Source organism: Balaenoptera physalus, assembly GCF_965194825.1.
Source record: "Balaenoptera physalus genome assembly, chromosome: 2".
In the NCBI taxonomy this organism is placed as follows: Eukaryota; Metazoa; Chordata; class Mammalia; order Artiodactyla; family Balaenopteridae; genus Balaenoptera; species Balaenoptera physalus.
Window position 1 is genome coordinate 161,082,771 of NC_138883.1, and position 576,716 is coordinate 161,659,486.

The following is a 576,716-nucleotide window of genomic DNA, read 5'->3' on the forward strand; positions in this document are numbered from 1 at the left end:
AATTTGGAGTGTTTACAGTTCATTTCATCCCCTGAAATCTTCTTGTCTTGCTAAACTGTTCAAACAGAGTGTCCTATTAACCCTCCTTCCTTTTCTGGGGATTCCTGGGTGGTACTGTTAATTTGAAAAGAAACAAGGCAAGGTAATAATTGAGGGTTGTAGAATCTTAGGATGTCAGTTAATTCCCTGTAATGGACTAAATTGTGTCCCCCCCCAAAATTCATAGGTTGAAGTCCTAACTTCAAGTACCTTAGACTGTGAATGTATTTGGAGGTAGGGCCTTTAAAGTGGTAGTTAAGGTTAAATGAGGTCACAGGGTCCTACCCTAATCCGATACGAGTGGTGTCCTTATCAAAAGACGAGGGTTAGGATACACGGAGAGACACCAGGGAAAAGGCCGCGTGCGAACAAAGTGAGAAGATGGCCATCTTCGAGTCAAGGAGAAAGGCCTCAGGAGAAACCTACTGACTCCTTGTTCTTGGACTTGCAGCCTCCAGAACTGTGAGGCAATAAATTTCTGTTGTTTAAGCTACATAATCTGTGGTTATTTTGTTATGGTGGCCTGAGTAGACTAATACATTCCCCTCTCCTTTTTTTTTTTTTTTTTTTTTTTTGAGAACGTGATCATGTCACATAGTGTAGTGGATGGGGACCCTGGGGATGGGGGAGAAGAGCCCTGGTTGCCTGACTCCTGGTTTCTGTCCGCTGTACCACATTGCTCCTCTACATTCTGGTTTGCTGACCACTAACTTCCAGTTTAGTATCCTGGGATGCAATATTGTGAATTAGCTTCCCAGGAGTCTGAGGTTCTCTAAGTGTCTGCAGTGTCCCTCCTTGTGTGTCAGATAACAAGATAGTCCAAATTATGATTTTGCCTGGCATCCCTCTGAACTGAGGTCTTTATGATCGTCAGCAATCTGCTATTTCGAAGTGGAATACATGAAATTTCAATTTCTCTCCAAGCACATGTGCAGAATTTGCAGTTACAAACTGTTTTTCATGACCAAAATGATTAGCTTGACTAGACATCCATGAAATGAAACGTACAATGTCTGATTTTCAACTGGAGCCCAAGGAATCCATCAAATTTAATACTGTTATTCTTTATTCTGTTGAGATTTATTTGAAAAAAAAATAACCCCACAGAAAAATACTAAATCAGGGAGTTCCCTGGTGGTCCAGTGGTTAGGACTCCTTGCTTTCACTGCTGAGGGCCCAACTTTGATCCCTCGTTGGGAAACTAAGATCCTGCATGCTGCGCGGCGCAGCCTAAATAAATAAAGTAAAATATTAACATTAAAAAAATACTGAAGCATTAAATACCATAAAAGTGCACATGATGGGAGAGAAGTTGGACTCTCAAAAGTTAGCATCATGCTCATAATTTAGTGTCACAATGTGTACCTATAATACTTAATATTAACTCTTGAGCATTTAGTCACCCTTACTACTGGGAAAGGCAAGCTGTCTTTTTGGATTGTATGACTTTTCATCATATATCAAAGGCAACAAAAAAATGTAACTTTTTCCTGTCCTCTAATATTCGAAGCAAGGGATTTTTCTCCTGCCTGTACTTTCTGGGGTCATCTTCAGTTAGATGTAATTTAGTTACAATAAAACTCACAAATTTTAAATGTGCAATTCCATGAGGTTTGACAAATGTATATTTTCATGTAACCCCCACTACAATTATGATGTAGAACATTTCCATCACCCTTAAAAGTTTACTTGTGTCTCTTTGGAGTCACTCCCCTATCCCTCTTCCGGCCTCTGGCAAAGTCTGATATGATTTCTATCACTGTAGTTTTTATTTTGCCTTTTCTAAAATTTCATATAAATGGAATCATACAGTATGTAGCCTTTTGTGTATATTCTTTCACTGAGCATAATGCTTTTGTGATTCATCCATGCTGTTGTGTGTATCAGTTTGTTCCTTTTTAGTGCTCAGTAGTACTCCATTATGTGGCTATATTACAATCAGTTTATCTATATGGACATATGGTTCTTTTCAGGTTTTGGCTGTTTTGAACATTTGCTTATAAGTCTTCCTGTGGACATGTTTTCATTACCTGGGAGTGGAATTGCAGGATCATAAGATAAGTGTGTTTTACATTTATGAGAAACTACATAATTGTTTTCCAAAGTGGTCTTACCATTTTGCATTTTCACTAGTGATGTATGAGAGCCACATTTGGTCCACATCCAAATTTTAGTCATCCTATCGGTTATGTAGTGGTATCTTATTGTGGTTTAAGTTTTCCTTTACTTAATAACTAATGGCATTGTGCATCTTTTTGTGGTTTTTTGTGTGTGTGTGTGGGTGGGTTTTTTTTTTTGCCATTGTATGTCTTCTTTGGTGAAGTGTCTCTTCAAATCTTTTGGCCTGTAAAAAAATTGGTTTGTTATCCTATTATTGAGTTGTAAGAGTTCTTTATATATAATGGATACAACTCCTTTATTAAATATTTGTTTTGCAAATATTTTCTTCCAGTCTGTGGTTTGCCTTTTCATTTTGTTTTATTTATTTATTATTGAGTTATAACTGACATATAACATTATATTAGTTTCAGGTGTACTACATAATGGTTTGATATATATATATTTCGAAATGATCACCACAATAAGTCTAGTTAACACCTGTCACCATGCATAGTTACAAAACTTTAGTGTGTGTAATGAGGACCTTTAAGTGCTACTCTCTTTCAAATATGCAGTATGATATTATTAACTATAGTCACCATGCTATACTTCATTTTGTTAAAGATGTCATTTTAGGAGCAAATGTTTTTAATTTTCATGAAATCCAGTTTATCATTTTTAAATTTCATATTTCATGTTTTTACGTCCTTTTTAGTTTTTGCTTAACCCAAGTACACTAAGATTTTGTCCCACATTTTATTGTAGAAATTTTACAGTTTTAGCTCTTTCCTTTAGGTCTGTGACCTGTTTCAGTGAGGCACAGGATTTTGAATCTCAAATTAAAATATCTTTTAGGACATAGTTTGAAACCGGCATCCCTGCACAAATAAAGAACATTAACTGGTTCAAACAAATTGTCTCCACCCCTTTCCTCCCAACCAATTAAACTGAAGGAAATACAGATAGAACTGATATTTATTATTCAACCTAGTCACTCTGGAAAGTGTGCAAATTTCTTACTTTTTCTCATTGCAATTTGTGTTATGTCCTCTTTTTCATAACTAATATTGATCATCTGTGCTTTTTTGTTAATTTTATTGTTAAAATATTTTATATAAACTTTTTGCTTGCTTCCTTGGTCTCTGATAAGAATGTGTTAAAATCTTCCATTTATGAAAAAAAATGTAAAAATAAGAAGAAATCTTCCACTTATGGTTGTTGATACGTCAGTTTTTCCTTGTAAAGATTTGGGTTTAAGGACTTCCCTGGTGGTCCAGTGATTAGAACTCTGGGCTTCCACTGCAGGGGACACGGGTTTGATCCCTGGTTTTCCGGGGAACTATGAGCCGGCATGCCGTGTGGCCAAAAAAAAAAAAAGATTTTGGTTTATATATTGAAAGTCTGTGATGTTGGCTGCTACAAAGTTATAATTACTTATCTTCTTGATGCATTGTTCCTTTTATTATTATCATCTAATGCCCTCTTGTATTCTTTGTAATGTTTTTTGGCCTTGATTGTAATTAATTTGACATATTTCTATAACAGTTTTTGCTCAGTAAATATTTTTCTATCCCTTTATTTCAGTATGGCTTTTGTAAGTGTCTCGTCTAAGCAATGTATAACTGGATTATTTTTCTCTTAAAATACCATATGATGGGCTTCCCTGGTGGCACAGTGGTTAAGAATCCGCCTCCCAATGCAGGGGACAGGGGTTAGAGCCCTGGTCCTGGAAGATCCCACATGCCGCGGAGCAACTAAGCCCATGAGCCACAACTACTGAGCCTGAGCTCTAGAGTCCGCGAGCCACAACTACTGAGCCCGCGTGCGTAGAGCCCGTGCTCCGCAACAAGAGAAGCCACCATGATGAGAAGCCCGCGTTCCACAACGAAGAGTAGCCCCCGCTCACCGCAACTAGAGAAAGCCTGCGCGCAGCAACGAAGACCCAGTGCAGCCAAAAATAAATAAATAAAATAAAATTTTAAAAAAACCAAAGAAAACACGAAAAATCCCAGATAGTTAATTTTTAAAATTAATTTATTATTATTTATTTATTTATTTAATTTTTTTGGCTGTATTGGGTCTTTGTTGCTGCACGCAGGCTTTCTCTAGTTGCCGTGAGCGAGGGCTACTCTTCCTTGCGGTGCACGGGCTTCTCACGTGGTGGCTTCTGTTGTTGCGGAGCACGGGCTCTAGACGCATGGGCTTCAATAGTTGTGGCACACAGGCTCAGTAGTTGTGGCTCGAGAGCTCTAGAGTGCAGGCTGAGTAGTTGTGGTACACGGGCTTAGTTGCTCCGTGGCATGTGGGATCTTCCCGGACCAGGGCTTGAACCCATGTCCCCTGCATTGGTAGGCAGATTCTTAACCACTGTGCCACCAGGGAAGTCCCTAGTTAATTTTTTTTTTTCCTAGTTGATTTTTTAACTTGAAAAAACTTTATTCTGTTAATCCATAGGTAATCAAATTCACCAGTGAATTTCATTTTTATTGTTTCTTTTGTTCCACATTTTCTGTCTGCATTAAAATATATATTTATTAAATTTAAGGTTTCTGGGTGGTAAACTCTCCGCTATATCTGAACCATGTCATCCTTGGAATGGTACTTAGCTGGGTTTAAATTCTAGGTTGAGGGTTATTTTCGCTCAGCACTCCCAGGAAATAACTCCTTTATCTCTTGTATCTATTATTGTTGATAAGAGCTCTGCTAATTTTCATTCTTTTGTAGAAAAATCTATCTGGTCTCTTTGGTAGTTTTTAAGCTTTTTCATTCCATCCTTGATATTCTAACAACCATTTATTTATATTAATCCAATTCAGATATCTATGATGAACTATATCTAACTTTCTATTTAGATGTTTTCATCTTCCACACTAGGTAAAGAATCACTGAATCACATTAATTTCATTTCAGGATTTTATAGACTTTGTTCTATTGTTTTTTGACATCTGTTGCAGAGGAAAAGGTTGGCTTGATATTTTTTCTGTTGGTGGTAACCTACTTTTTCTTTAGAACATTCCTTTATTTTTTATCCTTAAAGTTCAATAAATTTGCCAAGATGTATATGTTTTGTTTTTCATATTGTCTGTTGATTTTTCCTTTTTATAGGTGAGATTTTTTAAAAAATATTTTTTTCTTTATTCATTTAAAAAATGAGATATAATATACATACATTAAATTGTGTAAAGCACACTACTTTTAAGAGTACAACTTGATGATTTTTTATTTACATATGCAACCCTGTAACCACCAACCAGGTGGTGAATAGACATAGAATATTCCTGGTACCCCAGAAGATTTCCTCATGTTCCTTTCCAGTCTATCCCTTATAACAGTTAACTACGATTCTGATTTTTGTCATCGTCCATAAGTTTAGCCTGTTTTTGGACTTCATAGAAATGAAATCATATAGGATGCACTCTATGTCTGGTTAATTTCACTTGATAAAACTTTCACCTCTGAGAGTGCATTTAGCGATGCATTCATCCACGTTGTTGTGTTTATCAGTAGTTTGGTCCTTTTACTGCTGCATAGTTTTCCATTATATGAATATACCACCATTTAGCTCTCCTTTCTCTTGTTTGTAGGCTTTTGTGTTGTTTCTATTTTTTGCCTGTTATGAATAAAGTTGCTTTGAGCATTCTTGTACATATCCTTTTGTGGACATATATACTTATTTTTCTTGAATAAATACCTAGGAGTGAATTGTTGGACCTTAAGGAGGTGTATATTTAACTTTAACAGGTACTGCCAAACAGTTTTCCAAAGTGATTGTGCCCTTTTACACTTGTATACTCATGTATATACCCTCGTGTGTGTGTGTGTGTGTGAGTGTGTGCTAGATACGATACATTATGCCAACATGAGGTACTCTTGGTCTTTTTTTGAGGTGGAGGGGGGCTTCTTTCACTTAGCAAAATGCATCTGAGATTCATCTAAGACTTTGTGTGTATATATAGTTCATTGCATGTTACTGCTGAATAGTGGTCTGTTGTTTGGATGTACCATTTGTTTATTCAGTAACTGGCTGAAGGACATTTGAGTTGTTACCAGCTTTTAATGTTTTTACTATAAACACTCACATGGTTTTTGTGTGAACATTAGTGTTTGTTTCTCTTGGGTAAATATCTAGGAGTAGGATTGCTAGGTTATTATTATTATTATTTTTGTTTTGTTTTTTGGCCTCGAGGCATGTGGGATCTTAGTTCCCCGACCAGGGATCGAACCCTCATCCCCTGCATTGGAAGGTGAAGTCTTAACCACTGGACCACAAGGGAAGTCCCTGCTAGCTTATTTATTAAGTATATGTTTGGCTTCATAAGAAACTACTAAACTGTTTTCCAAAGTGGCTATAGCATTTTACAGCCAGTAATATATGAAAGTCCTATTACCCTACATTGTCAGTAGCAGTTGCTATTGTCAGGACTTTTTTATTTTAGCCATTCTAAAGGGTATGTAGTACAGTGTTTTAAATTTTACACTGCATCCTGGTGGAGTATAGCTATCTTACTATGGTTTTAAGTTGCATTTTCTTGATAAATAATGAGTTGAGTGCCTTTTCATATATTTATTGGCCTTTTGTGGAGTGCCGTTGTCATCTTCTTTTTTATTTTCAGTTGTCCTTTTTTTTTTTAATTGTCTTTTTTTTTTTTCCATTGACTTGGAGGAGCTTTTTTGTTTTGTTTTGTTTTAATATATTCCAGATACAAGTCCTCTCTCAAATGTATGTGTTGTGGCTTATCTTTTCACTTTCTTAATAGTGTCTTTTCATGAACAAACTTTTAATTTTAATGATGGCTATAGTAGGCTGACTAATGGCCCCTCAAAGATGTCCATGTCCTAATCCCTGCAAACTGTGAGTATATTACCTTACATGGCAAAAGGGACTTTGCAGATGTAATCAAGTTAAGAATCTCGAAATGGGGAGATTTTCTTGGATTATCTAGGTGGGATGTATGTAGTCACAGGATCCTTATAAGAGGGAGGTTGATGGTCAGAGTCAGAAAGAAGAAGTTGTGATGACAGAAGCAGAGTCAGAGAGAGATCTGAGGATGCTGTGCTTTTGACATGAAAATGGAAGAAGTGGCCATAGTGAAAGGATGCAGGTAGCCTCTAGGAGCTGGAAAAGGCAAGGTAATGCATTCTCCTCTAGAGTCTCTGGAAGGAACAAAGCCTTACTGACATTTTAATTTTAAACAGGTGAGATCTCTGATCTCCAGAGCTGTAAGATAATAAATTTGTGTTGTTTTAAGTCACTAAATTTGTTGTAATTTTTTACAGCAGCAATAGGAAATGAATACAATGGCTTAGTTTTTCATTTTATTAAAAAGCAATTTATACACAAAACCAAAAACCCTAAAAAAAAGCAATTTATCTTTTTTTTTTCTTTTCTTTGTTAGTGCTTATTGTATCCTGGTTAAGAAATCTTTGCCTATCCCAAGCTTGTGCAGTTACTCTATGCTTTCTTGAAGAAGCGTTATTGCTTTACCTTTTACATTTGGAACCGTGATATATCCTGAATAAATTTTGGAGTATTGGGTGATGTAGATTCAATGTTCATGTGAAAAAAACAAATGTCCAATGGCTCCAGCACATTTACTGGGAAAAAAGAATCCTTTCTCCCATTGAATTTCATTGGCACTTTTGTCATAAAATAAGTTTCTGCATATATTAGTGTCTGTTCCAAAGAACTATTTGTATGTTCTTCACCAAGTCCACTTTGTCCTAATTTCTGTAGCTTTTTAGTAAATCTTGAAATTTGGTAGTGTATGTCCTCTAACTTCATTTTTCCGTTGTCTTGGTTGTACTAGGGCCTTTGCATTCAGATAAATTTTAGAAAAACCTTGTCAATTTTTACAAAAAACCTGTTAGGATTTTAATTAAGATTGTACAGCGTAAGCTGTTTTGATATAGATATTCAGGTCCTTTACTTTAGCTAAGTTTTATTCTATTAAATCTTTTAATACATTTTTTCTGGTCTGTTAATAACTGTGATTTAAAAAAATTTATGACAATATAAATTTATGATAATATATGCTTAGTAAAGGGTCATATTTGTTTTAGTGGAAGGGAAAAATGGTTTTCAAACTATGGGTCATCTTTCTGTAGTGGATCATGAGATCAATTTCATAGTCCTTACCAGCATTAAATAAATTGAATTAGAATAGGAAAAATCAGAGTATCATACTTAGTTTTGTGAAACTTTTAAACCAGCATATGTGTATATATATATATATATATATATATATATATATATATATATATATATATATATATATCCTGGTTCACATTGTGTCAAAAAATATTGAAAGCCCATGGCTACAGTATGGTGCTGGTGTTTTATGGTTTTATCCCCACAAATCCTATTTAGTTTTAAAGGAAATATTGCCTTATTACAGACTATCATTATAAGGGAAACTAGTTGTTGTTTTTTTAAATAAAAATACAAAGGATAGCATATTCAACTCAATCACCTTAAAGGTATGAGGGATAACTTCATTGAATGGACTTTATATAAGCCATAAATATTTCAAGAGAAAGTTTTAACTGGATAGTAGAAAGACCTCTGTTCTAGAAGTCAGAGAACTTGACTACTATTTTCAGTGCCATTAGCTAAATCTCTTAACCTGTGTAAGCTTAAATTTCCTTATTTGGTAAAGATAGAAAAGAATCTTTAGGTCATTTATCTCTGAGTTGTGTGCATTAAAGAAATCTAATAGGACTTTGAAAAGAGTAAAGCAGCATCACCTGCCTAATCACTCCCCAATGTTGTTGAAATGTATCAGTATATGGAAATAAGTTTAGTGATTCCCATAGTTAAATCTGGCTCGTGTAGAGACCAGATTCAAGAATACATCAAATTTCAATAACTTGTATTAAATGATGTTTGGATTAATGACAAGTATTAAAGAAAGACTATTACGTCTATTCTGGATTATTATGGAGAGTATGTCATTTATTGATTTATGGACCTTAGAATCCTTGATTGGGGGAATTCCCTGGTGGTCCAATGGTTAGGACTCCACGCTTCCAATGCGGCCAGGGTTCAACCCCTGGTCAGGGAACTAACATCCCGTAAGCTGCACGGCCGAAAAAAAAAAAAAAAAAAAAAGAATCTGGTGACTGGGTGTAGTTATCTCTTTCAGGTAGGAGAAGATATAAATTTTTCCTTGTAGAGACTGAACATCATATGGCCCCTAGTAAAGGCAGTATCCAATAAATACCTATTCATGGGTCAATTTTTAAACATTTGGTTGTCATCTTATTATTTTTATAGTTATTGTGATTCTAAATGACTTCATGGAGAGATGAAAATATGGACTTTTAAATGATCTTTAAATTAGTTTCCTTTCGGCCTTTGGACAATACTTTTCATAGTCCATTATATCAAAAGCATTTAATGTTTCTTTTGAAATAAAAAGCTTGAAATATAGGGTGTTTTAGACTATTCCAAAGCAGTTGATGATTTTTTAAAAAGCACAATGATTTACACGACGTAGAGAAACAACCTGCACAAAACTTCAAAAATGTAGGGAGAAAAAAAAAATGTAGGGAGATACACGCAAAGAGTCAAAGAATAAGAGATTAGGACGCGATAGTACTAAAAATTGTTTGGTTTAATTTTTATTTTTAAAAATTAAAAAAAAATTAATGGAAGTATAGTTGATTTACAGTATTATCTTAGTTTTGTAACCAAGCAAAGCGCTTGTGTGCTCATGGCTCAGAAAGCCAAACTCTGACAGCGGGAGTTTGCAGCAGAGTAAGGGTTTATTGCAGGGCGCCAAGCCAAGTGAGTGAAAGACAAGCCTCAGACCCACTCCAGCTTGGTCTTTGAGTTATGGGTGTTTTAAAGGTGAGGAACAAAGAAACTGGGATTAATCGTTGCCCTGTGACATTTCTGTGACATTTCTTAATCGTGGTTTCGGGAGTCAGAATGTCTCCAGTTTATGATTCTCTGGCCAGGTGGTCCATGGTCCACGGTCTGTGAGCTCACCTTGCCCTGGAGAAACATCCTGAGTTTGTACCTTAATGATGATACCTGTAACAGAGATTTTAGTGCATTAACGACGTTACTGACAGCAGTAACTATAGTCATCTGACAGTGTTAGCACAGGATTGAGGTCAGAGGGGAGAAAGAAATGAATAAAGTTTTGGATAGAGATTAATCATAAACTCAGTAAGGGACCATGGTTTTAAGGGGACTCCAGTTTCAGGTGTACAACATAGTAAATATTTTTTATAGATTATATATATGTGTTTGTTTTTAAATCGTGGGTCTGTAAGTACAGAGTATCCTTACTCAACTTGTACCCCCAATGTTGAGTACATTGCTTGGTATAGAGCTGTTAATATCAAGTGTTGCCCAAATTTTAAGTGAATTGAGGAAGTTTAGAAAGTAAAGCCTGAGTCGCGTTATCTCTAAGAAGATAGAGGAAGTAAAGATTTGGAGTTTTCCATACTCTAGTCCTTTTAAATCCTTATCAGATGGGTATCTGATTCAAGGGCGTTTCCTAGTTAACCAAGTTCTGCCAAGCTTCACAGCCTTCTCGGGGAACCGGTTTCATTCTCTAGAATCACCCTGTGGCGCCATCTCCCGGAGCTGTCAAGAAACTCGGGATTTAAACCACCACCCTCTTTCCAAGTTCTTTAATTGCTCTCCTCCTGGGTCTTTTTCTGCGGTTCCCTGGACGCATGCGCTTTCGATGGGCGGCCAACCCAGTGAGAGACTACAATTCCCAGAAGGCCATGCCAAAGGGGGGGGGAAATCCCATGGTTGCGGGAAGGGGGAGGGAAGGATAGGAAGGCTCGCGAGAAAACGAGCTTGAGGAGGCTGCGAGAAGTGGGTGGAGGCGGGTGGAGAGCGTGAGGACGACGAGGAGGAGGTGCCGTCCCACAATACCAGGCGGGAGGGCGGGCAGGCGGTTTGTATCCGGGCTGTGAGGTGCTCGGAACCTCCGCGGACCTTGCAGCCTCTGTCTCTTTAACGCGAGAGGAAGCGATGCAGAGGAGTGGAAAATGGCAGAGCTGCAGATGTTACTAGAGGAGGAGATCCCGTCTGGCAAGAGGGCGCTGATAGAGAGTTATCAGAATCTGACCCGGGTGGCGGACTACTGTGAAAACAACTACATACAGGTGAGGAGCGCGGGCGCGCGGGCGGGCGCTGCCGGCCGGGCCGAGGACCCGCCGCCGGCCGCCCGAGTGACCAGCCCACTGGGCGGGGTGGGGAACTGCCTAACCTCAGCGGCAGCCCCAACCCCAGCCCCAGTCGGGGAGAGAGCGGGTGGCCGGGCTGCAATACAGGAAGTGGCCGTGGTGGTTGAAACCCATAGAAGCGGAGAGAGAAAATGGGCGAGGGATCCCGGAGCCGCGGCCGCCGCGGTCCGGCGCCCCCCTGCCGTCCGCCTCCCCGCGGGCTCGGCCCCCCGAGCCGCGCTGCCCCCCGGCCGCCCTCCACCCGCCGGCCTTCCGTCCCGGAGCCCCCCGCCGCCGCCCCGCCGCCTCTCCGCCGGCCGAGGGTCTCGGACCGGGCGAGCGAGCGGAGAGCAGAGGCCCGGGACGAGGCTCGGGGAGGAGCGGCAGGAGCGAGAGGAGAAGCGGGGGGTGCGTCGGGGGAGGGTGGGTGGGGGCGAGAGTATGTCAGTTCAGCCCAGAGGGTGTGTCTTTTATTTATTTATTTATTTTTAAAATTTGTCGTGAGTCACATCACACAGACCTCCCCCGAGGAGAGGAGGAAGCGGGTGGGGAGCGAGGGAGGGCGTAGAAGAGAAGTTAAATCTCCGAATTCCGTTAATTGAAGGTTTGTAAGTCTGCCTGCCTGTCCGCTTTCAAGTCGGGTTTTCTCCCCCCCACCCCCGTCTCATCATTTTCACTTCCGCCCCCACCGTAATATATTCTAGAGGTTGTTAGGGCGGTCGTTAGTATAAAGCACAAATTATTCTTAACTGCTTGGAAAAATGGCTTCAGTACTCTCTCTTCCCCCAAAGTTCTTGAACTGCTGGCTTCGTAACTAACTTAACTTAAAATAGAATGGTGTAATCGCCGGTTGCTTTTTTCCTGAGGTTTCTCTCTTTACAGCCTAAGTACATGTAGAGAATGAATCCCCGAACTAGAACCAGAACGTCAAATATGTCATTCTAAATTTATTAGAAAATTCTTGGGACCTTATCTATGGCAGATGGTTGGTTGTTTGCTTTTATTTTAATGATTGAAAGTGAATTATGTTGTGTGGTAGTTTGGTTTGTAGATCTTTAACTGCATAAACTAACAGTTTGCAGTAGAAGCAAATAAAAGTAGCAGAGTCCTTTATATCAATGTAATGTCACCAAAAATTCGCTTGTTAGTGGTAAGGCATGACCAAAACGTGCTTTCAGAGGCTGGGGTTATTGCAGTTCAGAACCAAAGTATTTATAGAAATGCATCCCACGTGATTATCATTTTTAAGAACCAGTGGTTTCTGTGTTGGCAGATGCTTTTCCTCTATTTTTAGAAGGAGATACTGTTTTCAGAATATTTTGAATGTTTCTCAATTTCCATATTAGTAACATTGTATCTTCAGTAGCACTACTAGGAATTCATCTCATAAATTTTTTCAAGCTTTTACTTTAGGAATTCCACTGATAAACTTGTTGAATGCCTGCCGCATCTACTGTATTACTTGTTTTTGCAAACTTTATATTTAGCTTTTAAAAAAATATTCTAAAATCTAGTAGAAATGTGGATATAGTTTTCAAGCAGAAAAGTTTTCTGTAGTTTATCGATATTAAAAATAAACACATTTTATTCAACTTCACACGAAGAACCTTAAAATTGAAGTGAATCTCAGTTTGCTGAAGGTTTTAAAGATTTTGAAAGTCAGAGGGAGAGCACAGGAAGTTAAATTGCCCTCTTTCTAGAAAAGTCATTTCTTTGTAGAAGTCAGCAGACAGGCACTTCATAAAGGGGTGGCTTCTTTTCGTTTTGCATGTTGGGAAATTTGACAAATATATGGTGTGGTAACTGCTACGTGTTGGCCAATGCAAACGTGTTTTAACCTGTCTGTTGGCTATTTCTTTTTCAGGTAGTTGTGTGCTGTAAGTTTTTTTTCTCCCCTGACCCTTTTCTTTTCCCCTCTTGCCACCGTAATTTTGAAGCACTTTAAAATTTCATTATATCCTTAATTAAATAAATCATGTTATTTCTCATGTAGTCTTTTAAGCATGTTAATACCATGATGCCAAGATCCACTGTCACTGGCCCGAAGTTTTTTTGGTGGTCCTAAACTTGACACCAGTGAGACATTTAGAAATACTGGGGGGGAGGGGTGGGGAAGAATGAAATTCACACACAGCACTGTAATAGCTTTTAAACTTTGGGCTGCATGAAGCTGGACACTAGCTCCCTTCCCAAGAGGCTCAGACAGGGTCAGGCTCTGACAGGCTCAGAAGATGATGAGCACTTGGTGGAAGTTGATGTGGTAGCTGATTTTGTGATGTGCTGTGGTGCTGTGAAGAGGGAACAAATAGTACTAGAAATATCCATTTAGATGTCTTTTGAGATCTCTCTGTATCCCTTCTGTGACCGATTGGATAAGGGCTAACATCCTATGTAAACATACCTTCTCTTGGGGAAGGTATATGGTCACTTGTGTTTTGAGAATTTTTTTATACCCAAGGTGAGTTAAATTATTGCCTGAGTGATTTTTATCCTGAGAATTTACTTTTCACTTTGTTGTTTTCCTACAGTTTGGAAGTACAGTTCAGGTAAGGTGTTTAGCTGGCAAGTTCTTTTGGCTGTAGTGCAATTGAGTCCTTGAGCACTTTATTAGCTCTTTTGGTCTTGTTGACTTTAATTATTAAATTGTATTATTAATAGCAAAACTTCTCAGAAGAGTCCACTATCTTAAAAAGGACAGGGTTTTTGAAATTCTTACGGGAAAATAATATTCAAAATAGAGCGTGTACTTTATATAAACATTTATGTAGACATAAAGAAAAATCTTTGCCTTTTCCCACCTTTAGTTTGAATTTTCTGGTGGATTGTGTCAAGGACAGTCACTCTTCAACTTGAAGAGTTGTTTGTTCATCTGGTCAGTTCTCTTTGCTCTTACTTTAGGGTCCATACCGCCTTTGTCATGGGGATTATTTTGAGGAATAGGAAGGAGATCTAAGTGAAAAGGAGTAGAAACTGCTTACGAAAGGTTTCTCAGCATAGGTTGGGTAAGGACAGAAAAGTCTTCCTTACAGCTTAACTTTTTAATTTAATTTTTTCCCCGGAATTCTGCCAACAGGGGCTTGTTTGGGTTAACAAGTATATCCTGAAGTCTGGGAAGATGAAGGGGATGTCATCAGTGAGCTACTTAATTTAGCTTGATTTCCTCCACCCATGACATCAGTTTATATTCATTTGCTCATTATACCCATGTGGTCTTGGAAGGCAGATAATTTTTTGAGGGGGAGCGCTTTAGAGTAGGTAAAAGCTGACATTTTTGGTACTGTACAGTTTATTACAGTTTATAAACTAATGTCACTTAATTATTACAATAATTATGATCTATTTTTCCTTTCTTTTTTTTTTTTAAACAAATGAGCAATCTGAGGTTCAGAGACATTGAATACCTAGCCTAAAGTCCCATATCTTGTATGAGATGGTGCCTAGAATCAAACCCAGATTTTCTGATTCTGTATCCTAAGTGGATAAAAAGAATGTATGAAGAGGGTAATAGAAAAGGGAAGAGTAACTTGTTTCTACTTATTGATTACCTACTCTTTCACAGTCTGTGCTGGTTGATTTGTATTACCTTTAATCCTTACAAAAACTCTCTGTGATAGGCAGTATTCTCTTCCAGATGAGGAAATTGGCACTCGGAAAAGTTAACTGAATTTTTGTTTGATCATACAGTTAGGGATTGGCAGTCAGGATTTCTCCCTAACTCTTGACAGGCTCCAAAGGCTATGCTCTTTCCATATCACACTGTCTCCAGATGCGAATGAGTCTAGAACTCAGACTAGTTCAGAAATGTCATGGAATAGACTCTTGTGGGTCATGTCTGGGAACCTAACAACTATTTTACTATTGTTTCCTCTGAGTTCCAAGTTGTAATATAAGAACAGGTATGTTTGTAATTTGGGGACTTGCCCGATCACAAAAGATGGTAGGTTTGGCACTTGAAGTATTGAATTACAGGAATCATAGGCTAGTTTTTCACTGAGCTCAGTGGATCCTCTTCTTCTCTTGTGCATCTTTGCCATTTTTTTTTTCTGTTCTGAATCAACTTTGCAATTGTGATAAGGAAATTTGTAGAAGAATTAGTAGAAGTTAGCAAAACAAAAAACGTCTTGAAATATTTTGGGTAGTTCTGATTTCCACACAAACTATGTTCAGGTAAAGATGTCAAAGTGCTTGCGGAGATTAGGACAGATTGGAAATGGTAGAAATCTTACTTGCACTTGGAAGTTTGAGTAAAACAGTGGCTAGCAAAATTAGAGATATAGGTTGGAAATCTAAATGAATTAAACAGGGTTTTAGTAATGTACAACATGGTAACTCTAGTTAATAATACTGTATTGTATAATTGCTACTAGAGTAGATCTAAAAAGTTCTCACCACAAGAAAGAAAAAGAAAAAAATTTTTTTAATTTGTGTGGTGATGAATGTTAACTGGACTTATTGTGGTGACCATTTTGCTGTATATACAAATAGTGAATCATTATATTGTACACCTGAAACTAATATGGTGTTATATGTCAATCATATCTCAATAAACAAAATGGAATTTTAGATAATTTTATGGAAAATCCTCAGTTAATTGTTAGATTGACCAATATCATGTCATAACATTAATTAAACATTAATGCTGCTGTCAAGCAGGCAGAATCTGACCTTGCATATTAGGTCTTAATGAAAGTCCATTCATCTCTCTTTGTTTCCTTTTGTAACTATAATATAATAAGAACTTTACCTGTGGTACTGTGATCTAGTTCTGGTGTGTTTAGATCCTCAGTTTTAGTATGTTTGTATCTTTAGAAGAGGGCTTTTTAAAGAAAATTGTTGAAATAATCCCTTAGGATAAGAACACTTTTCTAATTCCTCTTATGTGCTTCTGCTTTCTCCAGTTGGTTCTGATAGCTGAAGAATGCTAATACTCCTTGAGGTAGAAAAGAGGTATTTGGGCAATTTGGATTCTGATCTATGACCATTAATTTATTTATTGGCCGTGCTGCGAGGCATGTGGGAATCTTAGTTCCCTGACCAGGGATCCCCCCTGCAGTGGAAGCTCGGAGTCTTAACCACTGGACAGCCAGGGAAGTCCCTCTGTGGCCATTTAGAATAACTGTATCTTTGGTTAAATTATGTCCTAGGAATTAGAAATTTGTGAGTTAATAGGCAAGAATGTATTAGCCAGAGAAGAAGAGTGCTAATATTGGGACAAGAGTTTGAGTCAGACATTAGAGGAGATTGTGTAGATGTAATTCCATGAAAATAGTGTTGGTAAGAAAAGTAAGGTAAAAGTGATAGTTGAAAGCTAATTTTGGAGCATTTAAAAAGTTTGAATTTGGGGGGAGCTATATATTTTTTCTAATGTCTTTTTGTGTTGATTGTAATTTTTACTGAAGTTATGGTTTGACTTTTGAAGAATAATAGTCAAACCCTGGGGCTACAAACTTTTTAGACCTTAATATTTATTTAATAAGACACCATCCTAAAAAATAAGGGATTTTTTAAAAAAGTATGGTATTGAGAAAATGGCAATTATTTGATTTTGGAAAATGGCAATTACTGGATTTTGTTTTTAAAGGAAATAGCTAACCTGATGATTTTAACTGTAAACATTAATTCCATAGAAAGGAGACTTGAAGTTTTTTAGTATTACCACTCTGTGTCAACCCAAATAGGTACACTTAACTAATTTACTAATTTTCTTCATTTACAAAATGAAATTTTCTGAGAAATAATTGGTAGTGAACTAGTATTTGTGAAAAAAATCTGGAAGCAAAACAAAACATCCTAAGGAAGATAATGTTTATTTGTTATCAAATGATTCTAATTTTGATATGCATCTGTGCTTAGCAAGTTCAGCAAATGTTTGTGGAATTGTGATTTATATCAACTAAAGAATATTTGTAGTACCATCTCAGGTATAGCTTAAAGTATAAGGAAACCATTTAAAGTCTTATTTTACTAATTTTTAACACAGTAATTAAAAACTCATATACTCAGATGTGGAGAGAATGGCATAATGAACCCCGACGTGTTCAACATCCAGCTTTAACAATTACCAACTCATGGCCAGTCTCCTTTCATCTGTAATCCTCTCCTGTCTGTCTGTCATTATTGTAAAGTCCATCTTTGATGTATCATTTCATCCATAAATATTTTAGTACATATCTCTAAAAGATAAAAGGCTTATTTAAATCCATTGCACAATTTCTATATGTGGGGGAAAAGATAATGTTATTATGATTTATTTATGACAATAAGGAGTAGAGAGCTTTAAAATAGTTAATGTATTTTAAGTTTACAATTTTGTTAGTAATTCCTGCCGTAGGTTGATTAGAATATAGCTATATTATATGCTTCATAATGGAATTTTAAAAATTGAGCTGTAAGTCATATAATATAAAACCAACCATTTTAAAGCGTACAGTTCAGTGGTATTTAGTGCATTCACAGTGTTCTGCAACCACCGCCTCGATGTATTCTAAAACGTTTTCATCACTCCTCGGGAAAGCCCATACCTGTTAAGTAGTTTGTCCCCATCCCAACCCCCCGGCACCTGGCATCCATCAATTTGCCTTGTTTCTATGAATTTACCTATTCTATATATTTCATATGAATGGAATTATACAATATGTGGCCTTTTGTGTCTCTTTCACTTATATAAAGCGTAATGTTTTCCAAGATTCATTCACTTGGTAGCATGTATTAGTACTATATTCCTCTTTATGGCTTTGTAATATTCTAGTGTATGTATATTATACCACATTTTGTTTATTCATTCATCCGTTGATGGACATTTGGGTTGTTTCTACCTTTTGGCTATTGTGAATAGTACTGGTATGAATATTCATGTACAGCATTTGAGTGCCTGTTTTCAGTTCTTTTCCATATATACACCTAGGAGTCCTTCATAGTGGTATTTTGTTGTGAAATACATAATTACCTAATTTTGCACGTAGATAATTTTGAATTTCTACCATTGTACTGCAGTGTTAAGAAGGAATTCCAGGCACGAACATACACTCAGAACGTCAGTGTGAATTAAGGCTTGGAGCCTAATTTTCCACTTTATATGTAAAGTTAATTTTCCCCCTGATTACCAAAGTAATATCAAATATGGTAATTGCACGAATTTTAAACTTTTTAGAAATATATATAGCTTAGACAGGACAAGTCCCTTGTAATATCACGCACATATACAGCTTTTAACGAATATATCTAAACTTTATATTGTACAATTGGTAAACTTATATTGCTGATAATAAGGCAGAAAGTATTTCAGTCATAGTATATTTTAAAATTAAAAAATTCTAACACTTCTGTGAGATTATCTAATTATTAAGTCAGATGTGAATTATATTCTTATTCAGAGCTTAAATGAAGCATAGTACATAAGATGTGCAGTTGGATATTCTCAACTGCTTTTGATTGGAGCAAAATTTTATTATTTATCTCCTTGAAACTTAAAGGAAACAAAAATACTAACGTTAATGAAAAAGTGTATTATTGGAAAACTTTAATTTACCTTTAGTTTGTTTCCTGACTTTATGTTTGATTACTGTTAGTAATTTCTACATGCTGTGATAAAATTGGGTTTGGTAAATTTTATTTTCCATTTTCTTGAAAGGCAAGTGTGGTACTTTGTGAGCACCCTTTTTATTTGGGCCATGGGGAATTAATGCCCTCTACTTAAACACCAGAAAGGTACGTAATGCAGCATATGGAAAGAGATACTTCTTAGTTCAAATATTGGCAACCTAAGACTTGTAGTAACAAACACTTTAAGAAGGCAGTGTAGTGGAAAGGGTTGATTAGTGCCATTTAAAAATCATGGTTACCACTCAGAAGTGAGCCCTCAGTATAGCCCAGCAATCCCACTATCTTTTTCCACGTCATTTAATTTAATTTAATTTATTTATTTATTTTTTGGCTGCATTGGGTTTTCTTTGCTGTGCGCTGGCTTTTCTCTAGTTGTGGAGAGCGGTGGCTACTCTTCTTTGGGGTGCGCAGGCTTCTCATTGTGGTGGCTTCTCTTGTGGAGCACGGGCTCTAGGTGCACAGGCTTCAGTAGTTGTGGTACGCGGGCTCAGTAGTTGTGACTTGCGGGCTGTAGAGCGCAGGCTCAGTAGTTGTGACGCACGGGCTTAGTTGCTCCGCGGCATGTGGGATCTTCCCGGACCAGGGCTCGAACCCCTGTCCCTTGCATTGGCAGGCAGATTCTTAACCACTGCGCCACCAGGGAAGTCCCTTGATTTACTTTTTGAAAGAATCATTCAGGCTACTGAGTGGAAAGCATATTGAAGGCAAGGCAAGAGCAGAATTACCAGGAGGGAGGGGATTGTACTAGTCTAAGCAGGAAATGAGAATTGCCTGTATTTTAAGTGGTGGGGTGAGGAATTGAGGGGAGAGGTTGGATATTTTTAAGGCAGAGCTGAACAAGACTTACTGGTGGATTGGATGTGGGATGTGAGGGAAAGAGGAATCTTAAGGATGACTCCTAGTTTAAATTGTTTTCCTAACTATGTCAGTGGATGGTAGCACATGGACGGGAGGATACCAAGAGTACTGCTGTGGATGTGTGTTAAGTCTGCATTATATTAGACAATGAAATAGATAGGCCAGATGGTCTTTCTGGAATTTAGGGAGGAGTCAGAGTTAGAGATCCACGTTTAGGAGTCATCACAGAATACATTAGCACTGTCTCATAGAAATATAATGTGAGCCACATATCTAATTTAAAATTTTTCTAATAACCACATTTAAAAAGTATGAAGAAATAGGTTGAAATTAATTTTAATAACATTTTATTTAAACCAGTGCATCCAAAATATAATTATTTCAATAAGTAATCAACATAAAAAGTTTGTTAGGGACTTCCCTGGTGGCACAGTGGTTAAGAATCTGCCTGCCAATGCAGGGGACACAGGTTCGAGCCCTGGTCCGGGAAGATCCCACATGCCGCGGAGCAGCTAAGCCCGTGCGCCACAACTACTGAGCCTGCGCTCTAGAGCCCGTGAGCCACAACTGTTGAGCCCGCATGCCACAACTACTGAAGCCCACGCACCTAGAGCCCGTGCTCTGCAACAAGAGAAGCCACTGCAATGAGAAGCCTGAGCACCGCATTGAAGAGTAGCCCTCGCTTGCCGCAACTAGAGAAAGCCCACACACAGCAACGAAGACCCAACACAGCCAAAATTAAAAATAAATACATTTATATTAAAAAATAGTTTGTTAATGAGATATTTTACATTCTTTTTAAAGTACTAAATCTTTGGAATCTGATGTGTGTTTTATACTCGCAGCACATCTTACTTGCGACATAGACAGTGAAAAACTGGGACGATTAATGCGTGGGAAATCCCGTGAAATGTAAGGATAGTTGGAATCGAGGTACTAGAGTAAACTGCAGAGAGAGAAGTTGGGTGTTTAGAATGTGGGATTTTTAAAATCTAGATTTTTGGAAATGGTGTAATTACTATTGATGACCATGGGAGGTTTTGACAGTGATGAAGAAAAAGTTGTTTTAGTTCAGGAAGTCAAATGACTGAGAGGCAAGAGTTTTGGGTGGATTATCTGAGTGAATGTTGACATCACTAAGAATATGATAGGAATAGTGAAGAATTAGTGAGTCCTTAGCGAAGGAGGGGAGTGATGAGGGTGTTGGTGGATGACAGCAATAGGGTTTCTTTCTTAAACACCTCTTCCCTGTCCCACCAGGTCAATTTATACCCTACTAAATGCTCGCATAGAATCCTATATGTTTCCTCTGTGGTGCTCATTACATATGTTTGACACTTGATGCTGATCTACAAGAAAGCAGGTTTACCACGTTTGTCTTGTTTATTCCCATATCTCCAGTGCCTGGCACATAAGCTCTCAAAAGTTTACATGAACTGTTCAAGGAGTCTGGAAGCTTAGTTCTGGTCCTCATTCTATCACGAATTAGTTGTATTTTAACCAGCCTTTAACTCTTTTATTGTATCTTCTAAAAAAGGGCGAGTTTGATCTAGATTATGTCTAAAGTTACAATTCTGATGGTTTTTAGTAGAGTTTGTCTCTAACTTTTAGCCCTATAATTCTGATGTTTTTCATTAGTTTGTTTCTGAGTTAGTTCTTCAGTTTCCTCTAAAAAAAATTGCCGATTTACTTACACTTATTCCTTCTATTTTGTTGTTAGCGAATGTTATGTTTAAATGTTTACTTTGGCATAATTAAGGTGTCAAGATACTGAATAAATAGGTTGTTCAGGAAGTGGTTTAATTCAGATTGTTATGAACTGTGATTCCTCTTAAACATTCTTAAAATCTTTTTATTAAAATCACTTTTTCAGTCTTGCTGAAGAGAGAAAATATAAGTGAGATTGTGTTAAATTAGAACATCTTTGTCTTTATTCCTTCACAGTATAGATCAACAGTACTGAAACTTACGGTCTCAGGACTCCTTCATACGCTCAAAAAATGTCAAGGATCCCAGAGAACCTTCCTTTAGGTGGTTATAACTATCAATATTTACTGTATCAAAAATTAAAATGGAGAAGTTTAAAACATTTATTAATTCATTTAAAATAACATGTAATGGGTTTTAACATAAATAATGTAAATAATAACTTTTTGAAAAATATCCATAGGTTTCCAAAACAAAAAAAGTTTAATGAGAAGAGTGGCATTGTTTTATATTACTGCATATCTCTTTAGTGACTGGCTAGAAGACAGTTAAATTCTCATATCTACTTCTGCATTCAACCTGTTGTGATATTTTATTTTGGTTGAACTATGTGAGAAAATCTGGCTTCATACAGTTATGTAGTTGGAAAGGAAGGAGTATTTTAATAGCCTGTGCATGGCATTATAGATAATTTTCTTTGATATTGTATCAAAACTCGGCAGATAGTAGTTCTTAAAGGTTGGTTGCTGTGTGGACTCTGAAACCATATCAATGAACATTTTATACTCCAGTACGTTAAAAATCATTGCATGGGTCATTTGGATGAAAAGTATTTGTTCACTTAGTTATGATGAGGATCCTTCTGAATGTTGACACATTTCATTATATGATATGAAAAAAAAATCACATTCATTAATATCACTACAGATCTTACGAGTCTTTAAGTATTGGAAAGCTTCCAAGCTCACGTTGGTGGATGAAAGGTTTCCAAAATTCTGTTTTTTACTTGAAAGCTCGAATTTTACTGTTGGCAACAAACATTGCCAGTTATTTTCCTTGAAATGATAGGCTCACTTCGTTCATTTTTAGGAAAATGTCTGCCAAATATCCAATCTGATTAACCATAGTTTGTCAGTTGTTTTTTGAAGTTCCATGGAAAAATGGCTTATTCAGCTTGCAAATAAATTGCACAAGTGCTTTTTCCTATTGTACTTAGAATGCAGCAGAATTACTTTATATATACTTTTCATTTTGTTACACAGAATGTTAAAAGGCATCTTGCCAGAAGAGAAGGCAAATAGCATTAGTATTATTATGAAAATAGTTTTGACCTTGTGAACCTCCAGAAAGGGTGTGAGAGATCCTCAGTAGTCCGCAGACCACACTTGGAGAAACTTTGATATATTTGATTGGTTTAGTAGACTTAATGTCTTCCATTTATGGTAATAGTGGGACTGTGAATTTTAAATATCTTTGTATAGCACTATCTGTAGTGCACATCTCTGACTAAAAGCTTGTGTAAATACCTCATAAAAAATTTAAAGTTCCCTGTGTAGGAATTCTCTTAGTACAGCATATACTATGTTAATCATTTTGGATAGTTTCTTATATTCTGGGTCTTATTGCTCTGTATATTTCACCTTTCAGCACTAATTTTGAAATAGTTTTAGTTTCATATATCTGTTTTCTCCAAATTTTACCCATGCAAAAGTTTGGTAATTTGTTTGAATAAATTTATTTGATTAATAGGAAGTTGGTTTTTTTTTAAAAATTATTTTATTTATTTATTTTATTTTTGGCTGCGTTGAGTCTTCGTTGCTATGTGTGGGCTTTCTCTAGTTGGCGGCGAGCTGGGGCTACTCTTCATTGCGGTGCGCGGGCTTCTCATTGCGGTGGCTTCTCCTGTTGCGGAGCACGGGCTCTAGGCGCACAGGCTTCAGTAGTTGTGGTGCACGGGCTTTGTTGCTCCGTGGCATGTGGGATCTTCCTGGACCAGGGCTCGAACCCATGTGCCCCTCATTGGCAAGCAGATTCTCAACCACTGCGCCACCAGGGAAGCCCAGGAAGTTGTTTAAATTATACGATTTTTATGAAGCAGTATGAAACACTAATTTTAAAATGTTTATCGTAATCATTTAATTTATTTCTAATTTGAGTATGTTCCAAATTAGATTTGAAGAAATCTGTTGTTGATATTACCTATGGTACATATCTTCCTTTTCTGTACTAAAGTATTTACGTCTTAAAAAAAATAAAAATGACCCAACTAAAGTAGTAGAAAAAGACAAAAAAATGGAGAATATGTTTTTTTGTTTCAGCTGTTTCTCTGACATTTTCCCTCTTCTGTTATTTATTTTTATGCTTTTCATGAAAAAAGCTTTGGATTAATCCATTTCTCTTTTAAACCATTTCCCTGTTAAAAAGGTTGAGAAATCTTTTTTTCTTTTTCATCTCCACATTTCATTAAAATTAATAATCAATCATATTTAGACTTTATTATGAATAGTGGGGCGACAAACTGGTGATACTCCCATTCTTTCAGAATAATCAGAGAATGCCATAAAGATCCTAAAGAAAACTGGCAAATTTTTATGGGTTCCCAAGTTGGAACCATAGGAATGCCCAATAAAGTGAAATATGTGTAATTATATGTAGCATACCTCACTGTATGACAGAATATATTAGTTTGTCACTTATTCAGTTATTTAGCAGTTTTTGACTATCATGTGCCTAAGTATATTTTGCGAATCAGATATAATGGTTGCCCTTAAGATATAATCTCTGCTTCCCTCGCTAATCAAATAAACCACATCCTGTAATAAATTTTATCTAGGGAAGCACATGTCGACGTGAGAGTGTATGTCAGGTGCTCCCACCCAGCCTGGCATATCAAAGAAGTAATGTTGGGATTGAGATCTGAAGGGTGAATATAATTAACCAAATTTAATATAGTTAACCAAGAAATTTTGAGGGAAGGAACAACAATATCCTTACCAGAGGGAACAGGAACATTATGTGTACAGGTCCAAAGGTGAGGGAAAGCAGAATTATTATTATTATTTTTTTACATCTTTATTGGATTATAATTACTTTACAATCTTGTGTTAGTTTCCACTGTACAGCAAAGTGAATCAGCTATATGTATACATATATCTCCTCCCTCTTGAGCCTCCCTCCCACCCTCCGCATCCCACCCCTCTAGGGCATCACAAAGCACTGAGCTGATCTCCCTGTGCTATACAGCAGCTTCCCACTAGCTATTTATTTTACACATGGTAGTGTATATATGTCAGTGCTACTCTCTCAGTTCGTCCCAGCCTTCCCTTCCTCCCTGTGTGCATATGTCCATTCTCTACGAGCAGAATGATTTTGAACAAGTTATAAACCTGTGTGCTCTAGAGTATAGTGAGCGAAGAGGGGAAAGTGATCTGTGGGGACTTAGGTAGGGACCAGATCAAATAAGTTTTTTATAGGCTATGTTAAGGATGTTGGTCTTTTTTCTGAGGCTGATGAGAAGACTTTGAAAATTTTAAGCAATGGGATGACGTCATCATTTTTACTTTTTAAAGATTACTTGTGGAGAACAGATTGGAAGGAGGCTGGAGTATGTATGGATTGGAAGGAGCTCAAGAGGAGATGGGGGGAGGCTGGTCTTGAGGTGATGGTAGCGAGTGATCGTGAATTATCTAAACTCTCTACTGCCTGGAATCATTGTGATGGGCTGTGACTACTTACTTTTCTTTTCTAGAAAGAAGAGTGTTTGAGGCTGTAAAGATGTGTTAAAAGTAATTCAACAAACAGTTGCTTGATATTAATTGCCTACTCTATGAAAGACTCTAGGTGTCGTGATGTCTATGTTATATGTAGTATAGTTATGTAAAAATCGTTGAATGATAGAAGATTATAAAGTCTTAAATTTAAGGAAGAGAAAATTGATCTGTAGTACTTACATTTAAATGAGGGAACGTTCTGTATAGAAGAAAATAATTGTAACTTTTGAAAGGTTTTTAATTTTATTTTTGGCAGTTAGAATTTTTTTTTTTAATTCTACACTCAACAAATTTCAATCATACAATACAATGTTATCAACTATAGTCACCACGTTTTTTTTTTTGTTTGTTTTTAAATTTATTATTTATTTTTGGCTGTGTTGGGTCTTCGTTTCTGTGCAAGGGCTTTCTCTAGTTGCGGCAGGCGGGGGCCACTCTTCATCGCGATGCACGGGCCTCTCACTATCTCGGCCTCTCTTGTTGCGGAGCATAGGCTCCAGATGCGCAGGCTCAGTAGCTGTGGCTCACGGGCCTACTTGCTCCGCGGCATGTGGGATCTTCCCAGACCAGGGCTCGAACCCGTGTCCCCTGCATTGGCAGGCAGATTCTCAACCACTGCGCCACCAGGGAAGCCCGCAGTTAGAATTTTGCTTATAGAAAGAAAAAATGTCAAGCAGCATTGTTTTTCTAAAAGAGCATCTAGGTAATTAATAGATTCCCATAAAAGATTCAAATAATTCAGTTGTATTAAAAGCAAAACCTAGAATTTCCCTTCCTTCTTCTCCCCGTATGCCTGTTCATACCCTCCCCCAAACCACCGTCAGGTTGTTTTGTATCCTTCCACTTTTTGCACAGAGGATGAGGAAGATTCATCTGGCATTGGTGCAGGATGGATTTGTAAAGGGGCAGACTGGATGCAGAGTGACAAGTTAGAGGACTGTTATATCTGTTCTTGAATTGAGATAGGTGCAGTTAAGATGGAAAAGGAAGGAATAGGTGCAAGAAGAAGAATCAGGAAGCTCGGTGAAGGAGATATGGTGGATAGGGAAAGGGAGAACTCAAAGATGACTTATTTTACCTGGAGCCGTTCTCCTCCAGCATAAAGCCAATATGCCCACAGAAGGTAATTTGCAGTCACAGAAGTGAATCTATAGACCTTCTCTTTTTCAGCCGTTAGTACACAGTTGGTTCCGGCACACTCCAGCTTTTACTCCTCCACAATTGAATTGATTGGCAGAGCAGTGGGTTGAAAAATAGGAATAAGGCTTGACTGTTAGCTGGCAGTGTGGGCAGAAGTGGGGAGCGGGAGGAGAGAGGAAAGGTACTCTAAGGTCTCTCTGGCTGTGTACTATTGTGTCATGAGGCTGAGGGGCAAGTTCCTCCTTCTAACATTAATTTTGATGTTCTGTTACAATCTTCTGTATTATATATAGATTGCTGGAGTTTTAGACACTTAGAATCTTTTTATAAGTACCTTCAAAATATGTGTGACTTATATGTGGATTGAGAACTGTCTCTTTTAAAAAGGAACTTTCAGAGAGAATTTTAAGGAACAGTGCAATGTTTCGGGGTTTCAGGGAAATTTAAATTTCTCATGGAGTGAGTTTTTCTGAGTCATGAGTTAAGCGGAAAGGGAGGTTGGGAGGCAAGGGATCTAGGTAGTAGGAAAATCATGTACCACGGCAAGTTTGAAAGAGCTACAAGTAATTCGTTTTTGATAGTGTCAGATGCAAGGGAGGGTAGTGGAGGAGATGAGGTCTCAGTCAAAAATATACCCAAACTGCTGGCGTTAAACTGTAGAAAACCAGTGTAGTGTTTCCCACATTTGAAAACAGAGAAACCACATTTCAAATTTAACACTGGTAAGATGACACTGTGCTTTTTTTCTGCTGTGCCCTGATATATATTGTGTTCTTTCATCTGGACTCATTTGGCATAATCAACAGAAGCCATTCAGTAAGTGGGTAAATGCAGGAGAAATGAATTATAGGTCTGAATAAATCCCTTTTGTATCAACTAAGTATAATAACTTGGGGACTGCTTGCGTTACTGGATTTATTATTAGTGTTTAATAATATCTTGTGGACTATAGAGCCACTTATCTCCAGTTCAGTTGTGCATTTCTTTTTTTTTTCTTTTTTAATTTTTTTTATTTATTATTTATTTATTATTTTTATTTTTGGCTGTGTTGGGTCTTCATTTCTGTGTGAGGGCTTTCTCCAGTTGCGGCGAGTGGGGGCCACTCTTCATCGCGGTGCGCGGGCCTGTCACTATCGCGGCCTCTCTTGTTGTGGAGCAGAGGCTCCAGACGCTCAGGCTCAGTAGTTGTGGCTCACGGGCCCAGTTGCTCCGCGGCATGTGGGATCTTCCCAGACCAGGGCTCGAACCCGTGTCCCCTGCATTGGCAGGCAGATTCTCAACCACTGCGCCACCAGGGAAGCCCCCAGTTGTGCATTTCTTACACTCATCCTTATTCCCCCTACTCCCCCTGCCTCCCTCCGCCCCCCCCCCCCAAAAAAAAAGAGAGAGAGAGAGAGAAAAGAAAGGCAGGCAGGTAGCATGGTACTGTCTATATGAAAACCCTGCCACTCTCAGGGTTTTTGTTTCGTTTTTGAGTGAAGAGGTAAGGTGGTGTAAGGTGAGAGGAATAAATGACATATTTATGTCACTGAGAAGAACTGTAATAAAACATTCCTTTTATAGTCAGGCACAAGTCTTTGAAAAAAAGTTTACCTTCCACCAAGATGTTTTGACCTCATGGATACTGTAAGTCATGTAATGATCTTGTTTCCTTTTTTTTTTAAATTAATTAATTTATTATTTATTTTTGGCTGTGTTGGGTCTTTGTTGCTGCACGCAGGCTTTCTCTAGCTGCGGCGAGTGGGGGCTATTCTTCGTCGCAGTGCGCGGGCTTCTCACTGCGGTGGCTTCTCTTGTTGCGGATCACGGGCTCTAGGCGAGCGGGCTCAGTAGTTGTGGTTCATGGGCTCTAGAGCACAGGCTCAGTAGTCGTGGCGCGCGGGCTTAGTTGCTCTGCGGCATGTGGGATCTTCCCGGACCAGGGCTCAAACCCGTGTCCCCTGCATTGGCAGGCAGATTCTTAACCTCTGCGCCACCAGGGAAGTCCCATGATCTTGTTTCTTTATCTTTGTGGATTCGTGGAGATCAGAGCCAAACTTATGGCTCTGATTTATTATGTAGTACTCTGTGGTCTCTGTGGTCTGTGTATTAACGTCCTGCCTTTATCTTTTATATTATTGGATAACCTAATTTTTATCTTGTATGTTTTCCTTTTTTATTGTACACATTTTTGTATTGATACAGTAATAGCTAATGGCCCTACCCTAGACCAATGAAATTGTAATCTTTTTAGGGGGAGGTGAGTGTTAGGTTGGGTCCAGGGCTCTGGAATTTTTTTAAAAAGCTCACCAGGGGTTTTGATGTCCACCTAGGGTTGGAAATCACTGTTCTAGAGCAGGAGTGGGCAGATGTTTTCACAAAGAGCCAGGTAATAATTATTTTAGGCATTGCAGGCCATGTGGTCTGTCAGAACTACTCAACTCTGCCATTGTAGTAAGAAAACCATAGATGATATGTGAATTAATAGGTGTGAAGGTGTTCTAATAAAACTTTGTTTGCAAAAATGGGGGTCAGTATTTGGCCTGAGGGTCATAGTTGTTGAGCCCTGTTCTACAGCCTGAACTTTACTGTTGATGCACTAAAACTGTGCTTGAGCTAACATACTGAGGTGAATGGATTTGTTTTTTTCTCTCTTTGTCTTTCTTTTTTTTTTTTCCAGGTGACTTTTTGAGAGCAGGTTTAGATGCACAGCAAAATTGAATGGAAGGCACAGAGACTTCCCATGTACTGTCTGCCCCTACACATGTACAGTCTCCCACATTATCAACATCCCCCACCAGGACGGTACATTTGTTACAGCTGATTAACCTACACTGATACATCATTATCACCCAGAATCTATAGTTTGTTTACATAGTTTAGGGTTCACTCTTGATGTTGTACATTCTTTGGGTTTTGAAAAACGTAGAATGACCTGTGTCCACCATTATTCTACAGTACACAGTGGTTTCACTGACCTAAAAATCCTCTGTGCTTCACTTATTCATCCCTCCCTCCTTCCTGACTCTTGGCAACCAGTGATCTTTTTACTGTCCCCTAAGCTTTGCTTTTTAAAGAAGATCATATAGTTGGAATCATACAATATGTAACCTTTTCAGATTGGCTTCTTTCACTTAGTAATATTCATCTAAGGTTTCTCCATGTCCTTTCATGGTTTGATAGCTCATTTATTTTTGGCTCTGAATAGTATTCCATTGTGTGGATGTATCACAGTTTATTTATCTGTTCATCTTGGTTGCTTCCAGGTTTTGGCAGTTACGAGTAAAAACTGCTATAAACATTCGTGTACAGGTTTTTGTGTATACGTAAGTTTTCACCTCCAAACTGACTGTACAGTTTTGCATTCCCATCATCAGTGAATGAAAGTTCTAGTTGTTCCGTATCTTTATCAGCATTTGGTATTGTCATTGTTCTGTATTTTGGCCATTCTAATAGGTGTGTAGTGATAATTCATTTTAATTTGCATTCCCCTGATGACATGATGTGGAGTATCTTTTCCTATGCTTATTTGCTATCTGTGTCTCTTCTTTGATGAGATGTCTGTAAGGTCTTTGGTCCATTTTTTAACTGGATTATTTGTTTTCTTATTGTTGCGATTAAGAGTTCTTTGTATGTTTTGGATAACAGTTCTTTACCAGGTTTTTAAAAAAATTATTTATTTATTTATTTTTGGCTGCGTTGGGTCTTCGTTACTGCGAGCAGGCTTCTGAAGTTGTGGTGAGCGAGGGCTACTCTTAATTGCGGTGCAAGGGCTTCTCATTGCGGTGGCTTCTCTTGTGGCAGAGCATGGGTTCTAGGTGTGTGGGCTCAGTAGTTGCGGCTTGCAGGCTTTAGAGCGCAGGCTCAGTAGTTGTGGTGCACGGGCTTAGTTGCTCTGCGGCATGTGGGATCTTCCCAGACCAGGACTTGAACCCATGTCCCCTGCATTGGCAGGTAGATTCTTAACCACTGCGCCACCAGGGAAGTCCCTTATCAGGCCTATTTTGCAAATATTTTCTCCCAGTCTGTGTCTTGTCTTTTCATTCTCTTGACAGTGTCTTTTGCAGTGCAGAAAATTTTAATTTTAATGGGTCCAGTTTATCAGTTCTGTCTTTTCATGGATTATGCCTTTGGTGTTGTATCTAAAAAGTCATCGCCCGGGAATTCCCTGGCAGTCCTATGGTTAGGGCTCTGTAGTTCGATTCCTGCCAAAGGCCTGGGTTCGATCCCTTGTCAGGGATCTAAAATCTCACAAGCCGCGCGGTGTGGCCAATAAATAAATAAATGAAAAGTCATCGCCCAACCCAGGGTCTCTAGATTTTCTCCTATAAAACTAGGAGTTTTATAGTTTTGCATTTTGGGTAGGTCTGTAATCTGTTTTAAGATAATTGTTGTGAAATATATAAGATCTCTGTTTAGATTCATTTTTTTTTTGCATGTGGATGTCTAGTTGTTCCAGCACCATTTGTTGAAAAGATTTTCCTTGCTTCGTTGTGTTGCCTTTGCTCCTTTGCCGAAGATCAATTGACTATATTTATATGGGCCTATTTCTGGCCTCTCTATTCTGTTCCATTGATCTATTTGTCTGTTCTTTTGCCAGAACCACACTGTCTTGATTACTGTAGCTTTTATAGTAAGTCTTGAAGTTGGGTAGTACAACTTTGGTCTCAAAGTTGTATTTAGCATTGTGTTGGCTATTCTTGGTCCTTTGGCTCTCTGGATAAACTATATTTATTAAAAATTTCAATCTTTATTGATATGCAATTGACACGCAATATTGTGTAAAAGTTTAAGGTATACAACATGGTGATTTGATACACATACACATTACCAAGCGATTACCACAATAGGGTTAGTTAATACGTCCATCACCTCACATAATTACCATTTTGTTTTGTGGTGAAGGCAACTTTCATATATATAATACAGTATCATTAATTATTGTCACCAAGCTATACATTAGATCCCCAGAACTTAGTCATCTCATAACTGGAAGTTTGTACCCTTTCACCAACATTTTCCCATTCCCCACCACCCTTGGCAACTACCATTCTACTCTCTGTTTATCTGAGTTCAGCTTTTTAAGATTCCACGTATAAGTGATATTATACAGTACTTGTCTTTCTCTGTGTGACTTATTTCACTTAGCATAATTCCCTCAAGGTCCATCCATGCTGTTGCAAATAGCAGGATTTGCTCTTTCTGGTGGCTGAGAAATAATCCTCTGTGTGTGTGTGTGTGTGTGTGTGTGTGTGTGTGTGTGTGTGTGTGTATGTTTATATACACCATATCTTTATCCATTCATTTGTAGATGAACATTTGTTAGGCTTGTTTCCATATCTTGGCCATTATGAACAATGCAGTGAACATGGGAGTGCAGTTATCCTTTTGAGATCCTGATTTCATTTCCTTTGGATATACACCCAGAAATGGGATTTCTGGATCATATGGTAGTCCTGTTTTAAAATTTTTGAAAGCCTCCATACTGTTTTCCATGGTGGGTATACCAATTTATATCCCACCAACAGGACACAAGGGTTCCCTTTTCTCCACATCCTTGCCAGTGCTTGTTATGTCTTGTCTTTTTGATGATAGCCATTCTGACATGTGTGAGGTGTGGTTTTGATTTGCATTTTCTTGTTGATTAGTGATGTTGAGCCTCTTTTCATGTACCTATTGACCATTCGTATGTTTTCTTTGGAAAAATGTCTATTCAGGTCCTCTGCCCATTTTTTTTTTTTTCCCTCTGCCCATTTTTAAATTAAAAAAAATTTTTTTTTCTTTGCTATTGAATTCTGTGAGTTCTTTGTATATTTTCAATATTAACCCCTTACCTGATAGACAGATTGCAAATATTTTCTCCCATCCTGTAGGTTGCCTTTTCATTTTGTTGATGGTTTCTTTTGTGTGTTGTAGCCTTTTAGTTTGATATAGTCCCACCTATTTATTTTTGGTTTTTTTACATGTGCTTTTGATGTCAGTCATATCCAGAAAGTCATTGTCAAGACTAATGTTAGGGAGCCTTTTTTCTGTGTTCTTCTAGGAGTTTTATGGTGTTAGGTCTTATGTTTAATCCTTTTTTGAGTTGATTTTTGTGAGTGGTGTAAGATAGTGTCCAGTTTCATTCTTTTGCATGTGAATATTCAGTTTTCTCAACACCATTTATTGAAGAGATTATCCTTTCCCCATTGGGTATTTTTGGCTCCCTTGTCAAATATTACTTGACTGTATATGTGAGGGTTAATATCTGGGCTCTTAATTCTGTTATATTGGTCTTTGTATCTGTTTTTACACTGGTACTATATGTATATTTTATATATACATAATTTTTTTGATTAGTATAGTTTTGTATTATAGTTTAAAATCAGGAAGTGTGGTGCCTCCACCTTTGTTATTCTTTCTCAGGATTGCTTTTGCTATTTCCAATATATTGTAGTTCCAATACAAAATTTAGGATTTTTTTTCTATCTGTGAAAAGTGCTTTTGAAAATCTGATAGGGCTTGCCTTGAATCTGTAGATGGCTTTGGGTAGTGTGGACATTTTAACAATACTAATTTTTCCAATCCATGAACATGATAAATCTTTTCATTTATTTGTGTCTTCAGTTTCTTTTTTCAAAGTCATATGGTTTTCACAGTATAGATCTTTTACCTCTTGGGTTAAGTTTATTCCTATATATTATTGTTATTTTTGATGTTATTGTATAGCATCCATACAAACCAGTACAAAAAATTGTATTTTATTATTTTGATGTTTTGTATGCTATTAATGGGATTTAAACAAATGTCTTTTTCAGATATATTATTGTTAGTGTATAGGAAGGCAACTGATTTCTTTGTGCTGATTTTGTATCCTGCAAATTTACTGAGTTCTTTTATTCTAATTTTTTTTTTTTGATGGAGTCTTTAGCATTTTGTATATAGATCATATCGTTTGTGAACAGACTGTTTTGTGCATCCTTTCTGATTTGAATGCCTTTTATTTCTTTTTCTGGCCTAATTGCTCTGACTAGGAGTTCCAGTACTAAGTACAGTAGAATAGAGGTGGTGAGTGTGGGCACCCTTGTCTTATTCCTGATCTTAGAGGAGAAACTTTCAAACTCTCACCTTACGAGTATGGTGTTGTCATCTGTGGCCTTCATCATGCTGAGTTACATTCTGTCTATACCCAATTTGTTGAGATTTTTTATCATGAGAGGATATTGAATTCTGTCAAATGCTTTTTCTGCATCTAATGAGATCATATGATTTTTATCTTTCATTCTATTAATATGCATCGCACTTATTGCATATGTTAGTTGTTTATGTTGAACTGTTCTTGAATCCTAGGGATAAATCCCACTTGATCATGGTGTATGACCCTTTTATTGTGCTGTTGAATACAGTTTGCTAATATTTGTTGAGAATTTTTTCATATTTATTCAACAGGGATATAGGCCTGTAATTTTTTTTTTTCTTGTAGTTTTCTTATCCAGTTTTGGTATCAGGATAATGCTGGTCTTGTAAAATGAGTTTTAGAGTGTTCCCTCTTCATTTATTTTGGAAGCCTGTGAAAGATTGATGTTAATTCCTTTTTGAATGTTTAGTAGAATTCACCAGAGAAACCATCTGGTAATGGGCTTTTCTTTGTTGGGAAATTTTTGATTACTGATTCAGTCTCCTTACTTGTTATTGGTCTGTTAAGATTTTCTAGTTTTTCATGATTCAGTCTTGGTAGGTTGTATGTTTCTAGGAGTTTATCCGTTTCTTCTAGGTTATCCAGTTTGTTGGTGTATAATTGTTTATTGGAGTCTCTTATGATTTTTTTAATGTTTCTATTGTATGAGTTGTATGTCTCCGCTTTAATTTCTGATTTTATTTATTCATGTCTTTTTCCCCTTAGTCTTACTAAAGGTTTGTCAATTTAGTTTGTCTCTTTGAAAAGCCAGATCTTTGTGTCATTGATCTTTCCTATTTTTTCTGGTCTCTATTTCATTTTTTTCCACTCTGATCTTTATTTCCTTCCTTCTGCTAACTTTAGGCTTAGGTTGTTCTGGTTTTTTTCTTGAAGTGTGACGTTAGGTTGTTTATCTGAGATATTTTTCTTAATGTAGACATTTATTTTAAAATGCATTTCTTTTTAATTTATTTTGGCTACGCCACGTGCTTTGCGGGAACTTAGTTCACTGACCAGGGATTGAACCCAGGCAACGGCAGTGAAAGCACCGAGTTCTAAGCACTAGACCACCAGGGAATTCCCTTTAATGTAGACTTATTGCTATAAACTTCTCTCCTACAGCTGTTTTTGCTATATCCCATAAATTGTATTTCCATTTTGTTTCAGGATGTTTTTTGATTTCCCTTTTGTTTTCTTTTCTGATCCATTGATTGTTCGGGTGTGTGTTTTTTAATTTCTACTTATTTGTGGATTTTCCCATTTTCCTTCTGTTATTGGTATCTAGTTTCATACCATTGTGGTCAGAAAAGATTCTTGGTATGATTTCAGTTTCCTTAAATTTGCTAAGACTTGTTTTGTGACCTAACATAGATTCTATCCTGGAGAATGATCTGTGTGTGCTTGAGAGGAATGTGTATTCTGCTGCTGTTGGATAGGATATACTTACCTGTACCAGTGTGTTGTATATTTTCATGTTGCTAATTAGCATCCTTTCATTTCATGTGGAAGAACTCCTTTCAGCATTTCTCATAAGGCAGACCTAGTGGTGATGACCTCCCTCAGCTTTTGTTTGTCTGGAAAAGTCTTTATATCTCATTTGTTTCTGAAAGACAACTTTGCTGGATAAAGTAATCATGGTTGGCAGTTTTTTCTTTAAGCACCTTGAATGTATCATCCTGTTCTCTCCTGGCCTGTAAGGTTTCTGCTGAGAAATCTGTTGATAGCCTTATGGGTATTCCTTTGTAGGTGACAAGCTTTTTTTCTCTTGCTGCTTTTAAGAGTCTCTTTGTCTTTGATTTTTGACAGTTTTGTTATAATGTTCCTTGCAGAAGATTTGATTTGAATTTGTTTGGGAACGTGTGAGCTTCATGAACTTGGGTGTCCAAATCTCTCCCCAGATTTGTGAAGTTCTGTGCTACTATTTCTTTAAAAATACTTTTTGCCCTCTTCTCCCTCTCTTCTCCTTATGGGACTCCAATAATTCACAAATTGTTTCTTTTTATCATATCCCCAAAATCACATAGGCTTTTCCCACTCTTCTTCATTTTTTTTCTCCTGTGATTGGATAATTTCAAAGTTCCTGTCTCCTACTTAACAGATTCTTTCTTCTGATTGATCCATGCCGCTGTTGATGGTCTCTGTTGCATTTTTTATTTCATTTATTGCATTTTTTTGCTCCAGAATTTGTTTCTTTATTATGATTTCTATCTCTTTGCTAAACTTCTCATTTTTGTTCATGTGTTTACTGATTTCGTTACATTATCTTTTTGATTTCTTGTAGCTCATTGAGCTTCCTTGAAACACCTGTTTTGAATTCTTTATTGGGTAAATCACAGAACTCCATATCTTTGGGATTGGTTACTGGAAAATTGTGAGCCTTTGATTGTGTCATTTTCTCTTGAATTTTCATATTCTTTGAATTCTTGTGTTGCTGTCTTCACACTTGAAGTAGCAGTCACCTCCAGTTTTTACTAATTGACTGCAGGAGAGAAATATCTTCGGTCAGATCTGCTAGGGATTCCGAGGCTTTGATACATCTTCTGTGGATATTCCTGCTCCACATTTCTTGCTCCTCCTTGTGACAGAATTCTTAAGCTTGTTTGCATTCTCTTGATCCTGCAAAGTACCAGGCCGGATGCTGACAGCCTCCTTTTTGCTTTCCTGAGGGTGGTGCTTATGGCTCAAGTTTATGGTCTCCCAGGCCTGCAGGTTCAGGCTGGCTTTCTGTGCGTGCTCACTAGCCTGCTGCAAAAGCTCACTCTTGGTACTGTGTGGAGCACTCACGGGAGCCAGTCATGAGGTGGGGTATGTGGGGTCGGGCACGAGGGGCACTGGTGGCGCCTGTGGGCCAGTGTGGGGGTATCTGTGGGCAGAGCATCCCCAGGAGCTTGTGCTTGGGCCTCCTAATGGAGCCCTTGACGTGCTTAGTAGGATCCACATCCCTTCTGTTGTGTTCCGCACCAAGGTCTGGCTGCTGGTCTCCCAGGCACTCACCACCTCCTAGTTTTGCTGCTCACGACTCAGTATTCTGGACGGGGCTTCTTTGGCAGTGTGTCACACAGCTGGGGAAGCTAGGCGTTCCCTCACCTGCTCTCACTTCACCTCGAGGGAGAAGTCATTGGCTGAGAAGTGTTCTCTTGGCTCTGAGCTGTGCTGCCTTGAAGGGATGGGTAAAGCGGGTAAAATCAAACTGTGCTTCTTACCCTTTCCAATGCATCTTATCTCCGATTTCTTTTGTTCCAGTGGTGGGCTGGAACTTCTCAACTGGACTCCTGGACTTCCACAAAGGTTCTCTCATCTGTGGGTGATTGTCTAAATTAGTGTTCTCTAGGGGCTCCTGGACTGCAGCTGTGAGGGGCTGGAGCTCATTCACAGGCCAGTTCATGGTTCACATCTGAGACTGAATGTCTGTATGTGTATTACCTGATGTACAGGTGGGTAAGAGTCCTCCCATGCCCCTTGGCATATGGTGCTGGTGTCAGAACCAAAGCTAAATGGGGCTATAGCCGTGGCCTCTGATAAAGAGTTGGTTCTGAGTCTATAGCTGAGACCATGGGTACAGGTCTGTCTTAAAACAACTCTCCTTGATCTTGGACTGCTCCTGAGTTTTATAGTCTCTTCTCTGGATCCCACAGCTCCCTTTTGTCCAAGGACAGATGCAAAATTGTTGTTGAAGGTGGATACGATGAGGGGTGTCTCACTCGGCTACCTGGCTGACATCATCTTTGCGTATAAACTTTAGAATCACTTTGTTGATATTCACACAGTAACTTCCTGGGATTTTGATTGGGATTCCATTGAATCTATAGATCAAGGTGGGGAGAAGTGATGTCTTGACAATATCAAGTCTTCTTACACATGACCGTGGTTTATCTCTCCATTTATTTAGTTTTTTGATTTCTTTCATCAGAGTTTTGTAGTTTTCCTCAAATAGGTCTTGTACATATTTTGTTAGATGGCTTTCTTTTTAATATTATTGTATCTCCCTAATTGGTACTTAGATTTCTGATTGGTTAAATTATTTGGTTTGGATTCAAGTTGTGGTAATTTGTTAATAAAATATTTTTCCTTCTTTTGTCTCTATTTTTATAACTGATGGGTGTTAACAGAATGTTCCTCTGTTCATAGATTTTTTTGGAGTAGTTGTAAAAATGACTCTCTGTCTCACAGTTTTTGGGAATAGCTGTCTGTAATTTAGAAAATTTAGTTGATTTCAGTAAAGATTTGTTAATTGATTCATACTGTTGTAATTTTTATACTTTTATATAACAAATTAAGAAATGAGGGTAAAGGTAGTTTGTCAGATAGTGTCATACTAGTTATGATTTTTGGTTTGGAAAATGTGGTTAATGAATCACTAGGATGGAGACAGCCAAGACTGATTCTGTGAGACTTGTATTGTAAGCTGGTGTAAGTGAGGAAATAGGCAGAGTCAGTGGTAGCACAAGGTACTTTTGTTGATATTTATAGAACCTTGATTTTTTTTTAAGCAGAAGTACTTTGTTTTTCTCAAGTCAGTTAATTAAGGGTGGCGCTGATTGTGACAGTGTTAACTACTACCTTACCTTGTAGTTGGTGGAATGATGCATTATATTCCTTTAGTAATTTCCTAGCAAAGTTACATTTATTTAGGTATGAATTAAAGATGTGAATTTGTTCCTTTAGTGAGGAATAACTTAGAAAAGTGTTAAATGTTTAAGTTTTTTTTTTTTTTCATTTATAGATCCCCTGTATAGAGCATTAATTGTTTCGTAGATCAGAAATATTCTCAGCTATCTGGAGAAAGTCAGCTTTCTCACTCTATTCTTTTTTCCCTTCTAGTTAATTAAAATTCATGTGGTACACAGATTAGTTAATGATGACTTGGGGTGGCTCATCTTAGACGAAATACTTCAGTGGTTTCACTGTGACACATTAGAACTATACTTTGTTCACTCTTAGAATTGTAGACTGGGAGGCAGTGTGGCATAGGGGAGACCATGGCCTTTGGAGACCTGGTGGCTCTATTCCTTCCTAGCTGTGCTCCTTTGGGCAAGTTACTTAACCTCACCAAATTTCTTTCTCCTCATTGTTAGTTGTTTTCATGGGCTATTTAACATAAAGATGACTTTCTTGTGTGTGGTGCAGAGTACATATTATAACAGAATTCCTGTCTCCATTCTCGTGTGTATTTTCCCAATCCACTTTGTAAAACTGCAACTGAGGTGATCTTTCTAAAGCCAAAAACTAGTCATGTCTTTTCTTTCTGAAAATCCTTCAGTGGCTCCCCTTTAGCCTTAGGATGAAGTCCAAATTCCTCAAGGGTCTGTAGGATTTCTCTAGCCTTGTGGCATATTTCCTTCTCCGTTGGGCCTGCTGACTAACGCTTGCTTACCTCCAAGCTAATGTTCCTGTTAATTTCATTCTGCTTTGAACCCTGTCCTTTGCTCTTTCTGACCTTCCTCTTTCTGACCCCAAGCTGCTTCTGTTGTTCAGAACATTAGGTTAAATAAAATTCCTATCTTTTAAGTGCATATGACAAGATTAAGAGCTGTGTGGTACACAGTCCTAGCTCCACCATTTACCGTTTAGGGGATCTTTGGACAAATTAGTATCTCTGAGCTTTACATAGTGCCTTATCTGTGAAACCAGGATGTCTGCTTAGTTTACTATGTGAAAAATGCTTTGAGAACCAGTAATACATGCTGTTAAAAGTATTACTATCAGGAGTACATTTTGGGTATTCGTAAGATGGATATATTTCTTAATGTTCAAGAAGCAAAATGATAGTATGGATTGAATTATGCCCCCTGCTCCTAAATTTATATGTTGAAGCCCTAACCCCCCATATAACTACTATGTTGGAGATAGAGCCTTTAAGAGGTGATTAAGGTTAAATGAGGTCATAGGGTGGAGCTCTGGTCCAACAGAACTGGTGTCCTTATTATAAAAGAGGAAGAGACACCAGAGGATGAGGACACAGTGAGAAAGGTGACCGTCTCTGCAAGCCAGGAAGAGAGCTCCAGAAACAGAATCCTGATCTTGGATTTTCCAGTCTCTAGAACTGTGAGAAAATAAATTTCTGTTGTTTAAGCCAGTCAGTCTGTGGTATTTTGTTATGGCAGCCTGAGCAGACTAATACAGATTAAAATATAATTGCCTTGTGGGATGGGCAAACTAGGCTGATTTTTCAGATAAATTGTAGTGAATAACACAGTCAGCTATAAATTAGTGGACTAGTTTAGAAAATAGTCTTGGTAATTTGGAAGTTATTCTAATAGATTTTTTTTTTGTCTATATGACTAGGAGTATTACTATAAATTGTTAATTTCTAGTTTAACCAAGACCCTTTTTGGGAAACTTACTCTCCCCCTCCCTCATATAAAAGTTAAGTCATTTAGGATGCGTTAGGTTTGCAGGTAGTAAACTCATCTCAATTAAGATTAAACAATAAGAAACATTTATTATTACTTTATATCACAAGAAATTCCAAGGTAAGATTATCCTACTGTTGATTAATTCTTTCGCTCAGTGTCATCAAGGATTCAAATTCTGTTTCCCCCTCATGCTCTACTAAGACAGCCTTCTTCTTAGTCTCCTGGTGTCTGCAAAAATGTTACGTGGTTATTGTTGAACATTTGGAAATGTCACAAAAGGATAAGGATGAAAACACAGATTATTTATAATCCAACTGTTAACATGCTAATGTATCTTCTCTCATTATCTGATGAGTTAGCTTATGTAGGTATTTAATTATACCAAAGAAAATTAGGTCACACTATATACACAGATATATATTCTGGTTTTTTTTCCCTTTAAGATTATACCAAGAGAATTCTCTTTGTAAAAATAATCATGGGCTTCCCTGGTGGCGCAGTGGTTGAGAGTCTGCCTGCTAATGCAGGGGACACGGGTTCGAGCCCTGATCTGGGAAAATCCCACATGCCGCGGAGTGGCTGGGCCTGTGAGCCACAATTACTGAGCCTGCGCTTCTGGAGCCTGTGCTCCGCAGCAGGAGAGGCCGCGATAGTGAGAGGCCGGCGCACCGCGATGAGGAGTGGCCTCCGCTTGCCGCAACTAGAGAAAGCCCTCGCACAGAAACGAAGAGCCAACACAGCCATAAAAAAAAAAAAAAAAAAAAAAGTTAAAAAAAAAAACATTATTTTTTGTTATTGGAGTAATGATCATTTAAAAAATTGGATATAGAGAAATATAAAGAATATTTAAAAATCACCCAGAGATGACCACTACTGTATTGATACATTTCCTTTTAGACCTTTTATGAGGTGTATACACATTTCTTTTAAAAAAGCAGGTACATAATCATTTTATATCTTGCTTTTATTACTGAGTATTTTATATACCTTCTCTTGTGGTGTGTACTCCATATGGTGTATACTCATACTCCTGTTTCTTTGCTTCTTCACTCTCACCCCACACCTGTGGCCTCATGAGGAGTCCCAGTTGACTGAGGAAGAAAACACTTCGGTCTAGTTTACAGATGGTTCTACATAATATGCTGGTACCACCTGAAGATGGACATCTGTAGCATTATAGCCACACTCAGCAGTTACCCAGAAGGGCAGTGGTGAAGGGAAATTCTCCCAGTGGGTAGATCTTTTTTTTTAATTGACATATAGTTAATACACAATACTATGTTAGTTTCAGGTGTACAGCAAAGTGATTCAGTTTTATATATATATGTATATGTATATATATATTTCTTTTAGTTTATTTTCCATTATAGGTTATTACAAGATATTGAATATAGTTCCCTGTGCTATACAGTAAATGCTTTTTGCAACCCACTGGTAGATCTTTGAGCAGTGCACCTAGTTGTTTTGTCTTGAAAGAGATGGTTAGAGATGTGGACCCACTCTAATTCATGGCAATAGCTAATCGTTCGGCTAATTGATGATGGGCTTGGAAGGAACATAATTGGAAGTATGGGGAACAGATATATAGATATGCTTCCAGATGGACACAGAGTAATATTTGTGTTCATTGTGAATGCCCATCAAAGAGCAACCTCAGCAGAGAAGGATCTTAGTGATCAGGTGGACAGGACGTTACCTCTGGATTTCACCCTCTTTCCCTGTCCACCTCTATCCTTGCCCAGCGAGCTCATGAAAAAGACACCATGGTGGCAGGCATGGAGATTGTGCATATACTCAGAAACATGGGTTTCCACTCACCCGACCAACCTGGCTACTGCTACTGCTGAATGACCACCTTGCCAATAGCAGAGAGCCACCAATGACCCCCTAAGAGGGCACCATTCCTCTGGAGGGACCAGCCAGATATCTGGTGGCAGGTGGTTTGCATTGGACTACTTCCATAATGGAGAGGACAGCACTTTTTTCTCCCTGAAAAAGCTGCTTACTCTGGGTATGGATTTGCTTTCCCTCCCTGCATTGTTTCTGCCAAAACTCTTTGTGACTTTCAGAATGCCTTAATTATGTCTTGGTATGTCATATCACATTGCTTCTGACCAGGCAGTTCATTTTACAGCAAGTGAAATGTGTCATTGGGCTCATGTTCATGGAATCCCTGGTCTTACCATGTTCCCCATTAGCCTGAAGGAGCTGAATTGATAGAACAGTGGAATGTCCTTTTGAGGACTCGCTGCCCAGTTGGTGGCAATTCTTCGTAGTGTTGGGGTAGTGTTCTCTAAGATGTGGTCTAGTCTCTGAATCAGCCACCGGTGTGTGGTGGGGTTTCTCTTGTAGCCAGCATTCATATGTCAGGGAATCAAGAGGTGGAAACAAAGTGATGTTTTCTCACTATTACCCATAATGATCCACTACCAAAAATTTTTCTTCTGTATCCACAACTCTGGGGCATGCTGGTTTAGAGTTCTTAGTTCCAAAGAGAGGAATGCTTTTATTGGGGAATGCAGCACTGGTTCTATTAAACTGGAAGTTGAGCACCAGTCACTTTGGCTTCCTTGTGCCAGTGAACTAACAGGCAAAGCAGGAGATTACTGTATTGGTTACTGTGATTGATCCTGACTCTCAAGTGGAAATTGGGTTGCTACTACACACTGGGGGTAAAGAGGAGTATGTGTGGAATGCAGGAGATCCTCTGGAGTGCCGTTTACCACTCCCGTCTCCTATGATAAAAAAGTTAATGGAAAACTAAAACAACCCAGTACAAGTAGGGCTGCTAATGGCAGAGAAGGTTTGAGTCAGCCCACCAGGCAAGCAACAACAACCATATGAGGTGATTGCTGAGGGCAAATGAAATATTTAATGGATAGTAGGAGAAGAAAATTATGATAAACACCAACTATGACCTCATGACCAGTTATAGAATGAAAACTCTAGTAGTTATGAATATTTGTTCTGTATCTTAATATTTGTGTATATAGTAACCTATTCTCTGCCCCCCCCATTCTTCTGTATTTAACTTAAGATGTGTTATTAGTCGTTAACCTTGTATTTCAATATTTAAGTTACAGGATATCAAAGGGGAAGTACAACTCAACTAAGAAAGGAAAGAACATTACTCAAAGAGAAAGTAGACTTTGTACTCTCTTTTGGGGAGATGGCATCTTTTTGGTTGTATGAGGGATGGTTGCATTATGTTAGACTGAAGCGTGATTTTGCTGTTGTTTTTATTCAGGAGCTGAATATGATGACAGAGGTGTGTGTGTACCGTATTGACAGAGGGTATCACGGTGGTTCGTACTGTATCGGTTTACTTAAGGTGGAATTGTGTATGGCATAGTTATAGTATGGTTCCTTCCCTGCATGTTTGTGGGTTAGAATTGGCTAAAAGAGAATTTGTGTAAGCAACACTCACTAACCTCTGAAGGTTTTTGTGGTAAGATGCAGTGAGAGATGCAGAGGTGTTGGTGGGTTCCAGCTTGACCTTGGTCTCCTTTGCTCTGCATCCAGCTCTCTTTCTTGGTTGCTGATAATTTGATCAGCAGTGGCATCAGGCCCACTCACCTGGTGGGAGACCTACAGCTTCCCAGATCTCTCCATGAGTCTTTCCTTTGCAGTTGCTTTTCTGCAGCTGGATGTGTTGGGTGTCTCAGATAGACTATTTGATGACTCTCTGATCCTCATACTTCCCTCTGGGACCTTCACAACTTTCCCAGCTACTCCTATAATTGTGTAAAGTAAAATTCTGTAATTTCTTATTCTGTAACTCATGGTGGTTCTACTTTCCAGTTTGAATTCTGACTTAATGCATTTTCCTTGTTGGTAAATACCTAGATCACTTTTATTGACTGCATGGCATTCTAATACCTGAATATTTTAACTATCAGTCATTGGCCATTTAGATTGTTTCTAGGTTTTTTTTTTTGCTGTTATAAACAAAGGTGTGGACATTATTGAGCATACAGTCTCGTTGCACTTGGCCTTTTATTTCTTTTGGGTAATTCCTAGAAGTGAAGAATATATGCATTTTAAAGAACCGTGATACATATTGTCTAATTGCACCCTCCAGCAGAATGTTAAAGTGCTTGCCCAGGCAACACTCTTGATCATCATGGCTCTTTTCAGTTTAATTCCTTTTAAGAAGAAATAAGATTATATGAGAAGATAATTAGTTAACATGGAAGGAGTTGATGGAAGGAACCCAGTGTCTTGGACTCCTGTGGAATATATTCTGTCAACAATACACTGACATTATTTAACTTATTTAACTTACTGACATACATTGACATTATTTAACTTATTTAACTTATTTTGTGTTTAAATGTAGTTGCTCTTTCTAAAACTGGGTTTTTACAGGTTTTCATTAAGCCTGTTTTTTATAAATATAATTCCTTTACCATCCTGTAGTATGGTACAGGATGGTAAAGGAATGAGTCTGGGATAAGTTTCATTGACTGAGGCTATAATTCAGGTAAAACCTAAAATTTCAGAACGTAATTATTTAGTTATTGTAAATGCCCTGGAGTTGTAAATTGACTTGTGAAGGTTTAAAAACATAATCTACGTTAGAGTTGAATTTGGAATGTTATTTAATAAGTACACCAGCTGACGGGCTTCCCTGGTGGTGCAGTGGTTAAGAATCCGCCTGCCAATGCAGGGGACATGAGTTTGAGCCCTGGACCAGGAAGATCCCACATGCCGCAGAGCAACGAAGCCCGTGCGCCACAACTACTGAGCCTGCACTCTAGAGCCCGCGAGCCACAACTACTGAGCCCACGTGCCACAACTACTGAAGCCCGTGAGCCTAGAGCCCGTGCTCGGCAACAAGAGAAGCCACCGCAATGAGAAGCCCGTGCGCCGCAACTAGAGAAAGCCCGCACGCAGCAATGAAGACCCAATGCAGCCAAAAATAAATAAATAAAATAAATAAATTTATTTTTTAAAAAAGTATATATATGAGTGTACCAGCTGTTGATTGTTCTGTGTTAGCTCTTCAATTAAAGAAGAGCGTGTGCAACAACTCCCATTCCTGTACCTCAAAACTGTGACACAACAGGCAGCAGGGATTGCCCCTGGATTTTGCTGGGAATGAAAGGACTATTAGGCAGTTAGCAGTTACTTTAAGTGGGAGGTGGTGGGGAGGAGCTGTGCTAGAGCTTACAGTGACTAGGTTTCAACCTGAACTGTTATGCAAAAAATTTGTTCTTCTTGCTGGATATTTGCTGTAACCTGGTAGAGTTTCTTTTTATTTCCTTTTTACTTTTATTGGAATAGGTATTGTGTTGGAGAAAAATTAGATCCTTTCTATGTTAGCTAGGTATTGAGTGTATGCATGCATACCCTAATCCCCATGGCTGCAACCAGGATTTGGCCCGTGTGCTCTTTTTTCCTGAATCCTCACATACCTCTCCACGAAGTGATTATGGATTCCTCCTGGAAAGTTTCTCAAGTCTCAAACTAACCAAATACTTAGGTGGCCTTCAGCAAATTAGATGTTTTGTTTTGTGTATATAAAACTCCTCCTGTTACAGGTATTAAAAGTTGACATTTTAAATCCTTCTCATTAACATTAACATACTTCTTTTAAAAAAAAAGAGTTCTTAAACTTTATAGAGTGTATTTTAGCAGTTATAAGAAACTTTCTCCTCACCCCCGCATTTTAACATTTCTGTAACTGGGATGCATTTTACAATTAATGTTGTCCTTAAAAAGCTATCAGCCAAGCAGCAGTTGTCATTGTTCTCAGTTGTCTTTGTATGAATTTGGATGGTTTTGCTGTTGGTATAACTGTATTATTGCAACCTGTCAACAAACCATTTAAGGACCATTTGAGGAAAGAAAAGAGTCAAACCATTTAAGGACCATTTGAAGAAAGAAAAGAGTCTTGGGTTTTCTCTTAAAAAATTTTTTTTTGATACCTCCTGGTAAGATTAAGATAGCACCAGCATCAAAGTTTACAGAATTAGTGTCAGGAGCTTGGAGGAAAGTCCTGGGAAAAAAGGTGGAACCTTATTTTAAAAGATGTATCACTTGTAGTAGGAAGTTCATAGCATCTCCTATATATTATTCCAGCCTCTCTGTTTAATCTGAATCTGATCATGAGGAAACAATCAGACAAATCCAGGTTGTAGGACTTCCTATAAGACAGCTGGCCTGGAATTTTAAAATAATGTCTTTGGTTTTTTTTTTTTTTAATTTATTTATTTAATTTATTTATTTTTGGCTGTGTTGAGTCTTCATTGCTGCGCGCGGGCTTTCTCTAGTTGCGGTGAGTGGGGGCTACTCTTCGTTGTGGTGCGCGGGCTTCTCATTGCAGTGGCTTCTCTTGTTGCGGAGCACGGGCTCTAGGCACGTGGGCTCAGTAGTTGTGACTTGCAGGCTCAGTAGTTGTGGTGCACGGGCTTAGTTGCTCCGCGGCATGTGGGATCTTCCCGGACCAGGGCTCGAACCTGTGTCGCCTGCATTGGCAGGCAGATTCTTAACCGCTGCGCCACCAGGGAAGCCCAATGTCTATGTTTTGAAAGAAAAAAAAAGGTCAGGGTTGGGAGGGGATGTTCTAGTTTTAAGGAAACTGAATAGACATGCCTGTCAAGAGCTGCGCACAATCTTTGGTTGCATCTTGAATCATACAAAACAAAAGATGTAAAGGGTTTGTTTTGGAAGTTGGAAAAATTTGAAAATGAGCTCTATAGCTGGCATTACTCTATGATTAAGAGTGATATACAGGGCTTCCCTGGTGGCGCAGTGGTTGAGAATCGGCCTGCCAATGCAGGGGATACGGGTTCGAGCCCTGGTCTGGGAAGATCCCACATGCCGCGGAGCAACTGGGCCCATGAGCCACAACTACTGAGCCTGTGCGTCTGGAGCCTGTGCTCCGCAACAAGAGAGGCCGCGATAGTGAGAGGCCCACGCACCGCGATGAAGAGTGGCCCCCACTTGCCGCAACTAGAGAAAGCCCTCGCACAGAAGCGAAGACCCAACACAGCTAAAAATGAATAAATAAATAAATTTTAAAAAACTTAAAAAAAAAAAAGAGTGATATACAAAGTTCACCATCTAAATAAATCCCAAAGAGCATTTTCTGTAAGTATAAAATAAAATTTCTTCATAAGAAAGCATTCTGACGTAATTGAGTTGGCAGGTTTTTTTCTGAGTGATACATAAAAATGGTGCCTCTGACATAGCTGTTTTGTTGGAGTCATTGAAATATGGTGTTTTTTGGTAGATGTGGGTTATTTTTTAATGAATTATCATGAAATATCTTCCATTTTATCATTGGAAAAGCCTTATTTAAATATTTGAAATATTCTGTGGGAAAAATACTGACTTTGGAAAAGTTTCTGGCAAGTTTGGATTAGAGTTAAGTTAGAAGTTGTTAAACAGATACAGTGTGGTGACATTTCTACAAAGATTGGGAGGAAAGGTAAAGACAGAAGCAAGATGGTTAACACTTTTTTTTAAAAATGCACATGAGACCCCTGTTTTGTTACCTAAGCAGGGTTATTAAACCACCTGCAGTTAGGACACAGAGAAATTATTGTTCCTCAAAGAAAACAAACTGTTTTCAAATCCTCTTGTCAGACTTTAAAGAAGGGTTCAAGGTAAGTAAGAAAGAGAACATTTTAATTTGTCATACTATTTTTCTGAAATGTTATTAGGCTAGTACTGTAGGATATGTGCTAGGTATAGGCTCTGTTTTCCCTGTAGGACATCTTTCAGTAGTTGGGCCCTATATTAGAAATGATGCTCTTAAAGTTAGTTTATAGGTTAGTGTTTGTTTGGAACTTAATTATACAGCTAAAATGTTACAGAGAAGAGTTGGGAGAAGGTGATTAGTTGTATTAGACTTGTAAAATAAATAAACAAGTACTTTTTTTTCTTTTGGCCTCACTGCGTGTCTTGCGGGATCTTAGTTCCTCAACCAGGGATCAAACCTGCGCCCTCTGCAGTGATAGCACAGAGTCCTAACCACTGGACCTCCAGGAAATTCCCAATAAACAAGTACTTTTAATAAATCAACAGTAGTAGTGTTTGAGGAATACAGATTTAAGGTGGAGCTAGAGCACAATGACAGTATTGGTGTTTTGGTATTTATTTCATATGATGTAAAAATATCTAGGGCTTCCCTGGTGGCGCAGTGGTTAAGAATCCGCCTGCCAATTCAGGGGACACGCGTTCGAGCCCTGGTCCGGGAAGATCCCACATGCCACGGAGCAACTAAGCCTGTGTGCCACAACTACTGAGCCTGCGCTCTAGAGCCCGTCAGCCACAACTACTGAGCCCGTGTGCCACAACTACTGAAGCCCACATGCATAGAGCCCATGCTCCACAACAAGAGAAGCCACTGCAATGAGAAGCTGTGCACCGCAACAAAGAGTAGCCCCCGCTCGCCGCAACCAGAGAAAGCCTGCACGCAGCAATGAAGACCCAACGCAGCCAAAAATAAAATAAATAAATTTATATAAAAAAAAGAAAAGCAGTTCCTTAAAAAAAATCTATATTAAAATGGGTATTTTAAGATATTTTCTAAGAAGGGTCCTGACTTCATTTAAAAATCAGTGAAACTTAATTTTTAATATATTTTAGATATAAAACTTTGCAAACATTATAAAACCAAGTAAAATGTGAATTTTTAAAACTAAATATGACATTTATTGAAGTTGAAGGACAGATACATGGGGTTATCATATTATTCTTTCTACATATATATAAGACTCTGCTAACCAGGGGAACAGTAGGAGATATTTGTAATTCACTGTACATGTTTTCCATTGAATTCCTACAACTACGAAATAATGCCATCTCTTGTTTGGTTATTTAGATAGAGGAAGTTGGATTTGAACTTGCTTTTTGCATTGATGCCCTGATTAAAATCAGGGTCTTAATATTAGAGGAATTAAAATGAGAGTAGGCAACAAACAGTTACTGCCATAATCAAGAACCTATTGAAAATTGTTTTTTAAAAAAGAATAGGAAGAGAAAAATAGCACATGGGAAAATGCTCATGGTATATTTTTAAATGAAAAAAGGTTATGTAGCTATAGAGTATGATAAGTTTTACATTCTTGTATACATACATGTACTTGAGAGACTTGAAGAAAATACACTAAACCGTTAACAAGGTCAATTTGAATGATAGGACCACGGTACATTAATTTTTAAATTTTCTCTCTCTCTTTGTTAAAAAAGCAGGCAAAAATGAAACCATATAGTATTTTTTTTCACTTAGAATGCATTACTTTTTAAATTTTTTAATTAATTAATTTTATTTTTGGCTGCGTTGGGTCTTTGTTGCTGCACGTGGGCTTTCTCTAGTTGTGGTGAGCGCAGGCTTCTCACTGTGGTGGCTTCTCTTGTTGTCGAGCATGGGCTCTAGGCACATGGGCTTCAGTAGTTGTGGCACGTGGGCTCAGTAGTTGTGGCTCACGGGCTTAGTTGCTCTGCGGCACGTGGGATCTTCCTGGACCAGGGCTTGAACCCGTGTCCCCTGCATTGGCAGGCAGATTCTTAACCACTGTGCCACCAGGGAATACCTGCATTACTTTTTAAGCATACTCATGACGAGGATGTTCTCTCTGTCTCTTTTGGGGTTTAAGTAATTACTTGTAATAGAGGTAGAAAGGTTTTTCTTGTGGTCATATGTGAAGGTTGAGAACGAGGGAGAGGAAGTGTGGTTAAAAATAAATGTATAGGGCTTCCCTGGTGGCGCAGTGGCTGAGAATCTGCCTGCCAATGCAGGGGACACGGGTTCGAGCCCTGGTCTGGGAAGATCCCACATGCCGCGGAGCAACTAGGCCCGTGAGCCACAATTACTGAGCCTGCGCGTCTGGAGCTTGTGCTCCGCAACAAGAGAGGCCGCGATAGTGAGAGGCCCGCGCACCGCGATGAAGAGTGGCCCCCGCTTGCCGCAACTGGAGAAAGCCCTCGCACAGAAACGAAGACCCAACACAACCAAACATTAATAAATAAATAAAGGAATTCCTTTAAAAAAATAAATAAATAACTAACTAAATAAAATAAATGTATAGGTATGAGAGCGATTGCTTATAACTCATAATTTCCACTTTAGGGAGTGAAAAACAAGAGATTATTTTGCCTGTGTAGTTACCTTGAGGGACAAGAAAAGGACTTAATAGGAGTAGTTTTACTTGAAAAGTTTCTTTAGCTAAGCTTGGTATCCACAGGTGGATAAATGAGGAAGAAGAGAGCTAGTTTTATATATGGGCTCTTCAGAAAATTCAGTTATCTAAGGAATTTCCTGTTTAGTTCTTGGCTACATTGTTTATTTTGAGTTTAGCTCTTTTAAATAATTAACTTTTCCTTTAAAGCTGAATATGTTTATTTCCATTTTAAGCAAATTTCATAAGTGGCGTAAGACAGGGATGGCAAATGGGTTACATATCACGTGTCAGCTCCTAGAGTGATTAGTTAAAAGTATTTAGACTTTTGTAGGAAGACTGCTATAATTGATTAACAGTGTTTGTTTTAGCTTCTTGGAGAAGTGCTGGCTATTTGTCTTCTGGTTTATAATCCATTTCGTGTGATCTTTTGGAACATACTAAGGCTGCTTGGTAGTTAATACAGGAAAAGCACCAAAGAATGAGGGAGACCAACTATTGGATACTAAACTTACAAACCTGAAATAAGTGACAGCAGTAATTCTTGTGCAGATTTAACTTTTAAATCCATGGTCTATAGAGGAAATTAACTGTGACTAGAACTGCACTGTCTCCAGTAAGGCCACAATCTACATATGGCTCTTGAGCACTTTAACATGTGGCTAGTTTGGGAAAATGAATTTTAAAATTTTATTTGATTTTAATTATTTTAAATTTAAATTTAAAATAGAAGCAGTGTAAAATGGTTTCTGTTAAATACAGCTTTATTTTTTTGGTAGGGCTACATTTTACTTTAACCATTGCGTCGGAAGACGCATGGGAAGTTTTTACGTCTAGGCCTGGAAGTAGCACCCGTATCTGCTATCATTCCATTGACAATACTTAGTTAACACATCCATCACTTCATGTATATATTTTTTTTTTTTCTTTTGCTGAGAAAACAGGTAAGTTCTACCCTTTTAGCAAATTTCAATTATGCAGTACAGTGTTAACTACAGTCACCACGTTTTACATTTAGGCCTTTTCGTTGGACAGAGCTAGGATATTGATATATAATACGTGATAAAATCAAAATTAGGTTCAAATGAATGCTTTCAGTTTAAATCCAGAACTATAGGTTTTTTCTTAACTTCATTCTTCTTTCATCAGAATCTCTTTTGAATTATGCCAAACATCTCAGGTCTCAATGACTTAAACATAAGTAATGACTTGCTTTGTCCCACACTACACAAACAACAGTCTCAGGATAATAATTCCAAAACGACCATCAGCAACAAAGTGATTGAAAACAGCTTTAGTATTTTTTTGTTTTCCTCTTTCAGTTGTTTTCGTCCTAAGGATAAGCCCCATTAAGAATGTACAATCAAATTTCTGTGCTTTGAAGCCACTTTTAGGATATTTTCTTTCTGGTTAAGCCACTAATTAGATGCACGGTTAGGCTCATTTGATTAATTTTACATTTAATTTTGGGAAATTCCTTTTTAAAATTTAATTTTGTTATAATTGTGTGAATTATTTACATAGTTCCAAAAACAAATCTAAAAGCAAGGTGTGTTTAAAGAATCTTATCCATGTTCTCACCAACCTATTTACCCCGACCCCATATGTAATTATTTTTTAAAGATGTTATGTTTTATCCTTTTTTCTTAAAAAATAAAAACATATATTTATTTATCTTTCCCCATTTCTTAAGTAGTAGCATTCAATAAACATTTTTATTTTCTATCTTGTATTTTTTTTTTTCACCTTAGCAGTATTCTGGAGATGGAAGGTAGTGGTAATAACGACATCCCTCAACGTTCCTTCTTACAGCTGTATAGTACTCTGCTGTTTGGAGGTCCCATAGTTTATTCAAGCAATCCCCCATCGCTGGTTATATCGGTTGATTCTAGTCTTTTCTATTGCAAATAGTGCTGTAATGAATAATTACATAATATTTTTGCCAGTGATTATTTGAGATAGATTCCTAAAAGTGAAATTACTGGCACAGAAAATAAGTCCATGTGTAATTTTGCTGGCTATCACCAGCAGTGTATCAGAGAGTCTTTCCCACAACTTTGCAGAGTACCTTGTCCCACTTTTGGATTTTTGCTGGATGGATAGGTGAGAAATAGTATCTCATATTAGTTTGCATCTGCATTTCTTGTCTATGATGAGCGATGTTGAATGTTTTTAAAAATGGTTAAGAGTGGTTGCATTGCTATTCTTTTTTTTTTGAACTGTTAGATCTCTATTCCATTGTTTCTATTTATTCTTGGCCTTTTAATTTTTAGATTACATATTAATTGTGATACAAGTTGCTGGCCACCCTGCTCCCCTCCCCCATCCATTCCCCCCACCTCCCCCCGCCCCCCAGGGTTTATCACTTGTCTTTGAATTTTGCTCTGAACTTTGTCTCTGAACATTTCTTACTGTCTGACTCTGAGTTGTGTACTAGAGTTTGGGAAGAATGGATGGGTAAAGGTTGGGGTCATAAGATTTACAGTAGTTTTTGTGGAGATGAGAAGCTTGGTTGTAATGGTTAATGGGGGGTTTGGATTTCTGATGGTGATTAATGTAAACAGGAATGTAAGGTAGAATGGATTTAGTCCATATCATTGGACTAGTAGATGTGATTTTTTTTTGTTAAATTAACATTTGTTAAGTAGAGCCCCAGGGTGTCATGGATGGTGAGCTCAAGGTTCAACAAAAGACTAGAAGGGAAAGTGAAATAGAGACATTTATTACTCACAGGTCCTGGAGGAGATACACAGCATGTCTTTAGGGGACACGTGGGGAGGTCAGTGCAGGGTGCAGGCAGAGAGTGAGCAATAGGACCTGAGGCACATGCCTTTATTAGGGTCCAAGGGTAGAGTGCTTTGTGGTTCATCAGACTGGTCCGATACATTTTTTGATTCAGTTGGGCTTTTCTATTAAAAAATATAATTATAACTCTGCCTTTCTACAGAACAGATGTTTAATGAATGTTAACCTAAATAAATATTGGTTGTTTTTGTTCTTATTTCAGGCTACAGACAAGAGAAAAGCTTTAGAAGAGACCAAAGCCTACACAACCCAATCCCTAGCTAGTGTTGCTTATCAAATAAATGCATTGGCTAACAATGTACTCCAATTGCTGGACATCCAAGCCTCTCAGCTTCGGAGAATGGAGTCTTCCATCAATCATATCTCACAGGTAACAGCTTGTAAAAAGCTTTAAATTCACATTTAATTAACTGGCAGTATAGTATCAATAGGTAGCCTAGAAATATGGAGTCCTTACTCATCTTCTTACTGACTGACTAGTCATTACCACTTTCAGCTTTAGCTTTGGGTTCAGTAAGCCTACTCTTCTTTTTTTTTTTTAGTTTTTTTGTGTGTTTGGTAAAATATACATACCAGTGGTTATTGGTCTGTGGTTTTGGTGCTAGTGTAGTTCTGGTCTTACAAAATATGTTGGACAGTATTCCCTCCTCTTCAGTTTTATGGAAGAGTGTGTGTAGAATTGATTTTCATCCATTGCATTGATTTTCATTCTGGTCTTATTTCTCTTTTTTTCCTTATCCATTTACCCTAAATGCTACCTTTACTATGTATGTTTTTTATTGTAGTTGGGGAGTTTTTGAAAGGCAGCAGATTGTATTGTTATTCAATTTAAAAAATTCTAGAACCTAGCACTAAACCTGCCATATGCTTAGCATTCAGTAAGTGTTTGTTAAAATTTCTGTTTAGGAGGGGTTGGTCTGTATACTCTTCAATACAATACATGGAAATATTTAATAAACATTTGAATAGAGAAAAAAGTCCTGTGGGCATGTAGTTTGGGTGGCGTTGAAGGAGTGACATTTAAGTTGGGGTTTGAAGGGAGCCTGTGCATTTATCATATTGACATGGAGTGCATATGCATTCCAGTCTGAGGCAGTGGCGTTAGACAAAGACATGATGGCTTGTTCAGGGTGACTAGGATGTAGGTTTTGTTTGGAATGAGGAATGTACCTGGAGGTTAGTTTGGAAAAATAAATCTGAAGTTCTAAATTGTAGTTCATTTCTCTTTGATTTGGTTTCATTGATAAAGCTGAATGACAGCTTGTGTTTCATTAGGGGAGTAGGTGTATCCTTTTGTTGCTTCTCTGCTTCTGTTACCTGCTTGGTGGGAAATATGCAGCTCCTGAATCAGAGCAGCATGTTTAGCAGAAAAAGAGAGTATCAGTCTTCCTAACCATCATTAGATGGCAGACTGATGTGATTAAGCCTTGAAGCAAGCGAAAGAGGATCCTTTGGAAACTGGAGACTCTGTTCTTTACTTTTAAGGCAGACAGCAGGCTATCCTGCCTCTGTTCAATATGCTTTTTGGAGAAATGAGTCACCCAAGCCCATATTCTGCCTCAGATAGTCTCTTTGTGGTGTTGAGGAAGCAAACCTCCAAACCCCTACCTGTTGATCACAGTTTGGGCTAAACCATATTTTAGTTCTGTCCTAATCAATAGTAATAACTGGGGACTGGTCTCATCTCACTTAGAATAAGGGCTACATTTCTCAAAAAGGGACTTTGGAACCCTCTTTCTTCTGTTTTGATTATAAGCGGTTAGTTTGGGAGTTTCTTTCCAGATCTTCTGACCTTTTGGTTGTCTGTAAGCCATTCACCAGGCTATAGCTTGAACCTCCTAATCAGTTGCTGGGTCTTTACAGTTGCCTAATCTTGTTTCAAAGCCTGGAAATGGTTTTTCACTTCCTGTGGTTTAAACCTCAGATACCTTAGCGTGGCATAAAAGGCCCTTTGGTCTGGTCTCTTCCAACTCTCATCACATTCCTGCCATGCTCAACTTCTTGAAGTGTTCCAAACACAGCATGCAATTTTGTGCTTCTTTGCTTTTCCGTAATTTGTTTGTCTTACTTGGAATTAACTTTGTTCATCTCTGTTCTGCTTAACATAAGCACCAGATGAAGCCTTCACTGATTAGGTCAGGGTAGGGTTACTGACGCAGTCTGTACTGTGCCGTCTTACTTGCTCCTCCTTGTGTCAGTGACTTGAGGTATCGATACATGTCTGTCTCCCCTTCCTCTCTCTCTCTTTTTTTTTTTAAATTTTATTTATTTATTTATTTTTGGCTGTGTTGGGTCTTCGTTTATGTGCGAGGGCTTTCTCCAGTTGCGGCGAGCGGGGGCCACTCTTCATCGTGGTGCGCGGGCCTCTCACTATTGCGGCCTCTCTTGTTGCGGAGCACAGGCTCCAGACGCACAGGCTCAGTAGTTGTGGCGCACAGGCTTAGTTGCTCCGCGGCATGTGGGATCTTCCCAGACCAGGGCTCGAACCCGTGTCCCCTGCATTGGCAGGTGGATTCTCAACCACTGCACCACCAGGGAAGCCCCCTCTCTCTTTGAAGGTAAAGACCATCCTGTGTAAGTACCACGCCCCGACCGATTGCACCCCAGGAGCTCCTCATCTGTGTATGCTCTGTATGTAGTTAACCAGAGCTTAAGAGGTGGTTTGAAAAGTATTTTTTGAATGAGACAGTGTGGTATGGTCTGCTTCGAAGTCATAAAAATCTGGGTTTGAATCCTAGTTCTGCCAGCATGTGATTTGATCAGATAACCTAACTTTTTTGAGTTTAGTTTTCTCATATGCAAAATTGGGACTATAGAGCTGACCTTAGAGATGAAGTAAAGAATTGCATGTAAAGCATTTAGCCTAAGACCTGGATATAAAACGTTGGCATTATTAGTCATCATAGCTAATCATCCATTCTTTCTCTTATATTCAGCCTCTCTTGAATTCCCCCTCTAATCAACATTAAGTATTTTCCCCCCATCTTAAAAAAAGCATTCCTTACCAATTATTTTGAGATATTACCTTTTCTCTCTTGACAGTTCACAGCCTAAGTTCTTGAATCTGTCATCTTGTGGCATCTTCTTCCTTGAAACATCTATATGCCTCAGTCCATTGTGGTTTGATTTTGTCTCCTTCTACTCCATGGATGTTGCTTTTGCAAAAAGGAGCAGTGATATCTTTCTTTTAAATCTAGAAATATTTTTTGCCACCTCTTCCTTGCTTTTATCTGTGACATGTGACAAATTTGTGATTATATTTGTTTGTTTGTTTACTTATTTAATGCCTGTTCCTTCTCTTAGAGGTAAGTTTAATGATGACAGAAACCTCATCTGTTTGGTTCATCACTGTGTCCCTAGTGTCTCCCTTAGGGTCTGGCAAGGAGTAGATCTTTGAATCTTTAAATTATCCATGTGGAACTTCAGAAAATCTGTAGTCCTTTGTGAATAAGTCCTTTGTGAATAAGTCCTTGTGAATAAGCATCACTGTTTTTTTTTCAAATTAATTAAAATATTTATTTATTAACATTAGCTTTTAAAATTTATTTATTTTATTTTATTTGTTTTATTTTTGGCTGTGTTGGGTCTTCGTTACTGTGCGTGGGCTTTCTCTAGTTGTGTCGAGCGGGGGCTGCTCTTTGTTGCGGTGTGCGGGCTTCTCATTGCAGTGGCCTCTCTTGTTGTGGAGCACGGGCTCTAGGCGCGTGGGCTTCCATAGTTGTGGCACACAGGCTCAGTAGTTGTGGCTCGTGGGCTCTAGAGCGCAGGCTCAGTAGTTGTGGCGCACGGGCTTAGTTGCTCCGCAGCATGTGGGATCTTCCCAGACCAGGGCTCAAACCTGTGTCCCCTGCACTGGCAGGCGGATTCTTAACCACTGCGCCACCAGGGAAGCCCAATATTTATTTATTTATTTATTTGGCTACACAGGGTCTTAGTTGCAGCACTTGAGATCTTCATTGCCAGGATCTTCATTGCCAGTGCGGGATCTTCGTTGCGGCATGCAAGATCTAGTTCCCTGACCAGGGATCGAACCCGGGCCCCCTGCATTGGGAGCGCAGAGTCTTAGCCACTAGACCACCAGGGACGTCCCTCACTGTTGTTTTTAGAAAGTTCTCCATTTCAAAGGAAAATGAATGTACCCTAGTGTAAATTTTGAATTATCAATGATTTGGTTCAGAATCTTAAACATAGTACTTAATGTGGTCACTGAAAATATTTTTGCCCACCTGTTCCCTGAGAAAGTCCAAGTGTGGAGAATTAAAAAAAGGCTGAAGTGGATTAGAACCTGTAATTAGATAGTGTCAGTGTTTGCAGTCTTCTCCGTACTCACACTCTGCCTTGCAGTTCTTGTGAAACAACCAGGCAGGAGCTGGTCAACAAATAAGAGCGAGGATTGACCGTTACCGTGAAAAAGAAAATCTCTGTGCCTATTACTTTTATTAAAAACCCACACCCACCTCTATCAGATGATATTTCAATCCTTAAACGCTGCCTTCAGGACAAAGGCTGGATTGTTGGCGTGGTATTGATGCAAGCATGATCTTGTCTTCCCCTGCCTTTCTAGCTTCATTCCTTCCCTTCCTTCACGCTCTGTGCTTCACACCTCCTCATTCATTCAGAGTTCTAGCAGTGTGCCGCCGTAGTGGCTAGTCCCTTTGCTTGGAATGTCTGTCTCCCCGATTTCCTCTGCCTGGCTAACTCCTGCTCATTGTTTAGGCTTCAGCTTAATTGTCCTGGTCTCATGGAAACCTTTTCCTTGGTTCCAGAAGGCTAGGTTTGCTCTTTCCTTGTACTTCTGTGCCTACTGCTTCATGACAGATAGCTTATGTTTGGTCTTCCTGATCTGTTCTCTCCCCGCTGGTCTTTACCCTGGGAGGTTTACTGTATGGATTATGTCAATGGGCGTCTGTGACTTCCGGCTTCAGATAGGGTGCAGCCAGTGTGGACATGGGTAGGTCGGGAGCAGTGAGGAAGGTAAGCTCAGAATATTTATTTCCCTGGTTTCTTCCTGGTGGACTGGCTGTGTCCCAAGACAAGTCATTATTCCCCTCAATAAAGCCCTTCCTGGTGGCCTTGTCTGTGTGACTTTCTCTTCCTCGTCTGGTAATCTCTCCTGCCCTTGTCCTTTTGGATTTAGGGGTGCTGTTCTGCTGCTAACACTAGTTCCTGTACCTTCCTTTCTGTTCCCCTATCCCTCACCATTCCTTTGTATTTAGTCCCTCTATGTAATAAATGCTTTTTGAATTTTTCTAATTGGAATAGTTCATCAGTTTCTGATTGGAAATCTGGCTAATACAGCCCACCATGTGTTATTTCTGATACTGCCCCCTCTTTCCTCCTGTTTTTGCCTTTGCCCTCACTTAGGGAAGCAGGAAGCTCAGCTGGTGAAGTTCTAAAGCACCCTCTTTCCACTTTAGACAGGACAGTGCTACTTTTGTTTATATTACATAATGAGATTCTGTGTAAGAGTTGATTTGAAATTAGGATGAACAACAGAAAGATTTGAAAATCAGTGACTGCAAGAAAAAAAAACCTTAAAATCTTTTTAACAGCATTTAAGTTACTGTAAGAGGCCTGGCACCTGCCTTTATTTTTAGCCTTATCCCTTACTACTACCCCACCTAGGACCTTTAAATTCCTGGGATAAGAAATCTCTCTGCCTGTCAGTTTCCTGGCTCATATTGTTACAGACATGTGTCACCTGGCTAACTCCCACTCATCCTTGAGGTCTTACCCTAAATTTTATTAAAGGGTGGTTTTCCCCAATTCCCCTTTCTGGCCTGCCTCCCACCTGCGCACATATTATTAGAATTCTGTTAATTTTTTTTTTTTTTTTCTGTTAATTGTTTTTATAACATCCTATACTTCCCTTTCGTAGCATTTATTATTAGAATTGCATCGTTAATTTGTCCTATTCACTGTCTGCCTTCCATAGGGTTCACTGTGATCTTTGCTGTATTTCTGGTGCCTAACATGCATACGTCTATTTATTCAACAAATAAAAGGGAAGGAAATTATAGTGGAAGGTCTCAGAATCTCTTTAGAGGAACTCAATGCAGAGACTTTAGGGCCATTAGAATTTGTAACAGTTTTGAATGGGGCCATCCCCTTTTAATTTCAGTTGATGGAAAAAAAAAGTCATTGTATCCTTATTTTAGAGAAACGTTATTTGGTTGTGTTCCTCCACAGACTAATGGAACATTGATTGCTAAATACCTCTGAATCATTGAACTTGAAAAAAAAAAGGCTCTCATTTTTATCACTGAGTAGTAAAGATGACTTAAAATATTGTTTTGGAGGGGGAGGAGGGACAATTTTAAGCTCACAGAAAAATTGCACGTACAGGACAAAGAACTTTTTTGTTTTGGACTGTTTGAGAATAACCTGCTGCTATGATGCCCCATCACTCCTGAATACTTCGGTGTGTATTTTCTAGACATAAGTACATGCTACTGCATAGCCATAAAACAGTCGTCAAAATCAGGTTAATTAGCATCTAATCCACACATTCTACTTATCTGCCGATTTGTTCAATAGCTTTATGGGAAAAAGACCCAGTTCAGAAGCATTTAGTTAACATGTCTCCTCAGCCTTCTTCAAACTGCAACAGTTCCTCAGTCTACCCTTGACTTCACCTGACCTTGATACTTTTGAAAATTATAGGCCAGTCAGTTTGTAGAATGTCAATATGAATGTTTGTTTCTTCATGATTAGATTCATGTGATAAATTAAAGATAACTTTTTGGAGGCAATAGCTTCCTATTTAAAAACCACTTTAATTGTCTTAATTTTTTAAAGAAACTTTTTTTGTTTACTTTTAAGTCTTTTTCTAAGTGTTTCTAGCATTAGGGCTTGTAAATCCATAATAATATATAAAGACAGAGGAAATCTATAAAGAATCTGGCATGTACATCAAGGCATAACATCCCTAAAAATATTTTGTTAGAGATCCAACAAAATTTGCTGTCATAGGAATTTTTATTTCAACTAATCAGGAATAATTTATTTTGCTATATTTTGTCATTAAGATCGTTTCAGATCTAAAAAATTTTCAGATTTAAAAATCCTTTGGTTCTGAATTGCAAGTGATACTTGAGAACTTCTAAGACATAAATAAGTATATTTAATTATGGCAGAACTTATTTCTAAAATAACCAACCATCTTGGTTAAAAACAAATTGTATACATTTTAGCTCTGAAATAATTTGAAAATCCAAATGAAGGCAGTCAGAATCACTGTTCTAAGCCTATTTTTAGTTATTTTTCCTTTGAGCTGATTTCCTTTCTAGCCACCTGCAGTTTTATGCACAGTCACACGAGTTCATTTTTTCTAAAACTGTTCCCCCACCAAGCTTGGCATGAAAGTAGCTTCTCTAATGTTTTTGGTTTGTTCTTTTGAAGAGCAAAGTATAAATTATAAAACCTCCATTGAGTAAATTCATGTAAAAATATTTTTGATGAAAGACAGCATTACTATGGAATAAAGGATTCTCTGGCTCTAGGGTTTTTTAAAATTACAGTTTATTTTGTCTTGATATCATTATACTACATATTAATTATAGAATTTATCTTTTCCATTCTTTAAAAAAACTTTTTTTAACCTTTTATTGAAGTATAACATATAGAAAATGCACAAAATGTAAACCTACATTTTTAATGTATTATCACAAAGGAAAAACCTGTGTATTCATCAAGACCCACAACATAGCCAATCATCCTTATGTTCTTCCCACCTGCCACCCCTCCTCTCCTTCCCAAAGGTAATCACTATCCTGACCTCTGGTAATGTAATTTAGTTGTTTTTTTTTTTTAACATCTTTATTGGAGTATAATTGCTTTACAGTGTTGTGTTAGTTTCTGCTGTATAACAAAGTGAACTTTTCCATTCTTTTTACTTTCAACGTTTTCCTGTTAAGATTTGTCTCTTTTTAGAATAGCTGGATTTAAAAAAATACAGTGTGAGAGTTCCTTCGTGCACTAGTGGTTAGGATTCCAGGCTTTCGTTGCCATGGCCTGGGTTCAATCCCTGGTCGGGGAACTGAGATGCTGCAAGCCAAAAATAAAAATTAAAAAAAAAAATACAGTGTGATATTTCTTTTAACTGGGGCATTTATTGCATTAACACTTAATGTAGTTATTGATATATTTGGATTCAGATGAACCACCATTATTTTGTACTTTTTATTCATGTCATCTATTGTTACTTGTTCTTTTTCTTTTCTTTTCTTCTCTTTTCCCTCCTTCCCTCCCTCCCTTCCTTCCTTCCTTCCTTCCTCTGGATTAACATTCTCTTTTGGATTAACATTCTTTGGAGGCCTTATTGTGTATGTGTGCACATATATGTATGTGCATATGTGATGTGTGTATGCTGCCTCCTGCTTATGGTGAATTATTTCCTTATGTGTTTTATAAATTTTGATTGTGAGCTCATCTTAAGATCTCATCTTTGAGATCTCTCTGCAGGCTAAGGGTAATACATTGATAAGATAAATTGATTATTCCTAGACAGTTTTGTTCTGCCAGATGTTTTAGGGATACTGTCAATCCAGGACTATTTAGAGTTTTGTACCTGAAAACTTCATGGAACATGTTATACTATCTTGGATAACTGCCCCCTTTCCTCTCCTGTGTGTGTGTGTGTATATATTAGTGTCCTAGAGGTGTTGTAACAATTACCTCAAACTTAATGTCTTAACACAACTTTATTATCTTATAGTTCTGAAGCTTAGAAATATGAAATGGGTTTCACTGGGGCCAAAATTGAGATGTGGGCAGGATTGTTCTTTCTGGACATTCTATGGGAGAAGCTGTTCTCTTGCCTTATTTTAGCTTCCAGAGGCTTCCTCCATTTCTTAGCTGGTGGCCTCTTCCTCCATCTTCAAGCCAGAAATGGCCAGTTGAGTCTTTTTCACATGGCATCACTCTGATCAGCACTAACTGTCCTGCCTCCCTCTTTCCCTTTTAATTAAAGACCCTTGTGATTATATGAGCCCACATCAGTAATCCTGGATAATCTTCTTTTCTGAAGACCCTTAACTTAATCACATTTGCAAAGTTCCTTTTGCCATGTCAATTCTATCTTCCCACCTTCAGCAAGCCAAGACCTTATATTTACTTCCCATTTGGCATAAAAGTCTAAGCCCATTTGTTAGTGGCCAGCAAGCCCCTATAGAATAGCTTCTTTCATATTTTCTGCTCTGAGTTTTAGTCCTCCTTTCTCCTTCTCTCTGGATTTTCTTTGCTCTATTTAATATTGGACTGAATTTTAAAAAGATGCTGTCATAGTCTATCAAGCACGTTTAGGCAGTTTGTAAGTGGGAGAGTTTTCAGGTTATCTAATCTGTCATATTGCCTCGGTTGGTATTCCTTATATTAGCAAGGTATTCCTGAGTTTTAATAAGATATAAGGTCTTATTACTATTACTTTTATTTTCCTATTATCTTTTAATTTAAAATGCTTTTAATTTAGCCTCAAAAGAAAACAAAACAAAAACCAACCCCCAAAACCTCAGTGAATCTCATCTTTGAACAAGCTTGTCATTTAACTGTGATTAAAGGCCAGTTTCTCTATTTAAGTACTCTGTTTTACTCTTATCAGCAAACTGTGTCTTTTTTCTTTAATCTGACCCAGCCTGGCCTGGGTTACTCTGGTTCTGCTACTCAACCAGACCAAGAATCTCTCTTACAACATCCTGTTTCCCGTTTTGACTGTCTGGTCAGGTGGTTCTCTTTCAATACAAATTTTTATTTTCTGTTTTTCTGTCTCATTTGAGCTAAAGGCATATAGATATTATTCTCTGCCCAGGTGTTATCATTGGGCTTCATTTCACAATTCCCTCTGTCCGTCTGATAATATGTGAGTGTGTCCAAGCCAGTCAGATACTACCTAAGGGATTATAGTGAAAAACTAAGTTCTGTATCGCCCCTTTCTTTACCCAGTCTTGCTTTCTAGAGCACTTTTATAGTAAGTACTGTGTATTAGGCTTTTTACACACATGAACACCTATGAATTAATTCTCACAACAGTCCCATCTCACAGATGAAGAAACTGGTATACAAAGAAGTTATATTACTTCTTCAGGATCATACAGCTATTAAATGGCATTATTTGAACTAGGAAGTCTCATTTTAGAATCTGCTTGTTATCACTGTGCTGTACTGCCCTTAGTTTTAGACTGAAAATTATTTTCCTTCGAAAGGCAATATAGTCCATTTCTTCTGGCTTCCAGTATTGTCATTGAGGTGTCTGATATGTCTCTGATTCTAGATCCTTTGTATGTAACTTGTCTTTTTCTCTCTGGAAACCTTTGGAATATTCTCTTTAGCTGTGGTGTCTTGAAATTTCACAGGGAAATAACTTGGTATTGGTCTTTTGAAAGTACATTATGCTGGCACTTGGGGGATATGCTACTATATTTTGCGGGGGGGTCTAGTGTTATTTCTTTGATAATTTCTTTTCCCGTGTATTCTCTGTTCTTTTTTTCTAGATGTTCTATTCAGATATTAGACCTTCTGAATTAATATTTTAGTACTGTTTTCCTTTCTAGTTTCTACATCTTTGGGAGACTTCCTCAACTATAAATTCCAGTGTATCAAATATTTATATTGTTAAGTTTTACTATTTTTAATTTTTAAGAATTTTCTTGCTCTTTTTCACAAGTTGGATTCTTATTAATGAATTACCTTTTACTCTTCATATAATATATAAACATATATGACATATAAATATATATATTTCATATAATATAAATCCTTTTAAAAAAAGGATTCCTCTAGTCTCTGCAAATTTTTTTTTTCATGTTCTTTTTTTCTGTTTTTTGTTTTGTTTTGTTTTGTTTTAGGTCCTCCCCCACCTCCCCTGCAGTGTTATATCAAATAATCTGGTGATCCTAGTCTGCATCTTTTTAAGAATGAGGAACTGAAATGCTTAAGTAGAAACTATAAATATGTGACAGAGACTGTCAGTTGGGGGGGTTGGGCTTTGGGCAGGGCCCCACCCAAGTCTTCAGTATTTAGAAGTCTTTTCTTGTGCTGTTCTGTTTCTGCAGTGAGGAGTTTTTCTAATTTCTTTCATGAGAATTGTGTTTATGAGGAAAAGCTGGCATTTGAGAACATGGTGAGTGGAAGGACGGCGAACTCAACAGTTCAGTATATAGACACTCAATTCTCCAGCTTTTAGCTCTGTTCCTCACTTTTAAAAGAAAAGCAGTTGTATTGAGATAGAATTCACATACCATACAATTTACCCACTTAAAGTGTACAATTCAGTGGCTTTTGTTATATTCACAGAGTTACACATCCATCACCACAGCAATTTTAGAATATTGTCATTACCCCAGAAAAGAAACCCCCTATCCTTCTTAGCTCTCACTCCCCAATCCCTGAATCCTCTCTCCACCTAGCCCTAAGCAACTAACAATTTACTTTTTATCCTTGTAGATTTGCCTATTCTGGGTATTTCATATAAATGGAATCATGTAGTAAGCGGTCCTTTGCAATGGTTTCTTTCACTTAGCATGATGTTTTCAAAGCTCATCCATATTGTGGCATGTGTCAGTGCTTATTCCTTTTTATTGCCAAATAATATTCTATTTTATGGATATATCAGATTTATCCATTTATTAGTTAATGGATATTTGGACTGTTTCTACTTTTTGGCTATTATGGATAATGCTGCTATGAACATTTGTGTACAAGTTTCTGTGTGGACATATGTTTTCAGTTATATTGGTTATATACCTATGAGTGGAATTGCTGGATCCTGTGGTAACTCTGTGTTTAACCCTTCAAGGGACTGCTGACTGTTATCCAAAGTGGCTGCAGCATTTTACATTGCCACTGGCAGTGTATCAAGGTTTCAGTTTCTCCACATCCTCACAATCTCTGTTTTATCTATTTTTTTTTAATAGCCATCCTAGTGGAAGTCAAGTGGTATCTATCTCATTGTGGTTTTGATTCTGTTCCTCACTTTTGTAGTCTAAAGAAACTGTTGCTTCCAAATTCTGAGCCTCTCAAGGGTTATTTTTTTCTTTTAGAATAAATTGCCTTGCTGTCTACGGGCGTTTTGGGTTTTAGCTTCTTCTGTTGTTCTGTTCAGTTAGTTACCTTGCTTCCATTTGCTTTCTGATATCCAGCGATTTATTGGAAGTTCTTGTCCACTGATTTTTCTCCTCTTATTTCCCTTTATCATTTTGGGGAGGAAAAAAAATATATATATTCAATTTATATATAATTTATCATTCTATATATATATATATATATAAAATAATGTAATCAATCCTCTAAATTTAATCTCTAAATTTAATCTACCAATTTGTATCTTTAAATATTCTTTCTGTATAAATATCCCCAAATGTTGTCCTTTCTTGTAAGAAGAATTACAGGACCAAAAATACTCCTGTGATGAATATGAAAGAAATGAGGCTCAGAGGGGTTATTATTAAGTACAATCCAAATCCTTTTAAAGTGTTGGATTTGACTCTTCTGATAATACTGATTTACACTCTTTGTTATATGTCTGACATAGCTGGAACATCTTAAATGAATTAAGTAACAATTTTTAATTTCTAAGATTGCTCATAACAGTTGTATTTATTATTGGCTATAAGCTTTAACAGGTTTAACATCATCTGGTAAACTCAGAGTTAAACACTTCAATATGGATTGGGGAACAGAGAATAATAATAATGATAATAATAATAATAAATAATAAATAAAGCTAACATTTATTTAGTTCTTTCCATGCCAGACACTGTTGAAAATCCTTTATACATGTTACCTCATTTAATCCTCATATTAACTGTGTGAGGTTGATAAAATTCTTTGTTTTTAAACCTCATTTGTCTGGTAAGAAAACTGAGGGCGTAGAGTAGTTTAGTAATTTGCTCAAGGCTGCACAGCTAGTAACTGGTAGAGTCTACTCGTAAATCTGTGCAGTGTGCTTCCTGAGTCTATGCTTTTGAAGTCATTAGATTATAATGCCTGACATTTCTACAGAATTTTAAATATATTATCTTTTTGAGAGGGGTGGGACACTCATGAGATATTAAAACAAATGTTAATTCTTGGGTAAGGAGTAGTAGTTGGGGAATTAGTACAAGTTTATGAGTGATATGTAGAAGATGAACTGTGACCTAATGTTCTCTTAAAAGTTCATATTTACTTTAGATCCTGGTTTGAATCAAAAATGATTATCACTAAATTAAGCACAAAAAATTGTTTTTTGATGTGGACACATAATTGCCATGTAGAGTGTTATATAGTGTGCATTATATTTCTTAAGCAGGAGGGGAGGAGACAGAAAAGTGTCCTTGTGTTGTACTGAAGTTGGGTGTAGGCCAAAGTGTTAGTGACAGATCCAGTTTTTCCCAGGATAAAATGTTTCAGAATAATTCTGATCTGGGTGTTTTATATTATGTTCTTCCACCAGAGTCTTATTTTGCAGCTCATCTTTTCTAAATAGGCCTGTTTTATAGTGTGTATATATAGGTCATTCTGAATCAAGTTAACTTCGCAGTTGATTGGGACCTTGTTTCAAGCTTATTGAACAAAGCTCTGTAACACAGAATTTTGGGCATAGGGCCATTTCCAGAGTCTGGTCCAAATAAGCAGTAACAGACAAAGATTGTCTCTTTCTTAGCTGAAGGCTTTCTGTGTGAGGCTTGTCTCAGGACTCTTTTACACTTTTTCTACCCCTTTCATACTCCTCTCCTTTTTCTATTCAGGGCAAAAGTGTTTTGGTTTTCATTCTGTAGTTACTCATTCAGCAAGCATTTATTGTGCTTTTACTTTCATACAAGGTTCTTTGCTTGAAACCTATAATGACCTCGCTGTATTGGAACTGTCATTTGTGGGGATAGTAGGCCTTCGGATATGATATTGAAGAAAATATGTGAAATATTAAGTAGTTTTGCTATGTCATACTTCTTTCCCGCCTGTCTTTTGATAATTAAAAAGGATTGTTTTCTGGAGGATATTTAAAAGGAGCATATGCTTTCTTTACACACCGCCCCCCCCCCCCCAACTTCCTAAAGTGGTAAGGGAGAGTATAATTAAAACAACATATTTCCATACAATAATTTTAAATAATCATGTCTTAAAAGGCAACTTAAAAATCTTGTCTACTTGTGAAATTTATCTTTTTATTTCAACATTCATTTTGGAAAACACTGTTTTTCTTTTAAATAGAATCACTTTTGGAATATTGTAACTGTTCTTTCCTTCGAACCTTTGCTTTCTACACAATTTATTTTACTTATTCCTATTCAATTCCCGTTCTGCTCATATTATGAAGGGTCCGCTTGGCCCTTTAAAAAGAACTTGTCAAGTTTGGTTTCCTAATTTCTTTAGTCTTTCTTTAATAACTCTTAATATGAGTAGAGTTCAACTTATTTTTATTTATGCTCTTTTAAATTTTCTCTAATCTCTAGGCAGGTGTTGTATTTTCATGCCTCTTTGCCTTTGCTTATACTGTTACTTTTGCTTGGAATCCGCCCCTCCCCCCCACCAGTCTACTTTCTTCTCTTTGGCCTGCCAGATATGGCTGGCTAAAGTGAGGTTTCTTTTATGGAGTGTTCTGATAATGCTCCAGGAGTAGTAGTCATTTTTTTCTCTGTGCTCTATTTGTGCTTTTTGTGCAATTTAAAGACTTAAAAAAATTATACTAAATAACATTCAAAAGAATAAATGTAATGTAACATAAATTTTATAATAAAATAAACATCTGTGACTCTACCACCAAAGTTAACTAGAAAATGGTCAATTCTGTTTTTTCTACCTTTGTGCTTCAATCTATACTCCCAAGGGGCATTATTATCATTATTTCCTTGCCCTTTTAAAGTTTATCACAAATTATGTGTATCCTTAAATAGTTACTGTTTAATTTTGTTTGGGTTTGGGTTTAATAAAAATAGATTCAGGCTGTATGTAGTCAAAACCAAAGCCCAGTATAGCTTGCTTTTTTAATTCAGCATTATGTTTCTACTATTTATCTGTATTTCATATATTTCATTCATAGTAGTTCATTCTCATTAATGTAATATTTCAAGTATAAATTTGCCACTTATTTGCATTTACATTTAATGAATCTGGAATTGGTTTTTTCGCTCTAGGGTGAGGTAGGGATCCATTTTCTGTGTTTCTATCTGGCAAACTAGTTGCCCTATTTAAATAATGCATTCTTTTCTCCTGTGCAATCATTGTAAGGTAACAAGTTTCCTTATGATCATGAGTTTGTTTCTGAGTTGTATCTTCTGTTGAATTGGTCCATTTATTTAACCCTATTTAAGAACCCTACTGTTTTATTTACTTTGGCTTTATAATAAATGTCAGCAGGCAAGCCCCCACCTCCCCCTTTCTTTTTTTTTTTTTTTTTAAACCATGTCTTGGTCATTCTTTCCCCCTTGCCCTTCCGTATATATTTTGAAACCATGAGAAACCCAGTTAGGGTTTTTATTGAGAGGCATTGAAGCTGAAGATCAGTTTGGGAAGATTTGGCATCAATACTACATTGGATGGGAGTGGAGGAAGGAGACGTATATCTGGTTGTGAGTAGGTGGGGTGTGTTGTACTTGGCTTTGAAGGCCACACATTTTTTTTTTTTTCAGGTTAATCTGTCAAACTCTCATTTCACTATTTATAACTGCATGGGGAGGGAGTTTCTTAGGGTTATTCAGGGTGTTCTGGTTATTTTGGGGGGTAGAATATTTCTGCTGATTTTCCTATGTTCCCCATTGCTGTTATTCTTTCTCACAACTCTTGATGTTATTTGTACTTGTCATGGTAAGTCTGTCAGGAGAGTTTTCTAGTTGTGTTTTTGTTTTTGTTTTTTTAAATAAATAAATTTATTTATTTATTTTTTGGCTGCATTGGTTTTTGTTGCTGCACGTGGGCTTTCTTTAGTTGTGTCGAGTGGGGCTACTCTTGGTTGTGGTGCGTGGGCTTCTCATGGCGGTGGCTTCTCTTGTTGCGGAGCACGGGCTCTAGGCGCGCGGGCTTCAGTAGTTGTGGCACGTGGGCTCAGTAGTTGTGGCACGTGGGCTCAGTAGTTGTGGCTCACGGGCTCTAGAGCGCAGGCTCTGTAGTTGTGGCGCACGCGCTTAGTTGTTCCATGGCATGTGGAATCTTCCTGGACCAGGGCTCGAACCCATGTCCCCTGCATTGGCAGGTGGATTCTTAACCACTGCGCCACCAGGGAAGCCCCTCTAGTTGTGCTTTATTAGCTCTAGGTTGTGCCTCTTAACGTTACCCAGATCCAAGCCTTGTTTACTTTTATTAGGCTACTGCAGCTATGTCTTTGTTACCAGCCCATTGCAGTACTGTTTCATTTTATGTGCTTAAAGTGCAATATAAAATAATAATAAAATTCAAAAAATTATTTTTTAAATGTGAAGATTGTCTTCAAATTAAAAAAATAATTAGGAACCATTGTGTAATTTCAAAACTGGGCAGGGACGTTGTTAAACTATTTTATTGTCATTTGAGGTTTAAGCAGGAAACAAATACTGTCCTGTGTTATACTTAGTTCTTGAATTTTTGTGAGTTTTGGATTATAGATAAGATCTTTAAGAATATACTAATGCCTTACAAGGTGATCACCCTGTGCCTGTTCATTCGATTCATTACTTCCACATGTATCTCATATACATTCTTTCTATTTATCAGTTCTGTCCTATCAGTTCTCCTATCAGGTGCTGAATCATCAAGCATGGTCATTGATCAGAACTTGTCTTTGGCTTTCTATCTTTTCTCTAGTTTGTCCTACTGATACCCATATCTGTAAGATCTGCTTTCTTCTTTCAAATGAATTTTAGCCTTTAGGACTTGTCTACCTTGGAATCAATGAGTTTCAAGCTTCTAGAACCTTAATGCTTGTTAGACTGGGCTCTGAGGAGTTTTCTAAAATCTTTTTTATTGCTAGTGGCAAAACTAGAGATTTCAACATAATTCATATTCGTCATCTTTCCTTTTTTATTTTATTTTTTAAGATAAAAATCACATATATTTAAGATGTACACCACCATGATTTGATACACATATACCTAGTGAAATATGACTACAGTCAAGCTAATTAATGTATGTTTTCCTCATATAGTTACCTTTTTTGGTATGTGTGTGATGAGAGCACTTGAAATCCATTCTCCTAGCACATTCCCAGGATTCAGTACAGTATTATTACCTGTAGTCACCATGCTGTACATTGGATCTCTAGACTTATTCATCCTGCACGCCTGCAACTTTGTCCCCTTTGACTAACATCTCCTCATTTCACCCATCTCCCCACCCCTGGGAACCACCATTCTGCTCTCTGCTTCTAGTGTTCAACTTTTTAAGATTCCACATATGAGTGAGATCATGACGTGTCTCCCCCACCCCCAGCCCCGTATCTGACGTATTGCACTTAGCTTAATGTCCTCCAGTTTCAACATCTATCGTGTTTCTAATACACCATGTGCTGTGTCAATGTTTTTATATTAATATTTTGGAAAATACTTTGCCTTAATTGCAGGGTTGTAGATTGGGTAGTTTGATAAATATGATTCAGTTGTGGTTAATTTTTTCTGGTACTTTTTGTATTAAGCAATATTATAAATAGATTCTAATATTATCCCAGCCCCCATTTTATGTAAGCAAAGTGGAATCTTAGTGAGTTAAAACTTGTATAAAATTGCATAACTAGTAAGTGAAAGAGTGTTCAAACCAAGGCTTTGTGATTTCACATTTGTGTGCCTTTTTAAAAAAATGAGTGGTTTTCACCTGTGCTTCATGGGTCTAGGGATTGCTGTAGGTGCTACAGCTTGCTAGTCCCTCTCAGCTTGGGATACTCTTGAATTTTATGGTTATTATATTAGAATTGAAAACTAATTTTCTTTATATCAGACTGCTTCTTTTGCCATCTAAAGATAAAGTGTGAAAGTAAGGAAATTCAAATATGAGAAGGAATTGGTCTCCTTGGAAAAGCTAACTTTGGCTTGGTGAACATATGCATGCTGCTGTTATACAAATGTTCCAAGCCTGTTCCCCTCCTCCTCCTGCTTTATTCACTCACCCTGTCATATGGAGGGTTGTACATCGCCGGACGGGTTGTGATGTGGACTTTCATGATTCGAATTGGGAGACTGGGGAGGGAGTAAACTCAGAGTAAAGTTTTTTCAAGTAATTTGAAATAGTGTCCTGAATAGTTCTACAGTGTGTGAGGGAAATGGGAAGGATGAAAAAAAGATGATTTTAAGGAGAGTTGTGGACACCATGATGTTTGAGAAAAATACGGAAAGAACTTGAGCCATTTTGAATTTGTTTTTCCCATGAAGGCTGGGAGCCATGTGGGATATTCTTTTAAATAGGATTTAAGCCGGTAAGATAGCTTCAGATTTTTTCATTTTGTCTTCGCAAGTTTACTTTTTTGGTGAAGATCACCATGGTTATACCATGGAGAACAGATTGGAAAGAGGCTAGATTGGATGCAGGTGGACCAGTTAGACGGCAGATGCAGTAGCCAAGGTGAGAGATGATAGTAGATTGACTAGGATTAAAGTGTTGGAAACAGAAGGAAACAAATTTCTGGTACTTAAAGGTAAATGACAAGATTTAGTGATATTGGTTATGAAATAAGTGCTAGATGTCTGAACTATATAACTTGATAGAGAACTGAAATAGGAAGTAAAGTCGACTCTGTGTGTGATTTTGGGCACATTCATTTTGAGGTACCATTGAAATATACCAGAGGAACATGGCAGGTGTTTGTATGATTCTGTAGCGCAGAGGAGAGGTCTAGAATAGAGAAAAGTTTATGTGAGTGTAGGAGTAATTTAGACCTGAATGTGGATGAGTTTGCCAAGGAGAAAAGGGGAAGATCCTACGACTAAACCGGGAGGCACCATGCCTGTCAGGCGGCCTTGTAAAGGAGACACAGGATGGGTGTTCGGGAGTTAGGAGCACACCAAGGTGAGTGGTGATCCATCTTTTTTTTTTTTTCCTTTCCAGTGAAATCTCTATTTTTCCTTCTGTGGAATAATGAGTACCTAAACTTAATTCCATGTCAAGCAAAATTTAGCTAAAATTTGTACTAGTTAATCTTGTGCTGGAACTGTCAGACAAGGAAGGAGTTTGAGATATGTAGGGGCACACACACAAAAAAATGTAGCTAACTGCAGTTTAACAAGTTTGCCTGCCATAGTTTCATGGATGCTGGTAGAAGACACAAGACTTCTCAGAGACATCGGACTTGATTACTCATGGCAGGAGCAGGATCAGAGTCGTTAGCATTCGTGCTGGTTTCCCCAGCCCCACGCTCCACAGAGGACTGTGAGGAGGGTGAGTGATGCCTGTGGTGACGCCGCTCCTACATTTGCAGCACAGTCTGTTACAGGAGAGGAACCTCCAGTAAGCCTGCCTGACCTTAATCCTGGAGGGAGGTGACGTCTTTATTGTGCTAGATAGTGAACAAACCTGCCCTTTGTTCCTGAGGGAGGTATTTCTATCCTTCCTGGCTGTTCGCTGTTCGCTGGACAGACATACTTAAGATAGTCTGGAACAAAGAGAGGCAGTGCCTCCACCTACAAGATGCACAGAAACGCAGTGGGCCCAAGGATAATTGCCTTCCAACAGCATTCACCCCTCATGTCTCTTCCTTCTTGGCTTCTGGTAAAATTTCCCATGATTACTCTCTTCATTGGCCACCCTGAGTAATCTATCTGACAGAGCCTGGGACTGGAGCCATTCAGTTTGTCTCATAAAACATGTAATTTAGGTTACGTACTATCAACATGGTAGCAGGATGAGGCCAAACTGCAATCTTGACCTCAACTATGCTCCCTAGGGTCCTAGACCAGCCAGCTGAACAAATACCATAAACCTTCAGGGTCTGCCTTAGAGAGCCAAGTGGCTTTCTCTTTAAGTTTCTGTACTGACTTTCTACTTGACCCAAGTACTGCAGGAGTATTAGGGAATGCACAGATTTGGCCTCGCCTGCAGGAAGGAAGTCTAGGGCAGTTCTGTCATCCATAACGATCCTGGCCCTTGAGCTGACACTGACCTGAATGGCTCCAGGGCTGATACGATCTCATTGTTCACCTCAGCTAAAGTCAGGGACAGATTTCAAACTACCATTTCTAATTGGATAACTCCCATTTTAGGCATAAATGCCTCAGAGCAGACTGCACATAATTAACAAGTCAGTTATCCTTCTGGGAGGGCCCCCTCCCCCCAGTCACGAATAGCCTTACTTTGGAGAGGTCACAGCCGTCTGTGGATACAGATCTACTGGTGGCGCTTGCTTAAACACTTGAAGGTCTCTTACGATCACCCCTACAGTGCACGTCACCGCATTTCCGGAGGGAGGTAAGGTCATGCCTGGCTTCCGCACGAGTGCCCCTGTGAAGAGGGTGGTGCTTGCAGGTGTCGTCTGCCCTCCCACCCCCCGACCCCAGGTGGGGCCTGCTTAGCGAGCACAGGCTGGCAGCTTCTCCAGTGTTGCCTCCTGGACAGCTGGCAAGCCTTAGGGCTCCCAGTTCAGTACAGATAACTGAGTCTAGTACTTCTTTTTGTTTTGGAGGTGTTACCTGAAGGCAGTCAGTCCAGTCTGTCCTGTTTGTCTGTGCCACCTGTCAGGTAGCATTCACCTGCCCCTTAGAGATGGCTGAATGATAGCTACAGGAATTGGGGGGCGGTTTGGAAAGACACCTGGAGGTATTGGCAGGTGTTCTGTGTGGGAGGCTCAGGGGCTAGGACCATCTTCTTCTGCTTTCCTAAGATTTTTCAGTGACCTTGAGGAGAAGGATGATCACGTGATCAGAGCTGTCCAGCAGGGCATGGCAGAGCCGGCAGGCAGTTCAGTTTATTAAGGCACTTGCACAATCTGGGAGAGCCGCACCCGGGACTTTTCCTTTGTGAGGAAGGTTCTGGGGGATTCAGAAAGACAGAATCACAAATGTCCCTCCTTCTTAGCTCCTGAGGTTTAAAGTGTTTCTTTCACTGGTGCCAGGGTTGTTCTCCTTCCACTGCTATAGAATCAGTGTGTCCCATTCCAGTCACTAACCTTTCCCTTTTTCCCAATTATCCCTGACCCTCACCCTGACCTTTTTTGTCTGGAAGGGTCAGGTGCCAGAGGGACAAGAGCATTTTTATTAAACTTAGAGATCTTATTATATCTACCACTTTGGTCCACATGGTCCAGTGTAAGGGGATTTGGTGAGCAGAATACTTAAGACCACAGAAGTACAACAGGAAAATTCAGGCGGCTAAACCACAATTAAGTTAAAATTCCCAAGGCCCCCTTTTGGCTGGGCTGCCACCCAAAGGCTGTACCGATCAGGCCAGCATGGGGTCTCCATTAGGGGAAAGAATGAAGCATCATGCTCGGGTGGACCCCAGCTGGCCAAGAGGAGACAGCCTCTTTCTGGGAACAGCCACGTTCAGTGACCAACCTGCTTGCTGACGTATGTAAACCAGGAAGAGCTAAGGGGGGTATAGTCAGAAATCTTTTAGAGTTGACTAAAAAAAATTTTTTTTTAATTGTGGTAAAATACACGTAACAAGATTTCCCATCTTAACTATTTTTAAGTGTACAGCTCAGTAGTGTTACGTACATTCACAGTGTTGTGCAGCCAGTCTCCAGAACTGTTTTCATCTTGCAAGACTGAAACTCTGTCCCCATTAAACAACAGCTCCCATTGCTCTCTCCCTGCAGCCGCTGGCAACCACCATGTTACTTTCTGTCTCTATGAATTTGACTCTAGGCACCTCATATAAGTGGAATCATACAATACTTGTTCTTTTGCGACTGCTTATTTCACTCAGCATAATTTCCTCAGGTTCATCCATGTTGTAGCATGTGTCAGAATTTCCTCCCTTTTTAAGGCTGAATAATATTCCATTGAATGAATATATGTACCACATTTTGTTTATCCATTCTTTCATTGATGGACACTTGGGTTACTTCTACCTTTTGGCTCTTGTGAATAATACCACTGTAAACATAAGTGTACACATACCTCTTGGAGACTCTGCTTTCAATTCTTTGGGGTATATACCCAGCAGTGGAATTGCTGGACCATATGGTAATTCTATATTTAAGTATTTAGGACCCACCATACTGTTTTCCACAGCAGCTGTACTGTTTTACATTCCTACCAGCAGTGCACAAGGGTTCCAATTGCTCCACATCCTTGCCAACATTTGTTATTTTCTTTTTTGTTTGGGGGGGGGCGGATAGCAGCCATCCTGATGGGTGTGATGTCTCATTGTGTTTTTTTTTTTATTAGTTATCTATTTTATACATACTGGTGTCATTGTGGTTTTGATTTGCATTTCCCTAATGATTAGTGATGTTGAACACCGTTTCATGTACTTATTGGCCATTTGTATATCTTCTTTGGAGAAACGTCTATTCAAGTCCTTTGACCATTTTTGAATTCAGTTGTCTTTTGTTTTTGAGTTTTTTAAGTTGATTTTTGAGGACGCTGTTTCAGCACTCACCAATACAAGATGCCTGTGGATGGTAGGGAATGTGGAAGGCCATCACATACTTTGACAAACAACCCATTTTTTGTGACTTTTGTGTTAAAAAGTATACCATTGTCAGATAGCAAATGGTTTGGAAAGTGAAAAACATGACACAGATTAGTGTCAGGGGCCACAGTGGTATGGTTGGAGCCAGCTGATTGGATTTGTATTGTAATACCATAACCTGAAAGAATGTCATCAGCAGTGAGGCACTACTGATGGTCTGAAGACGGGGTTAAAGGTCTGATGTAGCCAGTCTGCTAGTAGCGGGAGATGTGGCCTCTCTCACCATGAGACGAATGGGTCTTTTTCCGGGAGTCACCTGTGTGGGACACAGAGGTTGCCTCTGCATCAGGAACAGAGTCCTTTACTCTGTGTCTGTTCAGTGATGGTCCATGTGTTGACACATCTGGAGTGGTGATGGATCCGCCAGCAGAGATGGCAGTCTGGGCAGTGCAGGCTTCATCAGCAGCTGGACTCCTGTTGGCTTCATCAGACAATGGGCCCTTACTATGGCCCATATTAGTGACCCAGATGGTCTGCTTGGCAACTACTATTTGTCTCCACAGTTTATATGGCAAGTCTTTAAGATGTCAGTCTGTAGTTTTCCAAGTAGCAGACCCAAACAGCTATTACCAATGGGTATTAGCCCCATATCAGTAAAAGTCTAACAAGGTTTATCTCCGGGAATATCAGCCAGATCTCTGAGAACATCCTTGAGTTCTGCCCGCAGAGCACAGCAACCACAAGCACTTTCCTTTCTGCATAGCTGGCACTGAGGTTGAACAGCACAGCAGTCCACGGAGCACCACAGGGTCTCGGCTTAGTTGAATCATTAATGCACCAGGCCCAGGCATTTAGGGGATCTTCTGTGAATCAAGGGCCTCACTGAACCAACAGAATGGAAAATAAATTTTCCCTAAAGGGGTAGCTGCCACTCTTCCCTGTAGAGCTGAGAGGTCATAGGGGCCAGGCTGGCTGCATTCTTGAATATACCAAGTCCAAGGGGCCCCTCTGGTGGAGGCTGTTCCTCTTGTCAGACGCTCCAGTCAGTAACGTTACCCAGGCACAGAGACTTGTACTCAGAGGGGTCATAAGGACTGTGGGCCACTAAGGCTGCTAGTGCTTTTCTACATCTGGCTCTTCCCAGGTGGCATAATCCCCTCTGGCTCTTAAAAGCATTCACCGTGCAAGCATGAAAAATATGAATACCAATTATACATTCAGTGTTGGAAGCCACAACAGTAATACATTGAGTTGGTACCAAGAGTCCCACCCAAAAGAACACATTAGCGTCTCTTCCCCACTGTGAACTGCACCCAAACCTCATAGCTGAAAGCAGGTACCCTCTCCCTCCACAGGATGAGGCATGAAGGTGACATGGGCTCCAATATATATCAATCAGAGCTATGAAATGTCCCTCCCCTCCCCACAGTGATCTCGCAAACCCAGGTGTGTTTGATCTTCAGTTCCCCTTGGGGACTGGGAGAACTTGACCCCGCCCCTAACAGTCTTTCTCTTTAAAGGGTGTAGGGGGAGGCTGGGAGAGAGCAGCTCTGCACCAGTAAACAAGGTGAACTCAGCTTTGAGTGGCGCTGTAGCTGCGAGCACTTGGGGCACCCAAAGCCCTGTGTTGTGTACTCTGTGGCAGGGCCGTCGTCGCTGACTGGCCTCATCCATTTCCGTTAGGGATGCCTTGATTCAGCGGCTACAGCCACATCACTTCCCGGCGGGGCCGTGAGTTTGTACTCCTTGGCCGACTTGGGCTTGGTCCGCACGGGTGACATCCTTGTTTTTAGGAGTCCGCCTAATGTGGACTGTCTGCTGCTCGCTCCATTGTCAAGAGAGCAGCTCTTCAGTTCTTGCTTGATTTCAGCATAAGGACTAGGAGGGTCTTCTGAAGCTGATAGAATTTAATCTGGATTTCTGTGGGTGAGTTTTTCATTCTGTGGTGAATCATTTGCTAAATCATCATTTAAAATCCACTTTAGTACGGAAGAGCCCAAAGACTAGTCAGTGCCCTTGGGAGATTGTTTCGGGGAAAGTTTCCCAGAAGGGCCAGAACTGTCTTATAGCAAACAGGGCCCACTGCCAAAACCTGAGGTCTTTTATTTATCTCGAATGGGTTTAATGTTGAGAAGACAGACTGCAGGAGGGGCTGAGCACCAAGATAGCCAGGTGTTGCCTTTCTTCTTTAACAAGCATTATGTGCCCCTCCCACCCCCTCAATCTCCCCAGTAAACTAGCAGTGGCTAAAGATTCTCCTGGTTCTGCCCACAGTGGTTACAGTTTTCCTTCTTTCACACTCAATATGGATACATTTATGGTGCTCCTGCCTCCCTCTGCCAGACAGATCTTATTACTAGTTGTTTACAGGGCTGACCTGGTGAGCTTGGTGGATAGCTGACAGTAACCAGGGCATCATTCAGGCTGCTCTGTTTGAAACTACTTCCTGGTACTCAGCCTGAAACTGCTGCCCCAGTTCAGCCTCATTAGCAGGCAATGAAGTAGAGGACCAGACATTGCCTGGGGGGGACCATACAATTTGGTCAACATGTTCACTTACGATTCCCGTGGACTTCTCTCAGTTCCTGTTAACTGTCCTTTCATTCCATTTCTAAAAAGCTTTGTCGTTGTCAGCATTCCATCTTCATTACCAAAACTGTCAAAAATTGTGAGGAGTTTGAGATCTTACCCTTTGTGGAAGCTCACAAGTTAGCCTGCACAATTCCATGGATTCGAGTAGAAGACATGAGACTCCTGGTCAGAGACAAAAGATGTCACTACTCCTGGCAGTAGTCAGCACTTGTGTCAGATAACCAGCCACAATTTCTACAGGATACTGCAGAGAGAGCCAGGTGATTGATGCCTGCATACACAATTGGGTGTGTTATAGAAAAGGAACTCCCAGCTTAGGGGACCAGATCTTTTGTAATGGGCAGTAAGCCTTCCTGCCCTTTGCCCTGGGGAGTGACAGTATCTTTATTATACCGGACAGTAAACAAACCTGCCTTTTGCTCTTTGAGGAGACACTGTATCTTCTAAGGCTGTTTACTATATAAATATACAGAACAAAGGGAATCAGTACCTCTTCTCACAAGATGTGCAGAAATGCACATAACATTAAACTTTTTTTCCTGACAATACCTTCCCCACCCCCTTTCAGTTCAGTTCACATACTTACATTTTCTCACCTAGGCTACTGTAATTACTTCCTAACTGGTCTCACTGCCAGTAGTCTTCTATCTGTCCTCAACACCTGTGCCAGAGGGATCTTTTAAAATGCAGACCTGATGATGTCACTCAGTTTAAATTTGTTATTGGTTTCGCATTACTGTTAGGCCGAAGTTTAAATTGTTGAGTGGTTGTGTAATTATTTCTCATGTGCTGACTACTACCCAGTTTTTAAATGTTGGCAATTAAATAAGGGGGGAAAAAAACCTTTTTAAAGCCGTAAAGGCCAGTACTAGATAGGCTGCAGATGTGTAGGCTGCATGCTGCCAGATTGGAACCTCTGGTTTTATCTTTTTTTTTTTTTTCTCTTACACCTTTGTCTGCAACATGTTCTTTTTGCCTTGAATAATTTACATATTTGCCTCATATTTTTATTCATTTTTTAAAAACCTACTTACTCTATAAAGCCTTCTCAACCTAGTTGGACATCTTGCTCTAAATACCTTTAATTTCAAATAAACTGTGCGTGTGTCATTATAGTACTTAATCTAGTTGTTATTATTGATTTTTTTTTTTTCTGGTCTGTATCCCCACAAAATAAAGTGTAAGCTACACAGAGCAAGAGCCCTCCCTTTCCATACACACCAGGTTTTTAGGAAAGAAAATTGCTTTCCTAAGAACCATTTTGTAATCAAAACCAATAACTTAGTTGGTGCTTTTAATCACCTTTAGATAGTCCATGTTTTGAGCCTGAAAGATATTAATTTGCTTAATTTTGACGGGGAAGATACAGTATTATTCACTGGAAAATAGACATGTGATACAGTCTTATGGTCCATTATATGTGGATATCGTATATATTATTTACTCTTCCAAATTATATTTTCTTGCTTTGTTCAAATTTAAAATATAGACTGTGGACATTCATAAAGAGAAAGTGGCTCGAAGAGAGATTGGTATTTTGACAACAAATAAGAATACATCAAGAACTCACAAAATAATAGCACCTGCAAACATGGAGCGTCCTGTAAGGTATATTCGGAAACCTATTGACTATACAGTTCTGGATGATGTGGGCCATGGTGTCAAGGTAAGCGTTTTATATTATATTAACTTGAAATAATTTGCATATCCAATAAATATTTTGGATAGGAAATATAGTGAGAAAGCTGATTTTCTTAAAGAATTAATAGATTCTCTTAGTAATTAGCATTACAATTTTCATAGAACATTTATTTAATACTAGTTATGTATTATACTAAGCTTGGGGCAGAATTTTACCTGTGCAGTAGGCTGTATTCAAGAAGATATAAAAACTTAAAATGGCCATTCATTTGTTAAGCCGTTTGAATCCTAGACTAATGTTATAAATTTGTGTTGTGAATGCCAAGTCTTGTTTTCACTACTGAATGAATATTTAAGAATAAAGAATGTATATGCTTTCCAGAATTGGTTTAGAAAGTAATTTATAAATACTTTTACTCATTTATGAGTAAATATGTGTGTATTAATACGTCTATGTGGATGTGGATATAATTTCAGCAGTTTATGCAAAATGAAACAGTTGTGTGTAATCTTGTTCTGTGCATCGCTCCCCACTCGCCCACCCGCTGCCCCAACAGGCTTTTAGGGAAGGGATTGTTTGTTGCCCTTGTCCATTTCTTAGCATGGCAGAATTAGCTGTTCTTGAAGGATACCTGTAGCCTCTCAACTTTTTAGATATTCATGTGTTAGTTTGGAAGCATCTGGAATGACCTGAATTCTGTAGCTATCTTTGCTCAAGATAAACTATTCTTCTGAAATTTGGTAGTCCCTTTCTTAGAGGACCATTATTTGATTTTGTTTCTGGTCTCCAGAATATTTATAATAATTTTTTTAGGGGTCAGCTAGGATCTTGAAGCTTTTCCTAGCTGGTTACCTGCCTGGTGCTACTGCTGGATTTGTTGCATTCTGACTTATCTGGGGTTCCTGATCAAGAGGGGGTATAGCTGGCAACATTGCTCTTTATTCTGCTCTTCTCAGAGACTATTGGAATCTCCCCTTCACTGTCAGGCTTGGAAGGTGGAACACTTTGCAAATGTAGAAGAGGTTACTTGTTTCTTGTATTTTTACCCAAGGATGTAGCTAGGGTTGTCTAAGAGCTTAAGTTCAGTTTTAATTTAAGGTATTTAGACTAGATTGATTTACAGAATTTGAATTTTGAGAATTTGGAAGAACTTATAATATTATTACCTGCCTTGGAAGTAAAAATTACGTATATACACATATGCGTACACATACACATGTGCACACACATTCTCACGTGCTCACTTCTTCCCCTTTTGCTTGATTTTTCTTCCTACCAAAGCAGTATACACTCATTAAAAAAAAAAAATTGTCACCATATTAGAAGTGATAATCCTCTATTATCTCCCCACTAACAATTGTGTTTAACAGTTTAATACATAGTACATAGCAGAGTATAAAATGAAACTAAATTTTACAAGGAAATTTTGGGTGAGAAAATTTAACTATTTTATTATATATGTATAAATGAGAAATGTAAACAGCATAATATATACTGAAAGTCTGCAAATGTGAATTTTGGCAATCTACTTTTTGTAATGTGGATACTTTAGACGCAGGTTTTGTTTTTTTTTTAAGTTTTTTATTGTAAAATATACATAACATAAAATTTACCATTTAACCATTTTAAGTGTACAGTTCTGTGGCATTAAGTACATTCACATTGTTGTACGGACTATTTTGAAATATTTTTTTGACCGTGGGTAGGAGGGTGGGTGGTCAGTGAGAACAGTGTATCTCAGAAGCTGATATGTGGCTTATTTGTCCACATTTTGTTTCTGTGATATACAAATACATACAATTTTTTTCCCCCAGTAGTCTCATTGCAGCTACATTGATCCAGTTTTATTTCCCCTAAGAAATAATTGTTGGCTTAAATATTTCTAGAAGATTGTAACGATCTGTGAAAGTTGGAAATTTGGGTAATAGTTAATGAACAAATGCCAGGGCCAAAACTGCAAGGAGGAAAACTTTAGATTTATTTTTAAATTAGTGTCTAAAGCACTTTTAAGGATTGGAAGACGCTGTACTTACAGTTCTAGAATTATTTTCTTATCTTTTGACTACTTTTCTATTTAGAAGTTTGTTTTCTTACTGATTTGTAAGGGTTCTTTTTTCTATCAAAGAAATTAGCTCCTTATATTTTGGCAAATGTTTCCTCATCCTGCTGTTTGGCTTTTGACTTTGGTATTTTAAACAAATATTTACAGGATGTTAAAAAATCGTATCCAAATATATTAATATTTCTTTTTTTTTTTTAATTTATTTATTTATGGCTGTGTTGGGTCCTCATTTCTGTGCGAGGGCTTTCTCCAGTTGTGGCGAGCAGGGGCCACTCTTCATCGTGGTGCACTGGCCTCTCACTATTGCGGCCTCTCTTGTTGCGGAGCACAGGCTCCAGACACGCAGGCTCAGTAATTGTGGCTCACGGGCCCAGTTGCCCTGCGGCATGTGGGATCCTCCCAGACCAGGCTCGAACCCGTGTCCCCTGCATTGGCAGGCAGATTCTCAACCACTGCGCCACCAGGGAAGCCCCTAATATTTCTTTTAAAAATTATTTTATTTATTATCTTTTTCTTTCTTTTTTTTCGGGGGGTGCTGTGTTGGGCTTAGTTGTGGCATGCGGGGTCTTCGTTGCGGCGCACAGGCTTCTCTCTAGTTGTGGCTTGTAGGCTCTCTCGTTGAGGCGCCTGGGCTCAGTAGTTGTGGTGTGCAGGCTTAGTTGCCCTGTGGCACATGGGATCTTAGTTCCCCAACCAGGGATCGAACCCACGTCCCCTGAACTGGAAGGCGGATTCTTTACCACTGGACCACCAGGGAAGTCCCAGTATTTCTTCTTATAGCTACCAAGTTTTGTGTTGTTTTTTACCCCCCAAGATTAATATGCCATCATATTTTCTTCTTTCATGACGTAAATTTTAGTGTTTTGGTATTTGTATTATTCATTTAATTGATATTTATGGTGTTAATGCATTTTATGCTATGAAATAGATGGTACACATAAGTTTAGTAAGAATTTAAAATATGGAAAAAGTGTCTTAAGGTAAATCTGGTTTGACTTTTGGAAACAACGTAAGATACGGATAAGAGAATCCTTGCATATAGAGAGACTACCAGAAAGTTTGCCTAAAGGAGGATAAAAGGAAGATGAACAATAAAGTTCATCCTAATAAAATAAAAATAAAAATAAAAATACTAAAGTTCATCCTAATAAAAGGAAGAACAAGGTTTCAGAGTATGCTTAGACTAGAGAAAGCTTGAGCACTTAGTAGAAACATTTAAAATTATTTCTGTTAAACAGTTATAATAATTAACAGCTTTATAGCCTGGTTCATAACTTATGAAGGACTTTCCATGTATGTCTTTGTTTTCAAGCCTTGAAAAGACCATATGATCTAGGAGTTGTTACATTTTATTAATGGAAACACTAAAGCTTTATAATACGTAGGAATGGTATTTTTAAAAGGTTTCGATTTTATTAGAGGAGTGAGCTAATGAATCATTTCAGAGAAAGAATTGGCATCTTACAGACTTTCGTACCTGTGGTATGCAAAGCTTATGATCTACTTAGGGCTTGCAGGTAGGTAGGAATCAAAGAGAGTTCTGTTTTCAACCTAAGGTTCCAAGGAAATGGTAAACTGACTCATCCATAAATGTAAATGTTAAGGAAATGAAGTGAGATCTTAAGGAAATAAAAAGCCTAGTTTTGAATGTGTTTGGGGGACACTGAAATGGAAAAATTTTGTAGGCTGCTAACAATTATATTTTGAGCTGTAAGGTATAGAGATCATTTCCTTCCAACACTAGCTAACCCCAACACATCTGTATACATAAACATGCACTTAGGAGAGGAGGCTGTGCTCCATAAGAGGTTAAAGGTTACACCATTGCACAGTAGCAGAGTTCAACTAGAATTTTCATTCCCAATTAGATTCTCCTTTCATCCTTTCATTTGGGACCAGTTTATACTTGTATGCTGTTTTTTTTGTTTGTTTGTTTCTTGTTCACTTGAAACAGCAAATGAGGGAAGATGTGTGGTCATATTTAGAATATTTCTAAGTTACTTTAGAATAGTATTTAGTGTATTATAATGCTATCATATTAATAAATCTTATCTTCAAGGATAATAAGGTTATTCAAGTTTAATTTCTAAATCCAGGTGTGAAATGTAGTGGCTAGGTAGGATTCCAGACATTGTTTAATCAGGATAAAAATGAGCCATATTATTCTAAACAAACACTAAAGAATACCAAGATTCTGGCACAGTTTCTAGAAATGAGAATATAAGTCAAAGGATATTCCATTTTTGGATGATTTCCTTAATGTTGCTTCGGTGGTCACTTGAAAAATGATAGATACATATTTAGAATGGCAGGTGTTATGGAAAGAACTTGAGACCCCACGCCCCACCCCAAAATGTAGGAAAAGACTCTGCAACCTGAAGATATTTTTTTCTTAAGTGGCGTGGTACAAGTAGGATGCTTTGGACACATTATTTCATATATATAAGCTAGCCAGTTTTCATAGAAGTAGCCTTTAGGATCAAAGCCGCTTTTCTTCAGTTTTGAATTATGGTCAAACTTGTTCAGAAGAAAATTTAGAACTAAAGCAACATATAACTTTCTACTAGTGTTGGCCTGGTCAGGATTTGTATTCATAAGCTACACATAAGAGGGTATCCAGACCGTTTGCTGGTTCCTTAATTAGAATCTGGCTAAGCTATTATGGTGCATTGTAATTTTGTTTTTAAACACTGAGGTGCTAGGTCCTTTTCTGAATTTGGAAAACAAGCTGTGATTTTGAATTTTAACATTTGTAGTTTATCACTCTTTAAAATACTATACTACCGTTCAAATAATGAATACTCATACATGGGCATTCATTATCCAGCAGTCTTAGGTCTTGTACACTGATGTATTAAAGTAGCCATACATTTAATGAGGTATGGTGTTTGTGTTTAAATTAAAGTTTGTTTTTTAAATCATCTATGATTCAGTTGGATTAATTTCATAGGATAAAATACTGACCTAAGAAATTATTGGAGCTGCATGAGATTGGCATAATTAAGTGATTTCCTTATGAATGTATTATTTTGAAAAAATATGTGATACCCATGAATATTTCCCTTTTGCTTATGGATATCTTTTCTTTACAAAATATTTGAAATATGGCTGGGTAAAAGCTTATTAACATGAATTGAGTAACTGTAAATGTAAACCTGTCCTATCAGATATAACTTATCTAGAATTAATTTCTACTTTTTCCCCCCTTTTTTTGCAACGTAAAGTGGCTAAAAGCCAAGGTAAGAGTTACTACTTATCATTTGATCCACAGTTTTCCCTCTATATCGATAGAGGCTGCAGAGCCACTAAAATTTGAAAACTTTTCCTATGTCTCTGTCTGCTTTATCCCCATAGGATTTATGTAGATTAAATATACTCAAACTCAGTTCAAATCAGCAACATTTAGCTTGGATGTGTTAATATATCAAAGATATATTGACATCTGCATTTATATAGGAACATTAATTTTGCTAACATTTATTGCTTTGCTCATTTTTTGATAGTTGCCTTGCTTTTATTGACTTACAATTAGGAGGTTTCCCAGGCATTATATATGACTTTGTTACTGAGTTGTTGGGATAGAGATGATTTTTTTAGATGAATATTTTAGCAAATTGACACTGAGATCTGCAGTTTGTATTCATGCACACATTTCAAAAATTTTAAGAAACCCAGCATTTGAATTGCAGATAAGTTAGATCTCAGTGAACATTTTTAACAATAAAATAATATATAAAATTCAATAATCTCACCTGTATTTTTCAATAAATTGGTATGAAGGGCATAAAATAATAAGAAAAGCCAAGTGCAAGTGGTATCTTGACTTTTTAAAATGTAGTACCAAAGTCTGTTATTAAAACTGTCTGGGAATCCTTATTTCACATTCTGATATTAAAAAAAAATAATACATGATGTCAAAACACCAAGAGAACAATTTGATATAAAACTAAAAGCTTTTCTTTCCACATTTTAGCATGGAAATAACCAGCCTGCAAGAACTGGCACACTGTCGAGAACAAATCCTCCTACTCAGAAACCACCGAGTCCTCCCATGTCAGGCCGGGGAACGTTGGGGTAAGAATTCAGCTACATCTTACAAGAGGATTTGTATGTCAAAGGAAGAGATGTTTTTGTGACTTCAGTAAATGTATGGATCCTTGTGACGGGACCCTCTTTGTGTGATAATACTACCTTTTACAAATTCATTTTGGTTCCTATTTCCTTGAACAGAATCCAAAATGAACCTGCCTGTTCTATAATATTCTCTAAGGAATTCTGTACTAGAAAAGTCTTTTTGTATGTATGTAAATGAGCATTATTTATTTATTATCTTCTAATTCATTAAAAAATATAAATATATAAATACATATATAAAAAGATTTATATATAAATCTGAGTTACGTTTATTTAAAATGAAATGACCAGAAGGTTCCATATATGGTGTCTTCACATGTATTTGCAATATTGATATTACAGAGCTTTGAATAAGTGGTCTACTTTGCGTACTTTGGTTTGCTAGCCTGCGGTTCTTCTGTTTCCCCTGAGACTTGGGGACTCTTTACTTGGAGTACTTCTAACTGTGCTTCTGCTGGTAATCTTAGGGCCCTTCATTCTAGAGTAGCTTTGTGAGAAGGCCAGTGGAGAAGTAGAAAAGGTAATTGTTTGTGGCTTCTTCCTTTCCAGTTTTCAATGCAATACAAATATTGAATACTTCGTAAGACGTTTCTGAAAGATTGTTCACCTTATTATAGAAAATTAGACTCCTTATTTTTGGTGGAGGGGTGGGGGAATCATTATTTTATAGTAACAGGGATCAGCAATCAGCTTTCTCGTAGGATCTTAGTTTCTATTTTCATTCTGTAAACCCCTTACCCCTGAAAAAAACATATGAAGTTATTAAATAGAAAAGTTAAAATCATTTATTGAGAAGTTAATGGCATCACATCTAGGATCAGAATGTACTTGTTCATATATCTCTAGATTGAGGTAGGAGTAAATTGCAGAGGAGATATTTAGCTTCCATAATATACAAGGACAGTGGCTCGTGGGTTACTGAGCTGGGAATAATATGTATTTCAAAGTTTGATATTACTGAGCATTAAAAAAATTACAACCATGATTTTTAGAAATAAGATGAGAACTTTTAAATTACCCTTTCCATTGGTTTTCCTAAGAAAAGGCAACAAATTTTAGCTTTTGTGTTAAAGTAACAAAATTCATACACCCCAATTAAAACGTTTTTTAAAAACAAACTTTATTATTAAAAAAACCCAAAACTTGTGTTATACTTGGTTATAAAGGGACAGTCACAAATTTGGGAGAAAATACCATTTATCTTTCTTATTCATTATTCCTTTCTCTATTATGCTTCTTTAGACGAAATACTCCTTACAAAACCCTGGAACCTGTTAAACCTCCGACAGTTCCTAATGACTACATGACAAGTCCTGCTAGGCTTGGAAGTCAGCATAGTCCAGGCAGGACAGCTTCTTTAAATCAGAGACCGAGGACACACAGGTAAATTTTTAGGTTGAGCCTTTGAACATCTGAGAATGTGCATTATTGATTGGTGATAAACTCCTATAGAGTTGCTGGTAAAGGTAAAGTGCTAGTCTAATGCTAATATAGAATATAAAAGTTGAGGGTATTAATATTGTATATGTTTCTTTAAATTTATGTTATAATTTCTGTTTTTTAGATTTTTTAGTATCTATTTATACTGCTAGCAGATTGCTAGTATTTCCTCCTTTTGACAGAGGTACTAATGTATATTTGGATGAAGTCTGAAGAATGTTTTTTTGAAATAGTCTTTCAGAAAAGATTAAGGTAACCACTCTTAAATTTTTTGGATAAAAGGTTAAACATCAGAAACTATACAATGTGATTTAAACTTTAAGAGGTTGGAGGAAAGAAAACAGTTTAGATCTGAGGAAGAATTTCTTAAGAGAGTTGATATACTGGAATATGTTATTGTATAAATTCTTTAAAAAAAGTTCTAGAAATCAGCTACCCAGTGGATTTTTAAAAACTTGGTTATGGAACATAACATACATTCAGAAAAGTATATACTTTATTAAGTATAACAACTTGATGTATTAATACAAATTGAATATAGTCATGTAACCATCACCCAGATCAGAAAATGGAACATAACTGCAACCCAGAAATCCCCCTCAGGCCCTTTCCCAGTTATTGCCTCTGCCTTCCTCCCCTCAAAAGTAGCCACTTTATTTTTGTGCACGTTTATAAAGCCAGACAAATTTATCGTATAGCTCAATTTGTTTTATTCTTTGATTTTTACCTCTCACTTAATAACTTGGGCAAGGAACCTCTTTACCTTGACTTTTAGGTTGGTTTTATTAGAGAGACAGCTTGGTAAAATCATTTTGGGGGCTTTAGTTATGCAGGATATATCACACTCTTAGATGCTATGTAATTGTTATTTGTTGTTGTTACTGTTAGTAAATAAATTATCATATTGATATCTGCAGTTACTGAATCAGGGTAAGTTCAATGAGGACCAAAATTGGTTTTTTTTTATATATTTATTATCGAATTATTATACCAAACCATGGTTGTTCTTTATAGTGGATGTAGTAATAGTTTAATCATATTCAACAACTAGTTGTTAAGAGTTACTTCATTAGATATCAGGGATATACGTATGAGATATAGTTCTTTTTTTCAGGAGCTTGTTCTGTTAGAACAGGGATCAACAAAGTTTTTTATAAAGGGCCAGGTTGTCAGTACTTTAGGATTTGTGGTCCATATGGTCTCCGCTGCAGTTACTCAGCTCTATCATTGTAGCATGAGAGCAGCTACCAGCAACACGTGAATGAATGAGCATGGCTCATGTTCCAGTAAAACTTTATATATGGCACTGAAATTTGAATTTAATATAATTTTAATGCGTCATAAAATATTATTCCTCTTTTGATTTTTTTTCTACTAATTAAAATGTAAAAAAAAAAGTTCTTAGCTCACAGGTTGTAAAAATCAGACCATGGGCCAGATTTGGCCTGTGGGCTGTAACTTGCCAACCTCCATGTTAGAAAAAGGCACGTAAGCCAGTAATTGTGGAAACGTATAAGTGCAAAAATATTCATCTGTCTGTGATACGGTGGTGGCAGAAAGCAGAGTATTGGCCAGCTTGGGAGGAGGGAGGCCTTCATATCAAAGCTATTTTTGTTATATAAATAGCTTTTTTCCCCTTTCTATTAGTATATGATAATGTGATTATAGAATGCTCATATTGGAGAAAAAAAACTTATCTAGGAAGTGCAAATCATTGCCCTGTTGGGTTTCTGGGCCTACTGAGCCAATGATGTTGATTTTTAAAAGTATAATATGGAGCTTAAGGCTACACGTGTACATATGTACATTTGCATAATGTACATGTGCACACATACGTTACTAAAACTGGTCAGTGCGAGGTTGTATACCTAAAGGGACAGTAAGTCCATAGAAGTAATTGGTTATAGTTTAGTAGTATCATCCATTCTAGACTGTGCCTTGCTGAAACTTCATTATTGTCTTATTTGTCTTTTTTTTGTCATTTGCTCATTTTTTCCAAACATTTCCCTGTTTTATTGTCATTCTTTGAGATGAGTGGAGGTTTACGTACTAATTTCAGACTAAAACTGGTTACCGTTTTTATTAACTTCCATAGCATCTTCTGTGGCTTCCATCACACTATTTGTTAATGTCAATTTTCACAGTCTCAGCGAAGAGCTCCATGACATTGTGGTTCATGTCTTGTTTGTTCACTGCTGTTTATACAAGGTTTTAAATAAATCCTTGTTGACTCATTGTACTATAAGATAATATTGGTCATTCATGTCTCAATGATCTCTTATAGTTCTGAGTACTACGTGACTATATTGGTTTTTCAGTAGATGGAGAAATAGAGTGAAACAAGAACCACTTCAAGTATTAGGGTTAAAATTTATATTGGACAGTTAAAATTTTTCTTTATATATATAAGTGTATGTATACATACAAGCACACACATATGCATCATAAAAGGAGTATTTAGTGGCTTTGAGTTGATTTTTTTTCTGAGTAAATCTCTAGAATTGCTCTTTTCATGGTTTTTCTCTCTCCTTTGCAGTGGAAGCAGTGGAGGAAGTGGAAGCCGAGAAAACAGTGGCAGCAGCAGTATTGGCATTCCCATCGCCGTGCCTACACCCTCACCACCCACTATTGGACCAGGTATGTCATATACTCACCCATTTTAATATGTGGTAGTAGTTAGGAGCTTTATTATGGAAGTCTGAAATAATTTAATTACATTAGATAAAACTATTTATTAAACTTAATACGATTGTTGCCAGAATGAAAGCAAATTTAAAAACAATTTTTGATTGGTTTTCACAGGGTGTTTAGAGTTTTGCAGATGTTTCTCCTTACTTATAGAAAAGCATATTAAATAGCTTTATTAAATAACTTTTTGGACATTTTGCTTTAGAAATACTTGCCTTGGGCACAAGTCAAGAATGATATTTATTATTTCAAGAGCAAGCCAATATTATTGATAATTCAACCAAAAGATCAGTGTCTTTAATGTGAATTATGTATCATTGAACTTTGATGTTGCCTTGTAGGCTAGTAAGTATGTCAATGCCACTGTTAGCTGGTTTTGTGACTTTACTACATTTATGTATGGTATTCAATACATATTTCAGTAAAATGCCATGAATATAAAATGGGATTAAACTAGGAAAAGCTCTTTTACTTTTTAGATTATACAAAAATTTAAGAAATCATAGCAGAGCATTAAATTGGTCCCTTGATTTTTTATTAAGTGAAAGGAAGACTTTATGGTGTTAAAAATACACACTTTAAGTTTGATGATCAAAAGTTGTTAGGGAAAAATACTTAGTTTCTCAAGGATGTTGTTGAAAAAGGAGAAAAAGCTACTTATAAAAACAGGCATATTTTTTAGTTAATGAAAGCGTGAACTCAATGGCCTTTTTACCTAGTAAAATTCTTACTCATTCGAACATGCTTTACATATGGGTATCTCTCTCTTTTTTTCTTATTTCCAAAACATACTTCCTTACTGTTTCAGAATGATTAGTTCTGTTTATTGCACTCTGACCTGAATTATAAACTATTTTATTAGAAAACATTTCTGTCCCTCCTCCTTCTGGAGCTCCACCAGCACCACCTCTTCCACCACTTCTCCCCGTGAACACTGTGATAGGTGAGACTGCATAACCATTGGAGTGATTTACCTTACTGTGCATAGTTCATAGTGAACTCCTCTGTTAGACGGCTCGCTTTTGTAGTTGTTAGGTTGTAGGTGGTAATACAAAGTTTAAAGTATTAAATCTAATTTACACTAATTTCTTCTGGTGAAAGGCCTCTGAGGTTACACAGAAACTTCTCTGTGATGTCAGATGCTTCTATGCCTAGTTTATAACCAATTTAATGTGGTTTGCATTTGTTCTGTTTAGATTTTTCTAGGAATATTATAGCCGTGATTGTTCAAAAAAATTTTTTTTTATTAGTGATGTAATATTTTTTTAAAGTGAAACTTGATTTGGAACTCCCTGGTGTATACTGCAGTCACAGGAGTGGGGTGAACGTGGGGGACAAGAGGAAGAAGATGAAAAAGAGAATGGTGTGCGGTGTGGGGTACTCTGAGGCTTTCCAGTGGGTCACAGCTGAAAAACTCTTGAGATAGCCCAGGATTTATGGCATCTGAGGATGCCATGAAACATTTTGTTTAATAAAATACATTTAAATTGCTCCCAAGTTGGGGGAGACTGGATTGAGCATATAAGGAATTCCAAATATAGACTTGGTATAAAACCATTCAGTTTAGAAATGCACAGTAGCATTTGGGTGGAAATGGATAAAGAGCTGTTTCAAATATTGAGAGCTTAGGTGAAATAAAGGCATCTAGCAACTTCTTTTCAAAACATTGGCACTTGTACTCAGAGGAAAGGGGAAAAGGAAGTAATAAACAAAAGACCCAAGTAATAGAAATTGTTGGCAGAAAGTCCATGTGGAAAAAAAATGCCCTCAACCTAATTAATAATCAGGAAAACAAAAACTATGAGATACTATTTTATAGCTACCAGATAGGTAAAAATGTAGAAGTCCACCAGTACCAGATGTTGATGAGGTTGTGCAGTAACAGAAAGGTACGTTGCTGGTGGGAGTTTATTTGTTGATACAGTCACTTTAGAACATAATTTGTTGTTACCCAGTCAAGTTGAACCAGGTTTCTACCTTAGATTTATCAGTTTCATTTCTAGATATTTGCCCTAGCGTACTGGTTCTCAAAACATGGTTATGGAACTCCTGGGGGTTGCCAAAATCCTTTCTTGGAGTTTTTGCGGTCAGAACTATATCCATAATAATACTAAGACTTATTTGCCTTTTTTATTCTCATTCTGGTACAAGCACACAGTGGAATTTTCCAGAGGCTACATAACATATGATAACATCATTTTTGACAGCTAATGGATTGTGTATTTGTGTATTTATGTATTTTAAAGATAAATAAGTTTTAATTTCTAATATGTTAATTAATTAATTATGGTAATTAATCAGTTCCTAATATGGTATAACCCACTTCAACAAAAATTTTTTGAGGTTCTCTAATTTTAGAGTGGATCCTAAAACCATAAAGTTTAAAAACCACTATACTAGAGCAGTGGCTTTTGGAGTATGATTTACAGACCAACAGCGTCATCATCATGGGGGAACTAGTTAGGAATGCAAATTCTCAGGTCCCATTCCAGACCTACTCATTCAGAAACTCTGAGACTGGAGCCCAGCAGCCTGTATTATAACAAGCCCTCAAGGTGAAATTCTGATCACTGCTGAAGTTTGCGAACCACTGTTCCAGAGAAACTTAGGAACCATATTTAGGAATGTTCACAGTAGCGGTATAATAATAATAGCAAAAATCTGGATGCAACCCAAATGTCTACAGTGGAATGGATAAATAATTGTGGCACGTTCATATGCAAATAAAGCAATAAAAATGAATGATATATTGATATACTTATCAACATGGATGAATCTTAAAAGATAATATCAAAGGAAAACAGCAAGAATACATAATCAATACATAATCATTCCATTATGAAAGTTTATAAATTTGCAAGATCTCTATGTGTATTGTTTAAGGTTATAATTATCTATGATTTTTAAAAAACTGTATACAGTGAGTCCCCTGCATACGAGCGAGTTCCATTCTGAGAGCACGTTCATTAAGTCCAATTTGTTCGTAAGTCCAACAAAGTTAGCCTAGGTATCAACTAACACAATTGGCTATGTAGTACTGTACTGTAATAGGTTTATAACACTTTTCACCCAGATAATACATAACAAACACAAAACATAAAGAAAACATTTTTAATCTTACAGTACAGTACCTTGAAAAGTACAGTAGTACCAGCTATACCACTGCTGCTTTTACACTTGCTTCTGGACATCCTGGGCTTGAAATAAAGGTACTGTACTACTGTACTCTACACAGCGCTGTACAGTAAGGTACACAAAAGCACAACCACTTGTAGAGGATGCACGCACATGACAGTGTACGCCAGACACGTGAACTAACTTTACGTGATTGGACATGCGAATGCATGTTCGCATCTTTTGAAAGTTTGCAACTTGAAGGTTCATGTGTAGGGGACTTACTGTATAGTGAAGAGAGAGAATGTTTAACACATATGTTTTGGAGTTTGGGGTTCAGAAGGGGCAAACAGGAAGCTTCAGTGATACTGGTAATATTCTAGTTCTTGGAGCTGAGTATTTTTCCTTAAAATATATATATGTAATATATATAAAAATATAAATAATATTTATTTGTGTAAACAAATTATACATAACCACTATAAATAATTATATATATTAGTATATGTAACCATATGTATATGTATATATGTATTATTTATATATAGCATGTATAATTATATATCAATCATACACCCTTTGGTATTATTTATTTCATAATTTTATTTTAATAAAATATTAAAATAAATTCTAAAATAGGCATAGTTTGGAACTACTATTAAATAGCTTTATTTTGGTTTTAACTCACCAAGGCAAATAACCTGGATTTTATACAGCTTTTATATAAGTCAAAAGAAATATAGAAATCATTTTATTGAGATTTCTATTAAAAATGGTTAAAGGGTTACTTCTTAGCTCTTTGGAAAACTTACCTGTCCAGAGTTACTCATTCATGAAGGCATTTGAATAGACTCTTATTTATAAAGTGTTTTTCTGTTTAGAAATTGAGCATGTGGATGATTTAAATAATTAGTGATGCCTGTGGCTTGGGAGCTCCAAAATGTTGAATATTAGCACTTCTCTTAATGAACAACCTCTGCTGTATGGTTTTTTTCTAATAATTTATATGACCTCTAGGAGAGGTTGAATTGGATGACTGAATGAAAGGAAACCAGGATGTTGTCTTTTTATTTACTCAGTCGTGGTTAGATGTTTGGGAGGATAATGTTAATCCTGAAGTTACCTTTGGAAGGTATAGTTAACTTTAGAGGCTTTGAACTTTATATTAACCTTTAAAATTTTAAACTTCTGAAATGTTGGTAAAGATGACATTGAATAAAATTTTAAGTATTGTTAATACTTTAGTTAGTTTAGATATGCATGATAATTAAAAAAAAAAAAGTGCTTTGGGTGTAGTATGGAAAAAAAGCCCTCCAAGTATATGGAGAAAGATAATGGATTTTCTACACAAAGCTGCCTTAAAATGTCCATGTTTTACAGAGTCCAAAATTTGTTTCAGCTTTATCAGTTACAGAAATGTAAGTGATAGGGCAAAGTGTGTAATTCTTAAAAGCTGGGAGATATACAACGAATCTGACATTATATATAAGTGCTTTGAAACTAGAAATTGTACTTCTCTTAAAAATGATTCTACTATAATATGTATTGGTAATAACTGCTAATACATTAAACATTCAAATAAATATAGTAGTACATGTGGAAACTATGCTTAACTGTTTAAATTTTATAATTTAAGCCGGGTTTGGCTGGATAGATTCTTATACTGTGCTTCTGAAGATTTGGCAATGGAAAGGAGAAGAAGTTTGTAAACCAGATATTAAGACATTCACATCTAAAAACTGATGCTTTCCACCTCAGACTATCATTTGGTACTTATTTTGTTGGAGAGACACAGTTGACATATAAAAGCTGTATGTTCTAAAATGTTACAGAAAAAAATTTATACATTTTATTAGCAAAATACCATTTGGTATTATGCTAAATTAAAAGGCTTAAGAATATTACTTCTTTACTTTTGCACTTTCCACACAGTATCTGTTTTTCCTTCTTTTTGTAACTTCAGAGATAGAGCTGTTTGTGTTTTATCTTTACTTTTCTCTTTATTTTGTGCTGTGGGCTTTAAAAAGTAATAAACATTTCTTGCTGATAGTCTCCTTCTCTTTGTTCTGCCATCGGAGGTGACGTGCAATGCTCAAGTTCTTTGTTGGTTGCCTTTGACTAATGCTTTTCAGCAGCCCCGGGCTCAGCTCCTGGTTCCCAGTATGGCACAATGACCAGGCAGATTTCTCGACACAACTCTACCACTTCCTCGACATCTTCTGGTGGATACAGACGGACTCCCTCTGTGACGGCTCAGTTTTCTGCTCAGCCTCATGTTAATGGAGGTCCACTTTATTCTCAGAATTCAAGTAAGCTTGTGCTTTGCAGGTGTACGGCAGCAGTGGAGCTCCTTTTGAAGGAAATTATTTGAAATTGTTATTCTTGCCAGTGATAGACAACAATTGAAACCGTGCTATTTCGTGTTTATTTTTGTTTTAAGAAGTTAGACCTTGGGGACTTCCCTGGCTGTCCAGTGGTTAGGACTCTGCGCTTCCATTGCAGGGGGCGCGGGTTTGAGCCCTGGTTGGGGAACTAAGATCCCGCATGCTGCATGGTGCGGCCAAAAAAAAAGAAGTTAGACCTTGGAGCATATCATTTTAAGAATAATTGCTTATCCCTTTCAAAGAAATTCAGGCTTACTGAGTATACTCGTATACTAAAATTTAACTGATGAAATTTTTACTACTGTAAGTAGAACTACAGAAGAAAAACACTGAAATTAATTAAGCTGAATTTATTTTTATTGGCATGGTTGATACAGTTCAATAACAGTAAACTTAAAAACATTGTGACAGTTTTTCTTTACAATAATATAACGAAATTGCTGGCTATCACTTTTAAGCTTGCTAACCTATACTGAAATGAGTTCCAAACCATTAAAAACCATTTGTGATGCCTGCTTATTCTGTCTCTAATAATTGTAACAGTGGGGAGGACTTTCTTTTGATTTCTTTCTGTTCACCTCAAATTGCACATCTCAACACTAACTGCAATCAGTGTTTAAAGGCTGACAAGATTAGAAAATAGCTTTGGCATAAAATGTGAGAAAGTTCAAATTGCTTAGGGTAGTCATTAATTTCACTTTCCATATCAACATGCTCAGTCCAACCAGGAGAAATCTGAAATGAGCCAGTTCAGTATTTGTTACTGGCTTGAAGCGGTGATCACCAGGCATAGATAGACTGAAACACTTTCCCATGTGGCTTTTGTAGGCTGCATGTTATGTTATATTATTTTACCTAAAAAACACTGAATACTCCATATTTACATAGAAAGTTGGTTTTAAGTTCTTTTTATTTATGATGCATGTTTTGAACAAGTGTTTTAAAGTAGAGCTAAGGAGAAAGTTCTGTTATTTATTTTTTTGGTTAAACTTTAAAGACTAATTGTGTTATAAACAAAAAAACTCCTAAGAATTGAAAACCACTTTAGCAGAAATATCACAACTCACAGATAATCCCAAAATTTATACAACTCTTTTCCAGACTAAAAATTTCATCCAAGCTACTAAGAAACTTTACCAGTTAGAGTTTTACCTCACATTTCCCCTGGTCTCCTTTTGGTAATGAAAAGTAGCTGGCGGCTGAGAATTCCACAGTTAATCTGATTATCAGTCTCACTAGTTTCATGAAGTTTTAATTTTTTTTCATATTCTGCATTTTTAGATCCCATCTTTGTGTTCATTATTTTTCTTTTCCTCGCTTAGTTTACTCCGCAAATAGGGTTTCTGGTGACTCTTCACCTGATACATGTTTGTGTAGTTCTGTTTTAACAGTACTTGGGTGGGTTGCTTATCCTCAAACAAGACATTTTCATTGCTGAATGTCTGTATTTTTGGACATCATAAAGTAAATTTGGCCTCAAATTTTAAATATATTACTGTGTGTTGTCAAATTAATTATCCTTCAACCTGAGTTACTGTTGGTGTTGTAGTAGTAGTAGTAGTAGTAGTATGTAAATGTTTTTAGTGTTTTGATGTGCATATTCCCCTTCTGTCTAAATGTGGTGATAATGATTAGTATTGTCACAACATAGCCTCTTTTTCTTTATGTACTAACCAGCATGGCTCGTTACTAAGGGTTGTTTCTAAAAAAATTTTTTAGGTTTGTGGGAGTTTTTTTTTTTTTTAAGTTAAAAAGCTATAATGTTTTATTTATTAAAAGTATATATATGTATATACTGGAACAAGTGTGTCTGTGTGTGTGTGTGTGTGTATATATATACACACACACACACACACACACACACTTGTTCCAGTATATACATACTTGTGTATACTTCTATATACAGAGTATCAGAATGAACCAGGACTGATTTCATAGTGAATTGAATGTTATTTTTAGCCATGCAATGAATATTAATGCACATATACTGCTTTAAATTGTTGCTTATTTGTACACTGAACATCTTTCATATTTTTATGCTCACCAAACAGAATTTGTAGATTGGATTAATTGAAACAATCTTTCAATTAAATGATCCTTGGGAGCCAATCAGTTGTTTTTCCCTGTCAGTTTAGTGTCACTTCTTGGTGACTACCAGTAAACTGAATTTTGTAATTCAGTTCTATTGACTTTTTCTAAGGAATCTTTGGCCATTACCGTCTTGTTAAAATAAGACAGGGTGGTAAATATATGAATATTTACTTTTAGATAATTTTAATTTTTAATACATTTGCTGTCCACATGAGCATTTGCTGTCAGTTTCCTATAAATTATGTGTTCTCCAGAAAGAAGACGGAGTATGTTTCCAGCTACCCAGTGATTCTTTTTTTTTTTTTCCCCAGTGATTCTTTAGAAATTACTTTAATGCAAATAATTGCATATTTTACCTTATTGTTAGATTAGGTTTCCTTTTTCAGAATAGTGATGAAAGGAAGAAGGTCACTTGAAATATGCCATGAAATTCAGTGAACAATTAACATGGTATATGGAGCACTCTTATGCCCTAGTAAATTTAAGAGTGATGTCTTTAAAAATAAAACTGTCAACTTAAAAAGTAATAATAACCTTGTTTTACAAACAAGGGTTTCTCCTAGAGAGCTGTGTGTAAATTTAGATATATAATAATTGTTTTTAAAGGAAACCTGTAATTAATGCATTTATTTATACATGGAATAAACAGCTATCCTGTAACATATTCGTTTTGTTTATTTAGGTTCTTATTTACATTACCCTAAAGCTAGACATACCTGTTAGGTTAGAGAGATAAGGCAAAGACACAACATCCTGGAAACCTTTATTGGTATTTCACTGTTACCTGTTTTTTTAAAGTCTTTCCTTAGAATTCAAAAATTTCATTGCGTGAAAGTGAGGGTGATGATAAATTTAAATCTTACCCAAACAATATAACATTAGGATTAAAGCAAATGTGTTTTTTAATAAAATTAACCAGCTGGCTAAACACAACTCAGCTTTAGGTTTGCTCCTGGGAAATGAACTTGAAGAAGGTTCTGCAGGTTTTTGTTTTGTTTTTTGTTTTGTTTTGTTTCATTTGCAGACTGTTCTTTGCATACTTATGTTTGTGGTCTTTGTAACTGACTTCTGCTTTTTGTTTGTTTCCTTTTCTTTCCTTTATCTGTTTTACTTCCCCCATTCTGTGTTGTTGCCGCCAGTTTCTATTGCTCCACCCCCTCCCCCTATGCCTCAGTTGACTCCACAGATACCTCTCACAGGCTTCGTGGCCAGGGTGCAGGAAAACAGTAAGTTTGGAAAAACCGAGCTATCCAAGAGTAGAGGCTGTCTCCTTATAGCATGCATGGCTGATGAGTCATCATTTTCCTTACTTTTATTGAGAAGCTAATCTTATCTTGAAAAGAGGTGCAGATATGTTATTGAAACTGAAGAGCACGATCTTCAGTTTTTCCTCTGTGTGCATGATTACTGACTCAGATGACTTTCAAAACTGCAGTTTTCTTATGTAATTACATGTTCTAAAACATGAAATCTGATCTTTGCAGATTCTTAAGGAAAGAGTAATCAAACCCCAAAATTCAAATTGTGTGGAAACTACTAGCTTTCAATAGTTATTAGGGGAATTGAGTTCTCATCAAGATGTATATAGATAGTTACACTGTGAGATTAAATTTATCATGCAGTTGGGACAGGTGTTTTATTTTGTTTTTCGTTGGGTTTTTTTTTCCTCCTTTGGTTACAAAACATTTTTGGAGAAAACTTTGTAGCCTCAGATTTTTATACGTAAATCGTTTTGAACCTATATAAAGATTTGTTGTTAGGATAAAAATGAATCTGCAGGAATAAGTAAATTACATCCATGCTCTCCGTTAAGAGTGATAATCAGTGTAGAGTCCTCTTCATGTTTTGGCTATGTGCGGGCCCATGAGGATGATTTCTGAACATGCAAATCTGTCAACTTTTTTAGGTCTTCTCTGAAGGTCAGGTTTAATGACTTTTGGAAATTCTTTTGAATATATGGATTTAATTAGGATAGAGTAGTTTTTATATTACTACCTGAGTACTTTGATGTTCTGGGAGATATATAATCCTAACTACATGATCATAGTGAGTGTTATTTGGCAAAATGAAAAATACCCCTATTACTGAATTGTATTATGCCAAAATAGCTGTTGAGATTAATATGGTAAGGTGGTCCAGTACTAATTCACTCCATTTGGGATCATCACCATGCAAATAAATCTCAGAATGGTTTGAACAAATGTGTAACTCACATGACCAGCCCATCCTCCAGGAGGAAACATTGTGGCAAATTCCACTGTGCAGCTTTTGCTGACCCTATTGTGTTATTCTCCACATTTCCTCCCTTCCTCCAGTCAGGTATTTGTTTATTCAGTGTTATGTCCTAGGCTCTGGGAGGAATACACCTAGTCTAAGACAAAGTCCCTACCTTTAAGAAATTGGTGATTTAATGGACTTTTAAAACAGTTTCAAAATGTTGAAACTTCTGAGCATAAACCAACCTTATCGTTTACATTTGGTTGGAAACTCTAATGTGTTTAAACATGTAAAAATAAGTGAATCTTCCTTTTAAAAATAAGTGAACAAAGGTAAATCGCTGGTCCTTAATGCTCTATGAGTTTAAAAATTAAGTCTGCAAGAGTTTAAAAACTAAGCCAATTCAACCTTTGAAGTGCCTTATAGCCAAAAATTTTTAGGACATATTTTAAAATAGCCATAATAAACATCCATTTAGTGAGTCCAAAGCTCATTGATTAGGTTTTTGGTAATAACCCCTTTTTTATAGAAATTCAGTGTTAACGTACATGCGTGGTCTTGCTAAAGAGGCCCATGGTACTATTTTAGTTCTTTTTCCCAAACGTATGAACTTGAGTCAGTAATTCTCCTTGTGCTGCAGAATGCCCAACTTTATTTGGTATCTGTTTTCTTTGAAAGCATGTTAGGAAGATTGTTGATAAATTGCATATCAATATCTTAAATGTTTTATGAATTACAGATTTTCTGTGTTCGTTCTTCTCATAAACGTTCACTTTCTTATGGCACTCAAATTGGTGATAATGAATGCACGTAGCAGTTAACCTATTAATAAATGTGTTTCAGTTGAAGACATGAGCCTCTAAAAAAAGCAGTGTGTTTACATCTGTTTATGATTAACATCCAAAAGCGTTTGAACAATCACGTGTGGTGCTAGACCGAGTATTATGCACAGAGAATTAGACTGACCAGACTCTTGCCCCAAAGTATGTAATTTGAAGATAAGCCAGTGTAGATTAACAGCAGTTGGACATAGTAAACTAGTAAGTTATGTATAAATCAAGAGTAAATGTACTTTAAGAATTCAGGCAAACATATAATTTATACATTAAGCCAATACATATTAAGGATATGAGCTATGGCTCTTTAATGTCAGAATGGATTCACATGCATTTTCTTCTCCTCAATAATATTTGCAAGCTTTATGGAGAAGGGATGGGTAGAAATAAAATGAATCCTAGCATTTGGAGGAAAAATAAATTGTACACCTGTTTGAGAGCTATCCGAATGAGCATCAGCACACAGGATTTGTTTCCTAATAGTCTTTTTCATCCCCCAACAGGATAAAATAGAAATCACAGAATTAAATTGGTTATCGAGTAGGGCTATTATCTGCTTATGTTTTAAATCTGGATTCCTTGGTTATATTCTCAGCGCATTATTCCAAATAGGGTGTAGAAAACTTTAAGACTATATTACAAATAGATGATGACCATTTTCTTTGATCCCGTAAGTAGCCCTAGAAATTGGCATTTGAATTAGTATGTTGGTATTCTGAATTTCTCCACTGCAGATATTATATAATTCCTCTATCAGTTTATATCAGAGCATTTTCATATGTCTTTAACTTTTAAATAAATTTGTCAAAATCAGAAACTTAAGAATTAGTTGTGCTCCAGCTCTGAATTCCTCAATATTGGGAGCATTTGTTACCTGGTATCATATAGTTCATTGAACACAGTTCTAGCCTGACATTTTCCCGTTTCATTGTTTACACCTTTGATTATTTAAATCACACACATACACATTCCACAACCATCTAGAATTTGAGGTATGAGTCGTTTTTATTGTTTTGCATGATTTGAGTTCCTTTCTTTTTTTTTTTTTTTAAACATCTTCCTGCAGTACTTTATTTTTAAAATCTTCATTGTGGATGTATTCTTAGAAAATTGGATCTTTAGGATCTAGTCTTTCCCTCATCCCATTCTTAGTTTTAGTAGCAATAATGTAAAAATCTTAGCTTGCTTTCTACATTTAAGAAGTTGATTATCTTAAAAAAAAAGTTGATTATGAATACAAACATTTTTGAAAATATTCAGTGAGACTTTTTTACTAGCTTGGAATTATTTAATTTTAAATTTATCTTCCCTTGTTAAAATTTAAATAAAATAATAGAAAAACATACACATAGAAGCAGATCTATTACCACCAGCCTTTTTTTTTTTTTTCTTCCTCCAAAAAAACAAAAAATAAACACGTATCCACCCACTGGAGACTTATTTCTGTGGAACTAAAGGTAACTAAAAGCCAAAATCAGGGACATGAATGTGCACAATAAATGATTATCAAACCATTAATGTTATTCATAACGTTTACTATAGTCCAAATGACAAATGTGATGTAAGGCTTATTTAAGGAGATATGCTAACTAAAGAGTGACATTTGTTCTGATCTGAGCCTTGGAATAAGGGAACTTCTTTATTCCTGTAGTCTTATAAACAGACAGATTGTCTCCTAACCTCTGCATTCATTAATTTGTAGAACTTCCTAATACCCTTAATTTTTTAGCTCATTTTATTATTGCAAAATTATTCTTAAAAGTAGTAGAAGCTTTAACACACCAAGCTTTTATTTCTAATCACCGCATGTTTTATTATAGTGCATGCTGTATATGAATTAGAGCTTTCTTCAATTCTGTTAACTTACGAATTTCTGTCTAGTCTGATTTCTGATTCACATTCAGTATCTGGATCTTTTAGTTGCTGACAGCCCGACTCCACCACCCCCTCCTCCACCAGATGACATTCCCATGTTTGACGACTCTCCACCTCCGCCGCCACCGCCACCAGTGGATTATGAAGATGAGGAGGCCGCAGTCGTCCAGTATAACGATCCATATGCAGATGGGGACCCTACTTGGGCCCCCAAAAATTACATCGAGAAAGGTAGGGTGCAGTCATCGTTGAACTGCTGTAAAGGGAAAGAGCTAATTCTAGTATTTTAGAGCCATAAAGAACACCGAGTCCAGCGTTTCTCCACCTTGAGAATAAATAGCTTTACCAGCTGAGATGATTTAGTTCCTGTACATTCCCAATATAAAGTAAGGATTCTTTATTTTCTCTTTATTTTTTTTTTAATTTTATTTTTATTTATTTATTTTTGGCTGTGTTGGGTCTTCGTTTCTGCACGAGGACTTTCTCCAGTTGCGGCAAGCGGGGGCCACTCTTCATCGCGGTGCGCGGGCCTCTCACTGTCGTGGCCTCTCCTGTTGCGGAGCACAGGCTCCAGACGCGCAGGCTCAGCAATTGTGGCTCACGGGCCCAGCCGCTCCGCGGCATGTGGGATCCTCCCAGACCAGGGCCCGAACCCGCGTCCCCTGCGTTGGCAGGCAGACTCTCAACCACTGTGCCACCAGCAAAGTCCTCTCTTTATTTTTTAATTAGAGTATAGTTGATTTACAATGTGGTGTTAGTTTCAGGTGTACAGCAGAGTGATTTGATAGTTGTATATACTGCAAAATGAAATAGTTTAAACTTGCCAGCCATTCAGTCTTGTCACAACTACTCAACCCCACTGTTGCAGCACAGAAGCCGTCGTGGGCACTTGCCCGGCGGCCCAGTGGTCAGGACTCAGCGCTTTCACTGCTGAGGGCCCCGTTCAGTCCCTGGTTGGGGAACTGAGGTCCCATAAGCCACGCAGTGCGGCCAAAAAAAAAAAAAAAAAAAGGAGAAAGCAGTTGTAGACAGCACACAAGTGAACGGGCATGGCTGTGCCCTGGCAAAATTTCACGGACACACAGAGGCACCGGCTTGGATTTGGCCATGGGCACTGCTTGCGGACTCCTGGTCTAAACCAGAGACTTGGTGTCTAGTAGGGTTAGAGTCTGAGCCTTCAGTCGTCACCTTTGTAAATCACAAGATGACTAAAACCTGGTTTAATAGGAGTTCAGTTGAATATGTTAACCCAGCAGTATGACATGACTGTTCCAGAAGTCAGATTCTTAGGGTACATTAGCTGAACTTCAACCTAATATATACAAATCTGATAATACTCATTTATATTAGACCAGTATTGTTTAATTTTGAGTACCATATTTCAGGATCTTGCAAACAAGAATGCCTTCAGAGGAGGATATTCAGGAGGCTGAAATATCTAGAAAGTGCATCTATAAAAAGAAACAGCTGAAAGCACTGTTTCTAAGTTGAGGAAAAGAAGATTTCAGAGGGACTAGACAGCTATTTTCAAATTTTTATCACGTAGATAGATGTAGATAAGAATATTAGATTTCTGTTTCCAAAGAACCCTACGGTAAGTACATACAGAAGGGAGAGTTTAGATCTTTATGTGGAGTTAGGGTCCTGGAGAGTAGAATGGACATTGAATGGTTAAATACTCAGCAGTGAGAGTTATTAAATGAGAGAGTATATGCACTGGGGGAGGGGAAGTTAGGTGGGACTAAGTTTCATTTACAGAATTTGGAAAATAGAAACAATTAATTTGACACAGTGTTTTTATCAGCTCTTTGTACAAGTAGAACTGAGAACCCGAGGAAATAATATTTTCATTTTGCTGAATGACTTTGAGGGTATCAGGTGTTGTCATGATCAGTTTAAAAGTCATCTATACCACTCAAAATGTGACTCTGAATACAAAGAAAATGTTTATCTCTAGCAGTCACTGGGTTTTCTTGGGTGATTATTTAGCCAAAATACCAGGATAATAATTTAACATTATTTATTCTGTATGTTTTGGTGTTTTTGAAACTGGTATGTTAAGTGAGCTTGTGATCACAATACTGTGATTCCGCTACAGGATTAAAATGGAGAATGGACTTGTTGAGTTTACTTCATATACTGTTTTGTAAAGGGGAAGAAAGATTGCCTGTTTTAGTTAAGAAAATGATGCTGTGGGTCAGTACTTCAAGTCTCTCCCTTATTCTAATTCACTGGTTCAGGATAATCATGGGGCAAAGCCACCTTTCTTAAGGGAAAAATGAGTTCCAGAAGATCTTAAATGTCTTAAAAACTCTCTATTTTAAGAAAAACACTACATGAGGTAAGTTAATGAAAAAAAATTTGTATGACATACTGTTTCACATATACTAGAAAATTACATATTTCAGAATTATGTTGTAAAGACAGAGGAAGGAATAATTAAATTCATAAACCAATAGTTTGGAAAGCTAGTAGTTGTTTGATGCCTTTCCTTTACACAACACTGTTTGCAAAGGAAGTGGATATTTTGAACTCAGCATAATCACAGAATTGCAAAATGGTTCTCTAAGTCTTAATTAATAAGTCTTTACTCACCTATTTCCCCTTTACAAATAGAAATTCTTGTTGACCTTTAAGGTGTGTGTGTGTGTGTGTGTGTGTGTGGTGTGTGTGTGTGTGGGGTGTGTGTGTGTGTGTGTGTGTGTGTGTGTGTGTGTGTATTTAAATCTAGGTATAGCCCCATAAACTACATGAATATTCTCCTGCGATGAGTAGGATGAGATTTACCTCCCAATATATGTATATTTTAAAATTAGATGGTTGTTACCTGGTTTACTGATTGGCTACGCAGCTTTGCTCACTAGTTATTTTGAAAAATGGTGCTTTGCATGTGGTTGGCACTTAGTAGATATTTGAACGAATGAATTGAAACATCTAATAAACCCTAAAATTCAGAGATCTTTCCTAAATAGGTTGGTAGAAACTCTTGACTTCTCTAATCTAGTTAGTTGTCAATTTGGCCCGAAGATCAAGCTAGTGATTTAGTAGCCATGGTTGGCTACTTGACCTAACCTGGATGTAGAGATTTAAGAATTAAGACTTTCCATTACAATAGTTGGGTTGGCTATACTATTAATTGGCATTACATTTTAAAATTCAATTAAATGTTGGATATAGTGCACTAACATGATACTTCAACTCTTTTCTCCATAGTTGTGGCAATATATGATTATACAAAAGACAAGGATGATGAGCTATCATTTATGGAGGGTGCAATCATCTATGTAATAAAGAAGAACGATGATGGCTGGTATGAAGGAGTCTGCAATCGAGTGACTGGTCTGTTCCCTGGGAACTATGTTGAATCGATCATGCACTATACTGATTAAATTCTTGCTTTTAAAGTAGGTTCTTATTATCAGTCATACTGTGGGACTATTACGGTTAACAGGATTGTCTTAAAATGTTTTAAAATGTGCCCATATGTTCAGGACATGCTGTTTTATTGGTATAATTGAATGTCTACCTGTAAGCATAAATCTCTGAGGCAGCTGGTGTATTGCTAAATGGCAATCTCTACAAGAGGCTGTCTGTCACTGATTGTGCTTATATCTTACTTACACATTGTTAACTTCATGACCAGCCTAAATATTCTGGGGGTGTGGGGTATAATATTTCACAAATCATGATTCAGATTGTGCCATTACATGTTTCAGTGCAGCATGGTTACTAACGCTCTGTCAGACTAATAGTAAAATCAGAAAACTTAAATGCTGGTGCTGGTCATACTTTTTGTTTAGACTCTCTCATTCTTGAAATATACTGTTTGTTTAAAGCATGCATACAAATTTATGTATTGAAATATACTTAACAAAATCCAAGATGCTTCCAATTTGTGTAATATTTACTTGGAGTACTCGTACTTAGGTCTCTGGAAACAAATTGAGTCTCTAAGATCTCCATGTGAAACAAAGACAGTTGGGTTACTTGTAGTCTTGTCATTTGTACCGAAGTTTTTTTAATGAGTGAATTTGCATTATAAATTTTTTCCATTCATAAATACATAAGTGAACCAAAGGTTTTTGTCCTTTCCTTCACTGGTTTGCTTTAAAAAAATAATAAATAAAAGAAAGATACTGATTTATGGCAGAATTATGGTTCTATTTTCTCAATATATTAACTTGGAAAAAAAATTTTAGCCTTATCTCAACCTATCCCAACAGCAGTGGCTGATTTTTGTAGAATTTAAAATCTGAGATGGTTATTTACAAATCAGTCTACTGAATTCCTTTTCTAAAGTAACTTTTTCAAAGCTAAGCAAATGTGTCGCAGTGCACATGCTGTAGGTAAAATTCTTAAGGATTGCTCTATCAATCGGTCCTTTGGTTTTCCAGTGGACTGTGATATACTGGTTCAATGAAAGGAAATGGTAATTATCTTTTACATATTTTTTTGGTAGAAGTGGATGCGATTGATTTTTGAATACGCACTATTTAACCCATTACCTGGCACTACCAACATAAAAAGATTTTAAAAATAACATAATTGGGGAAAAAAGGTGCACCATGTATTAATCATTGAACAGGAATATACCTGACCAACAGATTTGTATTGTCTTTTGACATAACTGAAATGCAACACGTGCACTTTGTGTGTCTCCTCTTAACTTAAGGGAGGGTTAGAGGGATGTTTTCTCTTCTTATCGTGTGTATAATTCTATATTGCCTAGGATATTAAAGTAGAGCACTCAGTTGTGGGTTTCTGTGTACTGAGGATTTGTTTGGATTTCAAATTACAGTTGTTAGTTATGTACTGGGCATTACAGATAACAGCATAGTAAATGGTAAGACTAGTGCAAAACGTTTATTTCTGAAAATTAAAGACCATTATTGTTACCAAATCAATGTGACTGTTGCATACGCATTCTGCCTTTGTTAATTTTAAACATGACTTCAGTATCACTATTGATCACTTACCTTCTTCATTTTTTAGAGTGGACTGTTCTCTTAATTTTGTATATAACCTGTTGGCTAAATTTTATGTACAGTCTTTTATAATAAACCATTCTCCTATATGAAATTTTGGATACTGTTAAAATCTAATGTGGATTGAAATGTAGACTTCACAGTTTTATGATCTTTACTCCTATGGTGAAACAAGATAAACCATTTGAATTTTAACATTGATTATTTATTTGTGTAATGGCTTTACATGTGGATATTAACCGTGTAAACAATACCACATATAACCATCAAGTACCGCGATTAGAGTTTACAGGACTAGATGGTTTAATTACATTTAAAAAGTTTTCTGAAAAACCTTGCCAATAAAAAAAAGTCCCATTAATAAGGTGGAAATGATTTTTTAAAATGATTTTTTGGTTACCTGCACATTAAGCAAAGTATACTCCACAAAATTCTTTAGGCACAGTCTGGTAAAATAGCTGCCAGAAATAACAGAAAGAGTTGTCATTTATCTCTTGTGAGCACAATTTCCGAAAGTTGTATGAGGGCGTCTCTTTCTGGGGATGGTCGAAGTTTACTGATCTCTCTCACTGCTTCACGGCAGTACCGCTGGGCGAGGTAGGTTGTCTGCTGCACACCATCGCTCTGCGGGACACGGGACAAAATACAACAGAACAGATGCATGTCACCCACTGGGATCAGCTCTTAAATTTCTGCTATATGAATTAAAACATACTTTTGAGATCCGGTTAGTGAAGAGCCGAACTGTGTTTCAAATGTTCTCTCTCCGACTCACAGAGCTTCCTCCGCCCACTTCCTTTAGGCCCCTTTCTCAGACTGAAGCACATTTTTATTCTATTAGCATGCAAGCAGTGAACTCATTAATATCAAGTAACCTTCTATTTCCCCCTATTTTTCATTTAAGCATTAGAGTTTTTAAAAAGTTCTACATATATTAAAATCTATCTATACAGTAAAATTCCAAGTGAAAGTTAACACACATACATGATAAATAAAAGTACAGAAGAGCTTACGATGAAAAGCAACAGTTCCCTTCTTCCAAAGGCACCAGTTTTATCTGTTGGTTTTAACGTTTCAATTCATAATTTTAGTTATCTATTGCCTTTCTGCTAAGAAAGACAAGGATTTAGCCCACCCATACTGTCTCCTAATTTGACCACTGACTGCTGTCTTTAGTTCTAATACAGATTACTGCTGTCACATCATGTAGCATCGACTTCTGACTTCATCTTGATACCAGTGCTCCTTCTCTTTCCTCTGTCTTCACACTAGAGATTTGCATTCCATTCTGTAACCATGGTTTTACGTTGGTTCTTTCTTTCTAAAAGCTAAACACTAATAAAATAATTACATTTACTACTTCCGTTATGTCAAAATGTTTACTGCAGAATCAAGACATGTACTGTGATTTTATTTCCTTCTCCATGGTTCCCTCTGTCATTCAGAACAGAATATTCGTAGCATCATGGTTGAGAGGCCTCTGGTTTTCTGTACCAAGTGACACAAAATATGACTCGAAATATGACAAAACAAAATTTTAGTTTGTTTTGCCTTACTGTACGGAAGCTCACTTCTGAATATAATTGCGTCCTTCTCTTCGTTACTTAGACTGACTGCTTTGCAGCTCTGCCGTACAGCTGCCATCACAGGATGACTTTTCATTGAACTCTGGTTCATTCCACTGGTTTTAGTACCCATCTCTTTCTCTTTTTGGTGTTTCCACGGTTTTGTTGCACATCAGCAAATAACTTACCCAGAATCTGTGTACTGGAAGTCAACTTTCGCGTTGTGAGACAGTGACATTGGCCTTCCTACTTAATGGATGGTTTACTGGATACAGATTCTAGGTTGAAAATGTTTCCTCGTCATTTCGACGGCCTTGCTCACTGCCCTCTAGAGTCCAAGGTTCCGCTGCACCCTGAGCCAGTACTGAACTTTTCCTTTCGTAGGTGACCACCGTTTTTCTGATTTTTGTTTTTTGAGTCTCTTCCTGAAATATTTGTTGTATGATTGTACTGATCCTGTTAAGAGCCTTTCTCATTTTCTTCCACTGCTGTTTTCATTTTGAAGACTTCCTCAACGTCACACTCCAACACTTCTTCGGAGTTAGCTTTTCACATTCATTTAAAATTTCTTAGAGCTCGTTCTTATTCACTGTTTTTTAGAAAATATTATCCTGTTCTTGTTTGATGAATGCAGTATTTTTGAATCCCCCTATTATTTTTCCTGAGTCTGTTTAACTTGGTCTCACTCTTTCATTCAGTGAGCTTTAATCAACTATTTAGCAATCCTACTAAATAAATCCGACTTGTCCATTCGTATTTAGTGAGGGAACAGGGACTAGGAGCCCTGTGGCTGAACAGGGAGCTAGAGTTTACAAGTCTTTGGAACATTCCTGTGGACTTGTTGCCTAAGTGCATTTCTGCCCAGGCTTGCTGGAACTTCAGTGTGTCACGTAAGAGCCACAGTTAATTTCCCTCTTTTCAGTCCCACTTCTCACTTTAGCCGTCAGTAACATCATTATTTCTGAAGCCATGACCACTCCCAGGTATACTGCCTTCTTTATCAGCTCCCGCTGCCCTCACACTGAGTTTTTAATAGTACAGCCAAACTACCCTCTAAAAATGTGGTAGCCATAGCACGTTATGATTAACCATATAGAGTTAAGGGGTTTTGCTTTGTGGAAATTTTAAAAATCTGAAAGGTCATTACTTGGAATTCTTTCAAGTATTTGACTAACGACAGATCTCAGACCACGACTGCTTACTAAAAATTGCTCACTCTCTCTCATTCATGAGACCTATTGGCTCCAAACGGCTCATTCGCAAAATACAGTGATCCAAACTGAAAATGTTCAAAAAGATCTGGCTTCCACAGAAGAGTTCTGAGGATATGTGGTGCTATATTTGAAATAAGCTTAAAGTTTAATTTGCTACGTTGGTTTAAAATTTTTTCAAAGGTGCCGTTTCTTTATTCGCACATTTACTGCAGTTATGGAGGATGGATGAGGAAAGCCCAGTTTCCTAGGGCTCGGACAGGAGGGGAGTCTGGTGACGGGAGGGCAGTGGAGCTGCTGTGGTGGCCGCGGGGGAGACTGGCTGCAAACCAACAGGCCTTACCCCTGACTGCACATGGGAACCCCTTCAAGCGTCCCCAAAATGTTAGCGTCCAAGCCCCACCCAAGGCCAATTACATTAGAATGGGAAGACTTCTAGAAGAAAAATGCATAACTTTTTCCTTCTCAGTTTTTGCCAAATCAAGAATTGATCAAACTTGGTCTTGTGTCAAAACTTCGTTACGTTATTTGTTTAAAGAACTCTTCTGCCACACTGTACCTGCTGTCGCCTTTCTTCTTTTTGAAATCATCTCACCTGTAATACGTATTGTCTCGCTCTGTCCACATCTCCTGGTGAACTGAACCGTCTCATTATCATAGCATTCATTTCTGGGAACTAACCAGAAAGAAAGAAAATGTATTTAATGCTCTTGGGAGAAATCAAATGTTCAAACACTAGTAGGTAAAAACAGGTAAAAAATCCACAAAAGTGATGAAATGTTTAAATGATGGGGGCGGGGGAGCAGTAAACTAGCGATTAAAAGCAGCAGAGCTAAGAGGACACCCGTTTCCGGGTCCAGGGACGAGCTGGTGCACAAGAGGGGCAGCCGCTGACCCATGTCCACTCCAGTGTTCTGCTCTATCCTTGGTCCAGGGCTGCGTAAGAGAGGAGGAGCAAAAGTTCACCTCTAAAATCTCCTTACTAGCTTCTCTTAGGGATCTCAAGCTTTAGGGGCCTACCGGGCCTCTCCCCCGAGGTTTCTAATTAAGTAGCGGTGGGGCCTGAGCGTGCACTTCTAACATGTTCCCAGATGATGCTGGTCCTGCTGGTCTCTGCTGACAAATTAGAACCACTGCCCTAAGGAGAAGGTGGGCATTCTGCTTTTGGTACGAAACTGAGTGACACCTGAAGGCTACCAAGGTCTCTGAGCAGAGGGCATCACGGGCAGAGCTCCGCGAGGCAGCTCGTGGAGGGGACGAGGGCAGCGCTGCTCGACACCGGCCGGTCCTGGAGTCACGTGACCCTGTGGCATATTTTTAAAAACTCTTCAGTCATTTCTAATATGCAGCCAAGGTTGAGAACCATCGAATTAGAGTAGACAGAGGTAGAAGCAGCAGTCGGGTTACTGTAGTAAATTCTGAAGACCAGTGGTAAGCTGATGGCAGTAAGAGGAAAACAGAAAACAGGTACAAGACGCATTGAAGACAAAATCTATATTCTACAATACTTAGCAGCGAGGTAGGAGAACTGTCACCATGATGAGACTTGGGAAGCCAGGACACCAAATCACTTCACTGTCTAGACTGGAGCTCTGGTCCTGGTGCTGCCACAGCTGAGCTCCTCAGCCCCCTCATCTGTGTTAGGAAGGGGCTGAGCTACCTGATCAGAAAGCTCTTAGTTCTACCAGCTTATGGGTCCATGAAATAAGAGGTTAAGAGGGGTCTGGTTCTGGCTGCAGCAGCGCTCACAGCAGCTGCCAGCGCTTCCCTGGCAGTGAGCCCGAGGGATGAAAGCAGTTGTGGTCCTGCAGCCACTGCCTCGGTATTAGTAATCCTAGAAGGAAAAACAGGGCACAGAGAGAAAAGTCTCAACTAGATGATGGCAAATGAGGAATTAAGAATGTTCCTTTCAGAGCAAAGTACGTGTCCAAACAAAGCAGAGGCTGCTAGTAACATCCTTATGAAATTTACAGAGCCGGCAACTGGTTAGTTCTTAAATGAAAACCAGTAATTAGTTTCAGGTACTGGCCTTTTAAGAATAAAAATTGAAGTTTCATAGGAAACAAATCAGGAAAGTTCAAATCAATTTTACTGGTCAAAAGTCAAATCAAGTAGGCATTGGTCTTAGTTTCTTAATACCACATTTCAAAATTGGATTTCTAGAAGGCTGTATATCCTCAAAGCTAATGTGATACTGTCTGGGCATCTGGTAAAATTACCATTTTTAGGGTAGATGAGCTTTTTCTGCAGCACCAACAACGATGGTAAAATGTGCTGATTGGGTGGTTTCTCTGATTCCTTTTACTATAAAAAGCACTGAGAAAGCAAAATTTGAAAAAAAAATTTTTTTTTCTTCATTGAGTGTGACTACATCCTTCCTTTGAAACATGTAGTGTGTGCAATCTTAATGCACAAATATCAATATCAAAGTCTTCCCTGAGGCACTCCCCTGTCCCCAAAATGTGTGAGAAGAAATGAGAAACGTTAACAGGCAGGAGGAACACTGGCCTGCCTGCAGATTTGCTGAGAAATAAAAGTTCCTGTTGGCCTAGGCTCTGATTTCAAGAGTAGGAAAATCACCTGTGGATGAATCAGAATCCAACTGTGAAATCTGTCCACAAACTCACGACAAAGGCGATCAGTAAACTGTAGTGAGCTTGTTACTCAAGCAAAACCTGGGTGACTCTAAGGCCCCAACAGTCACAGCAAGCAGAAGCCCGTGCAGCTGGTGCGGGGCTGGTGCTGGTGACAGCAGTGGAAGCACGACTACAGGCTGACATTTAGGTCTGCTGACTGATCACAGAAGGGAGAGACGCAGAAGAAAGGAGAGAGCTTTTAAAGGGTATTTGGGAACTAATGGAATCTCACCAAAAAAAGAAAACACTTCCATTTGGTTTCTGAAGATCTTGAAATCCAACCTCTATTCTTTAAAGGTTTACTTTAACATAAGGTTTTTGTTTTTATAGACAGTATGTGTGCACATGTACATGGAAGGACAGTCATCTCTGGGACCTCCCCAGAAATCCAGAAGCTTTTCTTAAATCCCCTGTTGTCAAGAAACCCCTTCAGAGAGAGGTCAAAAATAGTGAATTCCAGACAGAGGGAGTTTCTATCAACAAACTCCAATTTCAAGACAACCCAGCATGCTAAAGGAAAGAGGAAAAGTGGCTTCCCAAGGTTGCTTGTCTTGGTCCAGTGAAACCCCACGTTCATAAGCAGAAAAGTTCAAAGACTAATTTATCTAATCTGCAAACAAAACTCACCTACCTATGGAGAAAGATGACAGACATCTTGCCACTACTCCACTAAATGGGCAGGTTAAGGACAAATACTGAAGGCCGACACTGAGACTCCTCTGAGTGTCGTCAGTGCCTTTTCAGTGCGGGATCAGCCAGTCCTCTGCTCTGGGCGGCCTCCCAGGGCTCAGGCCCATGGGGCACTTGCGCTGATCCCCACGAGCAGAGGCAGTAACACTGCAGTGTGTGGTGAAACGACACTGGTCTTTGAAGACGTGGAGTGTTTAATTGCCTGCTGTGCCGTTTACCAGAGGTTTCATTCTGGCCAAGTTTTGAGCATCACTTTCTTGTAGAAAGCACATAATACCTACCACAGAAAGGAGTTGTGAGATCAGAGTTAACAAAAGAATCCTTTGCAAATTATAAAAACAATGCATTTCCATTAAATGGAGATACTGCACATTCTCATGTTATTTTTGGAACTTGTTTTACCCCAAATCAATTTTAGCTCCAAGATCTTGACAAATTTCTGACCAAGAACCTAATTTTTGACAGTATAATCTGTTGTAGAGCCTAAACTTGATGTTTTAGTTGAAAACAACTTAGACGTATCTGACCTAACTTTTGGCCCAAGCGCCGTGAGACAGAACAATCAGTCTGCTTAGGAAACAAGTCCTGTCCAGAGCCGCGTCCTGCTCGGCCTTATTTGTGTCCCTTTTCTAAGGCTGCACGATGTGCCTTTTAACTCCTTTTCCTACTGCCTTCTGCACAGACAGGAAAAGCGCTGTCTGGTGAGGATGAGTGTGTGCCTTGTGATGCTGGGATTTCCCAGTGATACACACAGAACTGTGGTTTGGGACACTGGAAGCTTTTGTTTGTTCCTTTTCCTTGCCTTTTTTTTTAAACCATCATTTTTTAATCTCTTTTACATAACTGACAAGTCAACCTGTAGGAGTGGTCCATTCCCCCGACTTTGCCCCTCCATATCTGAACACAGAATTAGTCATACTCCTTTGTGTAGAGAAAAGCAAATGCATTTCTTTTGAAATATGTTCGTGGTGAAACACAATCAGAAGAGGCAAACATTCTCAGTCATCTTAAGATTGAAGCAGGACTCAGCTGTTAACTTAGTATCATGGGGCTCATGACAGTTATTTATACTTGTAAAGATTTCTATCAGCACAGCACCCAAGGCTTTTTAGTAGATGCAGGCTTCTTCAGGGGAAGGTGCCTTCCTCAGGCATCCTGATAACCCCAGGGCTGCAGCAGCTCAGGGCACTCGGCCCAGCTTGTTTTCCTTACTCACATTTCCTCACCAGGGCCTGGGGAACAGACTCGCGTCTGCAGCTGTGCACACGGCAGCCAGCGCCTTGTCTTCCGAATCTGACGATGCCTTACATTTACATGGCTCGTGAATCCTCTGCTTTTTTGTGGGTTAATGGTTAAAAAAAAAAAAAAAATGTCCCTTACTCATGCTTTAATGCACACAAGGGGATCTGACAGATTTTTGCCAGAACGTGGCACATGTATGAATACTCTTCTTGAGTTCTGGGTGGGCGAGTCAGTCTGTGTGGGAGGAAGGAGCCGCTCCTAGCAGCCCTTGCACTTCTCACCTCTGCCTCAATGTCCTGAGAGGCTGCCCGGAGCCTGGTCACCAGCACCTCCATTCCCTGCCCTCATTCCTAGGTTGACCGCTGTCCGCTACTGGGCCACCCAAGGTAAGCGGCCCAGCCCCCAAGCATCAGCCTCCTCTGAGGGTCACCCTGTTTACGGCTCTACTAGATAGTGACTAAAAGATGACCTCTCCTTTCTTGCACCAGCAACTGATCGAAAGCAAGGTTTCTGTAATATCAAAATGGAATCATCGAGGTCTACGGAAGACATGATTTATCTTTGTAAATTTTGAGAAAGAATAGAGGCAAAATCTTCAGAAGACTAAAAGTTATAAAATTTTAGATCAAAGAACTAATTTCTGATTTCATGGCATGGCGATGACCATTTTACTGCTTTGCTCAGTAACAAATTAAACTACTAAGATGAAAATCTATTAAAAAGCTGTCCAAATACCAGCTAATGCCCTACTTCTTTCAAAGAGCGTCTGGCACAGTCAGAAGCAGCATGGCCAGGGGCCAAAGCAGGCTCTGGAAACGTCTGCCTTGCAAGTCACCGCAGCATCTCTGAAGCTTCTCCTCAGCTTTTCATCCATATTAAGGAGAATATGAAGGTAGCTTAACTTACTTTCTTAATTGACAGCCCCTCAACCTGGAGAAAGGAGGAATTATGTGGTTCTAGTGCATTCCACTGACTTCTCAACATTTTTGAGGCAATGGCTGAGGCTCTCTGAGAGCAGCAAACAGTCCCATTAAACTTCTAGAACTGGAGAATTTCTCATGCTTGGAGGCCTTCCTGTGCCTGTTTGAGGGGCTCTGAGGCACAGCAAAAGTCCAGCCCTATCATCAAGATGTAGACACCATCCGCCTTGTCAGTGCCCAGAACACACAGAGTCACAATGCTTCCTTACATGCACACAGTGCTTAAGTTACATAGTATCTGCATGAACAGCATCTCAGTTAATCCTCACAATGACCTTGGGAGGAAGGCTGTCATCTTCTCAATGTTACAGATAAGGAAACGGACAGAGTTTAGACGTGGAATGACTGGCCTGGACACCTCAGTCCTGGAACTAGGATCAAATCTAGAGCTGTGGTCTCTTGGAAATGCTTTCCATCTCCTCCTCATCTAACCTTCCCATCAGCCATGCCTGGCAGGTCCTGTTCCTGCAGGGCTTCTCAGCAATGTGTCCAAGGGAGTTCACAAAACCTACCTGCTGGGACTTCCCTGGTGGCACAGTGGTTAAGAATCCACCTGCCAATGCAGGGGACACAGGTTCGAGCCCTGGTCCGGGAAGATCCCACATGCCACGGAGCTACTGAGCCCGTGTGCCACAACTACTGAGCCCGTGTGCCACAACTACTGAAGCCCACGCGCCTAGAGCCTGTGCTCCACAACGAGAAGCCACCACAATGAGAAGCCCCCACACTGCAACAAAGAGTAGCCCCCTCGCCGCAACTAGAGAAAGCCTGCGTGCAGCAACGAAAACCCAATGCAGCCCCCAAAAATCCCAAAAAACCTACCTGCTGACAAGCAAATAAGACGGGACCGGTGGCTAACCCGAGCTTCAGGTCGGCCGAGGTCGGCTTGCCCATCCGGTCAGAACACGAGGTGAAGTCCAGGACGTCATCTATTAGCTGGAAAGGGAGAAAGGGCTGTCACAAGCACCACCATCCCAGTGTCCCCGCCACCCTGCCCGCTGGACCAACAGGCCGCACTCTTACAAAGCAGCAGACCAACCTGAAAAGCGAGTCCCACGTTTTTTCCGTATTGATAGGCAATTTCATGCACCACTGGGTCAGGGCATCCCAGGACAGAGACCTGAAACAGAGGATCCTGAGATAGGCTGCTGGCAGGGCGGCAGCCCCTGAGGGGGAGTCATGCCTCCTTCCTCTTAGAAAAGAGGCAGTGAGGCTGGATTATGTGCAGTCAGGAGAGACTGCTATCAGGAGACCAAACACGTACAAAGTACCTGTGTTTCAAACGTTTGTAATAAAAGGATTTCACCCACAGATTGTTTTCTTAAACTTTAAGAAAACTCTCCTTTTCCCCCTTCTTTCACAGGATAAGCCATCTTTCCCACCGCTTAGAAAAAACCAAGTTACAACTAGACCAGTTGTGCTGGTCAGCCTTTTTGACATGCAAATGAAACAGACTCTAGTATTTGAAATGCTGGCTTCCAGCACTCAGCAAACCTGGCCCAACTGTTGGCATTATTTTTATTTTTCTACCGACTTACCCTTATTTTAGGGATAGATATCTAATCTGATCTAATTGTACACAGGATGCTGCCATGTTTATTTCCCCATTTGTAGTCCTTTCTTATAATAATTTTTGGTGATTTCACTTAATTCTGAAATGCTGTTATTTCTTGATGTGTCTGTAATAGCCTCAAGTCTCATGCCCCTGTTCCTACTGTTTCCATATTTCTCTCACAAGAAGTCATGTAACTGTATAAAAGCCTTTTTTTCCCCCTTTCCAGTGGGGGAGAAATAGGACTTCTAAGTCTTCTGTAAAACTCCAAAAAACCCAGCTGGCACTGGCCACTCAGTGCATTTCCCACTGCTCTGCTAAGCATGCAAAGCAGGCCCGGCCACACTTCAGAGAACAGAGATGGTAAAAACCAAAACTGGGTGGGGGGGAGGAGGAGGGGAGGGACACTCCCTACTGGAGAGGGAAGGTCCGTACTGACCGCCGAGAGAGCCGGACGGTGCTCTTCTGGCCCGCAGTCACCACGTGACCTTCGTGTGTCACTGAGTCTTTCTGCGCTTCAGTTTCCTCATCTGTAAGACGCAGGCTCTGAAGTGCCTACTGCAGAGGGCTGCTGTGAGGAATACACGCGACGCCACCTGTGAGCCCTCAGCACAGCGCCGGGCAGCTAGGTATAACTGCGTATGTTTGCTGTGCCTGTGAACAGTCCTCCTCCTCCCCCTCCACTGGATGCGGAAACCGGAGCCTGGAGAGTGTCCAGGCACCGCGGCTGCGGCCAGAGCACATCACCTGCTCGGCCCTGACAAGGTTTCCGATGACTGGATGAAGTCAGTATATATATATACACTGTATAATGTTTGGCCACACAGCCTCGATAAAAACGCACACATCATAAAAGGCCAGGCGGCCACTTACTTGAGTGAATAAGAAACTCAACTGCTTTCAATAGCAAAGACCTTACCACCGGCAGGCACTGACCCACAGGCTGTAGGGAGGGATCTATGAGACCAACCCAGGAGACAGTGTAGAAATTTTGAAAGAAGAAATGCATCAACTTGTCTGAGAGAATGAGTGTATGGCAAGGCTTGGGCAGCCTGGGATACGCTGAGCTCAGAACACAATGACACCCCCTTCCAGGCAGAAATAACTCATAAAGCAATTCTGTACACAGGGTAATGCTGTTTCCTCAACACAAAGCAGCACAGAAATACAAACTTCCTTCCTGAGAAGTCAAAGATTTTTAAAAACTCCATTCTATTTCTAAACTCAAAGAATTAAAATTTATGGAGTACATATGATGAGCACTTTACATTATCTTAGTTAAACTTCACAACATCCCATAAATATTTCTTCTGCGGTTGACGACAGTAAAAGCTAACAATCACTGAGCACGCTCTATGGGCCGGCGCTGTTCTGATTTCTCACATTTTAACTCACTGAGGAGGCAGCTGCTGAGACACAGAGGGGACCAGACGCTGCAGGACAAGGAGACGGCGGAGTCAGGACTGGGCCCAGGGGGCCTCCTCCAGAGACTCTTCTTAGCCACTCGGCTACACTGCTTCTAATGGGCCTCGAAGTCAAGGCTCAGAGAGGCCAAGTCACGTGGCCCAGGACGCATAAAGCCGTGAGGTCTGCCTGCGCTGCCCGCTGCAGCTCACAGGCGCGGACACAGAAGCCCGCTGCTCCTCAGCGGGCAGCTCCCGGCCCCCAGGCTGGGAAGGGACATGTCTGCCCGACGTCCACCAGAGCAGAGCAAAGAGCACCCCTCAGCCCTGCAGAGGCCTGCCCCCCGACCCAGGTGAGGCCTGTCTGCGCCCGTCCTTCCCAACCAGGAAGGGCAGAAGCAGTGCGACCCCCAAAAGGGAAAAGAGGTGTGCTGACGGAGAGGAAGGCTTCTGTCCTCGGCGTCACAGAGGTGCCTCACATCTTTCTGGAGGAGGGTGGAGAACAAAGAGTGATTCGGTAAAAGAAAGCGGAGCTCAGCTAACTGTTCTGCCTGAAGCAGGCCCGCAGCCAGGCCACGTGGTGCACACGTGCGTCTTTTGGGGGAAGGACCACACCTTTCAGGAGACTCTCCTACGCCTTGCCTCAAAAAGGTCAGAAAGTCCTGTTTACACTGGCAAGGGCACAGCACTTGATATTTATCAAGCATCTCTATCTTTAAAGGGTGTGTTTACACCACTGTAAGAGTTAATATACGTACTGTGGTATTATTTATCAAAAATAATGGAGGGACTTCCCTGGTGGCTCAGTAGTTAAGAATCCGCCACCAATGCAGGGGACATGGGTTTGATCCCTGGTCCAGAAAGATCCCACATGCCGCAGAGCAACTAAGCCTGTGTGCCATAACTACTGAGCCTGCGCTCTAGAGCCCACGAGCCACAACTACTGAAGACCGCGCGCCTAGAGCCTGTGCTCCGCAATGAGAAGCCACCGCAATGAGAAGCCCGCGCACCGCAATGAAGAGTAGCCCCCGCTCGCTGCAACTAGAAAAAGCCCGTGCGCAGCAACGAAGACCCAACGCAGCCAAAATAAATAAACTTAAAAAATAATAATAGGGCTTCCCTGGTGGTGCAGTGGTTGAGAATCTGCCTGCTATCCGTGTCCATCTGCAGGGGACACGGGTTCGAGTCCTGGTCTGGGAAGATCTCACATGCCGCAGAGCAGCTGGGCCCGTGAGCCATAATTACTGAGCCTGCGCTCCGCAACAAGAGAGGCCGCGATAGTGAGAGGCCAATCACACCGTGATGAAGAGTGGCCCCCGCTTGCCACAACTAGAGAAAGCCCTCGCACAGAAACGAAGACCCAACACACCCATAAATAAATAAATAAAAATTAATTTTTAAAAAAAAGGAAAAAATCTTAATTTCTAAAAAAAAAATAATAATAATAATAAATAAATAAAAATAATGGAGATTATTGGAGCTCCACCATTACATAAAAAATATCAAAACAGGTTGTTGTCAGAAACCAATGGAAAATATTGTGAGAAAACATTTTTAACATAGTTATCACAGATAATGGGCTAATATTCTTAATATATAAAGAGCTCTTTAAAACTGAGAGGGAAAAAAGACCAACCACCCATTAGAAAAATGGGCAAAAGACATGAGTAGACAATTCACAAAAATTAAAGACATAAAACGGCCCTTAAGCATCTTAGAAGGAGTTCTACTTCACTCAGAAAGGAGAGATGTAAATTAAAACCCCGCTGTAATACCATTTCTCATCTATCAGACGGTCAAATATTAAAATCTGAGGTCACGTTCAGTTAGTGTGGCTGTAGGGAAACAGGCAAGACCCGCCCCTAAACTGCTGGTGGAAACGCATACGCACAGTCCTCATGGAGGGACGTTTGATAGGTTCTAACAAAACCACATACACCGTTACTATAAAACAGAGCCCAAAGGCACACCTCTAACAACACAAAAATACATCTGCACAAGCTTAGTCACTGCAGTGTTATTTGTAGTTATAACATATCAGAAATCGGGACATCCGTATATAGGAGTGCTGAGTAAACCATGCCATGCCCACACGGTGGGATACGATGCAGCTGTTTAAAAAGAGGAAGTCTACAAATCGGCATGGACTGACATCCACTGCATATTGTTAGCTGCAGAAATCAAGTGCAAGAGCAACGCAGAAAGCAGCAGAGTATAATACTGATTTTTGTTGTAAGAAAAAAGGGGAAGTAACATACATGTATGTGCTCATTTGTGTAAAAAGAAACACAGGAAGGAGGAAGCAGACACTACAGAGACTGGTGACTTACAGGGTGGGTGGAAAGGATCGGGTAGGGCCAGGGTGAAAGGGATGAGCGGGCAGTCACCTCTTGTACACTTGACTTCCGGAGCCACGTTAATGCTTCACATGCTAGAAACAACGATCACCTCGAAACCAAAGCACAAAATCAGTCAGAATGGAGGGGAATCCCTAAAATGGAATAAAAAGGAACCGAACTATATTTCAAATAATAAAACCACTGCACTGAGACATGGAGAAAGGTCAATTTTGAACACAGAACTTTGACAATGTTATCCTCAGGCTAAAGACAAAAGGAACTGTAAATACTGAACTATTAGGTTTTTTCACAGAGATATGAGCCATCAATTTTTAACCCCTATGGTATATTCTAGGACTGAGCAAATAAATATGTTGTGGAGAATGGGGTCCACGTTTCTTACTTTTGGGGAAGGAAGTTACAAATATGGGAAGACAGAATGTTGGTATAAATCATGAAACCTATAGTATGATAACAGTATGGTACCTCAGGGGTTTGAATAAACACAGATGGATAGAGAAAGACCTAGCTATACACATATCCACATACAGAGATTATACACACACAAATTCCCTGGCTCTGTCCACCGGGAGAGCCTAGGAGCAATGATACCCAGTGTCCAGGCCTTGGTTTCTGAATACCATTCTCCACCAAAAGGAACCAGCGCCCCTTGGAGAAATGATGGATCCCAGCACTGGGGAGGACAAGACGCGCTTGGAACATCTCCTGCCAGAAATTAAGGAAGTACTGAAAGAATGACACGGACAGATTAAAAGGACACAGGAGTCAGGTTAAAGGGCCTTTCCCATTGGCCAAATATGGGACAACTGAGCATTAAAGTAACAGTAATGGTTATAATCCATAGACTAAAATAGAACCCAAGAGTCCATATAGATAAGCTCTTCCTTAGAATAAAACACCAAGTCTACTGTAGAAGTGATGTGCAGAAGAAATGATGGAATTAAACCGTCATTTGGCAACTTTCAGGAAAGAATCACAAATAGATGTTAAAACCACAGTCAGAATTTGATATGAAACAGAACCATTTACATAACCTCAAAATCCCTCCCCCAAATAGGGAAAAACAGTAAACTTAAATGGAAGAACCTGGTAGACATGACCTTGATCAAGTGATCAAAATGAACATACCGGTAACAGGACAAAGGGACATGGTGCACCCGGCCTCCCCATGTGATGACCTGAAGGGACAGCACTGCTTCTGTTGTGTGCCTGCCCCAAACTCACAACCTTGGACCCCATCTTGAGAAATACCACACAAACCCAACCTGAAGGGCTCAACAACATAACTGGTCTGTACTCTTCAAGATATCAAGGTGATATAAGGACAAAGAAAGACTGAGAAACTGTTCCAGATTAGAAGAGACTAAAGATTCAGGACAGAGGGAGGAGCAAGATGGCGGAGCAGGAAGACGTGGAGCTCACCTCCCCCCACAAACACATAAAAATACACTGACATGTGGAACAATTCTCACAGAAAACCAACTGCAAACTGGCAGAAGATTTCATATACAACCAAAGCTACAAAAAAAGATCTCTACGTAACTGCATAGGCCGGAAAAAAAAAGGCATCAGGATGAAACTGGTGCCCCTGGGAGGGATGGTGAAGGAGGAGAGGTCCACAAAGGCAGGCCCTCACCCTGGGGCGCCCCCCGTCTGCCGGGAGGTCCACTGGGACAGAGAGAGGGGCTGGGGGGACCTGGACTCTGCTCATGGGGAGTGCATGTGTGCGGGCTTACGAGCAATCACAGCCACAACGGGCACTGCCACCTGCCACCTCACTGCACTCCCCCGTCCAAAACACACGCCAGACGGGGCTACTAGCATAAACAGCAGCTAGGCACTGAATCTCCGGAGGACAGGGGTGGACGGGCCCTGGAAGAGGACTTGGTCTAGTTGCATGGAGACAGCCGGGAGGGCCTGGTGCGTGGTCCAGGCCGAACCTCAGAGCCCACTGTCTGCATGCACATAGCGGGGGCAGGTCCATCAGTGGTGGACTTGGTATGCAGACTTAGTGCACACACTGGGTGATGCCACAGAAATGCTCGTCTTGGGCGGACAGCCCCTGGGGAGGAGTATGCAGCAATTCGTTCCCCAGCAGCTATGCTCTGTTTTGCCCGCCCCACACCGCAGCTTGGAGCCGGTTCTGGGGCCGAAAGGTCCTGGGAGAGGCAGTCCAAGTCCCAGGCAGCAGCACAGCCACCTGCAGCCACAATGCCCCAGCCCTTAGCACCAGCCCACTCCACACCACAGCCTAGCACTAGGTCTGGGAAAAACATAACAGAGAAAGGGACATGACCTTGGGCTGCTTCTGGGCAGAGCTGCAGATGCCTGCACTGGTGGCGCATAGTTTCATGGTGGCCACATGGGCCTCACTTGCTTCAGCACTCACCTCCTTTGGAACAGAGCACGCTCTCAAGGGCAACAGAGCCTTATTGAACCCAACCCTTAGGGCACCTACTCCAACACCTGGGGAGCAGACCCTGCCCCTGACAGGGCTGTGACAGCCACAGAGCAAAGAGGAGGCCCTGCCCAACTTCCAGTGCAGGCTCTGGTCACCACAACACCAATCACACCCCTTATCAAGGGGATAATAGCCAGCACACTCTGAGGAAAGACATGGCTGGCATCCACACCAAAAACAGGCCTCACACCAAAAATACTGGACTCACAGTCTACATAGGGACACTACCACATAAAAGCACCCCTTGAAGACCACAGTAGAAAACTGATTCTCCTAAATTCGTAGAAACAGAGAAAGTTAAGTAAAACTGGAAAAGCAGAGGAATTACTCCCAAAAGAACAAGAGAAATACCCTGAAAAAACAACCAATAAAACAGAGCTCACCAGTCTACTAGACCCTGAGTTCAAAAAGGAGGTAATAAAAATGCTAAAGGAGTTAAGAAAAACTATTGAAAGAAATGCAGATCACTGTAACAAGGAACTAGAAACTGTAAAGAGGGACCAATCAAAATTAGACACATCATTTATCAAGATAAAAAACAATCTAGAAGCAGACTAAATAACGCAAAACAAATATGTGATCTGGAAGATAGAATAATGGATATCACCCAATCAGAACAGCACAAAGAAAGACAAATGAAAAAAAATGAAAGCAACATACGAGACCTATGGGATAATATAAAGCGTGCCAACCTATGCATAATAGGGGTTCCCGAAGAAGAGAGAGAGAAGGGGACCAAAAATGCATTTCAAAAAATTATGGCTGAAAACTTCCCAAACCTAAAGAAGGAAATAGATAGCCACGTACAGGAAACACAAATAATCCCAAACAAGATGAACCCAAACAGACCTACAACAAAACATATAACAATTAAAATGGCAAAAGTTAAAGATAAAGAGAGAATTCTAAAGGCAGCAAGAGAAAAACAGAGTCAGTTACAAGGGAACCCCCATATAAGGCTATCAGCTGATTTCTCTGCAGAATCTTTGCAGGCCAGAAGGGAGTGACATGATATATTCAAAGTCCTGAGAGGGAAAACCCACAATCTAGGGTACTTTAATCAGCAAGATTATCATTTAGAATAGAAGGAGAGAGAATGAGTTTTTCAGACAAGCAAAAACTAAAAGAGCTCATCAATACTAAACCTACCCTAAAACAAATATTGAAAAGCCTTCTCTAAATAGAAAAGAAGAATCTATAGGAAAGAGAAAAACATAATAGGAAAGGCAAATATATAAAAGGACTGAAGATCACTTAAATAAGACAGCACATAGATTAAGAAACAATCAAAAATTTTTGTAAAAATGATTATAACTACAATTAACAGCAAAACGATGAACATGAAGATGTAAAATAGGACATCAAAATCACAAAATGTGGGGGACAGGAGTAAAAAAATGTAGATCTTTCAGAATGTATTTGAACCTATCAGTCTAAAGTTAAGTAGATATTGCTATGAGTCTACATACTTGAACACCAGGGTAACCACAAATCAAAAACATACAACAGATTCACAAAAACCAAAAAAGAAAGGAACTCAAGCATAATACAAAAGAAAACCATGAAACCACAAAAGGAAAAACAAAAAGAAGAAATTATCAAACAAGAACTACAAAATCAACTGGAAAACAAGGTTTAAAATGGTAATAAATACATACTTGTCAATAATTACTTTAAATGTCAATGGACTAAATGCTCCAATCAAGACACAGAATGGCAGAATGGATTTAAAAAAACCCAAAAACCTACAATATACTGCCTACAAGAGACTCACTTCAGGGCGAAAGACACACAGATTCAAAATGAGGGGATGAAAAAAGACATTTCATACAAATGGGAAGGACAAGAAAGAAGGCATAGCAATATTCAAATTAAACAAAACAGGCTTTAAAACAAAGTGCATAAAGAAAGACAAAGAAGGACATTATATAATGATAAAGGGATCAATACAACAGGATATTACAGTTGCTAACATATATCCACCCTATATAAGAGCACCTAAATACATAAAACAAACACTAACAGACATAAAGGGAGAAATCGACAGGAATACAATAATAGTAGGAGACTTTAACATCCCAATGACATCAATGGACAGATCTTCCAGACAGAAAATCAATGAGGCAACAGAGGTCCTAAATCACACAATAGACCAGTTGAATTTAATTGATATCTACAGGACACTGCATCTAAAAAAACCCAGAATACACATTCTTCTCAAGCATGCATGGAACATTCTCTAGGAACAGACCACATACTAGGACACAAGATAAGCCTCAACAAACTTAAGAGGACAGAAATTATTTCAAGCATCTTTTCTGGCCACAATGTTATGAAACTAGAAATCAACCACAGAAAGAAAAATGGGGGAAAAAATGAACACATGGAGACTAAACAACATGCTACTGAAAAACCAATGGGCCAATGACGAAATCAAAGAGGAAATCGGAAAATACCTCAAGACACACAAAAATGAAAACACAACCTTACAAAAATCTACAGGATGCAACAAAAGCAGTTCTTAGAGGGAAGTTCATAATGATACAGGCCTTCCTCAAGAAATAAGAAAAATCTCAACCTAAACTACCACCTAAAATAATTAGAAAAAGAACAAACAAACTCCAAAGTCAGCAGAAAAAAAGAAATATAAAGATCAGAGAAAAAAAAATAAAATAGAGATTAAAATATCAATAGGAACTTCCCTGGTGGCGCAGTGGTTAAGAATCCACCTACCAATGGAGGGGACATGGGTTCGAGCCCTGGTCTTGGAAGATCCCACATGCTACGAAGCAACTAAGCCTGTGCTCCAGAACTACTGAGCCTGCGCTCTAGAGCCCGTGAGGCACAACTACTGAGCCTGCATGCCACAACTATTGAAGCCCGTGTGCCTAGAGTCCGTGCTCCGCAACAAGTGAAGCCACCATAATGAAAAGTCCATGCACCGCAATGAAGAGTAGACACCGCTCGCCACAACTAGAGAAAGCCCGCAGAGCAATGAAGACCCAAGGCAGCCAAAAATAAATAAATAAATAAATTTATTTTTTAAAAATATCAATAAAACCATGAGCTGGTTTTTTGAAAGATAAACAATATCAACAAGCCTCTAGGCAGGAACCACCAAGAAGAAAAAAGAGGACCCAAATAAACAAAATAAGAAATGAAAGAAGAGAAGTAATAACCGATATCACAGAAATACTAAAAATCATAAGAAAATACTATGAACAGTTATGCCAACAAATTGGACAACCCAGAAGAAATAGACAAGTTTCTAGAAGCATACAGCCTGCCAAAACTAAGTCAAGACGAAACAGATAATTTGAACAGTCCAATCACTAGAAGTGAAATAGAATCTGTAGTAAAAAAAAAACTCCCTGCAAACAAAAGTCAAGAACTGGATTGCTTCACTGAGGAATTCGACCAAACATACAAAGAAGAACTTACACCTATCCTTCTCAAACTATTCCAAAATACTAAAGAGAAGGGAACACTCCCAAAGTCATTCTATGAAGCCACCATCACCCTTACACCAAAACCAGGCAAAGACACAATAAAAAAAGAAAATTACAGACCAATACCTTTGATGAATATAGATGCAAAAATCCTCAACAAATATTAGCAAACCAAATCCAATAATACATAAAAAAGATTATATACCACGATCAAGTTGGATTCATTCCAGGGTTGCAAGGATGGTTCAACACATGCAAATCAATCAATGTGATACATCACATTAACAAAAGGAAAGACAAAAACCACATGATCACCTCAATAAATGCAGAAAAAGCATTTGATAAAACTCAACATCCATTTATGATTAAAAACTCTCACCAACTGGATATAGAGGAAACATATCTAAACATAATGAAAGCCATTTACATCAAACCCACAGCCAACATAATGCTCAATGGTGAAAAGCTGCAAGCCTTCCCACTAAATTCAGGAACTTGACAAGGATGCCCACTCTCACCACTTCTTTTCAACATAGTATTGGAAGTCCTAGCCACAGCAATCAGGCAAGAAAAAAAAAAAAAGGTATCCAAATTGGAAGAGAAGAGGTAAAACTGTCTCTATTTGCAGATGACATGATACTCTATATAGAGAATGCTAAAGACTCTACATAAAAACTATTAGAACTAATAAATGAATTCAGCATGGTAGCAGGATACAAGATTAATAAAAAGAAATCTGTTGCATTTCTTTACACTAACAATGAAATATCAGAAAAAGTAAAAAAAAAAAAAAAAAAAACAGAACAAAACAAAAGAAAAACTCATTTTAAATCACATCAAAAAGAAAAAAAAGGGCTTCCCTGGTGGCACAGTGGTTGAGAATCTGCCTGCCAATGCAGGGGACACGGGTTCAAGCCCTGGTCTGGGAAGATCCCACATGCCACGGAACAACTGGGCCCATGAGCCACAATTGCTGAGCCTGCGCGTCTGGAGCCTGTGCTCCGCAACAAGAGAGGCCGTGATGGTGAGGGGCCCGCGCACCGCAATGAAGAGTGGTCCCCACTTGCCGCAGCTGGAGAAAGCCCTCGCACAGAAACGAAGACTCAACACAGTCATAAATAAATAAATAAATAGATAGATAGATAGGTAGATAGATAGATAGAAAGAAAGAAAGAAAGAAAGAAAGAAAGAAAGAAAGAAAGAAAGAAAGAAAGAAAGGAAGGAAGAAAGAAAGAAAGAAAGAAAGAAAAAAACCCCCAAACCAACTTAGGAATAAACTTAACCAAGGAGGTGAAAAATCAATACGTTGAAAACTATAAAACATTGATAAAGGAAACTGAAGATGATTCAAAGAAATGGAAACATATCCCAGTCTCGAATTGAAAAAATTAATATTGTTAAAATGGCCATACTACCCAAAGCAATCTACAAATATAATACAATCCCTATCAAAATACCCATGACATTTTTCACAGAACTGGAACAACTAATCCTAAGATTTACATGGAACCACAAAAGACCCAGAACTGCCAAAGCAATCCTGAGGAAAAAGAACAAAGCTGGAGGCATAACTCTTCCGGACTTCAGACAATACTACTACAAAGCTACAGTAGCAAAACAACATGGTATTGGCACAAAAACAGATAGATCAATGGAACAGGACAGAGAACCCAGAAATAAACGCACACACCTATGGTCAGTTGATCTACAACAAAGGAACCAAGAATATACAATGGAGAAAAGATAGTCTCTTCAACAAATGGTGATGAGAAAGCTGGACAGCTACATGTATATCAATGAAATTAGAACACTCTCTCACACCATATACAAAAATAAACTCAAAATAGTTTAAAGACCTAAATATAAGACATGACACCATAAAACTCCTAGAACATAGGCAAAAAATTCTTAGACATAAATCACAGCAATATTTTCTTAGATGAGTCTCCCAAGGCAAAAGAAATAAAAGCAAAAGTAAACAAATGAGACTTAATCCAACTTAAAAGTTTTTGCACAGCACTGTAAGGGAAATCATCAACAAAAAGAAAACACAACCTATGGACTGGAAGAAAATATTTGCAAATGATGTGACCATTAAGGGGTTAATATCCAAAATATACAAAGAGCTCATACAATTCAGTATCAAAAAACAAACAACCCAATCAAAAAATGAGCAGAAGACCTAAACAGACGTTTCTCCAAAGAAGACACAGAGATCACCAACAGGCACATGAAAAGATGATCAACATCACTAATTATTAGAGAAATGCAAATCAAAACCACAATGAGGTATCACCTCACACTGGTCAGAATGGCTATCAACAAAAAGTCTACAAATAAATGCTGGAGAGGGTGAGGAGAAAAGGGAACTGTTGGTGGGAATGTAAACTGGTGAGGCCACTATGGAAACAGTGCGGAGGTTCCTTAAAAAACTAAAAATAGAGCTACCATATGATCCAGTAATCCCACTCCTGGGCGTATATCCAGAAAAGATGAAAACTCTATTTCAAAAAGATACATGTACCCCAATGTTCATAGCAGCACTATTACAATAGCCAAGACATGGAAGCAACCCAAGTGCCCATCAAGAGACGATCAGTTTAAGAAAATGTGGTGTATATATACACAATGGAATATTACTCAGCCACAAAAAAGAATGAAATATTGCCATTTGCAGCAACATGGATGGACCTAGAGAATATTATACTAAGTGAAGTAAGTCAGAGAAAGACAAATATTATATGATATCGTTTATATGTGAAACCTAAAAATCAATACAAATCAATCTATGTACAAAACAGAAACAGACTCACAGATACAGAAAACAAACTTATGTTTACCATAGGGTGCAGGGATAAATTAGGAGTATGGGATTAACAGATACAAACTACTATAAGTAAAACAGATGAGCAACAGAATTTACTGTATAGCACAGGGAATTACATTCAATATCTTATAATAACCTATGGTGGAAATAATCTGATACAGATATTACTGAATCACTTTGCTGTACACCTGAAACTAACACAACTATACTACAAATGAACTATACTTCAATTTTTAAAAAAAAAAGATTCTTGACAACTAAATGCCACATGAGATCCTGGGCCAGAAAAAAATTTTCCCATTTGTTACTGATATAACAATATTACAACAACTGTTAAAATTTGAATAAGGTCTATTTGTAGATTAGATAAGAATATCATAACCAAAAAATAGGTGTTCAGCAGATATGACCCACAAACCAAAATTCTGTGGTGGCCCTCTGTAGCTTTGAAAATGGGGTAACAGGAAGACAGTGAATTGATTCCAGGCCACATGCAGCACTCGAGAGAACAGAAATTCAGAAAGAAATGAGAAAAATACATGAATCTGCAGGATTATCATACCCCGTTCTGGGTTCAAATCCCAGCTCAGCTACTGTCTGATTGAGTAACACCAGATGGGCCACCAGACCCCTCTGGTCTCATTCCCATCAGATTTTCTGGGGAACGAGGCATAGTGTTCACTGGTAGGCTACACAACATATTTTGCATGACTATGTGTAGAAACAAGGAACCAATCATCTTTTAAGATTACTTCTATTTTTAACATCAATCAGTGTCCCAAAGCAATCCTAAACAGCCCTCTCTTAAACTTAATACCATTTTCCATTAAATAGCTCTTAGGACAATGAATTATAAGCTATTAAGTTTCCTTCAAATTCCCATAACATCTTGGCATTCCATTAGTTCTTCTGTAATGATTCTGATGTTTAAATTCTCCTTACTCCTTCCTTTTGACATCTCTAATTTGCTTTGCATGCGTTCTCTCAGAGCTCACGTCTTTGCGTTTTAAGTACCAAGATTGCACAAAAATAGCAATTCTGAATATATAACACCTCTGGAACATCTCTACCCATAGGCACTTAAATACAGAAACTTTTATTCAGAGAGCTCACACTAAGATTCTGCGTTATTATTCCAACAGCTCTGGAGCTTAGGAATAAATCGCATGAAAAGTGGGTAGTTCTGGGGTGATGCCAGCATGCCTCCTAGTGGACAGTATAAAACATTTCATTTTTAACGAGGTTCCGGCCATATTAATATGCAAGTCCACTTTTAACTTGCTAATCTGTGAAGGATGAGGTCCTCTTTATAAGCGAATACACGTGCTATCCTGTCTTTGGCTTCCTAAGCAGTGGACGGTGAATTAAGTCTTTCCTTGATGACGTGGCTCCACTTCTGCGGGCCCTTGTAGGATTCGATCGCTGAGTGCACTAGTTCATATTCTGGCTCCAGTGTCGCGCTGCTGCCCTGGGCCTGTGTGGACAATGCCCCTCAGGTTTTCCAGTTCCAACAGCCCCACTAACTGCTAGTGCTTCTAACTGCAGCCTCAGGCCTGTGAAGTTGTTACTGAGCTTCCTCTAACACAGTAATGTGCCTTATGAGGATGGGTCTCCATCTTCATGGAGATTTTGGCATCAAAATCCAACGAAGAATTAAGGTCACAGCTTTATGGCCCCCATTTTAAATCAGTTATTCTTTTATTTAGCATTCTAGTGTCTATCATATTGTTGTCTGTCTCTCTTTTTTTAGAAAACTACACTCGCAATTTCTTGGAAATAATAATAAAAAAAAAAAAAAGAAAATGCTCTTTCAATAAAAAGACAAAAATGGCTGAGATTGTGGCCAGCATGTTCTACATAATTCACATTCCTTAGGGTTTCACTTAGGTCTTTTTAGGAAGAAATGTTGCCCTCATTTTTTTCTGGCTCACAATTACACATTTCTTGACACTTTTCCAAATAGAGGCACTATTGGCAAAGGACTTTTTCACCTGAGAGGCCTAAGAAAAAGCTCTCTTTAACTGTAATTATGGTATAATTATTACATAATTATGTAATTATGTTAATTACGTATCACGACAGCAATTGACATTTGGCCCTTAGAAGTCTTCCTTTCTTGTTGCTTTAATTACAAGGGACTCTTACTTGCCCAGTTTTCATCTCATTTATACCTGCTAGGCTGAGAGACAGTCAGATGAACAATTCTATGGAGAGAATTGTCTCTCATTCATGGGCTAGCAGTGAATACCACAGTTTAGTCTACAGATTAAGGATAATACTAACTGATTTTTAAAAAGAAAAACTATGCGAAGAGTAGAGGGAAGGCCAAAGAGAAAGCAAGGGGTAAAAAAAGTTACGGTTCACACTCAATTTATACTCGGAAGGAAAATGGCTTGTTTATATATCATATAATTGGGAGGATCTACTACTCATAAAAAAAGTATATAGAACACTAGTACAATCTGATAGTTATATATTTTCTCCCAGGTCAGTATTATACTTAAGAACACAGCACTTCATTACTTTTTATACGTAAAACGTAAGAAACATTGCGTGTGATAATCACGAGAGAAACTATTTACGATAAGTTGTTCAAAGTGTTATACCATTTAGGGACTTCTCTGTTGGCACAGTGGTTAAGAATCTGCCTGCCAACGCAGGGGACACAGGTTTGATCCCTGGTCCAGGAAGATCCCACATGCCGCAGACCAGCTAAGCCCATGCGCCACAACTACTGAGCCTGCGCTCTAGAGCCTACAAGCCACAACTACTGAGCCCGCACGCCACAACTACTGAAGCCTGCACGGTTAGAGCCCGTGCTCCACAACAAGAGAAGCCACCACAGTGAGAAGCCCATGCACCAAAACGAAGAGTAGCCCCTGCTCACCGCAACTAGAGAAAGCCCACATGCAGCAACAAAGACCCAACACAGCCAAAAATAATAAATTAATTAATTTAAAAAAAAAGTTATACCATTTGGAAATTAGATTGGGGAATATATTATAAAGCTTATTTTGATTCAATTCTTGGGAGGAAAGATGAAAAGTTGATGTCTGCATAGCAAAAGAAGACAGCAAAAATGGAAACCTCAGCAGAAGTTCTCCACTGTCTGGGGATGCAATTCTTTTCTCAATGACCTCTTGGGACTTCGGTTACTATTTTAAGGTTCTCCAGTGAAATTTTTTTAGGAGAATTAGCTCCCAAGAAAGAGCTAGGAGGTTTGTTTGTTTGTTTGTTTTAACTTGAAAAGAGACAGAACGTACATACTGCTTTACAACTGTTGGCTATCAGACTTGCAGTCTTCTTGAACGTCTTTTCAAGGTAGTGTGCAAATCTTTCATTTTCATTTTCTTTTGACCCGAGCTGAAGAAATTCACCTATAAAAAAAGGAAAGTGGTCATGTGAGGGGTTTTTTTTTTGCTTGGCAAAAAAATAAGATTGAATAAAAAAGAAGAAAAGTCAGAATTAACCTACCACGCACCAAATCTTCAATCACTTGGGTTAAAATAGATACAACAGCTGTATTTCCAATTCGTGCCAGAGCTATCGATGCTGCAGAAAGAATTAAATCGCCAGCAAGGACAGCCTAGAAAAGAAGAGAAGAAAACCTTTCAGAGAAAAGTATCTGAGCATCGGAGCCAACAATGAAGTTAACTTCTCAGAAGAGAAACAGAATGGGAGGTAAGGGTCATCCTGGATATAAGTTTTCCCCCTTCCTCTTCCTCAGCAGGATTATGTTATAATCAGTTACAGATTTGGGATGCTGTTTGAACTGGATGGGCTCTCAGAGATGACCCAGTCTGCCTCTCCAGTTCAGAGCTGAAGAAATGAATGCCTGGAGACGGAAGTACCTGACCCTCTGGCTTCATCCCTAGCCCCAGCAAAATGTCACTGCCTTCATTTAGTTATGCTGGACCATTCGCTCTCCCACCAAACCATGTGGCTGTGCCTTTGCACTTACTGTTTCTTCTGCTCAAAAAAGTCCCTCCCCTTCATCACCTGGCAGACTCAGTGCAGAATTAGCTCAGGCGGCACCTGCAGGAAGTTCACTCAGACCCCTCACTCTGATCTTCTGTGAGCACAGCACCCCTTGGATACTGCTGTCTTCCCACATTTTTCCTATTTACCAAACTCCTAAGGGCATGTAGCGGGAATTATCCAGCTAGTACTTAGTGCGCACCAGTGCACGGCCCAACCCATGCTTTTCTCAATGAAAACTAAACCAAGGAATCTTGGCTCCAAGTTCAATGCTCTTAGAATGCTATTACACTGCCCCTCATTCCAGGACAAAATATTTTTCTCACTGAACACCAATCAATATTTTCCCAATCTTCTTTAGATTGTGAATAAATGTCTGCATTGTATTTGCAACTAATTATAAGTTATTCATGACCGAATTACATGCTGTACTCAAATACACTAATTTGCATACTTAAAGATATGGATAGGTGTTATAGAGTAGTTATAAATGATAGAGTTTGTGGAAGTTTAATCCACAGAATTTGCAACATAACCAAATTTTAAGTTTTTTTATTTGTGTTGTTGTTTTTGTTTCTGGCTGCATCATGTGGCATGTGGGATCTTAGTTTCCCAACTAGGGACTGAACCCGTGCCGCCTGCAGTGGAAGCACAGAGTCTTAACTGCTGGACCGCCAGGGAAGTCCCAAGTTTTTACTGTCTGTTAGTTCTCTAGTATCTAAAATTAGTGATGTTCAGTATGTTTACCAACTAATCATCATTTTATATAATGTATACTGTATAAGGTATCTTGATGTAAATGTAAATATACACTTATAAAGTCATTGTAGGACTTTCCTGGTGGTGCAGTGGTTAAGAATCTGCCTGTTAATGCAGGGGACACAGGTTCAATCCCTGTTCCGGGAAGATCCCACATGCCGCGGAGCAACTAAGCCCGTGTGTCACAACTACTGAGTCCGTGCGTCACAACTACTGAGCCTGTGCGCCACAACTACTGAGCCTGTGCTCTAGAGCCCATGAGCCACAACTACTGAGCCCATGCGCCCCAACTACTGAAGCCCGCACATCTAGAGCCCGTGCTCCACAACAAGAGAAGCCACCACAATGAGAAGCCTGCCCATTGCAACGAAAAGTAGCCCCTGCTCGCTGCAACTAGAGAAAGCCCACGCGCAGCAACGAAGACCCAATGCAGCCACAAATAAATAAAATTTAAAAAATAAGGTCATTGTACACATTATGATTTATAGGTACACACACATCCATCATCCACCCTACATCATTAGCAGCTGAGGGCTCAGGATCTCCAGGCTTTTGCCTCTTTCCTCTCCTGGTCCTGGGGATCCCAGAGGCCAGAAGTTTCCAACCTTTGGAACTGAAGCTGCCAGACTGGGGATGGCTGGGGTGAGGGGTTAAGGGAAAGAAGGGATAGGGACCCAGACAGGGGAATGAGGGTTCATGGAGGAGGTGCTGTACGAATGGATTTTTATTGGTAACACAGCAGTTTTGTTTAACGGGCAAAAAAGGGGAGACTAGCAGGTGGCCCCATGCAGGGCAGACCAGCCTTGCAGCTGAAAGAGGCAGGTGACAGTGGAAACACGGTCTTCCAAAGGAGGCCCCCGGGACTTTTCTGGTGGCGCAGTGGTTAAGAATCCGCCTGCCAATGCAGGGGACACGGGTTAGAGCCCTGGCCCGGGAAGATCCCACGTGCCATGGAGCAACAAAGCCCATGTGCCACAACTACTGAGCCTGTGCTCTAGAGCCTGCAAGCCACAACTACTGAAGCCTGCGCGCCTAGAGCCCGTGCTCCACAACAAGAGAAGCCACCACAATGAGAAGCCCGCGCACCGCAACGAAGAGTAGCCCCCGCTCACCGCAACTAGAGAAAGCCTGCGTGCAGCAACAAAGACCCAACGCAGCCATAAATTAATTAATTAATTAATTAATTAATTATTTTAAAAAAGGATGGAGGACCCCAACAGCAGAGGCAGTCACAAGAGGGGACCAGTCAGGAGAAAATCGTAACTTGTTCACTTAATCCTCCTCCTTTGCCCAAGGGCTCAAGTATAAAGCTTTAAGGACAGGCCCTGAAAACAGACACAGCCGACTGTAGGACATGTCATAGAGTTACCCAGGGCCTCTCCAAAATGAAACTCCACCCTTTTTTACCAACATTCTGATGTATGGAATTCTATCAACAGGACATAAAACCTTTTCATCTAAAATCGGAAATAAAAGGATTTAACAAAATCATGTGCGCTAAAGCAAAACCAGCATGTAAAGATAATAATTAAGGTATATTTCTTCTTTGAATACGATTAGAAAACAGGTGGGAACCAGGTATTACAGACATGTGAGGGAGGGGAAGGTATGGAGAGGGAAACCTCATTCACATTAATGTTTTGTTTGTGCTTCAAATGGGCAGGATGGCCAAGGGAGGGGCATGTGTGGCGGGAGATGCCTGCTCCCAGAAGGCCCGTGGGTCTTCCCTTTTTTTTTTTTTTTTTTTTTTAAATCTTACTAACAATGAATAAGCCACACTCTTTTTTTTTTTTTTTTATAGCTACTTTATTTATTTATTTATTTTATTTTTGGCTGTGTTGGGTCTTCGGTTCGTGCGAGGGCTTTCTCTAGTTGTGGCAAGTGGGGGCCACTCTTCATCGCGGTGTGGGGACCGCTCTTCATCGCGGTGCGCGGGCCTTTCACTATCGCGGCCCCTCCCGTTGCGGGGCACAGGCTCCAGACGCGCAGGCTCAGCAGTTGTGGCTCACGGGCCCAGCTGCTCCGTGGCATGTGGGATCTTCCCAGACCAGGGCTCGAACCCGTGTCCCCTGCATTAGCAGGCAGATTCTCAACCACTGCGCCACCAGGGAAGCCCGGGTCTTCCCTTTTATTTGCTGAATTTCATCCCCTTCCTCAACCCATAATTTAAACATCCTTAAACAAGATGCCACATTCTACACACCCCCTTCAAGAAATGCTAATAAAATAATGTGGAAATATGCTTTAAAATATACATGAACTACTCAATTATAAAGCTTCTGTTTAAAAAGGTAAAAGTTTCACAGGAGAACAGTATACCTCTGAGATTGATACAGATGTGTATGAATATATGTGTGTGTACATATGTCTGTGTATTTATACATATATATATATATTTTAGTTTTATTTATTTACTTGCCTTGAAACTCTTGCATGTGGCAGTTAGTAAATGGTTAAGCAATTAAAGTGAATCTGAGTAATGTAAGCCCCAAAGTAAAAGGTGTAGATTCCTCATGAAATATGCTTTTTGGATAACTACAAAAATCTCCTTCTTCCTTAACCAAATTCTATATAAAACTGTGAAGAAGCAGAAACACTAAGTTTATTCTTCTGTGCTGTTATCCATGATCAAACATCTGTATATAGACCAGACATGAAAACTATTTTGAAAGCTGGAAGACCACATTTGATGAAGCATATTTCACTTTTTAATGAGACAAATCTGAAAAATAAATGCAATCCAAAGAGTATGGGATTTAATAAGAAAGATTTAAAAAACCAAAAAGCCGTACCTTCTTTTCACCCCAGATCTTATTAACTGTGTGTTTTCCTCTTCGGGAACTTGCATCATCAATGACATCATCATGGACCAGGCTGGCAGTGTGGATCATTTCTGCAATTAAGGCTATGGCACGCTGGCTTGCTTGCACATTTCTAGTTAACAGAAAGCAATGCTTTTTAACAGAGACGCCGCCTATAACCTTCTCAGCAATCATCTTGTGAAAACTGGACATCGGATCTAGGATAAAGAATTTTATTTCTCTAAGAGAAACTATATAAAAACTTTGGCTTCCCTACACAGCCAATTCTATCATTTGGAGAACATTTTAAAAATGCACAAGATACCCTGCGCCAAGATTATGTTTTTGGGACACCACACTAAGAAGTAGAATTTGTATAATTAACAACAAAAAAAGGATAAACACCTGAGATGTCTGGGTATCTGGCTGAAGAATCATCTTTATGTCCTATAACAGTGGTCTTGGTCAGTTGGTCAAGTTTACAGTTAGGTTACAATTAAATTTCAGGGGTGGGTGGGGAAGATGGGTGAAGAGCATTCTAAAGAAGTGTATTAAAGAACCAGTGGTCACTGTGTTCAAAGCTTTTAATAATGTCTTAAATATTTAGTAAGAAGACCTTGATAACCAAGAGAGCTGGAATTCATAATTCCAATTGGCTACTGATATTGGTTACCAATATGAATTGATAATTCATATTGGAATATGAATTGATAATTCATATTGGAATATGAATTCCAATTCAAATTTAACCTGTGCATTAGAAATTTAAACTTTCATTTCCCAGATTTAACACAAAATACAGGAGAAACATTCCCAAGATGATACCTGGATGTGACTTTTACAGTTAAAAGGGAACCCCAATTTCTTTTTAATCATCATTATTCTCACCATCATCATCTATGGGAATTTTAAAAAACTGAATTTTAAGAAAATCAAACTGGAGAAATAACCAACTGAATTTTCTGAATCTAAAACAGAAGCCTGGCTCAAACACACGCTAATCAAATGTTTTATTTATTCCTATAGCTTACTTTTCAAATATCACCACGTTCTCTCTTAGAGGGGAGAAAACTGAGAGGGATACTGAAATGTGACTTTTTTTCTTTAAAAACCTAATCTGAACATCTGCAAAAGCCAGTGCTCATTCTAATTCCTCAGATCTAGCAGAAAGCCATGAAAAATGAACTATAACTAACATTAAAGATGCTGGAATTTAACTACAAACACTAAATCAGCCTGAAGACTATCTTCCCGTCTTGCTTTATATGTAATTTTAAAATATGGTGCTTTGCCAGCAACTCTTACCTAAGATTTTTAGAACTAAACCTCAGAATCTTCCAACTGCTTTTAGCCCAGAAATCAACTGTAAAGTGCTGCTCATTATTTATTAATGTCAGAATTATAACAGTTCTAAACACTTCTGGATCACAACACATTCTTCGGAGGAGGGAGAAGTAAAGAAACAGAGGGGAGGGACAAATCATCCTGTAAAACTACTTTAGTTAATGAGAAAATGGAGCTTTGGATGGCTTCCAAGAGCTTGTTCTGAATCCTTCAGTGAGAAACTCACAGACCCTATAGAAGGAAGCTTGGACCTTAAATATTTTTCAGGTAAATTTACTGGATCCTATCTTAATGCACAAGAAAGGATGTAGACTTTTACAGTTGTTTTTTACATAAATAAAAGACTATTTCTTTAGCACATTTTCTCAGTGAATTTCAGTCTGATGAAATATACACTTGCTACTCATTAATAGTAGATCTTACCTTAAACAACTGGTAAGACTTCTAAGCCTTTCTCATGTATTTATAGGTCGGGCACCACTTCCGTTACCACAAACTATGTCAGCAGGCAGGGGTCCTGCTGGGAAGCTGCAGTAAAATGGCAGTACTCACTGAGACACTGGAGTTTTTTGTAATTTGAAGATATTAAAACAAAGATTTCTTAAAATATTTTGAAATTTCATAGACTACATATATGTAAAAATGCCATTTTGTATGGCTAAATTGATGAAATCAGGATTCTTGCTTAGAAAGTTATTTGGCATCGTGACACAGCACCTACATAGGATAAACATCACATTTTAGATGCTTTATCATTTTATCTGATGTACTTTTTCCTGCACAATTAGCCTTTAACATGTGCCAGCTTCTATCTGGAAAATACTGTCACTACGTATCCACAGTACAGCATAATGGTCTGGAACCCAAATTTACAGATCACAGAAACAACTCACACTGTCTTGAAGATGAAATCTTCGAAGTACCGAACTGAGTCATGCCTTCAAAAAACTGGGCACCATGTCTACTTCCTGCTGTGAAAGAGCTGCCACACTTTCCCAACTTCTGGGAGAGGTGCTAAGAAAAACCAGTCAGGCGAGACAGCAGGAGAAAATGAGGCCCCGAGTCTCGAAAGGTGGCTCTGTCCTCCATCCTTCACACCTGCAAGAGCGTGCGATGACTCAGCCAGCCCCTCACAACAGTCAGGTTTTTCCCTCTTCATTAGATTTCAAACAACATTTTTATAAGGAAGAATTTCAAGCACAGACGGAAATAGATGGAATAATATAATGACCCCCCACAAACCCTTCACCAAGCTTACATGTGATTTAAATAAAATGCTTTTTCCTCCTATTCATACTGATATATAATGCCCAGTCTTAAAGAAATGACAAGTAAACCCCCAGTGTGGGAAAACCATCTCCAAAAAGAAAATCAAACCTTGTCAATGGGTTACCTTGATTTGCAACAACTGAGGGAAGCAGAATTTAAATAGTAAATGTGGTTTCACTTTAACAGAGACAGAGAAGGTTCTATTCCCAAAGCTACAGAGGTTGTATAAAGACCAGAGTTCTCAGGTGGGTTACAGAAGGCTCTTTCTATTTCCCAATGTTCTTCTGTTTATTTTCTTCTGCCAATTCTAAACAGAAGGTTTCACTTTGCTTGTGAGAACTCCGACAAGATTAGTGTTTCTTAAATATCATCTCTTGCCCACTGTGTCAAAATCAATACTCTTGAAAATAAAGACTGAAAATTCCTTAGACTTAGGAATTGGGATCCCTCATGATGGGGCTCAGGAACTGTCATTTTGAAGCAGCAGTCCTGGTGATTCTGACGCACAAAGTTGGGGACATGCTGCTCTGTAAGTGGGGGTATTTGCCTGACTGCAAGCCCCAAATGGAAGCTTCTCCTGAGAAGGGATTTGACACAAGTTCAGCCTCTGCTGCCCCCCTGCAGCCCTGCCTCTAAACCACAGGCATGACCTGAAACTTGGAGGCCCAGTTTAAAGGTCTTATGCCAACGACTCCCCAAGTCTCTCTGCAGCTCGAGGGCAGGAAGTCTCCCCTGTTCTGAAAGGCACAGTCACGGGAGGGTGACCTCCTCTTCTCTGACACTTCGCATCATCTCGAGTTTTAAAGGCACGAATGAATACTTCATCAGTTTGGTACTGAAGAAACTCTCTAGTTAAACTCTGTCTGTCTCTAAAATTCTTCAGGATGTGAACTGCATCTCCTAGTTGTTACCTGATAAAAGTACACATATTCAAGTTTTCAGTATGCTGAACAATATATCCATGTCACTTAAGATCCTATCTTTATCTGCCACTGAGCTGACTTGCTACAAGTTTGGGTCCCTCAACTACTGACACTGTGGAAAGTGTTCAGCTCTCCCCTGGGTCTGCGCTGCCAGATCTGGTGCATCCAGAAGCAGTACCTCCAGAGGGAGAGAAAAGCCCCAGCAGGCACACTCTCCGCACTCATGCGATAGGATGTGAATTGATGGGGTTTGTCCCAGTTTCCTGTGGCCCTGTGACAAATCACCGCAAACTTGGTGGTTTAAATCAGTAGAAATTTTCTCACAGTTCTGGAGACCACAGGTCCAAAAGCAGTTTCTCTGAACTGAAATCGAGGCATCGGCAAGGCCAGGCTTCCTGCAGAGCCTCAAGGAGAGAATCCTTTCCTCACTCCTTCCAGTTCTGCTGGCTGCTGGAGGGCCTTAGCGTGTGGCCACAAGCTTGAAGGAGCCACCTTCAAGTCTCTCCCCTCCATCTTCACATGGCCTTCTCTTCTGTTACGGCAATCTCCCTCTGCCTCCCTCTTTAGGGATACAAGTGATTGCATTTCGGGCCCATCAGATAATCCGGGATGACACCCCCATTTCAAGATCCTTAACTTAAGCACATCTGCAAAGGCCCTTTTCTTGCCATATAATGTAACGCTTACAGGTCCCAAGGATTAGGACGTGCATACTTTTGTGGGGCCATTTTTCAGCCTAACACGATTTCTTACTTTCACCATCCTCTTCTGCTGATGCGCAAATGTTTCCTTTTCAGTGATCTGATTCTTAAAATTACTTGATTTTACTTCATCTGTCTAAAATCTTGTTTCTCCACATTACTGACACGACCTTGAAGTGTCTCCCCTTCCGCAGTGGCGTCAGGGTTGAACGCGGGGGACAGAAGGCGTCCCTGCCCACCTCTCACTCTCGCTTCTCACCCTCTGCCCCCAGCCACTGCAGTCTTGTTCCCTTTCCCTGTATTCCTTACCGGCACACTGAGGCATGAACATCAAAGGTGCCTTCCTTCTAATGGACAGCAGAGTGCAGGAGGGATACCTGTGAGCTCCAACTTGCTTAGCACGTCATTTTCCTTGGTCACTGGCCATTCACCTTTGAAAACCCTAACAAGCGCACCAGACTACAGTGAAGACTGCCTTTCTTTGGAGGGAAGAGCGGTTTTAAGCTTGATCCTAACAGTCACGAATCCATCAGCAGTTTTAATATCAAGAAAAATAACTGACATTCAAGAGCCGCAGCTCCTGAATCTTTCAGATTTATATCCAGATAAAAATAGATGCCTGCAAAGTTGCATCATAAATGATGCAGGATTCATGCTACTGGTTATTTTCTTGCCACTGAAGAAACAGTGCGTTTTGGAAGCCCTGGACATGTGGAGAGTGACTCCATGATGGTATCTCAGACCTGCAGCTTATCCAGGCTGGCTTTCTCCACAGGATCCAGCGTGCAACAGAATAATGCAGCATTTGGGTTTTTCAAATTGAGCACAGCTGATGAACGTGTAGACGTTGACTCCTTCAGTGGTAGAATCAGCCTCCCCCTCGTGGTGGCAGCCGAAGAGTGAGCACACAGCATGTTCAAAGCCCCATAGCCGCCTTGCTCTCAATGATGTCCCCCTTAGGCTTGGGCCTGACCTCGCCCATGAAATGGACAACCACCTGGTTATCAAAGCCTCCTCTACCTCAGTAGGTATCCCTTATTACAGACTTTACATCAAGATCCATTTTAATAATGAGTATGGACACATCAAAAGTGCCATCTCCTAGGTTAAAGACAAAAATATTTCTCGTGGCACCAACCTTCCTAACCCATAAACAGCCGCAGCAGTAGCTGGCTCAATGATTCAGAACACACAGAAACCAGGAATGGTTCTAGAATCGTTAGTGGCCTGACTCCAGGAATCATTCATGTGAGCTGGTGCCGTGATGACTGTTTTGTTACAGCTTCCCTAGAGCAAGTTTTTGTAGTTTCCTTTGTCTTTACGACAATCACAAAAGTTACTTCTTCTGAATTTAAGATTTTTATCGCATTTGGAAGCTTGACCTATTTACTAATGTGAAAACTGCATCTTATAATCTCTTCTATCTAATCAAATGTCTGGCTTTGTAAACTGGACTAGTGGGATTCAATGCCACTTGACTATTTGTAGAGTCAAGATCAACAGATCTGTGCCCAGTATAACCTGAGTAGGCCTGTTATCCCAATCACTGGCGGTGATATCCACTTTCCAGTGCCAGAAGATTTCCACGAGAAACTGATGGTGTCAAGACTGATGATAAGAACAGGTGCCTTCTATGAGATCTGAGTAGGACAGGTTTGGTTTGTTTGAGACACTAATTGTGCTGTGGTCAATAAGCAGAGCAATTTCATAGAAATCTATTCCTTATAAAGGTCACTTCTGATTTGGATTCTTTGATAAGGTAAGTTCTGACCCACAGGTAGTTGGGTTTTGCTGAACTCTGTTGCAGGTTGGGTTCTCGGGAAAGCAGACTCTCACGTTTAAAGTACAGAATGTCTACTCAGAAGTGCCCTTGGGATCACCACCTGAGGGAGGGGGAGGAGACAAGAGGATGGGGTAGAGGGAGAAGTTTCTGCAGTGCAGGCCCATCCACAGCCGCGGCCACTCCATCGTGTGCTCTGGAGCTAGAATGGCCCTTCATCTGTCAGCCCCTGGATGTGGACTGGCTCAGGTGAGAGGATTCTCTGCAGCCGGGGCAACCCTTGAAGAGGCTGCGAACTGAAGGCTCTCCACCAGCAACACTGGCCCAGCAGCTGGGGCAAAGGGTCCTTCAGGGAAGGGGGATCTGGGCAGCGTGGCTCAGAATCCACCACAACTCTGTTTTCTGGACCTTCCAAGTCTGATTATCTGTTGTATGCATCCTACCTTACCTGGCCAGGTACTGTGGTTATCGGGATACATGGAAGAAAAATAAAGATGAAGCCATAAGGTTTTCTGGGCCATATTACCCTTTAAGAATATGCTATAAACCATGTATACCTTTGCGTGCAAACATACGAAAATTTCTGCGCACAATTCTAAGGGGCTCACAGACCACCCCCCGCCCCAGCTTTCATGGACCTCAGGTTAAGAATTCCCAGTGAAGTGATCTAGCAGGGAACACATAATGGACAACGGACAAGCTTAATACAGGAAAAAGAGAAACTCAACAGAAGGTAGTTCCCCCCCAAACCCATTTCTTAAGGTATCTGTTCTATTCTGTTTTCTAAAATCCCCTCCAGGATTACTGTTAACCTATTTAATACACATCTCAGAAGCAAGACGATGACGTCTAATAAGTCTTAGAGGAGCCATTCAACTGTGACTGTCAAATGATGAAGCAGGCCTCTCGCAATTCTGCCAACACCAACAAGCAGGCAGGTGAAGTAGTGGAACGGCTGCTGGTGGCATCAGCTAGAAACAGAGGCCTGCGTGGTCCTGCCCAGAATCTTTTACCTTTGCCCCACATTGTTCTAAACCTCTTTCAGCAAGCAAAATCACAAATGGCCCAGGCTCTCCCCCCGTTCCCCACCCCCTCTTGCTTCAAGTGGCATGGAAGTTAACAGCTAGATATCTGGCCTATTAAGAGCCTGATCCAAAAGGGTCCTTAGGAAGTAAGTATTCTCAAGAAGCTGGGGCTTGGAGAATAGTATCGTTAGGCTACTGTACCACCCAAATGCACACCACAGTCACGACTCACATCCCGATGCCTCCATACTGTGCCTTCAGCAAGCCCTGCTCCCGTCAGCTACGGGGAGAACGAAGCTGTAGCTAGAACATCCCTGGAGAAGGCAGAATTGAACTTCCTTTTTAAACTAGCAATGCCTTTTCTGGGTTATAGTCTCCCATTTTTTTCTGCAACCAACAGTTTATACAGTTTCAATGAGGTAAATTGAAGACTTTGACTCTGGGGATAACAGCTGACAGGATTTAAGGTGAGCAATGCAGAATATTTTCCTTCCCTTGTTTTCTGTGAGGGTGATGAACTGTATTGTGTGTTAATCTGAGAAATTAAAAATATAAACACACACTATCTCTAGACCAGTGGTTCTCAACCAGGGACGATTCTGCTCCTCCGGGGACGTCTAGCAATGTCTGGAGACATTTCTTGGTCGTCATCGACTAGGGGAGGGGCTGCCAAACACCCTACAAGACACATAACAGTCTCCGCGGCAAAGAATTATCTCTTCCTGAATGTCAGCATTGTCAAGGCTGAGAAACCCAGTTCTAGACCATGTGAGAAGTATTTCAAGTTTGGTTCAGAGGGAGCATTTCTGCTGCCCTGCCTTCCAGGTGAAGTGAAAGTGGTCCTGATGATGGGAAAACGGTCACTGTCAGCGATTTCACTGCTTGTTCAAACTATACTGTGAGCACCTGGAAAGTCTCAGGGTAAGTGGGCGGCACCCATGAGCATGGAATCGTATCCTGGAGCTGGAGGGGCACAGCAGCGTGGCGCAAACGGCTGCGGGCAGAGGCAAGCATGCGCTAAGAAGCAACACCTGACACTCGTTCTGACAGCATCCTTAAATTTAGTGCTGGCAAACCTTAGGCATTCCTTAAAGTGTTATCTACAGAGAAAAGGGAATGTAATGCAAATGTTCAACACTAGGGAAATGTATGAGTACGTTACGGTCTACTGGAGGTTACATCAATAGATTACATGATGTAAAAAAAAACTATGAAGACACTCCAGTAACATGGCAAAGAGTCTAAAAAATAATGGCAATGGGTCCTTTGTCGTTTTCCTTTAATATTAAAACACTGCAGTTGTTTTAATACTGGAAAAATTTACACATATTTGAAACATAAAAGTTGAAGACCGATAGTCAAAATGCCTTCTTTTAAGAAGATTTTTCTTTGGCACGTTTCCAAAGGCCACAGGAAGTCAGGCCCTGCAGCGGGTGTGGTGCCCAGAATCCAGGCCTCACTCATGACTTTATAACCATCAACCTTTGGACTAACGGCCGTGTGTACAATGATTACAAGTATGCATACATCCTGGTATTCTTTACTTCTGAATGAGAAAACTCAATGTGGCTTTGAAAATTCTTTCCAAAATGTTTATATGCAGCTGAAGTTGTTCTTCCACGATACTAAAAAGCATGGAAAAGGAAGATGCCCAGACTAGACTCCAGGGTGACCTTGGGAACACAAAGCTAGAAACTAATTACCACAAAGTGAATTCTCAGATACATGCTACTTCTTAAACAGGAGACTAAACAGTAACCTTGGGAAGGAGGGTTTGCCAAATATAAAACCAATAAAGGGGAGAAAGTAAATAACTCACCGGGAGTTATTATGATGAATATTACAGGCTCGGGCCATTAGCACCACAATAATTGGTCGAAAGGCTTTTCCTTTTCCATCAAAGTAGTATTCACACATTTCCTTAAGTTCTGTTGTAGATATGAATAGTTCCTGAAACAAAGTTTCTCTGTGTCAATACACCATCATAAGTGCACAGTCAGTGGGATTTCTTTCACAAAACTTTGATTTGATTTTAGTGTATTCATTTCAACTGAGAAATTCAACACTCAGTAGGAAAAGGTTCCAACGTTGTATGGCCACAAGCAATGCCTGGCTCGCCCCCAGGGGCCTCAGTGCTGGGGTGGGCACTGCTGCCGCCCCATGACTCCAAGAGATAGCAGGTGGGGGAGGAGAGCACCAGATGGCCAGTGACAGCTGGAGAGAGAAAGAAACAGGGCTTGTTGCAGCTTGGAAGATGGAGGGGAGAGGAGAAAGATGGGGAGTGCAGGAGCCAATGAAGCAGGAGTATCAGGGGCTGGAAGACGAGACGTGGCCAGAGAGAAGAGCAGGGGTCAGAGTCGGGCTCAGCCGTTACTTAGCCACACAAGCCAAAGGTTCATAGGGAAAGTGTAAGACATGGTTTACCTGATGGCAAGGAGCTTCCAACTGAGTTGGGAAAGCAAAATTTTTTAAAATGTGAAATATTCAGTGAATAATATGGTGGTAACTTGAACAATGCCGTACATTAAATGCATTAAAGTTCAAAGAATGGAGAGATCAGTGTGGACGAGAAAATCTGAACATTTCATGGAGAAGATAAGCTTTGACTGGGGATTAAAGGATAAGTAGGATTTTGATTTCTGAAGAGGAGGCAGAGCCTTCCTGGTGATGGGCACGTGTGTTTACTGTATCTGTCCCTCAGGGACTTGCTGGAGAGAATCAGAGCTTATGCCCTGGGAGCAATGGGAGCTACAAATGGACCCAAAGGACGTTCAGCAGGGCTCAAGTGAACACAGTCCAGCAGGCCAGTCACTCACTCCTTCAGTTACTGACTCAGTGCTAAGGACGATAATAAACGCAGAGGTTTCAAAGATAAATAGGACAGCCCCTTGCCTACAGGCAGCTCAGAGTCCAGATGGGGGAAGGAAAACAATATTGCGGGGGGACTGCTGTCGTGGAGGTAAGTGCAGCTGCTCTGGGAGCACAACGGGGGCATCTCTGGTTCAGGCTGAGGGCGGGAGAAGGAAAGCAAGGCTGGGGACTGAAGGCAAGAGACAGACAAGACGAGGAGGGCGTGGAGGGGAAGAGGAGGGCTGCGTCGAGGATCCTCCCCGGGTTCCTGGGTGGCAACCTCCAATCAATAGAAAAAACGAGAGAAAAAACAATCTGTAGGAAAAGGTAGCACTTCAGATCTGCCAAGTGTAAGACAGTCATGGACATTCCAGGGTGCTGCCCAGTGAGCAAAGTTTAGGAGAGAAAACTCCATCTGGACTGGAGATATTATGTGGGAGTCATAAGCATGGGAATGGGTAAACTGAAGACAGAGAGAGAAGAGGAGCAGACAGAACCCCAGGGAACGGCAAAATTAATAGGGGTGGGTTGGAGGGGACAGAGAGGAACCCAGGAAGCTGACTGAAGGATGGCCTAAGAGTCAGGAGAACGAGCAGAGTGCAGAGGCCAAGAGATGGGTTTCACAGAGGGGTTAGTGGTGAACAGTGTCCAATGTTCAAAGAGTCCGGGAAGATACAAACCAGCAGTGCCCACTGGATTTGGTGGAAGGAAGCAAAGGCAGTTTCAGAGGAGAGGCTGGAAAGGAAGGCACAGTGCGATGGCGGAGCAGTGGTGAAGGGGCAAAAGAGAGAGAGAGGCCAAGAATACTGGAAGGGAAGGGGTAGGAGGACACAGGGTCAAGGGATGGTCCTTTAAAAGACAACCAGGAAGAAGCTGGAGCATCCAAAATGGATCTGAAAGAGAATGAAGAGGGCGAGTCTGCAGATAAAGACAGGAGAACAGGGAACTGCAGGAGGAGTTCCTAGGGCCCCGAGCAGGCAAAGGGGATGGGACTTAACCAGAGGTACAGGAATGAAGCTGGAAAGGAGGGAATCCTGACTTCACTGAGGTGGGAGGGGAGGAGGCCGGCACGCAGCAGTGTGGGCTGCAAACGGCCCAGAGCAGGCGTTCAGGGAGTTCCTCCTTCACAGCCTCTGCTTGGTCCACTGGACAGGAAGTGGTGAAAACAGGAGAGTCGGGTGGGGGCTGCAGGGGGAAAGTGCAGAACCTTGAAACAGGAAGGAAGCTGACCAGCGGCACATGAAGATTTCTGGCCAGCATCTGAGAATCCACGTGAGGCTGGGGGCCACTGAAAATTTTGGGAAAAGAATGCTTAGCGAAGAAAGCCCTATTTGGGTCAGGCTGGCACTGATATTCAGAACTGGACAGGAAGACAGTAGCGGGAGTCACCGGAGGCTTCACAGCCTCACCAGGCCTGGAGCATGTGATGGATTTGGCAAGGAAAGGTCAGATGACTCTTTGGACGTGTACGTGCTGCCTGTACCTTTTTTTTCAGTTTCCCCATTCTGCCATCACCCCCCTCTGGATAGTAACTTGCACTGCATCCTCCATGATGCCCCACACTTGTTGCTCAAGAAACATTTGAAACCTGACATTTGGGAATCAAGTCTGCAACAGCACGGCACACATGAAAACCTGCACCGTTTGCTCATAATTCTAAGAAATCAACATTACTTTACAGTATCGTCAAAAATATCTTACCTTCCTGATGTCCTCGTACAGACCTTTCAAGTCTCTCCAGCCAAGGTTAAAAGGATCAGTGTATTTCTCACCACTCCGTGTTTTACTACAGCAGCACACTGCTGGCGTCATGTGATGGAACCTGGAGAGGCAGAAATGCACAGAGTGGAAGGCTGAGCGTTACTTTACTGAGATAACTTCACTTTTAAGTAAGAATTATACAGACCTATGTATACACATATACATATAGCAGAGTATGATGATGGAAAATTTAAGCCCAGATACTTGCTGGAAATTAAGCATGAATACAAAAAGGTCATTATAATTTAGAAAAACATAACAGAATTCTGATCTTGCTCAACAATACATCAATTTTTATAACCAGGACCCTGGGAACCCACAAAATCAAAGAAATATAAACCATGTTCATCGTGTTCTGAGTTTAAATTTTATACAGTTGGGCCTCCATACGTATGGGTTCCGCATCCGCGGATTCAACCAAACTTGAACTGAAATAAAAATTTATATATATAAAAATATATATTTATATATATTTTTATATATATAAATACATAAACACATAAAATTCCAGAAAGTTTCAAAAAGCAAAATTTGAATTTGCCGTGCTTGGCAACTATTTACATAGCATTTACATTGTATTTACAACAATTTGCACAGCATTTACGTTGTATTAGGTATTATAAGTCACCTAGAGATGATTTAAAGTATATGGGATGAGGGGCTTCCCTGGTGGCGCAGTGGTTAACAATCCGCCTGCCAATGCAGGGGACACAGGTTTGAGCCCTGGTCCGGGAAGATCCCACATGCCGCGGAGCAACTAAGCCCGCGAGCCTGTGCTCTAGAGCCCGTGAGCCACAACTACTGAGCCCATGTGCCACAACTACTGAAGCCCTTGTGCCTAGAGCTTGTGCTCCACAACAAGAGAAGCCACCACAATGAGAAGCCCATGCACTGCAACGAAGAGTAGCCCCCTCTCCCCTCAACTAGAGAGAGCCAGCACGCAGCAACAAAGACCCAACGCAGCCAAAAATAAATAAAAATAAATAAATAAATAAATTTAAAGTATATGGGATGGGGACTTCCCTGGTGGTGCAGTGGTTAAGAATCCGCCTGCCAATGCAGGGGACACAGGTTTGAGCCCTGGTCCGGGAAGATCTCACATGCTGCGGAGCAACTAAGCCCATGCGCCACAACGATTGAGCCTGCACTCTAGAGCCCGTGAGCCACAACTACTGAGCCCACATGCCACAACTACTGAAGCCCGCATGCCTAGAGCCCGTGCTCCACAACAAGAGATGCCACCGCAATGAGAAGCACACGCACCACAACGAAGAGTAGCCCCCCTGCTCGCTGCAACTAGAGAAAGCCCGCGCGCAGCAACAAAGACCCAACACAGCCAGCAATCAATCAATCAATCAATAAGTGTTCCTTTAAAAAAAAATAAAAATAAAGTACATGGGATGATGTGTGTAGGTTGTATGCGAATATTATAGGACTTGAGCATCCCCAATTTTGGTATCTGAGGTGGGGGGGTGGTTAGAACCAATCCCCCTCCACCATACCAAGGGACACCTGTATTCCCATTTTTTCAAAAGGCAGAGATCACATAGAGCAGATATTGTGGCACTTAGTTAAACAGCATATCCAATTTGTTGGACTAGCCCACCACAATTTAGAATAGAAATTTACTGGCAGTATGGCTAATAATTTTAGTTGCAATACAGATTATAAACTTACCGTGATATACTATACATATTTGGAAAGGCAGATGTTAAACTCTTCACAAGATTAAAATAGGACATCTATAAAATAAAAGTATTAAGAAACTTGTAAGAATATTTGTGAAAAACTTGTTTATAACACTAGATAAATTAAAACTCCCATAATTTATAATAAAAGTAACCTTTATCTTTTAGTTGTCCATTTAGACTGCAGACTTTAGAAAAAATAACAAAAAGTTTCCTTTCCTTATTACAAAAGCAATATTCGTCATTACAGAAAATATAAGTATGAAAAAAGCAGAAAATAAAAAACATCTATAATCTATCCCTTCCCCCAAAGACTGCTCCACATTCACATCTATCTTTCCAGATCTGAAATTCCCTTCCATTTAGCAAAGACTGGGCAGAGAATAGTAAGGATTAGTGTGGTTTACACTCTTTTAAAGTCTTAAATTGGTTTAAAACAAAGAATAATCAAGATCCCAAAAGCATCTGCCCAGACAGTGAAAAAGAAAGGATTTCAATGTTAAGGAAGAAATTTACAGTTACACAAACACTGCCTATTTCAAGCCACTGTTCCTGAATATACTTGGAAATGGTACTTCTTGAAAAGTAATGTCAACAAACAAGCAAGCTCAGCAGCACATTTTGATCATATTAATGAGAGATCAAGAACAACAAGAGACAACTTCTAAAGGATTCAGAGGTAGTGCCGACAAATAGTTCCAACAATTATTGTGCACAGGAGTGGGGACCCACAGATACAGCACCTAACTTGAAGAATTCAGGGACACAAGCATTTCAAAAATTACTAATTTACTAATCTGATGTGCGAAGGGCTCTTATAGAATACTTGAAGAAAATATCTTGACAAAGGATGGATTTAGCAGTAGAAAAAGAAAACTAAGGTAATAAAGCCTTACAATGTGCTTTCACACTACTTGACTCTCACAACTACTTGTTTTTATACAGCCGGGGAACTTGAAATTCAGAAAAGTCTGAAAAACTGGTAATACACGTATGTTTACAATATATCAAAAGAAAAAAGCACCTACAGCACTGGGTGCATTATGTGATTCCACTAAAAATGTGTACACCCACACAAATAAAATCCACAGAAAACAGGGTGTAGAAGCATATAAACCAGGCTATTAAAAATAGTTATTTTGGAATAAATAGGATCGTGGGAGTTTTTTGCTTTATTCTTTTAAAATTCATATTTTCTGAATTTTCTTTAGTGAACACACCCCGCTTTAGACATATTAAAATGACAATAAAGGTTGACTTTGCCAGGCAGGCAGTGGCCAAAGAAGGCGGTCCTGAGTTCTATTTTCACCGTAGCATTATATATTCATTAAACCAGTAAGGACATTTATGACATCCCAGGCATTAAAATGTCCTAAGGAAAAAAAGTGATAATCCTTTCCTTTCATTTTACCATTACATGACATTTAACCTACTTTTGTCAGCCTTCATGCGTAAATGATTCACACGAATTTAGGATTTATTATAATACTTATTCAATCTGAGACCTAACCTCTAACTTGGGGTGAAGAGTTAAAATTACACAGCTAATACAGAGCACTCTTAACCACTGGGCAGTGCAACAGCATAGCTTGTTAAAAGCCTGGAAGGTGGATCTTGGCTCAGATCCCAACATTTCCCAACATTTCTGCTTTAAGAGTACCTTCGGGCAATGTTTCCCAAAGTGAGGTTAGAGGTGCTCAGGAGAGCAGGAAAGTATTCAAAGGAGTGGTGTAACCGGAGCCACCTAGTGTGCCACTACTAGCAAGGGCAACAACCATCTCAACCAACTCTGATTTTGTGTCTTTCCATCACATTCAGGCTTTTCTCCCTGAAAGCCAACCCTGCCTCCCATGAAGTTACCTTTTTTAAAAAAGAGAAAATGCTGAGTAAGAATCAAGACATACTGACAAGTGATTTGGCACAATCAGATACACACTGGTTTCCGTCCTATCCCAAGATGTTTGAACACTACCAATGAAGAAGTTGAGAGAACATACAAACATCAGGAAAAGTGGAGCTGTGCTGGGAGAGACGGGCGTGGCTTTATTGTTGTTGCTCTTTGTCCCCAAGGACTATCAGGCCCTAAGAGACTTGAACTAGCCAAAACACACCCTCCTGAGGCAGACACCAGAAGGCTCATGTATTTACAGTGAAAAATACCACTAACACGAATCAGAAATACACGTACTGGCATGACCAGCAAAGCTCCTCCTTGTGGTCATTAATGCAGACATGGAAGACATCCAGCATATTCTCTCCAGGAAAGCACCCTTTCTGTGGCTAATTGTTTAATGGGCATGGAATTAAAAAAAAAAAAAAAAAAGGAGCATCAAAGAAAAGAAGTATCAGTGGCATCAGTGGTGGGTGCATCCATCTCTCCAAATAACATCCTCATCTGCGGTACTAGAAATATCTGAAGGCTGGCTAGGACAGTACTGAAATGGATCCCAGCAGACTCTCTTTTTCCCATATTCTCTCTTTACTGTCTAATCCATAGACTAGCCCAGCTGCCATTCTCTCTCCAAATGTCTATTTTGGATAAGTTGTGATTATGTATGCGTATGTATCCAAAACTAAACATTTAGAAATACTACATATTTCATATTGGGAAATGGTCTTTGATGGACACGGAAGTGTACCAAATCTGATTGAAACGGAAGAGTCCTAAATTCAAATAAACTTTTAAAAAAATGAGCCTTGCGGATGAGAGAACACATACAATTACTATGTGACCGGAGAAGTCTCTAAAAGGACAGTGAGTCCACAGACCTTGCGTGGTTTTATGCTTACCAGTACGAGCCTAGCCTGTGGTACGCTAAGACTTAATCACTACAAAGTGCGGCAAAGGACTCACAGAGCCATAGAAACTTGTCAATACACAGGAGCTAAACTGACCGGAAAGGGAGAAAAATGAGATGGAGTCCAAAGGCAGCAGGGCAGAGCGTCAGGGAGTCACGGTTAGTGCTCAGATTCTGACTCTACTTCAAGAAGTCATAGGTCGATTTAAAGATCAAGGTTTCTCCACTTGCGATATCCTCAGGCCTCTTCTCCTTCCAGCCCGTCCAAGTGTGCCCTCCCTCCGAAGCAACTACCACAGGACTGAACTCCGGTCCACTCTAAGCATCAGCCCTGCGTTCTCCACGAGACTTTTCCGCCTATTCCAAGGCTACCCGGACCCTCCGTTATCTCTGAGCGCTCAGAGCACCTTTTGCTCTAAAATCCCAATTAAGTTCTGTTGCCCCCGAAGCCCTGGCTGTAACTCGAGAGGAAACACCTGCAGACGCTCTCGACGCTTTACGCATACCCCAGGAGACCACTGGGCCACACCTGCGTTTCGCCGGGACCTGTCTCCTCACCGCCCCTTCCCCACAACCGAGACGCTCCCCCGTCCCCAGGACACAGCTCTGCAGCCCCGCGCGGGACGCCCACCCCTCGGCTCTGTCCCGTCCTCGGTGCCTCGCCAGCCCTGGGTCGCGTCCCAGCGCAGCCCCGCGGCCCCCGCCCGCCGCTCGTGCATCTCGCCCTCATTCATTCTGCGGCGCCGCTGTCATTGGCGCGGTGACCTCTGCGCCAGGCCACGGCGCGCGCTTTCCGGCCTCACCTGCGCGCGGGCGGCAGCGGCGGCGGCGGTGGCGGCGCGCAGCCCGGACAGTCCCGCGCGGCCGGGGGAGCCGGGCCCGGGGCTCCGCGCCGCCGGCCTCCAGGAGCAGCAGCGCCGCCACCGCCACCAGCTCGAGGCCATGGTCCGGCGTCTGAAAGTCGCGGCAGAGCTGCAGCTCCGCCTCTGGCCCGGCAGCCCCTCCTCCCGGAACCCGGAGCCGGAAGTCCGGCAGCGGAAGAGCGTCTGCCTCGCCAGCCCCGCCCCTTCTCGTTCCTCCCGAGGGCGCTTCCCGCCCGGGAAGGGGAGGAGCGGCCGCAGAGGGCTGAACGGCGGTGGGGTGGATGGACTCCCTCGTAACCCCGCCCGCCCGCCCGCCGGCCGCTGGCTCGGGAGAAACCAGCGTGATCTTCCTCCTGGGGAGCGGCCTCCCCCGACCCCGCCCAGCCGGCGCCTCCAGCAGTCTCCGCAAAAATGCACCCCTGGCCGACCAGCTGTCATATAGAAATGCCACAGGGCGCCCGACGAACAATCACGAACTTTCCTTCTGCGTATTTAGGCAGAAGTAGGACGCGAAGCATCGGGTTCCCGTTTTGCTGCCTAATCCGGAGGCTCCAGTTTCCGCGGCTGCTTCTCTTGGGTGTTACCTGCCACGCCGTCGTCTGCTCCTTATGGCGACCTGGCCTTGAAGGAAGTGCCAGCCTTTTGCATCTTTACAGTAACAAGTCAAACTCCGAGCAGGGCTATTGTGAAAGAGAAGTTAGATTAGCCTCGTCTCTCGACTTTTGGACGCTCTCCTCTGAAAACCTTATAGGTATATTGTGGCCTAGTTTGGCAATCTTGCTCACATCTGGATATGTGAGTCCCGCTCGTGGGTGTACTGAGCTGTGCGAAGTTGTTTAATATTTGGTAATGTTGAACCTACTTGTAACCAGCCCAGGGAATACTGGAGAATGGACAGGATTAATGCCCGATAACGGTTAGAAAGACCTTTCCTTAATTCTGTGGCCAGATCTACTCTTCTCATGGTAATGAGAGGGTGTCTTTATAACAGAAGTCGTGATATAATTAATCATTCAGTACATGCGTATAAACGCACAAAGCCTATCAGAGAAGGTGTAAGCATTGGGGATTCAGAAATAGAAGATACTTAACTCTGTCCTCAAAAAATTCACTCTTATGAGAAAATAGACCAGCAAACAGGCAACTGTGATTCTCTGATATTTTTTCTTGTTCTTCTGACTCATGCATTTTGCATTAAAGAATGCAAGTACCCGTATAGCTGAGCACATTTTTACATTTATCTTCAAAATTTTTTAACTGAATAAAAGCATATAATAAAGAAGTTTTTAAAAATGTCAGTTTTATTGAGGTTTTTTTCCCCCAATTTTGAAGACTATTATATAAAAGATGTCAGGTGCTTTACAAATTAAGGTTGTTAATATGCACCTGTGGCTTATCTTGATCTAGGTTTATGTATTAAGAAATATCCACAGGTGGAGTTGGCCAAAATAGAGTGTTGCAGTAAACACTTGTACTTGCAACAATCCTGTGACTTAGAATATTTTCATTTGCCCTTTTTTTATAGGTAGAGAAACAGATATAGAGGAATTAAGTGTCTTGCCCTAGCTCACATAGTTGGTAGATAGAGCACTACACAATTCTGTTATGCCATTTTAATTTAGAAATTGTTTACCCAGATTAAAACAATAACCTCGCTCTTAAAAAGATGTAATTTGGCAAGGCTAAGTAGGGAAGGCAGATAAAATTTGTGAAGGCTTCCACCATTATAGTACAGCTAAACTTCCCATGAACAATAACCCACCAACAGGATGTGCAGAATACAAAGTAGTTCCTTTGACCCAATTAGGCCAAGCATGAGTCTAGAAAGTTAAAACATTGTCTAAGCTGTGCAAGTAATTGCCAACAGACTCATCTTGTGCACAGTCTAGAAATGGCTGGGCCTTTTAGACTGCACTTATAAAAATGAAACAACTAGTAACACTGATAAAAATGGAATAAGTGTACAGTTGAAACATTTTCAAAGTTATTTTAATATTGGAGAATTTGCTACACTCGAAGACATTTTATTTCCATAATGATGATACTGTTGGAAACATTAGGTAGGACCAGGTTTTACAGCCAAGGAGAGATTATATACAAAATATAACCATATATTGTTTCATAGTACTGCATAGAAACATCTCATCCTGATGTTATTAGATAACTGAGAAATGAATTATCAGTGTAACTCTGGTAAGAACATTTATTGAGAGAAGAGTTGCACTGAAAGGTTAGCAATTTTTGTGCATTTCATATTCTTAGACCAAACTGGATTCTGAAGAATTGAAATAATACCCTTATTTCTATTACCGATTTCTCTGAAATGTTAAGGTAAAGGGTTAACATGCATTTGGAATTTTCTCTGGGGTCTTAGTCTATGACTGATTAGTTTGCTAAATGTAACAAGGGTGAGGATTGGGTACCTCTGAAGCAATTAGTCTTTTTTTGTTCCATGGCCAGTGATCACAGGTGTTAGCTGATCATCTGCCTTGCCAAAATGTGAGTCAGTCAGTACAAAAAAATAAGTATTAGTGAAAAATTATATACTGCCCATGCTCTACTAGAGCATCATAAAAGATAATGCATTAATTATATAATTTAGTCTATTTCCACACAGAGGCTCTCCTAAAAGAGAAGAAAATACACTATTGGATCATCTACTCCTAATCATAGTCAGGTTTTCTTGATGGATACTAAAATCTGTTTTTTTGGTTGACTACCCATTTGTTCCCCCATGATGCTGCCTTATTCACCCTGTACTTAGGGGAAAGTGTAAGGAGCTAAATCTGACGCACATTTGCCTGTTTTTTACTCATATGGAGAAGATATAAGAATTCTCTTGTTTCTATTATTATAACTGACATTTAGTTCACCTAGGCTTGGGTGGAATAAATAGGAGTTATTGCAAACAATTGAACAAATTGACCTGATGCCACCTTTCTCCACTGATTCAAAATATTGTTTTCATTATATAGGGAATTCTTACATTACTTTGGACTGTTTCTGTGCTTTTTATGGAGTCCCATTGATTTTTGCATCTATTTTGGGGATAGCAATATTTTTAGTTATTTTTACACTTTTTAAAATGATAAGGAAGCTCCCATTTCTGTTATTAAAAAAAGTATTTTCTCAGATTTACACTTTGTTTCTTCAAAAACAAATCCTACTACGATTTTTGATTGGATTTCCATTATGTTTAGTAAATAATTTGGTGACAGTGACATCCTGATAATATCTCTATCCAGAAACATAGGTTTTTGTGTCCCTTGTTTTAGTAATACACCTATCCTCTTCTATTTTTTGTTTTAATTTGTTTGGATTAGGAAAACATTAAGATTTTAAGAATTATACTTAAAAGTAAACATTTTCTGAGTATCTAAAGCATGCCCAAAACTCTCTTTTTTTTCTCTACAGCTTTTTAAATAAAGTACATGGGCTTTAGTGCATGGACTTCATGAAATATAGTTTATCTCTTTAGAGGCAATTTTTAGAATTCTAGTCCTGCGAACAGGCATGTATCAAATGTTTTGAAGTTTCTGATGGGATTGGAAGCAGTTTTGTACATTTAGTAAAACATCTGTTGCCTGGTTTAGAGTTATTTATGTATGTATCTGTTTCCTTCAATTAATTATGATTTTTCTGAAGGGCAGAAAGAATGTGATTAAGTGCCAAATATTTTTTGGTTGGATCTACTGGATTGGCCAGTACTGTAATTCTGATACTGTAATGCAGCTCACCTCATTTTATTCATATATTCTTATTTATAAATACATTGCACATGCTATTGGTCTCCCATAAGTGAAAATCTTTGAAGACAGGGTATGTGTCTTGTTTTAAACTTTTTTCATCTCCCATCTTCTTGGACAGTTTAATATACTGTAATATATGAATATTGAATAGATATGGTTGAAAATAAGTCTTTAAATAACAAAGTATGAACAAAATAGTAGTTTAAGTTGATTTTCTTAAAGAACTGTAGGCTTTCTAAGGACTATTAATGCTGTATATGCAACAAATGAGAACATTAAGAAGGGTTGTTGTTGTTGTTGTTTTTTATCAGCTGTGTTGCCAATTGATCCTGTTAAAGAAAATTATGTGCGTAAAGTGAAAAACTGTGTTTTTTCAACTGCCTTCCCCACTCCTTTCAAATCAAGAGTACATCTTGTAGCAGTTTCAAAGGTTAGGCTTTACTTTTTCACAACGCTTAACTCACTATAACTTTTGTCTAAAAAACTAGTAATATTTTTTTCAGAGTTAAATTGTTAACCTATTGATAAATGATTATCTTTGTGCTTAAAATTTATAACTTGGAGAATGTCATTCTTAGAAGTCACTTTTTGATACTTATTCCTGGAGCCTAGTACTCAGTCTCATTTTAAAGTTATCTTACAAGGAAAACACACTTTTGTGGAAAAAAGGGGTAAATGAGTTAAATTCTTAGAAAGGGGCTCCAATAACAAATTCTAAATTATTCTCTCATGATATAGATGAATTTGGGATAACAATAGGACATTTACTTTTTTCTAGTTCCTTTAAAGAATATGTACTAGGAAGAATATTTTTTTACCATGCATAATAAGAAAGCCATAAAAATTTTAGAACTATCTAATAGACCTAATTTTCCCAAGTAGCATAAATAATCCTAGAAAGTATGGTACATCTCTTCTGAGAAAATATTCATGTAATTTTGGAAGAAGTTTATTCTTTTAATTTTCTTTTTTTCCATAAAGTTTATTTTCTCAAAAACTTTTAAAGGATTACTTAAGTTTCTAAGAAGATTTTTCTTTTCCTGCCTCAGCAAGTGCTAGAAGATATTTTGGACCTTGATTTATCTGTCTCAGAAACAGATGATTTTATCCAGCTTGTAAGTGGTGAAAAGATAGTACTTGGATCCATTCCATTGGCTCACAGATATGGGGGCCACCAGGTAAGAGTAGCACCAATATCACTTCCTTATGCAAATATAAACAGCTGGCAGAAATGCTATCCTATTGAAGAAGTTATTTTGCATTAATTTCTAATATTAGTGTATTGAGACTTCAAGAAGATGTTTCTAGAAGAATATGTCATATATAGATTAGCTGATGTGATTTCTTGTGATAAAGCTAGGGCATAAGTTTCTCTAATGGAATTGAGAAAACTGGGGCAGCACAATATAACATTTCTGTGAATTATTGCTAGAGAACTCATTCAGTGGAGTTTTAGCAAGAGATTTAGGCAAAGTCAGGCCGCACAATGAGTCAATATAAAAGCCTCAGAAGGACAAATAGAATATAATTTTGCCAGGATAGCTGTAGAACATTTTTAGAACTGCTAGAAATTAAGTCAGGATTAATTGGGGATGTTATACATGCTGAAGCAATTAAGAAGGCACCTTCTAGAAATACAGCAAGATGTTGAAGCAAGTTCAATATGTGGAATCTGATTTTTAAAAAAGGAGAGGAAACACAGAACCAATTGTTGAAATTGCTGTGACTTTCTTGTGAGTTAAAGATTAATTGATTAATTTAAGAGAATAGAGTGATGTTTAACTTAGCAAGTAATTGTTGGCAATAATAATAATTACCATCTTTTGAGCACTTGGGTGTGTTGGACACAGTGCAAGGCATTTTGCATATATTAACATTCATTCTTACAACAATCTGGCAAGGGTTTTCCCATTTTACAGAAGTGAAAGGTCAGTCTCAGTGAGATTAAGTAACTCAAATTTCCACAGCTAGTAAGTGGCACAGCTGGGAGCTGAACAACCACAAACAAATTTTAACAGAAAAGTTTGGAAACAGTTAATCATGTACATTCAAAAGCAATTTTTTCAGGTACAGTACGCTCCTGATTTTATATTGTATACGTATAGTATAGGCAAATTTTCTACTAATAAATCATTCCTAGTTCCTATTCTGGAGTTAAATAGATCAGTTCTCAGTATTCTACACCTAACAAGCTTGAGCTCAGCTATAAGATGATAAAGAAATTAATTATATGTCTTAAATTTATGTTTTTTAAATGAATTTCAGTTACACCTTATGGATTGAATTTTATTTTCACCTTTATTCAGGTTGTTGATTGTTATAATCTTAAAAATGCACTATTCCATTTTCAATTTTGACAAAGTAACTTTGATTATAAATTACAATAAAAGCTTTAAAGGTTAATAAACATGAATAATTTTCCCTTTTAGTTTGGGATATGGGCAGATCAGCTCGGGGATGGAAGAGCCCATCTTATTGGAATTTACATGAACAGGTACTACATGTTTTCTTGTATAATAGCTTTTCTGCTAAATATTAACACAAATCTGCTAATATTTAGGTTTTTTTTTTTTTTTTAAAGGCAAGGTGAAAAGTGGGAGCTCCAGTTAAAAGGCTCAGGAAAGACCCCATACTCCCGGTACTTTTTTTTTTTTTTTAGTCATCTAAGTAAAAATTGATGTTATCTTAATTATAACTGAAAATCTTTTTTATCATATTACCCATAGAAATGGCGACGGCAGAGCTGTGCTTCGTTCCTCCGTGAGAGAATTTTTGTGTAGTGAGGCCATGCACTATCTCAGAATTCCCACTAGCAGAGCTGCAAGGTAATTCCTCTTCCCTTGAAGCTAACTTTCAGGACTGCATCATGTTATCTCCAGAAATGTGTCAATCAAGTGAGCAGATAAACCCCCAATATCATGATTTCTCATCGTTTCTTATAGTTTTAGTTACTTCTTGATAGCTTGCTAGCAGTTAAAGTACAATATAACTTTGATTCTCTTACCTTTCAGTCTGGTTGTAAGTGACGATGCAGTATGGAGAGATCAGTTCTACAATGGAAACGCTGTGAAAGAACGAGGTAATAACAGTTCTTAGAACATTTACATAAAATTAGACTAAGTTCTTCAGGAACAACAGAAATTGGGCATCTTTGCAGTCTTCTTAAAACATGACCTGTGGATCTTCATGATGTAATTTCAGTGTTATGATATTATAATAGAATATCCTTTCCCACACCCTTACATCACTAATCCATCCTTTTCTAACAACAAACTTCTGGGAAGTTAACCTGGGAAGTTTATGAACAGCCAGCAAAACATTATAAAGCCAGTGCATGAACATTCATATACTTTCCTCCCAGGAGACCCCCTCAGACCTTACCTCAGATCCTGATTGCTCTTACTTCATGTTTACTTCCAATAAGTTCGGTTAACTTTTCCTTCAGCTTTTAGTAGGTCAGAAATAAATTAGAAAGGGGATGAGAAAGTGCCATAGAGCAGTGAAAAAGGAAGAGCAAGAGAAACTTGACTCTGAATCTCTGGAGAGGCAGGAGACCTGAAAATCAATAATAAACATATTTAACTACTCAAAATGCAGAGCTATTGAGAACCGCTGACAGCCCTACATGCTTTATTGGGCCCCTTGGACATCACTGTGTTATGGGCCAGCGTTTCTACTGATGTTTATAGCGATTCACCAAGAGAACATTTTATGTTCTTCATACTTTGGGAAAAATATGTTTTGATAAGGTTTTTGTAATAATCCCCCTAGAGTATTCATGTTTACAGGAATTAAAGGTTATTTATCTTTAAGGCGTCTCTCTCTCTCTCCTCTTTAATACTATCTGGATAAAATGCATACTATTACTACACATGGGGCTTTAACAGCTATTTAGGTCTTTTTGTTTATGGTGATTGGAAATGAGATTCCAATCACAGACTGTTAATATGATGGGCACAACACTACTTTTATGTCTATGACGTATATATTGTTAATCTGAATTTGTTTTTGGCCGCACCTCACAGCTTGTGGGTTCAATCCCAACCAGGACCTGGTAGGGATTGAACCCAGGCCCTCAGCAGTGAAAGGGCAGAGTCCTAACCACTGGACCACCAGGGAATTCCCTGTTAATCTGAATTTTGAATTAGATGGTTCGGAAACCAAACTTAACAGTTTGAAATTATCTCAAGTATTTCTCCTTTTTAGGCCATTCATAGAATTTCCACATCTAAGTCATATACAGATATTTTGATTGTGCTTTTCCCTAATAGTTGCCCAGCAGCCACTGTAGGAAAAGAGCTGGACAGACAAAAAGAATATGTGAAACCTCTAACCGGCTCTGTGGGAATTGATTTGTGACTTTGGGCAAGTCACATTTTCCCCCTGTTTCTCCAACTAAAATGAGGGGTTAGATGAGATGACACCGTCTATGTCTTTCAGGATTGACATTCAGTGATTCAATGGCTATTCATAAAGTAAACATTCAGAATCATCTATTGAGCTCTTATATTTTTTTCTAAGTGAATACATTTTTATTGCTAAAAAAAAAAAAACCACATGAAAATAAATATTCAGATTACTAGCATGAATGAGTCCTGACTATATGGATAACTTAGTCAACCCAGAAAATACTAATTAGCCCTTTTCTGTGCATACCACTGGACTCATCTCGGGGGGGTCCAGGAGTAATAAGTATATACCGTGGTCTTAAGAAACTCAGTCTTCATAGACACTAAACACATGGAGCAAATGAATAATAATCTGAGGTTAGGAAAAGGGCAATCCAGTTAGCTTTATGGAGGAAGTGGGAATTGACCTTGAGCACAAGATTAGAAAGTTGGCAAGGATTTCAGTATGGGGAGAAGAGGGGGTGGGGCAGGGAGAAGTGCACAAAGGCCCAGAGGTAGCAGCGAGTATGGTGTTTCATTGAAGGACAGCACCAGCAGAGCAGCAGCTTTGTCATCTGGGATAGACCGCACCTTGACATGGAAACACATGTCAGTACAGCATTCCTTATGAGAAAAAAGCATGAATTCATTTACTAATTGTATTACTAATGTCTACAATCAGAACGGAAGGTGGAAATAGAAGGCTACAAACACAAACACAAAATGCAGAGATTCACTGTATTTCTTCAGCATATTCATAAGTTAGAACATATGCAAATTTTTAAAATTGAAGTTAATTTCCAATTAGTTACACAAATGGAAGTCATGTACAGGGACTGTGCCATAGAAATATTCCACTAATTCTATGTTTCAGGGTGAGGTACAGGGAAAAGGTCACAACTGAGGAGACAGTGGGAGCCTAACAGTTTAACCAAGTAGCATTTCACTAGGTTGGGGCCTCAGTATTTCTGAAGGTGTTGTGGTTCCTCACATTCTAACTGATTCAGGCGTAAAGAAAGACAGAAAAATCCTTGACCCTTTCTAGGATGTAAATTAATTGTTTTTCTGATAAATCCACTATATTCTTTTTTATTGAAGTAATTTCATTTTAAAGAAAAGCATATTATGCTGTGTTTGCATAGTTTAAAATAGTTCATGCTAAAATAAATGTTTCTTTTTCAGGTGCAGTAGTGCTGCGTGTTGCAAAATCATGGTTTAGAATTGGATCATTAGAAATTTTGGCTCATTATGGTGAATTGGATTTACTAAGGTTAGAAAACCATTTTTTTCAGTGGTAGAAGACAATTGAAAGAAATTCTTATTTATGTGCTGTGAAGTTACAATATTTTTGGTTTTCTTGTAAGTAAAACCCAAACTTTCAATTAATAGATATTTTCAACACTTGCTGTGTGCCTAACATCGTGTGGGTTTCTATGAGGCTGAAAAAGAAGGGTTTAGACCCAGTAGACCCTTTTCTCAAGGAATGCTTTTATCTAGTGTACAACCCAGTTGGAACTGAGGGCCTCTGTGCTACCCAGACACCTGGGTGGAAGTGACTCAAACTCCCCAATTCTGCAATTCCCTTCCAAGTTCTGGGTTTCCCAGGATGCGTCCTCTGTCTCATATGTCTTCTTTCCTGGACTCTGGTTTTGACATGTGTGTGATGCCTGTTTCATACTGGGTTGACCCAGACATGAAGCTCAGTCCCTTCAACAGGACAAAAGCAAACAAAGAACAGACTGAAATTGCACAAAGCATTTAAGAACAAATCTTACTGAAGATTTCTTCAGGGAAGACAGATGAATAGTTCCTTCAAAAGAGCAAAAGCTCTTCCCCTTGTGTCGTGCAGTATAGCTTCCACCAAACTCTGATGCCTTGGTGCCTGTGGGATCTGCACTCACAAAATTCGTCTTCCTCAAGCCAACTTAGCAGGATGTTTCTTCAAACAAAAACATTTACTCCGGACTTCCCTGGTAGCGCAGTGGTTAAGAATCCTCCAGCCAATGCAGGGGACACGGGTTTGAGCCCTGGTCCGGGAAGATCCCACGTGCCGCGGAGCAACTAAGCCCATGCGCCACAACTACTGAGCCTGTGCTATAGAGCCTGCGAGTCACAACTACTGAGCCCACGTACCACAGCTACTGAGGCCCACGTGCCTAGAGCCCATGCTCCGCAACAAGAAAAGCCACCGCAGTGAGAAGCCTGCACACCACAACAAAGAGCAGCCCCCGCTCACCACAACTAGAGAAAACCGGCGCTCAGCAACAAAGTCCCAATGCAGCCAAAAATAAATAAATAAACAAATTTAAAAAAAATTTACTCCTTTAAGAGGAATTGTTTCCGTTTGTTAAGAGCATACAGTTCTAAAAAGCCATTAGAATATATAAGAAAAAAATTCTCTTAGACAAACCAGAATCATTTGGAATATGAATCCTACACTGTAGGTATCAGCTTAGTAAATCCAGATACCTGGTCCACGGAGAGAATGGGGAAAGGGAAGTGAACTCGCAGAGCAGAGAAATCATCACCATCGTCATGACCGTTCTCTGAGTCTTTTTAGCAAATGTTTACGGAACTCAGGGTCATCCCAGCTTGTTGAGAGAGAGGTCTCCTCTCACTGGGCATTTTCACTTCTCATTTGTTTTTTTTGGGTCACTTCTGCTCAGATTCACTATGTCACTGAAATTGTTCTATCTGGTGGTCATAGTTCAGTTATATTTCACTTATCTCTATGACATTTGATGTATATTGGTGAGCACTTTATCCTTAAAATGACTGGACTGGCTAACATGACTATGTATGTATTCCTTTTTGTTTCCCAAGTGCCTGAAACAATTCTCTAATCCACTCTAAACAAACTCACTCCTATTGGACTTTAATAATTCCCAAGTCATATCTACAACCCCCAGTTATTTTCAGGATTCTCTCTTACCCAATGCAATAAACACTAGTATCAATAGTTACTCACTAGAGTAGTCAGTTAAAACAGGGAATTAAACATAGGATACATATACAGCTTAAATATTTTTAACTTCAAACCTTGGCCAATTTATTTGACACCTTATTTGTGAAACCTTCCATGACCTTCCACACATAAATAATCATTCCCTGCTCTGTTATCTTTATACTTATTCTATATTTCTATTATTGCATGTATTATATGGTAATGTCATTATTTCTTCAGATGTTCTTCTTCTCTAATAGACTGTGTGCTCTTTAATGTTTGGGTTTGGGTCTTGTCATTCTTTTTCCTAGCACTTGGAGGTTCTCAATGGATGTTTATTGAACTAATCTGAATTTGTAACATAATAAGATGGCATCTAATATGATCTTAGAAACATATTTCCAGTTGTGATTGGTATTGAGGAAATATTTCTCTATGGCTATTTTGGGAGTAAAATCTTATTTTACTTTTTAAAATTATAAGCATGCATCTAATGAATTCATGAATGTCAGGAGTGGATTGAGATGATTGGATACTCAATACTGTATTCTGAGGAACACTGATGCTATCTCCCCTTTATCTCTAGGATGTTGTTAGACTTCATCATACAGGAACACTTCCCCTCAGTAGATGTCAAGGAACCTAACAGATATTTGGTAAGTTTTTTAAAAGAAAGGACAATACTCTGTTTTCTATCATTGGCCGGCCACCATTAGTGGTTACAACTTAGCACTTAAAAAACTAAAGTTAAAAAAGGAAATGTAGAGCATTTTGAACATTTTGTTAAAGAAAGAGACAATGAACCACCTCGTAAACAAGACATAGATAAGGAAGTTGTTCTGTCTGAAAGGTATCTAGAAAAAGAGAACAGGTGCGACTACATCCTGACTATATACATTATTTTTTGAGCAGCGTTTGTAACTTGGTCACATACATTGTTTTCTCACATGTTGGATATACAGGTATTTATATAGTAGTAGTTCTAAAATAAATACATACATAATAGGCAAATGTGATTTTCCATTCCTGTGGAAAGTTTTTGATCTTCATTAACTTTTTCTTTCTTTTAACAGCCACAGAGAAGGAAATTCCATTATTTTTCTTGGTGACTCATTTCAAAATTTAATAACGCATTTTGCTTACATTTAACTCCCTGTGCTGAATTCTAATGTTTTTCCTTTTCTTATTGTACATGAAGAAAACCTGGTCATAATACTATGCCTGAGCCTTATATATATTATTTCTGGATCAATAACTCTATGTTCTTCCATTGTTTTCTTACATGTACTACTTTCCATCTCCTTAGTCATCTTTTGGCCCACCTTTGAGAACACCTTTTCATGTTGGAAATCGGAAGATCCTAAAAGAACATATGTTACTGAAAAATCTGAAAATTTTCTAAATTTTATTTTAGGATTTTTTTTCTACTGTGGTGTCTGAGACGGCACAGCTTATTGCCTTGTGGATGTCTGTTGGTTTTGCTCATGGTAAGTTATCTACTGACATTTCATGCTTCTGATGAGAAAGTAGAATTAATTTGTTGAAGCAGAAGACTTCTTTTTTGTGTATTTCAAAATATTCCTGCCAATGAGCAGGAATAACATTTATAATATATGAATTTATTTTTAGCAAGAGAAAAACAATTTTCTCATGTTTAAAATGATTTTGAACGGAACAGATACACAAAATAGAATAAGCATCCTCGACTTGTTGATGTTGTTACCTGTAAAGCTTTTTAACCTCGTGAGTATATATTATATTAGGTCTTTTAAAAGCTTTTTAAAAAACCATTAATCATAAAAGCACTACATGCTTATGGTAAAGAACTTATGGTAAAGAATTTAAAATATACAGAAGTGCATGTGAGTTCTGTTCTCCAGGATAATCATTATTAACCATTTTATCTCAATTCTTCTAGACTTTTTTTCGATGGTATTCATATATCCCCTACAAAAACAGTAGGGTTGGCTTGTGTGTGTCTGAAGCCGTTCACTGTGTGGGCTTACATTGGAAGGAATATTTGCCTGAACTAAGAATAACTGTCTTAAAATAAAAGCAAGTCACATATGTACTATGGTCTCTAGATAAATTCCAAAGGGGGATCCCACATTGTAAAACTTCTTGAAATCTGCTTTAATTACATCCTCTCTGGGTCTCACTGGGGCGGGTGGGGTGGTGAGCAGGGCGGTGTGTCAGAGGTTTTGCTATTATGAACTGTGCTGCAGTGACCACCATGCAGTTATAGCTTTAGATTCTCGAAGGTGAGTTTCTGAGGATAAACTCCTGAAAGTGGACGGGCTGGATTCGAGTCTGTATATACACTGAACAAATTGATAAGCAGGGTCATCCTGCTCTAAACAAGGTTGGAACTGTCTGCACTGGACACTGTTGCCTCCATGCCCAGCTATCCTATATTGGGCTGGTGTATGCATTCCCTGCCTCTCTCCTGCCTCACACTCCGCCCCCATCCATGACCCGCTCCCCCACCTAGGAGGTCACACTCCCTCCCCACACTGCTGGTGGTCTGCAGCTAAGGACTGTTACGGGGTACATATCCATATTTTTACCTTTTCCCCCTCTCACAACCTTTGAAAATTAATGTTTCTTTAGTAGTCTCAATTCCATTCCAAATAACATATATTTTTAAATAAATGCTAGAAATTCAGGATAAATGAGAGCTTTCATTTCTTGGGCCTTTTGTTCCTGTAGTATTTGACATCTTTGGTTGAGGAGGAAGTGTACAACGAAAGGCTAAATTTAATTTTAAAATACAGTTTTAATATATATTAAGCTATTTGACTTCACCAGTTAAACTTTCAATTGATAATTTAATTTTGTTTCATTTCTAAAACAAATGCATTTTCATGACCTTTCCTATTCTGTATAAATTTTAGACAGTTAAAAATGCTTTATTATTTTATTGTCATGTTTTTGGCATCTTTGGTTGTTGTTGTTTTAGGTGTTTGTAATACTGATAACTTCAGTTTGTTATCCATTACAATTGACTATGGTCCATTTGGTTTTATGGAGGCCTATAATCCAGGTATGTATGATTTATATGTATATTCCTTATTTCACGAAGAAAATTATCACTGGTTTATTTTAGATAAACCATTATAGCTAACTCAGTAGTGGGGTGGTAGAAAGAATTGGGTTCATTCATAAAACGGTCATTTTATGTACTACTCAATCTTCCAGGTGCCACAGGGATACAGTATTGAGTCTTTTGCGGTCTCTGCCCTCAAAAAATGACACATTAGAGAAGATGACATGACGGGAGGAAGGGAATGTGTTGTCAGACAGACATGGGTCTGAGTTCTGGCATCTGATCCTTAATCTGTGCCCTTGGATGAGTAACTTAACCTCCCGCTTTACTAATCTGTAAAAGGATCAGAGCAGGCTTTGTGGGCGACATGCTATCAAGTTGGAGTTTGAAGTACATGTGTGATAACCTGGAAATTCTTGTAGGTTAGAAATGTATTCCTCTATTAGGCAAATATTCATATTTTTAAAGATTTTCATGTGCATGGGTATTAAGTATTTACATTACTTTGAAGTTAAACGTTTAATGTCAGAAAGATTTTTATCTAATATATATGAATTTATTAAGTTTAAATATAAACTTAAAAATGAAGAAAGAGGGACTTCCCTGCCGGTCCAGTGGTTAAAACTCTGCGCTTCCACTGCAAGGGGCATGGGTTTACTCCCTGGTGGGGGAACTAAGATGCCGTATGCCACGTGGCATGGCCAAATAAATAAATAAATAATTTTTTTAAAAATGAAGAAACTATCTATTATAATTATCCCCACTGTAAAGCAATAGTATTTTTGCTCTAAACAGATTTTGTACCAAACACATCTGATGATGAAAGAAGATATAAAATAGGAAATCAGGCTAATATTGGAATGTTTAATTTAAACAAGTTGTTACAAGCTCTAAACCCATTACTGGATCCTAGGCAAAAGCAACTGTGAGTAAATCCTAAATCTACTAATTAAATCTGTGTGAAAATATATTTGTATTGATCATTTTTTGAAAAGCAAGAAACAACATTTTAAAAACCATACTATTTAATCTTTAATAACAAAGGCTTTCAAACTATATATATGTGTGTATATCTATTTTTTTGGGGGGGTACCATTTTGGCTTTTTTCCATAGTTATCAGGATAAAGTGTTTTCCTATTTATTGCTTTTTAGGTGCTGTGAAATCATGGTTTATTTCTTCTTTGATCCAAGGGTTATTTATCACTGTGTTTCTGAATTTCTAAGTAGTTGGGCTTATTTTGTCCATATTTTTATGACCAAAGAACGTGTTTGGTAAAATCTAGTCAAAATGTGTTACAGTTTCTTTATGGTCCAACATAATAAATTTTTGTACATATTTCATGATCATATAAAAAATGTGCAAAAACGTTTTAATATATCAAATTGGGTGTATTGAGTACATTATTCAAGTCTTTTATAATTCTGTTTATTTTTTATCTATTAGATAAGTTTGATTCATAAGAGAGGTGTATTAAAATCTCCCACTTTAATTGTTTTGTTTTGTTTTTTTTTTAAGGGAACGCTATTTATTTATTTATTTATTTATTTATTTATTTATTATTTTTTTTTGGCTGTGTTGGGTCTTCGTTTCTGCGTGAGGGCTTTCTCTAGTTGCGGCAAGCAGGGGCCACTCTTCATCGCGGTGCGCGGGCCTCTCACTATCGTGGCCTCTCTTGTTGCGGAGCACAGGCTCCAAACGCGCAGGCTCAGTAGTTGTGGCTCACGGGCCTAGTCGCTCCGCGGCATGTGGGATCTTCCCAGACTAGGGCTCGAACCCGTGTCCCCTGCATCGGCAGGCGGATTCTCAACCACTGCGCCACCAGGGAAGCCCCTTAATTGTATTTTTAGCAAGCAATTTTTTCTAATTGTTTTGAATTTGTACAATATGCCGTTATTGGCACATACTGATTTATTTTCTTATATTTCCTTCAGAAAATGTGCCTTTTGTCCTAATACAGTGACCCCCTTTATCCTGATTAATACTTTTAGCTCTCAATTTCAACTTATCTGATATTAATATTCATGCTTGCTTTTGTTGTATTTGCCTTGGATCTCACTTTATTTTTTTTTATCTTTATCACATTGTTTTAAAGTATGTTTCTTATAAAAGTAAACAAAACATAGCCAGGTTTTAACTCAATGTGATGGTTTCTGATTTAATAGACGTATGTGGGCTTTTCACATCTATTACAGTAACTGATTTATTTTATTCCTTCTGTCTTACATTGTGTTTTATTTTACGTGTTAGTTTCCCCCTATTCTCCTTACCTTTTTATGATTTGAGGAGCTTATCCATTCCTCTCCAACCCCCAACTTTGATTTGGAAACTACTGCATCCCCCATCCCTCACAGTTATCTTGTTTTTCTGCCACTTTCTCTACTGTTATATGAGAACAAGTTTCCAAATATTTTCCCTCACTAAGCTTCTATTTGCCCGTTGTTTTTCCCTCCATCCCAATGAGACCTTTAGAATGCTTTTGTTTTACCTCTAATTACCCAACTGCTACATTTTGCTAAGATAGTTTAATATTTTGAATTTCAGACTGTTAGTAGGTTTTCCCTTGAAGTGTCTCTCTTCTATTTTGAGTCTTCGCCCTTAACACTCCACTCCCCTCCCCACATTTCTAGTCATTTTACTGCTTACTAAGATTGTTTTTATTTTATTTTTAAATTCCATCTTGAAGCCTCTGCCTTGATTACTTTCTTAAGTATTTGACTCACGTGGGGTATATAGGTGATATACTTTCTGAAATCTTACATAACCATTAATATTTTCATTTTACTCTGATTGAGATGTAGGGTATTAGATAAAGTATGGATTCAGTTGCTTGTAACAGAAATCCCAAATAATAGTGGCTTGAACAAGAAGGACATGTATTTTTCTCTCACATGAAAGTATGGTAACTCATGTTGGTAATTCAGGGCTGGCTGGTATGGGGACTCAGTTGTCTGAGTCCCAGACTACTTTTAGCTTTCTATGCCACCATCCATTGTCTGTGGCCCTCATGGTCTGAGATGGGACCATCTATCACATCCATATTCTAGGTAGGAGCATGGAGAAGAAAAGAGGCAAGTCCTCAATACTGAAGGACACATTTCAGAATTTGTACACATCACTTCCCTTATTTCGCCTTGGCCAGGACTTAATCATATAGCCATATACATGTAGTGGCCTTATACTGTATCAACTTAGCTAAACTGGTCCAAAAATGCCCTTCCCTGTATGGTCACGGGTTAGGTTGGCCACAAGAGAAATTGCCAAGATCTGGAAGGCAGAAGAGAAGCAGCAGTGTTTACACCCAGAGGGCTGGTATAGGGTTGGGCACTACTGCAGCTCACACGCCTTGTCAGGGGCTGGATTTGAGCAGAGGCTTGAAGGAGTCACAGGAGCAGCCACACAGATATGTGGGGGAAGAGGGCTATAGGCAAGGGAATAGCCTGTGCAAAGGCCCTGAGGCGGGAGTGTGTGTGGGTGTTTAAGGAACAGCATGAAGGCCAGGGTAGCTGTAGCAGAATAAGCAAGGGGAAGAGTCGTAGGAGGTAAGGTCAGGAAGGTCAGGGGAGTGGAGCTTCAGAGTGTGTTGAACATCTGCATAATTTAAAATACATTAAGAATGTTAAGAAATAGACAATTTGTTTAAAAATGGGTTTAAGGTTAATAACTAATTTTTAAATTTTTATGAAGTATTTCACTATTTTCATACATTCAGGCAAATAAAATGTTATTGTATTGGGTGAAGTATCTGTAATGCATTATTTTGGGTTTAAGATAATTTTTAAAATACGCCACGGCTTCCCTGGTAGTGCAGTGGTTAAGAATCCGCCTGGCAATGCAGGGGACACGGGTTCGAGCCCTGGTCTGGGAAGATCCCACATGCCGTGGAGCAACTAAGCCCGTGTGCCACAAATACTGAGCCTGCGCTCTAGAGCCCGCACGCCACAACTACTGAAGCTCACGCGCCTAGAGCCCGTGCTCTGCAACAGATAAGCCACCGCAATAAAAAGCCTGCGCACTGCAACGTAGAGTAGCCCCCGCTTGTCGCAACTAGAGAAAGCCGGTGTGCAGCAACGAAGACCCAGTGCAGCCAAAAATAAATAAGTAAAATAAATACATTTAAAATAAATAAAATACACCCAAAAAAAGCCATTTATATGACTCTTTTGGTATTATAAAGACATATTAACATTTATCCTATAAGCTAATTGTATATAGTAATATTTCAGGAGTGACCTGATTTGACCTGTACTGTATCCAAATCTTTGAGACAGTACATTTATATTGACAATTTTCTCTAAGATATGATATACAATTAAATCACTAAATCAGAATCAGTAGTATGTAATCGAATGCTATTTAATGTATGAGAAGGTTCACTTTGTTCATGTAAAATGTAATCCAAGAGTGTTAATATTTAATCAAGGTTTAACGGTGCTTTCTTTTCTCCCCCTATAGTGCTGCTCAGATTCTTGAGGGGTATCCCATTCTTTACGATACAAGGTTTGTTGTTTGTTTGTTTTAACACATATTAAAGCATCCTGCTTGGTTTAAGGGCACTTCTTAAAACAGTGAGAAATTTAATAACAAATCAAATTAACATTTCTCCTTTTAGATTTAGAGAATTGTTCAAAGCCAAATTGGGATTACTTGGAAAAAGCAAGGGTGATGATGATTTAATTGCATTTCTCTTACATGTGAGTTTATCATTTTATCTTTTTTCCCTGATTAACATTTGAATGACTATTCCGTATATTCTTCAAGAATTGAGGTTGCTAAATGTAAGTATTTTCATTAGCTCATGGAAAAGACAGAAGCTGACTTTACAATGACATTTCGGCAGCTCAGTGAGATCACTCAAAGCCAGTTACAGGAGCTCAGCATTCCTCAGGTATTAATTTGTGACTTTTGGCTTTTTTCTTAACTCAGTTTTTAACTCCCTAACTCTTAACTAGAGCTAATAGCTTATTTGTGTTCCCTTAGCCTTTACGTATATTTCTATAACACTTCTAAAATGGCATTGACTTATTTGTTTACACACTTTCCTTTTTAAAAGCAGGAATTATGTCTTATTAATTTTTTTATCCTTCCCAACTAACATAGTTCCTAGCACATAGTTGACATTCCATAAATATATGTTAAATGAATTAATAGATAACTAAATAAAACACGGTTGCAAATTAAATTTTTAAATTTTTAAAGTAAATTATATATTAAGTGAGTTTTCCCTATTTAAAGGAAAGGTTTTGATAATGTTAGTATTCACATGTAATGACTATTTATAAGAACTATGTATATTTTTTATTTCTCTTAAATCATGCCATTACATGGATCTCCATGAATTAGAATTTGAGTTGAAAGTTATATAAAGAAAAGGAAAACATTATTCCTTTTTAATACTACTTCTACTTGAAATAGAGAACCTTAAGAGAAATCTGGACGTTATAAATTATTGTTAAAGTACCTAATTTAAGGGACATGAAGTTAAAATAAAGTGAACAAATATTAATAAGCAGTCTATTACTGTATTTTCTTCTAGCAATTCTGGGCAGTGAAAATGATCTCAAAGCACAACCTCTTTCCTGCCTGGGTGTCCCAGTACCTTTTGAGACTGAAGAGGTAAGGTAACCTAATCACTTCTTGAGAAAGCATGTAATGTATTACTTTAGCATCGTTAACCCATCAGATTCCTCACTTCCTTTCCATTTTTCAACATTTCCTTTTTATTCCCGGGAAGTCTGCTCTGGCTGAGAAGTGTCTGGTAACATCTCACCCACGCAGAGAGCACCTTTCTGTTCACCTCAGCTTTGATAATGCCGCTCCCCTGTGTCCTGAGCCCACGTCTCCCAAGCCTGGAAGCTCTGGAGAGAGAGAGAGCTCCCCAGGCTTTCATCCAGTGTCTATATATCGTCACATCTTATACAATAGTCAGAAGTTACTTTGCTTCATTAACTGTCACAATGAATCGGCAGCAACAAACATGAAAGAGTAAAGAAACTGTAGGTAGTGGTGGCTGAAGGGAGAGACAGGAAAACCACAGGACGCACAGGAGCAAATAGCCTGTCACAGTTTAATGGCAGCGGAGGGCTATTCATAAAGATGACCCTGAGTAATGAAGAACAAGTTAAATTATTTTCAGAAAACTATGTTTTAAGATAAGGAAAGAGAGGTGCCAGAGTTTAGATTTTTTTTTTTAGACAAAAGTATTTTTTTAATTGGTAAAAATAAAAGTTTTGGTATTATCTAAAATAACTAAATAAGGTAGTATTTTATATATTGTTTAATCAAACAGTATTTTCTGTCTTCCTTTCAGACACTGATTCAATGTGATTTTTAATTTTTTTTTCAGTATTTGTCTTGTGAAATAATTCTCACCCTTTTGGAAAAAAGATATGATTTGGGGAGACAGTGATTAATTCTGTTCTTTTTTCTGTTCATATTTAGTAACATGAATGATTCAGATTTTGAAAGAAGAAAAAGAATGACAAGTAGGTAATCCTTTTGATTTTTTCAGCTTTAGGGATTATTACATAAAAGCAACAGGAATTAATTACTGGAAGTAATTACTCCCAGTTTTCAAAACCTGGAAAACTGCGAGTAATTACTTGAGGGAACTGGATTTGTTTTGTTTTTAACTACAAAAACTCTAGATGAGTGTATTTTAGTTGAGTTGAAGTGTCATATATGAGCCTTTCCAATTTCAGATGACTTTTAACTTGATTATGATAGCCCTGCTTTCAATAAGTTTGCATATTGATGTTAAAATAATATGGCCTTAAAAGATGGTGGAGAGACAAGGAAGGTGGTGTGGTTTATGGTGGAAAGAACATGAGTTTTGGAATCTGACAGATGAACCTCATCTTGCCACTTTTTTGCTGTATAATATGAAAGGTATTTAACTTTCCAACTTTCAAGGCCCTTAGCTATTATAAAATGGGCATATTCTGCAGGGATGTTGTAATGATGAGCAACAATATATGTAAGTTATCTTGTTACGGTGCCTGGGCGATAATACACATCTAGTAAATGGTAGCGCTAAAAATAAATCACCTTTGTATACTGCTTCCAGTTTACCATGTGACTTTACACTTGGCTTGGAGAAGAAAAAAAAAGGAAGTTAGTCCTTTTTGCAACATGGGTCTAAGAAGATCAAAGAAGTTAAGACAGAAGTACTCAAGTCCTGGAGTACTCTTGCTTTACTTAGGACTGGTGTGGAGAGCTAGTGTGTGTCATCAGGGCGGCTGATTCATGTTGATGAAATAAGAGTGATGCTAATATTCCATGTTAAGTTAGAGGATGAGACTGCTTCTTGACTCAGGACACTATTGCAGAAATAAAAGCAAGCTGAGTTTTTACAAGGAAGTGAGTAATCAATCTTTGGGGCTCAGCATGGATTTAGCTGCCAGCCACTTACGTTCATTGGTGCAATCATACAGAATTTATAGGCCAGCTCAATATGGACAATATCAGCAATTAAGAGAAAAAAGAAATTGAGAGAAGAAAATGTCGTGGCTGTCTTTAGGATTTGGATTTGTTTGGTTATGACAGGATGGATGAGATGGTAAGATGAAAGACATTTAGTGAATTCAAGGCTGCAGCTTTGAATTATTTTAGAGAAATAATAAATGCTGAACAGTGTTATTCTCAAGGAAAGGAAAAATTAATTTCCACAATGAGCAATGGGCAAAAGTTCCAGACGAGATTAAAAAAAATGTACAGAATTAGATAACTTCGAAGAATCCTATGAACAGATCTACAATTTTCTGATTTCAGGTAGTTTGTATATATCAACACATAATTTGATCCAAAGTACTTCTGCTTGCAGCTACAAGTCCCAGCATATTTTAACAGTATTTCGTTGCCAGGTTTCTATAAAGTGTTGGTCAAGTTTGTTAAACTTTTAATTGGGTGACTCCACTCTCCCTCTGCCTAAGTCGACTGCTTCCACAATTTCCCTTGCATGTCAGTTTCCTTTTTGTCTAAGGATTATATATATTTATTGTGTATATGTGTTTTTATTTTAAAAGAGTTCTGCATGAATTCTTTTTTTTTTTAATTAATTATTTATTTTTGGCTGTGTTGGGTCTTCGTTTCTGTGCGAGGGCTTTCTCTAGTCGTGGCGAGCGGGGGCCACTCTTCATGGCGGTGCGCGGGCCTCTCACTGTCGCGGCCTCTCTTGTTGCGGAGCACAGGCTCCAGACGCGCAGGCTCAGTAGTTGTGGCTCACGGGCCCAGCCGCTCCGCGGCATGTGGGATCTTCCCGGACCGGGGCACAAACCCGTGTCCCCTGCAGTGGCAGGCGGACTCCCAACCACTGCGCCACCAGGGAAGCCCCTGCATGAATTCTTTAACATTTGGAAGATGCAAACTTGTAGAAAGAATAAAGATTCCCATCACTCAACCACAATTGCTATTCACTTTTCGATGCATTTATTGACACTTCTAGTCTCTCTTTTTCTGTGTGTATTGATTAGGAGAAAATGTAGTAGTAATCATATTATGGTATAATTTTAGATCCTTCTTTTTTTCACTAAAAATAAACATTTCCACTGACTACTTCATTCTTTATAATGTAACATTTTTAAAGACTGCATAATATATCTTTGAAAGGGTATGTAATGTTTCACTTAACCAGTCCCCTATTAATAGGCATTTAAGTTGTTTCTAGTTTTCCTTAATAGAAATAATGCTTTTTAATGTTTAAATTTGTTCCCATAGACTATATTCCTAGAGAAGTAGAATTACTGGGTCACAGGGCACTTGTATTTTAGACTATCTGTCATGTCTTGGCAGCTCTTTAAAACCAAGTCAAAGTGGAATTTGTATGTTCCCTCCATTCAAGTAACTCAGAAAAATGTTGTTGAGAATCACAAAACAGTGATTTTTGGAGTCCCCTCGGAATTTCTTTCAGGCCAGTGAGGATAAACATCCCTCCTTTCCACCTAGTTGATAAATTATCTTGGAAAAGTCTCATCTCAAAGACATAATTTCTGGAATGTGCCATTATTATAATACTTTTTTTTTTTAAAGATTTAATTTTATTTATTTTTGGCTGTGTTGGTTTTTTGTTGCTGTGCACAGGCTTTCTCTAGTTGTGGCGAGCAGGGACTACTCTTCGTTGCGGTGCGTGGGCTTCTCCTTGTGGTGGCTTCTCTTGTTGTGGAGTGCGGGCTTCAGTAGTTGTGGCACATGGGCTCAGTAGTTGTGGCTCGCAGGCTCTAGAGCGCAGGCTCAGTAGTTGTGGCACACGGGCTTGGTTGCTCCGCAGCATGTGGGATCTTCCCGGACCAGGGCTCGAACCCGTGTCCTCTGCATTGGCAGGCCGATTCTTATCCATTGTGCCACTGGGGAAGTCCCTATAATACTTTTTAGTATGAAAAAATGCATGGTTACTATAAAAAATATAACTTTACAAAGGGTTTTGCCTGCATGTAACCTTTCCTATTTGCCCTTGGCAACATCAGCATTAAGCAGTCCTACTGAGTCAGACCTGAATTCTGCGTTTGAAGATGTTAAAAGCAGCAACTTTTTTCCTCCCTTCATTTGGGCTACAGGATGAACCTTCTACTTTCTCCCAGCTTTATAAAATGCTTAGTGAACTGAATATGGTGAAAACCAAATTAATGATGAAACACTGAAAAGAAAAATAAAACATAATATTGCTCATGATGCGAAAAAAAAGTTTTCCCTGTACCATAAGGTAATAAATACTGTACATTGTTTGTAAACAATCAGAATTGACTGATGCTGACCATTCTTCTCATTTGAGCCTTCCGGCAAAGTTCTTAAAGGTTATCTCATTTCAGTGGTAATTTCACATGGCCTGTGTCGACTTAGTAATTATTGTTCCATGATGAACTTTTCCCTCTTGTTTAAGATGTTAATCCTAGATATGTGCTGAAGAACTGGATGGCAGAATCCGCAGTGCAAAAAGCAGAAAGGAACGATTTTTCAGAGGTAAGCTGGTTGACTTTTCTGGGCTTATTTTTATTAATTTTAAATGTATCGTACTTTAAACACCCTGATTTTGTTTGCAGACATGCTAAACCATACCTTTGCCAGCACCAGCTTCCCAGCTTCTCATTACCTGGTCTCTCTTTTTTTTTAAATCAGTGAATCATTTTCTCATATTCCAAAATTTATTCTTTAATGTGTTTAAAATTTTAAATATTCATTTGATATCATATCTACATTATTTGAACGTCTGAGGGTCTGGTTCTGCTAGTCATTGTTTATGTTTAGGGATTTTGTATTTCAATCTCAGAAATCCAGTGAAGCCTGATTTGAGGGTGCATCTCTCCAGAGGGAATTAGCTTTTGCTTCTACCAGGCGTCTATGGCACTAGCAACCTGGGTCCATGAAATGAAATCTTGACATCCGTGACGATGAATGCACTGGATCTACACACATCAGCTTGGATGAATCTCACATATAATGTTTGGCAAAACAAGCAAGTGGCAAAGGAATACATACAATGTGTTACCACCCCAATTTAATTTAAACGTGTAAAATCATGTCTTTAGGGATATATGCATATATAATAAAAGTAACAAAATGAATAAAGATGATACCATCTTTGGACAGTGATTGATTTGCAGTAAGGAGGAAATTCGAGTTAGGGAAGGATATTCAAGGCTTCAACCATATTGGAAGCATTTTGTTTCTGAAGCTGAGTGGAGGATACACAGGTATTTGTCATATTATTCTGCATACCTTCTTCTGTGCCTCAAATATTTCCTAATTAATTGTTTAAAAATGCATTGCACACAGTGTATTTCTTAGGAGAGGAATAGCCCCAGCACTCTTGCTGTCACTCTTTTGTCTTGCACTGGAACAGACATTATTGATGATCGCGGCCCCCTTTCTCTCTCAAATGGGTCACAGCCTTAGGATCCTCTTCATCACAGCATGCTGTGTAGTCACTACCAACTGATCAGAGTGGGCACGACAGAGAAACTGTTCTTGCTGTTTCTAATTTGGAACTTGCATTAACTTTACATTTCAGTAGTTTAATTAGCCTGACAAATCTAGGTTTTCATTTTAGAAAATAAAATATTTTTAAGTGTAATCTTTTTAGGGTATTAAGGAAAAACAAAGAGAAGGAAGCTAACTCAGTATTTATCTTTAGATAAATTAGTCTAAGCTGGGGAAACTAAAGTGTTTAATAAGATGTTATTGTTGCCTTGTTTCACCTTCCTTCCCTCTCTTTTGTTCCCTCCCTGTTTTCTCCCTTCCCTCAAAATTATATTTGAGTAAGGATTCAGTGCCCACCTTGGGTGGGGAGGTGTCTTCCTAGGTCCAAGTAAACGTTCAGATTCATAAGACTATTACAGGCTGCTTTTGGCCCCCCTTGATTCAGAAAGATACAGGACAGAAACACAGCTTACCAGCAGGGCACCATTAGGTTCCTCCTTTGCAGGAGTTCTTGAAGCATCCACGCAGGCAGGGAGGTACAGCGGTAAAGCTCAGGTGCAGGGGGGCACGATCCACACTGGGAAGATGCAGGGGCGGCCCTGGCTGAAAAGCTGCACGTTCCACAGAAACCAGTATCTCTTGTAACAGCTCCATGGGCGTAGTTTGCAACATCCCCACAAGAGACCTGCCTTATACCGTTAGTCCCTACACTAAAGAAAGTCCAGCGCATTCTATCAGGTGTTTACAGTTCTCCCAGGCCAAATGCTATTTGTCAGTCATAACCCGTGTTGTATGGTGATACAGTGGACATACATATACCACCTTATCAGGTTACCAGGGGAACAGATCCAGAAAGTTAACTAAGGGTTAAATTCTCATGCAGGAAAAGAAAAAGATTTTGTTAAACTTTTAGACCTATAACTCTTTACACATACAACTTGTGTTTACATTCCTGCATCAAACATTTCTTGAGAATTCACCCTCTGTGAGTTGCTGTGGAGAAGTATAAAAATCTATTCAGGGAGCTTTTAAACTAGTAGGTGAGATTAGATAGGTATAATATTTATTATATATACTTTTTAAATTGAGGTATAGTTGAAATATAACATTTTGTTAATTTCAGGTCTACAACATAATGATTTGATATTTGTATATCTTGTGAAATGCTCACAGGTCTACAACATAATGATTTGATATTTGTATATCTTGTGAAATGCTCACCACAATGAGTCTAGTTAACATCTGTCACCATACACAGCTACAATTTTTTTTTTCTTGTGATCAGGACTTTTGAGATCTATTCTCTTAGCAACTTTCAAATATACATACAGTATTATTAACTATAGTCACCATGCTGTACATTACATCCCCATGACTTAATTATTTTTATAATTGGATGAAAATACACATTTTGATCCTAGAATTATTGCTGAAAGAGGTGTGTTTGTTGATCCCTCAGTTTATACCGTGGGACAAAATTGCAAATGAAGCAGTATGAGTTGGAATCCATGCCCTGGATTTGGAAAGAGAGTAAATCATTGACATCCTTTTATTTTTATAAATATTTTAGAAAATTATAATTCTCTTAATGCTGTGAAGGAATTTAGAAATGATCAGGAAATATATGTATTCTTTGTGATGCTGTACATATCCACTCTCCTGTTTTAGCAAAAAACTACTACTTAAGGAACTTTCTCTGGAACAATAGAAATTTTAAGTGACAGCTATAGTTGAAGTTTTAATGAAACATAAAATGTTTAAACATTTTCATGCACATTTAAAATTTACCTTGTCGTTTCAGAAATATAGAAAATTAATAAGGGTCCTGAGTAAGATAATCTATATTTATCTACTTTAAATTGTTTACCAGGTCCATCTCCTCCAGCAAGTTCTTCGCCGTCCTTTCCAGAAGCATTCTGCAGCTGAGACAGCAGGCTATTCCTCACCTACCCCTTCCTGGGCCAAAGATCTCAGGGTTAGCTGCTCATCTTAATTTGGGGAAAATCAATTAAGGGATACTTCTATCACCGAACCCAGCATAAGAATAATCTATTTGACAAATTCTTAATGACCACCTACATTTTCTTGACAATCCTGCATTTCATAATAATGGTTATATATAAAAATATTTTTTAACCAAATAAAGTGGACTTATTCTCTGGAACATGTTTGTGATCATTTTTGTTTTAATCAATCAATTTAATGAATAATAACTACCTGAGTTATTCTCAATAACTAAAAAATCTTATAACAATCTTTTAATGAATTTGTAAGTTTTCATCTAATACCATGTACCCAGCAATTTGGGGCACATCAAATAAGAATATAATTTAATTGTACTCCTCAAGCTTTTTTGTCTGTTACAGTAATTTTCACTTACCAAAGTAAGAGAATAGTTTAATGAACCTGATTTACCATTCAACCAGCTTAAGTATCAACGCATAATCTTGCTTCATTTACACCCCTACACACCTCCCCCTTGTTCCTAGTTATTGTTTTAATTGAGGTATAATTTATATATTCCCAAGTATTTTAAAGACATTCCCATAGTTTCATTTAATCTATGAATATTTCTGTATCTCTAAACGTTAATGACTTAAGACACATACATACAATACCATATCACCTTAAGACACTTTTCTGTCTGTGCATAAACTGAATAACAAATATGCAGCGATCAATTGATCAATCCCTAACGGTGCTGAAAGAAGGGATGCGACTGGTCACTGTTCATGATATGTATCTGTTATTTATGTAGTGAAGTGTGGGTTGAAGAGCTAATAGCGATGTTTGTACTTTGCATAATTACTAACTACTAGTTAAAACTAATTACTAGTTAAAATAGCATGGCAGCAAATGTGAACCATGTTGGGGACTAGTGTTATTTAACTAAATTGTGGTAATTGAAACTTGTGCATGTTGAACTCTGCAAAGCAAGGACCATCTGGACCATCTATTTCCTAATGTTTTCTATCCTGTAATAAAGGCAGGGATGGAGAGAGACAGTGCATTCAACATTTTGGTCCACCAATATTATATCAATATTTTGACCACAAAATCAGTTAATTCTTTTCCGTAGCTTTTCTAAAATACATATTATCTAATGCTAAAACTCACAAACGTTTTAATGTTTGAATTTTTATAGTTTTTCCCCATGAAGTAAATGTACAGTATGGATAGAAGTTAGGAGACCCGGGCGGCGACCCAGCTCTGGGGGATGTAGGTTAAGCACATCTTCAGGCCTCATTTCTTCTCTGTTAAGTTAGGAATATGTTTGAATTGATGGTTTGGGGGTCATCTGTGAAGCCCATAACAACCACATCTCTCCCTTTCCCTTCCCCAGTCCCCTGGGTCCTACCTTCTGAGCCCTCCTTTTCCATAGTGATGGGTCCCAGTGCTTAGGAGAAATTTAGTGCACCTTACCAGTTTTAATTAATAAATATTTTGGTTTTAAAATCTGAATTTGCTTTTTCATTGTTGTTTTAAATGTCAATTTAGAGCTTACTTTTTCCAAATATTAAAACATAAGATTACTTATCTTCCTTAAGTCAAAAATAACACATTAGTTATTATTATTATTTTTGGCCACGCAGCCCAGCATGTGGGATCTTAGTTCCCCAACCCGTGCCCCTTGCATTGGAAGCGCGGAGTCTTAATCACTGGACCGCCCGGGAAGTCCAACACATTAGCTATTATTTTCTACCTACTTTAAGAAGATTTTGAGGGGTTTTACATTAAAAAAAATAATAAAACAGAACCATGGAAATAAAACTAAGAAAATCTAAAAGGACTCTCAGAAGCCAATTAGAAAGTGAAGAGAGATAAGGGTAATAGGAACTTAAGATAAATTGGTTGTTAAAATTAAGCATTAAATTTATCTGAGGGAAAACATTCCTGGTTGAAGAATATAATCTGATTGCCTTTTCCTGTCTCTAAATTTTTATTTATAGCAACTTATAGCATTATAATAACAGAGAATCCAAAAACTATCTAAAAAACTATTTTTTCCCCCCAATTACTATGTTATTCAACCATTAGAAAACCAAAACCAGACTAGGGTGTGTCCAAGACTCCAATCAATCAAGCAATGAGTCTCAAAGAAACTAAATTCACTCTACCTCTCCTGGTTTTCCCTTTTTCTTCTTTCGATTTTTCTGAAAGTTCTGGAGGTCATTGAGATGGAGATGGAAAATATGTCGAAGATCAACAAGACTTTAGAAGGCCTAGGATTTTTAAAAGGTCAAGTATATTATAAAATAGAATTGATATTGCACTAGATTTATACTGATATTTCTAGAAATACCATCTTAAGGAAAAAAAGTTAAACTTTTATTAATTTGATGCTTCATAACATAATAAAATAAATGAACATAAAACATCATTTTAGTTAACTTGGAAGGGAAGATAAAATCCATTGAAGTGGAAATACACAGGAAAGATATGTACATTCAGGCAGATATTCTAAATTCTGTGTTAAGGATTATGAATGTACTTGAGAAACTGGGAAACGTTTCCTATTTGCATTTCTAGTCTGAATGCTTCAATATTGTATCTAAAATGAACAAGATGTCACGGAAACAAAGTAGCAAAAACGCACTTGAGGTTAGCAATGATTACACCCATCACCCAAAGACACTTCTAGGTTTCCCTTAGGGCATGTTGCTTCTCTTCTTTTGCAAAGCTTTCATGAGATCCGACATGAAATCCTGCTCCCCGCCTCCCCCGCCGGGTGGTCCTGGGTTCGCCTGCCTCTTGGGGGGAGCTGGCGGCCTTTTGACCACCACGGGGGTCTGCTTCGCGGCTTCGGGGGCGAGGGCGGGCGGGGGCGGCGGGGGCGGCGGCGGCAACGAGGACCCCGCGTCGACCGCAAACGACGGCGGCGGTGGAGGAGGCACGAAGTCTGGGGGCGCGTCGCTAAAGTCGGGGGGCGGCGGAGGCAGCTCGTCGTCCTCCAGGGGCGGCGGCGGCGGCGGCGGCAGGAGGTCGAGGGGCGGCGCGGGGAAGCCGGCGGCCGCGCCCTTGGCCTTGGGGGGCATCCCTGGGCTGCCGCAGCCGACGTCCGAGGACCGTCGCATGGGAGGGGGCGGAGGCAGGCTGGACTTGGGAAGGGGCTGGGCCCTGGGCGCTCCGGGGTCGTGGCTGCCGAGGCCGGGCTTCTTGTCCTTCAACAAAGCGACAACAGCATTTATTCTTGACCACACGGCCACGTGGACATGACAGTTCCCGGACAGGTGAGTCTCCGGATTTAGGAAGCGTCTGCCCTCGAGGGGGAGGCTCAGTCCCTCAGTCCTGAGACTCTAGGTTGTTCCTGAGCTGGCTCACCTCATATTTATATAATGCAACTTCCCCGTGGAGTTTCAGGCAGCTGAATTGAATCCCTCTGTTTTAGTGATAATTATCATTGCACTTTACATTTTATCAGGCTTTCATTTTATTTCTTTCTTTGCTTAATAACCTCTTGCCACTGGAGATTAGAAATTTTTTTTTCCCGTAACAAAGTGCCCTTATGATTGAGTTTATTTTATTTAGTTCAACTGCTTAGCATGATAAGAAATTAACTGGTGATGTATTTTTTAAAAAATTCTGAACAGGCAGTTTGGGAATTAGTGTTCACACATAGTTAAGTGATTTCTATTCTGGGATCCTTTTATTGCTTTCAGCATTTAAAAATGTTTCTCTTCAGCTGGCATTACAAAAACCATGAAAATAATAATCGCTGAAAGTACACTGCAAGATGAGATTGTCAGACTTGAGAAGCTAACAAGAATATTAGAGAAACACAACTTTTAATGGTCTATTGTGGTTTTCAAAAATTATAAGAAGCTCAATAAATACAGGATTTAACTGTTCCCACCACTGGCTGATGGACAAAATGAAAGGGGAGAATGAGGTGGCAAACTACTGAAACACATTTAAGACTGGTTTGAATCATACACGGGAAATATTCAGTGGAACGTGTATAGTCAATTGAGTCGTTACCAATTGGACTAATAACTAAATTATAACTTTTAGCTATAATTTTTAGATAGATTTAAATGAATCTTCATTAATCTCCTCTACTAAAAAAAAAAGTTATGGAGAATGTTATACCAATTTGGAAATTATTTTAAAATACATTTTCTTCTCTGTCACCCTGAGGATGTATGTAGAACGTTAACAGAAAAATACAATAATGAATATTTTATAGTGGGACCCTGTCAGTACTCTTCTAATCTGGTTCAGGGTCCAGATAGCATTTAATAAAGGGCTTCTGACTAACATGTTGCTCTAATTTATTCAGAAAAAATAAGTAAAAATCCCAAGGGCTTAAAATGCAGGTGCCACTTTCAGAGAGTGCTAAAACCACTTGACTAAACCAAAAGAAAAAAAAAAAAAAAAATTAAATTGCTGGGCTTCCCTGGTGGCGCAGTGGTTGAGAATCTGCCTGCCAATGCAGGGGACACGGGTTCGAACCCTGGTATGGGAAGATCCCACATGCCGCGGAGCAACTAGGCCCGTGAGCCACAACTACTGAGCCTGCGCGTCTGGAGCCTGTGCTCCGCAACAAGAGGCGCCACGATAGTGAGAGGCCCGCGCACCGCGATGAAGAGTGGCCCCCGCTTGCCGCAGTTAGAGAAAGCCCTCGCACAGAAACGAAGACCCAACACAGCCAAAAATAAAAAAAAAAAATTAAAAAAAAATTGCTTCAGTCAAAATAAATGTAGCTAAACTAAAAATAGTTACCAATCCTCAGCATTAAAAAAACATTCTTACATTTTTCCGAAGCTGTGATAGTTGGTTTTAATTTTCCATTCTAGCCTATGTAACTTTAAGGTAAATATATATATATGAAGCAATTATCTAAATGAAATTACAGTGACTTTTGAATTGTTGGAACTCTATTTTCTCTTTTTAAAAGAACAGTTATTAGAATACTGCTAATGGTTTAGAATATGGGCTTACAGGTGACAGTCTGATAGAAGTGGGTCTTACCTTGGTTGTTTCAACATGTCTCTGGGCTTCTCCGAGAACCGTACTCATAGAATGTGCTGCCTGGGGGATCTGACCATTGGCCTGGGTGGTGCCTGTTTTAACTCCTAAGGGGGAGGAAGAGAGACAAGAAGAGTGGGCAAAGGCAGGAGGGAAAATTAGGAGTATGGGATTAACAGGTACAAACTACTGTATATAAAACAGGTGGGCAACAAGGAGTTACTGTATAACACAGGGAACTATACTCAATGTCTTGTAATAACCTATACTGGAAAATAATCCAAAAAAAAAAAACCTGAATCCCTTTGCTGTACACCTGAAACTAATACAATATTGTAAATCAACTATACTTCAAATAAAAAAGAGTGGGCAAAGTATTTTCAACATTCTTCAGAGTTAATCTGAAAAGACAAAGCAGTTTTATGTCTCCAAAGCAAAAGGATTCACAGGTACACAGGGCTTTCAAAAAAACCTGAGGTTCTACGACAATATTTCATGTAATTCAGCAAAACATTCAGGGAAATGAATACTTTATACAAGCAACAAAATCTGGATTAACTGGGGTCCTAGAGAACAGTATGTTCTGCTTTTAAAAACTTTTTGGTGACTGGAAAATGAACCTTGAAAACCTCCTTTTTAAAAGAATTGTTGTTGTTGAAGATTTTTCCTAAATGGATGTATCCAGGTTCATACCATGCTACGTACGGGAACAACTTCTGAACGTTCTCCTCAACAAAAAATACTTTGAGCACAAAAACAGTAGACAGGACTTCCCCAGTGGCGCAGTGGTTAGGAATCCGCTTGCCAATGCAGGGGACAAGGGTTCGAGCCCTGGTCTGGGGAGATCCCACATGCCGCGGAGCAACTAGGCCCGTGCGCCACAACTACTGAACCTGCGCTCTTGAAGCCCGCGTGCCACAACTGCTGAAGCCCACGCACCTAGAGCCCGTGCTCCACAACAAGAGAAGCCACCGCAATGAGAAGCCCGTGCGCTGCGATGAAGAGTAGCCCCCGCTCGCTGCAACTAGAGAAGCCCGCGCACAGCAATGAAGACCCAACACAGCCAAAAATAAATAAATTTATTTAAAAAAAAAAGGTGGACAGAGGGGATTGGGCAAAATATACAAACCCCCACTATATCCTGAAATTAGATTTTTTTCCCCAGGAAGTCCTGATATGTGCTTCTTTTCCTGCCTTTTCATTTGCCCTTTTGCACAAAAGTGTGCCTAGCCGAGGTTTCACAGTTTTGAGAGTCAGAGGGAAGAAGCTGTGTGTTGATGTCTCTGGCTCCTGAGAGGGCATCCCGGGGGGAGGAGAGCCAGCCCTCCACACACTGAGGCTGCTCCTCCCATGACTGAACTGCCTCCCAGAACCCGACAGGAGGTCTCCCCCCTGAGGGAGTCCGAGGTTGCCTTAGCTCTGCTCAGTACCAGCTGTCCTGCCAAATATTTATGAAATGACCGCTTGCTTGCTTCTCTAAATATTTTCCAAATATTTTGAAAAACCCAAGAATCTACGCAACAACTCAAAGAAGGTCATTAAGTACTTCAGAAGACAGGGAAGAAGGGAAGGTCTGATGAGGAATCAGACACTTGCACTATCTCAAAGTATCTCTGTACGAATTATTAAGTACAACATGAAAAAACTGCACAGGAGAGAAACTGGACAGCACGTTAGCCAAGCGGTCAGAATGAATGTTTCCAGTGAGGGGCAATAGACACCATATGCCTCCGACTGGGATACCCCGAGAAGGACACGGCAGCTTAGTCCTGCCCCAAACACATTACCTGAGATGAATTATGAGGAAATATCAGACACATCCAAACTGAGGGACATTCTATAAAATAAATGGCCTGTATTCTTTAAAAAATGTTAATGTCTTGATAGACAAAGAAAGGCTGAGGAAATGTTCCAGAGGAAAGGGGATGAAAGAGACATGATGCCTAAATGCAAAGTCCAAATCTGGACGGAACCGGTGCCAGGAAAGAGCATCGCTGTAAAGGCATCATTGAGACGACTGGCAAAACTGGGATATGGGCTGTGGTTTATGTAAATATACTCTATCAACATGAAATGTTAAATTTCCTGAATTTGATAACTGTACTGTGGTTAGTAAGGGAATAGCCTTAATTTTTTTTTTAAGGAAATACAAAGGGAAGATTTAAGGGACAAAGGGACACAATATAGTCAATCTACTCTAAAGAGGCTCCAAAAAAAAAAAAGGTCTAGGGACAACATATCGGGGGTGGGGTGGGGAGAGGGGGGATGATACAGCAAACGTGACAAATATTCAGTATCGGTGCTCTGGGTCAAGAGTCTATGGAAATTCTTTGCATTATTCTTGCAACTTTTCTGTAAGTTTGAAATTATTTCAGAATAAAAAGATGTTCATGTCCATTTATACAATCAAAAGGCTGGAACAGGCTATAACAACTTGTTCTGCTGTCAGCTTTTTGCTGTAAAATGCATGCTCCTCATTCAGCAAGAGCAGTCATCTCCTTGTGCAGAACTGCCCTCCTCGGCACATCTGCTCGTGCTGTCAGAACTTAACACCGTGTGCCACGTAAACACGAGATTATCTCTAAGACTATTTAATGTCTCTCTCTGATTAGCCACATCTTTGCTCTGGAGGGCGGAAAGTAACAGGTTTAAACATCTTAAGGTCTTAGGATGTTTAAATTTAAGAGTTTTTCATAAGGCCTTGCGGTCCCATCCCATGCCGCTGGAGAGATTTAAACCCCTTAGATTCCAAAGTGCTCCATCTCCTCATTTCCTTTGGTCTCTTCTCTTTCCCCTCTTCCCTCTTTGTTTGCATATTCAAAATCTTTCTTTCCAGGTAATGGAAACACCTTTGTATAAACAGAAACCAAAGCTGAATACTGAAGACAGTTAGGGGAAATTCCTTTAAAGGGCACAAATTATCAATATATACATTTTTTGCTTCTTTTGCCCAAACACACACAGTCTGATTTCTCAACAACATAGTGCACATTGCTATGTAACCAGGATGTCTAGGTCTTTGCCAGTCTGTGGGAACAAAAGAAGTCACGTCTATAGCCATCTCTCAGATGCTCCAAGCTGCCGTCCTCCCTTTACCAGGAAGTCTAATCTTTTCTGTGGGTTCTCTGCCCCATCCTGAGACAACCCATGGGTACCCACATAACTCGTATATCCTGTAGGTGCCACCGATTCCGGACCTAGGTTGTCCTGGGGTCACAGTATTAATGTCCCAGCTGTCAAGTAGCAACACCACCCCTCCTGCTGCCACATCTCTCTGGCAGACCTCAAAGGAATTAGGGGTGGGAAGTTTATTAAACATATATGAGACCCGCGTGTTTTACAGAACTCAAGTGCATTCCCAGGAGGGGACTGATCCCTCATCCCCTTCTTCACCCATGTGGTTTGTAAAGGGCCGATCCCACCACCTGTACTGGCATCCTCTTCAGGGCGGCTACGTGATTTAGGTATAAGCATGCAATGGAGCCCTTCTGGGGCGTTTTCAGAAGTGGGGCTTTCCCTTTGTACTAAGATTTCCAGCTGTGTGAAAAATGTTAGCCTAGAGAGCCAGTGGCAGTCCTTGCCACCTCATGGGGACACTGCCCAAGAAAGAAACAGTATCTTGATGACTTCGCTTAACCCCCTGGATCCCGCCGCGCCTGAAAGCAGCCTACCTCTGGATTTCCTAGTTTTGTGCCGTAATAAATCTCTCCTCCTTGGTTTTTGTTGCTTAAACTAGATTGAGTTGGATTTCTGCCAATTGCCACGAAAGAGTCCTCATGAAAAATAGTGGCTAAAGTCATAAAATCATTTAATAAGTACTAAAAAAAGCCTCCACGGCTGTTTCCTAATATAAAAGAAAAAACCCTGCCATTTATCAAGAATACATTACTTGTTGCTAAACACTTTGGATGTAGAACGATGCCTCGGGATTTTCAGTTGGGTAATCACAGCAGAGCCGCACAAATCGCCTGTGGTTTGACTCCCAGCCAGTGACCCTGCACCACTTGGCCTTGCCTCTCCAGGACTCTGGGTCAACCATGTGAAGAGGGAGAGGGCAGGAGAGGAAAGGGATTCCAGATGAAAAGTTGAAGCGGAGGAGGCATCAGACTGACGGGGCCTGGGGTTGATTGTCTCCAGGCTCTATCAGATGGTTTTATAGCAGGTCCTGCCCAGGGAGAGTTAGTGCCCGCGCCAGGTCTCCTCGGCTGCAGTTCTTGTTCTGATCTGTCTCTCGTGGGTCCAAGGCCCAGGAAATCTGTCCTCTGTGGGTGACCCCCACTCTGTAAGCCAATGACTCAGAAAACAGTTGTTGGGGTGATGAAGGAGGCTCCCTGACTAGTGCCCCAAACAGCCCGAGGTTCAAGTGAGCCCATCAGCCAGTAACTCCTCTGATCCCAAGGAACATTTGTTTTTTCAACACTATTCTTGACATTTACCTTAATTTTGGCGGCGGGGGGAAGAGGGCTGTTGCAAGGAACGTATGGTTTGATTTGTCCCGGGCTCCTGGACGGACATGGGTCCCTTAAACACCTTGCAAGAGCCCTAGTGATTTTGTGTGATGAGTTTAGGCGAAGAGAGAGACTTGGACAATAATATACGAGAAGAACTGAATTTTAAAAGATGGCGTCATTTCAAGCGGGTCTTTGTTGCTAAGATGTGATCACGGTCATCATGTACGTATGTGTATAACTGAGAAGAATGAACTTCACGTTCTATTTGAAAGTGGCTTCCCTTCCTTCTATGCTCATCATCTTCAGTTCCTTCCGAGCCGGTCACTAATGTAGCTCTTTAGAGCTTAAAATCCCACCCAGCAGGTGCTCATGGCAATACATTCTAAGGCATAAACTGAAAAACAGTTTAAATTGAGGACTTTTTTCCCCTTAGATGCTCAAATGGAAGCATTTAGTAATAAGCAGGGATGCTCTCAGTATGGTTTATTTTAAGAGCTCAGCACATTTGTTCTCTGTAGGGCTGCAAGGCTTAATTTTGATAAATAAGACTCTACAGCAGAACCAAGATGGGTTAATTTACTATCTACTAACGGACATTCCATCGTGGGAAAGAGCCTCCTTTTTGATCAAGGGACATCTCATCTGACTGCTGCAATGGTGTTCTTCAAAAATTGGATTTAAGCAATTCATTTAGGAGAAACGGAATGAACATGCATTTTGCATTTAGTATTAAGGGCATTCACATTACTTCACCCTCAGAGAAACCTACCAGGTATTAATTCATTTTTCCATTTGTAGTCCCAACCATCTTCGAATTCTAGCTGAGTGCCTGTTATCTGCCCAGCACTGCGGTCCGTGCTGGGAAAACTATGATGTACCAGACAGAAACAGTCCCTGACCTCATGATTTCCTTCAGTGTCTGGAGGAGGGAATAGATACTAAACTAATAATCACACAGATTATTAATTATGACTGGCCTACCAAGGACAATTCATTTGAGATCTGAGGCTGGGCAGGAATTAGCCGCATGAAATCAAAGAGTATCATAAATAGAGGAAGAGCATCTGAGAACTCCTTGAAAAAGGATGGTGCTTGGGGCTTTGAAAAAGTGGGAAAAACAGATGGGCTCTGTGGCAGAAACAGGAAGACAGGGGTGGGGAAAGAGGCAAGTGAGATGGGCGAGGCTCATTTCATGCAGGTTTTGGTGGCCTTGCTAAGGACTGGGGACTTAATCTGAGAGCAGTGGAAGGCATCTGAAGGGCTGAAGCACCACCCCATGGGGGCAAGTGAAGATCACGGTGGCTAGGATTTGAAGGCAATGGAGACAAACAGGCATGGACAGATTTGACCAATATTCAGAAGGTAGAATCGGCAGGATTTAGGAGTGACTGGATTTGGAGGTGAGTGAGTTTTCCTGCATGTTTTCTGCAGGAGCAATGGGGCAGATGATGATGTTATTTACGGAAACAGATAACAACAATGGGGGAGCAAGTCTGGAGGGTAAGAGGATGAGCTCAGTTTTGCAGATGTTGAGTTTGAGGTGTCTGGGATGGATCCACGTGAAGCCAATGAGCAGACAGTTGGATACATGGGTTTGAAGGTCAACAGAGAAGCCTGGATTGGATTTACGTAGCTATAGGTGGTCAGCTCATACACAGTGCTGGGGGTGGATTAGATCACTTAGGGAGATAGTGTAAAATGAGGATAGGGTTAGGATTGATGGGTCTTGGGTAGTTTAAGGTGGGGTAGAAGAAGAAGAAGAAGAGTTGCTATAGCAGGTTAAAAAAGAGTGGTCAGAGAAGTTGGGGGGCGGGGTGGGGGACTTGGAATGTGTGATATCTGGAAAGCCAAGAGAGGAGATTGGTTCAAGGAGGAGTGGTCAGTTGTGTTGGGGTTGCTGAAAGGTGGACTAAAAAGAGGGGTTTACAGTAGTTTGATTCAGCAACACAGAGGCCGCTGGTGAGATTAGCAAGAGCATTTTCCACCAGGTAGTAGAGACAGAAGCCTGACTGAAATGGGTTGAAGAGTGAAAAGGAAGTAGAAAAATGGAGAGAGCAAATATGGTCCACCTTTTAGAATAGTTGCTTGTCAGATGGGGCACTAGCTGGAGGGGGATTTGGAGTTGTAGGAGGGTTTTAAATTTGATTTTGTTCCTTTGAAGAAGGGAGCAATATTGATGAGAAGAAAACAGTAGAGCAGGAGAGAAAGTAGAAGAGAATGGCATAATCATGCATCTCTCTGGTCTTTGTCCTGGGTTCCTGGCACAGAACTTGGTATTTTCCAAGCTATCAGAGTGTCTTTGTTATTCAGCCCCTAGGAACACATCTGAGTTTATGCAAACAAGGTGATCAGGATGGGTGCTGGTCACCAGAAGACCAAACGATTGATTAGAGGGTTGAGGCTTTGGGCCAGCCCGACATCGGCAGAGTAGAGAACAGGGGCTAGAAATTGAGTTCAGTCACGTGGTCAATGATTTGATCAATCATGTCGATGAAATGAAATCCCAATAAAAAATCTGGACAGGGGTGCTTTCCTGGTGGTGAATACATCCATGTGCTGGAAGGGTGATGCACCCTGATTCCAGAGGACACAGAAGCTCTTCATCTGGGACCCTCCTAGACCTCACCTTATTCGTCTTTCATTTGGCTGGTCCTGATGTGTATCCTTTACTTACTTTTTTAATTTTTAAAAATTTTTCTTTCTTTCTTTTTTGGTTGCGTTGGGTCTTCATTGCTGCGTGTGGTCTAGCTGCAGTGGGTGGGGGCTACTCTTCGTTGTGGTGCATGGGCTTCTCATTGCGGTGGCTTCTCTCGTTGTGGAGCATGGGCTTCTAGGCGAGCGGGCTTCAGTAATTGCAGTATGCGGGCTCAGTAGTTGTGGCACACGGCCTTAGCTGCTCCGCGGCATGTGGGACCCTCCCGGACCAGAAGTTCCCCACCAAACCCGTGTGCCCTGCGTTGGCAGGCAGATTCTTAACCACTGCACCACCAGGGAAGTCCCAGTGTATACTTTATAATAACACTGTAACAATAAGGATAGTACTCTCCCAAGTTTTGTGAGTTGAACTGTTGAACCTAAGGGGGTTCTGGGAAACCCCCAGGTTTGTGGCCGGTAGGTCAGACGTTTGGGGGGCCTGGGGACCCCTGAAGTGCGGCTGGCATCTGAAGGAAGGGCAGCCTTATTAGGACTGTGCCCTTTTGGGGTCTGAGCTAACTCCAGGGGCAGCATCAGAGTTGCGCTGCAGGACTCCAGTTGGGGCAAGAATAGGGGACGAGAGCATGCATGGAGGAATCGGCCCTTGTTAGGAGGTAACACAATACACACGGGCTAGGATGGGTGTAGATGCAGGTAAGTCACTGGGTTTGGTGGTGGAAAGTTGATGGTTCCATTTTTTTTTTTTTTTTTGCTGAGAGTAAAGGGGCTAGAGATTGGAAATCTGAGGAGAGTGAAGAATGTCTGAAACAATTAGAGAAACTAGGAGATTACACTGACTGGGATAGGTTTTCTCAACATTACTGACATTTGGGACTGGCAAATTCTTTGTTGTTCAGGGCTGTCCTGTGCATTGCAGGACAGGCAGCATCCCTAGCCTCAACCCATTAGATGACACAAGCACCCCCCAACACATGACAACCAAACATGTTTTCAGACATTGCCAAGTCTTCCCTGGGGGTCCAGGTCTCCCTTGGTCGAGAACCACTGGTCTAGAGAAACACAGTAAGAGCCACAGGCAGTATTAAGGGCCCGGTTGTGGTTGATGTCGACAGATCTGTGATGGACTCAGTGTCTACCGTATGCCGAGCCCTCTAGGAGGAAAGGATGTCCCAATCCCTCTCCCCACGCTGGAGAAGCCTCACTCCCCCTACCCTCTCCTTTTCTCAACCTCCAGATTTCCTATATACTAGGTTTCCTATATACTAGGTTAACGGTGGGCAGAGTCCTGTGGGTTGAGAGCCAGCCCAGTCATTCTCACTTCCTTCCTTCCTTTTCCCCTCCCTCCTCTCTCGCTCCCTTCTTTTCTTCCTCTTTTTCTTTAAATCCCTGGTGTTATAGTTGCCTCTGGCTAGGGCTGAAACTTAGGGGAGAGAGATACCCATTTCAGGCTTTGAGTTTCAACCACATGCTCTAGCTTGTTCTAACAGGTAGCCTTGAATTGGGAGTTATGAACACTAGCCCAGCTGATCAAACATGGAATTCTATTTGCCATGGTTCCTGTGTCTATCTCTCTTTCTCTTGGGAACTTCATGGGAGGGATGCCTGTGTCTGGATGTGGTGCCCTATCAAAATAGCATCTCACAGCACCCCCAAATCCCCAACGACCTCTGACACACACACATAACTGGTAGAGCTAAGGTCCTGGCAAGATGTGGGCTCTGTTTCCACCCAAGTGGGTGGACTGTAATTCAGTTCTGACACCTCCTGGAGTTGGCACCAGACTCTACAGGTTTAAGGTACAACCTTCACAAGGCTGCCTCCACTTCAGTGCCAGCCACCTGCCACTTCTGACCAGCCCTTTATAAACTGAGAGTTTCCCACGACCCCCTCAGGTTCAATAATTCACCACAATGACTTGCAGAACTCAGGAAAGCTCTATACTCACCCATTACAGTTTTATTATAAAGGACACCCAGAAGGCGAGGTCTGGGTGGGTCCTGGACGTGGACCCCTTTCTCTGTGGGGTCAGGGCATGTAACCCACCTGGTTCCTTGACTTGTTCACCAACCAGGAAGCTCCCCCAAGCCTTGGTGTCTAGAGTTTTTATTGGGGTTTCATTAAGAGGTACAATTGATTAAATCACTGGCCACAAATGGTTCAAGTTCTTCCAACCATTATTTATCATAAAGACAATGTGTTTGAATCACAGCTCAACCACTGAGAAGTACTACATACTAGCTTCTCCAAGCTTCAGTTCTCTCAACTGTGGAGTGAGGATAATAATGTATACCTTGCAGGGTGGTTGTAAGGACAAGAAATAATGTGTATATAAAGCCATGCGTAGTACCCACTCCATCCCTCAATGTATTGCCCTCCTTCTTAAAAATATAAACCAGTAGCTGTTATATTACCATTAAAATGTGATGTCCAGAATTGGGTACGGGGCTCTAGCCATGATGTTACTGAGGCAAAACACCAAGGAATGATCTCACTGTTGGTGTGAGCAGCCTGCTGGGCACTAATGGAGCCTCGAACAAACATCACATCTATACTGTGATGAGACACAGCTCCCTACAAGCTCACCCTAAGCTGGTGATCACCATCTTGTCCACAAGCATAGCATGAAAAAAGGGTCAGAGCTTTGCTAAAAGTCACTTATAAAGAAATAGATACAAGTGTGTGTGTGAGGCGGGGGCGGGATCTTAAATTTGACCATCAGGAGGGAATGTATTCTGTACAGTGTCTACAAAGTTCTGTTTCTATGAAATACATTAGATAAGTTTGAACACGACCTCTGAGCTTTGAATAGGTGTCAGACTCTCCCCTCTGCAAGGTACCTGTAGAAGGCGGGGCTGGTGGGGCTGCGTTGACAGTGCCCAGGTTTGTCCACCGAGAGGCAAGCCCTGCCCTGGCCATGGCCCGCTGATAGTTATCATAGAGCGTCTTTCCATACTAGGGAGAGAACACAAAAGAAGCAACAGAGTAATCCCAAATTCTGCACTCAATTGCAAACTGCAAATTCAGGGAAAAAAGGACTTCATGACTACTCTTTTTATTCCTTTCCTGAGATTTTTTTTAGTAGACGTATTTCAATTAAAAAATCCACAAATCATGTTTTCATATGTTAAATAATTTTCCAGATTAGCAGAGTCAGGTAATACTTTCACCTCCCCATTAGAGGAGAGCTTTAGCCACGCACTGTGATGACATATATCTTTATGTAATTCTACTGCAGATTGTATCTCGTGTTTCTTAATTACACACGACACTTGCAAAGCTCTCCATATATCAATATCTGAGACGTCTCATGTGAAAGTAAATCCCTGACTCTCAGGTCATGGGAGAGGTCCACGTATCGACCACTCTCACTTACTTAAGAAAAACAATGGGCAAATAAACAAGGTAATATCTATGGCATTGACCCATTAATGGCATTGACTCAGTAAGAATGGATCAGCTGTTTCTCAGTAGCACAAAGACTGGACCCAGGTCAGGAGGCTGGTTAGCAAAGATAGGGTGAGTCCAAACGCTCTCTCACCTTGGCGATCCTGATTCCCGTAACCCACTGATTTAGCATTCTTGCGTCATCACAGCAGAGATACTTGATATACTGGGACTCCTTCTGAATTTGGGGATGCTAGAAAAAGCCATTTCAAAGACTGTTTATAAGCTCTTCACTTATTAGCACCTTTCAAAAACATTTTAAAAATTCTCACAGTGTATGAGATTTCCTGAGATGGTGGTCAAAATTACCGGTAGCAATTTTAGGATTAGGAACAGGAGTATATTTTTTACAGAGGCTAAATTTGGAAAGAATTTAAGAAAGCAGTGACATGATTTATCACAAGCATTTTTTACTCTATTATCAATAATCATTTTCATTCCTGCTTTTTGAACACTTGACAGCCTTCACATTTATCACGTTTCTAGCCCTACAAGAAATCCAAATCGTTTCTCCATTTATCAGATAAAGGAACTTACCTGATGTAATTCTTATGTCAAGGAATTAATGCTTTTGTGACTCCCCATCAGTCCTAGGGTTATTTCTGCCACCAGGAATTCAGGGTTTCACCCTGTCTTCTGTCATCTCTTACCCAAATGGGCCATTTTGGCCTCCAGATGGATGGCGCAGAGAAGGAGTATTTCTGTCTAATCTTAAGTGACAATGAGCTAGGTGCTGCACTAGGGGTCATCCAGGCCTTCCAGGAGCTCCTGATCAAACAGAACAGTGATGGACAGGCACGAAGGGGAAGGAGAGTCACGGGTCCTTGGTCATACAGAACATCCTTGTCTTTCAGCACCAGAAACAGCTCCCTAACTTCCAACTGCATTCCTGTTCCCTCTTGTAAGAGGGGCAAAACATGGGTCTCTCCAGCAATTTGATGCCTATAATTCTTAGAAAGCAGCTGTTGTTTTGTTTTGTTTTGTTTCTGGAGGAATTTAAAAAGTTGATCTTGTTACCTTTGGCTTGATATATTAAAATTTCTTTGGTTTGTTTTTTGGTGCATGTCATGTCATGGGAAAGCCAGGTTCCCAGGAGCAGACTTAAACTGTATTGTGCTTGCAATGAAAGCAACTGTCTGGGTAGAGGGATCCACTTAAACAGCACAATCAACAATTTCTTAAGTATGTACTTCATCCAAATAGACTAAAATGTAGTCATTCCCTTAAGCATAATGGCTATTGAGCACAAAAGAGAGGCAAGAACTCTTGACCTTGAGTTCTAACTATCGCTCCTCCTATGATCAGGAGGTGGAAGTATAGACTTTGGTTCATTCTCTCCAACATTAGTGGGGTGCGTCTCACCAACTTCCTTATGTCACACGTGTACTAAGACTGTATACAGAAGAATTAAGCATCAGATGACCTTGAAGGTCTCTCGTGATCCTCAGATTTTATGATTCTAAGATGAGCTACCTAGTGGGCTCCTTTCTGGCTCCCTCGTGAAGGCAGGAACCTTCTAGGCTCCCAGGACATCATCCAGCAAGTTCCTGTGCTCATTCTTCTGTCGTGTCTTAGGACCTTGCCAAGGGGTTTACTCCCTTGAGCTTTTAGCTGAAAAAATATTCGCAAAGACGTTTAAGGAAAAATGCTGGCTCCATGCCACTGGTTAGACTCTTCCACCATTGGTTTGGTTGCTCCTGACCACAGAAAGAGAAGCTCCTGCAGGATGTGCCATGCAGCACACAAAGGTCAGGGCAACTGCAGATCGTTGTTCAAAGGTATCTTACAGATCCTCTAAACTTACCAGTGGGAGACCAGAGAAGTTAAGCCATTTATCCAAGGTCAAAGGGAGTGGCAGAACCATAACAAGAACCAAGGGCCTGTGCATTCAACAGATACCTCTGGGTGCTCAGAAATATACCAGTCCCTAGGTAGACAGAGATGAGAAAGAAAGGCTCACGCCGTACTTAGGAAGTGGCGGCTGGGATGTCACTGGGGGAGACATATGTAAACAAATGTATGATCACTCTATGACATGGTAAAGTTCGTAGTAAAAGTTGGAAACCAGAGAAAGGCTCTTTGGACAAAGTGACAGAATGTTATAATACATTTGAGGAACGTGTAGAAATTCTGTGTGGCCAGGACCTGGGAGCCATGGAAAGAAGAGGCAGAAAAGAAGCTGGAGAGGAAGTGGAATCAAGGGCCTTGTGTCAAAATAGCATCTGGACGTTGTCCTCTAGGCAGTGGGGCCATCAGACCTTTGGAACAGCAGGGAATCCAGGCAGCAGTGGTGGCTGGGGCCGTGGAGTGAGGAGGAAGAACAGACAGAGAGGGCTGCATGAGAGCCGTCTCTCACAGAAACCAGAACTTAGGGACTGGACAACAGAGGGGAGAGGAGGGACTTCAAGGATGATTTCTCTATTTCTAGCTTGGAAAAGTAGGTGGGTATTTTGGGTTTCATTGTGTCCCCTCCAAAGACATGTTGAAGTCCTAACCCTCTGTTGAGGTATCTGTGTGAATGTGACCTTATTTGGAAACAGGATTGTTGCAGATGTAATCAGGTTAAGGTGAGCTCATACTTGATTAGGCATTTATATTCTACTAGGGGAGAAAGCCAATAAAAATACAAAACACTAAGTAATGTAATTTCAGACTGTGAAGAAAATGTAGCAGAGTAAGGGTAGGGAATAGGTGAGTGATGGAGCAGAATTCCAGAACTCTTTCCATGACCCCTCACCACCTCTCAACGGAGCTCAATAGAGACATAATTCCTCGTGGAGGATGGTCACTTCCACTGCCCCATCATACCTCACCTCAGAATGCAGTGAGAAAAAATTCACAAAGGAGCAACTTCACAGGAAAGGGGAGTGTGCATCAAAGAAAGAGCACAAGGGCAGAAATGATTCTGGGGTACCAAGTCCTTTCTTGTGAGTATGGACAGCCTCTGATATCTTTTTTGTGCATATGGTCAGCCTCTTAAAAAACTTTTTTATTTACTTATTAATTTTTAAAAATTGAAATATAGTTGATGTACAATATTATGTTAGTTTCAGGTATACTACCTAGTGATGTGCCACTTGCCTACATTATGAAATGATCACCAGGGTAAGTCTAGTAACCATCTGTCACCATACAAAGTTATTGCTGTATTATTGACCATATTGCTCAACCTCTTAAAGGACAGGCAATGTCTCTACTGCCTTCTCAGAGTGTGGCCCCTGGGCCATCAACATCACCTGGGAACTTGGTGGAAGTGCAAATTCCGAGGCCTGATCCCAGACCCACAGAATTCGAAACTCTGGGGGCCCAGCCACCTGTGTTTTAACAGCTCTCCTGGTGAGTCCCATGCACTCTGAAGTTTGAGAACCACTGGTCAATAGAAATATTTAATTGGTTCTAGAGTGCAGTAAGAATGCCTTCCAGTTCTTGCTTGCTGGCTATGTCTCTTGACATTGCACTGATGGTCTTATGGGCATATATTGTCTAATCTGCACAGGAAGTATTCTTTTAAAAAAAAAAATTTGTTTATTTATCTTTTTGGCCGTGCCATGCAGCATGTAGGATCTTAGTTCCCCGACCAGGGAGATCGAACCTGTGCCCCGTGCAGTGGAAGCAAGGAGTCTTAACCACTGGACCACCAGGGAAGTCCCCAGGAAGTGTTCTTATTTCCACTTTGTAGCAGAGGGCAATGAAGCTTAGAGAGTCCCGATGACAATGTGCCAGGTGACAGGGCCAGGACTCAAATTCTCATCTTCCCGACAGCGCCCCACCACGGACTGCATAATCCGTGAGTTTATCCTGAGTAAGAAACTCCCGGGCTGAACTTCTCAGCCCTTGCATGTCTGTGGAATCACACGATCTCTTAACATGCTTCGCCATAATCTCCAACTCCTTTTGCAATGTATGTGCACATTCTTTGAATTCTGTAAATCTGCTCACCCTCATGAAATATTTGCATATCAAGAATTTTTTTCCCTCACAGTGGACAGAAAGGCACATAAATGACCAAAATGTTCATAAACAAATTAGGTTCTCCAAATGATGACAGACACTTTTACTCAGCAAATGAATAGAAATTCCTAATATTTCGGGAAGGAACTGAGAAGCATGCCTAAGAGCAAAATAAGCAGGGTGATTTTGCCCGTAAGGAAAATGTCTTGAGAACAGAACTGATCACTCTGAGAAAAGGGAAATGTGTGTTCCCCTTGGGTTGTTTGTCCTGATTCTTGTTTGTTCTTGGATCATCAGGCCTGGCCTGCTTTTTTTTCACCTCTGAGCCCTCTCTCCCATCTGGGAGGCCCTGCCCTGGGTCTCAGTGTTGCCACGTTCAGTGCAGCCCAGGGTGACCTGTGTCCCAGATCAGATAGTTCAGCCCATGATTCTGGGACCTAGTTCCAAGCTTGTGAGTCAGCACCAGAAACCGCATTCCCACCCTGCTCACTGGGTCTAAATCCTCAGCCTGGGAACCTCTAGGTCTGAGAGCTCTTCTTTCTCTTGCTGGAAATCCCTCCTCCAGCCTCTGGACCCTGGCCATGGGTTTGGGCCCTTGCCCCCTTCTGACAACGTTCATTCTATTTGTCTGCTCTGAAGTGGATTTCATCACCAGCTGATAAGCCCTGACTGTTGACGCTTAGAGTCAGAACACATTCTGATCCTCTGAGTGCAAAACTTGACTGTGCTGAGGAAAAACGAAGATTCCTGGGCCCCATCCTTAAACGGTTTGATTCAGTGGGTCAGGGCCCTGGAACCTGTATTTCTAACCAGCCTCCCCTGACTCTGATCCAGCCAGTTTATTGACGAGCATTTCAGAACCTCTCTCCAAAACCTTCTCCCTACCTAAGAGATGTGGGCAGTGCTGCAGAGGTGCACTGCACGCCCATGTGCAAAGGAGGGCCTCCATTTTGGTAATTTCTCAGGGTCTCAGGATTGCAAACAAGGACCATGGGGGCAGACAGAAACACAATGAAGACAAAGTTCAAGGGCGGCTGGGGCTGGGGGGAGGCAGAGAAGAGATTCTGTGTCCTAGTAAACAGTGTCCGAGAGAATGGCCTCTGGGCCACCCCCGGGCTTCTCATCCTGGCTCAGCCACTTCCTGGTTGGGAGTCTCTGTGCCCAGGTTCCACATCTACAAACTAGGGAGAATTGTGGCTCTCACCTCATGAGGCTGATAAAGGGATTAAGTGAGTTAATATATGGAAAGTGCTTAAATCATTGCATTACACATGAAACATTTCTCGTGTGCTTTTTGTTCATTAAGAAATGTCACTTTCTGACAAAGGGATAGAAATGAAGAATAGCTTAGTGGTGGCCAGGGTGTAAGAAGGGGATGGGAATAGGAGGGAAGTGGGTGTAGTTATAAAGGAGGGTGCCTGTGGTGATGGGAATGCTCTGAATCTTGACTGGACCAATGTCAATATCCTGGTTATGACATGGTACCACGGTTTTGCCAGATGTTACCATTGGAAGAAACTGGGTAAATGGCACATGGGACCTCTCTGTAGTATATCTTACAATTGCATATGGATGTACAATTCTCAAAGTTTAATTAAAAAAGAAAAGAAATGGCATTTCCTTCAAACTGCTGCATTTTTAAAAGACAAATGGGAGCAGTAGCAGGGGATGCCCAGCTGCCTGTGCCCCATCGGGGTTTTGAGAATGGTTGGGTCAAGGCGATACCCGACTCCTGGAGTAACAGGTGTGTGACAGTGGCACACGAGTGTGGGCGCCTCTGAAATGATGAAGTGGGTTCATGATCATCCCCAGTGACAGCGTTCTTGACAAAGAATACGTTTGCTACCAATGTAAATGTAAGCACTGTCCTTCATTTGTGAAAATGATGTAAACCTATAGTATAGACTGGCCCACTTCCTCGGGAGAGGTGACAGCTTTGCCAGGAGCACATATGCACACACGGAGTCCAGCTTCAGATGTTTCCAGAAACATGGTAATGGGGTCTTCCTGGGGGTGGCCGGGTGACGGACCTACAAAGGTACCTCACCAGGAACCTGGTCTCGTTAACACCTGCTCCACAGACTTCTTTCCCAGAAGGAAACAGAGGAACCCCGATTCAGAAAGGAGAAATTCTGGGGGATTTCAGGGAGGGGCAATATTGGGGTTGGGGATTAAGAGGTACAAACCACTAGATATAAAATAAGCTATAAAGATGTATTGTATAACACAGGGAATATAGCCAATATTTTATAATAACTATAAATGGAGTATAACCTTTAAAAATTGTGAATCGCTATATTGTACACCTGTAACTTATATACCATTGCACAGCAACTATACTTCAATTAAAAAAATAATAAAAAATGAAATATATTTGTAGGAAAAAAAAGAAATTCTGTACACAGCCCTGCACCGGGGCCAAGTGGAATGGGCTAACCCCCGCTCTCTGGTGTGAGGCTGTGAAGGGAAAGGAATCTGTGAGGTCGGAGACAAGGGCATAGCCAGAACAGCTGCATAAATTCCCTGAGTCCATTTCTAGGGGTCAGTCGTTACAGCTGGCAGATAAAAGTTACTTCTGCCCAACCTTCCAAAATATGGTGCTCATGTCAACATTACCAGACATCTGATAATACATATTGCCTTTTGATAATATGCACCTTAAAAAGTTTCAAGACCCAGTAAGGCTATTTTTAGAAAAAGATATATTTTCCTATTTTTTTTATTTTCTATATTTTTCTAGAAAATCTTGTCAACTTGCTAATTTCTAAAAATGTCTTACAATGGAATAAGAGTCTGATAAATACAGAACTAAAAGACTGATTGTCTTGTCAATAAAATTGTAACTAAAATTTGTTCAAAACGTAGAGTTCTCTTTTTCATAAAGTGATGAAGAAATCCAGACAGATTGACTTGAAAGTTTTAGACTCAGATAACAGGCTTTGGAGAAATGACCTGAGTTGGCAGAAATGTTTCCCCCTTTCCTATTTTGGTTTACAATAAAAAGCTTATTATGTTATACTTGTAGTTAACTGTATAACATTTAACATTTTTCTTCTTAAAAGGAAACATTACCTTAAATTGCTTACAGATCTAAAGTACGGACTTCTTAAACCTACCTTTAAAACAAAGCAGTAGTCAGTGGGTGCTTTGTATTTCATTTTACACTGAATCCCATAGTAAATGTTGACATTTTCAAACTGTATAAAACATGCCAGATCTCGAGATGTCTGAAAGAGAAGGAAAAAAATAACCTCAACCTAGCTGACAAGTAATATTTTTCTAAGGTCGTTCTTCATGGCACAACAAAGGATTACATTTTAGTAGGAAAATACAGAATTTTAGGTAATTTATATAAGTGTCTACCATGTATAGCTTTCTAAAAGCCAAGCCTACATTTTAAGAAGGAAAGAGCACATCCAGGCAAAACAGCAGGCCACAGACCAAAAGTGGAGTAAAAGATTATACTGCTGTTCTAGCACCTACACGTGGACTCCCAGAGATGACTGGCATCATTATTGATGGGGTTCAGACAAGGTGACCGAGCACCTCGTCAAACATTTCATTTTGTCTTTTGCCATTCTAAGTCAGTGACGGATTTCATGACTGAGCATTTAGAAAAAAGTCCCCCTCAGGATGAACAATGAGAGGTAAATTTGATGCTCAGAAAATTCGCACACACTTCATGCACTTCTTCCTGAGGAGAGAAGATCCCTTTCGTGCCTTCTCTTTAGGACTGGTGGTGTTGCTGTGGAAACAGAACCCTCTCCTCCACATATAATCTGCATTGAGAAGACATCAACCTCTAATCTACATATTTGGTTACACTTCAATTACAAATTTGTTCTGTTACTTTTTCCCCCCTCACGTTCTATAATTCTTTACTGAGTTAATGAATAAAAAAATAAAGGGTAGAATTGCTACATCTCAATGCACAATTATTCCTTTATATATGGTAGTATACTTTTTTCTTGTAAGATATTTTCTTCTGGATTTTCAAAGTTTTAGTTTTTTTAATTAGAAAAATAAAACATATTCATCATAATTTAAAAAATAAGTTATTTTATATATAGTAAAACAAAAATCTTTCTTCATCACTCTTTTTTTTTCTAATTTCATTCTCTTCTCCAGAGAAGACATTCTTCCAAATGTTTTGGGGATACATTTATATACCTATGTATGCGTAGACATACCCACATACATATATACAATTTTTAAAATATAAATGAGATTTTACTCTCAATATTTTTCTATGACTTTGTTCTTTTTCTTAACATTATATCTTGGGGTCCTTCTATGTTAGGACATATGAAAGGATATATCACATTCTTTGTATAGCTGCATAACATTACACTGTATAGATGTAGCTATTTATTCCACCATCCTACTATAGATGACTAGAGGTTAATTCGATATTTTGCTATTACAAAATATATTGTGCATATGAGCAAATGTTTCTGTGGGGTAGATTGCCAAACATGGAGCTGTCCTTTGAAGGGGTATTCCCTATTATATTTGCATAGCTTTTGCTAAACTGTCCCCCAATTTGGCTGTACCAGCTTACATTCCAAACTTCTGTACATAAGAGTGCCCATTTTTCTTACTCACTCCTGATGAAATTTGCATACTATCAATATTGTTAGTTTTATCAATCTCACGGGAGGAAAATTTTCACTTATTTACACTTTCCTGATTACTAATAAGATAGAGCAACTTTTTAAATATTCACTGGCTACTGATATTTCTGTTTCTGTGAATTCTCACTTAATAAGCATTGCTGTTTTTCTACGAGTATGTTTATCTTTTTCTTAATGAGTTGTTGAAGTCTTTATGTTTACTAGGTTATACACACTGCAAATGTACTCTCTGACTCTAGAGCTAGTCTTTAACTTCTTGTTTGGTATCTCTGGCCATAAGGAGTTAAACACAACTTTATATAGTCAAATCTGCCAATTTTCTTTGTTATAATTTTGAGTTTTTAGTCTTGTTTAAGAAGGCTTCCCCACTGCCAAATTATGAGAATACTGACCATATATTTTCTCCTAATATTTTGTTATTTTGTCCAAATACATTTAATCAATGTAAGATTTAATTTGGAACATGGTATGAGGTAGGAAACCATATTTTTCCAAATGGATATACAATTATTTCAATGCTATTTGTTGAGTATCACATTCTTTCCCCACTGCTATAAAATGCTCACTTGAATTTCTCTTATATTAGATGGCTCTCTGTTGATCTGTTTTCTCTTCCTGTACTGTTTTTGTCTAATGTTTTGACATTTGGGAGGAGGGGTTCTACCATAATGTTCTTTATAATTTTTGTGTGTGTCTATTTTGGAACTGCATCTCTTTCTGATGAATTTTAGAACCAGTTTTTGAACTCCAGGTAAAAAGAATCCTATTGAAATTTTTTTCTTGGAATTGAATATATAGAAAAATTGGGGGGAGAATTAATATCTTTTCATCTAGCAACATTGTACATTTCTGTTTATTCAGTTCTAACTCATTTCCTTCATTAAATTTTCTATTTTATGCCATATAAGATCTTGAACCTTTCTTGTTAAGTTTATTGTCAGGTATTTTGTATTTTTTTGTTCTTGCAATGCATGGAATCTTTTGCAGCGTATTTAATTTGCATATTGTTTATATAAAGGAAAACAATTTCTTATTTGGTAAGTTTATTTGGTCCATTGGGACCAAACTCTTAAGTTTTTCAGTTGAGTGTCTTATATTGTCTGGTAGACAATCATGTCGACTGTGAATAAAGAGAGTTTTGACTCTTCTTTTCCAGTAATTATACTTGTTATTCTTTTTCTTGACTTCCTGGCTAGTTCCTCCATCAGTGTTAATGGGAGCAGAGACTGAAAGGATGCCTGTCCAACTCCAATGTGAATGCTTCTAATTTTTGTCCCTAAGTGTGTTGTTTTTGATAGGCTTATATGTCTCACTTATATGTAAATGCCAAAGACATAACATCTCTAAAATAAAACAAATAATTTGTGGGTCAACTGTTATGCCCCCCACATTTGGGACTGGAATGAAGATAGCACAGATGGGAAAAGTATGAATTCTAAGATTGAGACGAAATAGGAGTGGTAGCTGCTCTGGACCAAGAATTTCCCATAATGCTCTCCTGCATTCCACAGAGATAACAGTCTTCTAACTAGTGGGAATAGCCCTGGATAGTCACTATGACTTCACCTGCAAGGGATGTGGGTCAAGCCTTATTAGAAGCAGCCTGCAATTTGAAAATATGCTGTTGGGGGGTGCCCTGGATTTGGCAGTGAAGGCAAGATGCTTTGGCTTACTCCAGATATAGAAAGAGAGACAGCCTACAACTTTGCAAAGGTGAGCAAAAGATGGAAATGGCCATCCTCTAAGAAAGGTCTTAGAAAAAGCTAAGAGTTAGAATGAGAGTTAAAATTACATTTCAAAGAAGACAAATTTACTATGTGCTTGTAGATTTGAGGCATAATCCTAAATCACCAAGTAGAAGTGAAATGATATCTAAGATACTCTGCTAAATTAGGCAGGGAAATGCATATAATACACTTCAGAGAACAATTTAAATATTCAAGTTATAAAAGCTAAAATCTAAATTAAAATCTATCAAGACTTCTAATACCACTATGATTCCAGATAAAAGAAGTTTTACTGTAATGACTACAGAACAATAGAGTAAAAAGGGGGGAAAAAAGTCCTCAAAGATCGATATGTAAAGAAACAAATTAATTTCTAGAAAAGCGCTTCAGTCATAATTTCTGAAACCTGACTTTAAAGTAGATAAAACTCTTCACCTTCAAGAGAGAGCAGTGGAAAGATTCAGGATTTCTGTAATTCTGTCCTAATAGGATATGTATCTGTATAAACATTGTAGTAACATGAATCTCACAGCAAAGGAGAATGTATTTAAACTACCACCTGAGGATTTCTTTACTTTCACTTTCATGAAATGCCTTTTTACAAAAGCATATTTTTTTTTCTGACCTTAGTCTTTCCTTTGGGGACATAATAAATTCCAGAAGCTCGTAAAAGAAAATAGCGCCTTTTCCAGGATTTCTTCCCATCTTCTTTCAAATAAAGAGCTCCCTCTAGTTCTGGCACAATGACGGATGTTCCACAGAAACTCTCCTGAAAGTGAGATTCCAATGATATAAAACCCATGAAAGATAAAACACATATTTTGTTCACATTTAAACAAACTGTGGCCAACTAGCCTTCAAGCTAAAAATCGTTTTGTCTACAGCTTTGATTGAATGCATATATTGACACTGCATACCATTTGCCAAAAGACAGGAAGAACATGGTGGTTGAGTCTCAGCTCCTGAGTTAGACTTCCAGGCTTCTTGACCACTTGGCTCTGTGACCCTGAGCAAGTGGCTCAACCTCGGTGCCTTTACTTGCAAAATCAGAGTAACGATAGCCCCAACTTCATAGGGAAGGTTGTGAGTACAATCTTGGTATATTATAAAAGTAAGCATTACATAAAGTCTATTTCTGTTACTATAAGTTGATAAATAGAAAACTTATTAAACTTAAACTTATTAAACTTAAAACCTGTAAGTGAAAAAATTACTATTTCACTGCTAGTAGATGGAAAAATTAAAATATACAATTCTATACATAAAATATTTGTACATTAATATTTTATTTTTGGCATAATTTTCTTTTCTTTTACATTGAGGTACAATTGATATAGAATATGTATTAGTTTTCGGTATACAACCTAATGATCTGATGTATGTATGTATTGCAAAATGATCACCATCATAAGTGTAGTTAACATCTATCACCTCACGCAGTTACACATTTTTTTTTCTTATGATGAGAACTTTTAAGATCTACTCTTTCAGCAACTTTCAAATATACAATACAGTATTGTTAGCTATAGTCACCATGACGTACATTACATCCCCAGGACTTACTTATTTTATAACTGGAAGTTTGTACCTCTTGACCCCCTTTAGCCATTTCATGCATCCCTACCCCTGCCTCTGGCAACCACAAATCTGTTCTGTGTATCTATGATTTCAGTTTTTTTTTTTTTTTTGGTTCCACACATAGATGAGACATACAGTTATTTGTCTTTCTCTGTCTGACTTATTTCACTTAACACTCAAGTTCCATCCATGTTGTCAAAAATGGCAAGATTTCCTTTTTGGGGGATAGTTTCTTATCAAAGAAGAAAGAAGACAATTATTAATACTGTAGTATCAGAAAAGGATAGAGACAAAGTACATTTTCTAGGTGCAGATGTTTAAAAATCAAAACATGCATAGAATTATATAATTCTTAATAAATTTCTTTTAAAAGCAGTGCAATAAAATTACATATTATTCTATCTTTCAGTTCAAGCACTCAAACTTATTTTTGGCTTTGGTTTTTTATAACTCTCAACCTCCTTTCATTCAGTCTCATAAAAGCAGAATAAACTTAATTTTGCATCCTTCAAGTAAATGTATGTGTAGTGGAGCTGGGTGACATCTTTGTTCATATCTTTCCCAGTTTCCCCCAGTTTAGCTGGTATTAGTTGCCTTGTCAATAATCTCTCTCTCTCTCTTTCTTTTTTTTTTTGGTCAGCATAAATTTCCTTTAATAAATTCTCCATTTCCAGTAGGATTTCATTTTGAGGTTTAACGTATCAAGCCAGTATAAAGTGTTACAGTTTTAGTAATTCTGGATTCCAAGTCATTTAAGATGAAAATGGAAATGCAAAGTTTACTTAAGAAATTTCATTTTCTTCTTTTGTAACATCTAAGTCTTCATCCTCTTCATCATCATCTTTTGCTTGTTGATCCTTTCTTAGTCGACAGGTGGATACCTGTCCTGTTCCAGATACACACTTAGCTGACACTGATCTCTGAAGACGTGACTTTGAATTTGCTCTTATGATATCTAAATGGGATGAATAATCTGGTGGATACAGAGAATTTCAGAAAACCTCTAAATCTTCTTCATCAATCTTTTGTGTATTTTGGTAGGTAGTAGTGGAGACGTCTAAAGCTTTGCCGTGAAATAACATTTCGATAGTGATAAATTCTGAAAATATAGTCTTTATATTCTTTGTTTTCTCCTTTTCAAAATTGTTAGTAGTTTCCTCCAGATGACGAGTTGTTCTAGTAGCATCCATTGTAGCTCTTTGTAATTCAGCTTCTTTTTAAAAAATTTATTTATTTATTTATTTATGTTTGGCTGCATAGAGTCTTTGTTGCTGTGCGCGGGGTTTCTCTAGTTGCGGCGAAGGGGGCTACTCTCTGTTGCGGTGTGCGGGCTTCTCATCGCGGTGGCTTCTCTTGTTGCGGAGCACAGGCTCTAGGCGTGCGGGCTTCAGTAGTTGTGGCACACGGGCTCAGTAATTGTGGCATGCGGGCTCAGTAGTTGTGGCTCGTGGGCTCTAGAGCGCAGGTTCAGTAGTTGTGGTGCATGGGCTTCGCTGCTCTGCAGCATGTGGGATCTTCCAGGACCAGGGCTTGAACCCATGTCCCCTGCAGTGGCAGGTGGATTCTTAACCACTGTGCCACCAGGGAAGTCCGTGTAATTCAGTTTCTGCCTGTGAAATAACATGGCGATCAGATGGGTTTCTCTGACGTGTTCTTTCTGAGTTAACTGTTTAGCTCCTCAATTCTTTGCTGTTAATGTTGCTTTGAGGTCATCTCGTTTCATTTTTACAGTGGTTCTGTAACCGAAAGTGGGATCCAGCTGCTTGCTGCTCAAAAGTCATTAAAGAGGCCAGGCTGGTGGAAAGGAAAGTTTGCTTTATTTTGGATGCCGGCAACCGGTGGGGAGGGCGGACGCCTATCCAAAGGCCGACTCCCCCCACTGACAGTCAGGGGGCAAGAGCTTTTATAGGTGGAGGGAGGGGGCTACATGCAGAAGCAGCACAGTCAGCTCTGACCGTCATCTTGACATTGATCATTGGTGGTCTGATCAGCGTCACCTTGACTGTTTTAGGTACAGTTAATCTTGAGTTCCAGGGTGGGTTTGTTTCCATTTCTTTGAGGCCAATTCTCGGAATTGTGGCAGCTCATGTCATGGCTACAGTCTGGTCATCATGTAGTTAACTTCTTCCACCTGGTGGGGTTTTCAGTACCTACAAGACAGCTCACAGGATGTGGCTCAGAATGTGATCTACAGCCCTTGAGGAGGAACCAAAGGTCCTTGACTTTGCTTAATGACTAAACTATTATTATTTGTTCTCCTTTGACTGTTTTCCTTTGTTTCTGCATTTTCTCACTTCTCGGATTAAGCTTATTCTTTGGCTAAAGTTTTTCCACAGACAAAAGGCAGGCTGAGGACATGGGGGGGCACAGACCACAGGGTCCTGCTCCCTTCCACTTCCATAAGCTTGCAAAGGTTCGACTACTTCAGCTTCAAGTCTTTCAGCCTCTGCTTGTCGATAATCCTGAAGTTTGGCAAACTCATCAGCCAAGTTTTTCAGGCCCTGCTTTAAATTTGGGGTCTCCATAGAGGCTCACGCGTTGATTTCATTCCCCAGGAGGTCTGCTCTGTCTCCGCACATAAGCAGCAGCGATATGGCACAAAACGCTTCTCGTCCTGGTTTTCCAAGCTATGCCTCCACATCTGGCCTCGCGCACGGCGGGAGACCCAGGGCTGGGGCCTGACCACAGGGGCTCCGAGACGCCCAGGCGTGCGCGGGGACGCGAGAGCCCTTCAACGATCTCTTAAATTCAAGCAGATTTGGGGTCCAAATTCGAAAGCATGATAATGCTGATTTTTCACAGCATAACATGCTTTGTATTTTCTTTCCCATCTGGCTTTTGAAAAACTGCTGAAGTCTTCCAACAAGACCTATTCAGGCAATTGTATAAATCAAGGCATAACCAGTCCTTGATTTACAGACAGCTGCTGATGCAATAAGCACTGATTAACAGCCAAGGGTTGTGTCAGGAAACTGCTCACTCCCCTTCCATGTCTGTCTGTGTCCATCACTGCTGGGGACGCTCAGAACCTGAATCTCCCTGCTGCTGGGGATGCCTGGTGCTTTATCTCCCTCAGCTCAACCTGGAGACTCTGATAAATGCAGAAAGAATGTCCCCACTCCCACCGTTGGCCTCTCTGGGAAATACCCACTGGGTTCTTGGTCCCAGGAACCAAAACTTGTAGCATGTCTCCAGGAGCTTGGGAGTGCGTGGCAGCAAGGTTGTAGGGCCTGCTCCGTCGGGAACAGGGCTGGGAGAGCCGGCAGGGCTAGAACCCTGTGCAGGGGTCTGGGCAGGCCTTGGTGCCTGGGAGAGGGTGCCCTTCAGCATCAGTGAATTCGCTCCAGGTGGGAATATGGGCCAAGGTGTCAACAGGTCTTCTGAGTTTTCAAGAGAAGCCCCAAATCTCCTAACTCAAGAAAAGGTCAACATGTTGTCGGAGACAACAAAAATCTGTCTGGGGCTCCCACGCCCATTTGTGACCTGTGATCTGGCATGCATCTGCATTAGGGGCGGGGAACAGAGCCTCGATTTTGAGCAAAGTTGCTATGTGAAAACTCATTAGAAGTTTCAGAAAATCAACCGTCAAATGAACTTCTGGAACACAGCTCTGTAGTGATAATCCAGACATGTGTACCATACTTTACACACTGTGCTTCCATTGCCTCCCTAAGTCTTTGTAATAATTCAATAGGATATAGGAAACCAAGGTTCTTGGACTTGCCCAATAACACATGAACTTCAACAGGCAGAGCCAAACTCGGATCAGATCTCTTAACTGCAATCTCATACTTTCTACCACACCTGGCTGCTGGAAGGGCACCTTAGAATTCACTGCAAAGAAGTCACGCCTGACTTCTGTGGAGCACATTAGCAATGAAATATATGGTCAGAGATGAGTTTTATGTGGATTCATGTCTTTTAGTCAAGAATTACCAATCCAACTTCATGAAGAGTAAAATATATTGTCTAAAGCAAAACTTTTTAACAACTGACTCCAAGAACCAGTTTAATTGTCTAAATAGCTATAATTTAGTAATAATTTGATTTTAAAACCCCAAATTAAAATTTCAGTGTGTCTCAGAATCACCCATTGTTCTGAGAAGCAAATCATTTAAAAATACAGTTAACTCTCTTTTCTTCTACTCTACAAAATTAAACATACCTCAAGCAAGGACTCCTTGTTCTTCGCATTCATTTTCTCATTTGTTTCCTTGCTGTCTTTTTTTCCTTTGTTATCCAAGTAAAAATTCTAAATAAAATAGTAAAAGATCAGATCAGTAAGTGTTCATTACCATGGTAGCCACTGCATGGAATTCGCGGTCTTGCTGGAGAGAGGAGACATACCTGGAGGAAGTAAACTGTCGACCATGGTGTATGGTCTCTGTCAATCAAGTGCTTATGGAGGGACTTGCTGAGCGCTGACCACTGCCCCACTGGCCAGAAGTAACACCTTCCCTTCCTCCCAGAGTGCACATTCAATGAAGAAACAAGCAAAGAGAGAGACCACTAGCAAAGGATACAACATCATTTAATTGTTAAATTCCATGGTCTAGAACATGAGTCAAATGCTGGAAGCTGGGAGACCCCAGTGCCCTTGGAAGAGCCCAGAACCAGAGGATGGTAGAGCCCGTGTCCCATGTCCCAGGCCTTTGATCACCATGTAGGATCCCAAGGCCTTGAGGACTAGAGATTCTGGCTTATCCAGAGAAGCATGAAATCTGGATTTTTGTAAGTGTTGGCAATTAATTTTAATTTTTAAAATCCACGTGGGTCAATTACAACATAAAGTTTGCTACTTGGCAACTTCTAAGGACAGAGAGAAGCAGAAAGGGCATTTCTGGAACGAGAACCAGCTTAGCAAAGGAAAGGAAGACCACAGTTTAGAAGCACTCACGATTTTGGGGGAGTACCTATTATGTGCCAGATCTTCAGCCAGGCGCTTTGCAAACATCACCCCCAATCCTAACAGCAAGGCTGTGAGGTAAGTGACAGTACCCCCATTTTACAGGTTAGGAAACCGAGGCTCAGCAAGGTTAAATAGCTAGGGCACTGCACCCTGAATCAACACCAGGGGCTGAGTGTGTATGATGTGTGTGCCCTTACCACCACACCACACTACCCCTGAAATTGAAGGTCAGTGAAGTTCAAGGGCAGAGAGACTAAACCTACTCTAATTCCGGCAGCTCCTGACTCAGGGAAGCAGGACCCTTGCCCTCTCCCGTGATTATCTCTTTGGAACATCTGTTTGTGGATTGTGTCAGGCGTGACCACTGCCACAGTCAAAGTGTTTCGCACTTTTATGTGGAAATGTAGAGTTTGTAAAATAGTGCCTGAAAAAAAATGTATTAAAACTAGAACATATACTCATGGTGCATAGTGACTAAATTAAGGACCCTCCTGAGTCTAAACACAAATGTTTATTGACACGATGGCAGTGTTTCTCCAAGTGTGATCCCCAGACCACCTTGATGCTCCACAAAATGCATGTTCCTGGGCTCCCAACCTACGGAACTGGAAGCTCACGGGGCCTGGGAATCCACACGCCAACACACTTCCTGGATGAGTTTTACTTACACTGAAGTTTGAGAACAGAGTGTATTGGACAGAGAGGAAGCAAACCGCAGGCAAATAAAATTTGCAGAATTAGGAGATCTCCTAGAAATAGAATGCATAACAATGGCAACTTGCTAACTTAAATAGAGGAAATAAATCAAGTACAACTCCTTCCATAATTCTTATTGAATTATCTTTTAATATGTTTTTAAAGAAACTTTTACGTGTTATTTGAAAGGACAGCATAGTGTGAATTAGTGTGATTACTCTATAGGGTTTGGAAACGATTCTAATTTTACGTTTGGCTTGAGGATGGTGACTAATGTAATATGTAACATATGCCACGTGCCAGAACGCTACACTGAGGCCTTACAGGTATGCTTGTCATTTCATCCTCACAGGAACCCCACAATGTAGGTGCGATTGCTATTTCACAGATAAGGAAACAGAAGGATTAAGTGATTTGCCCAAGGACAATTAGTGCCAGAGCTTTGAGGTTTTCATGACTTTTCTCAGCATTAAAATGCTCTAAACACCATAGGAGAGAACCCAGTATGACAGTGTGGATCGACTTAATACCACTGAACTGCACACTTAAAAGTGGTTAAAATGGTAAATTCTATGTTATGTGTATTTTGCCAAAAACAAACAAACAAACAAAAAGTGATGACCTAGTTGAGAGTGAATGCAGTGTGCTCCGAGCAAGCACACTGCTTTAGGGCCCTGGAAAAAGTGTGAGCCTGTATGAGTTGAAAGAATGGACAGAGACCGTGAGGGAGACTCCAGGGCATGTGTGTTTCATCATCATCTGGGAAAAGGAGGGCACGTGTCGCCCTCTGCAGGACTGATAAGGGAAGAGCCTTTCTAAACATGAAGGGTCTCATTTTATGAGGTTATCATGAAGGGTCAGGACGTAGCTGTGTCTTCTCTGAGACCCCTCTCACTTTTTTGGCTTCTGAATAGCTTTTTTTCCCCTTCCAAGTGATAGTGCTATATTGTGTTTTTGTTTTAATGAAAATGCAAAAAGCACAAAGAAAATCCAAGCTGGAGATCACGCAGGGCAGTCCTTAGAAAGGACGGATTGCTCTTGGGTGAGAATTTGGAGTGCTCTGCAGCAAGCAGCAGAATTCAAAAGTTAATTATCTGTTGGGGACAATCTGAGCGGAACGATAAGGGAACTTTAAAATGGGAAATGAGACTTTCAGTTACAGCCTGCCTCTTTTTCTCACAGCTTCTGAAAATGCAAGATTTGAGAGCAGCAGGATAGGACAGAAACAGCAAATACGTTACATTTTTAATATCACCTTTCTGGAGTAAAGAGTAAATCAAACAAACACTTATCAATCCATGAGTAAATATTTGTGCGTACCCTTTGCATGTAAAATATCACTGTTCTTAAGAATCTTTCTATCACACTGAAAAGATAAATATAAGTAGATGGCTATATATCTGTAGATGGGAGAACCATATAAGACATTGCATAAATGCAAAATGAGCTAAGTTCTATAGGTTTTCAGAGAGGAAGAACTCACTGTGAACCGAGATGATTAAGGAAGACTTACAGAGGAGGTCAAAGCTGGAACTTTGCCTTGAAAGATGTTCATATTCAGATAGGGAAAAAGGAATAAAGAGAGCGTTCAGGGCAGGAGGAAAAGCATGTAAAAAGGCCCAGAGTTAGATAAATATTGGGGCTCTTTGAAGCAACCTAAATGTCCATCGACAGATGAAAGGATAAAGATGTGATATATATTTATACAATGGAATACTACTCAGCCATCAAAAGAATGAAATAATGCCATTTGCAGCAACATGGATGGACCTAGAGATGATCATATTAAGTGAAGTAAGTCAGACAGAGAAAGGCAAATATCATATGGTGTCACTTATTTGTGGAATCTAAAGAAAAGGATACAAATGAACTTATTTACAAAACAGAAATATACTCACAGACACAGAAAACAAACTTATGGTTACTAAAGGGGATAGCGAGGCTGAGGGGGACAGATAAAGTAGTAGTCTGGGATTAACATACATACAGAACTACATATAAAATAGGTAAACAACAAGGACCTACTGTATGGCACAGGGAACTCTACTCAATATCTTATAATAACCCATAATGGAAAATAATCTGAAAAAGAATATATGTACATATGTATGTATAACTGAATCAGTTTGCTGTACACTTGAAATTAACACAACACTATAAATTAACTATACTTCAATTTAAAATAAATATTGGGTGTCTTTGGAGCAGCTGTGAACGAGCAGCCTGGCTAGAGCTGGGGTACACCTGACGAAGACCTGACCATCACTCCCAATTCCTCTCTTCCGCCCTGTGTCAGAATTCACCAACGCCCGCCACCTAGTGATGACTGTGCAGTGCCTCCCCCCAGAACGGCCGGAGCTCATTTCCTTGCCCCCTTACGTTGGGTCTGGCCACGTGACTTGCTTCGGCCAACAGAACGTGGGCGGAAGGGACAGTGCCTCCATCTGAGCAGAGGACCTGAGAGGCGGCGTTGCGTGTTTCCACTCATTCTCCGGCACGCTCGCCCTTCACCAGGAGGAGAGTGTGTCAAGGTGGCTGCTGGTCCGAGGACAATAAAAGGCACGTGGAACTCCCTGGATCTGACTCACATTCTGGAGCCGTGGATGGAGGACCCGATGACCGGCAGGCCTCAGACAGAGGAAATACCTGCTACTCTAAGCCACTGGGATTCTGAGGTTGTGTTCATGTCTCCAGCCCTGACTGATACACATGCCCACACTGGTTGGTCAGGGGCTCTGGGGCACTGAAGTCAAGAGCAGACTTTCTTTTAAAATAGAAGCCTCTCCTGGAGGCCGTAAATGTGATGCCTGTATGATTTTCCTTCTAGCTGGGCCTGGTCCCAGATGGCCAGAGAGGAACCTTGGCAGGACAGGGAGGTGGGAAAAGAGGGGGGACACGGTGAGGTCATTTTCTCCCACAGTGGCTGGTACCCTTCTACACCCGAGGGGAAGTGTGACATTGTGGTTCTCTCTCTGCTCCTCACTCGTGCAACCAAATAAACCATCACCACCACCAAATTTTGGTTAAGAAACAACAAACGGTGGAATGAAAATTGCCTGAAATATCAATAGTGATGATTGTTGGAGTGTGGGAATGTGGATGATTTAACTTTCCTTTCTTCTACTTTTCAGTTTTTCTTCCAATAAACTGATATTAATTTTGAAGTCAGAAACATAAAAGATATTACTAAAAGAAATGAACAGCAATACAGCAAGCAGGCGACCTTACATTAATTTGTTTTCCCAATACCTTCTCAGAAAAAGAGATTCTTCGGGCTCCTAGCAAGAAGAACAGCTAATGTTAACACCAGGGTTTGTCTGCCTGTCCAGACACAGACCTCAGGCCTCACGCATCTCTTTTGGTTTCGGGCCCACACGGGTCTTTGCACAGTGGGAGCTGTATGTCAGCACAGCTGGGAAAACAAAACTCTTTGGGTTACGGCTGAGTTTCATTTGTTCATTTGAACATCTGGCACTCTTTTACGATGAGCAGACCACCCTGTGATTACAGTCAACTAGGAAGAGGGACTTTCCTAACGCCAACCAGACCGAGAAAGTAGGAGAAACTCAGCTGCTTCGTCAACAAAGTTGCTTTAATTAGGACAGTAAGGTTCTACTGCCCCAACCTACTTTACTCCAAAGAGGCGGGACCACCTGGGCAAAAGGGTCCCTGTCCTGACACCATGCTTTAGAGGGTCCCTACTCTGCCCCTAACCCCAGGTATTTCTACTCCCCTACGCTGTGAACCTAAAACTGCTCTTAAAAATAGTCTACTATTTGGACTTCCCTCATGGCACAGTGGTTAAGAATCCGCCTGCCAATGCAGGGGACACGGGTTCGAGCCCTGGTGCAGGAAGATCCCACATGGTGCGGAGCAACTAAGCCCTTGCGCCCCAACTACTGAGCCTGCGCTCTACAGCACGTGAGCCACAACTAGTGAGCCCACATGCCACAACTACTGAAGTCCACGTGCCTAGAGCCCATGCTCCGCAACAAGAGAAGCCACCGCAATAAGCCCGTGCACCGCAACCAAGAGTAGCCCCCCCGCTCGCCACAACTAGAGAAAGCCTGCGTGCAGCAACGAAGACCCAACACAGCCAAAAATAAATTAGTTAATTTATATTAAAAAAATAGTCTATTTAAAATAAAAGCTTACTCATGTGCTTTGTAAATGAATGCTCCTGGGAATCAAATGGCCGTGGAACTGTATTTCGGTTCTACTGGCTAGCTTATTAAAATGACAAAATTGATAATATGCTGGACATTGCATTCTTGGCATCTATTTAAACTTGCGATGAAAAATTCTGAAACATTTTGCATGTCAACATACAAATGTGTGAGGTGGTACATCACTTCTCAAACTTGTTCTAGGGGGTTTGCAAGCACAAAAGTTTGATCTTCATTCATAGAGGCAGCCTTCATAGAGGTCAGCCATAAGGGGCTGTGTGGGAAGAGAGTAAGGGGGTCACTGAGAAGGAGGGCAAGGACACAGCTTGTGGAGGGACAGAGGGACAGAAGGAGCTAGAGCTCCGAGGGAGATCTGGAGCAAAGATGCTCTCAACTGTGGTCCCCACAATATTCCATTTCCAGTGCCAGCCCGAGAAGCCTGGTCATGCTTCCATGAGATGCCTCTGTATCCTTTCAATAATCATGTTAAAAAGTTCTAGGTAGAGCAGTTTCTCTTGACCAAGCGATCCCCAGTGCCAGTTACGGCAGTGTCTGCACACCCAGGAGTCAGCAGTGGCTCTGAAGAACCACTGACAGTCTTGGATCCTCCTCAAGGTTCACGAGTAAGACTCCTATGTGGTTACTTCCTCTTGGGCATGAAGCTAAAACAGTGGTGTCCCAAACTAGCTATTCAATGGACGGGGTGTAACAGCAGCCAACAGGAGAATTCATGACTCTGCTTTTCCTCCTTTAAAAATGAGGTGATCTGGGACTTCCCTGGTGGTGCAGTGGTTAAGAATCCGCCTGCCAATGCAGGGGACACGGGTTCAAGCCCTGGTCGGGGAAGATCCCACATGCCGTGGAGCAACTAAGCCCGTGTGCCACAACTACTGAGCCTGCGTGCCACAACTACTGAGTCCGTGTGAGTCTGTGTGCCACAACTGCTGAGGCCTGTGCGCCTAGAGCCCGTGCTCTGTAATGAGAGAAGCCACCGCAATGAGAGGCCCGTGCACCGCAACAAGGAGTGGCCCCTGCTTGTCGCAACTGGAGAAAGCCCTCACGCGGCAACGAAGACCCAACACAGCCAAAAATAAATGAATAAAATAAATAAATTTTTAAAAAAGGTTTAAAAAAAATTTTAAAATTAAAAAAAATAAAAATGAGGTGATCTGATATTACCTCTCTAAGTATAGACCAGTCATCCTGGGGAAGTTCTTTCCTAATTAAGCATCTTTTGGTCCACAAATTTGCAGGATCCGGTTTCTCTCCATCACCTTCTCTCTTTAAATCTCTCCCCTGGTTCTTAGCTGAGGAGTGCTCCTAATGACTTCTGATTTGGTTCTGCCTGATTCGAATCGATTTTTGTTCAAATAAACTCTTAAAATTTTTTAATATGCTTCAGTTCGTCTTTTCTCATAGGTGACTGCTGAATTTCAGTTGGCATCAAACGACTTGACTTTTATATATAACATCACGATGTTGCAAGTGGTTTTCATGCTGGATTTAACCTTGCGAGGTGGGAAGTACAGCCGTATCACATTGTACAAATAGAAACGCTGAATTCAGGTGTCATCAGAAAGCCTGCTAAGACCACACAGTCAGCAGGTGACACTTGAGACACAGGTGAACAGCATCACTTTTCAAGTCATGGGTGGAGGCGGTGCTTTGCATTTGTGCCTGCAAAGCACACCACCGATGTCCCCAAATCTTTACTGACGGTTGTTTCTAATATTTGAGCTCAAAACCTCTCTTTGCATTCATTTTCCTGCCACCTGCCTAGACTTATCCCTGCAGATAAGTAGTTTGTAAGAGAATCCTATTAAGTACTAAGGATTTCAGTGTTGTAAAATTTCATGAAATTTTACATAATTTTGTATGGTTTAGTAACTTTCCAGAAGAACGGATACTCTGGGCCACAGAAGCTCTTTCTCAGTCAAGCTGCAAATACTAATCCATATTTTACATATCAAACAGGCTATGGGGAGGCCAAGAACAGACTGACCTTGGAGTCATGAATGCAGATTCCAAGGAGAAAGACAGACTCTGAACTCTCAAGCACTCCAGAGATCTACACCTGCAGACCTATGAGAGTAGGCACCACTGTCTCTAAGGGCACAGAGGATGTCATTGACCATGTAAAACAATGTGACTGTTAGCACACGGTTCTCCAGGAATGGTGGCCCAGGCCAGGCCTTTGCATCCACTTTTACAGAGAGAGCAGAAGAATAAATGGGGGCTTATTCTGATCTGGGCCTCTGGCAATCAGTTTCTTCTCATTGTGGGAAACTGAGTCAGTGTAGTAACTTCTGAGTCAATTGTTTCCATTTGTGGTATAGTCCTGCTAGCTGTATTCAATTTACCTTGTCTGAGGACGTCCTCAGTCACTACCAATTTCATTCCAGGTTTCCTATAGTCTTGAGAGCTCTGAACAGAAGACTCAACCTATGGAAACCACTCATCAAAGTCCCCAATGAGTCTTAAGATCAAACAAAGGCCTCCTTTCTATCTTTGATCTCAGTTTTCTCATCTGTAAAGAGGAATAGCAATATATCCTTCTTAACCTTTATAGTTGTAAAGATTGAAGATAATACTTGCAAAGCTTCTAGCCTAGCAATTGAGTAGCTATTAATAGTTTCTGGCAATTTCCCTCTTTCCCTGGATCATCAGTTTAGCCCTCTGCATTTGATAAAACGTAGCTTTTGTTATAAACTGCCATGAAAATAAGTTCTTAGGCTTTTCCAGTAAGTGGCCTGAGGTGACCTCTAAAAATGGTTTGCTATTCACTTGATCCAGAAAACCCCACAAGATCATGCAAATCAAGAGGTTCAACTCTTTGGGTTCACTTTAAGAACACTCGTGAAACTGCCCAGGCCAATAAGTGTATGCGTATCCGAAAAGCCACCAAGTATCTGAAGGATGTCACTTTAAAGAAGTAATGTGTGCCATTCCGTCATTACAATGGCGGAGTTGGTAGGTGTGCCCAGGCCAAACAGTGGGGCTGGACGCAGGGTCGGTGGCACAAAGAGTGCTGAATTTTTACTGCACGTGCTCAAAAATGCAGAGAGTAAGGCTGAACTTAAGGGCGTAGATGTAGATTCTCTGGTCACTGAGCAAATCCAGGTGAACAAAGCCCCCAAGATGTGGCGCAGGACTTACAGAGCTCATGGTCGGATCAACCCATACACGAGCTCTCCCTGCCAGACTGAGATGAGCCTTACTGTAAAAGAACAGATTGTTCCTAAACCAGAAGAGGAGGTTGACCAGAAGAAAAAGATATCCCAGAAGAAACTGAAGAAACAAAAACTTCTGGCCTGGGAATAAATGCCTCAAAAAATAAATGCAAATAAAAGTTAGAAAAAAAAAAGTTCTTAGGTTTGATATCTTAAGAACTGAGAACCAATACTATTTAATAGAAGTCAGTTCCTGTCACTATCTTTATCTCTAGAAGTTTTTTACAATCACAGAGCAAAGTCCCTTAATGCAAGGTAAGTTTGGAGGGGATATTGGGAAAGTGACCAAAATCCAGTCAGTTCTTTTTCCTTGTAAATAAATACCTTGGAGTTGGAGAACAGGTGAGATGGGGATGTCAAAGGTAGAAAGATTTTTACTCATCTCGTGAGAAAAGAAAAACAACACAAGGAAAAATTTAGGAGCATGTCTCTAGTGACATTTATAGATAAAATATTGCCCATCTGATAGAAAATACAAAAGTAAAAATGTGCACATTTCATGCTGAATTTATGGAGGGTGAAATGAGATTTATTTTTGAAGGAGAAGGAGAAACTCAGCAATGTTTAAAATCTAGTTCATCATGTTTATATCCCAACCTATTTCTCTCCTCATGCTTCCTACCGAAGTGAAGGGCATCAGGATCTATCTAATTCCCTAGCGGGGAATCAGTGTCATCCGTATCTGCTTCTATGCCTCCTTATTATACCAGCATCCAAGCGGTCACCATATTCTGCAAAATTCCATTACCTCCTGAGTCTCTCCCAATGCCCTTCAGTCCATCATCATCTGTTCTTTCTGGGCTTCTGTAATCACCTCTCCATCACATGGCAGCTTCCACTTTTACTTTCTCCAAATCCATTCTCTGCTGTGCGATCACAGTGATCTTCCCTCAACTCAACACCCTTCAACGGCCCCCTGCAAGCCTCAGGACAAAGCCCAGTGTCTTTACCACGATCTACAAAGATCAGAGGATCTCTGAATTTTCTCTCTGAATCCTTCAAGGGGCTCTTAGTTTACATATGGCCTAAGAGTTGTTTGTGTTTGTTTGAAAGGAATACATTTGTGATATTCTGTGAGATAATGAATGATGTGGTGAGTACACAGGTGACATTAAAAAATGGATATTTTATATGGTTTAACAATATACAAGTTATCTTACCTGGGGGTTTTTAAATACAGCATATTTTTCCTCCTTCTCCAAAAACAGCACTTTATTTTCTGTGTCTCTTGTCCAGTCTGATAACACTTCAACAACATTTTCATGGTCTTCAAAAAACCTTTCTGATAAAACAAGAAAAAGCATTCTTTCAGACCCAAGACATCAGGGTTCCCAACAGAGAAATAAGCTGGTGTTGAGTTAACACAATGCTTCATACTTCTCATCAGTTTTTAGAAATTCCTAATTCTTACATGATGTCACATTGTAACATCTCTATTATGTGTATTCTTCAGTCTCAGGTCTTCAACTTATTTTTCATTAAAAACATGGCAGATGAACCTACAATATAGTGATAATGGTCAGCCATTGCTCTTTTTTCATGTTAGAATTTTTGACTATTTTAAATAGCCCCAGGTGGAGGTAACATCCTATATGGAAGGAGGACAATTAGGCAATAATTGGGTAAACAACTTTGAATGAAATTGTGACATACGTGATGAGTACTAGAAAACATCACTCCCTAAAACTCTAAAAAACAATGTACGAATATCGGAACCAACTCTAAACCTTCCTTTAGAGAGCTTTCAATTCTCTATTTGACTCAGAGAGTTGAAGAAAACTTCAAGAGGTTATTTCCGTGCAGACCATTTCCTCCAGAAAGATGTGTACCCAAAGCTTCTAAAACACGTAATTCTGTATTCCAACAGGCTCTCCCAGGAGACAATTGTTCCATGAGTGGTATTAAGAATGAGAAGTAACAGAGAATTTCTTTAATTGCTTTTTAGCTTTTTAAAAAAACTCAAATCAACTTCTATCCACTGTCCTTTGCTCTTCGGGGCTGAGCCTCTTCCACTAGACAAAGTGTCAGACATTGAGTGAGCCGACAGTGATGTGAGGCCCGCGGCAGAGTTACCCTAGAGTACAAAGAAGCAAACTTTAAAGAGACATCGGCTGACAGACACCCAGGCCCTCCGACCATCTGCTCAGCTTGCTAAGCATGCGGTAAGAAGCATCCTCCTGTCACTTTCTTTCCCTTTTGGATCCGCTAGAAAAGTAGCAGCAATACTGCTTACATTCCCCAAGGTCTGGCCACCTGCTCCAATCCGAGTCTCTTTGCCACAGATAAATGAAGAGGCAGGCACTGAACCTGACCTAAGGGAAGTGATGTAGGGGGAGTCTTGATAGCCTTGAACCAAACTCTTCTTCACAATAGACCAAAACCCATAATAAAGCAAACTCACAGGTTTTTTGGAGTACAGCCAATTGCTGGAACTGGGACTTACCGATTTGTAGTTCTGGATATATTTCATAAAGACACCAGTCCACGTTGCAGTCACAATGGGTTTTCTCAAAAAGGTTGTCTAGAACATCTCGGGCTAATTGCCGCTCATCCACCATCAGTGACTTTGTGCTGTTATCATTCATGTGCACCTTGACAACGAGCTGAGGATAAAGCCACAGGGCAGCCAGTAAATTCAAGCAACCGGAGAAGGCCACCCACGAAGGTTAAGGTTTCAAGGTTGCTATCGCTTCTGCGAATTTAAGTAAGAAGGTGTCCCACAAACTCACTCATACGCCAAGCACTTGTTTAAGGTGCCAGGAATATAAACGTAGAGAAAGCAGTTCACAAAAACAGAAATAAATACACAATAAGCAAAGTCCTTGCCCAGCTTTCAGAGACTCTGCATTCTGGTGAGGGAGAGAGAAAACCAACACAACCCAAGAAGTGCTGCCTGCCTGCCTCCCTGACATCTTTCTGTTACTTCTTCAGGTTCATCTCAGAGCCCAGAAGCGTTGCTTAGTTGAAAGCCGTGCCGGTATCTTTATAATAAATTCTTCTGTCTTGCTTAGCTGGAGTTGGGTCCCATTTCATGCAACCCGAGAGTTCTATGACACAGGTTAAGACCAAGTTGGTGAATCTACAATTCTTTGAAGGTCAGGAGTTGCAGAGTGACACAGCGTCACCGAGGGGTCTTACTGAGAGGCAGGTGGTGTCACAGCAGAACATGTTTGAGATTAGAGGTGGATTAAGCCAGATCAATGTAGATTGAGAAAGAGCTATTATGGAGGCATGCAGGCAAATGAGTGACCTAATGCACTTTTCATTCTATTAAAAAAAAATTTACTGCATTGAGTTCACAGTCAAATTGGTAGCTACCTCGTTCCAAATCTGGAGGGTTTGGTGTGAGAATTTACTCATAAGGGCACAGGATTTCACTGATTTTTCCCAAACAACTTGTCAAGGTTATTAAAACTTCTGATCCCTAAGAGAGACCATAATTCTGATGTAACATAACAGAATTAATTCAACAAGTAATCAGCTAGGGTTTGGATTTTCTTTGATACCTGTGTATTTGTAGCATATTTTTAATTCCAGCAGTTGTTAGTTATGAGTGCTACAGGTTATAACGGTGCTATCTATCCAGTCTTCAAAAGGAACAGTGGAAATGTGCCCATGAAGCCCACATTTATTAGACACTTATGTTTAAGGGAAGATTTTCCGTAACTCCTTCTGGGAAGATCTACGTTCTTATTTTATTCTTTGCCAAGATCACTGATCCTCCCTAATTAAGTGGGAGCTAGCTCTAGTTAGAGCCCATCTTTGAGTGCCACACGGGAAGGAAGGGCTGCCTTTCCCTTTCCAGACCATCCCTGCCCAAACACCAGCCTGCAGTGCCTGCAGTTACTCCACAGGCTGCCAGCAGAGAATTCCCGGAAGCAGCGTCGTCAACCAGAACCCCCTGACACTCTTGCTTAAATTTCTATTCTAACTTGAAAAGAGAAGCATGAGATAGTTAGAGACAAGTTCTGCCTATTCTGTCTGTCTAAGGTTGGTCCTGGTTATTCACATATGAGGCTTATCATTATTTTAAAAAAGTGTTTAGATGGAGTGAAGAGAGAGGTCATACAATTGGTAACATTTCTTCCTCCCCCAAAGTTTGGGTTAGATTCTGAGCAGCAGGGAAACTGCCCCTCTGGTCCCACTCCCACCCAACTGGATCTTGAAGACAATGTGTAGTTAACAGTGAAGAATGCAATTCCTGTGGATTTCTGTGCAGAGTTACTGAGAACAACCAAGGGTGTGGATGGTGATAAGAATCTGGATGAGGAGCAGGCAAGGACCACAAGTCGAAGCACACCTAGCACTGCTCTTCCCACATTTGCACACCTAAGACTCAAATGCAGACATCAGGGCAATAAAGGTGCATTTCCTCCTCCTGGGACCATTCAAATTAGACCACTATTCCAGGCTTGTCCGAAGAATACTTCTTTCCCTTGAAAACCTGTAGCCCAGAAACCTCTAGTTGGACAGTTGTTTTTGTTGTATGTTCATCTTTTTTTTTTTTTTAAATAAATTTATTTATTTATTTTTGGCTGTGTTGGGTCTTCATTGCAGTGCGTGGGCTTCTCATTGCGGTGGCTTCTCCTGTTGCGGAGCACGGGCTCTAGGCACGCAGACTTCAGTAGTTGTGGCACACGGGCTCAACAGTTGTGGCTCACAGGCTCTAGAGCGCAAGCTCAGTAGTTGTGGCACACGAGCTTAGTTGCTCCGCGGCATGTGGGATCTTCCAGGACCAGGGCTCGAACCCGTGTCCCCTGCACGGGCAGGCGGATTCTCAACCACTGCGCCACCAGGGAAGTCCCTGTATGTACATCTTTTGATGTATTTAAAACAACAGGCCTGGGACATCCCTGGTGGCGCAGTGGTTAAGAATCTGCCTGCCAATGCAAGGGACACAGGTTTGAGCCCTGGCCCGGGAAGATCCCATATGCCGCGGAGCAACTAAGCCCGTGCGCCACAACTACTGAGCCTGAGCTCTAGAGCCTGCAAGCCACAGCTACTGAAGCCTGCATGCCTAGAGCCCGTGCTCCGCAACAAGAGAAGCCACAATAACGAGAAGCCCGCGCACTGCAACAAAGAGTAGCTCCCGCTCACCGCAACTAGAGAAAGCCCGCACACAGCAACGAAGACCCAACACAGCCAAAAATAAATTAATTAATTAATTAAAAAAAAAAAAGAGAATCCCCCTGCCAATGCAGGGGACATGGGTTCGGTAGGGAACCTCTGGTCTGGGAGTTTCCCAAATACCGCAGAGCAACTAAGCCCATGTGCCACAACTACTGAGACTGCGCTCTAGAGCCCACGAGTCACAACTACTGAGCCCGTGTGCCACAACTACTGAAGCCCGTGCGCCTAGAGCCCATGCTCTGCAACAGGAGAAGCCACCACAATGGGAAGCCCGTGCACCGCAAGGAAGGGTAGCCCCGGCTCACCGCAACTAGAGAAAGTCCTCAAGCAGCAATGAAAATCCAATGCAGCCAAAAATAAATAAATTTATTAAAAAAAATAAAATTAAATTAAATTAAAAAATGTAACAATAGGCCCAACTACTACAGTGTCAAAGACCCATTCATCTGACTGGGGAAATCAGGCATGGATGGTTGTGTGGAAAACAGAAATGCCTCAAATAGTGGAGTGACCATGGCTTATTTTCTGTGGAAGGCATACCTTCTGCTCTCGGCTGAGGATTATTGCTATAAAGTAGTTACATGTCCTAAGAAACACTACCAGTGTTAGGACTTAGAAGACAATCTTCCCGATGAAAAAATTAATGATGTTTGACCACATTTCATTCTTGCTTAGGAATTCTTGAGAAAATCAAACATAGCTTGGTGTTTTGTTTTTAAAGAGAGAGAAAAAACTAAATCACGTAATTTGACAATGATGCAATTATGAAAGGGTTGGGTTTTTTTTTTTTGGCAGAAATTGCAAACTAAATTTAATCCATATGTAGTTACCAATGTCCACAATTATAAAACTTAGGAAAAAAAAAAAAAACAAGAGAAGGCTGATGACTTTTAGCAAGAAGAAATCATATTTAGTCTTCTTCACAGCTTTCTTCACATTTGCAAGCTGAAGAGCAGCTATATACCAACACATGACACCCTAAGTCACAGCTAGGTGATGTGCAAGCTGAGTACTTTTCATATCAACACCATATGATATAGGGCAAAATGACTCAAGAATGAAAAAACTTCCCCTTTCTAATCCATCATAGTAAAGATTTAATGGTTTTTATCATTTCTTCTTTTTCTTTTGCAAACTAATAAATACAAAATTATCCCAGCCCTAAATCATTTGCAATATATACATTTTTGCTTCTATGATAAAATTTACAAATGGAATTGGTCTCCTGTGTCACAGAGCTTTAAAACAAAGAAACAAATAAAATCAATGAGTGAATCTGATCCTGTTTCCAGTTCCAACAGCTTTGCAACACAAACTGTGTACATCATTTGTGATCCAAAGTGATGTCAACACCCCACAGAATACTTGAGGGCAAAGTACTTCAGATAAACTTGATTCTACCCTTTATAAAACATGTTGTAGCTTATGTGTTAGTACATCTTAGTTACTTTATTAATGGATGAGTATGACTCAGTTATTTTTTTTAATGTTCTGTGCCACACAGCCTTTTGTTTTTAGAAATAAGTCTGGAGTGTCAGAAGTCAGAAAAAATATACACCTTAGCTTCTTAATTTTCTTTCCTCTCCCACTGATCAGAACTGCTTCTGTTTCACATCTGCTTTGTTGACTAGAGGCCGGTGGTGCTTTTTGCTACTGTTACAATTCACCTCAACTAAATTATGGCAAAGTTCTGTCGAAATACTGCTTTCTCCTCCCTGTTCTCTTCATCTCCAGTTAAGCAACCTGGCCAAATATGCTAGTTGTTCTACCTTATTTTTTATATTTTTTAAAAATTTATTTATTTATTTTGTCTGCGTTGGGGCTTCGTTGCTGTGCTCAGGCTTTCTCTAGTTACGGCGAGCGGGGGCTACTCTTCGTTGCGGTGCACGGGCTCTCCTTGTGGTGGCTTCTCCTGTTGTGGAGCATGGGCTCTAGGCACACGGGCTTCAGTAGTTGCAGCATGCGGGCTCAGTAGCTGTGGCACATGGGCTTAGTTGCTCTGTGGCATGTGGGATCTTCCCAGACCAGGGATCAAACCCATGTCCCCTGCCTTGGCAGGTGGATTCTTAACCACTGCACCACCAGGGAAGTCCCGTGTTCTACCTTTTTAATCTAAGAATCAACTTCTCTTTTTATTTATCCTCTGAGAGTATCTCCAACGTGGCCCCCATTTTATAAACCATCCAGAGGTTTAAAATAGTTGAAATAATTATGAATTGTATTTTTACTCATTTTCTCTTGTCTTTTTATCTCCAAAGGGAAAGTCGGCAACCGAAGACACCCCATCTTCCCCTGCCATCCATTTGTAACTTGGTTCAATACATGTTTATCTACAGTGAGGTCTTGTGCTAGAGAGATGGCTATGAAACAGGTCACCCTGCTCTCATCCCTTCCCCTACAATCCATTTTCCACACAATGGCCACTATGATCTTTAAAAACCATATATTACCCCTTGTTAAAAACCCTCATATGGGGACTTCCCTGGTGGTCCAGTGGTTAGGACTCTGCGCTTCCACTGCAGGGGGCACAGGCTCAATCCCTGGACGGGAAGCTAAGATCCCGCATGCCGCGTGGTGCAGCCAAATGCTTTCCTGCTGCACTTACAATACGTTCCAAACTCTTCCTTAGACCTGTGAAACCCTGTGACCCCACCTGCCTCTCTGCCCTCAGCTCCTCCCGTTTTCCCTCTTGCTCAAGAGGTAAAGGGGATCAACAGTATGGTGACGGATGGAAGCTAAATTTGGGGTGGTGAGCACACTGTAGGGTAAACAGAAGCAGAAATATAAGAACGTACACATGAAACTTAGCTAACGTTATAAACCAATGCTACCTCAATTAAAAAAAAAAAAGATTCCCTTGGGCAGTATCACTCCTTCCGCCTTTATTTTCTTCATAGCACTTCTCTCCCCCGCTAGAAGTGAACTCTACACAGGCAGGGACCTCACCTGACTGGTTCACCTCCCTGTACCCCCAGCACCTGTTCTATGAGATGAGGATGCATCGGTAAGGAAAACACAAAACTCCCTGGAGGAGCTTCCCTGGGGGTGGGGAGGGGAGGTAGGCATTAAACAGGATAAACAAGTAAACTGGACAGCACGCCTGATGGGGAGGAAGGAAAGCAGGGGAAGGTAAGGGATGTCAGAGGTGTGTGTGTGCGTGGCACTGAGCAGGTGACCAGACCTAGTGAGGGACAGAGAGAACCCACCGGAATTTGGGGAAGAGCTTTCCAGGCAGGGGGACCGCAAGGCACAAAGGTCCTGAGGCAGAGGCATGCCTGGAACATCTGTGGGGCAGCAGTGAGACCAGTAAGCTAGAACGGAGGGTGAGGGAGAGAGCTGGCAAGCAGATCATGCAGGGACTTGATGTCATCGTGAGGATTTGGGCTTTACTGTGTGTGGGGGGGGACATCCTTGAGCAGAGGAGGGACAAGAAAAGAGGTGGGAAGAGAATCACATGAGGGGGACTGGTCTTAGAAACATGACAGCCCGTGCACAGGAACAGGAAAGACCATGGACCACCTGCCACAAGTGCAGGCGGGTAGGGAGGCAAATGTGTTGGGAGCTTGTAGAACCTTTTTTTGGATTGCTTCTACTTCTCAGTGCAATGAGCTAAGAAAATGTGGGAGAGGAAGGAGGTACTGGAGATTTTCAGAGAGAGGACAAGGTGGAAATAGTTTTCTAGGTTCGTGGGAGAGAGACTGGACTTGGAAGCTCAGGCAGCACTGAAGGCCCAGGCTGGATTTAACCAGGGGTTCACAGAGTGAGGACAAGGGGGGAGAAGGCAGCCGAGGATGTATCAGTTCAATAACCGACCACAGAACGTAATCACACGTAGAGAATGGGGAAGAAAAATGGTAAGAATGTTCATGCATGCTTGAAATGAATGGAACCAGAATGATCTGGAAAAATTCTCATAGATGAACCTTGGAAGTCTGGATCCTGGGGTAGTCAAGGAATATTTATTAAATATCGATCAACATGTACTGAAATCCTTCATTCAAGGAACCATGAGAGGTGCTGCAGGAACATAAAATCTAATGCCCTGTATGAAAAGAATAATTCACCCAACTGTAAGTAAAAAGTTCTTAACGAGTCTCAGCCACGGTATATGCTTCAGGAGTCGAAGTGAGACTGTTTATCTTTCTCTTAATTTACCTAACTAACTATTGTTAACACTTTATTATTAGGTAGACGCTTCTACTGAGGTTAAATACATGTGTCTCTGATATAATACGATATATGTGTCTCCAGAAAAACCTATGCTCTACAGAAAAAGCAAGATAAATTACAGGCTTATTGGGACAATAGGGTCGAGGCAGGTCACTCAAAACCTATGCTAACTTTGAACACACAGAGCTAGCCAAAAGAACATTTGGTATTTCAGGAGAGAACTTGGACACCCAGGGCAGGCTGGAGGCTGCCTCAGGGGGTATATAAAATGCACAAAAACAATCGTGGAAATGAGGTGATGCCACTAGAAGCTGAACTCTGACCCAGCTGACTCGCCAACTCGCCCCCAGAAGGGGGCGCCACCTGCAATTACCCAAGAGTGAGCAGAACCCAGAGGGCATCCTTAGGGGAGGGAGCCCTGGTGGTAGAGACTTGGAAACCTCCACATTTACACTAACATAGGTCCCCTATTTATCAATCACAAATGAGCCAAGCAAGGTCATGGAAAGAATAATTTATCTTTGTCCTTAAATTTAAAAAACTACAACTCATTGGAAAGCACCACTCGAAATTAAAATTTTTTTTAGCTTTAAGCATAATAAAAAGTCATTAATTTGACTGCCCCATGCAAAAGTGATTCATAATTTACCTTCTTGACCTTGGCCTCCTTCAGTTTTTCCAATGCTAGCTTAATTTTATCAGCCTTGGCTTGGGCTTCTTCTTCTTCCTGTAAAATGACAAGACATTCAACACAGTCCATTAATAACACCAGGGAGTAAGTACCCCTGCCATCGTTAGTGTCTTAGTCACTTTATGTTGACAAAAGGCTGTGTTATATAGGGCACCAAATTTCACATGATCGATTTTCAAAATTTAAGTAACTGTAACAGAAATCTTCAACCGGGAGATACAGAAGACAGTCACCCTTTATATTTTAGGAATAGTAACTTAAAAGATGAAATGATGAGTCAGAGTTTCACATATTTAGTCTGCAAAAATCTCAAAATTTGGCTCAAAATTGGGTCTAACCTGAGGAATCTATAGGTGAATCTCAAGGGATTTGAGCACTTCCTGATATTATATACATTCCTTTGGATCAGTATGCGTTTTCTGGGATTCCTAGTTTTTATTAGATTCCTACAGGGTCCTTATCTTCCCCAATCAAACTTAAACTTATAATTCACCAAAAAAAAAAAAAAAACAAACCACAACAGACTACTGACAAACACATGAGCAGGCAGAAAAGAGAGTGAAATATTTTATGAGCCCAAAGCAGATATATATCTTCTTATACCAGTAGTTCTTATGTTGTTTTTGAGCCACAAACCCCTTTAGGAATATGTTTAAAGCAATGAAGCCCATAAAGCTTCACATGTGCATTTGACTTTGCATACAGTTGGGAATCACAGACTCCCTGACATCTTCATGGACCCTATATTAAGAGCTTCTGCTCTTTAGAATGGCTGTTATTGAAGACAAGAGATAAAAAGTGTTGGCGAGGAAGTGAAGAAATGGAAACCTTTGTGCACTGTTGGTGGGAATGTAAATTGGTGCAGCTGCTACGGAAAACAGTATGGCAGGTCCTCAAAAACTTACAAATAGAACTACCATATGATCCAGCAATTCCACTCCTGGGTATCTACCCAAAGGAAATGAAATCACTATCTTGAAGAGATCTACACTCCCATGTCCATGGCAGCACTATTCACAGCAGCCAAGACATGGAAACAACCTCAGTATCTGTTGATGATGAATGGATAAAGAAGATGTGGTGTAGTATACAGTGGAATATAATTTATCCATGAGAAAAGGAAATCATGCTGTTTGTGACAATATGGATGAAACTTGAGGGCATTACACTAAATGAGATAAGTCAGACAGAGAAGGACAAATACTGTATGATCTCACTTACATGTGAGAATCTAAAAAAGCTGAACTCATAGAAACAGGCAGTTGAATGGTGGTTGCCAGAGGCTGGGGACAGAGGAAATAGGGCGATGTTGGCCAAAGGGTACAAACCTCCAGTTATGACATGAATAAGCTCTGGGGATCTAAAGTACAGCATGGTGACTACAGTTAACAGTACTGTATTATAAACTTGTTTAGAGAGTAGATCTTATATGTTCTCACCATATGCACAACAAAAAGGTAATTATATGAGGTGATGAAGGTGTTAACTAACCTCTCTATGGTAATCATTTCTCAATATATGTGTATCTGATCATCATGTATGCCTTAAACCTGTACAATACTATATGTCAATTATATCTCAATAAAATTGGGGGAAAAAGAGCCTCTGTTCTATATGGATCACCAATTTTCAAATAATTTTTATACAATAATCACACAATAGAGCAATGAGTAGGATTTAATATTTGATTTATATTTCATATTTGTTCATTCAAAAGGCATTGTAGGGACTCTCAGGGTTACTAGGGTCGTATTTATGAATACTGATCATCACCCAGTACAACGAATGCAGAAGCCACAGGAAATAGAGCTAGGTTCTTACTCTAAAATATTTTAAAAGTGGCTTACTCTAAGAAAAATCCTTAAAGCGCTCTTCTTGCATGGATGAGAGATATGAGTTAACGTCCCACGTAATGACAGTATGAACTTCCCAGAAATCTATTACTATCAAGCACTCATCACCTACCCACCCCATAACGCCCCTCCCAACTATGACCTTACACGTGATACATAGACATCTTTGCCCTACTGAATACGGCTGCCAAATTCAGCAAAATTCCATTTAGTTCAATTCCAAAATATGTAAGGAATGCCTTATATTCTTTATGTACTGGACTAGGACCAGGGACACAGAAATGTATAAATCACTTCCACAGTTCATACCAAGTTAATAAAACATGACCCCAGAAGGTTAAGTATTATCAGGGAAAGCTGCATACAAATATAGATTTTAGCCAAACTATAACAATTCCTGAATATGGCCCTAATATGTTCTTTATACACACCAATTTGTCCTTTTATGGAGACTCTGGCTTTGCAATGAACACATCTGGGATCCTTGTTTTTTAGAGTCTCAGAGCTCTGGGCATACAAACTTGAATGTAACCGCCACTATGAAGAAGATCAGAGATCTTGGGTGGCAGAGGTCAAGAGTCCTGACCCCACGGACTTACCTGAGAGAGAGGTTCAGGAGCGGGTGGTGGCAAAGGAAGGTCTAACATGGGATCAGCTGGTGGAGGAGGTAAGTCATCCTCATATTGGCTAATACTCGGTGCAGCAACATTTGCTGCATAACCAAGAGAGGCTGCACCACTGAAACTTGGTACATCCAGAGATGCTGAATGAGGTCGGCTCTGAGAGGACTCCTTCTGGGCCTGGATTGTCCTCTGCTCAGCTTCTCTTATGTCTGCTACCAGATCCGCCATGAGAGCGTCTAAATCTTGGTCTTCCAGTGCATTTAAGGACTCTGATAGGGAAAATCACGTTAATGGTCAAGACAACGATTTGCACCTAGAAAAACTTAACGAAAGTCATTTTAAAGAGTACATTTGAGTACTGGTTGCAAGGGGCTGGGGTGGGGGAAATAGGAAGAGGTTGGTAAAAGGGTATGAACTTTCAGTTATAAGGCGAGTAAGGTCTGAGGATCTAAGTATAACATGATGACTACAGTTGATAACACTGTATGGCTATAATAGAAATTTGCTGAAAGAGTAGAACTTAAATGTTCTCACTAAAAAAAAAAAGAAGTAAATAGGTGAAGTGATGGATGTGTTAACTAACTTGATGGGGGGAATCCTTTCACAATGTATATGCACACCAAATCATCACACTGTACACTTTAGATATCTTACAATTTTGTCAATTAAACCTCAATTGGGACTTCCCTGGTGGCGCAATGGTTAAGAATCCGCCTGTCAATGCAGGGGACACGGGTTTAATCCCTGGTCCGGGAAGATCCCACGTGCTGCAGAGCAACTAAGCCCATGCGCCACAATTACTGAAGGCTGCACACCTAGAGCCCGTGCTCTGCAACAAGAGAAGCCACCGCAATGAGAAGCCCACGCACTGCAACGAAGAGTAGCCCCCGCTCACCGCAACTAAAGAAAGCCCGTGCACAGCAATGAGGACCCAACACAGCCAAAAAATTTAATTAATTAATTTTAAAAAACCTCAATAAAGCTAAAAAGCCCCTTCCCTCCAAAGAAAAAAAAAAAAAGAAAAAGAAAAAGAAGGAAGAAAAAAGAAAAAAAACGGGGGAAATGTCTTCCCAACATTGGGACCTCACAGGTCAGCTATAAAGTCAACTCCAAGCACCTGATTAGATGCCTAAGTAGAGAATTCTTGTACATTCTGGTGCAAGATCTTAGAGTTTTAGAAAGTAGGGGAGGGGAGAGGCTGGAAAATTCTCCCCAGGTCTTTGAAGGGCAGACAGAGCACCACTGATAAATATACTTGGAAGAAAGTAGGTCTCCACCAACTGGGATTTATTTAATGTGCCTTGAGACTTGGGGTGAGGGCAGAGTTTCTGTGGGCACACCATCCAACTATAGGAACTCTCACATCACAAAAAGAACAGTTAATGATAAATATTCAATAGTAGGAAATAAAGCACCAAGGGGGTTAAGGAATGAAAAAAAAATTTTTTTTTCATTGGGATTAAGTGGTAAAGACTTCATAAGACAGTGAGCTGGGAGTTAACTCTTAAAGGAAAGGGCATACCCGAATTTTCAGAGTGAGGGTGAGGGAGGACGATTTTCACTGGAATTTCCTCCATGTGAGAGATTACTGTGGAGATAAGACCTGGGGTCCTGAACGCTGATTACACCACGTGGCATACAGGGAGCCGTGGCCGTGAGTCGCGTTGCTACAGCACTTTGTCCATCAGGCAGTCACCGGATGGTGAGTGTGATGAACAAAGTATGGGCAAGGTGGAAGTGATCACGAGGAGGAGAATTCTAGCTGCTGCGTGCAGCGTGAACTGGATTGAGGAAATGCGGGCAGGGGAAATGAAGCCCTCTCAGGAACAAATGAGCAGAAAGCATGGTGAAATCATTTATTGCCAAACATCATCAGCATAAACACTATGTAGCATATTACATTAATGCTAACAGTTCTATGTAAAGCACTTGGACTGAAGTTTGGCTCTCTTAACTGGGTAAAAAGCATTTTCCTTCTAAGCCACTGCTGTTTTGCATATAACTTTTCATAAAATTAAGTGAAATTTAAAAAATCTCAGAGAAAGTATGTGTAGAACTAATGAAGCATATTCCTAATTTTCTAGTGTTATCAATTACATTGTGACTGTAGACACACAGCAAATGATTTTAATCCTTTATAAAAATTTTAGGGACAAAATTCCCACAGTAACACATATAGTAACAATTTCCAAAGCAAATTATAATCCTCAACATATTGGTATGGGATTGAGTGATAAGGAATTGGGTATTCTGTTCAGAAGTTTATCGTTAACTCTCCAAATAACTTTGGGTGAAATATTTTCTGACTCATTTTAAGCAATGTTTTAAGGGAAGACAGTAAAAAAAAAAATCTATTGCTATTGTAATTCCCAACAAATTTAATTTTCAGTACATATCAGTACTTTTTTATGGTCTTGTCTCCTTAATGACACGAGTTTCTGGTTACTGTCTTTTAACATGACTATGCTTATATATTGCTGGGTTTCTTGGTTTCTGACATTTTCAGTAATTTTTTGATACTAGGTACTAAGTGCTTCGAAAGCATTAGTTGAGCTTACTACAACTAAATTACTGATTAAATTTTAATTTTAACTGAACTGATTATTCAGCTGTTATGAATGTATCAGGCAAATCTGCATTGTTCATATGTGCAAGTATATGTTCTCTATTAACATCATAATTTTACAAAAGTGTGTTGGTTTTCTGAAACTTCATGAATGTTACCATCATTCCATGTTGCAATGGAAACGACTGACAGAAATAATAAGTTTATACGGAAAATAGAAAAGAGGGTGGGAAAAAGAGGAAATCAGAAGAGATGTACTATAATTTATCAAGATACAGGTATTGGAACCTTAAGGGTTTAATCTAAAAATTACTGAAAATGACAGAAACAAAGGAACCCAGTGAGTGATGGAAATAAAACTTGGAACTCTGGATTTCTGTAACTGGGCTTCTCTATTATTTTGGTTTTTATTCTTTTGGTTGGCACTGCAAGTCTTTGGAAAATCTTTTCCAAGAGTTGCAGTGAATTCTCATTAATTTGGAAGCAATTACTTCAAGATTCATTGTAATTTGAGTAGCACATGGGCTAAAGATTGTCAATGCACTAAGTAGGAAGAGAGATTTTTGTTAATAAAATATGACAAACTTCAGGAGACTAAAATGTCAAATAGAGCAAATATACTATATTATATATTAAATATATATTAATTAAAATATATTTTGAAGCATCTATTCATATATTCTCAATCATTATGAAATGGGCAGTTCATTAATATCCTCGAAGGGACATTTCCTTATTAATATTTTCTTATACTACTGTACCTTATTACTGTAATGGCTTAGGAGTAAGAAGAAACTCTCTGTTTTTTAAAAAAAAAAATTAGAAAGCTTTGAGACTTTCAGCAAATACAGGATAGTGTTCCTTTTCATTATAGGCAAAAATATCTTCTTAGCCTCTCAATTCAATCCAAACACAGCAGCACTCAATCTGTATGAAATCCAGGACTTTAAAAATTATACTTGTCATGATGTCCAAGTTCCTTAAATTTTGTTTTCAGGTTACAGTTGTGTACAGATTTTAGTCATTGTTATCATTTCAAATTACTTAAGAAAAGAAATGATACTCACCATTTAAATCCTTAAACCCCACACTGTAGTTAAATTCAGCTCTGGGCGGTTTAGGTTCTGGAGGAGGGAGAGTGTCGACTCCTAAACTCTGTGAAAACAGATCCCATCCCCCAAAGTTATTCATGATACTAATATTTTTGAAGTACAATTTAATCATTAAGTAAAGAATCATTTGCTGCTTATACATGTTCTCTTTAAATATGTTCTCTAAAAACTGTATTCTTACTTGAACATGCTTTAGGTGATTTTTTTTTCCTACAGAAAATGACAAGTTAAAAATTATTCTAGAAGGTACATCTTGAAACAAAACAGGTCAAATGATGAGACTGAGGTTGTTCATTTTTAGAGACCACAAAAAATTTCCGGAATGAAGCACTGTGACATATACACTACATACAATTCATAAGGATTTAAGCTATGACATCAAAGAAAGGAATTGTTTAGTCACTTGAAGATAAGAGCTGTTTCAGGATGCAATCTGTTATTACACAGTAAAATGTTAATGCTGTTACTCTTAGTTAATAAAACTTGTTAAAAAGAAATTAAGACACAGTAAGTTACTAATTTTGTAAATAACATTATTTTCTAATTGATAAAGTGACTGCTTGTATGATTTAAAAGCTAATATTTAAAAATATTTTTACATCCATAGTTTGAGAAGTGATTTCACCTGTTCTTAAACATGAATGTTTTCATGACAATGAGTACATTCTTCGATGTTAATTTGATTTGGTAAGTAACATCCTTGTTCATGTCTTAAATTTCTGAAGGAAACCAATCATTATAGGTTTGAGAATAAATTAATGAGATATCATCAGTTATACGTAGAAAAAAAAAAAGGCCATTAATTAAGAAGAAGTTAAAAAAAAATGAACCCAAGCAAGTTAGAATCAAGGATAAAATGTAGGGAAAAGTGACTGCAACTCCAGAATTCATTCTAAAAACCAGAATGAGCTTGCAAAAATTGCCCAGAAATGGGGAGGTTGATGGAGAAACTACGGGGCAGATACCAGAAAAAAAAATTTAGTGAAAGAAAGTACAAAATTATTCATTAACTAGTTGGTTTTTAAATGCTATAACTGGGAAGTATAACTCTAACAAAACATGAATGCATGAATGTGTAACATAACAGGCTTTGAGTAAAATAGAGAGAGAGAGAAAGGAGAGAGAGGAAACCGGTTTTAGGAAGGAACTCCTTCAATCCCAGTTTTAGCCAAGCAAACCCTGTGACTCCACTCACCTGAGCGCAATAAAGAAAGATCAAAACCCAGAAAGGCCTTCAGTGAAGGCAGATCCAAGACACTCTAAGGGGCCCTCTTCTTACTCTTGAATTAGAGTAACAGTACTCAACTATGAAAATCCCAGACTCTGACCAATCAGAATAATCATTCCTCTATGGAGCAGAAGTGAGTGAATGGACAGAGAGACCACAGATGTTCATTAAACCCTCCCCCTTCATGGGAGGAAAAAGGTCCTCTGATTTATAGAAATGTGGCTTCCATCCTAACACTCCCTGGTTATGTCAGCACCCTTTTCTCTAAGCCTGTTGTCTCACATTTTGTCTCTTCTTTCATAGAATCTAAACCTTCTTGAATGTTATACGGAATATAAAGTAGATGCTAACTAACAGTGATTTATTTTTCCTAAAATAAATACTTAAAAAAAACATAGATTATTCTTCATTTACTTTGTAGAAAACTTTAAGATCCCTATCATATTGAGGAATATTGGGTGATTCTTATTTTAGTGTTTTATGCAGAAAGCGATGAGCTGACTAGTCTTTATATAAAGGTAACTGCAGGGGAAATTGTTTAGTGGTAGTGGTTGTGGAAGCTTTGCTTGGGGAAAATTCCTCCACTGGTTAAATATTTGATCACGATGAGCATGAAAATTGCCGTAACAGAATGTATGTGTGACCCAGGTATTCAATTAACTGAACTCAGAAGGGTATAAACAGGAAAAAAGGTTTATTTTCTCCCCCACCACTGTTACATCAGGAATATGTAATATTGTGAATTTCCAGTCTTTTTAAAAAGATAGCTCTCTTGTCATATTAAAATAAATCTGTAACCCCATTTTTTTTCTTTTAATGTTTTTTACTTTGAAAAATGTCAAACAAGAAGGTGAAAAAATAGTACAGTGGTCAACTATATACCCTTCGCCTACATCCATTTAACCCCATTTTTTTCTCATTTGAAAGTTAAGGAAGGGAATTTACCTGGGTCAGGAGATCCATCTCTCCCAGCAAATTGCTGAACATTTGGTCTATATCTTCGTTTGACTCACCCATCTGAAAAAGGAAGAAATCCAGTTATAAACAATCTAATAAAAGTCTGATCCCCGGATAACTGTCCCATCTCTTTCTTTTCCCCAAAAGCCCCATAGACAGGCAAGTAAGTCAAGAAGAGAAGGTTGTAGAGAGGGAGGTGCATTTCACCCTGAAATTCCATGCCTGACCTCTCTGCAGTTTGCTTGGTCCAAGATTGAACGGAACCCTAGTAACTGTCTCAGACCAACAATTGGACTCTTTTTCCAGATGGAACTAGTCTCTTTGGGGCCAAGGGGACAAAGTGGACACATTCAGGAATTCACATCACCGTAGGACACCCTGATTGGAAAAGGAGAAAGCCTCAGGCCACAGGTGACGGCATCAGAGTCATGTAGAACTTCATTTCCATTTAAAAACCTACACAAAAATGATACGTCAGTGGTAAGATTATTTACCAAATGATTCCTTGCTTTACAAAGTTATCTCTGAAACAGCAGCTTTTGGCACATTTACTTGGAAATATTAGGGTGACAAACACTTAGAACTAAAATGGCCACACAATCAAGTGATGAGAGATGGAAATAAAACAAATTTTACATTATAATCTTTCTCTACTTAAACCGAGTGAAAGAACTGTCCAAGAGAGGAAAAGTGTTTCCATAAAGTGGGGTGGGGACGCCCTGGGAGGTGTAACCAGTCTCTCTCCTCCTGACATGGTTGGCAAGGCTGGGTTAGGACATTAGGAGACATGATTATGAGGCTTAATTAGTAATGTGTTGTTTAGCAAAGGGACTCAGCTGCTTCATCTGTAAGATAAGGAGTTTACCGCAGATAATTTCTTAGGGTCCCAAATGTTCTAAAACACTAGAAGATTAGTACCAATTACAGCTCAAGCTAAGAAGTCTGGTGAGTGCAGCATGTATTATTTAAGCCAAACAATATTTATATGTATGTATGTGTGTGTTTGTGTTTTAATCATTTTATATGGAAACTTTTAAATATATACAAAAGAGAATAATATAATGATTTTTATGTACCCAGTGTCCAGCTTTAAAAATGATCAACTCATGACTAATTTTTTTTATGTAGATACATGTAGCACTAAAAGATTGTTTGTTTTTTTTTTTACCATAACCATAATACTATTATCTCTGCACACACATGTGTGTGTTTGCATTTAAAATAAATTATTTGGGACTTCCTTGGTGACACAGTGGTTAAGAATCCACCTGCCAATGCAGGGGACATGGGTTTGATCCCTGGTCCGAGAAGATCCCACATGCTGCAGAGCAACTAAGCACGTGCGCCACAACTACTGAAGCCCACGAGCCTAGAACCCGTGCTCCGCAACAAGAGAAGCCACCACAATGAGAAGCCCGCACACCGCAATGAAGAGCAGCCTCTGCTCGCTGCAACTAGAGAAAGCCTGCGTGCGGCAACGAAGACCCAACACAGCCAAAATAAATAAAATAAAATAAATTATTTGAATTGCAAAGATTTGGAAGCAACCTATGTGTCCATCAACAGATGAATGGATAAAGATGATCTGGCACATATATACAATGGAATACTACTCAGCCATAAAAAAGAATGCAATTTTGACCTTTGCAGCGACATGGATGGACTTGGAGGGCATTATGTTAACTGAAATAAGTCAGACGGAGAAAGACAAATACTGTATGATATCACTTATATGTGGAATCTGAAAAATACAAGAAACTAGTGAATAAAACAAAAAAGAAGCAGACACAGATATAGAGAACAAACTAGTGGTGAGAGGTAAGGGGGAGGGGCAATACAGGGGTAGGGGATTAAGAAATACAAACCATTAGGTTTAAAATAAGCTACAAGGATAAATTGTACAACACAGGGAATATAGCTAATATTTTATAATAACTACAAATGGAGTATAACCTTTAAAAATTGTCAATCACTATATTGTACACCTGTAACTTATATAATATCGTACAGCAACCATACTTCAATAAAAAAATTATTTGGCTAAAATAGGCAAAGTCAGATCTATCTTTCCTTGAATAAATCATCTTGAAAACTTACAGTTCTCCCTTTACCATAACTTCAAACTAATACTCGAGCAGTGATACTTTTTCATATTTAATAGCTTTAGCTAATCAGGGGTTCTCTCTTTATAAAATGTGTATATAAAAGACCTTTCTCATACTGACTCTGCTTACTTAAAACTGACCTGAATAATTTTTTAAAAACCCAGTTCTTGAAAGTACAGAGATGTGGTGGTGATGATGATGAACGCCTTTATCTAGCACTTAACCATGTGCCAAGAACTGACCTATAAGCTGGGTTGATGTTAACAGTAAACACCCAGAATGGCACTGACACTGAGAAATCAGAAGGAATGAGGGCTGTAAAAACCATCTGGAGTGAATCAGTGCATATCCTCCAAATATCCACCCTGCAAAGCTAGTGTTCAATCTTCCCATATTATCTTCAATAGTTATCTTCACTTTACATCACTTAGGAAATCTTCTGGCTTAATTTTCCCATCATATATTTTCCCCCTTTCCCAATTTTAAGAAGGAACAACTATTTTTTTCCCTGTACAACTTTACCACCTTCACTGAAGATGAGATGAGGATTGAGAGTATTTTCCATCTGAATTTCCTGCTCCCCACAATAACTCTTTCTTTGCGCTCCTTCTAGGCTCTCTCTCCAGTGAAACATAAAAGCCTCTCTGAGCTATAGTTCCTGAGTACATTCAATAGTCATTTCAAGTTTTCAGTTGTGCATGTTTTATATTGGAGGGAGAATATTTGAATTGCTATGATTGTTAATTTTCCAGAACCTCCTATCTGGCTTCCAGTGGAGGAGGTATCTTGCAGGAGCACGGGGAAGCTACAAAACTGGGTTGACCAGGAAGGGCCAGGAAGGGGACTTCATTCAAACAGAAGAAGTCTATGATACGATGGGACAAGCCCACTTCTAAGTAGCAGACACACCTGAAAGAATCAGGTGAACATACACATGGGACAGGGAGGCACGTGTTTGAGTCTGATGAAGCCATTCAGTGAGTGCTCAGGGTCAAACCACACAAGGTAGGCAGATGAGCACTCAGGTACAGAAGTGACAGGTAAGGCAGACACTGCAGGTGTGGGTCTATGTGTGTAGATCTAAGAGGTAGGAAGGATTCAAACAGCATCAGTGAAGAAACGATGGAAGAAGTTCATCCCATTCTATGTGGATTGTTGGGTTTAGTGTTTATCATAGTCAGAGAAGGAAACAGAGATGCAGGTGGGCCCTGCCTCTGGTTGGGGAGGGAAATCAATGCTAGGATCCATTCACATATGGTTTTAATCCCCTCCCAGTTGCTTATAAAGTATCTGAATCATACTCTCCCTTCTTCAAATTACCTACAAAATAGAGGAAAGAAAATATTTAAGTGAACAAAGTACTCATGGTTTCAAAAAGTGTCCCTTCGAACAATTAATCTGGTTTCAAAATCTTATAATTCACTCATTACTTTAATAAGAGGAAATTAGCAGAAAAAAACTATAAAATTCCAGAACTGCCCATGTGAATTTATTTTCTTTAGAATATTATGCAGTACAATAATGTGATAAAATAAAGGAATCCTTCAGATGAATTATTACTAACAGGGAAAGTTAAGAGTAAGTACTAGTGTTAACATATTTCAAAGTTTTTCATGAGAGAAAAGTAATCCTTTCAGAGTGGAAAAAAACAGATTTATTTGCTGACCTCAAAACTGCCAGTCAGTGTTAAAATAAACTCAAAGGAACCAAAGATGATGCTAGTAATAAGAATCTTATCCTTGATGCTTTCTCTTAAACCATTACCTTTGGAAAAGCGCTAAATGATGAAGAATGAAGTCTTGAAAGGAAATGTGGCATCGACGGGTCAGAAATATCCACGGAGCCCAAAGACCTTAGCTTCTCAGCCTGTATACACCACTGATACAGAATGGGGTGAGGCATATAAACACCACTATATATAAAACAGATAATCAACAAGGACCTACTGTATAGCACAGGGAACTTTACTCAGTACTCTGTAGTAACCTAAATGGGAAAAGAAATGGAGATATGTATATGTATAACTGAATCACTTTGCTGTACACCTGAAACTAATACGATATTGTAAACCAACTATATTCCAGTATAAAGTAAAAATTAAATTAAAAAAAAACCAAAAAACAGAACGGGTTGAGGACTTGCCAGAGTGAATCATACACCTAACATGGAAATAACTTGAAACAGCAGTATCTTCTTTTGACCTCTGCTGACTCTCCCTGCGTTCATCTGGTAAAAATCTTTCCCCCTGCCCTTTCATTCCTTTTCCCCAGAGTCTGTTGATATTGAATTATTTAAAGGAGTCAACACCAAATTTATTCTGTAAATCCTGTCATAAGTAAATATGTTACTGAATGGATCACAGTTTAGAAGAGTTGTATCCTTGGTGAAAATAATAAAACATTTAGTTAAGGGCTATTAACATAAATGTGTATTAATGTGTACATTCAAATCATCTTACATATTTATCTTCCCCAAGAAAACCTTACGGACAGAACAAGAGTCCCACGGATATATATAGTGCCTATACACATACACATGCACGAGAAAATAGGGCTGTGTCTATTTGTATGTTCGGTATTTCCTGAAGGTCAAAATCAGGATTAAAAAGAGAGAAACCCAGCAAGAAAACACCCAGCCCTGAGCACTCAAAGTGTTGTATGGGTTAACAGCCCCAAGAGCAGGGGTGGAGAAGCCGTAGTGAAGCAATGGATTGCAAAACAAGCAATGTGCACATCGCAACTGGGTGGAATTAACATCTTTTTGTAAGTATGTCATTTCTGAATTCCTTTCGTGTCTTGGGAAGAACAACAAACCGTTGATTTAAAAAATTTGGAGGGACTTCCCTGATGGTCCAGTGGTAAAGAATCTGCCTTCCAGTGCAGGGGATGCGGGTTCGATCCCTGGTTGGGGAACGAAGATCCCACCTGCCTCAGGGCAACTAAAGCCCACGCACCACAACTACTGAGCCTGCATGCTGCAAACTACAGAGCCCACGCACTCTGGACCCGGGGTGCCACAACTAGAGAGAGAAAACCCACATGCCACAACTAGAGAGAAGCCCGCGCTGCAACGAAAGATCTGCATGCCTCAACGAAGACCCCACATGCCGCAACTAAGACCTGATGCAGCCAAAAAAAATAAATTAATTAAAATTTAAAAAAATTAAAAAATAAATAATTTGGAATAGTTCTTTATAAGACAGATTTTGCTAGGTTTTTTTTTTTTTGGCGGGTGTGGAGAGTGGATAGGAGAGGGGTGGGTGGCTGAGGCTGTACATCCAGGCTGAAATTCTGCCTCAGATTCCTTGAATGACAGGACACTTTTCCCGAATTCTCAGTCTTTCCACAAGGCTCAAGCTTCTAAGCCTCAGTTTTTATCTTCAGATAGCTTTTCTTCTCCACATATGTAAATTTCATATATAAACTTTTAAATACACATATTTTAAAAATCTGTCCATAAGAGAAAACATTGTGACTACGCCAGGTGATGGATATGTCAATTCAACTTGTTGTGGTGATCGTTTCACAATATATACATATATCACATCATTATGTTGTACGCCTTAAACTTAATATGTCAGTTATATCCCCAGAGAGCAGGAAAAAAGTCTACCCTAAGTACTCTGATATATATATGCTTACCAGGACACCTGTTTATATCTATGGCAAAGTTAACCTCAACTATTTAACTCAGTTTGGATGCAGGTTTCATTGCCATTTGCACGAGCAATTCCAGCCATGACTTTGGACCTGAGCCAGGGCAGACCTCATTTTATCTGAGTGGCTCGCCTAAAACAGCCTGTTCAATAGTCCACAGTCCTTTCCATCATTCTTCCCCCTCTGGTGCATTCTCCTCCTACATGCCCTAACTTGGCTCTTGGTCATTATTCATGTATTAGTCTAATTTAGAAACCCTGGCATAGTCCCTGACTCTTCCCATTTTTCCACCCAATCAGTCAAAAAAATCCTGCTGGTTTCCCCCACAGAGAGCTTCCTTTCCTCCATCCTTACTGTTGAGGCCCTCATCAGCTCATCCAGCCTGCAGGCTCCTGGATCCCCCATCAAGCCCCATCACCATCACTTCGAATTTGAAATAGAAATTTGAATGCGCCAGTCTCCTGTTTGAAAATCCTCCGTGACAGATCATGATGAAGTGGGGAGAGTTCAAGTCTCAGTTATGTCTTTCAAAGTCCTTCGTAATTTGCCCCAACCTACTTTTCAGGATTCAACTCTTACCCACCAGGGCCCTTGACATTGTCCGACCAGGCTTTTAAACATTCTCTTTGTCTTGGTATATGCTACTCCCTTTAAATAACATCCTCCTCAGGGCACTTAGCCTTCATAAAACCCTACTGATCATTTGGAATCCAGCTTTCATGGATGTCTTCATACCTGACAGAGAGATGTGCTGTCCACTGTACTTGGTAACCCTATCAGTAAAACCAGGCCCCAAAAACAACAACCTTGATAAGGCATGTAACCTCCCTGGGTTTGCTTCCTCATCTGTAAAATGAAGGGATTAATATGTAATTCATAGGATTGCTGTGACATTTAAATAAAATAGCATACAGTACTTAGTGTAAGCACTCAATAATAGCATCCGTCATACTGGATTGCGCTCTTTTTGTTACTGTGTTAGAACTTCTTTCCCAACTGGGAGCTCTTATTAAGTAAGGATTAGCTCTTGCTCATCTTTAGGTTTCAAAGTGCTTTGTTGAAAACACAGAGAGCGTAGGTAACCTCCCAGACTAGTGGGAAGAAGTCATTAGTCACTGTCATTCCACCTCCTGTGCCCTAGACGTGGAGTTTGTTGCCCTGCATGCAAAGACGTGACATTCCGGGGCTGGACAGTCCTTGGAGGTCACCAAATCCCACGTTTCCTTTAACTACCAGGGCAAATAAACAGAGAGTCTGTTTCCAAGCTGTAATCACAGCTACAGGTCTCTGGAACATCACTCATTATAGCAATAGTTCACTTTTTTTTAGTACTTTCCAAGTGAGTAAATACTGGTATTTATACAGATAAATTTTGTTGGCAAACACAGAGGTTCACCGGGATTCACATGTATTTAGGCCTGAATCAGTTTTTGTTGCTTTGAGAAAAATCTAATAGCCACCATGCAACTCAAGTGACGTTATCCATGGCTTTCCTTCTTATCTAATTCAACCTGAAGTCACTTAACATTTCAAGGAGTAGGTTAATTTGTCATTATTTAATAAATAAAAACAAATTATATCTTCTATTTTAAGTACTCCTTTATTCACACCATATATCTAATTCATTTTAGCCCCATAAACAGAGATTCATACCTCACTTTAGAACAAAAATGGAATAGCTTAATTACACAGTAATAAATCAGGTTACCTATATCACTTTAACTTATAATCTATATTATATGTGTTTTGCTATTTACATAGAATTAGCTGTATGTCTCAGGCTTGCACTGGGCTTCAAAACTGAGAATAAATTATATGTGCCTGTTTGCATTTGCCAATGTCACATTTTGGTTTTTTACGTGTTTATGTGTAAATTTGCAAATCTGTGAGAACAAAAATGAATACACACATGAACACATTCAAATATTCTTCTCATGACACGTATGTTACACTTTCTTGTTCGGAACTGAATTTTGAGCATAATAGTATTAAAATAAGGGGTTATACAAGCTTTGTCTGTATAGCTGGACTTTTGTATGTTCTTTGCCATCCTCTCCCTGACCTCTCTTCTATTCCAGTAGTTTCCTTTAACCTCTCGCCTGTTTAATTTGGTACATCATGCAATACCTTAAGAGATGACTCTTAGGAAAAAAAAAAAGGGGGGGGTTATTTGACACATTTAAAAAGAAAAGATATATTCATAAAAACACAATTTTGTATATTAAATAAAATAGTTAATAATAAACTTATAAGAATTTTTCATAAAATAGAAAACAAAACGACTATTGTTCATACAGGTTTTTAAAAAGTGGTTCTGGGACTTCCCTCGTGGTCCAGTGGCTAAGACTCCGTGTTCCCAATGCAGGGGGCCCAGGTTCAGATCCCTGGTCAGGGAACTAGATCCCACATACCTCAATTAAAAGATCCCGCATGCCACAACAAAGATCCCGTGTGCCGCAACTAAGACCCAGCACAACCAAATAAATAAACAAATAATTTTAAAAAGTGGTCCTAATAACTTCTGCATAAAAATCAAAAGGTTAAGATTTTTCCTTTTTGATGATCAATTCTTGGCTTTACTGAAAGATGTATTCAGTGGCAGCCAGCATCAATACAAGGAAGAACCTTGTGTTATTTACATTTTTATAAGGCACATATTTGTCAAAAGCCTGCTTTCCTATAGCACCAGATTAAGAGATTATGAATTTGTGGATGGTCTAATTTGATGGTTGCAAAGCTCTTCTTTTCAGCCATGCTTTAGTCATGTATCGTCTTTACTTGCATTGAGGTACTGGTACCAAGAACAGAATGAAAATTTAGAGCAATAAGAATTAAAAGAAAAGATAGAATAGTTGTTAGTAAAAACTTTTTAATGCAGCAACAAAGGATGTGTAAAATTGACTTTTTGATCATTAAAATGAGTTGGTCAATTAAGTTCAGACAGGTTAGAACTGGTCTTCAAAATTCCACCAGAACAGCCATCTATATACCCAGAAGAAAGTCCCCTGCTCTGTTGCTCCCATGCGTGGCTGTCGGTTGAGAGAGAGGAATCTACTCAGTCTCTCTACCTGCCTGATGATAATAAAAACAATATCTAATAACTATTAGGTGTTCTTACTCTGTGCCAGGCACTGTTCTTGAGCTTTACATGTATTGACTGATTAAATCTATCCTCACAATCAACCTAGACAGGACACTTATTTTCCCCATTTAACAGATGAGGAAACTAAGGCACCCAGAGGTTAATTAACTTGCCTGAGGTTACACAATTTAAGTCAGTCAACAAATACTTACTGGGACTTCCCTAGTGGCGCAGTGGTTAAGAATCTGCCTGCCAATGCAGGGGACACGGGTTTGATCCCTGGTCCGGGAAGATCCCACATGCCGTGGAGCAACTAAGCCCGTGTGCCACAACTACTGAGCCCGTGTGCCACAACCACTGAAGCCCACGCGCCTAGAGCCCGTGCTCCGCAACAAGAGAAACCACCAAGATGAGAAGCCCGCGCACTGCAAGGAAGAGTAGCCCCGCTCACCGCAACTGGAGAAAGGCCACGGGCAGCAGCAAAGACCCAATGCAGCCAAAAATAAAAATAAACAAAACAAAAAAACAACAAAAAAACCAGGTTGCTCGGTCCCATTCCCAGTGTTTCTGACCAAAAAAAAAAAAAAAATTTACTGATCCCAGACACTGTTCTAGGCTCAAACAAATCTCTGAAAGATTTTCCTCAGTGGGTCTTCTACAACTGTGTTTCTCTTCATCAACGTATTAAGGATTAAATATCTAGACTTCATCTACATACTATATGTCTTTCCATGTTGAAGGCAAAGAAAAATGTTTGCATCCTTGCATTGAGACTTCTTTTTTACCCTCCATTCCATCATTTTTTGGGTAAATTTTAGAAAATTGAAGTAAAATATACATAACATGAAATTTACCACTTTAATAATTTTTAAGTGCACAGTTCAGTCACATTAAGCACATTCATATTGTTGTGTAACCATGACCATTCATTTCCAGAACTTTTTCATCTTCCTTAACCAAAACTTCATATCCATTGAATAATAACTCCCCATCTCCCCCCTCCCCCAGCCCCAGACCCTGGGATCTGTCATCCTACTTTCTTTCTTTATGAATCTGGCTACTCTTGTCATCTCATGTAAGCGGAATGAAATATTTGTCCTCAAGATTCATCCGTGTTGTAGCACTATCATGTATCAGGGCAAGTGGAGTGGTGTTTTGAGTCTATAGCTAGATTGCCAGAGTTAAAATATAACTAGAATTCATGAGAAAGAAGGTTGAAAAATCTGAGGCTCTGTCAGTATCAATTTGCTTAGGTATTTTTATTACTTTTAAATTAAAAAAACAGCTGGCTGTGTTTTTCTTTTCTAGGAAAAAAAATATCAGCCCACACATTGCAACTACAGATACAAAAGAGGAGATAATTTTAAAAAGATCTGTTGATGATAGGAACCACACTTGGTATGATATATGTAGTGCAGAATCCAGGTGATCACAAATGCTGGCGGAAACTATGAAGTAGCCAGCGTACAGTATGATTGGAAAATAACGGACAATATTGCATCTTGCCTGATTCCTTCAATGTAGTTTTTTTTCAAAATGCAATGAAAGCACTCCTCAAGAGGAAGTGGTTCACGGAACAACACAGCACGTGGTTAAAGGTTCTTGCAATGTTTGGGGGAGGGGGGAGCTAAAATTTCTGTGTAACATAAAACAGGAAACAGAAACATCTCTAAAATTACACACAGTATCAAATAATACTCAAAAAAGAACTAGAAGAAATCTCTTGGGCCAACTTAACTGGCTTTGCACAGTATACTTGAGATCAGTGAAAATTTTAAGAACTAGGCTAATAGTTATTAAGTTAACAGGATAATCACTATGGTCATACGAACAATACAAAACCAACGCAAAAATCAATCTCAAAGGAAATTCACGTGGACAGCATAGATGTGTATATGTACGGTCACGCAAAAGGAACAGCCAAGACAATAGGATTCTTTGGTAGGCGGTACCGTGATGGCAAAAGTTTGATGGAAAAAACATTTGCAAATGAAAGAGTAATCATGAAATGACATATTTCTTTCAATAATTAAAAAACCCTAAGGGAGCAGTTTGAAAAACTTTAGAATTTGTCATTGTAGACACACACATACAGAACATGAGATGGACTACCATATTTTTTAAAAGTATTATTTTAAAATGGACTTATTTCCAAATTGCTTTGCTTTTGAGTGAATGCAGGGTGGAGTGGGGCAGAGTAATAATGCACTCTGCTAAGTCAAGCTCCAGAGAGGTGAAAAGTGAGATGGCAGAAAAAGACCCAAGAATGTTCAACAGGATTCAAAAGTAAACCACGTGTGACACAGGGGAAGGTCAGCTCATATGAACACAATTCTCACTTGCATCTGTCCTGATGGCTTTTCTGTATCTTTAGGAGGCAAGATGTAGACTGGTGTCACTTGGATATACATGGGCTGAAAAGAGAATTTTAAAATCTTGGGGTTTTCTTAGGTTCCCTTTTTATTCTATTTTGAGCATCTACATAAAGCATGGGGAACTGCTTTTATATTTAGGATCTACTGTGACATCAAACAAAAGTGGCAACGTAATTTATGGTTTTTTGAAGAGACAAAAATAGAAAAATACATTATTCACTCGTTTGTAAATAAGAAGGGGCATTAATTTTCATACACACAATTCCTATGAATAGTTATCTGTATTCACTGTTTCCTACTTGTCTCCATTTCCTCTTGAATTTACCCTGCTATGGCTGAACGTTTCTGTCCCACACCCCCTTCCCCCCAAATTCATATGTTGCAACCCTAGTCTCCAATGTGATGGTATTTGTTGATGGAGCCTTTGGGAGGTAATCAGGTCAGGAGGGTGGAGCCTTCATGTTGGGATTAGTGCCCTTGTAAGAAGAGACACGAGAGAGCTTGCTTCTTCTCTCTCTCTGCCATGTGAGGACGCAGCAAGAAGATGAACATTGCAAACCAGGAAGAGGGCCCTCACTAGACACTGGATCGGCTGGTGCCTTGGTCTTGGACTTCCCAGCTTCCAAAACTGTGAGAAATAAAGGTTTGTGGTTTAAGCTGCCCAGTCTATGGCATTTTTGTTATAGCAGCTCGAACTGACCAAGACATACCCCAACTGGACTTTTGTCCCCACCATGTCACAAACTGTGTCAGGATTACCAATGACCTTCACGTCATTCTCAGCAGCTTAAACAGCATTTAACACCATTCACTGATCACCTTCTCTTGGAAATACTTTCTTCACTTGGCTTCCATGAAGGCTGTCTTTCCTGCTTTTCCTCCTAACAGAGACCAACTGACCTTGAAGCCAATAAAGCTTAAGTTTCAGGGATCCCCACTTGCAGGCTCCTTCTAAGACTTGCAGTTCTCTTCTGGCACCCCAGCAACAACATGGAACACCGTTTTCTTGCTGGGAGATCATCTTGGTAGTGGTCCAAGGGCTTAGAGCAGGGTCAGTGGGCTGCCAGCACTACCTTCACTTCACCTGGACTCCAGCAAGAGCTGGACCCAAGGTAAATCTCATGGACTGTGGACCGCATCTTCTATTCCAAGGAGAATATCTAAAGGAAACACTGTTCTGCTCTGCTCCTTGCACGGAATCACCTTGACCCAGGCTTCCACAGCCACCTTACACCACCCCCAGGGCCAGCCTAGCAGTTGGGAGGGGGCAGGAAATGTGTGGTCCTAGCTGAGCTGGACCAGCTGCTTCTTGAGCCACTGGGAACCATGGGTGCCATGTCATATCTAGTGAGAGCAAATGACTCAGTTAGTTCTCTGAGGTCTTGCTCCTGGGCAAGAGGCACCTCCAGCAGTAGAAACCACAGAGGAAATTACAGATAAAGTCTTACCATAGAGAGCTGTGAGACTGAAGTAAAACTTTTTCTAAACTATCAATAACACAATTAATTTTGAGTAACCACGCTGGAGAAAAGACTAAATTAGCTATTTCCACTACAGAAAATTGTATTTCAAATTTATCCTCATATAGAGAGGTGATCAAAGAATATGCAGCCAAAAACGTAGGAAAACATATATCAGGCAGTTAGTAATAATAAAAATAAAAATGTACCTTTTGGATTTTGTGATATGTTTTTTTAAATTGAAATATAGTTGATTTACAGTATTTCAGGTATACAGCAAATGATTCCATTTATACATATATTATATAGTCTTTTTCAGATTCTTTTCCATTAAAGGGTATTACAAGATATTGAATATAGTTCCCCATGTTATAAAGTAGGTCTCTGTTGTTTATCTATTTTATATGTAGTAATGTGTATCTGCTAATCCAAAATTCCTAATTCATCCCCTCACCCATTTCCCCTCTGGTGACTTTAAGTTTGGTTTCTATGTCTGTGAGTCTATTTCTGTTTTGTAAATAAGTTCATTTGTATTTTTTTAAGATTTGTGGTATCTGTTTTTAAAAATTAGTAATTTGTTGTGATTCCTTTCTCACTCTAAATAAATATTTACTTTTTAACTTTTATTCATCATTTTGTACTCTTTTTTTTAAAGGGAGTCTCTCCAAAATGTATAAAATTCAGGTACCTCACTGGTCTCTCCTTTTAGCCTCTTTGATTGGTTCTTCCTCATCTCCCAGATCTCCTGGTTTTCCTTCTGGCCTCCATCTACACTCACTCCCTAGCTGATCTCATGCTGTCTCATGGCTTTAAATACCACACACAAGCTGCCAACCCCCAGTGTGTATCTCTAGCCCAAACTTCTCTCTTATTTCACATATTCAACCGTACTTAGCCCCGCCCCATCTCTTGCCTGTCTGATTTTATTTCCTTTAACTCTGCTCCCGGCAGCCTCCCAGCTGTTCTGTGGACCCTGCCAGCGTGCATTTGCACATGCTTTTCTCTTTGGAACACCTGGTTCCCCGCTGACCTAAATGGCTTGCTCCCCACTGCCTTTAGGTCTTTGCTTAATTGTTCCCTCATTCCTGAGGTGTTCCCTGACCTATTTCAAAACCAACTCTTTCCCAACAAGCCCACCTCTCCCTGTTTATATTCTCTCCCCACTTACCAACTAGAAGTAAGCCCCATGAGGGCAGGGATTTGACTGTCTTTGTTTCTTGCTGGGTTCTCAGGAAGCAGAGCAATGTAGATACACAATAGACACTGAGTGAATATTTGTTAAATGAATGAATGAATAAAAAAAATTAAAATGCAATATATTCATTTAAGTTTCACAAGGGCAGGGGTTACTTATGCCTTCCTAGTGCCAAGCACGGTGCCTGCCCTGGTCATGGAAGACCCACAAAAGTATTTGCTAAATGGATGAATGACTTCAAGGGAGAGCAGCGGAGGAGCAATGTAGAGAGGGGAGACAGATAAGAAAAGGGAAATGGGGACTTCGCTGGTGGTCCAGTGGTTAAGACTCCTTGCTTGCACTGCAGAGGGCACAGATTCGATCCCTGGTCCAGGAACTAACATCCTGCATGCCGCGCGGCGCAGCCAAAAAATTAAAAAAAAAAAAAAAAAAAAAGAAAAGGGAAATGATTCTACAGCCACCATAGTGGGTGGCAAGAATGAACAGTAGGGAATTCCCTGGCAATCCAGTGGTAAGGACTCTGCGATTTCATTGCCAAGGGCCCGGGTTCGGGGATCTAAGATCCCGCAAGCCTCGCGGCACAGCCAAAATAAAAAAGAGAAAAGAAAAAAAATCAAAACTTGAGATAAAGAATGAAGAGTGGATATTGACACCAGTGGGTGAAAGATGATTCTCTGCTAAGTCAAGCTCCAGGTAGGTAAGAGGTGAGATGAAAATGTTCAACAGAACTCAGCAATAAAACAGTAAGTGACACAGAGTATTCTTTAACGCTTTCAAAGGGAATACCTTTCAATGGAAAAATCTGGTGGACACACTTTTAACCAAATAATCAAACTTAGGATCGTCATTGATGGGACAATCTGACACTGCTGCCCCTGATGTGATGCCCCCAGGATGTGGCATCACCTTTCCAATACTGCCACCAAAGTGTTTCGCTTGAGTCTAGTCAGGAGGGATCAATCCGACAAATCTCAATTGAGGGACATTCTGCAAAACAAACAAAATGACTGGTCTGGATTCTTCAAATAAAAAAAAAGACAGTATTGGGATAATTTGGAAAATGTGAATATGAACTATATATCAGAAAATGTATTAAATCAATTAAATTTTCTGAGTGTGATAACTCTACTGTGGTCGTGTAAGAGAAGGTCTTTGTTCTTAAGAGATAAATGGTGAAGAAAATAAAGCACATGCAGTAAAATGTAAACAATGAGTGAATCGGAGTGAAGGGAATATGGGTGTCTGTTGCACTATTCTTACTTTTTTGTTGTTGTTGAAGTGTTGGAACTTTTCAAAAGAAAAAGTTGGGAGAAAAAAGAACCAATCTTTTAAGTCAAAGAGACCCGAGTTTAAAAAAAACAAAGCAGGGACTTCCCTGGTGGTCCAGTAGTTAAGACTCCACGCTCCCAATGCAGGCGGCCCAGGTTCGATCCCTAGTCGGGGAACTAGATCCCGCATGCCGCAACTAAAGATCCTGCTTGCCGCAACTAAAAAAAGACCCCGCAGGCCGCAACAAAGATCTCGCATGCGGCAACAAACGCGTGTGCCATAACTAAGAGCCAGAGCAGCCAAATAAATTAGGAAAAAAAAAAAAAAAAAGGCAAAGCAAAACAAAAAACAAAAAAAAAAGAAAGAAAGAGGAACGGGAGAATGAAATGTTAGATGCAGGCAAAGACAATGTAAAAGGAAAGAAATCTATCCTGGGCAGGGTTGATACATTATTTCATCTAATTCTCATAAAAACCATTTGGGGGTAGATCATACTACTCCCATCTTCATAGATGAGGAGCTTGTGGTCTGGAGTTTGAGTGACAGGCCCAAGATCACAAAGGACAAGACTCAAACTCAAGTCCAGTCTCTTTCACTGTACTGCTTCCTCTTGCCTTACACAGAAAATAAGCCACATAGATGGAAGTCATAGCAGGAGAGCTGTGTGAAAGAAAAACACAGGTGGAAAATACACTTAGACACTCATAGCACATCTGCCTAGAGATGACACACGTTCAAACACACAGAGAAAAAGTAAAGGAGAAAAAGGCACACACAACATAGAAAGTCAAACAGAAACAGGCTTTCACGTGGTCACATCCCATCTCAAAGGGATGATCGTTCACATCACTGCTTCTAGACTCCAGAACTGGGTTGTGTCTTCATAGACATGATGGCGGGCACTATGTCATAGTCCTCCCCCCTCTAGGACAGCTAACAGTAAGCTAGGGTTCATATCTGGCCATGACCTTGACATCTACCCCTAGGATAGGTAGAAAAGGAGGGGCCACCTGGGTCTAGATGCCATGCTTAACGAACAGTCTGAAGCAGAAATGATGAGAAATCACAAGATTTTGATGGATGATTTTAAAACATTAATCTTCTCTTCTTCCAACAGCAAGCTGAAAGTGGAAAAGGATGAAGGGGAAGAGGTCAAAACACTTTGGCTTCAATTTTTCATTTTGCTTTGGCAGTGAAGACCAATGTTTACTAGCCCAAGGAAGATTTCCCTGAGCGACTGCTAAAATTCTTAAATACCAAGGCATGAGAATATTAGTGTCAGATGGCTTTTTAATTTCCAGGAATGCAGAGGCGATATCTGCTAAAGATTCCTAAGAATGAAGAGTCATGATCTTGGCCATCACTGGAGTAAAGAGAACCAGACATGTCCACTGAGGTATGGGAAAGAGCCTGAGGCAGAGCACATATTCCAGGCTTTGCTTAGAAAGCAGGAAATAGCCACCCAGGGGCTGAATCTACCACAACAGCACTCTAACACTGATGGCCAGCTTTGTGAGTTGTTTCACATTGCAAAATAAATCCACAGGTTGCTGCAGAACATCAAAAAAACACTGAAACCAAAAGGAAAACTAAAGGCAACATATCTCCTCAATTCAAAAGCATATTTTGACATTCTAATACTTCTAAAGTTATGATTCATACAGTCAAATATGAAATCTGGCTACCACCAACAGGAATCAGCTATGACATAGTTTTCCTTAACTACGTATGTTCCAACTGAGTGGAACAGAAAAGGTGTCTTTTTATTTAATTGTCATTTTAGTTAAGTTATCTGCATTGGTAGTAGAACACAGTTCAACTGTTAAATTTGGATCCAAAATCTTCATTTAAAAAGCTTTCAAAAGATTTCATGATGCAGCACTGAAATGTAAAGTTAATGTCTGGTGAAGACTGACATTCATAGACCAGGACACACAATTCATGGCAGCAGAAATTGCCTGAGCACTCAGATTATAATTTTCAAACTCAAAAGAGACTGATGCGGCAGATTTATGTATCATGAAGGATTATCATTTAGGTACCAAAGGCCTACCTATCAAACACTTGTAATTGGAATTCAAGAGAAGTTGTTTCAATTCCAACAATACTTAAGACAATAAAGAAAAATAAATCTTTGTATTTAACCGAACAAGAAACATTAAAAAAAAATTCATGACTTTCTCTGATAAGCCTAAAAATTATATTGTGAACTCTAAAGGCTGAAAGGAACAGACTTGGGTTATGAACAGCACACTTGGCTAATTGTCCTGGCATGCTCAGCCTGTCTTAGAATCTTTAGATTCTCAATGTGAAGAAGTGAAGACTCACATGTTATAATACGTGTAATACGAAGAAGAAATGATATGTAACTCTATGACAACTGTATACTTTTATGTCCTAAAATGTCCCTGAACATTCAGTCCAGCATCTCCCACCTCCAAAAAGAAAATGGTGATGAACTGATCAATGCAATGGTATAACAATGTTGAATGTTCTCAAGATAAGAACTGAAAAATGCCCTCTGGCTTTAACCACACAGAAGTCACTGGTTATCTCTGGAGAAGTGTTGAGGGTGGAAACCAAACGGAGCCCTTTCAGAAGTGAGTGGGGCAGAGAGATAATGACACAGCCAACTTATCTGAGAAGGTGAGTCCATTCGGTATGTAGCAATTGTAACACGCGTTCCTCTCCGTCACTCACAGTTCTTCCAATTTCATGGCTCTAAGCATCTTTGATGCGGATGTGCTGTACCATCATTTAACCAGTTCTCTATTGCTGGAAACTGATTGTTTGCCTTTCTTTCAAGCAATAATGTTATTTTCATTTGCTGATATTTTCATTTGCTGAAAAATTATATGCAGCATGGCCTAAGGATAAAACTGGAAATATCAACCAATTCTTGTTACCTTTCTGTGGGGTGAGGAAATTTCTGTTTTTTCGTCTTGGTCAATATTCTGCACCTGGCTCCAAAACCCCCCAAAGGATTGGGGCTGTCGGTAAAAATAACAGTCAAGGGTGGTAAACTCTGCACTAATGAGCTCAAGCAGTGTGTGTCCCATGGTGCCCCTGCTTTCTCTCTATTTGCAAGGATTTATGGCCATTTCTGTGACTGCTTGTGTCCAAAATATATGTGCCATGGAAAAAGTTTATATCCGAAAAATCTGAGGTACGTTTAAGAGTTTCCAGCGGCAACCCAGTTCTAATTCTTTTCCTGAGTCTCTTAGTAAATTTTCTCTCTTCTTCCTCAAAGATGCACTGACAATACTTTCTACTTTCCTGTTTTGAAACAAGAAAGGAACTGAATTTTTACTCCCCCGCATTCAAGATGATTCATCCCTTAAAAGAAAACAAAAACATCTAATATTTTTCTCCCAAACAATCTTCCATAAGTAGCTGGGGTGCGGTGTTGGGGGGGGGGCTTCTATTTTGTTTACATTTCCCTTGTGACATGTGGGCTCACCTAGGCCTGAGACTGGGGGACTACTGAGTCCCTCCCCAGGGACAAGGACAGAATCTAGAACCAGGAGGCCGGGGTTCAAAAGCCAGTACTGCTGCTTATTGGCTGGGTAAACTTGGGCAAGTTACTTAACCTCTCAGGGTTTTAGTTTTCTCATCTTTGAAAGGTGTGATAATCAGTTACCTTGTGGGGTCAAAGAGACCCCTACAAATGAATGCATTTAAAGTCCGTAGAACAACAACAACAAAAAAGTCCGTAGAACAGGCCGGGCTTAGCTCTAAGTGCTCAGTAATATACCACTTAATATACCACTAAGCAGTTGGAACTGAAGCCTTCTTTTAGCTTCCAGAAGGCCTGGAAAGCTGATGGCATCCTCATAATAATCCTTTGAAGTTAGCATTATTTTTCCTATTTTACAAAGTTTAAGTAACTTATCCTAGATCACAAAATTAATTAGTTGCAATAGTATGGAACCACCAATTATTTTACTTAAAATAAGTGCTACTTTGAATTACTGCCTTAGGGTCTTAGCATCTTAGGGTTTGAGGAGAGAGATTTTAGGTGAATGCAGTAGCTTAAAAATGGTGCTTGAGGGCTTCCCTGGTGGCGCAGTGGTTGAGAGTCTGCCTGCCAATGCAGGGGACACGGGTTCGAGCCCTGGTCTGGGAAGATCCCACATGCCGCGGAGCAACTGGGCCCGTGAGCCACAACTACTGAGCCTGCGCGTCTGGAGCCTGTGCTCCGCAACAAGAGAGGCCGCGACAGTGAGAGGCCCGCGCACCGCGATGAAGAGTGGCCCCTGCTTGCCACAACTAGAGAAAGCCCTCGCGCAGAAACGAAGACCCAACACAGCCAAAAATAAATAAATAAATTCCTAGGTGGTGTTTAAAAAAAAAAAAAAATGGTGCTTGAGATCTCAGCTTAAATGTCACCTTCTCAAAGAAAAGCAGGCCCCTGGAAAATCTCCACCACATCATACTGGATGCTCCAGTGATCAAGAATACAGGCCGATTGGATATTCTGATCACGGTTGTGGAGAGGAGGGCGATGGTGACCAGCACACATCACACTGTTCGAGCCAATGGTCTCCTGACCAGGATCTTCCCGCTCAGCCCATCCCTTTCGCACCCGGGAAACCAACTGGCCCCAAGGGCATTCTTGGTTGTAACCGGTGGGGGTGGGGAGGTCATGAATTGAAAGAAAAGGGAGAGGGTTAAGACCTGGATTCAGCTCTGCCCTCACTGTGGTGTGATGTTGGGAAACTTCGCCTTCATAGTGTCGGTTTCTCAATCTATAAAACGGGGATATTTCACTGGGTTTTTGTAAAGGATTAAATAAGATAACGTATACAAAGTGTTTACAAATGTCTCATACACATGGGATGCTCAGAAACTGGTAAGAGTGGTCCTATCACCATTGCCCTTGTTTAGTTAGTAGGTATATCCTACGAGAAGATTGCCAGACTCTGAAAGCACGTGGCGGGTTGATAGAGCTGAGTAATCTAGTGAGGCCGATTTGGTTCTGCGCCTTCTCTGCAACGGCGGTTCTCAACGTGTGGGTCCTCAGACCTGCCCCACAGCATCTCCCAGACCCTTGGGAATGCAAATTCTTCGGCCCCACTCCAAAATTACTGAATCAGAAACTCTGGGGTGAGGACCAGTAATCTGTGGGTTTTTTTTTTTTTTTTTTGGCTGCGTTGGGTCTTCGTTGCTGCACGCGGGCTTTCTCTAGTTGCGGCGAGCAGGGGCTACTCTTGGCTGAGGAGTGCGGGCTTCTCATTGCAGTAGCTTCTCTTGCTGCAGAGCACAGGCTCTAGGTGCTTGGGCTTCAGTAGTTGCGGTGTGTGAGCTCAGTAGTTGCGGCACTCGGGCTCTAGGGCTTGTGGGCTTCAGCAGTTGTAGTGCACAGGCTTAGTCACTCCATGGCATGTGGGATCCTCCCGGACCAGGGATCGAACCTGTGTCCCCTGCATTGGCAGGTGGATTCTCAACCACTGAGCCACCAGGGAAGTCCCAATAATCTGTGTTTTAACAAGATTTCCATGTGACTTGATTGTACACTAAAGTTTGAGAACCACTGCTCTACATATAGATGGTAAAGTTAAAAAAAAAAAGTCACAGGCAAGTACAGGATGTACAAAGATTATGAGAACCAAAAGTTTTAGCCAAGTCAAAAATGGCTTGTGTTTTATGTAAAACACAAGGAAAGAAGACACTCCCATGCCCTGTATTATTATCTCAGTGTTGAAAATGCATAAGAAATTGTCGCATCTATTTATTGTTTAAAGGTACGGAATGAAAAAGAACCAGGTGTTTAACCTTAGGTGTCGGAGAATACAGCTCATTTTTTACCACTAATGTTCCTGTCTTGGGCAACGTATAACCTCTTGAAGAAAACAGTCACTCAATTCCTGTGGAATTTGGAAGCACTTCCTTTCCTTATTCGTATGGAAGAAGCATATTCACAGTATAATGATGATGACAGTTTTAAAGTGGCTTCCCGTTCTTTGATGCTTCTCCCCTCAAGATGTGGGGTCTCTGTCCCCTCCCTTGACTCTGAGCAGGCTTGTGACTGCTATGATGGATGCAGTATTAAGGAAGTGACGCTCCGTGTGCAGGACAGGCCATCCCCGGGCCTCTGAGAACTCCCTCCAGACACTCCTTGTAGAAGTCCAGCTGTCACCCTGTGAGAAGCTCAAGCCACCTGGAGGGGCCACAGGAGACACTGTGGTCACCAGTCCCATCCAGTCCAGGGGCCAGGCCGGTGAGTGAAAAACCCTCCAGGTAAGCTCAGTCTCCAGCTGTTTGCATCACCCCCAGCTGTTCAAGTCTCCTCAGCTGAGGTCACGGACATTATGGAGCTGAGGCCAGCTAGCCCTGCCATGGCCTGTCCAAACTCCTGACGCACAGAATCTTTAACCACGATAAAATTGTCTGTTCGACAGCAGTTAAGTTTGGGGTTACTTGTTATGCAGCTGTTGAGAGTGGAGCAAATGATCATAGCAGCTACCACTCCATGGTACCTTCTACGTGTCCAGCATGATAGTATGCTCTTCTGCTATACCCCTCCTTTTTGCACCTGCTCTGCAAAATATATTAGTCCCATTTGCAAGTGAAGAAATGGAGGCTCTGAGAAAATAAGTATCATGCAAAGGCACATGTGGTAAACGACTATTTATGTCAAACTTCAGTGCATAAAAAAATACCAAAATGTCAGTCGTTAGCTCTCTAGAAATGATAATGAGAAAATGGCAAACATCGTGATGGTCATTTCGTAATAGAACAGAAATATCCAATCACTATGTTGTGTGCCAGGAACTAACACAGTGATTGTAGGTCAACTATACTTCAAAAACAAACAAAGAAACTCATAGAAAAAGAGATCAGATTTGTGGTTACTGTGGCATGGGGTAGGGTGGGGATTGGATAAAGATGATCAAAAGGTACAAACTTCCAGTTATAAGATAAATAAGTACTAGGAATGTAATGTACAACATGATGAATATAATTAACACTGCTGTGTGTTACCTATGAAAGCTGTTAAGAAAGTAAATCCTACGAGTTCTCATCACAAGGAAAAGTTTTTTCTATTATTTTAATTTTATGTCTATATGAGATGATAGATATTCACTAAATTTATTGTGGTCATTTCATGATATATGTAATTCAAATGATTGTGTTATACACTTTAAACTTATACAGTGCTGTACATCAATTATATTTCAATAAAACTGAAAGAAAAATATATATATAATTTCATATGGTAAAGTAAAAATATATATATACACACACACACATATATATATATTAGTAATACAGTAACACCAGTGGAGTAAATACAATAATTAAAATAATATGTTACTGGTCCAGGATTCACTGACCAATGAAATAGAAGTCTAGAATGGTCCAAAGTAAAGAGATAAGAAATAAAGATTAAGGAAACAACCTTTCAAATACAACAAAAAGTTGAATTAATTAATAAATTAGGACAATTAAACAAATACATTAACAAATTATATGTTCATGGTTTATAATGGGAAAAAAAGGGTTTTTAAGAATAAGAGATAAATGACACTAGCTATCCTGAAATTGGCCCATATTAACTGGAAAAAAGAAATACAGGGACTTCCCTGGTGGTCCAGTGGGTAAGACTCCACGTTCCCAATGCAGGGGGCCGGGGTTCAATCCCTGGTCTGGGAACTAGGTCCCACACGCATGCCACAACTAAGAGTCCACATGCCGCAACTAAGACCCGGCACAGGCAAAATAAATAAATAACAAATAAATAATAAATAAATAAATATTAAAAAAGAAATATAAGCTTCAGTTTCCTCATTTGCAAAATAGGAGAGATGTTATGTATTTCATAAGATTAAAGGGAAAAATGTCATTGGAAATCACTTAGCATAGTTCCCAGCACATACTAAGTACTAAATGAACTTTGTGGCTATGAAAAGAAAATGGGAAACAGTAAAAGTCAGTAATGACACAGTTACAGTGTTTAAACATTTTTTTTAAAAGGTTAATGTTTTTTTCTGTGGAGAATTTAAGCATTTTATCTACTCATCAGGAGATCCAAAATCATTATTATTAATTACAATTAGTAATTATTATATCATTACAATATATAACATATAATATCAGCATTAATCATTTGATTTAATTAATTTTGCCACAATTACAAGATGTTTGTCATGAAAAATACAGAAATTTGTGTCCCTGAATAAGCCAACTAGATAGAAATCAATGTGTCTACAGAGCATCACTAACAGCAAACTAGTTGAGATCTGAGCACATTTACGAAGCAAAGAAGGGCACCTATTGGTTCAGTGGACAGCTGACTCTTGATGAATTTCTTCACTTTCTTTGTGAAGGATATTTACATATGATTTCCTATGGGTATTATTTTTATATGTGACAAATGAGAGCCTTTTAATTTAATTATATTTTTCCTCCACACAGTCTACATGGGATCAGACCCATTCTAGAGCTACTGCATTTTCAGTTTCTCTCTTACAGCTGTGAGAAAGAACAAGGATAGTATTAAAATAATGTATTTGAAAACAGAGTGCTCCAGAATTTTCTGTCAGTTTTATTTAGACCACTAAGCCAATTCTCTATTTAATTCACGTATCAAGAAAATAAAAACAGTGAATAAGGAACTTGGAATTACCCTTGAGCATCATTCAAATGGTCCATGTTGGAGCCCTGCTGTATCACCAGGGCTGTATCACTACATGTGAATGGGATAACTTGATGCTTCACACCTGGGTTCAATGCTAAATGCATGACCCTGAGCAACTTACTTAACCTTGCTGAGCTTCAGTATTTTCATCTGTAAAATGGGGATAAGAAATATAATTCATAAAACTGTTGGGAGGACTAAATTAACACAGTCAGACCCTTGCACAGTAAATGGCACACAGTGATGTTTGCATATAGGTAGGAATATTAAAAATGCATTGATAACTTCTAGTTAGTGGGCAGTGAATACACACCCTCTCGTAAAATTCCAGTGAAAGGACTCCATAACAGTCTGGAAAGCAAGGAAAGATGGCATTGCTAGACCAAAACCTTTGAGGAATTTCTGGAAGATGTTAGGGAGAAGGGATTGTACAGAGAACCTCTAGAGCTCGGGAGACAGCAGTCCAATATGGGTCTGGAGGAGGGCTGTCAAACATAGAGCCAAGGAAAATGTCTACTATGCTCAGGGTCAGCAAAGATGGAAATCCAGGGACAACCTGGAGTAATTATTTAAAGGACTGATGCTATGCGCCATTCGATTTCTCTGTCACAAGGAAGAATGAGAAACCGCAATTGCGCCGGGTCTAAAATCAGCAAGAACCCTTGTCTTATATAATGTGGGGGAACTGTCTTACTGGTTCTTAAGGTGGGACTTGAGCCAAAAAAAACCCAAGTAGAGCAATTTGGGACTCAGAAAGTTTGGGACCCTGTAACAGATATGCAGATCCCAGTCCAATCAGCCAACTCTCCATCCATCGTTCCACCCTTTCCTCCATCCATCCATCCATCCATGCATCCATGCATCCAAAGGGGGTGGGAGGAGAAACATCCACATTCAGTGAAAGGCACTAAGAACTCTCTAGGAGCTCCACCTCCAGCACAAGGCTTTGCTAGCCTCAGCAAACTGCACTCAAGGACAGCTGAAACTTATATGCCTGATCGTTATACAAACCAAACAGGAAAGCTGCCTGTCAATCCCTACTTCCATCTATAGAACCCTACAGTCAGCCTCCTAGTCAAGAAAGAGGCTTGTTCGGCTACAAGTAAATCATACCACCTTCTTATGTTATTCTAGCCCTTCAATTAAAATTATGAATCAACAATGAAGGCCCATGAAATATTTGAGGAAAAACACAAACATGGGAGCATCAAGACTAAAAACCAAAATACTGACCCCTGAGGAAAAAGAGTTGATGAAAGAAATAGAAGAGAGATTAAAAAAAAATTCCAATTGATGTCTTCAGAGAGATTTATGATGACACAGCAATAAGAATAACTGCTATTTAAAAAGCAATCAGAAGTCTATATTTTTCCTCCTGGGTACATCTGTGGCATTTCTTGCCAGGTATGATGGCCCCAGGTATGTTATTTTCCTTTCAGGCAGCCTAACTGGACTTTGCTGATGAAAAAAAATCCACAAGGAACATGCAGTACAAAATAATATTTGTCACTGATGTGGTAGAAATAGAAAATTACACAAACAATTTGGGAATTATAGGTTCATCACCACTGGGGTGAAAAGTTATAGACCATTTCTCACCCTCAATTATCCACTGGTTCCTTGCTGTGCCCAAGCCAAATACTTGGTTTCTTCGCATGCTTCTCTAACTTCTATTCACCAAGATCTAACACTCACAAATGCCAGCCAGGAATGACACTGGCCAGGTTCTTGGTGAATACCTTCGAGGGCAATAATATAATGCTTACATGGAACTCATAATTAATCACTAAACTTCCCTTTGGGAAAAAAAACATATTTGGGGGTATATTTTACTGTCTGGGGGGCAAGAAATGACAGGATGGGAAGAGAGGAGAAGCAAGTAAGGGGGGATGATTGAAAACATTTGACTTGGCTTGAAATAAAAGTACATATTTCACACATATTTTTTACCAACCCTAAAAGACACCCTGACTTCGAACATGCTGAACAGGAAGCCATTTACTGTTGGAATGCTTGCCGGGCCCATCCAAAACACACACCCTCCCAATACCCCTGGGCTATCTAAAAAGGGTTGGGGTGAAAATATTTAATTTATATGTGCAATCCTGCTTCCTGTTTTATTTTTTTCCTCTTTGCCAGCTCTGTTTTTCAACTTTGTGAAAAATGATAGGAAACCTATTTCATCCCCCCCCCCCACCGCCTTTATTGACCCAGCTGTACATTCTACCTCAATTTATAGCTCATACCTGGCTTGAAGACCAAAGGAAGAGAGAAAGGTAAAGACGGATGTTAAACTCTCATGATTACTGTGGCTATAAAGGAATCTGGGTGGAGGAAAGCTTGCTGCGGTATCTATATCAAGGGCAGGAAGATGTGGCACAGGGGCTTGCTTTGGCTTTCAGAATGTGTGCATTCAGTAGTATGCATTCAAAAAGAGTAAATGGAAGGGTATAAAGAGGAGGGGAAAAGAAAGAATTTTCTGCGTATTAGATGAGTGACTGGAGACACCTGAATCCTATCAAATTTCAAAGAAACAGTCCTGGTTATCAAGAGGAATTTTAAAATATTTTGGAGAAGAAAATACAAAGACCCAAATAATTAAAATTTATAATTCAAGCAAAAGATTTTCCAAAACTTTAACGGTATTGGAGTGCTTTATATTTGGTTTAACATGGCAGGTATGCTCTTTTAGAATAAAATGAGTTCCAGATGGGTGTCCTTTACATAGTATACCTGTTACCCTTATTATTACATTTTGATTTCTTGAGAATGCTGAGTCAATGTGCAATAAAACATTTGAAAGAAAATCTGAAACCCAATGGAAATCCAGCAAGTTTGAAGTTCAGATTTCAAAATTCTTGAACTCAATCTAATTTTCCCAAAAAGCTGACCACACTCAATGGAAATCCTGTCAGAGGAAGAGTTTTATAATTGAGCAGTTTATTTTAAATACTTCAAAAGAGGTGGGGAAACCTGTAACTATCTGAACTCAAATAAATATTTCAACATTGCCTTTTGAAAAAAAAAAAAAAAAAAAAAAGCAATCAGAGGACTTCCCTGGTGGTGCAGTGGTTAAGAATCCGCCTGCCAATGCAGGGGGCATGGGTTCAATCCCTGCTCCAGGAAGATCCCACATGCCGCGGAGCAACTAAGCCCGTGCGCCACAACTACTGAGCCTGAGCTCTAGAGCCCATGAGCCACAACTACTGAAGCCCGCATGCCACAACTACTGAAGCCCGTACACCTAGAGCCCATGCTCTGCAACAAGAGAAGCCACCGCAACAAGAGAAGAAGCCACCGCAACGAGAAGCCCACGCACCACAACAAAGAGTAGCCCCCACTCGCCGCAACTAGAGAAAGCCCACGCGCAGCAACGAAGACCCAACGCAGACAAAAATAAATAAATAAATTTGTTTTAAAAAATAATAAGAAAACAACAAATCAATATTACTTACAAATATGGAACAAAAACTGCAAATAAAATTTTAGAAAATTGATTCCAGAAGTATATTAAAAGAATAATATGTAATAATCAGGAATGCAAGAACAGCCCAACAGCAGGAAATACATTAGAGTAATTCACTAAATTAAAGTATTAAATGATAGGCCATATGATCATCTCAATGCATGGTGAAAAGACAGTTGGTAAAATTCAATACCCATTCCTGATAAAAACCTCTTAGTAAGGTTGAAATGGTCAGTGCTTTCCTTAACTCGATAAAGGGTATCTACCAGAAACCAATGGCGACCATTATTCTAATGGTAAAACACAGAAGGTCTTCTTATTAAAGTCAGACACAAGTCAAAGAGTCTCATCATTATTGCTACTATTTCAGTTTGTTCAGGTGATCTTAGACAATAAAAGTTCAGAAAAAATATCTCAAATGTATAGACACTCTGTGGTAGGATTCAGCAAACTTTTGTTATAAAGAGCCAGCTAGTAAATATTTTAGGTTTTTCAAGTCATATGGCCTCTGTCACAACTACTCAAGTCTGCTGTTGTAGGGAAAAGGTTGTTGTAGATGACAGTAAACAAGCAAGCATGACTAGTATCAATAAAACTTTATTTACAAAAAGCACTGCAGTGGATATAGGACACAGGCAATAGGGAAAAGGCAACATTAGCATAAGTAGGTATATGATTGCTTACGTAGAAAATTCAAGAGAATTAGGTGCAAGCAGCCTTAATAAGATGGCTGATGCAAGGTAAATATATACAAAACAATAAGATTTTTATATATCCAGCAATAAATATTAGAAAGTGATGTGGCAAAAGGATCAAATTTACAATAGCAACAAAAGCTATGAAAAATATAGAAATAAATAAAAGGAATTTGTCAGTCCTATATAGAGAAAACCATACAGCATAAAAGAAGATGAACAAGTGGAGAGAAATACCAGGTTACCAGAAGGGAACGTTCAATATGGTAAAGATGTCATTTCTTCCTAAAGAATACAAAATTTTTGGAATTCCAATTAAACCTCCAAATGGATTTAAAATCAAAACAAAATAAAAGCTGACAAGCTGATTCTAAACTTCATCTGAGAAAAAAGGTTATTCTTAAATTGTAACAAAAGATGTATTTTAAAGAAAAAAATTCTTGGTACTTCAGGATTTATACAAATAAACCAGTGTAAAAGAACAAAGATTGCAGAATTCAAATTTAATATATGAAAAAGTTGGCAGTTAATAATCAGTAGAAAATAATATATTTAATAAATGGTATAGAAACAATTGGCTACCCATTTGCAAGAAATAAAGTCAGATCCCTACCCATCACCATAAACAAAATAAATTCAAGTTGGATTAAGAATCTAAGTGTAACAGTAAAACTATGAGTCATAGAAGAAAAAAGTTTTTTTTCTTTCCTTCTTTCCTCCTTTCCTCCCTTCCTTATAATTTTGTGGCAGATACTACTGACTGGCCCTTTAAAGATCCTCTCCAGGTGCCTGGCAGCATGTGTTTCCAATGTACTGAAGCTGGAAATCTGAAAATAACATTTCCACGCTCCCTTGCAGCTAGGGTTCTACCTATAACCCAGTCAAGCAGACACAGTGATGGGAGGCCTGCTAGATAGCACTGAGCAACGTGAAGTGAAAGTGACAGATGGTGAAACAGAATCTTCTGGGGGTAGTTGTTCTGTCCCTATCACCTTAGATGGAGCAGTGGGTCTTGGCTGCAGTGAGGTTTTGCCAGAACAGTCCTGAGGTAGAGTTGGGCATTTCTCCTGGCTGTGTTATTCTTGACTGTTAACATCAAACTACCTTCCTGACCCTCCCAGTTTTGTATGCAGCCGTATACCTTGTAATAAACTCTTTTCTGTCTAATCTAGAATGAATTCTATTTCCTGATCATTACAAGTAGTGAGGTATTTTCCAAGCATGACCTAAAGTCCAGGAGCTTTAAAGAAGCTCTTTCTTTATATTCATTCATTCATCAACAGATGTCTATTAAATATCTAGATATCATGGAAATGTTCGTTGTCTTTGGTTTGTTCATTCAACCTCTGGGAATTTAATTCAAGGAAATCTTATAAACTTTGAAAGAACTCTATATGCCTGGAGATGAAATGGCAGCATTATTGGAAATTAAAAACAAATATCCGACAAATACGAGAAGAGTTAATTACTGTAATGCACTCAGTGGGTTTTTGTTGTTGTTACCATGAAAAACGGCTATGAAGACTATAACAACATATTTAAGTAAAATAAATAGGATACAAAATAATTTATATTCTAAAATTACAATAATGTAAGAAAACCAAGAACACAGGGAAAAAAATACTACAAGATAATAAATCAACATGTGAAAAAGCACTTGTATCAGGATGCTGGTCTATTTTTCTCTATTTTGCACATTTTCTATAATGTTGTATTAATTTTATAACTTAAAATAGAGTTAAGAATCACAATTGGTTTTAAGTCCACAGACGTGGACTTAAAGGGCATATTAGCAAAACCAGAGGTTAATATGTAATTTTTTAATTGATATATAATTGGCATATAACATTGTGTGAGTTTAAGGTGTACAATGTGTTGGTTTGATACACTTATATATTGCAAATGAGTTCCACTATAATCATATTAGATAATACTTCTATCATGTCATGTAATCATCATTTCCTTTTTGTAGTGAGAACAAATAAGATCTAGTCTGTTAGCAACTTTGAAGTTTATAATGCAGTATTGTTGACTATATCTCTATGCTATAATTAGATCTGAAGGACTTATCTATATGAGTTGCAGTTTGTACCCTTAAACAACATCTCCCCACTTCCTCCACCCCCAGGTAACCACCATTCTACACTGTTTTTTATGAGTTTGGCTTTTTTAGATTCCACATATGAGTGAGACCATACAGTATTTGTCTTTAGCTGTCTGACTTATCTCACTTAGCATAATGCTCTTAAAGTTTATCCATGTTGTCACAAATGGCAGAATTTCCTTCTTTCTCATGGCTGAATAATATTCCATTCTCTCTCTCCCCTCTCTCTTTCTCTCTCTTTCCCTCTCTCTCTATAAATATATATAATTATATATATAATATATATATTATATATAAGTTAATAATATATATTATATAAATTATGTATATAATTATATATATATATATCCATCATATTTATCCATTCATCCATTGATGGGCACTTAGGTTGTTTCCATATCTTGACTTCAGTTAATACTGCTGCAATGAACATGGGAGTGCAGATAACTCTTTGATATCCTATTTCCATTTCCTTTGGCTATATACCCAGAAGTAGAATTGCTGGGTTATATGGTAGTTCTACCTTTAATTTTTTGAGGAACTTCCAAACCGTTTTCCACAGTGGCTGCATCAATTTACATTCCCGCCAACAGTGAACTAGGGTTCCCTTTTCTCCACATCTTTGCCAAGATTTTTTATCTCTTGTCTTCTTGATAGCTGTTCCAATAGGTGTGAGGTGATATCTCACTGTGGTTTTGATTTGTATTTTCCTCATGATTAGTGATGTTGAGCATCTTTTCATGTATCAGATAGCCTTCAGTATGTCTTCTTTGGAAAAATGCCTACTCAGATCCTCTGCCCATTTTTTAACAGGATTGCTGGTTTTTTGTTATTGAGTTGCATGGGTTCTTCATATATTTTGGATATTAACCCCTTATCCAATATATGGTTTGCAAATATTTTCTCCCATTCCATAGGTTGCCTTTTTATTAAATTCCATTTTGAAGGTTGCTCACAAAAAGGAGAAAAGGGACTCTTCTCCACCCCACCCAACTGTGACTTTTTTCTCCTAAACATTGCTGGGATCAATTCAAGGAGGATGATTTCAGGTGGAAAGTGCACTGCAACAGTTCCTTGTCTTTCTTGCCTAGATTCTAAAAATTCTTAGTGAAAAGAATTTAAACTGAGTGAAAAGAATTTAGTTTAAATTCTTTAATTTAGCTTAAATTAAAACTAAAATGTATCCTTCATGTGTTGTTTCTGATAGACAAATTTTATGATGACTGTTTTTTTTTTAAAGGGTATTTTATTTGTTTATTTTTTGTAACTAAGCTTAGTAACTTTCCAGGGAGTGTTTTTCTTGTCATTAGTTAATTATTTTATTTCTCTGAAGGCAACAACTAGAATTAAGAATTTAGCATTATTTTTCTTGATTCAGAACTGAGTCATCATTAAACTTTCCAGCCAAGAATATATTCTTTTATTTATACAAATTATTTCAAGGACTAAATCAACGTCTCACAGAAAATAATACTCAAGAGTTGCCTTACAAAATTATGACCTTCGAAATTGTAACAAATTTCTTCTCTATATTTGATTGATTAATGGGAAAAAAAGATACAGAGGCTTTGAGTAAAAAGTAGGGTTAGCTTATAAGACATTTACTGAAAACTAGTCATATGCCAGAAAATCTAAATTCCCCAAAGGAGAAATTGTACGGGCTATATTTTCTGACCAAAATGTAATAAAAATAGAAGTTAATAACACGAGATTTAAATACACTTAAAAACCCTGAAGAAACAAGTATTTTCCTAACAACTTAGGGATCAGAGAAGAAAATCTGAAAAGGACAATCTCAAACTATCTAGAAAACAACCATAGTAAAATCTACACACACATACACAATTTAACCAGAGTCAAATTCAAAGGAAATTTTGGAGAAAAAAAATAATGAAAGACTTCCACAATGACAATAAGTAAAGCAGAACAGTAATGGTGTAGGAATAAAATAGATAATACTGTCATATAACAACACAGAAATATATTTAAGAACATCAGAGAATTTAGCGCTTCATAATCTTACCAGAATCTAAACTATAAAATGAAATATATATGAATAAATTTTTGGCGGGCATATTATAGAGTCTTTGTTTTGTACCTACTTTACCCCTAATAACTTATTTCAAATCAATGCAACTGCCTGATGATGCCCTGGTATAAAAGACAGATGATAAATTAAGATACAACTTAGGTTCGTTTTGATATGGGCACTGAGAGAAAATGGGATACCGTGCTTGGTTAACTTCTTTGGTAGGTGTTTGTGGACCTTTCCAGACAAGGTCTCAGTAAAACTTCCAAGAATCCATCCGTTAGGTTCCTGCACCTTCCACCCCATTCACTTTCCTGTTGTCCAAGGGGGCTATCTTGACAAAGGTATTAGTCAGACAGTCAAAATATCTAGATTTCATAAATATGAATAAAGATGCAGCTTTACTTTCTGAAGCAAAGGTGGCAACAAATTTGCCCTTATATTTTCTTATATGGAATTTTATAATTTTAGCTCTAACATTTAGCTTTGTGATCCATTTTGAGTTAGTTTTGGTGTATAGCGTGTGAGTCTTTATTTTTTAATAGATGTTATTGAGAGCAGAGGGTTTTTTTTTTACCTAAAGGACCAAACAAACAAACAAACAAAAAAGCTCTTTCTCTTTCTGTGATGTGATAACTTACAATTCTCTGCACATTCAATCAAAACATACTCATGGAGTCATTTGTGCAAATGTATGTAGTAATGAACCAAACACTATATGCTAAAACAATAAGAAGAAAAAAACAGCAGCAGTAAGTACTATACTACTATAATCCAGGACCAATCCAAATGGATTTAGGGTAAATTTATGATTGCTCCTGCAAAGAACTGGACTCCAGCAAAACTAGTTTAAATCAAGTCCATCCATAGAAAGATCATTGACTAACCAGGCATGAAAATTAATTATTGACTTAAAACACACAGACAACAACGAAACAAACAACCCCCCCCCAATCTCAAGAACCCCAAACAGCTGAATCGGCAGACATAGAGGGAATTCAACTTCTAGAACTGCACATATTTTATCTGTATTTCACATAACAGTTTCCATGTAACTTGACAAAGTTAAGCTGAAAATCCCCAAACACTTTTTAAAAATGATGACATATTCACAGTACTTAATTCATGGCTTGCATTTATATTTCAATCAGCTAAGCAATATATTGTTTTTCTCAGCATCTTTCATTTATTTGCCTCTTGGTGAAGAATCTGAACCCCTCCACCATTTGCCTTATCCTCCCAGCAGTTCTGCAGCAGAGACAACCAGTCAAAAATGCAATTATTGGGCTTCCCTGGTGGCGCAGTGGTTTAGAATCTGCCTGCCAATGCAAGGGACACTAGTTCCAGCCCTGGTCCGGGAAGGTCCCACATGCTGCGGAGCAACTAAGCCCGTGCGCCACAACTACTGAGCCTGCGCTCTAGAGCCCGCGAACCACAACTACTGAGCCTGCGAGCCACAACTACTGAGCCTGCACACTTAGAGCCTGTGCTCTGCAACAAGAGAAGCCACCGCAATGAGAAGCCCGTGCACCACAACGAAGAGTAGCCCCCGCTCACTGCAACTAGAGAAAGCCCGCGCACAGCAACGAAGACCCAACGCAGCCAAAAATAAATAAATAAAAATTTTTAAAAAATGCAGTTATTCTCTCATTGCTTCATAATGTAGTGTCAAATTGTAGGGGGGTCATTCAAGGTCCCTCTCTGTCAATATTCACCAGGGGCAACGGCCCCCCGAGGCCTTTTTCAGGAGTGATCAGGGTCTGTCCTGCAGCCCAGAGGAAGGTTAGCAGTCTCCAGGGCCAGGTCAGCAGGCTTTCCAAAGGGTACACACACCACATGTGGAAAGTCCATGTCAATCAAAGGCAGGCAGAAGGTGAAAGAGTGGGTGGCAGGGAGGCCAGTGCTTCTAGTCAAGGAGTAGAGGCTTGATGACCAAACCAGGGCCCTCACTGTCCCGGTGGGCACAGGTCATCCTGGCATCTCCCCATCTTGCTGGAGGAGTTTTTCAGGGCAAACATCTCCTGGGATGAGTCTATCCATGATCCACGCCACATACCTCTCCAAATCCATCAGCATCTTTCTCTTACTAAACCTTTGCTTACAGTGAAAGTAGGTGACTTCTCTTCCCCTGTGCACACCGTCTGTAATACCTCTGCACCCCATTTTCCCCACTCACATTAGTCCTACCCACCACCCAAGGCCAGCTCAGGCTCCCTCCTGCATCCTGGCGATCTACCCTCCTCTAAATCCTGCGGCAGCAGAGTTAGGATCACTAATTTGACAGTTCACAAGGTGCCTTATGGCTTATCTGTCTCTTTATGTGCATTTTTAAAATCTTCTCAACTATGCTGAAGGGGCAGAATTTACACCTCAACTCTCCTAGTAGCCGGCACAGCGCCATGGCTGGCATTGGGTTGGCCAAAAACATCTTACGGAAAAACCCAAACGAACTTTTTGGCCAACCCAATACTCAGAACCCAATGTAAGCTCATATTACTATGTATTAGCACCTACTTTAAAATAAGAATAGTAGGAATTATAAATATGGAAAAATTACTACAGATCAGGCACCTATAGTGCCTGATTTAATTCTCAAAGCAATCTTATGAGGTAGTGACGTTATTCTAATTTTATAGATTATAAAACTCAGAGAAATAATAATTTCCTGTCTGGAGAAATAATAATTTGTGCAAGCTCATGTGAGCGGAGGACTGGACCGTGCCTAGGTCTAACTCAAAAGCTCATGTTTACAGTCAAGCCACGTGGCCTTCTAAAGACACAGGCTGATTAAGAGGTAGAATTTGGCAGCTGCTCTGCTAATGCTGCTGTTATAATATCTGTATGTCCAGTTCAAATACAACCGATTTCGTGTCTGTCTTTCACACCACACTGAGGTTAGGCAGGGAATCTTGTATTTTCATCCAAGCATGTGACACACACCACTCACTAAATACAATCAGCTGCTGGGTGATCTTGAGCAAGCGATTGAACCTCTCTGTTGGTTTAGTTTCCTCATGTGGAAAACAGCAATGAAAACAGTCCCTACGTCATAGGGATGAGATGACGCCTATAAAGTGCACAGCATAGTATCTGATGCATATAAAGTGATATTAGTGATACTAATATAGCTATTATTATTATCACCATTATCATAATCATTTTTGTTACTATATCTCCCTCTAAAACCACCAGTGGAAATAAATGTCAGTCACTTATTCACACACCACATACATGTTCCCAAGTCCCAAGTACTAACTGATGGTTACTTCTGCCTGTTGCATTTCTGTGTACCTGGACTGCCATTTTTCCATAGGCCAGGGACATATTTAAAAGACTAAGCTATTGGGAAGGACATCTGTAAGTAGTGTTTCTAGGACAGAGGTTTTTTTCTTTTGGCCGTGCCATGTGACATTTGGGATCTTAGTTCCCCAACCAGGGATCGAACCCGTGCCCCCTGCAGTGGAAGCGCAGAGTCTTAACCACTGGACAGCCAGGGAAGTCCCTAGGACAGAGCTTCTTAACCATTCTGAACAAGACAGGAACTGTATCAGAATCTCCCTGAGACTTTTTCAAACTGTACCCATGACACCTCCAACTCCACGATCCAAATCTTATCATTACCTCCTGCCCTGAAAGGGAGGTGTACTTCTGGAGTTGAGGACCACCACAAAGAGAGCTGCTGTTGATGAGGGTACGTTATGCCCGTGAGCTAGCAGGTGGAAGCTAAAGAGAAAAAAAAAAGAGTTGACAACCACCGTTGCCGAGGGCAACCCATCATATTTTGCCGGATGTGGGTTTAGGGCACCCTGCTCTACCTTTTACTTCCACTCTTTTTCAGCCCCTGTTACTTTTAGGAAGAATCCAAAAAATAAGGGCGGTGTGAGGGGAGGCGGCAGAGGGGAAGAGAAAGAAAAAAAAGAAAAGTAAGCAATGGCAATTTGATGCTGTTTGTTTTTGTTGCTAGAGGGCTCATAAAGCATTCTGGGTGTACGTTTAATTATGCATTAGAATCTGGTTCCAGGGACAGACCCCACAGTAACAGAAAATGCTTTTCCTGTCTTTTTTCCTTTAGCTTACTTCATGATGCATCTAATATCCTCTATGCAGCTGAAGGGTTAACACGGAGTTAGGATACAGTGTTTATGCAATTACCTATTGGACAGCTGCACTGTCCAATTCAGTAGCCACTAGCCACAGGTGGCCATTGAGCCCTCGAATTGTGGCTAGTCCGAAATGAGATGTACTGTAAGTGTAAAATATGCTGGATTTGGAAAACTTAGTATGAAAAAAGAAAGAGTAAAAGAGTTCATCCACCATTTTAATATGACTTTAATGCAATTTAGTATAATTAATATTAATTCATTAGTCATTTTGGATAAATATATTAAATAAAATAGATTACTAAAATTAATATCCCTTGTTTCTCTTTTACTGTTTCTAGTGTGGTTTCTTGAAAATGTAAAGTTATCTATGTGGGGACTTCCCTGGTGGTCCAATGGTTAAGACTCCATGCTTCCACTGCAGGGGGCATGGATTTGATCCCTGGTTGGGGAACTAAGGTTCTGCATGCCGTGCAGCGTGGCGAAAAAATAAAGAAAATAAAATAAAAATAAAGTTATCAACGTGGCTTGCATTATGTTTGTACTGGACAGGGTAGGTCTGGAGTAGAACAGTTCAGTTATTACAAGTGCCTAAACGTTTGACTCAAAGATGGTAGGTTGTGGTGACTGTACCATATGAATGTAATCTGAATATTACTCACTAAGAGTTAAATCAGAATCTCCCCATTTCCTTTCCCACTGCACTGTATGCTCCAGCCCTGTTGAACAATTTCATACATGCGGTGCCTGGAGGAAACTCCACTGGGCCCCCTGGAAATAACTTTAGCCTTCAAAGTGCCTCTTGGTCACCCCCATACAATGTCTTCTCTAGAATCACTCCCATCACCATCTTATGCACATCACACCCTGGAATGTGTTTATTTGCAGGCCTGTGTCTCCCACTGGACCAGAAGCTTCTTGAGGTTCAGCACCATATCTTATTCTGTTTTACACCTCCTACTCTGGCACATAGTTGGCCCTCAACAGGTATGTGATGAAACTGAAAAAAAGTTCCCATGACAACACGTTGAGCAGAGTTTCATTCAACTCGAGTGTTTGTGTAAGCACAGAAGCCCCCTCTGTGAGTCTCGAGGATGCGCCTCTGCTCTGAGGGTCAGTGCAGTGAGCTCCCTGGGCGTTTCAGCTTTTCTATTCTACAGCGGTCTTAAGAGATCTGCTCACAGCATCACGCTGCATTTACCCACGTTCCTGGCCCAAGCCACTTCATCTCTGTTTGCTGCGTACAGTGGGGGAAATTTAATGCACCACGTTAGTCAACAAACAGTCTTGAATTGCTAAGAAATAGTCTTGATTTGCTAAGTTATATCACTTACGGAATTTAACTAGAAGGAAGTCATTCCCCTAAAAACAACAAAACAAATAAACAAATGCTACATCCCAAACCTCATCAGTTCATTGACACAGCTGTGAGTTTTATGTTAGCAGCAGAGATGAAAAAGTTCATTAATACTATAAATACAGCAGCCTTAGACAAATTCATTTAATCAGTCACTGAATTGAGATCATTCTGTAAATCACCTGAAAAAGATTTTGTGGTATTTTTTCTGCCACGTAACTAATTTGTTTGTTCTTCTCTTTTTGAGATGAAATCCTAATAATGCACTTAATTGAAAACTGGACTTTTGCCTGTGGGAAAAAAATAGTCTATTTCATGGACTATGACATAGACAATGATATAAGTAGCGTTCTACTAAGTGCTGCTATTTCATAATGACACTGCCCTGACACCCATTATAACCAAAACAAACAAAATGTCAGTTACCTCCATCTCAGTAGCTACTTCCTAAAATTCACTTTGAGCTTTCCGAATGTCATAACAGCATCATCTACCATTCTTCAAGAGCTACTAGTGAACCTTTAGACCTGCTCTAATGCTCGCATCCATTTGAATCCAGCTGTGCAACGAGGAAGCTTCCTTCTCTTCCGAATCTGGTCTTAGATTTTGAAAATATAAATATCTTAGCCTCAGGGCACGAAAAGCTCCTTTGTGGAAAAGGCCATTGTCTTCCCTCCCTCAGAATCCTGCTGTTAAACTCACAATCATAGAAACCTTGTATTGCATAAGGCCCATGTCACTGGTTATGAATTTATGTATAAATATGGGGCTTTTTAGTATTCATTTCTCCCTCTCCCATTTATTAGAAAGAATTTTCACTGTCTTGAGTCTCATGGGCATGAAATATTACTGATTAGCTGACTATACTCTTATTTTATCTATTTGATAAAGACTGCTGCTCAGGGCTTCCCTGGTGGCACAGTGGTTAAGAATCCGCCTGCCAATGCAGGGGACACGGGTTCAAGTCCTGGTCCAGGAAGATCCCACATGCTGTGGAGCAACTAAGCCCGTGCACCACAACTACTGAGCCCGTGTGCCACAACTACTAAAGCCCACGTGCCTAGAGCCCGTGCTCCGGAACAAGAGAAGCCACTGCAATGAGAAGCCCGCGCACCGCAATGAAGAGTAGCCCCTGCTCGCCACAACTAGAGAAAGCCCGTGTGCAGCGACGAAGACCCAACGCAGCCAAGAATAAAATAAATAAAATTAATTTAAAAAAGAAAAAGATTGCTGGTCAATCCTTTCAGCAAGTTTTTTGTTTGATTGTTTTAGCTTTTGGCCACACCCCACGGCATGTGGGATCTTAGTTCCCGATCAGGGATCCCCCCGACCAGGGATCAAACCCGCACCCCCTGCATTGGAAGGCAGAGTCTTAACCACTGGACTGCCGGGGAAGTCCCACATTCAGCAAGCTTCGAAAAGAAGAGTTAAAGCATTGCGATCCCAAAGATCTGGTTTTATGTCCCATTTCTTAAACTGTAATCTCAGGTAGAATTCTTAAAACTCTCTAAATTGTCATTTCTAATTTGTACAATGAGAATTAATAACTGTATCTTCCCAAGTAGTTACTTAGGCTGAATGACTGTAGTCTTTTATATAATAAGCACATAGTTATTACCAGTTGACACTTCATATCCACATCCAAAACTCAACTTCTGATGGTCTCCCCTCTAACCTCTCCATGTTGGTTGATGATAATTCCATCCTTTCTATTGTTTGGGTCCAAAACGTTGGAGTCATCTTTGGTTCCTCTTTCTCTCACACCCCATATCCACTTTGCCAGGAAACCCTATTGGCTCTACCTTTAAAATATATGCCGATTCCCAAAGCTTCCTAATAAGCTCCTTACTCTGTCCAGCTTTTTCTCAAGCAATCAGAGTGAGCCTTTCACATGTAAGTCAGATCACATTACTCCTCTTCTCAGAATCCTGTAACGGCCCCTCAATTTAACTCAGTGTAAAAGCCAACGTTTTCACAATGGCTTACAAGACCCTACATGATCTACCACCTCTTCACCCCCCCTCTTACCTCTCCAACTACATCTCCTATTACTCTCTCCCTGCTCACTTACCTCTAGGCCACATGGGTGTCTTGTTCCTCAAACACACCAGGGTTACCCCTGTCTTACAGCCTTGGCACTGGCCGTTCCCTCTGCCCAGAACACTGTTCCCTCAGATAGTTAACTCCTTCAAACCTTTGCTCAGATCTTACCTTCTCAATGAGGCCAAGCCTGACCACCTTATTTAATACTGCAATTTTACTTCGTTCAACTTTGCCCTTTTTAATAGGACTTTTCACTCACTAATACCTATATTATTTACTTATTTACTATGCTTACTGATGATTGTCTATATCTCCCCATTGGAATATAAACTCCACAAATGCAGAGACCTTTGCCTCTTCTGTTCACCTAGAATAGTGCTTGGTAAATATTTTTTTTGAATGACTGAATTGTATTTAAAGCAGAAATCTAAGTAATATGGAAGTTAGCAGTTCCTAAGTTACATATGCTTTATTACACTTAAAAGTTATAGTTATTGGGCTTCCCTGGTGGTGCAGTGGTTGAGAATCTGCCTGCCAATGCAGGGGACACGGGTTCGAGCCCTGGTCTGGGAGGATCCCACATGCCGCGGAGCAACTGGGCCCGTGAGCCACAACTACTGAGCCTGCGCGTCTGGAGCCTGTGCTCTGCAACAAGAGAGGCCGCGACGGTGAGAGGCCCGCGCACTGCGATGAAGAGTGGCCCCCACTTGCCACAACTAGAGAAAGCCCTCGCACAGAAACGAAGACCCAACACAGCCATAAATAAATAAATAAATAAAAATTTAAAAAAAATATATATATATATATATATTTTTAAAGTTACAGTTATCCCCTGATGAATCTTGGTCACTTCATTAATGACTAAGATACCACTACTTCCACGGTACTTACTCTGAACCATTTGTAATCCACTATGTTTTAATGCTATTTAAATTAAGTTGTCTTTACTTAATAGGACACTCTGTTTATGACCATGCTTCAAGTCAGTGGAGATTCTAATTTGTTTCCCAAGTGCCAATATACTCTAATTCCCAGTTTGACATTTCTGCAAATGCATGTACGTGCTTTCTAAATGCTTTTAAAAAAATCAGCACATTCAGAATAATGATTACCTCTATCAACAAAAAAGGGTAATTCTATTGGGAGGAAGTCAGAAGACGTATTGATAATATCTTACTTCTTAAGCTGGGTGATAGGTATCCAGATGTTGGCTTTATTATTATTTGCTGTAATTTACGTATATAGCTTACACCTTCTCTTGTATGTATGAAATAATTCATAGTGAAAAAGGAAGGAAAAAAATAAATCTAGTGTTTGCTTGTTCTACTACCACTCTTCATTTTCCCTCCAGTTTGATATGATAGCTATCTATGGACGTAAATCTTCCAGCCAGTTTGTGACATAAATCACAACTGCTGTGTGATTTAGCATTTACCCCCTCTCCCAGCCCACAGTCATCTCACTGATGAGTCTGTGATACGAGATCAAATCAGAAGGATCCCCAGCAGAAATAGAAAAAAAGCTACTCACTACTTCATTGATTTAATCAACGTAGCCAGCTATCAAGAGGGACTGGAATATAATAAAGATAAAAATGAAATCACATGATTGCTGCTAAAGCAAATTATTTTTTCAAAAGACATATATAAAGATAATAACTTCACAAGTGATTACAGCTTGTCTTCCCACTATTAACAAGGCACGTTCTTTTCTTGCCTACCCTCATGTCATCTTCCTTAACCCCAGGGTGGTATAGGGATCTGACGGGTGCCCCCACAGCACATGATCTTGGTCACGTGTGGAACTGTAAATGCCCATTTATGTCTCCCCTATTAAACCGGAACTTCACTGAGAAAAGGCCTCATTGTTTTTTGTTTTTTTTAATATTTTATTTATTTATTTATTTATTTTTGGCTGTGTTGGGTCTTCGTTTCTGTGCGAGGGCTTCCTCTAGTTGCGGCAAGCGGGGGCCACTCTTCATCGCGGTGCGCGGGCCTCTCACTGTCGCGGCCTCTCCTGTTGCGGAGCACAGGCTCCAGACGCGCAGGCTCAGCAGTTGTGGCTCACGGGCCCAGTTGCTCCGCGGCATGTGGGATCCTCCCAGACCAGGGCTCGAACCCGCGTCCCCTGCATTGGCAGGCAGATTCTCAACCACCGCGCCACCAGGGAAGCCCGGCCTCGTTGTTTTTTCACCGTTTAAGCCCTTGCCCTTGGTACAGCACTTCAAGTGCTGGTGTCATACTGGCTCAGTTCAAAGGTCAGCTCTGCTTCTCGCTCCCTAGGTAAGCTAGCTTCTTAACCTCTCTGTGCTATCATTTCCTCAACCATAAAAGCTGGTAATAATAGTATAAGCCCAGGATGTGACACTTAATGAGACAACACGTCTAAATTAGTTACCCAGGGTCTGGTACAAAATATAAGCTGAATAAATATAATTATTATTTACTATTACCATTTGGTGATAAAGAGAAAACTGAATTGACAGAGAAGAAAGACAATAACTCTTATAATATGATCCTTAGTGATTCAAGTGCATAGATGATGTTCAGGAAATGTCTGGAAATGGAGTCATGAATTCAGGCTCTAGAGTATGTGCTGAGAAGGCGTGGTACCTTAGAGTGGTGCTACATCTCTGCCTGCTTGAGCCTAAGGGTTGGTAGCCTAAGGGTGTGGCCCATGGCCTATGGGTTGGGCCAGCTGGGTCTCAGGGCCTTATGACATATTGATGGTACAGCCCAGAAGTGGAACTCATATATCTGCACGTTAGTAAATGTTATTTGAGTCCCAGCTATGGTGCCAGGAAGTTGGCTAGGTGATGGCGATGCGGTGCAATTGTAAATATCTTGGTGTGATAGACCATGAAACACAAACTTAATTTATTAGAAGATTCTGCACTCACGAAAAGGTATTGGGTATAAAAATAACTAAAATAAAATTGAAGAGGATTCAAAATAAGTGAAAATAGTCATGATTTTTGGAAGTGGGATGGTTTGAAGAAATTCAAAGTGGCATATCAAATGCAGACACATATGGTAATGCATTCTATAGGTAGTTCACTCTAACAGTAATATGAAAATATCTAGAACTTTTAATTTGTTATTGAAAAAAGGCAAAAAATAGTGGGTGATTGGTATACATTCTCAGGACATGAAAATACAAAAGATTTAATGGACACTACATAACCCAGTCAGTATTGCATTTAAGATTTAAAGTAACTAAGTCATAAAGTAATCCATATTACAAAGTTATATTTCTTGAGAAGTAACACGTGAAGAATTTTGAAATCTAATATGGACCTGCCCAAGCTTGGGCATATCAACTCCCTACTGAAGTTTTTCAAAAGAATGGAACTTTGCCGTCTTACATATAGGCCAAAAATTGACTGTTTTTAGAGGAACTTCTAAAAAACAAAGGTCTCGAAATATTTCAGAATCTAACAACATCTGTTATCATTATTTTCTCCATTCTTTCTTGTTAGTGATCATCAATTCTAACTTTGTCAGCATTCCAGATAGGACAAATTCAAAGAATTATGGCAATTCCTCAATTGCTATTTTAATGACAGACATTTGGTAGGCCAATAATCTTTACAGATAAGTTACCTCAGGTCCAGAGAGATCAAAGCAACTTAATCAACATCACTCTTTTCTAGTTAAAGGCAGATATGGAACAGAACCCAAGTCTTCCAAATACCCAGAAAAGACACAGATATTAGTAATAATGTGAAAATTACTAAGTACTAATAGTCTGAAGATGATATTAAATTTCTTAGACCTTTCACAACACATTGAGCAGGCAGGAAATACCACCCGGAAGACATTACAGAAGTTTCGTAGTAGATCCTCTGTTAATTTTGCTAGCCAGCGTTACTGTAAGACTGCGCATGTGCCGTCCCAGTATTTCAGTGAGGCCAGAGGGAAAATTGCCACTGGAGGTTTATTCAAAGGGACAAAGGCTCCCAAACATCCATTCAGAGGCCCTAGACTTTAAAATTAGTAGTAGCTAGTATCCTGGCCTTTATTTAAATCACATTATATCTGAGGAGTAATAAACTCATGAGTTTTTTCTTTATGTTACTTCCTCCGATACTCCATTTCTTTCTATAATGATCACATTAAAAGTTACTTTTGAACCGCTTTGCCAAGAGTGGCACTAGGAAAAAACACGTTTAGCGTTCTACAATGGTCTGAACGATAAGAAATACCTTCCAAGAAGGAAAATAAGAGGTGCACTGGGCAAGGTCCTCAGGGGGACCCCTGCCCCGAGGTCCTCCTGGATATAATGATCTCCTGGTTAGTTTGCTTCGTGCTCTAAAAGGATGCTCTGGATACTCATTCCAAGCCAAATTACAAAACTTGTGCCTGGTGTCCACATCTTTCCTCTACCTTATTTTAAAACGAAAAGGACAATAATTCGGAGGAAAAGTTATTTTTAAAAAGAAGAAACAGCCGTCTGAAAGTTTTCAAAGAGGAAACACTCTAAGACGCGTCAGGCTGCGATCGTCACTCAAATTCTCACACGACTTGCACTCAATGCACAGCGCCCTGAAATGCTGCCCCTGAAATACCCCCTGAAATGCCCCCCGTGAAATACCCCCCGGGATTCCTTCAGCGTCGGTCAGCCTGGGGCTCCCGGACCCGCTGGACAGGCGAGGGTGTACCGGTTCCCCGTCTGACCTTGGAGCAATTTTCTGGGCAGGAAATCAGTCAAATCTGACAAATCCGAACGCGGGGAAGACTAGCCCCAGCCCCAACCCCCCGCGGAGCTGGGTCAAGTGCAGGGGTCGGCGGAGGGGACTCCGGGGACCCGCTGCCCTGGAGGGCCCAGCGGGGGCCGCGCGTTCACCCGGCCGGCGCTGCGAGCAGGGTCGGGCCTCGGACCCGACAGGCCAGACTCCTGGTCGGGTGACCGCCCGGCGGGTCCCGGTGCAGCTCCCAGGGCCCCTGGGCGGACCGGCGGCGCCGCTTACCTCGACGGCTGCGCGGGGCTTCGCGCGCGCGGGGCTGGGCCGGGAGGGCGACGCGGCGCACTGGTCTGCGCTCCGGTTCAGGTCGGCAGCCTCGGGAGGAAGTGGTGTCAGCCCGGCCCTTCCCACGCAGCGCGCAGACGTGGAGCGCTCGGCGCGCGGCTCCGCATCGAGGTGCGAGGAGGGCTCCTGGCTGGAGACACACCCACGGATGTGGATAAAGACGCCTAAAGCTCGGCGGCTGCTTTTTTCGACTCTACGGGTTTGTGCCTCCTTTCGTCTTACTCCTCCCCCTTGCCCCCCCCCCGAAAAAAACAACTTGGTTTTAATTCTGGGGAAAGTTGCGCCTTCCTCTCAGCCCTCCCCTACCGGCGCCGCGGGCCCTCCTCTCTCGGGAGCGACCCCCTTGGTTGTCGCCTTGATATATCAGTGGCTAAGGGATTGGGGGCCGGATGGCGGTTCCACAAAAGCCCGGGAAGCCGATTTCTTTTGCAACGGTCTTCCGAAGTGTTGACTTCAGCCCTTTCTGGGCTTCCTCTTTCGGGCCAGTTGTGCAAGGCCCGGCTTCCCGGCGGCGCGCAGCCCGCCCGCAGCGCACGCGGGAGCCGGAGAGGAGCGGTCCCCGCCCGCCTGGCCGCAGGGGAGGCGCGGGACCTGGGTTAGGCGGTCTCCGCTGGAGCCGGGGCGGGGAAGGGCGCGCTTCGCAGCGGCGGTTTCTCACTTCTCCTGTTGGCAACCGCCCCCCAAAGTTTAGCGGCACTCAGTTGGCCGGCGAGGCTGTGGCTTCTCCCATAACGCTGTTGGAAATCCAAAATGGTCTGAACCCTGTAGACAGGGATTGGGCAACAGCGACTTAATCTACATCTGCAGTGACCCTTTGACCCAGAGATCCCACTTCTAAGAATGTATTACAGAGATACAGTGATGCAAATGAAGTAATGCGTACGCACCAGGCCACTCTTGGCCACACAATTTGTCATCGCAAAGGACTAAGTGGAAATAACGCCGTGACTTTTGGAAGTGGCGTGTCCAGAGAGAAAGTGGGTGAGATCTGAAAACATAGCAGTTAAAATCAGTTAGATTTGGAAATGTGATTGAATTCACCTGTCCTTACCCTCTACAGCTGGGTCGTCAAGGGCTTATATGTGGGGAAGGGGGTGGAGACCTAATGGCATAAATCAGACCCATAAATTAATTGGGTAATTTCAGATAGTTCAGCCATTAACTACTTAATTAGAAACTATTTAGCACCTACCCTTCTAAGAACAACGAAAACAGTCCTGAAGAAAGCAGTTCCTTCTCTCATGGAAGGTACATTCTAGTTGGGAGAAAACAGACAATATACAAACTAATTTAACGCATCAAGTAATGTAAGCATTTTGACAGAAATTAAAAGGGGAGGAATAGAGAGTGATGGGAGTGGGGATGGAGTTGCTCTATTAATTAGGGTCATCAAGGAAGCTAAGTGACACTTGAGCCAGACCTAAATGCATGAGCGATTAATCCATGCGGATTTTTGGATGAGAATACTCCAGGCAAAAGGAAGTGCACATTTGAAGGCCCTGAGTTAGGAGGGCACTTGAGATGTTGGAAAAACAGCCAGGAAGGGACTATCCTGGCCTGGGAGGGGCCTTGCTCTGAATGAGGGGAAACCATTGAGAGGTTTTGAACAGAGTCATAGTACTATGTAAAAAGTCAAGCCAAGCAGAGCAGTGACTTTCATGGGAAAGGAAAAGAGGTCAGGGAACACCTCTTTGCAAAATAAGGAAAAGGGGGCAGCCATTCAGAGACTTGGAAAAGCATTCCTAGATAAAGAAGAGCAAGAAAAGGTCTTGAGATAGAAACGTAGGTTAGAAAGTTCAGTGTAACTGGAATATGGTGAAAGAGTAGGGCAGTGGTAGAGGATGGGGACCAAGAGGTAGGCAGGCGCCAGACCAAGCAGGGCCTGGGGCTCAGCCTTGAGGACTTTGGGTTTTATTCTAATTGCAACGGGGAGCTATGGGAAGGTGTTTAGCAAATGATTTGATTTCTGCTGTGTGCCATCCTACTGGCTTGTGATTGGAAAATCAGTCGGACGGGGCAAGAGGAAAAGCAGTAAGAGAGCACTCAGGACGCTGTGGTAACGGTCCAGATGAAAGGTGATGGTAGCTTTGGTGAGGATTCGACTGTGGGGATGGTGAGAAGGGTTTGGATCCAAGACACATTATGAAACCAGAACCAACAACATTTGCTGATGGGCTGGGGTGGGAGTGGCAGAAGGGATTAGAAATCGAATGTAAACCAGTGGGACTGGTGTCCTGGGAGCTCTGGTGTGAGGCATGGCTAGATGGAGAAAGGTCAGTAGGGACAAACTGTGTAGGACCACGTGGACCATGTCCAGGATTGTTTTCTCATCCTAAAAGCAATGAGATTGTGTAAAATAATATCTCAAGCCTCTATTTTCTTTGTAAAGTAAGAAAAGAAGTAGGGTCATCAGCTGGGGGTGAGATAGGAGGTTAGCAGGTCACAGATTTAGGGAGCTGGAGAAAGTTGTGTTTTTTTTTTAATGTTTATTTACGTATTTGGCTGCACTGGGTCTTAGTGGCATACAGGATCTTCAGTTGTGGCATGTGGACTCTTAGTTGCGGTATGTGAGATCTAATTCCCTGACCAGGGATCGAACCTGGGCCCACTGCATTGGGAATGCAGAGTCTTAACCACTGGACCACCAGGGAAGTCCCAAGAAAGTTTAACAAGGTCATTTCAGAGAATCCGAGAGTGTGTTGCTCAGAAAAATATAATGGAATTTCCAGGCAGCCTGAGAGCCTGAAATTGGTGATGGTGGTGGAAGCAATCTGCTTAGTCGTGTGGCTCTCCTGCAGGGCTGGGTTACCTAGGTTTGGAGAAAGTTTAGCTGTAATGGGAGTGGCCAAAAACGAGCCAGCTGGAAAGATGGGTCATTGTGGTCAGAAGGTAGGCAGATTGAATTTTACTCCTGGAGGCAGTGAGATTAGTTGACAATGTCCAGGGTGTGACCAAGGGCCTGGGTGTCTGAGTTGATCAAGGAAATACGAGGCCAAAGGGTAGCTAACTGTTAAGTCACCCAGGATTAGGGTGGCCACATAAAATTGTTGAGGCTGGGACACTTTTGAGGGTACCAAAGTGCTAACTGGATGAGAAATCAGGAAACAGGTGTAATGCATGACTCTTCCAGGCAAACAGAATGATAAGATTTAAGGCCATCTTAAAGGCAGATTGGGAGTCAAGTGTCAGGGTTTTGAAATGAGAGAGCAGGAGTGACTGGGGTTTGGGAAGGTGATAGTTCTGAAGAGGTAAACAGAATAGTTTACTCAAATGGCATGAGCCTCGAGAAAAATGTGTTTGCTCTTTGTTTTGTTGTGAAAAAAAAGCTGAGCCACTAAAATGTCTGCAGGTAGCAATGGGGAGCACAGAGAACAGCAAACCCACCTTCTGAACTCAAGGGGCATGGAGTGTGAGAGAATAAACTACTTTCCCTTAAGAAAGTTGTAGTGGAAAGTCTGCAAGGGCAAAGTTAAAGCCCCAGGTAGAGGAACGCTCCAGAAAGAGCTTCAAGACACAGGAGTGGCAGTGAACGAGTTTGGGAGATGGCTGATTGAATCACAGGCAAGGAAGAACCGAATATCCTGGAATGATGATGTGGGAGAAAATTCTCCAGGTGGCACCTTCTTTGGGTAGGGACTCCCTGGAATATCTCTGTAGAGGGTGGCTAGTGGCTAGAGAATGCAGGGGAACTCAGTTTACCTAATTGAATTGGATTTTTACTGTGTTTCTTACAGCCCCACTGTTTTGGCATGTCTACCAAGTCCAACATGTATTTTTGCCCATTTCCTCCAGGCTAAAGAGCGCTTTCATCTTTTTGCAGGGACCTGGGTTGACCTGAAGTAAGAATCCTGCTACTTTTTTTTTTTGGAGTGGAGAGGGATTTTTTTTCCTTTTGGTTGAGCATTTTGTAAAGTTTTGCCCATTTATTTTATTTGGCTTGCTCTTAATAGTAAGGAGTGTTTGTTTCTGATATAAATATCTAACTTTTAGGCTGTCTGCAGCAGACTGTAATTTCCAAAGATGGCCAGGACCATCTCTCCCTTCCCCATCAAGAGCTGGAATCCGTTTCTTTCCATCCCCCTTGAATCCAGGCAGGCTCTGTGACTGCTTTGACCAAAAGAAGGCAGCAGAAATGGTGGTGGACTTCTCACTTAACTGGCTCTTTCCGCCCTGGGGTGAGAGAGGCCACACGCAGCAACACTGAAGCATCAGATGTGAGGTGAAGGCGCCGTCTTGGGCGCCCATCCCCTGTCCGGCCTTCAGAGGACTCTCGCCCCAGCTCTTATCTAAGTGCAGCTGCATGAGAGACCAGGGGGAAGAACCACCCAGCTGAGTCCAATCAACCCACAGACCCCACCCCCGCCTCCCGAGAGATAATAATAAATAGCTGTGTGAACCTCTAAGTTTTGGCTTGTTCACAGCTGGAGCTACTCAAGATACCATCTTGGGTACCTCTGCTTCTCATTTTTCCGTCCTGGTAAAGCTCCTGTGCTTTACTTTATAAAATATAAATTAGTAATAAAAAATAACTCTGCTCATGATTTCTATTTTAATCATAACATGCATATGTAATTAGTATGCTATTACTAATTATATGTTTTACATATAGTATATATTTTTCCTCTTGCCTGTTAACCAAACTCTCCCTCTGCCTGACCCGCTCAGTCCTCTGGCCTTTGTTCATCTCCCTCAGCCAACCCCTTCCTGCTCCACACCCCAGTGATAGTGGGAGGAGAACAGAAAGGAAAGGATGGAAGAATGGCCCCAGGAGGAGAAGGTTGGGGAAGAAGAGAGAGCCCAAGAAGGCTTGGGAGAGAATTTTTGGTGGGGAGCTGAGAGCAAAGCAAGGAGAAAGATGTTTGGGGACACTGCAGGGTATGAGAGAGGCAGAGAGTGAGAAGAAGGGTTTTAAGAATGGTAGGCTTGGTTTAAAATTAAATGTGGCTGTTAGTTTCTTTGCACTGACACTGCACAGAGGCTATGCCCGTGGGAGCCCAGTGTTAGGTTACTTAATAAGCATTAACATCTGTGAAATATTGAGATACATATGCATACACTGTCTCCCCAGAACTTGTGTCTCTAAAGCAGTTATCATTGCTACCTAGTATCATTGGCTGAAAGTATGAAACAAATAGGGAATGATTTATAAGGAACAAAATCCATTCAAAGTGGCTCAGGCGCAGAGGAGAAGTTCTTGGAGAAAAACTCTGACAGCTCATTGAACTCAGGAGGTATATCTGGGTCTCTTGAGAGACTATGCTAAGAACCAGAGGATCACTAGGAATTCTCTCCATCTCTTGTTTTCTTTTTTTGTTTTTGTTTTTTTTCAATTTTAAAAATTGTGGTAAAAATATATAATGTAAAATTCATCATCTTAACCATTTTTAAGTGTACAGTTCAGTGGTATTAAATACATTCATACTGTTGTGCGACCATTACCATCATCCATCTCCATAGCTCTTTTCATCTTGCAAAACCAAAACTCTGCACCTATTGAACACTAATTCCCCAGTCTCCCCTCCTCCAGCCCCTGGTAACCACCTTTCTGCTTTCTGTCTCTATGATTTTGACTAAGTGTCTCATATAAATAGAATCATACAGTGTTTGTCTTTTTGAAACTGGCTTGTTTCACTTACATGTTGTCCTTAAACTTCATCCATGTTGTAGCATAAATCAGAATGTCCTTCCTTTTTAAGGCCAAATAATATTCCATTGCTTGAATATACACATTTTGCTTATCCATTCTTTCATCCATAGACACTTGTTTTACTTCCACATTTTAGCTTTTGTGAATAAAGCTGCCATGAACATGGGTATACAAATATCTCTTTGAATCCTTGCTTTTAATCATTTTGAGTATATATCCAGAAGTGGAATTGCTGGATCATATGGTAATTCTATTTTTAATTTTTGAGGAACTGTCATGCTGTTATCCACAGTGACTGTACAATTTTACATTCCCACCAACAGTGCGCAAGCGTTCCAATTTCTCCACATCTTGTTTCTTTCTAGTAGCTATGTTAATAGGTGTGAGGTGGTATCTCATAGTAGTTTTAATTCGCATTTCTCTAATGATTAGTGACATTGAATATTATTTCATGTGCTTGTTGTCCATTTGTATATCTTCTTTGGAGAAATGTCTATTCAAGTCCTTTGCCCATTTTTGAATTGGTTTGTTTTTGTTGTTGTTGAATTTTAGGAGTTCTCTATATATTCTGGATATTAATCTCTTATTATATATATGAATTGCAAATATTTTCTCCTATTCTATGGGTTGCCTTTTTACTCTGTGACTTGTTTTTTGATGAACAAAAGTTTTAAATTTTCATGAAGTTAAATATATCTATTTTTCCTTTGGTTGCCTGTGCCTTTGGTGTCATAGCTAAGAAATCACTACCAAATCCAATGTCATGATTTTTGCTCTATGTTTTCTTCTAAAGTTTCATAGTTTTACATCTTATGTTTAAGTCTTTGATCCATTTAGAGTTGGCTTTTGTGTATGTTGTTAGGTAAGGGTCCAGCTTCATTCTTTTGCATGTGGATATCCAGTTTTCCCAACACCATTGTTTTTAAAAGACTGTCTTTTCCCCATTGTATGGTCTTGACACCCTTGTCCAGAATCATTTGGCCATATATGTGAGGGTTCGTTTTTGGGCTTTCTCTTCTATTCCATTTGTCTATATGTTTATCTTTATGCCAGTACCACACTGTTTTAATTACTATAGCTTTGTAGAAAGTTTTGAAACCAGGAAGTGTGGGTCCTCCAGATTTTTTCTTCTTTTTCAAGATTGTTTTGGCTATCCAGAGCCCCTTGGGATTCCATATGGGCTTTAGGATGGGGTTTTATATTTATGGGAAAATGTCATTAGGATTTTGATAGAGTTTACACTGAATCTGTAGATCATGTTGGGTAGTGTTGACATCTTAACAATACTGAGTCTTCCAATTCATGAACATCAGTTGCATTTCCATTTATTTATTTCTTTAATTTCTTTCAACAATGTTTTCCTTGTAGTTTTCCTTGTACAAGTCTTTCACCTCCCTGGTTAAATTAACTCCTAAGTACTTTATTCTTTTTGATGTTATTGTAAATTAAATTGTTTTCATAATTTCCTTTTCAGATTGTTCATTTTTAGTGTATAGAAATGCAACTGGTTTTTTCATGTTGACTTTGTATCCTGCTACTTTGCTGAATTCATTTATTAGTTCTAACAGTGTGAGTGTGTGTGTGTAATCTTTAGGATTTTCTACATGTAAGATCATGTCATCTGCAAACAGATAATTTCACTTCTTCTTTTCCAATTTGGATGTCTTTTATTTCTTTTTCTTGCCTAATTGTTCTGGTTAGAACTTCTAGTACTATGTTGAGTAAAAGTGGTGAGAGTACACATCCTTGTCTTGTCCTTGATCTTAGAGGGAAAGCTTTGAGTCTTTCACCACTGAGGATGATGTTTGCTGTGGGTTTCTGTTCCTAATTTCTTGAGAGTTTTAATCACAATAGGATGTTAAATTTTAGCAAGTGCTTTTTCTGCATCATTTGAGATGATGCTGTGGGTTTTTTCCCCATCATTCTGTTAATGTGGCATATTGGTAACAGAGGCCTTAGCTAATTCTATAGAAAGATTTAGGCAAGGGAGGCAGGACCTTAGGACTCCCCATATTGACTAGCCATTGGATGCCGGCTGTCCTTGGGGAGGATGGCATACCCTTAGACAAAGTGGCTCCTTTTGGTCAAAGGCAGTTTCTGGAGAGGGACTCAGCTATGAGCTGTCAGTAGTTACCACTCCTGCAGAGGGTATGTTGAGCCTTGGGCATCCACTTCAGCTACCCAGTGCAGATTGACCTCATGTCCCATCTCAAACACCAACTGGGACCGAAGACAGTCCCTATATTTCACTTTCAAATTCCTAGGATGGAGAATCTGATTGGCCAAGTTTGATTAGTTGTCTTTCTCCCGATTAGCTCTGGCTCTGGAAGTGAGGTCATAAGGTATATTATATCCTGGATATTAACTAATATGTTTGCTAATATCCAATTAGCAAAATAGTTACGATTTGCCTTTGATTGTAAATGCAAATCACTAAAAATTTGGTAATTAGTCTCTATAGTGGGTAGTATTTGACTAACATTTTTGTTCAAGAGCAGCTATGATTTTGTTGGAATAGTGACAAACATTCAGATAAATATGATTCCAGCATTCAGAATGTTTGTGCATGTAGGGATGGGTGGGTAGATGGGTAAGTAGAGAGATTATAAAAACAAACAAACACACATTCATCTAGAAGACAGACTGAATATTTATCTTTTAATAGCATTTTTGTTTGCCATCTTTACAGTTTTACCTTTTCCAAAATGTTATGTAGATGGAATCGAACAGTATGTAGCCTTTTCAGATTGACTTCATTCACTTAGCAATTCACTTAACATTTACTTAGCATTGAAGATTCATTCATGTCTTTGTGTGGCTTCACAGCTCATTCTTTTTTATTGCTGAATAGTATTCTATTGGGTAGATATACTGCAGTTTGTATATCCATTCACCAAAGACATCTTGGTTGCACCCAGTTTCTGGCAATTATGAATAAAGCTGCTATAAACATTCACATGCAGAATTTTTTGTGGACATAAAATTTCAAATCAGTTGGGTAAATTCCTAGGAGCCTGATTGCTGGGTCGTATAATTAGACTATGATTAGCTTAGTATGAAACTGCTAAACTGTCTTCCAAAGTGGCTGTACCATTTTGTGTTCTCATCAAAAATAAATGCGAGTTCCTGTTAACAGCTCTGCATCCTTGCCAGCAATTGGTGTGGTCATTGTTTTTGGATTTTAGCTTTTCTCACAGGTATGTAGTGGTATCTCATTGTTGTTTTAATTTGCATTTTCCCAATGACAAATTATATTGAGCATCTATTCATATGCTTAATTACTATCTATATATCTCTTTTGGTGAGGCATTTGTCCAATTCTTTTGCCCACTTTTTTTTTTGCTCTTTTTTTAAACCATAATTCTTGGCAAAGAATAAACACACTAGCAGAACATACCACCTTAGTTGACTAAACTGATGTTTAGACTCTATAGTTCATGTCAAGAAAAGAGTGAGTTTCAGATTTTTACAAGCAATTTAATAGCTTTAAGGGCTAGTTCCATTTGTCCCATTTGTAATAAACAGACAAGAAAAACTGCCCCCCCCTTTGACTTTGTACTCAATAGTACTTAATAGGAAATGCATTGTTAAATGAGGTCAAATAATAAATAGATTCAGAACTATTTAAAAGTCAGTACCAATTGTTACATTTCCCACAACAAATTCACACCAGAAAATAATTAGATTTGGTACCAAGCTCACTGATGCTGAGTTTTACTCCACTGATTTCTTTTTTCAAAAATTTATTGATGTAGGAAAATCCCTGGCAGTCCAGTGGATAGGACTCTGCCCTTCCACTGCCAGGGACCCGGGTTCCATCCCTGGTCGAGGAACTAAGATCCTCCAAGCTGCACAATGTGGCCAAAAAAAAAAAATTATTGCTGTATAATTGACATATAACATTATCTTAGTTTCAGATGTACAACATGATGATTCAGTATACGTATATGTTGTGAAATGATCACCAGAATAAGTCTAGTTAACATACATCATCACACACAGACACATAGTTACAAATTCTTTTTCTTGTGATGAGAACTTTTAAGATCTAATATATTAGTAACTTGCAAATACACAATCCAGTATTATTAACTGTAGTCATCATGCTGTACATCGTTTTTTGCCTTCTCTATTTTTATTTAGCTTTGTTGTATTGTTGAGTTATGAGTTCTTTGTACATTTTGAGAATGTTAAATTTTTGTGATTAAGTTTTTAAAAATTGAAGTATAGTTGACTTACAATATTATATTAGTTTCAGGTGTACAACATAATGATTCAATATTTTTATAGATTATATTCCATTTAAATTTATTATAAAATATTGGCTGTATTCCCTGTGCTGTACAGTATATTCCTGTAGTTTATTTATTTATTTTTACTGAGGTATAGTTGATGTCCAATATTATGTAAGTTTCAGGTGTGAAAAAAGTTTCACAAGTTTTTTTTTTTTTTTTTTAAATTTATTTTATTTTTGGCTGTGTTGGGTCTTCGTTTCTGTGCGAGGGCTTCCTCTAGTTGTGGCAAGCGGGGGCCACTCTTCATCGCGGTGCGCGGGCCTCTCACTATCGCGGCCTCTCTTGTTGCGGAGCACAGGCTCCAGACGCGCAGGCTCAGTAATTGTGGCTCACGGGCCCAGCTGCTCCACGGCATGTGGGATCTTCCCAGACCAGGGCTCGAACCCGTGTCCCCTGCATTGGCAGGCAGATTCTCAACCACTGCGCCACCAGGGAAGCCCAAGTTTCACAAGTTTTAAAGTTTATATTCCATTTAAAGTTATTATAAAATATTGACCATATCCCCTGTGCTGTACAATATATCCTTGTAGCTTATTTATTTTATACGTACTAGTTTGTGTCTCTTAATCCCACCACTATATCGCCCCTCCCCCTTTCCCTCTCCCCAGTGGTAACCACTAGTTTGATCTCTACATCTGTGAGTCTGTTTCTGTTTTGTTAGAGAATATTACATTTTTAATATCCAATTTCTGCTCACTCAGTGTCAACCCTAGCAAAACCTGAAAAACCTCTTCCCCCACCCCATTTCCTTTCACACAGTCTTGGCAAATGGCAACTACCAGCAGTCAGCTTTTGTATGAAAGACCAAATTTGGTGAAAAGCGGTTTAGGGCTGTCAATGTAAAATGTGTGAAAATACAAGCTATAAAACCGATACTTAAAGTCTTTCCTCTATTAAAAGGGGTCATATGTTTCATCCAGTTTGATTGTGAAGCCTTGGTGTGAATGAGAACCACTGGCGGAGCCATAAAAAATACTGATGCCTTAGCCAAAATCATAAAATACTTGTTGATATCAAAACTTCTGCACTGGGCTTCCCTGGTGGCGCAGTGGTTGGGAGTCTGCCTGCCGGTGCAGGGGACACGGGTTTGAGCCCTGGTCTGGGAGGATCCCACATGCCGCGGAGCAACTAAGCCTGTGAGCCACAACTGCGCCGTCTGGAGCCTGTGCTCCGCAACAAGAGAGGCCGCACAGGGAGAGGCCCGCGCACCGTGATGAAGAGTGGCCCCCGCTCGCCACAACTGGAGAAAGCCCTCGCACAGAAATGAAGACCCAACACAGCCAAAAATAAATAAATAAATAAATAAAATAAATTTATAAAAAAAAAAAAAAAAACTTCTGCACTGACTAAAACCATAGGAGGCACTACTACATACTCATACTAGAATGGCTAAAATTAAAAAGATTGCTCATACTAAGTGTTGGCAAGGGTGTGGAGGAACTAGAACTCTCAGACACTGCTGGGGGGAGTGGAAATGGTACAACTTTAGAAAATGGTTTAGCAGTTTATTAAAAAGTTAAACATACACTTACCATATGACCTGGCTATTCCACTCCTTGGTAACTGTCCAGGAGAAATAAAAGCATATGTCCACACAAAGACTTGTACATAAATGTTCATAGCAGCTTTGTTTGTAATAGTCCCAAATTGGAAACAACCCAAACATCCAGCATAGGTGAATAGATAAACAAATGGTGCAATAATCATACCACAGAATACTTCTCAGCCATAAAAAAGATCAAACTTCTGATACACACAACAATGTGGATGAATCTCAAAATAATTATGCTGAGTGAAAAAAGTCAGATTAAAAAAAGAATACATGTTGGATGACCTCATCTATTTAAATTCTCAAGAATTTAAACCACTGGAAGGGGCGGGAGGAAGGAAAAAGGGAGGGTTACAGAGGGGCACAAGGAAACTTTAAAGAAACTTTCAAGAGTGATGAACGTGTTTAGGTGATGGTTTCCATGCGTATGTACATATGTCAAAAACTGACCAAATAGTACACCTTAAATATGTGTCATTTACTATTGAATATATGTGACTTGTACATCAACAGAGCTGTAAAAAAAATATCTTTGTACCTTGGACTGTTTTTCAATTCATGATTTCAAAAAACAATTTTAAAAAATTTAAAAAACAAATAAAACAAACCCAAACATAATTTTAACAATCTACATACTAAATTTTAATTAAAATCTTACTTATTGACAATAGAGGAAAAATTTTAGTCTGTATTATTAATATTTTTAACAAATATCAATAAATAGGGAAGAATCACTGCTTTAGAGTTTTCATAACTGAACATTTTGTTGTTGGAAGTCTTGATCTGAAATATAGTAAGAAAGAGAGAGAAAATTCAAAATTGTATGGGAAGAAATATGAAATTAAATGCTACAGATTTTCCAGAAGTTCTGTTTGATGCTGTCAGCTACAAGAAGCTATTGGAGGTTGCAGAGTCTGGCACCTTAAATGATCCTACAGCAAAGAGGGTTTTGTCCCACAGCTGAAAAAAGCACAGGATGTAAGAAACTCTAATCTTACATATTTTTAAAGTTTAGAACACAAACTTTATTAAAGATCTTTTGTATCCAAATTTTTTTTTATCTGCTTTTTTGCTGGTAATAAAGGCCAACACACTCCTCAGACTATTTGATGAAACTCCATTGAGAGGAAGGGAAGAATTTTAACTGCTTCCAATTTATTTATTTATTAATAAATTTATTTATTAATAAATTTATTTATTATTTTATTTTTGGCTGCTTTGGGTCTTCATTGCTGCATGCAGGCTTACTCTAGTTGTGGCGAGCAGGGGCTACACTTCGTTGCAGTGCACAGGCTTCTCATTGCGGTGGCTTCTCTTGCTGCGGAGCACGGGCTCTAGGTGCGTGGGCTTCAGTAGTTGTGGCTCGCAGGCTCTAGAGCGCAGGCTCAGTAGTTGTGTAGCATGGACTTAGTTGTCCGCGGCATGTGGGATCTTCCCGGACCAGGGATCAAACCCGTGTACCCTGCATTGGCAGGCTGATTCTTAACCACTGTGCCACCAGGGAAGCCCTCTGCTCATTTTTAAATTGGACTTTTTGTTATTTTGCTATTGAGTTGTATAATTCCCTCATATACTTTGGGTATTAATCCCTTAATTATCACATATGTGGTTTGCAAATATCTTCTCCCATTCCTTAGGTTGCCTTTTCATTTTATTGATAATTTTTTTTCCTGTGCAGAAGCTTTTTACTTTTATCTAGTTCCACTTGTTGAATTTTGCTTTTGTTGCTTGTGCTTTTGGTGTCCAAATCAAAAAAATTTATTGCGAAGACAGATGTCAAGATTTTTCTCCATGTTTTCTTCTAGGAGTTTTATAGTTTCAGTTTTTACACTTAAGAGTTAATTTTTGTGAGTGGTGTGAGATAGAGATCTAATTTCATTCTTTTGCATGTGAATGTCCACTTTTCCCAACACTGTTTATTGAAGGAACTATCCTTTTCCCATTGAGTACTCTTTACTCCCTTGTCAAATATTAGTTGATTTAAACTCGTTAAATACATGAGTTTATTTCTGGGTTCTCTCTTCTGTTCCATTGATCTATATGTTTGTTTTTATTCCAGTATCATACTGTTTTAGATACCATAGCTTTGTAATATAGTTTGAAATCAGGAAGTAGTGATGCCTTCATGTTTGTTCTTTCTCAAAATTGCTTTGGTTATTTGGGATCTTTTGTGGTTCCATAAGAATTTTAGGATTGTTTTTTTCTGAATCTGGGAAAATCGCATTGGAATTTTTGAAAGGGATTTCATTGAATCCATAGATTGTTTTGGATAGTAGGGACATTTTTACAACATAAATTCTTCCAATCCATGAGCATGGAATAGCTTTCCATTTATTTGTGTCTTCTTCAATTTCTTTCCTCAACGTCTTATAGTTTTTGGTGTATAGGTCTTTAACTTTTTTGGTTAAAATTTTTCCTGAGTATTTTATTGTTTTTGATACTATTGTAAATGGGCATGTTTTCTTTATTTCTTTTTCAGATAGTTCATTGTTAGTGTGTAGAAATGCAGCTGATTTTTGTATGTTGATTTTGTGTTCTGAAACTTTACTGAATTCTTTGTTTATATCTAACAGTTTTTGGTGGCATCGTTAGGGTTTTCTATATACATCATGTCATCAGCAAAGAGAGACAATTTCACCTCTTCCTTTCTGAGTTGGATGCCTTTTATTTCTTTTCTTGCCTAATTTTTCTAGCTAGGAATTCCAGTACTATGTTGAGTAGAAGTGGTGAGAGTGGGCACCTTTGTCTTGTTCTTGATATTAAAGGAAAAGCTTTCAACCTTTCACTATTGAGTATAATGTTAGTTGCGGGCTTGTTATATATGGCCTTTATTATGTTGAGGTTTGTACCTTCTTTACCTAATTTGTTGAGTTTATCATGAAAGGATGTTGAATTTTGTTAAATGCTTTTTCTGCATCTACTGAGATGATCATATGATTTTTGTCTTCATTCTACTAGTGTGGTGTATCACACTGACTGATTTGCATATGTTAAACCATACTTGCATCCCAGGAATAAATCCCAATTGATCATGGTGTATGATTCTTTTAATGTGCTGTTGGATTCAGTTTGCTAATATTTTGTTGAGGATTTTTGCATCTATGTTCATCAGGAATATAAAGTTGTAAATTTCTTTTCTTGTAGTGTCCTTATTTGGTTTTGGTATGAGGATAATGCTGGCCTCATAAAATGAGTTTGGGAGTGTTGCCTCATTTTCAATTTTTTTGAAGAGTTTGAGTAGAATTAGCATCACTCTCTCTTTAAATGTTTGGTAGAATTCATCCATGAATCCATCTGGTCCTGGGCTTTCCTTTTTGGGGAGATTTTTGATTACTGATTGATTCTCCTTACTTGTTATTGGTCTGTTCAGATTTTCTATGTCTTCATGATTTAGTCTTGATAGATTGTATATTTCCAGGAATTTACCCATTTCTTCTAAGTCATCCAATTATTTGGCATATAATTGTTCATTGTAGTCTCTTATGAGCCTGTGTATTTATGTAGTATCATTTACACGTCTCCTTTTTCATTTATAATTTTAATTATTTGAGTCCTCTCTCTTTTTTTGGTAAGTCTATCTAAAATTTGTCAATTTTGTTTATGTTTTCAAAAAAACCAACCAACTCTTAGTTTCATTGATCTTTTTATTATTTTTCTCTTCTCTGTTTAATGTATTTCTGCTCCAATGTTTGTTATCTCCTTTCTGCTGATGCTAACTTTGGACTTAGTTTGTCTTGTTTTTCAAGTTACTAGAGGTGTAAAGTTAGGTTTTTATTTGAGGTCTTTTTTCTTAAGATAGACATTTATTGCTATAAAATTCCCTTTTAGAACTGTTTTTGCTGCATCCCATAAGTTTTGGTATGTTGTGTTTCCATTTTCCTATTCTCAAGATACTTTGGTTTCCCTTTTGATTTCTTCTTTTACCCACTGGTTCTTCAGGAGCATGTTGTTTAATTTCCACATATTTGTGAATTTTCTAGTTTTCCTCTTGTTATCGATTTCTAGTTTCATACCATTGTGGTCAGAAAAGATACTTGGTATAATTACAATCTCTCTGGTAAGGGAAGACTTTCACCGTGGAGGGGGGGACACTGGTGCATGCTGTGACCCCAGGTCTAGTGGTGCAAGTTGCCAAGTGCAGGGGCATGTGGTGGCACCCGGTTTGGGGGAGCATGATGGCTCACTGACTCGGGCTGTTGGGTTCCACAGCATCGTGTGTGGTCCTTGGTGAGCACTGCATGAGGAGCAGGGAAGGGTCTGCAAAGGCTGCAAGAGCTGTTGGGGTCCTCAGCCGTGTCTCCAGGTTCAGTGGATAGGGACGAGGGCAAGCAGCGGCAGGGGCTGGCACTGGTGGTGTGCACATGCTTAGCTGTGGTGGCCAGCTGCAGGTGCCTGTGGAATGGAAGCTGGTGAAATCTGCGAGGGGTCTCTGGCAGCTCTGCTGGCTGTTGGTTTCTTCGGTAGTGAAGGCTGCTGGGTCTGCGTCTAGAGCAGGTCCCTGAGAAACCATGATCCTTCCTGCTGTATGGCTGCTCTCGGTAGCCTCTGATTTTCTTTATTGTTCCTAGTCATCTGTATATATCTCAGCTTTGCTGGTCTCTGGTTGGGGTGAAACTGAAGTGGGACCTTTTTATGGGGCCCAGAAAGACTGGGAAGCTGGTTGCTCTCCCTGCTCTTCCTCTTCCTGGGAGGGGAACTGTTTCTAACGGAGTTCTCTCTCGATGCTCAGCAATGCTGGTGTGGGGGATGGGATGGTGCAGGCAAAATGAGGCTGTCTTCCTTCCCGTTTTGTGTGGTTATTCTCAAGTTTTTTTGTTCCACTGTGTTAAATTTCTTCAGTGAACTCCAGAGCTCTCCCAGGGCTGTTTTTGTTTGTAGATAGCTGTCTAATTATTGATCTTTGTTGGGCTATGGAGACTAGAGTCCCCATACTCTGCCATCTTGGTTACTTCATTCTCCCTGATAGACATTAAAATATATGTAACATATACACACGTATTAAATACATGAAAACAAAGCTAGCCCCCTCTTTCATACTATATACAGAAAGAGTAAAGAAATTAATATTAGAAAATGTTAGCGCAAGTTCGTGTGCCTGACGCACAGTGAGGCCAAACAAACTGAAACGTTGGAGTTTGGAGCAGAGAAAGGTTTATTGCAGGCCCATGCAAGGAGATTGGTGGCTCATGCCCTAAAAAGTCCGAGCTCCCCAAAGGGTTTCGGCAAAGCATTTTTAAAAGCCAGGTGAGGGAGGGAGATAGCAAGGTACGTGATCAGCTCCTGCACAATTCTCTGATTGGCTGATGGTGGGTAACAGGGTGGTGTCACCGGGGTTAACATCATCAGTCCTTAGGCTCCAGGAGACCTGGGGCTATGTGTTTATGGTCATCAAGTAGTTGACATCTTCCATTTGATGGGGGGTTTTCACATCTGTAAAACAACTCAGGAAATGTGCATCAAATACTGTTATCAAGGTACTTCAGAGAGGAGCTAAAGCAGAGAATATGGGGAAAGGCCTGTCCTGGGAAGACCCCATGGGGTCCTGCTCGGTTACAAAAACAATAAACAATTAGAATAAAATTTTGGAGAGCAAATTTGGAATGGGAAAATCCTCCAAACAGACCAAGAAGCCTAGTAGTCAGAAAGACAGATATGTCTTTCTACATATATATTTTTAAAAGTTCATGGCAAAAAAATTATAGACTCAAAAGGCAGACTGGAAAATATATTTTCAATAGGTATGACCGACAAAACTATTAATATCCATGATAATAATTTCTCTGAATTAGTAAGAAATAGAAAACACATAAGGAAAAGGCAAAGGCGATTCATTGAAGATAAAATTTAAATGACTAATAAATATATGAAAAGCTACTCAAACTGGCTAGAAGTCAGGTTGGTGAAAGTTAAATAAGGAGTTTGTATTTTTAAATCATGTAATTGGCAGGGAAAAAAAAGAAACAAAGGGGATGGATCACACTGTGTGCTGTCAGGGTTGCAGGAAAGCAGATATTCTCTTACTTTGCTTCTGGAAGTAGTGAATTGCTGTGCCTTTTCTGAATGTAATCTGACCACATCTACCAAAATAAAAACATTCATTCTCTTTGGCAGAGGGATTCCAGTTTGGAAATCTGTCTTATGGAGATAGTGGTATGTAAAGCCATATGTTCCTAGATATTTGTTACAGCTTTGTTTATAGTGGCAAGAAAACTGAAAATGATTATGTTGGCAGTTACTAAATGACTAATTTAGGAGGATGTTAAAAAACCAAAGATTCATTCACGAGAAGATTCTGATATGGAGCCATGTCTTATGACCTTGTTCCTGTAGCAAAAACTGTGCCAGGGGAGGAAGTGCCTTGACCTTGATTTCAATATTTTATAAGAATGACTTTTTATCTTTGAGACTTCTCTACGTGAAGTTTAGGTATTTGTGTTCATCATTATCTGTTCTGCTTTGCTTAGGTGTGGAGTTTGGAAATTCTTTCTGATAGAGGGAGGATGGCCTAGATGTACAATTAAATAATCCTGGGGCCTTGTACATGCTAAACAGAGTGTGGTTTATCTCTACAACATATTTATGTTGTAGAGATATATATATATATATAATTTTTATATCTTGGTATATCAATATATATGATATTAGATATAGATATTATATGGATGTGATATGCATTGACAGAGGTGGGGAATGTCCATGATTGTTATTATCAAATGAGAAAGGCAAAGTGCTGAGAAATATCCTTGATATGATCTCATTGTTGTGAGATCAGATACGTTCCCTGTATATTAGCATTTATTCATATTAATTTGGGGAAATTTGTTGAGGAAATAACATCAGCTTATTAAAATCAATTTTTTTTAGCACATAGTATGTCTTTCACTTTACAAATCTCAGATAGTTTCTTCTGTTGCAATGAGCATGTATTACTTTAATTAATTTTTGTAAACCACAGACTCTACTCTTTGCTCAACTGCAAGTGGATTAGTAAGTTTCTGGACTTTTGGGGGGAAATTCTAGTTCTAACTTGCCTTCCTTTTACCCATCAGTATTCTTTTGGGAATTCCTCAACATCTGCCTGTGAGTTCTTAGGAAACACAAAGATATTTTAATAGTTACAAGGCAGAATGTAATTTAGCAGGTCAATTGGATGCAAAGGAATTAAACAATGCATTTAAAAGCCAAAATGACTTGAGTTAGGTTCATTGGGTTTTCTGGATGCTTCCTTTAATTAATACAGGTAACTGACCCAGCTCAAAAAATGTTAAAGCTAGTTCTCTGATTAAGCAGGAACTCCCTCAGGGGTGATGGCAGGAATTCATTATCAGGGTTAAATTCTATTTTATTTTCTGCCTGAGGCAGAGTTCATTTCTCAATGGTAGAAAAGAGGAATGAAAGAGTGTGGTCCACAGCACCTCCCTTTGTGGGTGTGAGGTCACTGAGCAGAGACAGTGAGCTTCTGCTTCCCCCTCTTACTTCAGAGCCTAGAGCAAGGCCTCTGCTTTTTCATCATTCCTCCCCATCATTAGTTACTAGGAAGAAAGGAGATGATTCAGGGTGGAAAACTGCAAATGCGGAGGGAGGAGTGTATTTTTTTTTTAATTTATTTATTATTTATTTATTATTTTATTATTTTTGGCTGTGTTGGGTCTTCGTTTCTGTGCGAGGGCTTTCTCTAGTTGTGGCAAGGAGGGGCCGCTCTTCATCGCAATGCGCGGGCCTCTCACTATCGCGGCCTCTCTTGTTGTGGAGCACAGGCTCCAGACGCGCAGGCTCAGTAGTTGTGGCTCACGGGCCCAGTTGCTCCGCGGCATGTGGGATCTTCCCAGACCAGGGCTCGAACCCGTGTCCCCTGCATTGGCAGGCAGATTCTCAACCACTGTGCCACCAGGGAAGCCCGAGGAGTGTATTTCGATTAGAGATGAGAAGGCTGATAGAAGACTTGATTACTCTCTTTAAGGTTTTGAGAATTTTTATGGAGATATGTATTGGAAAAGTTGTTGACTGAAGATAAAAGCCTGAAAAGGTGAGTCTAGACTGATTGATGCCTTGAGTTTCCTGTGGTACTTTTCTATTTATCAACAAACAACCTGGGAGTTACCTGACCATGCAGGTCCTTTTTGGAGAGGACAGCTGTTATCATTTAAGTCTGTTGCCCGATTAGGTTAGATTGTCCTTTGGGGCATGTCTGCAATTTTTGGAGTCCTTCCTGAACTTGGAATTGTATTTAGTTTGAATTTGATACATTTAGGAGAGCTCATGGGAATTTACAGTGTGGTTAGTTTACAAACAAATTATTGCATTAAGAAAAATGGGCATTTGTGGTTCAGAAGTTTTGTTGTTTTTGATTTTGCTTTTTTTTTTTCCTCTCCTTGGGCTAGTAAATTTTTTTAGACTGGATAATAGCTTTAGAATTTTGGGTTAAAAAATAACAACAACAGCAACAACAAAAGAATGAAAAAGAGTGAAGATAGCTGAAGGGACACCAATCTCAGAAGGATGAGAGAGAAAGAGGCAGAAAGTTTTTTTGAAGAAATAATGACTAAAAACTTCCCTAACCGGGGGAAAGAAACAGATATTAGATCCAGGAGACCCAAAGAGGACCAAAGAAGATGAATCTAAAGAGACCCAGACTGAGACATACTATAATTAAGTTATCAAAAGTTAAAGACAAGAAGAGAATCTTAATAGCAGTAAGAGAAAACCACCTGTTATGTACAATATATCCCCATAAGACTATCACCAGACTTTTCAGCAGAAACCTTGAAAGCCAGAAGGGCATGGGGAGATATATTCTAAGTACTGAAAGGATAAAACTGCCAATTAAGAATATCTGGCAAAGTTGTCTTTCAGAATTGAAGGAGAGACAGTTTCCAAATAAACAAAAGATGGAGGAGTTCATCACAACTAGACCAGTCTAACAAGAAATCTTAAAGGGATTTCTTCAAGTTGAAATGAAAGGATGCTAATTAGTAACATGAAAACACATAAAAGTATAAAACTCACTGGTAAAGGTAAATATATAGTTAAATTCACAATAACCTAATATTGTAATGGTAGTGGGTAAATCACTTACAGCTCTAGTATAAAAGTTAAAAGACCACTGGAAATCTTTGTCAGGGCAATTAGGCAAGAAAAAGACATAAAAGGCATCCAACTTAGAGAAGGAGTAAAGCTATCCCTATTTGCAGAAGACATGATATTATATATTAAAAAAACCCTAAAGATGCCACCAGAAACTGTTAAAACTAGTAAATGAATTCAGTAAAGTTTTAGGATACAAAATCAATGCACAAAAATCAGTTGTGTTTTTATATACTAATAACAAGCTATCAGAAAGAGAAATTAAGAAAACCATCCCATTTACAGTTTCATCAAAAAGAATAAAATACCTAGAAATAAATTTTAACCAAGGAGGTGAAAGTCCTATACACTGTAAATGATAAGACATTAGGGACAGAAACTGACAGACACAAATAAATGGAAAGATATTTTATGCTCATGAATAGGAAGAATTAATATTATTAAAAAGATCATACTACCCAAAGTAATCTACAGATTCACTGCAGTCCCTATCAAAATTCCCATGGCATTTTTCACAGAAATAGAATAAATAATTCAAAAATTTGTGTGGAACCACAAAAGACCCCCAATAGCCAAGCAATCTTGAAAGAAGAACAAATCTGGAGTCATCATACTTCCTGATTTAAAATTATATTACAAAGGTATAGTAATCAGAAGAGTATGATATTGGCATAAAAATAGACACATAGATCAATGGATCAGAATAGGGAGCCTAGAAATAAACCCACAAATACACGGTCAGTTAATTTATGACAAAGAAGCTGAGAACATACAATGAGGAATGGATTGTCTTTTCAGTACATGGTTTTGGGAAAACTGAACATGCAAAAGAATGAAACTGGATCCCTATCTTACATCATACACAACTCAAAATGGATTAAAGACTTGAATGTAATACCTGAAACCATAAAACTTCTAGAGGAAAACATAGGGGGTAAGCTTCTTGACATCAGTCTTACGATGACTTTTTGGATTTGACACCAAAAGCAAAGGCAACAAGAGCAAAAGTAAACAAGTGAGACTACGTCAAACTAAAAATTTCTGCACAGCAAAATAAACCATCAACAAAATTAAAAGGCCACTTACCAAATGAGAGAAAATATTTGCTAATCATATATTTGAAAAGGGGTTAATACCCAAAATATAAAGAGAACTCATATAACTCAATAGCAGAAAACCAAACAGTCTGATTTAAAAATGGGTAGAGAAACTAAATAGACATTTCCAAAGGAGACATACAGATACCCAGCAGGTACAAGAAAAGGTGTTCAACTTCACTAATCATCGGGGAAATGCAAATCAAACCACAATGAGATATCACTTCACAGCTGTTAGAATGGCTATTATCAAAAAGGTGAAAGATAACAAGTATTGGAGAGGATGTGAGGAAAACAAGTGTACCTTCGTGCACTGTTGGTGGGAATGTAAATTGATGCAGCCACTACAGAAAACAGTATGGAGGTTCCTCAAAAACTTACAAATAGAACTACTGTACGATCCAGCAATTCCACTTCTGGGTATTTTTCCAAAGAAAACAAAAACACCAACTTAAAAAGAAATATGCACTCCCATGTTCATTGCAGCATTATTTACAATAGCCTAGATATGGAAACAACCTAAGTGTCCATTGATAGATGAATGGATAAAGAAAATGTGGTGTGGGGTGTGTGTGTGTATGTGTGTGTGTGTGTGTGTGTGTGTCTAGGTTTAGATTATTTGAACGATCGATCATCGTTACTTTTTTACTGATGTCTTTTGCTGTTGTTAGGGAGCATTCCTGTTGGCACCTACTGAATCTGACTTGTTTACTGTTGTTTCAGTACTTAGATCAGCAAAGTGTCTTTTTTCTAGCCTCTAACTCAGCTAATGAGCACAGAAAGGCAGACTTCATGTCCAGAGGATAATCAAAGGAGCTTTATATGACAGACTGAAATGTTCAGTTCCAAAGCCAAGTTAAAAATTCTTTATTGTTTCAGCCATGAATAACCAAAATCTTAAGACTATTCAGTGACCCTGGGCTGAATAACCAGGACATATAAGAGGGAACCTTGTGCTGTTGATGGGGCTATGAAATCAAGTCTTTGAGATGGAGTTGAAGGGCTGATGAGTAAAAGTCTCCGATCTATGAGGCTGTGATTCTTAAGCCTGCTACAGGTGATGCACTTGGCTCTGTGCGTGGCTTATTTTCAGCCACATTAAGTGGCAGTGTGCCCGCCAGTCACATTGACATCAACTAGCAGTGTAGGAGCAGATGCAAGCCATGAATATTTTTTAAAATTATTTATTTATTTTGGCTGCACTGGGTCTCCCTTTTTTTTTTTTTTTTTTTTCAGTTGCAGCATGCAGGCTTCTTAGTTGCGGCATGCATGTGGGATCTAGTTCCCCGACCAGGGATCAAACCTGGGCCTCCAGCATTGGGAGCACAGAGTCTTACCCACTGGACCACCAGCAAGTCCCTCAAGCCAGGAATATTAAAGTCACCAAAACTATACATTTTTTAAAATATCAAAGATAAGAATAGAGGATGTGTCTGAGGTAGTCCACCCTCAGGGAATTTTCATTCAAGAAACATGATCATTATCTTTATATAAATTTCATAGATTTAAGTAAATCCTGACATTCAAATATTTCTTAGTGCTTTGAATGCAGTGTTTCTTATTCATATATTTAATCCTGTCAAAGCTAGTTTGCTATAAAGAGATTTCTTGACTGAATGCATTTTAGTATTCCTAGCCTTTTAGTGCTGGGAGGCGTCTATTGGGGGTACAAACTATAATTGTTTATACAGTAAGTGATTTGTTGAAACATCAGGGATGCTAAACTATGCATGTTATGCACTTAAGTGAACTCAGCTGCCATACATAAGAATTAAAGCTACTCAGGAAATAAATAATTCTTCTCTGAGGTTTACAGTTCTTTCAAGTCAGCACTTTAGTAGTTGACTGGTATCTTAGCTTGGACTGTCATAAAGTATCAAAGGCTAGGTGGGTCAAACAACAGAAATTTATTTTTTAACAGTTTTGGAGACTGGAAGTCCAAGATCAAGGTCTTGGCTGATTTGGTTTCTAGTGAGAACTATCTTCCTGGCTTTCTTGCTATGTTCTCAGATGTATGCACACAGGGGATGGAGTGTTGAGGGAGTGGGAAAGGGGTTAGTGGGGAAAGAGAGAGCCCTCTGGTGTCTCTACTTATAAGGGCACTAATCCTATCAGATCAGGGCCCCACCCTTTTGACCTCATTTAACTTTACTACTTCCTTAAAGGCACAGCCTCACTGGAGGTTAGGGCTTCAACATATGAGTTTTGGGGGAACACAGACAGAAGGCAAGCTACCCTTAACTTTATGGCAGCTGGATGGAACTTCACATATAATTGGGAGAACTGACTTGATATTGTCATAATTGATATTCGAATGATGGGAGTAGACATATCACAGATTAATGTGAGGTTGCTTTCCTATACCTAATTGAGTAATATCAATAGCATTCTTTTGTTGCGTGTGAGCTAATTAACTTTAAAAACACTACTATGTCATTTATTCCCATCACACTCCTAGTAACCATTTGTTGAACATTTAGCATACGCCAGATGCTGGCTAAAATGTTTGTATTCATTAATCTGCATGATAACTGTGTTAGGTAGGTAGTATTTTGCCCTCTTTATGGTGGTCTAGAGAAGTAAATGACTTGCCAAGTTCTCAGGGCTTGTTCTGGCAGAGGCCTCGTTTTAACTCTGTTTGGCTCTCTCAGAGCTTGTGCCCTTTCCTTACATCACCTTATCTGATAAGAAAGTGTTATATGTCCAGGGATATAATGGAACCAAAGAGGAACTGCCCTGGGATTCCTCTACCTTGGGATTCTGGGCTGTTTCACTTTGTTCCTATTAACTGGGCATTTATAGCCATAAAACCACGCTATTCACCATATGCTTAGTACTGAAAACACTATCTACTGAAATTCAAGAGAAGTTTTAAAAAGAAATATTTTCAAGGAAGCACTTTGAGAGCTGTAGCTGTGTATAACTGAAATGTTAGTATCAAAGTAACTTGGGTCAGGCTGTAGGGCAATCAAGCTGAACCTGAATGCCCTGATAGTCACATTCAAGTAGACCTGATTGTAAAGTTTTGGTGCTTTATTTTTCACTTGTGGAGTTTGAGTTAATGCCATCTTAAAAATTTACGTTAGGGGCTTCCCTGGTGGCGCAGTGGTTGAGAGTCTGCCTGCCAATGCAGGGGACACGGGTTCAAGCCCTGGTCTGGGAAGATCCCACATGCCGCGGAGCAACTAGGCCCGTGAGCCACAACTACAGAGCCTGCGTGTCTGGAGCCTGTGCTCCGTAACAAGAGAGGCCGCGATAGTGAGAGGCCCGCGTACCACGATGAAGAGTGGCCCCCGCTTGCTGCAACTAGAGAAAGCCCTCGCACAGAAACGAAGACCCAACATAGCCAAAAATAAATAAATAAATAAAAGAAACCATGTTCTTATGTGAAAAATTTTTTTAAAAATTAAAAAAAAAATTTACGTTAGTTCTTTCCAGTATATGGAGGTGTTTTAGGACCATAATGCTGGGGCATGGGAATTCACATCAGAATTTACCAACAGCTATCTGTCGAGCAGGAAGTGTCAAATGAACTCCATACAAACATGAAGTTGGCAGGTGCCAGAGCAGATGCTAGCCATGGGCATGAATATGGACTTCTACATGATTTAGGACAGGAAATGGCAAGATAAAAATATATTAGAGAAGGAATAATTGAGTTCCTTCCAGTTCTTGACCATGCCTGCCCCAGGCTGGCTCTCTGTGAACTTGACTGTACTAACTAATGGATGACAGTGCAGTGCCCCTTCCTTGGTTTCCATTAAAATCAACGTGGTCAGAGGAAGGTCTCCTTAGTCCATTTTATTTTATTTTGTTTCATAACCTAGTACTCCTACAATTTGAAACCAAATTATAACCTTACAGTTAAATATGATAAGAAATAGTTGCCAAAGGGATATGTATATTGCAAATGCATGAAGCATCCCATTCCAATTTTATGCTGAGTTGGACACATATTTTTGCATTTATTTCAAGTGACAGTTAATTAAAATTTGAAAGTAAACTGTCACATAAAGTTACAGCTCTTTCATTACAGTGATGGCGATTCAGAAGGTTTAGAATTTCCCTTTATAGTTTTCTTTCTTTTTAATTAATTAATTAATTTATTTATTTATTTTTGGCTGCATTGGGTCTTCGTTGCTGCACGTGGGCTTTCTCTAGTTGCGGCGAGCGGGGGCTACTCTTTGTTGCAGTGCACGGACTTCTCATTGTAGTGGTTTCTCTTGTTGTGGAGCATGGGCTCTAGGTGCGTGGGCTTCAGTAGTTGTGGCACGTGGGCTCTGTAGTTGTGGCTCAAGGGCTCTAGAGTGTAGGCTCAGTAGTTGTGGCGCACGGGCTTAGTTGCTCTGCAGCATGTGGGATCTTCCCAGATCAGGGATCGAACCCGTGTCCCCTGCATTGGCAGGCAGATTCTTAACCACTGCGCCACCAGGGAAGTCCCTATAGGTTTCTTTTTATAACTGTTTACTAGAGATTTTGACATTCTAATACTATGTTAAATTTGCAAAGGTGAATTTAGATAGCACTGCCACAATAATTTAACCTACTTTATTTTTTTTAGTCTTTTTCTTTAAATGTGTTTGAAAGTGGTTTTATTTTATTTTATTTTATTTTTGGCCGTGCCATGCAACATGTGGGATCTTACTTCCCCGACCAGGGACCGAAGCCGTACGCCCTGCATTGGGAGCACAGAGTCTAAACCACTGCACCACCAGGGAAGGCCCAGATTTTAACCTACTTTAAGGTTGTAAAAGTAAATTGAACTCTATTTTAGATTGATGTTGTTATGACTAATTAAAAAAGAAAATGTTCACTATATCTAACTGTAATAAAAGAAGGCAAATGTTTTATCAGTCAGGATCCAATTAGGAGACATAAACCACACCAGTAATTTAAACAAGGAAAATTTAATGTAAAGATTGTCCTAGTCCATTTTGGCTGCTATAACAAAATACTGCAGACTGGGTAACTTATAAAGAACAGAAATTTATTTCTCACAGTTATTGAGTCTGGAAGTCCAAGATCAGGGTACCAGCATGGTGAAGTGAGGGACTGTTCTGGATCACAGACTTCTCATTGTATCCTCACATGGCAGAAGGGGGCAAGGGAGCTCTCTGAGGTGTGTTTTATAAGGGCATTCATCTTATTCATGAGGGACCTGCCCTCATGACCTAATCACCTCCCAAAGGCCCACCTGCTCATACCATCACACTGGGCATTAGGATTTCAACATATGGGGACTTCCCTAGCAGTCCAGTGGTTAAGACTTCGCTTTCCAATGCAGGGGGTGCGGGTTCAATCCCTGGTCGGGGAGCTAGGATCCCACATGTCTCGTGGCCAAAAAAACAAAACATAAAACAGAAGCAATATTGTAACAGATTCAATAAAGACTTTAAAAATGGTCCACATCAAAAAAATCTTTAAAAAAAAAAAAAGGATTTCAACATATGAATTTTGGGGGGACACAAACATTCAGACCATAGCAATTATTAACTTGTAAAAGGTGGGTAATTACTAAAAGGGGTAAAAAATATTGCAAATAATACAACAGTAGGAAAGGCAAGGAACAGTTGCTATCTCTAGGCTAAGGGAGAGAATCCAAGGAAGGAACAAATTTGTAAGAGGGCTCCCCCACCCCAAGATGGATATTCAGACCTCTTTGGAGAGGGTTCGGCTGTAGCTACCAAATGCCAGCAAGGTTCCTGAAGTGCCTCAGACCAAAGGTGGTCCACAGCTGTTGGGCTGGGGCTGGTGAGAAGGAAATTTCCTGGCTGGGGAGCCAGCCAAACCTGCTGGAGGGTGAGCACCAGTGGGTTTCTCCCATGCCAGTGGCAGCCTCACCACGGGAGTGGGAAGAAAGGCACACCAGAATCAGGAAGAGAGGCTCTTTCCTCTTGCCATCTCCCTTCCATGTCCTCTACAGAAAAGCTTCACCTTGTGCCCGCAGGCAAAGAAAAAATGTTTACAAGGTCTAGCAAATCACAAATCACTGCAAAGAGGGGTGAATTCCACAATGAGATACCACTTGACACACACCAGACTAGCTACCAATGTCAAAAAGATGTCAAAGAGACAGATGGCGAGAGTATGGAGCAATTGGAACCCTCATGCACTCTTGGTAGGAATGGAAAATGGTGCCGCTGCTTTGGAACAGTCTGGCAGTTCCTCAAATGATTAAATATAGAGTTACCATATGATCCAGCAGTTCCACTCCTAGGTGTGTACCCCAAAGAAATGAAAACATATGTCCACACAAACAGTTGTACACAAATGTTCATAATAGAAAATACATTACCGGTGAAAGGACCGTTGATGGCATGTAGGTAGCATTTTGAAATAAATTACTAGGAAGTTTTTGAGTTTTGATAAAAATAGACTCCTTTCTTAATGCAAGAGAAACTGCATTTCTTACATGCACTACTCTTGTAATGCCTTATATTTTAAACTTCCAAGACATAAATCAGTACAGACACAATTCCGCATCATGCTTTAAATAACTTTTCTCTGTGTGATAATTCACACTCAAGACTGTTTAATTATAAAGCTTATGTTCATTTGCAGGTGATTTGTAATGGTTTTCTCATTTTCATTGGATCTTTAGCAATGTCTCTCTCCTGTCATTTCTATTTTGACAAATCAGGAAATGGGAGCCATATGGAACACACTGTAATAATATTACTTTATATACACTGATTCTAGTTGTATTTAAAGAGAGCATATCCTTCCTTGAACAGCAGGCGTTTTGTTATATTTTGGAGGTTAACCTTTCTGAAAAGATCAGGAATGTAGAAGATGTATTTTTACTACTAAAGGAAGAAAACATATACATTTCATATTAACTGAAGGAGATACACATTTTAAAACAATCTATTTTTCTAAATGTTTTCAGTACCTTGAAATTCCCAGTATTTCATCTAATGTGATCTTTTTAAACTGACTATAATTTTTAGAGTTTGAATATTCTCCTGCAATGAAACAACTTTCATGCTTTATTAATAAGGGATTCAGAAATATTAAAACACAAGTTTCAGATAACATCATAGCTAATAAATCAAGAAGTTTTAAAATTCAATAAAAATATTAGGCTGCCTTGTAGTCTTGTCATGTGAGTTGTTTTTTGATCAGGAGAGTTATGTTATAAAAGGCAGCTCCTAGATTCGGCAGAAGAGTGATGAAGAGGATGGCCAGAGTCTTCATTCACATAACTTGAGGCCAACACCATATCCTTTAACCAGAGCATAAGCTCCTTCAGGGCAGGACTGGGTCAAATGCTATAATGGTGGATGTAATGAGAGACCCAGGAATGATTTTCCTGAATTGAATTGAATGGTAGAGTCCAGTTAATAAATTCTTTCAGATCTTGGGAAAATCTGGCAGAAAGCCCTCTCATCAATATTTGATGAGAAGACCTTGTAGCTAGTTCTACAAAGATAACCAGAAAGGTGAAGTTCACAAAAAGAAAGGAAATCAAAAGCTTGAAACAGATTTTCTTTCACATCCACTGTGCTGTTGTTGGCATTTCTTTGGTTCCCTAGTTGATGCAGAGTGGACTTATCCTGTGTTACTGGCACCACCTGGGAAGTGAAATGGTTCTGAGGACTGTTTACTTGTAGGTTGCAGATGGAAAGGGAAGGACCTGAAAGAATAACTTTACCTGTACTATTACACCAGAAGTGAGAGACCAGTAGATGTCAGCATAAAGACACAATCCTCCTGATTTCTGTTTCACCTAGATGAAAAGATCGGGTCCTGTTGCTCATATAAACAAGAGCAGGGGGAGTTTCCTCCCTCTCCAGATGCCTGATTCTCCCTCTAGGGATGTGGCAGCCCTTACGACTATTTGCGGAAGAATTATTTCATGCCCTTGGAAATCACCTGTCCCCCCCCCTCCCATACACATGACAAGCCCCCACTCTTAGGATTCTTATTCTACATTTCTGGAGTAGCATCTTGGATTTTGCATTTTTAATAATCTCTAAAGATCGTTCTGATGCACAGCCAGGGTTGAGAACTAATGTCTGAAGGAGTAATAACAAATACATGACTGCTTCCAAGCATACTTGTTTTATCTAACTGTGTCCTTGGATTTTACTCTGTCTTATGAAATCTATTTGTGGATTTATTGTCATTGTTTCATTTATTAATTCGTCTATAATTTGCAGAGTCTGCTATGCCCCAGGAATTGTGCTAAGTGCAGGTAAGGAGGCTACCCCTAAGTGTGGCAGGGGAGATAATAAGAAACAAGTAATTTCAATATAAAGTGACAGCTCTGATAGAGATAAACTCAGCAGTGAGGAGGAGCTCTTAACCTAAGGAACACAGGCATGATGCAGCTAAAATACTGATGGGGACGACAGGGCAGGGAAGAAAGCCCAGACGGGCATGGGTGCCCTTGTCCTTGGTGCTGAACCATCTCTTCTCTGGCTAAGGTAAAGAAGTTTTTCCTAATATCTGGTTTCTGATGATTTCTCTACTACCTCTCCCACTAATTCTGAACCAGATGAGGAAAGGGGTAGAAAAAATGAAGGAACCCAGATGTAAGCAGATTAAAGAGGTTATTGAAGAAGAGACAGCCGCTGAGTTATTGACTTGGTGATGTGGAGTTTCGGGGGAGAAGGGAGCAGAGATTTCAAATAATTAATTCCCAGGAAGAAAGTTTCTCCTCTGGAAAGGTAAGATCTCCAGTACTTTCTACAATGCTATACTTATGAAAGCAGAGGCTTTCCGGAAGTGTTAATGATCTGAAATGAGTCCTGAAATTCGCCTCTAGGTGAAGAAGACTTGAGAGGCATTCAGGAAGAGAAAGCAATATTAACAAAAAAGAAAAAAACTTGTTTAAGGACCCACACATAACTTAAAATAGCAAGAACATATAGCGTGATAACACGATATAATGGTGAAGATGTAGCTAAGAGTTATGTCATGGATACTCTTGTATGTGTATATTATTTCATTTGATAGTGTCCCAGAAGTCTCTAAATTATGGCTAATTTAGAAAATGTAGAAAAGTATTAGGAAAAAAAATCATCCATGATCTCCAATGTAAAGAGAACCAAATTTAGCCTTTGGTATATTTTCTTCCACTCTCTCCTTCTAGTCTCTCTGTTGTGTATGTATATATATATACACACATGTATGTATATATCATATATACTATATACACTATACATTAGACTATATATATGTGTGTGTGGAGAGAGAGACTAGAAGAAAAATATGTATACTCACATATACCCACAGTATCTATATATTCCTATAATGTATATATGGAGATAAAGGAATATAAAAAGGAGTTGTGGTATTCATCTGCTGAAATAAAGACTGAGAATGAAATTTAAGAAATGTTCCTAAGACATGTGCACATTAGTTACCATTGTGAGACTTAACCGGAATTTCCACACTGATGCTGACCAGTGTTGTCCTACATGAAATGCTGTCTGTGTGGACCTGTCTTGGAGCTGGACGATTGCTTCTAATTGTCCTTCACCCCAAGAGTCTTCATGGTTTTGAGCTGACTTGGCCATTCTGAATCTACAGGGATCTTAGGAAGTTTCAGAAGCCTTGTGAGAGTCTGTTGTGTGAAGGGCTATAAATTGGAGAGAACTGAATACAGTATAGTTATGTATATGCTGGAATACTGCCACCACTAAAAGTCATGTTTCCAAATGATACTTAATGACACGGGCATGGCTTACACTCATTTCCTCTTCCTCGGCACACAGGAAGGCCAAATTTCCTAGACTCCCCTTACATTATATTGAGATCATGTGTTTGGATTCTGATCAATATTGGTAAAAGCAGTATTGCCCTTAGATCTGAATGGGACAAGCCCCTGTCTCTGAGCATAGAGAGCCCTGCATATTATAAACACATGGAAAATAAATGTATTAAAGGATACATACAAGGTCACCCAGCTAGTAAATGGAAGAATTGGGATTAGAATCTAGGCAGTCTGGCTCTAGGATCTGTACTTTGAACCATTCCTCTTTCCACCTTTGCTACGTGTATAATTATGCCTTAAAAATACCCCTATTATGAATGGTTATATTTGTGGGGTGAAAGAATAGGGACTTTGTATTTTTTTCTTTATGTGTACGTTTTAATCCTCTACAATGAGAAAACATTTGTTTTATAAGTAATACATGTCTCACTATTTTAAAAAAGGAAGATTCCTCTCCATCCCACCCCCCTTGCATTTGAATAAGCAAATGTCAAGCATATTTTTTTCACTAAGGACTTCATTTTGGATTGATTCAGCCATCCAGACATTCAGTTAACATTTGTTGACAACTGTGTGCCATTGACTGAGCTGTGTGTTTGGGAGATAAAGTTAAATAGGACAGTTACTGGCTTCAGAGAGCTTACAGTATAACTCTGTGTGGAGTGGGAGAGGGTCCCTGCCCTGGTCCTTCAGCACCGGGAAAACAGCAAAAATATCATTCAGTAGCGGTCTAAGGGCAGTGATGGGAATTGTTTCTCAGTGCAAGAAGCAGTTTTTATGTTTGCAAAACATCACTACTAATTTTCTGGAATCTATTTTCCTTAGATTAAAAAACAATAGAGTTTATTTTTTTAGAGCAGTTTTAGAGTCACAGCAAAATTGAGCAAAAGGCACAGAGATTTCCCATATGCACCCTGCTGCCACTCAGGCATAGCTGCCCTCCTCTTATCAACACCTCCAACCAGAGTGGTCCATTCGTTATCACTGAAGAAGCTACACTGACACATCGTAATTGTCCAGAGTCCATAGTTAACATGAGGGTTCATTCTTGGTGTTGTATATTCTACAGGTTTGGACAAATGTATAATGACATGTATCCACAAGTATAGTGTTATACAGAATAGTTTCACTGCCCTAAAAATCCTCTGTGCTCCACCTATTCATCCCTCACTCCCCCAAACCCCAGTCAACAACTGGTCTTTTTATTGTCTCCATAGTTTTGCCTTTGCCAGAATGTCACATAGTTGGAATCATACAGTATTGCAACTTTTTCAGATTGGCTTCTTTTACTTAGTAATATGTGTTTAAGTGTCCTCCACGTTTTTTCATGTCTTGGTAGCTCGTTTCTTTTTAGTGCTGAATAATATTCCACTGTCTGGATGTACCACAGTTTATTTATCCATTCACCTCCTGAAGGACATCTTGGTTGCTTCCAAGTTTTGGCAAGTATGAATAAGGCTGCTGTAAACATCCATGTGCAGATTTTCATATGGATATAAATTTTAACTAATTTGGGTAAATACGTAGGGGTACGATTGCTGGATCCTATGGTCAGACTATGTTTAACTTTGTAAGAAACTACCAAACTGTCTTCCAAAGTGGCGGTACCATTTTGCAACAAATGGTACCACCGGCAACAAATGAGAGTTCCTGATGCTCCACATCCTCACTAGCATTTGGTGTTGTCAGTGTTCTGGATTTTGGCCATCCTAATAGGTGTGTAGTGGTATGGCATTGTTGTTTTCCTTGAGACTTTTAAGACTATAGGGCATATAGGAAGTGTGGAGGTGGGTAAGGAAGAAAACAGTGTTGGCTGGAGATGAACATTGGCAGTGTTGACTGAGGGAAATATTAGGGTATCTGCTTGGATAAGAAAGAGTGCTTTGGTTCTAGATTCAATTAGGAATAGAGAAATGTTCCAGAATATAATAAACTGGTCAAGACATCAGAATGCTTACAGAATGTCTAGCAAACCTTTGGTAAATATTTTCTCTTCTACTTTCTTCTAGAAAATTCCATGTCACTCATTGGCATCACTTCATTCTATCTGCCAAGCGAAGTCATGTTCTTTTGTAATTCCTAAGAAATCATTCACTTTGAAAATTTCCTTAGGGAAATGATCTCATTTTGTGGCACTGGTTTTTTTTGTTTGTTTTTTAAATTTATTTATTTATTTTTGGCTGTGTTGGGTCTTCGTTTCTGTGTGAGGGCTTTCTCTAGTTGGGGCAAGCGGGGGCCACTCTTCATCGCGGTGCGCGGGCCTCTCACTATCGCGGCCTCTCTTGTTGCGGAGCACAGGCTCCAGACGCACAGGCTCAGTAGTTGTGGCTCACAGGCCTAGTTGCTCCGCGGCATGTGGGATCTTCCCAGACCAGGGCTGGAACTAGTGTCCCCTGCATTGGCAGGCAGATTCTCAACCACTGCGCCACCAGGGAAGCCCACTAGTTGCGTTTTGAGGCACTGGAAACTCTTTAATGGCTTGGGGAGACCAAGTCACTCTTCCTTCTCGTGGTGTGCAGTCAAGGATTCATTCTCCTTGTATAAATGGCAGCTGGGAGGGCTTGGGGACGCGACCATGTTAGCCATTCCAGTGAAGCCGAAGCTGATGCCCATGTCATTGGCTCTAACTCTGCTGGGTGCCTGTCTGAGGCAAGGATGCTCCCTGGGGAAAATGGTTCAAACAGGAATTGGATGATTCATTCCCACTGGTGTAACTTAGTTCCTCTTGCTCTTCCATTCTCCTCAGCTACCCTGCCCAGCCCTTCTGGGTCTCTTGACTCTGCAAAAGCGAAGGCTGAGTCTGTGGCCTAGGTCGCCTCAGCCTCCAGCCTGTGGTCCTCGGGGATGGCTCAGAGAACGGCTTTCTACAGGAAGATGCTGCTGCCACGTCCTCTCCGTGTTCAGGATGATCTTCTCTAGGTGAGTGAAGTAGGATGAAGGGCTTGCCTAGGAAGGCTGGTCCTTACAGGCAGCAGGCCAGAATCAAAATATAATGAACACATACTGAACACTCACTGTGTTCCAGGCACGGGTTCTCTTTTCATCTGAATCTTCATTATCGTCCTAGGAGGGAAGTACTATTTTTGTCCTCACTTTACAGATGCGAGAACGGAGGTTCAGAAAGGTTAAGTGATTTGCTTGGGGTCACAGAGCTAATCCATAGCAGAACTCATCTGAGGCCAGGCAGTTATCTCCAGCAGCTGCCTTGTTGGAGGAATGAAAATGTGAGCACACAGATCCGATCTCTCCTGGCAGAAGCCCAGGTTTCCAGGCTCCCACAAACCCAGCCCTACTTACTCAGTATCTCTTGGATGTACTGCACATATTTTTATCCTTTCACACTGGTCCTCAGCCTCACCATGTCACACTTGTTCTCTTTGCTTAGAATCCCTTTTCTCTTCCAGTTTGTATCCTACAAAGATTCCAAGGCTCCGGCCACAGTCCCCTATCTGCTAGGAAGCCTTCCCTGACTTCTGTAGTCCATTAGCATATTTTCTCTAAGTTATAAGTATATGATCCTTATCCATAGATTCTGTCTATATTCTAATTTCCTATTGTCCCCTCATTTATGAGAAAATAACACTTCATCTTTGTACTTCAACTGTAAGCTCCTGGAGGGCAGGGACAGTGTCTTTCCCTTCTTTTATCAGCACAGCACTGTGTGCACATGGAGGGCTCCCCGAGTCCTGACTGACTGTAAAGAGTGGCATAAGAGGAACGGCTCCAAGAACGAGGCATACATTTTAAATTACGTCCAGCTGTATGCAGGATCTGTCCACATATTTTACCATTGGAGTTTGTAAATATAACATTGATTTTTTAGGTTCATTGCTGCAAATATGTAATCAGGCATGTAGGTGTCAGAGAAGCTTTAGACTTATTAGCTTCACAGTCAGCAACTCAGTTCAATATGGGACCCATGCCTTCCATCAGTTGTGTTCATCTTAAATGAAGGATAGATTCAACTGAACGGAGTTATGAACATGTGACTTTTGAATATCAACACTTACATAATTATTGGTTTGCAATGAGGTTTTAATCCTCAAGGTACTCAATGTGAAAAATCAACATGGTTCCCATCAGGACCAATTATTTGTTAGCTACCAAAGCCAAAGCCAGACTTGACCTTCATGTTCATTTCCCCTTCACTTCACATCCTGAACCTAATTTCCTCATCTGAAAATGAATGTGGATGATGATTCCAACACTGAGATTTTCTGATTCTAGATGAACAAGTTCTTACATCCCTTTCTGCTCCTTCCTTATTCCACAAGGAGGTAATGTAAAGAGGAATGTTTGTTGGGTTGATCCTCTTTCACCCAAAGGATTAACGATGTATGCAGGGCATCAGGCTCATGCCGGGGAATAAATATAAAAAAGAATTTAAATATTTCAAGACTGGGATTAAGTTCTGAAAATGGATCTACTAGAATATTTTAGCCTAAGGACATGAAATGTATCACTCTGTGCTGTGAGGCGTGGTAAGTCAGTGTCTTCCTGGGAAGAGAAATCCCAAATTAGAAAAGGAATTCCAAATCCATGTGTCTGCAGGAATTTAAGGAAAACAAATCACATACTATTCCTTAGTTTTATTTGTGCAATAAATTATGCTTGCTCTTTAGCACTTATAAAATAAGGCTAATGCTTTACTCAGTGAATTAAACTCTGATTTTGTTTTCACGGGCAATCCAAGTAAGAACACATAGGAATGGGATTAATTATTAAGGACGATCAACTCAAATTTTTCAGATAAATGCAAATCAGAGGTCAAAAGACTAATGGTAACAGCCATCATCCCAAACAGGTTTTGGCATAAAGTAAGAATGAACCCCCCCCCAGTTCCTGAAGCTAGCTGGGTTGGCAGAAATCATAGCTGTCTAAATACATATGACTTTTAGTTGCTTCCAGAAAATGCTGACAAACTAAAATTAGCAGGAACATGGAACATCTACTTCACTGCATAATCACTACTTGTAAGTTACGAAGGAAAGTAAGATTCTGACTATTCTGATGAGTATATAGCATTTTAATTTTGTTTAAAAAATTTGGGAGGGGGTCACATTCTTGGCTTTGCCGAATAAAGAAAGTCAGGAAAAGAGGGGCTGCATGTTGAAGAATTCACTAAGGCTTAATGAACAAGAGCTCTTTGGGGATGCCTTAAGAGTTTTAGGGTACCATTTTCTCCCTTGTACCATTAGCTTTTTCAATCCTTCAGAAAACAATAACCAGGGAACTCTTCCATAATTTAAATCCACATTTGTTTCTTCCAATGAGGGCTCAGATCAAAGCACCATGAAATAATCTTACAAAGATATCACAGAAATGTATTTTTCACTATGTGTTACAAAACCTTTTTGTTTTTAAATCTTGGAAGCCTGAGAGAAATTCTGAAAAATGAAAAAGCAGAATAGCCATAAATATTTGAAGACATTAAAATCTCACCAATTAGATTCCCCATTACATTTAATAACATAAGCTTTAAAAGAGTCACTTTATATATGAGGCCAATCTACTTCTTACCAATGTACTTTTTTAATACTTTCTGTAAGCTTTCATTATTGTTTATTACTATATTTTATTGAGGTATAGTTGATTTATAATATTACATAAGTTTCAGTGATTCACAATTTTCAAAGGTTATACTCCATTTATAGTTATTATAAAACATTGGCTCTATTCCCTGTGCTATACAATATATCCTTGTAGCTTATTCATTTTATACATAGTAGTTAGTACTTCTTACTCCCCCTACCCCTATCTTGTCTTTCCTTACCAATGTACTTTTAAATCCACTGTTGACCTTCTGAAAGGCCATCAGTCAGTATAGGACTATAAAAGCTGATAGAAGAGATGCAGATAACGATCAAATATAATAAAAATGAAAATACAAGATGATGATGAAGAAGAAAAAGAACCAGAAACACAAGAGGGTGATCAGTTACTGCCTGGGACTCTTGTCAGATGAACATCTGCATGAAGTCCCCTTGCCTCCTGCCTTGGTCTAACCCATTTATATGTGGTCCTGTCCCCCTGGTGCCCCAGGCCTTCTGTGTCCACTTTGCCTCAGTGACAGTGGGCCACCTGCACACTCATAGTCCTGACTGGGAGCAGAAAATGCACCAACCAGATGCTCGTCTTTCCCTCCCTGGTGAGACCCTGGAACGCTTCACGGTAGGCTTTCCCAAATTCTGTGTTTGTTTTCGTAATATTGCAGGGGTGAGTCAATCTCTCGTTCTGAGTCCCGAGACTGCTCCTGGAAATCTCAGAATAACTAAGTGATTCGTAGGATAACTGAGTATTAGGAGTGGAAGGATCTTAGGGTGACCCAGGGGGTGACACATTTCTTTGCTTTAAAGAAAGATGAAGCTCTGGGAATCCAGCCAAGCTCTGAGACTTGCCAGACCAAATGCCCAGTGTGCCCTGGCGAGGCCTCATACTTGTGCGTCCCGACCCTGCACAGTCACTGCTTTACCTTATGCTGCCCCCCAAATGCTGCTCTTCTCTTTGGAGTGGACCCCAACTCCTTCGGTCCCCCCCAAATGCAGGTCCTTTGCAGAAGATCCAGGAGCTGGTGAGCAGAGGCAGATCTGGGAAGCCTGCAAGTGGCCAAGTTCTATGGAAGTGCCACAGGGCAGGAGTGAAGCCCTTCTCCTCCGGGGTGGCCCCCAGAGCTTTGGGTCTGCAGGTCTAAGAAGGATAAGCATCACCTGGGCGCTAACACAGAGATGCAGCACCCTTCTCAAGACATTTGTCGGGGGAGGATCCCAACGCCCAACTTCACTGTTGCAAGATTTTCATTGTCCATCACCATGGACAGGAACCACGGGGTCCAGTAAAACCCAACTGGACGACAAGCTGCAGAGTCAGGAGCATTAGGGCAGACCCGGGAAGGACAGGCAGCAGCTGAATTCTGGACACCCACGTCCTCCTCCTGAGAACAGCTGTATCTGCCGATGGCCACCCTTCTTTGGGAGGGCGCCCTGGAAGAGACGACCGATTTTCCCGGGGAAGCTCACAGATAAGCTCGCACTTGTCTTTCAGTGGATCCAGCCTTCCTACATCCACGCAGAGCAGCATCCGCCAATCGTGACGCAAGAATGGCTGCGCAGAGTGTGTTTAGAAACAGTAAGACAGGTGGTGAAAACATGAGCAAGTGTATCTCTGCCAGTCAGATTCACTGAGTGATCCAGAGAGGTGAAGTTACGTGTCCAAGGTCGCAAAGCAAGTTAACTTTGGTCTGAGACTGAAACCCAAGGTTCCATTACAATACAAATCAATACCACTGTTTGTTAATATAAATGTTATGCCTAAGTTCTAGTTACATTTAGTATTTTTGTTCAAAATGGCAGTTATTTTGGAATGCCATACTTTTGTCCTGCATTCTGTTGAAACAAAGTTCTTTAAGGAATAAAGCTCCCTACCCAGACCGAGTCCCTAAAGGACACAGGTTCCTCCAGGGTGCTTCCTGCAAGACCTACGATGGACAAGGTGGGTACCAGGACCTCCCGGGCACTGACCTACAGCCCACGCTCACAGCGACGCAGACACACAGAGGCCTCCTGTGACCCTTTCAAGTCAAGAGATGAACGTTTCTAATGGAAAGTGACACTGTTGACCTTGAGCAGCTCCAGACACGCAAACTTAGTAAGAAAACCTACCAGGAAGCAGTGGAAGGAAGCCCCTGCCCTGGGCCGGTCCGAGTCCAGCAGCCCTGGCGACTGCGAGCCCCTGCATGCCCCCCTACCCTGGACGGGGTCCACCAGCACCTGCGGGATGATCTGTTTTCGGTGCAGAAGTGCTGGGAAGGCTCGACGTTCGGGGGTTGCCAGTCACGACCTGAATGCACGTGGGTGCAGGGGCCTTCCTTGCAACCCACAGAGCTTAAAATATGAATCCCAAATTAGTCCTTCAGTGTCCTTTTCCCATTTCAGTCGAGGGTGTGTTCCCTACTTCCTTCTCTTTTTCAACAAGGGTAGGGGCTCCTTGGTTGGCCTTTCAGGAGACAATCCATGTCTCCATGATCCACCCAACGGGAGTCTTGAGACGCTGACTCCACTGAAGTCAAGGGGGCTGAAGGGATCACAGATGAAACAGGGCATTGCTACACAAGTGGCGAGCTCTGCTAGGCCTCCAGGAGGCCCCAGTCCTTCTGAGGATCACTCAACACCTACAGAACACGTAACACTTCTCCACTGCTCTTGAAAAGAACTGGTTCACTCAGCATCCACAAAACCTGTTCAATTTTATCTCAATGTAATATTCAAAAAATGCAGCAGGAAGGTAGGCATTATTTGTTCTCTGTATCCATTTACCTAACAATAAGTACCCACAATGAACTAGGAATTATATTTTATTATTTAAAAAATTCAAAGCTGTAAAATATGGCCCCAGGTGAGAGGTTACCAAAAGCAGCCTGAAAGGATCAAAATCGCTCACTCCCAAAATTCTGCTTTGCAGCTCAGCTGAGGATCAAAACCCCCAGACCCAAGGGAAAGCCCAAGATGGAGATGGTCTTGCCAAAGACCAAGAGGAGGGGCTCGGGGAGCCAGCCAGCCCAGGAGAGGAGCCAGACGACGGCCTCAGGCAGCGCATAAGGCACAGGGCACGTCGGGGATCTTGGTAGGACCTCCCACCTTGCCCTCCAATTTGGTTTTAAACCCCTGACTTCTTTCTCTTCTCCCAGTTTAAAAAAAAAAAAAAAAGTCAAAAAGGAAAAATTCACTGGGATACTTTCATTTGTTAAGTCAAATCTAAACTTAAAGTCAGTAAATTGTGTGGTTTTATTCATCCTTCATTAATGATGAAAACTGTCCATTCAAAAACTACACTAAGACAATGTGTTCCTAAATAGCAATCCAGCTTTAATTGTAGGGCATGAATCACCTTGCAAACAAATTACATCACGATGATCTATCAATCAATAGGTACTGTACTGGTTGTTGTTGGGTGTTTTTTGGGCAAACTTAGAACAAACCAGAGAATGAAATGTAAGGCTCCATCATCATGTAGAAAAATAAAACAAACCTAAAGTATCTACCTTAGTGTCAGGTGATTCATACTGCAAAAGTAAAACTGAAATCTACACTTACAGCAGAGTTTTAAAAATCCTTAGTGTAAGAAACATAACCAATTAATACAGATCAATGCTCATTAATATGGAAAATTTTCCTATACAGAGGTAGAGTCCAGTGCACAGGGCTAAAACAATATTCAATAGTCTAAACAAGACTGAGTCAGGTTTTACGGAACCCACTTTAAATTTAAGTCATCAGACTGTATGTACATACATACAATAAACAGACTATACAATTTTTTAAAGTAGTTTAATAAACTCCATAAAATAATAGCAGATGCATTGAAATATTTACATAATTCAATTTTCAAATCTCTCTCATTCAAATAAAAGGGATAAAAATAAGATGTCTGCTTTAAAGGCAGCAGAACCTCTTTCCTGAAATGGATGGGTAAAATAAGATACTTTACATGGGAGGAACTAATTTGAGAGGTATTCGTATTCAGCTAAGAAAATATGTCCCTTTTTAAGCTATATAGATTAGGGAATATAAAATGATATTTTCTATATGTTTGTTTAGGTTTCTATTTCAAATTCTAAATCCAACTCTTACTTGACAAGAGAAGCTGATTTTGGAACCCATACAGAGTGTATCAACACAATTATAATGGAAAGATAATTAACTTTTCATATTCTGCTTGTTTGCTTTTGAAAGTTTAAGCCAGAAAGAATTTGACAGTATTTCTGGCTCAAACAGTTCCATTTACACATGATACACATTTCACAGAACCTGACTAGCACTTGGCTTGGTGTTCTTGGGATGTTGGGTGTTTCCGAGTCCCTCTCACTAACAAAGCATGTCTCACCTGGAGCAGGCATGTCTGGGGAGCAGGTGGGTGAGTTTAGGGCACAGATTAATAACATAAGATTCCAGTCTTCCAAGCTCACACAGGAGGAAGGTGAAACACGGATTTCTGCTGCAATTTGCCTCAAAGACCTGATGAAGGAAAAACTTAGAAACCTCTGTCATTGTGACCCAATAAAATGTGCAACCCCCCAAAGCATTGTATGCTTCACTGACCCAGATTCTTAAGACTTACGTGGTAGTCTATCGTTAAACCTTTAATTTTACTTGATGTAATAGATTTTTATCTAGCCCATAAGGAAATGAGGGATAGCCAGAAACGAAAAGAGATGGTCATAATTAATGACGCATAAACCTTCACAGTTTAATTTTGTATAACTTCACTAAGCACCCACAATGAAAATGCAAGTTGAGTTTTTTATTCAATCATTCTGTGAAAAATACCTCAGTAAATAGGAACATTTTGCCCTTCAATGATCTTCCACGGGAATACCCACCCCACCCCCGTTTCTTTAAATTTTAGATTTTTAAAAAATTTTATACAAATAGACTAACTTTGATTTAAAGTAAACATATAAAAATTGAGAGGAATATTGCTTGCACAATGGACGTGGAAGTAGAGGAGGGGGGTGGGCAGGGGAGGAAGGGTTCCCACGCGGGCCGCGGGGGCGCAGCCTCCACCAGGACGTCAGGGCAGAGAGAAACCACCGCAGGACCAGAAGGCACAAGCACCCATGTGATCTAGAATGTTCCTGGGGGAGGAGTCGGGGGGAAGGGCTACGTTTGGTTCAGCACTACAGTCAAGTTGATTCCGCCACTGTGGAAAAACCGTCTAAAATAAAGGTGCACAGAAACGTGACAAGCGCTCCCCCTGGAGAGGAAGAAAGCTCAGAAGACAGCTCGCAGGAGTTGTGCAGAGAGAAACAGCCAGTACTATTTATTTGGATGTCTGTGCGATGGTGGGTACAAACTATATTCTCTGCTCTGTGGGACCAAAACCAAAACAGAATAAAACAAACAAAAATCCCCCCCAAATCCCCGAGAAGCAGCAAGAAGGAATGCAAGAAGTCTTAACGGGACATACTGATCCGGGTGGGGCAGTGAACGCGGCGCGCGACTTTAATGCACATCCAACTTCGTCGCCTACGCCGGGCTTTCCTGTCGGTTCCGGCTACTGACCGACGGTGGGGGGCTTAGGAAATGGCCAAGCCGCTTTCCCTGCCTCTAGCCGACCTCCTTTCCCTTTCTTTCCTCCTCCAGGGTTAGAGTCTTTCCTCCACGAAGGAAGCGCTGTTCCGGGGCTGGGAAGGTGCGGACTGGATCCCACGGTACCGACTTGGCTTCCTCGGAGCCCTGCTGCCCGTGCACGCGGCGTGGAGGCGCTCATCAAGGCAGCCTGGCGGAGCTATGAATTTTAAAAAAAGGAAAGGAGAAACAAAACAAAACCACCCCAAGACTGTCTTTTCTCGAACTAAACGAGAAACTGAGGGATGGCACGGCCGCCAGCGGGGATGCCCACGGTTAGGAGATGATGGCCGGGGACCACCTGGGCAGAGTCAGATTGTCAGCACTCGCTGACCGCTTCCTCGTGGGTCTTCGCAGGTCCTTGTACTTGTCCTCGCAGAGGCGGGAGATGGCCTGGGGGCAGAGGGGAGGTAATCAGGTCAGCCCCGAGCCAGCACCCTCGCCCTGGCTGGCCCTCGGCACCGAGGACACTCGGGATGAAGGTGCAGAGGGCCTCAGCGCCTCCTCTGAAGGAGGGCTCTAACCGCGTGAGCCTCCTTGTCCCCACACTTTTCAGCTGTCAAAGTCGGATGGGAAGAGCTGGGTGCACGTGCAAAGCTGAGCTACACACAAGTGTAAGACACAAGAGTCACATGGCTTAACAGTGACGGCCCTGAATCCGGGCCAACCACAGGGGCTGCCCCAGCTCTAACTGGGCTGTGGAGAAAATACTTTGAAAAAATGAAAAATAAAGGCAGAATCAAACCTTTTCGGATTCCCAATCGGTAGGGTCATCTGGTAACTTTTTCCTTATAAAAGTGCATGCTGGGGGGCTTCCCTGGTGGCGCAGTGGTTGAGAATCTGCCTGCCAATGCAGGGGACACGGGTTCGAGCCCTGGTCTGGGAAGATCCCACATGCCGCAGAGCAACTAGGCCCGTGAGCCACAACTACTGAGCCTGCGCGTCTGGAGCCTGTGCTACGCAACGAGAGGCCGCGATAGTGAGAGGCCCGCGCACTGCGATGAAGAGTGGCCCCTGCTTGCTGCAACTGGAGAAAGCCCTCACACAGAAACAAAGACCCAACACAGCCAAAAAAAAAAAAAAGTGCATGCTGGGAACACTCTTTTTGTGGGTACATTTTTTTAAAAACGGGTTTTTTAAAAACTTCTTTGACTTAACAGAATCAACGCACATTAAGTAAAAACCACCATTAGGAAGGTCATTTAAAAATATGAGGTTGTACAAATTAAATCCAGGGCACCTTGTCCTTATTTTACGACATGCAGTATCAGGAACTGCCGTGAGCACACAGCTCAGTCCGCAGCAGTGCACCCGCCGGGCGCTGACGCCTCTTACCTCCAGCTTGTGGGCCCTCTCCCTGCTAAGGGGCTCCAAGGGGAAGCTCAGGTTGTTGGCTTCCGCCAGAGAACGAAGATCAAAATAATACTTGGCATAAACACTGGAGGGCACGTTGATGTTGAACTGGAGCAATTCGAGGAACTGTCGCTCCAGCTCATTCCTGCAGAGAAAGACACAAACGCACACCTCAGCCACTGTCCCCACCTGTGGCCGCCTGCGCAGACTGCTGGACACAGCCAAGTCCACCTGGTCCAGTGCCCGGAAGGATGAGGCCTGATTAACTGGGATGATCACCAGAAGTGCTTCAGGGCGACCATGTGTGCGATAAGACATGTGCGTGTGTACACACACACACACACACACACACACACACAGCAGGCTCTGGCCTCACCTCTCCGCGTGAACCATTGGCTCAAACGGGGCAGAAGATGCAGTCGAGAGCTGTCAAGTGGAGTCCAGTGAGGGCAGACAGCAGCCTGGAGGACAGGCCTCCCCAAGACCCAGAGGACCGCCCTTCCCGGGAGGAGAGGTGGAGACGCGCTGACCGGCTTTCCTCGGGACCGCATGAGGGGAGGCGGTTCCCCAGCCCCAGCGCACACCCATCACCTGCAGGGCATGTGAGGACCCGCTGCTGGGCCCACCCGTCTGATCCGGCAGGTCTGGGTGGGCCCAAGAACGTGCATCTCCAACACTCCTGCGAGGTGCTGCTGCTGGGCCTGCCCGCCCGCTCAGAACCACTCAGTGACAGCGCCCCTGCTCCATAAGGGAGCCAACCAGCTGGATGAAGACGAACCAGGGCGGCCAGAATACATCTGAAAACTTCCCCTGTCATCAGACCTACTTCTCGGCAGTTACTGCCAGGGGAGAAGCGTCCTCAGCGACAGGTCTGTCTGGGAGCACTGCTCCAGGGCCACCTCCCCGGGCAGCACCCTGGGCTCACTTCTGTCCTTTATCACAGTCTCCCCGCCTTGTCTCCTCGGAGCCAGAAACCGTGACATCTGATGGTGCAGCCTGGCCCCAGCTCAGCACCTGACATGCAGTTGGTGCTCCATAATTACTGTTACTGAAAGGAGTGGACCAAGCTCGGCCTGGCCAGAGGGATCCAGGGAAGGCTTCCCGGAAGTGAGAGCTGAACTGAGCCCGGGAAGCGACCAGCTCTGGCGGGGAGGAGCCAGATGGGGGCGGGCTGCTTCTGGCAGGGGGGCGGGGCAGCCCATCTGCTCCGGGCCAGGGGCCCCATCAAGCCGTCGGAGCCTGTCTAGCGCTGCTATGACAACAGGGGCAGGAGCACTGAGGCGGCGGCAGGGAGGCTGGGAGGTGAGCAGGGTGGCTGGTTCCCCAACGGAAACTCCCAAGCAGATCAGAAGTGAGAAACCTCAGCAAGTTGTTATCGAAGGCCTGAGCGCTTCGGAGGGAGAGACCAAGACGTCGCGTTCAGGTCATTTAATTGGAAGGGGCTGCTTCGATGCAGCTTCAAGAAAGGAGTGAAGCCCCAAATGTGTGTGTTGTGCTAAATTTTACACTTTTAATGACTTGTATTTATAGCTCCTTTAAGTTAGATTTAATAAGAAGTCATCCTGTGAAATACTGGAACCCAGATAAAATCTTAAGTGTCAAAAATACGCTAAGGCCGAAGTGCTCTCCTGGGCAACCTGGGAGCTGCCTGTGGACAGACTGCCACCCGGTGGCTAAGAGGTGCCACTGCAGATCCCATTCTCCAGTGCCAGCAAGTTTTTAGTATAAATGTTAAGAGAACTAGTCAGCTATTCCTGCTCCAAATGGTATCTAGACACCACTGCCTCTTGTTGAGGGTATAACTAGGATTAAAGTCAAGAGGAATCTGGTTTTGAACAAGGTGGCAGTTTCCCAGGGTTCCTTAGGGCAAAAACAGCCTTCCTGAATACTGAGTGTTCTCTTGAATAGAATGTTTAAGTTTGGGGGGAAATAAAGATTTTTAGAGCTTCTGTGTTTTCCAACTAAGGCAAGATTTAGAAAATAAAAATAATTCCCCGAATCTGAATTTCCAAACGGCAGAAGTACTTCCTCCAGGGACATATGGCAGCTTGTTATGTGATAAATCATCAAAAAACTAACAGTGATGCAGAGAGAACGGGGCTTGATGGATTTACTGCCCTGAAGGGGATAATTACAAGGAAATAGTTCTGATGCAAAACTTTATAATAAATAAATTCAAGTCAATAAACAAAAAAAATTTAAGAAATATTTGTTACGTTAGATCAACATTGTAAAGAAACCCAACTGAACTGATGCCATTTAGCAACTTGCAAATGGGGTTCTAAAATGGAGTAAAGAGAGTTGTTTTCATCACCTAATGGCCTGTCGGCTTTTGTAGAAAAATGGGCTCACTTTAAAGACCAGCCACCAAGCAGCAATCCCACTTCTGGGCATAGATCCCAAAGAACGGAGAGCAGGGCCTCGGGGAGGTATCTGCACACCCGTGTTCATATTCACGACAGTGTTATTCACAGCAGCTGAAAGGTGGAAGCAACCTACTTACGGTCTGGATAACAATTATCTTAGTAACTGTTTTCACCTTGAAATATAATCAAGAATTTTTTAAAAATATGTTCATTTTATTTTTCTTGCTGTCAAAAACTTCGTATTTGTCTTACTTTTTATGATAAAGAATGACAGATGTAGGAAGGAGTCATACAGGTCTGCAGCAGGAAAAGGCTCTGGCAAAAGACCCAAAACACAAACAGGAGCTCCCAGGGCAGCACAAAAATGGGGTGCCCAGCGAACCAGCAACCGGAAGAAGGGGGGCAGGGTGGGGAGGAGCCCGCATTGGTCCTGGGTCCAGGGACACGGATGTGGACCGGGACACAGTGGAACCTCCTCCAGCCCAGAGCTTCCTCAAAGAAGCCAAACAAGACGAGAAAAATATTAGCAAGAATCATGTCAGAAATGCCTGTAAACCATAAGGAACTGTAAGAAATTCATCCTGATTGGGTGTTTCCAAAACAGCTCATTGCTCCTGAGAGTTTCTGACCCCACTTCCTTTACGCCCAGCCCGCGGGACCCCAGCCCCCGGGCTGCAGCTAAGTGTGAGCTCAGGATGGTGCCCTGAGAGAGAACACGCAGCCCCACAGGACAGCACAGGGGGACCTCGAGGACAGAACGCTCATTTTAAGCAACTGAACTTGCAAAATGTGACAAAAGCAGTGAAAGTCTTCTCTCTGAAACTGAACAGAAACAGGTAACATTTTAGCCCATCTGCTGCCTGTCATCAGTCTGCAGTGGATACAGAGCTGGGATGAACCCCACCACAGACAGGGAGCAGGAACGTCAAGGAAGGTTCGCCTAGAATAAGGTTTCAGCAACCACGTCCTTGCTCGGCCAGCGCACAACAGACGTGCAATTACATCCACTCATACCACACTGAGCAGGTCCACAAAGGGGTGGGTTTCCTCCGCAGACACCCCCGCCCACACTCACATGTCCTCCACCGTGATGTCCTTCAGGATCTGGCAGTAGTCCACGTTCCACACGGCCTGGTCGTCCCATACCTTGGAGGCCAGCAGGATGGCCCCCAGAACAATCCGCTTCCAGTTGGCCGGACAGATGTCAATCTCTGCGTACGTTAGAAGCCTTTCGAGGTACACCTGGAAGACACGAGCATGCCAGCGCCCGGTGACCTGCCTTGTTCCTGGCTCCACACCCGCCAGCACACGCAAACCAACTCCCAACTGTTCACTGCACTCCCCCACCTCAGCTTTAAACAGGCGCTGACAGCCTGATCACCCGTATTTTAAAAAGTCAAAGGGCTCAACGAGTCTGAGGCAAAATGGGCTGAGAGGCACACTCCGTAACTGGACGTGTGGATGAGGCTGGACCTTAAGACTCTGGGGCAGGAAAGTGTTCTAGGAGCTGTGGGTTAATTTCTCACTCTACCAACTACGACATCAACACACATTCAACAAACCACCGGGCTTCCCTAGTAGCACAGTGGTTAAGAATCTGCCTGCCAATGCAGGGGACACGGGTTCGACCCCTGGTCCTGGAAGATCCCACATGCCGCGGAGCAACTAAGCCCGTGCGCCACAACTACTGAGCCTGCGCTCTACAACCCGCGTGCCACAACTACTGAAGCCCGCGCTCCTAGAGCCTGTGCTCCGCAACAAGAGAAGCCACTACAATGAGAAGCCCGTGAACCACAACGAAGAGTAGCCCCCGCTCGCCACAACTAGAGAAAGCCTGCGCGCAGCAAAGAAGACCCAACACAGCCAAAAAAAAAAAAAAAAAAAAAAAGTTCCGTTTAAAAAAACAAACAAAAACCAAACCACCAATGTACCAAGGAGGAGAACAAAGGATGTGAAAGGAAGAAACCTATTTTTTTCTATCTGTAGTTGTTTCTAAATTAAACTCTATTTTGAGGTAATTGTAGATTTACAGGCAGTGTTGATAAACGTATTTTTTTTTTATTATGGTAAAATACACATAAGACCCACCTTTGTGCTTTCCGCCTCCGTGACTGTGACCACTCTGGGTACCTTTCATAGGTGGAATCGCAGCGTATTTGTCCTTTTGTGACTAGCTTCTTTCATTGAGCATAATGTTCCACGCTGCAGCATGTGTCAACATGTCCTCCCTTTTCAAGGCTAAATAATGATCCACTGTATGTACGGACCACATTTTGTTTATCTACCATCCACTGACAGACATTTGAGTGGTTTCCTCTTTCGGCTACTGTGAATAATGTTGCTGTGAACGCTGGTGTACAAGTATCTGTTCGAGTCTCTGCTTTTGATTCTTTCCGGTATACACCCAGAAGTGGAACTGCTGGATCATATCATAATCTATGTTTAATTGTTTGAAGAACCACCATACTATCTTCTACAGCAGCTGAACCATTTACATCCCCACCGGTAATGCACAAGGGTTACAATGTTTCCACATCCTTGCCAACACTTGTTTTCTGTGTTTTGTTTTTTTTTTAATATGTATGTATGTATGTATGTATGTATTTGGCTTCGCCGGGTCTTAGTTGCAGTACGTGGGATCTTTGTTGCTGCGTGAGGGATCTTCAGTTTAGGCATGCGGGCTTAGTTACGGCATGCGGGATCTAGTTCCCTGACCAGGGATCGAACCCAGACCCCCTGCATTGGAAGCATGGAGTCTTAACCACTGGACCACCAGGGAAGTCCCTGAAGTGGTATTTTTAAATGAAATAATTCCAGCTGAAGTTGTAAAATGAAACCATGTAATACAGGATTTATAAACTGCCATAATTTAGTTTGAAGAAAAACATCAGAAATACCCACAAAGCCCACTGCTTAAGCTGGGTCACAAGGTACGAATGCCTTTTAAAGTTCCCCTTCGTAAAAATCTGTTTATTGGCATGTTTTACACTTTTCTGAACTGTGGAATGATTATTTCCATAGTTTTTACAAAGGTTGATGGCTAATTCTTCTCATTCTACCAAGGAGAGAATCAAAAAGATGTATGATAGGGAATTCCCTGGTGGTCCAGTGGTTAGGACTCCACACTTTCACTGCCGAGGGCACGGGTTCAATCCCCGGTTGGGGAACTAAGATCCCACAAGCTATGTGGTGCGGCCAAAAAAATAAATAAATAAAATAGAGTATCTCTTTAAAAAAAGAAAAAAAAACAAGCAGAAAACTGAGGCTGGACCTAACTCCAGATTTTTTAAAGCAATTGTTATGAACAATCTTCATCCAGATCCCTAAGACTCTATTCCTTTACATATACGAGCCATGCAAACCTCTCCAAGCTCCCCAATGAAATAGCTCCTCATTGACTCAGTACAAAAAGAAGGCTACTCAATTTTCTTCTTACTTACTTTACCATAGTTGATAGAGATTAACAGGTACACTAGATAATATTTAAGATAACAGTTGAAAAAAATAACAGGCATCTACCATGTCTGATATTCCACTAGGCCTAACTAGAGGAATTAGATATGAAAATACACTCCATTACTGAGAGAAGGCAGTTGTTATGTTGGGAGATAAGGCATTCATAATAAGCGCCACTTAACAGCATGTAATTTAGCAGAACTTGCCAGTAAAGCTATATTCAAGGGTCAGCTGCAATTTCTTTAGTAAACTCCCACTTGGGTGTTTTAATTCTCTGCCAAGTAAAATAACAGACAATTGATTGTTTCTGAACACCAGTCCCTAGACTGTTGCTAATAGGACACTCTTGCTCAATTAAATTTTCAGATTTAATTTCATAAGAAGGACCATCCTCAGGAGTCTCTAGAAAATACAGGCTAGTGAGCACTTACTGAGCTACAAAGAGCATTCAGTTGACTGTACAAAATAAAACTGTTAAAGGCACGGGGGAGGAAGAAAATGCAAACTCATGGAATCCAGGATATATGTGACCAAACTTCCGATGATGCTGGAATTTTTCCATGGATTTTAAAGAGCAGCCCTGGGTCCGTTCATCTTAGACTCTCATACCCAGAGCTTAGCTAACTGGGACCTCAACAGCGCTTCCTATTTGCTAGTATTTGAAGGAGCACAAGAATGAGATATTTGGATTCGTCACTGGACACCATCTGAACAACAGCTTTTGACTTCCTTAGAAACCACTAACGTGACCTAAAAAGGGAGTCTTCGGGGTCAGAATGGATAGATTCCGCAGGTGGCCTCACCATCAGAGCACCAGCCTCTGGGATGCACTTTGAGGCTGCAGTCCAGGGGCTGAATGGCAGCCCTCACGGCCGTGCAGCAATGGCTGGACCTGCCAGGCCACTCGAGGGGGACCCAGCTGGGTTGGCATGACTGGTGCTCCCTGATACAGCCAGGAGCGAGTGGCTGAAGGTCCTGGAAGCTCCTTCCACAGGCAAGCTGCAGGCTGGTTCCTTGTGGGCAGCAGTGCAGAGCTAACTGCGGGCCTCCCCGCCTCCCCTCGGGCACGTCGCCAAGAGAAGGCCCAGGAGAAAGGCCGAGAGAGACGCAGCTCTGCCAGCTCTAGACCGGACCTGTTGTGAACGGCTGCTTCTACCTCTAGAGACTGGAGAGAAGGGCAGGATCATCATACACGGGGCTCGCTCAGAGCTCGCAGCTGTCTGCCTTCTGCCCACAGGCCCCAGGCTGACTCGGCCAACCAAGCAGGCCCCAGAGAATCGGTCTGCAGAGCTGGGCCTGCTGTGCGGGCCCCCAAGCTGCTCACCTTTAGGCTGTAGCCAGCAAGACCCCCATATATGTACGCTAATCCCCTGCTAAGCCACCAGCTGATGTCACAGGACAAGAGAAGATTTCAGCAGTTCCAATGACTGACAAATACACACCACTCTCGTAGTACTCCGAAGACAAACTAACCACCCCTCCCAGTCACCCTCGGAGACAGGGAAACACACTTTACATGTTCTCAATGTCTCTGCAGAAACTGTGTCCTCCACAGGACACTAACCTCCTTCATGCTAATAAATCCAAACTCTAAGGCACTACGGGGCACGGTCAGGTCACAGTTTTCTTAGGAATGGAAGGTAAAAAAACCCCACCGCATTCCATCTGCAGGAGCTTCAAAATAAATCTTTCATCATGGCGTGGATTTTAGTACTAATCTTATCCACGGTGTCATCTGATTTTCTTACACTTCCCTCCCCTTTATCACAATCTCCCTTCATTAAAATGTCAACCCTGCTGCCCGAGGTGTGTTTTGTAAGGACATGACATCCTTTGGAGGAACAAAGCTGAGCAATAAATACGCTTCTCAATCATGACCTAAGGACCTCTCATCACCCCAGATCACTGAGGAAGACTTGTTGAGTGTCTGTTAGCCTATCAGGCGGAAAGTTCCATGAGAGAAGAAGTGAACAAACAAACAGGGTACTGTCCAATCAGCCAAGAATACAGGGCTCTTCGTGTGGCAGAGACACAAAGGGTCCTGTACACTGTCACACACCAATCTCTTCTCAGGAACTGCAGGGATGACTTTCTGGTCCCTCGGGGCAGCCCGTGCACTGGCAGAGCTGACTTCTTATCTGAGTTGCACACAATGTCAGTGACAAAAGGTCAGTGACAATGGGCTACACTGTCAAATCTATTTCCCAAATGAGATCTGACCTAAAGAGTCCGTCCCTAAGGTTTTCAGAGTCTAAGTGAGGTTACAGATTTTTATCTCGAGTCTTAAAGTGCAGATTTGTGTCCATGCTGTCTCTGAGTATCTTACAGACACATATGTACACGAAAATCACAAGAGAAGGCAGCAACTACAGCAGTCCTTCCGATGTATGAATTTATCACATCTGATCAATGGTATTAAACCTCTGTAGGGAACCAACACCAGAAATCTGGACATTAATGAGGAGGCCCTGGTCCTTCTCAGGCCCTTGGGCCCCGTGCTTCACTTACCTGCATGCAGCATTTCAGCTTTCCTGATTCTGAGTGTGATCTGACAATGGGCTTTAGGTGGGCACTGTGGAGCAGACCACGCGCCCTCTTTTAGGAGATCCCGTTGCTACCCTCCCAGATAAAAGACAACCCTGAAGTGGTGCTGTGCTTCCCAGGTCCGTGATGGACATTCCTGCCTGCGCCCCACTCCACGACCGCGTCACCCTGCGGGCACTCACCAGGGTGACAATGGCACATTCCGCAGTCAGCTGAGCAGCACTGAACAGTGTCCGAACAAACCGGTAAATCTGCTTCTGCTCTGGGTTGTGTTTGTCATAATCTGGTGGCACTTCGGATTTCTGGGAAAGGAGAGATTCTCAATGACTGGCCGCCCAACAAGAACAACAGAGACACGACTGGACAACACCCTGAGACCCGGGGGGAGGGTTACCGAAAGAGGGTGAAGGTTCTCATCGAAAATATCCAAGAGCATCCTTCCATCTGGGTCCCTGGTGGGAGGTGGGGGGGAAATAACAGAAAACGGAGTTTACCTTCTGTAAGAATGAGTGCCAGTCAAAAGGAAACAAAAATATGTTTTGATTCAGCTGTTATTTCAAGAAACAGAGGCAGTGCTAACTGTTAAGAGATGCTACTGATTATTCATGAATTCTAATTTGTTTTTCTTGGGGACAAGACTTAATCATTTTTGAATAGTCCAAGAAGTAAAGGTTATGAATCACATTTAGTTTAATTAACTTAAGTGAAAATCTAGATTTTCATTTCCTGAGTTTTCAAATGAACCAAATCTAAATTTCTTTAACCTCTTGTTTCTGAGCAAAGGCTGACAGATCTGTTTAAACCATCCTTACGTTGTGGTCGATAAGAAAGAAGTCTGAGGGTAAGAATGAACACTCATAGTGTGTCCTGGAGATGAGTTTGAAAGTTTCACAGCATGCAACTTAACCACTTCGCTAATGAGGAGTTTCATGATTGTATATTGAAAAACAAGAGGGGACACATAGAAAAGTGTAACTGGTTGTTACCGAGCCGGTAACTGCACAGACCCATTTAAAGTGGCAGCGTTCACTGTGAGCTCAGCGGGGCCGCTGGGCTCTGGGGGGTCGTCCACACTCCACTAGTGATGGCTCTACCTCCATCTGTTTTATGTCATTTGAGTTCTGTCTAAAATTTTTTCTTTAAAAACCAAATTTGGAAACCACTGCTTTGGTTAACAGCACACAATTTTCCAATGTCAGCTAGGCTTGCAAATATCAGAAGGCTGCAGATCTGTCCCTGACACGCACGCCCCGTGGCAAACACTACAGTTTCTGTTCTATGAACTTACTGTCTGCATAAAAATAAAAGTGAAGGAAAGAGCTTGGCAGGACAGCTCAATTTTCATCCCTGTCTTTGCACAGTAGGAACTGTTTTTAAAGCTCTGGGCATTCATACCTGTGCTGCTTTTCACTAGCCTGCAGGACAGACAGCAAAGATTTAGATGAACCCGAATAAAAGCAAGGCTCAAGCAGTCAGGACTGGAGAGTGGGGTCTGAAAACATAAAGTGCACCTGGCGCTGAGGAATCGCGATCCCTCTCCTGCTAACCGCCTCTGCCAGGTACTCAGGGAGGAAGGTGAGGGACGCCCCCAACTGCTCAGGCTCTTCAGCTCCGTTCACTTCTCCTGAGGAGTGAGAGCCCCTGAAACACCATTCAGCACTCTCGGGAAACTTTCACCACAAGTAATTTTAAAAATCAAAATGTAGGTTCAGAAATATAAATAAGGATTCAGAATTTAAGCTAAAATGACTCCTCTGAGAAGTGGATTTTGCTTTCACTTCCATTAAAAGCTATGAATCTCAGCACCGTCTCTATCAAAGCTAAGGGATCTATCACCAGCCCCTGAGGCTGGGTCGGTATGACTTATCAAAGAGGGAGTCTGCAGACACCTCTTCTCAAGACACTTTCAGGCTACAATCTGTAAATTAATCATGCTTGTTTTCACAGGCTGACTTTTCAGTTGGACTCTCCACTTCCTCTCAGCCCAATTTATCACCATTAACCCAGCAGAGCATATCATTTAAAGTCTCAGTGGTACATTGCTTGGGTTCAATTTCCAATTCCCCACTTTACTAGTTGTGTAATCTCAGGCAAATTATTTAAAATCTCTCTATGCCTCAGTTTCTTTATCTGTAAAATGGAGATAATGTCAGAATCACTTCATGGAGCTGTTATAAAAAATTAAATGAGATAAGGCATGCAAAGAGCTGACCAGGGCGGCCAGAGTTAAGCATTTAATGAAGTTGGGTCTTATTATTAATGGCTGTGGCTACAGATTAGCTTTGAGGCCCACAGAGTCTAAGAACTGAGAAATTGGAGACGCTAATGCGAAACTGCTTTGAGAATACATCTGAGTTTCACCAATGGCATTACATTGCTAGTTAAGAGCTAAGTGTTTAAAAAGTGTGAACTACTATCATAGAAATAAGCAGCAAGACAAATCTACACTCTCACTAAGTTATTCTGGTCAAGGTTCGAAGTTCCAGTATCCTACATTTTGTAAGTTCGTAAATCCAAACTTCTCAAGCACCATAATGAACCATGAATCACAGTTACACTACAGAGAAAGGTCATTACAGAGAATACCTTTCCAGGTGTTTGCTTCCAATGGCTGTGTTTTCCCATAACCTGTCCATCACAAGCTCTGTCATCTACCCTCCGCTTCACTGCTTGTCACAACTCTCCCTTGTCCCCTTCGTAAAACAGACTGCAGGGCTGTGGCCCCCACTGCGGAGACCCATGCTAGCCAGAAGGTGACCTTGCTGGTTCCCGGAACTGTTACTACACTCATATGACACATGTAAATGTCACATCAATCAGTGAAACAGGACTGCAACGAGAGTGGATCTGTTCTCATGAAAACGAAGAAGGATGCTTTGTAAAGACCCAATAAAAGGAAATCACTAAAAACAAGTTTGCTGTAGATCAGGTGTGGTCAAAACCTAAAAGATTCTACACTCATTGTTTAGCAAATGTCACAAGTTTTCTCGCTATTGATTACAAAAACAAACAAAAAATACACACAAAACAGGTGCGGCTTATAAAGGGACGGCACTTTAGTAATCAATGCCCCAGGCTCAAAGCAGAAGCCTCGATGCTGCATAAAACTGGCAGATGAGTGTACTTTTACATGTTTTATGTTGAATTAAAATGCTTAAGGTAAATTTTTAAATGATTCTTCTATGAGTCCCTGTTTTAACTGACTTTTAAAATTAACTGAACCATCTCCAGACTTCTATCAGAGAGAGAATTTCCACTACATTAAAATAGTTTATGACTAAATTTACGACAAAACTTTTCCTACTGAATTGAAACTATAAACTAAACATTTTTTCATGTTAAAGCTGCACACAGAAAACTGTTAAAATATTTTATAACAGACAGAATGTTTACGCAACTTATACAGAAAATAAAGTCAAGAGGAGGCTGAACATTGTCAAGAAACTTTGTCCTGTTTTGCTGGCTTCATTTGGCTTCCTCTGACTCAGAAGCAGTTCAGCACTTACCTAGGAAGTATGGGTAAATTGTACTAACTTTAGAGATTCTATGAAAATGAGATAAGAATATAAAACTCAAAGGCTGAGGCAACTAGAACGTAATAGGAAAAACATAACAGTAGATGATGTGTGATGTTTTTAGCACAAAATTAATCAAAATCCACCTACCTGTTTTTGATGTGGTAATATATTGCGAGAGCTACACTGTAAAATAAAATGCAGGAGTTCAATGTTTCATAAGCGCATTCAAGATGTTATATATTATCTGGCATCAGTCTGACCATAAATATTTAAAATTTAAGTAAAAGTAAAATGACCCATCTGAACAGCCCCATTTAATTCAGAATGCTGATTAGGAAAATGCATTCTTCAAAGTAAATCAATCAGGTACTTATTTTGAGCAATTATTAAATCTTTTCCAGAAACACCAAAACTTCAAGTGATACTCAGAAACAAATTTCTCTTTCTATCTGAAATCTTAAGCCTTCCTCACTTTAAAATATAGGCACTATGTAAAAAATAGGTGGTGAAATTAAACACCTCTAGGAGTCTCCAACTCAGCACCTGCTATTTAGAAAATCAGTGGTTTCTTTATAACCACCAGCAAAATGTGAATATTACCCACAGTAGTTTGCCATTTTTTCTTTTCAATCAATAACCTCTTGGAAATCTGCCTAATTTATTCATTCATTTGCTGAAATGGTAGTGTAACTCTTATTTGTAATACCTTAAAATTTTAATTTACATTTTAAAGGATCTGAATTTAATGAAGACATTCCTATCCCCTGAATTTTCTTCAAATAATGTTTTTCTGATTATGAAATGTGTTATATTCAGATGGAAGAAATTTTTGGAAAATAAAAAAAGTATACAGAAAAATAATTCCTCTGCCCAAAGATTATTACTATCAGCTTAAGATATAGAGGTATTTATTCGTATCTACCTAAAGCAAACAGGTTTGCATCCCACTTTTATCCTCATTAACATTTTTCTTACCATTAAAATGTTATTCAAAAACATGACTTTAAATGGCTGACTATATTCCATTACACTGTTGAATAATTTATTAACCATCCCCCTACTATTGAACATTTAAATATTTTTGCAATTATGATTAACACCATAATGAATATACCCACAGATAAATATTTGTGTGACCTATGACTATATTATTTCCATAAGAAAACATCCTGTACTTGGAATTACTTGCTCTAAGGTCATTAATAACTGTAAGGCTCCCCACACATACATCCCAGTATCTTTGCAGAAAAGCTGTACCAGTGTACTTCCCCACCAGTGTCTGTCTCACCTTCCCTTCACCAACACTCACCTTGAACGTTTTGGAAAAATGTTCTCCAACTGGATAGGTTAAAAACTGTAACCGTTTTCAATTTGAGTTTCTTTGATCGCCTATTAAGTTGGCAGGGTTATTCGTGTTGACTGCCCAATTTTTTTAAATTATTTCCTCTTTTGCAACCTGTCTAGATCCTTCCACAATTTTTGTTTTACTTTAAAATGTATTGAGGAGGCCAAAATTTATTTCTTAATCTTCTAAGAACATAGCTAACGGGCTGCATCAGATTGTGTTCTCAGAGCACAGAAAGTGCCATCCAGGGCACCAACATGGAGGTAGAGGGCTGGGTCCCAGACACCTCAGCTCACTTGGCAGCGGCGGCAGTGGCGGCACTCACTTAGAGACCTGGGCATGCACGCTGGACTCCAGTAGCTCAGATGTTCACCCACGACTGAACATGACAATAGCTCATCTCACTCTATCAAAAGAAAGCATCTCCTTCTAAATCTCTCTTTCCAGATCTATTAATTCAAATGATTTCAGCTAAGTGTTAAAAGTATCCCTGAGCAAATGTAATATATTCTCTTCCTCCTAACATCTTGAAAAGCATCTAAGCTGATGAAGGAATTGTAAGTGGGGTGAAGGGACTTCAGAAGTTTAAAAAATAATGGTACAGTTTTCAAAGTGCCTTCACGTACCTTAAAAGCCCCGAAATGGGAAATAATAAATGTTACTGATTCTATTTGATAAATGAGAAAATTCAGGTAGAGACACTATAGATGTCGGGATTTCTAACTGGTATCGTGGTTTTATGCCCTTTCATTCTATAGTGTTGCCTCCGGAAAAAAGGAAGAAATTACTGTTTTACTCATTTAACAGTCCTGCTATGATGATTAAATTGAATGTTTCATATGATTGGGTTTGGTATAGTGATTACTTTAATTGCTTTGATTGATTGAGAAAAATATGGTCCCTGCTTCCCCTGTGAGGGAGCACGTCACAGGAAAAACACCACTGACTGCACTGAAGTCAGACCAGCTGGGTTTAAAACCTGGCTCCTTCATCAATTAGAGTTTATCCACCTCTCAGAGCCTTCAATTCCTCATCTAAAAAATTACAACAATTCAACCCACATCACAGAGTGGTTATTACAATCAAATGAAGTGTATAAAAGCATAATCTCAAATATAAAGTTCTAAAGCAAAAGTTATTATTATTATTGTTGTTGCCCTATGAATAATTCCACCTCAAGAGGTCTTCCGGCTTCTGTAGATGGAGTGAAGGTCTTCGGGGCCCCAAGGTTACTGTCTCCCAGATCTCCAGAGCTGAAAGCAAGCTTGGACGTTATCATGACTCAGGCCTCCATAAAACACAGTGCCAGTCTGTAGGCCAATGTCCACTCAAGATCATACCCCGGAAAGTGAGAAAACCAAGCTGAGGATGCCCGTGTGGGCCCAGCTCCACAGGCCGGTTCAGTCGGCCCCTGTGAAAGAAGTGACTGCCGGGGGCAAAGGACAGTCAGCTGAAAACAGAATCAATCCCAGGCTTCAGGCTTCACTCCAAATGCCCAGCTTCGGAGGCCTGCTTAGTCTGCCACGTCCTCAGAAAACGGTGAGGTCACCCAGGACAGGCTGACCAGAGGGTTAGCTCAACTGCCCTTGCTGCAGAGCCAGGAGGGAAGGGGAGCTGGGAATGAAGAAATGCTATTTTCTTGATCAGGAAAACAAAACATGTTTCTGACCGCGGGCACTACCCTTGCTGTACTTCTTACCTAGAGCCAAGTCAGAGGTGCCGGGTTCTGGCGGGTGTACGAAGCTGCTCTCGACCCTCAGGCCCGGGGCCGTGGATGGTGTGCGCAGCGGCGAACGGCCCTCCCCGCCCTCCCCGCCCTCCCCCCGTCCTCTGCGCACCACCCCTGTGCTCACACAGGATTCGCGGCCTGGTCGGTTACAGGGGCACGGGGTGGGTGGCAAACTCTAAATTCATACCACAGCTATTGGCCTTCACGGGAACGATGGGAAAGTCAAGTTCTCAGAGAAGATATTATGCCTGTGAAAAAAGTGAGCACAGAATTGTGCCCAAATGTGTCGCACTGCTGCTGCTTCTCTTTGACAGAGCCGCTCTCAACCCTCCACCCATTCCTGAACTAGAATCTGTAAATGTTTGTTCCTTTTGGCAATCCCCAATTTACAGAAGGGTTTTCTTTTCTTTTTCTTTTTCTTTAATATGAATTTTATTTCAGAGTACTTTTGAACTCCTGGATTTCCATTTGGTTCTTTTGTAACCTTTCCCGCCGCCCCCCCACCCCGGCCACATCGTGTGGCTTGCAGGATCTGTTCCACAACCAGGGATTGAACCTGGGCCACAGCAGTGAAAGCCTGGAATCCTAACCGCTAGGCCACCAAGGCACTCCCCAGAAGGGTTTTCTTCTAAAATTAGCTTAGAAAGCTATTGTTAGAACCCGGAGCATTTTCTCAAAGGTCCTACATGGTTATCAGGAGTCGAGTTCAGCCCACGAATGCTCACTCTGCCCACAGGAAGCTGAACTACTGATTAATGAGTTTGTATCAATTTTAACGTCTTGGGGCAGGAGGTCACAAGGGCCTTGGCAGGTGTAGGTTACGATTTTAGAATAGGAGGGCATTCAGACTTCCAGTCTCCCTGCCCTTCGTGACATTTGTTCCCCTCGTGCTGTCATAGGCCCTGGCTGAAGTTACCCAGGCCAGCTAACACCTCAAAATGACCAGAACCAGGTCACGTGTGACATACAGGAATTTACAAGGAAAGATTCTGATGGTATTGCTACAACTAGGGTCCACCCTACCCAGCTCCCAGGTCCAAAATGTACGTTTTTTAAAAAGGCACATTTTAAAACAAATAAGCGACTGACTGAAGGCATCTCAAATCCGGGTGGTGTGTAGAAGCATCCTCTGGACCAGGGAAGCCACAGCGTCCACACTGGACGCCTCCTCTTGGCACTCAGCCATCATCACTGGCCCAGCTGTCCAGCTTCTCTTCCTCCCGGTATTAACCACAGGTTAAGCTTTCAAGGGAACTCGAAGGCAGTTGTCCACTGACACCAGGGGTTCTCGGCCTTGGCCACCTATGAGAATCTCCCGGAGAGGCTGACATTCCAGATCCTGGATCTTCGGGGCCAGACGTCACGCCTCAGTGGGGCTCTAAGCCCTTGGGGGCCTTGCGGGTGTGGCGAGCTGGAACCACTGATTCACAGACCACACTTGTGACTGCGGAGCTTGCACTCCCAGACTCCACATTGAAATATCAAGTTGTCACCCAGATCTCCTACTGGGCCCTGGAGTGTCTGCGTCACAACCAGTGGCAGTGTGAAGTCATCCCCAGGTGAAGCGCTGAGCAACGGAGTCCGAGCCCCTGGAAACCCAGAGCTCCCGCCCGTCCTGGAGGGAGGGTCCCAGGCCCCAGGGAGGCGGGGCTCTAGGGCTCGAGCGGGTGCCAGGTGCCAGGTCTCCAGGCCCCTGCTTCCCGCCCCAGCACCTCCCAGACCCCCGCACAGAGCCCAGCCCCAGGATGGGGCAGCTCGGCCAAGGGCAGGGAGGTGGAGCGAGGGCACATGCGGGCTCCCAGCTGTGAGCGCCCACTGTGGGGTGATGCCCACCGGTCCCTCAACCACCAACGGAAGGAGGGAAGAAGCTACGTTCCTGTTTAGATCTTAGAAACAAGCAACCCATCAGGGAGAAGGCGGCCTCCCTCTAGGCGGGCCCACCTCCCACCTTCCGCCTGGAGGGGGCACCGTCCCCACTGCTTGGCAGGCCTGACTGCCATGTGTGGGCACACGCAGAACAGGGCTCTGAGGCCTGGAAGCCTGGCCCACTGGAACACAAGAAGCCTTCTAATTTAGAAGCGCAAACGCTTACCGCACATGCTAACGTGGACTGCTGTTAAATGTGGACTCTTCTTAAATGAGTACAGAGGCAAAATATCCCAGTTTTTTTCATAGCTGAGCCAAAGGCCACAGACCCCAGCACCTCTATCAAGGCTTCCTACCACAATGTTAGTGGGAACATTTCAGGAAAAACCAGCATTCCGTCCCTCCCACCTTCCCCTTGAAAATAAGAGAACTGAAGCCCCAAAGGGAAAAGATTTTATCCAAAGACCACCCCCCCTTTCCTCCCTTAAGCCCCATTTTACAGTAAGAGACCAGAGCGAAGGGGCTCACCCCACCCTCCCTGCTGGGGAGACAGCCAAGGTCAGAACCCCACTCTCCATGCTCCAGGCAAATACACTTCCACGGTGCCAGGGCTGCTTTCTACTGCAGCCCCACGTCAAAGTGTGACCCATTACATTTTGAAGGTAAAATACTAGCAGACTTAAAGCCAGGATGGCTTCAATAAGAAGTGGGAAGGTGGAAAGTATGCACAAAAATCAAAAATATGCTTTAACCTACATTTAAAATCACTGAAAAATTTGGCCTTTTTATGTAAATGGTAATATACACAAATATTTTGAACACCCCACATTTTAACTCCCAAAATCACTTTTTAAAAAGACTTCTTGAATAGTCAGTGGCCTCCCCTGCCCAGTCTTACCACTCCCAGACCCCACAACCAACCAGTTAGCCATCAGGTTAAGGAACAGAAAAGACATTCAGTTAAGGAAAAATGTGTATACCCACCATTTAATTGTATACTTGAGGTTTGGTTGACTGACTGTGCTATCATCTAGGAAAATAGTCGAGCAGGAGCTGTATTTCCTTGCTATTTGTCCTGGAGGATGCTAAAAAACAATGGCAACAAGACAAGGACAATTAAACAGGGCTCAAAATTCTTCCAAGGAACATCATCCCCTTCACCTTGAGACCAGCCTATAGAGGAGAAGTGTCTTGGCGAGAAATGTTAACACTAACAGCAAGAACAGTACAAACCCACTTTCTTCCTACAATGAAATTCCATGTTCTTCCACAAAGAAAAGTCACCACCACCACTCCTGGCCCCCAACCTCCATCAGAACAGTACACTCTCGCAATCGAGCATCAAAGCGTGTTGCAGCAGAGTAAAATCACTGAGAAACAAGAAGTATGCGCTCATCACACCAATGAAAGCCCCTGCTGAAGGCGGCATCCTGGTTTGAGGCACCAGGATCAAGACAAGAGTCCACTGCACCCATTTTCTCTATTCTTGGGATACAGTCGATTTGGGGACCCTGGAAAATGCAGCCAATGTTCATTTAGAATCTCCTAATCTTGAATTTCAGGAGGTGAAGATAAAAATAGGTGAAAGTAATCCGATGCTTTTGAAAATACTACCAATGTATAAGCTTCAGGTAGGGTGCCTGTGCAGTCTCATGCCTGGTTCTTTCACAGCTACATAAATTTTGAGCTCTTTGGAAAACTTTAGAACTAAGAACTACTTCTGAAATATACTGTTAAAGAACACAGAATTTAAATTACACTTGTATGACATCTAATTGAATAGTAAGTAGATTTTTGGCAATTATGTGGGCAATATGATTAGTAGACATCAATCTGGATAATTCTAGCTCAAAGCATGTTAGAAAAAAAAAAATCAAATCATCCAAACAAGTCTCCACTTGCCTGGTGCTATGTTGACAACCTAAGTGTCATCTTCAGCAACCAAAAAAAATAATTCCTTAAGGATAACAACACTGCCTGCCTCAGCTGCCCAACCCCAACGAAGCCCTCAGTATCCATGGTTTATGAACATGAAGGGAGCTTTAAAGCCCATCAGAGACCAAATGCCCTGTTCGATACTTTTAACATTTACTTCTTATTTAATAAGGTTTCCTGGGACTTCCCTGGCGGTGCAGTGGTTAAGAATCCGTCTGCCAACGCAGGGGACACGGGTTCGAGCCCTGGTCCGGGAAGATCCCACATACCGCGGAGCAACTAAGCCCGTGCGCCACAACTACTGAGCCTGCGCTCTAGAGCCCGCGAGCCACAACTACTGAGCCCACGAGCCACAACTACTGAAGCCTGCGTGCCTAGAGCCCGTGCTCCGCAACTAGAGAAGCCACCGCAATGAGAAGCCTGTGCACCGCAAGGAAGAGTAGCCCCCGCTCACCGCAACTAGAGAAAACCCACGTGCAGCAACGAAGACCCAACGCAGCCAAAAATAAATAAATTAAAAAAAAAAAAAAAAAAAAAAGAGCAAATCTCCCAAAGAGGCAAAAGCAAGGTTTACAGTTTTTAAAATTTCAGTTCTTGGATCACACTCACTTCATTCCTTGACTTCTATGGCTTAATACTCATGAAAAAACTATATCCATACTTAAAACACTGGAAAGACTTTCATCAGTTTTGCTATTGAACTTGGAAAAGTATACAGAATTTACCTATAAATCCAATGAGCAATAACAATAATAACATCAACATAGTCAGCTGTTGCTAAAATCAGTTTGCAGATCCCCTCCCGTTCAGTCTACCATGTGAACAGGTAGCAGGAGTCATTCTACGAGATCGGAGAACTAATACGTCAAGGCTTTTTCAAGGCCCCCCATTTATCAGGTGGTAGATCTAGGGCTTGAACAAAATTCTTTTGTCTCCAAGTCCAGCTAACAATGTGACTCTTGCTTAACTGATAAATAACACTCTCTAGTTACTTTATTCCTTCACAAAGTTTTTACAGCTATCACCTGTCTCAATATTAATACAAATACTGTGATTGTTTTGCTGAGGGTAAGGGAGGCTGGCCATTCAACCCCTGATTCATTCTGTTTTAATATCGTTTTTTTTTCCCTTTAACTTAGAATGATCAATTCACTTTAGGCATGCTGTCGTCAAGGGGAGGAGGATGTCATATAAAAATTAGGCCAAAGCAAAAGGCATGAGTTTCCCCTAAGTTTCAGGAGGCTGATTCCGGACTCTCAGCCACCTACAATGCCACCCACAATTTATAATCAGAGACTTTCACATTTTAATTAAAAGATTCATTAATTAGCTAACCAAAACGTCAGCAAATTTTAAATAAACTACAAACTTTAAATAAGGCCCTTTACACAAGCCTTTCTAAAATACCTAAGCATCTCTATTGTAATGTATTAAATTTTCCTATAACTGTTGATCTAATTACATCTAAAACATAGTTGCTCATTAGAATATTAATCTTTATAATTTGCCCTAGCTCAGCTTACTGTTAAAAGTCCCCCAAGGGGTTTATCCTCAAATGGTTTCAAGCTTTAAAATCTATAATAATTCTTTTAGAAGCAACCTCCTTTTACTTTTTAAGTCTCTCTCAGCAAATTCACAGCCAGGGAAAGGCCCCCTCTTTTCCAGCCAGGGGTTCCTTCTCTACTGCCCCCTCCCTGGAGACTGTTCCCAAAGTCAGCTCCTTTTACTTGCTAACATGTGTTGCTGGCTAACATGTGTTTCTGGAGCCAGAAACCCTTGTTTCTCTCCACCTGGTGGAAGTTATTTCCCTGCCGTGATCATCTTCCCTCACCTCTCCTTAAATGGCTTACCTATGGCCACTGCTTTTTATCAAATAGCAGCCTCTTTGTAGATTATCTTAGCAACATGTACTAAGCAGGTTCTTCAGACACTTAAAGGAGAAATTAAAGAAACAACATCCCTCACGATAAAGCAGATAAAAACCAAGAAGGTTTTATAAATAAGGGCAAAGAATAACGGTCATTCCAGAGTTCAACAACAAATTAAATTACAAATTTTAGTTGGGGCCCAAATTCAGAAAAGAGTGTTCCCTCTGACTTCAGATAAATAAGCTAAACAGCTTCTGTCCAGGTGGGGCTTGGCGGCACCATCTGAGAAGCACAGAGGACGAGAGCTGGGAGGGCAGCTCTGGAGCCAGTCCCCTGGGCCCCAGTGCTGGCTCCACCGCTCATCTGGCTGATTCTTTGTGCCTCACTCTCCTCATCTGGAAAATGGGGGTGATAAATAGTACCTCCCGGGCGTGGTTATCAAGTACACTAAACCAATTAGAACAGAGCCTGGCACAAACGTGGTAAAACACGCAACAGGCTGTACTGATTATTACTATTGCTACTTATCTTTTCTTTACTGCTCTAACTTATGACACCCAAGTGTCTCAAAACCTAAAAAGCACAGCTGGTTTATTAGCTTAATTGAAGCTGCAGGTAATTTCACTCAAATTCTATGTCAGTTGGTTGCAACAGCACATTCCAATGGCTCTTCCTGGCGTGGGCAGAGCTGAAATGCTACTCTGTAATGTGGTCTGCAGGGTCATGCTGCTACCCGGTCATCTGTTACATAAGGCAGCACAGAGATTTCTTTTATAGGAATAAGCACATCTGAGCACATTCCAACAACTGTGTGCTTCCGATTTTTGTGTCGGGAGGTGAGAGGGCTCACAGGGGAGAGAGGACACTCTGAGTCAGGATGCACAGCGTGGGGCAGGTCACCAGGACTGTGCGCACTGCAAAGCGTGAGGTCAGCGACAGCATGCGAGACAGATGTGCAGACTGGCACGAGGAGGGCACGGCTCTGCCCACGAGCCACCCTCAGAACCGCCTCTCCCTCCAGCCCACTTTAAAGCGGCCGCAGTGACCGGCAGAGGTGGTCTCCGCCCCACCCTTCCCCTTGTCTGCAGGCTCCTCAGCAGACCTGCTAACGAGGGGGGAAGTGTTCCAGTGCACCCAGCAGGCGAAGAAATGGGAGTGAGGGTTTACAGAAGGAGTTCTTCAAATCTCTCAACGCTCTATGTCCAGGTTTATACAGCAAGGGCATGGTAATTTTCAGCATATTTTCCTTAAGACATAGCTTGTAATTTCACAGATGTTTAACACTGATGCTTCAAAACTTGAGAGGGCCAGGGAAGAGGCCATTGCTTTAAGAATCTGATAAAAACTACAGACTTTCTCTTTGACCCTTAGAACACGGTTCATGCACACATACACTGGCATTGCCCACGAAGGCATCACCAGTCTCCTATGGGCCGAGCGTGGAGCCCCGTGAGTGCAAGGGCCTGGCTATGAATTTCTTTCCAACTGCATTTTGTCCAGAGTTGCAAAGGGCAAAAAAGACAATATTATGGCTTTAAGTCTGTTTAGCACAAAGCTCCAGTGCCAAGTACTTCAAGATCTACAAATACTTAAATGCAGACAGTCTAGAAATCCTGAGAAAACCCCCTGAGAAGTCAAATACTTCAATCTTGTTTTCGATATGAGAATCAATAGCATGCTTATTTGGTAACGCGCCTACTTCATCAAGGGGCAGAAGTCTACAGGGCAAGGAGGCTGTGGCTGTAACTGTCCTGGTGGCCGGGCGCCACAGTCCTGGGGGTGCAGGTTAGGGTCGCCATGGGGCAGGGGTGGAAGGAGGCCAGCTGTACCCGCTGCTCAAGGAAGAAAGGTCAAGTATCTCTGACGCCTAGCCAGCAGGCCAGGGAGATGCTGCTCAGAAGGGCCAAAAGACTATAGAGCTGGATTTTTTAGAAATTAAAGTGTTGTCAAATTTATCCTTTCTTAGAGCGTCGAAAGAACATGCAGACTCCACTGGACCTACAAACAATGAGGGAGAGGAAAGAGTGTGTGGAGGCAGACAGCCTCGTGGAAAACAACTGTACGCTTATTCAAATGGGACTGAGTTAGGAGAGCAAGCGAGTCTCCTGGGGCAGCGGGCAGGAGGGAAGGATTAGAAATGTAGAAGAAGTGCTCCCGTGGACCGGTGTGGGGTCTGCTGCCGTATCGTCCACACACGTCTTCCCAGAACGGCAGCTGTCTGGGGCTTCTGGACAAACACTGGCCCCGGGGACAAATGCCAAGCCGTGCTCGTCCAGTCACAGACCCCATAGAGCACGAGTGCACTGCAGCGTTCTTCACATTCTTCCATGTGCGAACAAGATTCACGGACCATTTCCCCATCACAGACACAGTATGGCAGCTCTCTGCACTGGACAGTCATTATGAAGAACACAGGGAAACAGCTCCACTTACATGGTTAATGAAGAGACTCTTGCGTTTTTCTCTCACTGTGAAAACAAAAGATGCAACAGAAATGTTACTCGCCTGCGTGCCAACCCCTTGCAGGCTGTTGAGGACGGGCCTCTGCGTCAAGGTCCCACCCTTCCACCAACCAACGTGCCCAGATGCTCAACTTACTACATAAGAAATGCAACCTGCACAAATGCCGATCTGACCTCGGCTAGCTAACAGAGCAAAACCTAAACCCACTGACAACATGGCACCCAACAAAATCACTGCAGCCACAGTTAACTGAGGGGTAACGGCTTTCTAAGAACTAAATAAAGTAGTAACTAGTAAATCTCATAAAAGTTGCATGCATCCACTAATTTAAGATGATCAACAGATAACAGGACTATTTATTTCTAACCCAACCAGACCCATAAACGTCCATACTATTTGGGTGAAATATGATAACAACAATACCCGTAACAGCATTAAAATACAGGACAGTGTAGGTCGGAAGCATTATTGGTCATGGAATCCAATTCATCTCCGTGCTGGTGCTGGGGAGGAAAACCGGCTTCTGCGGAGGCCGCCCAGAGCATCCTGCTGCCTCAGGGAGGCTGATCAAACTCACAACAAAAACAGCGCCCCTTCTGAAAGGCTGTTCTCACGCTGCTGTCTGCGAGGTGTGGTCTGCACCCAGCCTTCCGTACCCCAGATCCCAGTGTTTCTCAAAATGGGGGCCCCTCAGCCCCAAAGAGGTAGAAGGGGGACAGGGAACCCAGAGGAGCTTTTTGACAACGTAGTAACATTGAGTTTTGCATTTTCTTTCCTGAAGACTTACTTTTAAGAATATATACTAATCAATCAACACAGGTAATGAGCAGGTCACTGGAGAGGACAGAGATATATTTAAATCAAAAGAGAAGCTAGGAACACTAGTTGAGAGGAAAAGGGCAGGTGGGGCTCTTTCATTCAACATGGATTTGAGTTCCTCGCCTGTGCCTGGCAAGGAGATGAGGCCCACTGCTGCTCTAGAGGGGACATGAATGCTGGTGCTTCCCCACGCTCCCGAGCGCTTCGGGTTAGACCAGGCGCCTCCCAATGACAAGAGCAGTGGGTACAAGTGACAGTCATTCACATGGCTGGTAAAGCCTTTCAGGTGTACTTCCCAGAAACTCGAAAGTGAGGAGCTCCTACAACCAGGTGAGAAACTCTTTGGCAAATAAGTGGACTCCAATTCCTTACTGTCAACAAAACTGAAGACTGAACTGCAGCTAACAGGAATCATTTGGGATGATAAATCCCTTGGAGTTTTTTGACATACAAACCAAGTAGAGTAGAAAGAACTTCGTGATTAACAAAACTCCTTCCATCCCCATCTATTGATGTGTATAAACAAAGCTCTTCAGCACTTACACATCCATAAAAACAAGAAGATCTGATGACTAGCACCTCATTCCAGCTACACATAATAGTCATCCACAGAAACATCTCAGTAATGTTTTTCCAAAAATTATTTCACTTTTCTGTTTAATAGTTATTCATTAACATTTTAATGCTTGTATGGTTTTGATCAACTGGGAACTAACAATAATGATACCGCAATCCAGAATTTATTTATAACACTTAGAGACTTATAATTACGAGAAATAAAAATTAAATTCAAGTGAGATCCATATTTTCATAGAAGTATGATAGTGTGACAAGTGAGTTTCAGAAATCAAATATATTACATTAGGATAAAATTCTATGAAGAAAATGGCATGGAAATACAAGTTCAAGATGAAAGGAATGATATGAAATTTCCACCTGCTAAAGAAGAGCGTGTTCGTACATTTTTAAATGACTGCTGACGGTGGATCATCAAATCACCATGGTATTAAGATTTTATGTGAAACATTTTTTAAAAGGGGGACAGTTTTATTTTAAAATACCAATGTTTACATCAGAAATTACATCCTTTGATAGCATGAGAAATTGATAAGGTCAATGTAAACATGTTTAAGGGAGCTCATAGTTTTTAAAAGTTATTTTCCATGGTTTATAGCATGAAAATCAGCAGCATAAGAGCTTTGGGCTCCTATGGATTCTTCAATATCTCATTGCAAAAGCATCCCCTGTGGAACCTGGGAAGCTGTGGGGAGACACCCAGAGTGACTGACGGGGAACTAGAGAGACAGGCACCTAAACAGGGCACCCAGGACCATGATAAAGAGAACTGGGACCCTCACAGGCACAGGGTTTGGCTGCCTGCGAATGTCTGACTAAAGGAGAACTAAAAGGCTGGTCCTCTCATCATGCAGAAGTTCAACACTGCCAGGAACAAAAGCAGGACCCCAAACAAAGAAAGGCCACAAAACGTTTTCTCAATGTCAGTGTTTCTGAATGACTGTGCAAAGAAAACCAGAGCTCATATTTTAATTTCTGAATTTTAGTCTTTCTACTTTGGCTCCAAGTCATTCAAGGGACAAGTTGTTTTTATTCCTTTAAATATTTCAAGGAACTCCTGAAAAACACACAGATCACACAGTCACACACACACACACACACAGATAGGTTTTCATTTTTGTCCAACTTCCTTCTTAAAGCAAAGAACTTTTCTAAAAACCAAACTAATTAAAATAAAAAAAGATATAGTTTGACTGTTTTCTCCTAATTCTTAAGAGTAGGCTCTCATGTCTTTGAAAACAGCAAATTAAAATGGAATAGAAAAGGAAAAGACACAATCAACTGCAATTCTCCCCCACAAGCAGAAATGAGAGCACGAAAAGGCCAGGCTGAGCAGACTAATCTCTCACAGGCACCTCCTCGCCCACTACAAGGAGCCCTTGGTCCCTTCTTTGTTGAGTGGTTCTCATACAAAGAAAGTCCACACTGACATCTCACATGTGTGAGGAAATGACCAAGAGAGCAGCCCGTTGGGCTTGGGACAGGACGTCCCTAACTTCAGCCAGCTGGGGAGGTCTGATCAGGCACGCCTTCCGTGGTCACAGTCAGCCCAGCCTAAATCTCTTTGCTACTCAGAGGGAAAAGGAACTTAACAACCAGGAAGCTCCTAATGACTTAATGCAGGCACATCTAAAGCAGAATCACGGAATAGATGGCGGCAGGGAGCGTGGCAGGCAGAGCCTGGCTGCCAGGCTGAGTGCTGGGGAGGGAAGGAGGACGAGGGTCTGCAGAGCAGAGAGTTGTGAAGGCCGTGGTCCGGGCGGGGCTGCCCCAGCATAACTGCCATGGCCCCATCCATGGTCTCCCACCCGCAAGCCTATCCTGAACTGCAAAGGAGCACATCGACCTCAAGAAGAGATCACCAGATTCAAATGAAAATGTGTGCTTATAAGCTCACATTACAACACTTCTTCCAAGGTTGGGGTCAGAGGGGCACAACTGGAGCACGTGGAACCCACAGGTTTTAACTGCTCTAGTACTCCTGGAAGTGGAGGGAGTGTTGCAATGGCAATGGAAGTTTACCCAAGTGAAGACAGATCACAATCAAATCAAGAACGTCTCCTGGCTTTGTCTTTTCCTCCTTCCAACCACCTAGGGTGAACACATCCTCTGTATCAGGCAGAGCAAGGCAAAGGGATACTGAGATCCAATATCACACGTTCCGTTCCCTCCAGGAGCTCGTTGGGGATACACGTGAGGAAATAGTTTTAAATACCACAATATGGTTCAGATATGAAGAAACTATTCACAGGCTACCCTCAGGACCACTTAATCTAGCCTGAGGGGTCAAGAACATCTTCACGGAGGAAGTGATAGCAGAAATGAGCCTTGAAGACTGAAGAGATGAGCTGTGTGGAAGACAGAAGGGAAAACCCAGCTAAACGCAAAGGAGCAGGAGGCGAGTGGCGCCCTGGAGGTACCGCAAGTGATCCAGCGTGGCGGACACAGTGCAAAAGGAGACAGGCTGGAAACGAAGGCGGAGGACGGACCTCCAACGGCCTGTATATCACGCTAAGCCGTTTGGAGTTTAACACCGAGGCAACTGGGGAACCACAAAAAAGTTTTAGCAAGGAAGTGACATAATCAGATCTGATTTACAGAAAGTCTCTTCACCTAGCAGCAGCGTAGACACAGGACTAGGAAGGGAAAAGGTCAAATGCCAGGCCAGAGGCTGTGGCAGGAATCTAAGTGAGAAATTATGAGTCTGGACGGAGGTGGCAGCAACAGGCATGGCAAAGAGTAGTCAGATTAAGGAGACACTGAAGAGGTAAAAACTGATACACTTTCGATTAACCTGGATGCAATGGTGGCTGATAAATGTTTAACAGATGCCTTTTAAATAAAAGAAGAAGAATGCCCTGACTTGTAGCATTTGCCAATGTCCACGCTGTAAACACTGCCATCATGGCTGTTTCGAACTCCTGGCCTGCTGTCACTGATCCCGGAGCTGGAAGGAACGAGCATGGTCGGCTCCAGCACCACGGCCAGCAGGCAAGCACCAGAAGAGGGAAGAGCCTTCTCTGGCCTGGGGAGAGGGAAAGGCAGGAGGTGAACCCCAGTTACTAAGTTCTGTTTGGGACACACAGAGTTAGAGGAACCAACAGCCTTCAGTGTAAAGATGTCCAGCAGCCAGCTGAACAGACGGATTTTGAATACTGCAGAGCAAAATCTGGCTGGACATTCTAGTTGACATGGAAGCCGCAAGGAACTGTACGCAGGCCAAAAAGATAAGAGGGTAAAAGCACATAACCCTAGAAAACACTAACGTCAGAGGGATAAATGGAGAAGCTGATTAAGATGTCTGAGAAGCACCTTAAAGAAACAGGGGGTTTCTCAGGACCCATTTCCAAACAGCCAATTCTCTGTGATCAACTCACCAAAGAATGAACTCTTTAAACTTACCAAATTTACCTATTTTAAAAAACCTATTTCTTTTCATCATCTATAAAGCAAGTGTTGATTAGTTGGACTTGTCTTTAGCAATCTGGCCTGTGTGAGCAAATGCCACACGAGAGCGGGAGCCACCGGAGGCTGTGTCCTCGGCAGCCTCAGCGGTCACACCACAGAATGGGGGGGGAGGGAGGAGGAGACCAGTGGGAGAGCAAAGGGAAAGAGAAGGAGAAGGCGGCACCAGAGCTTTCACTCAGCAGGTGGGAGACGGTGTCAGTTATTTTTCCTTTTCTTGTTTTTAACCTGTGAGACTCAAGTAGGTTTACACTGAAAGGAAAGAGCCAGCATTTGAGAAACTGAGCAAAAAACAGAAGGATCAGAGTCACTGATACCCTGATGATCCAGACAGGAGAGGAAGGGGCCGAGAGGTGGAGCAGAGGCGGAGGGGCAGCTACAAGTCCCTGACTCACACCTGGAGATGCTGTTAGGTCGGAGAATCCTGCCATCCCTCTCCCCGTGGCAACCAAGATATGTGTCATCTACTCAGAGGCTCTAATGCCATTCCACACAAATCTAGGTAGAAAAGTTTCTGACTGATGTTGGTCTGTACCCTAAATTCACAGGAAGCAAGAACCAAATCTGAAAGTATGCCAGTCATGTAACTTGTTTTCACAGCACTTACATTCAGCACAAAAAATTGCTTCTGATTCTCATTTTTCATTGTCCCAAACCCTCACCCCATCGCCACTTTCCTGCCTGGCAATACCTTACCCCTCCCAATGGGCTCCCACTTCACCAGGTGAAGAAAAAATGTCTTGTTTTGTTTTCACCCAGTACGTTCTAAACTTATTTCACAAGTATTTGATACCTACGACGATTTAGTCTCACTCTTGGAAACACTGTTTTTTAATAAATGCACCAAATTCTCTCAAATCAAGTCAGTGGCCTGCTTAATTAAAGAGCGCCAATATTATATCAGCATTATACTGTATCAAAATTGTCACCTAACCATAACTGAGGAGTTATCAGTTTTTATAAATGAACTTACTGTCGTAAATATGTTTATTTTTTAGTCAGTTTAGGACTCTGTCAAAATTAGAGCTTAGCAATTTGCCAAAAGAGTCAGGGCTAGAATCACTAGGGCTCCAGCACTGTAATATAACATCTGCATCACTGTATCATCATTTAACAAATTCCTCCCGCTATTCTTTTTTATTTATTTATTTATTTTTGGCTGCGTTGGGTCTTCATTGCTGTGCAAAGGCTTTCTCTAGTTGTGGTGCTCAGGCTTCTCCTTGCGGTGGCTTCTCTTGTTGTGGAGCACGGGCCCTAGGCGCACGGGCTCAGTAGTTGTGGCGCATGGGCTTAGTTGCTCCATGGCATGTGGGATCTTCCCGGACCAGGGATCGAACCCGTGTCCCCTGCACTGGCAGGCAGATTCTTAACCACTGCACCACCAGGGAAGTCCCCTTACGCTACTCTTTTCTACAGGAATCCAACTGAGAGACTGTGTTCGCCATACTGTGTGTTTTATCTCTCCTTTACAGTGAGATTAGCCAAGGGCTGAAAAGAGTGGAAAATCCCCCAGGAGAAATTCCATGCCACAGAACAAATTGGTTAGCAGGAGTCTGACAGAAAGAGAACATCTACCCCTGGTGTACAGGCTCAATTTGGCTCTCAAATGACACAACAGAGACAATGGCACTTTAATTTAGGGTTATATTATGCCTTCTTTTACATACTAATACTTCTGATCTTTAGAGAATTTACGCAAAGATCAACTTTTAAAGGAAAATTTCTGACTCTCGGGGTAGAAACTACTTAGAACTAATCCAGCTGATTGGCAAAATGAGGACAGTGGCTTCAAATAGTAAATTCTAAAAACATAACTATAAAATAAAGAAACCCCAAGGGAACCACCACCAAACAATATCCTTAGGCGTCACTAAAGGGAATTCTATTTTTATCCTGAGAATCACATCTAGTGGGAAATCAAGACAGGCTAGTTACCAACATAAGCCGTCTTTAAAAAAAAAAGAAAGAAGCATAAATATATCAGTAACCTACCGTCCGTCTGAGATTTACTGAGGAATATTGTGCTGGCCCGAGGATGGTCTGAAGGATTGAATTCCATGTTGAAATCTTTAAAGAAAGAAAAAGAAAATATATGAATATCCATCTGATAACTAAAGGGAGTCAAGATTTTCAATCTTAAATTACTAATACATTCAAGGATTCTGGAAAAAACCAACAGTTACTGTGCTAACAAATTCTTCTAGGTTCAACTGAGAACACTGCTATTTAGAAACTTGAGAAAGTCATACATAAAAATTAGACACTTGGCTGGAGATCTATTAGCCGAAAACTCCATTTTCTTTTTAAAAGTCTGCTCTGCACCCAGGATACTACAGAATAGCAGGACAAAGTCCTAACACGTAATTAAGGAGAGTTATGTGCTACAACTGACTCCTCTAAACCCACAGTTAAGCGAGTGATATTTCCTTGTTAAAGTGACTAAAACAGGATACCTAAGCCAAATCGGCATCTACACACTCTGCTTAATTAAGACTGTCCTTTTCTGAAAACTTAATCCTTTAGAGCAAAAGCTCAAGTTGGCCATCTGTGGGCATAATCTGGGCCATGGATGTAAGTTTTGTTTGACCTATTCATTTTCTTTCCTTTGTAAAAAATTTGAGCCAATAGATAATGATTTTTACATTTCAAACACATACCACAAAGGAAAAAAGAAGGTCTGTGTTTCCAGCTTCTCTTGAGAACTCAGATCACTGGCAACACCGGGCCCCACCACAGCGGTCACAACCGGCAGGACCTGAGACCCCAGCGCCCCCAAGCGCCCAGTCCTCACCCTCTGCCTCACTTCGTACCCCTTCTTCCCCCACCGGCATGTGGCTCTGTAACCCTGCCTTAGAACAGTCTCCAAGGGCTACAGGCTTGTCAGTCCAGTATGAACAATTAGAATCCAATCACAGAAGAGTTCTTCCAATTAAAAAAAAAAAAAGATTCCACAGGGAAAGAGTGGTTAAGCAAAACAAAAGAATAAAGTTAGAAGAGGGAAGAGAGAAGATCAAAAATAATGGAGGGACTTCCCTGGTGGCGCAGTGGTTAAGAATCCACCTGCCAATGCAGGGGACACGGGTTCGCGCCCTGGTCCAGAAAGATCCCACATGCCGTGGAGCAACTAAGCCCGTGTACCACAACTACTGAGCCTGCGCTCTAGAGCCCACGAGCCACTACTACTGAGCCCGCGTGCCACAACTACTGAAGCCTGCGCACCTAGAGCCCCTGCTCTGCAACAAGAGAAGCCACTGCAATGAGAAGCCCGTGCTCTGCAACAAGAGAAGCCACTGCAATGAGAAGCCCGCGCACTGCAACGAAGAGTAGCCCCTGCTCTCCGCAACTGGAGAAATGCCCACGCGCAGTAACCAAGACCTAACACAGCCAAAAATAAAATAAATAAATAAATAAATTTATTTTTTTTAAAAACGGGAAGTCGGAATGGTCTTCAAATCAGCTTCCAACATCAGAATGAAAACTATTTTGAGTTCCATTATTTCAGTAAATTTGCAAAGAAATCTAATCAACACCAATAAAACCAGATGGTATCTATCCTTAGTTTAATAGCTAACCCAGTCAAAGATAAGAGGAAAGAAAAAACAAGGACGGCCACATGTATCCTGGAGGCAACACCTGTCACAGAGACCCCTCAGCAGACCTCTGAGGTGAGGCCTCTTCCTACATCAGCCGATGGCCTGCTGCACTACAACTGCTCACCTCCCGCTGGGGGCTTGAGGAAAGCAACACCTGAATCGCAAATGCTATTTTAATTATCTGGTCCTTCTTCTGTAACAAGTATTAAAGTTATATATAGTGGTTTCACAGCTGAAGGCATTAATGGATTTTGATGGAAGGAGAAAGATAGAGGAAACATTTAATTTTTCAAACTTGCTTCCATTTGTACTAGATAAAGTTAGGCCAGAAATTTCTGGTAAAAATGAGTCTTTGTGAGGAGCCTGGCCAGAACGCTCGCTCATGTCCCGGGTGGTTTCTTCCTGCATGGGTGACAGGCCAGCTATCGTTTCTACCCATTCAGTGATACAGAGCAAGTCAGGAAGAGTTCAGAGGAGTCTTCAAGCTCTGGGCTTGACGTGATGTCACAGATGAGGCGAGTGAGGCCAAGAGAGCTAAGTGTCGAGCGGGGTGATAACAGAACGTGGGTTGGAAACTGTTGTCTCCAGTGGCAAGTCCAGAGTTTCCCCACCATCCCTGTTAGGCCAGACCTTGCTCAGATCCCCAGTGCCCCAAAAGGACTGGAGCCTGAAACAGGAGGGAGGTAGAGGCTGATGCGGAGGGAAATCCAGAAGCCCCTAAAGCTGGCTTCCAAGTTCTCCCTGGAATTTAAGTTTTAGGATCTAGATCCTGGATGAGATAACCAGGAAGTTTCCACAAAGAGAAAAATCAAGGACTTGTTTCTGGACACAGGGCAATGCAATGTTGCTGACGGAAACAGATCATCAGTTAAATTTTATGTGAAAGCACGTCCAAATGTTTACACTTGTTAGGGGGCAACATCTCATGAGCTGCCAGGACATTACTTAAAAAAGGATTTAACAGCAAGTTGGTGTGCATTTTCTCCAATCCTAAGCAGATTCATATTCCATAACTGTGGCGTGCACAGTAAACCCTACACCCAGGTGCAGGCCAACAGGCCAAGCTCCCAAGTTCGTGCAGGCCAGGCCTGAAGGGACAGAGTGCTCAGGGCGCCCCTGCTGTGAAGGACGGCCAGCCACAGATGCCGGATTACCTAGCCTGACTTAGATATGCAAAATGGCACCAAACAAAGGTACAAGGAACTGCCAGGCATTTCCTAAGACAGGGAGCAGCCCCAGACCTTGAAGAGAAATACAGAAAGTTATTCACAGTGCATGCTTTGGCAAGGGAACTCCAACTTTGGGGGGAACAAAAATGGGAAAAGGCAGCCTTCTCACAAGCCAAGCAAAATAAACCTGCTGTGTCACTCAAAATTACACTCTGAAGTCATGACAAACCGCTACTTTAGCCATGAAGAAATAATTCCCCACAGTGCAGAGTCAGGGATCGGGCACAACAAACTAAACTGGAGCACATTCTGAGGAAGGCGGTGCTCCCCGTTGGCTCAGGGATGCTTCTGAATTGCAAGAATTAAAAAGAAGAGGAGGGCTTCCCTCGTGGCGCAGTGGTTGAGAATCTGCCTGCCAATGCAGGGGACACGGGTTCGCGCCCTGGTCTGGGAAGATCCCACATGCCGCGGAGCAACTAGGCCCGTGCACCACAACTACTGAGCTTGCGCGTCTGGAGCCTGTGCTCCGCAACAAGAGAGGCCGCGACAGTGAGAGGCCCGTGCACCGCGATGAAGAGTGGCCCCTGCTTGCCACAACTGGAGAAAGCCCTCGCACAGAAACGAAGACCCAACACAGCCAAAAATAAATAAATAAATATAAAATAAATAAATAAATTTATAAAAAAAGGAAGAAATTCACAGGCTTAAAATTAGAGATTATGGTTGAAATAAACCCCCCCTGCTAAAGAATGCCAAGCACTCTGCTACAGTCGGTTCTGACAGTATAGTATCTATTTTGAAGTCACCACCATGTCAAGTACTCCTCCGCTCCCCAAGCCCCTCCTGGAGACTCCCAGGGCCCCAGCTCTCCCCCAGACGGGCCTTCCCAGAGCACACACAGCTCCCACCTGCCCCCATCGAGCTCCTGAAGTACCTGAGTGCTAACCCGCCCAGAAGAGGAATAACTTATAAAATCTAAATATTTACTTGGCTGGGACTTCCCTGGTGGCACAGTGGTTGGGAATCCACCTGCTAGTGCAGGGGACGTGTGTTCGAGCCCTGGTCCGGGAAGATCCCACATGCCGCGGAGCAACTAAGCCCGTGCGCCACAACTTCTGAGACTGTGCTCTAGAGCCTGCGAGCCACAACTACTGAAGCCTGCGAGCCACAACTACTGAAGCCCGCGCGCCTAGAGCCCGTGCTCTGCAACAAGAGAAGCCCCCGCTCTCCGCAACGAAGACCCAACGTAGCCAAAAACAAACAAACAAATAAATAAATATTTACTTGGCTGGGTGCCATTTCGGTGTCGTGTGAGCAGAGGTCACTGCCCTTACTGAAGAGTGAATCCTCATCCCCGAGAAAGACCCTGAGATGAGCTGGGTGGTGACACACATAGGGGCCAACAGCCCTGTAGGAAGGTCAGCGCAGCCTACAGGATGACTTACAATTTAGTCACCACTAGTGCACAGGACCAGCTAGTGAACAATGAGGAAAGAAGATTCTGACCAAATCCTGCAAGAAAGAGAGTAGCGTGCTTAAAACAAAAGTGCTCAAACAAAGCAATGGACTCTAAGAGTCAAAAATTTTACACTGCTTTTTTTTTCCCCCTGGCAAGGCTATACAACTGAATTTGGTTAAATTGAACTCTATGCCAGGTATTGTGTTCAGTCCTGCTGAAACCAAAAGACTACTTTGGGGGTGGTAGCCATGTCTGTGTCTTCACCTTTCCGGTTCTCCACACAAACTATCTCATGGTCATAAGAATGCATTCTTCATTTTCAAAGGGCTATAGTCAATTAATGGTGAGACAAAACATGTATTTAGATGCCTTCATAACGCATCACATGTTATTTCTGTCACAGAGATGCCTTCATAATTAAACTGTGGAGGGGTAAATGAGCATTCTATTAGATACCACGAGTATCACCACTGGTCAAGGCCAGTCCAACCTGCCACACTTTTCACTCATTCAACAAACCATCACTGAGCATCTTCTGGGTACCAGGTACTGCTGAGTTCCACATCCTGAAGATACAGAATTGAACAAAACAGATCAAGTCCCTGATCTACTAGAGTATCCTTCTAAGCTGAAGGTGAGAAGTACCAGTAAAGAAAACAACAAGGATGGAAGACCATCAAGAATACTCTACAAATTCTAAAACCCACATCCGGAAAGCTGAAAGCTGAAAGCTGACAATCCTGGAGTTCTAGGAATCATTCATTCCCCAAAGAGAAGCTCAAATGGTGGAGTAAAAGTAACACATTTTATAATATGGAAGATCTAGATGTGAATTCATCTCTGCTAGCTCTATGGCCTCAGGCAAACTGCCATCCTATTCCAGGTTTCATTCCCTCAGCTATAAAGCAGGCGAGTAACACCTTATCTGGAGTGCTGTGAAAATAGCAGCTATGCAACAAAAAGCAATAAGCAGGACTCGTGCCACAAAATAGGAGCCCCATAAACAATGCTATTAAAATTTTAGGGTACTGAAAAACAGTGTGCCCCAGCATCTGGCTCAGTGCTGAAGACACACGTCAAACCTGGAGACATTTAAGATGTGTTAAACCTCCGTCATCCAATCTCTGCTCCCTAAGGAGTCCTGACGTTCACAACTTCGGCATTCCCTGCTGGTGACAGAGGTCCTCCTACCTCTTACAATGACAAGATGATCCATCATGACAAGATAAACCAGCCTCTGAGGTGGGGGTACTGAAGCGAGAAAAGGCAGTTTTAGGAAATGTGACAGATTTCCTAGGGCTGACTTCAACCTAATGCTTAGGAAGCAGTTTGGAACCACTACTTCTTTATGCTGATGATACTTACTAAGACACATGTCAAATTAAAATACTAACAGAACATTCTAAGAGTCTACTGCCAGACTATCAGGTGATAACAGAAATACTCAGTCACACTGCTTTCAGTCCACGTTTCAGCTAAGTAAAAGGCATGATAGGATTCCTTTATTCGAAACTGAAAATAAATCGAACAGCTGGGAACCTAGTGTAATTTAGCAATGCAGTCAGCCCTCCATGCCTGCGGGGTCTGCACCCATGGGTTCAACCAACCTTTGGTCAAAAATATTTGGAAAAAAAAAATTCCAGAAAGTTCCAAAAAGCAAAACTTGAATTTGCCACACATAGGCAACTTCTTGTATAACATTTATATTGCATATTTACAATTATTTATATAAAATTTAACATAGTATTAGGTATTATAAGTAATCTAGAGATGACAAAGTATACAGGAGGATGTGGTAGGTTATATGCAAATACTATGCCATTTTATATAAGGGACTTGAGCATCCATGGATTTTGGAACCGATTCCCAGTGAATACCAAGGGATGACTATATTCTCCCATGCCACATAATGTAGTTTTTTCTGTCCTTTCCACAGATGTCACACCATTGTTCATCTCAGCTTCTAAAACAGCACCAATGCTATAAAAGATCCGTGTGATAAAATAATGCCTAAGATAAGTGGGAGTCATAAACCATCACTGATGGTTTGGAAATTTAGAAAAAGGAAAACAGAACAGTGCAGCAAGGCCTAAACTGTGCTGGGTCTAATTTGGATAGAAGAGGAAACATAAAAGACAACCTGGGGCTTCCCTGGTGGCACAGTGGTTAAGAATCCGTCTGCCAATGCAGGGGACACGGGTTCGAGCCCTGGTCCGGGAAGATCCCACATGCCGCGGAGCAACTAAACCCGTGCGCCACAACTACTGAGCCCGCGTGCCTAGAGCCTGCGCTCTGCAACAAGAGAGGCCACCGCAATGAGAAGCCCGCGCACCTCAACGATGAGTAGCCCCTGCTCACCTCAACTAGAGAAAGCCCGTGTGCAGCAATGAAGACCCAACGCAGCCAAAAATAAAATAAATAAAATAAATAAATTTGTTAAAAAAAAAAAAAAACAAAGACAACCTGCAAAATCAGAGACTTCCTACCTCCTACCTCCTTTCTCCGCATTGCCAGCCCCGGGTTGATCACTGTTCCAACAAATCATCCAAAAGATGGGCTGTTCACTTCAGCCTCAACGATATCAGTGAGTAGAGCCCAAAGGATTCAAGGATCCTGTGATCCCTCGATAGTTTTGGGAACCCGGTGGTAGAAAGTCAACTTAGATTTGAAGGCCAACTGTGGTCAGCTAACAATCCCAAACTTAATCTTAAGATGATTCCATCAGGTCTGTTTCCTATCTGTAGACAAATATTTGACATGGTCATAATCTCAAACTTTTAATTTCAATTTTAGGTAGTCATATTGCTAAATGTGACTAGGGTCTGCAAAGCAATGAAGAAAAATCAACAAACAAAGCCTGTTAATTTTAAATGAGATTGGTTTACTTTTATTTTTTAGTTACTATTGACCCACTGCCTGAAAATCAGTGATTATCTCCATTCGTTAGGGCCAATGAGACCAAAATACAGAGCTTGACCCCCTGGTTTGCTCCATGCAGTTGCCACCGGGCAAGCCCCAAACCCAGGAGCCCGCATCAGCATCCCTATTTATAACTTCTGTAGCTGGTGCCGTGGCAGCAAACTGCTGTTACTGCAATTCCAGTTAATTCCAAAGCCATCTTTTGTACCACCCCCCCACCCGACTTCACGTTTATTCTTTACGATTATTCTAACACACTCAGATTGGGTTATTTTCCATTCTCACTCTCCACGTTGATCCGTGAGTACACGTCCCGGGGTGCACCCCTCTGTGTGGTGGGCCTCCAGCCTGGGTCTGTGCCGGGACGTACGTGTCTCTGTGTGCACCTCTCTGTGAACACACATCTGACTCCCATTCATGTGCTCTCTGTCTCTCCATCTCCCTCTTTCCAACCTGTCTCTCAGTCTCTCTTCTACTCACTCTTTTTCTCTCCCCATATGTTTCCTCTTTCCCTCCCTCACCCTCTCTCCAGTCTTTCCACTGTCTCTTTCAAATATTCTAGGTTAACATGAACCAAAGGAGAGAAAGATCCTAACGTTTAAGACTAAAGACAGATTGTTCCACCAATACAGCAGACTAGATGACCTAAAAGCTCTCACACTACAAGCACTTAGAAATGTGAGCTAAAACATAAGACATCCATTTAAAAGCCTAGAGCGTGTAGCTAGGGAAATGGCCGGAGGCTCTAACCAAAAAGAGAACTGGAGTCTACCGGCAGAACAAGGGCTTCCCAGCTTTGTGAGCTGGGTCTTGGGCTTCAACCAAGGTGACCACATGTCTTGGTCCACACCTATTACCCTGGTATAATTACTAATTCTATCCTCTTTACTTACAATGTCTTGATTTGGAAGTCACCTTGTTTTAATGTCCTGCAGGATAGGATATAAGCCAGTAGAGTGGATACAAGTTAGAAAAGATGCTTTTATATATGTCTGGAACCCTCGAAGAGCTACAATTACAACAAAAACTGAATTAGAAAAAAAAAGTTATCTATGAACCCAGATGAAAAAGGAGCTGGGCCTCAGTGGGGGAAATGTCTCCCAGCACCCCAGTAACTGGTAACCACAGGTCTGTCTGTATCTCTAACATGGTTCTGGAGTTCCCCTCTACTCTGCACGTGTAGTGCAGGGAACCCTGTGACAAGAAATTTACACCAAACTGGTCACATGCCAGTGAGATCCCTGGGTGCCTGGCAGAAGTAACTGCAAACCGCTCTGGAGAAGCCTGCGTCCCTGAACCCCGCCAGACGATGCCTTCTGAAGACAGGCTCACCATCCCAAACGGCAAGACACAGAGGAAACGATCCATCACAAGCAAGGGTCAAGAGACACAACCAATGGCAAGACTGGCCCTAGAGAACCTGCGGTAACAGAGCTGGCTAGAGACCATAAAATAAGCATACGGTGCAGTATTTAAAGTCCAGCAGAGAACAAGATAAAAAAAATGTACAGTTGAAAGCTCTAAGACTGAATTCTGGTTTCTGCTTGGCCCCTTGAGCAAATCATGTTACTTCTCTGAGTCTCAATAAATAAGGATGATGGTAACTGTAACGCTGACAGGCCACTGGGTCCTGTGATGATCAGAGACAGTACAGGGTAAAGCCAGTGGGATTCGGGGGCCCCACCTAAAGGCTGAGTGGGGTCCTCATCCCCTCCAACCAGTGCCAACTGAGGACAGGAACCCTGTGTACAAGGTCCAAATGCTCAACAATAACTAACAAACTGAATAATGGAAATACATAAAAGAATGATCAAGTGAAGTAGCTCTTTTCAGCTTTTTTAAAAAGGAAAGAAAAAGGAAAAGAAAAACTGGCAAGGACCAACCATTAACTCATATGTAGATTAATTCAAAAAGAGTCTCCTAGCAACCACACCCTCCTGAGGCATGAATTAGCGCTATCACTGAAACAGGAAAAAACACCACTTGGAACGTTGATATTTTAGTATCAGGCAAATAACTAGGTCTAGTATGGGCAACATTGATAAAATTGGCTATTGCAGACAACTAAAAAGTGTCCAAAATGACACCCTGAAAGCTAGTAGAGACATCTGAGTCCCCGTTATTGCTTTATTCAACAGCTGACAAATCTTTATATTGAGAATCAACTCGATGTGTGCAAGAAATACAATGCAAAAGCCCCTGCGGCCCCCAGTGTTTAGGTCTCGGGGTGGGGGAAGCGGACAGGCTGAGGCAGTGACAAGTGTCCTGCGAGGGGCAGTGCCACGGAGAGCCCAGGAGAGAGCTGAGGCTGCTGGGAAGCAAGTTCCATTGTGTGTAGAGTGAGGGGTGGGGGGAGAGGGGGGCGCTGGGGATAAAAACATACTCGCACCAAGAACATTCAGCCCACAAAAAAGGTTTACTTATGCATTTTCAAAGCAGGCGGGATCGAGTAACATCAGGGACAAAGTTATTAATGTTGAGATTTCCCATTAACAAATCAGACATTATTTCCTCTTTCAAACACAAAACCACTGAAAGCCCATACTTGCCACAAAGAACACAGAACACAAGCAAGAGGGTGGCACGAGATCCTCAGATCAAATTCTCACCAAGTAACCCCAAGTGTTCCCCCAAAGGCAGCCACCGCCAGACGTGTAAATGAGGGTTACACCCGAGGCAGATGAAGAAAGTGCTAAAAACAGAAATCACAGCTATGTAAATCAGGAATTCTCTGAAAGCACTTAAAGAAACTAAATAAACCAAATAAAAAACTAAAACAAGGTTATAAAAGGGTATCACACCAAAGACAGGAAAGTAGAAGATACAATTCAGGAGACATACAGTGGAACCTACGTGTGAGAAAACCTGTTGGGTGGGTGACACCAGGATGTGGGCACCGGGGTGCAGCACCCCAGGACTGTCAGAGGGGAGAGGGACGACCTGGCTCCTACTTGAATCAGACAGCACGACAGAACGGGTGACAGAGGAAGAGCACCTCCACCTCTGCTACAGGCACTTCCATCCCGCAGAATCTGAAGACTGTTTTCTCGGTCCCAATGTGTCATCCTAGAGCACTTCTATGATTCCTGGCGGTCAAATTCATAGTCACGTCTGCAAGTGAGATCATCACCCATCGGTATTTTCCTCACTTTCACACCTGATATACAGCTTATATTTTAGGAAGAAAAGGTTAAATCTAGAATTTACCTCCTACCTCAGTCTATAACTACAACCTGCCTTCCGATTCTGGGGGAAATAGAAAGAAAGGGAATACTGTGGCCTCTGAGGGTCACCTCAGACACAAGGAAATGGGATGCATAGCTAATGATAAAATCTGAGATGCAACTGCCAAGGCAGAGTCATTCTGCATTTAATCAAGTCTGTCGAGCTTCAGAGGGATGGATAACAGGCAGCCAGATGGACAAGATTTGCATTCAGAAAAGCCGCACCGGAAGATCCAAATGAATGTGCCTCAGAATCCTGCCATCAGATCTCCTGCCTGGTTTAATAAAACTTGAATTTAAACAATCACAAAACCAAAAAGGTTTAAACAACCCATTTTGTTTCTAAAGCTGAATCAATACTAAGGCAACGAGCCCAGCATGAGAGAAGCTCGGTGCTAACTCTCTTCTGCTCCATCTGAGTGCTCAGCCCTGCTGCATATCTGGCTCCGGTCCAGGCTGCACAGAGACGCGGAGAGGCTGGGAACGCACAAGTCTTCCTTCCAGAACTATCTGGCGAATGGTGAATGCAACTTTACAACCCTGAGCACGTGTTGAGTGCAAGCATACACACGCCAGGGTACACGACAACTCTTACTCCTCTGCAAAACCTGAGACACCGAGCCAAGGGGGACATGCAGCCAAGGACCTAGTCTGCCATTAAAACGGTCATCATGACTGCAAAAGAGAAATGAGGCAGATGTACTCGGGTCCCCTGGCTTGTTAATCTAGTAAACAGTGTTCAATGAAATGGGACAAAGCCAGGGGCTCAGCACTAATCCTGGACCCTCTCCTCTCAAGACCTGGTGAGAGACCAGAAGGAGGGAGCCAGGCACTGCCGCTGAGCTCCAGGCTCCAGGGCCTGCCCAACGCCCCCAGGCCCGAGTGGAGGAGCAGAGGCAGCGGCCGGGTGCTGGACCTCCTCTCTGTGCTGGCAGCTCAGCGGCGACCCCATGGGGAGCACAGTGGGAGCAGGCCCTCTGGTAGGTTCCTTGTGATGGAGAAGAGGAGGGGAGAATGCCACATTTATTCCATTTTTTCCTACCACAATCTACCAGGTTTGGTGAAATTTCATTTTTTTAAAATATTTGTTTGGTTCGCCGGTCTTAGTCTTTAGTTGCGGCATGCAAACTCTTAGTTGTGGCATGTGGGATGTAGTTCCCTGACCGGGGACTGAACCCAGGCCCCCTGCATTGGGAATGCAGAGTCTTAGCCACTGGGCCACCATGAAGTCCCGTGAAATTTGATTTTTAAGCCAATATTTTTCTCAGCATTCCAAGAAATCCATGATCAACAAATATATCCTTGCTTTCTATTTTTGAATTTCAGTCAGCCAATGTGACTATGTTGAAAATAGGAGATGTCACTTGTTTGCATGATTCAATGAACTGTCCTTTGAGAAGAGAAAAATACTACCAGGGATTAGCTTGGATTTCAGTGATGCCTTCACCTGGTAGGGGGAAGAGGTATTTTCTTCCATAATTAGAATGTCCAAGAGAGTTCACTGAAATGTCATCCTGCCACGGTTACTATATCCAATGGAAGGGGAGAGTCTGCAGCTACCTCAGGCCCTTTGAAACCCTTGGGTAAAAGAGTCACCAACATCGTCCTTCTGAGGAGTTAAGAGTGATGCAAGGTTGTGTGTAAGTCACTGCCAGCCTCCTCCTCACAGCGCCCAGTGGCCCCCCTCTGATCCCAGCAGGCTCGGGGTGCACAGCACCCCTCCCTCCATCCGGCCAGCAGGCAAAAGACAAGGTTGTGAGGGGCTGAGAGAGGCGGGCAGACTGGCATCTCCAGCCAACCCTCCCCCAGGCCACTGTGCAGATGTCCTGTGCAGATACCCTTCAGTCTTGGGATTCGACCCTAGTGAGATGATCTCACCTGCAGACAAGGCTTTAAGCCCAAAGATGTTCATTACTGCATTATGTATAATAGGAAAAAGAAAACTGTAAATAACCTAAATGTTCAGTAATGAGGGACTGAATAGCTAGGTGGCAAATTTACTATAAGGAAAAATTTATAATAATTAAAATAATAATAAATAATTATTTATAAAAAGCTCACACATTTGTAATTGGGGAAATACTTCTATTTATCACGCTAAGTGAAAAGGAAGATACAAAATTTTATGCACAGTTTCACCACAATTATATGCTATCCAGGTTTGGGTTTTATTGTTTTGGTGGTGGTGGTTTTATTTTAAATAAATCCAGCTTTTAAAAGTACTAGAAGAAACTACACAAAAATGTTCACAGTACTTCTTTTGTATAAGGCAAGCACAGGAGCTTCTTCTCTCTCTCTTTTTTTTTTAAACTCTTCTGTATGTTCCAGTTTTTCTCTGTGGGCATATTTATTTTGCACATTCAAAATGGAGAGAGTGTTAGAGCTTCCCTTTCTAAGTATACCAGTGCTACAGAGTTTTAAATCCTACCATTAAATTTCCAACCTCGAAACGTATGGACACCAAGGAGGGAAAGGGGGGAAAGAGGGGGTGGGGTGGGATGAATTGAGAAATTGGGACTGACACATATACACTAATATGTATAAAATAGATAACTAATGAGAACCTGCTGTATAGCACAGGGAACACTACTTCACTTGGCTGTACAGTAGAAACACAACTTTGTAAAACAACTATACCCCAATTAAAAAAAAAATTTCCAACCTCAAAGAACAAAGAAATTTACTCTAAAATGGTGGAAACTTCAGCAGTCACTTAGATGGAAAAGAGAGTTGATAGAACTTCATACCATGAAATGGGAAGACAAACATTAAAAATTAAACAAGTAAAGATTATATTTGTTTACTCCTGAATAGGAATATTGTTTCATTCCAGATAAGCAAGGTTATGCTTGGTTTAAGGAAGACCAATACTACTGCAGAGCTGATACAAACTATAGGGCTATTTTGGTATCTGAGAAGGAAGGGAAAAGTCTACATGTCATTTCTCATTTCAGCAGCATTTCACCTAAAGGTATATGCAGAGACAAACAGACTGTCTCAGTCATAGAACAAATTAATAATCACAGAAGTCGCTCTGATCACTCTGAGCCTCAAATGTGGACTGCAGTACAAACTGTTCTCGGAGGCCACTTTCAACATCACTGCCAACAGCTGCACCTTCAATATGCAAAATCATTATTTACCATCTTTTCTCTGACACTCAACAAGACAAGTTCTATCCTATTCTTTAACCTGTCCCCTATATAAATTAATTCTTGTAGGAACACAGAAATTATTAAACTAATGAATAAGACAAAGTATCAGTCTACTCTTGACATACATTACTATTCGAACTATTAAAGAATTAAAAAGGTAAGACAGTATCTTATTAAACACTGCACTGTAATACAGAGCTGAAATAAAACTATCAAAACGAGCGAAAGAGAGTGGCAGAGGGCACTGCACCCAAGTCACCGTGGGACGGACACAGGTGTTCCAGAGGGCGATGCCTGCCTGCTGGGGGTGAGGGTGGGGAGGGGAAGGTGTGCACTGACTGCTCCCCTGCCCAGGCCATCCTCGGGTGAGTCAGTAGCGACCCAGGCCTGTGCTTGGGGAGTGCATGGCCCTGGGTAACAGGTCCAGCCTTGGGCTGACCCAAGACCTGTGAGGGACAGGCCTCAGGAAGCCCCTGGGTGTGCCCATGTCTGCTCTCAACTCACACCATAAAATGTCATTTCTCAAACCTAACCACCTCCACAGAGTGCCCTTTCAGAAGGGACCCTACGAGGGGGCCAACAAAAGTGGAAGCCAATCAAACACAACCTGCCAGACAAGTACTCTTCCATTTGTTCAGCACAGCCTTATTACCCTGGCTGCACTCTGATATCAAAAATATCTTAGATTAATCTGATTTTCTAGTTAGTTTAAGAAGAAATGGAGGGCTTCCCTGGTGGCGCAGTGGTTAAGAATCCACCTGCCAACGCAGGGGACACGGGTTGGAGCCCTGGTCCAGGAAGATCCCACATGCCGCGGAGCAACTAAGCCCGTGCGCCACAACTGCTGAGCCTGTGCTCTAGAGCCCGCACACTGCAACTACTGAGCCCACGTGCCGCAACTACCGAAGCCCGCGCACCTAGAGCCCATGCTCCGCAACAAGAGAAGCCACTGCAGTGAGAAGCCCGCGCACCACAACGAAGAGTAGCCCCCGCTCGCTGCAACTAGAGAAAGCCCGCACACAGCAACAAAGACCCAACACAGCCAAAAATAAATAAATAAAATAAAATAAATAAATTTATAATAAAAAAAAACAAGAAATGGAAAATTACCAACTCATTCTGAATCTAAGGCTCTTGGTAACAGTTACAATTTCCCAAGCACACACACAAAAAGCTGAGAATACAGCCAGCTCTGAGCCTACCAAGCAAAACCACTACACCCGGGCAGCTAAGCCACCTGTGAAGCAGCAAATCACTCTTCTTTCCTTCTCTCAAATTCATTCTTGTTTACAGCAGGAGAAGTAGGGGGAGAAGATTACTTCACAATTTATATAAACACACAAGCTAATTCTGGGTCTTCTTTAAGCCTTTATCAGTAGTACCTCTACATATTACACTCTTTTAAAAAATACTAATTAGCAGGAAGTATAAAATGTTATTTGACATAAATATACAGTAAATAGGTAAATTTTTTAAAAACAAAGAACTTGGAGATCATAATTACCAGAATCGTCTTAAATAAATAAATGGAATGGGGTTAATTTTAAAACCAAAGGATTTTATAGCTGAGACGCCCCGCCCCCATCGCCGCCACCACCATCTTTTTAAACAAAGGAGAAGAGGCCCGGAGGAAGTCTCTCTCCAAGGTCACAGCAAGTGGGGACTAGCGTGCAGACCCCAAGCCCGACGCTCTCTCACACTAGGCTTCCTTCAGCAGCAGAATCTGCTTTAGACAAGAAATTCGACCCCGTGCATTGAATAGTGCCATTCTCCAAAGCAGAGGACAGAGAAAAAAGGAAGAAAATTAAGGAGGAAGAACTTCCACTATATTTAAAATAGACATCTCTTACTAAGAAATACCGATTTATAAAATGCAAAAAACAAACAAGAAATCTCCCAGTAATACCTCCTGGCGGCTCCATCTCCAGTATGCGGGATTTAAAGAGGCAGCTCTGAAACCCCGGACCCCTGACAAGATACCCTCCCCAAGATCCCGCAGCCCCAGCGCCACCATCTTCCACAGAATAATCCCTCCACTCTTGGTTTGCTTGCCTCAGTCAACTTAGGAAGCCTGCAGCTCCCAGGCCGCCCTTACTGTCCCCTCTCAGCCCCAGAAGGCCCCACACAACCGCCACTGTCTGGCAGCTCCCAACTCCCAAACACACATCCTTCCTCAGCAAAATGCCCTGTGCTCCCACACCTCCCCGCTCTGAGCACCACGTCCCTACACTGTTGGGGGTTTTCTCTGGAGCCTCGCTGCCCACTTCGAAACCAATTCCTTCTCCCCTCTGGCCCTGCCCGGCACCCCCAGCTGCCCTCTCTCCCTGGCTACTTCACCATAATATCTAGGGATTTCAACATCCAGCTAAGCGATCCTTCTACTCCCTTGACCTCCTGTCCTCTGGGACCTTGTCCTCACCTGACCCTGGGCTCCAGTCCCCATGGTTACCCACCCCAGACCTGTGGTCACTTGTAACAACACTCCTTGATCTCAAGGCCAAGCAGCCGCCTCCACCCATCGCCTCCCACCTTCCCAGCTCACTCCCTCTGCCACCCCAGCCCCTTCACCTCTCAACCCTACAAGACGATATGCACTATCTTAAGAAAAATGGAGCTGGAGGAATCAGGCTCCCAGACTTCAGACTATACTACAAAGCTACAGTAATCAAGACAGTATGGTACTGGCACAAAAACAGAAATATAGATCAATGGAACAGGATAGAAAGCCCAGAGATAAACCCACGCACATATGGTCACCTTATCTTTGACAAAGGAGGCAAGACTATACAGTGGAGAAAAGACAGCCTCTTCAATAAGTGGTGCTGGGAAAACTGGACAGGTACATGTAAAAGTATGAAATTAGAACACTCCTTAACACCATACACAAAAATAAACTCCAAATGGATTAAAGACCTAAATGTAAGGCCAGACACTATCAAACTCTTAGAGGAAAACATAGGCAGAACACTCTATGACATAAATCACAGCAAGATCCTTTTTGACCCACCTCCTAGAGAAATGGAAATAAAAACAAAAATAAACAAATGGGACCTAATGAAACTTAAAAGCTTTTGCACAGTAAAGGAAACCATAAACAAGACCAAAAGACAACCCTCAGAATGGGAGAAAATATTTGCAAATGAAGCAACTGACAAAGGATTAATCTCCAAAATTTACAAGCAGCTCATGCAGCTCAATATCAAAAAAACAAACAACCCAATCCAAAAATGGGCAGAAGACCTAAACAGACATTTCTTCAAAGAAGATATACAGATTGCCAACAAACACATGAAAGAATGCTCAACATCATTAATCATTAGAGAAATGCAAATCAAAACTACAATGAGGTATCATCTCACACCAGTCAGAATGGCCATCATCAAAAAATCTAGAAACAATAAATGCTGGAGAGGGTGTGGAGAAAAGGGAACCCTCTTGCACTGTTGGTGGGAATGTAAATTGATACAGCCACTATGGAGAACAGTATGGAGGGTCCTTAAAAAACTAAAAATAGAACTACCATATGACCCAGCAATCCCACTACTGGGCATATACCCAGAGAAAACCATAATTCAAAAAGAGTCATGTACCACAATGTTCACTGCAACTCTATTTACAATAGCCAGGACATGGAAGCAACCTAAGTGTCCATCGACAGGTGAATGGATAAAGAAGATGTGGCACATATATACAATGGAATATTACTCAGCCATAAAAAGAAACGAAATTGAGTTATTTGTAGTGAGGTGGATGGACCTAGAGTCTGTCTTACAGAGTGAAGTAAGTCAGAAAGAGAAAAACAAATACCGTATGCTAACACATATATATGGAATCTAAGAAAGAAAAAAAAAAAAAGGTCATGAAGAACCTAGGGGCAAGATGGGAATAAAGACACAGACCTACTAGAGAATGGACTTGAGGATACGGGGAGGGGGAAGGGTAAGCTGGGACAAAGTGAGAGAGTGGCATGGACATATATACACTACCAAATGTAAAACAGATAGCTAGTGGGAAGCAGCTGCATAGCACAGGGAGATCAGCTTGGTGCTTTGTGACCACCTAGAGGGGTGGGATAGGGAGGGAGACGCAAGAGGGAAGAGATATGGGAACATATGTATATGTAAAATTGATTCACTTTGTTATAAAGCAGAAACTAACACACCATTGTAAAGCAAGTATACTCCAATAAAGATGTTAAAAAACATTTTTTTAAATAAAAAAGTAGAAGACCGTATGCACTGATTCTACTCCCTTTCTGCTGTCCTCACCCCTTCCCTGTCCTCCCTTCCTTCTTTTTTCTTTTTAAATAAATAAATTGATTGACTGATTGATTGACTGATTGCTGTGTTGGGTCTTCACTGCTGCACGCGGGCTTTCTCTAGTTGCGGCGAGCGGGCGCTCCTCTTCGTGGCGGTGCGCGGGCTTCTCACTGCGGTGGCTTCTCCTGTTGCCGAGCACGGGCTCTACGCACGCGGGCTTCAGTAGCTGTGACACGCAGGGTCAGCAGTTGTGGCTCGTGGGCTCTAGAGCACAGGCTCAGTAGTTGTGGCGCACGGGCTTAGTTGCTCTGCGGGCATGTGGGATCTTCCCGGACCAGGGATCGAACCCGTGCCCCCTGCACTGGCAGGCGGATTCTTAACCACTGCGCCACCAGGAAAGTCCCTCTCCCTTCCTTCTTTATCCAGCTCGGGGTGGACGACTCATGGTCATCACGGCTCCCTGGTATACTTCCTTGCCACCGTGCCCTTCCACCCTCTGAAGAACTCTCTGGTAAACCCCAGAGCGGGTTAAATCCAGCTCTTCACCTCCTCCACCTCCGCCCCAGCAGCTGTTCCCAGCTCCAGGTGCAGGAAAATGCAGAGCCCAGTGGCTGGTCTCATTTTAAATTATTATTATTTTTTAAATAAATTTATTTATTTTTATTTCTTTATTTTTGGCTGTGTTGGGTCTTCGTTTCTGTGCGAGGGCTTTCTCTAGTTGCAGCAAGTGGGGACCACTCTTCATCACGGTGCGCGGGCCTCTCTCTATCGTAGCCTCTCTTGCTGCGGAGCACAGGCTCCAGATGCACAGGCTCAGTCGTTGTGGCTCACGGGCCCAGTTGCCCCGCGGCATGTGGGATCTTCCCAGACCAGGGCTCGAACCTGTGTCCCCTGCATTGACAGGCAGATTCTCAACCAGTGCGCCACCAGGGAAGCCCTCACTTTAAATTCTTGACGGCCCCTTGGGTGGGCCTGGGCACCGCCCACAGCTCTTCCTCTCTCTCCCCTCCTCCCTCTCCTGCTCCCACTCTGGCAGCCCCCTCACTCTCCCTCGCTCTTCCTCCCAGGACTCCCCAGCCTAGAGAGCTCAGCCACACACAACCTAAATGCCCTCTGGATGCAACAGCTCCCACCCCACTGTCGGTGGGGGGCACTGGCCTCTCCCCTGAACGACCCCGCTGCCCAGCCTCCTACCCCGAACCATCTAACACGTTAAGTCAAATCCAGGTGGGCCAACCTGCTCCTCCCCGGCTTTCTCCGCTCACCAAGCACCAAGGGGCAGCTCCAGCACACCAGCAGATCCTGCCCGCTCTCCCCAGGCTTGAACCTCTGCCGTCACGCCCACTGCCACCAGCAGGCTGGAGCCCCATCGCCGCTCCCTGGGGCTGGGGTACCCCAGAGGAAGTCCTCACGATGGCCACAGGTGGGTCACGCTCTGCCCCCCACTGCCTCTCCCACCTCACCTCCCAGGGTCCCCGTCGCTCCCTCTGCTCCCACTCCACTGGCCGCCCTGCTGCTCCTCAAACCCACCAGGCACACACCCACTCCGCCTGAAAGGTTCTTCCCCAGGTATCCACAGGGCCTGCTCCCTCATCCTTCAGGTCTGCTCAGATGTTACCTTACATAAAATAGCTAATCAGGTCACATTATAAGCATTATCACGACGCTAAGGCATAGTGGCTGTGAGTCAGGCACTGCTCTAAGAACTTTATGCATATTAACTTATTTAGGACAACTTACTCAACCCTGTTATCCTCACTCTACCAACGAGGAAATAGACGTGGATAAGTCGGAGCCCAAAGGCACTCAGCCAGTGAGGATGCTACATCCACACACTCCCCTACACACCCCACTCGTAATTTCTTGCGTCTCCTGCTGTGTTTTTAGCGGTACTGCGTCTGCTCACTCCCCTGTGGTCATGGGAGCTCTATAAAGGCAGGGGTCTGCCTGCTTTGCTCCCAGATACCCCTGAGCCTGAGGATGTTTAACACGGAGCAGGTACTTGGCACTGACCTGCTGAAGGAAGAAAGGAATCACAGAACCACTGAGCCACCTGCTGCCCCTCCAAAGCCTGCATCACACCAGCTTCTGTCTCTGAGCAGCCACATGACAATGAAAATGAGGCTCACGGCTCCCCGCTGGCGCCAAGGGCCATCCTTCACTGGCTGGAGGCACGTGGACAGAGGAGCGCAGGCCGGGACAACACCCCTGGGGAGTGGAGCAGAGCACGCTGAGCGCCCTGGGCAGCGCACGCGCGCTCTTCCCCAAGGAAACCCAGGGAGAAATTTACACGTTTTGGCTAAAGGCGTATCAATTGTTTCCTGCCTGTTATTTCCTTATCAAACTATCTGTGGTTCTAACCGCATTTCCCAAAATTACAGACCCAGAACAAATAGCCAACCTTGGCTAAACAGACTGAGCAAACCAGTGAAAGGAAATCACATGAACCTGCAAACTCGCCAAAGTGTCAGACACGCTATTTCTGGCATTTCGTGGCACAAACACTACACTTGGGTTATTATTTATAAATCTTTCAAGCTACTGAAACAACACTGCTACTAAATAATCCTTAAAATCTTAGAAATTAAAATTTTATATTATTTCCAGTCTTGTCATATTTTTATTTTCTTTCTTTAGGATTCAGATTTTTTTTTGTTGTTTTTTTTTTTTTGGCCATACTGTGCAGGTTGTGGGATCTTAGTTCCCCAACCAGGGACTGAACCCGGGCCACGACAATGAAAGTGCCAAGTCCTAACCATTAGACCACCAGGGAACTCGTCATATTTTCTTAAGAAACGGGAATTCGTAGTGTTAGAAATAACTGGTGATCAATCATCGTCATCACCATCTCAGGACCAAAGCGATGGCTCCTATCCTCTGCTTTTAAATGTAAATGAAAACCGCCCCACTTTTCCCCTCTAACCAGCAGAGCCGGGAACTATGAAGAGCCCTGGGGTAGTATCCAGGGGGGCGACCAGCCTCGGACCCCACAAGGGGGAGGGCAGGGGCAGAAGGACCAGCTGGCACTGTCAGTCTGTCTCTACTTGCCACCAACAAAGACCCTGGCAAGAGCGAAAGCCGCTCACTAAAGACAATTTGAGACAGTTTTATAATTCCTGTTCGTGAGTTTTGTGTTCCAAATATACACTATACATGGCAAATATGCACCACCACGCTTTTACTAAAAGCAGGGAAAGGACAAGGGAATGACTTCTTGCACACAAATGTGCTCTGGGGGGCAGCGAATTTAGGACAATTAAGTACTATTTAAATGAACTAAAATGTTCTGTATTTAGGGGGAAAAAAACCTCACATTTTCCACTGGGCATATTTGTTCCGTGCCTAAATAAGGACAACATTTTAGGGATTTATTTCACGTGTAAGTATTTTGAAGGGAAGACTTCTGAACCTCACTGATCTAGCTCACTTGTCAGACAATTAATAAATAACACAGTGTTATACTGTGGAATCAAACATTTACTATTATTTGAAAAAGGTCTAAATAGCCATCATTTCCCTCTACCTTTTCTGTTGATCAAGCTACCAATCAACACAGACCAATATCTAAAAAAATATTTTGTATTTCAGAAGTTTATAGTATAAACCAAGTCCCAAATTGTCTGTGTTTAAGCCTCTCAGTAGGCAAATAACCACAAAATATTTTAGGAGGTGGACGGGGTGTCCTGGTTATTTTTCAATAGGGCTTCTCAAAAGCCTTTTCTTATGAGAGTAAAGGGTACTAAATAGATTATATATAACATAAATATAAGTAACAGGTTCATAAAACATGAAATACTTAGAAGTAAAAGTATCTACTGTCTGCAACTTATTCTCAAATGGTTCAGGAAAAAAAAATTTATGTAAGAAAGAAAAAATCATAAAGCAATTGTGGCAAAATGTTAACTACAGGTAAAGTTAGTTCTATTCCAACTTTTCTGTAAGTCTGAAACTGTTTACAAAAAAAACACTAAGGAACATGTATCAGCAGGTTTACTACACAAAAGAAAAGTTATCTAGGTTGTGAACTCTTTCCTGCACACTCTCTACCTTTTCTCACCTCTGATTCCCATCCCACCAAGCTCCTTTCCTAGTCGGACTTCTAGGAAAGCAGGCTCTCTCCTCCTACTCCCTGCTGCAAGCCGCCTCCAAACATGGCCTCTGTCGCCTCTCAACTGAAACCTTTCTCACCAAAGTCATCAACGACCCTCATCCCCAAATCCACCAACACACTTGCTCTAACCACACTGCAGCTTTTCTGGTAGAGATGTGGCTCCAACTACTGCTTCTGTGCTCAGTCTCTCCATGCACTTTTCTTCCTCTAACCCGTGTACTTCCCTTGTATTTCATACACCATGGACATTTTGCCCCATCTCCCATCAATTCCCAGTGCCCTGCCTTGCGAAGGATGCTGAGGCTCCCCAGGCTCAGTGGGAGGCAGTGCTGCTGGACGTCGGCCCTGGGTGGAGGGTGGGGAGGAGCGGAGCACGCCTCCGGGAACCTGACGTCCCTCCCGCCTCCACCTGGACTCTGACCTCCTGCTCCACAGGCTCTCTTTAGGGAAACTCACCTCCTCCTGCAATTTCAGCTACTTAGTTCCAATACCTGCCAAATGTTCTCTTTAAGGCACGCTTCTCCGCTGACTTCCAGACCTATGCTGCAAACCACTCAGGGGCAGTTCCACTTACTGCTCCATGGGCATGACCTCATCCACCACCAAAACACACTCTTTTCTCCATAACCCCAAACTGAGTTAAATGGCACTGCTGGCTTTGTTGTCCAAGCACAAATTCTAAAAACTTCCCTGATCTCTACTGTTCCCTTACCTCTCACACATCCAAATCTACATAGTCAATTATCCTGTTGGTCTTTAGAAGCACCTTTCTCATTTCCATCACTATGTCCACCACACTAATTTAAGTCCTCATCATCTGTCACATGGATACTGCAATACCCTCCCAACATATCTCTGTACCTCTAGCCTCCTCCATCCCCAAGTCTCCACACTGCTTTACTAGGACTATCCTTGAAAAATACAAATCTAACTTAATTTGTAAAAAAAAATTTTTTAAACATCTTTATTGGAGTATAATTGCTTTACATTGTTGTGTTAGTTGCTGCTGTATAACAAAGTGAACCAGCTATACATATACATATAACAAAAATATATTAAATGACGGGGAAAGTAACACAAGCCCAGATCATGACCCCATCCCACAGTTCTCCAGTAGTTTCTCACCGTCCGTCATCACCAGGCTGGCATCCCTCACTTTGGCCCCTCCCAACTTCACTGCTCATACCTTAGTTCCAAACATGACAATATCTTCTGTTCCCCCAAACATCAACTTGTTTCACACCCTTGTACTTTGAGTGGCTTTTCCTTGGCTGAAGAGTCCTTGTCCTTCAGGCAAACTCCTATTTACAGCCTTTTAAAACTATGTTCAAATGTCAAGTCCTGCAGGCAGACCTTCCTAACTCCCACCAAAGCTCCTCCTATCCAGGCAATTTCTATGTGTCTCCGGTCACACTATTTCACCATCTTTTAATTATAAAGCCATCTCTCTCCCCACACTATGAACCTGATCATAACTGATGACTAATCAACTGTGAATTAATTTTATGTCCCTTTAACAACTCACATTGCTTCTGCTTCCAAGTTCTAAGCTTAACATTTAAGGCTACCTACCATGCATTCCTTATTTATTCTACTACCTATGTATCTGTATCTTCCATTCCCACAAACTGATGTACTCTCCAAGAACCACCCCCAGGTGGTCAGCAAACGTTCTCCATCAAGATCTAGATGGTAAATATTTTAGGCTTCATGAGCCACACGATCTTCATAGCAACTACTCACCTCGACATCACAGAGCAAAGGCAGCCAAAGACAAGATGTAAAGGACGGGTGTGGCTCTGTTCCAATAAGATTTTATTTATAAAACAGGCATCCAGCAGCACAGTTGGCCCTGCTCTAGACTGATTTTCGCCTCAGGTTTGTCCACACTTCTCCTCTGGCCTGGAAAGCCTGCCTGAGGTCTATTCTGTGTCCACCCTCTGACCTCAGAGACCTTACACGGTGCTCCTTCCTCTACGTTTCCTCAGCACTTGACCGAAACTGCTCATCTGACGTTTAGCCTCTGCCATCCAGAATTCTTAATTCTCTCTGAACACAAGAGCCACTTCACCAGCTTACCAATGTAAACCCTCACAGGGCAACAGGCCCTGACTTCAAGTTTGCAAACGTTCAACCCCAGCACATGACCCTACACACCAGGGGCGATACTGATGCTGCTGGTCAGGTAACTGGTCATTAGCGCTGGTCGTGGAGGTTAGCTGACCTTTCCAGCCCATGGGTTATGCCTGGGCACACTTTCATATTGCTTTACTCAGATTTTTAAACTGTTATTTTAAAACCTACTTTCTTTATAATTGTTTCACTGTTTAAAAACTTTTCTATCTAAAACTATAAATGGAAACTTTCCCTTTCATATATTCTCTTATAAGGTTGGGTATTCTCAGTATCTTAAACCCTAAAGCCAAGTTTGTTTTCCAGAGAAACACATTTTCTTTCTCTTTAATTTTACAGTGAGTCATTAACCGAAATTAACTTTATATAAAAGGCATCTACACTTTAAAATGAGAGACGACAGGACTTCCCTGGTGGCACAGTGGTTAAGAATCCTCCTACCAATGCAGGGGACATGGGTTCGAGCCCTGGTCCAGGAAGATCCCACATGCCGTGGAGCAACTAAGCCCATGCGCCACAACTACTGAGCCCATGTGCCACAACTACTGAAGCCTGCGCGCCTAGAGCCCGTGCTCCGCAAGAAGAGAAGCCACCGCAACGAGAAGCCCGCGCACCGCAACAAAGAGTAGCCCCCTCTTGCCTCAACTAGAGAAAGCCCGCGCACAGCAACGAAGACCCAACGCAGCCATACATACATAAATTTTAAAAAATAGAATGAGATACGACAGATAAACTCCTATCAAGTTTCTGCTAATAAGTTACTGCTTTTTCCATTTAAAAGCTTAATTTTTAAGCTAAAGTCATATTCATACAGCACTAAAATAAGGAAAACAAGAAGCATACACAATGCAGATACACAGGAAAAGAAGCTCTGTGTAACTACCTAAGGCCACAAACACATAACATCTGGGAAAGCTCTTACTCATCCTGTCACTGTCCCTTCCAAAGTGAAAGTCATTTCAAAAAAGACTGTTTCTGCTTCTCTGCTAACAATAGTCTAAAAGCCAACTTGTTCCTGAGTCACAATGGCTCCATTCTGCAACACGGTGGAACAGGCTGTGTTCAGAAGGAAGGGGCCCGACACCTGTCGGTGCTGCAGAACCCCACACCCCACACCACGACATTCCCTACAGGAGCGGCCGGGAGCACAAAGTCCGTGTTTCAAAGCATGTGATTTTATGGAAAAGTGCTTTTTCTCAGACTATTTTATAATTGTAGCACTTGGAAATCAGAATTAACTTCCTATATTAAATTTCTACTGCTAGATTTTATGTCCCTTTAGTATAAGAACTTTTATGAAATTTTACATTTCAAGCAATTTCAGTCAGTCAAATTTTAACACAGCCTTTTCTTTAATTAAAAAAAGGGGGGGGATGTAAACAAGGACCACTTAATTTTAAATATTACCGTATTTTTATTCTTCTAAAAAAGGGGGGGGATTTCCCTTCTCATCTTAAACATTTATCATCTTCCATTTTCTATTACAGGCCTAGTCTCAAGTAAATAATCTAATGCATGTTATTCATTTCATTCTGGCTCCTTAAGAGACTCTGTATTTCCAGCAAATGGGACCTTGACAGGGAGGTGCTGCTAACAATATAGCATGAACTCTGGATTAGCAACCACAATACTCTCAGCTGAAGAAAAAGCATACCATTCTTCAACGCCTCAAGCCCACAGCTATACAACAGAAATAAGAGCACCCACCCTTAAACAACTTCACAGAAACACAAACCAAAATCATGTGTAAAAAGAGATGTCTTGACATAGCGATGCTACATGAAAATCCAGACGTTTCAGCTGAACTAATTTATAAGTTAGATGATCTCTCCAGCAGCATGATTAAAAGTGTTATTAACTAGCAAACACCTGTTGTGTAATGTTGATCGGAAGTACAGCTGACTAGGGACTGGGCCCCGGTGTGCCCAACTATGTGTCCCTTCGACTTTGGAACCTGCTTCCGGCTCCATCATTTCTGCTGCTTAGCATCTCTGTTTCCAAGAGCTGGACATCCTTTTTTTTGAGGTTTTTTTTTTTTTTTCTTCCCACAGGTGACTGCCTGGAGGAGATGTTCCAAAGTTCAAATGTTCAAAAACTGGATGTCAGGAACAGAGGTCTAGAACACTGGCATAAGCTCCACTCAGAAACCTCAAAGCTTATTCTAGGAGAGTTGGGAGAGAAACATCGTACGAGGCATGGGAAGGAAGGGTCTGGAACAGGGGTGGCCTGCTCATGTACATCCTCTGCAGCCACTCTCTGCTAAGTAAAAAGTATACACGTTAGTTCTCATAAACAAGTGGTAAGAAACACCACAAAAAACAAAGAATAATTATGTTTAGCTTTTTGTTTCTTTAAAAAATAAAAAAGGCAATATTATTCCATCCTTTTATCCATATAAGTAATATAGGGATATATCATTTATTCAAGTCTCTTACCCTTCAATGTTAATTATCTCAAAAAAAATGTCACTCATAAGTGTTTGAAAGGCATTTATATAACCCAAATACCTGCTTTAACAAAATGCATGCACTCTGCTGACACGAAAGCCTGCTTCGTCCCCACCCCCCACCATCCTCCCCTCCTCTGCCCACCACTGTACCACTAGAGACAGGGAGTCAGTTAAGCTGGTTGTGTACGGTACAAGTGAACAAAGTCCCAATGTAGCTAGTTACAGCAATCCTATAAAGGTAGGTCTTTTGATCCCCATTTTACCAATGGAAATGTGGAGGCCGAGAGAGACCTAAACAACTGGCCCAATGTCTCAAAGCTAGAAACTGGCAGACCCAATACCCAAACCTAGCTCACCTGACCCCATAATTTATAAACCATTTTAATCTCCTACAGATGTAAATCATATGTGAACTCAGCATACTGGAGAAGCATAAAGCTACTTCCTCACAGAGCTGCCTCTAGAGTGCAGTGAATAAGGACAATTGCCCAAGATTCTTTCTCTCTGTAGCCTAAGAAAATCCCAGACCCAGGAAACGCAGTCATAGTCAGGAGAGGAGCTGGCAATTCCTCGGTACATCTGACCAGTCCCTAAATCTACTACCTCAAAGGCCAGGCAAACGGTGCTTCATTCAAGCTCCTGGTGCCATGCTGCTCTGTGGTCAATTACATTCCCCTCCAGGACAGCCACGTGTTCGTCTAAACAGTTAACTTATCATTATTTTGATTGAAGAAAGGAGAGATGGTCTGGATGTGCCCCAAGCGCTCTCTTCTCCACGGTTCCCTGTAGTTCACGGAACCACCACGCAGTTGCTCAAACCAGAACACAGTTCCTTGCCTCATGCATCCAACACGTGCTGCCAATGTCACTAGCTCAGTCCTACCGTCATCACCTCTCACCTGCACAACTCACCTTCACATCTCCACTCTAGACTGTTCTATCTACTCTCCAACTCTGACAAGTGTTCCTCCCGCCTTCCCTCTCTTCTTAAACACCCTCCCTGGCTTCTCACAGCTCTTAGTGTAAACACAGAGAGGACTGCCACATCCTATCTGCCCGGCTTCGTCTGGCCCTGCCCACCCCTCAGGGCTCACCCTCCGTCACCCTCCCTCCCTCTCTTGTTTGTGCCACATGGGCTTCCTGTAGCTCCTGGATGGCAGGCAGCAGTCCACATGCTTTCCCCTCCACTCAAAAGGCCCCGTACCACCACTGGTGCCCACCCATCCCTCAGATCTCAGCTCAGCCGTCATGTCTGCAGTAAAATACACCCCGGGCCCAGGCCGTGCTGGTTCTCTGCTGCAGGCTCTCCCGAACGCCCCCGGCACTCATCACAGGGCTCTGAGCTAACACCCACAACGCCTCCCGACTATAAACAACACGGCAGCAGTGACAGCATCTGTTTTTGTTCACCATTTTAACCCAAAGCTTGGCATATAGTAAGTACGTCATAAATAGCTATTAGATGAATAAAAGAATAACATATAATCAGAATGTGCTGACTCACATACAGAAAGAGTGAGCCAATTTACGTTCCCACAGACTGTGAAAGTGACTTTCCCCACCTTCGCCACCAGGTACCAGGGAAGTTTCGACGTCCTGGTTAAGTGGCTGCTGCCAGGCTCAGGAAGGGCTGCGGTCCAGGACACAGCGTGTGATGCCAGGTTCCCTCACAGCTGGCCACCGTCAGCGCTTGACTTGTTGCCTTTCCTTAAATCTCAATGAAGGATGTAATTTGAGACTTGATTTCAGCCTGTTGCACCAAGACCTCTGACAGGCTCCTGCTGACACTACAGCTTACTCCTGGCAAATCCCAGAAGCTGATCTCAACTCCCTTGTAACCTATGTTATTTACTTACATATATGCTTCTGTGGGACACAACTGATTTCCCTTATATACATACGTGGAGAATGTGCATACCAATAAATATTGTCATATTTACACACACACACATCATTAACATTTATGGAACACTTATTATGTGCCAGGCAAAACACCAAAGGTTTTACATGCATTATTTCAGTTACTTCTTACCAGAAGGCTTTCAAGAACATTCTATCATCGTATCCATTTTAAAATGAGGAAACTGGAAGTTAGAAGGCTGTGTAACTCGCCCAAGGCTACCACGGGCGAGTGGCAGAGCGGGCGTCTGTCTGCTGCAGACCCACCATCTCTTCCCCCAACTTCACTGGACTTCTACCCAACTACAGCCAACCAGCAGGAGCTCAGCAGGAGCTTGAAAAGAAACATGTTGTTTTGGCCTTTTTTTTTAAGAGAAGAAAATACCATCTTTAGCTTAATTAGTCTTTCCATGCCAGGGTAGGCCCTGGCTACACACGGAGCTAGCACAGTGGGTTTATTCGGAGACCCATCTCCACCACGGAATGAACTCTCAGGCCAGACGTAAACACATACAATCATATGCATCAAAGAAAGGGGGAAAAAAACTACCAAGAGTAATACAATTTATTTTGTAAGTTTTTTGAAACTGGATGTTTTGATTGCACCCTTGCCGGACTCGATGGAAAACCACAACATGCACTTTGGAAGCAAGTATTTTAAGCACGGAGAAAACCACCACGTCCCTCCCTGGAAAAACACCCTTGACATACAAACCCTGGCGCACAGCAACACCAGGGCCCTCTCTCTGCTCACGGTTACGCCTTGTCCACCTTCATCCCTGTCCACTTTAAAAAAAATCAGCTGGGACTTCCCTGGTGGCGCAGTGGTTAAGAATCCGCCTGCCAATGCAAGGGACACGGGTTCGAACCCTGGTCCAGGAAGATCCCACATGCCGCAGAGCAACTAGGCCCGTGTGTCACAACTACTGAGCCTGCGCTCTAGAGCCCACGTGCCACAACTACTGAAGCCCACATGCCTAGAACCCATGCTCCGCAACAAGAGAAGCCTCTGCAGTGAGAAGCCCATGCACCGTAACGAACAGTAGCCCCCACTTGCCACAACTAGAGAAAGCCTGCACGCAGCAATGAAGACCCAACACAGCCAAAAATAAATAAATAAATTTATTAAAAAAAAAATCAGCTGTACTGAGGTAATCTGCATATAATTAAATGTATACCCATTTTCAGTGTACATTTCAATGAGTTTTGACAAATTTATACACTGTGTGACCACCAATATAATCAAGATACAGAATATTTTCATAACCTCAAATGTGCTCATGTGCCCCCTTCCCAATCCACACACCCACCTTCACCCCTCGACACAGGCAAGCGCTGATCTGCTTTGTCACTCACTGCAAACTGGATTCGTCTTTTGTAGACTTTCACACAAACAGATGTAGAGAGTATTACTCTTGCCCACCCTTGACTTACACATCTTCTCCACTGTGCACTGTTTTGTGAACGTTGGTATTTGATGGATTCCAGCTGTCCTGTCTGATGCAGGACTGCTTTGTTCCAGTGATCCACGGGGTGGTGAGGCAGGTTCAAACCACACTCACACAGGCGTGCGTGCGTGTGCGTGCAAACAGCCAAGCCCCGGCGCGGTACCCAATACCCCGGGCCGGCTTAAGGGATCAAGCCTGGGAAGCCCTGGTTTAGTGTGAAACCCAGGAGAGTTCCCTGTGACACTGGCTGCTGCAAACTCAGACCCCAAGTCACGGCAGGTCCTCTGGTCCCTCTGGAGTTGCGTTAAGCTTGGCTTCTGTCTCATTTAACATTTCAACCCCAGTTTTCCGTTTCCTTTCCTTCCCTTTCTATGATATCTTCCCATGTGCGTAGGTGTCAAACAGAAAAGGCATGCTGGTTTCTTGAGTGGACGTGAGGGCGGGACAGTGACAGACACGTGACGGCCCCCTCTTCCCTTGGAGGAGGGCTCCTCCCCACCCACTAATCCATTCAAGGCAGCCGTGCTCACGTGGCTGCGCGTGAGACTCACCTGGGAAGCTTAAAAAATACTGACGCCGGCGTCCACACCAACAGCTCCCAATTCAACGGGTGTGAGATGGGCTCGGGCCCGGCGGTCCGCAGAGCTGGTCAGGGAGGCTGCGGGGCGGCCAGAGGGAGCAGCGGGGCCCTGGGTCAGCCTCCCCCGGGCAGTGCAGCCTCCCCCTGCCCCACCACGACAGACCCAACAGGGGCCCAAGTCCCTCACCCTAAGTAAGATCTGAATGCTTCAGTGCACCCAAGTACCAACTGTGTCCCCTGACAAAATTCATGGCCTGCTGCGTGCCCCCGTGCTGCAGCCTGAGCAGTGGATTTTTCCAGTGATGCTTAGTAAAGCTGTGATAGGGTCTGTCGCATTTAATTACTAACACAAAGCCCAAGATATTGAAGGGATCTGATTTCTGCTCTGCAAAAGGCACAGATATACTTTTGAAGAGTGCGCCAATGTATCTTAGAAACAGCTTCTGTGACTGTGGTTCCAGCTGTCTGGGTCGAGACAGGAAGCTCCAGAGGCACACTGGCTTCTTCTCAAATAAAGGAACCACAAAGCCTGTTGGTGACGCACAGACGGGTGGAAATCTGGCTTCTTCCTCAGAACAAAATTTTGAAGTCTTTTCTGTCAGAGTGCTTGTCCACGCAGAAATGGCAATTCAGAATACTGCACCAAGGTGGAAGCGTTTCCAGAAAGATTTCTGGCCTCAACTTAACATTTTATTTTTGAGACAAAGAGTTCCAGGGAGATGGATACTGGCTTTAAAGTCAGTGAAACCACTGGTTCAGCATCACAGAATTTCCAGATAACTAATGCTGTAATATAACATACTGTTAAAGAAATTTTAAGAGTGTTTTTTAAAAGGTACTACCCACCGTCCTGCCTTCCTAAGCAGAGTATCTGAAACAGCATTTTGCCTGTTCCCGACGCCTGTCCACAGTCATCGGGACAAACCGCCAGCGACTGAGTGCCAGTGCAGTGAAGTGGCTGCTGAGGTGCGCTGGGCTCTGTGCACCAGGTGAAGTGGAGTTTCACCTGTGGAGTTTTTTGAGGCCTTGGTTTGTTGCGCTATAGTTTTGCTGTCTCCTTCTTCACCATCAGACTTCCCTAAGACCCTGCTGCCATCAGACTTCCCTAAGACCCTGCTGCCAACTGGGAAAGCAGGCAACACAGCATGTCTGCAGAGAAGGTTTCAGAGCAAAGCCCTGGGGGTTACTCACTGTGTGCCGCTGTGTGAGTGGGGTGTGTGCTGGGGCGGGAGAGGGGGAGGAGGAGCCAGGGTTTTAACTGAGCGAACGTCTCTGATGTGAGAAGACTGACTGGGCTTCCTGGGGCTTCTTGGCGCTGCTGGCTGACCCCAGGGCCGAGTCCTCCCAGGGGACAGCAGGACGCTGCAGGCCCTCCCGGCACCTCTCGGCAGCATGAAGAAGGAAGTAGCCTCCCAGAGGAGACCCAGGGTCAAGGCTGGCCATGGCACTGGTCGAGTTTGTTTTTAGTTTTTCTGCAAAAGCAACCCCTGTAACTATTTAAACATTTACACAATACAGAAATGTAAAAATTTATAAAGTGGAAAGTCCTCTGTTATAATGTTACACTCCCTTCGCTCCCTTCACTACTGCTCTGAACTATCAAAACAAAAATTTTCCTAATCAAATCATTCGTTTCTCCCTCTGTGGTCTCACTGCACGTCCACGCTACACAATGTTATAAACGAACCCTGAACAATTCTTACCTTACTGTTCTTCAGTGAGCCCTTCTTACTCATTCTGGATACACTTTCGTATTAGTACTTATAAAACTCATTTTAAGCCAAATACAATATCTCATTCTAGGAATGTACCATAACTTATTTAACTAATCTCCAATAAACAGTTGCTTTATTATAAACAATGCTATGATGAACACCCTAGACCTTTGCAAATGTATACAAGTATTTCCAGGATAAATGCCTTTGAATGGAAATTCCTCAGTCATAGGGCACAAGTAAATTTAAACAGATATTGCCCAGTTGCCTTCCAATCAGGTTGTACCAATTTACAGAACAACTTTTAATCTACTATGACACCAATGCGATAAACTTTAGGCCCATCCAAGGTTCCTGGCCAAAATGGGAGAAAACAATAAAGAGTAAGTCAAATAGATGGGAACTGCAATCCCAAAGCCCATCCTATTTGGAGGGAGCCCCCTCTCACGGGGGCCTGCGATCTCCGGAGCAGAGGATCAGCGTGTGCCTCCCAGGCACCCAGGCCGCACACGTGACTGCACACGTGCGGAGCGAAAGCGCGGCACCCACGCTACTCCAGGAGCACAGCACACAGCATCAGGACCCCTGCAGAACCAGAGAAAACCCCGGAGGCTGAGGTCCCGGCCAGTTTACGGGGCTGGGAAGAAATCATGGTTCTATTTGTTTGTTTTTAGAACCAGTGCTGTACCTGACATTTTTACTAACACTTTCCAAGCTCGTGTAGCTGGAGGACAAAGTGGATTAGACATTTCTCTAGAACTGTACCTAAAAGGAGATAGGTTATCAGCAAAGGAAATTTCTACAATCACACAATGCATGAGTTTCAAAGCATGAATTCTGTAACCTCTATGCATCTACTCAGGCACATTTTGGGACATACACCTTAGTTCTCAACACTCCTGAGAGTTTGCAAGACCAGGCTCTGGTCACACACATTGAGCGCTGGGTGGCCCTGGGCCAGCGCTCACTAATAGCAGACATACCTCCTCGAGATGATGCTGTGAGCATCGGATGAGAGAACAAGTGAGAAAACGCTCTGTAAGCCACAAAGCACCGTGGAAATGCAAGGGGCTATTTACCACAATTATAACAGAGTAACTAACATTTGAGAGCTTATGGTGGGGCTCTACATGAATTAACCTGTCCAACGCTCACAGCTGCTCTGAAGGAGGTGGGGGGGGTGGTTACTACCCACGCTGGGAGGGTCAGGATGTGGAGGGAGCCCGGGAAGTCTGACTGCAGGGCCAAGCCCACACTCTGCTCCGCCACCTTGTTCCAGGCATGTTCCTGGAACAAGGGTCACCTCCCCTGCCTCGGTTTCCTCATCTCAACGCTGAAGGGGGACTCGGGGGCCATATGAAGGGCTCTTCTCTAACCATCATGTCCTACTACGTGAGTTCTATTAGGTGATCAGAAAAGCAACCTTTGGATAAGTACAGTCTTACTGAAGTTCAGAAAAAGCAAATGTGAGAATTTTCAAAGGAGTACGCCTATGAAAGAGTGCTGCTGTCTTTAATCATTTGCCTGAGCTGGCCATGGCCAGTACTCCAGGAATTCGGGCAGGCCAAAGTTCTTCTTGGACAAAAGGTTTCCTTGCACGGTTCTCCAAAAGGACTCAGGCGTCAAAATCACGCTGAGGGGTCTGCCACCATCCAACACACTCGGGGGAAAGCTCCTTCATAAAACCTTGGTTTGCACCAAAATAACCCGCTGCTTGTAACCAGCCCCCTCAGTATACATGCCCCCTCCCCCAAAAGCCTCTTTTGGTAGAAAATGATTAAGTAAATGAAAGACTACAGAAAGCCGAACTAAATGAAAGACAAACCTCACGCCAATGAAGCAGCACCGAGGAGAGCCAGTCTTATTTTAGGAGATTGAGGCAGGTGGGGGGTTCAGCATACAAAGCGGGCTGAAAACAGAGGTTCACAGATCAAGCGGTTTTTCATCCCCATTAATTAAAGCAGTAACTGCTGATGATTTAGCACCACCTAACAACATTTGAAGTCAGTTTCAAAGACTGCAATTAGATGAAAGCAGATACTATTTTATTGTGCTTTTAGAGAAAAATTTTTATAAGGGCCTTTACTCTAGCTAGACATTAAATGAGTCAACATTTGTTAAGAGATAAAGTAAATGGGAAAAAAGATATGCAAAAGATAAACCAGTATCTTCAGGCTTAACTAGATGGTAAAAGTATTCTGTTTTGAATGGAAAAATTCTCTCCGATCCCTTTAGCTCTTAAGTAGAAAAAAGAAAAACAAAAAAAGCCTTGCTTCGTCCCAAACTGAATGAAAATTGAGAGGTCTCTTTTCTTGGCTCCATCCACCATAAACCCAAACTGACTAACTGCAAACATGAACTAGCATATTTCTCAAGTTAATAACAGTTCTCAACTTTTTCATAAAAAACATACTAACTGCCATTTTCTGAACATCTATTATGTGCCAAGCATCTTGCTACTGACTCACAGTTAATCTTCTCAAATGCCTCTGAGTTAGGTGAGGAAACAGATCAGAGAAGTTACAAAGCTTGTCCGAAGTCACACAATTAGGTAAGGGTTCAAAACACCACACCTGCCTGTATTAAAGGGTGGCTGAGCACACATGAGCGAGCTAGCCCACCCGGGGACCACTGGGCCGGAGAGCAGAGGAACCAAGACTCAGCAAGCGGTATACAGCAGTGGTAAGAGAACTGGCTCCAGAGCTAGGTGTCTAAGTTCCAATCCCACTTCGCCGACTTAGCCGCCCAACCATCTGGGGCAGTGACCTACCCTCTCTGTACTTCTGTTGTCCCATCTGCAAAACAGCGAAAAGCACCCAAGACTGAGACCCACGTCTGGCTACAGTGAGCACCGTACTGGTGCTGCTGTTATGAAGGGAGATACCTGAAGGGAGTGCAGAGAGACTGCACTCAAACCTAGCAGGCTACCACGTGGGCAAGGACAGAGAGCAGAAGAGAAGAGAAAGCAGAAGGAGGAGACATCCTGCAGGACGACGAGTGACTGCACTCAGGAAAACGGGGTGGGGCTGCCCAGACCCAGAGGAAAGGGTCACTCAGACTGCAGGCTAACGGGGTCCAGCCAGGAGAGCTCGGCAGCACCTGGGTAAGACTAGCAGGGCGGTTCTGGAGGACCAAAAAAAAGCCCAAGAGGCATGAAACTGGAGTCCCTGACAAGAACAACCTGACTCTTGTAAGTACCAAAGGGACTCAAAAGTCCTTGGCCACAGACTGCAGACAAGACAATGAAGGCACACAAGCAAGTTTTGGGTCATCAAAGTCAAGGGTCTAGAATAACAGGAAAGGGCACCTGGATAGGCCTGGAAGGCACCGGTCCCGTAAACCTGCGTCAAGCTGAGCAATGGGAGACAAGAGTTGGGATTTACTGAGTTAAAGAGAGAGCAGCACGAAACACCATGTTGTCTGCCCTTCAGTCTGGACACAGTAGCTTCCAGAGAAGACAAAGTAAAAAAGTGTCCATGAAACCAGGAATGACAACCTAAAGAAGAAATCTCCTCTCCTTACACTCGGCCTTAGAAAGACAACCCGAGAGAAGCACGTGAGTGGGCTCCTCCGGAGGGGGCCTGGTGGACACCTGTGTGGCTGCACCCGTGTCCTCAGCCAGGTCCTCTGGACGCGGTCCTGCACCCAAGATCCAGCGCCAGAGCTGAGCAGGCGTCAGCACAAGGGCAATACAGCCCAGCTTAGACGACAGGCCTATCAACTCAGCTGGCTGCGCTATTAAGAAATAAATGGAAATACGCACATTTACATTTGACCATGACATGCTCAGATTTGGCTTAAAATGCTACAGGGTATGATTCCGAATTAGTAAACAATGACACATTTTTCACCGCAGTCAGCCAAATAAGATTTTGAAATGAGAATTCAGACTCATTTTCATCTAGACTCCAAATTAATAGTTAAGAACTTATTCTCCACTCATATTCAGCTTAGGTTTGACAAGCAAAGTTGCCAAAAGAAAGCATCTGTTTTTGCAGCTTGAGAGCTACTTTTTTTTTTTTTTAAAGTTTACTTAGCATTCAGTTTCTATTTTTTAGGTGAGACTTTGTTTTTATTTTCAAATGAGATTTTGAGGTAAGGTAGTGATTTTCCTTATGATTCGATTATCAGGGACCAGATAGGTGATTCTGGATCCCACACTCCACTCCCCAGAATCCCCATCACTGGTGTGGGTTTTACCTCGTTCAAACTGCTCTCCAGCCATTTTCATCTTTTTTTAAACCGCAAATTGAAGATATGCCAGAAGAGTAGATGTAAAGTCACCAAAAAGCTACCTGTGCCAAGTCAGAGGCATAAAAATATCATCACAACATCTTCACACCTTCTAGAGAAACAAGACGTGACCAGTGAGAAAGACCCAGAATATCCAGGAGGACCTAGATTCTCAAGCTAGCTCCCTCCCCATTAGGAAGGACCACTGGGGCCAGATCCCACAAGCCGGCCTCCACTGCACACAAAGCAAACAATACCAGAACTTTCTTCCCACAGAGCAGGACATGAGTCACTCAGGCATTGCTCTATACACTCCCACATACAAACAAAAGATAAAGCAGGATGCAGATTTCTCTAGGGAGCAAAGTGGTTCAAATGAAAACTTTTGGAATTTATATACATGACAATGCTTCCACTATTGTAGCTATAAAAGACAGCACAGGAAAAATCAGGCAAGCACAGGCATAGGACCCCAGTTAAGAAAAAGATAAAATTAAGAACAGGAGTCACCAAACATTTCCTGTAGAGAAAAATAAAACTGAATAAGAAAGAAATCATTTGCAGGACCAAATGACAGCCATAATTCTTTCTTCTTTTAATTAGAAAATTTATCTAGGAATTAGTAATCAGTCAACCTACTTTCTACCTTCAGCAGAGTGAATACAGTCACAATGATGGGAAAGCATAAAAACCTAAAACATCATATATATAATTCATATATATGTGTGTGTGTGTGTGTGTGTGTGTGTGTGTGTGTGTGTATATATATATATATGTGTATGAATGACTAAGGATGAAACTACTACAATGAATGGTGTGTCTATGGGGATCTAGTTTTGGACAGTCTCCAACTTAGCTATTCAATCACTCTCTCAACCTCTAATTTAACACCTAATACACACTGCAAAGAAAGGGAACGGTCCAATGAGCTCCAGCTCCTCTTTTATGTTCCCATGGCTACCGCCTGGGTGCACACCTAAGGCACACCTGCATTCATTATTTCAACAGGTTCCCAGTGAAACTTCGGGTCCATCCTGGACCACTCTGCCAGTGTTCCAACATCTCTAAAACACTTCTTCATGCCATTTCTTTGCTTAATTTTTTTAAGACTTACAGGATAAAGTCCAAATTCTTTAGCATCACATCACATTAGAGGTGCCTCACAATTAACCTCAACCTACTTTTTATTAACTTTTCTCCAAGAATTCCTGAATAATAGTAATAACACAACTGAACACTCGCAGTATGTCAAGACAGCATCCAAAGGACTGGACATGCGTGAACGCACAACCACTTTATGGCATAAGCACTATTAGTACCCCCGTTCCATCCAGGAGAAATCTGAAGCATGAAAAAAACTGCCTGGGTTTGGTCTCCTGTGAGGAAGCAGTGGGCCGGGGTGACACCAGCTGGTCAGACTCCAGAGCCACACTGGACCCACCACGGTGCCCGTCTCCACCCTCCAATGTCCCACACGCCTGCGCTCTCTCCACTCTGAGTCCCAGCAGTGCGTTCTCAGTTACCACTTATCCCACTTGCCATCCTTTTTACGCAGGACCAAGACCACGCCTGAATGCAGACAAGAGCTACGTAGCGGTGACACTACGCAGCACACGGTCCGTGGAGCTGGCTGACCCATGCCTGTGTGGGCATGTATCTGCCCTGTCTGTCCGGTTTCTCCCTCCCAGGCAGCGAGAGCATCGTGCCACAGTAGGTTTCCCTGAAAAGATGCGGTGATCAAGCCAGGAGGCTTTCCTAACCCTTCCATTCCTCTGTCCCAAATGGAGGCAGATGAGGTACATGCTGGGTGTCGTTCAACACTCTGCCCAGGCCACGGGAGGAAGTGCCCTCTTTCCCTGCTCCCAGACGTTAGTGTCTGCAAGCCAGCACTGAGCTCTCTGCTACATCAACTCTCAGCCCTTCACCAAATTTGGAGCCAAATGATTGCCTGTGGCACAAAATTCATTTTACACTTAAGAACCTCAGCCTCAGGCTTTACTGGATGATTCTTTTGCAAAGGAGACACTCCAAAAGGCCACGGGTTTAGAGTTTTTTTAGACTGGCTGCAAATGGTATCAGCTGAATGTCACACATCATCTTGCTGAAGGCTTTTTGGAAACAGCTGATGAGAACAGAGAACAGAGAACAGATTGCCGGAGAGGTGAACGAGCTCTGGTAGCTTCCTCTTCGCTCTCGCAGCTTTGTCAACCCAGAGACATGCTGAGACCTTCGAAGCCTGGAGAGAGATCTCTTACCATTCCCCAGAGCACTGCGAAGTCAGCTCTGATAGCTGCCTCCCTCATTAGTACCGGAGCGCACAGGTTAAAATAAATTAACATAATTCAAAGATGCAGATCCATTCCCTCAAACGCCTGAGAGAAGGCACACACCAAAGAATTAAAACTGCGACAACCAGAAGTTCTACAAAGCACCCACTGTTTACAAACGCATCTGAGGAACTGGGGTTTAACTCTCATTAAGACAAAGAGAAACATGCTAAAATATTTTAATGGAAACTGACCATCAACTTTTCTTTCCCCCACAGATAAAAGAAAACTATAAATAGACATAAGGATAATTTGTTAGTTCTTGACATACCCACACACAAAGGGCCAACAGCCTTGCGGGCACAGAAGAAAAGTGGATCACTGTTTCAGGCTGACAGCGACGACGACGATGATGAGTACTGACCAGGTAACAGGCAGTATTCTAAACTTTAGTCGTTTTTTTTTAAATTCAAGTAGAGCTGATTTACAACGTTGTGTTAGTTTCTGGTGTACAGCAAAGTGATTCAGTTATATACGTATATATACACATACATATGTTATATACAGTTTATACGTGTGTGTGTGTGTATATATATATATATATATACATCTTCCTCAGATTCTTTTCCATTATAAGTTATTACAAGATATTGAATATAGTTCCTTGTGCTATATAGTAGGACTTGTTGTTTGTCTATTTTATATATAGTATAAACTTTAGTCATTTAATAACCATTTCATCCTTACAACTGTCCTATCAGTGACCCCATTTTACTGATAAACTGAGACAGAGAAGTTAAATCATTTGCCCACAGTTACAGTCAGTGGTGGATCAAGAATTCAGACGCTGGTGCTGGAGCCCACACGGGCCACTACGCTCTGCTGCCTGTGGGACCAGCTCTTCCTAAACTCCCCGGAGGACATGCAGGACGAGAACACCCTCGTCAAGATCCACAAAGGTGACGGATTCTAATGCCCCTGCCTGCCAGAAAAGCTACCATGAGGTCGAAGCCAGGCAGGCAGGGGGGCGGACGAGCGCTCCACGCGCTCCCTGCGCCACCCACTTCCCCAGACCCCCGCCACGCGCTGGGGCGAGTGACTGGGTCAGGCCAGTGGACTGTAAGGAGGGACGCGTCTCACTTCCAACGTACCTCTTCCATCTCTCTCCTCCTGCTGAAGTGACCCTAGAGAGGATGAAGAAGGGTCACCTAGCCTGCGTGTAACTCTGTTCAAGCAAGTTGTATTAAACCCTGAGACTTGAAGGTTGATGAGTTGTGAAACCTCGCATCAATGACGCTGCCTAATGTAAGAGGCACAAGGACATGTTCCTGAACTTGAATTCCCTTCCCTCTGTGCTCCGGCTGACTCTTCCTCCCCCAGGCTCCTCCACGCTGGAGTTAGGTCCCACTGCCACCTGTGTGAACGGGTTTATTGCGTTCCCAGAGGCCACAGGGAGCGACCTCCAGAACAACGAGGCCAAGTAAGCAGGGGGTGTTGGGCCTCCTTCCAACGGGGCCCCACTCCAACCCCTGTCAAACACACCTGATGTCTGGAGCAGAACAATCACAATCAAGTAAATCACTGCAGCCTAGTTTCACGTGATAAAAAAAGGCCGAGAGGCAATGGGGAACCTTACTCTTGCTCTGTGGTGCCTTCACTGCCATTTTCTCAAGTAAGTCTGGACACCACCTGGTAGCGACATGGCACGGTACTTCTCCAGATCCATGACTTCTTCTACGACTCCTCCCAGATTCCATTTCTTCTCTATGGAAAGGATTCCCCATTCTTACAGACAACAAATGACTTGAAGAGATCCACGGGGCCTCCACGGTAATTCTCATCACCACTGGGAAATAAGTGTTCTGAGTCAACCCTGAAAAGGGCAAGACTAGATAGAGTGCTAGTGCTATGTACCGAGCTGATATCACATCTGCAGAAGCACACAAATGCCAGCTTCATCAAAGTAAACGGTGGGCGGCCGGGACAGAGGTAACAGCCACACAAAGCCCAACACAGACACACACCCAACTACCATAAGCTTCCCAGCCACGTCACACGACGATGATCAGTACACAATGTTCACTAGTGTCATCAGTGATGCCGACAGTGCCGCGGGTGCCAGTTTCTCTTCCTTTTAAAAATCAGGTGCTAAAATGATGTGTAAAGCTGTTCCTTAAAGAATTATGGGGGAAAAGCGACCATTTCTTCTTCACATCCAACATGACAACACTATATCACGAAAAGATGTCTTTTTTACAAAAACTGGTTTTTATTGACAGATATAAAATAAAAACTATTCCTCATCAGCTCTTCAGAGCTGGCAATGCCACTCGCCTGGCCCACTGAACGACTGAGTCTCCACATCTGAAGGCATGACAGGAGGGAGCGGGCCTGCAAAGTTAGCTGGAAGCGGGCAGTCCTGATTCATTATCCTGGTTTAAAGCCCCCATCTGCCCACAGGACCAAGCTCCACTTCCTCTGATGGCACACAACCTGCCCCAAACTACCCTTCCAGCCACACTCTCACTCATGACCTTCCATGTCCCTCAAGACCAGCCTCATAAACCTGTTAGCTTTCTCCTTGAAACAAACTGCGCCTGGTCAAGTTCCAGCGCCTCTGCTCCTGCAGCTCTCCCTGCCTAGAGTGACCAGCTTAACCCTGTTCCTCTCCCTTCTTGGCTGGAAAAAAGCCTTTGCATCCTCCAGAGCAGTGTCAGTTAGCTCCACCTCCCAAACCACCCCAAAAAGCAGGTCTCGTTGCACACCTCCTGCCAATCAGACTGTCCCTTGTCCTGAAGCCCCTGGAATATGGAAGTTCTTGAGCTACCACTTCAAAGTTCAGATCACATCTCATCTTCACTGGCATCTTTTCTGGCAGCCCTTTTACCACGGACCTCAAATTGCTTGAAGGCATGTTGCCAAAGTCTCAAGACGAAGAGAAGCACCTCAGAGTTCTACTGTGCTGCAGGCAGCCTCTGAGACGCTCCCCTGCAATGATTCCCGCCTCTAAGAGGGCACTCACTCCCTGCATAATCCCCTTTCCCGCCTGTGGGTGGGATCTGTGATTTGCTCCTAATCCAAAGAATACAGGTGATGCCAGTTCTGTGATCAGACTGCAAAAGATGTGCCTTCTATCTTGCTACAGATTCTCTCTCTCTCTCTCTCGCTCGCTCTCGCTCTCGCTGGATTTGATTAAGTTAGGCTGTGAGTCAGCGTGGAAGCAGATCTGCCCTCAGTCAAGGCTTCAGCCACCCCACTGCATCCTGCAGAGACACAGCTAAGCCACGCCCAGACTCATGACCCACAGAAGTTGCTATAATAAATGTATTTATTGTTACACTTATTAAAGTGTTTTAATAAACATGTTGTTTTTCACTGTTGAATTTGTGGTGATTTGTTACACAGCTGTAGAAAACTAACACAGAAGGGACAGGTTTAAAAGGGTAGAAATCCTTGGGCTGAAAGATCAGTATCTGCAACTTGATTCTCTAACAGAGGCTCCATGGCAGAAGGGAACTTGAGAGGTCAAGTTCAGCCTCCACTGGCTCCACATCTCCACTTAAGAAAGAGGGAGAGGGACTTCCCCAGCGGTCCAGTGGTTAAGACTCCATGCTTCCACTTCAGGGGCATGGGTTTGATCCCTGGTCGGGAACTAAGATCCCACAAGGCACGCGGGACGGCCAAAAAAGAAAAAAAAAAAAAGAGGGAGAGAGCTCTGTCCTGAACATGACAACTCCCTGTCTCTGCCCTCACTCTCCATCCAGTTCTGTCAGGCTGGTATGCAAGTAGAGCAGCGGGGAATGTCGAAGAGACCCAAGCTGCTTGTTTTATATCATCTTCCACTTGGGGAGCCTGCCTCTTCCTTGGTTGTGCTCCAAATGTAAGACCCTTTTTGACTGTTTTGTCCCCAGAGTTTGTGAAAGCCTCTGCTTATTCTGGGCTTTGACACTGTTCTGAAAAGTCAGTGCTTCTCATGCATCTATGGTTTCCTCCTTCAAGGGGAATAGGACAAGGTTGATTTTTTTTCTTCCTTTGTGTTTCTGTACCATCCAAGTCATGTAAGAATCACAGACAACTTTATCGCATAGGGGCAGAATACCTCTTATCTATACATTTTATTATTAATTTTTATTTTACAGTGAGTTCTTCAAAGCGTTCCCTATACTGTGTCTTTCTTTCCTAGGAATCACCTGTACATCAGTTTCAATTAAGACAATTTCTCTTTTCACGTTAGAATCACAGTACATTTTTCTGCTCCTGGCTCTGTTCCTCTCCCTCTTGCCACTCTGGCCCAGACTCTAGAGAGCAGGAGACCAGCTGGTTTTCTGTTCACAGCCGTTACTTTCCAGCTGCCAACGGTTACTTCAGTGACTCAAACTTCTTGGAGTGTGTGGCCTGGCCTCCCCGTGCGCGGCTGCCCCACTTCAGACGCCCAGACAGCAGCTGCGGCCGTGGCTCCCACAGCTGGCACCCACGCCTGGGTCAGCATGGCGGGCTCTCCCAGCACGGGAGCTCAAGAAAAGGCAACGAAGGCACTGAAGCCACCACTGCCGTGACCTGGGCACCCACAGTCGAGCGGGCTCACCGTGGTAGATGCAGGACCCACCCTCCTGAAGGCAGCTGGCCACACGGCATCACGGCTTCTGATCTGGACTTGGGCCAGAAGCTTGGTGATTCCTGGTCATAATATACAGCCTAGCAAGTCCTTGAGGGAGACACAGTCTTCTCAACATAGTTTGCTTCTCTGCCTAGTAATGAGCTATGACGTAGGGTCAATTTGATTTCTGCTCTCATCTCTGTGCCTGGGTCGAGGCAAAAGAGTACTTTTGTTTTTCTCCATATCCAGAAAAGAACAAACATTAAGCGGGGGGCAAGAACACAAGTAGAGCCATTAATGATGAAACAATACAGTTTGTTGGTTTGTTTTCATCAATTTCTAATGCCAGTTTGCCTAGGCCTTCACTCAGTCCATCTTCAACATCCTTGAGCAGAGCTGGAGATGTTTTTCGTGCCTTTTCTCTTCTGAAAATAAACTTCCCTCAACCCCTTTTTTTTTTTTCACTTATTTTGAGTGGAAAAAATACTTCCGAGTGAGAAAGGAAGATGCTTTTGCTTGAACAGCCACTCCCTGCCCCCGACCCCGCAAAAAACTTCGGGAAATTTAGAACTGAGCCTGCTCCTGGCAAAACAAATTTTTGCTATAGCTGTTCAAGGAGAAGACTGACAGGCAATCGTTTAATTCGGCAGTCACAGAGCTGGAAGGGAAAAGTGTTGTGTGGTCCTCTGGTAGATCCCAGGGCTTCGTTATCACCTCCCGAGCAATGAGGTGGTCCCAGAGCAACACACTGCAGCCTCCTCCCGGGAGCAAATGCTCTTCTGCAGAGGCCCGCCCTCAGCCCCCCATTCCACTCTTCTCATCAAATCTGCAAGGGAGCGATCACAGGGCAGCTGGGGGCCAAGGATGCGAAGAAGCACATGGCACTCATGATAGAACCCCCCCGCCAAATGGGAACGCACTCAAACACAAGTGCCGCCCGCCCGCTGGGCAGCGTGCCAGCCGGCACCTCCCCTGCCAGCCCTGCGTACCCTTCAGAGCACAGTTCACAGCAGTCTGCGTTCCAGAAAGTACACACGCAAAAGTCTCTTTTCTTCTCCACCATCTTCTCCTTCCCTCAAAAGCAAGCAAGCAAGCGCTGATTAAAACAACAGATCACTACCACAGTGTGCCTCCTATTAAAAAGAAAAACCCAACAGTCTGGAAATTCATGCTGAGGTTGCCACAGCAACAGTTCCACAGCCCAACTCACAACATTAACCATTCCAGGCCAAAATGCTGTAAAGATTCCCGGGGCGGGGAAGACTCCCTTGTTTTATGATTTGAATTCTCTCCATTGAAAACACTGTTTAAGCACATATTGTACCATTAATATTCCTGCTCCCAGTTATCTAACAAACAGCAGATAACTCTGGAGATACCTACTGATAGTTCTTTCGGGTGGAGGACTGGGAGAGATGTTGGTTAGGAAACACTCTTAGAGTTCTTAGAACAAAAAATACGCTTTCTCAACAACGCATATTCTTAACCAAGCACACGAAGTTATTTCAAGTAATCCAATCAGGTCAGCAACCAGGAGGCTCCAGACTGTGACGCAGTGTCTCCTCCCTCTGTGAACTGGCAAATTCAAAGGGACCCACTGAAGTGCTCTGAACATTCATTCCCAAAGGAGGAGGGGGAGGGGTGAGAAGAAGGTAACTGTTCGGCTTCCCCTCCCAGAACAAAACCCCAGCACTGTACCAGGGAGGTTCTGAATAAAATGCCTGTTCATCGCATTACAAGGACGAGTTCTTAGTGTCTCACAAAGGCCACCAGGCTTCCTCTACAAAACTGCCCACATCAAATACATATTGCTGGAAGGGAATCCAAATAGAAAGGAAAGCTATCCACGGGGCTGGAATCAGGCAAGAGAGATGCGGGCATGTCCAAGAGGCGCTGGTGAGACTCCAGCTCCACGTGTTTTCTGAGAGCCCCTATAAATAGGAGAACCATATGCCTGGCCTTCCATTCCAATAAAGCCCTATCTCCAAGGTTTGAGGCACGTGTCCTCAAACACCAGTTTGGAGGCTGATCCGGTGTCCAGTCAAAATGTTCCCAATCTATAGGAGAAAGCACTCTCAGGGTTCCCAGTGTAACGGGAGAATTTTCCCCCTGTGGCGTGGAAAGGAGCATATTACTGAGATCTGCTCAGGGGAGTCCAGCAACACATTCCCCTGTCGGTACATAAAAATAAAAGATCTATTACAGAAGAGATACAACCGCGTTTCAGTTGAGGAAAACAAACACAACAGCCTGTTTTCCTTTGCAGAAAGATGCTCCCCCCTGAAGCTAAAAAGCACGCTTCCTGTGTTGACCCACGCCGCAGGCAGGCGGGACCTAAGGTCACGACACCATCTTCCCACCACTTCAATACTCTAGTGCCCAGATTCAGTGGTGGGGCAGGAGGCGTCCAGGAGAGGGGAGCAGAGAAGGCAGTGGCCACGGAAGGAGCCCTGCACGTGGACAGACAAGGAACCCGGGCAGCTGAGGGTTGGCAGCCAGACACGGGGTCCACATTCTCCACAGCGTGCGAGGGAGTTACAGTCTGACCACATTAGGGAGGGATATTCAAAACACGACTCTTGATTTCAGGATGCCTTTAGCTGCCTTCTGATCAAACGTACACAGCAAGCACTAAAGCAAGAGCTTGATGAAACGTGAAAAGAGAAAAAAACAAAATATGAAAGAAACACAGTCAGCCTGCAAGGTTCTCGAAGTCAATTTGCACAACACTGGTTTGGAACTCAAAATGCATTTCCACAGCAAGTCTGCTATCAGCCCAGGCTGTGATGGACTTAAGGACAGAACCAAAGGACCAGGGAAGCCAAGCGCTGTGTGTGTCTGTTCCCAGGCCCTCGAGATGCCTAGGCCGCATCAGTCGTGGGCCTCAAGCCAAACATCCTCCCAGACAGCTTGAGGCTACCTCACTCCCATAAATGCCATTTGGTTAAATGAAACAGTAAAAATGAAGCACGTTTTCAGCTGTTTTAGAGGAAGAAATACGTACTAAGGCATTTCATCTACAAATTTACTGAACTGGAAACTTTCAGATTTTTCTAGACCAAATACACTATGCATTTTGTAAAATACAGGAGAGCTCCAGTTCAAGAGCAGTTACAAAACTTATGGTCTTAGGAGTCTGAATTAAGGACTAACTTTGAGAGAACTGTGTGGCAGCTTATCTACCAGAAAGTATGATTAAGTATGATTAAGTGGGTGTTTCCTACTATATTTACACATCAGGAAGAGAAACAATAACAATAAAAAAGAGAGCCCCTGGGGACTTCCCTGGTGGCACAGTGGTTAAGAATCTGCCTGCCAATGCAGGGCACACGGGTTCGAGCCCTGGTCTGGGAAGATCCCACATGCCGTGGAGCTACTAAGCCCCTGCGCCACAACTACTGAGCCTGTGCTCTAGAGCCCGTGAGCCACAACTACTGAGCCCGTGTGCCACAACTACTGAAGCCTGCGTGCCTAGAGCCCGTGATCCGCAACAAGAGAAGCCACCGCAATGAGAAGCCCGCGCACCGCAACGAAGAGTAGCCCCTGCTCGCCGCAACTAGAGAAAGCCCATGAGCAGCAACGAAAACCCAACGCAGCCAAAAAATAAATAAACAAATAAATTAAAAAAAAAAAAGAGAGCCCCTGTCTTAAGAGATCTTATAGTTATTTTCTTCTAATTTTCTGCAGTAGACGTATATTACTTTTATAAATACAGAAAAAGTCATTTTGAAAACATTTTAAGGAAACATATAATGAATGGTACAGGAATTTAGAGAAGGCTGAGGTTCATATGAATAGGCTTAGGAGGGAAAGAGGAGGGCGTGGGAGGGGAGGGGAGTGGGAGGAAGAGGAAGGGAGAAGGAAGGGTTGCGGGGAGGAGCAGACCGGGAAGAGACTCTCAAAAGCAACAGCTGAGGCTACCATTTATTGCGAGCTCTCAGATCCCAGGCTCCCGACAAGCATAATCTCATCTCATCCTTGCAGCCACCCAGCGGAGTAGGTCTTATAATTTCCATTTTAAAGGTAACAAAACTGAAAACTAGGGTGACTTGCCCGAAGCACACATCTAGTAAGTGGCGGAGTCTGTGCTCTTTCTACTCTGCTAGGAATTTTTCAAGTGGGTTCTGCGTTACCAGAGGGATCCTGGGACACTTGGCCTCCGTCACCGCCCTGAGCAGGGCAGGCTCTGGGTCCCATACAGCCTCACCTGAGCAGTTCCATCTTAACCCATTTGCTGTATCTTCAGTATCTGTGTAAGATAGCATTTTTTTAAAATACAGGAGTTCCCAACACTTCAAAAAATAAACAACAGTTTGAAAACCACTGCCCTATGCCACCGTGCCAACTACAAAGGCCCTGAGGGGCTGAGATATATTTGGCAGGTATATAGATATATTTATGCTGGACTGGGGACACGGAGGGAGGAAAAGGGCTGCGCTGGGCATGTGCTGGGAAACAGAAATGAGACGGAAACATGAGAGCTAGGAAGTTCCAAAGGATGTGGAGTGAGGCAGAGGTGAAGGAGCCTTTCTACTGGTGACAACCATCCACCTCCTGCTCACATAAAAACCAAACATGCAGGCCACCCTCAAAGCAACCAGCATTTAATAAAAACTTCAGAAAGCCCGTTGTTCCGTTAGGGCCAGCTTTGATTTAAAAAATGCAAATACCAAGACAAATGCAACACATGTGCAACTCTATTTTAAAACCACCTGAATGTGTGCCAATCCTGCAAAAGAATGTGGGTTTTCTCAGCATTCCCACTCCCTATGCTGTCTCACCAGGTATGCTGGGCAAGTTTTTGGGGGTGTTTCTCCATCCTAGGTTTGCCTCCTACTAATTAAACACTGAAAGGCAGCGCAAAGGGCATTTAGACAAGGTCAAACTTAACTGACAAGAATTCATCTTCAGCCATAATATAAAGAAAGATCAAATTATGCTATTGTGCTGATTTATATGGTATACTTATACAAACATAATCTGATAGTTCTCACAGTTTTAAAGTATTATCCTTAAGAGCAAGCCAATAATGAATGTTTGGTATGAGATTTTCCATTTTCCATGATTTATTACGAAGCGATACTCTGTTTAGCAGAGAGCAGTTTTCAAATAGACAAGCGGTAATTCATTCTGTTCATTTGGTTTCACACTCATGACCAGGATCGGATGATGGGAATCCTCCTGAGAGATGGCTACAATAATGCATTCTACTGCACACGCAAGTTGTCTGAGCCTTGCATTCAATGGCTTTACAGAAGTCAAGAGATAAAAGGGGTTTTGAGCTCTCACTGATTTGCTGTAAAAGTCACAGTTCTCTAGCTCTTAAATTCGTTCTTAAGATCGGGGTGTTGAAACGGTTCTGTTTAGCTTGGCAAACACTTACTGAGCACCCGATATGTGCGCCAGATGCAGTGGAAATGCTGGGAATTCAAAGATGATACAGACAATGTGGTGGCCCTGGAGGAGTCTGTGAAATTCAGAGCAGTGAAATATATGTAAACGGACAACTTCTGTATAACTTAAGCACAGATCAGGGTACTATGGAAATACAGAAAGAGCCTGTGATAGGCAGAATAATGGCCCCAGAGATGTCCACATCCTAATCCCAGGAACCTATAAATATGTTACCTGACATAGCAAATGGGAATTTAAATTGCAGATGGAATCAAGGTTGCTAATCCACTGACTTTAGAATAGGGAAATTATCCTGGATTATCTGGGTGAGCCCAATGTAATCCACTTAGAAGTGGAAAACAGAGGCAGAGGAAATGTGATGAGAGAAGCAGAGTCAACAGACACTAGGCTGCTGACTTTGAAGACAGGGAAGGGGGCCATGAGCCAAGGAATGCAGCTGGAAAGGGCAGGGAAATAGGATTCTCCCCTAAATCTGCATGAAGTACCGCCAATCCCTCGATGTTAGCCTAGTGATACCCATGTCACTTCTGAACTAGAGAACTACCAGATAATAAATACACTTCTGTCGTTTTAAACCACTAAGAGTGCAGTGATTTGTTAAGGCAGCAACAGAAAATTAATCGACAGCCCTTCAGTGGGAAGATACAACTATTTATATGTGAAAACACTCATTCTTACCAATGTTTCATCAGCCACGCTCAGCAAGGAGGGTGAGGCTGTTAAACCTTAATGCTCGATCCAGAAGCACAAATGGCCGAGCCGCACACATTCATCGTGTTATAGTAAGTCTCAAGGGCCTGTTCTCACACACTCACCAGCCAAGAGAGCTGTCACTTGGGAGACAAAGTCGCCAAATACAAGGCCACAACTATTCTGCCAGCACCACCACTTTGAACGTGTAAGTGCCACGTGTACGATGCTCACGTAGGCCTTCTGAAATGTCTGCTAGCAGAGTCTATTCTGCTGCAGCCTCAGACAACAGAGACTATAAATATAGCTTACTATGGAGCCCAGCATTTAAATGTGATACCACAAAAAGCTGCAGAATCACGGGCCAGAGAAAGTCAGCTCCTCTGGAATTGCTCTCCAGAGGAGTAGAAAATAGCCCCAAAGTTACCTGCCAGGCCACATTCTGAAACATTAAATGAAAATGAAGGTGGGAAAGCACAGAGGGACTGTTGCCCCTGGATCCCAGCCTGGTATTTGTCTGCCCACTCGAGACGACCCCGGGGAGCAGAGCCTCAGCAGGACCAGGGCCAGAGGGGAAGGGCCGCACCTAATTCGGTTATTTTCAGGAAAGCCGGGCGCCGGTATGAAATTCTACAGCTGTGTTCAGAATCCATCAACGATCTGTGGCTTAAAATATTATCTTGTGGATGCTGGCAGCAAGTTTAATTCTACGTGCTATATATTAACTACTAAATTTATTACACTGTCTGAAATTTTGTCTTATTTTTTGAACTTAGAAAACTGCCCACAGTAAGTTTTTAAATCACAAGCAAACTGTGTGCATATAATCACTTTTAAGAACATGTGCACCCTCCCCTCCTCCCATTTCTTTTTCACGTAATTTTATTGGAGTACAGGTGCTTTACCACGTCGCGTTAATTTCCGCTGTACAGCAAGATGACCCTCCTCCCTTTCCTTGAGCTCCTTCTTTTTCCTCATCTACTCATGGCTCCTCGGAGGTCTCACCCAATGTCCGACTTTGCACGTGTGGTCAGCAGGCTGATTAAAGCCGTTCCCCGTCCCACCACAGGAGGGACACTGAGCAGACAGTCTCGTTGCAGCTGAGGCGCTCCGGTTATCGCAGCGGTAGGGTCTCCTCTTCATCACTACCCTCCCCTGGTGCTCAGCACAGCCTCGCCAGTCATTGCAAACCCACATTTTCTCAGGGGAGTGCCTCCGACCCCTTGTACACTGACGGGGGAGGCCATACGTCATCAGCACACACAGCTCTCCCGAGAGACCTACGAGACAAAGAGTCACCGTCCTCTACAAGGGATCCCTTTCCACCCCAGCCCTGCCTTCTCACCAACACCGAGGAGGGAAGGAGAGGGCAGCCCCACAGACCTGACGTCATACAAAGACAAAGAAAAAAGAACTCGCAGGATGTGACAAATGACTCCTCAACCAGCCAACAAACACCAAGTTAAGTGCCCCCGGGTCACCAGCTGTCCTTTTACAGGATCTCGATACAAATTTTCATCTAAATCTAATAGAATGTCGCATCCAAAGGTCCAAAAAGCACATCCAATTCCTATTCCTCTATTTCTCATTTTAATCAGACTGTTGGGAACAAATATATAAACAGACAAAGGATCAAGACACTTATGAGAAACATTAGTATAGATATGAAGTGATGTTTAGAACTCACATATTTATGTTAAATTATGCCTTCATGTTCACTGAAATGGACAGTACAGTGCTAACCCTCTTCTTTCAAGTGGCTCAGCAAAGGGCCACTGTCACTCTCAACTAAAGCACCTAACATCTCATTGTTGGATGGAGAGACCACACTTTTCTCATCTATGGAGCACACCCCAAGAGCTACATTGAATGTGATGGTTCTGATGATGGGTACTGCAAAGTTTTTTTTAACTTTTATCTACTATTAGGAATATCACAGTGAAACGAAATTTCACTTATTTTAAAAGAAAGATCAGGTGCTGGTGAGGATGCAGAACAACTAGAATTCTCAAACTTTGCTGCTGGGAGTATATATTCCACTCTGGGAAACTACTGACAAAGTATTTCACCTATGAACTAAAATTTGCAGGTACCAAGCAACAATATTACACTGCAAGTTCTTTTAAACACAAAAACTCCAGTGGCCACACAGGAAGACAACCACTGTGCTATCACTGTTTACTCAACCTCCTGTTAACACAGTAGTAGCGCCAGGGGCTGGAGATGGCAAGCTCCAGAGTCAAGTCATCGTGAACTTTCCCTCACAACCAATGTGCCTGGGCAGCTTCGTCCACAGATATGGAGCCCGGTCCACTTCGGAGCCTCCCTGTGAACCGAAAGAGAAGGCTTATCAAAGTTAAACAAAAGCCTCAACAGTCTTTGCAGCAAATGTATGGAAGCTAGACGCAAAAGATTTGAGGAGGAAGAGTATCTCATCACTGACATTGTTTAGAACAGCAGGCAAGAAAAAAAAAAGGGAGGCTGACTTTTGGTCAGCTTTATCATAGTTTTTAAATTCTCTACAATGGGGCTTCCCTGGTGGCGCAGTGGTTGAGAATCCGCCTGCCAATGCAGGGCACACGGGTTCGAGCCCTGATCTGGGAAGATCCCACATGCCGCAGAGCAACTAAGCCCCTGCGCTACAACTACTGAGCCTGCGCTCTAGAGCTCGTGCTCCGCAACAAGAGAAGCCACGGCAATGAGAAGCCCACGCACCGCATCGAAGAGTAGCCCCGGCTCGTCGCAACTAGAGAAAGACCGCGTGCAGCAACAAAGACCCAATGCAGCCAAAAATAAATAAATAAATAAATGTTTAAAAAAAAAAGAAAAAAAAAAATAAAATAAAATAAATTCTCTACAATGGACCCCTTTATTGCCTGCAGACGGGGAGGAGGAGGCCAGTCATTCCCATCTCCCTGTTCTTGGTTAATCACTGCCTGCCAATTAGAGTTGAAACGGATAAGTAATAAAAGTGTGTTAATTTGAAGTTTACATACATCTGAAATTTCTTTATGACCCAATACTTCCACTTCTAGGTATCTATGCTGTAAAAACACGAAAACATGTGCCCGAAGAGACATGTGCAAAATGTTCATGGCGTCAATATTTGTATTAATGAGTAGTTAGAAAAAAAAAATAGGAGAATAGCTAAATAAAATGGGGTATAAGGATATACTGACTATTTTATAGCAATTACAAGCAATAAACTAGAGCTGTAGATTTTATCTACAATACTCCAATTTTTAATTCACATATTTGTATAATTCAGATTGAGTATTTTCAAATCACAATAATCAAAGCTATAAGTAAGCAGATTATTAGCCACCATCAGTTCTCAGCAGGCCTATGGCTATTATACACCTGGTTTTCTACTACTATCTTCTTGCCACAATCACTGTGAAATACAGATGAGCTCAATCCCTTTGTTGGGAGCAAAGGTCCAGGGATCTGACTCTGTGCATTAATGTGAGTTCCTAGAGATTAATGCCCTTGGCTGAAATGGTGGCCCCAAAGGAACTCACCAGCCATCTAAGCACCGGCAAAACTTCCTGAGACAAGCATGGTGCGGACCTATGGGAGAAATCAGATTACCTTCCAAGGCATCACCAGAGAACGGGACCATCATGAGCCCATGGAAGTGCATCCTAAGGGAAGCTCCTCCCAAAACCCAAGCTGGGAGTGCCCCAGGCCAACCCCATGCACAGGAGCGGCCTGGAGCCATCTCAGTGGTGTGCAAGCAGACCCAAAGGGACTCAATTTGCGTTCAAGTTATACTCCAGTGCGTCGTGATCTGCATCAACCCCACTTCCTCCACTGCAGGGTCCCCCCAGCTGCTTATCTCCTGGGACATTACAAAACCAAGTAGCCAGCCTGCTAGAACACTAGCTGGAAGCCTCCTTTAACTAGAATTTGTGGAGCATGAGTTGTTATAATTCGTTGTTTCTTAAAGTGTTGTTTGTGCCTAATAAAAGAGGATTCTATAGTCAAGTAAGTTTAGGAAATGTTGCTTAATGTATATAATCTTACTCCCAACTCCCCACAATGTGTAATGCAAATTATCATATTAAAGGCTCAGCAGAGTTCTAGAGGAAAGAAGTCTGCTTTACTCTCAACCAGGGTTTCCCAAACTCACTGACAAAGGAACGTTTTTCCTACCTAAAAGGACTGTTTTTCAAACTTGCCTCATCTTAAGAATCACCTAGGACTACTGTTAACACGGAGGGTTCCCACTACCCAAGCACAACCCCTCCACCCCCAACCTCTGAAAGTCTTCAAGGGAAAGATCTTATCATTTAACAAGCAGCCCAGGTGGCTTATCATCAGACCAGTTTTGAAAATACTGACAAACCAGCATTGGGCCAGAAACACTACTTTCTGTTCAAATGCTTCTAAGTGATTTCCAGAGCAATTTCCTAATTTAAAGGCAGGATCCTGGGATCTACGATGTCTATTAAAGGATAAGCAATCAGGACTTCCCTGGTGGCGCAGTGGTTAAGGATCCTCCTGCCAATGCAGGGGACAGGGGTTTGAGCCCTGGTCTGGGAAGATCCCACATGCCGCGGAGCAACTAAGCCCATGCACCACAACTACTGAGCCTGCGAGCCACAACTACTGAAGCCCGAGCACCTAGAGCCCATGTTCCACAGCAAGAGAAGCCACTGCAGTGAGAAGTCCGCCCACCGCAACGAAGAGTAGCCCCCACTCGCCGCAACTAGAGAAAGCCCACACACAGCAACGAAGACCCAACACAGCCAAAAATAAATAAATAAAATAAATAAATTAAAAAAAAAAAAAAAGGATAAGTAATCAAAAAGTACTCATTTGAGGCTTACATAGATATTGTTAAAACTCAAGTTACCACAGCAATTATTCAGAACACACACCAACAGAAGATTTTTGTTGGAGGAGTATGTTATCACCAACATTCAGAATTAATAGGCACAATTCTAGACTTTCAGACTTTGCAGACAAACTTCTGGATGGTTTTATTATTACTATTAAATTTCCTACAGACACTGCACCTCTTTATCACCCACACCAGAGCAGACTACTCCTACCACCCAGTCCTTGGTACACCACTGTCTGCTTCACAGGGTTCAAATGGTACTCAGAAGTTCCAAGCCCATAAAGGAGGTGGGTGCCAAAGAATAATGGAAAGAGAAAAGTCACAAGAAAATCATCATAAAAGAAAATGAAGTGGAGAGATCTCCTGGTCCCACTTCTAGTCTGACTCCAGCGGACTGTGTGAGACAAGCTAAGAAGTGTTTCCAGGCAGTGCAGTGGAGGGACTCGGCACACAGGCTTTGAAGGTTGGCTGCTGCTGTGTGACCCTGGACAAGTCACTTAATCTCCCTGGGCCTGTCAGTTTTCTCATCTTCAAGATGGAGATAAATAATATCTGCCCCATGGAGCTGTTGTAAGGTAATAAAAGGAAAGCAGAATTAAGTGCTCTGTATATAACAGTCAGCTGTACCTGGGAAATATCTTGAAATTATTGAATCTGGATGATGAATATATAGAGGTTCATTATACTATTCCCTTTTGATGCCCTACACATACTCGCCTCAATGACTGGATGTTGGACTGACTCCAGGCATTGATTACAAAATACAAACCAAAGTGGGACCAGCACTTCCAGATCCAAGCCCCCGATGACCCGAGGCTGGTGCCCTGAACCCTTCTGCTCTGCATGGATCAGAGCCCAGCAAAAGACACAACCATGATATGAGGACTGTTGCCGAAGGAGGGAAATCACCCCAAAAGGCTGAATGAACTGAATGCAATACATCCAACAAACGACTCTAAGGCCGGAATTCCGGGGACAAGCTGGGAAGAAAGCCAGGGACCCCCTTCAGCACATGCAGGACTTTCAAGCCACCCAAGCCCGGGCGGGCAGGCAGGCAGGCAAGGAAGCCCTCAGCCAAGCTCACCCTCGAAACACAACGAAAGTCAAACCAGTGTCCTTCCCCTGCTCTCCTAAGACACCTCTCGGCCTGCCCGACAGCCTGCCCCACACGCTCCCCACAAAGCTTCCGATGTCGTAACAAGGCTTGTCGGATGCTCTTCGTGTGCGTGTGGCCTCATCAGCCCCTGACCTATGAACCAAGCTTGGGCGGGGGCCACCCCACCTCCGCACGTCTCCTAGTGCTCCTTCCGACTTCAGTTGGAGTCTTTTCCAAGGTCACCATTTAGCACACCAGCTCCGCCAGTGTCTCACTCACAGAGCAGGCCGAGCGTGGTTACAAACTAACACGCGTCCATAGGAAGCAGGAGGCCTGAGGGCCAGGGCCCACTCCTGGCTAACCTAGGACTTTAGACTGGCAGGTGTGAGTCTCACTTTCCACACCTATAAAACTGGGTAGTAATCCTGCCTCCCTATCGAACTAGTAAGGTCATGGTGAGGATCAGAATGGGTGGGACACGGGACAGCAGGACAGCTGCAGGCTGTGACGCCCACACACACTGTAGTTCCCTGAGGTGGCAGCCCCCTCCCTAACACCCCGCCCTGCTCTCTGCCCTCTTTCTGGCTCCCTTCTGTCTCTGCCCTAAAGGCTTAGATCACTACAAACAAACAAACAAACAAACAAACCAAAAACCCCCAGCTCTCCTCAGTATATGTACACTGCACCCTAGCATAAAAAGGAGTAACAGAGGACTTCTAGGGAGTCACCCATATAAATAGGTTAACACCAGACAAAATCTCTTATGCTGTGAAACAATGAATATCACACATCTTATCACAACCCCCAAGCCCAACAGCTGGGGTTCCCTTTCAACTTCTGAGCCCTCTGGAAGAAGGGAGTATTTTGATCACACCACAGAGAATCTGCTTACAAAGGAAAGCGGCTTCTCCCACTGAAAACAACACTGGTAATAAGGAAGAGCTCAGAAGCCAAGCAGACATCGATTCTGAAAAATCTAAATATAACAACAGTCACCTCCAGGTTAATTATCCAAATATCAGGGTCAGGATAAAGCGTACCAAAAAACTCTTCCAACTCTTTAAGGTAATGGCTCCAATACTCATGAACTTTTTGTCATCACATTAAAAACAAAAACAAAACAAATAAATACACTGCTTGAAGTGCTGAGAAACCAGGTCTTAATGGAGAAATGGATCCAGGTGGAACTCAGCCTCCTGTGGCTACTCAGCCTCCCGTGTCCCAGCTGCCCCCTCCCTGCACTAGCACCTGAGTTCCCTGTGCACCTCCAAATGGACACGTGGGCCAATTCCTGGAAAGAGGTGACGGTTGGAAACCACACATGCTCCGGCTGCCTGAAATGTCTTCATGAGCTCAAATGTCACCACAGAAACCCCTGAGATGTAGGTAAACAGCCAAATGTCAAATATCAAATTCTGCAGTTATCTCATGCCCTTGGGGAAAATGTCATTCACCATCAAAGTTATCAAGAAAGCACTAAAAGATGAACCACACATCCCATAAAGCAGCCTCCTTCCTTTTAACATCCAGCACAACAGGTAGCTATTTAACGTGACCTCCCCCAATACTAACCCACAGGAGTTCATGCATTAATCCCATATGTATCAATGTCCTACTCTCTCTGGGACACTGTGCCCAATGCTGGAGATGAAGAAATAAGAGCCTGGATCAAAGAAGACAGAGCTATAAATAAAGCATTGTAATACAAGACAATAATACCAGTTGATGTATGTACTTAACATCTACTATGTGCTAGTCCAGCGGGCCTCAAAATGTGGTCCCTGAATCCCCCAAGAAGCTTTCAGGGGGTCTGAAACCATCTGTATTGTAATACAAAGAAGTTTTGGCCTTTTCATTGTGTTGACTTTTGCAGTAATGGTGCAAATGCAATGGTGGTTAAAACTGCTGACGCCCAGGCACAAATCAAGGTACACCAAACTGTACCAGTAATTCTTGTATTCTTCCCCTCACGCACTCACAGAAAGGGGGGGGGGGGGAGAAAAAAAAGGCCAGTTTCACTTAAGAATGCCTTTGATGAAACAGTAAAGATAATTTTACTAGATCTCTACCCTTGAGTAAATATCTTTTTAATATTCTATGTGATGAAATGGCACGTATTTCAATGGTCACCTTGAGAAAAAGCTCTTAAGCATGTGGCAATTGAGTTGTAAGCTAAACTAGCCACTTTTTTCATAGAATATCATTTTTACCTGAAAAAAAAAAAAGACAAACTATAGTTATTCATACTTGCCTATCTGTTAATATTTGAAGAGAGCCTGTTAACTTCAAATGTGCATTGTTAATGGTATAAAATTTGAGCTTTCACTTAGAAGTCAAAACTCTAGAAACTCATGTCTGCCACCGTAACCTTGATGATTTCTAATCATCAAGACTTTTCTGATGAGATCACAGGTGAGTCAAGTGTAATTTTATTTTTATTTTTTTAATTAATTAATTTATTTATTTATTTATTTATTTATTTTTGGCTGCATTGGGTCTTCGTTGTTGCACGCAAGCTTTCTCCAGTTCCAGCGAGCGGGGCCTACTCTTCATTGCAGTGCACGGGCTTCTCATTGCAGTGGCTTCTCTTGTTGCGGTGCACGGGCTTCTCATTGCAGTGGCTTCTCTTGTTGCGGTGCACGGGCTTCTCATTGCAGTGGCTTCTCTTGTTGCGGAGCACGGGCAATAGGCACGTGGGCTTCAGTAGTTGTGGCACGGGGGCTCTAGAGCACAGGCTCAGTAGTTGTGGTGCACAGGCTTAGTTGCTCCGTGGCATGTGGGATCTTCCCGGACCAGGGCTCAAACCCGTGTCCCCTGCATTGGCAGGCAGATTCTTAACCACTGTGCCACCAGGGAAGTCCCGAGGCAAGTGTAATTTTAGATAGATTGATAGAGGTGAGTGAAGTGTAATTTTAGGTAGACAGACAGACCGATAGATGGAAAGATGGATGGATGAAATATGACAATATTTAATTTAAAAGATCTGCATAACTTGGTAAACCAATATTTTCCAAATGATCAAAGCATGATGTTACAAAACTTTGGATGGGTAAAAGATCCATTCAAAGTACAAGCTAGATCAATACATTTTAATGTAACAGAATAAATGGTTTCAGATTCCACATTGCAACTAACTTTCCGTAAACTACCACCTGTCAAGTTCTGGTATAGTATCAAAGAATATCCACATTACATTAAAAAAAAAAATGCTATAGGAAAAATACAATCTCACCATTAACATCATACTCAACGGTGAAAGGTTGAAAGCTTTTCCTCTACAATCAGGAACAAGACAAGGGTGCCTACTCTCAACATTCCTATTCAACACAGTCCTGGAAGTCCTAGGCAGAGCATCCAGGCAAGAAAAAGAAAAGGCATCAAACTTGAAAAGGAAGAAGTAAAATTGGCTCTATTTACAGATTACATGATTTTTATATATAGAAAGTCCTAAAGAGTCCACCAGAAAACCATTAGATATAATCAACAAATTCAGTAAAGTTGCAGGATACAAAGTTGACACACAAAAATCAGCAGCATTTTCTATACTAACAATGAATTATCTGAAAAAGAAATAAAGAAAACCCATTTTCAACAGCATCAAGAAGAATAAAATTCCTAGAAATAAATTTAACCAAGTAGGTGAAAATCTTCTACACTGAAAACTACAGGACATTGATGAAAGAAATCTAGAAGACACAAATAAATAAAAGGGTATTCCATGTTCATGGATTGGAATAATTAATATTGTTAAAATGTCCATACTACCAAAAGTCATCTATAGATTCAATTCAATCCCTATTCAAGATTCCAAAGGCATTTTTTACAGAAATGGAAAAAAAGCCTAAAATGTATTTGAAACCACAAAATATCCCAAATAACCAAAGCAATCCTGAGAAAGAAGAACAAAGTGGGAGGCATCTCACTTCCTGATTTCAAGCTATATTATAAAGCTATAGTAATCAAAACAGTAGGTACTGACATAAAACCATGCACATACAGTAATGGAACAGAATCAAGAGCCCAAAAATAAACCCCTGCATATACAGTCAACTAATATTTCTCAAGGGGTTCAAGCATAAACAATGGAGAAAGGACAGTTTCTTCAATAAATGCTGCTGAAAAACTGGATATTCACAAGTAGAAGAATGAAACGAGACCCCTATCTTACATCACTCACAAACATAAACTCTAAATGGATTAAAGACTTAATGTAAGACCTGAAACCATAAAACTCCTAGAAGAAAACATAGAAATAAAGCTCCCTGACATGGGTCTTGGCAATGATTTTTTGGATATAACACCTAAAGCACAAGCAACAAAATAAAAAATGAACAAGTGGAACTACATCAAACTAAAAGATTCTGCACAGCAAAAGAAACAATCAAACACGAAAGACAACCTACAGAATAGGAGAAAATACTTGCAAATAATACATCTGATAAGGAGTTAATATCCAAAACATATAAAAGAATTCAGTAACAACAACAAGAAAACACCCCAAGTAAAAATTGGCAAAGGACCTAAATAGACATTTTTCCAATGAAGACATACAGATGGCCAATAGGTACACAAAAAGGTGTTCAACATCATTACACATCAGAGAAATGCACACTAAAACCACAATGATATATCATCTTGCGCCTGTTAGAATGGCTATCATCAAAAAGATGAGAGATAACACATGCTGGTGAGAATGCGGAGAAGAGGGAACCCTTGTGCACTGTTGGTGGGATTGTAAATTGGTACAGCTACTATGGAAAACAGTATGCAGGTTCCTCAAAATATTAAAAATAGAACTACCATATGATCCAGAAATTCTACTTCTGGATATACATCCAGAGAAAAAGAGAACACACTGTTGAAGAGATAGCTGCAATCCAATGTTCATAGCAGCACTATTAACAATAACCAAGACATGGAAACAAACCAAGTGTCCACTGACAGATGAATGAATAAAGAAGTTGTGACATATATAAAATGAAATACTACTCAGCCAGAAAAAGGAAGGAGATCTTGCCTTTTGCTACAGCATGGAAAGACCACAAGGGCAATTATGCTACCTTTACTGTACCTCTGAAACGCTAAAGGGTGACTTTTGAATCCGTCTCTCCAAGTCTGTGCTATGACAGATGCACGGAGAGGAGCTTAATAAGCACAGGAAGTGCAGCACTCTGTATGCCTGCTGGTGCCTGTCACAGGCAGTCTTTTATGGGAAACCAAGAAGCACAGCAGAGACAACAGAAGAAAGAGAGATACTACGGATGAAAGTGAAGGAGAGATGAAAGAGTGGAAAAGTGGGCAGGAACCACAGAAAATGAAAGGAGAAGGGCCCCACACTTGGGATTGCACACAATGTCATCGCTGGGGACTGGCTTCTTTCACTTAGCCCAATACTCTGGAGATGCACCCAGGGTGTTGCATGGGCAGGTAGTTCGTTCCTTTTGATTGCTATGTAGCATTCCATGATATACTCATCGACCCGTTTAAAGACGTCTGGGTGGTTTCCAGTTTTTGGCTCTTCCAAATAAAGCTTCTATGAACACTCGGAAGGAAGGAAGGGAGGGACGGGGGGAGGAAGGGAGAGAAGGAGGGAGGGAGGGGCACTGACCTATCCACACTCTTTCCCTGGAGCTTTTCAACTTCCTTTCTTAAAATCTGAACCCTCATTCTTAACCCTTATTCTTTTCTGTCAAATGACAAGCATCAGAGTACCTGCTCAGCACCACTTTGTAACAAGTGCTGACAATACGCTTTTGTCTCCTTTGCATCCTGGTTTTAACAATCCAAATCTCTTCCATGGACAATGACTTCATTTTCTCCCTTTTTTGTCAGCATTCTCTTTGGCATATTTACCTATTTCCCAGAGACACATATACGAGACCTCTAGTTAGACTTCTGGTATGCTATGAACATAAACTGTTTCAGAATGCATATCTGACAAACCAAGAAACACTTCACAAAGATCACAGTTGCATCACCATTCAATGAGCTGCTTCCCAATGGCTAAATTATGAAACACCACCCCATCTGCACCTGCAAGACATTTCAACACAATCTCTAGGTTACAAGTGTCATTTATCACTAGCCTCTATGTCATGAGACATATTTTCAGCACTAAAACTTAATGTGCACTCATTCGTCACAAAGATGGATGAGAGCTAAAACCCAGTGTGACTGGCTATGGAGATGAACAGAATAGAATACTCTTAAAATATTTATATTGGTTTGTCGAGTTCTCATAGAGAAAGCTTCTTTTCCTGTTTCTCTGTTAGGAAACATCTGTATTCCTACTGAGAAAATGGAAGGATCAGCTATCCAGCAACAATGTCAACTACATTAAAAATTAATAAGAAAAAATTAACCCCACGGTACTATTCCTTCTCTGGTTTCATAAGCTATATAGTATGTATACTTCACACAGCTGACCTACTAAATGTGTAAGCCTCAGCATTTGTTCTGAAAAGGAAAGGGCCAAAAATAAATCATTTCAAGATGCCCAGGGTTCTATGGGCAAAGACAAAGCAAAGCAACTTTAATGGGGGAAACTTTAATTTTATAAGCTGCATCTCTTGCCATAAATGTTATAAATATCTAATTATGTGCTACTCCCAACTAGTTGCCAATCCAAAAAAAAACACCTGTATAAAATGATATCACTATGTGTACACTACTTTCCTAGAATAAATATGTGCTTCCTTCTATGCAATCACCAGGAAAAAAATAAAATCACTATTTGCATAGGGCACTTTACGAAACAAGTTAACACAGTCATAAAGAGCATCCACCACCTCTTTACTACACGACGTGCACAGCCATGGGATTGGAAGTTCGGAGCAGAATCCCGCATCCTTGCCCTCACTGCACTGAGGAGGAAGAGGGGGCACACTCACCCGCTCTCCTCTACCTCGTCATCCCTCCCAAGTTTCAGCCAAATGCTGTCAGGAAGCAAGGAATCTGTTATTAACAACTGTAGTGTGGACTACAGAGCACTTACTGCGTGCCAGGCCTGGGCCCCCCATCCCTAAAAGGCAGGTTTCATGATCCCCACTTTGTAGGTTAATAAGGTGACAGGATGTAACCACCCCAAGCCACACCCAGGGAGACGCAGAGCCAGGATGCAAACTCAAGTCAGCCCAACTCAGGCTTATCCTCTGATATTTACATACATTTTCTTATTACATTTTATTACAGTTTAAATTATTCCTAGATTTAAAAATCCTTTCAGTTACAACCTAGCAGAGGAAACAAAAGCATGACTAAAAATAACCATAATTTTAAGAAATGTGTTTCCATTCTCTATGGGATGAGATCTACAGTTAACCAACACCTAATGAGCACAGAGGAGGAAGGCGGAGCAGGAAAGGGTAATTCCGGCCAAGGCCTGAGCCAGCATGAGCAAAGGCACGTCATCGGCAAACAGCCGGGCCTGCTGGGAGAATGACACACGGGACAGGGGGTCCTCGAAGGCAGACGAGCGATGGCCTGGGCACCACGGAAGGCACCAGGTTCACGCCTGAGACGGTGAGTCACCTAAGCTTTGTGAAGAGAAGAGGATAACACAAGACAGACCTTTGCAAGACTAATCTCTGCAGCATCAGCGCAAGCTACCCCACGCCCGCTAACAGTGAGACTCCTCTCCCACCGACAGAACCCAGTGCTGCCGCCTGCCGCCCGCCCTCTCCTCCTTCCTGACTGCCAGAGGCAACGGAGTCCCTGGGGGAACCCCATCCCTTCCCTCCTCCTCCTCCACGATGGCTCTTTTAAATTATTCTGAATCTTCTTCCCCTCTATACCAGCTCCATCCTCTGGGCCTTCAAAACACCTAAGAATCTGTCATTTGCGGGGAAAAATAAATAAATAAAACCTGCCTTTTCATTTTCAAATCTCACAAATGAGTGGTCTCGCCCCTCACTGCTGGGCAATTTAACTTCTGTTCCCACTGAAATCTTTACAGAACACACCAAACTGCCATCATTCGCTCATCAAATGCAATGAAACTCCCCCAGTCTTCACCCACTTGCCTGAACACTCAGTATTGCTGATCATCCTCTTCGTCTTGAAGTTGTTTCTTCCTTGGACCTCTGCGGCTGCCTCTCCTGGTTCTCGTCCTAACTCTGACCACCCTTCTCCACTCGACTTCCAAACCGGGTGGGTGCTGCATCCCCACGTCCCGTCCCGGGCCCTGCAGCCTACGCCACGGGAACACTTACAACATCTCTGCCCTGTCCTAACCCTCCTCAGCTCGAGACCCACATTTAAAACTGTGGGGAGGATGAAAAAACAGGTCCCAACTGGGACAGACTTCGTTTGAAAGGGCAAGATGAAATGTTCAGAAAAGCAGGCAGAAGTGAAATTGTGGAAAGCCTCCCAGGTCAGGGAGGGTCAGCGAAGGTCACTGAGGAGGGAGGGACTCTTCAAACTGGCATTTGCAGGTTAGCCTGGCAGGGTGGTGAAGGATGGGTCTTGAAAGCAGAGGGGGCCAAGGAGACCACTGAGTCCAGCCTTAAGAAATGAGAGGGCTTCCCTGGTGGCTCAGTGGTTAAGAATCCGCCTGCCAATGCAGGGGACATGGGTTCGAGCCCTGGTCTGAGAAGATCCCACATGCCACGGAGCAACTAGGCCCGTGAGCCACAACTACTGAGCCTGCGCGTCTGGAGCCTGTGCTCCACAAGAAGAGAGGCCACGATGGTGAGAGGCCCACGCACCACAATGAGGAGTGGCCCCTGCTTGCTGCAACTAGAGAAAGCCCTCGCACAGAAACGAAGACCCAACACAGCCAAAAATAATTAATTAATTAATTTAAAAAAAAAAAAGAAATGAGAGCAGGAGCGAGTGTGGCGACAGTGGCAACAGAAAGGAAGAGGAGGTCCCCTCTCACCAGCCCGCCACCACTAACCAGGTACCATGTTCCTCCTGCGTCTCCTCGGTAACGCTGGGCAGTGCTGTTACCGACATCATCCACATACAGTCCCTGCTGTGAAGGGAGACACAGGCTAGGTGGGGATGACAGGAAAAGATATCCAGCCTTTAAAAAAAAAAAAAAACCTCACAGAACAAAAAGTGAAATAAACTATCTGAGAGGCAATCAACAATGAACAGAGTTTAAGAGCTTCTATCCAAAGTAGTAACACTACCTGACCAAGTCTCCAGATAACCACACAGCAACAGAAACAGAAGATCCCTGATCATTATCATGCAATGTCTATAACTAGCTAAGTTAGAAAAACGTTCAACTGAGGCTTCATAACCAGCCCACTTCCAGGCACACACCAAATACATATAAACGCCCGAAGAATATGGGTAGGGTGAAAGACAGAATTCACCTCCCCCCTTTGAGCATATGCCCTCAATAGTGAAATCTCGGGGTTGTAGTGAGGCTTGTAGGAGCTAAGGCTTTAGGGCAAATCATCTGAGCAATTTACTGAAAACACATATTCCACAGTTCCATCCTTACAAATTCTGATTTAGAAATCTGTGTTTTCAAATAGCCATCCAGGGAATTCTGATCCAGAACAGTGTACCAGTCACCCTTTTAAATGCTCTCAGAAGTGGTCTGCCAAGCCTAGAGTAACACAAGTCAGAATTCAAATGCACTTTATTAAGATATTTGGTCGCCTCTAATCTAATAAAAATATTGATTTCTCTGGGGTCCAATTTATGAAACTCACACAAATGTGATAACGTGCAGAAGCAGAAAAGTACTCCATCACACATTAGTAGGCTTCATCTCAGAAACACACCTCAACTGCATATTTTTATATATGTTCAGCTCACCTAAGTCAGTTCAGGACACTAATAAAAATCCTGTGAAAATCTCAGGCAAGAAAAATTTAATAGGGGAAGGCCCAATGGAGCAGTTTTCTCAAATGGGTATATTAAGCTATAAAACGAAGAATGCTGTCCACCACCCAGTTCTACCTACAGTACACCATGAAAGGAATTCAGGGTGAAGATCAGGAATGAGGCACTCCATGTTCTGGGAAACAGGCAGAACAGGCCCTCACACAGTTAGGTATTTTTAGGAGAAAATTTTATGAACACAGATCCTGACATCTTCCCATACTTAGAAAAGCACTAAAATCATTAACTGAGATATCTGTTGCTCGTGACTAGCAGCAACTTCTACCGAGAGGCGTGCCTGATTACACACACCCTTCACCAAAATCACACACGTGCTTGTCTCTGTGGAGCAGGTCCTCAGAGCTATCCAAGAGGCTGTCTGCCAGGCTACAGTCCTTAATGGGACCACCACCCCACCCCAATCAAACTGAAACTCACAGCTCTAACGTTGTGCGTTTTTTTTCCCAAGTCAACAAAGCCAAGAATTTATTCTCTTATATTTTCATAACTCTTTTCCATAAAAAAATTGATTGGGCGCTTCCCTGGTGGCACAGTGGTTGAGAATCTGCCTGCCAATGCAGGGGACACGGGTTCGAGCCCTGGTCTGGGAAGATCCCACATGCCACGGAGCGACTAGGCCCGTGAGCCACAATTGCTGACCCTGCGCGTCTGGAGCCTGTGCTCCGCAACAAGAGAGGGCGCAATAGTGAGAGGCCCGCGCACCGCGATGAAGAGTGGCCCCCACTTGCCGCAACTAGAGAAAGCCCTCGCACAGAAACAAAGACCCAACACAGCCATAAATAAATAAATAAATAAATAAATAAATAAATAAATAAATAAATATTTAAAAAATGGATGAGGAGCAATGACTTCATGCACAGATATATACCCTGGAGACTCAAAAGCATATCACAGAATTACTCCGATTTAAAAAAAAAAAAATTGATTGGAATTTCTTCTGTGTTTTCTGAAAGCAAGAATCCAAGTTTTCAGGGATCACAGAAACAGTTCTGTTTAGGACTTGCCAGAGACCACAATCTCCCTGGACTCTGCTGAGCCTTTCATCCTTGGCTTTCCAAATGTGATGAACAACAAATCTACCCCTGAAACCAGACAACGTTCACTCCCTTAACAGTTTGGCTGAAGCCTCTGGCGGGATGCAATATGGTGCTAATGGGTCCAAAGTCCCAGGTGGGATCTCTGTCAAGGCTCATCTGTCCTGCTCTGTTCCTCTGTCCCACTGACACCCGCAGGGGGAAGTCAGTACCCACACAGTCACCAGCACCTCAGACACTCTTAACTAACCTTGCCCCTATCACAGTGCAAGGCCATCTCTGCCTGATGATGAATTAGTCCAGAACACTTTTTGTGCATTTGGCACTGGACTACTTCCACAAAGCAAGCTGGGTGGTGTCCATGATGTCAGACCAGCAGGAAGTTCCTCAAGATAACAGGCAGGATACTGCCACTCCTTCCCATACACCAGGAAAGTGGAAAACACTGAAGGATTTCTCAATAGAGCGATGAGATCTCAGAATTCAGTGGTGGAAAGTACACCAGATTGGAGTCTGGAGAGCTGCTCGCCCAGCCCCACTGATCAGCCTTTCAGCAGTCTTGTGACCTGGGATAACTCGGAGCCTCAGTTAAGGAGACAGTAAGATGATCTCTGAGGCCCCTCTGAGGGGCCAAAGCAGTCTACAGATTCAATGCAATCCCTATCAAATTACCAATGGCATTTTTTATGGAACTAGAACAAATCATCTTAAAATTTGTATGGAGACATAAAAGACCCCAAATAGCCAAAGCAGTCTTGAGGGAAAAAAACGGAGCTGGAGGAATCAGACTCCCTGACTTCAGACTATACTACAAAGCTACAGTAATCAAGACAGTATGGCACTGGCAAAAAAACAGAAACATAGGTCAATGCAACAAGATAGAAAGCCCAGAGATAAACCCACGCACCTATGGTCAACTAATCTATGATAAAGGAGGCAAAGATATACAATGGAGAAAAGACAGTCTCTTCAATAAGTGGTGCTGGGAAAACTGGACAGCTACATGTACAAGAATGAAATTAGAATACTCCCTAACACCAAACACAAAAATAAACTCAAAATGGATTAGAGACCTAAATCTAAGACTGGACACTATAAAACTCTTAGAGGAAAACATAGGAAGAACAGTCTTTGACATAAGTCACAGCAAGATCTTTTTTGATCCACCTCCTAGAGTAATGGAAATAAAAACAAAAATAAACAAATGGGACCTAATGAAACTTCAAAGCTTTTGCACAGCAAAGGAAACCATAAACAAGACGAAAAGACAACCCTCAGAATGGGAGAAAATATTTGCAAACAAATCAACGGACAAAGGATTAATCTCCAAAATATATAAACAGCTCATGCAGCTCAATATTAAAGAAACAAACAACCCAATCCAAAAATGGGCAGAAGATCTAAATAGACATTTCTCCAAAGAAGACATACAGACGGCCACGAAGCACATGAAAAGATGCTCAACATCACTAATTATTAGAGAAATGCAAATCAAAACTACAATGAGGTATCACCTCACACCAGTTAGAATGGGCATCATCAGAAAATCTACAAACAACAAATGCTGGAGAGGGTGTGGAGAAAAGGGAACCCTCTTGCACTGTTGGTGGGAATGTAAATTGATACAGCCACTATGGAGAACAATATGGAGGTTCCTTAAAAAACTAAAAATAGAATTACCATATGACCCAGCAATCCCACTACTGGGCATATACCCAGAGAAAACCGTAATTCAAAAAGACACGTGCACCCGAATGTTCATTGCAGCACTATTTACAATAGCCAGGTCATGGAAGCAACCTAAATGCCCATCAACAGACGAATGAATAAAGAAGATGTGGTACATATATACAATGGAATATTACTCAGCCATGAAAAGGAACGAAATTGAGTCATTTGTTGAGACGTGGATGGATCTAGAGACTGTCATACAGAGTGAAGTAAGTCAGAAAGAGAAAAACAAATATCGTATATTAACGCATGTATGTGGAACCTAGAAAAATGGTACAGATGAACCGGGTTGCAGGGCAGAAGCTGACACACAGATGTAGAGAACAAACGTATGGACACCAAGGGGGGAAAACTGCGGTGGGGTGGGGATGGTGGTGTGCTGAATTGGGCAATTGGGATTGACATGTATAAAGTGATGTGTATAAAATTGATGACTGATTAAAAAAAAAAAAATCGTTCAGAGTTCCTATATACCCTTTGTCCAGCTTCCCCCAAAGTTATAACACCTTATATACACAGTTTTAAAAACTAAGAAATTAACATTGGTACAATACTTTCAATTAAATATTTTATTTAGATTAATAATCTTTTTTATTTTTTTACCTAGTATTATATATACTTAACTGGCCATTTATTTATTTAGTTAGTTAGTTAGTTATGGCTGTGTTGGGTCTTCATTGCTGCGCGCGGGCTTTCTCTAGTTGCGGCAAGAAACGAGAGTAGTAGTTGGGGCTACTCCTTGTTGCGGTGCGCGTGCTTCTCACCATGGTGGCTTCTCTTGTTGCGGAGTTCTGGCTCTAGGCGTGCAGGCTTCGGTAGTTGTGGCTCACAGGCTCTAGAGCGCAGGCTCAGTAGTTGTGGCACATGGACTTAGTTGCTCCGAGGCATGTGGGATCTTCCCAGACCAGGGGTCGAACCCGTGTCCCCTACATTGGCAGGTGGATTCTTAACCACTGCGCCACCAGGGAAGACCCCTTAACTGGCCGTTTCTAAGCATACAAAGATTAGTAGGGGCAAAAGAGAACTGACAACCTCAAATCCAGAGAAGTTAACCAAAAAATCTTGATTTGCATTAAGTAATCCAATATCTTGACAGTAACGGCATACAAATGAGGGAGAATTCGTCTGTGACTTATTATTTTTGAAGTTCAACATTTTTCAACTGGTGGTAGGAAGCACAGAAATGTTTCCTCACTTGTTAAGCATATAAGAAATAAATCTAGGTTTTGGTTTGATTTTAAGATACAAGGCTGCAGTAAAAATAAGGCAATCACTCTTTGCTACACATGTCTTCATATCATAAGGACCATTTAAACATAAACATATGTATATTTTTTTTTCTTTTCTTTTCTAGCTGAGTATAAAATTTATGTTACTCTTGCTCTCAAATGTCCTCCAGGGAAAAAGATAACCTGTCCTACTTATACTCCATAAACCTCACCAGCTCAACAAACACTACTAGGCAAGTTTGAGGTAGAACTGACTGTTACATACGTAACCCAGTGATAAAAATCTTTCACGTGCACTTAGAATTTTCCACCTCCCAGAGCACTGATGTTCAAAGTTCAACATGTTACAAAACACATTTGTTTAAATTGACTGATTGTTAAACACATGCTAATTGGCTCGTTTCAAAAGCACATACAAGGTGGTCTTGAACTTAAATGAGCACTAGGAGAGCTCAGAAAATGTCCACAGTTTGACAAGTAGGGCCCAATTCTAACTTAGGACCATTCCCCAAATCAGATTTATACAGCTTTTGCTTTGGTAAAGTCCTCAATTTGTAAAAGAAGATGGCTTTTAAAAGTTCAAAAGTTATAAGAGTTAACAGGCAAATCATATAAAGAACCCAAAGTTTTGAAAAAACACAAACAGTAGCTGGAAAAAATGAAGCATAAAAACATACAATTCTCAGAGGTAAAATGTCTAGTAAGCATATTAATGTAGGTAGTGCTCCTATTAAAGCTGACTTTCACATAAGAATTCAAAACTCTTCAGAAATATGTCATCTCTTGATATTCTACACTACTATGAACACACATTCAAACATGATCCTAATGTGTGGAGAAAAGGAAACCCTTGGTATACTGTTGGTGGGAATGTAAATTGTTGCAGCCACCATGAAAAACAGCATGAAGGTTCCTCAAAAAATTGAAAATAGAACTACCACATGTCCAGCAATTCTACTTCTAGGTATATACCGGAGAAAACAAAAACACTATGTCTGTCTGCACTCCCATATTCATAGCAGCATTATTTACAATAGCCGAGACATGGAAACAACCTATGTGTCCATCAACAGATGAATGGATAAAGAAGATGTGGTATTTTTATACAATAGAGTATTAGCCATAAAGAAGAATGAAATCTTGCCATTTGTGACAACATGGATGGACCTTGAGGGGATTATGCTAAGTGAAATGAGTCAGACAGAGAAAGACAAGTACCGTATGATTTCACTTCTATGGGGAATCAAAAAACAAAACAAATGAACACATAAAACAAAACAGAAACAGACTCATAGATACAGAGAATAAACAGGTGATTGTCAGAGGGAGGGGAGTGGGGGGATGAGTGAAATAGGTGAGGAAGGTTAAGAAATACAACTTCCAGTTATAAAATAAGTCATAAGGATGTAATACACAGCATAGAGAATATATTCAATATTACTGGAACATCTCTGTATGGTAACAGATGGTAACTACACTTATTGTGGTGATTGTTTTATGATATATAGAAATATTGAATCACTATGTTGTACACCTGAAACTAATATAATACTGTAAGTCAATTATCCTTTTTTTTTTGGCTGTGTTGGGTCTTCGTTGCCGCATGCAGACTTTCTCTAGTTGCAGTAAGCGGGGGCTACTCTTCATTGCGGTGCGCGGGCTTCTCATTGAGGTGGCTTCTCTTGTTGCGGAGCACGGGCTCTAGGCGCACGGGCTCAGTAGTCGTGGCTCACGGGCTCTAGAGTGCGGGCTCAGCAGCTGTGACACACGGGCTTAGCTGCTCTGCAGCATGTGGGACCTTCCTGGACCAGGGATCGAACCCATGTCCCCTGCATTGGCAGGAGGATTCTTAACCACTGTGCCAGCTGGGAAGTCCAGTCAATTATACTTAAATTAAAAAAATCATCCTAATGGTACATCTGACCACTCCACCACATCATATTTTTAAATTAATTAAATGCATAACATTATATTGAACCAACTTAAAAACTTACGTCTGGTGGTCAGAAAGCAATCTTCTGGTATATCTAATTATATGCGGAACAAACAGGATGTAAAATTCAGTCAACTTTGTGTCATGCTAGCTTGAATAACTTAAAGGAATAATCAAAAGAACGTTTAGTTAAATCTGAATACTTGAATTTCACCCCTACTTGCCTCCTCTGTTTTGAATTATGGGTGAAGGGCTAAAAGACCAGAAGTCATATGAGAAACGAGATCAAAGAATCCCAAATCACCAAGAGCTGCTGCAAACACACATTTTCCTCAAGTAAAATGACTATAAGTCTGGATCCTTTCATCATCTCTTTGACAACAATCTGAGGATGAAAACATTCAGATCCTTTCACATTACTAGACCTAGAAAATTACATTCTTAACAGGAATATATTAAAATGAATCTTGTAAAAACTAATTATCACTTAACACTGAGAGAGACTGTGTAAAACCTGTCTATGCCCCCAAAGCTTACCCTCTCCTTCCTCAAAGCCAATTCTTCCTCCTCCTTCTCCGGTTTCCACTCACCAACACAGCATCCTGCCGTCTCCAAGGATCCTGAATTCCAAGGCTGCTCCATTCATTCTCTCGGGTGGGCAGGGTGGGTGCTCTGAGGGACTCAGAGTCTGTCTGGGGCTGGGGGTGCGGCAGCAGGGCACGTCCATAACTTTCTTTCCAAGACCCCCATCCCACCTCAGACTTCCCACTGGCTCCAGTCTTTTCCTGTTCACATCTAGCTCCCATAGCTCCAACATATTCATCTTCCTGGGCCACTCTGACCAGCTGAGCCTACTACCCAAAACCAGATGCTCCTAAACGCGGCACTCAGGACAGCCTGACCTAGGATTCTCAAACAAATGCCGTCTAGGGGTTTAGGTCGGATATAAAGAGTACACTGGACAGAAAAAAAGGTCCCAAGAACAGCCTGATGCACACAAGAGCTAATCACAGAACAGACGTGTGGCCAGGTGGATCAGGACAAGGGGGCAGTGGAACAACCAGGTCAGCGACCATCAGAGGCCGTATGACATCTCCGCGTGGAGGTGTCAGCCATATTACACGTGGAAAAGTGCAGAAGAACGGCCCCGCCACGGTGCCCCAGCAACCCCACCCCCCCTACACAGCCCCGGAAGCAGATCTGTCCTGGAGGAGCACCTCATGCCCCTCCCGGAACACGAGAGGAGGGGGCCTGAGGAGCCCCAGGAGGCTGCCTTAGTCTGTTCCGGCTGCTGTAACAGAATACCACAGCCTGGATGGCTTATAGACACCAGAAATTGATTTCTCAGTTTTGGAGGCTGCAAGTCCAAGATCAGGGTGCCAGCACGGTGGGGTGAGGGCCCTCTTCTGGCGTGCAGGCTTCTGACCGTATCCTCTCCTAGTGGAAGGGGCAAGGGAGCGCTCTGAAGTCTCTTTTACAAGGCTCCACCCTCACGACTCAAGCACTCCCAAAGGCCCTACTTGAATACCAACACAATGGCCATGAGGATTCCAACATGTGAATTCTGGGGAGACACAAACTCTCAGACCATGGCAGAGGCCAACTCCCATCGGCCTCCCGCCCTCTATGACTGCCTGCCGGATTCTGGTGAAGTATGGGGCCTTCCACACACTCCGCCCTGCTCCGAGTAGACATCCAGAACATAAACCCACACAGACTTGGCTTCACGGCAGCGGGGTGCCTGCAACTCACACAGTCACTGGTCCCTTTTATTTCAGTGTCACCCTTTCTGGTGTGTGGTTCACAAGGATTTTGGGACACCGGCTCCTTTGTCTGTATAGGTAATCTACCATCTAAATCTGAAAGTGATTTGTAATATCTTTATAGGTCAAATGGGTCAGACCTTGGCCTTGCCTTGTCCTCTGTGTGTGAGCCGGTGAAGAGGACTGTTCGTTACCAAAGTCCGCCTTTCCGACCTCACTTGTTCTTATGCACAGACAGTCTCATCTTCCTCCACTAAACCCTCCACCCCAGGGAGCAGAGCGGGCGCTTGTCTTCAGTTTTTCCAGCTCCAGGTAGAAGGCTTTACACGTTGGCAATACTCAATAAATACCGTCAACATCTCACTCAACTATCTTGTCCCTAAGCTACCGGCAGATAACCTGCCGCTCTCTGATTTCAAAGAACCAGCAAGCAAAATCATGCGAGTTTACAAAAAGAGAGACTTGCTTAAGGCCACATCTTCAGGCACCAAGGTTGGCTACTGACATTACTGTGATGTTCTGTAAAGGAAAATATTGCATCCATATTTCTTAAGGGGGAAAACGTTTTCCAAACCAAGAGAAAAATTATTTCTAAAAGGCAAATATCCTGTGAGAAATTAAGGAAGTGTTCAAGGAATGAGGAGGACATATCAAAAGGACAAAGCTGATAAAGAAACCACTTTGTAGTTTGAAGAGGCTCCCACCAACCAAATCTGGGACAATCTGAGCAACAACAAAAAATAAGAAGAACATATTGCAACTCACTGAATAAAATAAGAATCCATGACTCCAAACTGGCAAATATATAAATGAGAAGGAAGAGCTCGCCCACACATCAGATGCCTACCCAAAACACGGGAGGACCTAAGTCACCAATGGACACTGAAGCTCACGAGAAAAAACTGATCAGAAACGGGGCATTTACATAGTCTCAATCTCCCCACAAATTACTACTATTAATTAAAGCTACATTATGCTGAAGAAACCCAGATGGTACCACTCCTTAACCGAGTATAAAGTCAACATCAGCAGCCCTGGGATGAACAGGACACGTGTGCCCCTGGATGTGATGCACCACGTCTGCGGTATTCCTGCTGAAAATGCAGAACCTGAAGCAAATCAAGAGAAAACATCAGACAAACCCAAACTAAGGGGTAATTTAAAAATAACTGGCCTGTGCTCTTTAAAAATACCAAGGTCAAGAACCACAAAACGTTTATTAGATGTGAAATGAATGCACTATCTCTACTGTTCTAATACTTACTGAGCACCTTCTATGTGCCAAGTGCTGTTCTAGGTAATGGGGATCAAGATGGACAGAGTCCCTACCCTCCTGGAGTTTACATTCCGGCAGGCGGAGGACGGCGGGAGGACACATAACAAATAGGCAAACAAGGTAAAGTGACAGAGAGCGATGGGGCTGGGGCTGGGGCTGGGGCTGGGGCTGGGGCTGGGGCTGGGGCTGGGGCTGAGCTGTGGCAGAAGGCTCCTCTCTCTGCTTGCACTCCTGCCCAGGGGCCAGCCCGGGAAGAGCACGCAAGGCAGGAGGAATAAAGGATGCACAGCCCTGACACAGAGGCAGGCTTGGCAGTTTGAGAAGCACCGAGGAGTCGCTAGATGAGGAAGGAGGTCTGTGCACAGGCAGGGGCGCGGGAAGGAGACTGTGTCTGAGCGAACCCAACTGGGGCCAAGTGGGGCTGTAAGCAGAGGGACAAGATCAACTCCACATGTGTAAAGGGGCGAGAGACTGGATTATAAGAAATAACAGATTGAAGAGAATGGATCATAAGAAGCAACTAACAAGAAGAAGCTGGAGAAACTTGCTGCATTGTCCCAGAGATTCTGCAACTGCAGTTGACAGTCTTTTTCCCTACCAGATTCTAACAGGAAATAGCAGCGTCATTACCAAATCTACATCTACAATAATGGAGTACTGTGTGAGGAATGTATTAGGGTAAATAGTGGGAGCTGACTTTTCCAAAGGAGCACCAACCGGCAAACCTCGCAAAAATCAGCAGACTCTGAAACACTCAGAACACCCTCTGGGTCTCCACACCCACCTGTGCCAACGCCACTTGCCGGCTCTCCCCACCCAGGGACCTGTAAGGGCTTAGCATTCCCAGAGACCATTCTGCCAGTTTCAATTTTTAACCAACAGAGCAACATCCTAAAATGTACAAGCTTAAGTATTTACCGCATATTAATCTGCTTTAATTGCTGCCGCTATTGGACTGTTCAAATCAAACTCCAAAACAAAACTCAAAACTCAAAACTCAAAACTCAACCAACTTGTCTACAAAGCAAAAAGAAAGATACCTCTGGGAAAGGCTTTCAGTTGCTATCTTTATAACACAAAATTTCTTACGGCTAAGTCAAAGTATGCAAAAATGTCAATAAAAACCTTCTGTGCACCTTTATAATTTATTGAAATCAATTAAAGCCAAAAACAGTGTTATGAAGACACTTAAGTGGGCAGTTTTAGAACAGAACAAAAATGCTTATTTCAATTCAAGTTACATAAACTGCTAAAAAAAAAAATCTAAGATAGGAAAGCTGACAGATGTTCACAGTGTAAGAGCATTTTTTTTTAAGTGGATAAACCTGGAATTTATAAGGGGCAAGCTAAGAAAGAGCAAGAAAGAGAAACAGTAATTTTAGTAAGTTTCCCAGCTTTCAAATTAACAGATGTCTCAAAGACTTTTTATTTTAATTTCTTAATAGAGATAACCATGCTTTTCTGCTAAGGTCCCTCTTTTCCAAACTATTTGTGAAACTTACCCCTAACTTGAGTTTTACCCAAATTCATTCATTTTAGGTCTACTAGGGAATTCCTTTTCCTACCAGGGAAAACTGAAACATGGATTTTAAAAATACATATCTGATAAAATTATTTCCAAATGCCCTTCTCTGAAATGTGCTTCCCCCAACCATTCACCACCCCCTGCAACCTCACCCTTTTATCCACTTCCATAACAACAGAGGTAAAGCTTCTGTAGTCATGTCCAGACCCCCCACCTTGACCTTCATCCACCACAGCTGACTGGACATCTCTCACAGGGGAAGCCACCCCATTAGCTGGGTGGAGTGCATGCAATCCTTCCTCCTGGGAAACTGGAACACTGAGATTCTAGTCAGTCTTTTGTGGTCTTAGAATCGAGGGAGAGAGGGAGGGAGAGAGGGAGAGAGGGAGAGAGGGAGGGAGGGAGGGAGAAAGGAAGGAATTTTACAGAGAGAATAAAAATTGACAGAAAAATAAATTTGAGACATGGAGAAAGATAAGACCAACTAAGCCTGACAAGAGAATTTAAAAGTAAAATACTGAAGAGACAGCTGCCTCTGTTCCTACAGGCTGTCCAACTCCCAACTCCAGTTCCCTATGAGACTCAGGTATGCTCCTGGCCCTTGCTTTCCATGAAATGTCTTCATGTACTTGCAGTAACTCTTCCCTCCTGCACTCCCCACCCATTTTGCTCAAGCAGTTTTGGTGGACTACCATTACATACAAGCAAAAGAATCTTGTTTAACGCCTGCGGTAAGCAGCCTCCAATATAGCCCCCCCCCCCAAACACCTCTAGGTATTCACACTCTTATGTAACACTGTTCCCTTGGGTGTGGGCCGGACTTGAGCAATGATGGAATGCCATTTCTAACTCAGGTACAGAAAGGCTGCGGCACCTACCCTAGGGGTCTCTCTTGCCCTCCCAGATCACTTGCTCTAGGGGAAGCCAGCTGCCATGGTGGGAGCTGCCCCTGGAGAGGCTGGCAAGGCAAGGAACTGATGTCTGAAGCCAGCAGCCAGCGAGCACCTGAGGCCTTGGAAGGAGATTCTCTTCTCCTGGTTGAGCCCTAAGAGGACCACGGCCCCAGCTGACAGCTCGACTGCAATTCTACCAGAGACCCTGAGCTAAGGTGTGCCGGAGTCCCGACTCACAGACACTGAGAGATGATGAATACTGTTGTTCTAAGCTACTAAATTTGGGGGTAGTTTGTTACACAGCCTCATTAGCCCACAAGCCACAACGAAGAGCCAGCGCAGCCAAAAAAAAAAAAAAAAAAAGATTAATCTCCTTTGGGGAATATTTAACTTTGTGGCAAGAACCAGTGTGAAAGGCCCTGACCCCCAGCAGGAGACTTGCTCCCGCCTGCACACCACCCAGAACGAGCCGTGTGGCGCTGGGGAGCAGCCCTCCCAGCAGCTTGGCTGCCTGACCTGAAGCGTGAGGACCTCGCTGGTACCTGATGGTATGAACACTCCGTGATTCTACGAAGGCTAATGTCTCATACCCAACAAAAACAGCACATTGCTTTTACAGTTCTCAAGACATTATTCTGTCTTCCACGTTACAACTTTGAGTAATCATTTCCCAGAATCCAGAGTATATGCAAAATACTCAAGAAACTGCTCTCCAATGCACATCCATCCATTATGAAATCTTTTAGAACAAACGTCCCCCTAAGGAGCATAATTCATTAAATAAGATGTTTGGGGACTAAGCCACCGATAGGTTCAACATTACCTACTGACTTCAAAACGAAGTTATGCCCCAATGCACGCAGGATCTTTCTGAAGCAGTTTCCCTGCACCCTTTCCCGCCCCTTCCCCACTCCCACTCCTCTTGCCCTCAGCACCAGGCTGTCTTGGCAAAGCCTTCCCTGACCACATCCCCTCACCACCTAGGACAGAGATCATCATTTCAGCCTCCCTTCTACCTCTGTATATGGTATTGTAATCACTTATCTGCATATCTGTCTCCCTTAAAGGATCATTAGGTCCTTAAGGGCAAAGTCCAAGCTACATTGATCTTTGCATTCCCAGCATCCAGTGGGGAGCCTGGAACTGATTAGTACTTGGATTGACCAATATTTGTTGACCGGTAGAAGAACTGAACCTTAACCTCCAACAGGGGGCATCAAATTCCCGCTCGTATGCAAAATGCCAGCATAGCACTGCCCGCGATAGCCAGGGCTCTGAGCCCAGTCATCACAGGCACCACGAGTTCCCCCTGCAAGTGATGGAAAACAGACGTCTCTCGGCCAACACTTGCTGCTGAATTCCATTTTCTCTCCAACTCCTGCTTCTCCGTGGCTGAAGACAACACATTCTAGAAATACTTCTCACAAGGAATTTACCACTTGCTAGACATGTTAGTTTAAAAGGAAAGGAAGCCCCCCTAACTTCTCAGCTTGTCTAGTTCCTCACAGCATTAGCATTCTGCTTATGTGGCCTCTTTTATCTACAATGAGAATTCCAAACTAAACAACTGTCACCACTTCTGAACTCTGGAGAAAAAAAGGAAAAAAAAAAAAAAAAGCTTTCTGATTAGTTTTGCAGCCACAGTCATCCTACAAACTGATCCCACGCTCAGCAATAACCGTCATTTCAAATAAAAACGGTACTGGGAACGCTGTATTCTCGGTAGACTTCCCGGAACAAAACAAGTGAAATGAAGGCCAAGACATCATACCCCAAGTGTCTTATAATAATACCTGAAAATCAGGTAAATTACGTACACCCTCAGGAGCAAACCAAACAACATGGCCAACACAGGTATCAGTGATCACGCCTACCTGGCCAAAGCGCATAACGAGCAATGGCCCTAAAAACTGTTGGGCTGAAGACCTTCAAGAGGAGCACTGCTGTTTACTAAGAAAATAGGATTCAAATTCATATTGGATACCCCTTTATATACTGGTTACCTGTTCACCAAAAGAGGTCTCGTAAGGGCACCTAATAAGAAGCACTTCTGTTCATCGTGTCCCACGGTTTTGTTTTATATGCTTAAAACAAAAGTACTTAAAATATTCTATAATCATAATCTTCTGTCTCAAGTTACATTCCTGGTCCCCACGAACTGCTAAGCACCCCTACCTTAAGTGGTACAGAAGACATTTTGTCGTATTTCTTCTTGTGCAAACAGATTCTCTAGACAGCCTGCCCACAAAAGCAGCTGAAAGAACTATGACACACTTCGCTTGGGTAAAGCCAGACCTTCCTTCCCTGAAAGACCTCTTATTTCATGCACACAGGCATATACTGGGCCTGGTTAAACTTCAGATTCACTCTAAAAACAATACTGAAGGTCACTTCAGAGGGCCTCAGAATACAGAAGGAACAGAGAGAAAATGACCAAGGTCTGGCTGCCTCTGCATGGCTCATCTCCGTGTCACGTCCAGATGTGCTACGCGGACCAGGAGGGGCTCGTCCTTGTAACTGCAAGCAGCGCTGCTACAGGGCTCCGCGCGCACGTGGACAGGCAGCCCCGGAAGCAGGGCCAGCCCCAATGCTCTGTCCTCCCATCTTTCTGCCGGGAGCCTTTTTAATTCTGCCGTCGAGGCCCAGGCAGCCGGCTTCCCTCTGAGCTCCGCAGCAAGGCTGCTGACCACCTCGCTAATCAACGGCTGCACCTGGACAACGGGGACGCTTCCTAATCAGCGGTCTGTGCTACACGGGCACCGCAGGCGTTGACTGTGCACCTTCAACTCTCAGGCTCTGGAGGAACCTCTTCAGCTTCAGGAGCCACTTCCATTTCTATCTTTATAGGTAATTTTACAACTAAGGGATTGACATTTTGGGTTCAAATATTCATAGAGGCAAGGTTTAATTGTCAGGAATACAGCATCACCACATTTTTTTGAGCTTTCTTCACCTAGGCAAGCTACAAATCAAGACTTGAATTTCTAAACCTCAAATCAAATCAAGTCTTGAAATCAAATGACCTGTTCATCCCCAAACTTTTTTCCTTAAGAGTATAACAGTGCAACACAGATACGACACCCAGAGGGGTTTCCCCCCAAGTTTTCTATTAAGCATGACCTTGAATACCAGACCCTGAATCAAACACCTTTTCTGTTCACCCACCACCTGCCTCAGGAAGCCAGGTCACCCAGCTGCAGTGATGAGATTTGAAAAGGTCCACAAAAATACAAAACTGCACTGAGCACTCAAACCAAGCCAAAGCGACGTCAGAAAACAGATCAGAGCTTTACCAACTCAAACAGACCATCTTTATATTCCTCCTCAAAACAGACTCTCAAAGGAAAGCCCACTGTGAGTACTAATAAAATATGAAAAACCCACACAAAAAAACTAGCTGATTTTAAAGTTGAAGTAAAAAATAAAACTGCTGGCTAAAAGAAAAATGTACCATGCCTCTCAGTATTGCACTAAAAAGGGAAAAAAGAAAGGGGAAGAAAAAAAGGAGAAGGCATACGGAAGACAAACGCATGACTTTTTAATTTGAGCAAAGGAATCACACACCTTCCAGGTGCACCCAGAACACCATGGCCCCATCAGCTCAGAGTCAAGGGCACATGTTTCTGTCCACAGTACCACGAGTAGCCCTACCTCAGAGCACGTGCCCATTCTAAGGAGTCCAAATGAGCACAGAAAGCAGCCCTGTGGGGAAACAGCGGGGTTGTTCACACGGTGCCCCTGGAGCCCAGCATGCCTGCCCGTGGCCTCGGACGGTGACAAACGTGCAGAACCGAGACAAAGGGGAGATGGCGCTGCCCCCTCGCAGGCTGCGGCCCATGCTCACCCGGCTCCACCCACTCTTCTCTTGTCCTCACACTCCGTCCTCGGCTCCCTCCATCCTTCCCTCTGCTCCTGTCACAGTGCCATTTTACCCCAGACACAAGAATAACTTCCATTTTCCAAACACCCAACTTAGGCTTCAACAAAGGCTCCCCCCAGAACATTCTTGGTTAAATGAGAGGCAACGATGAGGTCCAGTCGTCCAGTGTCTCCTGGTCCCACACCGGAAGCCCACAGGGCCTCTCCCCAGCAGGCCATCCCCACTGACACTGAAAACCACAGCCCAGCGCACCGTCCAGCCCCAGTCATTCTCAAGGGCGTGAGGCACCCAACGTGGCCCAGAAGCAAAGGCACTGACCACTCGTGGGGCTGTGCCCGCCCAGGGGTCTTGCACAGGGCCGTCCCCCCCTCCCACCCCCACCTCCTCGAGGCCGCCGCAGCCCCTCCGCACACGCTCTGTTCACGTCCTGCACTCCCCAAACCCAGGGGCCACCAACAGCTGCAAAGCCAGCAACTAAGCAGCGTCCCTCCCGCTGCGGAGGAGACGCTACACAGCGCACGGGGCCTGCACCCGGGTGCAGGGCTCAGACAGAACCACCAGCCTCCACAGAAGAGAACGGCGTGCACAGCAAGGACCCGTGCTCTCCTCCTCCAGTTCAGGGCTGTGCGGTTGATACTTCAAGTCACCCTTCTGAAAGGCAGCTTTGCTATGCTTCCTCCAGACTTCCGACAAAATGCAAGACACAGAAAATCAGACATTAGATTTACCTATAGAAAAGAGTCAAATGTATGCTAACATTAAAGTGAATGAACAATAATACGTCCCTCTTCATTGGCTTTAGCTCTCGAAGACAGAAGGCAATCTCCAATTCTGTAGAAACCCTGTTTACCAATGCCTTTCAAGCAAAGGAGTAACAAGAACTACACATTAAAATAACAGCCCATCACTTACACACAGCTTGAGGGGGAAAAAAAAAGATTATCCACATAAACTGACAAAAGTAATGCTCCCTATAAATGAAGCACTGCTTGATGAATGTGTGAGTTCGAAATTTTTGAAGCTGAATTTAAACACAGCATCACAACTTCGACTCTCATCCTAGATTTCGGCAGGACACACAGGGAGCCCTAAAACCTGGACTCGTAAGCAACTATACAAAATGTAGATCCACATCTAAAAACCAGAGATAGTTCAAAGGACAACTGCGATTACACTTAATTCAATAGCTGTCATCAGCTAGTATCCTAAGTCAAGGTTCATTCCTGGACAGAATTCTAAATGTGGAGTGAAACCTTTTCTTGAGGTGAAGGACAGACCTCTTAACCTATCCATCCATGCACTAATTCCCCTGATTAATGCTAAATTTGCAGAGTGAGACAAGAGTTTATCAAATATAATCACAATATCTTTAATAGCTTCTCTTTCCCCACCAGGAACAGAATCACCCATCCACAAGAAAACCTGCTTACAAAATATTTCAAACACTACACAGTGTTGCAACACACAGCTATATTACATGTGAACTCCCATGCAGAGTATTTCCTATTCATCCTCCTCAGAGACACAAGGTCTATAATCGGAGGTGTCCAAAATAGAAGTGACTTGCATTTCACCATCCAACTAAGATTTCTGTAAAGCTCACGAAGCAATCTGGCAAGGATGTAACTGCAGTTGCTAACAATTATCTTTAGTGTACTCCAGCTGTATTTCTCTCAGTACCAGGAGCCAGCTGACATGTCTGCGGAGGCTGGTACATCTCTGCTGAGCATGGCACTCACATCTATCACACTCAGTGAGCCCCCACTATACAGCCCGAATAGGGGACAAAGACCACAAAAGAATGACCCAGGAATTAAAATTACATGTTAGGTAATGTGTCTACCAAATAATGAAATCAGGTTGAAATTTTTTTTTTTAACCAAAGTAGGATAACCACAGGAGTCTAGACACTTATCCCAGAGATGTTACCATTGCCCAAATATTTTAGAACTCCTTTTCAGTCCAATTTTTGAGCCATATGAAAAACAAATAAAAAAACAAAGTTTCATCAAGTCAAAACTGTTGTATAGAATGTCAATATTCTGACAAAGGCGAAGAATAAAGGATTTCAAGGTTTTCCACTCCAGTATTTAAGTGTAACCTCCCCAGCAAGGCAACAGAGAAGCCCAGAATGTAGCAATTTGGAACTGACCGTCCCTGAGATGATCTCTCTTCTCAGAGTCACGAAGAGACTTTCTAGGCAAAACCTTGCCGACTGAGAAGCCTGCCAATTTGTCAGCTGTCAGACCAACCACGCTCGATTTTAGCTTCAGCACACCCTTTTTTCCAAGCTGGCAGAGAGCAAAAGAAGCCCCTAGAAGAAGCAAAGGAAGGGAGCCATACGAAACAGCTACCAGCAGCACAAGCAGCTGAGAAAGGGAACAGAGGGCGAGGTCTCCTCTGGCCTCTCTGCAGCTGTGGACCCAGGCAGTCAGATTCTTCCTTGAAAAAGATGGGCACAAACTGCCCCAAAAAAACTCGCGCAGGGCTTCCTGAGCTTATTTTTCAGCCCATCAATTCCTCTTTATTTAAAGCAGTATTTTAATACAATAAAGCACCTGTACGCATGCCTCAAAAACCTTATTCTTTGAAGAATTTTTTTTTTTAAATCCCTGGCCTTACCCTCTCTGTCAGGGCACAGGCTGACGTTCCCAGGAACCCGGCTCCGCGGGCAGCCAGCCAACCGGCTGGCTGGCTGGGGGGACCGGGCATCCCCAGGAGTCGGGGAAGCTGTCTCAAATACTCATCCCACTTTCACTGCGTGGCATCATGGTATGACTTTGGAAAGACGCAACCCAGAAGGGCAATAAATGCTAGAAAGAGGATGATTTCTATTCCAAATTCTACTGCCAGCAAGCTTCCACTCAAAGGTCACAGAACTCTGCATAACCTCATCCCACCCAGCTCTAAAATTCCACTTATCCTTCCAGTACTACCTTGAATGCTTGATATGTTGGTCGGATGAGCCCCTCGGCTTCTGGCTTCTCTGTCTATGGAAAGTTCAAACACAGGTTGCTGTAGCTCTTGCAGCACACTGCATATTTAATCCAAGAAAATCAACATGAGCGCCATGTTCATAATGACATACATGCATCTAGTACTTTCTGGTTTATTAAGCATTTTAGTCTCATTTTAGGTCCCTTGGGTCATATGTCAAGGCAGTTTTTTTTTTTAATAAATTTATTTATTTATTTTGGGCTGCGTTGGGTCTTCGTTGCTGTGCGCGGGCTTTCTCTAGTTGCGATGAGGGGGGCTGCTCTTTGTTGCAGTGCGTGGGCTTCTCACTGCGGTGGCTTCTCTTGCTTCAGGGCACGGGCTCTAGGCGCAGAGGCTCAGTAGTTGTGGCTCATGGGCTCTAGAGTGCAGGCCTAGTAGTTGTGGCACACGGGCCTAGTTGCTCCACGGCATGTGGGATCTTCCCAGACCAGGGTTCGAACCCGTGTCCCCTACATTGGCAGGCGGATTCTTAACGACTGCGTCACCAGGGAAGCCCTCAAGGCAGTACTTTTAAGCACCCTTCTTTAAGCAGAGAGGAAAGTGGCTCAGTAGCACAGAGGCCCCGCAGCAAAGGCAGAGCCACGTCCGGAGCACAGACCTCCTGATTACTGGGCTCCCGCTTTTTGCCCTCCATCAACTTCACAGACCCAGAGGCACATTCTGTAAACCCCCTGGGAAGAGCCTTCTCTCATTCTTCAGGAAAGGTAGGCTAGGACAACAGTGAGTCTCGGAGCACAGAGAGGAAATGATCTCCTACCCAAGACTCCCAGCAACAAACTCAACATTTCATGATGACGCGAAAGGCTGCAGGGAGAGTGAGCTCTCTCCCTCCTTCCAGCTACCAGCTGAAAATGATACTGAAAGCACGAGAGGCTCTAACATCAACTGTTGGTGCCACAGACTTACCCTGGGCGCCTAGATGTTGAATCATTAAAGGATCTGTACTTTGAAGTATGACAAGCATGATACTGTGAATTGCTCTCTTGTGAAAAATACCAAACACTGCTTCCTTAAAGGTAAGTCCAACACTATATGCTTGGAACTAAATCTCTGACTCTGCGTGATTAAAACAGGATTTCAAAGCTGCTCACGTGGCTTGCCTCTCATTATATATTTCCTTTTGGTTCTGCCCTTTCCTGGATAGGAATGGATTTAATCTTTGTGTTGTTAGTTTCATCTAGCCAGAAATGTGAAAAAAATTCATCTCCTTAAGACGATAGAAACAATCAGCTTTGTAGAAAAGGGTGAGAAAATCTACAATTCCAAAAAATTATTTAATCTTCACTCCTCCCTAAAAGGAGCAGAAAAGTAAAACTCCTATTCACAAAGTATTGCTAGCCAAAAGCACACAGGCAACAACTGAACCTCTGAAAACAAGAGAGGCATGGGCCAGGCACAGATCACTCCCTCCCTAAGTAGCTATCACAGGGTAGTTGAGGTGTGACGCTCTAGCAAGTAAGGATAGATTGGACCCCAACTCTGCCACTAACTAGCTGTGGAAACTTGAGCAAATTTCTTAACTTTTCAGGCTCAATTACCTCTCCTGTAAAATGAGGAGAAAGATGTGAAGAGATTCACTACCCTCTTCCAAGATCTGCAGGACCTGCGCAAGAGACTGCACCTCTCCAAGATTCAGCTTCCTCATCCGTAAAGTGAGGGGATGGGAGCAAATGACTCCCTGATTCTAAATTAGGGAGGAAAATAAGTGAGTGGAGTGGAGGTCAGGGGGCCACAATCGTTGCTCCATGGAGCCACCACTGTATGCAATCAGCCCACACTTGGTCAGAACATCTTCACAAACCTTGCAGGCAGCACTGCTAATAAATTTTAGGCTGGAAGCAAAGTCTACAGGCATGGTTTTGCCCGTCAGGCTGGAAAGGTTAAAGTGGGGCCGAGACTCGAGAAAAAGAACGCAGAAGACATCAATTTCCATAGGCTGCAGACAGCGCAGACACCAACGGCAGGAGTCCAAGCTCCTGCTCCAAACAGGCATTTAGGTCTGTTACCAGCTCTCTTGCCGCCCCACCCTTACAGCAGTGGGCTTCCCCAGCTACCCTGCCGAGCCTGGGGAAGCACCTCAAGCTTCCAGCTTCCCTGGCCCGGGAGGTTCAGATACCAGTGCCGTATATCCCAGAACACATTTCAAGTTTAATCCAAGAAAGTCACATGAATGGCTATGTTCATAATCACATTTGTTTATCTAGTGTTTTTTGATTTATAAGCATTTGAGTCTCACTTTGATCCTTAAGGACGTGAGACCACAGCTAAAGCCATTCATCTGAAGAGACATCTGAAATAAGACTAAACATATCACGCTGTTAAAGAGATTTCCACTAGCCATTGGTTTCCTTTCAGTTTGGGTGTGTTTTTTTCTTTTGTTATGCTTTGAAATCTTTCTTCAGTTTCATTTTCAGGATATCACCTTATCTGCTTACCTCTCAGGTTAAAACGCAAACCAACCAAAAAGTTTCACATCCACTCTGCTTTCATTATTACAAGCCTTATTCATTCCCTACTTCCTTCTGCTTCCTCTCACTCAATAAATACACACACTGATGCTCTGACTCTGATGTCCTTCAGTGGCTGGCTTCACTCATTCATTCAACAAATATTTAAAGCGGGTCTTCAAGGTATCAGACACTACTGTAAGCACTAAAGTTACATCAATGAACAAAACAAAAATGTTCTAGTAGAACTTATATGCTAGAGTAGAAATATTATTACAATATATACATATATGTGTATACAATGTACTACAGGTGACATGCAATTAAGAAATCATACTGCACAAAATTTATATTAGGATTGCTGATGGGGTAACCAGAGGAACGTTAAAGCGGGGTGATTGGGAAGGCCTCACTGAAAAAGTGAGGCTTGAACTAAGACTGAAGGTGGTGAGGGGGCTGGCCAAGAGGACACACGGAGAAGAGCATTCCAGGCAGAGGGACAGAGCAGAGGTCCTGGAGTGACAGCATGTCTGGTGTGTTCATGGAACAGCACTGAAGGAGGCCAGTGTGGCTGGAAACAGCTAGTGATTGAGGAGGGCAGGCAGATCACAAAGGGCCTTGGAGACTACTGGAAGGACTCCACTGTCAAGTTCACGGTAAGGCTTTTACTCCATGTGACATAAGGAGTCGCTGCAGCTTTTTGAGCAGAGGAGTGATGTGTTAAAGTTCTGAAAAGGATCTCAGCACAGCTGCAGTGTTGAGAACAGACTGTGGTGGGTAAGGGGAGAAGCAGGGAGACCAGTCAGGCTGCTTAGATTGCTACGCAGGAGAGGTTTTAAGAAGCGGTCAGATTCTGGATATATTTTGAAGGTAGAGAGTCATGCCTTCCTAGCAGACTGGATATGAGATGAGGGAGCTATTGGATTGTCAAGGATGACAGCTGATCCCTGGATGAAGTGGCTCCCAGTCACTTTGAGGTTTGAGTTTGTCAACCCAAACTGACACTCTGGTACAGATGTTACAATTATCCTGATTTATTTGGTCTCACCGAATTTTAAATTCTCTTTAGTCCATTCCTCTTCTTCTCCTCCCACAAAAATAATCTAATCAGGTAAGTCCAGCATGTTACAGATGGAGGAAGTCCTTCCCAGAGAAACCATGGATACAACGCAGTGACACACAGCCTACCCCAGAAGGCAACCCCACACTAGTTAATATTTAGTTAATATCTGATGACTAGTCAAGCAACAATGGAAAGTTTCCACTAGTCATTTACTGGCTCCATGACTTTGGGCAAGTCATTTCTCCTCTCTGTCTCATTTCTTGGTCTTAAAGTAAGGATAATATTACCCCCAGGGTTACTGTGACGACTAAATGAATGAGCTGATGTCGAGCGTTAAAGCGGCATCCAGCACAGAGTAAGCAATATGTAAGGGCTGTGCTTATTGCCATCACTGTTGCTAAGCGTTTTTGTTTTTTCTCAATCCCACAATAATTTTACCAGGAGTAATACCTGGGTAACTGATGAGTCTAATATAAATTTCTAAAACAGGAATAACCTAACACTAAGGTACACTAAATACAAAGGCAGGCAAGTTGCCTGTGGGCGTCACGGAAGCCTAAGGCAGTCACTGAAATTCTACAAACATTACCTGCTGTGTTTGGGCAGGGAAAACATGAACCTCATATCTTTGTGCTCTGAAGAAACTAACCTAACCCAGCTCCATGAACTTCTCTGAACCTTCCAAGACTAGCTGTTTGGAAGATCTTTCAGGGTATAAGAAATATGGTACTTAGGCACTTCAGCTTTTGTTACCTACTAAAATCAAGAACTCCTGAGATGCAGTTTTTACATGTTTACTAATCATCTAACAATCAGAAGTTAAAATACAAATATATATGTACATCTATACACTACAACTTAAGCAAATCTATTCTCTTCTCCCAGCCTCGGACAGAATGAATTTCCACGGAAAATGCCCCTGAACAACAGTGACACTTCCAAGGCTCACCCAGCCAGCGATTCTCAACCCGGCTGCATCTTAGAATCACCTGGAGCGCTTTACACGTACTAATGCCAAAGCCCAGTCCTAGATTTCTGCTCTAATTGAAACCGTTGAGAATGGCTGAATAGGTAAATACTACAAGTATTATTGACTGAATGTAGCAGACAGAACATTGTTTAAATAGTGAATTAGTATTTCTGGGTTTAAACTAGCCTCATACCAACTGGGTTCTGGGGTGAGAAGCCACTACAACCCAGATTAGAAATCATCTACAGCCCAAATTAGAAATCCTCTTAACCTGCTCTATAGTCTCTCAAACCACCCCAAACCTCCAAAACAAGAGCTGCTGCTCTTCCAAATGTTTTCTCAAAAGCGAATGAAGACCAAAACTTAGATTTCTTCCAAATGAAAGAACACAACACTACTCTATTTTTTTCTGGCAAAATCCTTCTAAGCCTTACTGCCGAATAGCTGATTACAATTACTTTTATTTTCCTGTTTCCTTACTATAGGCAATAATAACATGCAGCCTGGGTCTAAGAAATGAGAGTATTCCTTTTGTTTGTATTATTTTAATCCATTATTTAAAACACAATGCCTCTACCTGATATTAAGGCACAACGTAAGGGAGAAATTATCTTCAACGTTCCAACATTATATAGGACTAAGTGATGATTTTCTACAACAAAATCATTCATTCATTCCTTTAAAACACAATACTTAAGTGTTTATTACACGCTGGCCACTTCTTTCAGGTGCTTGAGCCCATAGGAATGATCACGACAGACCGACCTTAATATCCTGCTAGATGCTTTTAAATGCATAAATTTTTTAAAAAGTACGGTTATAGTTCAAAGGCAACTAAAGAGTAGGTCAACATAATGGAAGTCTAAAATAACACCACTAGAAATGTCATACTGAACCCTAATTTACTAAGTGCCTACTATAAACCAGGCATTGTTTTAGTCTTTTACATATGGTACTCATTTAATAAAGTTGTTGTCCTAAAAAGAAGAATTTACTATTTAGAAGAAATTAAGTGAGGCCAAACAATGAGAAAATTCTTCCCTTTGGTAGAGTTTAAATTTGGCTTTGCACACTAGATGGAATGCGCCATCCTAAAAGCGACAAGAATAAATTACGATAGACTTGTGCCAATTCATTCACACAAAAAATTTTTTCCGATTAGTTCAACCACATCAACTGTGAAAAGATTCAATGGTTAAAAAAAGAGTCAAGTTGTCATAAAAATATATTTCCAATTTCAAATTTTTAAGGTGAAAATTTATAAACTGTATGATGCATAAACTACCCATCTGTAGATATTAAGTCACGTAGCTTACTGATAAGATGGTACTAATAAAGATACTGTAAGACCAATAAAATAAACAACCATTACTAGGCGCAGCGATCAGTCCTTTAACTTCCTTTACAAACACTAGTCCAAACCAAAAGTCATTCAAATCAATCAGAAATTCACGGGACTGTAATTCAGCCCTAAGCAAAAACGAGGGGACTTATTCCAAAGCTCTCTGCGAATCACTGTGATAATACTGTAAAGAAAAAATTTTAAAGCATTCAGGTGAAGCTCTCTGACTGCAATCTCTCAGCACCCCCCCCCGAAAAAAAAGGCTTTTTGTTGGTGGTGTTTTGGGGAGGTTAGTTTTTTATGGAAATGGGCTGAGGGCCAGCAAGTGGGGTCAACTGGCGAGTTTCCGGGCAGCTGACCCAGGCACCCAGTCCTCGGCCTGCCCAAGGGTCCCCATACCCTTCGCCTTTCGGAGGACGGACGGCCTCACCCTTCTGCGCGCAACTAGACGGGCGGCTCCGCCGGACAGACGGCCGGAGCCCGGCCTGGACCCCGCCCAGGCCCGCTCTCGGGGGCGAAGACCCCGGCCTGCTCGCGGGGAAGGGCCGAGAGCAACGGCCGCCGGGCGGGGTGCGGGGCGCGCGCTCAGGCGGCGCGGGGCGTCGGAGGGATCGGAGGGACCCCCGCCCGCCCGCCTCACCGTCGATGTTCTCCCGGTCGCTGATGTGCTGCAGGTTGCAGCCCGTGTCCTCGCGGCTCAGGTCGGCGTCGGGCCGGCAGGACTCCAGCCGCGAGTGGGCATTCCTGCGGAGCTTGGGGCTGGACGACACGCAGCACGAGGCGGTGTTCCCCATGGCGGGCGCCCCGGCCCCAGCGCGGCCCCGGGTCAGCAGCGGCGGCGGCGGCGCGGCCTCGCCATGGGCGGCCCGGCTCCCCTCGCCCGGCCCGGCGGCCTGTCCGCGGCGGAGGAGCGCCCGCGCCCGCGCGACTGCGGCCGCCCGGCCCGGCTCACCCCGCCGCCGCCATGGCGGGCGCCGCGCAGCCGCCTCCGCTACCCGGTCGGTCCGGCTCCGCGCCGGCGGCCGCAAGCGGTTCCGGTTCAGGGGGCGCGGCCGCTCGGGATGCGGGGACGCGAGGACTCGGGGACGCGGGGCGGACGCGGGCGGCGGGAACGCGGGCGGCCGTGGGCGGTGGGAACGCTGGCAGCCGGGAGGAGCAGCGCCAGGCCTGGGCGTGGGCGGCCGCGGGGACGCTGGGCCCGGCCCCCCCGGCCCCGCCCTCCGCGCTCTCCGCGCTCCGCCCCCCGGCACCGCCCCGCCCTCTGCCCTGGAAGCGGATGCGCGACCGAGGAGGGGGCCCTCCAGCGGGCGCGGGCAGCGCGGCTGCGTCGCGAGGGACCGGTGCGGGGAAGAGAGGTGCGTGCGGCGCCTGGGCCGCGGGGCGGGGGCCGCGGGGCGGGGGCCGCGGGGCGGGAGCCGTGGGGCGGCTCCGGGCTGAGCGGGGGCGGTGGGGTGGAGCGGGGTGAGGGGCTTTTTTTCTTCTTTATGCGCTGAGAGGCAGCTGGGCAGAGTGGAAGCGCTCTCCTGTCCTGAGCCGCCTATCGTCTGCCCGGAACGCACCTTGGGCCAGGGCGGCGCCGCGCTCCCCGCAGGTTACCGTCAGATCCGTTCAGTAGTGCCTGCTCTCCTGTTCACCCGACCTCGTCGTGGGCCGTGCATTTGGGGACTCTGGAGGGTGTTCCCCGCCCCGCCACCCCCAGTGCATCGCTGCACCCTCGCCTGTCGGGGGGACAAAGTAAGGCGGCAGAAACAACCCTCCCACGCTTTCCAGGTGGCCAGGGGAGGCGTGCTGAGGGGAGACGCGGGGACAGAATGCTTTGAACAGGAGAAACCTGGCGCAACCCATTTTCCATATGAGGAAACTGAGATACAGAGACACGAAGTGTTAGTGACGGACGCAGGTACTAACTGGGAAGTAAGGGAACTAATACCCAGCATCAGCAATGTGTGTAATCTTGCCAAAGGCAGTGTAAACATGATTTTGTCTAATTCTGGACGACTTTAACCTTTTTTTAACTTGTGCTCCCCCTCTGTCTCTCAGTAATGTTTATTACATTTATTAGTCCGCATTTTAAAAAGTTCCGTGCTCTGAACTGTATTATTGCCATTTGTTGGGTTAAGTGGTGGGTGTCCTTGTCCTGAGTTGGCCTGCTGGTCCCCTCTGCAACCATGACTGTACTGTAACGAGGATTGATGGGCGGCCAAAGGTAGGACGATTTACATCCCACCCCCTTACCTGTGAGGTCGATTCTGGTATCATCACTCTTTCCTTTTTGTATGTGCTGGAATGGCCTCCCCCTCCTCAGCAGAGATTGGCTGAATAAACTGGGAGCTAGTACTCTTAGAACAGGGTGCGGTCCCAGAAGGCAGAAAATCGGAATAGAGAATGCACCTGTTAGTAGCCCCAGATGACCCGCCTGTTGGTCATAAAAATAGTCCCCAAGAAATTAGGGAACAGGTAGATCCTGTGATTTGGGACATATTGATACCAGGAAAGGCAAAGCATGTTCCCCCAATAGAAATAGAGGAAAAGCCTGGGGAAAAATACCCTTGGCAGAGGCACTGTCCTTTAAAGCCTGAGGTCTTGAGGCAGGGGAAGGGGTGGGGATGGGGGCCAACCGCTGCTCACCAAATTCCTAGAACCTGGGCTCATTCGGCCCTGCTAGTCCCCTTCTCTAATTCTCCCTGTCCAAAAGCCTCCCGGGGATATGGGGATACCGGTTTGTGCAAGACTTACAAGCGGTGCATGAGGCAGTCATCCATCCCATTCACCCAATGGTGCCAAACCTGTACACCGTACTTAAATGCCAGGGGATGCTCAATACTTCTCTCTGTTAGACCTCAAGGATGTATTTTTCTGTATCCCCCTACATCCAGACTCCCAGTACCTTTTTGCCTTTGAATGGAAGGAACTTGACACCCGGGAAGCTATTCACTACACTTGGACAGTGCTTCCACAGGGTCTTCAGGACAGCTGCTGTCTTTTTGGAAATGCGTTAGCAAAAGAACTGAGGGAACTGAGCCTGAAAAATGGAACTCTGTTACAGTATGTTGATGACCTATTAATAAATAGGTAAAGAAAGATTCAGATCAGAATACCGTTAAGGTCCTAAATTTCCTGGCAGAAAGGGGATATAAAGTCTCCCCAACAAAGACTCAGATTTCACAGCAAGAGGTTCAATATTTAGGGCTTGTTTTGACCCCCATCGCATGAGCCCTGGCCATAAATCAGAAAACAGCCATTAATGCATTACCATCACCAACCACAAAGAGACAACTCCGAGGCTTTCTCAGAATGGCTGGGTTCTGCCGTATCTAAATTCCAGATTATGGCCTTATAGTCAAACCCCTATAGGAAGCTCTAAAGGCAGAAGAAAGGGAACCCCTCTAATGGAGTAGGGACCACCAGTGGGACTTTGAGACTCTAAAGATTGAGTTGAGTAGGGAACCAGCACTAGGGCTTCCAAATTTAGACAAACCCTTCACCCTATCGATGAGAGGTCAGGGATAGCACTAGGAGTCCTGACCCAAAAGCTGGGAGCAGATCAAAGGCCAGTGGTTTACTTTTCAAAACAACTGGACTCAGTAGCCCCGAGATGCCCCAGCTGCCTACAGGCGGTAGCAGCCACGGCCCTACTGGTCAATGAGCCTTCTGAGCTCACCATGGGACAATACCTAGATGCATCAACTCTTCATCAGGTGCAATCTGTGTTAGAAGCCAAAGGACACCATTGGTTAACCGGGGGAAGGTTAGCAAAATATCAGGCTCTCCTAATGGGTACCCCCGATATTACTTTAAAGGTGTGTCAAGCCTTAAACCCAGCAACTCTTCTCACAGCTGTTGAAAATGGAGATTTATTGCATCAGTGTACACAGACAATAGAACAAACTTATTCCAGCAGATCCAGTCTTCTAGATGAACCCCTTGACAACCCTGAGGCTGAACGGTTCACTGATGGGAGTAGTTTTATAGAGATGGGAATCCGAATGGCAGGATGCTATAGTTAGCTTAAATGAAATCATAGAAGCCAAGGCCCCACCACCCCAGACTTCAGCCCAGAAAAATATTTTTACTGATTCTAAATATGGATTCCATGTGCTACACGCTCATGCTGCCATTTGGAGAGAGAGAGGAATGTTAACTGCTAGAAATTCTTCCATAAAACCTAAAGATTTAATCTTGGCTCTTTTAGAAGCAGTGCAGCTCCTGACCCAGGTGGCAGTAATTCACTGTAAGGGCCATCAGAAGGACGGGTCCTTTATAAGCCAAGGAAATAACAAAGCTGATCAGGCCACAAAACAGGCAGTTCAGTCGCAAGAGCCTGACCAAAGCATGGCCCTAGGGATTGGCCCCCCTGAACTCCCTGGCCTGCCCCAGTATTCCCCACAGGAACAAGAGAATGCTGAAAAATGGGGCTATAAGAAAGAAAGCACAGGCTGGTATATAAAGGATGACAAGTTTCTTATCCCTGGGGCCCAAGAAAGGAGGCTCATTAAGGTTTTACATGGTGCCACCCCCTGTGGGAGGAATACACTATGGGACTTGATACAAAGGACCTTATCAGGAAAGGGACTTAAAGGAACAATAAAACGAGTGACCCTTGCCTGTGATTTGTGTGCCCATAATAATCCGCAAGCCCATCCAATCCCTCCTTCATTACTCAAGCCACTTCAACCCCGTGGGACATACCTGGGGGAAGATTGACAATTAAACTTCACCCAAATGCCCCCACAGTCAGGATATAAATATCTTCCTGTGTCTGTCAGTACTTTTATAGGATGGGTGGAAGCCTTCCCCACTCAATCTGAAAAGGCCACTGAAGTCTGTAAGTCCCTCTTAAAGAGACGATTCCTCGGTTTGGGCTTCTAAAATCCCTCCAGAGTGATAATGGGCCCTCCCTCATAGCAAAGATCACCCAAGGCCTATCGACCGCCTTGGGAATTAGCTATAATCTCCACGCCTCTTGGCACCTCCAATCTTCAGGAAAAGTAGACAAAATGAACCATACTTTAAAGAAAACCTTAACAAAACTTTGCCAAGAGATTCATGAGCCCTGCTTCCTATTGCACTCCTCAGGGTTCACATAGCCCCCAGGAGTCTCCTGAAGCTTAGACCATTTGAAGTGACCTATGAGAGGCCCTTCCTTACCACTGGTATGAGGAAGTGAGCCAGAGGCTACAATGTGTTATTAACCTGGGACAGGTCCAAAAGGCAATCTTGGACTAAGCCAAGAAGGCACTGCCAGGTCCCACTAGGGATACAACAGAAGGGGCAGCCCCTCCACAAATTAACTTCGGGGACCAAGTTCTTCTTAAAACTTGGAAGGAGGGATCCCCTGGAGATGAACTATTACCAAAATGAAAGGGCCCCTGTAGAGTAATTTTAGCCACCCTCACTGCCATTAAACTTCAAGGAATACCTAGTTGGGTACATTTATCTAGATTAAAACTCTTGCCTCCAAAAACCCCACAGGCCACAACAGAAGAATACGCCTGTGAGCCAGTGGAAGACCTGAGATACTTATTCAAAAACCAAGCACCACTAACAGATGAGTAAAGGGTGATGTGGTAGGCTGGACTCCTGTTTGCTTACTTTGTTATATTTTTGCTCACATCTTGCCGGTTTGCTCAACCACCCCCACTGAAAAAGCAACTCTTTTGTCCCTCCTGGGTCTAGAAGACCAGAACCAATGACAGAGTGGAAAATGTGGGTACTTCTCTTGGCCCTTCTCCTAAAGAGGGGCTGGGGAGAAAATAATAAGGGAAGGGGAAACTGGAGAGAAAACTCAGTCATCAACCATTCCAGCATTTTGGCCTCAGGAAATAATCTCTCTAACTGTTGGATCTGTCATCCCCTCGCACAAGAGGGGGTTTCTCGGCTCCGGTTTGTGCCTGTAGATGAGGACATTAATCTCATCCTGACTTCTGAACCCATTAGGAGCACACCGCTTCTAATAGTGGAACTCGAAGATCATGATGATATCGGGTGTGTAGAGCTTACAGACCCTTGGAACCAAACCCGTCTCTGGATCAAGCGGCCCCTTCTCTGCACAGGGCAAGGAAAACCCTGTTGCCCCTGCCAGACAGATACCTGCCTTACTGATACGGGAAGCTCACTCTCTATTTATCCTATGTCATTTTCCACTTCAAGCTCCTCATGCACTCCTAACCAGACTCATTGGTGTGTGGACCCATCTCTGCTCTCCCCAGGGACCCAACCCAACAGCTCTTGTAAGCACTGGAAGGGAACAGCAGCCCCTTCCTGGAGGCTCACCTATCAGACCCCATCTGCCTTCAGTGATGAGGAGGGAATAGAGGAAAACTCAGAACTAGATGGAGGACCACTAGACGGAGGGCCCCTGTCCCCCAGATGCAATAATGCACCTAGCTGGGGTTCCCTTTTACGTCGATGGTTTAATTCCACTTCACCCCGCCAGGCTTGCACCCCCGCTGGACATCTGTTCCTCTGTGGTCCACCGCAAAATAAACTACCCTTCGAAGGGAACCCAAATTCCTCCTTCTCCTGGCCTCTCCGAGCAATGGCCTATCCATGCTTAGACAATGTTCACTTCCGGGGAGAATGCACTTTGGGACGACTGGGCCCTAAGGGACAAGGTGCCACCATGTATAATAATGCCACCTCTCAAAACAGACATAGCTGGGCACTGAGACTAATCCTGGCAGGAATTGGGGTGGCCATAGGTGTGGCCGCCCCTGGGGCGTTTTTCCCTATCACAAAACAACCTTAAGAAACCTCACACAGGCCATAGAGAACCTGGCCTCAAAAACTGGTGATGGGAATTCCCTAGTGGTTAGGACTCGGTGATTTCATTGCCGAGGGCACAGGTTCAATCCCTGGTCTCGGAACTAAGGTCCCGAAAACCTCACTCGGCGCAGCCCAAAAAAAAAAATGGTGATGCCTTTAAGGGGCCTCCAGGAGTCCCTAGATTCCTTAGACGATGTTGTGTTTGACAATAGGTTAACCCTGGATTATCTTCTGGCTGAACAAGAGGGTGTCTATGCAGTAATTAACAAAACTTGCAGTACATACATCAACAACTTGGGGGAAGTTGAACTAAATATTCAGGAAATTTATGAACAAGCTAAATGGTTACATGGGTTCAGCTACCCCACTGCCCAAACTATATGGGACTCAGTTAAAGGTTACATCCCTGGCATTACTTGGTTCCTGCATCTCCTGGGCCCTCTAGTGGCAGTAGTTCTTTTGTTATTATTCAGACCCTGCCTGTTTAATCTTTTAGTTAGATTTATGTCTTCCAGGCTTCAACAGTTCCAAGTGAGGCTCATGGTGGCCCAAGGATTTCAACCCGTTCCATTAGAAGGTGACCCGTGTCCCTGTATGTCCTTGGAACAGTCATCAAGGGACTTCTACACCTCTAGGGTAGGCTAGGGTCTGTGGCCCCTGTTCAGCAGGAAGTAGCTCCAGAAGAAGAGACATTTGGCCCCTTGACCCTTAAGAATAATGGGTGTAGGGCTTCCCTGGTGGCATAGTGGTTAAGAATCCGCCTGCCAACGCAGGGGACACAGGTTCGAGCCCTGGTCTGGGAAGATCCCACATGCCACGGAGCAACTAAGCCTGTGCACCACGACTACTGAGCCTGCGTGCTAGAGCCCGCAAGCCACAACTACTGAGCCCGCGTGCCACAACTACCGAAGCCTATGTGCCTAGAGCCTGTGCTCTGCAACAAGACAAGCCACTGCAATGAGAAGCCCGCACACCACAACAGAGAGTAGCCCCCACTCACTGCAACTAGAGAAAGCCTGTGCACAGCAATGAAGACCCAACGCAGCCAAAAATAAATAAATAAAATAAGTAAATTTAAAAAAGAATAATGGGTATAGAATCCCTCAAGGGAGAATGAGATCGGCTGGGACCTAGGGTCATCTACCAGGACACTTGCACCTGGACAGTGCCTCCTTGAACAACAGGAAGCTGGCAACCATAAACGGACCAAGGGGTAAAGCTTCCTTAAGCAACAGGATGCTGAAGGCCGTGAATCAACCACAAGTGATTAAAAACAACCTCATGCCTGTGCAGTAGGGGCCATGTTGACCACTACACAACCTTCCTGGTGGTGGTAACGAGCAAGTCTGCCATTTTGAGGTGCCAGCACAGAAAGTGGGAAACTGCACATGATCTCTGTATATGGCACTGCCAAGAAGGATGGACAAACTGCCTAAGCCATGCCCCCTGTCTGGCCTGCAGATGCACCCCCACTGTCACCCCATCAAAGGACCCAGGGAGCTCTTTGTGAAGGAGTGGGCAAGGACACCTGGTGCTTGCTTTCACTTCCTTATGCTGCAGCACAAGCCCCCATAAAGCCACGTCTGAAATTCTCATCTGGCCTCTTGTCAATTTCTATTGATTAAAGAGTCCAAGGGCGCAGGTTGGTAACACTTGGAATATAACTGATAGCAAAATGCTGATACCGAGGAGATGAGGAAGGAAAGTTCTAAAGAACTGCGGCCCCAAAGAGGTGGGTAGGTAGCAAGAAGATGAAATGATTCTCTTTATTAAGGCAGTTCTGACCTTCTTGCTTCCCAGGAAAGCTTGTAACATAATTGTAAGTCAGTGAATATTCAGATTTTCAGGGCTACAGTGCATGGGTAAGATGGCTGAAAATTGGGAGGGGGTTACCGTATTGTCTGTTCTGATTGCTGTTTTGTGATTTGAGTGTCGTATGAAAGGAAACATCCAGTCATTACCATACGTGTGCAGCATATCCATGCAGGCACATTAAATTTTTATTTAATCATAACAATTATAATATTAATGATACGGTTTGAAGGGCTTACAAGGAGACACAGAATGGCACTTAGGAGACAGCATGACTGTCTGCAAGCTTCTCGTGCTGACAGGTCATTGGCAGAACTAGATGGCAGTGTTAACCGAGAAAAGCATCTGGAGGAGGGGGCAGGGTAGCCACAGACTGTTGCCAAAGGATGGATAGCTACTGGTCTGCAGGGACTTTTCTGCACTCCCCCCCCCCCTTTGATGTTCCCACCTTATTCCCTTTAGGATTGCACCTGTTGGGCTTATTCAGGAATATGACTTCTGGTCAGCAGACCTGGAGAAGAAAGATAAGTACAAAAGCCTTGCCAGTAATTTACCAGGGTGTCAACCCCACCCCACCCCTGCCAAAACACAAGCACACACACGTCAAAATCCTCCAGGCAGAGATGCCTCCTGCTTGACACACAGTGACACTTTAGGAAAGGCTGCAGAAGCAGTGGGATGCCAAGATGGTAATGAAAGGTGTCATTTCTTGAACACCTGCCAGATAACTAATTTTTTTTCACAAGCAAGCCCACCCTATTATTCCCCATTTTACAAATAGACACTTGAATTCTGATAATTAAACCTGTGGAATGTCAGACTACTGAGAAATGGCCTAAGTGGGGATCTAGTCCATGAGGTCTCCTCTTAGCTGCATCCACCCCACCTTCCTGCCCCCACTCCAGGAATCACTGAACCAGAGGAGAGCCGGGAAGCAGATTGGAATAATGAGGGAAGGAATCTGCAGACGTTTTGAGTAGAAAAGAGACTCACTGTAGTGAGTCTGGCTTGTCTTCTTTCTTTTTGAAGGAGTTTGGGAGTGACTGCTTAGGACTAGTTCTAGACTTGAAGAGAGGGGAGCCTTGTTATTTCTGTGGGTCCAGCCCTCCCGACCAAAGGCAACAAGGTTGAAGAGAAGCATTATTCAGAAAAAACTTGTGCCTTTAGCCACAGTATCTACCATGATGTATTACTTGGGATTCTGAATGTAGGGACACTTCCTCAGTATGGATCTAGCCCAGGTTTGGGGCTGGAAGGGGAGAGGGAAGGTGAGCACTGCGGCCTGAGACCCCGTGCTCGAACACTCAGCCTTCTTAGAAAACATCCAGCTGGATCGACTCAATCACACCCTGCTCTTTGAGCAGAAAGAAGCATTGGGGAATTATTTTTCTTCCTCTCCTCCATAATCGCTATATAAGGTTTTGGTTGTTGTAGAGAGGTGCATTTGGAACTTGGGTGAATAGCGAAGTCAGTGCTCTTCAAACTTTTTAGCTATGGCAGCTTTTTTTTTTAAGAAGGTTTTGAAATGAATCACAGTATTTAAAACATCAGCAATATGACTATTAGCTTAAACAATTTATAAATATCTACTTATAAAAACAAATCAGTGAGAATAGGCTAGCTTGATTGAATCAGGGAGAGCGTAATTACAGTCTCTTCAGCCATACTCATATCCTTGAAATATGAACCAATCACTTGCACAACTCCCTGAGTCATCTCCTAGAAGATAGAAAACACTGAGCCCAGTTAACTCAGGAAATGGACCTTTGGTCAAAAGAAGGAAAATGGCTAAAAGCTCGGACCAAATACCTGCTCACACTATATCTGCTCTTCCTTTATCACCTGGTCGCCAGTTTCCTGTGCCAGTCACTCTGACATTTGTAAGGCAGATGTGGAGTAACCAAGACCCTTTACTGTGCCACCAGTGCTCTTCCTGTCACCACCTTATTCTCCAATGACCCCGCCCCCAAATTAGGCCCCCAGAATACTCAGTGGTAACCAGCTATGGGGAAGTATTGACTCTGATAGCAACTTGACTTTGACCAACATAAGTGATTCATTTATCAATAGAATATTTCTTGAAAGTACCAAGCCAGGGACCTTGGGGATGCAAAAAAATGGATAAAATATAGCTCTCACCCTAGAGAAACTCATAGTCCAGTAAGGTAAACAGTCAAAAGAACAGGTTTAGAACATGTTACGTGATTGCAGTCACTTAGTGGTAAAGTCTGAATACTTTTATTGCCTGTGGATACACCTAAAATTCCACTATGAGAGATTTATTCCTATGAAGTAAAGAATTATATCCAGAGACCCTCTCAGAGTGAAAACTCCCATAAGCAATTAAAGATGGCTAGTAGACTGAAACACTAATGCCAAGCCTTTTGGACCAGAAACATCTGCCAGATTCTGAGGTCATGCTCCCACTCAGCAGAGAAGAACGCTGCAGTGAGGAAAGGAGAGGGAGAAGACAGCACCGTGCCACATAGTTCCTATCCGTGAGCAAAACCTGTGTTTATGGGATAAATAATGAAGCAGGGACAGCCATAGTCTCTGGGTATGGGCGAAGGCCCACGTGGGAACTGATTTATCTGTCTTCCTCACCACTGAAAATTCATCTGTCCCCAGGCTAACCAGCCTTAAGGAGTCCAGTCTCTCTCTTGCCAAACTATCTTCTTTATCCCTCCTACTCACCAAGAATAAAAATGGTAAGTGTATGTGTGATGTCTGAGAATTAGGATGTCCTCTGGACAAGGCAGATTCCAGCACCTCACAAAGTCAGGCGTAGGTCAGGTTGGGAGAGGCTGCATCCCTACCCAGTGTCCGTTCTCCCGTCTCCCTTAGTACAGGGCCCTTCACCTTGTGAGGAACACAGTCTGCCCACCTCAGAGCCCACAGCTGGCCACGCGACCAAGTCCAGCCAAAGATGTGAGTGGAATCTTCCAGGAAAGTGCTCTGAAAAGGCTCCCTCCTTTTTTTCTTTTTGGAATGGGGCTGGAATTCTAGAGAATGCACTTTTAAGTACCAGGTGGCCTTAAAGAGGGAAGCCTTGACCTAAGATCATGTCCCTGTGCTCTTTTGCATGAGAGAAGTAAACTGTTATATAAGCCACTGTTGGGAAGGAGCCCTGGTCCGGGGAGATCCCACATTCCGTGGAGCAACTAAGCCCATGCACCACAACTACTGAAGCCTGCACGCCTAGAGCCCGTGCTCTGCAACAAGAGAAGCCACCACAATGAGAGGCCCACGCACCACAATGAAGAGTAGCCCCCGCTCACCGCAACTAGAGAAAGCCTGCACGCAGCAACGAAGACCCAACGCAGCCAAAAATAAATAAATAAATTTATTTTCTGAAAAAAGAAAAGAGATATACCATAAGCCACTGTTATTTTGAACTCCTAAGTTATATGCAGCTAAACCTAATCCTGATCTGGCCAGGATTTGATATTACTCTTTGATTGGAGTTTCATGTATTCATGTTGACAATTTTCACTGATTGGTCCCCAGATAATAAGGGACTCTGACCTAGAACTGTGGGGTAGTCTTACACGCTTGGCTCCCCATAGTAGAGTCCTGGTTGGAGTGGGAAGATGCAGTAGGCAGGCTCTGGAGCCAAGGTAGGATTTTGGTGGCAAAGGGAACTTTTTTTTTCAGCTGCGCTCTGCAGCTTGTGGGATCTTAGTTCCCTGACCAAGGGTTGAACCTGGTCCCAGGCAGTGAAAGTGCTGAGTCCTAACCACTGGACTACCAGGGAATTCCCGACAAAAGGAACTTATTTCTCTAAAAGGCAGATTAGTCCCCAGAGAAATTAAAAGAATTAAATAGCTGATACATTATTTTAATATAGCACTCCTTCAGCATCCTCAGAACTAGAGCCGAGGGTTCCTGTGAGTAGGAAACTCCATGAATAGACCCTGGTGTATATGCTCAAGAGCCACCTGATCCAGGAAATTGATTCTTTCCTGTTCAAAACCTTTTTTTCTTTCTGGACCTCCCTTCATGACTCCCCTACTAACTACTTGGAAAGGGAGTCCGAAGATCATTTCTGCCACTTTGTACTCCTCCCAGCACAGGCCAGAAGGCTCTTTAGTCCCATGTGGCTGGCGTTGGGGTGTTGGCAGGGGATTCACTGACTGTCTCCCAGTAGCCGGGTACTTCCACATACCTTTATCTCAGTTAACTGGCCTCAGTTCAGACCCTGTTCCAACACGAAAAACCCAGCAGCATTTTTTTTTAATTAATTTATTTATTTTTGGCTGCGTTGGGTCTGCATTGCTACGTGCAGGCTTTCTCTATTTGCGGCGAGCAGGGGCTACTCTTGGTTGCGGTGCGCGGGCTTCTCATTGTGGTGGCTTCTCTTGTGGCAGAGCACGGGCTCTAGGCGCGTGGGCTTCAGTAGTTGTGGCTCGTAGGCTTCAGTAGTTGTGGCACACGGGCCCTAGAGCACAGGCTCAGTAGTTGTGGCGCACGGGCTTAATTGCTCCACGGCATGTGGGATCTTCCCGGACCTGGGCTGGAACCCGTGTCCCCTGCATTGGCAGGCGGATTCTTAACCACTGCGCCACCAGGGAAGCCTCCCAGCAGCATTTTTAAAGTAAAACAAGGATAGTTGATGAGTTGTGTTAACTTATTGTCTCTACCTCACATTTTTAGCCTCCAAGAAACTCAAAACACCCTGCAGCTATGGTTCAACATTCAAATAGGCCTGGGGTCCCCAGGAGCAGCGAGGTGGATGCTGCTGAAGTGGGCAGTCTTGTCACCACCCTGCTTAAAATCTGTCAACAGCTTCTCACTGGTTTTAGAATTAAAAACTCCACTCCCCCTGACCTTCAATCCCACCCTCCCTCCAGCCGATGAGAACTTCTCAGAACTCACTCCTTGCCTGCCATTCCCGCCTCTCACTTTACTCGTGACCGCATCCCCAAAAACCCTCTTCCTCCTCCCCTGCCCCAGCTCCACACGATTATAATCCTTCAGGTCCAGCAGAAGCACTGTTTTTTCTTAAGCCCTCATGATGCTGGAGATCATAAACTCAATAGATTTTATCTAAAACCACTTTTCTCTTCCTACTTTTTTATGGGTTTTTTGTGCATTAATTTGCTTGATCCTGCCTGCTGAACTGTAAGCTTCTAAAGGGCACCCATGCTTCCCAGACTCCTCGATGTGCTCACCAGGTGCCTGGCATCTAAGAGGCACCCCAGGACTATATGTTACCTGTAGGAGGTTAGACAAGAACCAAAACAGGCTCCTTTTTCACCCCCTCGGTCTCCTGGTGTTCTTCTTTCTCTCCTTTATTCTCAGCAACAGAAGGACAGGGAATTATTTGGGGACAGGGGAGGTTGCTAGCGATGACTGTAAAAAGCTAGAGTTGTCATGGATAATTCCCTTTGATTATATGTTGAAATTTTTGAGAAAATATTTTTCTCATTCTCTGCATTGTGAAGCTTCTGGTATTTATAGAGATCTTTTGGCAATAAATAGTGTTTATTACCTTTAATGCTTTCTCTTGAATGTAATTAACCAGGAAAAGAGCCCTTGTGAAATGGAGTTGTACTTCTCAGAGCCTAGCTCTGACTGCATTAGGAAGAAAAACATCAGAGTGAAAGTATAATTCATTAAGTTGTCTACTTCAAAGGCAGAAATCAGAATTCCACAGCTCAGGTTGCCATGCCTTATGTCTTCTTCTTTTTTTCTTTTTAACCTGAAAGCACGCAGATCCTCCGGAAGACAAACGTGTACGCCGTGTGTGTGTGCGTGCGCCCACCTGCATGTGTGTGTGTGTGCGTGCGCCCACCTGCGTGTGTGTGTGTGTGTGTGCTTGCAAGCGGCACATAGGTACTAATAAGCCATATTTCTTCAGTTGACCACTTTTGCCAGTTTGTCCCAAACAGTGGTTTGCCCCTGTCTAGAGATACTTTTTTGGGGGGGCCACACCGCACGGCTTGTGGTATCTTAATTCCCGGACCAGGGATTGAACGTGGGCCCTCAGCAGTGAAAGTGTCGAGTCCTAACCACTGGACCCCAGGGCATTTCCTGGAGATACTTTTTATTATTCCCACTGGGGAGGGACTGTACTGCATCTAGTGGGTAGAAGCCAGAGATGCAGCTAAACATCCTACAGTGTGCAAGAGAGCCTCCACGGCAAGAACCGTACAGCCCACAATGGCAGCAGTGCCAAGGTTGAGAAGCTCTGTCTAAATCTGCCAGTTATCCACTTCAAATATGTCATTCATTCCTTCCTTGAGAACATACTTTTCATAGCCTCTGAAGAAAATAACAGCAATTACACACTATCAAGAACTCATTATCTAGTTTAGCTTTCCACTGAAAACTTTGTAAGAGGAAAAGTAACATATTTTCAAAAAAAAGACTGTTAATCTCAAAACACTTCTTAAGTGTGAAAAGACATTTTCTTATTATGTGAGTACCTATATAATATCCTCAATTTTGCCTCTTAGCCTACAAAGGCTAAAGATTTAATATCTGGCCCTTTACCAAAAAAAAGAAAAGCTCCTTATCTAGAAGACTGTGGATGTTCTGAAATTTGCTAGGAAACCTCCTTAAAAGTGGCGCTGAAGGACTGCTGGCTGGGGAAAGTTTGGTTACGTATGAAGTCTGATTAGTCCGATTTAGCAAGTAAAGCCCATCTACAGTTACATTATTTAATCAAAATAGAATTGGGGACTTCCTTGGCAGTCCAGTGGTTAAGACTCGGAGCTTTCACTGCAGGGGGCGCAGGTTCGATCCCTGATTGCGGAATTAATATCCCACATGTTGCTCATAGCCAAAAATAAAAAATTTTAAAAATAGAATTGGACTTGAAGCTACATTTATCTGCTATAAACCTAACACTGTACAATTTAGTTTCAGCAAAGAACACCACCTGTCTCACGTCAACATTGCCAGTTTGAATTTTTGTTAGTTTTACAGTTTTGTTTGTATCCCATTTGTACATCATGCTTTGACTTCAGACATCAATGTCATGGAAACAGTGGAGTGTCCAGAAGAGGCTGTATCAGGCAGAGCAGACCTGGACAGAAGTCTGGTCTTCCCTCTTCAAATGCAGGGCTCTTAAACTTAATATGCACTGAACCACCCGGAAGTGTTTCACATTCAGGCTCCCAAACTTTTCTCCCAAAGATAAACATGAGTTGATGGTTCCTATAGTCACGGCTTTGTTCTGACCTTCGCTTTAGACCCCAAGAGGATCTTTCACAAAGCTCCAAGGCAATTTTCTCTATAAGAGATCCCCACCATGAGTTAGGAAGAAAGGGAGCCCACTCTACCTTAGAATTCATTGTTACTGTAAATCCTAAACTGCACTTGTTTGCAGAATATTCTAGAATACAGCAGTGCCTTGAGCTATTTCATTTGTAACCAACTAGCAGTAATTCAGGTTTAAAGATACAACTACTGAACAAGGGAACTTCCAGTTGAAAAAGAAAATGTGGCCAAGATTCATTCTCTATCAATCTAGTTAATTTTTAAAAAGCTTTAAATAACATAAACAATCTCAGTAGTCTTACATTTTAGTGATTTTCTGAAATATTCACCGCAGGTTCAAACATACACGCAAAAGCCCTTGCTTCATTGCCTGCAAAACCGATAAATATCTTCATTTTAGATAAAAATCATTAGTCCAGCGCAGGCTTCGTGGTTAGTGTAGAATGTGTACTACTGAATAAAAGTCTCAGTGCCAGGTGCCAAAAACCTAGTGTCTCTAAAAAAGACTTTCAAAAACCAAGTCACCTTAAGTTCAGGCCACTTTCTAAGCTAACATTGCTGAGGAAACCAGGGTATTAACCTGTGATTTTGACTGAATATGTTACACAAGCTACCCTCCAGACCCCACAGCCCACTGCCCATTAAGACGTAAGACAATTTATTATAAACAAAAGCTTTTTCTAGGAAGGGGAAGATTTTTAGACTGGAAAATGACAGGACAAGGCTCACCTGGTAGCAAAAAGCTCCAGGGCAGGGAATTCCAGTCCCAGCTCAACTCCTGAGTGGATGTGACTGAAGGGGGCTTGGGTTCACCATCCAGTTTCCTCACCGTGAACCTGGAATGACAACACACCCAACTTCACAAAGGAGCCAGGACGTGGAACGAACAAAGTGACAGCAGCATTTTCCCAATTCAAGATGGGAAAGCATAAAGCAACTATACTCCAATAAAGATTTAAAAAAAAAAAAGATGGGAAAACATAACCTCATTGTGTGCGATGTCCCCACGTACCTTTCAATGACCCTCTGCCATTTTAACTCTCAGTTACTTATTTATTCTCAGTCTCAGTACCTTCTGTTCAGATCCTTTGGGTTCCCTAACCTCGGCTTTGGTCTCTGGTGGTGAACCCTGACCAAGCTTTCCGACAAACATTTCTCCTGCCTCCCAGCTCACCCTCCATCCCCAGCGCCCTGGCCTGGCTTGCACAGACTCACCACCATGCGTCTGCAGCCCGCCAGCTATCTGCAGGATGGCCCAGTGGTTCTTGCCCGGGATGAAGGGCACACCTCTCCCTGACCCCCCCTTCCTCCCATGTGCAACCCACACGCTGTAATAATGCCCCTTGTGTGTCATAAGTAGGTCATGACCCTCCTCAGGCCATATGTCACCTCCTCACTTCTTTCAGCTCCCTGGTGCTCTGTATGTAAGACAGTTCAATATACACCCCCAAATGGTAATGATTTGTTAGACCTGTCATTCTCCAATGGTTTGGAGAATGTTTTCCTAGCTTAGTGGATTCCCTCTTTCCTTAATCAATAAACGTTTCATGACCATACAAACACCATTAGCTGAAAATATTATTTTGGTTTAGTATACGTCCTTATTACATCATGATTAAATTTGAAAAGGCCTCTGTATGATAATTATACATGGAAACCGCGACGTCTCACTAATGTGGCATTATAGGAAGGGGTCAAGGCCATAAAAGTGAACTTCCTGGATAAATGAAAATGACCTCCTTAAGGACCAAGCCCTTTGAAAAATTTCACAATTTTTAATGGAACTCTTTGTTTTGGAAATCATACTAAGATTAAACACTTCAATACTTACATAATTATCAATGGATGTTTTTCTTACATAATTATCAATGGTATAAGGATGCCTGCCTCCTTATACAATGGAAATCGAACATAATTTAACTTTTTCATTATATTCCAGAGCATCATTAAGAGTATCCATTATTGAATATTATAATAATCCAGTGCTAGTTTTGCTTCTTGTAACTCTTGTCACTCAACATTAGATTGCCAGATGACACTTCATGCTGTTGTTTTACCCGCTGGTCCCTTCTAATTCATTGCTTCTAATGTGCTCCAGACCAGCACACCAGGAAATCAAACTTAGGAGTCAGAAACATGTTTGGGCACTGCTGGTGGGAATGTAAAATGGTGCAGCTGCTATAGAAACTAGTATGGTGGTTCCCCCCAGAATAAAAACAGAATTATCATATGATTCAGCAATCCCACTTCTGGGTATATATAACCCCCCAAAATTGAAAGCAGGGTCTCAAAGAGACTTTTGTACACTCCTGTTCACAGCAGCATTATTCACAATAGCCAAAAGGTGGAAGCAACCTAAGGGTTCATCAGCAAATGAATGGGTAAACAAAATGTGGTGTATACCTACAATGGAATATTATTCAGCTTTAAAAAGGCTGAATTTTCCCCCAGAGTCCCTACATTGTCCTGGACAGAGTGAGCTTTCTTCCCTCTTGGTCATGACCTGTGCGTGTCATGACCCACGCCTCACCCCGGCCCCTCCCTCTCTCTGCTTCCGGGAGGGTCGGAAGAAGAGAGAAGGGTATTTAGTAGTGGGAGATGGAGTAAGAGGAAAAACCAGCTCAAGGGGACGAGCAGGGGAGGGCTAACAGCCCCCCATCCCCTCGTTTGTGCCAGGCAGGACAGCTAGGTTAGTGGTCATGTGCACGTGTATATATTATGACCCCATTTTACAGATGAGGGAAATGAGGCCCATTTCCAAATGCCAAAAATGAGTGAAGTAAGAGAAACAAAGACACCATTGTGAGTTCACTATTCTCAGATTATATCTTTCCTAATTTTTTTCACGGGTGGGGAGGGACAGGTGGGGGAAGGTTAAAAAAAAGGGAAGGAAGGAAATTCTGACACATGCTACACATGAATGAACCTTGAGGACATTGTACCAAGTAAAATAAGCCAGTCACAAAAAGACAAATACCGTATGATTCCACGTATATGAGGCACCTGGAAAGTCAAACTCATAGAGATGGGGCTTGGGTGGGGGTATTGGTTGCCATGGGGTGGGGAGAGGGGCAAATGGGGAGCTGGTGTTTAATGGGTACAGAGTTTCAATTCTGCAAGGTGAGTTCCGGAGATGATTACACAACAATGTGAAAGTAATTAATACTACTCAACTGTACACTGAAAAAATCTTTAAAAAAAGAGAAACAAACATGCATTAATTCATTCAATAAATATTTCTTTTGTGCCTACGACATATCAGGCCTGTTCTTGATGCCAGGGCTAAGGGGCCTTCCAGCGTTTCCATTCCAGTGTATAGTATATAAGAGCACATGCACCTTTGCGGTCCACCTAATAAAGTGCACAACTGTAGGACACTGGTTTTCATAAAATAAATGATTTACCCAGAATGTCTGCAACCTGACCTATTTGGATGAAGACTATATTTGAAATTTAAATATCTTAATTCTAAAAGAGCATAATGATTTTTTTTTTTTTGGCCACGTTGCAAGGCTTGTGGGATCTTAGTTCCCCAACCAGGGATCGAACCCGTGCCCCCTGCAGTGGAAGCGTGCAGTCCTAACCACTGGACCCCTAGGGAATTCCCATTATAATTAAAACTTTTAATTTTAGTCTCTCGCCAACACCTTTTGGGTGTGTCTGCTTAGTTTTTCTTTCTATTCTTGATTAAGGAATGGGATGGGAGAGACAATGTACACACAGACGATGGCCAGGCCATCCATAGCAATAGTAGAGCTCTGCCCCACAACCTGCAGCCACCTGCCTGGGACGCCAACCGCTCCTCCACAGTAACCAGCCCAGGAAGCCAGCCTCCTGTAAATCAGACTTGCAGGAAGCAAGATTGCTGTCTCTAGCAGCAAACCAGGAAGCTAAGTAATAACTTCTGTAACAATTGGCCCCAAAGGGCCAGGGCTTAACAACTGACAGCCCTCCCTAAGTTTTGTTCCTGCTTCCAACTTAAAACCAACCAAAAAAAGCCAAATCTGCTCCCCTAACCAATCACTTAGGATGCCCGATTCTAGTTTATCCACCCTCAGCTGCCCCCTGCCACCAGCCAAGCACACCTGAAGCCTTCCCTTTCTGCACCTTATAAGGCATTCCCACTCCTCTGCCCACCTTTGTCTCCACCAAAACGCAAGTGATAGTGGCTAGCTCCCTTACTATAGCAATCTCAGAAAAATGCCTTTTGCTTTTCTCATTTCATTGGTCTTCGTTTATTTCTGCAGATGTTTACTGTATAAATGCAAAACGCTATTCAACCTTTTGTAGCACTTACTAACTACCAAAACATAACTGTTACAACCCCAGGTTCCTAGCAAGATCACCAAACTCACCCATTACCTCTCACACCGGTTGCCATGGTTGCCACGACATGAACCAGCCATCCAGCACGTGCCATAATCACCACGTGCCTGCCCTCAATCAAATAGTTCTTTCATTATTACAGTGCTGAAATTGTTAACAATGGGTAATCATTTGAAAAATTCTTTTAGAACAATTCTTTTGCCATTTAGACTCTTCTACTGTACTTACTACAGTCACTGAGAAACAGAAAACATCTGTTTGTTCTAATGTTTGCGGACAGGTGGAATGGCCCCAATAGATAACCCCCAAATAGTAGGGATGTTTATACATCCTACTTAAGAAGGTACATGTATTACTGAGTCCAAGCTCGTACTGCTTGCTGCAGGACAGGCTAATACGTTGAGAGACGAGTTGTTGGGGCAAGGAATAACTACTTTATTCAGAAAGCCAGAACACAGGGAAGATGGTGGATTCGTGTCCCAAAGAACAGCTTGCCTGAGTTAGAATTCAGGCTTCTTTTATACTAAAAGGGGAGAGAGTAAAGTTAAAACACTTCCTGGTTTGGTAAATTCAATAAATATTTCTTTTGTGCCTACTACATATTAGGTCAGCCTCCAGAGGGGAGGTGTTACTTTTTTCCTCCCTGCAGTCATTCACAGGTGGGCCTGGTCAGCATGCTTCCTGGGAGCTAAACAAAGGTACTTGAGCTTAATGCTCATTACCTGGGAGGCAGGATTCCCAGAGATGGGCCGTTATGTATGATTTAAGCTTATAGGCAACATCCCTTTAGTGATTAACTTGTAATAGAACACAAAGTTTCTTCCCTATTACACAGGTTAGGAGCTATTTCCATTTGCTTGGATCTAACTACTGGCTAAACATCAGGCGTTAGAAAGTACTTGATAAAGAGACTTCCTTGGTGGTCCAATGGTTAGGTCTTTGCCTTTCAATGCAGGGGGGTGCAGGTTCAATCCCCAGTCGGGGAGCTAAGATCCCACATGCCTTGTGGCCAGAAAACCAAAACATAAAACAGAAGCAATATTGTAACAAATTCAATAAAGACTTTAAAAATGGTCCACATCCAAAAAAATCTTAAAGAAAAAAAAAAGTACTTGATAAACCTGGCTTGACCGTCATGCTGAAGAATCGTAATGGGTATTATTTTTTAAATAGGTGATGTACTTTTCTCCCTGTACCTCTACGTATGTGACCTGCCCCTATCCTGTTGGCGGCATCCATTTGTCTCAGGCAGGATTATGATTCTTATGGAAGGAAGGCAAAGAAAATATGTTAGGTTTGCGCAGTCTAGTCTTTGCTTTTGAGAATTGTTAAGATCACAAACTTGCCAAACAGGCTTTCAAAGAGACAGGACTGTCTAAATCCCAAATGCTCCATCTTTGTATTTCCAGGAGCAAATAGGGCTGGCTCGTAGATTATTACAAGGGCATAATTTTTAACACTGATGATCATTTGAAAAATGTAAAACAGAATTTTACTTTAAACCAGGGTGTAAGGGAGTCCTTGAAACAGGAAAGGAAACGAGAAAAATCCCATCTCTTCCAGGTCTGGGAAGAGGAAGCAGCAGCAAAACGAGTGAGTCCTAGTTGGTCCCCCTCTAGTCAGAGAACTACGGGAGGGTGACATGTCATGTGTGGAGAGGAGAGATCTTGGAGATTGCCTACCCTATTTTTCTGGTATTTTCCTTAAAGACTCACTAAATCATCTATCAAATTCGATTCTGGTTTACAGTTTTAGGTTCAATGCATTACATCATCAATCTTAGGGGCTTGTTATTCCGGTATTTCCTGTGAGTCTGCACCTACTCCCTGCTGGTCCCCATCTCCATCCATGGCAAATGGGAAAGGTTTAATGCAAAGAATACTCTTGTTGAAAACCATATGTTGTTTGCTACCTTTTTAAGACATTTAATGTGTTAGTTATGTTATTTCAAGGAAGTTAAAAAAAAAACATATCTTTTAGAAAAGTGATTAATTCTCACGTAGGACTCATTTTGACACTGCGTTGACTCATCAGCACAGGAGATAGGCTGTCATTTATCAATTTGGCTCCCTCTAGTGGTTAGTTTGCAAATTTTAGTAGGTTCTCATATATTCCTTAAAACCCCTTTTAAACCACAAAGCAGCCATTTTTCTTAGGAAGGTTTGGGGGTAAATGATTGAAATTAAGAGAATATATATCTTTTCAGCAAATATGATACTTAGTCATACTTAGTCATTTTTTTGAAGAATTACTAAGGTTTCTATATAGGGTTGACAGATTTAGCGAATAAAAATACAGGATACTCAATAAAATTTAAATTTCTGATTTAAAAAATAATTTTTTTTAGTATAAGTATGCTCCAAATACATTAATCTGGGAATCTATATATTTGTATTGTGTTTTACATCTCGTTTAACAAATGAGGATTCTGAGGATCAAAACTTGCGACTTCAAAGCATTTTTCCCATTTTACTATGGCTTGTCCTTGTTTTTTCATTCGAAATTTTCCTCAAAGTTCCCAAAAGAAATCAGATCAGAGGTCTGATCAGATAACATTTGAGTTTAAGCTCCAAGGATCCTGAGATATCTTTAACTTGACCAGGTGAAATGATCTCCATGCAAGGCCCCAGGGGACCCTCGACCTCTCCCTGAACCCTCCCCACTTGGCCCCTGGGGCTCACCTGCCAGTTCCAGTCACTTGTCGAGGACAGAGCTTCTAAGTGGGGGCAGGGATTTAACTCAGAGGGGCCCCCAGTTCTCAGCTCTGCGGCGGGAAAGGATCACCCAGGTGACCCCCACCCCTCACCCCCTCACTACACCCCCCTCTCTAGTTAACTGCGTGGAGCGGGAGCCCAGCCTTGGTGTTTTAAAAAGCTCTGAGGTCTGGGGACTTCCCTGGCGGTCCAGCGGTTAAGACTCTGCTCTTCCAATGCAGGGGACATGGGTTTGCTCCCTGGTCGGGGAACTAAGATCCCACATGCAGCTCTCAGGTCTGGTTTCAAAGCAGAACTTCTCAACTTTGGCTGCGTCTTAGGGTCTTAGGGTCACGGGGTGGAGTGGGGCTCACCAGGTGGCCAATTAGATCCATCACATTAAACCTTCCCAGACAGTTCCAAAACTGAGAAGCACTGCTGCAGGGCAGGGAATGGCAACGTTTTCTGTAAAGAAGCAGATGGCAAATGGCTCAGGCTTTGCAGGGCATGGGTCTCTGTCATAAGCACGCAGCAAAAGCAGCCACGGAAGACACATGGACAAGCAGGCTCTGCCGAGTTCCAGGAAACCTTGAATTCCAAATGATTTTCACACATCATGGCATATTTTTATTCCTTTGAGTTTTCTCCATCATTTTAACATGTAAACACCATTCTTAGCTCTAGAGTAGGAATCGCCAACTAAGTCTGTAGGTCAAACCCTGCCCACCACCTGTTTTATACCAAGTTACTCATCTTTTCTCTCCCCAGCTTCCTCTGGTAGGACTGTGAGAGGGAAGAACCTTCGTGTTCTATTACACGTTAATCACTGAAGGGATGTTGCCTGTAAGCTTAAATTATACACAATGGCCCATCTCTGGGAACCCTGCCTCCCAGGGAATGAGCATTAAGCTAAAGTACCTTTGTCTAGCTCCCAGGAAGCATGCTGACCAGGCCCACCTGTGAATGACTGCAGGGAGGAAAAAAGTAACACCTCCCCCCAGGTGGCTGATGGGAACCAGGAAGTGTTTGACTTTCCTCCCTCCCCTTTCAGTATAAAAGAAGCCTGAATTCTAACTCAGGCAAGCTGGTTCTTTGGGACACAAGTCCACCATCTTTTCAGTCGGCTGGCTTTCTGAATAAAGTCGCTATTCCTTGCCCCGACAAATCGTGTCTCAGTTTACTGGCCTGTCGTGCAGCGAGCAATACGAGCTTGGACTTGGTAACAGGACATTTCCATTAATTCTTCTTGGTAGAGTAATTCATACGACAGATGCTGTGATTCATCAAGTCCAATGTTTTGTCTTTCCACGGTGCCATATAGGGCTTTTATGTAAGTAATTGGCTTATATCCTTTGGGAGTTCTTTTTAAAAGCAAATTGGTATTATCACCTTGTATCTATGAATTGGCATAAAATTAGTGTACCATTTTAACAAAATTGTTCTTTAACCAGATAATCCATTAAGAGTTTTCCTCTTAACTGCGCGGTAGTCTGGGCACAATAGCTATAAAGAGAAATCCACTTGCCTTTGTGACACCAGGAACTCATCCCCGAGTTCTACTTTGGAGTTACATATGTGCTCATCCCCCATGAAGGAGCAGTAACTGTGGTCGCATTTGAGTCCTGGGCACCTCACTGAGTGTTCTCACCTGCGCGGTGTCCAGAGGAAAATGTGGCAAGGAAACATGGAGAAATTTGCCTGGGATTTGGGGTTTTTTTTTCTTCTAATACCTGTGTATTGACAGGTCGCATCTCCTCCTTTCAAGCAGTAATATTTTTTTCCTCTAAAAATAGATTAAATATTCAGCCCTAAACAAAATTTATGACATTTGAGACAAAAGGTGAATTTGAAACTGCTAAAAATTTAGATTTTTAATTACTTTTACCATGCTTTCCAAGCTTTCAAAAGAAATGGATGAATCATTCTGGCTTATGGGAAATGGTTAAGGTATTAGGTGTTGCAGGGTCACAGAATATGCCACCCCACAGTAGGCCACTTAGGCATAAGGATCATTTTGAGCTGAAGGCGGTTGAGAAGAAGCAGCTGCTCCCCCACTTGCCTAAAAAGCAGGACATAAATTTACAAAGGTGTCCCTCTCCACTCTCTGCCAGGAAGGACAGACGTTAATGAGACAACTTTAGACCCTTAGTCTGGAATCAGACAGCACCAGAGGAAGCAACATGACAAACTTTACTAATTAGCCTGGATCTACTATTGGTTCCCAGATATCTGCCTTCCCACAATTTGCTGCCCCTAGAGACTCAAGGTCCTTTTCTTTTGTCTTGTCACTTCCCTAAATTTTTAGTGTTGCTTTGCCAACATGCTCTGTAAGCCCAGTTCTAAGCTCTCTTTGAGTCGTTTGTCTCTGAGTGCCCCCGTGGGTCAGATGCACAAGCTAATGAACCTCTGTGCTTTTCTGTGGTTAATCTGTATCCTGTCTGGCCAGCTCAAAGGAGCCCAGCCAGATGACCCAGGAGGCTAGTAGGAAGGAGAATTTCTACTCCCCTACAGGATCTTGAAATGATGCTCTCTGCTTCACAAAGGGGAGATTCCTGGGTCAGCACAAGTCCATCCCCACACACATCCCCTGGCCTGGGATGGGGGTGCTGATGCCTCCAAACAGAAGAGTCAAACCAATATCTGGACCATGTGTCTGTGCCCATTGGGATGTACCTCTGTCCCCTGCAGGATGGAAGGGGGTCCCATGTGGTCTCCTCAGGAGATAGCACCAATTAGGGGACACGGTGCTGGTCTCTACCATCAGCAGATTGGATATTTTGTTGTACAGGTTACTAGATCAGTCCTGGCCAGTGGGTGTATTAGTTACCTATTGCTGCATAACAAATAACCCCAAAACTTAGTGGCTGAAAGCAACCTTTGTTACAGTTTCTGCACATCAGGAATCTGGCCCCGGCTTACCTGGGTCCTGGAGCTCAGTCTCCCATGGGCGGAGTCACCTGCCTGGAAAGAGCAGCTTCCAGGCTCACTTGCAGAGGCAGTGCTTTTCTGAGGACTCTACCTGCTGCCCCACCAAAGAGGAGTGCTTTCCGCTTTGGCTGTTGGAGACACAACCATTCCCAACCCCACTGAGCTCCTTTCCGTGGTCCTTTCCTTGGCTGGTCTGACTTGATAGGGGGCCTCTGGGGTCTGGGCTCCTCTGCGGCTCCCTCTTCTCTGGACGCTGCTACCTTGGCATCACCCAACCCTCAGCTGTCTCCTCAACATAGGGAGATCGCTGACTGGCTGTTGGATCCCCCTCCCTGCCTGGGGGCCTTGGACTCCTCCCAGACCTTGGGCTGGGGCAACCGCAGGGTCACAGAGAACGTCCCTTCCCTCAGGGAGCCCTGTGCTGAGCTGCTGTGTCAGGCAGGCAGATTGATCTGGTTCCTGCTGCTCCGTCCTGGTCAGAAGGCACCTCTCCTGTATCCTCTTTAACATCTGTGCTGCCGGACTTCTGAATTCACCAGTCTTCTGGTTGCAGAATGCTAGCTCCTGGTCTGCAGCTGTATTTCCTTCATTACTGATAAGGTGAAACAGCGTTTCCTGTGTTTGCTGGCCAGACACGTTGCCTCTTCCATAAGATACTCATGTCTCCCGTTCCTCTTTCTTTGCGTTAACTTCTCTTTGCCAGATAGGACTTCTTTCTGTATGTTGGATATTGCTCAAGATTACATATATTGCAAAAACAAGCACCCCATTCATGTTTTAGATTTCTCACTTAAAAAGAGAAATTCTTAACTTTAGTCAAATCCATCTTTTCTCTCATGGTCAGTCCATTTGTGTGTTGAAGGCAGCATTCCCTGCCCCTCTTCTCCCACTCCCAAGTGGGGCAGACGTCAGCCCCTGGTCACCCAGCACCCCCGTGAAGCAAGTCCCCCCCCTCCCTGATTGGAACTCACCCTGCAGCCTGGAGCGCGGAGCCGGTTCTGCCCTCCTAGTGGCTCGTCTGTTCGTGCATTGGTGACCTTTATGGATCGTGGATCCTGAGCCCTCCAGGTCTAAATTAGGGAAGCTTTCCTCGAGCTGTGCTTTCCACTGGAGCTCTCCTCACTGCCCTTTTCCACCCAGAGCCCAAGGCCAGCATCTGCCCAGCCCACCACCAGGCCGAGGGCAGGTGCCCCCAGAGCAACACCGCTGTGGCCACCCACCCCCATTCAAGGCAACCTTACCCCTCAGCGTGCCACCTGGCTCCGACCCGGCTTGTGTTGTTTTCAGGGGGTGGCCCTTGCAGAGGGTGGGGTAGACAGCTCCAGGGTTTAGTTGGATGGCAGTGGGGGGGTCTCAGAGCACCTAATGGAAGTGAAGTCCACACCATTTTTTATAGATGTATACACGTAGATGCATATGGGTATAATTTTTGTAAAACTACTAGATCGTATGTTTGAATTGTGCTGTAATTTTTGTTTTCCTGCAAGCATGTCTTGGAAAGCATTCCTTGTTGGTATGTATCATGCTTATATACGTTTAATATTATAATAGCATTTAATACCCTGGGTGCACCATATGTTATTTAACCATTTGGGTATCGTTAAAAGACATGAGGGCCTGCAGCATGAGGGCCTAGGAGAAATTGACAGGGTGCCACCTTAAATACAGAAACAGAACACAAGGACCATTAGTTGGGCTAAGTTCCCAGGGTTTGGACACGTGTGTGCATGCGAACGCACGCACGCACACACAGAGGCTTTTCTTATAGGAGGATTCTTTTCCCAGATAGGGTCAAGCAGCCTGAGATGCACACCTCCCTCTGCTCAGGGGGCCATCCTGGCACCTAGAGGGATTTCCAGATGCACGAAGACCTAGGCACCCATTCTACACCCTTTTCAGAGGACCCCAGAGGTACATAAACAGTATCCAGACAGTTAAACAGGACACCCGCAGACACGTCCTAAAGCTCGCACAGCTGCCCATCAGTGTCGTGACCGCAGGGTGGGGATTCTTCCTGACCACTGACACCATGCAAGTCCACAGACACCACTTGGGTGGAGAACACTCGGAGCATCTCGGCTGCTGCCCTGTCAGGTGAGTTTGAAGGCCCCTTCTCAGACTGCTACAGTAGGGCATAAATAATTTATCGATCCACTTAGATCTTAAAGGCATTTGCCCTGTGTCCAGAGGGGTCCCTGGCAGCTCTCAGCGTCTCAGGTTCACATGGGATTGCTGTACTGATGCACACAAAGTTTCTAGTGTAGAATGGAATGAACAGAACAGACGAAGAGCTTGGTGTGTACTATTAACCATCCCAGTCTTTATCACGAAACCCAGCCCAACCACATACTGCCTCAGACTCTCTCCTGTAACTCCAAATTGTCACTTAACTGGTGACAGTGGTTGCCTCCCGGGTGGCTCGGAGCCAGGGATGGAGACAGACTTTTCACTGTATACCTCTGTATCCTTTGAATTTTGAACCTCAAGTACGTCTTACCAATATTAAAAAATAAAGTATTTTTTAACATGTTAATTTTTGAAAAGTAAAAAGAGACAATTCGGATTTTTCAAAGGTTACACCTTCCTTCCTTCGGGGGAGTTGGCGAGCTGAAAGGCGAGCTTCACATGCCTCCCCTGTGCACCCCATAACTGCGGGGCTGTAGGCAGAAGCCATGGGAGGGCAGAGAGGGAGAAGGAAGGGTTTTCGGCTCAGGATTATCAGGCTCTGACTGCTTTCTGCACAAAGACCCAAGGAATTCCCATTGTAGATTCACAGAAGGGCTTTATCTCCAAATCTGATCGGTGGTCCAGGGAAAGTAAAGATCTGGATTAAAAGCAAGAACAAAGGGCAATGAAGTATGTGTAGATGTAGCCCAACCCACAGTGGCCCAGCTTCTTGGTGCTATTTTCCAAATACATGAATTAAGCAGCAGAGTTAGCAATTATTCAAATAAGGGACAAAACATCTCCATTAAAATATTCATATAATTTAAACAATGAAGGTTTTGTCTTAAGTCCCAATATCTATTCCATTTCTTCTATTTTTTTTTTTTAACCCAACAATGTGTTAAGGTACTTTAGAGTCCATTGTGGGGTGAGGGGGTGAGGGCTGTTGTTGGATTTTTAGTTTAACATTCTATTTTATTGATAGAAACCAAGCTTCTCAGGACCAGATCAATAGAAGGGACAAATAAGCTTTGCAGTGTTTCTCCCCTGGATCCCCACCAGCTTGGAAAGAGCATCAGGCCCTTTGGTTTATTTTATTTATTTATTTTATTTATTTTAAATTTTTATTTATTTATTTGGTTGTGCTGGGTCTTAGTTGCGGCAGGCAGGTTTCTTAGCTGTGGCATTCGAACTCTTAGTTGTGGCATGCATGTGGGATCTAGTTTCCTGACCAGGGATCAAACCCGGGGCCCCTGGATTGGGAGCACTGATTCTTAATCGCTGTGCCACCAGGGACATCCCCAGGCTCTTTGGTTTAGACAAGCCTTCATGCACGCGCAAATCCTTGAGTAGCAAATATGATATGAAGAGAATCATACTGCTTTTTTAAAATACCTCTTTGATCCCCAAATAGACTTAATAACAATGGGTCTTTTAATTTCTGAGTATGCTCTTCATTCCCAAGCATATGATTATGTCAAATGTACTCAACCAAAGATTCGATAGTTCTGATTTTTTTTCTAAGTGTGGCTCATTAAAGAAATACAAAAAAAAGAAAAAAAAAACAAGAAAAAATGTCAAGAATAGAATTCTCTGGGAGAAAATATTTGTAAACAAAGCAACTGACGAAGGATTAATCTCCAAAATATACAAGCAGCTCATGCAGTTCAATATCAAAAAAACAAACAACCCAATCCAAAAATGGGTGGAAGACTTAAGTAGACATTTCTCCAAAGACATACAGATGGACAACAAATACATGAAAAAATGCTCAACATCACTAATCATTAGAGAAGTGCAAATCAAAACCACAATGAGGTATCACCTCATGCCGGTCAGAATGGCTATCACCAAAAAATATAGAAACAATAAATGCTGGAGAGGGTGTGGAGAAAAGGGAACCCTCCTGCATTGTTGGTGGAAATGTAAATTGATACAGCCACTATGGAGAACAGTATGCAGGTTCCTTAAAAAACTAAAAATAGAACTACCATATGACCCAGCAATCCCACTACTGGGCATATACCCAGAGAAAACCATAGTTCAAAAAGACACATGCACCCCAATGTTCATTGCAGCACTATTTACAGTAGCCAGGTCATGGAAGCAACCTAAATGTCCATGGACAGATGAATGGATAAAGAAGATGTGGCACATATATACGATGGAATATTAGCCATAAAAAGGAATGAAATTGAGTTATTTGTAGTGAGGTGGATGGACCTAGAGTCTGTCATACAGAGTGAAATAAATAAGAAAGAGAAACACGAATACCGTACACTAACACATATATATGGAATCTAAAAAAGCGGTACTGATGAACCTAGTGGCAGGGCAGGAATAAAGACGCAGACATAGAGAACGGACTTGAGGACATGGGGAGGGGGAAGGGGAAGCTGGGACGAAGTGAGAGAGTAGCACTGACATATATACACTACCAAATGTAAAATGGATGGCTAGCGGGAAGTTGCTGCATAGCACAGGGAGATCAACTCGATGCTTTGTGACGACCTAGAGGGGTGGGATAGGGAGGGTGGGAGGGAGGCTCAAGGGGGAGGGGATATGGGGATATATGTATACATAGAGCTGATTCACTTTGTTGTACAGCTAACACAACATTTTAAAGCAATTGTACTGCAATAAAAATGGGGGAGAAAAAAAAAGAATAGGACTTCCCTGGTGGCGCAGTGGTTAAGAATCTGCCTGCAATGCAGGGGACATGGGTTTGAGCCCTGGTCAGGGAAGATCCCACATGCCACGGAGCAACTAAGCCCATGCGCCACAGCTACTGAAGCCCACGTGCCTAGAGCCCGTGCTCCACAACAAGAGAAGCCACCAGGATAAGAAGCCCACGCACCGCAACGAAGAGCAGCCCCGCTCTCTGCAACTAGAGAAATCCCGCGCGCAGCAACGAAGACCCAACACAGGCAAAAAAAAAAAAGAATAGAATTCTTTCTGGGACTTCCCTGGCGGTCCAGTGGTTAGGACTCTGCCCTGCACTTTCACTGCCGGGGGCGAGGGTTCAATCCCTGGTTGGGGAACTAAGATATTGCAAGCCGCGTGGTGCGGCCAAAAAAAAAAACAAACAGAATTCTCTCCTAGTTTTCATGAAATTCTCAAATTACAAATGATACTTTACCATTCTTTATATCACAGGAAGCAAAATAAAACCAAATTAGTTAACTGTAAATGGGCATGAACCATCTTAGTGGAGTGGTGGAAGTGTTCTAAATCTAGATTGTGGTGATGATTGCACAACTAGGTAAATTTGCTAAAAATCATTGAATTGTACACTTAAAATAGAGGAACTGTGGAATGTGAATTACATCTCAGTAAAGTTACTCACAGGGCCCAAATTAGTTGCAGTGCATCATATGACCACAGAAGGTCAGCAAAGAGTTTTCCACAAACCTATCTCCAAGGGGGACATCATCAACCACTGGCTGCGGCTGCCCTTCACCACAGAAACTCCTCTGTCCTGGGTCTCAGGGGCTTGAAGTTACCAAACACCAGAGTCAGGTATCAGGAATAAGGAAATATTTTCAAATATTGGCTTATGCAAATCTACAATGATCGGAGCTATCAAATCGTTTAATCCATGATATATACAATTAAGTAAAAAATCTCACACCACAATAATCTTCAATAAGCAAACTAGAAATTCAGTCCTATTGGAAATATTAAAGTCCTTTAAAACTAGTTTTGGACTAATTATACGTTCTAGTAAATATTATACAAACTTTAAAAAAAATTTTTTTCTTTTTTTCATTTTTTTGTTTTATTTTAATTGAGCCATGTATCCTTTTTTTTTTTTTTTGTCCGTGCCGCATGGCATGCAGGATCTTAGTTCCCTGACCAGGGATTGAACCTGTGCCCCTTGCAGTAGAAGCCTGGAGTCTTAACCATTGGACCGCCAGGGAAGTCACTAAACTTTGATTTTTATGGCTATTATATTTTACATTAAAAATGTAAATTTAAAAAGTACAATTAAAAAAATTTCCATCTAACTCCCTTTCAGTTAGATAAAAAAAGTAATCAATAAAACCTTTCAAATAACTAATTAACATGGAGACATCTTCTAAAAGGAGTACAGTCTCTCTCTCATTACTAATTTATTTCTTTCAAGAACATAAAAACAGTAAATCGGATTATGGGAAGATAAACCTCCTAAGACACTGAAAACCACAGCCATTTCTAGGCTGGCAATACTTCCTCTTAGTGCAGCCATGTTAAGATGAAGAAGGGTGGAGACTTGTGAGCTGGAAAATTTTCAGTCAGTCACATTTTGAGCATATTTATAAATAACTGTAAGTGAAGTAACATTCGTCTAAATAAAGTCTTCATGTGTCAAAATCTTAACCTAGGTGAACCAGATCAAAGCAGATGCCTCTGCCTTCATTATGGCCAGTTTCAGCCTAAGGCCATTTCGCTCATGAACTCTGGTTACAGGCAATCTGAACGATGCTTTCTTGGGTTAATGACTTCAGTACCGAGAATGTAGAAACTGTGCTCATAGGGATAAGAAACTATAGGGTCTGATGAAATATTACTCATATTTACTCTTCTCAGAAATTTGAGGGTCAGTCGTTTCTTCACAGTATCACTAAGTGCCAAGGTCAAAGCAGAGGAACAGAGGTTGGGCTGGTTAAGTGACCCAGGGAGTTAGTGGAAGAGCTGGAGCAGCCACGAGTCCTCCATTAAAACAGACAGCCATTATTCCTTCTACACGTTGTATCATCTGTAACATTGCTTTTGGTTTTGTTGCTGTAGTTTAGTCAGGATGAATTTTTTTTTCTTTTTATTTATTTTTATTTTTGGCCGCTCCACAAGGCCTGTGGGATGTTATTTCCCCGACCAGGGATGGAGCGCGGGCCCTCGGCAGTGAGAGCATGGAGTCCTAACCACTGGGCGGCCAGGGAATTCCCCCCAGGATGAATTGTTAAAAATAACCACTGCCTGACTTGAAAGCTTTGAAATCAAAGTCATGAGACAGTGAGGTCTGGGATACTAAATGCTCTTACGGCACGGGTTCAATCCCTGGTCGGGGAACTAAGATCTTGCATGCCATGCGGCACGGACAAAAAAAAAAAAAAAAAAAAAAAGATACATGGCCCAATTAAAATAAATAAAACAAAACAAAAAAATGAAAAAAAGAAAAACGATTTTGTTAAAGTTTGTATAATATTTACTAGAACGTATAATTAGTCCAAAACTAGTTTTAAAGGACTTTAATATTTCCAATAGGACTGAATTTCTAGTTTGCTTATTGAAGATTATTGTGGTGTGAGATTTTTTACTTAATTGTATATATCATGGATTAAACGATTTGATAGCTCCGATCATTGTAGATTTGCATAAGCCAATATTTGAAAATATTTCCTTATTCCTGATACCTGACTCTGGTGTTTGGTAACTTCAAGCCCCTGAGACCCAGGACAGAGGAGTTTCTGTGGTGAAGGGCAGCTGCAGCCAGTGGTTGATGATGTCCCCCTTGGAGATAGGTTTGTGGAAAACTCTTTGCTGACCTTCTGTGGTCATATGATGCACTGCAACTAATTTGGGCCCTGTGAGTAACTTTACTGAGATGTAATTCACATTCCACAGTTCCTCTATTTTAAGTGTACAATTCAATGATTTTTAGCAAATTTACCTAGTTGTGCAATCATCACCACAATCTAGATTTAGAACACTTCCACCACTCCACTAAGATGGTTCATGCCCATTTACAGTTAACTAATTTGGTTTTATTTTGCTTCCTGTGATATAAAGAATGGTAAAGTATCATTTGTAATTTGAGAATTTCATGAAAACTAGGAGAGAATTCTGTTTGTTTTTTTTTTTGGCCGCACCGCGCGGCTTGCGGTATCCTATTTCCCCAACCAGGGATTGAACCCTCGCCCTCGGCAGTGAAAGCGCAGTGCAGAAAGTATTCGAGTGATGAGTTACAGTGAAAATGCCTTCTGTCTGGGGCTTCCCTGGTGGTGCAGTGGTTAAGAATCCGCCTGCCAATGCAGGTGACACGGGTTTGAGCCCTGGTCCGGGAAGATCCCACATGCCACAGAGCAACTAAGCCCGTGCGCCACAACTACTGAGCCTGTGCTCTAGAGCCCATGAGCCACAACTACTGAGCCCGCGCACCACAACTACTGAAGCCCGCATGCCTAGAGCCCGCGCACCACAACGAAGAGTAGCCCCCGCTCGCCGCAACTAGAGAAAGCTGTGCACAGCAACAAAGACCCAACGCAGCCAAAAATAAATAAATTAAAAAAAAAAAAAAAAAAAGCCTTCTGTCTAAAACACCGCACATAAGTCCTCCTGTGCTCTGGTGGCTGAGGCCCGCCCGGGTGGGTGGCAGGTGCCCCGGCCGCTGTGCAGAGTCCGCACTGCAGCCCAGGCTTCCTCGCCCTTCATCACCAAGCTGGGTGCTCCGGGGACCCACACTGGCAGAAAATATCACCCATGAGTTTCTGTTTTTGTTTTTAGGTTCACTAAATTTATTTTAAAAATCATAAAACGTTTCTTACAAAAGAGCATTACATTCTGCACACTGCTCTGAATAGCTGCCAGGGACATACGGACTATTGTTACTTCTCCTCCCTATTCCACCCCCCCAAATGTTACAGGGACCACAAAGCAAAGCGTTCACAATAATTACATGGGGGGATTTTCTTTTAAAACCACCAACAATGAACAAAAATTAAAATTCACTCACTCTGCTGTTTCAAAATTTCAATGTTTTTGCACACCCTCCCCCAACCCCCAACCCTGTTTGTAAGGAACTAAAACATTACATCTGGTGAACAGCAAAGATTTCACTACACCTCAAATGCAGAACACCTATGAAGCAGAGGAATGTTGGCTTTTTAAACAGAAGCAAATAAAAAAAAGAAAGATGCAGAACTCCTTCAGTTCTTCACTAGTCTTAGAAAAACTTTCCAGAATACTGCTTCACACTATAAAAAAGAAAAAATATCTTGCATTAGAATCCTTCAACATCTGCATACTGTTTCACACTGTTCTGCAGCAAATACTGTGCATTCTGTATCTGGTCCTGCGTTCCTGTAATGGTAATGATCCAATCTTTGGACCCCTCTAAAGGCTCATCAATTTTGATCGAAGCTCCTGACTCATGACAGATTTGTTTCATCCACTGACCACCTTTGCCAATAATAGATCCAGCCAGATCTTCGGCAATAGTTACTTGTGTAGTAACAATAGATCCACCAAGATCACCGTATGAGCCATGACCCCCTGCATAGGAATAATCATATCCAGAGCCACCCTGTGGTTCATAGCCATCTGCCACTCTGATGGGCTCCATGTATCTACTGCAGAGTCCCCGGTTTCATCAACACTGAAACCAACCATGCCATCATAACGGTCTCCAGGTCTTCCTCTTCTGTCATAGGCCATTAGATCTCCTCCTCTGGGTGGTGGTGGAGGAAGAGGAAGATTCCAAGCTCTGCCACCACCCCGGCCCCCTCGTCCAGGAGGAGGTGGAGGAGGTCCTCGACGAGGGCTCCTATCATCATAATCTCTTCTGGATGGAGGCATGGGACGCCCACCCCGACCAGGAGGCATTCTGTCAAAGCCACCTCTTCCCAGCATGGGAAATCCCATGGGACGTCCACGGTAGTCATCAAACATCATTGTAAAACCACCATAATCACAGGTTTCATCGTAAAAATTGGGATCATAAGGCTGAGCACGTCCTTTGATGGGAGACTCTGATATAAGATCAAGGATGATCTTTATGCACTCTACAACCCTATCAGGTTTTCCTCCAATAAGAACAACTCTGTCTCAGTGGATTGAGAACGTTACTGGAAAAGCTTGTTGTCTGAGTGTTCCTTGAAGTTCTTTGATTTTAGCACCTTTGACCCCAATAATTCCTCCAGCCAGACTCTGATGAATCAACAGTCTCAACTGGCAGTCGAAGTCGCATCCTTTAGAGTGTTGGTAATTTAAGCATTCCACAGCATCAGATTCGAGCAGGAGCTGGCTGGTTGCAGTGGGCGATGGCAACTGCAGGCCCTCTTCCAAGGTAGGGATGATTTTCTTCAGAATTTCTCCAATTGTTTCAGTATCAGCACTGATACTCAATATGCGCTCGGGGCCACTGCTGTCTGGGAATAAAACACTGGCATTGTAGTCTGTACGGAGAGCCTTACTATTCTTGCCTCCTTTTCCAATCACTGCCCCAGCATTCTTGCTCTGAAGCAGAATGCGTAATTCAACCATCTCATCAGTGTTTCTAGATCTTTTAAAAGTTTGTTCCTCTTCCATATCTTCAGCAGGGCGCTTACCAAATTCGCCATTGGTTTCGGTGTTGGGAAAGGTCTCCTCTGGCTGTTCAGTTTCCATTTTCTTATATTAAAAGAACACACCAATCAGTTATCAAATATATCTATCCTTGCAGGGCAGAACTGAAGTGTTCTGGGCGGGACCAACTGACACCCTAGTGCTGCAGTAGCGGGGCAAGGCTACCGTCCCCATGCCGTCGCACCGCCTCAGCCGGCCACAGCTAGACGGAGAACGAGCCCACCCATGAGTTTTTGAAGTCTTCATAGACTAAGAATGTTTCAAAGAAAAGGAATTACAGAAATAGCACATACACTATGTAGGGCTGTGGCATTAAACCTTCTTGTGTGCTCAATAAATGCAGGCTAGGAACAGCCACTCGAGGGCAACCATGGCTTAGAGGGAGATGGGGTAAGGCCTGACCCAGACCACGTGGCCAGTGTTCTCCAAAATAAGTGTCTGCAGAAACAGGCGCGGTACTGGCCAGAGATAGGAACGTCCAGAGCTGCTGAACCAAATCTCAATGTAGGGAATGATAAACACAAATAGACACATGGGCACACTCATGTTGTCCTCTATCTAGAAAGCCCACTTTCAGGGAACTACCTGGCAGTCCAGTGGTTAGGACTCCACGCTTCCACTGATGGGGTTCCATGTTCAATACCTGGTCGGGGAACTGCGTGGCCCAAAAATTAAAAAATAAATAAAAATCCCATTTTCATTAAGAGCCTCCTTATCTGGGCTACTTACTTCCTCAAAAGTGTACCAATAGTTACTGTGTTTTGAAAGGGAAGAATTTGGGAATTCCCTAGTGTTCCAGTGGTTAGGACTCAGCGCTTTCACTGGCTTGGGCCCCAGTTCGATCCCTGGTTGGAGAACTAAGATCCCACAGGCCGAGCGGCACAGCCATAAATAAATGAATGACTAAATAAAAGGTAAGAATTAAAAAAAATCTATTCCCAAGTCAAGCCCGACACTAGTCTGCCATGTCAGTGCTTCCCAGAGCTCACCAGACACTGAAAGCAGGACCCATCACGAGCCTCATTAAGAGCCAGCTGTTCTAGAGACACTGTACCATGTGTCAGCGATCGATGGGTCCATCAGGGTCCTGCATCCTCCCATTGGGTCCAGCGTCCTCCCACTGTTTCAGGGACAACAAGAGCTAATGTTTTCTAGAAAGCTATGCTTTCACCAAAAGCTGGTCGAAAATCCAGTTTATAGAAAAAGAGAGGCATCATGGGGATATAAAGATGACTACACTAGCTAAGAGGTCTGAGTCTCTCCATTCCCAATAACTATCAACATTTAAGTAAATCAACCTAAAATCTGGTATCCATGCCTATAAAATTAAGAGAGTAAGTTATACCTTTATGACCTCTTTTAGCTTGAGGATTCTATTTCATTGTGTACATCTGTAGCTTTGATATCCCAACAGCTAGTCCTTAAAACTGTAGGATCATTTTCTCCTGATCGGCATCATGGATTTTAAACAGCAGAGAGAAAGGATGCCTACTTTTGTCCGTTAGAACAGGAAAGGTTTGGGTGTTCTTAAGTCCACCCGCTTGGACCACAGAACTGTCTCCACCAACCACCCACCTGGCCAGCACACACCCCCTCCGGCCACCTTCCTGCTTTGGGTCCCGGCTCCCTCGCTCCCTGCCGGGTCTGCTCTTGGCCCTGAGCCCTAACAGCTTTGTGACCTTGGGCAAGTTACTTACCCTCTCCAAGCCTGCTTCCTCATCTGCAAGATGGGGATGATGATAAAAGCACCAACACTGACGAGAATTAGATGTGATAAGCCCCGTATGGTGCACGGTTTGGTGCCTGGCACAGGGAAAGCACTCAGTAAACTGCAGCGATTACTTTTGATAATGACAACCGCGTGGTTAGAGCATCCACAGGACCCAGGACGTAACGGAAGAGTCTATGAAGTGCCAGTAAAGGGCCAGTGTTGCCAGGGCCCCTGGTCCTCTCCTTCTGGACCCCTTGTCACTTGTAGACTTGAAGGAATGAACATATGGACTGACTCCCTGTGTCTCTTCCCAGAAACTCCTCATCCCACAGCCCTGAAGATGGGGCAGGAATCTAAGGAAACAGGTGGCATCATCAATGACTCTCTTTCACAAAAAAGAAACTGGTGGGCTTCCCTGGTGGCGCAGTGGTTGGGAGTCTGCCTGCCAATGCAGGGGACACGGGTTCGAGCCCTGGTCTGGGAGGATCCCACATGCCGCGGAGCGACTAAGCCCGTGAGCCACAACTGCTGAGCCTGTGCGTCTGGAGCCTGTGCTCCGCAACAAGAGAGGCCGCGACAGAGACAGGCCCGCGCACCGCGATGAGGAGTGGCCCCCGCTCGCCGCAACTGGAGAGAGCCCTCGCACAGAGGCGAAGACCCAACACAGCCAAAAATAAAAATATAAATAAAATTAATAAAAAAAAAAGAAACTGGTGACAGTGGTTGCCTCCCGGGTGGCTTGGAGCCAGGGATGGGAGACAGACTTTTCACTTTGAATTTTGAACCTCAAGTACATCTTACCAATATTAAAAATTAAAGTATTTTTTAACATGTTGATTTTTGAAAACTAAAAAGAGACAATTTGTATTTTTGATTGATTGATTGATTGATTTTTGGCTGCTCCCCGCAGCAAGTGGGATCTTAGTTCCCTAACCAGGGAGGGAACCCATGCCCCCCGCAATGGAAGCACGGAGCCCTAACCACTGGACCGCCAGGCAAGTCCACAATTTGTATTTTTAAAAGGTTACACCTTCCCTCCGGGGAACTGGTGAGCTGAAAGGCGAGCTTCACGTGCCTCCCCCATGCACCCCATAACTGCAGGGCTGTGGGCAGAAGTGGTGTAATCCCCTGACTCAGGATCAGTAATTTCTATCTCCAGAAGTCCAGATGCGGAAACTCTTAGGATTAAAAAAAAAGCCACAGATGCAGTGACAGCTCTGGACTCTGCGCAACACTGTTGCACAACATGAGCCATATTCACACGGCTTCCAACATACCACTCGCTCTGTCCACCAGGAGGCTGTAGGCGGCATCTGCTAAGGCTGGGTGGAGAGCTAGCAAATCGTGCTAATCTAGCAGCAAAAGGTTTGCTTCCAGGGACAAATCAGATGAGCCGGCATCTGGAGGAGTCCCGTGCGGCTCCGACAGCCTGGCCCCAGCCCCAAGTCGCACAGCTTTTCCCCTCTCCCCACCAGCCGCGGCCTCAAACATCACCCGTATGGCAGACGCCACCAGCTGCCCACACCCTGCTCTTGCAGAAACCAGTTCTATTCCGCACCGATTGGCCATATGCTTCGCAGAAGCCTGGAACCCTCCCTGCCCCAGGGGTTGAATCCTCACTAGTAATCCAGAGCTTTTAATTCCACTCTCCTTGCCAGCGAGCAGTTACGAAAGGAGTACGATGAGCCAGCGTCTAGCTGGTGAGACTCGGAGGGCGTCTACTGCTGAAGGTCTTCTGTGCAGGTTTCCCTTTGCTCTTAAGACAGGACAAACGGAAGAGGAGCTACCGGCTCTGCCCCTCTGGTGCCTGCACCCGGGCAGCAATGTCGGGATCGGGGGACCAGCTACACAGGGAGCCAACGGTCGTGAGGCCGGGTTGAGACACTGAATCTCCTACCTCTGCGCCTGGGATTTTGTGAGGTGATAACACTTCCTCACTGTTTAAGCCACTGTGGAGAAGGGGGGACATCAGCTATGTAGGGCCCCAAGTAGTCAGATGCAATCTGCTTCCCCTGAGACGACAGAGTGGGGTACACACGTGCACGCACGCTCTCTGTTACACCAAACCAACCCCTGGTGAGTCCTAACTTCACCTCCCCCGTCTCCTTGACTCCAGCTCCTTGGAGGGGCGTGCCTGCTCTGTACCCCATCTGGATGCACCACCCCGCCCGCCCCCGCCCCCCCCCCCCGCCCCGGCACTACCACTCACTTCCAAGTCTGCCTCCTGCAGGAAGAGTTCATCTGACCTCGCCTACAGCTTCCTCCAGTTCTAACACAGAGCGTCTTCTGCCTCGACATCCCTGGGTTGCCCTCTCCGTGTCCACATTCTGAGCACACGTCACTTATAGTGACTGACCGACTGATTAACAGAATGAAAGGATGAGTGAACTGCGTGAACGATGGATGAATGCGTGAGTACAAAGCACCATTTTCATTCACCTGAAACCTGGGGTTTTCCTTCCCTCTTTTCTTTCTTGTCTTCTTTCCTCATCTTACTTCTCTGTAGAACAAAAGACAAAAATTGAGATAAAAGATATTCAGAGCTCAGACTCTGCAGGATGAATAAGTATTTCTAGAGAAAGCCTCGAACGGCACGCCCAACCTCCTGGGAGTTACAGATAAGGGAAGGGGATGACGGTGTGGGGATAGCACTTAGACTCCACACAACGGCCTCCTGCTCTCTACTCCCCCCACCCCAAACAGCTCCACACAATGACCAGCTCCACTACTGAAACTAGGGGAGGGGCAGCCTTAACAGGTCAGGAGTCACAGCAGAAAATGCAGCGAGTCTAGCCCACAGGAGGCCTTCAACAGATGTCTCACCGGAGAATGAGGTGACAGAGCATCTTGTGGTTAGGGCTTTGGGCTTATACCTTGAAGTTTTTTATTATAAAAGCAGGATAGGGGCTTCCCTGGTGGTGCAGTGGTTGAGAATCTGCCTGCCAATGCAGGGGACACGGGTTCGAGCCCTGGTCTGGGAAGATCCCACATGCCGCGGAGCAACTCGGCCCACAACTAGTAGCTGTGCACCACAACTCCTGAGCCTGCGCGTCTGGAGCCTGTGCTCCGCAACAAGAGAGGCCGCGATAGTGAGAGGCCCGCGCACCGCGATGAAGAGTGGCCCCTGCTCGCCGCAACTAGAGAAAGCCCTCGCACAGAAACGAAGACCCAACACTGCCAAAAATAAATAAATAAATTTATGAAAAAAAATAAAAAAGCAGGATGAAATGTGGATACCAGTAATCACCCGATGTAATGAATTTCATCTGAATGTGAAGACTCAAAAATATTTGACCTAAAAGTAGCTGTTTTGAAGTGGAAAATAAAATTTTGGGTTGTTTTAGTTTTTACTTTAAAACTCCTATGGTTGTTAGCCAAAACTCAAAATAGAGGGCCACCAGCAAGAGATTTCCAGACCATCTGCAGAAAGGCCTACTCCATCATACCAGCTGAACCTCTCATAGCTGCTCTTCTGTGTAAAAGCCCTGGGGCCGAGCTTCTGATGAGATGGCAGAAAGAACATTGCAGAGATCACGACCCACTGTGGAAATCGGCAGTGGACCCCCTTGAAGGTATGCAAATACAATTCTAACTTAAACCTTTAAATCAGGACAGATATTAAAATTTGTGTTAATGTTCATCATGTAATAGCAAACCGACACTAAAAACTTCTGCAAGATCTTTTATGTTACACAATAGAGTAAAAACTGTAGTATGTGTTCAGATAGTTAAATGAGCACCAAACACTACAAAGTGTAACCAACATGGTTCTATTAAAAACTCTCTTCAACTATGGCATTCAAGGACAGCAATACAATATTTTCTTTACAAAGCAACCAATATAAAAATCTGCAAATGCCATAAATTCATTTATAGGCTATTATTTTCACATAGGCATGTCATTAGATTCTTTCAATTCTTTCTTTCTTTCAGTTCTTTCCTGAGGTATTTTTTGTGGTTTACTTTTATTGTACTGCTGGATGCATTATCTTTGATCATCCTTTCCTAAAATGATTTTTAAAGACCTGCAAAAAATTTTTATTGCATAGGACACTGTTCATGACACAGAGATCAGGAACTGCAAATATGTGGCACTGGAACAAGCCTTACAAATGTTGCATTTTAAGAATTTGTTACATACCTTTTTTTTTTTTTTTTTTTTTTTTTTACAGTTTTCCTCTTTTAAAAAATTGAAGTTACAGCTAAGAGTTAACTACGTACAGTGAAGCAGTTTGGGAATGTTAAGAGATTAGAAAATACGATGAATGATAAAGGGAAAAAAAAAAGCCATAATTCTTGCCGGCTTTATATTGTATTGCCTTCAAAAGCAACTGTACATATTGCAATCAGTTCATAGTTAAATATTTCTACTAATCTGTTTTAGGAGAGCAAATGTCTTTCAAGGTTTCCAGTTCCTCTATGAGCTTCTTGTTCTGAACTTCCAGCACTGCAACTCGACTCTCCAGACATTTGACATATTCTTTCTTTCGACGTCGACATTCTTTAGCAGCTTCCCTATAAGAGAGTAGAAGCAAAAGGGCAAAAACAAAACATTTTTTTTTCACATGCATGCTACTGACAGGGAGGCTGAAGTAAGCTTGGTAAATGTGATCGTGGCGTTCCAAATCCTGGGACAACATTCCCAATGCGATTCCAAACCCTAAGCCAAACTGGGTTCTGAAGGGTCACAAGTGTCCCTTCCACAAGTCCACATGGCAATTAGTAAGACTGCTGCATCTCCTGCCTTGATTAGACCTCTGGGCAAACAAGGCCCAAGTCAAAGACAGTCACTCTACTTTACGGCAGTAAAGATCTTTGAGGGCCTTGAGTTCCTCAATGAGAGTCTTGTTCTGGTTTTCAAGCACAGCCACACGGTTTTCAAGACATTTGACATATTCTTTCTTCTTCCTGCGACACTCCCGGGCAGCTTCCCTGGAACCAACACAAGGCAAATGACAACAGGAACAACCTCTCAGCACAATCCAGAGCGGCTAGTGAGCTTCTGCCCCCCAGACTCAACTGCCGGTCAGTCCTTGGGGATGTCTGCATGGAGCCGCACAACAGTTGTAACCGAGCACGTGCCTCGTTGGGAGGTTACCCTAAGACAGCAGGAACGACGGCAGAGCACAACAATTCGCCTGGCATCCGTTGTAAATGGTGTTTTCTTAGGGCACACGTCCCACGGTCACAGTGACCAGCAAGATTTTCAGTAACCAAAACGATAGGACCACATCCCCAAGTGGAATTTCTACAAAAACATTTACAGATCTTTTCAATTCTCTTAATTATTTTTGTCCACCAAAAGCCACATATTCCATCACAATGAGTTAACTTTATTTGATCAGAAATGATTAGAAAAATTAATCCTTAGAAACCAGTGTCAGCACTGGAGATTTTAATTCTTCAAGACTAAATCTCAGTAAAACAAGATCAATCATGACTGCAAGCCAACAGTTTGTCGACTAGAAAACAACATGGATAAGAATAACAATAAACAAATCATGCACATTTTCATAAACCAAAATGGAAGGGACTCTGCTTCTGAAAACTAAGGAAGGAGAGAAGAGAGGGTACAGAATACAACCCTCAGTAATTCAGATAACTTAAACCCAGAAATGTGAGAACACCACAACTGAAATCATGGAAAGGACGCGAGAGATGCATCTGCTAACCAGGATTTAAAGCACTGCAGACACGCCCGGAGAAAGGCCAGACCAGCAGCCAAAGCAACACACACAAACAGAGGAGCTGAGTTAGTCATTTTCACACATAACGCCGCCAAAAAACAATGGACACGGCCAACATTTTCTTTCTTTCTCCTTTTTTTCAGGGTGGGAGGGGGTGGCTACTACATCATTTAACTCATCTAGAGAATATACCTTCTGATAACAGCTTTATTTTGGAGTGTTCCTTTGAGAATAACTGCCTTTGGGGTAGCCATCATATCAAAAAGCCTACATTGAAACAGGTAATTCAAATATATATATGCAAAAGTTGTGTTGAATGTCTAATCGCCAGTTACTGTAATGCCAGTTAGCACTGCTGCAATTCTGGACTAGGAGTGACACATGCAACACATGTGGCCAATTCTGTTTTATTTTTAGGATAGTTGATGCTCACTAACAACTGGTTATCTGTGTTTTCTCTGTGGGAAGCAAGGGTCAGCAGAAGAGAGCCCTTGAAATCCCAATGAACTGCAGGAAAAGGTCGAGCCCTACTTCCCAGCCAGGAACAAAGTCGTCACCCTGTGAACTTGAAAGGTTCTCAGACTTCTCAACTGGTTAACAGAAAAATTAACAGTGTAAAAGTGAACACAATCTGATAAGCACAGATGAATTTAATCTAAATGATGCACACGGCAATGCCAAGAATAAATCCAAGCACACTTATACATTTGCCAGTTTGGGAACACAATTCAACTCTTCCACAAAGAAACTAAAATACATTTCTGAATACAGAGGTTTTTGTGATTAAATCATTATATTAAATTCTAGATCTGGAAGGAAGATAGTCATTTTACAAAACAAGTTACTACTAAATGAAATTTTAAATGTCAAATAGAGGTGTTGTGGGATGTCTAATGTTTCAAGTTTAATTTACCAAGCTGTGCTATTTCTTGTGAGTATGGATACTTTGTGTCTCATGCGCCTGCATGCATGTTACCAGAGTCAAAATGTTCCAGGCACAAAGCTTTGGATGGCCACACCAGTAGGTGGTACATTCCTATGTAGTCTCCGCTATGGAAAACACCTGTTTCTTCTATTAATAGTTAGCTCCATTTTCAGGCCTTGCATTTGTCTGGATATACCCTTAGCATGGAGAGGAAGTACATGGCAAAGAGGAAAAGCTGACAAGGTTGTTAAAGAAATAACAACTGTAGCTGGATTGGCAGAAATACAATTAAGTATCTATTATGAATGTCAGCCAAAGAATTTAGCTGAGAGAATGTATAAGAGGTCTTTGACATTAATAAGTAAGTCCTACATACTCTGCATAAAGCTGAATCTGCAGCTGACACCGGGGTCTCTTTGAGGTGACCCGGTGTTAGTGCAGTGTGGGCTCTGGGGAAAGACGGCCTGACTGCAGCTCCAGGTTCTGTCCAGTTTGGGCTGTGTGATCTTAATCAGCTTGTTACCTGACCTCTCGGAACCTCAGTTCCTCATCTGTAAAGTAAAGGAGAATAACCAGACCTACTCTCATGTGAAAGCTATGTGCGAGTTAAAAAAACGGTAGAAACAAGCACTGAAAACTAGCTCAGCAGACACTGAGCAACCGAAGAGCCATTTATCATCTGCTTTTCTCTTGTCCTGCTCTGAAACTGAAATTTGGAAGCTAAAATAGACCCTTCTCAGAATCCCGTGCACCTAGGGACTCTCTTGATCATTTCTAGCCAATGAAATGTGCAAGAACACGTGAGAAAATGAGAGAGGGCACTGGAAGCGTATGTACGATAGGAGGCACCTCTATGCGGTGGGGCTGTGGGTAATTTTAATTCTTCCTCTTGCTTTGTACTTGCCCCCAGCTAGAATTTTTCAGAATAGACTGTACTTGGGTATAATAGAGAAAAAACAAAGTTACAAAATAGATAAAAGAAAACTACATGTAAAAGACTTAGAAAATTCTGAACTCACACTCATATTTATTTTGCTCACAAAGAAGCTAAAAATTATACTTATCACCTACTTCACAAAGTAAATACCAAGTACAAAATGAATCTTTATTTGTAATAAAGTCCTTCCATTATCATTTAAAAAAATGAATGTATCTTTTAGACATTACCCTAAAACACATGAGGATGTACCACCTGCTGATGAAACAGTTTCATGCCTGGAACTCTGACTAGAAGACTCACTTATCAGTACATGCAGAGCACAAGCCCACATAAAATGCCACACAACATGTAACTTGGGAGAAATAGCTGAGGAAAAGTTAAGTTTTTAAAAGCCCCACAGTAATAAATGATATGTCCCCTAAGTGGTTGCGGTTTCTAGTGAAACATCTTACCTATTTTTCATTAGCCTCAGCTCTCGTTTGCGTGTTGCTTCCTCTGCTAGCTGCTGGGGGCTGTGCAGGCTTCCTGGCGAGGCAGCCATCATTACTCCCTGTGGCAAAGCAGTGGTCGGAGCTCGGATCTGGTAAGTCGGCATGTCACCAGTGGTGGCTGCAATGAAACAAAATATCGCATGTTATATAAACAACTTATGACTTGATATTTTACGTAAAATTGACCTGGAGATAACATACTTCTTTTTACGTGTTTTAAGAGGTGAGCTTGCTAATGTTTAAGATGATTATTCTGAGCATTATAGAAATTTTAGGTATCAAAGATCCCTTCAGCATTTGGAACAATGATACTCAGCATGCTGTATACATTTAATTGAAAGGTTTTTATTAAAGGCTAAAGTAGAGAGGCTTTTCAACTGACAGTTCACTTAGCCTAAAATCAGTGGTGTGCTGATAAATATTTAACCACCAGCTCTCTAGGGGGGAAAAAAAAGCCCTGGTCCGTAGTTTTTATCATTCCCATGATGTAAATGCTTTCACCATGGCCAATTTTAAGCTACCAATATGACTTCACTAAATGTAGAGTTGGAAAGACATACAACAGTAAGTAGCACACCATACAGACAAAATAGATGTAAATAACCTCAAGAGCATAGATACATTAGAAATGATGAGTTTTAAGTATTTATTAATGTTGTTTTTAATGTAATTTGTTAAATATATATGTATTTATGTCTTTAGTTTTTAATAATGGCTGTTTTTGCAACCAGTTCATAAAAATCCTGAAAACTTAATAATTGGCTCCAGCAAATGAGTGGGAACTGGCCCTAGCACACCACTTCAAACATTTTAATTAAGAAGAACATCTCCATCCTCTGAATACCCCAGCTAAGAGATTTTCCTAATCCCTGCAGCATGCCTGAAACAGCTCCTGAATGTCTTTAAGTACAAGTCTTATTAACAGGTGATGACTGAGGTACTGGAAGGAAAATACTAGCTTACTGTATTTTCAGCTTAAAAACAAGGACAAAATAAGAAACAGGAAAGCTCTACTTAAAACTGATTTCTCTAGGGAAGGATCATTTTTGTCTTTCTTAGGTTTCTTGGGATAATAATACATTTCTAAGTATTCATTTTTTAAAACACATTTTCTAATTATAGTATAATCACAGTTAAATGACAGATTTAAATATTTATTTAGTATTCAGATTGAATACTGAAAGTAAGTCCTCAAAGTGTAATAATTTAATTTCAAAATTTGTCTATCTACTGCAATAAACACAGGTTCCTAGGAAGGACAGATGGATTTAAGTGATGAAACATGTTTCTACCACCAATGTGTCAACTTTGAGAACGTATGGTCCAGAATTAATTTGATGTTTTGATGAGATATTGCAAAATACATGCTCTCTCAAAGCTAAATGCAAGAAAAAGGTTAAAAAAATTTATCAAATCTTATAAAAATTGGTCTGATCCGAATGCCGATCAAAATATGAAATGCATCACTGCTGTATGTCATTAAAATGTATTATACCTATTGAGTAAGAAACAAAATTTTACCCAAAGGGAGACAAAGACTTTTTTCACTTAAGTGGAATATTATCACTGAAAATAGCCAAGCAGTTTAAAATGTGAATCGAAAATTGATCTATGTGCTTCTTTTGGGTAAATGCCAGGTTTTTTCCCTCTAGGGCTCAAGAGTTAGGTGAAAGAATAAAAATATGGCTTTGGGTGAAGATCACTCAAGGTCTTCATAAGGTTTACAAAAATACCATTTATAAGGTTCTTCCTTCTATATATAATTTAATAAACAAAGGTGATAAACAGTAACTGTGATAGATATAATGATCACTAGCAAAATCTCTATTAATAAACTTGGGAAAAATCCTAAATTTGTTTTCATAACTACTTAAAATACTGTACACACATACGTCTCATTAGGTGTCATAGAAAATTTTGAAATATTTAAGAAGATAACTTTAAAAATCAGTTGTAAACTGTTAACTTACTCAAGATTTTTAGAAAATATTTTAATCATATTGCCAGAGGAGCTAGAACAGTGCACAGAACAACATGGTTCTCTCCTTTCCTCTTTATCCACATCAAGGGAAGGTGGTTATGGGATAATAAAGGTTAAACAATGGAACCCGCTGGAGGCGACAGAGGCTTTCTAAAATTGGAACAATGGCCAGCGACAAATAAGAAGTCCATGTGTCGTCATGCTGACATTTGCCGGCAGCAGGGATGCAGACCTTGGTCTAGGGTTGCTCTTGCCAAACACTGTTCACAAAGAGTGCAATACAATGAATAGAAAGGTACAGAGGGGTTTGCTGTGCTTGTTCAAGGTTTGTGTGTATCTGCTATTCTTTGTACTGTAAGTTAGAGCAGAGTGCTTGAGTAACCATTTTTTTAAAAAAGGAAAAAGCGGGGGTGGGCAGGAATACTTTGCAGGTGAAAAATAGAGTTCATTCACTGGTCTTAAAACCAGAAATGGTTCTAAACTTGTGCCTATTTCCAAAAGCTGAAACTACCCTCCAAGGACCAAACTTGGCACCATGAAGAACAATGGCACTTTCAAAAGAAGTATTCTTAAAACATTTTGAGCAATAGCTCAGGAAAACATATCGCTTTAAAATGATAACTTGGAAGGGAATGATATATTCGGATGTATTAGTTCTGGATGTTAGCTAACAAACTGGGTTTTATTACAGTTTTTCAGACATAGTATATATTCATTTTATCTCCTTCAACAAAAATCAGTTTGCAGCTCATTAGTTCAAGCCAGAAACAGGAATTAGTATATATTAGTAGGAATTTGTATAAATTTCTATAATATCCCAACGAATCTATATGACGGTACTATTCTAATGGTCACTGAATAAGTATCAGTGGATGAATTCCATATATTCAAATATCATCATGTTAGCAAGCATGTTAATAAGACATGGGCAAAGAGAATCTCTTGAGGAAATCCAAATGTCAAAAAGTTTCATTTTTGAAACAAGTTATCAAAAAGTTTTTATCTTAGCTTTAGTTTCCAGTGTTATGGATGCAGTGGTGATTGAAAGCAGGTTAGCTATTCAGGATCACAGTTGAGAGAACCATACTACATTCTTCGATGACATATTCTGATCCCTGTACTCTTATAAAGGCCAATTCCTGTTCCATCTTAACTACTGAAAGTGTCCAAATTATTTTTTACGCTGGAATTTCACTGTATAAATTATTTCTGAAAATAAATGGGCCATCAGTGGGGGCTTCAAACTCATGACTGAAGAAGAGTAAGAAAAAGATATTTATACACTAATTTTATTCTAAGGCAGCAAACTTTAAAGGCAAGTCAGGGATATTTTTTTACCCTAGACTCTAGCACAGTCCTCGGCATATAATGGGTACTCTGTGAGTTTACATGTGCACCACAAAGTAAAATTTGAACTTCTCAAGGTTTTGCAAAAGCCCACTGCCATTTAGAATGTTTAAAATAAGCAATCTTATTATTATAAAGACTATAATTAGCTATTGTTATTATAGCTAAGTCTTTAACACTAAGCCATGGAAAGCCCGATAAGATGCCATGTATTTATTCAAACTGGCCTTTCTTGATAAAAGGCATTATTTCTTAAGTCTTCCCTTAAATATTACTTATCTACCCTGGCATTTTAGAAGCAGAGGAGTTGGAATTACAGTGTGATTCCAACCATCTAACCCCTGACATGAAAAAAAAAATGTTTAGGTTTAGTGTCAATATTTCATGGGAAAGAAAATTCCTAGGACACTCAACTCTGGTCAGTGACTTCATACCTCTCTTTGCAAGCTTTAAACACGGTACAGCAGAAAAAGCATGGGATTTGGAGTCTGGGTTCTATTCCAGCTGTGCCACTTACCAGCCATGTGACTTGGGGCAAGTTCAGTTTCCTCATCTGTAAAATGGGGATACATGATCTCATTTAATACTCACAATAAACCCTGTAATGTATGTCAAAGTGTCTAGCACAGTGCCTGGCACATGGTAGGCTTTCATCAAATGTTATTTCCCTTCCTCTTCCCTTCCTTAAGTTCTGAAAGACAATGTTCCAAATTATGCTTATACTGTATAATTAAAAGACATATAACAACCATATTTTCCCCTGGAGTTTCCCTTCTAACAATCCTGGGTAATAGAATGACTGAAACGTACGGCTCTTATTCCTTATTTTGTTTAAAAAATATGCCCCTTAAAAAACTTTTAAAATTTCTACTATATTTTATTATATCCCTTTAGAGAATAAATCATTAAAAGATAATATAAAATGTCCTTTTTAATGTGCATAATCATTTAAAAGAGAACCTCGAAGATGGAGGATCATAAAGAAACACGATAACAATCTCATCAGACTGGTAATAAGAAAACTGAAAACCTCACAAGTGAAAGGTGTTTGTTTCTTTCTAACCAAGAAAGAAACAAGAAACTCAGCCAAATGCCTATCTTGATAGCTTCCAAAGTGAAACAATTTATCAACACCCCAAATGATGGTGATATTACTTGCTTATTGGTTTATTGAGATCTCTGAGCACATCAGCTGAATAGAAACATTTTTCTATGTGCAGTTCCTCCCTTCATATGTCATTTTGCTCTGCGTCACTAATCCCAAACACACTGAAGTAACAAGCAATGGAGGTGACTTAGGAGCCGTACTTGTTAGCAGGGGCTTCTTTCCCTGGCTCCAGCGAACCAAGGACATCTTCACTTTTCCTTTTGATCCTCTCCTCCCCGCCACCACACCAGTACTCAAAATGCCCAAATCAGGCTTGTCCTCGCCTGGTGTCTCACACTGTCAAAAACTTTCCCTCCTCCATCGCTCCACTTTTTCCAAGAAAATGAAATCCTATATAAATGTAACTAAGTACTGAACATTTTCAAATTTGCTACAATTACTATAACAGACAGACCACGTGGAATTAAGCCAGTACTATTTTTTATTTTAAGTTACACATATAAGGGACCTTCCTGAGTTGTTTATTAAGTGAAACTCTTAAAGTGACAAAAAAAAAGTCTATGTAAAAAGATGAAATTATGAATATTGAAATTTAAAGTTCTCTATAATAGCAAATATATGCTCTATTGTCCTATGAGAGTAATAATAAATATTCTAGAAAAAATCCATTTTGACTACTTAACATGATGCCAACTTCATTTTGCATGTTTTATAAGCAGTGTGTAGTATGCTATTATAACTCATCTAACCGTAGCATTAATTTACCAATGTCAGGTGGATTTTGAGGAGCAATGTAATAATGGTGTGAACAGAACCAGACAAGGAGTCTGAAAACCCAAACGGGTTCACCACTTGCTAGCTTTGTGAGCTAGGAGAGCCTTTACCCACTCAGATCACTGTTCAGTTACATGCAAATGAGTGTAACAATATCTGCGCTAAGTGCCTCAGTGAGAATGCATGGAAAGTGCTTCTCCTCTCAGGTATTTAAACATGGTTTCTTCAGTGAGGCCTGCCCTGATCCTTTAACCCATATTACTGCTTCCTGTGGGTCTCTCATGATCTGACAGCTTCTTTGATAGCACTCACCCCATAAGTGATTTTTTTAATTTTAAAGTTTACATAAATGCAAAGCATCATCATAATTATTAGGCAACATATTCATATAGGCATATAAAACTGGACAAAGTGAAATAATTATCCCAAATTATATTTCATTAAAAATTTTTCAGAAACAGTGAGGAAATAACACAGTGGCAATTTCAGTATACCTTCCACACAGGTTTGGAGTTTTATGGAAACTTAACGTAGATGAGTGACTTGTTGTTTTCATTTCCAACGTGATTATAACTTGCTTCGCTACCAACTTCAAGAAGCTGTTATAACTTGATCCAAAACATTCCTTTATGTGAGAATTTCCAAATAAAAACCTTTTCCAGCAGCCTCTTTTCACAAAGGTGAAATGCATCCTTATTCTCATGCATCAAATATTAACTAAGATACTGTTTTCCAAATTTGAATAAGTTGTAATGTTTGTTTTTTAACAATTCAGAAATCCAGGCTGAATACAATTCATCAGAGTTTTTTAGACTTGGAGACTAAAGGGTATGGAATTAGGCTCGTAAACATAATCAGCTTATGAACAAAGCCAAGAACTATTTCTAATAAAACTTTAAACTATACCCAACAGAATCAATAATATAATTCTATAAACCACAGATATTCACTTTCACATTCGATTCCATGATCCTATTAAGCAAAAGCTCCTAAAACCTTTACCAGGCCAGTCATTATTTTGGAACCTGATTTTGGTCCAGATCAGCTTTTCAAACTATAAGTTGTAGACCATGAGTAATTCAGTAATTAATTTCATGGGTCAAGAATAGCATTAAGGGGGCTTCCCTGGTGGCGCAGTGGTTGAGAGTCTGCCTGCCAATGCAGGGGACACGGGTTCGAGCCCTGGTCTGGGAAGATCCCACATGCCGCGGAGCAGCTGGGCCCGTGAGCCACAACTACTTAGCCTGTGCGTCTGGAGCCTGTGCTCCGCAACAAGAGAGGCCGCGATAGTGAGAGGCCCGCGCACCGCGATGAAGAGTGGTGCCCGCTCGCCGCAACTAGAGAAAGCCCTCGCACAGAAACGAAGACCCAACACAGCCAAACATAAATAAATAAATTAATTAATTTAAAAAAAAAAGAACTTGCTTCCTTAAAAAAAAAAAAAGAATAGCGTTAAAAAAAGAATGGAATAGACAAGTATGAGTACATCACATAGAGTAAGGATAAGCACTATTTTTGAAACTTGTTTTATATAAATGTACTTGTTTTATATAAACACACACACACACACACACACACACACACACAAGGTCTACGGCATCATGCTGTAAAATGTGGGTCATAGTCAAAAAGTTTGCAAGTCAAATATCTAGCTCAATCCACTTGGTTCGCAATCTACACGGGGAGGGGGCGGAACTGGGACTCCAAAGTTGGGCCCCAAAGCTGCTCTACTACACCTTCAAAAGGCCCCTTAAATCCTGTGCTCTTTGGGCTCCTCGAAAAAGCCAATAAAATATGCTTTTCATTTTCAAATAGCATTTTAAATAAAATTGATTCCGTGAGAACTGACCAGATTTCCAAAAATAATGATTTCCAAAGGCACAATGAGGTCTTGCGAAAAAAGTGACATTTTAAAAATTTCAGCGTTCTGAAAAATTTAAACTAGAATGGGTAAATCATGTATAAGCATTATGGGTAAAACTGTGAAAAAAAATATTTTCAAGGATAGTGGTATGTTCACTCTGTAAACATAAACGCATAAAAACGTTCATTTATTTTCAAGCAATGGTTAAACATTTATGTAAATTTTACTTTAAAATTTTATATTTAAATATATTCTGGGTATTCTCAAATCATTTATTTTTTGTTATAATTCTCTCTCATGTTTGGACATGAAAATTGGAATTAAAGGCTTAGTAAAGAAAGATATAAGGGTGGGAGGGAGGGAGACGCAAGAGGGAAGAGATATGGGGACATACGTGTATGTATAACTGATTCACTTTGTTATAAAGCAGAAACTAACACACCATTGTAAAGCAATTACACTCCGATAAAGATGTTTAAAAAAAAATAAAAAGATAAAAAAATAAAAAAGAAAGATATAAACCAACTAATAATTTTTAGAAAATACATGTATGCACAAAAATGCCTTTTGGTTCTAAGAATCATATGACATGCAGTATCTGAGATTATTTTAAGTCCATCTATATCTTACAATAAATATGTTATCTGACGGCTTCTGCATTCTATAGCCCCTCTAAAACCTCACAAAAACTTCTCTGAGAAAAACAATTTAACACAGGCTTTACTTGCTCAAGACAATGGAATGTTCCCATCCGGAAGAGAGCCGAGACCCACTAAGTGAAGAGCTAAGGTGTGGTGAAGCTGTTCACAGTCACCCACTCTTCAGGAATTCAACTGCGAGCTTAGCACCGGGCTGGCACTCAACTGCCGGTAACTAAGTCACCAGCACTACCTGTAACTGAGGGCACCACCCCCGGGAAGAACGGCAGGTGGGGCGGGTGGGTGCGGGTCGGCCACGGAAAGATGCGCACTCCCCGGACCCAGCGCTAGCGGGCACTCCGGCCCTGCCAGGCGCCTGCGCAGGCCGCTCGGCCCCGCCAGGCACACACTTACCTCGAGCGGAACGTTAAGGCGAGGCTCACGGGACCTGCTAGGGGTCTACGGGCGCCGGAGGAGAGGGTGGCAGCCCCCACCTGCGCGCGGCCGAGCGGAAAGAACTGAGTCAATCACAGCGTGACTCGGGCTGACGTCAGCGTGCTGCTTGCCTGCAGTTTAACTTTCCACTGCCCGCCGCAACGATTCCAGGAAATGTAATGACGTCGGCCCTTTGAACCCGGTTAGCTGAGAAGCAGACCATTTTAAACAGGACGGAAGGAACAGCAGGCTCACAAACACCCCTGACGCGCTGGGTTTCCTATTCTGTCTTGCAGCTACATTTGAACACAGCAAGAAAATCGGAAGCTTACTTTTTTTAACAACTCGAACAGAATGTGTGTTTGACTTGCAGCTGCACTGGATCTGCAACAGGTTGCAGATGAATCAACAGCTTATTTTAGTAGAGCAAATGGAGACAGAGAGAGAGAGAGAGAGAGAGAGAGAGAGAGAGAGAGAGGGAGAGAGGATACAGCCTTGGTCAAGGAAGCAGCACAGTACTGAGCAAAGAAGCGGTTACATTCAGATGCCTTCACAGAGTGCCGAGTATATTCAGTTACAGATTAGAAGGAACGTCTTACTCCTCAGCTACTAGAAAGTTAATACTTTTTGAAACACTCAGAGGTTCCTAAATAATTGTTCTAAACTTCAAAAACAATCTTGCAGAATTTCAATCCCTCTTTAAAATTCTTACCTGTTTCGTCTCCAGTTACAGCCATGATGGGCTTCTGCATACAGAACTGTCTTGCTTCCCCTATCACAGGACCACATAAAGTGTTCCAAACCAGCAAGCATGTGCAGGGTAAGTAGGAGTACTGACATCACAATGACCTCACTAGCCTATCACTGCCATCAATTTGCTTTGTCACAGACGAGCTCACTGAAACCAAACCCTATAAAAACCCTTCCTGTAATAAATCATCTCAATGTTCTTGTTTCTCATTTTTACATAAAAATCGAGTTGTGCTCTGGCAAAAAATACATCTCATTAGCATTAAAAGTTACATGGCTAGTTCTCATGGGGCTACTTTTAAATTATTGTTCTGTCCAAGGTTTCTAAGTAACCAAAGTAGGCAAAAAGCTTATATATTTTTCATAACTCATAGGAGAAAAAACACAGATTAAAAAACAACTGACGGGCTTCCCTGGTGGCGCAGTGGTTGAGAATCTGCCTGCCAATGCAGGGGACACGGGTTCCAGCCCTGGTGTGGGAAGATCCCACATGCCACGGAGCAACTAAGCCTGTGAGCCACAACTGCTGAGCCTGCGCGTCTGGAGCCTGTGCTCCGCAACAAGAGAGGCCACGATAGTGAGAGGCCCGCGCACCGTGATGAAGAGTGGGCCCCACTCGCCGCAACTAGAGAAGGCCCTCGCACAGAAACGAAGACCCAACACAGCCAATTAAAAAAAAAAAAAAAAAAAAAAAAAAGATATTCATCTGTTTAAAAAAAAAAACAAAAAAAAAAACCTGACAATCAACCCAGAAAAACGCTGTGAAACACACAGAAGTGTATTTCAGACACTTCTAAATTCACCAAGAAATACCCAGCCACCTTAGTTTACTTGACACATTTTTATTTGCTACAGTGACATATAATCCAGCTGTTTCTAAGATGACATAGAATTTGCTAATTTCACTTGAAGGGCATACATACTGAAATTTTTAAAATTCACTGTGCCAAAAGCAGTAAGTATTATATAGCATTCCTCCATAAAAATTATGGAACCACATGAATTTGCTGATATTTAACATTTTGGGGCCACAAAAACAATTTCATGTGGCTCAATCTAATACACTATTTTGCTCAATTAAAATCCCTTGAAAGAATTTTGTGATTTAAAAAAATTCATGGACTTCCCTGGTGGCGCAGTGGTTAAGAATCCGCCTGCCAATGCAGGGGACACGGGTTCGAGCCCTGGTCTGGGAAGATTCCACATGCCGCGGAGCAACTAAGCCCGTGCACCAAAACTACTGAGCCTGTGCTCTAGAGCCCGCAAGCCACAACTACTGAGCCCACGTGCCACAACTACTGAAGCCTGTGTGCCTAGAGCCTGTGCTCCGCACCAAGAGAAGCCACTGCAATGAAGAGTAGCCCTCGCTCGCCGCAACTAGAGAAAAGCCCGTGCACAGCAACAAAGACCCAATGCAGCCAAAAATAAATCAATTTATTTAAAAAAAATCAAATAGATTATCTTTTAAAAAAAATCATAAATAAATCACAGTTACTATTCATAAAATTTTTAAAATATATCCAATTTCATTTGGATCACTTAATGAAGGTTCAGCACATGAAGAGCTGGATCACTATTGGAAATTTAACGATTACAAAGTTAGACCAAAGAGCGGCACATGTTCAACAGTAAAACAGACCACAGCCCAGGGGAAAAAATGATCTGCATCTCTACTGCACAAAAATAAGTGACATGTCACTGATCTTGTATCTTGATCAATGGGTTTACAAAGCCCATTCCCTGTATGATTAGGATCCAAACCATTCTTACGTCAGTGAAAGGGCATTCCACCACATTCTTGCCTTATTCAATGAAGTACCTCTAGTAAGGCAGGGATTTCACATTCAGACGCTTAGGAGGCGAAACATGAGGGAGGATCCATGTTTCCAGTAATTCTCCAGGGCACATAAACTGAAGACATCCTGGCTAAGTAAAAATGTCTGGGGACCAATGGAGAGTCCATGAAGGATTCTTTTCCATCCCAGCCACACCTAAGGGCTTGGTTCCAAGACTACTAGTCAACTTTATTTCAAATTTGAGAAAGTTCAAATTGATTTTAATCTCAACATTTCTCTACAGACTTCCCTGGTGGCACAGTGGTTAAGAATCCACCTGCCAATGCAGGGGACACGGGTTCAAGCCCTGGTCCGGGAAGATCCCACATGCCGCGGAGCAACTAAGCCCGTGCGCCACAACTACTGAGCCTGCGCTCTAGAGCCCACGAGCCACAACTACTGAAGCCCGCACGCTCTAGGGCTTGCATACCACAACTGCTGAGCCCGCGTGCTGCAATTACTGAAGCTCGTGCGCCTAGAGCCTGTGCTCCACAACAAGAGAAGCCACCGCAAGGAGAAGCCCGTGCACTGCAACGAAGGGTAGCCCCCGCTCGCCGCAACTAAAGAAAGCCTGCGCACAGCAACGAAGACCCAATGCAGCCAAAAACAAATAAATAAAATAAACAAACAAACAAACAAAACACATTTCTTTAAATTGGCTCTTAAGTGCTCAATAACTATTAGTGGTAAAAAAGGGTAAAGGAAGGAAAGGAAGAAGGGGGGTTGGTTGCTTGGCTGACTAGTGCTATTGGTACGGTTTTAATAAATCCCCTGGACCAGATAAACTCGGTTAATCAGCACACAGGAATAGTAACATTTTCACAGAGGGAGTGTATTTCACTGTCATTCACTAAATGGTTATTGAACATTTATCATACGTTAGGGACTGTGCTAGGGACTAAAGATCCCTGTCCAAACAGAAGTCACCATGTGGGCAGGACACAGACAGTCACAATATGGTGGGATACATGCCCTAAGAAGGTGCAGGGGTCACACCAGCCAGATTTGGAAGGTAGAGGAAGGCTTCCTAAGGAAGTACTGTCCCACATGAAACCTGGATAATGCACATGATTGTGGAGGTGTTCCTGTCAGGGCACATGGCTCTGCATAAGGCCCCTAGAGCGGAGAGGGGCCATGGCATATCACAGGAAATGAAAGAAATTCTGCACAAAAGAGGGAGAAGTTGAGGGAGAAGCCTAGTAAAGGAAGTAAAGCCTGGATTAAACAGAGGTATGGTCTTTGTTAGGGATTCTGACTTTGTCTAACAAGTAACAGGCATTCACTGAAGGATTCTGAGCAGGAAGCTGACGCAATTACATGCATATGAATTTTAGAAGCCCCACCCCTAAGTGTAGAAGTGAGCGCACAATGGGGAAAGGGAAATGCTGGAGGCAGAGACTTTGTTTTTAAGAAATACTAGTAGCTCCCAGAATCATTGGGAGGCATCAACAAAAGAAGCCTAGCTAAACTTTCAGGAGCAACTCCCAAAAAAAAAGGCCAAAAAGGGAGCTGCTATCTCTGGCATGATTAGGACAATCAGGATGCTGTCCCACAGCTCCCAGCTTCAGGGCAGCCGCCTGGCAGGGACTAGGGATCACGGTAGCACAGGTCAGAGGGGATGGCAGCCGGAACGAGGACTATGACGGTAGGGGTGGAGAGGACTGAAGAGACGTGTGCTACAGGAAGAAGAATGGATGGAGAAGGGGTGGGAGAGTGATGGGTGACACCCAGGTTTCTGCATGAAGCAACAGGATGGAGAGTTACTGAAATAGGGTAACAAAAGGAGAACTGGGGTGGGAAAAATGGATGTGGGGTTTTGGACTTCAGGCGTCGGAGATGTGTGCCATGGGCAGGGATGAGGTCATCCAGGGAGAGCAATCAAGCCAGGTGGAATAGGGCGCGGGATGCAGCCCGAGTACCACCACCAGCACCTACAAGCTGGGCAGAGGCAACTGGAAGAGGGGGTACAAGCATCCAGGAAGTGAAGGAAGCAGAGGTCGGTAGTGCTAAATGCTGCGGAGGGATCTATCAAGATGAGGGCAGAGACTCACAGAGAAACTGCTGTGACCTTTCAAGGGGATGACAGGGTGGAAGGTGGACAGAGTAAGACAAGAACACCCACGGACCCCGCTATGTTTAACAAAAAACTTGAACCCCTGGCCACCATTATTTTTAAGATGGAGAAGGTGAAGAGAAAAGAAAAGGAAAAGAAAAGGCAAGGAGAAAGAACAAGAGGAATAAAGATTGGAAAGGAAAAAACAAACATCTTACTTGTATTTGATACAAACATTCATGTAGTATCACAGGGAGATTCACCAAGATTCAGCATATTATTAGAAGTAATTAGAGTTTAGAAAGGTTCATAGATAAAAGGTAAACTTAAAAAGATCAATATTTCTCTATACCAGCAACAACCAGAAAATGTAACAGAAAGCTACCACTCATAATAGCAAAACAAACAAACAAAAAACACCCCAAAAAACAAAACCCTAATGGGTTAAACATTTAAGAACTAACTGAACAAAAAGTATGAGAGACCCCCATGGAGAAAATTTTAAACTGTTAAAAGAAGTTAAGATCTGGATAAGTGAAGACATTCTGTGCTCCGTTGGTGGGAATGTAAATTGGTGCAGCCACTATGGAAAACAGTATGGAGGGTCCTCAAAAAAATAAAAATAGAACTGCCATATGATCCAGCAATCCCACTTCTGGGTATTTATCTGAAGAAAATAAAAACACTAACTCAAAAAGATATCTACACCTCCACGTTCACTGCAGCAATATTTACAATAGCCAAAACATGGAAACAATCTAAGTGTCTATCGACAGATGAATGGATAAAGATGTGGTGTATATATTATACAATGCAATTTAAATCAGCTATAAAAAAGAAGGAAATTCTGCCATTTGTGACAACATAGATGGACCCTGAGAGTAGCATTATGTTAAATGAAATCTGTCAGAGAAAGACAAATACTGTATGATATCACTTATATGTGGAATATAAACAAACAAACAAACAAAAAAATCCCAAACTCATAGACACAGAAAACAGATTGGTGGTTGCCAAAGGTTGGGAATGGGGGGTGAGCAAAAAGGGTGAAAGGGGTATCAAAGGGTACAAACTTCCAGATATAAAATAAATAAGGCCCAGGGATGTAATAATGTATAGCCTGGTGACCACAGTAAACAACACTGTGTTGCATATTTGAAAGGTGCTAAGAGTAAATCTTAAAAGTCCTCATCATAAGAAAAAAAATTTGTAACTATATATGGTTAAGGATGTTAACTAGACTTATTGTGGTGATCACTTATTGTGACTATACAAATGTCAAATCATTATGTTGTACATCTGAAACTAATAAAATGTTATGTGTCAATTACACCACAATAAAAAAAGACTTCAGTTCTCCCTAAATTAATGTATAAATTCAATGTAATTTCATCATTGGTTTTATTATTATATTACGTTATTATTATTTGGGAACTCAAACTTATTCCAAATGCATATGAGAGAACAATAGTTCACAAAAGCTAAAACGGCTCTAAAAAAAGTTAAAAAGACAAAAAAGGGGCACTTTTTCTGTGACAACAAAACTAGTGTGGTGCTGGCACGCAGAACAGAGAATGCTGAGACAGATCGGGGCTGCATGAGGCCTACTTACTGCACAGTTAAGAATGCCCATAAATCAATGGGGAAAGGACAAACCGTTAGCAGGAAAAACTGGCTCCATATGCGGAGAAAAGATAAAAATGGGTTCCCACTCAACACTATACACAGAGGTGGACCGCAGGTAGATTAAGGACATAATGTGAAAGGTAAAACCATAAAGCTAACAGAATCAATGCAGAAAAATATCTTTGTGACTTATGGAAGAAAAAGAGTTCTTAAAACCCCCAAAGTATAAAACTTACGTATGTATTATCGATGCAGAACACAAAACATTTTTAAAAACTCTCCTTCTTAAAGTATCAGTAGTTTTTAGTAGATTTTCCATATAAAAAAAAAATAAAATTGGAAGAAATGAGCATTCTTTATGATTTTTCATTTAGACATATAGCGTTCATGAGTACTGGGAAAAAAGAATGGGTACTTTAAATTTATATTTAAAAGAAAACATTAAAGCACTGGATAAGTACTATGGATTTTTTTTTTTACTCCATAAATGTCACCACTTTAGCTCTTCATACACTTTTATTATAGTCCATATAATACCGAAGAGTAAAGCTCCCCAAATACCTAAGAGTAAAGCTAATTATCAAGAGATTCATCAATTATAATCTGCTTTTTTCTATACTTGCAAGACTTTCAAACTAAAAGAACTGATATTACTTCCTTTGAAATTAGTGCAAATAGACCAAGGGGAATAGAATTAAACTAAAACACAGGATTTTTAAAGTTGTATTGAACACATTATAGTTATTTGAGCACAAATGAATGAAATTAAAATAATGTATAATTCAATTTTAACTGAAATCTTAGGTTACCCTAAAAACTTAGAGCTACATCCCAACTGCTTTATTTCGCTACTCAGCTTTCATTAAGAGGTAGAACAGGTACCTCAGAATTCAAATATACTAAGAATGGTCTAAAGAAAGAACAAAATCAGCATTTGTTTTGAAATGAGATGTCTAGAAAGCAGACTTGAGTGTAACAACTGGGGAAAAACCCAAATTCAGCGCTTCAAGGACTGGATACTTAAATCTTCCTACACTAGGTACTAAAAACATACTCAGTACATTTCTAACCCCCAAATGAAGAATATTTACTTAATTAAAAACTTCAATCATGTTTTCAACTCCTTTTTTCCATTATGCTACTCTGAATTTAACTTTTCTTTAGAGCCAATAAAATCTGCTAAAAGTTGAAAATTGTATAATTTATTTAACTTATGGTTTAATATACTAAAATATTTCTTCTCCAAGCCTTTTTAAGTCCTCCCTCCCTCCCCTGAAAATCTACCTCCTGTATATTTCAGAAAACTATGAAATCACCACTAAAGGGAGTGCTATAGTAACCCACGGGTATTCTAAATGTATTAGATGAATGACATATACCTTGAACCACCACCTGGCTGCCTGGGACAAAGAACTGCTGTGTGCCATCTGCTGACTGTGCTGCGTACTGTACAATTGTAGCACCTGGCGGAGGAGCTCCTGAATTTGTCATTGTTAATGCCTGCAGTCCCTGAACACCATCAGATCCTGGGTTAGAAATCTGGATTGTTCCACCTTGGGCTATAGCAACTTAACAGAAAAAGAAAAGAAAAATTAGAGAATTTCAAGATTCATTTTTAATAATCCCATATAGGAAGAATATACTCTGGATCTATTTATTACCAAAGCTTCTCATTCTCAAGTTACCCTTAATTCTCTATGCTGAATTGGTAAGGGGCTCCTCCTTCATGGGGCAACACTCTGAAAAAGCTCAAAACACTTGAAAATATCTTATATTAAGAACTGTTTGAAATACACAGAACTCATGGAGTTGTCCTCCTCTCTGGCATCCATCCAACTAAATTATTTAAGAGGAAGAGTGGAGATCAGACAGGGAGAAAGTCCAGGTTTTGATTTTCTCCAGTCTTTCATATATTTTTAGTTATAGATAAACAACATTCTTCTAACATTTAAGAAATGGTCAGTTAAATTCCATTGAGCATTATGATTACAATGAATTTATAATTTGTTCAGGTAACTACTCGTCTAATTTATCATCAAAAGAAAGTAGCTTTTAATGAAATATATATATACAGTATATAGCTTTAAAACATATTTATTAAAATATACATTTCTATATATTTATATACTTATTAAAACCTATGTATATTTTTAGACTTGAGGTTTTAAAGCTCAAGTCTACAAAACTGTAACCTTTGCCATTTTGACTATGTCAGGAGAATCCTGAAATATAAAATGTTAAGTTGGAAAGAACCTTAAAAGGTAACTGTATTGAAAGACTTTGTGCTACATTTACCTCTACAAAGTGTCTTGAACTGTAGCTAATGGCAACAAATGTGAGGTAGACTTCCTTTAAATACTGAGACTTGCCAGCCATGTTTAAAAATTAACTTATTAACAGAAAGTTTCAAAAGAATAATTGATCAAATGTTATGTTTTTAAATTTCACTCTAATGGACAAATAAGTACTATTTAAAATATCTGAGAGTTCTATATACTTTAACATAAAGATGACAACTCCATGATTTAAATTAAACACTAGAGGTTAAGTGGAACAAGGGCTACTCTTTAAAAAAATCACATATAAACCAGCTAGTTAGACTTTACAATGAAGATAAAAATGACACATAATCAGAATAATGCGACACCTATAATTCAATGTAAATGCCTTACAGGAATGCTGTAGTAGTGTCTAAAATATAGTCTGAATATTTCTGAGTCATTCCCTAACTTAGTAACGGCATCTAAGCAAAGGTGACAATCTGATTGAATAAAACTATCAGAACTATTGGTAAGATTAACAACCACCACCACAAATCTGCAGTTCTAGGGCCAACACAGAAAGATGGGTTAACATTTTTAAAAGATTTCAACACAGAGGTGCTGTCTGGTTTTAGTTTGTTGGCAGGCTGCTATACGATTGACAGAAACTAAAGAATCAGTTACCAAAATGTCAACAGCGCTGTGGTTGAGAAACTCTGAAGCAACCTCACTTTATTTGTCTGGCTCATCTAGAGCATTATATTCCGTACACATTTTAAAAACAAGATTTCACCATGACTCTCCAAAGATTTCAAGGGTCTCAGGACTCACCCCTTAATAATAAAAGGGTTTGAAAGAAGTCTGAAAAAGAAGAGATATTGTTTCCTTGGATCTTCATGGCTGGACATGAATGAATTTCATATGTTATCATATATTTGAATGAATATTTCCAGTTGATAGTTTGTTGTCAAAGAAACAGTGCTTTAGAAATAACAGACATAGGCAGTGTAACCACAATGTTAAGAAGCACAAAGCCTAGCATACAGCAGGCACTCAATAAATATGATGAATGAATGGCTATCATTTCAAGACAGAATATATAAAAACGACTTAAGCCACGTGTGAATCCATAAGAGTTAAATGAGGGCTTCCCTGGTGGCACAGTGGTTGAGAATCTGCCTGCTAATGCAGGGGACACGGGTTCGAGTCCTGGTCTGGGAAGATCCCACATGCCGCGGCGCAACTAGGCCCATGAGCCACAATTACTGAGCCTACGCGTCTGGAGCCTGTGCTCCGCAACAAGAGAGGCCGCGATAGTGAAGAGGCCCGCGTACCGCGATGAAGAGTGGCCCCCGCTTGCCGCAACTGGAGAAGGCCCTTGCACAGAAACGAAGACCCAACACAGCCAAGAATAAAAATTAAAAAAAAAAAAAAAGAGTTAAATGAAGTATGGTTTCAAATTATAATTATAGAACTTAATTTTCCATATGGACAATACAATTATCAAGTTTTTGAACTAGTAAAAATTCTGAGTAATTTCTTCAAAGGATAAGAACCATGAAATAGGTAGATAAAAATCCTTACTTTCTTCTTTTCATACTTCATTTTTTTCACTTTTTTTTTCATTGTTTCCCCATAGTTCCAACCAAACTTCTTTGCTCTCATACCGTGCAAAGCTGATATATCAAGAATCTGTTCCTCTTATCATTTTATTTTCTGGTCATCATATAATTAGATGTGGAAAATAAAAGACAAACACACGCACACAGAAGTTGGAAAATGTTTCTACTGATGAGTCTTGTCTTTTAGCCTAACTTTTTTTATACCAAAGGCACTCTTGATTTTGGCACTATCAAATGACAGTAGACCCTCCCATGTAAAAATGTAGCCTCTCAATTGACAATATTCCCAATGTGTGAAGATTTCCCAATGCTTCAGGATACGAGAAATAGGCTCTGTGGGTGTGTGTGTATGTATTCAAAATATTTGAGGACGAAACTTTTTAGGTTACAAAATATTCAAGGATAGCATAATTTTTTTTAATAAATACACATCAATATAAATTAAATAGCAGGAAAAACTAAAATGAAATTAACTGAATGAGTTTAGTCATGTCTTGTTTTAGCTATTATTTTTTTTTAACTTATGGAACTTTTCTAGCAAACAAAAGGTGAAAGAATTTTGTGTCATTTATTTTCCCTACCCACTCATTCCAAACCTTTTTCTGTGTCTGGAGTATTTTAAAACAAATCTCAGACATCATATCTGGCAAATCATTTTAAAATAAAATCACTGGCCCATATCAAGGCCATTAGCAACCACTGAAAATAAAACAACTTTGTATTTCCTACTAATTTTACCTTGGGGACCTAGGTTTTATTAATGCTTTCTTGGACTGATGCATGCAACTGAGGCATACAAGCTTACACGTACGGCCACTTTGTTGTTTGTAATGAAGAGTCCACACAAGTCTATGAATACTGATTAGGATTCAAGCAGAAGTAAAAGTGGTTTATTATTTTAGAGTATATGCACACTTATTTTCCTCTTTTAAATAATCCTAATAACATTGCAGTTTGATGAAATAATCTAAATTGAATTACAACTGAATTAGATTATATAGTCAATTAAATTCTACTTCAATGTCCATTATTAACTGATTCAATCCTGATAGTATGTTATCTGCTCATAGTAGGGATGGGTAGAGGTTGAGCTCTGTTGTCCTAGTTGCTCTGGGACGTACCTAACTTTTGGTCCCGTAATGTCTCAGATGAGCTATACTCCATAATTAAGTAGGTCGCTCTATACGCACAAACTGAATGTTGAACACACTGACCTTATGTTAAAAAAGTTTGTCTAGAGAGAATGTAATTCGTTAATTAACTAAGTATTTTTCTACTAAGTTAGTTTTAGTGGTTACACAAATGTCTTCATATACATTGTTATATAGTTATGATATTTAGCCTCAAATCAGAATTAACCCAAGTATGGTCTCCCCATCCCCAACTTACCACAGACAATGGTAACCAGGATGCTATCATATCAACTAGTCTAGGCAATAAATTCTTTAAAAATTCCTGGTATAAAAAATTGTGTTTAAAAAAATCTGCTACTTCTACTACTCATTGCCATTGAGCACTTCTCTCCTAGAGCGATTAATATCATTGAAGCAAGGAAAATACTACTTACAGGATGAAAATTCAAGAGTTTTGATAAAAATTTTTTTAATTAAAAAATAATATTTTAAAGTCTTGTATAATCAATAAAGAAGGAAGAAGAGAAAAATAAGGGTGGAAAACTGAAAAAAAAAAAAAAAGAGTTCATGACCAAATGAGGAAGCAGAATTTATTTAAATTAAGATTTTATCTGACTTCTTTTCATGTGATGCTAACATCTTTTTAACCCTAAACCTGTATATATGAGCTAATTCAAACACATAAACATGTAAATGTTTAATTACTTATGATTTAAAACCATCTTTATTCCAAATTGCAATAAAAGGATTCATAAATAAAACTTCATCGGATGAACTTTAAAAAGGAACAGCAGACCTTATTCCAGTGAATTCTTAGATTGCAATTCAAAAAGTGAGCACAAAACAGAAGCTGTGAGTACCTGGGCCTTAAAGCCAAGAAGTGCCTACCTCTTGAATAAAGACTAAAGAATAAATACTAAAGAAGAATAAAGACTAAAACAGCCTCCTGCAATAACAAGAACAGCGACACCAAGGTTAAAGAGCCAGATTTACATCAAGTAGATACTGTCCTAAGTTTGCTTTGAAAGGTACCTTGGGAGCATGTAAGAAAAGTCACTCCTAAGAGCAGTAAATGCAACTGCATTTACTTTAGAATGTGCAAGCCTATCACGCAAATTCCTCTTACAAAGAAATGGAATCAGTGTTTATTCATTTGAGTCTCCTGAGAATTCTGAATTCTTCAAGCAGTCCACAAAGTTCACAGATACCTTTCTTCATATGGTGGATTTAGGATTGACCCACTTACCTATAGTGTATAAGATGCCAGTAAAGATGAGTTAATAGAGATTCACTCTACCAAGATTCTTAGTAAAATAAAGTAGGAGCAAGCAAAGAGACAGGGATATTTAGGAAAAAATAATTTGAAGTCTTGGGTGACAGTCCTCAATTGGTAAGGGAAGAAGTAGGGTAAAGTAGATGGGGGATTTTAAAAAACCCCAAAAAACCATCTTTAGAGAAAATTTAATGAATAAGAAACTTCAAACATTTAAATTTCTTTACCTGCAACAGCACATATAGAAGAACCACAACTTCTACTGTTTGTGAATTCACTCCCATTTAATGCATGTCTTGAATGTCATGTAGCAAGTAACATTCTTTGCTAATTCTAAGACTATCTGAACCACTATCGTTCAGAAATATTCTCTTGAGACAAAACAGGTTTTCTTTGACCAGAATGACTTAATTGGCATACAGCAAACCTATCACTAAGATCTGTACTTCCAGCAAAGTTTTGCAAGCGGAGGTCACTTTCTTGGTGTTGCAATAATGAATCCCTGCCTATTTTAAGTTATTTTCCCTACTCCGGGAAATAGCCTGTTCTAACTTTCACTTCTTATCTTCGTGATTAAAAAAAATAAGTTGAAAAAAAAATAAGTTGAAATAATAAGGTCAACTTCCATCAAATATCTCACTTTCAACTACTAAAAATGTGACTACCTGTATATGAGAAAACCTGAATTTTTATTTTACTTCAACTTTGACTCACAAAGTTGAACACTCCTTTTACAGTTCTTTTGTTTTTAACTCCAACTAACTCATTATAGCAAATTAAAAATAAAAGATCTAAAACAATAATTTCTGAAAAAAAGAAACAAAGTAAAGTTTGGGAGAAAGTCATCCATGGATAAAAGTTGAAGAAAGATTTAAAATAAAAGGCTATAAAAGGGTCTCAAAAATAGGTATATGCAAATACACAGAAAAATCTCCAGAAATTCTAGTAAAATAAACTCTATTCTAAAAACCAAAGGACACCAGTAATTGTTTCTATTTCTAGATATTTAAGAACATTTAATCATTAATTTCTGTTAAGTTATTGCTAGTAAGAAATGGTTGATGAAAATGGATCTTGTATGTATAAACATACATTTAAAGCAAATGCCTTCTAAAGAAAAGTTTAAATGTTAGTATGCACTTTTCAAATGAAAGAATTATCAACATAAACAAGTGTCACTAATTATCATTTTTAACATAGGCAATATCCCTTCTTTTGAACCAATAAAATGGCAATTTTTAACCTGTGGACAGCACATGTAGGACAACCACAACTTTTTATTAAAATAACTGCCAGGATCATACTGTATGGGTCCAAATTAAGAAAGCTAAGTAAGAAATTGTCCATGACTTCTGATGTGGCAAATAGAGGAATGTCTAACTTCTAAACATTCGATTTTCTAGTTCTCAACCAGAACTCCTGACTCCACTCCCGCACACCCACATACCCCACACGCTTACATCAAGCTCCCAGCTGCAAGCATGTGCTAAGAGCACAAGAAATAAAGGCTTTGATGCTGGCTGAGGGGAACAGTTTAATGACTGGGAGTGAGACACTGCCACAGCTGGCTTACATTTCTCTGTTTCATGTCAAAAGTAGCATGTCTCTCTTCCCCAACAGGTAAAATCTGTTATCTTCTTTTGTCCTCACATTAACCTCCGAGTTTGGCAATCTAGTATTATTCACACTTCAAAGACTAAAAACCTGAGATTCGAAACTATCTCACTCTGATCCACGTAGTAACCTGCAGGACCAGGTGCCACCTTCCCCACGTCATCTCCAGCTTCAACATCCTCTCCAAATTCTCAGCTAATAATCTAGGCAAATTCACCCACAGCATCCTCACCCATGTCACTTACAAAGAGATCAATTCCTAAGCAGCATCAGGATATGCCAGAGAAATGTTTCAGCCGACAGACAGCATCTTAGGTCACCCTCCAAACTTTAAGATGTCTTAGCATTATTTCAGCAGTAATTTCCAACCTTTTCATGACACAAAACAGAAAATGATAATAGGTGTACAGCGCACTGCTCAAGGCCAGAGCTGACCAGCCAGGAGGTTCTAGCAGCTCCAAGCCCTGCCCAGCCACACCAGTTCTAAAACTCCCACCATCTACTCCCAGTGGGCCAGACAAAAAAGGCACAGAAATCAGCGAAGTAATAAAAGAGAAATGAAGGTGAAAACCTCAAGGTCTAACTTTGACAGACCATGGGGAATTTTCTTCTCCTAATGTCAACTTTAGACATATTCATTCAGCGCCCTGTACAGGGTGTGGACAAATTATATGCCAGTTCTGTCAGGTATCAGCGTAGGAGCTACCCAAAGAACAGGAATCACCAGAGCAGAATTCGTTTAATACTGCAAATCTACCACCATTAAAAGAAAAACTCTAAAAAACTAATGACTAAGGCTTCCCCATAGATTATAGCTTGCTTTAGCATCCAGGTCGTAAGTTAAGACTTGAGATCTTTTGTAGGTATTGTTACTTTTTAAAGGGAAAACAGAAAATACACCTAAAATCTTAACACTGTACTTGGATCAACACAGTAATTAACGTCACACATATTCCTGTACCTAACTAGCTTTTTAAAAAAAAAAAAAACTTTCTGTCCTTTTTCTCTCTTTTCCTCCCCACTTTTCTTTCTAGCTCTCATTTTAAACTAAAGTATTTTTATAAATAAAACATTCTTGATTTGGGAAAAGACTAGTGCTTTAACTGAAGCAAAAAGCACAGAATTAACAGCCCATTAAAATGCACAAGACTAAATGTGAATGTATCTGTTTATTTACAGCTTTCAGTACTTAAAATTTCAAATAAAATGATCTGTCCAATTGCTTTAGTTTAAAAAAATAAATCATTTTTCCATTCTCTTCTAGAAAAAGCTGCAGCACAAATTAACACAGTAGAGAGTAGTGAAAACAGAATTACATTTAAAACATAGTTTAGAAAACATATGCACCTCTTTTAGATTAGTAAGTATAAAATGTAATTGTTGGTAACAAAAGCCAACAAGAATGAAATACAGACATTTATATCTTATTATGTTCACATGCATCATAGAGACAAAAACAGTAAGTTTTAAACTTTTACTAGATATGAATATACACATATAAATAAGAAAAACCCTCCCTTTATTTTTACCCCAAAGTTTTCTTCTATTTTCAGTAAAAAATTTTTTTACTTTTCAAAAGTATATGACAACTGTCAGTACAAATCTCTCACTTCTTTAACATGTACTTTTCACACTATGATACACGGTTTAGGTATCATGATGCATTTTAAAATGGGTCAGTTTAGTGTCAAAACCCGAGCTGCTTCAAGGAAACTAGAGAGACTTAAAGTTAGCAGTACGTCATATGGAATTGCAGCATACATACTGTATTGCCCCGTGCTAGTCTGATATATGCTAGTCGGCAATGCCATGGCAGCGATATTCGGTGACGTTCCTTCTTCCTCGGATTTTTCTTCTTCAATCTTGGGAACACCAGGCACATCAGAGGAAAGTTCATTCAGTATTTTTCTAAAATATAATTTAACAATATAAATAAGTAAGATACATGAATGATATTTAAAACAGAACAGCTATACTGAGAGAATCTGATGTATAATTATTCTCTTTTTTTGGAAAAAGTATCATTACAGTAGGAAACTTAACTTACCGGTAAGAGGGTCTTCGTGAAAGGATTTCTCTGCGTTTATGAAAATCAATTACTCTTTCTGATTCTGCAGGCTCATCTGTCTCTGCAATTGTTGCTACCTATAACACAAGAGTTCCTGAAATGCATCATAAAATCCATGGTATCTCCTTCATTCACAACACGGTGCTTAAGGGTCTCTCTGTGTGCAGCACCAAGCCGGGCGCTGGGGACAGAACACACTGAGACGCACTAACCACGCTCACAACCTGGCGCAGAGGAAGAGGAAGCGCAGACAACAACACTTAGCTGTAGAATCAGCCTGTGTGCAAAGGATGGCACAGATAACAAATACTGCAGAAATGCACATGAGTGTCAGGCAGCCTTCAGGAAAGCACTCAGTGTAAGATACACAAGACCTAAGATCCAACCCTGAAAATATCTCATAAATCCAGCAGGGGGTGAGCCAGCGAGTGACAGAGGCAGAAAACAATACCACTGCTGACTTACGCTGGGTCTTCAAATTAGACATTAGATAGGTCTAAAGAAGAAAGAATATTTAAGCAGGTAAACACGTGGGTAACAAGCCTGGTTAAAGTTACAAGAAGTAGGTTGGGTGGGCTTGATGGCAGTAGGTCTTGAAGGTCAAAATAAGGAATTTCTCCTTAAAAGAAAGATCAGAGTTTTAAATACAGTTTCATTTTTTCAAGTAATAGTATAATAACAAATAGTAAAGAAAGTCAGGAAACTAAAATAATGAATCTCTCTACAACATGACTGCTCTCAATATATTCAGCCATCTATCATAGGGGCTAGGATAGTTCTGAGTTTACAAAACTCACTTTACTTAATATTACAATTACATGGGAATTTGATTTGGGCACAATCAAAAAAGCTTATTAAAATACCAACAATGCAGGCAGGAATATATACTTCCCAAGGCACACGGATGTACATATATGTTCACCTACACGTATGACCATGCATCTCTGGTCATGAACACCCTACACATAAGCACACTCATCCATGAGGAGAACTTATTAGAGAAACTGTCGCTGCAAATCAGACAACCATATATCATCACCAAATATTTATCACTTTAAAGTGGGCTTCCACACATCTCTCGTACAATCATAACAACTCCCTTATGCAAGGTAGGCTATTATTTTAGAAAGTGAAAACTGAAGTTCATCATTCGACAGGTAGGAATTCTAACACAAGATCCACAGACACCAATCTCTACAAAAATAATCATATCATCCATTTAACAAAATCCAAAAGAGCCTACTGAATATGAGATATTATTTTCTTCCAGTACCAGCAAGGTTAAAACTAAGTAGAAATATTGATATCTGCACCCCAATAAAAGTCATAATACAATAAGGAGAGTGGAAAGACTTTCTTGCTTATAATTAGGGTCAGAAAGAGTCAGAAGGTCCTGGAATCAAAGTTCATTGCAGGAAAGAAAAAAAAAGACAATACTGAGAATCACTCTTACATTTTTGAAAGACACAGGAGAGACACCTGTGCTGAAAAGATAACCAAGCTTTTAACACACGTGGATTTCAAGTGTCATGTTGCAACTCTCATCCTTATTCTGCAACAAACTGGATTCAAATATGCAGGAAAAGGATAAGACTGATTAAGTATAAGAAACTACATTTTCCTCAGAGATATTTTTGTCATCAATTAGGTTCAAATAGTTTCAACATTTAAAGGACAAAAACAGGGCTTCCCTGGTGGCGCAGCGGTTGAGAACCTGCCTGCCAATGCAGGGGACACGGGTTCGAGCCCTGGTCTGGGAAGATCCCACATGCCGCGGAGCAACTGGGGCCGTGAGCCACAATTACTGAGCCTGCGCATCTGGAGCCTGTGCTCCGCAACAAGAGAGGCCACGATAGTGAGAGGCCCACGCACCGCGATGAAGAGTGGCCCTCGCTTGCCACAACTAGAGAAAGCCCTCGCACAGAAACGAAGACCCAACACAGCCAAAAATAAATAAATTAATAAATAAATAAATAAATTAAAAAACAAACAAACAAAAAACAAAAAAAAACCTAGTTTCTAAAATAAATAAATAAAATAAAGGAGAAAGACAAACTGACCTTAAAAAGGAACAGACATAAATTCAGTAGAAGAGAAAAGTATGCTTTTAAAAATGCATACTTAATAATTTACATCTGTTGATGCAAAGAAATGTTTTAGCTTCGAGAAATGTTAAGAATTTATGACCAACTTTGATGACAATAAATAACAAAACGCATCTCTGGATCACAACCACAACACTAACCACGTCTAAAAAAAACCAAGGTTTAACCTGATGTATAAACGTAACACCAAGTAACAATAATATCATGTCACACATATTGAATTAACAATAAACCTAAATTTCTACACTCTAATGTGAGTACTGGTGAAAACAGCATCAGTACTACAATATTTACATTACCATGTTTATCAGACATCTCCAAAGAATCCTCAAAATACTTTTAAGCATCTTTGGAGAGCACTGCTAAACAAATCTAAGTTTGAGCAGAGAGCAACAACTTAAAGGAGAATGACTCAATCTGTAAATTAAGAGCTAACAAAACTACAACTCGAGTCAAATCCATGTATCTAGCAGGGCACAATGCACTTCACATATAAAAAGGAAATTTGTCTAAATGTTTATTAACAAGATTTGAGCATCAAAGCTACACAAAGAAAATGAGGATAAATGAATTAGTAAAAGAAAAAAAAAAAAAGCTCAAGAAAGTCCAAGACAAATCATCTGGGAAGGAAGCTAACCTGAATAGCTTGTATTTGTGGTGACTGAATAACCGATGGCTGTGGTGTCTGAAATACTCCCTGGACATGTACAGTTTGGCCTGAAGGTAACTGTACTAGAGTTACAGCTGGGGAGCCTCTTCCGGTGCCTGACCCAGCTACCGAAACCTGCAAAAATGATCATCATTGAAGATTAAGGCTGGACCTTTTCTTAGTTCTTTACGTTTTTCTTAAAGAAATACCATTCACTATCATGACTGGCCTATTTTTCCTGCTTCTAAGAAACGACAAGCAAGCCAGGGTACTTACCATTAGGAGATGGTTACCATCCTGGAACAGTCATTCTCTGATGTGACAGATACTAAAGAACCCATGCTCCTCACTTTCGGTTCCCATGCTTTGGTGGCTAAGAATGTTCCAAGCACAAAGTTCTAAAGCAGTTAAACTACCTCACTACGACCTCACGACTACTAACAGTGAAGCCTTATTTAGGCCAGAGTATAAACCACCCTCCCTAACTTCTTAAGAGTAATCGGAGACAGAACTTAAAGATGGTAAATTATTTTTTAATAAATGAAACTTCTGACATATGATATTATAGTATTACTCCAGACACAAGCTAATGCCTTGTCTCTATACTGATGAAAACTGCAGTTACTTTTATGCCCTAACAGTCACAAAAAGGGCACAGGCCAAAGAAATTCCAGGACCTCTCATGCCCCTCGCATCTCCGAACCAGAGAAAGCTCATGCCTTGGAGGCTATGTGGCCCTGGCACACTTCTTTCCCCCCAACTGGAGCATCCAGAGGGGCCAGAACCATCACTTGGCTTGCACAGACAGGAGAGAACAGCCATTTACCAGCTACCTTGGGTGCTTCTGACAAAGATCCCTACCAGTAAAACACAATAAAACCTTCACTTCTCTGGACTCAAAACCTGCCAAATTTCTAATTAGTACACAACTGTCCTAAAGGCCAGTGTAATCTTACAAACTTTGCCTCATTTTACTAAGTTTCACTATTCATTATGACTTAACTCAGAACACCGAAGACTTTGGACATGAAAGAAGCTACTAGTTTCTATCATGAGTGGTGACAGACCACAGAATCTAAAACAAATTTTGAAGAAAGCTTCCATTGGACCTCACTTTAAGGAAAACCAATCATTTCCAATCTACTTACTCTAATACTTTAAAAAGAATTATTAAAAACTGGGTTTATAACAAATAATTAGATTTATTTAAAACATCATTCTCTTGGAAGGCAAACTTCTTCGGCAATCCAAAAGTAAAAACTCTTCTATCCACGCAAGAGAACCTACGCGGAGAGCATTGCACTAGGTGCCCTAGGGTGGAAAGCAGAATTGCTAAAGCCAACACCTAAGAAACAACAGCACACAAACAGTACAGAACTAATTGCTCCATTGTCCAGGTCATGAAAACCACAGCAGCACAGAACAGAAAGATCAGTATGGGCCTGAACAACAAGTGGAGGCCTTGTGTACAAGCTGCCGATTGAGCTGGGCCTTGCTGTGGCCTGGGTAACAGCTGGACAGAAAAGTGAGAAACCGGGCTGGAGACACCCAACATGTAGCCCACGGGGCAAATTCAGCCCACCTGCTCCTGGAGTTTTATTGCCTACTTTAGATTTTAGGGGAAAGAAAAAGGGCATTCCATAATGGAGCCAGCAGATTTAACAACCAGAAGTTTAAAAACCACTAGATTTACTCTACAAATGTTCCCTGCATGAATTATAAAAAAGGATCCATCTCTTTGTGAACCAATTGCCAAAAGGTATTCCTTTGCCAAATGACTAATTCTCAAACTTTTTAGTCTCAGGACACCTTTCCACTCTTAAAAATTATTGATGACCTCAAATAACTTTTGTTTATGTGATTTATATCCAGCAGGATGCTGTAAATGCACAACCAGCTCTTGGGAAGGGAGAATGCTATGGGTAACTTTTGCAGATTTCTGTAATTTAAATACTCCTACTATGGCAGATTTCAAGCTACCAACGGGTGACACTGAACACAAAGCTGGAAAAAGATGTACACCATCGGCTCTCACAAGCCAGCTCAGCCCACTGTTGGTTATATGTACTGATATTTACCACATTAGAAATTAAAACTGAGAAATGTTTAAAATACTTAGTAATTCACTTAAAAATAACAATAATGCCATTACATGCTAACATAAATAACAGTTTATGAAGACTACTTTCAAGACAAAATAATTAATGACAAGAGTGTCAATGTTTTACATTTTTACAAATTCTTTTAATGTCTGGTTTAACTTAAAACAGCTGGATTTTCATACCTATTTCTGCACTGAATCTGTTGCAATATGTTATTTTAATTGGTATGTGAATAAAGTATGCCTCTTACACATGTATGATTAGAAAAGGAGGAGTATTTCAATGGCTTTTTCAGAGAAATGTGGGTATTCTTCTTTGATACTACACCAAAACTCAGCAAGTGGCTGTTTCTTAAAGGTTAGTGGCCATGTGGAATCTGAAAACTTAGTCACGTTAAAATCCATTCATCTATCTTATACTTAGACATTGATCTATCTTATACTCTTTAGCCAGGCATGATTTTGTAATGTTATGCGATAGTTATTTGGAAAATACTGGCTCACTGAGTTAAGCAGATCTCCCAAATGCTGACACATTTCATGATACACTATCAGAAAATCACATTCATTAAAATCAACATCAACTTCATCAGAAAACTATAAATACTGGGAAGCTATCAAGCTCAAAATGGCAGATGGAGATTTTCCAAAATTCAAAACTGCTGCTTAAAAGCCTGAATTTTATCATTGGCAATAAATACTGTTAATTGTTTTCCTTGACGTGACAAGCTTACTTCATTTTTTTTTTGAATTTTTGAATTTCATTTTATTTATTTTTTTATACAGCAGGTTCTTATTAGTCATCAATTTTATACACATCCCTGTATACATGTCAATCCCAATCTTCCAGTTCATCCCACCACCACTCCCACACCCCGCCACTTTCCCCCCTTGGTGTCCATACGTTTGTTCTCTACATCTGTGTCTCTATTTCTGCCCTGCAAACCGGTTCATCTGTACCATGTTTCTAGGTTCCACATATATGCGTTAATATACGATATTTGTTTTTCTCTTTCTGACTTACTTCACTCTGTATGACAGTCTCTAGATTCATCCACTCATTTTCTCTTGAGAAAATGTTTTTCAAATACTCAAGTTTGAACAGTCATAGTTTGGCTATTTGCCATTATTTCAAGAAAAATGATGTCCTGTTTGGGGGGGTGGGGGAATGCAGCTAGTTCTTCTTGCCTCTCATTCAATAACTCAAGTGTTTTTTTCTCAAGATCACCATTGGTCTTCAGTACGCGGCAGAAATGCTTTCAGTGAATGTCCCACTTCCACAGCACAGAATATTAAAACAACATGTACTCCAGGGTCAAGATTTAATACAATTGGTAATGTTTGCTGATTCATCAGGGACAGTCTTAAGTGAAACTGACATTTAAAAAAAAAACTGCAAGTTAATGTAGTGAAGACCACAATGACTACTAACACAGTTTGGCACCACTGCCACTGACTTGATCGTGCTAAGGTGCCAACAGTTTTACCCCCCAACTGTTTTTGCACCATCAGGGCAAATGCCAATACAGAGAAAAAAAGAAAATAAATCTTAGTATTACTGTGAAAATAGGTTTGTCATCCCAAACCTCCAGGCATGATTGTGTAACACCATGTGGGAGTTATTTGGAAAATACTGGGTCCTTGGAGTCTCTTCCAGGCTTCCCTGTACCACATTTTGAAAACTACTGCTCTATCCTCTATCCTACGCAGCCCCTAGGTAGGCCCTGCTCACAGCTCAGAGCGCAGAGTGCTGAAGCAGGCGGCAATTTCAGCTCCACCACAGCAGCACAGCCAAAACCACCATATATAGTAACCCTGATAGAGCATTCGTATCGCAGAGATTGAGCAAAACAGAATATACATTATACCCAAGAGTACTACTAGTATTCTTACAGACTGGACCTGTGGCTTGAGATGGCAGATAGTGCCACATTCACTTTCATGGGGAAATGACCAGCTTCAAAGAAATTAGATATTTTGAAGAATTGAAGAACAACTCAAGAAAGATTCATGGGGTTTTGATAAGTATAAGTCATGCTTTAAGTTGCTCTTATTGTCTTACGAGTGTAATTTTCACGACTTCAAATTATTAAACAATGCTCTATCAAAAAGGCTTAGTGAGAAGAAAACCTGCTGTAGAAAGGGAACTGTACCCACTAGTACAAAACTGTATTCCTAGAATTCTGGAGATGAGTTATACAAATCTGTAACTACAGTGAAAACTCTTACATCTGAACTCTGGGTAGTACAAAAAGCTCACGAGACAACTCTTTAGTTAAACTGTTGAAATAGAGGCTGAGAAGCAGCACAAGTGACATACCCTAGAGTCACAATTCCAATGTATCCTTAAAAAACATCAACAACACTCTTAGATCTAGAGAACCTGTCAGGCAGTCTACATTCTTACTAGTTTTGCCAAAACTGATCTGTGACTAGCATTAAGCTTATAACTAACTGTACTGGTAGAGTTAACAGGATAAACATCATCATTCATAGGAAAAAAATTCATGTGGCTCCCTACCTTTAATATCTTACCATTAGTATTATTCTATTGATCACATGAGCCACAAGTAAATACAGGGCGCCCCTGAAGTAGGATGTGGTCCACAGATGGCACAGAAGGAACTCAGGCAATGATTCAAGAACATGCATGGTGGCCCCAAAGCCAAAAATGGGTAAGTAAAGAAGCATCTTTTTGTTTTTGTGCAAGGTGGCAGATTCAGTTTTAGGCAGGCTAGGGTGAAAGCAATGGGAGGAAACCAGGTGGAAATGTTTAGTAGGCAAGGAGAATTATGGGACTGATGCTTGGGTTAGAGCTCAGGAAATAAAGATGTGAGATACACTGACAAAAAGCAACCTAAAGACTACTATACTTACTTTATTCACAATGTGCAAATAGAATTCTAAAGAAGCTCTGGAAAGAGAAGGGAATTAAGTCTCTCCTAAAGGACACTACTGATAGAGACACAAATTTTAGTTCACTTGGACTAAAATATGCATACTTCCCGTAGAAACAGATCTTTCTTATAAACATCATATATTCATTCCAAAACTTTTTAAGAAGTAAATCTCACAGAAACAAGTCATACTTATGAATTAACTCATTCTTTTGTTCACTTAACAAACGTTTATTGGAAGCCTGCCTTGTGGACCAGTCTAGACAGCAGGGATATAGCAGTGAACATGAAAAGTCTGCTCTCCTCAATCAGGAGACAGAAAGCAGATGAAGAGACAAAAACATAATTTGGGGTGGTGCTAAATTCTCAAAAGAGAAACAAAGAAGGGTAACTGAGGAGGCGGCGGGAGGGTGGAAGGAAGCTACTTAAGGTATACCTACTGAATAAAGAAAAGTGGGAAAGGAAGCCATGGGAAGATCTATCTATATTCATCACATTCCAACAACCAAGCAGGCAACTGCTCAAAAAACAAGCACATAAAATGGATGTATTTTATATTTCATAATTTTTATACCTCTTTTTATGAGGCTCTAAAAGTGTGTATAATGAACTCATAGTAGACATAGTTTACCTTTTCTTCCTGATCCCCTGAACAATAATCCTCTTCTATAGGATGCCTGAAACATAGATTATGCTGATGCCACCACATCCACCAAAAACCCCACTATAGACAGTGGTTAATCTGAAGAAATAAATTAAGATGATGCAATTGACAGCCTTACTTGGCTTTGCAATTTAAAAAACCCTAATAACAACACATAACTGGGAAAACCTCACAATGTTGTAACACAGCATTTGATTAGCACCTAGTGGACTTGCTCCAATCTGTAGCTAGGTTCCCTTATGATGGGGTTTATGATGTCACAGTGCAGCTGCAAATGTCACAGAGCCACTGAGCCTGCATTTAAGACAGTTAATAAAGGGTGAAAAAATGTGAATTCATGGTACAGCAGACTTCGCTATCAACTCTGCTGCCTGAAAAGTCAGATCTATATATTACCTATTTTAATTCCAAGGACTACAGTGAAAAGCCAATTAACACTCTACGTGAGAAGCTGGAAAACTATACTGATATCTGTGTATTAAGACAGGATTCTCAAGAGTCTGTTTCTTCTATGGAAAAAAAAAAGTGTTTAAAGAATATTTCAAATATTTTAAGGCTGAAAACAGGAAAATAATATTATAAATGTGAACACTTTAATAAAGACGCAAAATATTTCACTTCATTTTTTTAAAAGTTGTATTTACTTGTGCTAAATGAAGACAAACACAAAAGGAAAAATGTAGAATTGGTATCATTTTAGTGTCTTTAGTGTTTTTCTTTCCCATATTGAGGTTCTTTTTTTTTTTTTTTAAACAGTGTGGCTAACAAATTGCCAAAATCAATGGAGTTAAATTTTGCCTTGTGAATATCAACTGCAAACACTGATAACAGAGTTGGCCATGTAAGACTGATATTTTTATATCTACTATGTTAAAATTTTTAGAACTATAATATGATCCTTGAATCCTTTGTGTGTAAGGCATGAAGAAATACTATCTGAAATCTATAATCTGAATTTAAAAAGGGAGAAGTGGATTCTGTTTCTGGTACTGTAATTATAAATGGCCAAATATTACGTCTCTTTAAAAAAAATTCCCCTCTTGAAAGCAAAGCAAATGTTGGAATCAAGTCATTCTTAATTATATAGTCTGATAATACTTCCAATAAGCAGTGGTGATCACTGTGATGATCAGTGATGACAAAATCAGGGGTTCTTATGCTTTGAAAAACAATCCCTAGTGAAATTTTTCCCTAGCTAATCCTTATAATTTCCTATTTATAGTACTTGGAGCATCGTTTTACATTCTAACCAATACTAGATGTTTTACTTATATTTATAAAGACTATGAACACGAACATGATCTTTATAGAAGTCAAAAATCCTTTAGCTCTAGATGTTTAAAAATCAATCTTATATCTTGGTTTCAGTAAGACTGAAACTAAAACTGATCATAATTTTCTAGCCAATTGCATTACAAAGTAGTAAATGTACATAGTGAAGTAAGTTGCAGTGAGCCAAAAATCCTCAGCCAAAAATGGCATTTACCCAGCAGATGTCTTACAAGGGCAAACATTGGACTCTTAACAATGATACACATCATTTCTAGTAATGAATAGGAAATGCACGTGCCAAAAGCCAGAAGCTACAGAATGAATGCCTAAAACCACTTATTATCCAAACTACATATTAATCTATTTCTGACCAAAATCAACTCAGGAATGTCTATGCAGGAAACTGCAATTCACTTGAATTATTCTACTTTAATTCTTCTACCAATCACTTGGTATAAGTCCTAAAGAGTACTGACTAAGCAAAAGCAACCTTAAAAAATAGTAATAATAAACAAAATGTGGTATATACATACAAAGGACGAAGGAATTCCTATCGCATACTGACTATATAGCTGAACCTTCAGGACATTATGCTAAGTGAAATAAGCCAGTCACAAAAAGACAAATATTGATGATTCCACCTATATGAGGTATCTAAAAGTAGTCAAATTCATAGAAACCGAAAAGTAGAATGGTGGTTACCAGGGGCTGAGGGGAGGAGTAAAAAGGGAGATGCTATTTTATGGGTATAGGCTTTTAGATTTGCAAGATGAAAAAGTTCTAGAGATCTGTTTCACAACAATGTGAATATACCTAACACTACTGAACTGTACACCTGAACTTAAGACCGCAGATTTTATGTATTTTTTTTCCACACACAAAAAATAGCAATAACTATTGCCCCACATTTGGTGGATATGATAATTAACTGTCTTATTGCCAGGAAGATATTCAATAAATTGATTTTACCAAAGGCAATGAGACTGACTGACTTCCCCATCAGTTTATGAGACATAATTCTAAAGCTCTGGGTGTTCCCGTACTCTTGGCCCCAGAATTACTGCTCAAGACATAGACTAGCTATTGGTGCCAGGATTTATATGGACCAGTTATTAATACATCAAAATGGATAAAATTTAACTTTTCTATGCTCTTCATATATCCAAGGTCAGAAGCTGAGTTGGGATCTAAACATGATACTATCTTATCTGCCGCTAAATAATGAAGGAGTAACAGTATACAGTATATATGTATATATACAATAGTTACTGCATACTACCGTGCTTATATATATATATAGTATTATATATACAGTAGCTAGATGTAGCATATATTTATGATTACTCTTTGCAAACTATGCATTGTCCCAGGTAATGCTCTCTGAAATGGTCTGGTTTAACACTGAGTACCTATGTATTACAAGTAATAGAAATGCTTAATGAAATCTAAAGCCAGGTGCCTGGGTTCTGCCTTTTATTAACTGTGTGACCTATGACAAGTTATTCACCCTCTCTGTACTTTAGTTTCCTCAACTGCAAAAGAGAATGAAAAAAAACAGTACCTTTCTACAGAGCTGTTGTGAGAGCTGAACTATATGTATAAAGCATGGAACAGCGTCTGGCACATACTGAATATTCAGTAAACGCTCACTCTTGTTATTTTTATTATTGTTACACTTCATTTAAATAATTTGGTCAAGAATGTAGAGCTTAATTTACATGTATTGATATTAATCCTTTGATTTGGAAAGATTAAAATATTTTTAAAAGTATTCCTCAAAATTAAGGTGAGGAAAGAAGAATCAAGGATTTGCATAAAAGTAGAAGTCAAAATCTGAATCAGTGACAAAACATGGCCAGACCAAACTGCATCCTTAAGTTTTTTCAGTTTTAGTCCAAAGGTCAGAGTTTATAAATAGAAAAGTCTAAGAATTTAGCTCCTAAAAAAACAGTATAATGGGGCTTCCCTGGTGGCGCAGTGGTTGAGAATCTGCCTGCCAATGCAGGGGACACAGGTACGAGCCCTGGTCTGGGAGGATCCCACATGCCGCGGAGCAACTGGGCCCGTGAGCCACAATTACTGAGCCTGCGCATCTGGAGCCTGTGCTCCGCAACAAGAGAGGCCGCGATGGTGAGAGGCCCGCGCACCGCGATGAAGAGTGGTCCCCACTTGCCGCAACTAGAGAGAGCCCTCGCACAGAAACGAAGACTCAACACAGTCATAAATAAATAAATAAATAAGAGAACGTGAATTTCTTTAAAAAAGAAAACAAAAAAAAACAGTATAATGAAACTTGGTCTTACCATGAAATCGAAAATCTAGTAATAAATTTTAGTTTAGACTTTCAGAGCCAAAATACTGTGAAGGAATGCTTGCAACGTTTTAAAATTTCTAAAATAAATTCAAAGTACAAAAATTTAGTATAAATAAAATTTGGTATAAATAAAATATACCAATTTAAATACATTCATGACATTATATCAGAACTTTGCTTATAAAACAACTACATAGGGCTTCCCTGGTGGCGCAGTGGTTGAGAATCTGCCTGCCAATGCAGGGAACACGGGTTCGAGCCCTGGTCTGGGAGGATCCCACATGCCGCGGAGCGACTAGGCCCGTGAGCCACAATTGCTGAGCCTGCGCGTCTGGAGCCTGTGCTCCGCAACAAGAGAGGCCGCGATAGTGAGAGGCCCGCGCACCGCGATGAAGAGTGGCCCCCACTTGCCGCAACTAGAGAAAGCCCTCGCACAGAAACAAAGACCCAACACAGTCCTAAATAAATAAATAAATAAATAAAATTTAAAAAAAATAAAAAATAAATAAATAAATAAAACAACTACATATCAGCTTTTCTTCTCTATACCCACTGGAGGCCTATTTAACCATAAATAGATTTATATTACTTTAGAATGAATTTTTGATACAATATATATTTTTTTTTATAAATTTGTTTATTTATTCATTTATTTAATTTTTGGCTGCATTGGGTCTTTGCTGCTGCACGCGGGCTTTCTCTAGTTGCAGTGAGCGGGGGCTACTCTTTGTTGCGGGGCGCAGGCTTCTCGTTGTGGTGGCTTCTCTTGTTGCAGAGCACAGGCTCTAGGCGCGCGGGCTTCAGTAGTTGTGGCACACGGGCTTCAGTAGTTGTGGCTCGCGGGCTCTAGAGCGCAGGCTCAGTAGTTGTGGCGCACGGGCTTAGTTGCTCCGCGGCATGTGGGATCTTCCCGGACCAGGGCTCGAACCCGTGTCCCCTGCATTGGCAGGCAGATTCTTAACCACTGCGCCACCAGGGAAGCCCGATACAATATATTTTTATAAATTTATTTACTTTTGGCTGAGTTGGGTCTTCGCTGCTGTGCGCGGGCTTTCTCTAGTTGTGGTGAGCGGGGGGCTACTCTTAGTTGTGGTGCGCGGGCGACTCATTGCGGTGGCTTTTCTTATTGTGGGGCACGGGCTCTAGGCGCAAGGGCTTCAGTTGTTGTGGCACGCGGGCTCTAGAGCACAGGCTCAGTAGCTGTGGCGTACGGGCTTAGTTGCTCCACGGCATGTGGGATCTTCCCGGACCAGGGCTCAAACCCGTGTCCCCTGCATTGGCAGGCGGATTCTTAACCGCTGTGCCACCAGGGAAGTCCTGATACGATATATTTTTAAACTAGCATAAGCCACTTCATCTCAAAGCCTGGCCACTACTATTCTAACCATCTGAGGTTACTATAATGAATAAAGCAAAACGTTTATTGCATGTGGACTTTGTGTCAAGCACGGTATTTGGGCTTCACATAAGTCATCTCATTTAATGGTCAACTGATGAAATTAGCATTTCAATTATTTTAGGTAAAGAATCAAAGAATTCAGTCTAATAAGTATTTACTTAAAACTATGTATAAAAATTAAGAAAATAATTTTGTGTCTTTAGTCTTAATCTACTTCACTCCATTACTTTTAAGTAAACAAACTACTACTACACTTAATTCAAACTGTGTGTACAGGTATAAGTTAGGGCTCTTTTTCCTTATACCAAGTACAAAGCAGTAAACAAGCCCTTACAAAAGGTAAAACTAGAAAGTTCTGAGGACCTGGGAGACCAACTTACACTGGCAGTACCTATCATGGTATATTAACATATCTGATATCAAATAAATACCCATTATTTTTTAAAAGGTATTTAAAAGGAGGTCTATTGCTGTATAAACATACCTACTGAAAGGCAAATGTCTTTCCTGAACTATTTCTGCTTGCACCATTGTCATCTAATATTGTCTCTACTTAGTATTTTCAACCCCATAACCAGGCTTTTCTCTTCCATGCCTTTTTGGAGAATGACATGTTATATCTCTGATAGGGCTCAGAAAACTCACATTTCTGAAGATCACTATTAAGATGTTGTCATCACTATCAATGAAGTGAAAATTTCCCAAAGCCTCTGTGTTTTCCAAATGTAATTCCTTTAATAGTTTGGGGTTTACAAAGGTTGTAGTAGCAAAAAATTGAAATAAGGCAAAGTAAATAATCTCTGAATCTTATTCAAAGAAGGAATTATAAAAATTAATGCTCCATTTTTAAAATTTCAATGTCTAGTCTATTATTTTTGGTTTTGTTTTTTTTATTGCGGTAAAAAATACATAATGTAAAATTTACCATCTTAACCATTTTTAAGTGTACCGTTCAGTAGTAAGTATATTCACACTGTTGTGAAACAGATCTCCAGAACATTTTCATCCTGCAAATCTAAAACTATACCCCTTAAACAACAGTCCCCTTGTATTTTCTCCCCCCAACCTACTCTTTAACTAGAAAAAAGTCAGAGAAAAGGATAAAGAGAATAACTGTTTATTCTCAGTTATTTTTCCATTACCACTAGTGACAAACTACCTGTTACTAAAACTAAGAAGGAAGACTTGAACATCAAACAAAAAGTACCCAAATCTCATAGAAAATCATTACAAATGACAGAAAATCTCTAACAGTCTCTCAAACACTAAAACAGATTTGTATGCATTTTTTTTCTGATTATAAGGTGTATAAAAACAAAACCTTTTTCTGAAATTTGACTTTGACTGCTTTATACCTACCGAAATTACCTTTGAAACACTGATTTTCATTCAAAGAAAAGTATCATTTAACACACTGGGATGAAAGCACAGAGTATATTCTAAAGCCAAAAGCCAACCTTTAAAGAAATCTATTAGCTATTATACACAAAGTTATCAAAATATGAGTACAGATTATATAACAAATTCTTATTCAAAATGAATAAAATGGTGACTAATATTAACAGTTCACAAATTATTTTTACTTATATCCCTTCAACCTTGAATTACCTTCAAGAATGAGTTACATTTCAAAGCAGTACATTTTCTTGAATTAGCTGACTAAGCAACAACAAAAATTTAGCATTTACTGAAAAAAATTCACTGTTCTATTTTTTTCCTCCTAACTTTTGTTAATTTTTAGAGCTAATTCTAAGTGAATACAAATATTATGTTCAAAAAATTTAAATTAGGGCAATTAAAAATAACCAGGGGAAGGAATACATAAAATTAAGGAGCAACAGAAAGTCAACAATAAAATGAAAATTTTTATTTCAAAATCTTAAGAGGAACATTTTCTCTTTCAGTAAGAGCCCCTCAAGTCAGGGAATCAGCATATTGAGGTTTAAAAAACAAGATTCAATTAAACACTGAGCTTGGACTTCCCTGGTGGCGCAGTGGTTAAGAATCTGCCTGCCAATGCGGGGGACACGGGTTCAATCCCTGGTCCGGGGAGATCCCACATGCCGTGGAGCAACTAAGCCCGTGTGCCACAACTGCTAGGCCTGTGCTCTAGAGCCCACAAGCCGCAGCCACTGAGGCTGCGTGCCGCAACTACTGAAGCCCACGCGCCTAGAGCCCGCGCTCCACAACAGAAGCCACCGCAGTGAGAAGCCAGAGCACCGCAACGAAGAGCAGCCTCCGCGCACCGCAACTAGAGAAAGCCTGCGCGCAGCCATGAAGGTCCAATGCAGCCAAAAAAGAACCAGGACAAAACACTGAGCTTGAACTAGATGTACTCAGCCGACAGTAAATATACCAAATCAACCTAACATGATACAGACCAACTTTAATATACAAATATGATGTTGCTAACCAATTATCAATAGCAAATGTTGCTTGTATGTTGCTTGTTTTGTTTTGTTTTCTGATAGCCACCCATATTCTTCCTGGTCCTACTTAGGACCAAGAAGATGGATTTTTGGCACAGCTGGCCAAAACAATGAGAAATGCCATTCCAATTTTCCACCAGTTTGAAACAGAAAACACACAAGTCATACACTGAAACCTATCCCTTGTTAAATCATTCCTACTCCAATCCCTCACTGCATGCCAGGCCTGCTTTCTTCTAAGGTGCTTCTTTACGTACTGTTTGCATTTACAGCAGAGAGGATAAGAAAGGTTAGCAGAGTATAATCTCTGAACAACATTCCCTAGTGGCTTCCTCTGTTCCAGAGTCTCCTTGTTTCCAAAAATACAGAGGTTCTCGGAAAGGTTAAATTTTATATTAGAACTAACTCTCTCGAGGCACTACGCTGACCCTGATGATCTCGAGTCTCCTTCCAGCTCTATGACCCCTGTGATTCTGCTCCCTTCACCTTTCCTTCCTATCTTTGCTGAAACTTTGAGAATTGGCCATTTACAAAGTAGGGTTATTTAGCTTTCCAACTTGAGGTGTCATACTCAGGCCACAGGCTGCACCAGCAGCTATAAGGCACGAAGCTCCAGATAGCACATCCTCTCCTGAGGCTCCATCTGGATTACCACGCTCACCCTGAGTTTCATGGCAGCATTATCAATTCCCAAGAGATGTGGAACAAGAAAAGTTCAAGGTGCTACCACTGTTGCCTTCAGAGTAGATTACACATTTGTGAGATGAATGTGAGTATGGAGTGCATATTATACCAAGGAATTATGCTCGATTTTATTAGGTATGATCATGACATTTGGTTATATAGGAAAATGTCCATAACCTCTTAAGAGCTGCATACCCAGAAGAAAGTAGGAATGACATGACGTGATGTCTGAGATCTGTAGAGCTGCTTAAAATTCTTCGACAAAAAGAAAAAAAAGAAGATAAATGAAGCAAGTGCTACCAAATCTTAATAATTTTTAAGTTTCTACATATATATGCGGGAGTATTATTCTACTCTTGTATATGTTTGAAATCTTTCATCACAAAAGAAATGATAACTTCCCATTACCCATTTAAGGATTATATTATTTCCAAAGGCTGTAAGTATGACTTTAAAAACTACCTGTATATACAGTAATTTTGCTTTTCACCATTTTGGTTTTGGGAAAGGGTTTCCTCCTGGCTTGATTATATCAAATAGACTCTTCCATTTACCACCAAGAGTTTTCCCAGGGGAGGGGGTAGAATCTAGTCTTATGTGTATATCAACACATACACTTACCAGACAAGGTTCCAGCTTCAATTAAAAAACAAAAATCTACTTAAAAACTAACTCGGGCAAGAAGAAATCCAAGTCACAGTACTCAGCCTCGATGATCTGCCACTCCAGCCTCTAGCCCTTTGACACTGTCACCACGTGACTTCTATTCACTATTGGATACAATTAGAAGGGAAAGGCTCCACTGATATCTGGGAAGTTATAAAACAGAAAAACTGAAAACTGAGAACTCCAGCCTCCCTCAATCAGTCAGCAGAGCAGAGATGTGAGGGCCAAGAGCAAACTCAAGTTTTCAGATCTTCGTAACTGGGACAATTTTCAGCGTTAACTTGATTAGCAGAAGCTCTGGAAAGGCCAGGATACTCAAAACTACCACTATCAAATGACCAGAGGCAAAGGATCAAACCCGCTGAACCTTCGGGTTACACCCTGAACCTTCTGGTTACACCCTTTGTTCTGACACTACTTAATGATAATTAGACCATGTAAAAAGGAAAGTAACTTTTATAAATTCCTCTTTATACAAACCTGAACTTAAGTCTAAAACATCTGGGAATTCACAATCCTCTAGTTTAAATGAAGTAAGTGGCAAGTACATACAATGACACTGGGAATAATTCAGGAGAGTCAGTCACTTTTAACATACATTATAGGCTTAATAAAATTTCAGTTTGATTTCCTAATCCTTCTATTATATAATATTGCATAATAATAATGAATAGTCATAAATAAACAGCTTCACGCATCACAAGAATCTAAATTAATAATTACGTTTAGAAAATTTTGACTGCTAAGAACTGTGTCCTAATTCTGCAAAATATCATGATCCATAGAGGATTTATGGCCTCATATCCATGGAGGAGAACTCTTAGTTAACCAAGAGAATCAATGACTCAGCATACAGATTTCTTCTTAATCTCTTAACATTCCTAGTATGTGAAAGACAAAAACCATAATTTATTTTTTGATCAACTATTTTAAATACAGAGAAAACAGAATAACATAGCAGGTCTATGAACTTGCTATCCAGATTTAATGACTATCAACATTTGATATATTTGAGATTTTTAAGGAAGTAATAAACATTGTAAATGTAAACCACAGCCTTTTTCTAGTTCTGTGATTCAGCCTTCTCACAAGTCTCTATCTCCCCCTTCTATTTTATTTAACACTCCCAGCTTTCTCACACCCCAGTTCTCACTCCTTTGTTTCACAGACCCATCTTTGTCTATTATTTCACAGAAAAACTTCTTGAAGAATCTATACTTCTGATTTCCTCTCCCTCTTATTTATTCTCTAACCTACTAATAAAGCTAGGTTTCTGTTCACTGGACTCCTATTCAATTCCAAAACCTCATAAATCCAAGGTTATTTTTTGGACTTCATATTACTTGACCTCTTTAGCAACTTCTGACTGAGGCTCACAGGGCTGGGTGTCACCCAGGCTGAAGATCCTCAGAACTGCCAACTATCACTGTTAGACAATGGAGATCTGTTGTTTTGACTGTGCAGGCCCAGAAGGCCGGAGGAAACTGCATGTGTGGAGGACAGGAAACCAGTACCTAAAGGGAGAGAAGTGGCGGCAGAAGGAAGATTTGCTTTCAACTACCACTTCAGCAAAAGGGCAGAATTAGAGATCAAGAATCATAGTTATAAAAACTCTAGAACACCCCAAATTCACCAAAAGATATATGTGCATTCTCTTCTATTTTCACAGACAAAAAGACTAAAGGATAAACACCAAAATGCTAACAATTAAATTTCTGGATGTTAAGACTATAGTTAGCTTTAATTTTCTTCTTCAAAATAATACACATTTTGTCAATTCTGTACAATGAACATGCATTTTTTTAATAAGAAAAAGGCCGCTTTCTTAAAAAATAGCAAAGGTCTGAATGCCTGTTTTCCAGGGTAACAAAGAAGGGTGTTGCCATGGAGATATAGCTCCACAAAGCACTTGTGAGGAGAAAACCCCAGGGAGCAAGTGGGTGTCGGGAACTTGAAAGAGGAAAGAAAAGCAGGCTGGGTGCGTGGGTGTCTTGGGAAAATAGAGGCCTCACAGGAGCCAGTCTGGCCGGAGACAACCCAGGAGGTGCCTGGCGCTCCCGAGGGCTCTCCAGGCAGCCATCTGGTCCTTTCTATTCTCCCTTCAGGATACCGCAGGAGTCTCCACTGCTCGCACCCCACATCACCATGATGCCACTCAAATGGTGTCCACCCCCGCCCCCTGACCCGCTCCCAGCTCGCTGACGTCCCCATCCAACCCGCACACAGTCGCTGGTGTCTTAAACACAGTGAACACTGGAAAACGTCTCAGGAACATTTAGAACACGGATGGTCCACGCTCCCAAATGTTTACCACCGTCTGCTTACCCTGACCAGCTCAACTTCCCAGGCCAGACAAGCGGCTCCACTTGGCCTCAACGCCTGCAGCTCCCACCCCCATCCTCTGCCTTTGTGCCTCTGTACATTCTTCCCTGGCCTAGAATACGCTTCCCTCTCCTCCACCCGTCAACCTCTACTCACGCTTTGTGTCCAGCTCAAAAGTAAAATCCTCTACAAAGCACTCCTGGTCAACTGGCTGCTCCCCCTCTGCACGCCTCAATCATTCCTACGTAGCATCTCACAGTACTTCATTTTTTTTTTTTTAACATCTTTATTGGACTATAATTGCTTTACAATGTTGTGTTAGTTTCTGCTGTACAACAAAGTGAATCAGCTATATGTATACATATACCCCATATCCCCTCCCTCTTGCATCCCCCTCTCACCCCACAATACTTCTTACACAGCGAGAATTACCCCTCAAACACCTCTACCCCACTAAACCGTGAGATGTCAAGGCCAGGAAATACATACCCCACACATCTAGAATAGTGCCTAGATACAGGAAGGATTCAGTAAGTATTTGATGAACTAAATAAATATGATTGTTTTTACTACATATTTTTATAGATACCTAGAAATAAAGTTAAGAGCTGAAAAACAAACACTAACTCATATCGGTGGTCTCTAAATGAAACTAATTCAAAGTCTAAGACCTAACTAAAAAGAAAGTAAAGATTAAACCAAATATACACTGGACAAATGGCAAGATTTCTGCCATCTTTATAGCTAAGAATATAAAACTACTGAATATTTCAATGTGGAATTACTGACCTTCTCGAATAATAAATTGAGGATTATATACTATGGAGGGGGTTTTGTTTTTCCTTTACATAGTGTCTGTTACAATGCAAAAGTAATTCAAACACGTATCTTCTCTTCGAAGTCAAATCAGTAAGAATGGCTGATAACCGGGGAATAGGGGAAACTTAAGATCAACTGCAAGAAAACAGAATCTGCACACAATTCTCATTCCCATACAGGCTAATTTTCATTGGTGCCTGCCTGTTGCCTGCATTAATTTTACCTGAGCTAAAGTGGGGATTGAATTTTGACCAGTCTGCGTCTGCATGTGAGCAGATTCGCTCTCTGCCACAGAATCTGGTATACTTCCATCCTGCTGAGAGTCAATTGTTTCCATGGTCATTTGTCTGGAAAGACAATAAAAAGGAAGAAGTATTAAGGCCCTATCTGAAATACCTGTTTTCACTTGGCTTTCTGATTGATTTTCATTTCTATCATCCAATTGTACTACTTTATATTTTCAAGAAAGAGACTCAGTGGCAGAGTCCTAACTCTCCAAACTTAAAGGCACCTTCTCTGCTCACTGGGTATGAACATTACCAAGGGAGCACTACAAAATGTTCCATGGAATTAGTTTATTTAAAAAATTTTTTAATCTTATAATAAAGCCTCCTTGATAATTATTTTAAGCCCTCTAGCATAAATTAGTGATAAAGTTAGGTTTTATATTTTACATGAAGCTTAAATATTCTATGACTCTCACGGCCTAATAAACCTGCTTTACATTATGATGTAATATGAAGAACTTCCACATTGTCTAAATTAAATGTGTTACGATATAAAGATGTGTCTGCTTTGTCAGCACTAAGTAGTTTCTAATAAATAAGCCTGTTAAACTGAATCACTCAGAGTTGACCACTTGTCTTGCAGCTCTCCTTTTACTTAAAGAGGAGAATCTAATTTTTCCAGGAAAAACTTATGCAATAATATTTTTGCCTATAATTTCAATTTAAGTTAATGATTTCTATACAGACTCTTTCTAGATAGATGGTAAACCATATTATAATGTTACCCTACTACTAGAAAATATAAAATACAAACAAAATAAGCAAAATCAAATTTTAAAAACTTATAGGAACTACTCCCTGCTATTGTACATCTTTTCAGTTGTCAATAATATAGTGTGTTTTTTTCACCTTAGTAGTCTAAATATATATCCAAAAAGTATGCAGGTAACTTAGAACTTTGAATTGAAATGTCCAGATCTTTTTTCCCAGATTTAATTAGTAACCAGATCCTACAGATCCTTCATCTACTTAATACCTTCTTTTGCATTTCAACAAACATTACCTGAATCCAAGTCTTCTGTTCTCAAAGCTGTCTACTACAGTCTATACTACACCTAGAATTACTTCTCCCTATTCAGACGTTTTAATACTTACAACTGAACATGACAATTTAGAGCAATTATAAAAATAAAAATCTAGAGTCTACTATGAAAAACTGTCTTTCCCTCAACATTCCCCAATTCCTTTATCTCTTTTCTTATTATTTCCCAGCATGGACTCTCCAATTCTAGGTAAGTAGAGGCCATCTCCCTGCAAAAACTGCCAATTCCTGGGGTTCTACTTTTGCTGTGAGCAGTTCCCAAAGAGAATACCTAGAACATTCAATTCTGCAGGATATGAAAAGGTATTATCTGAGAAAAGAGCGTAAGGGGGAAACGCTTAGTTAGAGTTTGAAATATCCGAGATTAAAAGGGTTTTTTGCTGCAGAACTTTCTCAGAAGCTTGAATATTTCAGTGTGACTTGAGAAGGGTGGAGGGTGCAGATCCAATAGGCAGCATTTTCCAAAAGTATCTGACTCCCCTAGACCCTCTTCCCACAAAGCAAGTCCTAGCAGAAGTGTTTTTGGAAGAACTTGAGAAATGTTGTCTTATGCTATTTCTTACACCATTATTAATAGCTCTCTTTAGGCTCTGCCAAGAACTTGAGTCTCCACTCAAACCTTACACGCTGAAAGGCCTTCCCCACTTCAGAAACATTCCTTTAGCACCATCTACAATACATGACAGGCCCTGAGAATACAAAAGTTAAGTCACAATCCTTGCCCTGAAGGAAATCATTCACCACTTGGGCCTTGGTTTCTCAAAGTATTGTCCTCGCACAACCTGTATCAGAATTAACAAATATACTTGTAAAGACAAAAAAAAGGCAGATTCCCAGACTCAACCCCAAATCTACTGATTCAAACTTTCTGAGGGGTCTAATTTTTTATATCCTAGAGATTCTGACATATATTAAAATTTGAGAAAAACTTAGCTTATTGGTAAATTCTATCAGTTAGACCAGTAATGAACACTTAAATTGTGTGAAGGATGTTATGTACGAAATGCTTTGGAAAACACAGGAAGGAATGTTGAAGTCGGCCTGAGGATGGGGCCATATGAGTTGTATACTGAAGGATGAGAAGCATTTCACCAGGTAGAAAAGGACAGGAGGACCATGAGAGGAAGGAAAATACGGAGCATGTCTGGAAAACAGAGTAGCCGACTGTAGCAGGGAATCTGGTGAGGCGTGGGGGAGCCCTCGGGGAGCCTATCTACATCTAGGGGGGAAGAGGCAGAGCAGACAGGTGGAAATATGGCCAGAAAGGCTGTGGGGAACCAGATTAAGAATTGCTTTTAATACTCTGGAGAGAAGAAATGTCCACGTCACTCAGATGCTCCTCTACTCTAGGTCCTTCAGCATCTATACTGTACAACGTTTCAACTATTTGATATCTTAGAATTCAGTCAAGAACGAGACAATAACCAAGAGTTACCTGTTAACAGGCAAAACAAATGGCCCAAAGTTCGTAAACTGAAACTTCTAAAATGAAGAGTACCTAGTTGGTACTCTAAATCCATTCAATTTAATTTTAAATACAATTCTCATTTATCTGGTTTCTAAACATACTGGATATAAGAAGTGACAGCTGGAAATAGGGTAAGGGGAGGAGAAAATATACAGAATATGATAAACAGGTCAAGAATTCCAAGTGTGACTGTGGGTGGGAATGTAAGTTGGTGCAGCCATCTTGAGAACAGCATGGAGGGCCCTCAGAACACTCAAAAGAGAGCTGCCACACGACCCAGCAATCCCTCTACTGGGTGTATAGCCAACCCCCCGCACTAATTCGAAAAGACACATGCACCCCAATGTTCAGAGCAGCACTGTTTACAACTGCCAAGATATGGAAGCAACCTAAGTGTCCATCAACAGATGAGTGGCTAAACAAGATGTGGTCTATATACACAGGGGAATACTACTCAGCCATAAAAAATGGAATTTTGCCATTTGCAATAACATGGATGGACTTGGAGGGTATTATGTTAAGTGAAATCAGTCAGACAGAGAAAGACAAATACTCCATGATATCACTTATATGTGGAATCTAAAAAATACAACAAATTAGTGAATATAACAAAAAAGAAACAGACTCACAGATATATTGAACAAACTAGTGGTTACCAGTGGGAAGAGGGAAGGGGGAGGGACAGCATAGGGGTAGGGGATTAAGAGGTACAAACTATTAGGTATAAAATAAGCTACAATGATATACTGTACAACACAAGAAATATAGCCAATATTTTATAATAAGTAAAAATGGAGTAGAACCTTTAAAGATTGTGAATCACTATATTTGTACACCTGTAACTTATATAATATTGTACATCAACTATACTTTAATGAAATTTTTAAAAATTATTTAAAAAAAAAGGAATTCCAAGTGTGTAACAATTTGGGCCCATACAGGGTAAAGTCTCCTAGTTCTTTATATTCAGGAAATTGAAGAATTTATGAGTTAAAATTCAATAACTGATATTTACAATAACTATCCTGAGTCATTAAGAAAGAAAATAATTATACTTTGTATAATTTAAGGAAAGAGGAGTATACATAATAGAATCTAGGAAGACTCCCACCAAAAAAAGCACTAATGCTTAAAAAGGTAAACCTAAGCTATTCAGGAGTTGTTTTTTGAGATACAATGAAAGACTTCATAAGTTATTAAACATTTCAAAATGTTTTACACATGAAAGTGTTTCATACACACTATTTCATGCACTCACCTTCACTGTTCTCTTTTTTTCCTGGGTATTCCCCAGAGTTCAATCCTTTGCCCTTTTACTTTTTTCAGTCTACATGCTATGGCTTCCTCAATCCTGTATGCATTTGACTCCCAAATCTGTATTTGTGCTTCCCCCTCCTAGTGAGCATCTTAACCTGGAGTCTTCACAGACACCTATCCCTTCCCTTATATTCCTTCTTTCAGTCAAGAGTATCACTATCCATTCAAGCTCCAAAGTTAGAATCATGTGTCTGTGAGTCAGTACCACACCAACTACCAAAAAACCCATATAGCTAAATACCAGCCAGATCAGGATGCCATGAGGCCCTGAGCCTCCTAGTGAAGAAAGGCAGAAATGGAAGGTTAGCAGCACCACCCTCCCCCCCTCCCCCCGTTCATCCTCCCTGCCACACTTGGCATCATCCACTAACCTCCTATCCCAGCACTGGACCAAGCAGCTGCACTGCTGCTCCTCACAACTGCTACCGTCCACTCACACATCACAGTAAGGTCCCCTGTAAGCCATGACGAAACTGCAATGCCCCTTCACCTATGCCAGAATCATATCCATTAACATCTCACATTCTGGTTTCCCCAGCCACTGTCAAAGATACAAGCTCCTCCCACATTTCATTTTCACTCTCATAACCAGTGCTTCCTTTCCCCCCATAATACAGTTGCTCGCTCCTGTTCTCCTCCGAAGCCTTTGCAATGTGCTGTCTGGAACTCCCAAAGCCCCCCACACCCCCGCTCAAGAGGGAGCTGTTTGTCTTCCCACACTGAATCAAGATCCCAGTGTTGACTTGGCATCCTCACTGATTCCCACTATTTCCCAGCTGTGCTTCCTCTGCTCCTTCATAAAGACTCTTGTTCACGGAGCCTCAAGGTAATTGGGTGTACCATCCTACACTACTCATCCATGTGATAATCATCAGCTTCTACTTTCAAGGACTGACACTGAAGACTTTGGCACCTGACTTAAAAAAGCTTTCCTCTCCACCATTCTGTGTTATGTTCCACTCTCAAAACAAAGGACCTATCCCTCACCCTGATGCCTCAGTTTAATGACTTTCTTCCCTCCCCCACAGCCTTCTACTTGAGGGGCTGGCCGTACACTGGACCTTGTCAGTGTCCGAAACTGCTCCACCTCTGAAATAATTAATTCTGACATCCCACTCTACCAATATCCTATCCTCCCAGCTCACACCCACCCTCAATTACTCCCATCACACCTGTATTTCCACCACACTGATCTCCAGACCACTACTTTCTCCCTTTCAGTCAGCCTCCTCCTTTCTTCACATCCCGTCCTACTCAGCTTAGAATCCATAGTTTCTCATTTTAACTGTTGTTTCCCAATACCATAAATTCCCTTGTCCCTTTTCCTTCTGTTTTATCTGCTTAGTAAATACCAATCTCAGATAAAACCAATTCTGTCTCCTCTATGCCTGCACCAATGAATAATACTGAACAAAATTAAAAGACAGAATATTATTAAGGCTACTGAATCCAGTTTTCAACCTCAAATAAGCAGCAATCTTACTGCTTCCCTGGAAGCTTACTCTCCCATTCTCTGTTACTGTTTCAAGTCTCCCTCTTCTCAAATCCCTGAGCTCACCTACTATCACATTCCATGTGAGACCTTGCCTCCTGTTTCAGATGAGAACCCCCTCAACTTCCTGCCACCAAATCAACAAATCCACTTACATCTACACCTGCATTTTCCCTTGCTTCCAACTCCCCAGACTTAAATTCCTGTCTGTCCTTGGGATCCCTCTTCATTAGGCTATGGGGGCATTACACTAACAATTACCCTCTGCCCTCCCCAATGGCTTCCTCCTGACAAGATTTAAGCTTGTTCAAGTCTCCCCAACCACACACACACACACACACACACACACACACACACACACACACACACACACACACACACACACACACACAACCACTGAACCAGAAGTCATTCTCTAGCTGCTCTCTCAAACCTCTCTTCTTCCTCTCACTGCTAAGCTACTTTAAAGAACTGCCAACACTATCTCCATTTCTTCACCTCCCACCTACTCCCAGACAACCCCAAACTGGCTTCTGCCTCACTAAGACTTCTCTAGTAAGGGTAATCTATCTCAGTCACTGAATCCAATATTCATTTTAAGTCCTATCTTGTTTGATCCCTCAGCAGCACTCAAAACTGCTGACATCTCCCTTCTTGGACTCTATCTTGAGGTCACGATACTGATTTTCTGCTCTCATCTGATTCTCTGACAATTTCTCCACAAGCTCCTTTGCCAATTCCTTCTCCTACTCGGTGTTAACCTTCAACACTGCATTCTTCAGGACTCTGGTTAGCCTTCTGGCCTCACTCTCAAATCTCTCCCCCTGTGTAATATCATCCATTTCTCTAGATTCAAGCACCAGCTTTAAGCTTATGACTCTCAAATCTAGATCTCTGGCCCAGAGGTCTCTCTTGAATTCCAGAATCATATATCCAAGTGCCTATTTAACATCTCCAAATAGATGTCCTGCAGGTACCTCAAACTCAATGGGTCCAAAACTAACTCCTTTTCTTCCTCCACAAACATGTTCCTTCTCTGAGTTTCTTACCTCAGGAAATGGGGCCCCACCTTCCATCCATCTGCTCCAGTGGAAACCTGAGTGTCATCCCTGAAACCCTCTCCCTTTCATTCCCTACAGCATCATCACCAGGTGGGATGATTCTACCTTCTAAAGAACAATTCAGTCCTCTTCTCTGCCACCACTGTCCTGCCAACAGTTATCCTTTTGAAACATATTTCTGCTTAAAACTCTTCAGGAGCTTACTGTTGACTACAGGATAAAACTCAAACTTCTCACAATAATCATAACTACAACTACCGTTTGTCAAGTGCTTACCATGTGGTAAATGCCTACTAATTTTCATTCTTAACAACTATATAAGGGCAATATAGCTAGTTCTTCTTTTAGAGGTGAGGAAAAGGAGACATAAAGAGGTGAAGAATCTGATTTTACCACTAAGGTACTGAGTGGCAAAGCCAGGTTTCGAACTAAGGTCTTTTTCCAAAGTTCATATTCTCAATTACCAAACCAAACTGCCATTCAATTTCTTTCACAATGTGACCTCATTTTATCTTTACAGCCTCATCTCCAGTCACCCCATTCCTTCCCACACTCTGCATTCCAGCCTCCTTATGAGCCATTTTTTGGTCAAATACACATCTTATTCCCCCAGTTCTAATCTTTTATATCTGCTCTTCCCTGTTCCTGGGATGCCCTTCACTCCTTCTCTGTCCAACAGGCACATTTCTACTCGTTCTTCAAAGCATGGCTCAAGGACACCATCTTTCAAAGCCTATTCTAATAGCCTTGGGCACAATTACTCTGTTCGGAGTTCCCGAAGCATCTTGTGCAATCCCCTCCATTTCAGCACTTGTCTAGCATATACCACATCTGTCCACAAAGTACTAGCACAGTGTGTGCAACAGAGACGACATCTTAGATTTCAATGTAGTCCCAGTGCCTAGTACAGAATCTACCATAATCATTAAATAAGCCAATTAATCAACTATTCTGGAAGACTATGCAACTGTTAGGTGTTACTAAAATGATAAAAATAAGGTTCAGAGAGATTAAGTGACTTTCTACAGAGCACACAACAGACTGCATGATAGAGGGTGAACAAGAGGTCTTGTGACTGTGACCTCAGGGGTCCTTCCACAGCCAGTGCCCTGAGCAGTAGTCCCGTTTAGACACATCTTAAAAAATGCTGTGCTTTTGAGTATGCTGCAACTGTTGTCACAATCTTCATTCAGATATGCTTTGTCTTTCCCACTAGGATGTAGAGACTCTAATCTTACCCCATTTTATTCTCCTGGACTGCCTCGTACAGTGCCCAGTACATGTCATTCAGTAAAAGTTTGATACTAAATCAATTTATTTGAAGTTAAAAGTCATCTACAGAAGAGTAAGGTCAGCACTACCAATTTACACACCCTGTCATTTTCAACTAAGTTCATTCTGCTGATCTATATCCAACTGTTCTCCAGTACCACCTGCTAAACCCACTAAAAACCAACCCAGGCCAGGACTCAGGGCCGAAGATTCAATTAACATTTAAGTGCTCAACATGGGTCAGGCACTGTACTGGGTATTTTCAAACACTAACTCAGCAGGAAATACAGGACCCAGACCTCAGCTGGAAATGATGTACATCAACACTAACATCTGTAAGTCAGCCTCAGTAGTCCCGATGGAATTTATTTAAAAAGTGTAAGAGAAAGATCCATTTTAATCTTGCATTGTTCACTTACATACTTTATAGTGAAAATTAAAGAGATGTACATACAATATTTTCCCCCAAATCTCACTTTTTGTAACAAATTTTTTTGTAACAAATTTTAATCATAGTTATACTAGTATTAATAACCTATAAATTAACTAATTATGTAATATTTTAACCTTAACAAATCCAAATTAGACAGAAAAAGACCAATTAGGAAATATAAATTACAGAATATTTAAAAATAAAAACATATGAGATAAAACAATAAAAAAAACTAAAACAAATTAAAAAGTCCGTTAAGCACCATAAGCTAACAGTAAGCAAAATACTGGCAAATATTCAGTTCTACAATTCTAAAGAACAGATAAGGATTTGCTAAAATGGGCATATTTAAACTTATAAACGATTAATGGAAGTAGCAACATTCTTTTCTTATGAAAGCTAAATATTTCTTCTGAAATCTTTTTTATATTATTGGCAAACCATTTTCCTCAACAGAAAAGTAAATGTTATCCCAATATTTTCTGAATATATTGGGATTCAGTTTAATAAATGTTAATTAACTAATGTTTTAAAAGAATAGGATCCATTCAGTAGCACAATTTTCAAAGACTTCCAGGGTGAACTACTTTTAGGGGTGGGGGGTAGAATTGTATTTGTTTGCTTACTCTGTTATTTTCCAGGCCTTTAGTAGAACATCTATGTCATACTGCAAAAACTCCCCAAAATACTGAACTACAACAAACAGTATAGTACTGTCTGTATATGATTTGTATAATATACATTCAAGAAATGAATACAAAGGAATATATCTGTAAAAATGATATTTACAATTATAGAAATATTGAGGTAATTAATGACCAAAGTTATTTCAGCATACCTATGTTTCAAGAACACACAAGATATTTAAATAGAAGAAAAAACCAGGAGAAAAAGGAAAAACATTTTAAAGAAATGCTATCATAAGTACCCAGGAAAGTGTTTTTAAAAGATAGGAACAAAGAAAAGGAATACAGACCAAAAATATCTAAATGAAAAATAAGATAAAGGCAGTTTCCTCATTATAATTAAAGTGTACAATGAACTACTAACTTCTAAAATCTTACTTAGTTGTATCCAATTTGCAAAGACAAATTACACTGCAGAGCAACTATATCTACCCTTGTAAAAATTTTCACCTCTTTTAAAAATAGGATCCAGCAGCAAAAGGAAAAATTATTAAAGTTGTTTCTATTATCTATTTTTAAATAGTTTTACCAAAACTGTCAAAGAAAATTCATTTTCTTTTTGACGCTAGACCCAATTGATGAACCAGAATGTCTCTGATAATAACTAAAAGAAAACCTGAAAAATAATATTTGGATTTCTGTAAAACGCTGGTAGAGACTTCCCTCTGTTTTACAACTTCAGGTACAAGTGTAAGCAGGAAAACGAAAACTCTGTCCACATCCTTAAGTACAATCTCCTTTCTGACTGGAAAGGCCAGCGCTTAGAATGAGCTGCCCGTGAATGTCCACCTATCCTCTGCATTGCCTCACACAGCACATGGTGGAAGAGAAACTCCCTAATTGAGTAGCTGAGCAATTTGGGTACATATTATTATATTTTTTATTATAATGTGTATATATACATACACACATACACACAAATATGTATGGTACATAGATATACACCATTAATTTATCCATCATTTTAACTTTAAGCTCTCTAAGTAGAACTTTCAAAAGAATAGAAAAATAATATATCCACCTACCTTAGATTTGTTTTAATATATTTTTTCCTGCCACATTTGCTCATTATTAAGACATTTGTAATCAATGCTTTGCTCCTTCGTTTTCTTCTTTACCCTGCAGTAAAATTATAATGTCGAGTTGGCAGATCGTAAGATTTTATTTTAAAAAAATTAAAATCTCTCAAAACTACACCAGAATACCCCAGAATACGTTAATTTCCATAAAACAAAAAACAGCACAGAAAGGTGAAAACAACTCCATATTTTTTTCAAACTTACTTCTATTCAATTTCCTTATCTTCTTAGGAAAAAATTCAAAAAAAATTAAATCATGTGCTACTTATCATTTTCCACTGAAGAGAGTGCAGTGCTGCCTAAATCATTTCACACACACTACAGATCGCTCATAAGTATCAGCTCTATTTTAAAATAATAATCACTTAATAAACTGAATGAATCTATCATTTTCTCAAATTTCATTCCACTGAAACAAATTTGTCAACTATTTTTCATTTACCTTAACTTCAAAACTGGGTTTTGTCAAAGAATTTTAACTGCAAACAAAATAGTAACCGTTCCTTTAAAATCTCCTCTGATAGCCTTTAATCCATTAAAAAAGCTGTTTTAGACACTAGCAATTAAACCCCCTTTTTTTTTTTACTAATATCTCTTTAAAATACACATTTGACATGCTGAATGAAGTAAAGTTGGCAAAGAAAAAGACAAAAGGAGAGCAGTAGCCCTCAATTTGTTTTAGATTTGAAAGGACCAACACCCGCATCCCTAAGTTCCTTCCAGGCGTCTATGCCAGCAACAGAGGTGCTTGGCAACAAACATGCTATTTCCGGGGTTCCCTCCTAAGTGGTCCCTCTAAAATGATGTCACACCATCCCACCCAATTTGGAAACTGAGTCAGCAGTCAGGTGTGCTGCAACTTACTACGGGCACCAGGACAATGGTTACTGTTACCACCTGCCCCCACCCGACCATAGGGACATTGAGGAAAGGTAAGGCACTTGAACCAGGCAACCTACAACATGAACAAGAAACAAGGATGGTGACATTCCTTCAGATTAAACCTTATTCTGTGTTATATTACACTGGCATTTTACGTGAGGACATCTTATCTTCCATAACAACTGTGTAACCATGAGGGCAGGGGCTACTGATTTATTAAACAGTGATTGGCACCCAAGATACCCCAGCCCTTGTGCTTGGCACCAAGACACAGATAACAAGATGTCCCTGATCTCCAGCAGCTTGGTTTCTAATGAGGGAGACAGATGTTTAAACAAGGAATAATGATAATATTATCTGAATAATAATGATGAGCACGGCACCACATAAGAAGAGAGAAGTAACTCCCGATTTCTCCTGGAAATACCATATTCTTTGGTTTAATTTCTGAGTAAGTAATACATTATGATTTAGAACTCAAAAAGGAGAAAAAGGTATTTGGTGAAGTCTGGGAACAGCCACCCATTTCCTCTTCCCAGAGGCTGCCAGCATCGAAGACAGTCTCAGCTTCCTGCCACCCCGTCACAAGACATCAAGAGAGCAAATGACTAGCCTCACAACAGAATAATGACCATCAGATAAACCTGATCCTGACTCAGGCTTATCAGAGAATTATTTCATTCCAACTACTATCTAAGAAGTCATCACTGATTGATCGCCTGCTTGCCAAATCTTCAAGAATGATCTTTAGTCCCTATCCTCCTTAACATGCCTACAGCATTTCCTACTCCCCAAATTTCGCCCTCCTTGAACTCTTCAGGACACCACGTTCATGTTTCCCCTTCCAAGTTATCCAGTCCTTCGCCTTAGTCTCCTTTGGCCCACTCTTTAAGTACTGGTATTCCCAGGCTTCCAGTCACAAACACCTCCACACTCTCCCCCTAGGCTGCCTCATCCCGCCTTGATGTGTCTCAAATCTCACCTCCAGCCTGGACCTCTCTCTCCTGAGCTCTAGCCTGTATGTATCTGCCTATTCGACAACTCTTAATGGTTTCTTCAGAGATCCTCAAGTCTAATATGTTTAAAACTAACCTCAACTCCCTTGCTCTGCATCTCACCTCTTGCTGTACTTTTATCTCGATTGGGGAGTGACATCACCATTGGCTCAGCCACCCTATCCAGGAGTCCTCTCTCTTCATTCCCCACTTCCCTTGTCCCCAGTTCCTGAGGTGGCAACACGGTCTAGTGGTCGTAGCATAGCAGTGTGCGATATAAACAGCGTGGCACTGGAGGTTGATCTGGGCGTTAACCTGAGTTCTACCACTTATTAGCTATGGTTTTTGCAAGAAGGGCAAAATAAAGACCCCACTGCAATTAGCACGGTCAAAACAAAAAGAAAAGAACGTGGAATAAAGGGTAGTACACCTCTAACGGAAGCAGGAAGAGAAAGAACACAGAAAAGTATAATCTGTTTCTTGAGTTCTGGATGAAGAAAGGTTTTAGCTCTTTGGGAAAGTAGAAGATCCTCAGAGGTTAACTATGATTTAAGTAGCAACAGCAAGTAAGGTCTGAAAGAAAGTAGGAGAAGAATATGAAGTTTATATTGTAAAGCTGGTCCTCCTCAACCAAGTCAATTAAGAAACTGGGAAAAGGCAGGCTAGCTAGGAGAGAGAAGTACAGTTGAGCCTTGAACAACACAGGTTTGAAACAGTATGGGTCCACTTATATGTGAATTCTTTTCAATCAATATATTGGAGGGACTTCCCTGGTAGTCCAGTGGTAAAGCATCCGCCTTCCAATGCAGGGGACACGGGTTCGATCCCTAGTCAGGGAAATAAGATCCCACATGTCATTGGGGGCAACTAAGCCCACACACCACAACTAGAGAGAGAAAACCCACATGCCGCAACTAGAGAGAAGCCCACGTGCCACAACGATAGATCCAGTACAGCTCAACAAAGGTCCTGCGTGCCACAACTAAGACCCGACGCAGCAAAAATAAATAAAAATAAATAAATAAATAAATAAAAATATTGGAAAATTTTTTGGAGATTTCCAATAATTTGAAAAAACTCACGGATGAAACTCATAGCCTATAATTATTGAAAAAATTAAGAAAAAGGTGTGTCATGAAAGTGTAAAATATATGTAGATACTAGTCTATCCTTACACAGGTATAAGGTGATATTTAATATAAAATAATGTGTTAGTTTTCTTACTGTTTTATAACTTTGCTTTCAAAGAACTACATTACCGTACAGTATTCCTCTCTCTCATAATTGGAGGAACTGCAAATCAGCTATCATCACAGGTAAGTGGTTTTTTTAAAAAAAACATAACAATGTTTCCAATACTGTATTATGAATATGACTGTAATACTGTATGCCATAAATTTCTACAATGATTCATTCATTAGTGTTTGGGCTAGGCTACCGTGAAGCAATCATATCAATTACACTAGGCAATCATATTGCTGCTTCTTCACTATTAATGTATGAATTGTTATACCTATAAATAAATACAGATTTCGGGGCTTCCCTGGTGGCGCAGTGGTTAAGAATCCGCCTGCCAATGCAGGGGACACGGGTTCGATCCCTGGTCTGGGAAGATCCCACATGCCGCGGAGCAACTAAGCCCGTGCGCCACAACTACTGAGCCTGCGCGTCTGGAGCCTGTGCTCCACAACAAGAGAGGCCGCGACAGTGAGAGGCCCGCGCACCGCAAAGAGGAGTGGCCCCCGCTCGCCGCAACTAGAGAAGCCCTCGCACAGAAATGAAGACCCAACACAGCCAGAAATAAATAAATAATTTAAAAAAATAAATAAATAAATACAGATTTCTTTTTCACATTATCTTTTCATTTTGATGTCAAGTGTCAGTACTACATATTACATCTGCAGTGTTTTGTATCATATGACAATACTGATGTAGGTACAGACAAATGATTCATCTCATGAACTTATGGTATTCATAAATACAGTACAGGACTCTAAATGTATTTCTCTTCCTTATGATTTTCTTAATACCATTTTCTTTTCTCTCGCTTACTTTACTGTGAGAATACAGTATATAATACATATAACATACAAAACATGTTTTAATTGACTGTGTACGTTATTGGTAAGGCTTCTGGTCAACAGCAGGCTATTAGTAGTTAAGTTTGGGGGGAGTCAAAAGTTATACAGGGATGTTCAACTGAGCAGCAGTCGGCGCCCCTAACTCCCATGTTGTTCAAGAGTCAACTGTAATTACAAAATGTCACGTATGTGAAGTTGACAGGGATGAGCCTATGGTTATTATGCATTTTAGGTGAAGGAGATGAGTACAGGGAAAACAAAGCAATACAGTAGTAACAGGAAATTATGCCACTTTCAAAGTTTTGTAATCTTTGTGAAGTAAAGTTAGAATAACTTTCAAATAACAATTTTTACACTTTTGTGTAAAAACAGAAGTGGCCAGGAACAGTTCTTCTAAATAATTATTTGAAACACTTGTAAATACTGCCTTTACTATTTTGAATATGAATCATACAGAAAATCAGGCAGCATTCTAATACAGATTCAAGGCCACTCCAGTTTAATTGCTTCAGATACCCATTATTATTTAAGAAATCTAAACTCTTTACTAAAATCACCAAAGGATTAACTATTCAAGCATCTCTTTTTCAGTTCATTCCCCACCTGGTGCCTGCTTTCATCTATTTCAGTCAATGAACAGCAGAATCCTCTGCTAAGGAGGAAATGAAAAATGAAATTCAAATAGTCATGGCCTATCTCCACCTCTCCAAACACACCCCGCCCTGCCGAGCCCCCGCCCCATTTCATGAAGGGAAACATAACTTTCAATCTATTGGGGAAGTTATTTGCTTGGCTAATTATTGTAGGGCTTTTCTTTCAACAGAACACTCCATTACCGCACTTTAAGTACATTTCAAAACATTTCTCTACAGATAAAGTACAGCTGCATCGACTACTAACTAGCAAATCTGGGAAAGAGTATATAAGACAATGGAATTAGCTAAGGTTCACAGAAACGAATTTCAACGTTATTATACTTACCTAGGTTGGTCCTATCTTGTGTATATGAACAAAACTAGTATCTAAGTGTAGAAACATGCCTAAATAAGTTAAATTTAACTCCTCCCTCAATTTTAAGAGGTGCAAAAGCATCCCAAGTGTCTTTATGCGTGATATATAGTTGCTCCAATTCCAGAGCTGGAAGCTTTCATCATAATCAATGCTAGGATATAAATTCCTAAGCATTTCTAGGCAAAAAAATAATTTTTGTGCTACCAATGGAAAAAAAAGAGGATGTTTGAGAATATGAACAAAACTCTATGACATCTGACATTCTGAGTTAGGATGGTCTAATTTTAAGTCTGCTAAGTTAAAAAAACAAAAACAAAAAGTTCACTAAGATAACCTTGAAGAAACTGAGTTTGTTTTCTGGAATTCTCAAAAGTAAACAATGTCAGAATCACATGAACCCCACTGTTAAAATTTCACAGGGTTTCATTTTGACATTTGATTGGTCTGGTTGTACTTTTCTGTTCAGAAAGTATGCATGAAGATGCTTCCCATTTGGGGAGAACTGAGAAACTTCAAAAGAGCCTCACAAAAAGTTGATAGTAAGGTTTTCTTGGAGGCAAGCGTCCTTCTTCACCAGTGAGAGAGTTATTTAAACAGTCCTAAATAACCTACTAGCTCATGCCTTCCCTCAAAATTGATTCACATATACCTTGCCAGTAATTTCCCATAACACTCCTGGGAAGGTCAGTCAAGATTTAAACTAGATATTTTTATAAATTGCTATAACTGTATTATACCAATAAGACTCGGCTTGTCTTCATGAGTAATATTAAGATAAATCCCAGCTAATGTCATCCTTAGGTTTTCCTCTTCATTCTCCCTTATTGGCTACTGGATATCCTACAGCACCATTAAAAGAAAACCCATGAATGAGAGATTTACTTTTAAGAACAGGGCACTCTTTATTGTGTGATTCCCATGGTGAAAAGTATTTTAAATACCCTGTGCTCTTTAACATGAAATTAACAAAATGATTTTAAATGTTTACTTCTACATATGTATAATGGATGAGAAACACTTTCCTTGAAATCTATATTTTTACAATGTATATACTTGTGCTGATAATATTGAAATTGTATTCAATGCACACACTGCTATTATCAAAGTTGACTTTTATATATGTCGACATCAGTTCAATAAGTAGAAATACTTAACAGAATTCAAAGACATTTCAGGTTTATTTCCTTAATGACCAATACTGATTGCGTGTCAAAACATCAATGGTTCAACTGTTAAGTGTTTGCATTGTTCAGTTTTATGTTTAAAAGTCTACCTAAATGGGACAAGACATTTGAGCACTTTCCAATAGACTACCCACTTCAACAATAAACCTGACTTACTTTTCTGGCCGAATATTAACCTGTAGACAATACCAGGTTGGGGAAAACAGGATCAGGAATATACGTCTATACTGGTAAAGATTCAGTCAGGATTCCTTACGTATGTTAACAACCTGAAACTCTTCCCTACTTTTCATGAAATGTGCATAATTTTAAACATGATTTCATATTTTAATCACGCAGTGATTTGCCCTAATAGGAAATTAGAGTAGTCTATGGAGTCTGGAGTTTGTTAAACTCACCCAATTTCAGTAAACTGCTGGGACAATGTGAAAACAAAAAGACTAAAGAGCTCCTTTGTGTTTACACATTCAATAAAAATTTATTCATACACTCTTATAAAATGTGTACACAAAACATCCGTGTAATTACAACTTCACACTCACCAAAGTGACTCCAGGTTGAACAGCCGGTCACTAGGCAAGCATTTGCTTACACTGAACTATTTACAGATGCACCAAAAATGTTTGTCATTACCAACACTTAACATGACAATGCTTTCAGTGTTTACTCATCCAGGATCAAATCCATTGAAAAGCTGCGTTTGGATCAATAAGCAGCTTTTTAAACATCAGTATCTTAATACTTAGCATAAGTTGGCCAAAACACATTGTTTGCAATTTGCCTTTCTTTGGGGGAAAAAAGTTCCTTTAAGTTCAAAGTTTCAAAGACTACGACTTTGAAGGGAAAGCAGCTTGTTATCCAAAAGTAGAATCGAGACTAGGAGAAAAACATGGTACCCGCAGGGAAAAAACTAGAGAACACGAATTATTCATGTAATCTAACACAATCTTCACATTGGACCTCTAGCCCTGCGCATCTCGGTTTGGGTTTGTTTCCAGGGAGGGTGGCTGCACTCCCAGCAGCCTGGCGAATTAGGCAGGAAAGGAAAAGTTGTTCGGAAGCTGCTCCGGTGAGCCGCCCGGTTACAGGGCCTCCAGTGCGGACCGAGGCTGGTCCCGCGGGTCAGCATCGCTCTGACCTCGGCCGGCCGGCCGCCCCTTCCCGAGCCGCGCAGGGAGCGTGAGAGGCTCACACTCGGGACCGGGTCCGAGTCCCGGCGGGGACCGCGGGGAAGACGTCCGAGGACGCGCGTCCCTCTCAGTTCGCGCTCCGGCTCCGGGGGCCTTGCCAGGCTGGCTGGTCCTGGCGCAAAGGGGACGCGGGGAACAAGGGCGGCGCGCCTTCCAGCAGCGCCGCGGCAGCGCCCCGCTCGCTCGGTCTCGGGCCGCGAGGACCGGGAGGCGGCGGCTCTGGCGAGCGACGGGAGAGGACGGAGCCACGTCGCCCGCCTGTCCGGCGGCCTCCCCTCCCTCGGAGCCGGAGAAGTGGCCCCTCGGAAAGCGCCCGCCGGGTGCGCGGGGCAAACAGCGGGGGCGGCCGGGGCTAACCGTTCCGCCCTGCCCCCGCTCCGGCGCCCCCGCCTCAGGCTCCGCTGGCCCCGCCGGCCGGCGCGCCACTTACCCGCCGCAAAGCGATTTACGTAGCGGGCCTCGTCACTGCTTACGGACGCGAGGAGGTGGGACGACGAGCCCCACCGGGACCGGCGCCGGCCCACGTCGCCCCACGTCAGCACTGATGCGGCCACCGCGGCCTCCCCGCCGAGCGCGACCCAACGCAGCGTCGCAGCCGCCCGCCCGCGGCCTCGCGTCCGCCCGCTCACCCGCCCAGCTCCGCGCCGCACCTGCCCCTGCCCGGGGGACGCCGGGTGAATCCACGCTCGAACCCCGCCCCCTGCCGGCCGCCGAAGGGAGTGCGGCGCTGACAATCCAACAATTGAATGGAACGGGGCGGGAGAGGGGGGTTGAGGGGCGGAGCTGAGGGTGGACTGGGGGCGGGGTCTGAGGTGGGGGAGGAGGAGGTCGGGGCCTTAGGATGGAGAGGAGGAGCGTGGCTGGGGGCGGGGCCTGAGGGGGGGGGACGTGAAGGAGTCGGGTCTGAGAACGGGGGAGGAGGGGCGAGGGGCGAGGCCGGGAGGAGGAAATAGGCTGGGTGGGGAGGAAGACCGCGTCGGGGGCGGGGCCTAAGGGGCGGGCGGGGAAACCGGAAGCTGTCCTGCGGCCTCTGCTCCCGGAAGCCAATCGATTGGAAAGTGAACTAGCCGAGGTTGCGGCGGTGGCCTGAGTGGAAGTCGCTTCACCTAGGGGCGTCCCTAGCTGCCAGCCGAGGCCCGCGAGCGCATCCTGCGGACCCCACCTTAACGCCGCCGGCCGCGAGGCCCGGAAGCCGCGCCCGCTGCCAACCCCCGGCGACCCTGTCTGTGCGTCAGTGTCACGGAGACACAGCGGGGTCCCCACTTGGTGATGTGACAGAGGAGAGAAAGGCTTTTTGGTAACAAGCAAAAGCCCCCGCCTGGAAGAGGGGAGAATTTCGTTTTCGTCCAGCTGGAAACGCGGGGCTTTCCAATAAGAGGGGCGGCTCCGTCCGGTAGAACGGTCTTCTGTTGTACACCAGGAAGCCGGTTATAACGGTGACCCAACGCCCGACCTTCGGTTCTCAGGAGTGGGTCACGCCGAGAACCGCCGTCAAGGACACTACTTGAAAAGTTGCTGAGTAAAGAAAATAAAAGCATAATCCACGTAGTGCAGGTGGAGAAGGGCAGCTTTGTGAAATACTAGAATCCCAGTGGAATTCTCCCAGTAGGGGAAAATCCTGAACTGTTCAGTGCTGGGTTACGGCCAATCCGAACTACTGGCAGCTGTAATGCGTACTAGCGGAGATAAGAGGATAAACACCTGGTAAGTTCACGTCCTCCTTTTCACATTGGCAGAGTTTTGAAATTCCTCCTTCCGAGGCGATAGATGATGCCTGTCTCCACCTCCTTGTAAGAATGAATTTCTTAATGAGGAACACTAAGAAACTAATGAAAAAGTTAAATTTAAAAATTAACCAAGTCCTTTTGTGTGTGTGCTGAGGTAGGGCTGTCACAGAATATTTATTAGTAAGTAATCAATACAGCTCATGTTAGCTTAGGAAAAAAAAAAAAGGAGTCATTAGAAGGAAAGAGAAGAAAAAAAGACCAGATTGCTAAACCTGAAAAATCATAACATTCGTTTTAGTCAAGGCTGACCATGTGCTGGATGGATGAATAGATTTTTAGCTTCGAGTGATTTAGGGGAAATTGTGATCACTCTCCTTCCCAAAACATTGTTCTCCACCTACTTGTTTATTCCTAAATTTCTTTAACAAAGTATACATTCTTATAGATAGAATCCATCAGATAAAGGTCTTAAAGTGCAAGTATGAGTGCTAAGTCAATGTATACTAAGATGTAAATGTCATACCCAATCCTTGAGAGCAGGGGGAGAGTACCTGCTCTTCTTGAGGACAGGAGAGAGTACCTGGGGTCTGAAGAGAGAGGGCAGGAGATAGCAGGAAAGGTACACGTAGTCACCTATTGCTGGTATGACAAATTCACACAAACTTAGTGGCTTAAAACACAAATTTATTATCTAGAAGTTCTATGGGCTAAAATCAAGGGATTGGCTCCAGGGAAGAGTCCATTTCCTTGCCTTTTCCAGTTTCTAGAGGCCACCCACATTCCTTGGCTCGAGGCCCTTTTCCTCCCTCTTCAAAGCCAGCAACAGCTGGTTGAGTCCTTCTTATGCTGCCATCTCTCTGATTCTCTCTCATACCTCTTTCTTCCATTTATATGAACGCTTGTGATTACAGTGGGTCCACCTTGAGAATCCAGGATAATCTCCCCATCTCAAAATCAGGTGATTAGCAACCCTATTTCCCCCTTTACCACGTAACCTAACGTATTCGACAGGTTACAGGGATTAGGATGTGGACATCTTTGGAGGGGCCATTATTCTGCCAGCACACAGTGAAGGATTCCAAAAGAAGCTTGAGCTCCTGAGACAAATCACCTGCTTCTCAGGGTCATATCTTGTAAAGAATTCAAGCATTTGATTGGAAATGCCAGTAACTGATTTTTCAGTTTCTCATATTTATACTTCAAGATTATAGTAAAATCTAAGATGGTTACCAGGGATAAAGAAGAGGAGCATGGTTATATTCTCATTTTGTGTGATCAACCACTGTAGTGCTAACAAGTGTCTTCATAATTTGCACTGAGTAGGACCTAGTCTAAATGCCAGCTTTGTTCAAATCTAATTTTCATAGATCATTTAAAGGGGAATTGTATCCACAACAATTATCGCTGTCACAGAATAGGAATTCATATCAGGCCACAAGAATCAAAGCCATGCAATTTCTTGTTTTCACAGTATTTTTTACTGTTTTCCCTATACTACCAATATTTCACTCCTACTGTGTTTGTTTTACTAATTTACTGCAGAATAGAATTACAAAACAGATTTACTTTAAAATAATTTACACAATCCCTTTCTATTCAAGCTTTAGGCTTTAAGACTCTAACAAATACAGTGTGCCAATTTAAATATTTGAGAATGGTAAAACAAGTCCATGTAATAGGTACTTGACTTATGAATCTGTAATTTGCTGTTTGGCAAGAAATGTTTCACTCTACTAGAAAGTTAACAGTTCTAGGGTCCAACGTAGAAAATATCCTTTTATGTGTGGGTGTGTGTACTTTGTTTTTTGAGTTTGGTAAACTTAAACTTCCAAAGCTAATGTGCTCTGAACTCAGCAGAATATTTAGAATGACTGTTAAAGGATGAATATTATAATACAAACTCAGGCCACTGAATTCTTTAAAACTATGAGATTATTTATAGCCATTAGATTATCCTGTCTCATTTTAAAAATAATAAATATATAATGAAAATCTACTTTCAAATATTTTTCTACAGTTTTTTAATTGACAACAAATTCAGTTGCCTGCCAGCTGTTTCCACACAGAATTATACTGTAGCTATTGTCAGAGAGAACAGTAAGGACTGGAAAACTCTGAAGCTTGGCTAAAAAAAAATTTTTTTTTTTTTTAATATTTTTGGCCTTGCCGTATGGCATGCAGGATTTTAGTTCCCTGACCAGGGATCAAACCGGTGCCCCCTGCAGTGGAAGCGCAGAGTCCTAACCACTGGACGGCCAGGGAATTCCCTGAAGCTTGGCTAAAACTGACCTCTGTTCATCCCTGGAAATCGCAGGACAGGATTTGATAGAATTGCTGTAAAGACTCGGTTCTGTTTTTCCTGAATATTTTTTGGTAGAATAATGATAATAATTAGTATTTCTTTTATTTTTATATTTTTGAGTATGTAGACAAGATGCCAGAGGAACACCAGCATGGTAAAGACATCAGTTGTAATTCACAGAGCATATGAACTGCTTTTTAAGTACTTTATCATTTTAATTATTTTAAAAATTTGAAACTAGTCCCAGAATTAAATCCAATGGCTATTATATAACACCCTTCAAAAGAATTGAGCCCCATTTTACAAGAGGGTTAAAATAAAACAGTGACTCCTGTAACAGAGAGCTCATTCCAACAACCATTTGGTCAGGGACTAAATTCTGAAGACTAAGTTCCATTACATGGACATGGCAGCTATCAAAACTCAGAAGTCAAGGTGAGCCAAACTGAATACACGTATTAAGAGCTGGAGAAAAAGCATCAAGTTGGATTGACTCAAATGTTAAGACAGGTAATTGATCAGACCAAAAAGAGGGAACACAAGACTAGGTTAACACAGGGGAAGAGGCGTCAGTGCCATAACTTGAGATCAGGTACTCCAGAATCCTAACTCAGATTGTTGCAAAGGGGATTACATGTGGAGGGAAGGAGAGAATAGGAGGGAAAAAGTAAAAGGGTAGGAGGCTGTTTATATGTATACCCAGCCCCCTTCAAGTCCTTAAGAACTAGAGCAAGGAAGAAGCCAAGTATGAGGAAGAGAGACTGTCATTGTTAATCTATTTCATATTGGAAAAGAGCTCTGTGCCACATTTTTGCTCCGTGACCATAGCCCTTCTCCCAGCCTACTTTTCTTTAGCTGTAGAAGAGGGATCATAATACTGACCCCAATAGGTATTTGTGGAGAATAAATTAACTAATAAATAATGTAAAACTTTAGTACAATACATATCACATCGTGAACACTGAATAAATATTAGCTATCATTATTACTTTATGTAGTTATATCATATTCATAAAATAGTAGAAGCGGTAGTAGAGACATTCAGAAATCATCTAGTAAAGTTTAGCGCCCTAATACATGTACTTCTTACATTTTGAACTTAACAACCTGTGAAAATCAGATCCATAAGACTAGCCAGTTGTACACTGCCAGATCTCACCATCCTTGAGTCCGAAAAAGATTCTCTTCTTTTTTTTTTTTTTTTTTTAATTTTATGTATTTATTTTATTTATGGCTGTGTTGGGTCTTCGTTTCTGTGCGAGGGCTTTCTCTAGTTGTGGCAAGCGGGGGCCACTCTTCATCGCGGTGCGCCGGCCTCTCACTGTCGCGGCCTTTCTTGTTGCGGAGCACAGGCTCCAGACGCGCAGGCTCAGTAATTGTGGCTCACGGGCCCAGTTGCTCCGCGGCATGTGGGATCTTCCCAGACCAGGGCTCGAACCCGTGTCCCCTGCATTGGCAGGCAGATTCTCAACCACTGCACCACCAGGGAAGCCCCAAAGATTCTCTTCTTGACCAAACTCCAGCCAGACTCCTCTGAGCCTTCTTCTCAGCTAGGCCTCTACCAACTCAGTTTCTAACAGCTCAAGGCCTCATCCCCAGGATGACCCCAGCCCCCCTTAGGGTACCTGCCTGAGAAAACTCAGAGCTGCCAAAAGAATTCACAGCTAGTTCCAGCGACACCTCAAGACAGAGACCCTGTATCCCTAGGAGCTTCCATAAGCACCACTTAACACACCCAAACAGGTCCACATGACCTAACCCTGCCTTCCGGCTTCTTACAATTGATCATTTCCCTGACTCTACTGAGCCCTGTTCAGCCCCCTCCCTATTCTTCCATTCTCCCTTTAAAACACCCAGTCACCTCTCTACAAATTGAAGTTGAGTTCAGTTTATGCTGGGCTCTTTTGCCTATTGCTAGAGTAGATAGGTGATTAAAAGCACTTTCACTAGTGTCGGCTTTGTTTATCTGACGAGTCACAGGAAGCCACTAAATCATTCAATATCCTTGACTGACACCACCGATGACAGGCCGGTAACCGGGGTGATCTCCCTTCCTTTTCTTCCAGTGACTTTCTTCACTGGAGAGATATTTCATACCTGCTATACTCCCGTTCCACCCTGAGTGCTCACATTACAGTTAGGTCCACCACGGGCTGCAGTGTTCTCCCTCTGTCATGCTGTGCCTTCCGCTTCAAGCCCTCATCTGTGCCTTTTTCTTACACCTCCACACCTGTGCCTCCCTCTTGCACCCCACACCTGTGCCTTCCTGTTATTCCCCCCACTGCCACATCTGTGCCCACACCCCATCCTCACACTCTCACCCTTTAGTTTCTCCTTTTTTTCTTTTTGACTACCACTTAGTTGCTAGAGAAGAACAAAAACACCTTTCTTCCTTACCTTCTCTGATTTTATTTCATTTAGAAAGCCAGAACACGAGTCTCATCATGCCCCTGGGGCGTAAGGGTAGATGTGGTAATACAACTATACCAAGGAAAAAGAAAGTTTCAAGTTTTAAAGTAAAATTAGGCTAAAAAAAGAGTCAATGCCTTCAACCTTTAAAGATCTCTTTAATGTGCATAGAAGTTCTGTTGAGAATTGCCACAAAAGCCTCAATTGATGACCTAAATGTTTCTCTAATTAAACTATCCTCCATCTTCAGCATGCAAAATAAAATTTTAAATTACTTCTACTGTAACTTTCTTCTATTTGTTAATTACAAATAATGCAGAAGTATTGTATAATAAGAATCACAGATATAGAGAACAAACTAATGGTTACTAATGGGGAGGGGAGGCAATATAGGAGTAGGAGATTTTAAAAAAAGGGTTATTATGGGATTATATGAAACCAGGGGTGTGAAATTTTGAAAACTGTAAAGCACTATAGAATTTAAAGAATCTTTCACTCAATAAAAAAAATTAATTAATTTTTTTAAAAAAGGGAGAGACGTTGATGGTGAATTACTCTCTCCAGGCAAGCAACTAGTCTCCCTGAAAAAAAGCCTTATTTTTTTGGTAAATTATCTGTTCTTTTTTTCCCCCTTTAAAAAACATTTTATTTTTAATTAATTTTAGACTTACAGAAAGGTTGCAGAAATAGTACCAAGAGTTTCCTTATATCTCCACCCCACTTTCTCAATGTTAACATCTTAAATAGCCACAGTGCAGTGATCAAGAACAGGAAATCAACATTTGTACACTATTATTAACTATAGAATTTACTTGAAATTCACCAGTTTTCTCACTAATGTCTTTTTTTGTCCCCAGATCCTATCCATGATCACACAAGGTATTTAGTTTTCATTTCCTTTAATCTCCTCCAGTCTGTATCAGCTCCTCAGTCTTTCCTTATCTTTCATGGCCTTGACACTTTCAAAGAGTACTGAAATTATCCCTTTGAGTACCATAATAATAGACTCATAAATACCACTGAGAATATTACAACTAAATGAAAACAAATGTAAGATTTTAAAATATACATCCATATTTCATGATTTATAGAAGGAAAATAGTATATATCAGAGGCTTTCCAATTGATCTTGGTAAATTGATTCTGATATATCAAACATACAGACATGGTACAAATAGTTCAAGGAAATTTCATATCCTGTCTACCCAGGCTCAACAGGTGTTTACATTGTGCCCCATTTCAGTTTTATTCTCTCTCTTCATTTTCCTCCACTCCTTCTCCTATTATTTATCTATCAATGATCTATCTATCTATCTATCTGTCTGTCTATCATCTATCGATCACCACCCCCAATGCCATTTAAGATTAAGTGTATTAGTTTCTTGAGTTGCCATACCAAATTACCATTTAGTGGTTTAAAATTCAACTTGAGGGACTTCCCTGGTGGCGCAGTGGTTACGAATCCCCCTGACAACACAGGGCACACGGGTTCGAGCCCTGGTTGGGGAAGATCCCACATGCCACAAAGCAACTAAGCCCGTGCGTCATAACTACTGAGCCTGTGCTCTAGAGCCCGCGAGTCACAAGTATTGAAGCCTGCATGCCTAGAGCCTGTGCTCTGCAGCAAGAGAAGCCACAGCAATGAAAAGCCCGCACACCGCAACGAAGAGTAGCCCCTGCTCGCCACAACTAGAGAAAGCCCGCACGCAGCAAGGAAGACCCAACGCAGCCGAAAATAAATAAAATAAAAAATAAATAAATTTTAAAAAAACCAAAACTCAACTTGATAGTTTAAAATAATAGAAATTTATTCTCTCACAGTTCTGGAGGGTAGAAATCCATCCAAAATGAAGGTCTCGGCAGTATTGTGTTCCCTACAGAGGTTCTAGAGGAGAACCCATTGCCTCTTGTAGTTTTCGGTGGCACCAGCATTCCTTGCCTTGTGATGGCATCATTCCAGTTTCTGCCACCTTAGTCACATTGCTGCTGCTGCTTCTTTACTAAAACTCTATCTGGCTATCTCTTATAAGGATACACGTGATTGCATTTAGAACCCAGGATGTCCTCTTTCTCTCTAGATCTTTAACTTAATCACATCTTTAACCATAGAAGGTAATATTCAAATGTTCTAGAGATTAGCAATTTAATACATCTTTGAGGGTCATTTTGAATCCTTCCACAAGAAGAGATATCATGACCCTTTATGTCAATTTTTTTCATTATATATTTTCTAAAAGTATATTCTCTTAAACATGGAACAGTTGGCAAAATCAGGTAATTTAACATTGATATCATCAGTGTTTACCTAAGTCATATTGGAGCCTATGGCAAAAGGAAAAATCAGAAAAAATTTTGTAATTTAAAATTTTGATACTTTGTTCATCTTGGATTTTTGCATTAAATTTTATTTTTTAAATATTATATTCAAATGTTATTTATTTTGATTACTGAGTTTTTGTGCCATCATAAATTCTGTGCCCAAGATGGGTGGCTCGCTCCTATCACAGTATCCCAGTCTTGATCTGCAGCTCATATTCAAATCTTATCAATTTCCCAACATTATTCTCAATAGCCATCTTCTCCCATCCATGATCCCATATGGATTCATGCATTGCACTTCTCTGTTTATGTCTCCTTATTCTGGAACTGTTCCTCAACCTTTTCTTTCTTTCTTTTTTTTTAAATTAATTTTATTTATTTATTTTTGGCTGTGTTGACTCTTCGTTGCTACGCGCAGGCTTTCTCTAGTTGTGGCTAGTGGAGGCTACTCTTCGTTGCGGTGCGTGGGCTTCTCATTGCGGTGGCTTCTCGTTGGGGAGCACAGGCTCTAGGCGCGTGGGCTCAGTATTGTGGCTTACTTGCTCTAGAGCGCAGGCTCAGTAGTTGTGGCCCACGGGCTTAGTTGCTCCACAGCATGTGGGATCTTCCCAGACCAGGGCTCGAACCCGTGTACCCTGCATTGTCAGGGGGATTCTTAACCACTGCACCACCAGGGAAGTTCCCAACCTTTTCTTTCTTAACCTTGATATTTTGAAGGGAATAAGCTAGTTATTTTATAAAAGGCCAATTAAAAAAAAAAAACTATGGAGACTTCATTCAAGGAGAACAGTCAACAGTGATTACATTATGGCTTAAATAGGCTTCATGGTACTATTATTTCTACTATTTTTGTCATGGAAAAATATTTTTCCTTCTAAACAGTTAATTTTTCATCAAACTTTTAGAATATAGTCCATCTATAAATTCGATATAATGTTCAAATTCAGAGATTAATGAATTGGTAATAAAATGTCCTGAACTAACTCTTGACTCGTGAAAATCAAGATAGGATGGATTTTTCATGCTCTCAGTTCCTGGACGAGCCACTGCAGGCCCTTTGCACATGCCCGTGCCATTCCCTCTGACTGTAATGCTTTTCCCTTTCTTTTGCCTAGTTAATTTCTATTCATCCTTCAGGGCTTAGCCCATTGTATCTTCTTCAGTGAAGCTTCCCTTTACTTGGCACACTGGATTCAGCTCCTTTAACCATTTATATGCTTTTATTTTACTTAGACTTCTCTTTGGTAGCACTTATAATTTTAATTAAGTAATTATGTCAACGTGTATTTATAAATTTATTTATTTATATTTATTTTTGGCTGTGTTGGGTCTTCGTTTCTGTGCGAGGGCTTTCTCTAGTTGTGGCAAGCGGGGGCCACTCTTCATCGCAGTGCGTGGGCCTCTCACTGTCGCAGCCTCTCCCGTTGCGGAGCACAGGCTCCAGACGCACAGGCTCAGTAGTTGTGGCTCACGGGCTTAGCTGCTCCACGGCATGTGGGATCTTCCCAGACCAGGGCTCGAACACGTGTCCCCTGCGTTGGCAGGCAGATTCTCAACCACTGCGCCACCAGGGAAGCCCCTCAACGTGTATTTAAAGCCTATCTCCCCTGCCAGAATATAAACTCCATGATGACATCTGTCTTATTCAACACTGTTTCCCTAATAACTTCTGAATTATTCCTCAGACTCAAAAATAGGAAGAAATGATATTATGGGTGATGCATTAAGTAGCTCCCAACACAGTTGCATATTAGGCTCTTAAATACCTATTTGTTTGCTTTTGTTCTACTTATTCAAGTTGAGGGCCATGTGCTAGCGATGATTAATAACTTTTCTAAAAAGATGAGGACTAAGATCCTGTTATCCAATGAACAGGAAAAAATGTTAAAAAATGCACTTGAAGTGAGAGATTAGCCAGTGTGTCTCTGTAAAACACAAGGGAAATGATATCCACATTATTTTGTATTTAAAATGCCTTATTTTTATGCATGCTCCATCAATAATAAGTACTTTAACTAGAATTTACCAAGTTCTTGCTCTTCATAAATTGACAGCCTCTTATTTTGTAGGTTATAGTGCCATCATGTGGATACTTCATTTTCCTAAAATAAAATGCAACATTTTTGTAACAGAGACTAGAAAACTATGATTGGGAAACCCAGCCATTCCCACACCCAGGCACGACAACTTAATTCAGTACTGGTTCCTAAGGCTGGCTGTGTATAGATTCACTTGGGGACTTCTGAATCTGAGTTGTAAGCATGCAGAATTTGGAAGCATTCATTTAAATGGTAAAAGAAACCTTACAAGAAGATGTGGCACATATGTACAATGGAATATTAGCCATAAAATAAAACGAAATTGAGTTATTTGTAGTGAGGTGGATGAACCTAGTGTCTGTCATACAGAGTGAAGTAAGTTAGAGAAAAACAAATACCGTATGCTAACACATATATATAGAATCTAAAAAAAAAAAAAAAAGGTTCTGATGAACCTAGGGTCAGGACAGGAATAAAGATGCAGACGTAGAGAAAGGGCTTGAGGACACGGGGAGGGGGAAGGGTAAGCTGGGACAAAGTGAGAGAGTAACACTGACATATATACACTAGCAAATGTAAAATAGATAGCTAGTGGGAAGCAGCCGCATAGCACAGGGAGATCAGCTTGGTGCTTTGTGACCACCTAGGGGGGTGGGATAGGGAGGGTGGGAGGGAGACGCAAGAGGGAGGGGATATTGGGATATACGTATGCATATAGCTGATTCACTTTGTTATACAGCAGAAACTAACACAACATTGTAAAGCAATTATACTCCAATAAAGATGTTAAAAAAAAAAAAAGAAAGAAAAAAAGAAACCTTACAAATACAATAGCTTGAAGATTCATGCAGTCCCTATGGATGGTCGGGGTTTTTTTTTTCTAACTTATGTTTATTGGTTTATTGTAAAGGATACAGATGAATAGCTAGACGAAGCTAGATGAAGAGATACATAGGTCTGGAAGGGTCCCAAGTGCAGGAGCTTCTGTCCCTTGGAGTTGGGGTGTGCCATCCCCCCAGCACATGGATGTGTTCACCATCCTGGAAGCTCTCAGAATCCCATAGTTTAGAGATTTTAAGGAGGCTGCATCATGCAGGTAAACACCAGTTCCCTTTCCTCCCCGGAAGCTGAAAGTTCCAAGTTTCAAGTCATGGCTTGGTCTTTCGGGTGACCAGCCCCCATCCTGAAGCTATCCAGGAGGCCACCAAGAGTTACTTCATTAGAACAAAAGATGCTTCTACTTTTTATGGCCGAGTAATATTCCATTGTATTGGGTTGGCCAAAAAGTTCGTTCAGGTTCTTCCGTACCACCTTACTGAAAAACCCGAATGAACTTTTGGCCAGCCCAGTATATATGTACCACATCTTCTTTATCCATTCCTCTGTTGATGGACATTTAGGTTGCTTCCATGTCCTAGCTATTGACACATATACACTATTGATACTATGTATAAAATAGATAACTAATGAGAACCTACTGTATAGCACAAGGAACTCTACTCCGTGCTCTGTGGTGACCTAAGTGGGAAGGAAATCCAAAAAAGAGGGGATATATGTATATGTCTAGCTGACTCACTTTGCTGTACAGCAGAAACTAACACAACATTGTAAAGCAACTATACTCTGATGAAAATTAATTTTTAAAAAAAGATGCTTCTATCACTCAGGAAATTCCAAGGGACTTAGGAGTTCTGTGTCAGGAACCAGGGGCAGTGACCATATAATATTTCTTATTATGTTACAATTAGCCATTCTGTAGGTGCACTGAGGTATCTCACTGTCATTTTTATTTGCATTTCCCCAGTGACTAAGGATGTTAAGTTGAGTAATGTTTCATGTGCTCATTTTCCCTCTCTATATCTTTGGTGAAGTGTCTTTGCTCATTTTTTAATTGGTTTTTAAATTTTCTTACTATTGACCTTTGAGAATTATTTACACATTCTGGATGAAAGTCCTTATTATATGTGTATTTTGCAAGTACTTCCTCCCTGTCTCAGCTTGTATCTTTATTATCCTAATAATGGATTTTGAAGAGAAGTTTTTAACTTTGATGAAATCCAGTCTATTAATTTGTTATTTTATGGATCAAGCCTTCAGTGTCATACCTAAGAAATCTTTGCCTAAAGAACAAAGATTTTTCTTGTATGTTTTCTTCTGGAAGAATAATAATTTCAGGTTTTACTGACCAGGTTTTTAAAATTTCCTTTATTTATGGTTAGGAGGCTGTGAAAAAGAAATCATGGGCCAAAGTCTTTTTTGCCATGTTCTGAAAAGGCAATATCCAAAGGTAATACTCTTTACATTAATACCCATTTTAGTATAAAGAGTAAACAGAATCATCTCAGACTTGCCCAGGAGAGCAATAAAGTCTAAGGAAAAGTCTTCTTTATCTCAGCACATGGCAAACTCATTGCTTAGGCCAAAAATCTGATTATAATCCCTGAGGTTTTTCTTTCTCTCACTTAGAAGTGGCAAACCCATTCATGCTACCTCTAAAATAATTCCCTAATCCATCCACTTCTCACTATCTTCTATGCTAAAAGCCCTAATCCAAGACACTAGCATCTCTTGCTGAGACATTGTGATAATATCCTAACTGGTCTCTCTGTTTCCATTCTTGCCCCCTGTTACGGACTGAATTGTGTCTCCCCACTCAAATTCATATGTCGATGTCCCAACCCCCATTACCTCTGAATGTAATCATGTTTGCAGATAAGGTCTTTAAAGAGGTGATTAAATTAAAATGAGGCCCTTAGCATGGGGACCTAATCCTATATGACTGGTATTCTCGTAAGAAGAGGGAGAGATCCCAGGAGTGTGTGCACAGAGGGGTGAACGTGCGAAGAGACAGGAAGCCTTCTGCAAGCCAAGGAGAGGGGCCTGGAACAGATGCTCCCTTTATGGCCCTCAGAGGAAACCAACCCACCAGCTCCTTGATCTTGGATTTCCGGCCTCCAAAACTGTGAGAAAACAAATTTCTGTTGTTTAAGGCAACCCAGTTCATTGTATTTTTGTTGAGGCAGCCCTAGAAATCCAATACACCCTTCTATAGCCTAGTGAATTTTCAAAATATGGTAAACCAAATCATATTGTTACCCATGCTTAAAAGCCTCCGAAGATTTCCCAATGTGGTTAAAATGAAATCTAAACTTCTTACCATAGTGTACAAGGTCCTACAAGACCTGGTCTTTGTCTTCCTTTTCAATTTCATGCTGTAATAGTTTCCTCTTTGCTCGCTGTGCTCTGATCATCCTGGCTGTCTTTCTAGTCCACAAACACACCAAACTCATCTCTTCTTCAGGCTTTTTTCATTTGCTGTTTCCTCTGCCTGGAAATCTTGTTCTGTAGATCATTGTGTGACTGGCACCTTCTCTGTTCAGAGAGGCCTTTGCTAATTGTCTTAGCTAACACATTACCCCCATCATTTTATTCCATTACTGTGTTTAATTTTCTTTATTAATTGCTAGATTTAAATGATCTTTTTCATTTGTTTACCTGGTTATTACCTGCCTCTCCTCACTAGAATGTAAGTTCATTGAGGCCAGGACCCTATGAATGCTGTGCCTGGCACCGAGAACATTACATGACACATAGTAGGTATGCAATAACAACACGGTGAATCAGTGAATGAAAGAAGGATGTGTAAATACGTGTATAATTCGGCCTGGTTGAAGTGTTTAGGTTTTTGGTTTTTTTTAAATTAATTCAATAAATATTGACCACCTTTGTGACAACTGACAAGTCCTAAGGAGACTCAGGCAGTCCTATGGAGAGACCACACGGACCACATGGAAACAAGGCCTCCTCCCAGCAGTCATGGAGGGACTGAGGCCTTCTGCCAACAGCAACGCAGGTGAGCCCAGAAACAGATCCTCCAGCCAGTCAGCCCTTCAGTGACTGGAGCCCAGGCCAGTATCTTGACTGAAATCTCATGAGAAACCCCAAGCAGGAACCATTCAGCCAAGCCCCTCTGAAATGCCTGACCCACAGAACCTGGGAGAAAGTAAATATTTATCCTTTTAAGCCAGTGAGTTTGGGGATAATTTGTTGCACAGCAACGGATAACTGATAAATTCACAAACCTGGAATCTAGGATTCGTCCTTGGTAACTTTCTTCTCCTTCAACTCCAATGTCAAAGCCATCTACCCATCTCCCAAATCTTCCATTTCTCCCTGTCTTTCCCTCCACTATCCTAGTCAGTTCTCTCTTAGGCAAGTGCAATAATTTTTAAACTGTTAAGACTGCATCCATTTTGGCCTCCCTTTAGTTCTCCATATGGAGGCTAAAGTGTTCTATTCCAAACACACAAATCTCATGAACTCCTCACTTCCCCCTAAATAGTTACAATGACCTATGATAAGTGCTAAATTCAAGGTAATCTCAGAGATTACAAGTACACAAAAAGGAGCAACAAACTTATTGCGAGTAGGAATCAGGTCTCCTACTTTTTTATTAATAATTTTTCAATAGATAATATATGAACATGGTACATAATTTTGATGACACCAGAGGGCATACCATGAAAAGTACAACTCTCTCCTGTCTCTATGCCCCCAGTTCTCTCCAGAGGCTACACTTATGTAGTTTTTGAATATATCTTTCTAGATGTACTTTATAAATATCTATTGGCAATTATGGGAAGTGCTTGAAGTAACCTACCCTTGTCTCTAAAACCTTGACCTTCAGCCTGCTTTCAAACCCATTTCCTATAAATTCCTTTTCAGGTCATAACCACTCTGCTTTCAAAACCATGTAAAGGCAATGCAGATATATTTTATCCTTTTCTTTATTGCCAGAAGGAGTTATAATGATAAGAGCAAACCCACACATTTTGATTTAGCCTCCAGCCCTCTAAGCCTTTAATTCTTTGTTTCAATAATTGTTGAGGATATGTTTTTTTTCTCATCTTTCATAACTCTCTACATATAAAATACATTGTCTCATGCCAACATCTCATTTTGCGTGTGAAATTTTTTTTTCTTACAGTGTTTTTTTTTAAATTTAATTTAAGGAGGCTGCTTCTTTTAGGATCCAGGCTCATGGCTTTTCATAAAGCTTGTGACTAACATTAATTGTACTCCCTTTATTGGACATAATTATTTAATTTTTTTGTAACCTAAATCCAGGCCATCACATTTAACCCTTGTTAAATGTCATGCTGTTTGTTTCATTTCTGGAACCTGAGTATATCTTTAAGAATCTTGATTCTGCAATGAACTACAAATTGAATTAATTTGACATTGATTTATTGAGTGCCTAGTATTTGCACATTACTATGCTTTCCTAAAATTTCACCTATCTTTAGCACAACTAAGAACTAGAAAAGAAGGCCAGCAATCCCTTCTTCGCCACCACACCAAGGTTCTAGGCAACCGAGAAAAATGAGGAGTCAAAAAGACTGAGAAAGCAAAAAGGGCAGGAAAGAAAAGAGAAGGAGACCAGAAAGTCAAGAGGCTAAGCTCAATGGGAAAAGTAAAGAAATGTCTTGCACCACCTTCTGGGCTGTGTGTGTTTCGTAAATGTGTATGTATGTTTGTGTCATAGTAACATTGTTTTTGTACAGCTAATAGACTGTATTTAACCTCTTCCAGATGTCAGAGACAGAAATGATTTACCATAACATTAATGAATCTTGAATTTCCTTTCCAAGGCCCTCTGTGGGGCTCTAACATTTTTTTAATTTGTAATTTTATATTCTTTTTCTTAAAGATGACCCTTCCAATCCCAGATCTGGTGAGGTTACATTTTACCGTGAAGTTTTAGAATAAATAGAGGAGGAAGGATGAATGGGGGACAGAATATGAGGTCAATGTTAGTTCAGACAGGCTGAATGAAAAGGTTTTGAGTCAAGTAGATTTTGGGTGGGATTACCCGGAAAGCTCATTGGTTTCTGGCTTAGATCATTTGCAAAAATCCAACAGGTTAGACACTGAATGAAAAAATATCAAGAGAGGTTTTCATACTGATTAGAGAGCTTTTCATACTGGTTTTACAACTAGTTCTTTCCTATAATAGATAGCATTATTCACTTTAGGTTTTATGGAATTTCAACAATTTGGACTGGAAATAACGTTGAATGTCACCTAGTTCAAGTTTCTTATTTTATTACTGAGGCACAGACATTTAAATGACTTGTGTGATGTTACAGCTACAAAACAGATCTCCTGTTTCTTGTGCTCTGTTATGTCTACTCCCTCTAATTAGAAACTATTCCCTTTGGTGTACTAAAATGAGAACAATAAGCTGAACTCTAGCTGTGCTACTACCAATGTCAAAAGCAGCTGCTGTATTCAACATCCATTTATGATAAAAACTCTCCAGAAATTGGGCATAGAGGGAACTTACCTCAACATAATAAAGGCCATATATGACAAACCCACAGCTAACATCATACTCAACAGTGAAAAGCTGAAAGCATTTCCTCTAAGATCAGGAACAAGACAAGAATGCCCACTCTTGCCTCTTTTATTCAACATAGTTTTGGAAGTCCCAGCCACGGCAATCAGAGAAGACAAAGAAATAAAAAGAATCCAAATTAGGAAAGAAGAAGAAAAACTGTCACTGTTTGCAGATGACATGACACTATACATAGAAAATGCTAAAGACACTACCAATTGTCAATTGGGGGAGACAGACATTAAATAAACAATCATGCAAATAATTACTTGATTACACTTGTGATAAGGGTTATAAAGAAAAGTACAAAAAATTATAAGGATGTGAAACAGGAACCCGATCAAGTCTAAGGAGCAGGTTGGCTGTCCTGAACAAGAAACTTTTAAGCTAAATCTTGAAGGATGGTAGAAGTTATCTTGGAGAAGAGTCAGTACAGAATTGTTCTGGGCAAGGGATGCTTGTGGAAAGGCTCTGCATTACGAAGGAGTTTGGCATCTGAGGAAGTGTAAGAGCACCAATGTGGCCAGAGCATGGAGTACACACAGACAGAGAGAGCAACCAAGGCTAGAAAATGAGGTAGGCGCCAGAGCACAAAGTCTCTTTTTAACTACTGTCTAGGAATTATAAGTTCCTCAGGTTAACTGGCTCATGCTAACCAGATTCACATGAGGCCCATTTCCAATCAGAAAATTAATTTAATAATTGATTCCAAAGCTTACTTCCGAAATCAAGAACATTAGATTGCTAAATAAGAATATAGAATTAGAGAGACAAACATCTGCTGTGGAAATACATAGATCCATATGGCCCAGTAATTTCCCATTTATTCAAATCATTCACTCATGCAATTAACATTTACTGAGTGTCCCATTAGACATGTTCTGCCTTCTTATTTATTCTCTAGTGTTTTGCATAGAATAGTTGTTCAATAGCTTTTCAATTTAGTGTTGGCAGATTTTCCCCATGGGTCTCTCACATTTCTGCTCATCTTGCAGACAGAGGCACTGACTACTTTTGCTGCAGACTATGTTATCAAGGATGTTGTATAGCAAACAGTCCATTATAAAGCCCCTGCTTATTGAAGATTTGAGATTCCTAATCTCAGGGTTCCTGAGATATAACACAAACCCACTATGCGCTCAACAATGACCTGGGCTGCTTCATGTCGCCCCTGTGGCACTTGTTGGGAGGGACATGGGAAACTAGTGTGAACATGAAGCTCATGCTTCCTGCTGTGATGATGTACGTAACAAAGTCCTTTGTCTCTGACCCAGGAGATTTTGTGTCTTCTGACAGCATCCATGAAACTGTGGCAACTTATCTGCTTCCTAGTATAAATTCTCAGATCCTTCACAGTGCCTGACATATAGTAAGGATGACCTACATGTGAATAGGTATGTTACAGTATGAAAGGGAAGGTGTTCATATAGAAGTATGAATAACAATACTAGTTCAGCTTGATGGTAGTGGTAGGAGGTTGGGAGGATACAGTCTTGTAGGATGAATAAAACTTTCACTCCTAGAGAAGAGTAAAGATATTCCTGAGAGAGGGAATATCTTTTTTCCCAAATGCAAAGAGTCATTAAAGGGCCTGATATGTCTAGAAATAGTTAAAAGTTTAGTAACAGGATAAATTGGGTCAGTAGCAGGAGATAATATTGGAAAGTATTAGCCCATTAAAAGCAGGTATTCCAAAACTATCAAATATGTTGTAATTGCACTGTTTTCTGACCTTATTTTCAAAATCAAATTTGCGCTCAGGGAGGTAAACTTGCATCTCTGAGCAAACTTTGACTGTTCTGGACTAGTTTCAAATTCAGGTAGTGTTAATCTTTTCTAATAAATGAGACTGTTTAAATGTATAAATATGCTTGCTTTTTAAAAACCTTGTAAAACACATTAAACAAATAAATATTGGATTTTTGGACTTCTGTTTATGTCTCTTCTTACATAAAATTTACTGTTCATAATGTATATATATACTTCTAACACATTTCAAAATTTTGAAAAATGTCTATTCTAAGATCAAGTGCTATAGCTTAAGTTGTTTTTCTTTTCAAATATCAATTGTCACCTTTATAATTTATATATTCTTTCCTAGCACAGATAGGTAAAGCCTATACATAGAATTGTGAAATGTGGAATCTGAAAGTAAACTTAGGACTCTTCTAGTCCAGTACTCTCTGTATGCTGGATTTAATTCTACGACTAAAGGTGAAAAATAATTTTCTTAATTAATGAAAAGCATTACACTAGGAGACATAATATTTCAATTTTCTGTTTTTCTTCCCACAAATTTTTACACAATTTATGCTTTTTGTTTTTAAAAATGGAATTGAGGAGGCAGTTCAACACAGCGGCGTAGGAAGATCCTGAACTCACCTCCTCCCACGGACACACCAAATCCCCAGCTACATGGAACCCCTCTGAAAAAGATCTGAAAACTAGCTGCATAGCTCCTGCACAACAAAGGATAAAAGGACCACACTGAGATGGGCAGGAGAGGCAAATACTCCACCCACAGTGTGGTCACCCACAGTCGGGAAGGATCTCACAAGGATGGAGCTTCTCCCTAAGGAGCAAGGGGTTCACACCCCACATCAGGCACCACAGCCCTTGGGACCAGTATCAGAGAGATGAGCCACCAGAACATCTGGCTTTGAAAACCAATGGGGCTTACCTCCAGGAGGCCCAAAAGGCTGTAGGGAGTTGAGACTCTGCTCCTAAAGGGTTCAAGTGCAAACTCACTCACCTCGGGACCCAGTGCAAAAGCAGTGATTTGAAAAGCACCTAGACCATATGTGAAGGAGATTCATTTGCTTATCATAAATCGTCTTGTCACTGGGGCAAGGGCCTGTTGGGACTCTCTCTGGGGACAGAGGCACTGGTGGGTGCCATTTTTGCACTCTTGCTCTACCTTGCTAGTGCCAGCAATGTGCCCCACCTTGGTGCTCTACTGCGGCACCTCTAAAGCTGGTGTGGTGCACAGAGTCCACCCAGGGGATGCCCCTTGAGTGACTGGCTCTGGTGTTGGTGGGAGGGGCTTGCATTTGTGGACCCCATGGGACTAAAACAATCAGAGAGACAATTCTTGGCATGCTACCACCCCCAGGGCATGGCACAGATAGCAGATAGCAGACTGAAACACACCCTCAGTCTTCCTGTGAAAAAGGCCTATTTACTTGTCCTGGAGCCTCAGCCTGATGGGCAGGTTTACCACACATCTAGAGGCTACAGGGGTGCTGTCAAAGAACAGAGGCCATCTTTGTGCTCTTCCCTGGCCTTGCTACAGCTCACCAGTACCTCCCAGAAAGAAGCTTATCCATTCATCTGGAGTCCCAGATTTTGCAACTTTGCCAAGATGACACCTCAATATCACCTTGTCTGGAGGCCAGCAGGGTTTACAATTGCAGTCCCACAGGACTGTATATATTTTCATACTTTAAAAGATGCTGCCAGAGGGTGACTTCCAGTCAGCCTAAGGTGCAAAATAAGATTCAATCTATGCTCATGGATTGGAAGAATTAATATTGTTAAAATGTTCATACTACCCAAAGCAATCCATAGATTTAATGCAATCCCTGTCAAAATTCCAATGGCATTTTTCACAGGAACAGCACAAATAATCCTAAAA

General features: G+C 41.2%; 7 protein-coding genes, 3 long non-coding RNA genes and 2 pseudogenes across 81 annotated transcripts in view; 6 read left to right on the forward strand and 6 right to left on the reverse strand.

The window, feature by feature from the left end:
* The first annotated feature begins 10,992 nt into the window (after positions 1-10,992).
* Positions 10,993-107,592, forward strand: ABI1 (abl interactor 1). Of its 20 annotated transcripts, XM_082449787.1 has the most exons (12): positions 10,993-11,268; positions 53,034-53,201; positions 79,419-79,595; positions 84,858-84,872; positions 85,607-85,707; positions 87,010-87,150; positions 89,744-89,844; positions 90,758-90,838; positions 95,142-95,318; positions 98,624-98,710; positions 102,458-102,643; positions 105,626-107,592. In XM_082449787.1, the coding sequence occupies exons 1-12, from the start codon at positions 11,152-11,154 to the stop codon at positions 105,799-105,801; spliced, it is 1,527 nt and encodes a 508-aa protein (XP_082305913.1). In that variant the 5' UTR covers positions 10,993-11,151; the 3' UTR covers positions 105,802-107,592. The 20 variants fall into 20 exon arrangements, with proteins under 20 accessions (XP_082305913.1, XP_082305915.1, XP_082305903.1 ...); XM_082449789.1 differs by lacking the exon at positions 98,624-98,710; XM_082449777.1 differs by lacking the exon at positions 90,758-90,838.
* PDSS1 (decaprenyl diphosphate synthase subunit 1) lies at positions 95,249-154,751 on the reverse strand (the record flags this gene model as incomplete). Of its 13 annotated transcripts, none has more annotated exons than XR_014260525.1 (12): positions 95,249-95,359; positions 107,798-108,021; positions 110,769-110,849; positions 116,544-116,657; positions 116,761-116,841; positions 133,041-133,150; positions 133,248-133,359; positions 137,303-137,444; positions 146,173-146,303; positions 148,905-149,025; positions 150,642-150,706; positions 154,254-154,491. XR_014260525.1 is itself a non-coding variant. In XM_082449758.1 (11 exons), 11 exons carry the CDS (start codon positions 154,392-154,394, stop codon positions 107,881-107,883), a joined length of 1,239 nt encoding a protein of 412 aa, XP_082305884.1. In that variant the 3' UTR covers positions 107,538-107,880. The 13 variants fall into 13 exon arrangements, 8 of the variants coding, with proteins under 8 accessions (XP_082305884.1, XP_082305885.1, XP_082305888.1 ...); XR_014260526.1 differs by lacking the exon at positions 95,249-95,359 and adding an exon at positions 102,651-102,668; XR_014260527.1 differs by lacking the exon at positions 95,249-95,359 and adding an exon at positions 108,113-108,231 and having other exon boundaries at positions 107,908-108,021; positions 154,254-154,751.
* On the forward strand, positions 154,725-181,514 carry LOC309654965 (protein adenylyltransferase SelO-like; the record flags this gene model as incomplete). 3 transcript variants are annotated; one of them, XM_082449729.1, is made up of 19 exons in its annotated part: positions 154,725-155,064; positions 158,374-158,492; positions 159,112-159,240; positions 160,492-160,556; positions 160,644-160,700; positions 160,789-160,887; positions 161,074-161,141; positions 163,633-163,720; positions 165,981-166,050; positions 166,809-166,881; positions 168,354-168,437; positions 169,236-169,365; positions 172,895-172,939; positions 173,052-173,133; positions 173,235-173,327; positions 173,976-174,055; positions 174,881-174,924; positions 178,314-178,393; positions 181,221-181,514. In XM_082449729.1, the coding sequence occupies 19 exons, from the start codon at positions 154,725-154,727 to the stop codon at positions 181,341-181,343; spliced, it is 1,869 nt and encodes a 622-aa protein (XP_082305855.1). In that variant the 3' UTR covers positions 181,344-181,514. The 3 variants fall into 3 exon arrangements, with proteins under 3 accessions (XP_082305855.1, XP_082305856.1, XP_082305857.1); XM_082449730.1 differs by lacking the exon at positions 173,235-173,327; XM_082449731.1 differs by lacking the exon at positions 159,112-159,240.
* Positions 181,515-181,609: 95 nt separating this feature from the next.
* On the reverse strand, positions 181,610-284,742 carry APBB1IP (amyloid beta precursor protein binding family B member 1 interacting protein). 2 transcript variants are annotated; one of them, XM_082449728.1, is made up of 14 exons: positions 284,637-284,742; positions 240,079-240,150; positions 237,861-237,948; positions 234,204-234,496; positions 231,710-231,787; positions 224,204-224,363; positions 222,921-223,042; positions 212,925-213,011; positions 207,807-207,950; positions 203,937-204,047; positions 196,964-197,062; positions 196,263-196,377; positions 186,323-186,426; positions 181,610-184,512 (listed from the first exon to the last, which is right to left on the reverse strand). In XM_082449728.1, the coding sequence occupies exons 2-14, from the start codon at positions 240,148-240,150 to the stop codon at positions 184,000-184,002; spliced, it is 1,986 nt and encodes a 661-aa protein (XP_082305854.1). In that variant the 5' UTR covers positions 284,637-284,742; the 3' UTR covers positions 181,610-183,999. The 2 variants fall into 2 exon arrangements, with proteins under 2 accessions (XP_082305854.1, XP_082305853.1); XM_082449727.1 differs by lacking the exons at positions 240,079-240,150; positions 284,637-284,742 and having other exon boundaries at positions 237,861-238,947.
* LOC309655008 (large ribosomal subunit protein uL22 pseudogene) lies at positions 216,549-222,913 on the forward strand (annotated as a pseudogene). The gene has a single exon. The product of its transcript is annotated as a large ribosomal subunit protein uL22 pseudogene (transcript).
* Positions 259,552-273,790, forward strand: LOC309655069. Its single transcript, XR_014260607.1, has 2 exons — positions 259,552-265,232; positions 266,924-273,790. It is a non-coding gene; the product is annotated as an uncharacterized lncRNA (long non-coding RNA).
* Positions 284,743-326,370: 41,628 nt separating the features above from the next.
* On the reverse strand, positions 326,371-448,726 carry CCNY (cyclin Y). Of its 2 annotated transcripts, none has more exons than XM_082449862.1 (10): positions 448,357-448,664; positions 358,508-358,582; positions 351,626-351,660; positions 346,374-346,474; positions 340,597-340,632; positions 337,326-337,383; positions 337,114-337,233; positions 332,007-332,173; positions 328,548-328,710; positions 326,371-327,605 (listed from the first exon to the last, which is right to left on the reverse strand). In XM_082449862.1, the coding sequence occupies exons 1-10, from the start codon at positions 448,508-448,510 to the stop codon at positions 327,489-327,491; spliced, it is 1,026 nt and encodes a 341-aa protein (XP_082305988.1). In that variant the 5' UTR covers positions 448,511-448,664; the 3' UTR covers positions 326,371-327,488. The 2 variants fall into 2 exon arrangements, with proteins under 2 accessions (XP_082305988.1, XP_082305989.1); XM_082449863.1 differs by lacking the exon at positions 326,371-327,605 and adding an exon at positions 327,937-328,056 and having other exon boundaries at positions 448,357-448,726.
* LOC309655059 lies at positions 394,578-432,749 on the reverse strand. The gene is made up of 2 exons (XR_014260591.1): positions 410,696-432,749; positions 394,578-410,360 (listed from the first exon to the last, which is right to left on the reverse strand). It is a non-coding gene; the product is annotated as an uncharacterized lncRNA (long non-coding RNA).
* On the forward strand, positions 448,508-456,076 carry LOC309655002 (uncharacterized protein). Its single transcript, XM_082449879.1, has 3 exons — positions 448,508-449,071; positions 450,593-450,788; positions 453,189-456,076. Exons 1-3 carry the CDS (start codon positions 448,681-448,683, stop codon positions 453,229-453,231), a joined length of 630 nt encoding a protein of 209 aa, XP_082306005.1. The 5' UTR covers positions 448,508-448,680; the 3' UTR covers positions 453,232-456,076.
* Positions 456,077-456,438: 362 nt separating this feature from the next.
* Positions 456,439-556,615, reverse strand: CREM (cAMP responsive element modulator). Of its 35 annotated transcripts, XM_082449853.1 has the most exons (11): positions 556,320-556,608; positions 548,493-548,586; positions 538,633-538,756; positions 520,831-520,977; positions 518,068-518,165; positions 517,786-517,928; positions 509,497-509,685; positions 497,552-497,587; positions 493,668-493,824; positions 464,247-464,353; positions 456,439-456,804 (listed from the first exon to the last, which is right to left on the reverse strand). In XM_082449853.1, exons 2-11 carry the CDS (start codon positions 548,534-548,536, stop codon positions 456,773-456,775), a joined length of 1,077 nt encoding a protein of 358 aa, XP_082305979.1. In that variant the 5' UTR covers positions 548,537-548,586; positions 556,320-556,608; the 3' UTR covers positions 456,439-456,772. The 35 variants fall into 35 exon arrangements, 33 of the variants coding, with proteins under 33 accessions (XP_082305979.1, XP_082305951.1, XP_082305981.1 ...); XM_082449825.1 differs by lacking the exon at positions 456,439-456,804 and having other exon boundaries at positions 462,072-464,353; positions 556,320-556,609; XM_082449852.1 differs by lacking the exons at positions 456,439-456,804; positions 464,247-464,353 and adding an exon at positions 489,333-490,178 and having other exon boundaries at positions 556,320-556,579.
* LOC309654978 (heterogeneous nuclear ribonucleoprotein K pseudogene) lies at positions 482,078-487,783 on the reverse strand (annotated as a pseudogene). The gene is made up of 2 exons (XR_014268283.1): positions 486,382-487,783; positions 482,078-486,073 (listed from the first exon to the last, which is right to left on the reverse strand). The product of XR_014268283.1 is annotated as a heterogeneous nuclear ribonucleoprotein K pseudogene (transcript).
* Positions 556,616-556,649: 34 nt separating the features above from the next.
* Positions 556,650-576,716, forward strand: part of LOC309655026 — a 24,196-nt gene continuing 4,129 nt past the window's right edge. Inside the window, exon 1 of the long non-coding RNA XR_014260550.1 lies at positions 556,650-557,593. This is a non-coding gene — a long non-coding RNA (uncharacterized lncRNA). The remainder of the gene's footprint in view (positions 557,594-576,716) is intronic.

What these genes read in the sequence shown, in the direction of transcription:
- ABI1 (XM_082449787.1), top strand. Translation starts at nt 11,152, where the DNA reads ATGGCAGAGCTGCAGATGTTACTAGAGGAGGAGATCCCGTCTGGCAAG. An exon ending in GGCCAGGGTGCAGGAAAACA is followed by an intron (nt 98,711 to 102,457) that starts GTAAGTTTGGAA and finishes TGGATCTTTTAG; the next exon opens with TTGCTGACAGCCCGACTCCA. An exon ending in CAAAAATTACATCGAGAAAG is followed by an intron (nt 102,644 to 105,625) that starts GTAGGGTGCAGT and finishes TTTTCTCCATAG; the next exon opens with TTGTGGCAATATATGATTAT.
- APBB1IP (XM_082449727.1), bottom strand. Translation starts at nt 238,047, where the DNA reads ATGTATAAGCAGCAAATGATTCTTTACTTAATGATTAAATTGTACTTC. An exon ending in GGGGTTTAAGGATTTAAATG is followed by an intron (nt 234,497 to 237,860) that starts GTGAGTATCATT and finishes TTTCCCTATCAG; the next exon opens with AGTCCTTAAATGCACTGGAA. An exon ending in CTGTATTTAAAAACCCCCAG is followed by an intron (nt 213,012 to 222,920) that starts GTAAGATAACTT and finishes TATTTTATTTAG; the next exon opens with AATTTTTACTTGGATAACAA.
- CCNY (XM_082449862.1), bottom strand. Translation starts at nt 448,510, where the DNA reads ATGGGGAACACCGCCTCGTGCTGCGTGTCGTCCAGCCCCAAGCTCCGC. An exon ending in AGAACCTTCACCCTCTTTCG is followed by an intron (nt 337,234 to 337,325) that starts GTAACCCTCCCC and finishes CTCCTTTCCCAG; the next exon opens with AAATCCGAAGTGCCACCAGA. An exon ending in AGAGGGCCCACAAGCTGGAG is followed by an intron (nt 327,606 to 328,547) that starts GTAAGAGGCGTC and finishes CTCTGCCCCCAG; the next exon opens with GCCATCTCCCGCCTCTGCGA.
- LOC309655002 (XM_082449879.1), top strand. Translation starts at nt 448,681, where the DNA reads ATGGCGGGCGCCGCGCAGCCGCCTCCGCTACCCGGTCGGTCCGGCTCC. An exon ending in GACCGGTGCGGGGAAGAGAG is followed by an intron (nt 449,072 to 450,592) that starts GTGCGTGCGGCG and finishes CCCTACATCCAG; the next exon opens with ACTCCCAGTACCTTTTTGCC. An exon ending in GATGACCTATTAATAAATAG is followed by an intron (nt 450,789 to 453,188) that starts GTAAAGAAAGAT and finishes AAAACCCCACAG; the next exon opens with GCCACAACAGAAGAATACGC.
- CREM (XM_082449825.1), bottom strand. Translation starts at nt 548,536, where the DNA reads ATGAGCAAATGTGGCAGGAAAAAATATATTAAAACAAATCTAAG. An exon ending in GACTAGCACGGGGCAATACA is followed by an intron (nt 509,686 to 517,785) that starts GTATGTATGCTG and finishes TTTTCTGTTAAG; the next exon opens with TTGCTATAGCCCAAGGTGGA. An exon ending in TGCCCCAAGTCACATGGCTG is followed by an intron (nt 493,825 to 497,551) that starts GTAAGTGGCACA and finishes GTTTCATTGCAG; the next exon opens with CCACCACTGGTGACATGCCG.